At 43.3% G+C, this 576,716-nt stretch overlaps 2 protein-coding genes across 2 annotated transcripts; one reads left to right on the top strand and one right to left on the bottom strand.

The window, feature by feature from the left end:
- Positions 1-105,635: 105,635 nt before the first annotated feature.
- TUSC3 (tumor suppressor candidate 3) lies at positions 105,636-436,924 on the top strand. The gene is made up of 10 exons (XM_068268622.1): positions 105,636-105,766; positions 246,878-247,047; positions 318,447-318,564; positions 336,012-336,152; positions 339,233-339,373; positions 371,819-371,908; positions 399,883-399,946; positions 423,094-423,168; positions 428,117-428,207; positions 435,325-436,924. The coding sequence occupies exons 1-10, from the start codon at positions 105,638-105,640 to the stop codon at positions 435,338-435,340; spliced, it is 1,035 nt and encodes a 344-aa protein (XP_068124723.1). The 5' UTR covers positions 105,636-105,637; the 3' UTR covers positions 435,341-436,924.
- A 59,716-nt stretch (positions 436,925-496,640) lies between these two features.
- MSR1 (macrophage scavenger receptor 1) lies at positions 496,641-569,194 on the bottom strand. The gene is made up of 10 exons (XM_068268630.1): positions 569,132-569,194; positions 551,964-552,071; positions 546,159-546,266; positions 539,377-539,723; positions 536,562-536,748; positions 528,005-528,076; positions 514,336-514,377; positions 508,308-508,433; positions 500,437-500,616; positions 496,641-496,911 (listed from the first exon to the last, which is right to left on the bottom strand). Exons 2-10 carry the CDS (start codon positions 552,061-552,063, stop codon positions 496,781-496,783), a joined length of 1,293 nt encoding a protein of 430 aa, XP_068124731.1. The 5' UTR covers positions 552,064-552,071; positions 569,132-569,194; the 3' UTR covers positions 496,641-496,780.
- Positions 569,195-576,716: the final 7,522 nt, after the last annotated feature.

A 576,716-nucleotide genomic window follows, 5' to 3' on the forward strand; every position in this document is an offset into this window, starting at 1 on the left:
CCACCATCACTAACGACCTGAGATGGAGTGAAAACACCACTAAATGCCAAAAGAAGGCACAGAAACGGCTGTTCTTCCTAAGACAACTCAGGAAGTTTGGTATGCCGCAGGAGCTGCTGTCTAGCTTCTACACTGCCACCATCGAGTCAATCCTGTGCTCCTCTATCATCGTTTGGTATCGTGGAGCCACCACGAGCGACAGGTACAGACTGCAAAGAGTAATCAATGCAGCGGTAAGAATCATTGGCTCACCCCTGCCACCTCTGGACCTCCTCCACGCATCCAGACTGAGAACAAGGGCACACAGGATCACAAATGACCCGCACCATCCCGGCAGCCGCTTCTTCAACCGCATGCGCTCAGACCATCGTTACAGGGCTATTTCCACCAAAACCTCCAGGCACAGGAACTCCTTTTCCCCCCAAGCAGTGTGCCTTCTGAACTCAAGTCACACACACAGGAAAACTAAATAGCACATCCTGTGACCTAGGCCACAACAAATATGTACTTTTTCTGTGGTTCATGTATTTGCACTACCTTGCCATGTACTTGCACTACCTTGTTTTTTAATGTCTGTGTATGTTCGTCATTGCATGTTTTTGCCGATGTGTACCACAAACAATTCCGAGTGCGGCACCTGCTGCACTTGGCGAAATAAATCTGATTCTGATTCTGATTCTGAGTGTGTGGTAGGTAACTGACTTAACCACTATACCACCACCAACACTACATGCTGAAGGCAGCCTAGCATGTACCATTATGATATGCCCAAGAGAAAAATGAGCTCTCTCGCTCTCTCTCTCTAGGACTTGATGCCATTGAACTGAATTTTCAGCTTAAAACCATCAACGGATACCGGCAGAATTTCACAGGCATTTTCACAGTTTCGCCAGATTGAAAGATCAATTCCGTTCGACCAAACGGAACGGAATGACCAATTTACGCCTAAAAATTCCATAAAAAAAACAATTCTGTGGAAAGCGGTGACCATCCCTACTAGAGAGAGAGAGAGAGAGAGAGAGAGAGAGAGATATGAATCTACCTGGCTATCTGAGGTTCTCTTCGGACAACTGTTGAACACAAAAGGCAAGGCCATGCCTGGCTACATACAAATCCTTAAGCAAGCTAATTTTTCTCTTGGATTGATCATAATGGTACATGCTAGGCTGGCTTCAGCATGTAGTGTTGGTGGTATAGTGGTTAAGTCAGTTACCTACCACACACTGATTCCTGGGTTCAATTTCCAGCCAAGGTGAGTTGGCTTTTGACATGCTACAAATCGTTAAGCAAGCTAATTTTTCTCTTGGATTGATTATAATGGTACATGCTAGGTTAGCTTTAGCATGTAGTGTTGGTGGTATAGTGGTTAAGTCAGTTACCTACCACACACTGAGTCCTGGGTTCAATTCCCAGCCAATGTGAGTTGGCTTTTGACATGCTACAAATCCTTAAGCAAGCTAGTTTTTCTCTTGGATTGATCATAATGGTACATGCTAGGCTGGCTTCAGCATGTAGTGTTGGTGGTATAGTGGTTAAGTCAGTTACCTACCACACACTGAGACCTGGGTTCAATTCCCAGCCACGGTATGTAAGCTGGTTTTTGAAATACTGCAATTCCCTGGAAGATGAGACCCTCCTCCCTCTGGGAGAAGGGGGGAAGGGACTATGGGCCACCATTTAGGATAAACAAGGTTCCTTTAGTGATTTTTACAATTTTTCCGACGGAATCCGGAATTCCATGGAATTACGTACAAATCCAACGGAATTTTCATAGAGATGAAATTAAACACTGACGGAATCCATGATTTCCAGCGGAACGGAATTTTCTCTTTCCGATCATCCCTAGTAAAAGCCCATAATGTTAGGACACATGCAAATGAAGTATAACATAATACTTCATGTCAGATGTCAGGTTGTATAATATGTGAAGAGTCAACCTATCTTGATGTAAAATGATATAACTTACATAGAAAAATGAAACACTTTACCTTTTATACTGTAATAAAAAAAATCCCAACAAGTAGAAGTGCAAACCCTGAAGGTAAAAAGAATAACTCCCGGCATCATATTCATATTCTAATGGTTAGAAAAACAATTTATTGTCTTCTTCTTCTGCAACAATAGAGCATTAGTAACAAAAGGTATAGAAAAGAAGACAGGGTATAGCTGCGATGTGTTATCTTGCAGCGAATGTTGGAAGATACAGTACAATCTAGCTATATTTGTTTCTGTATTCTCATTCATGAATAACGCAACATAATTTGAAAAACTATTTTCCATTCTTCTTTTGTCAACTCTTAGTGTATCATTAAAAGAACAAGATGACAGCGAATGTATTGTGTATTCGTGACATAAAGCTTTAGGAAATTCTGCTTCCTATCAAGGCAGTGTTTGGCATGTTAGTGGCTGAAATGAATAATATTATGAGATCAAACTGAATATCTGATTTGATACAGGAGACAGTTTCATTCAAGAAAATCAAAAGTGTGTTTATTGCGCAGAGTGTGTATTAGTCTGTGCCCGGAATTCACTGGCGCCACCTGACTCTAATGCCAAATAGTTATTTTTCTATATTTAAGCCAATTTATATTTAATTGTTTTGTAGATGGAATTATAATGGTTGCTTGGAAATTATCATGTATGGCCTGGCAACTGTTTGGCCAAGCAGCCCATAACATTGGGGTGCACCATCACCCCCATACAAGCAGCACTGAAATTAATGGGAAATAGCACTATGATTATTATTTATTGTATTTATAAAGTGCCAACATATTACGCAGTGCTGCATAATGGGTAAAAAGGGTTAACATACAAGATATACCTGTAAGTAGCTCACAACAAAACAAGATTATGCAAATGTATTTGATAACAGTAGTTCAGTGTCATTGGCAGGGCCAAATTTACCATTAGGCAATGTAGGTACGTGCCTACAGGCGCCTGATGATGGAAAGGTGGCTTACTCCCCTCCCCAAGCACCTCTCTCCTGCCTTCCCTTTGCAGAGTCCTGATGAGAGTGTAAATGAGAGGTTGCTCACCCTGCTCTTGACATTCCACTGACGAGATCTCCCTTCAGCCGGGGGCACCACTAACTACTTAAAGGGATACTGTAGGGGGGTCGGGGGAAAATGAGTTGAACTTACCCGGGGCTTCTAATGGTCCCCCGCAGACATCCTGTGTTGGCGCAGCCACTCACCGATGCTCCGGCCCCGCCTCCAGTTCACTTCTGGAATTTCTGACTTTAAAGTCAGAAAACCACTGCGCCTGCGTTGCCATGTCCTCACTCCCGCTGATGTCACCAGGAGTGTACTGCGCAGACACAGACCACACTGGGCCTGCGCTGTGCGTTTTTGGTGACATCAGCGGGATCGAGGACACAGCAACGCAGGCGCAGTGGTTTTCTGACTTTAAAGTCTGAAATTCCAGAAGTGAACCGGAGGTGGGGCCGGAGCATCGGTGAGTGGCTGCGCCAACACAGGATGTCTGCGGGGGACCGTCAGAAGCCCCGGGTAAGTTCAACTCATTTTCCCCTGACCCCCCTACAGTATCCCTTTAATACTGATAATCTTCTAGCTACCTAATACTGGAGGCACCAGTAACTACCTATGGTGGGCAAGGGAAGTAATGGAGAAGTGACAGCTGGGACAGCCAACACACTCTTGGTGCGGTTTGTCGGGTGTTTGTAGGTTCATGGAGAGAGATGTCTAGGGTGCCAGGACATCTGTGCCTATAGGCTCATGTGAGGTAAATCCGGGCCTGGTCATTGGTCAAAATAGAGATTCTAGTCCACAGGAAGTGTGACAGACAGTGAGATTGCATAATCAAACTGGAAACACTAGGGAGAAGGAATCTGCTAGAGGCTTACAATTTAAAAAGTAGAGTACAGACAATAAGTGCGTCTGCTGAGAGGCTGCCCAGCAGAACGTATTATGGTGCTGATATAGGGGGGGGGGGAACGCGAGCATGAAAAGGCGAGTCTTGAGGGCTTGTTTGAAGGTATTAAAGGTGGGGGCGGGTCAAGGAAAGTGACAAGAGAATCCTACCACATCTTTTGTGCCTAAAGGAGACATCTATGATACAATCTTAACTGTAAAATCTTATCAAATCTTTGTAGTAGATGGGTAGAATGAGTGAATATACCTAATATACCTTGAGTAGATATGTTAGGCAGTCCCTCATGTGTTAAAAGTGGTGAGACTTCACAATCAAGGTTGTATAAATGGGTACCTTTAGGAATGTCTGCAACAGAGGAGATGGGCCTTTCATTCAGGTTCAAGGGCAACACAGGAAAGATGAAAATCTTTCAAATAACAGATTTTTAGGAAGGAGAAGATGGGCTACAGAATTACTACAGGAGATTTTTAGATCTTCCATCAGCCACACCATACATTAACACATAATTCTTTACTATATATGTCATCATGGGGTGTATGCAATTACCTGTGTTAAGCAGAATTACAGGCCTAAAGTTTAACTGCATGATGAGTAAAACAGAATGCAATACATGATATGCAATGCATTATGCTCTAATCATGACTTTACGCATGTCATTTTGCTTAAAGTGTAACTGCGACGAGTAAAACAATGTTTACATACATGGAGCTTCCTCCTGCCCCCCTCAGGCTGATTGGTTCCTGGCCCTCTCACCAGGCTGCCTAAATCCTCCACTAGGCGGCCTGGGAAATCTACCAGTTGGCTCCAGTCAGCACAGGCATAGTCAGGCCTTGTGTGCTCCCTGGAGCGCTTCAGTGGCTGAGAGTGTTCTGCACCTGCATAGTAGTACTGTGTTGGCGCAGAATGCTCCTGATGGCGGGAGCACAATGGGGCACGCATGTGCAGCTGGGCCCTGCATGCACGGTATGCCCTTACTGATGACATTACAGGGCCACCTAGCATAGGATCCAGGTGGCCTGGGAAGACTACAAGGGACCAATCAGCCTGAAGGGGGCTGGAGGAAGCCACAGGTAGGTATTCATTTATCTTCCTGTTCATCTCAGACTTCCTTTAACACAGTTTTCTGAATACACACCCTATTTTTCTAACCAATATTGTGTGTTCAACCAATCACACCCCTAGTGATGCTAAAATTTAGAGAAATATTAGTCAAGTATAAAAGGAGGGGAGGGGCATAGTTTGAAGTGGTGTCACCTTGGATGGCATAGTAGGCATGTGTCATGGTAAACAAAAATAAGAGTTTCAAGCTTCTGAGTTTAGGTGTTGTAGGGGCCATCGGGCTGGGTAGTAGATGGGAGGTACATTTCCCCGGTATTTGGACTATGGTCACTTTAAAACCTTGTGTGGTCCTAGGAAAGGAGTCCGGATTTTGGCAGCAAGCAGTTGCTGCTTGGTTTTTTTCTTTTCAGGGCCGGACCCCTGGGATGGGAGGGAAGGAAGGGCGGGCCTTCCCATCCCACCTAGGTACACACCTGGTTGTCAGTGGGGCTGAGAGCCTCACTAATATGGTATTGATGAGATGCAAATTTATGCATAAGAAGCAGCCTCACAGGCAGTCTGGGAGAGGTGTTGGAGGAGTAGCATGTCTGCTACGGAATCTCCTGACAAGGAATATTGGAGCACTTGATGGAAGCCAAACCATACCCTGGTCTGTTGTTAGTATGGTATTGGCCTGATGAAAACTGAACTTTGTTTGAACCTGCTGGACTTTATATTACCAAGCTGAAGTAAGCTGACCGTTTATTTTCCACTTGTTACTGCTGAACTGAAGCTGTTTTTCTTCTACTGCACAATAAACGGACTTTGTTTTATACATCTGTGTACTGCGTGCTGGCTGCGACCCCTCTAAACTTCACAACTGGTGCTCGGATGCGGGCAACGCAGCACTGCAGGAAAAAGTTCCGTTTAAAAAGTGACATTTAAAGGGCCAGTCTCCTTGTCTGCATGATGGAGGAATTGGTGAAACAAATGGCCTTAGCAACTGTGCAGCTGCAGCAGAGCATGGTGTCTCAGCAGGCGAGTATGGTGACTCAACAGCAAGCCACGGAAGCCCTGCGAGAGGCCTCAGAAGCGCAAGCCAAAATACTGCTTGAGGCGGTGCAGAAGCTGGCCCAGGGGAGAGAGACAGCAGGAGTTGCCCCTAGCAACCAGACGATGGTGAGAGCCAGTCACTTTCTGCAGAAACTAACACCCACAGATGATGTGGAAGCCTTTCTAAAAACGTTCGAAAGGACAGCAGAGCGGGAAGGATGGCCGAAAGACAAATGGGCTGGTATCCTTGCACCGTTCCTGACGGGATAACCCCAGAAGGCCTACTACGATCTCAACCCTGCAGACGCCCTCAACTATGATCGACTAAAGGCAGAGATCCTGGCCCGACTAGGTGTAACAACAGCGGTCCGGGCACAGAGGGTGTACAGCTGGCAATACGGGATGGATCGTCCAGCCAGATCGCAGATGTATGACCTCATCCAACTGGCGACAAAGTGGCTGCAACCAGAGGTACTTTCCGGGCCTGAGATGGTGGAGCGATTCGTGCTGGATCATTTTCTGCGTGCCCTGCCAGTGGGACTACAGCGATGGGTCAGTCATGCAGACCCCAAAAAAAGCGGAGCAGCTGGTGGAGATGGTGGAGAGATATACCGTAGTGGAAGATCTACTCTCTCCAAAGGGCCAGGTGGGCCCCATCTTATCCCGTGTTGCAAGGTTCCCTGACTCTGGAAAGGGTGCTTCACGGAACCCCGCAACCAGCATCACCAGCAATAGGGAAGTATTCCCAACAGCCGCTCAGGGGTTGCCACCTGCTATTGCTACACCTCGGAAGGGAGGTGCGATCCAGTGTTGGAGATGTTCTGCCTGGAGCCATACCAGAGCCCAGTGTCCACTGCAGGAGAAACCCATGCAGTGTGACGTGCTACGGAGGGTGTCCTTTTTTGCCTAGGAGGTATGCCTGGCAGAGTGCCAGGAGAGCTTTGTGTGCCCCGTTAGTGTGAACAGAGGTACCTGCTAAAGCCTTGCTGGACTCAGGCAGTATGGTAACCATGGTGCACGCTGATCTGATTGGAACAATTGACACTGTGCTAAAGCCGCTTAAGGTGGTGTGTATTCATGGAGACACAAAGACTTATCCTGTGGTGCGAGTGTCGATTTCAACTGACTGTGGGACAATTACTCACGCCGTCGGAGTGGTAAGAAACCTAATGTGTCAAGTAATATTGGGTCGAGACTTTCCACTGTTTTGGGAACTATGGGAGAATGTAAAAGGGAAGTTATTTAAGGATTCTGATAATAACTTAGCCCCTCCTCCCCCTACCAGAGAACTTGATGCACCAAGTCTGGACAAAGATGTTGCAGAAAATGTATTGCAAAATGATCATGTATTATTGCAAAATGATGATGTATTATTACAAAAGGATGATGTATTGTTGCAAATGGATAAAAATGTGACTGACCATCCTTGTCGGGACCCTGAGCAGGTTACTGAGGGGGGGGGGGGATGATTCCCCATTACAGGTTATGTTGGGCGAGGATGATGAGGAATCTTCCCCCCAATCTATGCTCCCTGACCTGGATGTGTCAAAAGGGATTTTTATCACTGCGCAGATGCGGGATCCAACGTTATCCCATGCTAGAGAACAGGTATCTGTTGTAAATGGAGTTTCCCAGGAACCTGGGGCAGAGGAGAGATTCCCTCATTTTTCAGTTCATGGGGATATGTTATATCGGGTTGCAAAGGTCAGAGAAGAGGTTGTTGAGCAGCTGCTAGTGCCTCAAGAGTTTCGGAGGATGGTACTAGACTTGGCTCACAATGAAGCATTGGGAGGTCACCTGGGTGCCGAGAAAACGGAGGCGCGGATAACTGACAGGTTTTACTGGCCTGGGTTAAAGGGCGAAGTAATGAATTACTGCGCTTCTTGCCCCACCTGTCAGTTAACCGCGCCAGTGTCCCATTTTCGAAACCCTTTGGTGCCCTTGCCAATAATCGAGGTGCCATTCGAGCGCATTGCCATGGATATAGTGGGGCCACTGGTAAAGTCAGGGGGCACAAATATATCCTTGTCATACTCGACTATGCTACTCGCTACCCGGAAGCCTTTCCGTTAAGAAAACCTACGTCCAAAGCGATCGCCCGAGAATTATTTAATATTTTCACTTGGACGGGTTTTCCTAAGGAAATCCTTACGGACCAAGGAACCCCGTTTATGTCTAAAGTTATGGCTGATGTGTGTAAACTGTTCCAGATCAAGCAGATGAGAACCTCTGTTTATCACCCTCAGACAGATGGGCTGGTTGAACGGTTTAATAAGACCTTAAAAATGATGTTAAAAAGAGTTGTTCAAAGGGACGGAAAAGATTGGGATTGTTTATTGCCTGCGGTGATGTTTGCTGTTCGGGAGGTACCTCAAGCCGCCCTCCACAGGTTTTTCACCATTTGAACTGGTATATGGGCGCAGACCTCGAGGGTTGCTTGACTTGGTAAAAGAAACATGGGAAAGTGAGTCCAGTCCCCACAAAAGTGTGGTGGAACACGTTTCCCAGTTGCAAGAATGCATTGCCAAGGTGATGCCCCTTGTCAAGGAACACTTACTGGCAGCCCAAGAAGCACAAAGTCGGGTATATAACCGCTCCGCAAAAATCAGGCAGTTTCAGGTGGGGGATAGAGTGGCAGTATTGATCCCCACCGTGGAGAGTAAATTCTTGGCCAGGTGGCACGGTCCCTTCGAGATCATTGAAAAAGTGGGGGAAGTGAATTATAAGGTACATCAGCCAGGGAGACGGAAACCCTATCAACTTTATCATGTCAATCTGTTAAAGCCCTGGAAAGAGAGAGAGACCGCTCCGGTTACGGTGGGTGTGAGTGTTGTACCCCAAATCAGCATTGAGGATGTGAAAGTAGCCCCCACTCTTTCCAAATCACAGGTCCAACAGGTAAAAGAGTTTCTCCAGAGAAACAAGGGGATATTTTCTGATTTGCCTGGACTCACTAATATGGTTGAACACAACATTATTACTGAGCCCAGGGCTAAAGTGTTTGTCAGGCCCTATCGCATTCCGGAGGCCCGCAGAAAGGCTGTTTCAGAGGAAGTAAAACGCATGTTGGAATTGGACGTCATTGAAGAATCGCAGAGTGAATGGTCAAGCCCGATTGTGTTGGTACCCAAGCCAAACGGAACTTTGCGATTCTGTAATGATTTCCGGAAATTAAATGAAATTTCCAAATTTGATGGCTATCCCATGCCACGTGTGGATGAACTGATAGAAAGGTTAGGCCCAGCCCGCTACATAACCACATTAGACCTGACCAAAGGATATTGGCAAATACCCTTGGCCAAAGAAGCCAGAGAGAAAACGGCATTTTCCACACCTGAGGGCCATTTTCAGTACAAGAGAATGCCGTTTGGGTTACAGACCGCCCCTGCCACATTTCAAAGAGTCATGGACAGATTGTTGCGTCCACACCAAAGATATGCGTCGGTCTATTTAGACGACATCGTAATTTTTAGTTCAGACTGGGAGTCTCACCTTCCAAAGGTTCAAGCAGTCCTGGATGCATTAAGGAAGGCGGGTTTTACAGTGAACCCCGAGAAATGTGCCCTAGGTATGGAGGAAGCAAAATACTTGGGGTACATTGTCGGAAGGGGGTTGGTAAAACCCCAAATTAATAAAATTGAGGCAATCCAGGAATGGCCCTGTCTGCCTGACTTATGGAGCACAGAGCTTGCCTGCTGTGAATCTGTGTGTACTTAATTAGATATGCACTGCTCTTTGCTAGCCCAACCTCCTCACCATGTGCCATTCTGCCCTTTGGTTTTCCTGAGGGTGGGGTGTTGCTTCAGGCAGAAAAAGTCTAGAACCTGCCCTGCTTAGATGGTCACCGCTATTAATTGTTCCTCTTATTCATAAAAAGAAGAAAACGTAATCAGAGATGTACAGTTAACAGAGCAGTCATTCTTAAAGGGAACCTTAACTCTGGGAAAAAAATAAGTTTCACTTACCTGCAATGCGTATAAAGATGCATGTTACCACCCGCGATAGTGTCCTGCACCAGCGGGAACGCATGCAAAGTTACGCGTTGGGGGCCGCCAACTCCGAGTCGGCAAAATTGAAACTAGCTGACAGCTGGGGACCGGAGGAGACTTGGCTGATGTCGAGGGCACAGGATGGCTATAAGGGGCTGTTAGATGCCCCAGGTAAGTGAAACTTATTTTTTTGCCAGAGCTAAGGATCCCTTTAAGCCTTAGGCCCCGTTTACACTTAATCAGTTGGTGTGCATTAGTACGCGTTAGTGCGCGTTGGTACACGTTTTTTCCATAGCAGTGCATTGGGAAGAGGATTTCAGTCAAAACGCGTTAAGTGTAAAAGAGGCCATAGGAAAACATGGGCTTTACTTTAAAAATCAGTTTTCTTTCAGTTATAACTGAGAGCAACTGATTAAGTGTAAAAGGACCCTTAGAATGGTTTTCTTTGTGGAAGAAAAAGCTAAGAACAACTGGGAAAAGGACTATAAGCTGACAATATTTAGCAGGACAAAACCATTAGGACACTGAACATCCTGCTGTTTATCAACAGTTTGCTCATTATGAAGAGGAAGCAGTAAAAAGAAAATAATCAAAAAACAGTACAAAGCAATTTCTCTACTCCTTTAGTTGATCTGTTCAGTATGGACATCCCACTGGACACAAGTCTACTGAATTGGAACCGAATTGATGTTACTTGTTTTAATCACTTTTCTAGAATGGTTTATTGTCCTTTCATGTATTTGAAACGTTTTCCCCCCACAGGCCACACAGTACAACCACATCCCAGGAGTTTTGTGACCAAGGTTCAGACAGACGTTTGGCAGCTATGTTATTTGCCTAAAAAGAGTGAGTTGATTAGAGTTTTAAAAATTTCAATGTAGACATTTAGTTGAAAAGCTTATTTTCAATCACAGTACAAAACCAGAACATGCCATTTTCAATTGGTTTCTCAGATACTGAGGCTAGGTTCACAGTGGGAGGTTATGTAGTGACGTTGGGGGGAGACATTGCAATGATGAAAGACGCACTGCAATGTTAAGTCTATGCAACATTCGCGTTGAGTTATGTTAATGCACTGCTATAGTGAGTTACCATTAAATGCACATGCTGTGTATGCTTTGCAGTACTTTACTGTATGCAACTTAACACAGCGGTATTGTGTAGTATGACTTTTTTGTTCCATTGCATTGTATTGAACACAATGCAACATCCCATTGTGAACGTAGCTTCAAACTTACTAAGGATGAGGGTTTAAAGTTGATACTGACCCCACTACTTACTTGGGGTGGGAGGTAAAGATACTGGCTGCACTGCTTACTAAGGTAGAAGTGCCAGATACTTGTCTCACTGCTTGCTATGGTAGGTTGAAAGGGGATGTACTATTCTTTTTATTTATTATTATTTTGTTAGTATGTTGTCTAAAATAGGTCTGGCTTGTGAAAAACAGTTTTTGGAAGTTACACCTATCTTATCTAAAATTGATGCTGTTTTCTGTAATCTGATGCTTTTCTCAGATGCAAACCTCTGGATGCAAACCTACAGCCAGTGCATCCATTGCAGGATACATATCGATGTGTACTCAAAATTTGAGTGAAATTACCAAAATTAGAGTGAGGTTGCTCACAAGTTCCACTAACCTCATGGGGTATTCAAACACAATCCAGATGACAGCAGCACTGTGCTACTGTGATCCTTCTGATAGAAAACACCCAATACACAGAGTAGAGAGAAAAAATGGCATGTAAGCAGATTTCTATTCATGTGTGAATGCGTAGTGGCTATGCACATTAATCAACTGACAAATGTGTACACTTACTAATTAATGTATAATTACTCTACATTCTTGGATACTGATTAGCTCTTTACATCTCCATTTAACGGTCAGTGGAAATTTGCATGGGTGGAAAATTTTTGGTTTGTCTCTGCCGTTAAAGTACTGCCTGCTTCGTACTTCAGACTGCGCTCAGGAAACAATCTAAGAACTTTCAGCGTCCTTATGTTTTATGAGACTGAATAATCCCTTCTCCATATTTTAGCAGTTATTAACCTCGGCTAGAGCAGTAAATTCCAGGCAGCTGTAAATAAGTAATAAATAAAAGTGTACTTGATGCAGAGCACATGCTATAAAATATGGTTCTCATAATTTCCTGTAACAACTTCCTTCTCAGCGAGGGCAATGCAAATGAAGTGAGTACTAAAAGTGAAGCCATAGTTTGGAGATACTTTTGTATATTGTGCCATCGTGTCCCAGAGTAGCTCTATCAGTAAAATTTCTGCATTAGCTTGACCTCTGGCCCTTAATAAATGACTCCTTATGTACGGTCATTTGTGGATCATCATTTATGTTAATCACAATGAAAAGAACATTAACAACAAAATATTTGATGAGTTCACTTTCTTTGCCCCAGGAATGCTAGGTGTCCTGCCAACTCATTAATTAGCAGCAAAGTAACAGCTGACTTCTCAGGGACAATCTCTTAATTAAAAGTCTAGCTTTGCCAGCTTGCTGCATGAAGAGCAGAGTACTATTGTAAATTGGCACATCAAACCTAGCACCTGCATTAAAGCACGCTAACGTTTTCTCCCCGGATTAAAGGAAGTTGACTGTAAGGTAAAGCTGCTGGACTAAACAGGATACATCAGTAGGATTCCGTTATGTCTTTAGGTAACATTTCCTGTAAGTAGTATTCTTAATTAGTAAATTTGGCTAGGAAAAAAAAGTTAACTTTTTTAAAACAAGATGTTGTTTCGCTCAGTTTTGTTCATTTTTATTAGGACCCAGTTAAAGCAACCCTAACCTCGGGGTCCTTTTCCACATGCCTCATTTTGATCTGATTTTTGGATTGGACACTTTTTTACCAATCATAAGGGCACAATTAAAAACACTTATGGAGGCTCCCTTGATGATATGATACTACCAAATATTTGTATAGCGTAATTTCTTACCTTCTCAGAAGGACAAACCGTTATTTTATGGAAAAAGTCATGTTTATTATGCACGGTAGACAACGCATTTCAAAGGTCTTGGCCCACTTCATCAGGTCAATACATATACCTCTACAACTTTTGGTCATGAACATAATTAATACAGTGATTTCTATGCCCTTTTCTCACAACTCACTCAGCTATCATTCCCCTATTGTGTTTGAAGCAGGGAGAAATAAGAAAAGGGGATACATGGCAGTGACTGCAAGCCAAACAAGAGATTACGGTGTAGGGGGGGGGGGTTAGGGGCCCTGGGGCACCTCTTAGTCTAATATCAATCAGTTAGATGACCGGGGTGGGAGGGATGGAGGGGCGCACTTTGTTGTCTCAGCCTTGGGTGTTGGAGGACCTTGTCCCGGCTCCGCTCGTGATCATCGCATGTCACACCAAGTTTTGCTAAAAAAACTGATAATGTATGTATCATTGATACACTTTTTGTAGTGAAATGAATACGGACTCGTAGAACAAATCTGTGGAATTAAATCTGCTCAAAGAGCATTTTCTATTGGGATTGCCCTTTAATTCCATAACGCGGTGATTCCTCCCAGTTTACTTCCTGTGCTTTTAGATTCTATCGCACATGTACAGGCAACCATATCATCCTGACATTACTTAGCAATCCTCTTTCCTGTATATAGGATACAACAAGGCTAGGCTTGGATGACATTGTGAGCAGTTTATGAGACGATAGGGACTCTGATACAGAATGATAGATGGAAGCCATTGCTCCAGATTTAAAGCTTCATTTTCTTCTTCTTCTTTTTTTTGTACACAAGAAGATGATTATATTTTCCATGTCACTTCTGTCTGAAGTTCATTGTACATTCCCTGCACTGTGACTGACTTTTCTTAGTACAAAACACAACAACAACAACAAACAGAGTTTGCACCAAGCAAACTGATTATGTCTCCAGCAATCTAACTATTTTTCCTTTCTTTACTGATCTCCACAGAACACCGTTGTCTATTTTAACTGTCATATTATTTAAGAAAATACAAATTCAAAAGATGCAAGGGGATGGCACAAGAATCTGTATGGCAAGAAATACTGCCAGTGTCCTTTTGGCCATGCACTTCATGACCACCAAGCCACGTTAGACACAAGCAGTGAGGCTCTTTTTTTTGGGGGGGGGGGGGGATTTAAGGGAGCCTGAGGTGAGAGGGATATGGAGGCTGCCATATTTCGTTCCTTTTAAACAATACCAGTTGCCTGGCAGTCCTCCTGATCCTGGGTCTTTAATACTTTTAGCCATATGCCCTGAACAAGCATGCAGCAGATCAGGTACGCTGACTTAGCTGACTCAGGTTTTACTGGGTTAGCCATATGCTTGCTTCAGGGTTTTGACTGAGACACTACTTATGCCAGAAGCGTAACAGGGCTGACAGGCAACTTGCAATGTTTGCAAGGAAATCAGTCATGGGTGCAGGTAGGTGGAAGAGCACAGCCAGTAGGTATAGAGAGCAGTGAATGATCAGTGGGAGTAGGTGAGCACAGCAGGTAGGTATTGAGTAAGCAGTCAGTAAGGGTGGGTAGGTAGGTAAGTGGGAGAGCGTAGCAGGTAGGTATAGAGAGCAAAGAGAGCAGTCAGTGGGGGTGGGTAGGTAAGTAAAAGAGTGCAGTAGGTAGAGAGCAGTCAGTGGGGGGTAGGTAGGTGAGTGGAGCAGGTAGGTATAGAGAACAGTAAGTCCGGTAGGTAAGTTGGTAGGTTGGAGGGTAGAGCAGGTAGAGGAGGGCAGTCAGTGAAGGGTTAGAGCAGACCTGAGGGACATTTAAGTGACAAGACAATATACTCGCTGCAGAAGATGTTGGTGCTACATAAATGCTAATAAAAAAAGATAAGCAACATCATAACATTTAAAGAAAAACATTTCTTTGTTACAGCTGATACAAATCCTTCAATAAATCTGAAGTGTGTCATGGACGCAGACATATTGGTAACTTCCTGCACTTTCAAATGATCTTATCTGCTCTGGTAGGTAGGTGACACAGGGGAGAGATCAAATTAGGTGTGATTAATCACAGATGGGAGGTAATTAGGCAGGCTAAACTCTAAATACATACAGGGTGCATTTCACTCTCGTTTGCATACTGTCCTGTGCCAGAGTTCAGGTCCACTAAGCGGCTTCCCAGGTGTGGAGGGGGTGGACCTGAAGCAGGTTCAAGTGGTGATGATTGTGGAGGAGACGCTCCCTTCCTCCCTTCATACCAGCGGCAGTGGCCTGATATAGAGGAGCGGCGGCGGGCTGTTATGTTACTGTTAGCAGCATCGGAGGCATCCTCCAGTCCTTCTACAGCAGGGAGCAGCTCCAGGACGTCACTCAGCAGCGCCCCTTGCGTCCTCTCCATGGATACACGCGAAGTCAGGTGTTGTATCCATGGAGAGGACGCAGGGGGCACTGCTGAGTGATGTCACGGAGCTGCTCGTGCTCGCTGCTGCAGAAGGACTGGAGAACGTCGCCGATGCTGCTAATAGTAACATGACAGCCCGCCGCCGCTGCCGCTCAGCTAGATCCGGGCCTCCACAGCTGGTATGGAGGGAGGGAGAGAAAGGGAAAAATAAACTTTGAGCCACCTGCGTACCCGCCTCTCACAAATGAGCCACCTGCAGGCACGTGCCTACTTTGTATAACGGTAAATCCGGCCCCGCTCATAGGTGTCAGTGCTCCACAATGTGGACTTAGTTGTCCTGAATGTTAAATTAATCCCTAGGGGATAAAGAGGTGGGGGAGGGGGTAGTGCAGATACAGCACTCTCACAGCGCTAAAAGCTATTTGACTATCTATAACACAACAATCAACACAATGCTAATTTATTAATATAACAAACTTAATGGACATTGGTGACAATGTATGCTAACTGCCACCTTTATAAATAGGGTGATATACAGATTTTCAGACAGTGACATTATTTCTGCACACACAATGGCCTTTTCCTGGTGAGCAGTTGATTTTCAGGTTTATAAATAGACCCCTTAGAAGGCCACTACAGCGAAAAACCGTAAAATTTAAATTATGTGCGAACATATACAAATAAGAAGTATGTTTTTTCCAGAGTAAAAGAAGCCATAAATTACTTTTCTCCTATGTTGCTGTCACTTACAGTAGGTAGTAGAAATCTGGCAGAAGTGACAGGTTTTGGACTAGTCCATCTCTTCAGAGGGGATTCTCAGCAAGGCTTTTATTCTTTATAAAGATATTCCCTAAAAAGGATTTAAACAATGATGCTGGCCAGCTTCCCTGCTCCCTACACAGTTTTTTGGCAACTGCCATTCACTAAGTGCTTTTGAAAATAAATATATCCCTGAGAATCCCCTATAAAGAGATGGACTAGTCCAAAACCTGTCACTTCTGTCAGATTTCTACAACCTACTGTAAGTGACAGCAACATGGGAGAAAGGTAATTTATGGCTCATTTATGTTTGCACATATTTTCAATTTTACAGTTTTTCGTTGTAGTGCCCCTTTAAGGTTGAGCTAGTGTAATGTAGTTGGGTGAACTAATTACAGAAGCATTGCAAACAATATTAGGGGCAGATACCCCTTAGACATTTCCTAGCATTCTATGGATTCATATATTATTTGGGTGGGACTTCAGTGTTATGCAAACATTTCTTTGGCCAAAACACTAACAGTAAAGCCACTGATTGGCTTGCTTTGCTGTTAGATAGCCAATCAGAGGTTTGTTTACTTCTGTAAGCCCATCTCAGCACATTGTTAAATATGAAGTAGCACATCATGGGTGGGAGAAGAAGATTGACCCAATCTTTCTGATCATGCAGTCTTACAAAGGCAAAAAGGTAATACGGATATCAAAAACAATATAAAGGGTAAGTCAAGGAAACCAAAAATATGAAGTTGACTTATTCTTTGATGGTGAAATAGTACAAAAATTCATAAAAGCATATATGTAGTGAGAACAGTATATCCATCCACCAACAATAATGCGGTTCATAGAGCCCACCAAGGGCTTGAGGTGCTGCTGTATAGCTTTAATTTTTTCAGTCAACAATACTGGCTTTTTTTGGGTTGAATACCCTTCTTCAGGCTGTATTAATATACTGCGTATCTGGCTCACTAACCACAGAGACCAGTATTGAATAAACAATTGCATCTGGACAGAACAAAGCCAGGAAAGACCACCCCCTTAGGGTGACTGGGGCAGACCAACAAAAATGTGAAATGACCAAATCAGGATTGTATTGTTGGTGCAGTGGAGATACCCTGAAGGATTATTCTTTTTTCATCAATCCTCCCAATATTTTGAATTCGAGTCATAGGCCTTGGCCCTTGTTCACATTACAAATCATCAGCGGTATCGCAAGCACTGGCAATTTGGTGAGCGCTTTTCAAATTACTTTTCTGTTAGAAAAGTGTTTTCATTTAGAAAAGTGTTTTTCTAAGCGCTTTTTGTGGAGTGATGATTTTTTACACTTCTTGACGTCAGTCAGGAAGTGAACTCTTTGACCCGGAAATGAATAAATACAATGTATGTATTCATAAAAATGATCAGGAAATCACAATTCAAAGCGTTTTTTCAAGCACTTTGTTACTTCCCTATACTTTCTACTAAATCACAAACGCTCCAAAAAGGGTGCAGGAGCCGCATTTGCGATTCAGTAGAAAGCGCATCGCTCATGTGAGAACACTCACATTGAGCATCATTTCACTAGCACATTTAAGGCAATTTTTCAAATCGCCAGTGCTTAAAAAAAAGAGTGAAATCACTCTTAGTGTGAACAAGCCCTAACTACTCCTTACTTTTGTACTCCTTATATTAATGCTGTTTCCACATTTTAATAAACCTCCCACTGGCTGAAGTAAGTAGATTATCTGTATTTCTCAGTGCCTGGGTTGCTATCACTTCATAAGGAAGACAATGGATAATTTGCATATATTCAGCAGTGATGCACTGGGAGATATCTCAAGCTCACTCCAACCTGAATTATCGCAAATTCTTTCTGTTTTAAGAAAGCAAACTCTTGTTTTCATTACAACTGAAGAAGCAATGTGTCAGAGTGATAGATGAATGAAACAGCTGTCAGCATTGTGTTATTTATGTATCACACTGCTTAACCAGAGTGTCTGTCTCACCAATGTGTTTTTTTATTGATGTTCTTCTTCACAGTACAGGTCATGCTACTCAGCAGTGCTGGACGGGAATAACAGTACAGACTGGAGATAATAGTTGGGTTATGCCCAACTATTATCTCAATTCTGTAAATAGCAACAAAGCCAGACATCCTGAAACACGGCCAGTGAGTCATAGCAGCCTTCTTGCGAAGTTCCAAAAAATGAACGTTGATCATTTCCAAGAATTACATTTAAATAATATTTTATTTTTACTAGTCTAATAAAAAGTTGATACTTGGCTAGAAATAGTGAGCCTTATTGCTAAGTTAATACTCAAAATGGGAGGGGGGATGAAAACTGACAAAGAGACGAACAAGTTGCAACCAACCACAGGTCAGACATGGATATGAAGAGTCAATGTGTAGGGTGGTACAGGGTCTACTACCATTCTGACTGGTTAACAGCAATGACCAGACGCAATGGAAGATGCCTCCAAGGTAACTTGGACCTCAAAGTGGAGAATCTGTGCCCAGTGCTGAGTATGATGCACTGGTAACATGCGTTGCCTAAGGGTCTATAAGGATTTTATGCTAATGCAGAATGAAATCTAACTGTTCTTTAGTAGCAGCTTACAATCTCAAACAGATAGAGAATGCTTTTTTCTATTTCCAACTAAGAAGTTCTTTTAGAAACCATTACATTAATATATGACTTCCCAATTCTGCTGAATTCCAAATTTAGAGTTTCTGATCAGAAATCACCTTTCAGCAGTGGCAAACAGTAAGCAAAAATATCAGAATTCCGTGAAAATACTCATTACCAAGGCATTGAAATTTTAGGCTAATCACAAGACTTGGAAGTATTGGACCAATCATAGAATCAGTCATTTGAAATGGAAATCTGAATACAGCAGAATTTTTAGGCCAATCACAAGACTCGTAAGTATTAGGCCAATCAGAGAATGCATAAGTGTACTGCCGCAGCCAATCAGAAATGCAGATTATGCATAATAGCGTACATCCGTAACAAAATTGTGGATTCCACACATTTTTTTTTTACAATGAACTAACTTTATTGCCGAAAATAAAAAAAAAACATTGCACAGAAATCAGTAATCGGAAATTCCGATTTCTGTGGAATTCTGTGGAAAAGGGAAAGACATCTCTCAAAAAGTGGAATTCTGTGGGTATAGAAAATCGGCATTTCCGACCATCCTTATATATGACAATAAGGTTTGATCTCCGCAGCCCTTTTGTCCCCGGTTTGCTGCATCCTATGTTTTATCCAACCTGTATTATTGCATTGCTTTGAGAGCTACCTTTGGCCATTTGCATCATACATGGCACATGGTGGACAACACAAAACTACCAGGCTCGTGTGCCTTTCCCTGTGCACTAAGGAAGAGGGCAGGTGCAGAGCCCTGGGGGAAGAGATCAGTAAGCACCATTGCATGGGGTGTAGCAGGCAGGACATTGCAGCAGGAGAGGATGGAGAACTTTTATAGGATTGTGAAGGCAAGGTGATAGAGCCCAGAGCCCAACTAGATCTACACTGTACATAATGCACATGTGATTCCACTCTAAGGGCTGGTGCACACCAAAACCCGCTAGCAGATCCGCAAAACGCTAGCAGATTTTTAAACGCTTTTTTTTATTTTTATGAGGCGGTTTGCTAGCGTTTTGTGGATTGCTGCTGCGGTTTTCAGTATAGTAGATTTCATATATTGTTACAGTAAAGCTGTTACTGAACAGCTTCTGTAACAAAAACGCCTGCAAAACCGCTCTGAAGTGCCGTTTTTCAGAGCGGTTTGCGTTTTTCCTATACTTAACATTGAGGCAGAAACGCATCCGCAATCCAAAAAATGCCTCACCCAGGCATTTTTCGTTTCTGCAAAACGCCTGCCGCTCTGGTGTGCACCACCCCATTGAGATACATTGACCAAGCAGATCCGCAGCCGCAAGCGGATCTGAAAACGCCCAAAAAGCCGCTCGGTGTGCACCAGCCCTAAAAGACTGCTTTAGCAGCTCACTTGTTGCAGTGAGATTTGAAAATGTGAAATACATATACACAGGGAAACTAAGTTTGCTCTAATTGTTGCAAAAGATGAGCTTATTAGTACCTGTATTAAAGACTTTAATACAGAAAATTGTTGTCAAAAAGGCAAACTTACTTAACCGCATTCTTGATTTACTGTAAAATTACAACGTAATGCGAGTCTGTAGCCATAACTAACAAAAAAAAAAAGATACTAACCTAAGGAGAGGGAAGGTTCTGGGTCCTATAAAGTCTTCCTATTCCTCCTACATTCCCCGCGTTCCACGACTGGCTCCTCCAGTAGCAGTCTCTGACCGATTGGTGAGAAACTGCTCTCTGTTCCACTGAGGGAGGCTGTGGCCCAAGTGCTCCCGAAGACGGGCCGCTTCTTAAGGCTCGTACACACGTCTGACTGAAGCCAACGATGGGTCCGTCGGCACCTCCCGCTGGGCGGGTTTTTGAGCAGACAGTACAGCGTGTTTACAGTCTGTCCGCGGACTGATAAGGCTGTTTCCATCGGGCGGATCATTCAGAAACAGCCTTATCAGTCCGCCGACAGACTGTAGACACGCTGTACTGTCTGCTGAAAACCCGCCCAGCGGGAGGTGCCGACGAACCCGTCGTTGGCTTCAGTCAGACGTGTGTACGAGCCTTTACTGTGAATCCGTGAGTGCGTGGAATGGGAAGGCTCTTTAGGACTCAGAGCCTTCCCTCTCCCTAATTAAGTATCATTTTTTTAGGTATGGTTTCAGACTCCCTTTAAGGACCCATTTCCACGATATTTTAATACACAGCTTTTCACTGCATACGAGACAGATGGGGAAACACTGCCTACTCAGACACCAGCATAATGTCCGAATCACTTGCAGCTGCCAGTGTGATTCTGGATGGCATTCTGCAGTTTTTTGTAGCACACATCCAAACCCCTATGGCCATGCATGGCCTGGTTATAGTGATTTGGCTAAGGCTCTGCATCAGCACAGGTGCCACGTCTGATTCGAAAACTAAAGTGGCACCTATTGGAAATAGGGCCTAAGGCATACTTTCTTTACTGCATACTTGCTTTACCGTGAAATCACAATTTAACCATAACTTTAAAATAGTTCAAATCAGAAAAAGACATCTCACCATTATAGTCATTTGCTAATCATATAGATTCAAATGTGTGTTTTTCATATAATTAGGATTATCCTGAAAGGGGCAGGCAATTAGAGCCAGCACCTGCGTGGTGGAGCCCCCCCCTGAAGGGGTTAAGTGCAGGTACTGGCTCTTCTTTGATTATTTGCAGGTGGCTCCCCTGGCAGCACGGAGGAAGACAAGCTCAGGCAGAGCTGATTGGGGCCTGGATTCGCGCTCTACGCGAACAGGCCAATAGGAAAGGAGGAGGCTGTATATAAAGAGGCAGGCTGCGTAGCAAGTGCAGCCGGCTGAAAAAGAAAGGATTCAACAGCAGGACTCTCACTCACTATGGAGGCATTCGTGGCAGCAGTAGCAAGACGTGCCAGGGCTGAAGACGGAGAGGAGTGGATCAGGGATCTTTTCACAGCAAGCAGCAGCGAGATGGCAGCGGTGGCTGGGCCTTCAGCGCCGCTTGCAGACCACCCACACATCAGCAGTATTCTCCCAACCTCTCCTCGAGGCTCAGTGAGGGGTCGGAGCTCAAGCCGAGAGGAGGAGGAAAGGGAGGGCAGAAGGCAGTGGGCTAATGAGAGAGGTGAGGAGGTGGCCAGGAGCAGAGAGGAGGAGGAAGGGGAAGGGGCTCTGCGACATGCTGGGCAAGGGAAACGCCCCAGGAAAGCCAGAAGAGTCTTTTCTCCACCCCCTCCTCGTCGCTATGCCACAAAGAAGAAACAAGCAGGAAGCAGAGGCCAGTCTCAAATGCCTCCGGCTGAGAATCACCAGAGGACACTTGCAGCTGAAGCTGCAGAGGATTTTAATGCTGGGACCAGCTCTCAGGCAGCACAGCAGGAGCAGAGGGAGACATTGCAAACATCTGAACCTGGTGAGTTATCTGGTTTTAATTCTCTTACCTCTGTTAGTGCTAAATTTGATGCATTGTTTAGGATGGTGAATGTTTTGGCTGAGAAAGTTAATAGCAAGCAGGCTGAGCCTCAGAGTTCAGTGAATGCTGTGAATCCTGCTGAAATTGTTTCTCCAGCTGTTGTGTGGAATCTTCCAGCTATAGCTCCGGCTGCACCTCAGGTGCCTTCAATTCCTATTGTTAGACCAGGGGTGGGTGAGCAACATTACAAAGAGGCCCTGCCCTGTAAAGTGTCCCCTCTGGGTTTTCACCTGAGCAGCTCAATTAAAGAAAAAATTTGGAGTGGAGAGTATGTTGATATTTTGACGCTGCTGCCTTCTTATAAGGATCTTGGTAAAGAAAAAAAAGATGAGGATGATAGAAAAAGGCCGGTTACCCGGACCTTTAATAATTGGCTTCAAGCCTTTTGTATTTATGCCGGCATTATGGGTGAGCGTAAACCGGAGCTATGCACGAGCCTTTTCCAACACGTGGATATTGTGAATGAGGCCTATCGGCAGTTTGGAGGTTCTGCATGGTTCATGTATGACGAAGCGTTTAGACAGAGGAAGGCTGTTCATCCTGATTTGACATGGGGTACAAAAGAAGTTGGCCTATGGCTGGGCTTTATGTTGCCCCAGCGTACGGCATTATCCAAGCCAAATTCACCCCAGGCAGCGGCGCCTTTTAAAAAGGGCCTCTGTTTCGCCTTTAATGACAGTCAATGCAAATTTCTTAGCAATTGTCGCTACAGGCACGAGTGCAGCCACTGTGGTGGATCTCACTCAGCTTCGCGGTGCTTCAAAAAATTAGCCAGTCAGTCGCAGGGCTCTAATAAAGAGCTTTTTCTCAAGAGCGGAGACTCCAGTGAAAATTCAAAGCATGCTTCAATGGTTAAGCATGTACCCAAAACAGGAGAGCAGTCTTCTACTGTTTAAAGGCTTTACGGAAGGTTTCGAGATCCCCCCTTTTTTGGGACAAGGGTGTGTTGTGGTCCCTAATTTAAAGTCAGTAGATAGGTTTCCGGGAGTGGCTTTTAGTAAAATCAGTAAGGAGATTGAAGCGGGTCGGATAGCGGGCCCTTTTGACGCCCCCCCTTTTAAAAATTTTCGAATTTCCCCCCTTGGGGTAGTTCCCAAGAAGGCCAAGAATGAATTCAGAATTATTCACCACCTTTCGTTCCCTAGAGACTCATCTCTGAATGACACAATTGATAAAGATTTAATTTCTGTGTCATATGTCTCCTTTGAGCAAACTCTGGCAGTTATTAGAGGTTTTGGGAAAAATGCGCTTTTAGCTAAAGCAGACATAAAATCCGCATTTAGACTGCTGCCTATATGTCCCAAGGGTTTTAGCTCATTAGGTTTTTGTTTGGAGGGAAATTTTTTCTTTGACAAATGCCTCCCTATGGGATGTTCATTATCTTGTTATTATTTTGAGTCCTTTTCCTCCTTCCTTGAATGGGTAGTCTTTCAGAAAATGCCCCAGGGTGCAATAGTTCACTACCTGGACGATTTCCTAATAATTGGTCCAGGGGGCTCTTCAACTTGTCAGACAGCGCTAGATATTTTTCAAAATACTATGTTAGAGTTTGGGGTTCCGTTAGCTGATGACAAAACGGTTCTGCCCACAACTACGCTAGAATTCCTAGGCATAACAATTGACACAGAGAGAATGGAATTCCGGCTCCCAAAGGAGAAGATAGCGGTTCTGAAAGCCTTATTGAATTCTTTGTTAAGTAAACAGAAGGCTACAGTGAGAGAAGTTCAAACTCTGCTGGGCCATCTGGCATTCGCCTCAAGGGTCATGCCCATGGGGCGAGTTTTTTCTAGAAGGCTGGCAAAAAGCATATCGGGCATGAAGTCCCCCCGCCGGCACATTAGGTTAGTAAAAGAATTAAAGGATGATTTAATAGTATGGCATAATTTTTTAGCGTGCTATAATGGCAGATCTGTGTGGCAGCGGGAGTTTGTGTTGGACAGGGACATGGATTTTTACACCGACGCTGCTGGCTCGGTGGGGTATGGGGCCTACTGGAATGGCCATTGGTCAGCAGAACGCTGGCACCCCACCTGGAGTGATAGTGGAATCTTGAAAAATATTCTGCTTCTGGAGCTTTTCCCTGTCATTGTCTCCTTGACCCTGTGGGGCAAGGATTTTGCTAACAGCAGAATCCAATTGCAGACAGACAATAGAGGAGTAATGTATGCCGTTAATTGTCTATCAGCGAAATCAGTTCTGGTGGTCAGGCTCCTCAGATTCCTGGTTTTTCTTTGTCTACAGCATAATATCTGGATAAAAGCGGTATACTTACCGGGGAAGCAGAACCTAATTGCCGATTCTCTGTCTCGACAGCTATGGCCCTCTTTCAGAATGCTGGCGCCGGAAGCGGATGCCCGCGGTTTAGCATGCCCCGATCACCTTTGGGAATTGATTTGGCGTTAATTGGAGACAGCATTAAGAAATCGGTTTCTCCCAATACATGGGCAAGTTATGAATTAGCCTGGAAGAAATGGTGTTTGTTTTGTTTAGAGCATGCGGTATCTCCTTATGAGGATTCTGCTGAAATTTTCCTGTCTTTTATGTGTAAAGATTTGAATTTGGGCTCCTCTTATGGGTCAATCATAAAATCCCTGTCTGGTATTTCCTTTTTTAGACGCTTGGGGCAGTCCCCAGGTCATAGCCATTACGGCATAATTAAACAATTCTTGAAGGGCCTGGGAAAGGGCGCCCGTATCCCAGACAAGCGCAGGCCGGTTTCCTTTGCCATGCTACAGAGCTTGTTGTTTTCCTTAAAGAACATCTGCGCTGACAATTATGAGTGCTGTTTATTTTCCGTGGCATTCGCGCTGGCATTTTTTGGTGCTTTGCGCATTTCTGAATTGGTGTCCCCGAATAAATATTCGGAGTCCAATCTCACTTCTGAGCATGTGTTGTTGCAGGAAAATAAAGTTAGCATATTTATTTGTAAGTCAAAAACTGACCAGGTAGGTAAGGGCAGCTGGCTCCAATTAGGTGCCCTGGCTGGTTCCGCTTCTTGCCCGGTTGCGGCAGTGCGGGAATATTTGGCAATTAAGCCTAGGTCGCAGTCATTTCTAGTGCATAGGGATGGCACCCCTGTCTCAACATTCCAGTTTAGAGCAATTTTTAAAAAATGTCTGACTAGCTTGGGCCTCCAGGATTGCAATTTTACGGCTCACTCATTTAGGATTGGAGCAGCCACAGAAGCGTCCAGGTTAGGAATGCCCGATGGAATAATTCAAAGGATCGGCAGGTGGGAATCTGATAGGTTTCGTTTATATATTAGACCTAATATGTATGTGATTTAATTTACAGGTCAGAAAGTATGTGTATGGGTGATAGGTCACTCATTTGTGTATTGGGCGAATAGGAGAGCTCGGAACAGGCCTTATTCCACCAATCTTTTCCTCTGTCCTGACCAATTTCAGGTCCTGTGGCAAGGTACGAGAGGTCTCAGCCGGTCTGGCTTGATTCCTTTAGTTCTTAAGAAACTTTCCATCTGGCCTGCCCCGGACATCCTTATTATCCATATTGGCGGAAATGATCTGGGAAAAACAAACACAATCGAGCTCATGCGAATGTTTGAAATGGACTTTAGGTCTCTGGCTGCTCAGCTACCTAATGTTAAGTTAATTTTTTCGGAAATTATTCCAAGAATGTTATGGTTCTCTGGTAATTTAAAGTATGTTGAAAAAATAAGAAAACGTGTTAACAGATTTTTGGCTAATAAAATTTTGCCAGAATTGGGTGGAATGACTATCCGCCACGTGGAATTGGAGGGTGCTGTGGCTGGCCTGTATAGGAGGGACAGAGTTCACCTCTCTCCTATAGGCCTTGATATTTTTAATAGCAACCTACATACTGTTATTGAAAGTGCCGCGGGTTTGGGGGACCAGTCCGGCTATGCAGGACTGGTTGTTGGGTAATGTCACCCTGTGGGTGGACATTTGATTTATATTATTACATTTGATTTAATCTTTTATTGGCGTTTATTGTCTTCAATTTATTGTGAATAAAGAATTTGATATCTCAGTAATGGTATCTGGAGAGTTTCCAGATTTGTGTACCCCAATAAACGGCCGCGGCCTTTCGCCAATTGTGTTGTGTGTTATTCATGTTTAGTTATTAAGTATTTACCTGAATGGGGGGGTGCAACACCATGAAAGGGGCAGGCAATTAGAGCCAGCACCTGCGTGGTGGAGCCCCCCCCTGAAGGGGTTAAGTGCAGGTACTGGCTCTTCTTTGATTATTTGCAGGTGGCTCCCCTGGCAGCACGGAGGAAGACAAGCTCAGGCAGAGCTGATTGGGGCCTGGATTCGCGCTCTACGCGAACAGGCCAATAGGAAAGGAGGAGGCTGTATATAAAGAGGCAGGCTGCGTAGCAGGTGCAGCCGGCTGAAAAAGAAAGGATTCAACAGCAGGACTCTCACTCACTCCCCCCCCCCCCCTCCCTTTTTTGTCGTCGCGACTGCGTACGGGGTACAGTCACGGGTAATGTCACCCTGTGGGTGGACATTTGATTTATATTATTACATTTGATTTAATCTTTTATTGGCGTTTATTGATTTCAATTTATTGTGAATAAAGAATTTGATATCTCAGTAATGGTATCTGGAGAGTTTCCAGATTTGTGTACCCCAATAAACGGCCGCGGCCTTTCGCCAATTGTGTTGTGTGTTATTCATGTTTAGTTATTAAGTATTTACCTGAATGGGGGGGTGCAACACCATGGGTTTAATTACAAGCCTTGTCATTCATGAGTGAATTAGCATAACTATGTCTAAATTCTGCTATTATGGAGACTCCCTAACACCTGCATAAAAAAAATAAAAATAAAATAAAGATTATTTTTAATTCTAACAGTCACTTTAATGCATTAAATTAAGCTAGAATGATAATAGCTAAAGGATGACATATGATTACATGTTACATGCTATAGCTCTGCAAGGTGTAAAAAATGTATACATCTTAACCATAAGGTAGAACTACTTTTCTCCGTATCATTTACCCAATCAAGTTATATTGTTCAAAATGCTGCTGCTGTCCCTCAGGCAACAGTATATGGGTTGGAAACAAGCTGTAAGGTAGGATTAGGATAGATCAATTTTCTGTATTGAAACTTCAGAGAGTTAATTGTGCTGATTGCATGATATTGTAAAAAAAAATGCCATATAAAGTGTCCAAATGCACAGCATGAGCAACTGTAAGTACATTATGAGTCTATTCAGAAAAATGGAGCTCCTCCATTCTTTGCCCACACAGCACAATAACATGTTAACTACTAACCAAACACGAACAGGAATATTTTTGATGAATGTGATTACATTTCAGAGGTTTGTAGCATTTGACAGTATTGTATGTAGTTGCAGCTCAACAAATGCATAAACATTTGGTCTTGCTAGATGAGAAAAAACACCCTTGTACATATTTGATTATATAGTGTAGGTACATCATATCTTAATACACCATACTTAGGAAAACAAAAAAGTCAAAACACATGATTTTTTTTCCCCTCCCAAGTAAAAGTCATTTTAACAAGCACACTGCAGAAAAACATGTACACAACTTGTTTTTCTTTTTTTAAAAGAATGAGGAATAATTGAAATCTCTGCAGGGTCCTTGGGCCAGAGGGGCCCCGAAGGGCCCTCCTCAACTACAGTATTAGCTCTCTATTGGTCCTGTGATCATAATAATCACCTCTATAGATACTTTGAATAGTGGTAATCATTAACAAACTGTTCCTCATGGCCTTCTTGCACCTCTGACACTGTAGTTGCCATTGGCAGGTTTTGGTGCACCGTATCAATTGTTATGTATAAAGTGCCTGGGGGGCCCATTGTAAAACCTGCATCGGGGCCTACAGCTCCTTAGCTACGCCACTGAGTGACAGTAAATGCTGTGCTGTAATTTCACTGGAAATCTCTCTGTATCACCATTGCTTTTTTCCACCTCATCTATGGGAAAATTCAAAACTGAGCAAAGAGATACAGCAAAAATAAAAATAAAAAAAATTCAAATACATTTGCAAGACTTTTCTGAATCAATGTAGGCAATGAAGCAGTGATAAAGTAATTCTAAGGCGGGGATGCCAGTCAGTTATCTGGCATCTAATTGTATAAGGACCAATGCTGCATTTGATTGGTCCATTATCAAGCAGCAAACATAGTGCTGCTTGGATACCCCCGATCACGGATTCAAATAAATCCGGCCACGGCAGTCCCAAAATCCGGAAAAGCCGTAATTGAGACCCGGATTTGAGACGGACTCATGAATTCGATTCGTATTTTAGCCGTGATTGCCTGTAGAATCTGTGATCACGGATTAGACTTTAAAGTTAATTGCAAAGCCCCCATGCATGCTACAATCACCAAAATTGCCTGGATTATAAAGGTGATCAGTGATTACAACTTGAAAAAAAAAAGTTCAAAGGAAAATAGTATACATTTAAATGCGGTAAATAAGAGTTAACCACTTTCCGACCGCCCACTGCAGAGAGGCGGCCGGCAAGTGGATCCCGCAAGGACCGCCGCATGTACAATTGGCGGCGGTCCTTGTACGGGCATGGGCGGAGCAATTGCGTCATTCGTGACATGATCAGCCACCGGCGACTGGCTCTGCCCCCATCACTCTGTAACCCGCCGGCCATTCGGAAGCGCCGGCGGGTTACTAGCACCCGGATCGCCGCATACAAAGTGTATAATACACTTTGTAATGTATACAAAGTGTATTATACAGGCTTCCTCCTGCCCTGGTGGTCCCAGTGTCCGAGGGACCACCAGGGCAGGCTGCAGCCACCCTAGTCTGCACCCAAGCACACTGATTTCCCCCCCCTGCCCCCTGATCGCCCACAGCACCCCTCAGACCCCCCCCCCCCTGCCCACCCCCTAGACCACTGTTTGCACCCAATCACCCATCAATCACTCCCTGTCACTATCTGTAAACACTATTTTTTTTATGCCCTAAACTACCCCCTGCTCCCTCCTGATCACCTCCCCACCCCTCAGATTCTCCCCAGACACCCCCCCCCCCCCGTGCACTGTATGCATCTATCCCCCCTGATCACCTGTCAATCACCTGTCAATCACCCATCAATCAACCCCTGTCACTGCCACCCATCAATCACCCCCTGTCACTGCCACCCATCAATCAGCCCCTAACCTGCCCCTTGCGGGCAATCTGATCACCCACCCACACCAATAGATCGCCCGCAGATCCGACGTCAGATCACCTCCCAAGTGCATTGTTTACATCTGTTCTCTACCCTAAACACCCACTAATTACCCATCAATCACCCATTAATCACCACCTATCACCACCTGTCATTGTTACCCATCAGATCAGACCCTAATCTGCCCCTTGCAGGCACTCAATCACCCGCCTTCACGCTCAGATTGCCCTCAAACCCCCCCTTATCAATTCGCCAGTGCATTATTTACATCTGTTCTTCCCTGTAATAACCCACTGATCACCTGTCAATCACCTGTCAATCACCCATCAATCAACCCCTGTCACTGCCACCCATCAATCACCCCCTGTCACTGCCACCCATCAATCAGCCCCTAACCTGCCCCTTGCGGGCAATCTGATCACCCACCCACACCAATAGATCGCCCGCAGATCCGACGTCAGATCACCTCCCAAGTGCATTGTTTACATCTGTTCTCTACCCTAAACACCCACTAATTACCCATCAATCACCCCCTGTCACTGCTACCCATCAGATTAGACCCCTATCTGCCCCTAGGGCACTCAATCACCCGCCCACACCCTCAGAACGCCCTCAGACCCCAGCCCGGATCACCTAGCCAGTGCATTGCTTGCATCTATTCCCCCCTCTAATCACACCTTGAGACACCCATCAATCACCTCCTGTCACCCCCTAGCACACCTACCCATCAGATCAGGCCCTAATTTGCCCCGTGTGGGCTCCTGATCACTCGGCCAAACCATCAGATGCCCCTCAGACCCCCTTCCAATCACCTCCCCAGTGCATTGATTGCATCTATTTTCCTCTCTAACCACCCCCTGAGACACCCATCAATCACCTCCTGTCACCCCCCTAGCACTCCTATCCATCAGATCAGGCCCAATACAACCTGTCATGTAAAAGGCCACCCTGCTTATGACCGGTTCCACAAAATTCGCCCCCTCATAGACCACCTGTCATCAAAATTTGCAGATGCTTATACCCCTGAACAGTCATTTTGAGATATTTGGTTTCCAGACTACTCACGGTTTTGGGCCTGTAAAATGCCAGGGCGGTATAGGAACCCCACAAGTGACCCCATTTTAGAAAAAAGACACCCAAGGTATTCTGTTAGGTGTATGATGAGTTCATAGAAGATTTTATTTTTTGTAAAAAGTTAGCGGAAATTGATTTTTTTTTCACAAAGTGTCATTTTTCACTAATTTGTGACAAAAAATAAAATCTTCTATGAACTCACCATACACCTAACGGAATACCTTGGGGTGTCTTCTTTCTAAAATGGGGTCACTTGCGGGGTTCCTATACTGCCCTGGCATTTTAGGGGCCCTAAACTGTGAGGAGTAGTCTAGAAAACAAATGCCTCAAAATGACCTGTGAATAGGACGTTGGGCCCCTTAGCGCACCTAGGCTGCAAAAAAAGTGTCACACGTGGTATCGCCGTACTCAGGAGAAGTAGTATAATGTGTTTTGGGGTGTATTTTTACACATACACATGCTGGGTGGGAGAAATCTCTCTGTAAATGGACAATTGTGTGTAAAAAAAATCAAACAATTGTCATTTACAGAGATATTTCTCCCACCCAGCATGGGTATGTGTAAAAATACACCACAAAACACATTATACTACTTCTCCTGAGTACGGTGGTACCACATGTGTGGCACGTTTTTACACCCTAAGTACGCTAAGGGGCCCAAAGTCCAATGAGTACCTTTAGGATTTCACAGGTCATTTTGCGACATTTGAGACTACTCCTCACGGTTTAGGGCCCCTAAAATGCCAGGGCAGTATAGGAACCCCACACATGACCCCATTCTAGAAAGAAGACACCCAAAGGTATTCCGTTAGGAATATGGTGAGTTCATAGAAGATTTTATTTTTTGTCACAAGTTAGCGCAAAATTACACTTTGTGAAAAAAAAAAACAATTAAAATCAATTTCCGCTAACTTGGGACAAAAAAATAAAATCTTCTATGAACTCACCATACTCCTAACGGAATACCTTGGGGTGTCTTCTTTCTAAAATGGGGTCATTAGTGGGGTTCCTATACTGCCCTGGCATTTTAGGGGCCCTAAACCGTGAGGAGTAGTCTTGAAACAAAAATGACCTGTGAAATCCTAAAGGTACTCATTGAACTTTGGGCCCCTTAGCGCAGTTAGGGTGCAAAAAAGTGCCACACATGTGGTATCGCCATACTCAGGAGAAGTAGTATAATGTGTTTTGGGGTGTATTCTTACACATACCTATGCTGAGTGGGAGAAATATCTCTGTAAATGGACAATTGTGTGTAAACAAAAATCAAACAATTGTCATTTACAGAGATATTTCTCCCACCCAGCATGGGTATGTGTAAAAATACACCCCAAAACACATTATACTACTTCTCCTGAGTACGGCAATACCACATGTGTGGCACTTTTTTGCAGCCTAACTGCGCTAAGGGGCCCAAAGTCCAATGAGCACCTTTAGGCTTTACAGGGGTGCTTACAAATTAGCAACCCCTAAAATGCCAGGACAGTAAACACACCCCACAAATGACCCCATTTTGGAAAGTAGACACTTTAAGGTATTCAGAGAGGGGCATTGTGAGTCCGTGGCAGATTTCATTTTTTTTTTATGTCACAAGTTAGCAGAAATGGAAACTTTTTTTTTTTCTTGTCACAAACTGTCATTTTCCGCTAACTTGTGACAAAAAATAATATCTTCTATGAACTCACTATGCCTCTCAGTGAATACTTTGGGATGTCTTCTTTCCAAAATGGGGTCATTGGGGGGGTATTTATACTATCCTGGAATTCTAGCCCCTCATGAAACATGACAGGTGGTCAGAAAAGTCATAGATGCTACAAAATGGGAAAATTCACTTTTTGCTCCATAGTTTGTAAACGCTATAACTTTTACCCAAACCAATAAATATAGGCTGAATGGTTTTTTTTTTATCAAAAACATGTTTGTCCACATTTTTCGTGCTGCATGTATACAGAAATTTTACTTTATTTGAAAAATGTCAGCACAGAAAGTTAAAAAAATCATTTTTTGACAAAATTCATGTCTTTTTTGATGAATATAATAAAAAGTAAAAATCACAGCAGCAATCAAATAGCACCAAAAGAAAGCTTTATTAGTGACAAGAAAAGGAGCCAAAATTCATTTAGGTGGTAGGTTGTATGAGCGAGCAATAAACCGTGAAAGCTGCAGTGGTCTGAATGGAAAAAAAGGGTCTGGTCCTTAAGGGGGTAAAGCCCGCGGTCCTCAAGTGGTTAATGTATTTACCACATTTACATGTATACTTTTTTCCTTTGAAATGTCCTTTGAACATTTAAATTCGATCTCATAAACTATAAGGTCTTTTTGAAAAAAAAAAGTTGTTCCCACGGTTCTACTTAACATATCCTGGTATTTATGTCATGTAAGGGGGCTTTGCAATTTACCGCTAAAGTCGGCGGCTTTTCAGCTTATAATCACGGATATATTTTCTGTGATCATGGCCGTGATTATGGGCTGAATACGCGAAATAACGGCCGCATCCGGGATTGAATTCTTATCACGATGTTGAATAGTGAAAAAATGCTCATGAATCACGGCTATGCCGTGATCAGGGATTGTATCCGAGCAACACCGCATATTCATAATATTAGCAGAGAATTTGCATCTCAATGACCATTATACAGTGGGATGCTAAAGTTTGGGCAACCTTGTTAATCGTCATGATTTTCCTGTATAAATTGTTGGTGGTTACGATAAAAAATGTCAGTTAAATCTATCATATAGGAGAAAGGTCAGTTAAATATATCATATAGGAGACACACATAGTGATATTTGAGAACTGAAAGTTTATTGGATTTACAGAAAGTGTGCAATAATTGTTTAAACAAAATTAGGCAGGTACATACATTTGGGCACCATAAAAAAGAAATGAAATCAATATTTAGTAGATCCTCCTTTTGCAGAAATTACAGCCGCTAAACGCTTCCTGTAGGTTCCAATAAGAGTCTGGATTCTGGTTGAAGGTATTTTGGACCATTTCTTTTTACAAAACATCTCTAGTTCATTCAGGTTTGATGGCTTCCGAGCATAGACAGCTCTCTCTAACTCACACCACAGATTTTCAATTATATTCAGGTCTGGGGACTGAGATAATCATTCCAGAACGTTGTACTTGTTCCTTTGCATGAATGCCTTAGTGGTTTATGAGCAGGGTTTAGGGTCGTTGTCTTGTTGAAAGATTCAGCCCCGGCGCAGCTTTAGCTTTGTCACTGATTTCTGGACATTGAATCACCATATTTTACTGTAGGTAGCAGGTGTTTTTCTTGGAATGCCGTGTTCTTTTTTCTCTATACATAACGCCCCTTGTTATGGCCAAATAACTAAATTTCAGTTTTATCAGTCCACAGCACCTTATTCCAAAATGAGGCTGGCTTGTCCAAATGTGCTTTAGCATACCTCAAGCGGCTCTGTTTGTGCTGTGGGTGGAGAAAAGGCTTCCTTTGCATCACTCTCACATATAGCATTGTGTAAAGTGCGCTGAATATTTGAACGATGCACAGTGACTCCATCTGCAGCAAGATGATGTTGTAGGTCTTTGTTGCTGGTCTGTGGGTTGACTCTGACTGTTCCCACCATTCGTCGCTTCTGTCTATCTAAGATTTTTCTTGGTCTGCCACTTTGAGCCTTAACTTGAACTGAGCCTGTGGTCGTCCATTTCTTCAATACAGTGATGTGAAAAATTATTTGCCCCCTTCCTGATTTCTTATTCTTTTGCATGTTTGTCACACTTAAATGTTTCTGCTCATCAAAAACTGTTAACTATTAGTCAAAGATAACATAATTGAACACAAAATGCAGTTTTAAATGATGGTTTTTATTATTTAGTGAGAAAAAAACATCCAAATCTACATGGCCCTGTGTGAAAAAGTGATTGCCCCCCTTGTTAAAAAAATAACTTAACTGTGGTTTATCACACCTGAGTTCAATTTCTGTAGTCACCCCCAGGCCTGATTACTGCCACACCTGTTTCAATCAAGAAATCACTTAAATAGAAGTTATCTGACACAGAGAAGTAGACCAAAAGCACCTCAAAAGCTAGACATCATGCCAAGATCCAAAGAAATTCAGGAACAAATGAGAACAAAAGTAATTGAGATCTATCAGTCTGGTAAAGGTTATAAAGCCATTTCTAAAGCTTTGGGACTCCAGCGAACCACAGTGAGAGCCATTATCCACAAATGGCAAAAACATGGAACAGTGATGAACCTTCCCAGGAGTGGCGGCCGACCAAAATTACCCCAAGAGCGCAGAGAAAACTCATCCGAGGCCACAAAAGACCCCAGGCAACATCTAAAGAACTGCAGGCCTCACTTGCCTCAATTAAGGTCAGTGTTCACAACTCCACCATAAGAAAGAGACTGGGCAAAAACAGCCTGCATGCCTCCAAGGCGCAAACCACTTTTAAGCAAAAAGAACATTAAGGCTCGTCTCAATTTTGCTAAAAAACATCTCAATGATTGCCAACACTTTTGGGAAAATACCTTGTGGACCGACGAGACAAAAGTTGAACTTTTTGGAAGGTGCGTGTCCCGTTACATCAGCGTAGAAGTAACACAGCATTTCAGCAAAAAAACATCATACCAACAGTAAAATATGGTGGTGGTAGTGTGATGGTCTGGGGTTGTTTTGCTGCTTCAGGACCTGGAAGGCTTGCTGTGATAGATGGAACCATGAATTCTACTGACTACCAAAAAATCCTGAAGGAGAATGTCCGGCCATCTGTTCGTCAACTCAAGCTAAAGCAATCTTGGGTGCTGCAGCAGGACAATGACCCAAAACACACCAGCAAATCCACCTCTGAATGGCTGAAGAAAAACAAAAAGAAGACTTTGGAGTGGCCTAGTCAAAGTCCTGACATGAATCCTATTGAGATGTTGTGGCATGACCTTAAAAAGACGGTTCATGCTAGAAAACCCTCAAATAAAGCTGAATTACAACAATCCTGCAAAGATGAGTGGGCCAAAATTCCTACAGAGCGCTGTAAAAGACTTGTTGCAAGTTATCGCAAACACTTGATTGCAGTTATTGCTGCTAAGGGTGGCCCAACCAGTTATTAGGTTCAGGGGGCAATTTCTTTTTCACACAGGGCCCTGTAGGTTTTGAGTTTTTTTTCTCACTAAATAATAAAAACCATCATTTAAAACTGTATTTTGTGTTATCTTTGACTAATAGTTAACGTTTTTTGATGAGCAGAAACATTTAAGTGTGACAAACATGCAAAAGAATAAGAAATCAGGAAGGGGGCAAATAGTTTTTCACATCACTGTATGTTCCTAACTGTGGAAACAGACAGCTGAAATCTCTGAGACAGCTTTCTGTATCCTACCCCTAAATCATGATGGTAAACAGTCTTTGTCTTCAGGTCATTTGCGAGTTGTTTTGAGACCCCCATGTTAAAAGAGGAGGGAAACTTACAATTGACCCCCTTAAATACTATTTCTCATAATTGAATACACTTGTGTATGTAGGTCAGGGGTCACTGAACTTACCAAGCCAATTTGAGTTACAATAATTAGTTCTAAAGGTTTTGGAATCAATAAAATGACAACAGTGCCCACATTTATGCACCTGCCTAATTTTATTTAAACAATTATTGCACACTTTCTGTAAGTCCAATGAACTTCATTTCACTTCTCAGATATCACTGTGTGTGTCTCCTATATGATATATTTAACTGACATTTTTTATCGTAACAACCAACGATATACACAGGAAAGTCATGATGATTAACAAGGTTGCCCAAACTTTCGCATCCCACTGTAATTACAAAGTAAAACAAAAATTGACAACTCATTCTATGTTAACATAGGATTTCAGATAAAAACAATATTCAGTCTTTAAAATTAAAATGTATGTAAGTTTCAGTGGCTTAGCAATAGAGGATGCAGAGGTTGCAACCACACTGGGACCCTTGGACCAGAGGGGCCCACTAGGGGCCCTCCCTCAACCACAGTATTAGCTCTTCAATGGTGCTATACTGGTAATGATCACTATATATGCTTTGAATAATAGCAATCGTTAAACTATCCCTCTCCCCTGCTTACACCTGCCATTCTGTGGATGTCCTTGGCAGGTTTTGTTGCGCCATATGAATGGTTATGTATAGAATGCTGGAGGAAGGGGGGCAATGTAAAAGTTGCACTGGGGCCCGAAGCTCCTTAGCTATGTCACTGAGCAAAAATATATATAAAACACTTTCAGTTTTGCTCCGATTTTGTATGAGTTGAACTCAAAGATTTTAAAAATTTTCTCCATACACAAAAGACCCATTACACCCGAATATATTTCCCAAATCTGTCTAAGGGCTCTTGCACACTACATGCGATTCCGATTTGCGATTTTAACACGATTTTACATGCAATTCTGATTGGCGATTTTTAATCAGTACTGCATGCCGCGTTTTTTTCTAAGTTTCTTTTTCTTGTTTTGATAGCAACCAGAGCAAATCGGAATCGCAAATCGGATTGGCAAATTAGATTTGCAGTGTGCAGGGGGCCTAAATCTGTTTAAGGCCTCATCTACACAGTACAATTTTCCTTCAGATAGACAGATCAATTAGATAGATTCAATAAGAAATTGCATCGTGTGTAGACGTCCAAATTGTTTCAGATCAATTTTGCGATAGATTTTGTCAAAATCTATCACAAAATCTAACGCAATCCGATTGGACCGTTTGGAAATTATCTAATAGATCCATCTAATAGATCGATCTGATGGAAAATTGTACCGTGTAGATGAGACTTTAGTGAGCACTTCTCCTTTTCTGAGATGATCCATCCCGCCTCATAGGTGTGGCATATTAAGGCGCTGGTTAGACAGCATGAATATTGCACAGGTGTACCTTAGACTGGCCTAGACATGGTAGCAAAACTGAAATTGTTGCGTTTTTATTTTTGCTTATTGCATATAGAGAGAGAGATCTATATTTTAAAAGCAACGTTGTTGACTCTACGATTGCTGCGATTTGATGAAACTCAGTGCAGAATGTAGTACAAGCTTGCTTCACATTACTAATTTTGTAAGCCTACAAGTTGTTATTTATGTACATTTATTTATGTTATTGTCTCACTGAAAATCTCACCCCACACACTTTGTTCTGTGTACGCTGGTGAAGCAATGGGGAATATGGCAATTGTGTCATCTTGCCAACCCTCCTTCATGGTGATGCACATCACCATGACAGACTCACTTTTATTGTGCTTTTTGGGACAGATGGATTTATTCATTTATTTTGTATATAGCTTCTGTCTGAGCAAGAAGTTGACATGTATAAATAATGTTTAACCTTCAAGGATGGGAGTGATTTTTAAAAAAATAAGAAATACATTAAGTAAATGGGACAATGTTTGCAGCTTGAAGTCACAGATGTTCTCACACCAGTATGGACCCAATGCACTAATCTTTACTGTGTGCTGACAGAGCTCATAAAGATTAATGGACATTACGCAAATAGCATAACGTGTTGCAGAAATAGTGTAATGCAGATTAAGCTAATAGCACAATTCACATTATGCATGTGTGTACACTGTATAGTGTGTTTAATTGGCTAACATGATAAAACATGTTCTACCTACAATGTATAACAAGCGTTAACAAGGTGCAAAACACCTTCTAATCTTTTTGTGCACTAGTATACAGGAAAGGTTAGTTAATCGGTCCAGTGTTTCCACTGTTATTTATTTACCATATCTGATTGCTTCTACCCTTTCTTTTATCTGTCTAGGACCTGCCAACTTGCTGGTGGTGTCTGCCCCACACACAGATCAGTAAAGGCTACCATACAGATAGATCCCTCTCTGATCTTATCTGATCAGGGAGGGATCTAGTGGCTGGCTGCCCATACACTGCACATAGATTTTGAATCAATTTTAGCATGAAATTGATTAAAAACCTGTGGAACTGCCGTCCTGCCTCACCTCGACCAGGCTTCCTTTCAGGCTCCCCTGGGCAGCAGCAATGATATTACCTGTCCGCCGGCGCTAGTCCCCAGATCATGTTGACTCTTCTTCCAGCGTCCTCCTCCGTCTCCTCTTTACTTCCTGTCCCTTCCTGTGACAAGCGGAAGTTCAAACAGTAGAGGGAGCTCTACTGTTTGAACTTCGCCTTCTCACAGAATGCGACAGGAAGTGAAGAGGAGATGGAGAAGTAGGCCAGCCGGAGAAAAGGGCAGCATGGATCTGGGTTCTCGTGCTGGATGGACAGGTGATGTTATTGATGTGTTGGTCGTTGCTGAATCAAATGCTACTATCGACGTGCTCCTGACCCACCAGCAATCGAGCTAAAGTTTCCGCCTGAACAGATTGATTGAATCGATCGATTTCGGATGGAAATCGGTTGATCGGTCAACATTTGCGTTAACGATTTCAAAGAAGATTTGATCACAGTGATTGAATCTGCTGTATATTGACGGGAAGTCGGCATAGTGTATGGGTTCCTTAAGTATTCAAAAAATTAGTCTGTTGTGTACAGTCAACTAAATCTATCATCTAAAGCAGTTCATAGACTACTGTTGTTCTGAACTTATGTGAACTGACTCTGTGCTTATATTTGGAAGTTTTTTTGTGGAGCAAATATTATTCCAGTCAGCTATTTAAATACAATGGTGTGAAAAACTATTTGCCCCCTTCCTGATTTCTTATTCTTTTGCATGTGTGTCACACTTAAATGTTTCTGCTCATCAAAAACCATTAACTATTAGTCAAAGATAACATAATTGAACACAAAATGCTGTTTTAAATGATGGTTTTTATTATTTAGTGAGAAAAAAAACTCAAAACCTACATGGCCCTGTGTGAAAAAGAAATTGCCCCCTGAACCTAATAACTGGTTGGGCCACCCTTAGCAGCAATAACTGCAATCAAGCGTTTGCGATAACTTGCAATGAGTCTTTTACAGCGCTCTGGAGGAGCTTTGGCCCACTCATCTTTGCAGAATTGTTGTAATTCAGCTTTATTTGAGGGTTTTCTAGCATGAACCACCTTTTTAAGGTCATGCCACAACATCTCAATAGGATTCAGGTCAGGACTTTGACTAGGCCACTCCAAAGTCTTCATTTTGTTTTTCTTCAGCCATTCAGAGGTGGATTTGTTGGTGTGTTTTGGGTCATTGTCCTGCTGCAGCACCCAAGATCGCTTCAGATTGAGTTGACGAACAGATGGCCGGACATTCTCCTTCAGGATTTTTTGGTAGACAGCAGAATTCATGGTTCCATCTATCACAGCAAGCCTTCCAGGTCCTGAAGCAGCAAAACAACCCCAGACCATCACACTACTACCACCATATTTTACTGTTGGTATGATGTTCTTTTGCTGAAATGCTGTGTTACTTCTACGCCAGATGTAACGGGACACGCTCCTTCCAAAAAGTTCAACTTTTGTCTCGTCGGTCCACAAGGTATCTTCCCAAAAGTCTTGGCAATCATTGAGATGTTTTTTTTAGCAAAATTGAGATGAGCCTTAATGTTCTTTTTGCTTAAAAGTGGTTTGCGCCTTGGATATCTGCCATGCAGGCCATTTTTGCCCAGTCTCTTTCTTATGGTGCAGTCGTGAACATTGACCTTATTTGAGGCAAGTGAGGCCTGCAGTTCTTTAGATGTTGTCCTGGGGTCTTTTGTGGCCTCTCTGATGAGTTTTCTCTGCGCTCTTGGGGTAATTTTGGTCGGCCGGCCACTCCTGGGAAGGTTCATCACTGTTCCATGTTTTTGCCATTTGTGGATAATGGCTCTCACTGTGGTTCGCTGGAGTCCCAAAGCTTTAGAAATGGCTTTATAACCTTTACCAGACTGATAAATCTCAATTACAGTACTTTTGTTCTCATTTGTTCTTGAATTTCTTTGGATCTTGGCATGATATCTAGCTTTCGATGTGCTTTTGGTCTACTTCTCTGTGTCAGATAGCTCCTATTTAAAGAGGAACTGTAAGCTCAAAATAATTTATTGCCAGCAGGTAGCCTATACCCAAATTATAGATGAAAACCCAGTATTTTCTGCTAGAAATCCAGCATTTTGCTGGAATTACACCTTTAAGTAGGAAGCCACGCCCCCTCATGAGGCTGCTCCGCGGCTGTATATTCATTAAGCTTGTGCGCACTGCCTTCTGGGTAGTGACATCATGGGTTGCTAAGGGGGAAAAAAAACAGCAGTCCTCACTGTCATCAAGGTGGGACATGTGCACGAGGCAGAAGAAGTTTATCTTGCAGCCTCCGATGGGATGATTGATCATCCCTCTCTGCCCTGTGAAGCTGCCGCTGCCACTATCAGGTCAGCGACATGTGTTTAACTCTCCTCATCCCAGCTGGAATCCCTCTTGTCAGCTCTTCCTACAGCCTCCGATGATCTTCTAACTCTGCCTGCATGTCATGTGCATTCACCCGACATGCAGGCAGAGTTAGAAGATCATCGGAGACTGTAGGAAGAGCTGACAAGAGGGATTCCAGCTGGGATGAGGAGAGTTAAACACATGTCGCTGACCTGATAGTGGCAGTGGCAGCTTCACAGGGCAGAGAGGGATGATCAATCATCCCATCGGAGGCTGCAAGATAAACTTCTTCTGCCTCGTGCACATGTCCCACCTTGATGACAGTGAGGACTGCTGTTTTTTTTCCCCCTTAGCAACCCATGATGTCACTACCCAGAAGGTAGTGCGCACAAGCTTAATGAATATACAGCCGCGGAGCAGCCTCATGAGGGGGCGTGGCTTCCTACTTAAAGGTGTAATTCCAGCAAAATGCTGGATTTCTAGCAGAAAATACTGGGTTTTCATCTATAAATTGGGTATAGGCTACCTGCTGGCAATAAATTATTTTGAGCTTACAGTTCCTCTTTAAAGAGGAACTGTAACATAAAAAGATCCCCTGGGGGGTACTCACCTCGGGTGGGGGAAGCCTCCGGATCCTAATGAGGCTTCCCACGCCGTCCTCCATCCGTCAGGGGTCTCGCTGCAGCCCTCCGTGGAGTCCGGGCACCGGTGACGTCAATATTTACCTTCCTGGCTCCTGCGCAGGCGCTCTGACGGCTGTCGGCTCCGAACTACACGGTAAATATTGAAATGACAGTCGGCACAGTCGCCGGCTGTTCGGAGGGCTGCGGAGAGACCCCCGTGGGACAGAGGACGGCGTGGGAAGCCTCATTAGGATCCGGAGGCTTCCCCCACCCGAGGTGAGTACCCCCCAGGGGATCTTTTGAATGTTACAGAGTCTCTTTAAGTGATTTCTTGATTGAAACAGGTGTGGCAGTAATCAGGCCTGGGGGTGACTACAGAAATTGAACTCAGGTGTGATAAACCACAGTTAAGTTATTTTTTAACAAAGAGGGCAATTGCTTTTTCACACAGGGCCATGCAGATTTGGAGTTTTTTTTTCTCACTAAATAATAAAAACCATCATTTAAAACTGCGTTTTGTGTTCAACTATGTTATCTTTGACTAATAGTTAACGTTTTTTGATGAGCAAAAATATTTAAGTGTGACAAACATGCAAAAGAATAAGAACTCAGGAAGGGGCAAATCGTTTTTCACACCACTGTACATGTACATGTAACACCCAGAGCCTGAACTTGGCCAAAGAGGGCTTTGGCTGGCCCATTTCAAGAACTGGTCATGTTCATTTAAATATGCATGGCCAAATTGATATATTCTTGGCAGATTGGAGACTGGCAGCCAGTTTGCAAACTGGTTTAGTTAAATGTCTGTGATTTTGCCAGCCAAGGTAGAATGCACATTCCACAGTTTCTGTATGTACAAATCTTGGCCATGTCACAGCCAGTATCGGAATTGGTTGGCCAAATCGGGAAGTGAGTTTTTGGCATAATATACAGAAGGTTAAATGATAGGTTAGATAAATGTAATGATAAAGTGTATCATAGTCATAAGTACTTAAAAAAATTGCACCTACTACAGGTGCCACTTCCTGAATAAGATGAGATGGTAGATAAGGTAAACCTTATAAAAAAAAAACACACAGAGAGACTAGGAGCCCAAATAGTGCAGTAGGTTCTAAGACAGGTTGAGATAAAAATTCAAAAGATGTGGTACTCACTAGTGTTGGGCGAACACCTGGATGTTCGGGTTCGGGCCGAACAGGCCGAACATGGGCCAGATGTTCGGCATGTTCGGCCCAAACGCCGAACTCAATGGGAGTCAATGGGACCCCCGAACATGCCCATTTTGGGGGCCCTATGGGGTCGCAGGCATAAGGGGGGAGCATGCCCCGGTCGCGGGGGGGGGGGTCGGAAATTCCCCCCACCCCCTCCGCTAGCGCTCCCCCCTCTGCCCGCTTCCCCATACAAAAAGTTTAAATCAAGTTCAATAGTACCTGGGCTGGTGGCATTGGCTGGCAGTGGAGTGAGGAGGAGGAGGAGTCCGAATAGCAGAGTGACGATGAGGCCGGGCAGCGGGCGGTTCAGCGCTAGTACCCTTGTGGTACTTCCGCCCTTTCTCTGACCTCACGTCCTCTGCGTGATGACGCATACGAGGGTACGCGTGATGCGTACCCTCGTATGCAGAGGACGTGAGGTCAGAGAAAGGGCGGAAGTACCACAAGGGTACTAGCGCTGAACCGCCCGCTGCCCGGCCTCAACGTCACTCTGCTACTCGGACTCCTCCTCCTCCTCACTCCACTGCCAGCCAATGCCACCAGCCCAGGTACACTACTATTGAACTTGATTTAAACTTTTTTTATGGGGAAGCGGGCAGAGGGGGGAGCGCTAGCGGAGGGGGTGGGGGGAATTTCTGACCCCCCCCCCGCGATCGGGGCATGCTCCCCCCTTATGCCTGCGACCCCATAGGGGGGCCGTATTGCGGCCTGTTCGGCCGAACAGGGCCCTGTTCGCCCGAACAGGGGCCCTGTTCGGCCCTGTTCGGGGGCATACAGAAGTTCGGGGCGAACCCGAACTTAAAAGGCCGAACACCATCAGGTGTTCGGCCGAACTCGAACATCACCCGAACAGGGTGATGTTCTGCAGAACCCGAACAGTGGCGAACACTGTTCGCCCAACACTAGTACTCACAAAGGTTGGTTGCGTTTCTGGACAACCATCCAATTAGCACCAGTGGAGAATAACCACCTCCAATCGGGTATGGACAGGAATCGTATGTTGGTCGCACTTTAGAACAGGATCCCAGGGGCCAGAGCCGCAAAGAAGCTCAAAAGCTCAAGCTTCCTGAACAGAATGATTCAGATCTGTAGATGGGCGTTGCCACACACAGAGGATCGCTGTTCTGTAGATGTTTAGATCAGTTAAGCATTACTTATACAGGAAGTACAGCAATAAGGAGCAAATTGCCAAGTACTTTTCAAATATATTTTATAAAAATAATGTAAAAAAAAACAACATTTATGAAAGGCTATTATCCCTTCTGTACAAAATCTTCACATTAGGAGAGTGTGTTTAAATGTTGGACATTCTTGCTTTTCTTGTTTAAGGCTGCTTACACACTAAGACGTTACAGGCGCACGTTAGAGCAGCCTGTAACGCTCCCCCAACGCACAGCAATGTAACACAAGTGGGCTGTTCACACAGCCCACGTTGCGTTACATGTAACGCTGCACGTTCTCCCGAAAGTGCAGCATGCTACGGCGTTAGAGCGGCTTAAGCCGCGTTAGACTGTTTGCACATGCTCAGTCAGGTTGGGGAGGAGCAGAGAGCGGGCAGGCACATGGCTAATTAATATTCACTGCACGTTGTGACGTGCAGTGTTTACTTCCTGGTGCGGCCGCTCTGTGCGGCGATTGGCCGGCGGGACCACGTGATGCCGCATGCGTCCAAGAGTACGCATCACGGCATCACGGACGCCAGAGTGAGCTGCACAACGCGGCTCACTCCGACATCCACATCGAAGAGCACCAGGCCTTGCGTTAGGTGCACGTTATGCGACCTTAACGTGGCACCTAACGCAACGTCTTGGTGTGCAAGTAGCCTAATACTTTGTTATATTACTATAAAATGGATGTGCTTTTAACTTGGCCAAGATATAATGGCATTTCTTTACTTTATTTGGCTTTGCTGCACATTTACTTTTTAACAAAACATCTATTAGCCTTAGAAATTGTTAAATCTGGCAACAATAGCTATACGAGAAGTGACATTTATAAAAATAGATTATGTTACAATGCAATGCACTCTAACAGTTTGCCTTTTCCCCTTTTATTATTTCGAGGCTTTCAAGTGGTAATGAAAAGGAAAAGCAATACTTTAGGTAACAGTTGTTTTACTCATAAATCCCAGAGATCAAAAAGTTTTTATCCAAGTTGAATTTCATTCTTTCCTGCAAATCTTGCAATTACCAGAGAGATTCTATGATTACATCCTCTACATACAGCAGAGCGCCAACCCTTTTAACTACTTATCTGTTCGCAACAGATCCACAGAGGATTTACGTGTTTTGTTTTGTGTGACTATACCAACAAATTTGTCCTACCGCAGGTTGTTATCGTTCTGTTTTGTTGTGATATGAAATCTAAAAGCTGAATGTGAGAAAAATATCACTTTACTATTGCAAATGTATAATCCTAATTGTAAAAAGAATAGGCTTATCCTTAATATTTCTGCACTTCTGCATAATCAGCTACACAGTGTAGTGCTCTAGAAATGCTTCCCAGGAGAAACATGTTAAACTTGGTCCACTGCTCCTTTTTTTTGTAGAACTGATAAAGCCCACAAATGTTGTGCATTGTACTTAAGCAGTTTTTACATTATTACTTTTTTTAACTTCTTGACTTGATGTGTGAGAAAAACTGTCTACCTGTGCCTATGTCAGAGGTAGAAGTCTGTTTTTTTATCCAAACGTCTCTCAGGATCCCACCAACACAAGTCAAGGATGAACTGAAAGGCGGCACCAACTAGTCTTTCACCATGAACACAGAGCTTAGCACCTTGCACCAGCCCCCTCCTCACTGTTGTTGTTGAGAGACTACCTCTTTGTGGCTAAATTTAGTGCTGCAGAGCAGGCCCGGATTTACCTCACAGGAGCCTGTAGGCACAGATGTCCTGGCACCCTAGACTCCGCCCACCATGAACCTACAAACATCGCAAGTACGCTGGCTGTCCCAGCTGTAACTCCTGCCTTACTTCCCTTGCCCATTAAGGGTACCTACAGGTGCCCCTTAGTATTAGGTAGCCAGAGGTACTCTCAGTATTAACTAGCTAGAGGTGCCTCTGACTGAAGGGAGATGTAGTCAATGGAATGCAGAGAGTTGGGTGAGTAACCTCTCATTTACATTCTCATAAGGACTCTGCATAGGGAAGGAGGGAGGGGCTCTGGGAGGGGAGTGGGCAGCCTTTTCATCATCAGGCGCCTGTAGGCACGTGTCTTCAGTGCCTTATGGTAAATTCAGCCCTGCTGCAGAGTCTCATCGTCAATCTCTGTCTAGTACCTACCTGTTTAGCATCTACTAAAGCATTTATCCCTTCCTACATCTTCCACACTATGTTTTTGAAAGCCATATGTACCATATATCCCCCTGCTTGGTTAGAGCCGGTCCAGGGGGTACTAGCTGTTGCAGAGAATAAAAAATAAATATTTCCCTCCCCTCCCCAAATAATGAAAACCACCAACAGGTCCTAACTTTAAAGTAAACCTGACATGTAAATAAACTGATGAAAAAAAATCCTCTCACTCCTAAAAATTACTTTTTTTTAGAATCTCCCAGTTGTATTTTCTGTTTTAAAGCTGCAGAAGTGGTTTTGATGTTTTAGTGCCTTGGCTGTATGACAAAGTTTTAACTTTGGTCAAGATGGGATGCAGCACATGGCGACCCGTATGCTACACATTTAAAGGAGAAGCTCCTGCACATGAACTAGGTGCTGCACATGGAATAGGAGAGCTTCACATACAAGTAGAGGGGAATGCACATAGAAAGCTGTAAGTGATTCCATTTGTGCTAGAGATAGTCACTGGCACACTCTCTGTCACTGGCACACTATAATGTCATTATAGGTGTCACTCTCCTGTATAACCTAAGATCAACCATTGTGTTTATCACTGTTATTGTTGTTCAACTACTAAAGAATACCAATTAAAATGGATAATAACCAATTTAATGAGAAAGCTGTAGGAGTTAGCACAAGACAATTTTGTTTCCTTGATGTTTTGTTTCCGTTCTTAAGGATACTGATGATTAGTTGCTACGGGTTCTTCTGTGCCTCTTGTTCTTCATCTCTCAGATCCCGTTAGTCTCAGTCCAGTAACAAACAGACACATACAGTCAGTGTCTGAGTAACGTATGTATATAACATGACATGAATGTGTTATATACATATATCATGCATAGAGACCAGTTTTATGTGTCTGTTTATTATTTGTATGCTTTATATCAGTTTTTTTAGTTAAATATCTGTCACAATTGGCGCTAAGCAATCCAACTTCTAAGCTGCACGTTATGTGAGGGAATCCCTCCACCCTCAAACAGGAGATTAATAGATCATAAAAATGTCAATAACATGCGCTAATCTTAAAAAATACCATATCACAATTTATTCAAAATCTGTTAACCTCCTGAGCGGTATGGACGAGCTCAGATCGTCCATCACCGCCGGAGGCTGCCGCTCAGGCCCTGCTGGGCCGATTTTTATCAAATAAAGTGCAGCACACGCAGCCGGCACTTTGCCAGCCGCGTGTGCTGCCTGATCGCCGCCGCTCTGCGGCGATTCGCCGCGAGCAGCGGCGAAAGAGGGCCCCCCTAGCCGCCTGAGCCCTGCGCAGCCGGAACAAAAAGTTCCGGCCAGCGCTAAGGGCTGGATCGGAGGCGGCTGACGTCAGGACGTCGGCTGACGTCCATGACGTCACTCCGCTCATCGCCATGGCGACGATCTAAGCAAAACAAGGAAGGCCGCTCATTGCGGCCTTCCTTGTTTATTATGGGCGCCGGAGGCGATCGGAAGAACGCCTCCGGAGCGCCCTCTAGTGGGCTTTCATGCAGCCAACTTTCAGTTGGCTGCATGAAATAGTTTTTTTTTAATTAAAAAAAAACCCTCCCGCAGCCTCCCTGGCGATCTCAATAGAACGCCGGGGAGGTTAAAATCACAATATGCCAAGATGCCAGTAGCTGTGCAAATACACAAACAAATCACCCTTTCAAACATTCACATACACATAAGAAGGGCCCTTCTATCTATTTTTGTTCAAACTCCCCTATAGAAATCTGATCAGCTTCTAACATTAAATCCCTTCCCAGAGGATCAATGCTTCTATATAGTTCTTCCGTTACGACATAAATGGTGGTAACAATGTAAAGTTCCTTTTAGGAGAGCACTGTGTTGTAAGCTTCCAAGTTCAGGTATAAATTTCAACTTGTTCAATATATCTTAGAGAGTGTCCGCATCAACTCACGTGACCAGTGTCCTGGATGATCTGCAGCAGTTACTCACAGAGATTTGCTCGTGTGCATAAACATCTCATCACTGGGACCTTCCTCACTCATACAAGTTTCTTCTGCCCGCTGCCTTCCTAAGCGTTTCTCGGCGTCCTGTTGCGGCATACGTGGGTTCCGTTTGTCAAACACAGAGCCCCGCTCGTCGCACTTCCGATCAGCTGATCCGGCTTGCATATTAGGTTGGGTGACGTCACCTCGTAAGCCTCTGGACCTTCGTTCACGAGCGGCTGTTGCGCACTTACACAGCCTGCTCAGTCCTGGGGCTCCTTAGCAGATTTTGCATTAGAACGACCTCTACGCGTTTCAGCCAATAGCGTTGGCCCTCATCAGGAGGATTTAGTAATGCTAGAGTGGTTGGTCATCTCATCTCTATTTATATTGCAGTAACTCCATGTTGGCTCCACCCTTATGCAGATATTCCTAGGAATCCTCATTTCTTAAAGGGAAATACTTCCATTACACATTTTTTCTTCTATGATCATCAATAAAACATAACATCCACACAGCACCATTACATTCATACTCCATATAATAGAATACATCAAAATTTATAAAATTTATTTAAAAAATGCAAAGAGTTCCATTTCGCTATTTAAACCTTTTGGGGCTAATGTCTCTAGCTGGTAAATCCATTTTGACTCATTTTGTGACATTTTACAAATATAATCACCGCCCCTTTTTCCAGGTTGGATGATTTCCAAACCATAAAAAATTGTACCCCTTAATAGCCCCCCATGTTTCTCTTTATAATGTTTGGACAATGGGTGTCCCTCACTTTTCTTTTCTATATTATTAAAATGTTCCCCAATTCTCCTTTGTAGTGACCTTTTAGTCCTTCCCACATACCTTTTTTGGCAGGGGCATTGAATGCAATAAATCACCCCCATGGTTGTGCAGGTATTTAAATCTTTGATTCTATAGGTAGTCTGATCTGGTGCTGCCACCTCCAATATTCTTCCTGGGTTCTCAGTTCTCCTACAATTTAAACACAAACCACATCTGACAAACCCCCCTCTCCTATGTTCCCGTGGTGTGGCCCCCTCATGTTTACACTCATTCGCTGCCGTGGCTATTGATAAACCAATATTCGGTGCCTTTTTAAAGATTAGCTCTGGTTTTTCAGGAATTAATTCCCCCAGAATCTTGTCCTCCTTTAATACATCCCAGTGTTTGCGGATTATCCCTGCTATCCTGTTAGACTGTGTGGTATATTGAAGTACCATACTGAAACTATTTGCGTCCCAGTCCTTCTTGTTTTTATTTTTATCAGTAGATAGCAGATCCTCTCTGGGTTTCAATCCAACAAGTCTCCTCGATTCCTCCACCTCCCTCAGTGGGTACCCCTTCTCCACGAAGCAGTCCACGAGCCTGCCCGCCTCCAACTCATACTCTCCAATCTCAGTGCAATTGTGGCGCAGCCTCGTGAACTGCCCCCTGGGAATATTGTCCAGCCACCGCGGGAGATGGCAACTGGAGTATAGGATGTAACTGTTGACATCCACTGTTTTCTGAAAAGTTTTCGTTTTCAGAGATTGGGCCTCCACATATAGGTCTAGATCCAAAAAATTCACATTACTGGCACTGATATTGACAGTGAATCTAATACCCCAGTCATTCTGATCCAAATGTTCAACATACTGTACCAGAGATGCCTCATCCCCCCTCCAAATTAACAACACGTCATCTATAAACCGTCGCCAGAGGACCAGGTCCGCACCACCATCCTGCCCTCCAAATACATGCTGTTCTTCCCATTGGAACATATATAGATTAGCATAGGCCGGTGCGAACCGGGTCCCCATGGCTGTTCCCCCAGTCTGCAGGTACCAACTCCCCCCAAATTCAAAATAATTATGCTCCAAGATAAACTTAATAGATTGGAGGATGAAGCCTCTCTGTTCTTCACTCAACATTTCATCTCCTTCCAAGTAGGATCTGACTGCCTCCAATCCTTTTTCATGTTTAATTATCGTATACAGGGAGGAGACATCCATGGTACATAGTATCCAACCATTTTCCCACTGCAAATCTCCCAATATATTCAAGACATGTTTCGTATCCTCTATATATGCTCTAGTGCCTTTTACATATTGCTGCAAAAAAAGAGTCTACATATCTTGAGAGGTTAGCAGTTAATGATCCCACCCCCGATACAATAGGCGTACCAGGCGGATTATTCATGTCCTTATGTATCTTTGGCAGGTGGTAAAACAGCGGCCTTCTTGGGAATTTTACGTCCAGAAACTCATACTCTTTCTGATTGAGGATCCCCTGCTGTGATCCCTCGTCCAACAGTTTTTTTTAATTCCTCTGCAAATCTAATAGTTGGGTCCATACTCAAGACGTGATAGGTCTCTGAGTCCCCCAATAGGCGCAATGCCTCATTATGATAAACAGAGGAGTCTTGGACAACAATGCCTCCCCCCTTATCGGCTGGGCGTATCGTTATTTCGGGATCATTTCTGAGTTCCCGTAGAGCTCTCCTTTCCCCACAGGATAGGTTATCATAACCAAATTTATTGGCTTTCAAATGTCTAATGTCCTTTTCCACCAAATTTTCAAAGGCTGTCATTGCCTCACTATATTCAGTTACTGGGAAGAAAGTTGAGGGGTTTCTAAATGTAGTATGTACAGAAGACTGTTGTATATTCTCCTTCTGTATGGGGTTCTTCAAAAAGTATTTCCTTAGACACATTTTTCTCATGAATTTCTTCACGCTTATATAAGTGTCAAATTTATTGACTTTATTATTAGGCGCAAATTTTAAACCTTTTGCAAGAAGATGAGTTTCCTCCTTCTTCAGCTCTCTTTTACTTAGGTTAAATACCCCTTTTGCCATAATGGCTGTCTCCTCATTCTTTATTTCTTTTTCACATTTCTTCCTACCCCCCCTGCACCCCCTTTTCCGTTTATCACTCGGGGTGTCCGTAAAAAATAGTGGCTAATTGAATTCCGTGGTTCCTCCACCATTATGTTGTTTTTATTTCTCACAGTATTTCCCCATTTCCCCTTTTGGTTCAATTGAGGTGTCCGGTTTGGCTGGAAGTTATGTCCCCTACTTCTTCTAAAGGCCTCCTGTCCTTTTAGCAGTTGGCCTCCAGGTGTCCTATTCCTGTTACCTAAATCCCCCACGCTGGTTAATTCGTCATTTGGATTCCTATTCAATGGTGAATATCTGTTAGATGTCGAAATGTTAAATCTTCCAGGGCTAGGCGTACTCTGCCTGCCCCTACTATGCCCTCTACCGTTCCTCGTAGGGCTCCTCATACTTAATCTGGATTGATTATTTCCTATTGATCTCCTCTTTTTAGGATACTCACCATTACTTATATTAGGGGCTCCCCCATTGTTACCACCATGGGGCGTAAACTGAGTTAGGGTAATATTCTCTAAATCCTCGCCCTCACTAAAATCATCTGAATGTTCTTCCTCACTTACCAGCTCCAGTTCTTGTAGAGTTGAGCATCTAGCCCCCTCTTCCTCATTCAGTGTGTCTTCTCCAATCTCATCAATGGTTTCGAGTGTTCCCATCATGGTGCCACACTGGGACTGTTCTCCCTCCATAGTTTCCTCCACCATACTTCTCAGTTCTTTCACTACCTCTATAGGGACTGAGTCTCTCGTGAACTTTTTTAATTTTTTTGTCACTATCTCCTTTTCCAATGCCTCCAGTCTATTACATATACTCACCTCCATAGTGCAATATTCCTTCGTCGATCTAAAGGGGGCCAATTTTTCCTGTATTCCTTTAATCTCCTCCTCTAAATTCTCGGTTTGTGCTTTTCTTGCATCAATAATAAATTGCATTGTCTCCATTGAGAACACATGGAACATATATTCCCATTTGACCAACGTTTCACCCTCTGCCAAATCCTCTGATAATACTTTAGTTACTGCTAGACCCACAGGGGCTATTTCCCACTGAAGGTACTTCTCCAGGGATGCCACCTCCCATATATTCTTACTTTCTTTCATCAATAATTTTTCCAAGTCTTTCAGATGGTATACCATATCTCCCTTCCCTCCCTTGTTAACCCCTGTTATAAAATCTTGATCCTTAAAAAACTCCCTAATTCGTTCCCCTCGATGATTCCTGAATTCCCACAGATTACCTCTTGCTGCCATATTGTATAGGGAATTAGTAAAACAAATCGTCAAATATCTGTCACAATTGGCGCTAAGCAATCCAACTTCTAAGCTGCATGTTATGTGAGGGAATCCCTCCACCCTCAAACAGGAGATTAATAGATCATAAAAATGTCAATAACATGCGCTAATCTTAAAAAATACCATATCACAATTTATTCAAAATCTGTTAAAATCACAATATGCCAAGATGCCAGTAACTGTGCAAATACACAAACAAATCACCCTTTCAAACATTCACATACACATAAGAAGGGCCCTTCTATCTATTTTTGTTCAAACTCCCCTATAGAAATCTGATCAGCTTCTAACATTAAATCCCTTCCCAGAGGATCAATGCTTCTATATAGTTCTTCCGTTACGACATAAATGGTGGTAACAATTTAAAGTTCCTTTTAGGAGAGCGCTGTGTTGTAAGCTTCCAAGTTCAGGTATAAATTTCAACTTGTTCAATATATCTTAGAGAGTGTCCGCATCAACTCACGTGACCAGTGTCCTGGATGATCTGCAGCAGTTACTCACAGAGATTTGCTCGTGTGCATAAACATCTCATCACTGGGACCTTCCTCACTCATACAAGTTTCTTCTGTCCGCTGCCTTCCTAAGCGTTTCTCGGCGTCCTGTTGCGGCATACGTGGGTTCCGTTTGTCAAACACAGAGCCCCGCTCGTCGCACTTCCGATCAGCTGATCCGGCTTGCGTATTAGGTTGGGTGACGTCACCTCGTAAGCCTCTGGACCTTCGTTCACGAGCGGCTGTTGCGCGCTTATAAAGAGAAACATGGGGAGCTTTTAAGGGGTACTATTTTTTATGGTTTGGAAATCATCCAACCTGGAAAAAGGGGAGGTGATTATATTTGTAAAATGTCACAAAATGAGTCAAAATGGATTTACCAGCTAGAGACATTAGCCCCAAAAGGTTTAAATAGCGAAATGGAACTCTTTGCATTTTTAAATAAATTTTATAAATTTTGATGTATTCTATTATATGGAGTATGAATGTAATGGTGCAGTGTGGATGTTATGTTTTATTGATGATCATAGAAGAAAAAATGTGTAATGGAAGTATTTCCCTTTAAGAAATGAGGATTCCTAGGAATATCTGCATAAGGGTGGAGCCAACATGGAGTTACTGCAATATAAATAGAGATGAGATGACCAACCACTCTAGCATTACTAAATCCTCCTGATGAGGGCCAACGCTATTGGCTGAAACGCGTAGAGGTTGTTCTAATGCAAAATCTGCTAAGGAGCCCCAGGACTGAGCAGGCTGTGTAAGCGCGCAACAGCCGCTCGTGAACGAAGGTCCAGAGGCTTACGAGGTGACGTCACCCAACCTAATACGCAAGCCGGATCAGCTGATCGGAAGTGCGACGAGCGGGGCTCTGTGTTTGACAAACGGAACCCACGTATGCCGCAACAGGACGCCGAGAAACGCTTAGGAAGGCAGCGGGCAGAAGAAACTTGTATGAGTGAGGAAGGTCCCAGTGATGAGATGTTTATGCACACGAGCAAATCTCTGTGAGTAACTGCTGCAGATCATCCAGGACACTGGTCACGTGAGTTGATGTGGACACTCTCTAAGATATATTGAACAAGTTGAAATTTATACCTGAACTTGGAAGCTTACAACACAGTGCTCTCCTAAAAGGAACTTTACATTGTTACCACCATTTATGTCGTAACGGAAGAACTATATAGAAGCATTGATCCTCTGGGAAGGGATTTAATGTTAGAAGCTGATCAGATTTCTATAGGGGAGTTTGAACAAAAATAGATAGAAGGGCCCTTCTTATGTGTATGTGAATGTTTGAAAGGGTGATTTGTTTGTGTATTTGCACAGTTACTGGCATCTTGGCATATTGTGATTTTAACAGATTTTGAATAAATTGTGATATGGTATTTTTTAAGATTAGCGCATGTTATTGACATTTTTATGATCTATTAATCTCCTGTTTGAGGGTGGAGGGATTCCCTCACATAACATGCAGCTTAGAAGTTGGATTGCTTAGCGCCAATTGTGACAGATATTTGACGATTTGTTTTACTAATTCCCTATACAATATGGCAGCAAGAGGTAATCTGTGGGAATTCAGGAACCATCGAGGGGAACGAATTAGGGAGTTTTTTAAGGATCAAGATTTTATAACAGGGGTTAACAAGGGAGGGAAGGGAGATATGGTATACCATCTGAAAGACTTGGAAAAATTATTGATGAAAGAAACTAAGAATATATGGGAGGTGGCATCCCTGGAGAAGTACCTTCAGTGGGAAATAGCCCCTGAGGGTCTAGCAGTAACTAAAGTATTATCAGAGGATTTGGCAGAGGGTGAAACGTTGGTCAAATGGGAATATATGTTCCATGTGTTCTCAATGGAGACAATGCAATTTATTATTGATGCAAGAAAAGCACAAACCGAGAATTTAGAGGAGGAGATTAAAGGAATACAGGAAAAATTGGCCCCCTTTAGATCGACGAAGGAATATTGCACTATGGAGGTGAGTATATGTAATAGACTGGAGGCATTGGAAAAGGAGATAGTGACAAAAAAATTAAAAAAGTTCACGAGAGACTCAGTCCCTATGGAGGTAGTGAAAGAACTGAGAAGTATGGTGGAGGAAACTATGGAGGGAGAACAGTCCCAGTGTGGCACCATGATGGGAACACTCGAAACCATTGATGAGATTGGAGAAGACACACTGAATGAGGAAGAGGGGGCTAGATGCTCAACTCTACAAGAACTGGAGCTGGTAAGTGAGGAAGAACATTCAGATGATTTTAGTGAGGGCGAGGATTTAGAGAATATTACCCTAACTCAGTTTACGCCCCATGGTGGTAACAATGGGGGAGCCCCTAATATAAGTAATGGTGAGTATCCTAAAAAGAGGAGATCAATAGGAAATAATCAATCCAGATTAAGTATGAGGAGCCCTACGAGGAACAGTAGAGGGCATAGTAGGGGCAGGCAGAGTACGCCTAGCCCTGGAAGATTTAACATTTCGACATCTAACAGATATTCACCATTGAATAGGAATCCAAATGACGAATTAACCAGCGTGGGGGATTTAGGTAACAGGAATAGGACACCTGGAGGCCAACTGCTAAAAGGACAGGAGGCCTTTAGAAGAAGTAGGGGACATAACTTCCAGCCAAACCGGACACCTCAATTGAACCAAAAGGGGAAATGGGGAAATACTGTGAGAAATAAAAACAACATAATAGTGGAGGAACCACGGAATTCAATTAGCCACTATTTTTTACGGACACCCCGAGTGATAAACGGAAAAGGGGGTGCAGGGGGGGTAGGAAGAAATGTGAAAAAGAAATAAAGAATGAGGAGACAGCCATTATGGCAAAAGGGGTATTTAACCTAAGTAAAAGAGAGCTGAAGAAGGAGGAAACTCATCTTCTTGCAAAAGGTTTAAAATTTGCGCCTAATAATAAAGTCAATAAATTTGACACTTATATAAGCGTGAAGAAATTCATGAGAAAAATGTGTCTAAGGAAATACTTTTTGAAGAACCCCATACAGAAGGAGAATATACAACAGTCTTCTGTACATACTACATTTAGAAACCCCTCAACTTTCTTCCCAGTAACTGAATATAGTGAGGCAATGACAGCCTTTGAAAATTTGGTGGAAAAGGACATTAGACATTTGAAAGCCAATACATTTGGTTATGATAACCTATCCTGTGGGGAAAGGAGAGCTCTACGGGAACTCAGAAATGATCCCGAAATAACGATACGCCCAGCCGATAAGGGGGGGGGGGGCGCATTGTTGTCCAAGACTCCTCTGTTTATCATAATGAGGCATTGCGCCTATTGGGGGACTCAGAGACCTATCACGTCTTGAGTATGGACCCAACTATTAGATTTGCAGAGGAATTAGAAAAACTGTTGGACGAGGGATCACAGCAGGGGATCCTCAATCAGAAAGAGTATGAGTTTCTGGACGTAAAATTCCCAAGAAGGCCGCTGTTTTACCACCTGCCAAAGATACATAAGGACATGAATAATCCGCCTGGTAGGCCTATTGTATCGGGGGTGGGATCATTAACTGCTAACCTCTCAAGATATGTAGACTCTTTTTTGCAGCAATATGTAAAAGGCACTAGAGCATATATAGAGGATACGAAACATGTCTTGAATATATTGGGAGATTTGCAGTGGAAAAAATGGTTGGATACTATGTACCATGGATGTCTCCTCCCTGTATACGATAATTAAACATGAAAAAGGATTGGAGGCAGTCAGATCCTACTTGGAAGGAGATGAAATGTTGAGTGAAGAACAGAGAGGCTTCATCCTCCAATCTATTAAGTTTATCTTGGAGCATAATTATTTTGAATTTGGGGGGAGTTGGTACCTGCAGACTGGGGGAACAGCCATGGGGACCCGGTTCGCACCGGCCTATGCTAATCTATATATGTCCCAATGGGAAGAACAGCATGTATTTGGAGGGCAGGATGGTGGTGCGGACCTGGTCCTCTGGCGACGGTTTATAGATGACGTGTTGTTAATTTGGAGGGGGGATGAGGCATCTCTGGTACAGTATGTTGAACATTTGGATCAGAATGACTGGGGTATTAGATTCACTGTCAATATCAGTGCCAGTAATGTGAATTTTTTGGATCTAGACCTATATGTGGAGGCCCAATCTCTGAAAACGAAAACTTTTCAGAAAACAGTGGATGTCAACAGTTACATCCTATACTCCAGTTGCCATCTCCCGCGGTGGCTGGACAATATTCCCAGGGGGCAGTTCACGAGGCTGTGCCGCAATTGCACTGAGATTGGAGAGTATGAGTTGGAGGCAGGCAGGCTCGTGGACTGCTTCGTGGAGAAGGGGTACCCACTGAGGGAGGTGGAGGAATCGAGGAGACTTGTTGGATTGAAACCCAGAGAGGATCTGCTATCTACTGATAAAAATAAAAACAAGAAGGACTGGGACGCAAATAGTTTCAGTATGGTACTTCAATATACCACACAGTCTAACAGGATAGCAGGGATAATCCGCAAACACTGGGATGTATTAAAGGAGGACAAGATTCTGGGGGAATTAATTCCTGAAAAACCAGAGCTAATCTTTAAAAAGGCACCGAATATTGGTTTATCAATAGCCACGGCAGCGAATGAGTGTAAACATGAGGGGGCCACACCACGGGAACATAGGAGAGGGGGGTTTGTCAGATGTGGTTTGTGTTTAAATTGTAGGAGAACTGAGAACCCAGGAAGAATATTGGAGGTGGCAGCACCAGATCAGACTACCTATAGAATCAAAGATTTAATTACCTGCACAACCATGGGGGTGATTTATTGCATTCAATGCCCCTGCCAAAAAAGGTATGTGGGAAGGACTAAAAGGTCACTACAAAGGAGAATTGGGGAACATTTTAATAATATAGAAAAGAAAAGTGAGGGACACCCATTGTCCAAACATTATAAAGAGAAACATGGGGGGCTATTAAGGGGTACTATTTTTTATGGTTTGGAAATCATCCAACCTGGAAAAAGGGGCGGTGATTATGTTTGTAAAATGTCACAAAATGAGTCAAAATGGATTTACCAGCTAGAGACATTAGCCCCAAAAGGTTTAAATAGCGAAATGGAACTCTTTGCATTTTTTAAATACATTTTATAAATTTTGATGTATTCTATTATATGGAGTATGAATGTAATGGTGCTGTGTGGATGTTATGTTTTATTGATGATCATAGAAGAAAAAATGTGTAATGGAAGTATTTCCCTTTAAGAAATGAGGATTCCTAGGAATATCTGCATAAGGGTGGAGCCAACATGGAGTTACTGCAATATAAATAGAGATGAGATGACCAACCACTCTAGCATTACTAAATCCTCCCGATGAGGGCCAACGCTATTGGCTGAAACGCGTAGAGGTCGTTCTAATGCAAAATCTGCTAAGGAGCCCCAGGACTGAGCAGGCTGTGTAAGTGCGCAACAGCCGCTCGTGAACGAAGGTCCAGAGGCTTACGAGGTGACGTCACCCAACCTAATACGCAAGCCGGATCAGCTGATCGGAAGTGCGACGAGCGGGGCTCTGTGTTTGACAAACGGAACCCACGTATGCCGCAACAGGACGCCGAGAAACGCTTAGGAAGGCAGCGGGCAGAAGAAACTTGTATGAGTGAGGAAGGTCCCAGTGATGAGATGTTTATGCACAGGAGCAAATCTCTGTGAGTAACTGCTGCAGATCATCCAGGACACTGGTCACGTGAGTTGATGCGGACATTCTCTAAGATATATTGAACAAGTTGAAATTTATACCTGAACTTGGAAGCTTACAACACAGTGCTCTCCTAAAAGGAACTTTACATTGTTACCACCATTTATGTCGTAACGGAAGAACTATATAGAAGCATTGATCCTCTGGGAAGGGATTTAATGTTAGAAGCTGATCAGATTTCTATAGGGGAGTTTGAACAAAAATAGATAGAAGGGCCCTTCTTATGTGTATGTGAATGTTTGAAAGGGTGATTTGTTTGTGTATTTGCACAGTTACTGGCATCTTGGCATATTGTGATTTTAACAGATTTTGAATAAATTGTGATATGGTATTTTTTAAGATTAGCGCATGTTATTGACATTTTTATGATCTATTAATCTCCTGTTTGAGGGTGGAGGGATTCCCTCACATAACATGCAGCTTAGAAGTTGGATTGCTTAGCGCCAATTGTGACAGATATTTGACGATTTGTTTTACTAATTCCCTATACAATATGGCAGCAAGAGGTAATCTGTGGGAATTCAGGAACCATCGAGGGGAACGAATTAGGGAGTTTTTTAAGGATCAAGATTTTATAACAGGGGTTAACAAGGGAGGGAAGGGAGATATGGTATACCATCTGAAAGACTTGGAAAAATTATTGATGAAAGAAACTAAGAATATATGGGAGGTGGCATCCCTGGAGAAGTACCTTCAGTGGGAAATAGCCCCTGAGGGTCTAGCAGTAACTAAAGTATTATCAGAGGATTTGGCAGAGGGTGAAACGTTGGTCAAATGGGAATATATGTTCCATGTGTTCTCAATGGAGACAATGCAATTTATTATTGATGCAAGAAAAGCACAAACCGAGAATTTAGAGGAGGAGATTAAAGGAATACAGGAAAAATTGGCCCCCTTTAGATCGACGAAGGAATATTGCACTATGGAGGTGAGTATATGTAATAGACTGGAGGCATTGGAAAAGGAGATAGTGACAAAAAAATTAAAAAAGTTCACGAGAGACTCAGTCCCTATGGAGGTAGTGAAAGAACTGAGAAGTATGGTGGAGGAAACTATGGAGGGAGAACAGTCCCAGTGTGGCACCATGATGGGAACACTCGAAACCATTGATGAGATTGGAGAAGACACACTGAATGAGGAAGAGGGGGCTAGATGCTCAACTCTACAAGAACTGGAGCTGGTAAGTGAGGAAGAACATTCAGATGATTTTAGTGAGGGCGAGGATTTAGAGAATATTACCCTAACTCAGTTTACGCCCCATGGTGGTAACAATGGGGGAGCCCCTAATATAAGTAATGGTGAGTATCCTAAAAAGAGGAGATCAATAGGAAATAATCAATCCAGATTAAGTATGAGGAGCCCTACGAGGAACAGTAGAGGGCATAGTAGGGGCAGGCAGAGTACGCCTAGCCCTGGAAGATTTAACATTTCGACATCTAACAGATATTCACCATTGAATAGGAATCCAAATGACGAATTAACCAGCGTGGGGGATTTAGGTAACAGGAATAGGACACCTGGAGGCCAACTGCTAAAAGGACAGGAGGCCTTTAGAAGAAGTAGGGGACATAACTTCCAGCCAAACCGGACACCTCAATTGAACCAAAAGGGGAAATGGGGAAATACTGTGAGAAATAAAAACAACATAATAGTGGAGGAACCACGGAATTCAATTAGCCACTATTTTTTACGGACACCCCGAGTGATAAACGGAAAAGGGGGTGCAGGGGGGGTAGGAAGAAATGTGAAAAAGAAATAAAGAATGAGGAGACAGCCATTATGGCAAAAGGGGTATTTAACCTAAGTAAAAGAGAGCTGAAGAAGGAGGAAACTCATCTTCTTGCAAAAGGTTTAAAATTTGCGCCTAATAATAAAGTCAATAAATTTGACACTTATATAAGCGTGAAGAAATTCATGAGAAAAATGTGTCTAAGGAAATACTTTTTGAAGAACCCCATACAGAAGGAGAATATACAACAGTCTTCTGTACATACTACATTTAGAAACCCCTCAACTTTCTTCCCAGTAACTGAATATAGTGAGGCAATGACAGCCTTTGAAAATTTGGTGGAAAAGGACATTAGACATTTGAAAGCCAATACATTTGGTTATGATAACCTATCCTGTGGGGAAAGGAGAGCTCTACGGGAACTCAGAAATGATCCCGAAATAACGATACGCCCAGCCGATAAGGGGGGGGGGGGGCGCATTGTTGTCCAAGACTCCTCTGTTTATCATAATGAGGCATTGCGCCTATTGGGGGACTCAGAGACCTATCACGTCTTGAGTATGGACCCAACTATTAGATTTGCAGAGGAATTAGAAAAACTGTTGGACGAGGGATCACAGCAGGGGATCCTCAATCAGAAAGAGTATGAGTTTCTGGACGTAAAATTCCCAAGAAGGCCGCTGTTTTACCACCTGCCAAAGATACATAAGGACATGAATAATCCGCCTGGTAGGCCTATTGTATCGGGGGTGGGATCATTAACTGCTAACCTCTCAAGATATGTAGACTCTTTTTTGCAGCAATATGTAAAAGGCACTAGAGCATATATAGAGGATACGAAACATGTCTTGAATATATTGGGAGATTTGCAGTGGAAAAAATGGTTGGATACTATGTACCATGGATGTCTCCTCCCTGTATACGATAATTAAACATGAAAAAGGATTGGAGGCAGTCAGATCCTACTTGGAAGGAGATGAAATGTTGAGTGAAGAACAGAGAGGCTTCATCCTCCAATCTATTAAGTTTATCTTGGAGCATAATTATTTTGAATTTGGGGGGAGTTGGTACCTGCAGACTGGGGGAACAGCCATGGGGACCCGGTTCGCACCGGCCTATGCTAATCTATATATGTCCCAATGGGAAGAACAGCATGTATTTGGAGGGCAGGATGGTGGTGCGGACCTGGTCCTCTGGCGACGGTTTATAGATGACGTGTTGTTAATTTGGAGGGGGGATGAGGCATCTCTGGTACAGTATGTTGAACATTTGGATCAGAATGACTGGGGTATTAGATTCACTGTCAATATCAGTGCCAGTAATGTGAATTTTTTGGATCTAGACCTATATGTGGAGGCCCAATCTCTGAAAACGAAAACTTTTCAGAAAACAGTGGATGTCAACAGTTACATCCTATACTCCAGTTGCCATCTCCCGCGGTGGCTGGACAATATTCCCAGGGGGCAGTTCACGAGGCTGTGCCGCAATTGCACTGAGATTGGAGAGTATGAGTTGGAGGCAGGCAGGCTCGTGGACTGCTTCGTGGAGAAGGGGTACCCACTGAGGGAGGTGGAGGAATCGAGGAGACTTGTTGGATTGAAACCCAGAGAGGATCTGCTATCTACTGATAAAAATAAAAACAAGAAGGACTGGGACGCAAATAGTTTCAGTATGGTACTTCAATATACCACACAGTCTAACAGGATAGCAGGGATAATCCGCAAACACTGGGATGTATTAAAGGAGGACAAGATTCTGGGGGAATTAATTCCTGAAAAACCAGAGCTAATCTTTAAAAAGGCACCGAATATTGGTTTATCAATAGCCACGGCAGCGAATGAGTGTAAACATGAGGGGGCCACACCACGGGAACATAGGAGAGGGGGGTTTGTCAGATGTGGTTTGTGTTTAAATTGTAGGAGAACTGAGAACCCAGGAAGAATATTGGAGGTGGCAGCACCAGATCAGACTACCTATAGAATCAAAGATTTAATTACCTGCACAACCATGGGGGTGATTTATTGCATTCAATGCCCCTGCCAAAAAAGGTATGTGGGAAGGACTAAAAGGTCACTACAAAGGAGAATTGGGGAACATTTTAATAATATAGAAAAGAAAAGTGAGGGACACCCATTGTCCAAACATTATAAAGAGAAACATGGGGGGCTATTAAGGGGTACTATTTTTTATGGTTTGGAAATCATCCAACCTGGAAAAAGGGGCGGTGATTATGTTTGTAAAATGTCACAAAATGAGTCAAAATGGATTTACCAGCTAGAGACATTAGCCCCAAAAGGTTTAAATAGCGAAATGGAACTCTTTGCATTTTTTAAATACATTTTATAAATTTTGATGTATTCTATTATATGGAGTATGAATGTAATGGTGCTGTGTGGATGTTATGTTTTATTGATGATCATAGAAGAAAAAATGTGTAATGGAAGTATTTCCCTTTAAGAAATGAGGATTCCTAGGAATATCTGCATAAGGGTGGAGCCAACATGGAGTTACTGCAATATAAATAGAGATGAGATGACCAACCACTCTAGCATTACTAAATCCTCCCGATGAGGGCCAACGCTATTGGCTGAAACGCGTAGAGGTCGTTCTAATGCAAAATCTGCTAAGGAGCCCCAGGACTGAGCAGGCTGTGTAAGTGCGCAACAGCCGCTCGTGAACGAAGGTCCAGAGGCTTACGAGGTGACGTCACCCAACCTAATACGCAAGCCGGATCAGCTGATCGGAAGTGCGACGAGCGGGGCTCTGTGTTTGACAAACGGAACCCACGTATGCCGCAACAGGACGCCGAGAAACGCTTAGGAAGGCAGCGGGCAGAAGAAACTTGTATGAGTGAGGAAGGTCCCAGTGATGAGATGTTTATGCACAGGAGCAAATCTCTGTGAGTAACTGCTGCAGATCATCCAGGACACTGGTCACGTGAGTTGATGCGGACATTCTCTAAGATATATTGAACAAGTTGAAATTTATACCTGAACTTGGAAGCTTACAACACAGTGCTCTCCTAAAAGGAACTTTACATTGTTACCACCATTTATGTCGTAACGGAAGAACTATATAGAAGCATTGATCCTCTGGGAAGGGATTTAATGTTAGAAGCTGATCAGATTTCTATAGGGGAGTTTGAACAAAAATAGATAGAAGGGCCCTTCTTATGTGTATGTGAATGTTTGAAAGGGTGATTTGTTTGTGTATTTGCACAGTTACTGGCATCTTGGCATATTGTGATTTTAACAGATTTTTAATAAATTGTGATATGGTATTTTTTAAGATTAGCGCATGTTATTGACATTTTTATGACAGTTTTTTTAGTTGTTGTTGTCGTTTTTTGTTCACTTGTATTTACATATTGCTAAGTGATACTATATATAGGCAGGTCTCAGTTCAACTCTGCAAACCTTTTTATGTATTATAGCTCATCAGTTATTAGGAAAAGGAGATAAAATAACTATAGATCATGCTAAGTGCTGAGATATGTGTGAGCAAAAATAAACAAAAATAGTACAAACTATGAAGCACTCATTCATGCTTGTTCTTTTTTTTTTTTTATCAAAATTTCATTTTTATGGATTAAGGATGATATCAAACAAAGCAAGATATTGATCAAAACAGATTGTGAACACTTCAGTATTTTAATGAACACTACAACAACAAGAAGTTCCCTAAAAAACTGCACCACTCAACCAAAAAGTTCAAAAATATAAAAAACATCTTTATTAAGTACAAAGCATGATAAAAACACTTAAACCCAACAACAAAGGGGCACTCTATAATAATCAAATATCACATGAAAATAACATGTATCCATGATACCTTGCATAATATACATATCCATGAGTCAATGTTGTAATAATAATACAACAGTACCAAAGTATGTACACAGAACATGGAGTAAAAAGTAAATGAACCCCCAAGGTAAGTCAACCAGCAGTATGTGCAAAGGTAAAAAAGTGCATATGAGATCTACCGTGTCAGAGGATGGGAAATAAATAAAAGAATAATCCATAGTACTGAGGTGAGATTGCAATAAAAAGACAAAGATAAAGTGCCTATGCGTGCTATTCAAAAATGAGTTAAACACAAGCAGTGATGAAAGATCTGGTGCTTACCGAGAGGTGCAAGGAGAGGACGAGAGGAGTGCCCCCGTGATAGCCGTCGAGATTCGCTGCCTATGATGCACAGCTTCGTCTGGGCACTTTATCATGGTCTTTTTCTTGTAATCTCACCTCAGTACAATGAATTTTGAACTTTTTGGTTGAGTGGTGCGGTTTTTTAGGGAACTTTTTGTTCTTGTAGTGTTCATAGTTATATTTTGTTCCTTTCTGCACACTCCCTATGATTGACCCATATTTTATGGTGTTGTGGATGGTGTTTGCCCATATTTCTTCAGTATTTTAAGACATACCGGTAGTGTAATAAACAATTTATTACACTACCCAGAACACAGTCACTGTCTAAGATGTCACATGAAGCCTTTCATCATATGTTCTTTTATCTTTTCACAAAGAGTTGGAACACATTTCAGATGAAGGACAATGCAATACAAATTAAAACCATTAATGTGGCAAAAAATTATATTAAATAGTTCAACATAAACCCTTAACCTTACTATACCTGTCAAAGAGAAACCTTACCGAATACGACTTAATGAATAGAGTTGCTTTTTTTTTTTCAATATTCATGTTAAATATGATTTAGTCAGTGTTTGTCCATTGTAAAATCTGTCCTCTCTCTGATTTGCTTTTTAAAATGTATTACAGATGGCAATATCTTTACAACAACTGGGGACAACAACAAATAACCTTTGTAAAGCTCTTTTCTCCCATAGGACTCAAAGCGCATAAGCATGGTTCAGACCAATAATTGGTTGATTGCTAAGTTGTGGTACAGGGAAAAAACTCTATGAGTCTGGAAATGCCAGGCTAAACAAGTGGCTTTACAGTCTGGATTTAAATAACTCTGGGGAAGAGGCTGTCTTTACTGGGTGTGGTAGGGGGTTCCAAATGGTAGGGGCAGTATGACAGAAAGCTCTGTCTCCAGAGGTCTGGAGGTGCACTCTGGGAGTGACCAAATGTATGGAACTGCTGATCTGAGGTTGTGAGAGGTGTGATGCAGCTTCAGCAAGTCCTTCATGTATCTAGGGCCCAAATTGTGCAGTGATTTAAATGTGAACAGTCCAATCTTGAAGAGTATTCTCCATTTTACTGGTAGCCAGTGTTAGAATGTAAGTATACTTGAATTCTAGCCTCAGGGACTAATGTTTAGTAAAGACTTGAGATACAGGGTCTCTTTAAACATAGTTTCTCAGAGAGAAATGATGCAGTCATTTACAAGAAACATATGTTCCTCTAGAAGGACACATAATATGTTTTCAGTTCTAAATGTCCCGACTGTTAGACTACGAAACGGTAAACAAAGCCAATATTTGGAAAACATTGCATTCCTTGCATCTAGGGCATAAAGTATATGATGAGGTGGGTCACATGCCCATGCCCGCCAGTTATAGGCTTGGGGGTATGGCTCGGGTGATGTCAGAATTTAACTCTTTAATGTTCATATAAAAGAGGGACACAGGATGGCAGAACGCTACTTCTATTTCGTCTTCTGCATGCTATCCTGCTCTCTACGCTTCCTAGTTAGAATACTGTTCCAACAAGAAAGAAAGGGGTAGTAGGTACCACCCTCTGGTGCGATCAGACCCCCATTAAAGTGCGCTCAGCTGCTCCCAGATATACCGCTGTAGAAAACATAAAAAAGAGAGAAGGGGCGCTTGAGTCTTCTGTGCAATACAATGGCCTCGTCTACTAGGCAGGTCTCACCTGTTTACAAAGTGGCTGGTACAGCGTACACAGCCTCGGTGTGCCTGCGTCCCGCTTGGCCGAGCTGGGGACCGAGCTCTCAGCGTGGGGGCGGATGTGACGTCACGTCCCAGGCTCCTTCAGGATAGGTGATTATGACAACCAGGACGCTCGCTCTCTGTAGCGGTGGGTGGTAGTCCTTATCCAGGAAGAGCAGTCGTGGATGTAACACACGGCTGCGTGAGTAAAGAAGATGTGTGGACTAAAATGTACTAGTAAAGTACAAATTTATTAAAACAAACAACGTGTTTCGCGGAGGTACGCCCTCCGCTTTTTCAAGTTAGTTATATAAACTTTTAAAAAACACCTTCCTTAAATACTCAGTGTACAATTCCTATCAGCCAATAGGCTTAGCATGGGCAGGGATGTCATTACCATAAGTCACCTAAAAGGCGGCTCATAGTGTATATCTCCTAATATAGGAGCAAATCCAGTGAAATTTACTATGCATAATTTTTGAATGTATAGACTTAGAAATAATTCATAATCGTAATGATATGGTGTAACTAAAACAACACCCTACTACATGTTATACCCATGGGCCTCACACAGGGCAACCCCTCCCACAAACCTCACATACATATATTACACATATAGTAGTAAAACCACATAAATTCCATATGAATGGCAAAAGGGGTAAAGGAATATAAATCAGTTGCACTAAAAGGGGAAAATAAACCATATCAGAAGGTCTGTACTCAAACATACGTGCGTACTGGTACACGCGTGCGTGCGCGCAAACACCCGGGCCCAGGCCCAAGGTACTGCACACACCCACCCGTGTGCCCCCGCACACACCATCCCCACAGAGCAGCCCCCATTGGGCCCCAAGAATCCACCATACCCCATCTCATATCTATCGTACAACTGGCTGGAGATGGCTCATTTCCTCTAAACACTTGTTTAGGCCCCCTGGCTCCAGGGTCCCTAATTTTAAAATCCAAAATGACTCACGTCTGCATAGGACACGGTACCTTTCGTATTTATTATGGTGTACTACCTGTTCCATAATGGTGGCCCTCAGAAGCTTGAAGTCCCTGTTATGGGCAAGGTGGAAATGCTTAGATACCCCATGATTTAGTTCTCCATTCTTAATATTGGACCTATGTTTATTCAATCGTGTCTGAAATTTCTGGGTAGTGCGACCCACATAGAAAAGTCCACATGGGCAGCTTAGTAAGTAGATTACATAGGTACTATGGCATGTTAAAAAACTTCCTATACTATATTCAATGGAGGAGCTGGTTTTAAATGTACGCGCCCCATCATTCAGTGTCTTGCAGGCTAGGCATCGTCTAGATTTACATGAGAAACACCCCAATCTACCACCACCTCTATTCTGGACTTTAGTTTTATCTACCGCCCCCCCCCCCCCCCCCCATTTGCAACCTACTGGGTGCAATATGTCCCCTGATGGTTTTCCCTCTCCTAAAGACCACACGTGGTCTCCGGGGGAGGGTTTTCTCCAAAATGGGATCACTCAACAATACTGGCCAGTATCTACTAAAGATCTCATTGCATTCATTGGCCTGTCCCGAAAAGTTTAATACTATGGGCAAACTCTTGGAGATCGATTCCATTGATCCAGCTGGAGTTTTCACTGTCGGGTTTGGGGGTAGGAGACACTCCTGCTGTGTCAAAGCAGCTGCTCTATTTAAAGCCGATTCCACCAGAGCCACTGGATAGTGTTTCTCCAGGAATCTGGATTTTAGAATGCCCGATTGTTGTTGGAAGTCCTCTAATCTAGTGCAATTACGACGTAGTCGTTTGAATTGGCCGAATGGTACATTTTTAAGCCAAGGTTTGTGATGGGAACTATAGTAGTCCAAATAACCGTTTTTATCAGTGGGCTTAAAATAATTGGTCGTATGAATCTCTCCACTCACTGGATCCACTTCTATATTGAGGTCCAAAAAGTGTACTTTTAAGGGGTCTGTTTCCATAGTAAACGAAAGGCCGAAAGCATTCCCATTCAAATAATTGAGGTACCCCTGTAAGCTATCCAGAGAACCCTCCCATATACACAAGATATCATCTATGAAACGGCGATGGAGGACGAGGCCCGCCCGATACGGGTTGGTGTCGGACCATATATAGTGTTCCTCCAACCAGCCCATATACAAATTAGCGAACGCCGGAGCGAACCTCGTCCCCATCGCCGTTCCACGCAACTGTAAATAAAAGGAGTCTAAAAAAGTAAAATAATTAGTTTGTAATATAAATTCTATAGCATCCAAAATAAACTGTTTCTGTGCCTGGGGCATCAAAGGATCCCCCTCCAAATAGTGGCCAATAGCTCTAAGGCCCAGATCATGGGGTATATTTGTATAGAGGGCGCTCACGTCTAGAGTCGCCCACCTATACAGACATGTGGACCACCTAACATCCCCCAACACCTTCAAGGTATGGGTCGTGTCTTTAAGATATGCAGGTAATTGGCACACAAATTTTTGCAGATGGAGATCGATATAATGTGACCGTGATGTATATATAAAGGAAGCCCATAGACTATTGGAGGACCCTCTCTACTACAGAAAACTTACATATGACCCTACAGGTGGCTTTTTGGAGAAATATAGGGACCTAATTGGTCAGGCCTACTCGAATGGTGTACTTAAGACTGATGAATATAACTACCTGAACGTTGAGGCCCCCAAAGTCCCCTTTTTCTACCATCTTCCGAAAGTGCATAAGTGTACTCAGAACCCCCCCGGGAGGCCCATAATTGCGGGGATAGAGTCAATTACCAGCTCACTATCACATTATATCGATCTCCATCACAAACCTTGGCTTAAAAATGTACCATTCGGCCAATTCAAACGACTACGTCGTAATTGCACTAGATTAGAGGACTTCCAACAACAATCGGGCATTCTAAAATCCAGATTCCTGGAGAAACACTATCCAGTGGCTCTGGTGGAATCGGCTTTAAATAGAGCAGCTGCTTTGACACAGCAGGAGTGTCTCCTACCCCCAAACCCGACAGTGAAAACTCCAGCTGGATCAATGGAATCGATCTCCAAGAGTTTGCCCATAGTGGTAAACTTTTCGGGACAGGCCAATGAATGCAAGGAGATCTTTAGTAGATACTGGCCAGTATTGTTGAGTGATCCCATTTTGGAGAAAACCATCCCCCGGAGACCACGTGTGGTCTTTAGGAGAGGGAAAACCATCAGGGGACATATTGCACCCAGTAGGTTGCAAATGGGGGGGGGGGGGGGCGGTAGATAAAACTAAAGTGCAGAATAGAGGTGGTGGTAGATTGGGGTGTTTCTCATGTAAATCTAGACGATGCCTAGCCTGCAAGACACTGAATGATGGGGCGCGTACATTTAAAACCAGCTCCTCCATTGAATATAGTATAGGAAGTTTTTTAACATGCCATAGTACCTATGTAATCTACTTACTAAGCTGCCCATGTGGACTTTTCTATGTGGGTCGCACTACCCAGAAATTTCAGACACGATTGAATAAACATAGGTCCAATATTAAGAATGGAGAACTAAATCATGCGGTATCTAAGCATTTCCACCTTGCCCATAACAGGGACTTCAAGCTTCTGAGGGCCACCATTATGGAACAGGTAGTACACCATAATAAATACTAAAGGTACCGTGTCCTATGCAGACGTGAGTCATTTTGGATTTTAAAATTAGGGACCCTGGAGCCAGGGGGCCTAAACAAGTGTTTAGAGGAAATGAGCCATCTCCAGCCAGTTGTACGATAGATATGAGATGGGGTATGGTGGATTCTTGGGGCCCAATGGGGGCTGCTCTGTGGGGATGGTGTGTGCGGGGGCACACGGGTGGGTGTGTGCAGTACCTTGGGCCTGGGCCCGGGTGTTTGCGCACACGCACGCGTGTACCAGTACGCACGTATGTTTGAGTACAGACCTTCTGATATGGTTTATTTTCCCCTTTTAGTGCAACTGATTTATATTCCTTTACCCCTTTTGCCATTCATATGGAATTTATGTGGTTTTACCACTATATGTGTAATATATGTATGTGAGGTTTGTGGGAGGGGTTGCCCTGTGTGAGGCCCATGGGTATAACATGTAGTAGGGTGTTGTTTTAGTTACACCATATCATTACGATTATGAATTATTTCTAAGTCTATACATTCAAAAATTATGCATAGTAAATTTCACTGGATTTGCTCCTATATTAGGAGATATACACTATGAGCCGCCTTTTAGGTGACTTACGGTAATGACATCCCTGCCCATGCTAAGCCTATTGGCTGATAGGAATTGTACACTGAGTATTTAAGGAAGGTGTTTTTTAAAAGTTTATATAACTAACTTGAAAAAGCGGAGGGCGTACCTCCGCGAAACGCGTTGTTTGTTTTAATAAATTTGTACTTTACTAGTACATTTTAGTCCACACATCTTCTTTACTCACGCAGCCGTGTGTTACATCCACGGCTGCTCTTCCTGGATAAGGACTACCACCCACCGCTACAGAGAGCGAGCGTCCTGGTTGTCATAATCACCTATCCTGAAGGAGCCTGGGACGTGACGTCACATCCGCCCCCACGCTGAGAGCTCGGTCCCCAGCTAGGCCAAGCGGGACGCAGGCACACCGAGGCTGTGTACGCTGTATCAGCCACTTTGTAAACAGGTGAGACCTGCCTAGTAGACGAGGCCATTGTATTGCACAGAAGACTCAAGCGCCCCTTCTCTCTTTTTTATAGTTAGAATACTAGCTTCATGTCTATATGCTGTAAATATATGTGATGTACATAGGGCATAGGAAAGACTGTTTATATTTTGAAGAAATCAACATGTAACACAAGATGCCTGATTGCTGAATAAACCCCTTGAAAGGTGAAGGTGGCTGTCTCCGCTCTTTCTCCTGTATGCTGTCGCTGTGAGTTGCAGCTTGCTGATGCTGGAGTAAAAGGTGTGTTGTGCTGTTGCCAATAGCAACAAACATATAGATTCTTACAGCCAGTGCAGTGAGCGAAGGATCGGTGTAATGTGACAGTGGCAAGGCTGGTTTGTTAGCAATCTGGCAGCAGCATTTTGTACTAATTGCAGGGGGTGCAGATCCTTTTTTGGGAGGGCTGGGTAAAGGGCATTGCAGTAGTTCAGCCATGATGTAATGAAGGGGTGAACTAAGGTTAGAAAGATCCTCTGGGGGGATCGGATGTTTAATTTTTGCAATGTTCTTCGGATGAAAGCAGGAAGATTTAACTACAGCCAAAATTTGGTTTCTGAAGCTCTGTGGGCACTTCAAACCTCTGTGTCTGTGTCATTGCGGGATTGACAACAGGAAGATGGATGCTCTCATATTGATTGGGGCAATAGAGCAGCCCCCTGTAATTAAATGACAGCACATAAAGCGCTCCTTAGGGGGAGGTTCATTTTAAATATTTTGACATAAGAGGTAACCAGTTCCCTTTAAGGAAAACATGTCAGACAGGGTGAAAGCTATTGTGAAACACTTTTACCTGAGTTATGTTTAATTTTTGTACATGCATAATTTATGTGCGAAATTATGTGGTACTTAACACAATTAATTTCATGCATCTTTTTATGGTTAGTTAATGATTACTAAAATGAACCAGAAAAATCTATAAAAAGATGTAAAGGAATTCTGTGCACTAAAGAAAATCGCCAACATCCCCATTTCCCAGTTATTGTTACGAAATTGCCTTTTTTTTTCAAAAAAACCTGCATAATACTAAATTTCTTTCTTTAGGTAATTTCTGTCAAACACATCCCACCTCCCCAACAGTGTAACTGAAGAATGTGCAGAAGACTGGAGATGATATAATCTACTTAAACAAGCTAAACTTAAAGAGACACTGAAGCGAAAAAAAAATTATGATATTATGATTTGTATGTGTAGTACAGCTAAGAAATAAAACATTAAGATCAGATACATCAGTCTAATTGTTTCCAGTACAGGAAGAGTTAAGAAACTCCAGTCGTTATCTCTATGCAAACAAGCCATTAACTCTCTGACTAAGTCTTAAGGTAGCCATACACTGGTCGATTTGCCATCAGATTCAACCAACAGATTGATTCCTCTCTGATCGAATCTGACCAGAGAGGGATCGTATGGCTACCTTTACTGCAAACAGATTATGAACCGATTTCAGCCTGAAACCGTTCACAATCTGTTGTGGTGGTGGTGGTGCTGCTGCCGCCGCTCCCCCCCCCCACATATATTACCTGCTCCGCCGGCGCGAGTCCTCCCGGTCACCGCTGCTCTGTCTCCGCTCTGGTCTCCAGGTCCGGCATGCTTTGCTTCTTCCTTCCCGACAGGAAGTTTAAACAGTAGAGCGCCCTCTACTGTTTAAACTTCCTGCCGGGCAGGAGGAACTGAAGCATGCAGGAGACCAGCGCGGACACGGCGCAGCGGTGACCGGGGGTAGTCGTGCCGGCAGAGCAGGTAATGTATGCGGCTCTATTGCGTCGGTCGTCGGGCAATCGAACGCCGCTAGCGACGCGCTCCCTACCCGCGGGCGAACGACGGTAATTTTCCGCACGAATCGATCGACAGGATCGGACGAAGTGGATTGAAATTCGGCGTGTAGCGCGAACGATTGGCAGCAGATTCGATCCCAGTGATCGAATCTGCTGTCAAAACGGCGGCAAATCGGGCCAGTGTATGGCCAGCTTTAGTCGTGGAGAGGGCTGTTATCTGACTTTTATTATCTCAACTGTAAGTGAACTGTTTACTTTTTCTCTGCTAGAGGAGAGGTCATTACTTCACAGACTTCTCTGAAAGACTCATTTTGAATGCTGAGTGTTGTGTAATCTGCACATATTATAGAATGATGCAATGTTAGAAAAACACTATATACCTGAAAATAAAAGTATGAGAATATTTTCTTTGCTGCTAATCTTCTAGTAATTATTCATAGTACACAACCAATGCACTATATCATTTTTTTTTTTCGCTTCAGTGTCTCTTTAAACAGATTGAATCATTTTTTTTTTTCAATTTAAAGATTATTGAAATTGTTTTGTAAACTATACAATGCGAGAATATGTTTGCAGAAGAAAACAGTCACATTCATGAAACATGTATATATTGCATTATAAAAATAACTTGTATATAACAGCTGTACGAAAGGCATGAAACATACTTAGACATTTAGTATGTAAATAAGGCTAGTATATAAAAAAGCAAGTAAATATTATATACATATCATCTTTGGATATATTTATTTCTTAAGCAAATATTGTTTCTTGCACATAGTTACATAGTTATTTGGGTTGAAAAAAGACATCCGTCCATCGAGTTCAACCAGAGAACAAAGTACAACACCAACACCAACCTACTCCCTCACATATCCTGTTGATCCAGAGGAAGGCAAAAAAACCCTTACAAGGCATGGTCCAATTAGCCCCAAAAGGGAAAAATAATTCCTTCCCGACTCCAGATGGCAATCAGATAAAATCCCTGGATCAACATCATTAGGCATTACCTAGTAATTGTAGCCATGGATGTCTTTCAATGCAAGGAAAGCATCTAAGCCCCCTTTAAATGCAGGTATAGAGTTTGCCATAACTACTTCCTGTGGCAATACATTCCACATCTTAATCACTCTTTGTGAGGAAACGCGGAAGAGCCGCCGCTAGAAGTCAGCGGGAGGCAGCTCTTTCCGTGCATGGCGTGGCGGAACGCGGAAAAACCGCCTCGTTGGACGCGGCGGTTAGCGCGCATGGGTCTGCCACAGACACACTGACCCAGCGCGGGGAGGCCGCCGCCAGTATTGAGGGCGGTGCGACCAACCCCGCGCACAGCTCAGCGGGCATATTGCAAGACAGTACTGGTGTGGCTGGGACTGATAGTCCACCAAGATTCAGAATGACACGCGGGCGCGCACAGAGTCAGAGCCTATATAACAGCCAGAAGTGAGTCAGCTGACCAGGCTGGTCAGCTGACAATTTTTACACCTCTCATTGGTCCAGCACTTAGGGAGGGGCCTGGAGAGTGTCTGGTTGTCTGGCGTTGCGATCACTACGTGGTAGCACGCAGACCTGAGTCAGATCCGAAAGTGTGCTGGGACCAGCTGGAGCTGTAATCCTACACTTAGCTAGATTTGTTGATAGTTTAAAGTACTAGTTTGATTGTGCTTATCTGTTATGACCTTCTGCCTGTCTGACCATTCTCCTGAACTCTGATCCTGTACTTTGTCATTCTGATACTCTGTTGCCGAACCCCGGCTCGTCCTTAGACTCTGCATCTGCCTTCTGATTTTGTACCTCGATATTTCTGTTACCCTGTTGCCGAACCCCGCCTGTACTTTAGACTTCGCCTCTGCTTTCTGAATCTGTACTTTGTCTGTCCGTGTGTTTACGACCTGGCTTGTCCGACCTCGAGAACCGACCTTACTGTTAGAGGCGGTTCCCAGTCCTGATAGTGACACTCCCTCTTGAGTGTCACTCTCGTTCTGTCGTTCCTTCTCTCAGCCTGACTCCTCCCTCCGGGAGAGTCCAGAAGGAATTGGGCAGTACTCCTTACTGCTCTGAGGCCAGTCCTCTCATTATTACTGTTTGCACCAAACACTCTACTCAGGTGTCCAGAGGTTAGTTTGTATATCGGATTATCGGTGATACTGCAGATCATCTATAATCTGGTATATATCTGTATTCCCAGTGATACTGCAGATCACCGGTAATCAGATCCTCTCTGTGCTACACCGATCGTTACACTCTTCCTGTAAACAACCCTTTCCTAAATAAATGGCTAAAACGTTTTTCTTCCATGCGCAGATCATGTCCTCTAGTCCTTTGAGGAGGCCTAGGGACAAAAAGCTCATCCGTCAAGCTTTTATATTGTATATTTTATACAAGTTAATTAGATCCCCTCTAAGGTGTCTTTTCTCTAGACTAAATAAACCCAGTTTATCTAACCTTTCTTGGTAAGTGAGACCTTCCATCCCACGTATCAATTTTGTTGCTCGTCTCTGCACCTGCTCTAAGACTGCAATATCTTTCCTGTAATGTGGTGCCCAGAACTGAATTCCATATTTCAGATGTGGCCTTACTAGAGAGTTAAACAGGGGCAATATTATGCTAGCATCTCGAGTTTTTATTTCCCTTTTAATGCATCCCAAAATTTTGTTAGCTTTAGCTGCAGCGGCTTGGCATTGAGTACGATTATTTAACTTGTTATCGATGAGTACTCCTAAGTCCTTCTCCAAGTTTGATGCCCCCAACTGTATTCCATTTATTTTGTATTTTTGCTAGACCATTGGTACGACCAAAATGCATGACTTTTCATTTTTCAACATTGAATTTCATCTGCCATTTATGTGCCCATATAGCCATCCTATTGTAAGCATAAACATTTAAGTATAAAAGCTTTAGGTAGTTATTACTGTACATCTGATGGGCAGGGCCAACATATATCAGATAGCACACAAATTATGTCTACTGGATAGACGCGTGTGGCTATTGAGACGAACCCTAATTTTAAAACTCCTGCATATGGGGAGTACTTGCAGTACCAGGAGGGAATAAGGGCATTTGTTCCATATCTTTGGAATTATATTGTATTATTAAATTACGTAGGGAGTTTAAACTTAGTGCTATGTTTATAGTGTAGAGTAAATGATATGTTAAGATAGGGGCTGTATGTCACTAAGTCAAAGAAAAAAATGAAAGAAATGAAAAAGAACATCTGAAAAAAAAAAAAATAAAAACTAACCAAATCAAGTCTGCAAAATAAATCAAGGCAATTTACCCATATATTGTCCATACCTTGGTGTAGGGCATAGAGGACGGACAAAAGAAAACTGGTTGCTCAAAACAGAACAGATTTTACATACGATTTAATCATTCTTTTTACACTACTGAATGTAATTGTGCTGTTGATTTGCATTCATAGAGCGCAGCTTTAAAAAGCTGATCATTTTGGAATCCTAACCCTTTATTAAATATGAGAAATCTGCTTAGCAGAAGCATGTGTGACATTGGTGCTGTGCACCTGCCTTTCATTAGTTTCTGACACAAGCTGCAATGGTCAGTGATACACGTCAGAAAACAGCCAGCCAGGTGGCAGCTACACAGCGTGTCTGTCACTATTTGGCTGTAACATTTTAGCCATTGCGTTCATACCTCATATTTAATTTGTATCACTCAAAGAGAGTGTAAAAAAACAGGCTTGTGGAGCTACATACCAAAATAGATTCTGCCATATAAACATTTTTAATCAGGTTTTGGGAAAATCAGTATGCAGGAATTTTAGAAATGAGTTTTGGTTTATGAAATGGAAATAATGTAAAAATGAGAAACATATAGTTTTTACATATTGTGGAGCATTGTATAAAAGGTGCAGGTCAGTTAATTTACCTCCATCTCTAACTCCCAAGGATGTTATGGTCTGACTCTGCTATTTTAGTTACACAGACATGCAACCACTAAAGGAAGTTTGGAGCAGGACTAATTCGTCTGCCATATACATGTCAAACTCAGTCCCGTGGGCCAAATCTGGCCCTCAGAGCCACTAAATTTGGCCCTCAAGGGGTTACCCCACTTTGCATTATGTTTGTGCCACTTTAGACCACCAGGGACACTATATTGGAGGTGAAGCCCTGGAACACCAAGGAAGTCATATGGGGAGGTAGGTGGGAAACACTAAACACCAGGGAACTGTATGGGGAGGGTGGGGGCCATTAGACACCAGGGAAATATATACGGGAGGGATGAGGACCACTAGACACCAGGGAACTGTATAGGAGTCGGGAGGGGGCAATTAGACACCAGGGAACTTCATATGGTGGCCAGTAGACATTGAGGCCCTCGGCTAAGTGTCAGTGTTCAAATTCGGCCCACTTTGTCTTTGAGTTTGACACCCCTGATCTACCACTATGGCTTCAGACTGTGGCAAGAAACTACATACTCCAAGGTCAATATTTGGATAACACACAAAACCCAATACGGATGTCCAAGAGTGCTAAGGCTGCAGCTGAATACCTGGGCTGCAGGTGCTTGGAGCTGGTTGTGTCCCAGAAAAGTCCGAGGAAGAAAAAGGGGGTGGGGGGTGGGAATATAGTTGAATATCGGTATCAATGCCAAAATTCTACTATCGGGAAATGAGGATATTTATTTACTTATTTTATTTATTTATTGTATTTATAAAGCATGTAGAATATCGTTAAAATTACCGATTTTACTATAGGCATTACTCCAAACCCTTTTTAACAGGGGCCTTTATTACATGTACTTTCATCATATACCTTTTCATTCTCCTAATTAAGTTCACCAGTTGTATTTATTTGCTTTTTGTTTGTTTTTGTTTTTTTTTACAGATTACCTTTTTTTTAATTAACAAAGTTCAATAGAAACATTACATAGAGAACACATCCATAAACCAAAATATACTCTGTCTGCTGTACCTTGAAACTAAATAAATGTTTATTTCCATGGACAGCCAGCCATAATTTAATCTAAAACATACTGTATCTACTTAGTTAAATCAAACATACTCCACTAATATCTAATTAAGAACTGTAATTGCTTTAAATAATTTAATCACTATAAATAATATCAGGCTCTTTATGATCTGTAACCTGTTTAGAGATTTTAGCAACAATCAATACAAAAACAAGAAAATAAAATGAATTTAATCACGTACAAAGTTCCATCTGTCTGGTTTATATAGTATAATAATTACATTCACAGGGATATTCTAATAAACTCTTATAAAATAAATTATTATTTTCCCAGTCATAGATTTTAGCACTGGTGGTCTTGCACTATATCCCAAGGTGCCCATATTTGGATACATTTCACCATTTTTATACACTCTGGCTGACAACTTTTCCATAATTTTGATTTCCACTATGGTCTCCATCAGTTAAGGGTGCGAAGGGGAAATATATGATTTCTATGATCTAGCTATTGATTTTCCAGTAGCTGATGGTGAAGGAATGTATGTTGCCAGTTTCTGACCTTTCTTTGATAATGAAAAGAAGGTTAGTCCTAATGCATCATTAATGGGATTGAGCACAAAGATTTCTCACACATTTTCTCGAACACTTATTCTTACAACCTAAAGGGAACAAATGTATGACATTCCCAATAAATAGGAAGTAGGGTTCCACAGGGACTCATTAGTCAATGCAGGCTTGCAATATTCACTCAACGCTGTGTATTCATTGTATTTTAGTTATGAGTTTATGTTGGGATATACACTCACACCCTAGTCAAGGGAATACTACATAACTTGGCTTACTGAGAGGAAAACATTATATATGCAATGCACATTCCTCTGGCTCGACTGGGATGCCTGGAGTGCATGGCTTGCTGGTTTTGTATTTCCTAATTGTGCTATATGAAGGGCTGCATTTTTCAACCAAGCTAACTATGTAACTATGTAAGGTAGACATCTTGGTCTATCTCAATGTTTTTGGTGACGACTAGTTAGCTAGCTGATCACGACTCTCCCAAAAGCAATAGCAATCATCAGTTTTTCTTCACAGTGGAATGTGCTGGTTTACTTTGAAGCAATATTCCTCCTTTGTTAAAAAATGCATATTTTCTAACCACACAGCATTTTTTTAACCATGAAATCATTATGTATGTATTTATTCTATTTTCATGGGCATCCGCACATAGGGGCAAAATGGGGCAGGCGCTCCCCTGGCCGTCCCCGCTATCATGTTAAAGGCAGCATGCCAGCAGCCAGCATCAGACCTCCGATTAACTGCTGACCAGTGAGGAGCTGGTGCTAGGACCTTGTGGACATCGCACTGATATGTGACATCATATGTCACTTCCGCATATCAGTGCGATGTCCACAGGGGTGCCATGCACCAGCTTCTCACTGGTCACCAGCTGATCGGAGGTCTGACACTGGCTGCTGGCACTCTTCCTATTACATAATAGGCAGCGGGGACGGGCGGGCAGTGCTAATCACGGTGAGTGGTGGTCCCTGTCATTACTTAAAACTGGGGGGCATCTGTCACTAAACATGGGGGTGAGGTGTTCCTGTCACTACCTAAAACTGAGGGGCAGGCACCTGTCACTAAACATGGGGGGCACCTGTCACCACCTAAACTGGGGGGGGGTCCCTGTCACTAAACATAGGCGGTCCCTGTCACCACCTAAACAGGGGGGTCCCTGTCACTAAACATGGGGGGCCCCTGTCACTACCTAAACTGGGGGGCGCATGTGTTGGAGGCGCTCACAATCTAATCCCTACCATATTCCTAGTCTAATGTCCCACCATTGCTAAATTTATGTAAATTTACCTCCACCTGTGATCACACCCACATCCTGGGCCATGGTCAATATACCACTCCCCTTCCTTTTTTTGGCGCTGCTGGGCCGCCCAATGGAAAATTTTCTGCGGACGCCATTGGCTATTTTCAAAGTATGTCCTGCCCACTATCACTCCAGTAACTACTATCTTCCAGAATGTTTAATTCACTAAATGCTGCAGGAAGCATTGCAATTTTGGAATATTCTGCAGTCAGGTCCAGTTTTAGACAAAGTCTGAGCAAAAAATAAACTGTGACACCTATAACAGCACAACATAACATGGGCACATCAGCTATCAAAATTAACCTATCAACTATTTCACAAGTGAGCTAAGATTCACGATTATTGCTGCACTATGAACAGTAGAATTCTACATATTACCAGTCATACAATTAGACATTTTTAGAAAGATAGCAACACTAGCATGCTATAGAGGTGGCTGAGCAACATAAAGTCACCAGGAATGGAAAGATACCATATAAGCACTTCTAAAAATCTGCCACGATCCTCGTCTAGAAACAGCTGGACCATGCTGCCAGTTGTCAACAGATAATGGTGCAGAAAAATTATCTGCTGCAAGATTCAAAGCAAAATCATGTTACACGACACAAAGTCATGTTCTTAGAGAAAAGTATTATGTTACTAGAGATAGCAAGATAGCAAAATCAACTATATAGTCATCTTTGTAGATTACAAAAGCTTAGTTCCACCAATGGATAGATTACAGAAAGAGATGTCGCAGACATAGAATTTTCCGTTTGCGAACGCGAACTTCCGCAAATGTTCGCGAACAGGCAAATCTGGCAAATTGCTATAGACTTCAATGGGCAGGCGAATTTTAAAACCTACGAAGTTTCTGGACACAAAAGTAATGAAAAAGTGGTTTCAAGGGGTTTAAGGGCTGGTGCACACCAGATCGGTTCTGCAGCGTTTTTAAAACGCTTGCAGGGGAAAAACCACTTGGCTAATGAAAGTGAATAGGATGGAGCACACCAGAGCGGCTAGTTTTTTCCAGAAATGCAAACTCCCGGTCTGCAGCATTTTTTGGATTTCTGAGGCGTTTCTGCCTCAATGTTAAAGAATAGGAAAGTGGCAAACCGCTCTGAAAAACGTTAGATCAGAGCTGTTTTCCAGGCGTTTTTGTTACAGTAGCTGTTCAGTAACAGCTGTACTGTAACAATATTTGTAATCTGCTACACAAAAACGCTCCCAAAAATGCTAGGCATGTTCAGAAAACCTCTCTAAAGATGCCTAGAATCGCTCTGAAGTCCGCTTCAAAAACCTCTAGCATTTTGCGGATCTGCTAGAGATTTTTGGTGTGCACTGGGCGTAACACCTGGACAGGGGCATACCAGAGAGGGATCCATGCTAAAAGTTCCACCAAAAATTAAGGAGTTGACACAAAGTCGGGTTTTAATCCATGGAGGGCAGAAATCACATTATGCACAGCTGTGGCCTGGGTGTCAGTGGGCTGTGGAGTGTCTCACACAGAGAAATGCAATAGTACTATCAGAATACGGTGAAATAATAATGCGCTGGAGTTGTTCTGTGCCTGCAACTTAATGAGGCAACAGCAGCAGTGTGCACACAGCTCTGGGTGTCAGTGGGCTGTAGAGTATCACATAAAAAAAACACAGGAGACTGATGTGCTAGCCCTCAATAGGGCTGTTTGGAGTGCTTTCACAGCATGTGAGGAACAAAAACACAGGCCTAGCTAATGCTTTCCCTACCTATCTGACCCTGCTCTCACTAACAGTCAGCACCCAGCAGAGAGTTAATCCAATATGGCCACCGCAACTGCTTTTTGATAGGGGGTGGGGGGTTCAGGAGGGCGTGCTAGCTGATTGGCTGCCATGTGTCTGCTGACTGTGAAGTAAGGGGTCAAAGTTTATCTCAATGATAATGTATAGGGTGCGAATCGAACACACAAAATGTTCGCTGTTCGCCATGAATGTGAACAGCATACAGTGGGTTGCAAAAGTATTCGGCCCCGTTGAAGTTTTCCATATTTTGTCACATTACTGCCACAAAACATGCATCAATTTTATTGGAATTCCAAGTGAAAGACCAGTACAAAGTGGTGTATGTGAGAAGTGGATCGAAAATCATACATGATTCCAAACACTTTTTTACAAATAAATAACTGCAAAGTGGGGTGTGCGTAATTATTCAGCCCTTTGAGTCAATACTTTGTAGAACCACCTTTTGCTGCAATTACAGCTGCCAGTCTTTTAGGGTATGTCTCTACCAGCTTTGCACATCTAGAGACTGAAATCCTTGCCCATTCTTCTTTGCAAAACAGCTTCAGCTCAGTCAGATTAGATGGACAGCGTTTGTGAACAGCAGTTTGCAGATCTTTCCACAGATTCTCGATTGGATTTAGATCTGAACTTTGACTGGGCCATTCTAACACATAGATATGTTTTGTTTTAAACCATTCCATTTTTGCCCTGGCTTTATGTTTAGGGTCATTGTCCTGCTGGAAGGTGAACCTCCGGCCCAGTCTCAAGTCTTTTGCAGTCTCCAAGAGGTTTTCTTCCAAGTTTTCCCTGTATTTGGCTCCATCCATCTTCCCATCAACTCTGACCAGCTTCCCTGTCCCTGCTGAAGAGATGCACCCCCCGAGCATGATGCTGCCACCACCATATTTGACAGTGGATATGGTGTGTTCAGAGTGATGTGCAGTTTTTTGCCACACATAGTGTTTTGCATTTTGGCCAAAAAGTTCCATTTTGGTCTCATCTGACCAGAGCACCTTCTTCCACATGGTTGCTGTGTCCCCCACATGGCTTGTGGCAAACTGCAAACGGGACTTCTTATGCTTTCTGTTTACAATGCCTTTCTTCTTCTCACTCTTCCATAAAGGCCAACTTTGTACAGTGAATGACTAATAGTTGTCCTATGGACAGAGTCTCCCACCTGAGCTGTAGATCTCTGCAGCTCGCCCAGAGTCACCATGGGCCTCTTGACTGCATTTCTGATTAGCGCTCTCCTTGTTCGGCCTGTGAGTTTAGGTGGATGGCCTTGTCTTGGTAGGTTTACAGTTGTGCCATACTCCTTCCATTTCTGAATGATCGCTTGAACAGTGCTCCATGGGATGTTCAAGGCTTTGGAAATATTTTTGTAGCCTAAGCCTGCTTTAAATTTCTCAATAACTTTATCCCTGACCTGTCTTGTGTGTTCTTTGGACTTCACGGTGTTGTTGCTCCCAATATTCTCTTTGACAACCTCTGAGGCCTTCACAGAGCAGCTGTATTTGTACTGACATTAGATTACACACAGGTGCACTCTATTTAGTCATTAGCACTCATCAGGCAATGTCTATAGGCAACTGACTGCACTCAGATCAAAGGGGGCCAAATAATTATGCACACACCACTTTGCAGTTATTTATTTGTAAAAAAAAAATGTTTGGAATCATGTATGATTTTCATTCCACTTCTCACGTGTACACCACTTTGTGTTGGTCTTTCATGTGGAATTTCAATACAATTGATTCATGTTTGTGGCAGTAATATGACAAAATTTGGAAAACTTCAAGGGGCCCGAATACTTTTGCAACCCACTGTATGTTTGCAGAATACTGCTCGCCGGTGAACAGTTCGGGCCATCTCTAATTACAGGTAAGATATTCCTGGTTTAGTCAACACTCGGTGATAAGAGTCACCAAACAGGGTGTACAAAGCTTAAAAGTTTGACAAGAAATGGAGAAATTCACAACGGAAAATGAAGGGGGGGGGGACTACTACATCAATACAAGTAATAATAACAATAATAACACCCTCCAGGTGGACAGCTTCACCAAGAGTAATGGAGTTTAATAGAAGCAGAAACGCCAATTCAAAGTGTTAGGCAACATGCTCTCACATCTCAGGGAAGTAACTAGAAATCAGCCCCCCTCAGCAAAATGCTGAATTACCCAACCCTAGAAAAGTCAAAACTACTGTGGAAAAATAATACATAACAAACAAAATCACGCAACACATGTCCTTGCCATCAAAGTATTAATCCAAGTCATTTATCCATGTCCTACAAGGGCGTGTCTACTTTAAGAAGGGAAATACTGTCCAATGCAGTGCTTTCATTGGACAGATTTTAGGTTTTTATTAGATCTCCACCCACAATCCTGGTATTTCTTTGTACCCTGTATTATTACTGTAAAACAAAAGTGTGCCTTCTTAAAACAGAATGTATTTACGATTATTCAGGTTGGAGTGCATATATGAAGCGTCCCACAATACATCACTGTTGAATATGCAAATCAACCTTTGTTGTCCCTGTAAGCTAAACACGCCTACAGAAACCACTGGAATGCAATGAGGTGGCAGCTTGTTAATTGTACAAATCCACAATAATCCAACATGCATAAAGACATGTTTTAGATTGGTTGATACTCATGGCATGGATTAATGAGGCTCTATGGGGTAGGACTGGAAACACCCAGCGTAACAGTTTGCCCAGCAAGCTCATGGTGAACTAGAACTCCTAGGAGTGTGTAAGGGGATACAAAGGACCAAAATTCCCTCTAACTAAAATGTTATGCAAAACAAAAGTTTGCCTTCTTAAAACGAAAAGGTAATTGTGGTAATTTAGATTGGAGTGAGCATATGATTTCTCCCACAATGCATCACTGCTGAATATGCAAATCATATTATTGTAAAGAACTAGTAGTAGCCGTAGCGTATGTACCATGCTAGCCATCAATAAAAACAAGAAGAATTGAGTCTGAAAAGGCTTATCAGCAGAAAACCTACGCTTTTTATTTGAAGTTAACCAATAAATGGTATCATCCTGATTCAAAACTTCTTACTTTTTATTGTAAAGAAACTGCTAGAATTCAGCAGAAGGGCAACAATTAGAAAGCAATTCGAAATAAGTGTTAAGTTTGATCTGCATCATAATCACATTGGTCACTATTTTTCTCATTTTTTTTTCTTTGTTTGTCACAAAGCAAAATTGCTGAAAGTGAGTTCTGTTTAAAATAAAAATGAAATTCAGATACAGATGAAATATAACACCTTTCTCGGGAAGGAAAATGACATTCACAAAAAGATCTTCAGGGCACCAAACCTCTCATTTGTCACCGGGATCATTTCTACCATCAGTTCACTTGAGTGACTTTTGCAACATGTACAAGTTGTAAAGGATATGTGTCAAAGAACTCAAGTAAACTGTCTCAGTAACGGCATTAATAACATGTCACAGCCGCTTGTTTTTCCCATCTAATCAGCTTTCTATCACCGTATATCTTCACACGTGCCCTTTGCAGAGGATGGCAATGTGCTGGTGTAAGCACTGCATGTAAATGATATTTTTCACTTTACCGATTTTTTATATATTATGTTTGATTCCACTTCAACAAGCTTTGTACAAGTGCTGTCATCTCACCTCTTATTTCTATTCTTTCTGAAGACTAGCCCCATCATAGCAGCAGTCCGCAAACAAAAGCTGTGTATGTGCCCAGTTTTAGGGCTGGTTCACACGGACGCTTGGGACGCTTGGAGGCGTTTACCACCAAGCGTTCGTGACTCGTTGGCTAAACAATCGTTTAGCATTGGGCGGTTAGTGGCGATTACCGTCGTTTGTGCAAACACGGCGTTCCGATCCCGATTTAACACGTCTTTTCGGCTGGCCCTGGAAGCCGCATGCGACGTCTAGGGTCGGCTAGCCACCGCGGCTTCATGTCCCCTTGCGGGGATGAGAAACGCAGATCACGATGGGAAGCCGACAATTGCCGTACCGCTGCCCCAGAACGAGACGTCACAGGACGATGCAGCTTCCCAGCCGCCCCAACGCTGCCTACCATCCGTGTGAACCAGCCCTTAAGGTGGCCATACATGATAAAAAGTCTACACACAAAATGGATAGTGTGAAAATGTGGGCAACGGAAATGGTCGATAGTAGAAAATCAGTTAGGGCTGGTTCACATGGACATTTTGCCAACATTAAATGCAGCGTTTTAAAAGTAACATTTTTAGATATCTACTGCCGTCCCATGCAAGTGAATGGGAGATTTTAGTACAACCTTTTGCAGACTTCATGGAAAGCCTGGCAGTAGATCCCAGCGTCTAGTCTCATCTCAAAAGCAACATGCAGCTTCTAGAAGGCATTTGAAAGCCAGCAAAAGCCACTGAAGCCACTGAAAGCCCATAAAAGCCCAGCTTTTCCCGATACTTCTCGCAAAGGCCACCAAAAGCCCAGAAAACGCAACGCTCTCCCGAAAGCCATTAATACCCTTGAAAAGCCATTGAAAGCTTAGCTGTGAAACACTGGCATTTTTGAAAAAAAAAAACCACCACGTTTGAACGAGACGCTGAGAAGAAGCCCGTATGAACCAGCCCTTAAATGATTTGTATTCTACTAATAGGCTGTGGTAATTCTGTAAATGTTACCGATATTTTACTGTTGCTTCTGCTGAGCTTCTGCTCAGCGTCTCGTTCAAACACTGTGTTTTTTTTTTCTAGAATACCAGCGTTTAACAGCTTAGCTTTTAATGGCTTACTGGCGCCCTCTCACGATCTGAGGCGCTCGTGCGCCGGGTCATGGGGTGACGCACGTAAACAAGGTAGTACGAAAGCCTCTGAGGAATCTGCGGCTTGATTGCTTGTCTGCCAGGATTGCACTGCTGCAGGGCTGATGCTGGGCGAGATCAAAGCACCAGAATTGGGGATAACGTCCGCATAGAAACATTGTGGATCGCGCTGCTACGGGGCACTTAAAGAGATTAAGATTACAGGACCAGCATTGGGGATATCTGCAGCTTCTCCTATGCCGCATAGAAACATTATGGATCACGCTTCTGTGGGGCACGTTAAGATTAAGATCAAAGGACCAGCATTGGGGATATCGGCAGCATCAACTATGCCGCATAGAAACATTGTGAATCGCGCTGCTGCGTGGCACGATAGGGAGATAAGGATCAAAGGACCAGCAATGTGCATAACTACAGAGGCTGCTGCTAAGCCACTTAACACTCTGGATCACGCTGCTGCCACCCGCTACGTCATTTACAACTGAAGGAAACCAGCACCAGTGGAGGTAGGACTGTTACAATAGGACTATAAGACGCAGTAACTTTTTTCCCCCATTTTGGAGGGAGAAAAAGTGTGTCTTATAGTCCAAAAAACACGTTAATTCTTTTCTCTGAAAGATTGTATCACATACACTGTATGACCAAGCAAGACAGCCTGATCATTCACACCTCAATCAGAAATTGATCAAGACCTAGTGATCATTGTACAACCTTGATAAACTCTCGCCACTGTTAGTAATCAGCTGCTGCAGTTCAAATCAGCACTGCCATCTATCCTCTACTGCTCCTCCCTCTGTCCCCCTCACTAAAATGTACCATCAATCTCAAACTTTTGATTGATAAAATGAATCTGGAGTTTAATAATCATTTATACAAGGGTCAATCAATTATTGTCAGGTTTATAGAAATGCAAAATATCAGGCCGTCAGAGTATGCATTTTAAATAAATAAAACAAAAAAAAATGTAATGCCAGCAAGTTGCCCCACTCCTGGGAAGTATAAAATGCATTGAGTAAATCAGAAAAGCTTTCTTCTTAGATCATTTATGTTCAGATTGGGCACCTATCTGTTAAGTTGTGGGGCAACACAGGGTAGGAGTAAATCTAATGATTATCAATATTGAGGGGTCCCTTTATGCTGTACACATTGTACAATGGCTGTGCATGTGTTCCAATATATGTCAACATCTATTGTTAAAGCAGAAGGATTAGCCATACTATGCCAGGGGAAAAAACACATATATAAGTGGATAAATACTTGATCTACTTACATAACACATGTGTTGTACTGTCCATGTTTTGATTTCAGTGAATTTTATATAGTAAATGAAGAGAATTCTGTTCCTGGTGGGAACCATGTCTTTTGCCCTCAGTTTAAGCTAAATCCTGATGTCATTTCTGCCCTTTACTTTTTTTTATTTTCTCCTCCAATTGCTCCTCCAATCAGCCTTGCTTGTAAACACAAGTGAGCAGGGGATCATGTTTTAGATAAGCAGCTAGGCAGGGAAACGGAAGAGGAGGAATATAATATAGATAAAAAGAACCCTCAGCATGCAACTGTTTGGCACTGACTACTAAAGGGCCAGTGCTCCTTAAGTATGTGATAACTCCAAATCATAACAGCAGAAAAAGTTTTTTGATAGTTTTGAATGCAGGATTAGCATCTTTATCACTTAATACACTCAGGCCAGTTGCTGTTAAAATTTGATTTTTATGGTGACAATTCTGCTTTAAAGCCCAACTACATCCAAAATTAAACAATCAAATTGATTAGTGTGAACCAATGAAATTATCTTTAGAACTGAGCTTTCCAATAAAGAAAAACAAATATGTAGCTGTACTTGCCTGCACCTGTGCCTCATTGTATACAGGCTTAAAGTATACCTGGGATGGGGTAAAGTAAAATTGATACTTACGTGGGGCTTCCTTCAGCCCCAATAAACACTGCTGCATCCCTCGCCGTCCTTCCCAGTGGCTCCATGATGTAATATCTCCTGGTAAAAGGGCTTTAGTTGCACCAGTTGGGCCACTCTGCGCACGTGCCCCTAATGCCCTCCCATCAGCAGAACAGAAGCATTCTGCGCCTGTGTGGCACTATTTGTGCAGGCATAGAATGCTACTTGCAATGAGAGCATGACAGGGGAATGCATGTGGCTGAGCCATACATGTGCAGAGTGGTTTGACTGAAGCCCTATTAAGGAAGGAATAGAGGAATGGAGCCACCGGGAAGGATGGTGAGGGAGGCAGCAGAGTTCATGGGGCTGGAGGAAACCCCAGGTAAGTATTGATTCTTTACTTCACTCGTCTCAGGTTCACTTTAAGCTCTATCATCTAGAAATCATATCAGGATTGGCCTCCTTCTGAATCTGACTAGAGACAGTGGGCGGCTTTTTAAATAGCATGAAAAGGAAGGGTTGAAGAGTTGAAAGATGCAGCCATAGCAGTGTGAAACTTCCTCCTTCACCTCACCAGATCTAATTATGGTGGGGAAGGAAAACCTCAAAAATACCACAGAGACCCCTGGAGCCCGGATAGTGCAGTATGCTCAAAGTTCAATAATCTGATGATTAGAATAAAAATGAGTACTCACAAAGATGGGTTGCAAGAAAGGCAACCATCAATTGCGCTTTGGGAAGATAACCACCTCCAAACGGGTAACGGTTGCCACCTGTACAGGTCACACTCTGCGTATAAAGGACCTGGGGCTTGAGGCCTAAGGAGGAGGAGTCCCCCAAAGGGGGAGTGATTGTGACAACACACAGTGGATAGGCAAGGAAAATAAAATAATTAAAATATAAAAAAACTGAGGTGGCTTACCTCATCTAAGAATTCACTTACAGTACAGTATGAAAAATGCGTTGCCTTGTGCTTAATAAATTATTTTTTCATACTGTACCATAAGTGAATTCTTGGATGAGGTAAGCCAACTCAGTTTTTTTATATTTTAATTACTTTGTTTACCTTGGGCGGCTTTCCGCTGTGTGATGTCACCAGACCTAAGTTCACAGCAATCGCTAGTAGGAAGTACCTCTATTTCTGCATGTCCTGTTGTCCTTCTCTCAGCCATGGAGACCAAGACAACGGAGAGGAAAACAGATCCTGTGCATTTATCCCATTGGTGGATGGACAATCCTTACCACTCGCTCTGCTGCACTCTCTGCATAGGCTTTGCTGCTCCCCACCTCTCTGGCACTGCACTCTGGGTAGTAACCCAGCTTTCCTGCACCTAGAAATGGCACTGATAGCAAGACTGTGTAGACCTACTCTGGTTGTAACTATACAATGTATGGACTACACTGGCCCCACTACTGGCATATTCCTTTATAAATATAATTCACCTGTCCCCTTTGGCTTGGGGGTTAGTTATTTAAGGTTCATCTCAGGTCAGTTAGCCAGATTTTCTAATAAGCGAATACACTAAAGTACATCACTCATTATACAGTAGTGCTATAGAGGCTCCCACACGGTCCCATAATAAAACATGCAAATTCCCTGGCTGTGACGCTGATCATTTGGCTATAGCGTATTCTAAGTTACTCCCCTGGAACATGTACTGTATGCAGATAAGGGAAGTGAGAGGAAATTATATTGCCATGTGATTTGTTTTTAAGAGCTACAACTCTTGGCTGATTTTTTTTTTCTATTTGACGAATAACAAGATGGCAGCTTCCACAGCTCTCCCAATAACTGGAACAATTTAACTACTTCAAGCTTGTATGACACATTAAAAAAGAACCAATTCAGCAGCTGTCAGCTGCAGCTCCATTATAAGGAGACAGCTGTATTCAGGCATAGTGTGCACAAATGACAGCAATCCCGCTGACAAAGTAGCAGCTGGACTCACAGTGTCAGACTGATGAGCCCATCAGATGCTTCTGGGTCACATACTAACTATGATTAACATTCACGGGGCTGATGTGTTCAAATTAAACAAGTATCACTGGTGGATTAGAGGATTATTTAATCAAGAAGAAGGGCTCGTGCACACTATATGCGATTCGCATGTTAATGTGAAAGTTTTGTAGACTTTCATATTAAAGTGGGATCGTACTCTGAAACTAAAATTTCAGAAGCTACTCTTAGGTACATAAAATAACATTTGAAAGCATTCCCAAGCATTCCCATTGTGTAAAAATGTTTACTTTCACTTCAGAGAGTGCTTTGCTTATCTCTAGCTAATTGGCAAATATAATCATTGCCAGCTTGGAGACACTTTCTGCCTGTGTCTTGATTCTGCTCCTCCTCCCTCTCTGCTGAATAGACACATTGCCCTAGTAACAACTGACTCACGTCACCAGACAAGGAGGACGAAGAGTAAAGACACAGGCAGAGAGTATCAACCATCCTGCAGTGATTACAGTTGCCAATTTGCCAGAGATAAGCAGCAGTGGAGTGGAAATAAACATTTTAAGACACAGTGAATGCTTTGGAATGCTTTCAAAGGTTCTTTTATGTCCCAAAGAATAGTTACTTAAATGTTAGTTTTTAGAGTATCCTTTAGATTGTAAGCCTTGGCAGGGCCTCCCCCCTCCCTTAGTTTGTCCTTCTTAATTTGACTACCCCAGCAATTACACCCTTCTCATGGACTAACTCATACTTGTTTTGCCGGGTCTCTGTAAACCGCATTTTATACCCTGATTGTATGTATAAACTTGTGCTATGTTGTATAACCGTTTGCTACCTCTCTGTCTGTCACTCCTTGTTGCAATGTATGTATCCCTATTTATTGTCCAGTGCTGCGTAATATGTTTGCGCTTTATAATTACAATAAATAATAATAATAGAGTATAATCCCACTTTAATGTACACACTTTTGCTAGGTGTTTTTGAGTGGTGAGTGTTATCAAATTTCAGGAAACATTTTTAGTGACAACGCATTTGTTACCCCATCTATTGTATTGTATTGTGAGTGCAGTATGTGTTATCCCAGCTATTGTACTGTATTGTGAGTGCAAATGCACAAATTGAAATGGATTTAAATGTGCATGGTTTGTGACAGAGAATGCATGCGCAACCACCAACTCATGCGCAGGTTTTAAAGTGTGAATAAGCCCTAATTTTATATTGCTATGTAATAAATACGTGTGTATTGCTATAGTATTCTGCAGTCCCTACTCTTGTCCCTTGTCTTGTCTTGACCCTACTTCCCTTTTCTCTATATGGCATAAAATGTACTGCATGAGTGAAGACCATGTGTTAATGTTTGTATGATATTTTATTTAAACTGTGCAATCTGGAGAAAATAGATTGCATCTTTTTTTTGAAGTCTATAATAAGCTTAAAGGACAACTGTAGTGAGAGGTATATGGAGGCTGACATATTTATTTATTTTTAAACAATACCAGTTGCCTGGCAGCCCTCTTGATGTATTTGGTTGCAGTGGTGTCTAAATCCCACCTGAAATAAGCATGCTAATCTTGTCAGATCTCACAAAAATGTCAGAAACACCTAATCTTCTGCATGCTTGTTCAGGGTCTATGGCTGAACATGTTAGAGGCAGAGGAGCAGCAGGATAGCCAGGCAACTGGTATTGCATAAAAGGAAATAAATATGGCAGCCTCCATATCCCTCTCACTACAGTTGTCCTTTAAAGAGACTCTGTAACATTCAAAAGATCCCCTGGGGGGTACTCACCTCGGGTGGGGGAAGCCTCCGGATCCTAATGAGGCTTCCCACGCTAGTTAGCTAGTTGGTTGCTTCCAATATAGGTTAGCTAGGTAGGTGCTTCTAATATAGGTAGCCAGTATGGTTGCCACCTGTATAGGTTAGATAGGTAGTCATGCCCAGTATAGGTTAGCTAGGTAGGTGCCTGCAGTATAAGTAGTGTTGGGCGAACAGTGTTCGCCACTGTTCGGGTTCTGCAGAACATCACCCTGTTCGGGTGATGTTCGAGTTCGGCCGAACACCTGACGGTGCTCGGCCAAACCGTTCGGCCATATGGCCGAACTAAGAGCGCATGGCCGAACGTTCCCCGAACGTTCGGCTAGCGCTGTGATTGGCCGAACGGGTCACGTGGTTCGGACCCGAACGCGCTCTGATTGGCCGAACTGTCACGTGGTTCGGGTAAATAAATACCCGAACCACGTCATATCTCCGCCATTTGTCTGTGGGTTTAGCTTTGGGTAGGCAGGCAGGGTAGTTCGCGCTCCAGCCACGCTAGCCAGGGTCCCCCCCAGTCATTGTGTGTCGCTGCTGGGAATAGTAGTACACCGCTCGCTCAGCATTCTGTTTACTGCCACTCTGTGTACCTCGCTCAGCCACACTATATAGCATTCTGTTTACTGCCACTCTGTGTCTGCTGGGAATAGTAGTACACCGCTTGCACAGCCACACTATATAGCATTCTGTTTACTGCCACTCTGTGTACCTCGCTCAGCCACACTATATAGCATTCTGTTTACTGCCACTCTGTGTCTGCTGGGAATAGTGGTACACCGCTCGCTCAGCCACACTATATAGCATTCTGTTCACTGTTCTGTGTCTGCTGGGAATAGTGGTACACCGCTCGCTCAGCCACACTATATAGCATTCTGTTCACTGTTCTGTGTCTGCTGGGAATAGTGGTACACCGCTCGCTCAGCCACACTATATAGCATTCTGTTTACTGTTCTGTGTCTGCTGGGAATAGTGGTACACCGCTCGCTCATCCACACTATATAGCATTCTGTTCACTGTTCTGTGTCTGCTGGGAATAGTGGTACACCGCTCGCTCAGCCACACTATATAGCATTCTGTTCACTGTTCTGTGTCTGCTGGGAATAGTGGTACACCGCTCGCTCAGCCACACTATATAGCATTCTGTTTACTGCCACTCTGTGTACCTCGCTCAGCCACACTATATAGCATTCTGTTTACTGCCACTCTGTGTCTGCTGGGAATAGTGGTACACCGCTCGCTCAGCCACACTATATAGCATTCTGTTCACTGTTCTGTGTCTGCTTGGAATAGTGGTACACCGCTCGCTCAGCCACACTATATAGCATTCTGTTTACTGTTCTGTGTCTGCTGGGAATAGTGGTACACCGCTCGCTCAGCCACACTATATAGCATTCTGTTCACTGTTCTGTGTCTGCTGGGAATAGTGGTACACCGCTCGCTCAGCCACACTATATAGCATTGTGTTTACTTCCACTCTGTGTCTGCTGGGAACAGTAGTACACCGCTCACCCGCCACTGTATAGCATTGTGCTCTGTGTCACTGCTGACAATAGTGGTACACCGCTCACCCACCACTGTATAGCATTTCTGTACTGCCACTGTACTGCTGCCAGTCAGCGTGTACTTTAAGGATAAGTGAAATGAGGAAGAAATCCGGTGAAAGAGGGAGGGGCAAGGGAAGAGGTGTTTCCCCTGACGGTTCACGTACAGGCCACAGGGGAGCACCCAAGAAAACCCACTCAATACTGCCCATGTTGTCCAGGACAACAACCCTCACAGATCCAAAAGAACAGGACCAGATAATTACTTGGATGACCTCTCAAGCGTCCAGCAGTGGGTTAAGCAGCACCAGCACATCACGCACGAGGTCCGAGTCCTCAGCCAGTTAAAGTCTGGGCTTTCTTTGAAGACTGCACTGAGGATGTTACCATGGCGATTTGCAAGGTGTGCAAGACCCGCCTGAGCAGGGGGAAAAGTATTAACAACCTCTCCACCACCAGCATGAGCCGCCACATTCTATCCAAACATCCCACTCTGTGGGCAAACGCGGCAGGACAGGGTACCACCAGCAACACTGCCTCCCTTGGGTTCACCAGACTCACCACCAGACCCGCCTCAGCAGCAGCAGTAGCCCAGCCATTGCGTGGTTCACAACATTCACAAACATCAGACGATGCTGACACTGTCACTTTCCGGACTAGTGCTCTTGAGGTCTCCCAGTGTTCATCAAACACAACAACCAACAGCCCTTCGGTGTGCAGCGCTACGGTTGAGTTGTCTGTTTCTGAGATGTTTGAGCACAAGAGGAAATTGCCAGCAAATGACCCCCGGGCCGTGGCAGTAACAGCCAGCCAGCATAGCCAAGCTTCTGGCCTGCGAAATGCTGCCATATCGAGTGGTGGAGACAAACAGCTTCAAGGGCATGATGTCAGTGGCCATCCCACGTTACGTGGTTCCCAGCCGCTACCACTTTGCGCGCTCTGCAGTGCCTGAGTTGCATGAGCACGTGGTCAGCTAAATAACCCGAAGCTTGAAGAATGCCGTTGCCTGCAAGGTTCACCTCACCACTGACACCTGGACGAGTGCGTTCGGCCAGGGTCGATACATCTCCCTTACCGCGCACTGGGTGAACCTTGTGGAGCCTGGCAGCGATTCCTCACCTGCTACGGCGCGGGTGTTGCCCACGCCGCAAACAGCTGGATAACAACAGCAGCACCTACCTCTCTGACTCCTTCTCCTCCAACGCATCTCAAAGCTGTACCTCATCCGGAAATGCTAACCCAGCACCAGCAGCAGTAGGATCGTGGAAGCAGTGCAGCACAGCTGTTGGCATGCGTCAGCAAGCGTTGCTGAAGCTGATCTGCCTTGGGGATAAGCAGCACACAGGGGAGGAAATTTGGAGGGGAATAAAGGAACAGACGGATTTGTGGCTGGCACCGCTGGACCTGAAACCGGGCATGAAGCTAGACACCTGGCACGAACTGGCAATGTACGCAATAGAGGTGCTGGCTTGCCCGGCAGCCAGCGTTATGTCGGAACGCTGTTTCAGTGCTGCCGGAGGCATCATCACAGATCGGCGTATCCGCCTCTCCACAGAAAATGCAGACCGTCTGACTCAAATTAAAATGAATCAATCCTGGATTGGAAACGACTACGCAACACTCCTGGACCCCAACCAAGTAACATGACCGATGAACATCTGGGATGGTTTAGCGTTTCCGGTCCCTGTTTATTGAACCTCTCATCTGTATTACATTTATGACTGCATGGCGGCAAAAAGCATTGCTGCTATATCCGCACGCTTTTTGTCCTCATGCAAGGCCTGGGTTGTTGTGTCTCACAAAGCGTGGCCTTCTCCTCCTGCGCCTCCTCCTGTTCCATCACGTGTGCTGCTGCTGCTGCTGGGTTACCGTTGCCGCGTGGTCACTGTTTATTGAACCTCTTATCTTTATTACATTTATGACTACATGGCGGTACAAAGCATGCTATCCGCACGCTTTTTGTCCTCATGCAAGGCCTGGGTTGTTGTGTCTCACAAAGCGTGGCCTTCTCCTCCTGCGCCTCCTCCTGTTCCATCACGTGTGCTGCTGCTGCTGCTGCTGCTGGGTTAGCGTTGCCGCGTGGTCCCTGTTTATTGAACCTCTTATCTTTATTACATTTATGACTACATGGCGGTACAAAGCATGCTATCCGCACGCTTTTTGTCCTCATGCAAGGCCTGGGTTGTTGTGTCTCACAAAGCGTGGCCTTCTCCTCCTGCGCCTCCTCCTGTTCCATCACGTGTGCTGCTGCTGGGTTAGCGTTGCCGCGTGGTCCCTGTTTATTGAACCACTTATCTTTATTACATTTATGACTGCATGGTGGTACAAAGCATGCTATCCGCACGCTTCTTGTCCTCATGCAAGGCCTGGGTTGTTGTGTCTCAAAGCGTGGCCTTCTCCTCCTGCGCCACCCTCCTCCTGTTCCATCACGTGTGCTGCTGCTGGGTTAGCATTACCGGTCCCTTTTCCTGGAACCTCTTATATGTATTACATTTATGACTGCATGCCGACAAAAAGCATGTTACCTGTGCAAAGAAAACAGACATTTCCCGCATTTAAAAGACAGTTTTCCCTTTGAAACTTTAAAATCGATTTTCTCAAAAACTATAAGCTCTTTTTGCTAAATTTTTTTTTCCTCTTGTACCCACTCCCAAGGTGCACATACCCTGTAAATTTGGGGTATGTAGCATATAAGGAGGCTTTACAAAGCACAAAAGTTCGGGTCCCCATTGACTTCCATTATGTTCGGAGTTCGGGTCGAACACCCGAACATCGCGGCCATGTTCGGCCTGTTCGGCCCGAACCCGAACATCTAGATGTTCGCCCAACACTAAGTATAAGTTAGATAGGTAGGAGCCCCCAGTATAGGTTAGATAGGTAGGTGCCCCCAGTATAGGTTAGATAGGCAGGTGCACGCATTATGTTAGTTAGGTGCCCACATTATATGTTAGATAGGTAGGTGCCCACATTATATGTTAGATAGGTAGGTGCCCACAGTATAAGTTAGATAGGTAGGTGCCCGTAGTATAGGTTAGATAGAGAGAAACCCCCAGTATAGGTTAGATAGGTAGGTGTCCCAGTATATGTTAGGTAGGTAGGTGCCCCCAGCATAGGTTAGATAGGTAGGCGCCACAAGTATAGGTTAGCTAGGTAGATGCCCGCAGTATAGGTTAGATAGGTAGGATCCCCCAGTATAGGTTAGATAGATAGGAGCCCCCAGTATAGGTTAGATAGGTAGGCGCCCCCAGTATAGGTTAGATGGGTAGGTGCCTCCAGAATATATTAAATAGGTAGGTGCCCCCATGGGTGATGGAGGGGGGAGTGGCGGCCTAACTGGGACTCAACCACAGGGATGGCTGCCCAACTTCTCCGTCCCTTCCTCTCCCCAGAGCCGCCCTCCGTGCTCCCCCCTCTATGCAGAGTAAGCAACTCACCTCCCCGCTGTTCCAATTGCCGCTCACTTGCCACTGGTCTCCTTTACATAGCTGCTGATACATGCTCTACTTCCTGTTAATAAGGAAGTAGAGCGTGCATACTCGGCTACGCAGAGGAGGAGACCAACGGCAAGTAAGCGGCGATCGGAACGGCAGGGAGGTGAGTTGCTCAATAGTAGAGGCTTCCCTGCGCTTACTCTGCAGAGAGGGGGGAGCACAGAGGACAGCACCGGGTAGATGAAGAGAGGGAGAAGTCGGTCCACCCTCCCAGTGAGGCAGCATCCAGGGGTGGGCTTTCGAGTACTGAAGTACTTGAATTTGGAACTGTGCCTGCGGGATGGGGGGTAAACTTACCCAGAGGTCTGGGGATCCTATGCGTGTCACCACTGCAATACGCATCCTATAGGACGCGTTCCACGTCTCACTACGGCACTTCGCATTTCCTCTTTGCGCCGAAACGATGACGTGGACGTGCGGTAGTGAGTGGTGGAACGCGTTCCATAGGATGCGTATTACATCGGTGACACGCATAGGATCACCGGACTTCTGGGTAAGTTAACCCCCATCCCGCGGGCACAGATGCATTAATTAACCTACGTAAGCATTCTGAATTTTAGTACTTCAGTACACGAAAGCCGATCCCTGGCCACGGCTCCCCCCTTCCATCACGGCGACCCCCTCCCTCACAGCACTCAGGGTGACTGCATACCTGGCACACCCCTAAAAACGGGGTTGGGCCCTATGTCCACAGGTGGGGGTTGTGCTTATAGCCTAACACCGTGCAGGACATTTGGCATTTGCCAGAGAACACCAAGATTGGCAAATTCACCACTGTCCTCTTCACAGATGGAAGCAGGTTTACATTGAGCACATGTGACAGATGTGTCAGCGTCTGGAGAAGCTGTGGAGAATGTTCTGCAGCCTGCAACATCCTCCAGCATGACCGGTTTGGCAGTGGGTCAGTAATGGTGTGGGTTAGCATTTCTTTGGGGGGCTCACTGGAGGTAGCCTGACTGCAATTAGGTACCAAGATGAGATCCTCAGACCCCTTGTGAGACTATATGCTGGCGTGGAGACGAAGGCATTGATGCTATGGACACCTTTATCCGGTTCAACCTCACAGCTATTTTCACCTTAAGGACTCAAGCAATTTTCCCCTGTCAGCGCTGCTCTCATTCATTCGCAAATAGCTTTATCACTACTCATCACACATAAATTATTTAGATCTTGTTTTTTTCACCACAAATTTGGCTTTTGGGGGGTGACATTTGTTTTTAGTAACTACTAAAATGTCTATGGGCTTGATTCACAAAGCCGTGCAAACTGTTTAGCACGGGTGTGCTAAACAGTTAGCACGTGAAGTGCCATTCACGGACTGTTGCGAGCGCAAAGTGCCGTGATTTGCGCGATCACGGACTTTTGCGCGTGCAATTTGCCGCTAAACAGTTTGCACGGCTTTGTGAATCAAGCCCTATGTATTTTAAAGAGAAAAACGAGGGAAAAAAATGAAAAAATACACTATTTCTCCAATTCCAGCCCTTATAGTTTTAAAATAAACAATGCTACTGAACATTTTACCCACACATTTTATCTGCCTATTTGTCGTGGTTATCACAAGATTTAAATTATGTCCCTAGTACATAGTATGGTGACAATATATTATTTGGAAATAAAGGTGCATTTTTTCTATGTTGTGTTTTTTGTTTTCTCATTGCACACTACCAATGATTACAAGCCTTTATTTGAAAAAAAAAACAGTAATACATCCTCATGACATACATATTTAAAAAACTGAGTCCCTAAGGTAACTATTTAGGTATTCACTTTTCAATTTTGTCACTTTTGGTGTTTTTTACAAGTGTATTAGTTTGGTGCAGAGTATATGAAAATAACAATTGCATTGCTTTTCATTTCATTTGCTGCTAAAACAAAACCACATCACATATGCCTAATCTCTCAAAGACCCCAAATACTATTCTCTTGCTTGTCCCAGTGAAAATAATACCCTATACACATAATCAGATAGATTCTTGGCCACGCAATACTCTGTTAACCATGAGCAGCACTAATGCAATTTTCAAGGCCATTTTTTGCAACAAAAGTAATACAGTCATTCTTTGTTCGCAAAGCCCCTGGAGTGTCAAAACATTTGAAACAGGTCACAAATGTCCCCATTCTGAAAACTAGAGACCCAGGCATACTGAGATATACATATTTTGAAACAATTGGACTTCTGCGGTTTTGCTAAAATTGAATCATAACTTGGAAAATTGTATTTTTTTACATCTTTTTTAACTTTGGCACAAAAAAAAAAAAACACTTGAGATAGTTTTTGTCTCTCAAAGACCCCAAATACTATTATCTTGCTTGTCCCAGTTAAAATTATACCCTATACACATAATCAGATAGCTTCTTGGCCACGCAATACTCTGTTAACCATGAGCAGCACTAATGCAATTTTCAAGGTAATTTTTTGCAACAAAAGTAATACAGTCATTCTTTGTTCGCAAAGCCCCTGGAGTGTCAGAACATTTGAAACAGGTCACAAATGTCACCATTCTGAAAACTAGAGACCCAGGCCTACTGAGATATACATATTTTGAAACAATTGGACTTCTGTGGTTTTGCTAAAATTGAATCATAACTTGGAAAATGATATTTTTTACATCTTTTTTTCACTTTGGCACTAGAAAAAAAATCTGATGACTTAGGCCTCAGTCCTAAAACACACCAACATTTATTCTACAGCTCATCATGGTTAAATGATACAACATATGCCTTACTTAGAAACAAATGGTTGTGTGCAGCAATCAATCATACCCAATGTGCACTATTTTTTTTTTTTTTGCACTAATTGTTGCAGAGCTATTGTTTGTTTGCATATTCCCAGGAGAGATTGGAATCAAACAAAGACCACACATGACACCATCATAGAAGGCTAACAACCAGGGCTATTTATCAGTAGGTATTTTGTGAGCTACCTTCTCAAAGGAACACTGCAAAAGGAATTCTCACATTGTCCTGGTTATAACAAATCCAAACTGTGACTAATTTGAATATATCACTTCTCTTCACAGTGATAACAAATACATTGGAACTTACCATTAGATGTCTTGCAGAATTAGAGAAAAGCCAGAGGCCATAAGTCAGGGGTCAAGCAGATCCAAGAGTCAGAAGATGGGAGCAGCAGGGTCCAAATTTCAATCTTGAACTTTGTTTGTGTTTTCTTTTTCCTCAAAAAAATCAGTTTCCTCCAACACCCCAAAAACATAGGGGTATGCCAAATGTGAGCTCCTTTGAGGGTCTGTAAGTTACATGAATATATAGGAAAGGGGAAAATGCCAGTCAAATATGTCCAGGTAAAGAAAAAAAAAAAACACACCAAAAAAAGAAAGAAAAAAAAACACAAAAAAAAGGAAAGAAAGAAATTAGTAATCTGCAAGTGTGTGGCATGCCCCAAAGCACTTGATAACACACAGTGCTGGCTAAGCAAAAAGCAATACGGGGAGCACCATCCCCTACAATCAATACGCCACCCTATATGTATAAACAAGGGGTGGGTCTGTAATGTGCAGAACGGTCAAAAATACAGTAAATATACCAAAAGCAAAAAGCAGAAAGCAATGACCTCAAAGAAACCGCACCAAAACAGCTATATCAGTAAGCAATATACCATCCTTTATTGCAAATACAACCATAAAAACCATTAAAATATGGTGGGGGACAATGTATAAACCCACAATATCGGAGAACCGGAGGAATTACAAAGTGCTAGTGTTAATATTGAAGAACCTCAAAATAGCATACGTGGCGAATCGCGATAGCGGCGGTGGGGACCCGTGGAGACACTGTACTGGTAGGATCCTATTCACTTGGTTTTTGACCTCACTCTTATTCCCTATACAATTCTTATACAGTCTGTATCTCACTCTATTGACTTTACTATATTGCTCACAAACTGTGATCACGATTCGCCACGTATAGCGTGGCTTTTTCAAAGCTCAAAGCTTTGAAAAAGCCACGCTATACGTGGCGAATCGCGATAGCGGCGGTGGGGACCCGTGGAGACACTGTACTGGTAGGATCCTATTCACTTGGTTTTTGACCTCACTCTTATTCCCTATACAATTCTTATACAGTCTGTATCTCACTCTATTGACTTTACTATATTGCTCACAAACTGTGATCACGATGTGATTGATTTCTGGTTCCGTTCTGGTTCTACAATACTATTTCAGGGGGTTCCTCCCTTCCTGGTGTTATCACACTTTTCTCCCTTTACTCATATTATGCATTTGTAATATTTATTCATGCTATTTGCACATGTATGTAATTTATGTTTGGTTTTGTATGTGTCACAATATTGATACACGGTCAGTGCCACGTTTATGCTATTTTAAGGTTCTTCAATATTAACACTAGCACTTTGTAATTCCTCCGGTTCTCCGATATTGTGGGTTTATACATTGTCCCCCACCATATGTTAATGGTTTTTATGGTTGTATTTTCAATAAAGGATGGTATATTGCTTACTGATATAGCTGTTTTGGTGCGGTTTCTTTGAGGTCATTGCTTTCTGCTTTTTGCTTTTGGTATAACACACAGTGCTGGGGCTGAGGGGCAATTTGGGCAAAAATACCGTGACACACACCGTCTCTTGTGTTTCAAACCCACTCTGCATCTTCTCAGGGGGGCTTTTTCACTTCATTGGGGGGAATTAGTTCAGGGAAATGTCTCTCCCTCAGTCTAATTGAGTTCTCCAAATGGATAGGATCCTGTTGTGCAATTTGGCCAGGGTTATACATTAGGGACTTGTGGACTTGAATATGGAAGTCAAGAAAGGTCATCTGTTGGCTTGTTGGTGTTGTGGTTGTTTTTAGATAGACCACAAATGCATTGTGCATGGTCATCTGCAACAAGAAGAATGTTATTTTTTTGTACCATGCTTTCCTCCTTCTTCTTAACAAATAAGGCGCCAAGACTTGGTCTGATAAGTCCACAGCTCCCATATTTTTTATTGTAGGCGACTATGGCCTCTGGCTTTGTACGTTGTTCCGTTCTGGATGTGGCATGAACTGTGGCCCAGTGTGGATGGTAGATAGCATCATCACCTCCCGCTTGTCGTGGAACTTTATTGCCAGGAGCTCTTCACATCTGAGTGCGTAGGACTCTCCTCTGCATAGTTTTTTTATTTACTACCTTTGGGAGGAGGACTTTACAGTTTGCTCTCACCTTTCCACATGTGCCAGTCTGGACTGAGAGGAGGAACTTGAACAGTGGCACACTTGTATAAAAGTTGTCCAAGTAGACGTGGTAGCCTTGGTGGAGAAGTGGGTTTAAAGAGAACCCGAGGTGGGTTTGAAGAATATTATCTGCATACAGAGGCTGGATCTGCCTATACAGCCCAGCCTCTGTTGCTATCCCAAACCCCCCTAAGGTCCCCCTGCACTCTGCAATCCCTCATAAATCACAGCCACGCTGCTGACAAACAGCTTGTTAGAGCTGGCTGTGTTTATCTCTATAGTGTCAGTCTGCTGCTCTCCCCGCCTCCTGCAGAACTCCAGTCCCCGTCTGCATCCCTTCCCTCCCTGCTGATTGGAGGGAAGGGACAGGGGCAGGGACTGGAGCTATGCAGGAGGTGGGGAGCAGCTGAGACTGACACTACAGATGTAAACACAGCCTCACAGCATGGCTGTGATTTTTAAGGGATTGCAGAGTGCAGGGGGACCTTAGTGGGGTTTGGGATAGCAACAGAGGCTGGGCTGTATAGACAGATCCAGCCTCTGTATGCAGATAACATTCTTTAAACACACCTCGGGTTCTCTTTAAAGATAATCTGTACTCTAATATTCTTACACTAAAAAGCATACCATTCTATTCCTTATTTTCTCCTGTGCCCCTCTGTGCTGTTTCTGCCACTCTGCTGCAATCTTGGCTTGTAATTAACAGTTTTAGGCAGTGTTTACAAACAAACTAACCAGCTTGTGATAGGCTCACATAAACAGAGTGTGTGAGTCATACAGAGTGTGCAGGGGGCCTGCAGAGGGTTTGTATTGCTTCTATCCAATCACAAGCAGTGCTGCACATTCCACACATTCAAGCCTTAGCCCGACAGACACGACAGATGAAAGGAGATAAGATTTATTACAGAGACAGTGCAATTAGGAAAGGCTGCAGTAAGCCAGAGCACATTAGAACAGGCATAGGAACTTATAGGATAGAAGAACTAAGGCTGAAATTTTTTTACAGCGTCTCTTTAATAGGTCCACCACTATTTTGCCACTGGTGCTAATGTACTCAGGGCACCCAGCTGGCTGCAGAATGGAGTCTTTGCCTCCAAAAATTTTAAAAGTGAAGGTATAGCCAGTGCCACTCTCGCATGCCCTATAAATTTTCACCCCACATCTTGCCCTCTTGCTTGGGATGTACTGTTTCATGGAAAGTCTCCCATGAAACGGTACCAAGGATTCGTCCACAGCAATTTCCCGATGTGGGGTATATACATCCATGAACACTGCACTTAGGTGGGTCAACAGGGGTCTAAACTTAAACAGTCTGTCATGGGCAGGGTTGTTATGTTCCACATCTTGAGAGTTGTCATTCAGGTGGAAAAACTTTGACAACAGCTCAAAACGCTGCCTGGGCATTATTGCTGGATAGAGGGGTGCATTGTGATAAAGGTCCCTGGACCAGTACAATTTATCTGGGGCTTTGGGGTGATGCTCATGCTGAGCGGGAGGCCTACATAGGCCTTTATTTCGGGCACGTTGGTGGGGTGCCATTTTCTGGTGATATAGTTGGTGGGGTGGTCAGCTACAAATTGTAGAGCAAATAAATTAGTTTGCTCTACTAAATGCTCCCACATTGCCTCTGTCATAAAAAGCTGGAAAATGTCAATTGGTGCCTGATTAACAATGGGCACTGACACACCAGCGGTAGCTGTGAAGGGTGGGATGTTGGGCGCAGCATAATTAGGGGGTTCCCAGGTGCCATTTAATATATGAAGCGGTACCTCCTGCCTGCAAGGTACCTGTGGCTGCCTACCCTGTCTGCGCCTAGCTCCCCCTGGCGCACTGCTGCTAGCAGCAGCGGGGTTGCCCATGGAGCCCTCTGCTGGGTTGCCCACGGAGCCCTTTGCTTGGTTGCCCACGGAGCCCGATGCTGGGTTGCCCACGGAGCCCGATGCTGGGTTGCCCACGGAGCCCTCTGCTGGGTTGCCCATGGAGCCTGATGCTGGGTTGCCCACGGAGCCCGATGCTGGGTTGCCCACGGAGCCCCCTGCTGTGGACAGTCCTGATGGTCCCTCATCAGCGGACTCAGAACTTGGGTCCCTCTTCAAGCGGCATGATGGCGGCCCTTCGGACTCTGAAGATTAAGATCCTGAACCAGAGCCGGACGGAGGGAGCCGATCACTACCGGACTCATCCTCGCTGCTGCTCTGCTGGAGGATGGCGGCTGCCTCCACCACAGAATAGAGCCTCCTCGCCATTATTAAAAAGGGATAGATAAAGATGAAAAATATAAAGAGATAGAGAGATTTTTTTTCAAAGTGACGTTTTTTTTTGGGGGGGGGGGTTTGAAGGAAACCTGGGGTGAGAGATATATGGAGGCTGACATGTGTATGTCTTTTTTCACAATGCAGATTGCCTGGCAGTCCTACTGTACCTCTGCCTTTAATCCTTTAATAAGGAGACCCCCAGAGCTCCCCATCAGTCCTTCCGTCTTTGCCCGAGGCCCCCTGCAGCTGAGGCAGACACCCCTGATCAATTTAGCTGCACATTGCATTTGCGCGCCGAATACTCGCCGCTCCTCGTCGCAAGTACTGTTGCTGTAATTCTCCCTGAGTTCCGGCAAAGCATCAATAAAGCTCCTGCCGGGGCTCTCAATTGGTCCACTGTCTGGATTGATCCAGACAGTGGACCAATGGGGAGCCCCAGCGGAGCTTCAATAGATACTTTAGTATTCTTTTAAAGCGGTATTAAACTCTGAAATAATATTCAATAAAAATGTGTTTTCCTACTTTCTATAACCCATACAGTTATCATATTTGCTTTTGTGTACAAGTATTATTATTAATTTACAAATTACAAGTTCCCAAAGTACAGTTTATTTGCTCTGAAAGCTGGCGTTGCATTTTATTCATAGCTACAGTATTTATATATTGTAATGTACCCAGTGATTATTTGTGCACTGTCTGCTGATTTGCACAGGTTAGAAAGAGTTTCAGCACTGCCAGGGAATGTTTACCTTCCTTTCTTGCTACAATTAATTAAACACAAGATAATGTTATCACCTATTCAGATTTGGATCTCACTGCAGGGAGCTTTCTATTGAAAAAGTAAGTCCTGTGTTTAACTGTTTCAATGCTGTTCTGCTTAAAAACATGTGGTAGTATATTATATGCTGTAAATAATCTTTTAGAGCAAAGAAACTATTCAGTTATCACTCGATTTTGTTTTTGATCAGTATTGCAATCAATAACCAGCGCTAAAATTTATCAAAAGATAGATCCACAATGATTTTTTTAATTAGTTGTAAAACAATTGATCTTAATATCGATTGTAATATTGATCATAAGTATGAGGCCAATGACGACTGTTTCAGGATCCAAATTCCTGCCGGTTGACAGTCCTCGTGTGAGTATATGAGACTATATGAGGCTTCAAAAGAGAGCTTCTAAACTGAATAGTTTTTTGTCTGGATAATTTTAATGGAGACTGTTTGTCTGAAATAATTAATTTACCTGGACTTATTAAATGTTTAGGAATCTCCTTTAGCCACTAACGATACAATTAGCTGAATGATCATTTATGAACGACTATTTGTATGAACGATTGGAAATCATTGTTTGGGATCCCTAACAGACAAAAGTCTCCTAAAGAATCTGATCAGATTAATTAAATTGATCTAATTTTCGGATCAATCCCATCAATCTCATTAGATTGGTTAAGAGATTTTTGTCCATTAGTAGTCCCAAACGATAATTTCCGATCATTCATAAGAATAATCATTCCTAAATCATCGTTCAGCAAATTAATCAAATTATGATAAAAAATCATTAACAGCCACCTTTACATGGACTCATAAACATGTATTTTACAATTTTTTCTGATAGTAGTTCTGATTACTGCAGAAGGCCATTCACTAATGCAATCAGTTGGCAGATTACTGTTTCACCTTATCACAGTTCTATGGCAAATGCACATAGCATTGCAGTGATATCAGCTGTAAATTACTGCAGTATCTCTTCATTTAAAATTGGCTCCTAACATGTGAATTAAAAGCAGAACAAATAAGCAATTAGAAAAGATGGCCAACATACAAAAATCCCAATACTTGCTGCAATCCCATCAGGGTGACAGCCTAGAATCACATGTGTCATCCTTCAGTGTTCTACTGCTGTAGCCTGTACCAAAGCTGGCAAAGACTACAATTACAGTGATGCTCTGCTTCATCCTCCAGCCCTGATTGGTTACCTCTCCCAGCTAGAGACATCAGCTGATTTGATCATAGCAGAGAAGGTGCTGATGGGGATGCAGAGCTACAGAAACATGGCGTGCAGCATGAGAGCAGCAGTGCAGCAGCTGTTCATTGTGACCAGCCTGCTAATCTTACTTTTGTGCCTGCAGAGTGGGGGAGGACAAAAGAAGAAAGAGGTATTTCATTATGTGTCTTTTTTGTGCTGATACAATAAATGTGATCTGTTAAACTACACTAGTTTCTTGAATTATCACACTGTAAACACAGGAATCTGTCTCAGCAGCCTTGCAATGTTCTCTGTGATACATGATGCAGCATACAGAGATCAACCAATGCATTAAAACCAGCAGCCTAATATTGGTTAGGTCCTTCTTGTGCCACCAAAACAGGTCTGACCCACTGAGGCATAGACTCCACAAGACCTCAGCAGGTGTGGTATCTGGCACAGGGATGTTAGCAGCATGCACAAAAAGGATTCCTCTTGAATCAGGTTTGTTTTTCTGGTATATCAAACAGATAGTCATACTGAGATCTGATTGATTTAAAGCCAAAAATAATCAGACCAGGTGACCTTCTGTTGCTCCTTTGTCCAGTTCTGCCACCCATGTGCAGCTTACAGGTACTTTTGGCAGTAGACATAATTCAGCCTCATAGGGAGATCCTGCGAACATGATTTGGTGGACAACACCCTTTTGAACGCTTAGGTTGTTTCAAACTATGCCTACACTATTTGGCCAATCTCCATGCTTCATGCTGTAGAGGGTGCTGTGATTGGAGAACTGTTCCCTGTGAGGTTTCTTGTTGGACCCCCTAAAGTAGACTAGTGCTCAGAATTCTGCATAGGCACTCTGACTTAGCTATGCTATCCAATCTCCAATGCTCTATGTTCTTACTCCTTTCTCTCGTGGTTAGCATTAACTTTTCATCAGTTTGTGTTACCAGAGCATTTCTATTTGATTAGATTAGGTGGGCTGGCTCACACGCAGATCAGTGAGCATTGAACATTCATGACATCATAGCTGGTTGTTCTTTATTAATACGATTTTGACAGGTATTGACAACTGCTTACCGGGTACACTTCACACAACTGCTGCTGTGGAACTAGTTATATATGTCCTTGGTGCTCGGCACATGGCACAAAAACCCATGAACTCGGACGTGAGATGGTGTTACTCATTATTGGGGGTACTTGGCGGAGACAGTACTTGGCGGGTACATGATCTAGGCATCACAACTCAGACTTAGTCAAAGTTGCTCAGGTCCTCACTTGTTTTAACTTGTTCCAAAACTTACTTTCATTTAAAAATTAAAAAAAATGTGTTGGCATCAAGTTTTGTGGCTTCTTCGAATGAGAGAAGGCAACTTGTAGGATGGCAAACCCAAGGTTTTTCCCATGTAGAGGATGTAAAGGATGCAATGAAGCCAGAGGAGAGAGGGAGGCAAGTATTCAGTCCTTTGCCAACAATAGAGTTTAAAATCAAGAATGTTATTATGTGCTCAACAGTGCTAGTAGTATATGTGATTTGGTGTGATTGTGGTCTGCAGTATGTGGGCCACACCACTAGATCACTAAAAGAGAGGATAGGAGAACACATTGTGAACGTTAAAAATGGCTATGAACAACATAGTGTTTAGTTGCAATTTAAATGAAAACATCAATCTAACCCGAGGTTTATACACTTTCATTAGACTCTCAATAAAGTAATTTTGCATACAGTTTTTTGAGTGGCGGTTGGTTTATGTGCTTGAAGTCTATTGTATTTTCAACCTGCCTTCCCCTCAGGACTGTAGTATCCTGAAGGTAAACTCTGCAATCAGAGGGACCTGTGCAACAGCTTTTAGCAATAATTGTACACTGTAGTGGGGTGGAGAGATTGATCCCAACTTGGAGGGGGTGTAACGAAGTTTGGGAACTTTCTAAGAAGGAGACGAGGTGGAGTTTTTATTTAGATACAGTATGCCCTCTGGGTTTGAATGTTGAATTACACATTCATTGTTTTATTACAAATGACAGAATTTAGGACACTGAGGGCCATATGCAATTCACTTTTTCACCCGAGTTTTCTCCTAGGTGATATTTTTAAATTTGTCAATAAAATACCTTTTAAGCCACCAGCAAGCAAGAAAATACTCAGAATAATTTTGATAATACTTTTGCACTTCTCAGTACTTTTTCAGTTGAAAAGTGCTGGAAAATTATTTAAAATAGAAGTTGAAAAATTATCTCCTAGGAGAAAACATAGGAGAAAATTGGAATTGCATATGGACCTGGGACCCATATGCAATTCACTTTCTCTCCTGAGTTTTCTCCTAGGTGATATTTTCACAACTTGTCATAAGTTGCCTTTTAAGCCACCAGCAAGCAAGAAGATACTCAGAATAAATTTGATAGTACTTTTGGGTACTTTTTCAATTGTAAAATGCTGAAAACTTAGTTTAAAGAGAATATGAAAATTATCTCCTAGGAGATAACTCAAGTGAAAAAGTTAATTGCATATGGGCCTGGGTGTCTGGAACTATTATATCTGTGTTAGATATGTTTCTTTAGTATACATGGACATATTATATCATATTTTATTTTATTCACCATGTTCTTTTGTTTTTGACTTATAACCCTTTAGGGGTGGTTTATTGGAGAGCTGTATAGTGCGTAATGTAAGTGAATGTGGGCCAGCTGTGTAATAGTTGATTCATGTTAGGAACAATGTTTATGATTGTTTTGTGTATAGTGGGGTGGGTATAGGAGAATAATATAAGTGATCGCTCCTACAACAGTTCCACTGAGAATTGCATGCAGGAGGCATAAAATGAAGTGGACCTAGTTTTAGATTGTTTTTTTTAATAAAGTTTGCAGTGTATTTTTAAAGTTTATGAGTTGAATGGGTTGCCAGGGTAACCCTATGGAAGGCCAATGAGAAGAGGGGTTAGCAGCCAGGAAGTTATTGGAGTAATAAGGGGACTTGTTGCTCTGGAGTTGCTCTGGTTAATACCAAGCGCTGGTGACCAATAAGAGGAGGAGGACAGTGAAAGATAGTACAATTAGAGCTGGTTGAACGTCTGAAGTTAGCCCCTGATGAGTCAGACTGCTGACAAAATGCGTAAGGTGGAGCTACATCAGACACAACCAGCTGTGGATGGGAGGCAGAGAAGCAGGGATTTTGAAGTGCAGTAAGTACATGTTATACTCACCATCCCCTTCAACGTCCTTCCCCAGGTCGTCTGGCTCAGCGTCTGGTTTGCGCGCGTGCGCGCGGGTCCAGACGGCGATTTGTGTGTTTGTTCCACCGCGTCACACCGTTCGGCGTGACGCCAGGAATATTTCCGCCCCAGACGGGAGGTCACGCATGCGTAGCAAGACGCGGCGCTTTGTACGCATATACGCATGCGCGGCATTCTGGTGCATCAGTTTGTACGCATGCGCGCTTTCGTAATGCGGACTTTTGTGCGCATGCGTAGCGTTCAAATTTGCCACTATTTTTGCCTATATAAAGCCACTGGGACAGAGTAACACTGCTGTCTGTTTATGCAGCTTGCCAGCAGTTGCTCTGCCCGCAAACCTTCTGATTGATTTCTGATATTGACCCGGCCTGTTCCTGACTTTGCTTGCCTGCCGCCTCCCTCGACCCTTAGCCTGTTACCCGTGCTGAACGAACTCTGCCTGCCTTGACCCTTGGCCTGTTACCCGTGCTGAAAGAACTCTGCCTGCCTTGATCCCAGATTGTCTGACTACGCTTCTGCCTGCCGAATCTGTACCTTGCCTGATTTACTGAACTCCATACGCAGTGTCAACTGTTCTCTTGTGCTACCAGTTGGGCAATCCTGGGGGTCGTGACCTGTGGCTACCAGGCAGCAAAGTAGTCCGTTGCCCACTAGGGGTAGCAGCCCATCAACCCTTGCAGGGTGCTCTAGTGAAGACCCGTAGCCACATAGACTCCACGCCCCGGGAGAGCCCACGCTAACCATTGGTAGCTAAGTCAACAGGACACCATCTGTGAACGCAACAGTACAGGTGGTCACCCGGGGATGTGACACTTGGTAATACAATACGCTTACCCAAACCCTCCCTTTGTGAGTTCAATATTTTAACTTATCTTTTATAATAAAAAAATGGTTATACAGTATGGAAGGTCTTTTTAGTTTCTGATAGCACCTGAGGACAAAGTGTGTGAGTGACCTTTCCCATTCCCCATTAAGCTATCAATCTCACCTCCAGATACTGTAGGAGGACAGCTGGGTGAGTGCAGGCATTTTAGGAGAGTGTCCTGCTCACACTGGGCATGCTTTTTCGGTGAACAGAGTGGTGATAGAGGTGGATGCACTGGGAGGTGGTGGTATCTGACAATCACACAGAGTTACGCTATTGGTTGTCTTCTTTTTCTCTTTTGCATATGTTGTGTAGGCCATTTGAAGAGTTGCATCGCAGATGTATGTGGAGCCTGGAAGCAGGCTAAAGGGCATTTTCGGACAGTTATCAGGCTTACACCAGTGCCGCTTAACTTGAACTCTAGGCCCTGAGCGTGGCTTTATTTATTCCTATGCATGCCCCTTGCAGACTTAAAGGACAGCTATCAAAGAAAAATGTTTTTTTTTCCCCTCATAATGCCATTAATAAATAGGAGTGACTTTGAAAAGACTGTAGCTTTAAAAATCAAATAGCGCAAAAGCCCACCACCACTTCACAGGTGATGCTGCTCTGTTGTGTGACACAATTCAATTACTGGTCCCCTCATCATGCTCTGCAAGCCATGTGGGCTGAATAAAGATAGCTAGCTCACTCCACTGTTCACAAAGGCTATAATGCACAAACGCATGAGCAGAGCCCTCTGATTGGATGTTTGCAGATGCAAGCATCCAATCAGAGGGCTCTGTGCACTAACACACATGTGCATTACAGCCTTTGTGAACATATGAGGAGCATGCTGGCTATCTTGCTGTTGCTGCGTGGCTTTGCATAGCTCTGCGAGGGGACCAATAATTGGATTGTGCCACACATTTCTTTACAGAGCTGCGTTCCCTGTGCAGCAGCGGGCTCTTAGGCACTCTGACATCCTCATTACTTTTAATTGGAAAGTGTTCTGCAGATATAGCAAGGGGGAAGGGGTTACTAATTTATTTTATTTTTAAAGCTGCAGTCTTTTCATACAAAGTCCCTCCTATTTATTAATGAACAACATCCTGAGAAAATCATATTCTTTGATAGATGCCCTTTAATAGCAGGATGATGTCAGTAAAGCAGCAGCACACAACCCACTGAGCCTGCTACTCACTCTGCCAGCTCAGCTGCTTTTAGTCATGTGGTTGATTTTTACCGGTAGGAGCCTTATTTCACACAAAGGGGCGACACCTAAACACTTTCATTTCAAAGCTATGGTATAATTACATATCTGCATTGATATTACTTATAGTTATAAACAATTGTACTCATTATGTGTGAGCATGTGTTCTACCATATTGTTAATGTTATATAGTCTAGCACCACTGCTTGAAGAAGTATTTCAGCAGTGAAAGATTGTTACTTTTACCTGTTAAACTCTGTCATGCAACAGCTCATTTGTTCCAGGAATTGGATATAAGTCTGTAGAGTGCTGACTTACGTGATGTCTATGCATAGTCTAATGTACTGTAGTTTGGAACGTGTGGTGACTGCTGTGCTTGCTAAGTGCTGATAAAATGAGCGGCATGTATTAGATGATAATAAGTGTGAGCATGTAACATAATGGTAGCAGACAGACTAGCTTACTGTGCTGTCCATGGTGCTGGATTCATAAAGCATTTCACTAGCATTAAATGCCTTTTTATACATCGCTCTAACATCTCTGTGTGACAAATAATAAGACCAGTAGCATAGCAATAGGGGGTGCAGAGGTTGTGACTGCACCAGGGCCGTTGGGCCAGAGGCCCTCCCTAAACAGCAATACTAGCTCTCTATCGGTCCTATGCTTGTAATATTCACTTCCATAGATGCTGTAAATAGTAGTAATCATTCACAAACTGTTTCCCATCCTCTTCTTGCACCTTTGACACTGTGGTTGTCCTTGGCAGGTTTTGGTGCACTGTATTATTGTTATGTGTACAGTGCTTGGGGGGCCCAATGTAAAACTTGCACCCAGAGCTCCTTAGCTACGTCACTAAATAAGACATACACTTCATTTCAGGTGATTTTGTGTTTTACAACATTTTTTTTTCACATAAAAAGGGGAGGTTTTCTAAAGAGGAAATCTTTGAAGTTTCATTGGTTTGAATTTAAATAGAAGTGACATTCATAGTTTATAACGTTTAACCACCACTCAAGGTTTTGTTCCCCTTATGGACTAGAACAATTTTCAGGTTTCAGTGCTCCTCCCTTTCATTCGCCAATAACTTTATCACTACTTATCACAACAAAATGATATATGCCTTGTTTTTTTTTCGCCACCAATTAGGCTTTCTTTGGGTGGTACTTTTTGCTAAGAATTATTTTATTCTAAATGCATTTTAATGGGAATAAGAAGAAGAAAATGGACAAAAAAATCATTATTTCTCAGTTTTCAACCATTATAGTTTTAAAATAAAACATGCTGTTGTGGATAAAAGCCACACATTTTATTTGTCCTGGTTATTACAATGTTTAAATGATGTCCCTAGTACAATGTATGAGGACAATATTTTATTTGGAAATAAAGGTGTATTTTACAGTTTTGCATCCGGCACTAATCGCAAGTGCTTACGTGCAAAAATAACAGAAATATACCCTCATGACATACCTGTATATATTAAAAAAGTTAAGGTAACTATATATGTACTTTTTTATGTTGTTGGTTTTTTTTTTAGTATAATTCACATATTTTATTTTGGTAACTATGGGAGAGTAGGGGAAGTAAGGGGTTAATTTTAATGGGAAAGAAAGTGTTGGCATGTAATGTATTGTAGTAGTTTGTAGTTTACTATTTGGCCACTAGATGCCCCCCCTCAGTTTATCGCTAATGTAAAGTGTTTATAATACTTCCAGTATTTATACAGGATCTTCTCAAAAAATTAGCATATTGTGATAAAGTTCATTATTTTTTGTAATGTACTGATAAACATTAGACTTTCATATATTTTAGATTCAAATACACACAACTGAAGTAGTTCAAGCATTTTATTGTTTTAATATTGATGATTTTGGCATACAGCTCATGAAAACCCAAAATTCCTATCTCAAAAAATTAGCATATTTCATCCGACCAATGAAAGAAAAGTGTTTTTAAACCAAAAAAAGTCAAACTTCAAATAATTATGTTCAGTTATGCACTCAATACTTGGCCGGGAATCCTTTTGCAGAAATCACTGCTTCAATGCGGCGTTGCATGGAGGCAATCAGCCTGTGGCACTGCTCAGGTGTTATGGAGGCCCAGGATGCTTCAATAGCGGCCTTAAGCTTATCCAGAGTGTTGGGTCTTGCGTCTCTCAACTTTCTCTTCACAATATCCCACAGATTCTCTATGGGGTTCAGGTCAGGAGAGTTGGCAGGCCAATTGAGCACAGTAATACCATGGTCAGGAAACCATTCACCAGTGGTTTTGGCACTGTGAGCAGGTGCCAGGTCGTGCTGAAAAATGAAATCTTCATCTCCATATAGCTTTTCAGCAGATGGAAGCATGAAGTGCTCCAAAATCTCCTGATAGCTAGCTGCATTGACCCTGCCCTTGATAAAACACAGTGGACCAACACCAGCAGCTGACATTGCACCCCAGACCATCACTGACTGTGGGTAATTGACACTGGACTTCAGGCATTTTGGCATTTCCCTCTCCCCAGTCATCCTCCAGACTCTGGCACCTTGATTTCCAAATGACATGCAAAAGTTGCTTTCATCTGAAAAAAAGTACTTTGGACCACTGAGCAACAGTCCAGTGCTGCTTCTCTGTAGTCCAGGTCAGGCGCTTCTGCTGCTGTTTCTGGTTCAAAAGTGGTTTCATGCTTCCATCTGCTGAAAAGCTTTATGGAGATGAAGATTTCATTTTTCAGCACGACCTGGCACCTGCTCACAGTACCAAAACCACTGGTGAATGGTTTACTGACCATGGTATTACTGTGCTCAATTGGCCTGCCAACTCTCCTGACCTGAACCCCATAGAGAATCTGTGGGATATTGTGAAGAGAAAGTTGAGAGACGCAAGACCCAACACTCTGGATGAGCTTAAGGCCGCTATCGAAGCATCCTGGGCCTCCATAACACCTGAGCAGTGCCACAGGCTGATTGCCTCCATGCCACACGCATTGAAGCAGTCATTTCTGCAAAAGGATTCCCGACCAAGTATTGAGTGCATAACTGAACATAATTATTTGAAGGTTGACTTTTTTTGTTTTAAAAACACTTTTCTTTCATTGGTCGGATGAAATACGCTAATTTTTTGAGATAGGAATTTTGGGTTTTCATGAGCTGTATGCCAAAATCATCAATATTAAAACAATAAAAGGCTTTAACTACTTCAGTTGTGTGTATTTGAATCTAAAATATATGAAAGTCTAATGTTTATCAGTACATTACAGAAAATAATGAACTTTATCACAATATGCTAATTTTTTTAGAAGATCCTGTATACCGGAAGTAACACGTGTATGTTTTCCCTTTCATTTTGTCAATGACTGCATGGCATCTCATTGATGCCGGCGATCATTGACACTGGTACTTAGATCGGTGAATGGTACATGTGTTCCCATTCACTGATCTGTCTGCTAGCGGACCGCAATGAGCACACAATTGGGAGTGCCCACAGGAGCGCGCAAATCATCGGCGTGGCGAGGTATGTATATCTACGCCCCCTGGAGCCATTAATAGCTACCATCGGGGTGTAGATATACTGCCTCTACTGCAATAAGTGGCTATAATAGGTTTGCCATTTCAAAACCATTTGACTGAGTTTGACAGATAATCATAAAGACAGGTACCTTCATTCAAAGCTCAAAGAATAAAATCATCATCCTTGAAGACAGTAGAATGACTGGGTTCTGCCAGAAAGAGAATTGTTATCAATGCTATGACAGCAATAATAACACTGCATCCCAGAGCTATTTAGGCAACATTTTAAAGCAGATTATATTCCTTATAATTAATACAATGGTGAAGCAAGGATCAGTATAACAACCATAGGGCTGGCATCAAAAAACAATACATTTAGCAGTGGCAGCACTTTTTTATTTTTAACAGGTTTAATGATTGATTTAATGATAGGTTAGACATTTATCAGATGTTACTTACAGTCCAATGAGCAGGCAGAAGGCATGAGTAAAAAAAGCTTTAAAGCACTACCTATGAAAACGGGTGTCTGTGTACTTAGTACTTGGTATTGTAGAGAAGCTATGTGAATCAAAATATTGCTAGAATAGAATCACAGCTCACTTCTATGCACATCTATGTGCGCACACACACACACACACACACACACACACACACACACACACACACACACACACACACACACACACACACACACACACACACACACACACACACACACACACACACATACACAGTGGGTGGCCTTTCCATGCCAGTTCACGGAGGCTGCCGATCGCGGCTCGCACGCATAATGTAAACATGCGGAGAAGAAATCCCCGCTGTTTACATCAATATGGCGCTGCTGACGTAGATCGGCGATCCCCGGCCTCTGATTGGCTGGGGATCGCCTTCATCTGATAGGCAGAAGCCTATTCCATCAGGCGCAGGACGGATATCCATCCTGTGCCGCTCAGAGGGGAAGGGAGAGGGAGGGAACGGGCGAGAGGGCGGAGAACGCTGCGGAGGGGGGCTTTAAAGAGCCCCCCCCCGCTAAGCAAATGCAGCCGGCGGCAATCAGACCCCCCAGCAGGACATCCCCCTAGTGGGGAAAAAAGGGGGGAAGTCTGATCGCCCTGCTGCACTCCTGATCAGTGCTGCGGGCGGTAGAGCCCACGCAGCACCGATCACTGGTCACTGGTCTTTAAGTGGATAATTATGTATGGCCATGGGTCAACTGAGTCCTGGACACTGAGAGGAACTTCAGCGAGCCAGGAGAAGAAGGGTGTGGGACTCATGAAGGAAGAGTCTGACGTCATCTCAGTAGCATCAGCAGCGGTAAGTAAGGCTGATGCTGACATGACACAAGCTGACACCTCCGCGGCCCAGGCTGGGATGGAGAGAGAGAGAGCGCCAAAGCCTGCTGGCAAGCATCGATATTGGTGACTCATTGCCATGGCAACTGGCTGGTGATGTATATAAAGGATACAAGGGCCAGTTTACATGCTGATAGGGCCCCTTAGACTTTGGCGGAAGCACCAATCAGATGCTTGGGATGCTTAGTGGGATAATCTGGCCCTGATTCACATACACACACACACACTCTCTCTCTCTCTCTCTCACACACACACACACACACACACACGCACACACACACAAACTCTCTCTCTCTCTCTCTCTCTCTCTCTCCCTCTCTCTCTCACACACACACACACTCACTCACTCGATCTCTCTCTCTCACATACACTCTCTCTCTCTCTCTCTCTCACACACACACACACACTTTAACTCTCTCTCTCCCTCACACAAACACGTTCCATCTCTCTATTACATGCACACACACACACAAACACACACACACACACACACACACACACACACACACACACACACACACACACACACACACACACACACACACACACACACACACACACACACACACACACACTTTAGTATGTGAACTTGAAGTGATCCATTCTGTTCATCATTCCCAGATATGTTTAAAAAATATTTTTGCAATAAAGTTTTGTATCCTACCTAATAAAACCTAACTGTCTTTGCATATTCCTGTCCCTGTGTCCTTCAGTCCGTGCTTTGTTGCTACTGCGCACGAACAGCCGTTGGGACAGGAGGACGGGGCCAGTTAGCCGGGCGAGCGTGTGCGGACGGGTGTGCACATGCAGGCGGGTGCACGCGCATGCTCACTGACATGCGGCAGTGGCGGCGGTGAGAGACAGATCTAGAGACCATTTTTAAACAAGCTTAGGTCTACTAGTAGCTTGTGGGATGGATCTTCCTGTGTTATATTTCTGAGTTGGCACATCCTCAGTGCTCTTTCCGGACTCCACTAGAAATCTTTTCTGTTTTTTTCCATAGCAACAAAGTATGTGCTTGATGGATAAAAGAGTGTACTTGAATTTAAATCTCCTTGTCTGGGCATCTTTCAGTTCTGCTTATTACCATGAGTGTGAACACATGGAGCCTGCATTAGACTGGCTCAGCTGTCCCTGATCAAGTGTACTGTAACTGTGGGCAATATATTTACCAGTTATTTACCACTGTCCTTTCTTTAATCCTTCTGAATTGTTAGTAAATGAGACTTCTAAAGATGATTTGTTGTGAAATGTGTGATCTAAGAACAATCCTTTCATGTCAGTCATCTTTTTACATAAGTGTAACCATAATGGCTCATATGCAATTAACATTTTCTCCAAGTCCTAGTTGATATTTTCACACCTTGCTAATAAAATGCCTTTTAACATTCCTGACTGTAAGGATGAGCCTTGCTCATTCATAAAAAGTTATTATTAGCAGTAAGGATAAACCAGGCTCGTCCTGCACTTCCAAATACTTACCACAGCGATCGCAGGCGCCTCCAATCCTCTTCTCCTCCGCAGCTGGCGTCCACGCAACAGACGTGTCCTCAGCCTAAAGGTGCCCGTTAATGGTTCAATTTTTTCACCAAATGGGATCTTACGATGCGATTTTAATGATTGAATTATATAGAAAATTCACTGTCTATGAAGGCAATTGATAAGGAACGATTCTTTGGTCGATTGCTAAATAGGATAAAATCGATCCGAAAGTTGAATTTTATGATCAAATTTGAAGAAATAATCGTTCAGTAAATGTGAACAATTGATAATTACCTTTAGATTATTTTTGATCATAAAGATTGCATTTAGTGAAAACATTGTACCGTTAATGGGCTTCTAAAGGCCGATGAAGCCTCTGTACAGCATCATTAATGCTCTGTTGTCTGGCAGGGATCAGTGCAGTTACATACTCACATTCAGATGTCTTCTAGATCTGTGTCACTGGAGGGATCGGGTATTGATCCCTCTCGAGCGACAGTACAGTAATAATGCTGTACAGATGCATCATCGCCCTCCCTCCGTTGTCTCGTGTAAATGCTTTTTTGCAAGCGTGCAGAAAAGCATTTGTTGGCTTTTAGCGGTATTTCCCGGTGATCATCGTTTTTACCACTGCAGCACAGGAATAAGGCACTAAACAACCCTGGATCAACCCTTTTTCTTTCAGGGTTGCCTCAGACGACAGGAAAAATAGGGATCAAAACTCTGTGTTTGCGTAAATGGCATGCTAGCATCTGTTTGTGGTTAATTAATTAAATTTCGAAATTTGAATTTCACTTCAATGATTTTGTAGTTGCAACTTATTATACTCAGAATGTATACAAGACCCTTAGCTTGTCACATTTTGGTAAGTTGCAGACAAAAATTTCATGAAAATTAATTGAACCACTTTTTGCACAGAAATCCTGGAAAAATTAAATGCCAGAGGGGTTAAACTACATGCAAGTGAGAAAATACATACTAAAAATTAATTTTATAGTACCTTTTCTCCTACATTTTTGTATTTTGCACACAACTGCAAAGTGGAAAAAAAACAGGAGAAAAAATAAGGGCCCATATTGGTAACTAGATTATAGCTATATTGGTCATCAAAGTATCTTCTTGTTTTCCCGTTTATGTGATGAGGATAAGGACCAGAGGCGCCAAAAAGAGTAAAAACACAACGAAAGTTAAAAAATGGGGGGAGACCTACTCACCGCCCACAAAAACCAAGAACCAATATAAGACTTAATGTTCAGTCAGAAAAACAACAATTTATTGGTACTCCCAGGTGCTACGCGTTTCACGGGATTACCCCGCTTCCTCAGGCAATCAAACAGGAGCACAAGCAATTGGGGGTCTGGTACGAGCTCAGCGCCTTCACTGAGCTCATACCTGTTTTTCTGACTGAACATTAAGTCTTATATTGGTTCTTGGTTTTTGTGGGCGGTGAATAGGTCTCCCCCCATTTTTTAACTTTCGTTGTGTTTTTACTCTTTTTGGCGCCTCTGGTCCTTATCCTCATCACAAAGCTATCCACCTATGGTGGCAAGGATTCTTCCTAATTTCCTTCTACAGAGAGCGACATCTTATACCTGAGTGGGGTCAGGTTACAATTCTCCCCACCAGCACATGGAGTGGTTGCCTAGGGGCAACCCATGTTTGTGAGTATAACTCTTTTAATCAATTTTGTCATTACCATCCAAAAATACCGCACCATTTGGGCTCTCGGTCTTTTGTTTTCTGTTTCTGAAGTGTTTTCCGGTTTATGTTCATGATATTCATGATTTGTAAAGGTGGCCATACACAGGCAGAGGTGGGACAAGGTCCTCCAGCACCTAAATCTGAGACACCAAAGTGCGCCCCTCCATCCCTCCCACCCCAGCCATCACACACTGATTGCTATTAGGCTGAGAGGTGCCCCCCAACCCACGCAACACCTTAATCTCTAGTTATCTGGCTTGCAGTCACTGACATGTATTCTCTTTTCTTATTTCTCTCTGCTTCAAACACAATAGGGAATGATAGCTGAGGGAGTTGTGCACCTCCTCCTACACTGCGCCCTAAGGCTGGAGCCTCTCTCACCTCTGCCTCGGCCCGGCCCTGTGCACAGGTCACTAATTGCAAATGATCAGTTGTTGCCTGTTTGGCTAAATAGGAAGCAATGACCTCTGCAGCACATTGCCGCATTTAGTCTGGTTGTCATACAAAACTACACAACTGTTGTCACTTCATCAAGAATTGTGTATGACCATGCTGGATCATGCTTTCGATTGATACACTATTATAAAATGATTGGAAACTAGACAAGGTAGAAGTAAATAGATTTTCAAAAAAAATATTCAATGGAAGAGGACCATCCTCTATCAGGTTTAAAGTGGACCTGAACTTGACAGAAGGAAAACATAGAGAAATGTACCCTGTATGTATTTAGAGAGTTTGTCATGTCTAATTCCCCTTCAAATGTGACTAATCAACAGTGTAATTTGATCTCTTAGCTGTATCATCTGGCTGCCACGGTAGAGCAGCTAATTTGTAAACACAGGATATGCCTGCTTCCATGAAAGTAGGTAGTAGACACACTGCAGATTTATTGCTGGATGTGTATCAGTTGTAACAAATAAATGTTTTTTTCTTTAAAGGTTATTATGCTGTTGCTTATCTTCTAGAGCAGAGAGGAAGTTCTCAGTTCAGGTCCGCTTTAAGACAATAATATATTTGGACATCATTTTAAGGGTCGAATTCACTTACAGGATTTTTAATCACTAGTGAAGGTAGATAGTAGAATATGACATTACTCATAATTTTCTAATCCGATGCAGCTTTTCCTTAGAAGTTACCCTTTGTCACATGACCCAGAGAATCCATCCATGCATAGGCTTAGGGGGCGAATTGTGGACATGGGTAAGGTTAGCTGTGTTCAAAAGAAAAGACTAACTGTTGTCCACTTCCAGCACACCCCTGACTTCCTGTGGGTGATGATGGAAGGAAGAGTTGGGGCAGCACACAGATTGAGTCTAGCCAAGCAGCATATGACATTAGCAAGGAAGTAAGCTCTGCCAACCTGGAAATAAAAAGAATAGTGGAAAAATGATTATCCATTCACTGATTCATGATGTATTTCACAAAATATGGATACAAAAACACCATACTGAATACTGTGATATAATAGATGTTAGCATGGGCATCCGCACATTGGGCAAAATGGGGCATGCGCCCCCCCCCCCCTGGCCAGCTGCTGCCCCCCCCCAAGCCACCCGAACCTGCAGCAGGAAGCAACACAAAACGAGGGGTAGAGGGGACAGCGGCTGGGAGGAGGGCCAGACCCCCCACCTCCCTTACCTGGGTCACCTCCTTCTGTCGCTTCCCCCCTCCAAATTAGCAGTGGCAAACATAAGCGGGCATCAGCGGGTGGAGAGGAATTACTCACCTTTTTCCTGCATTCCAGGCGATGGTAGGTAGCGCTATCATCACATGACACTGGTCACCGCCTTCTCCACCGCTCTGTGCTTCCTGATTAGCAGAAGCACAGTAAGCGGCGGAGAAGTCGGAGACCAGTGTCACGTGACGATGACACTGCGCGCCATCGCCTGGAATGCAGGAAGAAAGTGGGCAGTTCCTCTCCACCCGCTGATGCTCGATTCTGTTTGCTGCTGCTAATTTGGAGGGGGGAAGCACCAGAAGGAGGGGACCCAGGTGAGGGAGGTGGGGGGGGGGGGGGGTCTGGCCCCCTCCCTGCCGCTGTCCCTCCTTCCAAGCTCCCCCCATACTGGGGGCAACTATGCTATACTGGGGGCGACAATACCAGCTATACTGGGGGCGACTATACTACCCACACTGGGGGCAACTATACTAATATGGGGCAACTATACTAGCTATACTGGGGGTGACTATACTACCTACACTAGGGGCAACTATACTAGTTATACTGGGGGCAACTATACTAATACTAGGGGAAACTACACTACCTACACTGTGGGCAATTATACTAGCTATACTGGAGGCAACTATACTAACTATACTGGGGGCAACTACAGTATACTAGCTATACTGGGGGCAACTATACTCTCTCTTCCTTTCTGATGTCCCTTTCTGCTGTCACTCTCTCTCTCTCTGCCTTTCCGCTGTCTCTTTCTCTCTGCCTTTCTGCTGTCTCTCTTTCTCTGCCCCTCAGCTCTCTCTCTCTCTCTGCTCTCTCTCTCTCTCTCTCTGCCTTTCTGCTCTCTCTCTCTCTGCCTTTCTGCTCGCTCTCTCTCTCTCTCTCTGCCTTTCTGCTCTCTCTCTCTCTGCCTTTCTGCTGTCTCTCTCTCTCTTTCTCTCTGCCTTTCTGCGCTGCCTTTCTGCACTCTCTCTCTGCTTTTCTGCTGTCTCTCTCTCTCTCCGCTCTCTCTGCGTCTATGCTGTTTCTCTCTCTCTGCCTTTCTGCTCTCTCTCTCTCTCTCTGACTTTCTGCTGTCTTTCTCTCTCCCTTTCTGTGCTCTTTCTCTCTCTGCTTCTATATTGTCTCTGCCTCTGTGCATTTTTGCTGTCTCTCTCTGCCTTTCTGCTGTCTCTCTTTCTCCCTTTCTGTGTCCTCACTCTCTCTCTGCCTCTCTGCTGTCTCTATCTGCATTTCAGCTGTCTCTCTCTCTCTGCCTTTCTGCTGTCTCTCTCTCTCTCTGCCTTACTGCTCCCTCTCTCTGCCTTTCTGCTGCCTCTCTCTCTCTCTGCCTTTCTGCTGTCTCTCTCTCTCTCTCTGCCTTTCTGCTGTTTCTCTCTCTCTCTGCCTTTCTGCCCTCTCTCTGTCTTTCTGCTAGCTCTCTCTCTCTCTGCCTTTCTGCTGTCTCTCTCTCTCTGCCTTTCTGCTCTCTCTCTGCCTTTCTGCTCGCACTCTCTCTCTCTCTCTCTCTCTCTCTCTCTCTCTCTCTATGCCTTTTTGCTGTCTCTCTCTCTGCCTTTCTGCTGTATCTCTCTCTCTCTCTGCCTTTATGCTGTCTCTCTCTCTTTCTGCCTTTCTGCTGTCTCTAGCTCTCTCTTGCTCTCTCTCTCTCTGCCTCCCTGCTGTCTCTCTCTGCCTTTCTGCTCTCTCTCTCTTTTTGCCTCTCAGCTGTCACTCTCCCTCTCAGTCTCTCTCATTCTCTCTCTCTGCCTTTCTACTTCCCTCCCCACACACGTGCACCTTCCTCCTACCCACTGGCACCCCCCTCCTGCCCATTGTCACCCTCTCCCACCCACTGGCACTCGCCTGCAAAATCTGGGGTGTGGCTTCATGCCACACAGACTTAAGTTTCCCTGTCACTACCTACACTGGGGACCACCTGTGTCGGAGGCACTCGCAATCTAATCCCTACCATAGCCCTAGTCTAATGTCCCACCATTGCTAAGTTCATGTAAATTTGGCTCCACCTGTGACCACACCCACATCGTGGTTCATGGCCATGGCCCTTTTTCGGTGCACCGCATGACTCCGACCCTCCATTTTTGCCCCCCCCCCCTGGAAAATTTTCTGCGGACGCCCATGAATCTTAGATGAAATAGGATAAGGAATATAACGAACATATATTAATGAAAAATAAACAAGGGTGTTACTTATCAATAACTGAGCAAGATATCACCGACCATTGTTTAGGAATGATGGGGGGGAGGGGGGAGGCATGGGCACGGACATGTTCATGGGCAGGAGCAATGATGGGTGCATGCTTTGTTGACTGGATAGTGTACTGGATAAGGGCTCTGCCTCTGACACATGTGACAAAGAATAAAATCTCAGCTCTTCCTGTTCAGTAAGCCATTACCTATTCAGTAAGGAGAACTTGGACAAGATTCCCTAACACTGCTATTGCCTACTGAGTGTGCCCTAATGGCTGCAGCTCTAAACATTGAGTCTGCCAGGAAAAAAGTGTGAAGTACATGTTCTGTGTCTTGTCTTCATGACATTAAACAACATTTTGTAACGATTGTAGAATTATCTCCGTGGTCAGCGCACAAGATGTGCACTGACACTGCGGAAATCCTCCACAAGCGTCTGAATAACAGAACCCAGCTTTGGTGCTCTGCACCTGTAGAGGTGAATTCCCACCGGCAGATGGAGCTGTGGAGTTCAGAGGAATAAACCCTCTGCACTGCCACAGATGCCAGAAGGAATTGCACGAGGGGAAGCAATACAGGGCAAGATAGCCCCTAGTGAGAGAGAGTGAGCACAGAGACAGAATGTATGTATGTCCACCAATCTAGTCGCCACCTGGCGACGGTGAACACACACCAGCGAAGACCAAGTGGGAAAGCAATCGCAGAAATGGCGATTGCTAATAGCGACACAAGACTGAATAAAGACAGAGCATAGATGTAGTAAGAAAGACACAGCAAACAATAACAATCAGAATGACAAGGAAAATAACAAACGCACTAGATAAACGCGGTCGCCGCACGAGAAGTGCAACGGCGACAAAACACGTTAATGGCGCGGTCTCCACACGAGAAGCGCAACAGAGACAAAACGCGCCAACCCTGACTAACAAAAGAACACCGAAAACACAAACAAACAAATAACAGAAACGCTTGCTAATCGGTTGCCTTCCCTCAGGCAACAGCAAGCGTTTGCTCCAGACAAACAGACAACAGGAATAAGTCAGATAGGATCCACTGCTCTTCCGCAAGAGTGAGTGCGATCCATACACAGGAACAGGACTGAAAGAATCCACTGCTCTTCCGCAAGAGCGAGTGCGATCCGTACACAGGAACAGGATAGAAAGAATCCACTGCTCTTCCGCAAGAGCGAGTGCGATCCGCACAACAAGACAGACAGAAGGAGTAGCCAGTAGCTACCGCAGCTCTGGCTACACTCCTAGACAGAATACAAAGAGATCCACCGCCTCTAACGCTAGGGCGAATGCAATCAAAACAGACAGAGCGTTTTCCTGTCAGCCGCCGCTGGCAACAGAACAATCGCAACAGAAAGACAGAACAAGGCAAAAAAGATAATAACGACCTCACTATGCTAGAAGGAATGCTAGTGCACCCCCAAGGAACTACTCTAAGATAGCAATATTAGCAAACAATTAGCAGAGGGCTGAGACTCCAAGTTAGCAGGAACAAACCTTCATGACCAGCAGGGAATTCTGGGAGGAAATGGTATTTATACTGCAAGCCATCAAAGGAAGCAGCTAAACAATTTGCATGACAAGTGGATGCAAATTTCTCACCAGAACAGCAACTCTGCAACTTGCAGAGTGAAGACAGGTCTCTTTTCCAGGGACCTGCAGCACTCAGACCTAAAAAATGGTCAAAAAGCTGTCTGCTTGTGCAGACAGCAGAGCAGATCATTACACATTTCTGCTCAGATAAATCATCAATAGAGGAAAGAGGAAAATATTGCTTGTTTACCTTTTCTACTACAGTCTAGTAAGGAGAAAATAAATCTAAGGTATAAAGCTATAATCTGCTGTTACTTTAAAGAGGAACTGTAACCAAGGATTGAACTTCATCCCCGCCATTAGCTGATTAACTGATACCCCCTTTCCCATGAGAAATCTTTACCTTTTCATAAATAAATAATCAGGGGGGTCTGTATGGCTGATATTGTGGTGAAACACTTTTAGCCTATCGCAATGCTAGTAGATGTGGTTTTAAATAATGGTAATTGGTGCTGTCTAGTTTTTTTCTTGTCTACCAGTAGTAAAGATGATGATGTGCAGGCTCATTGTGGATCAAACAACATAAACAAATTAAATGTCTTGATCTCTCTTCTATTTTTAAAGAGAAACTGTAATGAAGAATTGAACTTCATCCCAATCAGTAGGTGATACCCCCTTTCCCATGAGAAATCTATCCCATTTCTCAAACGGATCATCAGGGGGCTCTGTACTGTATGGCTGATTTAGTGGTGAAACCCCTCTCACAGTGTGATGTCACCGGCGCGCCTCACAGCACTGAGGTACTGACATCACACTGTGGGAGCCTTGTTGTATTGTGGGAAATAACAGCTGCCAAAAATGCAAGTAGCATCTCCATCCAATAACATCACCTGCCAGCAGTAAAAATGTCACCATGTGATAAATGTCAGAATGTAAATCAGGGGCAGGAAAGATTTTACAATTGGCAAACACTGACTAAACCATCTATACATAATTATTGTAAAAATTAGGCACTTTTTTATTATATTATTTTCACTGGAGTTCTTCTTTAAACTTCTCACCTTGCAATGTATTAATTTGTTTTTCTCCTTTTTGCGTAAGTTTCTCTTTAAGATTTGATACCAGCGAAAGAAAATTATTTTATTTTGTTTAGTGGTCATACATTTTACAACCAGAACTATTTCTTCATGTAAAATACTTTTTTGCATCTATGGCACCCTCAACAATTGTATTCTTCTCTCTCTCTCTCTCTCTCTCTCTCTCTCTCTCTCTCTCTCTCTCAAAAAAATCCTTCCTTAGGATTACACTAAAGCCCTGTCTAACACCCCGTTGATTGTAAGGTCAAATGCAATAAAAAGAAATAGACTTTCATAGCCTTTTTGAAGCAGACCAGGCTTAATAATCAACAACAACCTTTAATATTGCAGGTTGGATAACATTTTTACAGTCATGCTTCCTGGAAACAGGAAAAATTGGATTTCTTTATATGTGGGCAGAAGTCGATGTATATTGTTCTTGTTTTTTTTTTTTATTTCTGGGTGACCTTCAGCCACATATAATGCATTGTAAAGCCATGTATTATTGAGTACAAAAATAAACTCATGTAGCTTCTGTATGAATAAGGAACAGTGTTTTATATATGGATTTAATAAATCTCCATTGTTGAATGGTGAACACTAATTGCACAGTGTACTTACATACAAGATAAAAGCATTGTAATATCATACATCACAAAGGATATGTCTCTATACATCATTTACAAGGTCTTTCCCAAGTAATCAACAGCTTTGAAAATTTCTATCATTAAACATGTTCTTTTGTATTAGCTAATTAAAGCGGACCTGAACTTAGAACTTCCTCTCTACTCTAAAAGATATGCAGCAGCATAATAACCTTTAAAGAAAAACATTTCTGTGTTACAGCTGATACAAATCCTACAAAAAAATCTGAGAGAGAGATCAAACGACAACTTGTGATTAGAGACAGATGAAGGGGAATTGAACAGGCTAAACTTTCTAAATACATACAGGGTGTATTTCTCTATGTTTTCCTTCTGTCTTGTGCAAGAGTTCAGGTCTACTTTAAGTATTCAGTAAATGCCTGTGTTCATTATACTGTTTTTTTAATGCTATCTTATATAGGAAGCAAGACACCGAATACCGTATTAGGTAAAAAGTAATGACACACTACAAATAACAAGCAACAATCTGTTATTGTTGTAGTACTGAAAACATACGTAATGTAGAATCTGTGTAACATCCGCAGTAATGGCGACTGCGGACACGCAGGGTGTTTCCGCAGCCACCTTGCCTGCCTGCTCAGGGACTTCGCCCGTGCCTCTGGCGTCTAGTATGCCGAGGACGGGTCTGTCGTTTGCACATAGAGTTGCCATATCGCGTGGGCGCGCGCGGAGACAGGACCTTTATGCAGGGAGGAGGCTCGTCAGCTGACCAGCTGGTCGGCTGACGTCAGGGGAGACTCACGGCGCTCCGGATTGGCTGATTGTTGTGGGCGTGGCAGTGGGGTCTCCTCTGCTTTATAAGCCTTCTCTGTTCACTCGCAACTTGTCTGCTGTTGCGAATACTTATGTGCTAGCACTCAGACCTTAGATAGTATCCGGTGTGCTTTGATCTGGGAGGAAACCAGGGATTTCACACAAGACTAGGATTATTGTATATTGCTATTTGATATTCTGTGTATGACTCTTGCTACCCTCTGACTCTGCTCTTGCTTATCGCTCCTGTACTTCTGCCCATCTGTCTTAGCTACTGAACCCAGCCTGTTATCTGACTATTCTCTTGCCTGTCGATTCTGTACTGTGCCTGCTCGCTCGTTACTGATCTAGCCTGTCTGACCTCTCTACTCACCAGTGAGCCCTTGTCACTGGTGAGGTGCTCTACTGATAGTACCCACCAGCTCCTCTGGTGAGGTGAAGCCAAACTATCAGTTATTGTGTCCTGATAGTACTCACCAGCTCCTCTGGTGAGGTGAAGCCAATCTATCAGTTATTGTGTCCTTATAGTACCCACCAGCTCCTCTGGTGAGGTGAAGCCAATCTATCAGTTATTGTGTCCTGATAGTACCCACCAGCTCCTCTGGTGAGGTGAAGCCAAACTATAAGTTATTGTGTCTTGATAGTACCCACCAGCTCCTCTGGTGAGGTGAAGTCAAACTATCAGTTATTGTGTTCTAATATTACCCACCAGCTCCTCTGGTGGGATTATATCTAATTAGCAGTTACTGTGTTCTTTAGGACCCACCACCAGCTCCTCTGGTGAGGTTCAGTTATCTAATCAGTTACTGTGTTTTATAGTACCCACCAGCTCTTCTGGTGAGGTCTAGTTAAACTATTCAGTTACTGTTGCACCAAGCACTACATACCTCATTGGCTATAGCTATACTTGTATTATTGGTGATACTGCAGATCACCACATAATCAGGTATAACATCTGCATTATTGGTGATTCTGCAGATCACACATAATCAGACATCTGTGTTGCTACACCAATCGTTACAATCTGTTTGTTGTGGGCTTTTTTTTTTGAGCAGGTCAGTGTGTACTTTAGGGTATTTCATGTGGAAAATAACAAAGCAACAAAAATCAATGTATGGTAAGCTACGGCAAAGCAGATAAAATGCTTGCGAGGTGCACCTGGTAGTTTGGGCACCGCCGTAGGATGCAGCGCAATTTGTGGCTGTGGCAGTTCTAAGGCCCGGTTCACATTAGCGGTGGCTATCCGGAATAGCCGTGCCGGAGCCGCACCGCATGCTGGCCGGACGAAACGGACGCACGGCATAGCAATGTAAGTCTATGCCAGGGTTCACATGTGTCCGTTTCGTCCGGACCGGAGCCGGACCGGATCCGGACTCCGGTGTCCGTTCCAACATGCGCTATTTTTTGGTCCGGCTCCTCCGGCAGCCGTATCCGGGGCGGAGCCGGACTGCACCATCCGGCCAATGGAAACCAATGAGAACCGGAGAGCGCACAACACACTGGCAAAAAATCCGGATGTTCTACCCCACTTCCTATGAGGATTGTTGCGGCGATATTGTATCGGGGACACATGGGCAACCATTTTGGAGTGGAGCAGCACGAGCTGGAGATGTTGGCAGCATGTTGGAGGTGGAGGTGAGTGCTAAACAGCGGAGGGCCTGATTCCACAGGTCCCCCTTCTGCTGACCTCCCAGACCCCAACATTTTTTTTTGTTTTTATACAGGTTGTTATCTCTTTTAGAATCCGGATCCGGACCGCAACCGTGTTCATACCGCACGGAAACCGTATGCAACCGGACCGGATCCGGACAGGAACCATACGGTTCAGGTCCGATCCGGCTCCGGTGCGGTCCGGACATCCGGTGCGGTTTTTGCAAAACCGCAAGTGTGAACCGGGCCTAAGCGTGCAGTTTTGGGCGCCTGAGTTAAAGAGACACTGAAGCGAAAAAAAAATGTTATAATGATTTGTATGTGTAGTACAGCTAAGAATTAAAACATTAGGAGCAGGGACATAGGTAAAATATTGTTTCTCGTACAGGAAGAGTTAAGAGACTCCAGTTGTTATCTATGCAAAAGAGCCATTGAGCTCCACGACTTTCACAAAGCTCTGTCTTCTGAAGCTTGTTATCTCAACTGTCAGTCACTGTATATTCTTTTTCTCTGCAGAGGACAGTTCAATAGTTCACTGGCCTGCTCTGTAAAATCATTTAGAATGCTGGGTAGTGTGTAAACTGCAAATATTAGAGAATGATGCAATGTTATAAAAAAAACATTATATAACTGATATTAAAAATATGATAATATTATCTTTGCTACTAATGTTCTAGTAATTATCTGTACTACACAACCAATTCATTATATCATATTTTTTTCCTCTTCAGTGTCTCTTTAAAGGAATACTGTAGGGGGCCGGGGGAAAATGAGTTGAACTTACCCGGAGCTTCTAATGGTCCCCCGCAGACATCCTGTGCCCGTGCAGCCACTCACCTATGCTCCGGCCCCGCCTCTGGTTCACTTCTGGAATTTCAGACTTTAAAGTCTGAAAACCTCTGCGCCTCCGTTGCTGTGTCCTCACTCCCGCTGATGTCACCAGGAGCATACTGCGCAGGTACAGACCATACTGGGCCTGTGTAGTACTCTCCTGGTGACATCAGCGGGAGCGAAGACATGGCAATGCAGGTGCAGTGGTTTTTAAACTTTAAAGTCTGAAATTCCAGAAGTAAACCGGAGGCGGGGCCAGAGCATCGGTGAGTGGCTGCGTGGGCACAGGAAGTCTGCAGGGGACCATTAGAAGCCCTGGGTAAGTTCAACTCATTTTCCTCCGACCCCCCCCCCCCCCCCTACAGTATTCCTTTAAGCTACAGTATCACCACACTCCAGCTACTGGCGGTGACTGACTGAATGTGGTGAGTCCAGCCAGAATTCGGCCATTGTATAGCCAAACTCAGGGTATCATGTAGCAGCGGTGTTTTGGTAATAGGTTCTCGACTACAGTATAGCTGGGCACCAGGGGGCTACTTATGGCAGAAGGGGTTAAGCTACAGCAAGTGGCAGTATGGCTGCAGGTGCCAGTGGTAACTTTTTGACAGTGAGCACTCAACTATAGTAAAGCCAAGTACCAGAGGGCTACTTTTAAGCTTCCGGCTACAGCGGACTCTGGGGCATATGGTTAGTTGGGCACATGGAGAAACCAAGACACCACTCTCCCTGTACTAGGCAAAGTAGAGTAATCTAACAAATATATTCCCTTATTAATAACGTAATTTGTCCCTTCGGTCATGTAATTCAGAGGGTACAGTTATTGTCGGCCCCTGAATTACACTGATTAGCTGAGAAATTATGCTATAGCGTAATTAACATTTCGATCTAAGGTGGCACAGGGACGGATGTAGGGGGGGGGGGGGCAAGCGGGTCTCTTGACCCAGGCGCAGTTTGTTGAATTCTTAAAAAGGCGGCAAAATGTGGATGGGGAATGGCAGTTTAGGCACCAAAACCTGACCTTGCCCCAGGCGCAACTTGGGGCAACTTGGTCTAGATCCGTCCCTTCCTGGCGGTAAGCCCGAGCTGAGCTCAGGCTATGCCGCGCAGGAGGATGATTTCTCAGACCCTGCTGGGCCGATTCGCATAATTTTTTTTTGTAACACGCAGCTAGCACTTTGCTAGCTGCGTGTGCATTCCAATCGCCGCCGCCACCCACCGATTACCCGCCGATCGCCGCGCCACCCCCCCTCAGACCCAGTGTGCTGCCTGGCCAATCAGTGCCAGGCAGCGCTGAGGGGTGGATCAGGACTCCCTTTGACGTCACGACGTCGATGATGTCAGTGACGTCGTCCCACCCCGTCGCCATGGTGACGGGGTAAGCCCTTCAGGAAATCCCGTTCTTTGAACGGGATTTCCTGATCAAAGATTGCCGGAGGCTATCGAAGCGAACGGGGGGATGCCGCTGCACAGCGGCTATCAGGTAGCGAGCCCTAGGCTTGCTGCATGATTTTTAAAAAAAATATTTTTAAAGACTGCTGCGCTGCCCCTGGTGTTTTCTAATAGACCGCTAGGAGGGTTAAAGCGTACCAGAGATGAAGCACCCTGCTTTAATTAATACAATATACTAGAGAACAAACACTTACCCTGCTGTCTGTTTCATTCTAATCTGCCCTGTGAGCTTGTAATCCCCCCTGTAAAAAATTCCAACTGAGCTCTCAGTCATGTGCTTGGCCTGCATGCTCTATAACTGTGAGAGCAGTCTGCTCAAGCCCGCCCCCTTCTCTGCCTGTGTTCTCCCTATCTGTGTGCTGAATGGCATCACAGTGAGCAGTGCCTGTGAAGAGACAAGCAGCTCAGTAAACAGCTTTATGTATCTACCCAGCTAAAAAGTGTCCCGGCTTGAGTTACACACTTATCTCTCCCGATCTGAGCCAGAAACATACAGAAACAATTATTTTTACTCTATCTCTGAAACTAAAGGCAATCGCGGCTGCTGCAGTATTTGCTGCTTTTTATCTGTGTACAATTATCATTATTCAAGTATTTGCATTCCATGGGACACTGCTCTGTGGCAGGGCCGGCCCGCCCATGAGGCGGGGTGAGGCGGGTTCCTCAGGCGGCAGGAAGTGGAGGGGCGGCACCAGATGACATGGCTGTGAGTGTGATAGCGGAGGGACCGAGGGAGCCAGAGCCGTGGTGAGGGCAGCCCGACCTCTCCCTCCCTCTCCCCGGGCCGCTCTCCATGCTCCCCCCTCGGACTGTAGGCAGCAGAGTTAGCGCGCAAGGAAGCGCTGCTGTACACAGCTGTTACTCACCTCCCTGGATCCGATCGCCGCTCCCGCCCTGCTGGTCTCCTCTCTGCCTAGCCGGCTGATGCACACGCGGCTGCTTCCTGTGTAAACAGGAAGCAGCGTGTGTATCAGCAGCGGCTACATTGCAGAGAGGAGACCAGCAGGGCGGGAGCGGCGATCGGATCCAGGGAGGTGAGTAACAGCTGTGTACAGCAGCGCTTCCCTGCGCGCTAACTCTGCTGCCTGCAGTCCGAGGGGGGAGCCTGGAGGGCGGCCCGGGGAGAGGGAGGGAGAGGTCGGGCTGCCCTCACCGCGGCTCCGGCTCCCCCCTCCGCCATTATGAGGGGGCACCTACCTATACTGGGCAAGCTACCTATCTATCCTATACTGGGGGGCACCTACCTAATCTAACCTATACTGGGGGCCAGCTACCTATCTATCCTATACTGGGGGGCACCTACCTAATCTAACCTGTACTGGGGGCAGCTACCTATCTATCCTATACTGGGGGGCAGCTACCTAATCTAACCTATACTGGGGGCCAGCTACCTATCTATCCTATACTGGGGGGCAGCTACCTATCTAACCTATACTGGGGGGCAGCTACCTATCTAACCTATACTGGGGGGCAGCTACCTATCTAACCTATACTGGGGGGCAGCTACCTATCTAACCTATACTGGGGGGCAGCTACCTATCTAACCTATACTGGGGGGCAGCTACCTATCTAACCTATGCTGGGGGGCAGCTACCTATCTATCCTATACTGGGGGGCAGCTACCTATCTAACCTATACTGGGGGGCAGCTACCTATCCAACCTACACTGGGGGGCAGCTACCTATCTAACCTATGCTGGGGGGCAGCTACCTATCTATCCTATACTGGGGGGCACCTACCTAATCTAACCTGTACTGGGGGCAGCTACCTATCTATCCTATACTGGGGGGCACCTACCTAATCTAACCTGTACTGGGGGGCATCAACCTAATCTAACCTATACTGGGGGGAAGCTACCTATCTAACCTATACTGGGGGCACTTATCTAACCTGTATTGGGGGCACCTACCTACCTAGCTAGCCTATACAGGTGGCAACTATACTGGCTACCTATACTGGGGGCACCTACCTAACTAACCTATACTGGGGGTACCTACCTATCTAACCTATGCTGGGGGCAACTATACTGGCTACCTATATTGGAGGCACCTACCTAGCTAACCTGTACTGGGGGCACCTACTTATCTAACTTATACCGGGACGGGGGGGGGTGCCTGCCTATCTAACATATACTGGGGGCAACTATACTGGCTACCTATACTGGAGGCAACTACCTGGCTAACCTATACTGGAGGCAACTTTACTGGCTCACCCATGCCTGGCCACCTATACTCGGGGGGGACCTATAGCTGGCTACCTATACCGGGGGGGCGCAATTTTTACACCCTCGCCATGGGTGCATTCTAGCCTAGAAACTGCACTGTTGCCGCCGGCCTCCGAGTCCGACGACTCCGAGCTCTGCTGCCTCTCCTGTCTCCTCCAAGGCTGCACGCTGGTGACGCTGCCTAGTGCCTAAGCCTGCTGATTTGATGGCGGCGGCTGCCGCCCGCTCTGCTGCCCTGGCTGCGGCTGATTGTCATGGTCAGTCACTGAGCAGCGAGCGCCGCCGACGTGACGATGATGATGATGAGGCTGGCTGGCTGCCGCCGGCCGCCGCTCACTGGCCCAGCGCGAGATCCCTCAGATCCGAGATGGAGCATGCCCGCCGCAGACCGCAGCCGTCTGTCCCCTGCCAGTGCAGGATGCATGCTGGATGCGGATGCCCGCCCTTCGCCGCCGCCAGACCCGGAGGGAGACCCATACCCTGGTGAGTCAGTCACTCACTTTGCTGCGTCACTCAGGCTTTCCTTCACGGACACGGTCGGTTGTGTGGGGGATGTAATGTTATGTAGAAATATTAGGGGGGGGGGGCGCCTTTACGATCTTTGCCTCAGGCAGCAGAAAGTCCAGGACCGGCCCTGCTCTGTGGGCAAAGTTGATTACAGCTTCACACCACAGCACAATACTGATGATGACTGTGCACAGATCAAATGCAGCAGCAGCTGTGCTCGTCTTTGGTTTTACAGGAATAAGTAAAAGTAATGTTGCCTGTGTGTATATCTCTGCAGGTTTTTTTCCTAATATATATATATATATATATCAATGCATACATTATTAGATAGAGAACTTTACACAGTGACACTGACCCGGCGGCCATCTTGGATTTTAGACAGGATAAAAATACAAAAATAAGAATGTAATGAGGACAGCAGAGCAACAAACATTGCAGGAATAGCCCATATTTGGCATACACTTTTGGGGGTATGTTTATTTTAAAGGTACAATGTTCATCTCAGGTTTCCTTCAAGTCAAGTGCTACATGGTGCTGTGCAGGTGCCGAGATGACCTGGGCACTGGGTGCTTGGCTGTAGTGTAGCTGAGCGTGGAGTGGTAGTGTTATTATGTGTTGGTAGCGGGAAGGTTAGTGTTAGGTGTGGGTAGGGGGGGGGGGTTCATATGAGGTTTAGGTTAGGGAAGTTAATAGCAGAATATCAGTAACATTACTGATATTCTACTATCAATATGATCCAGCGTCCAAATTACTGGATTCCTTTTTTGGATATATGTGGCTAAGGCGATTACAAGAATTCATTTCTCACTAATCTGACTTCTGTCAGTAATTAGTTGGGGTATTTAATAAGGTTGTATTACATAACTCCATCCATAATAATTCAAACATCTATGTGAAAATGTATCCTTGTAGAATCATTAAGAAAGTACACCTTTCACTATCTCTCATTTGATGAACTAAATCAAATAACTGTGATTTGATTTTTAATTAGTTGGCTGCATGTTACATTTTAAAGCAGTCAGCCATTATTAAGATAAGGGGATAGGTACAGAAAGATCCCAATTCTCCTTGGCTATGTCAACTTGAACAAACACCTTCTCTTTAATATCTTATTGATACTTACCTGATATTAAACCACTGAGAAAAGCATTGGATTTGGATCAATTGCAAATAACTGTAGAGAGCTTTACTGTCCTCTTTTCCTCAGTATCAGAATATCCCTGTTGCTAGGCAACAAAAGGATGCTTTTACTTTGAAAGTCCAGCACAAGTAAACAAAAAGCCTGATTTTAATTCATTGTGTGAAAAAGTGAAAAGATAACGTTGTGTTTCATTTGGAAAAATAACACTGTGGTTATTTATAATTTAAACTGTAGTTATTTATGATGTAAAACATACTTGTAAGGCACATCACAAGTGCGCAGTTTGGGGTCACATTACATGTGGTAAGACAAAGTATCCCCCACCCTATTGTTATGAAAAAGTCTGCACTTAGTAAAGGTTGCCAGTTGCGGTCACGTAAATTTGGGCACAGAGTGTGCTGAGTAAATGTGAGCCCCATCATAGTAAAATGCAGCTAAGAATGGCTACAATAGTAAATTTGGGTGCTGAGATCGCCCGCTATAGGAATTGCGGCTGTAGATAGCAGCCGTTGACAAACCAAATTTAATGCTTTAGCCACTGTTAGCAGCATTTTACATGGGCGCCTATGGCGACACCCATTAGTTTTAGGTATAAATAGGGGAGGGTTTGTGTTAGGAGTAGGTGGGAGGTGGTTAGGGCATAGATAGTAGTGGGCTAGTAGGGGTTGGTTATTGTTGGCAGTAGATTGGGGTTAGTTAGTGTTAGGCAACGTAATGAACAGACTCTAAAAGACCTCATTACCAGCTTACTAAAGGTAGTCATACATCTAGTGATGATGGGCAGATTCGACCAGGAGACAAATGTCTCCTGATCGAATCTGATTAGGGCTCTTTCACACTAGAGGCTGTGGTAGAAAAGGCTGAAAGTCAGCCTTTTGCTTAACGCCAATACATAGCGTTTTCAAAGCCTTTTGAAAGAGTTTTACAGCCCATATGAAAACGTCCTTTTTTTTTTCTTCTATAAAAATAAGTGAACAAGATAGCTGTAAAACGCTTTGAAAAGGCTTTGAAAACGCTGAAGTTGGCGTTTTCCATTGACTATCATTGAAACGCCAACAGCCAACTTCGGCTGTTAACAGCCCTGAAAAAGCTCCTGGGAGCGTTGAAACGCAACGCTCCAAAACGCCGAGTTAGATGTGAAAAGTAAAATGAAAGTCTATGGACTTTCTTTTACCTAGCAAAACGCCAACTTCGGCCGTGGCGTTAAAACGCCGAAAAATCCCTCTGGTGTGAAAGGGCCCTTAGAGAGAGATCCGTCGACTGCCCATACACTGCAGGTTGATTCCTGATCGGCTTATAGCACGCGCTATATGCTATACGCTGGTGGCATGTATGCAGCTAATGGAAGAGCGAGGGATTCCAAAGACAGATGGGCACAGCGCGGTGGGTGGCACAGGACAATGTATGAATGTTTACATAGAGGGCACATTTATACACTAGTGGGAACAGCCCCGGGGGTTTTGTCGCCTGTCCAAATATCGCTCGCCTTTAGCAATGCACATTCGATTGACCAACTATGGATTAGTATTATACATAATCTTATGGTGCAACAGCAGTAGAACTGGAAAATAAATGATATCTGGAAGATATTAATATTTTACCTTATCTATCACAAATCTGCTAGTATGCAGGCAGCTTCAGTGCATGAAAAATGTCACTTAGAATCATGTAAGGGCCTGTACACACTGCTGCGCTTGCACTTCGTTTTTTAAAATTGCATGTGATTTTTAAATCGCAAAGCCTTTATAAAATAGTAAAATCACATCGCACCAATGTGTACAGGTCTTCACGATTTTCATGATTTTTCAAAAGACCTTGCGATTAAAAATCGCACGTGATTTTAAAAGCGCAGCGCAAACGCAGCAGTGTGTACAGGCCCTAAGTCAGGGGTCTCAAACTCGCGGCCCGCGGGCCATTTGCAGCCCTCGATACAATATTTTGTGGCCCGCACCAGCAAAAGCTTCCTTATAGTTCGCTTCAGTGCTCCCAAGTAATCCGCCGCATCCCCACCGCTAAACAAGGGCTGCAGAGTCCCCAAATCGCCAGGGGGGCAATCCGCCGGCATTTCCTGGAAGGGGCAGAGCTTTCAGCTTCAGCTCTGCCCATTCTGATGTCAATCGCGGCACATCGCCGCCTCTGCCCGCCTCTCTCACTCTTCCTTCACAGAGAGGGGCGGGGAGAGGCAGCGATGCACCACGATTGACGTCAGGAGGGGCAGAGCTGAAGCTGAAAGCTCTGTCCCTTCCAGGAAATGCCGGCGGATTGCCCCCCTCGTTTTGCCGCGGGGACACGGCGGATTACTTGTAATGGGAGCACTGAAGCGAACTATAAGGTAAAATAGGAAAAATGGTTCGCTTCAGTGTGAATTTGATTTTGAAATAAAAATCAATGCAAGGGACGGGGGGCGGGGGGGTGTAGGTTGGGGCAGGTGCTGCTGATTGACTTTTTTTGTGAAATCCCTTATGCGGCCCAGCCTCATCCTGACTTTGCCTCCTACGGCCCCCAGGTAAATTGAGTTTGAGACCCCTGCCCTAAGTATATGCTATTTTCTGGAACTGTCGGTAATCATTATTGTACTCTCCATGAAACAAATACAGAGGCACCAAGTGCATCCCTGACCTAATACTATTGTATGCTCCTTTTTTATTGCCTGAAGAAGCAGGACTATACCTGTGAAACGCGTTGCAAACACTTTGTGGAGTATATCAATAAATGTATTCCTGTTGAAATTGACAGTTTTGTGTCTGCTTTTAGGCGGTAAGTCCACCACTGCCTTCCAAGCATTTTGTAACTATTTTGGCCTATTTTATTCTTTTGGCGCCTCTGTTTACATCGCAAATGAAACAAATACAGCACTTTCTGCAGCTCTGTCCAGGAAGGTTATATGACAGAATGCATGAGCGAAATCATCGCGTAGAGGTATATAGAGCAGAGATATGATCAATTGAAGGGAGCTTCAGTTCAGGTTTGCTTTAAGAAAATCATTAAGTAAAAACAACACAGCGAAAAAATCTCCTGTACCTGCTTTGGAGCGTGATGAAATATTTAAGACCTGTATTATTTTGGATTCAATGTTAAAATTCATTAGGCCAGAACCCTGGGAAATAGAATTGATTGCCATGCTGATGAATGAATATTCTTGATTGCTGATTGTACTTTTTCAGGTAGTAAACATGTTCCCCTGATGAAGCATCTGCTGGCATCTTGCTTTCAATTATCTTTGCGTTACGATTGCATGGCTACTTGAGTGATCAGAGCATGGAGGAATTCCTCGCTATCTCATTGTGAAAGTATAGTGGCTTAATAGGATTACACAGCTGCACAGATGACAAGGCACACAGCAGAATCCTGCAAAGAATGGGAGATGTTGTATGTGTTTATAGTTAACACAGTAGAGCACTTTGGGGTATAACTGTATGCTGTGGCCTGAATGATCCACTGACTTATTATATCTCTCCGGAGTCTCCATGTATTTTGCCGCAGCGACATGAGTCCCATCCATCATGAAATATTAGTTTTAAGTGAAATGACCATCAAAATATTTCTGGATTGTAAAACTTGTCAGGGGAACACTTTAGAATTCCTCTGTTGGAATCCTAGGTAGAAGAAGTACCACAATATTGTGTAGTGCAGAAAATAACTCTCAGTTCATTATTGTTTTTGCTTCCCCTCCCTATAGCTACTTCTCTATATTTCAAAAATACTCACGATGATAAGGTTTGCATGTGGGCAGGGGCGTTGCTAGGATCCTAAGAGATCCGGGGCACTTTTGGAAACACCAACTAAAAAAAATTGTGGGTGTGGCCATGAGTGGGGCCAAATTTACATGAAATTAACAGCGATTTAAGTAAGCCTGCCCAGCAAGATGTTGGATGAAGACCCCCTCTCCATTAATACAGAAAAAAATTAAATGCTGCATATCTCATAGGCAATGTCACTTAGGGGACATGCTGGGTGCTGTGTGGTGCCATGCTGGGCTCTGTGGTACCACTATGACGCATGCTGGGTGTTGTGGTGACATGCTGGAATCTGTGGTGCCTGGAGCCTCCATAGGGAGCATACATCTTTGTGTGTTTCCTCACTGTTCCTCCCCCAGACCCACCCCCAGCAGAGTAGCAGTGCGGGAAGTCTGGAGTAATCCTCTGTAGCTAGCGATTCTCCCCCAAGCATCCAAGAATCAGACACTAAGAGCTCTAGCGTCAGGTATCCGGGGCACCCCAGAATAGATCCAGGGCACGTGCCACTGATCTTTGGGGCTAGCAACACCACTGCATGTGGTTATAACGGGTAGTAGTTAAAGGGAACCAGAGGTGAGAGTTATATGGAGACTGCCATATTATTATTATTATTATTAATTTCCTTTTAAACAATACTAGTTGCCTGTCAGTCTTGCTGATCTCTTTGGCTTTAGTGGTGTCAGAATCACTCACCTGAAACAAGCAGCAAGTAGCTAATCCAGCCAGAGCACCTGATATGCTGCATGCTTTTTAAGTGTCCATGGCTAAAAGAAGTAAAGGCAGTGGATCAGCAGGACAGCCAGGCAATGTGCATTGTTTAAAAATAAATAAATATGGCAGCCTCCATAAGTCTCTCACCTTGGGTTCCCTTTAAAGGACAAACCTCTCCTAAGATGCAATTATACTTTTGTATGAAATCTTGTTTTCATTAATAGGTTTACATAAAATGACATATTACTCAGTGAAGATCATTTTTTAATTTATTTTTCAACTTCCAGATCAGAATTATGCAGCCGTTGTGACTCATGCAGGGTAGGAGGGGCGGTTATCATTTTGTTGCTATTATTGGTTACTGTATCAATGTATTCATCTCATCTTGTATTTAAAGGAATCTGAAGTGACAATAAACTTATGATATAATTATTTGTATGTGTAGTACAGCTAAGAAATAGAACATTAGCAGCAGAGATATGAGTCGAATATTGTTTCCAGTCAGTGGCGTAGCTACAAACCTCTGGGCCCCGATGCGGAATCTGGATGTGGCCCACCCCCGGCAACAACAGCCCCCCCTCCCCCGGCAACACCCGACGGATGCACACACATATCAAAATCCCTATAGCCAGCTATAGGTACCCCCAGTATAGGTAGTCAGGCATAGGTAAGCCAGTATAGTTGCCCCCGGTATAGGTGAGATAGGCAGGCGCCGCCGGTATAAGTTAGATAGATAGGTGCCCCCAGTACAGGTTAGCTAGGTGGGTGCCTCTAATATAGGTAGCCAGAATAGTTGCCTCCAGCGTAGGTTAGATAGGTAGGTGCCCCCAGTATAGGTTAGTTAGGTAGGTGCCTCCAATATAGGTAGCCAGTTTAGTTGCCACCTGTATAGGCTAGCTAGGTGCCCCCAATACAGGTTAGATAAGTAAGTGCCCCCAGTATAGGTTAGATAGGTAGGTGCCCCCAGTATAAATTAGATTAGGTTGGTGCCCCCTAGTATAGGTTAGATTAGGTAGGCGCCCCCCAGTATAGGTTAGATTAGGTAGCTGCCCCCCAGGATAGATTAGGTAGCTGCCCCCATGATAGATTAGGTAGGTGCCCCCAAGTATAGGTTAGATGAGGTAGCTGCCCCCCAGGATAGATTAGGTAGCTGCCCCCCAGGATAGATTAGGTAGCTGCCCCCCAGGATTAGGTTAGAATAGGTAGGTGCCCCCCAGGATAGATTAGGTAGCTGCCCCCAGGATAGATTAGGTAGCTGCCCCCCAGGATTAGGTAGATGCCCCCCAGGATAGATTAGGTAGCTGCCCCCAGGATAGATTAGGTAGGTACCCCCCAGTATAGGTTAGATTAGGTAGCTGCCCCCCAGAATAGATTAGGTAGCTGCCCCCCAGGATAGATTAGGTAGGTGCCCCCCAGTATAGGTTAGATTAGGTAGCTGCCCCCCAGGATTAGGTTAGATTAGGTAGCTGCCCCCCAGGATAGATTAGGTAGCTGCCCCCAGGATAGATTAGGTAGGTGCCCCCCAGTATAGGTTAGATTAGGTAGGTGCCCCCCAGGATAGATTAGGTAGCTGCCCCCCAGGATAGATTAGGTAGCTGCCCCCCAGGATTAGGTTAGATTAAGTAGCTGCCCCCCAGGATAGATTAGGTAGCTGCCCCCCAGGATAGATTAGGTAGGTGCCCCCCAGTATAGGTTAGATTAGGTAGGTGCCCCCCAGGATAGATTAGGTAGCTGCCCCCCAGGATAGGGCAGGTAGGTAGGTGCCCCATCCCCATAATGGAGGGGGGGGGCCGCAGCCGCGGGGAGGGCAGCCCGACCTCTCCCTCCCTTCCTCTCCCCGGGGCCCCCCCCCTCAGATGTAGAGTGAGCGGCTCACGGAAGCGCTGTAGGCAGAACTCACCTCCGTCCCTGGTTCCAATCGCCGCTGATCTCCTCTCTGGCTGGCTCTGCATAGATGCTTACACACGCAGCTTCCTGTTTAGCCGGAAGCTGCGTGTGTAACAACATCTATGCAGAGCCAGCCAGAGAGGAGATCAGCGGTGAGTGGAACGCAGGGAGGTGAGTTCTGCCTACAGCGCTTCCGTGAGCTGCACTCTGCATCTGAGGGGGGGGGGGGCCCGGGGAGAGGAAGGGAGGGAGAGGTCGGGCTGCCCTCCCCGCGGCTGCGGCTCCCTCCTACCAGCGCGCACGGTCGCATGGCCCTCCAAACGGAGATGGGCCCCCCGGGCCCCTCCCCCGCCTCCTCAGGAGCCGGGCCCGGTCGCCAAGGCAACCGCTGCGACCACGGGCCCTACGCCCATGTTTCCAGTGCAGGACGAGTTAAGAAACTCCAGTTGTTAGCTATGCAAAAGAGCTTCACTGATCCCTCCAAAAGTCACAGAGCTGTGTCTTCTTATTAGGCTTATTATCTCAAGTGTGTGTCATTGTATTTATTTTTTTTCTGCAGAGGAAAGTTCAAAAGGTCACTAGCCTGCTCTGTGAAATCATTTAGAATGCTGAGAGTAATGTGTAAACTGCAAATATTAGAGAATGATGCAATGTTATAAAAAAAACAATGTAACTGAAAATAAAAATATGAGACTATTTTATTTGCTACTAAAGCTCTATTAATTATCCGTACTACACAACCAATTCATTGTATCATTTATTTATTTTTTTTGCTTCAGAGTCACTTTAACCACTTTGTCCTTTGATACAGTATATCTACGTCAGCTGTGGCTCTCTCCAAGCCACAGCGACGTAGATATACTGACCTGCTTGCAGCCCTGTTGTGCAGGAACAGGTGCGCTTCAGAGCGCACCTCCCGGCACTAACAGCTGCAATACTAATTGGTGAAAGGGAGAATGTTCCCTTGTAGCCAATTAGTAACCCCCCCGCGGATGAACGATCACCGCTGTAGCAAACAGCGGTGATCCTTCATCTCTCCCCTCGGTGGCCAGATCTGTAAAAAAAAAGGATTAGAAAGCAGCCTGACTCACCTTTTCCTGTTCCAGCGATCAGCCTGCAGCCCGAGCCTCCGATCGCCGCTCTGTACGCAGCCCTGTGATGCTGAATAGCCGAGTCCCGGCTTGATGACGTCATCAAGCCGGGACCCGGTAACCGGCATCACAGGGCTGCGTGCAGAGCGGCGATCGGGGGCTCGGGCTGCAAGCTGATCGCTGGAACACGAAAAGGTGAGTCAGGCTGCTTTCTAATCCTTTTTTTTTTTACAGATCTGGCCACCGAGGGGGCTGCCTGGGTGGTGGGTGGGACATCTGGCTGGCCCTTATGGGGGTTGTTGAACCCCTGGTGGGGGGTGGGGGGTAAAATGTGCAGCTGGGGGGGGAGGATAAAGTAAGAGGGGATACAATTTTAATTATGTGCATAATTTTATACTGGGGGCAGATCTGGCTATAATGGTGGGGGGGCCCTAATCCAGGGTGCACACGCTAATCCTGAGGGCGCATCTGGCTATAATGGGGTACCACTATTCCTGGGGACACATTTAGTTATAATGAGGGGCAGTAATCCTGGGGACACATCTGTCTATCTATACTGGGAGGTGCTAAACAGAGGACACATCAGGCTATACTGGGGGTGACTGATAATGGGGACACATCTGGCTATAGGGGGGGGGGGTCTGATACTCGGGACACATTTTGCTATCTATACTGGGGGACAGAATACTGGTGACATGTTTTTATCTTCTGTGGCACTTTTTATTTTTAAACTGGAATTGATAATAACTGAGCAAAAATGAATTTTTTTCATTTCCCCCCTCTTTTTCCCATTAAAATGCATAGAAAACTTTTTTGGTCTAGGGACAAAATACCCGCCAATGAAAGTCTAGTTTGTCCTGAAAAAAAACGATACCTAGATCATTTAGGTGTCGTGAGTAGGGATAAAGGTATGGCTGATTAAAAAGGGACATAGCTAAAACGTCAAAATTGCTCTGGTCAATAAGGGGAAAACAAGGTCTGGATGCGAAGTGGTTAAATAAAAGATTCATATTGAAGATGGTGCCAGACTTGTCTTGTCTTGTTTGTAAGAAAGATATGTCAATGATGCTGAGTCTGACTGACAGTCCCACTCTGCAGTGGTATTTGTTTGTGCTAGTTATCAATGGCCGTGTGTGCTTACCACATTTGCCACCAAGTGCTAGTTTATGGAGAGTTCAAACTACTCAGCACCAGTACAGCAGAGAAGTGTGAGCCCAGAGCCGATAGCCAGACTACAGGAAGAGGAGACAGGCTGCATTGGGCTACCCAAACATGTTTTAAAAGTAAGACAGCCAGGGCAGTGCTGAACATAATACATTAGCCCTGCTGTCAGATTTTACTATCTGCTAATACAGAATTTTCTGATTCCTATTTCCTAAACAGACCACAATGTGGATCACAAATGAGCCGATGCAAACGTCTTCAAAGGACCATATCTAAAATTAAAAAATGGAGATCCAAAAAGTAGAGATGCTACAAGCAAGGCCATCATTACCAATGAAAAATGTTATTTAACAGAGACAAACGAAAACACGGTATTGTGATAAAATGTGGTTAGTTTGTCGTTCCCGTTTAAATAGTGAAGAAATAGCTGATGGGGACAACATTTGTATTGGCTGTTCAGCAGTCTGGAGGATTGCCACAGCCCTGATTGTCTGTAATCTCCCCTGTTCAGGTACCAAATTGTTGATGGCCATAATGTTTTTCTACACTTCTAACCCTAGGGGTAGGCCTTCTTTAAATAATCAAAGCCTCAGAGGGACCACCTCATTCACACTACTGACTGATGCCCTGGCTGTAGGGTTGGGGGTGCTGCTGCCAATCTTCTCAATGCAGCAATTCCCTTAATAGTTTTATTATAGATTACTTAAAGTAAACCTGAGACAAAAGGAGGTAAAAGTTTTATATATACCTGGGCTACCTCCAGCCCCCTCCACGCAGATTACTCCCTCGCAGCCGTCCAAAGCCTCCTGGATCCTCCGTTAGCAGCCCCGTTATCTCCAGCCAGCCGGGTGTACTGCCCATGCGCATTCTGGACGTGCACCTGCCCTGCTGCACTCCCATTGCCAGGTGTGTTCTGCGCCTGTGCAGTACTACTGTGCGGGCCCAGAATACTCCCAGCCACAGGAGCAAGACGGTAGCGCACGTGGGCGCTCTACACCTGCGCAACTGGCCCCGACTGGACGAAGATAAGGGGGCTGCTAACCGAGGATCCAGGAGGCTTTGGACAACTGTAAGGGAGCAATCTGCATGCAGGGGGCTGGAGGATGCCCCAGGTATGTATAAAACTTCTCCCTTCTTTCATGTCAGGTATACTTTAACCAGTTCACCCCCAAGGGTTTTTACCCTAACAGACCAGAGCAATTTCCACCTGTCAGTGCTCCTCCCTTTTATTCCCTAATAACATTATTACAACTTCTCACAAGAAAATGATCTACACCTCGTTTTTTTCGCCACCAATTAAGCTTTCTGTGGGTAGTACATTTTGCTAAGATTTTTTTTTATCCTAAATGCGTTTTAATGGGAAAAATACAAAAATAATGGAAAAAAATCATTATTTCTCAGTTTTCAGCCATTATAGTTTTAAAATTAAACATTCTCCAGTGGATAAAACCAACACATTTTATTTGCCAATCTGCTTGTCGCTAGCCTGCTTTATTCATGTGAGGCTTGTCAATCAGACTCGTAGCATCTCCCCCTCGATAATACGCTCCCCCGCCGCTCTCCACCTCTGTTAGCTTCCTCCAATAGGAAGCCAAGCCGTAACCCAGGAAGTACTCCTTCCAGAAATATGGCCCTGATTAAGGCCTTTCCAGAAATCTGGCCCTGATTGTAGGTGGTTCTGCACAGCAAACGATGTATTGAGTTGGTCATTTCCACTGCTGAGTAGTTAAGATGTACAACTTTTTTTTATTTTACAGTCTGATCTTAAATGTCAGGGACCATTAATTCATCTCTGGAATCTGGAAGTGCCTTAGAACTTTTGGCAGTTTTGCAACAAAGACAGTCAAGTGGTAATATAGGGCAGACCTAGCAGATAAGGTCACAAGCATGCACATAACAAATTGCCTACTGATATTTAATTTTATCTCTCGTTACACATAAATTTAGTTAATAACTTATATATCAAAGTGTGCTAGTTCCCTCTGAAATGACCATAGCAGGACACTGTGTACACAAAGTACATTGATTTTACATATCATTATCTATAATTATGGCTGAGGCAGCTTCTTGAACCTTTTCTGCAGTTCAATTTTGCTTTGTCTTGGTGTGGTTAACTTGTATTACATTGCAGGTCAATGATTACTTTGCGGTATAATGGTGATAATGAGAACAATGAAGTCTTGTCAACGGTTTAAACTGTGTCTGAATGTCTGAGAAACGACCCTTGATCTTTCCATGTCATACATAAATGAATACCTTTACGGTAATGCATTTAGGTGTCTGCTTCCAAAAGAAACGTAGATTTTGTCACAGAAGTGAAGATAATAGCACCTCACTAAGAGCTTCCTGTCATATTCTATTTGTAAATGCGTTAATGAAGGGAAAGAGGTGAACAAACGTAGGATGGGAGCAAAAAACGAACAAGTGGTGACTTATCAGCTGTTTAAAGTGAGCCTGAACTGAGTAACTTTATTTATTTATTATTTGAAATAAACACATAATGTACCTGCAAATTAATATTACATACTTACCTCACCTTCACATCCTCTCAGAAGCTCACCATTTTCTTTTTACCATTCCCTCCAGTTCTGACAAGAACCCCAGAACACACTCGAGGTAACAGGGATATGGAGGCTGACATGCAGTGGGATGTGAAAGTTTGGGCAACCTTGTTAATCTTCATGATTTTCCTGTATAAATTGTTGATTTTTACGTTAAAAAATTTCAATTAAATATATCATATAGGAGAGAGACACACACAGTGATATTTAAGAAGTGAAATGAAGTTTATTGGATCCACAGAATGTGCGCAATAAATGTTTAAATAAAATTAGGCAAGTGCATAAATGTGGGCACTATTATCATTTTATTGATTCCAAATCCTTTAGAACTAATTGTTGGAACTGAAATTGGCTTGGTAAGCTCAGTGACCCCTTGACCTACATACACAGGTGAATCCAATTATGAGAATTTAAGGGTGTCAATTGGAAGTTTCCCTCCTCTTTTAATTTTCTCTGAAGAGTAGCAACATGGGGGTTGTAAAACAACTTTCAAATGACCTGAAGACAAAGATTGTTCACCGTCATGGTTTAGGGGAAGGATACAGAAAGCTGTCTCAGATATTTCAACTGTCTTTTTCCACAGTTAGGAATATATTGAGGAAATGGAAGACCACAGGCTCAGTGGAAGTTAAGACTCAAAGTGGCAAACCAAGAAAAATCTCGGATAGACAAAAGCGATGAATGGTGATAACAGTCAGAGTCAACCCACAGACCAGCACCAAAGACCTACAACATCATCTTGCTGCAGATGGAGTCACTGTGCATCATTCAACCATTCAGTGCACTTTACACAAGAAGATGCTGAATGCGAGAGTTATGCAGAGGAAGCCTTTTCTCCGCCCACAGCACAAACAGAGCTGCTTGAGGTACGCTAAAGCACATTTGGACAATATAGCTTCATTTTGGAATAAGGTGCTGTGGACTGATGAAACTAAAATTCAGTTATTTGGGCATAACAAGAGGCATTATGCATGGAGGAAAAAGAACACACCATTCCAAGAAAACAACTACTACCTACAGTAAAATATGGTGGTGGTTCCATCATGCTGTGTGGCCAGTGCAGGGACTGGGAATCTTGTCAAAGTTGAGGGACGCATGGATTCCACTCAGTATCAGCATATTCTGGAGACCAATGTCCTGGAATTAGTGACAAAGTTGAAGCTGCGCTGGGGCTGGATCTTTCAACAAGACAACGGCCATGAACACTGCTCAAAATCCACTAAGGCGTTCATGCAGAGGAACAAGTACAACGTTCTGGAATGGCATTTCAGTCCCCAGACCTGAATATAATTGAAAATCTGTGGTGTGAGTTAAAGGGAGCTGTCCATGCTCCGAAGTCATCAAACCTGAATGAACTAGAGATGCTTTGTAAAGAGGAATGGACCAAAATACCTTAAACCAGAATCCAGACTTTCATTGGAACCTACAGGAAGTGTTTAGAGGCTGTAATTTCTGCAAAAGGAGGATCTACTGAATATTGATTTCATTTCTTTTTTGTGGTGCCCAAATTTATGCACCTGCCTAATTTTGTTTAAACAATTATTGCACACTTTCTGTAAATCCAATAAACTTAATTTCACTTCTCAAATATCACTGTCTCCTATATGATATATTTAACTGACATTTTTTATCATAACAACCAACGATTTATACAGGAAAATCATGACGATTAACAAGGTTGCCAAAACTTTCGCATCCCACTGTATTTATTTATTTTTAAACAATGCACATTGCCTGGCTGTCCTGCTGATCCTCTACCTCTAATACTTTTTGCCACAGACCCTAAACAAGCATATGCAGATCAAGTGCTCTGACTGAAGTCTGATAAGCCACATGCTTGTTTCAGATGTGTGATTCAGACACTGCTGACCAGAAAGATCAGCAGGATTGCCAGGAAGGCAGCTGGTATTGTTTAAAAGGAAATAGATATGACTGGGTCCATAATGCTGGGAGTACACCAGTTTTTTCAGCAGATAGATGACTCAATAGATAATTTCCGACAGGTCCAATCTGATTTCAATCATTTTTTTCTCCTAGATTTTCTTATAGAAGTGAATGGAAATTGATCAGAAAAATGATTGGAAAATCGATCAGAAAGTAAAAAACGAATTGTGTATTCCCAGCACAAGTCTCTCACCTTGGTTTCCTTTTAAACTGAGCTTTTGTACTAATTGTAGACTTCCTTTATCTTTCTTTATTGTGGCTCTGTAATGCTAGATCTAGACGGAGCGATCCGGCGGCTCGATTAGCCGCCGGATCGCCTCTTCCGCATCCCCGCGCGTCCCCGCTCGTCCGCGCGTGCGTTGGATTCGATACCCGCTCGTCCCCACTGGCGCCGCTTATCTTCCGCTCGATTCCCGCTATTTTCCGCTCGTGGGGAATCGAGCGGCGGCAAGATCGGACCTGTTGGATTTTATCAACCGAGCCGCATCAGCGGCTCGATTGATAAGTAACATCGTGCCGTGTAGATCTAGCTTAATATTAACAAGCTGGCACATCATTGCATTCCAGCGGATCTGGAGGTGTGTTTCGCTATTAGGGAAAACAAAGAGATGATTTACATATTCAGTAGTGATGCACTGGGAGACATCTCAGAGCTCACTCCAACCGTCCAACCTGAATAATTGTAAACCCACTGATAGAAATGGATATATTCCTATGACAAGTTGTCACCACCCTCAGTGGAAAAGGAATATACCGAAAGGACAGTTTATGCGTCTTCGCAGGAACTGTACAGAGGTCGATGATTATGAGGTCCAATCATTGGTGTTGAAACAAAGATTTGAGGAGAAGGGGTATGGGGTCCATGATTTGGAGAGGGAAATTGGGGAGGTGAGGGATAGAAATAGATCAGAATTGATCAATGGGCAGAAAAATAGGGACAGTTATAATAAATATGAGTGTTTATTTATTACTGGCTTTAGTGACCAATATAAATGCTTGCAAAGTATAATATGGAAACATTGGGGGGTATTAAAAACAGATCCTATTTCGAGGGACATTATACCGGAAAAACCCAAATTTATATATAGAAGGGCTAGAAATTTAAGAAACATGATAGCACCAAGTTGTGTGGACCCTCCTAGGTATAATCTAATTCCCACAGATTGGAAAAGACCGGGTTTTGTCCCGTGTAGGACTTGTAGTAAGGCATGTCCCAAAAAGGTGGATAGTTTTGTTTCTTTTGCCAATGGTAAATCCTTCAATATCAAACAGTTTATAACCTGCAATGATCGTTACGTGGTGTACCTGGCCAGGTGCCCCTGTGGGTGGCAATATGTGGGTCGTACCACACGCACCCTCAGGGAGCGGATCTGGGAACACACACGTAATCTTACGAAAGGTTTTCAGAATCATAGTTTATCTGCTCACTTTGGAGAAGTGCATTCCTGTGATGTAAGTTTATTATCTTTTTGTGGTATATATAAATTGATCCCAAATTGGAGGGGATGTGATAGGCTAAGGTCTATCTCTCAGGAGAAAACTAGATGGATCTATAATCTGGGTACTCTAACACCTGGGGGGTTAAATATTGATGTAGATATTATGTGTTTTTTGGGGGAGTAGAACCCTCATATATTGATCACAGTGGTTGTCATTTTGTATGTATTTTTATTTTTATTTGTTATGTTTTATGGTTGTTTTATAATTATGTTTCTAGTTGTAAGCGGAGTTTCCTCTGTTCTGCTGGGCAAGGTTTTTTGAAATAGTCAGATGGGGTGAATCGAGATTTTATAGAGCGTAGAATTATGTGGATAGATTAATCCCCGTAAACAGGTTTGTGGCCTCTCTTGCAGCCTGTAGTGTCTTGTATGGGACGCATTTGGTGGAGCGCATAAGGATTGACCAGTGTTCCCACTCGTAGTCCTAACAGTGGAGTGGTGGAGCGCATTGATGGAACGCAGTGGTTGGTCGGTGGGGTACGTAGGCATAGGAGGGGCCATGACGGGAAGCCTGATGATTGGCTCTCGCAGCGTGGGGAGCACTTGTGAGCAGCTTTGTGCTGCTAAGGGGGAGGTAGGCTAGTAATATAAAAGGCTGTTCTTCCGCGCAGTCCCCCAGCCTCTGATGAGTCATTATGATGAAACATGTAAGGCGGGGTTACTGACGCGGAAGTAACAGCTACCACGAGGGCAGAGCGGCGTCCTGAGCAGTGGGGATAGTGGTAGCGCACGCCGTATCGGACACAGCAGAGGGACTACAAGTGCCAGCCGGGGCCCAACAAAACGGGGGAGAGCCCGTATCAGAAAAACTCTGTGCTATTTTTAAAGAAGAAAATTTGTAAGTGCAATCTATTTTATATACAAATAAATATCGATGGTTTTACCCTATGTGAGGCATTTGCTTTGAGGTGACAAGTGCATGGAGGTCGGCATCTAATGTGAAGGGCAATAAAAAGAGATTCAGCTCCGGTGGGGACATACAGCAGTTCGGTGTGGTGGGGGACAGCCCGAAGTGTCCCAAAGCGCTGATAGACCTAGTTAAGGTCTTATTGTCTGGTGAGTGTCTGCACACCGGGTGTTGGTGGAGAATAGAGGAAGATAAGAAGTTATTGCCTTGTGATACCATTGGATGTGGACTTTGCGGTTGATGCCTCTTTATGCAAATTTTATTCACATGCACTCAGTTGTGTAGCGCTTACCTTCTGGTTTTTTTGTGAATAATTGTAAATACCTTCTGTTTTAAGAAGGCAAACTTCTGTTTTCTTTATCATACAAAGTTGTTTACAGAATCAGAAAATGGATAGATCAGTAATAAATAGGTGTGTAGTTTGTACAATTAATCTTAAACTCAGTTTTGCTTCTTTGCTTCTGTTTGTTTTAGAGGTCCTGGAGAGAGCACTGGATTTATGAACATGATTATTTGCCATTACTTACCAAAATTGGATTTTGTTAAGAGTCTTGTATTACAGATTGCAGATCTCCTTTTGTCAGTGATGCTAGGATTACGTTAGCATGCCCCCTGCCAGCACATTAGCCTACTACAGTCACAAAGCTAATTTTTTTTTTTAAACAATAAATTCCCTGTGTTCTCATGCAGAACTCATGCTTATTTGGCTGTGAGGGGATAACTTATAAGTTCATTAGCTGATGTAGCAGCTTTGTTTTTCAAAGTAATTATGTCTTTGAAGTTTTTTTTTAATGTAGATGAGATAAAGTTATCCTTCATTCCCTCAAACGAAGATGTTTTTCGATCATCTACATTTTACTTCAAAAGTTGCTTCCTAAATATAACTTAACTGAACAAATCTAGAGATTTATGTCATTAATTTTGTTTTTCCCATTAATAATTACCTGAAAAATGGCTCTAATACAGATCATTTGTTTTTAATAAGGTGTAAATTTATTTAAAGTTGAACTCCGACTGTAGTTTATCTGACCCTGAAACATTTCATACCCAATGCTGATTACTGCCCTGTTCCTTAATTCTAAAGTTATACTCAAATAATAAAATAAGAACAACCTAAAAGACCACTATCATAAAAAACTAAGGAAATTTAAAATGTATAATAAACAAAACCATAAACTTTTGTAGTAGTCTCAAGTACATTGCACATAATTTATTAGGGCCTTGGCTAATTCACACCATACCAAAGGGTTAATTTAAACAGTTCACATACATGTTAAAAACATATGGCTCCGACTGTACTCACTGTACCAAATACAGGACTAGCGCGAGTCACTGAACATGGCTATCACCCGGCAATCGCCTCTGCAAAAAGCCCATGCCATTATCACTCACCTTCCCACCTATCCACCACCAATAGTGGCTGAAGCTGGCTGGCCCTATATAGCTAAATGGCTGGTTGTATCCAGCGCTACTGTGCGCTGAATGTCTTACGCTTGTGAGACACCAGGTGTGGCTCACCAGGATCATATATCTGACATGTAAACCTAAATACACCACTGTGGTTGTTACTCCAATGTCCAACAATGGCAAGAATAGTTGCAATTCTGTGGTGTATTCAATAGTTTGGCTCTGCAGGGGCCCTGGGTAGGGCTGCACGATTTTGGGTAAAAATCGAAATTGTGATTTTTCTCTTAGAAATTGAGATTTCGATTTATTCACGTTTTTTTTTCAAAACAAGCTATAACGGGGGGCGAGGTCAGAAGCTTAGCTATGGCAGGCTCTGTGCCAGAAAATTTTGCTGTGCATTCGCATTGCATTTCAGGCAATGCGCATTTATAAAGCCTGAAGCCCTCTATGATGACCCCTTGGCTTAACAATGTGTGTGCAGTAGTACTAATGTGTGGCGTACGGGACTCTTATGAGCCGGGAAGCGGGGTGCAGATCCAGTGACAGAAGCAGTGCATATTCATGATTGCTAATGAGCCGGGCGGCGGGGGGGCCAATCCAGTCCGGAGCGGCACACACAGCTTCACCAATCACTGGATAGCGATGGTATGTCGGCAGCGGTAGGCGGAGCTGTACAGAGCGTACAGCTCCGCCTACCGCCTCCGTCATTCCATTGCTTTCCAGCGATTGGAGAAGCTCTGTGCCGCTTTGGACTGGACTCGCCCTCCCCCCCCCCCGGCTTATTAACATATGGAATATGCACTACGGCGTCTCTCCTCGGTGCATAGTGGTAGGCAGACCATGCAGCCAAGCACGGGCACAGCGGGCACTAAAAACCAAAAACCGCCGGATACTGACGATCCCCAGATCGTCTTCACAGGAACCGCGGTTTTGGTTTAAAACCGGAAAATCGTGCAGCCTTAGCCCTGGGGGATCACTGTTAGCTTAGAATGTTAAGACAGTTTGGGAGAGATGTTCTAGAAGATGCCCCTGCACCACAGAGACACACAAGGTTTAGAATAGGTTTTTCTCCTCTAAACCTAGGTGTGTCTTATGGAGTGAATACATATGGTATTGTATCTTAAATGATAAAGTTTTAGCAGAGAGGAATAGAACAAAAACTATTTGCAGCAGGGTCAAAACTTTGTTTGGAAGTCATTGCCCTATCTTTCATACACCATGTGTAGGCCAAAAAGATATATTAGCTGTGCCCCACTAATACTGCACTACAAAAAAAAAAAGACTTCTACTGAAAGAAATATAATTCCCTAATGCCCCTGACCAGATGAATATGTTATTCAGTTAATGGCTTCTTATCCCTTCAACCCACAGCTTAATTCACAAAACGGTGCTAACTGTTAGCACGCTGTGAAAAGTGCTTCGTGTGAAATTTTGCGTGATAACGGTTTTCGTGTGCAAAAATTTGTGTTCGAGCATTACCGTGAATTATTCGTGGTTTAAATGTTTGTGCTGGTGCGATAAATTCGCGTTAACGCGCGAACGCGAATTTTTGCACACAAAAATTGGTTTTCGCACGAAAATTTCACGTGAAAACACTGTAAAACGCGCAAAAACCCATGCTAACAGCCGTGCTAACAGTTAGCACCGTTTTGTGAATCAAGCCCTAAAACGTATCATATAAATAGTCTTTATAGGCAACAAGAACAACAAACTTTGACTTGTGGGGTCCTGAAGAAGCTGTGAATGGAATTTCTACTGTGTTTTTTGATGCACTCTTCAGATGCTCCACCAAAAATAATTATTCCTGACAGATTTAGTATTTGGCTAAGAAAGCTCTGTCATGATAAGGGGTGATTTTACATGTAGACTTGAACAAGTATCATGTCTGAGGAGGGGGATGCCCTAATTGCTTTGACTGACCTAACCCTTTTTCCCCAACCAAAAACAAAAAGCCCTAATGCTGGGAATACACGGTTCATTTTGTAGCTGATTAGATGGTTAGATAGATAATTTCCAACATGTCCGATCTCCCGTTCGATCGTTTTGCCGCTCAATTCCTGATAGAAGTGAATGAAAAAAGAGAAGAAAAAAGATAAGAGAATCAAGTGGAGAACTGTGTATGCCCACCATTACATTCTCAACTAATGAAGAAACCAGGGCAATATGACTGGTTCAGAGATCATTTAAAGAGACTCTGTAACAAAATTTTCAGCCTTATTTCTTCTATCCTATAAGTTCCTATACCTGTTCTAATGTGGTCTGTGTTACTGCAGTCTTTTCTAGTTGCACAGTGGCTGTGTTATCTCTGTTATTTGTTCTAATCTTCTCTCTTCTGTCGGCTCTGTCGGCTGAGGCTGGAATGTGTGGAATGTGCTGCACTGCTTGTCATTGGCAAAAGCTATACACACCCTCTCCAAGCTCTGTATGAGTCAGCGACTGAGCTACTCTCAAGCCTTTCACACTCTAGTTAGAAGCCATGTCTTTTGTTTGTAAACACTGCCTAAAAATGGCAATTACAAGCCAGAATTGCAGCAGGGAGTGGCGGAAACAGCACAGAGGGGCCCAGGAGAACATATTGAATAGAATGGTATGCTTTTTATTGTAAGAATTTTAGAGTACAGATTCTCTTTAAAGTCTTTTAAATGACTTGCAAAGATGAACAGAGCAGAGATTACCTGCAAAAAAGAAGCTAAGTACTTAAAGAACTAGGAAGATGATGTCAGTTATTAAAATTTCAAATTACAAAGTTTGCTATTCTTCTCAAAGGGATACAGGGTCTTTTTTAGGGGTTATACTTTAGTAATGTGATTAATTTTTATCCTAAAATGACTTAAGTAGGTTATACTAAGCGATCAGGGAATTTAAGGTGAAACAAGAATAGAAAGCACAATGAAATGTACAAGACAAGACACAGAACATTTATATTGCACTTTTCTCCTGGTGGACTCAAAGCACCAGAGCTAAAGTAGCAGTGTTAGGGAGTCTTGCCCAAGTTCTCCTCACTGAATAGGTTCTGGCTGACTGAACAAGAAGAGCCAAGATTCAAACCCAAGTATTCTGCGTCAGAGGCAGAGCCTTTCACCAGTACACTATACAGTCCTAATGATGATTTAATGCAAGAGCCAAGAAAAAAATTCAAAGTAAGAAAGAAAAGAATGGGCAACAGTTAAAGGGATACTGTAGGGGGGTCGGGGGAAAATGAGTTGAACTTACCCGGGGCTTCTAATGGTCCCCCGCAGACATCATGTGCCCGCGCAGCCACTCACCGATGCTCGGCCCCGCCTCCGGGTCACTTCTGGAATGTCAGACTTTAAAGTCGGAAAACCACTGCACCTGCGTTGCCATGTCCTCACTCCCGCTGATGTCACCAGGAGCGTACTGCGCAGACACAGACCATACTGGGCCTGTGCAGTACAATCCTGATGACATCAGCGGGAGCGAGGACACGGCAACGCAGGCGCAGTGGTTTTCAGACTTTAAAGTCTGAAATTCCAGAAGTGAACTGGAGGCCGGAGCATCGGTGAGTGGCTGCGTGGGCACAGAATGTCTGCGGGGGACCATTAGAAGCCCCGGCTAAGTTCAACTCATTTTCCCCCGACCCCTCTACAGTATCCCTTTAAAGTGATGTTTAGATAGGAGACTATTTATAAAGTGGATTAATATTGAATTTTCCCAACATGTATCAGTAGCTCAATAAACCACTACTAATTTACTGTTAGCAGATTTTTTAAGTTTATAGTGGTTTTTTGCACTAGTCTTTCGCAGGTTTAAACACTACTCTCAACATAATAATCAACCATCTAGATTTGTTTTAGATTTCTGTGTGAAGTAATGGTTATCTAACCTTCACCATGAAATAGCAGAGGCAACAGATTGTCCGCAGGCAGGGATCTAGCTTGTCTTCACTTCATTCCTTTTCTGAATAACTTCAAAGTCCACATTTGCAGCAGATTTGCAGCTGAATTGCTACTTATAAGCTTCACATCAACCTAATTATCCCACATTTGCATACAACAGTATTACCCCTGAGAACTGTTCACCACTGTATTTTATTAATGCAGTGTCAGTGAATGTTTGCTTAAGAAGCTGGCAGATACTGGTAGATGTGGAGCTGCATTTTAAACGAACCACAGAGTAACTATTTTCAGATAAATACAGTATATGACCATAAAGGAGTACATTTGCCTGATTTACTTACACAACCTGTCAGTGAAAAAATTAGCACTTACCGCAAAAGAGTTATTTCAAAGAGCAACTTGGTAGAGTCAAATTTCTCTTAATTCGATTTCACAATTGTTTGCTCTTAGGTTTCATTTGGGAGCCAAATTTGAATCCCATTGAGCACCACCATAGACTGTAAAGTGAGTTATGGCTATAGCGGCACTCAGAGGGTAATTTGAGCGCCGGCAAAAGATAGAGCCCAAATTACGAAAACAACTGTGCAATTCAGCCGCCAGCAATAGCTTACCACATCTTTTTTTTAACAGGTACATTTTTATTATTTTTGATGTTTTCTAAAACACAAGAACAAAACATAACATTACATTTCAATAACAACTACATAGTAGTAGATCAAGGCTTAAAAGAGAAAAGAAGAGATAAAGAAGAGTCGAGCTTACCCCATCTTACCCCTGAGTCCATCTTACCACTGAGGTATTACCTCTGCAGGGGGGATAGTAATTAACGCTCGCGGGGAATTTGCAATAGCAGGGTGAGCTGTTTTATTGGCTTCACCCTGTGCCCAAATTTCCTGGTGCCCTTTCTGCCTGTATGCCCATTCAAGGGATTTATAAGAGATCTAATGTACACTTTAAGTAATGCATGATGAAACCTAAATATTTTTCTATTAAAGTGATCCAGGCCTGAAAACTGTCAAAGTGAGTGCTGAATGAGAGGGTTACAGTAAAGGGAGGGGGTTCTAGAACATGACCTCAATTTTACTCATATTTACCTTGAGGCTAAGTTCACAGTGGGACATTATAGTTAGTTTATAATGCTTTATAATGCAGAATAGCGCACTGCAATGAAAAATCTATGCGCCGTTGCACTGCACATGTTGCATTGAGGTGTAATGTGCTGCGTTATGCTAAAGTAGTGCATGCAGTGCTTTAAAACTATCTATTGCAGACATTACGATGTTTGCACCTGCGCACTGTAGCAGATGCAGCGTAAATAAGATAATCAATAGGTCATCCATTACTTTCGTGTTTTCAATAGCGCATGCGCCATAAGTGAATATTCCATCACGCAATGCGACCTAACGTGTGCCATGGCAGACTGCATTGTGCGACTTAGCATTGTGTTATAGTTGCGTCATGCACCCTTAAAGAGAAACTGTAACCAAGAATTGAACTTCCTCCCAATGAATAGCTGATACCCCCTTTTCCACAAGAGATCTATTCCTTTTCTCAAACAGATCATCAGGGGCTCTGCATGGCTGATTTTGTGGTGAAACCCCTCCCACTGTGTGATGTCAGCACCTCACAGCCCTGAGGTACTGACATCACACTGTGGAAGCCTTGTTGCATTGTGGAAATAACAGCTGCAAACTGCCAAAAAAAACAAGCAGCATCTCCTTCCACTGACATCACCTGCCAGCAGTAAAAATGTCACCATGTGATAAATGTCAGAATGTAATTCAGGGAGGGGATAGACTTTACAATGGACAAACACTGACTAAATCAGTTATACATAATTATTGTAAAAATGAAACACTTTTTAATTACATTATTTTCACTGGAGTTCCTCTTTAACGTCGCACCACAATGCAACATTCCACTGTGAACTTAGCTTTAGAGATACTAATGCCACCAATATATTTTTTTTTTAAACCAGAGTGCTGTGGGACATTTTCACAAACACAACATAAGTATAAAAAATCCATAGAACTATCATACTTAAAGAGACACTGAAGCGAAAAAAAAAATATGATATAGTGAATTGGTTGTGTACTATGAATAATTACTAGAAGATTAGCAGCAAAGAAAATATTCTCATACCTTTATTTTCAGGTATATAGTGTTTTTTCTAACATTGCATCATTCTATAATATGTGCAGATTACACAACACTCAGCATTCAAAATGAGTCTTTCAGAGCAGTCTGTGAACTAATGACCTCTCCTCTGGCAGAGAAAAAGTAGATACCGTATTTTTCGCCGTATAAGACGCTCCGGCATATAAGACGCACCTAGATTTAGAGGGCAAAAATCAGGAAAAAAAGAAAAAACTAAACCTAGGTGTGTCTATGATGCAGGGGTGTCTTAAGGACTTTTTACCCCCCTTTCCAGTTACATTACATACTATTACACTACATAAGGGGACAGTGTTATGATTGGTTGTTCCCATGTTGCCTGCCTATGTTCCTCTATGTGGTCAGTGTAGTGATTGGCTGTTCCTGTGTCCCCCTGTGCTGGTCCTGTGCTGTGTCCCCCAGTGCCTGCTATGTCCCCCTGTGCTGTGTCTCCCTGTGCCTGCTGTGTCCCCCTGTGCCTGCTGTGTCCCCCTGTGCCTGCTGTGTCCCCCTGTGCCTGCCGTGCCCCCCTGTGCCTGCTGTGTCCCCCTGTGCCTGCTGTATCCCCCTGTTCTGCCTGCAGCCCCCTGTGCCAGTGTCCCCGGCCCCCTGTTGTGGCAGTGTCCCCCTGTTGTGGCAGTGTCCCCCTGTTGTGGCAGTGTCCCCTGTTGTGGCAGTGTCCCCTGTTATGGCAGTGTCTCCTGTTGTGGCAGTGTCTCCTGTGGCAGAGTCCCCTATTGTGCCAGTGTCCCCTGTGGCAGTGTCCCCCTGTTATGGCAGTGTCCCCTGTGGCAGTGTCCCCTGTGCCTGTGGCCCCCTGTTGTCCTCCAGTGCCGGTGTCCCCCTGTGCAGGCAGCGTGAGTACACATACATTACCTGCTCCTGCCGCCGCGCTCCTGGCTCCCCGATCCTCTTCTTCCATCTACCGCTGCCCGCTGCTGCCCCCGCCGAACATCGCTGGCCGGTCTTAGCCGCAGGGATACGCTATCAGCACACCACGTGTCGGGGTCACGCATGCCATCGAACAACGCTGGCCGGTCCTAATTAGCCGCGCAGGGATACGCTATCAGCGTTCGCCGGGTCACACATGCGTATGCGTGACCCCGGCGCACGTGGTGCGCTGATAGCGTATCCCTGCGCGGCTAATTAGGACCGGCCAGCGTTCGGCGGCATGCGTGACCCCGGCACGTGGTGTGCTGATAGCGTATCCATGCGGCTAATTAAGACCGGCCAGCGATGTTCGGCGGGGGCAGCAGCGGGCAGCGGTAGATGGAAAAAGAGGATCGGGGAGCCAGGATTGGAGCCAGGAGCGCGGCGGCAGGAGCAGGTAATGTATATAGTGCTTCCCTGCGCACCTCTGCCTCCCGAAATCCGTACCTTCGCCGCATAAGACGCACCCACTTTTCCCCCAACATTTTGGGGAAGAAAAAGTGCGTCTTATACGGCGAAAAGTAATAAAAGTCAGATAACAGCCCTCTCCACGACTAAGACTTAGTCGGAGGGTTAATGGCTTGTTTGCATAGAGATAACAACTGGAGTTTCTTAACTCTTCCTGTACTGGAAACAATTAGACTGATGTATCTGATCTTAATGTTTTATTTCTTAGCTGTACTACACATACAAATCATAATATCATAAAAAAAATTTTCGCTTCAGTGTCTCTTTAAAGTTTGAATGTGGTAATTAAGTGCCTTTAAAGGAGTTATAAACCACAAATTCACCACTGATTTCATAATTCATCATTTATTTACTTGTAGTTATACTTCACACACATACAAGGTACAGAATTCAAAAAGGTGGTATGTACTTAACCAATCATAGATCAACTACTGGTATATCTGCCTCTAAGCAGCCTTAGCAGTTTCTTTAGCAAATCAGCACCTATGCAGATTTTTTTTCTTTGAGATTTCAAAATGTTGGTGTGTACAATAACATTTTGTGATGTAGATGTGTTCCAATTCAGTTTATATTATGCAATAGTGAGGGGAAACTTGAGTATCAGTTGAGCAAGTATTAAAACTTTATAAGAGGAGAAACCTTACAACAATTTGACATTGTCACTATTCAGAGGTTTCTTAGCACTTGTTCATGAAAGTCTGTTGTTGAGTTATAGTATGAAGTCTCTTTCATACAAAGTCTCTTTCATGTGGCCTTATAACATCTCACACTGTTTATACTTTGCAAGAAGGAGCTCTTGAGCTGTGTTTATTCATGATGACTGTGGATGATCATTTAGATTATATAGCACAGATAGACCTGCCACGAGCAGGCATTGAATGGGTGATCAACATGACACCATTCTTAAATGTATTAAATTATAAGGTGTTACCTTTCAGGTATGACTCTCTGTGCATTATATTTACTTTTCTTTTGTCTTAAAGTGTGTCTGAAGTGACATGGGACATAATGAGATAAGCATAGGTACATATAGTACCATTCCTACTAAGAAAATGTATGAGCTCCCTTTCTGTTTTCCTATACAGCAAGAGTTAAAAAAAGTTCTGCTATCTATGCAAATGAGACAGTCAAATGGTGAAATTTAGCCCAATGCCCTAAAAAGTAAATAGAAGGAAAACCACTGATTTATTTAGCCAAGGAAATAATGGTGAAGGTTTTAGCACTGAAAAATTCAATGGGTAACTACTTCTGTTTGTTTTTCAGAAGAATGAAGCTGAGTTTACTTGAGTCATGGCTGCTGTATAGATTTGAGTTTTAAAAATGCAGCCCTTAAACTGAAAATAAAAAACAGAGATTCTGTTCTATGCTACCGATTTTCTATTTAACATTAGTGCTACACATACAATTCAACATCTCAAATATGTGTGTTTACTTCAGGTTTGCTTTAATATATCAAATTGTTGGGGTGAGGCAGTATCTGGCAAACCTGAGACAGTACCAGCAAATATGAACTTTTAGAAATCCTGTTAAAAAATAAAGATGAGGCAGCCTTACTAGTCTCTGATATCAGCTTTAAAAAGAGAACTTTAAACAAACAATAAAAAAAAAAGCGGTGACTCTCCCCAGAGACAGGACCTGTTGGAGCTCAGTGGGTTGATGTTTACAGAGTGACACTAGGGACTCATAAACTTGTGTCTACTTTGAATGTCAGTATGTGATTTTAGTGATAAGAGAGACTCATAAAACTGTAAAAAATCAAAGGTGCTGTCAGGACAGTTCACAGCTTTTGAAACTAGCAGTTGTTAGCAGCTTAAAAACATTAAAAACTCTCAAGAGCTTTTAGAATGACAGTAATGAGTGGTAGTTTTGGAAGGCAACACAACTAGAGTGTACTTCTACTTTCATTAAAATTATCCATCTAAATGCACAATAAAAACATTGTATTGGTCATAGTAAGGGCCTATATTATGATTTGGTCTTTCTTTTAAAGAGAACCAAGCACCACTTTTTTCCTAGTTTCTAATAGCTATAGGAGCTGCCATATTCCCTGCTCCCCTTCTAGCTGCCCATTGTTTATCCAGGAGAAGGTGTAAAAATGGCATCTGTGACTTCTGTAAACCCTTTGAAGCACAGTGTCCAATCTACACCCCACCCCTTCCCCCGCTGATGAAAGCTTATTGTTTGCTCTGAAATGTGTGAAATAAAATAATTCAGTCCTTATCCGCCTGAAATTTCTGCAGCCGGCAGGCCTAGGAAGTAGGATAGTAAAGGCCCCTGCTAAACTTTTAAATGTAAAAAGAAGAGGTAAAATAGAATTTTGTTTTTTATTAATGAGCCACATTGTTGCCATGCATATTAAATGTGCCATTGAGATGCACAGCTTGCTAAAAAATGGTGCTTGGTTCACTTTAAAGTTGTGACTGAAATTATTTTTTAAAGCAAACCTATCCAGTTGATCCCTCGCTGATACGTTCTGCATACCTAATTATCATTATTTTGTGATGCACAAAGCTGAGGGATCTGGCATTGTTTCACTGGCATGGTTTTCTTGCTTTTTGCTAATTCTGCAAATGCCTTTTCCTGCGATGATACTTCTAAGTGACACTTTCTCAAGTCACTGTGTGGTCTCTACCCTTAAGCTGCTCCGAGTAGAGTTTGTATACACCAGAGAGCCATATCAAGGCCGAATATAAGTCACTGGCACTTTCACATATTTCATAAACAGACTCAGCAGTGTGAAAGATTAATCCCTCCTGGAAACTGCATGAGATGTGGAAATATATAGTATGTGTGGGGTTTTCTTAGTGAGAGCAAGTCACCCTATTGCTTCTTTTGCAGAAAAAAACCCTTATAATTTCAGGTACACTTTAAAAATGATAGAAGATAGAAGCAACATTACAATTTTATAGAACACCTCTGAAGATGCTGTAGAGGTGCACTGTACAGTATAGCCATCACTTTTTCAAGACAACATAGTGGTTATTAGGGGGATAGCACTAAGGTGCCAGGCTCATATCTCGGCCAGGATAGTATCGGCCTGGAGTTTATACTGTATGTTCTCCCTGTCTTTCTGTAGATTTCTTCCAACATGTGAAAAACTCACTTGTAAGTTAATTGAGTTTTTTCTAAAGCCGACTTTTAGACTATGGTAAGAACACTAGACTATAGCTGAAGTAAGCAATGGATTGTGAGCTCCTCTGAGGAACAGTTAGTAAAATGACTATGGAGTTTGTAAAGGGCAACCTTTGACCAGGGTTTGAATCCTGCCTCAAGCCAGTATGTAAAACAGTAAGGAGTGTTTAGGCAAGGCTCCCTAATGATCCTGGTCATCCGTGGAGACCGTCCTAAGTAACTGTAGCCCAGAAGTCTGGCAGGAGAAAAGCACAATATAAATGTTATGTGTCTTGTCTAATGACCAGGCAGTAGTTGCTTAGACTTTCAAGTAGTAGGGAGGAGTAACTTCCAGCAGGATAAACAGGAAGTGATCAAAAACTACAAGTATGCAATGAAAATATCCACAACACTGAGCTGCTGTTTCCTGTAGTCACTTTATACATTTATTATATATATTACGGCCAAAACCAGAAATCGGCCAGTTCTAGAATTGGCCGGCCGTTTCTAGAACTGGCCGACTTGACGTCGGCCAAAGTCCAAAATGCTGGGAATTTCTGACATTGGCAAGCCAAAGTCTGTCAGCCAAAGTCCAAAACGCACAAATCCCAAAACATCCCCGGTCCTGTCCAGCACCATGAATGGCACCGGGAACTTCCTCTCTGCTCTGAAATATACACAACAGCATAATAATCTTTTTAAAGAAAAGTATTTCTTAGTTACAGCTGATACAAATCCTGCAATAAATCTGCAGTGTGTCTACATTCTGCTTTCTTGGGAGCAGACATATTGTTAGCATCCTGTGCTTTTAAATTAGCTGCTCTGCTATGGCAGTTAGGTGACACAGGGGAGAGATCAAATTACAGTGGTGGTTAGTTACAGATGAGGGGGGATGCATGGCTGGGGGTGCTTTGCATGGCTGGGGGTGCTTCGCTGGGCGCTTTTCATGGTGGGGGGTCTTTGCCGGGTGCTTTGCTGTGCACTTTGCATGGTGGTTGGGAGGGGGGGGCGGCTTTGCATGTCTGGGGGGGGGGTCTTTGCTAGGTGCTTTGCATGGCTGGGGGTGCTTTGCTGTGCACTTTGCATGATCTGGGAGGGGGGGGGGCTTTGCATGGCTGGGGGGGTCTTTGCTGGGTGCTTTTCTGTGCACTTTGCATGGTGGGTGGGGGGGTCAGCTTTGCATGGCTGGGGGGTCTTTGCTGGGTGCTTTGCATGGTGGGGAGGTGGCTTTGCATGGCTGGGGGGTCTTTGCTGGGAGCCTTGTGTGGTGGGTGGGGGGGGGGGGCTTTGCATGGCTGGGGCGGCTTTGCTGTGCATTTTGCATGCCTGGGGGTGCTTTGCTGGGGGGGGGGCTTTGCTGGAGGCTGCCAGCCCTACTCAGACCTTCGATCAGGGTGACCAGAGAGGCGGAGAGAGGCAGAGCAGCGTGCACGCTACCCGCCCGGACCCATACACTTCATATGCGGAAGTGATCAATGATGTCACTTCTGCATTGAAGTGTTTGTGTCCTGCGGGTGGCGTTTGAGCTGCTCTGCCTCTCTCTGCTTCCCCGGTCCGGTCGCCCTGATCTGAGGTCTGAGTAACGGCAGCAGGGGAGGAGCGGTGAGCGGGGCTTCCTGGCGGTGGGAAGAGGAGAGCAGCAGGCGGCGGGGTGCGGTGCAGGAAACTTCCGTACTTGGCGGCCATGATAAGTCACAATGCGTTGTGGCCGGCCAAAGTCCGAAATTCATGGCCGTTTTGTATATTGGCCAGATCAGCCGGCCCCTTCGCGTTGTGACCGGCCAGTACCCGAAGCGGCCAGACTTCGGGTTCTGGCCGTAACATATACAATACATTGCTAATAAATACATTCAGGAAAAATCAGTCAGTATGTAACACAATCCCTTGTGTAAAAGTAAATCTTGATACAGAAATCTAAAAAACCTCTATAAAACCTTGGGATTCCTGTCCCACATATTTAATGCAAAAACATGACTGTTAAGAAGTATCCTTAGACACCGACAGGAATAAAATTTTAACAAATATCAACTTTCTTCTCTTGATTAAAAAAAAAGTTTTCTTGTAATCTGTGCCATGGCTGATAAAACTACCATTTATTTCTTGCCAGTGCCCAGGCATTAGTCATGTATCTGGCACTGAAAAGCTGGGGTTTCAAGGGTAAAGGAAAGTACTTGTGATGTTTTGTTACATTATTAATGCTTGCCCTGTGGACGGAATTGTTTAACATAATATTATGTAAATGGTTATAGATCCACTTTAATTTGCCCTGGCAACAGTATTAAAGAATTCCACCAAATGCACATAGATTCCTCATTGTTTAATAATTAACTTTGTAAAATATAACTCATCAGTGAGATTCTGCCTTTAGAACACAATGGGCCTGATTCAGCTAAAGCAGTGCAGCTTAATGTGCAGTAGTGCGCGCTATGCACGCCTTACATAACAGAGCTCACTGTTATGTAGGAGCGTGCCTTCCCTTAGTTACGTGCATTGCTTCCTTAGCAACACACGTAACATTAACTGCGGGCGGTCCTGCTCCTGTGAAATATTTCACTTGCGGCTGCTACTGCGTTAATTTACATAGTTGTAACAATGTAAGTTTACACAGTAGTGACTGCGAGTGAAGTACCATGGTAACGATATTTCACAGAAGCAGGACCGCCCGCTGCCAGACCAGCGCATGCACAGTTGTGTAGGACTTGGCGGAATCTCACGCAGTAACAGAGATTTTTATAGATGGATGGAGGGGGATGTCAACAAACAGGAGGTGTGACACACATAACAACTCTTGCCCAGGGCACCATCAGGAATTTATTGACCCCATACTGGGCAAACCTACTGGGCCTTCCTGACTCCCTACTGCCCACACTCAGCAATTTTCAGAAAAAGAATCTCTGAGATGCTCTGTGTCCCACCCAAACACACATTGTCAAGGGTCAATTCTACTGGCAGGCAGGATGTGATAGGTAGCTCCTACTAACAGCAGACAGTGATAGGAAGACTGTGGTGCTCAGAAGGTAGTGATAGGAAGATTGTAGTGTCAGTAGGTAGTGATAGGTAGATTTCACTGGCAAGCAGGTAGCAATAAGTAGATTCTAGTGGCAAGCAATTAGTGATAGGTAGATTGTAGCGGCCAGCAGGTAGTAATAGGTGGATTGTAGTGGCTGGCAGGTAATGATAGGTACACTGTAGTAGCCAGAAGGTAGTGATATGTAGATGGTTGTAGTGGCAGGTAGTGATAGGTAGATTGTAGTTGCCGGCAGGTAGAGATAGGTGGATTGTAGTGGCTGGCAGGTAGCAATGGGCAGATTTCAGTAGCAGGCAGGTATTGAACAAGGTGACTTGCAGAGATGACACTGGCAGGGGTGACGAGAAGCAAAGACAACAGGAAGGGGTGACAGCAGAAAGGGTCGACAAGCAGTGGTTAGTGTTGACGAGCAGTGATGACAGCAGCAAGGATGACAAGTAGCGATGATAGTGGCAAGGAGCAACACGTAGGGATGACATCGGCAAGGTGGCGACACGTAGTGACAACAGTGGGAAAGGGTGACAAACAGCAATGATTGCAGGAAGGTGTGACAGCGAGAACGGAAGATTAGCAGAAAGAATAGTGAGAAATAGTGACCAGAAGCCAAGGCAGCAGGGAATTACAGGCAGCACTTACATTCCCTGGTTGTGTAGACTGGGACCTGCCTTCCTTCATTATATTGCTTCCTTCACTTCCACATGTGGTGGGATTGGGACCTAACAGATGACCGATGGGGGCGTGACTTAAACATCATGGGGCAGGGCCTAATAGCGGGCAGCCAATGTAACTACAATTAACTACAGCAGACCTGCAGATCAGCGCATTTCAGACAATTATTTACATTATTGGTTCCTCACGTGAGTTGATCTAACTTAACAGAATTACAGTATTAGCATAATTAGACAGTACCAAATCGGATGGGATTGCAACACATATAGGATAAAATATGACTAAAGATCTACTACAATTGGATACATCTATTCTACAATGTACCTGATCTTTTTCATGTAAACTATACATTTAATGACTTCAATACTAATTGACATGCACTTTTCAATCTAACGAGTCTGAAATGAATCTTTCATAAACCTTTTGCTTTGTGCAGCAGATACTGGTTTGTTTTCTTGTTCTTTTTATTTTTTTGTGTGTGTGTGTGTGGTGGGGGGGTATTACAGTTTACCAGTGCCTGCACCCACAAGTAGAACATTTTTCATATATACCATTTAATCTTTCATTGAGAAACTGGTACCTGCCTTCCTTCATTCCATTGCTTCCTCAATTCCACATGTGGTGAGATCTGGGCCTAACAGATGACTGATGGGGGCATGACTTAAAACTCATGGGGGCATGGCCTAATAGTGGTGCGGCCAGGGGTGGGCCATATAACTATGATAAAATACTGTCTGTGTAGCTCCAGCGTGGGAGTCCTCTCTTCTCTGCTCTCTTCTGCAGCCCTCTAATCTTCTGCTCTGCCTCCATGTGTGCCCTTGTTCTGCATGTCATGGGAGTTTACCCAATATGCAGTTAGACCATGGCAGAGAGAAACAGAGCAGAAAAAACAGATGGTTGCAAGAGAGAGCACAGTAGAGAGGACTCCCGTGCTGGAATCAGGTGGGTTGTAATGTTAGCGGCAGCATGGCTTCAGGAGGCGGGGCAGCAAAAAGGGGACAGAGGATTTCGATTTATTATCGCAGCTGGCAGAGCCACTGTTTGGGCCACAGACTCTGTGCAGGCTCCATACGGTGGTACTGGTTGTACCATTCTGATGGCGCCCCTGCTCTTGCCTACATATGCCTGTAGCCACCATTTCCTCATGACATTACACCATGGAGTGAAGAATGTGTGCCCAAATTCAACCTCAGAACCTTCCCAGACTATAAAGATCTGGTTTACATTGCTGGCCCAGAGTCTGATCTAAGAGGTACACCTGTTCTTCCAAAACTGTCCATCATAGGTGAAGGCCACCTGGCCACCACTGCCATGCCAGATTTGTGTCCATACCATTAGCAGTCCAAAAATATATCATGTTGTTGACCAGAACAAGCTCTCGGCCTCTTACGAGGAATTGATTCTCCGTGTTTGGGCAATCTGGGAGGGGCAGCAAGGATGCAAAAGTCTTTCAATCAGCAGAGTGTAATGGATAGCGGAGATGCTGCCGCGACAGTGAGCATCATGGCGGCTGTCTCCGCGTCTCGGCCAGCGGTTTCCACCGTGCTAATGCATGGTGGAGTTTTGCCTGGGACTGTGAGTAGCGGGGAGGCCGCCGCAGCAGTGAGTGGCATGGCGGCTGTCCCTGCGTCTCAGCCGGCGGCCTCCGCCGCGCTATTACATGGTGGGGTTTTGCCTGGTCCTTTAATTGCACATAGACTGAGGGCTACGCGCGCGCGCCAAGTGACAGGACCTTTATGCGAGTAGAAGGGGAGTCAGCTGATCGGCCGGTCAGCTAACTTCAGCAGTGCTCCTGATTGGCTGAGTGACTGGGGCGGCGCTATGGGGCGCTCTCAGTATATATAGGACATGCCTGTCAGTAGCTCCTCGTCTGCAGTTGCACCAAACACCTATCTTTACATCTCGTTGTCCTGTGTCTCGCTATACTTGCATCATTGGAGATTCTGCAGATCACTACATAATCAGGTATAGCATCTGTATTATTGGTGATACTGCAGATCACCAATAATCAGAAAATCTGTTCTTGCTGACACCAATCATTACACAGAGTAGATAATCTGACTTCTGTATAGAGTGGTGCTGGTTTCACCAAGTGTGTTTACGGTATTATATTTCCACTTGTAGCATGTTTGCACTGGAGATCAACAAATGCATTCAGGTCTGTTATTTGAGGAGCGCATTTTAGCGGCTTTAGTTGACATAATGAAATGTTGTTAAGAGCAGCAGAGCACTAAATAGTTGTCCATGCCTCTGTACCCCTTAACTTCATGCAAGTGTATTGCTACCCTCCTGTATAGGAAATTCACTTGGCTGAACAATGTGGAGATTTTATTAAATATTTTCCACCTCCACTATACTCTGTAATACTTATTGATCTGCTGATATAAGGAGGTACTTCAGAGGGTTTTTGTTAATTGCGCCTGCATTGTTTCGGGAAGTGGGTGCTTTTATCTCATTTTTATTTTATTTTAAGAGAATGTTTTTGCTGAGGTTGATCAGTTCAACTGCAGTTATAAAAATTGTAAATTCCTTAATTTTTCAGCATTACTCGCCATGGACTGATTTCACTTCTTATTTGTAAAAGATTTTTCATTTTTTCTTTATAAACTAAGCCATGTTTTTAGAATCATGTATTAAATCCAATTATACCTTAGTAAACCAGGGTAATTGTGGTGAAAGTGCATTAATCCCTCAAGTGAGTCAGTTAATGAATAAGGCACCCAACCGCTGCAGTAATATGAGGTAATGCTGATACTGGTCTCTACCAGAACTGTGAACTGAGTCCATTAAAATGCTTACTTCCAATCACCTTATTGTACTCTTGCGATCATGAAGGCTTTAAGAGCCTATCATGCTCAGATGTTTATAATAGCTCTCCTCACAGTTCTCCTCATTGAAGACTGGCAGCAAATGTTCTTCCGGCTCCCAACTCCTCATTATCTTGAATTGAATAAGTCATATGACCTGATTAACCAATGGGAGAGCTGAAGAATTTTCCACTTGACTCTCACTGAAAGTGACTGCAGGCATTGGCAGGTGAGGACTGCCTGAAGGTAATTCCACTGAATGGGAGGGGCGTGAAGTCACTCCTATTTGCAAGCTCTCATGTGGCCCCATAGATTAAAGGGGAACTGAAGTAAGAGGTATACGGAGGCTGCTATATTTATTTCCTTTTAATCAATACCAGTTGCCTGGCAGCCCTGCTGGTCTATTTCTCTGCAGTAGTATCTGAATAACACCAGAAACAAGCATGCAGCTAGTCTTGTCAGATCTGACTTTAAAGGACTTACGAGGCGAAACACAGAAAAAAAGTTAATTATCTTACTGTAATAGCAGACCTCAGGGCAGACGATCTGCGGCTCCCTTGTACTTTCCAGCTGCTCTGTTCTGTAAATCCAGTTATCATTAGAGGCCCCGACCCAGCCCAGGGTCGCCTTATCTCAGGGCCATTAGAATCGCCGCCTTAAAAAATCCTCTGCCTGCGCAATTTGCATAGCCTCTACTGCGGCTGCGCAGGATTACAGCTCTTCCCATGGCACATCGCCGCGCTGTATACTCTGTAAAACGTCATGTGGGCGTCACCACATGACCGCCCACATGACTGACTGCACGTCAAGCCAGCCGCGCCCCCTTAGCAGAGAATACCAGCGCTGAGTTCAGCGCTGGTATTCTCTGCTAAGGGGGCACGGCTGGCTTGACGTGCAGTCAGTCATGTGGGCGGTCATGTGGTGACGCCCACATGACGTTTTACAGAGTATACAGCGCGGCGATGTGCCGTGGGAAGCGCTGTAATCCTGCGCAGCCGCAGTAGAGGCTATGCAAATTGCGCAGGCAGAGGATTTTTTAAGGCGGCGATTCTAATGGCCCTGGGATAAGGCGACCCTGGGCTGGGTCGGGGCCTCTAATGATAACTGGATTTACAGAACAGAGCAGCTGGAAAGTACAAGGGAGCCGCAGATCGTCTGCCCTGAGGTCTGCTATTACAGTAAGGTAATTAACTTTTTTTCTGTGTTTCGCCTCGTAAGTCCTTTAAAGTCTGAAACACCTGATCTGCTGCATGCTTGTTCAGGGGCTATGGCTAATAGTATTAGAGGCAGAGGATCAGCTGGGCTGCCAGGCAACTGGTATTGATTAAAAGGAAATAAATATGGCAGTCTCCGTATACCTCTTACTTCAGTTCCCCTTTAAATAGCATTTGCCACCTGTGAGCTTCAGGTCAATGAATTGCTAATCATTTTGGGATCAAGCAATTATGTGGCTTGAATTGGACAAATCAAATGCAGTTCCTGATCACTTTGGTCCAATGCATACATTTTTGGAAGAAAATAATATAACATTTACATCAGCATGAAAGTTATAAGCATAAGAAAGTTATAGGCCCCTTCTACACTTTGGCCCCTTTTACACTCACTGCACGGTGTGTCAAATGAAAACACTGCATCCCATCACAGGAACAGTGGTAGCTCTATGGGGTTGTGACAGTGATTGCGGTGGGGCACTATGTGGGACCGGTCCTGATGCAGTAATGTGCTGCATGGAGTGATTTTACCTGATGACTTACACATATGCCCCAGAAGTAAGATATACTTTCAATGGAAAATATGCCTCACTGATTTGGTCACACAGCAGTGATATCGCACAATGGGATTTCTCAGATCCATTGCAGTCATATAATAATCACACTGCAACAGTGCAAAAGGGACCTAAGTGATGTACAGTGCCTCATTCCATCTTCATAAATAAGATGGCAGCAATTTTTAAGTGGGACTTGTGTGTATGGTGGAATTTGCTAGTTACGAGGAAATGTTGGATGCCCTAGTTCTCATCTTGAATCTAGATTAGAAGTCAGGCATACATCAAAGGTCAGCGCAGGTTTAGAAAGTCATTGTATGTAGGGAATGGTAAATTCTTCACCACAATATATCAAATGCTCAGAGGTAGGTATCCGCCAAACATCAAAACTAGAAAAGGCTTACCAGCTCCCAACAACCCACATTATAAGGTTGTGAAATGGCTCAGGTCACAGATAACGTCCAGGGAACATCAGACGTCGTGAAGATCCAGTGGACATCCATATGGAGGTAAAGTTTCAGGAATTTGTATAGGAAAACAAAAACAGCAATATCTAAGCGTAACCCGTTTATTTAGATAAAATTTCTTTAAAAGGCAGTAGACATAAAAACGATAACTCACATACGGGGCCCATAAACAGGGTACCCCAGAAGATTAGCGCGCATGTAATGGTCAATCGTAGATCAATAGACAATGGTGCCGCCTGTTACCTTAGGGAAGGTAACAGACGGCACCATTGTCTATTGATCTACGATTGCAGCATATAACTACTAAACAAAATAAACTAAACCTTAACCATTTCAGCCGCACATCCGTGCACTGTGCTGGCTGCTCCGCACGATCGTGCGTGTGCATAGGGGTGCTCCCGGCAGCCCCCAAAGCAGATAGGATTGGCAGAAGAGTGACAGATGTCCCCTGAGCCAATCTGTGCCTGAATACGGAGATTGATTGCCGTTACATTCAGTAACCGCAATCATTGTCTAGTGCCAAATACAGGAAGTCATTGACATTCTGTAACACAACCATGTGCGCACACTTGCTCCCCATTCTGCAGCTCCATTGGTCAAAGGGATCATGTGATCCCTTGACCCCTGTGTCTGCAGTGATTGGTCCAAGGGATCATGTGATCCTTTGGCCAATCAGTGTCCTCCAATCCCTCAATGATCTCTATTAGGGCTGGTGCACACCAGAGCGGTTCGGGAACGTCTTTTAAAATGCTTGCAGGAGGAAGACCGCTTGGCTAATGAAAGTGAATGGTATGGTGCACACCAGAGCGGTTCGTTTTTTCCACAAGCACAAACTCCGGGGCTGCAGCATTTTTTAGATTTCTGAGGCATTTCTGCCTCAATGTTAAAGTATAGGAAAGTGGAAACAGCTCTGAAAAATGCTAGATCAGATCGATTTTCCAGGAGTTTTTGTTGCAGAAGCTGTTCAGTAACAGCTGTACTGTAACAATATTTGTAATCTGCTACACAAAAATGCTCCAAACAACACTAGGCATGTTTAGAAAATGTCTCTAAACATGCCTAGAATCGCTCTGAAATCTGCTTCAAAAACCTCTAGCGTTTTGCAGATCTGCTAGTGGCTTTTGGTGTGAACTGGCTTTTACTGCTAATTAGTCGTGATTATTAATAAAAAAAAAAAAGGTTAAAAAAATGTATAAAATACAAAATAAGATAAAAAAAAGTGCTCACAAAAGCCCCCCTCCTGCAGTTATTGCTAGGGAACAATAAAAAAAGAAAAACACAATACAGAAAAAATACACCCTTATTTCCAAATAATATATGATCCCCATACATTGCACTAGGGACATAATTTAAATGTTGGGATTACCAGGACAAATGGTCAAATCAAATGTGTGGGTTTTTTGTATGGTAGCATTGTTTATTTTAAAACCATAGTGGATGGAAATGGAGAAATAGTGTATTTTTTTGTATATATTTCTCTTTAAATTGCATAGAGAATAACATAATATCTAAAAAAAAAAAAAATATCACCCACAAAAAGCCTAATTTGTGGCGAAAAAAAACCAAGCTATAGATCATTTCCTTGGGATAAGTAGTTATAAAGTTATTGGGGAATGAAAAGGCGTAGCTCTGAAATGTGAAAATTCTTGTTCATAAATTAAAAATGACCCACGGGCTGAAATGGTTAAGGAATTGGAACTTTTTCTTAAACATGTTTATTTTTAAGTAAAAATTGAAAAGCTGGATTCAGAAGAAGTTTTGGAGAAATCCATTGTTAAATAAATCTGTTTCTCCATATAAGCTCAAGTACTGACAAGAGAACTCTGAGGATTAAATGCTTTTGCAAATGACTTCAGTATCTTTTTTCCAATTATTTTTTTTCCCCATTGCAGCAGGATTATAGAATGCACTGCATGTCAATTTGTATTTGCTCAGCACTTACATAACAAAACGCTGTTCTGAGTTGCTACTGTAAAAGCGGTCATTGAGAATCTATAGGGTGATAATATAATTTTGATATTAGATTACATTATTGTGCATGGAGGTTGTTTTTGTTTAAAGTGAACCAGAGGCAAATTTAAAAAGAGTTAGATACTCACCTAGGTAGAAGAAGGCCTCTGGATAGTCCAGAGGCTCCCCGTGTCCTTCCTAACCCCACTGTTACCACAAATGGACCCTCTGATATCAATGTTTCATGATCTTGTGGGCTGCATGTGTGTTGTGCATGCCAAATTGTGAGCAAATGTAAAAAAAAATGGCAGAAATGTGTGTGGCCCATAGAAATACATTACAAGTGAGACAGTGTGCTTAGCCTTAAAGCAGACTCAGTCTTTGCATGTCTCTGCCTCTTTAACCACTTCACATCTAGACCTTGTTTCCCACTTATGGACCAGAGCAGTTTTGACATTCTAGCTATCTCCCTATTTAACCACTTCAACCCTCAGTCGTTTTCACTTTATGCATCCGAGCAATGTTCACCTCCCATTCATTAGCCTATAACTTTATCACTACTTATCACAATGAGCTGATCTATATCTTGTTTTTTGCGCCACCAACTAGGCTATCTTTGGGTGGTACATTTTGCTAAGAGCTACCTTACTGTAAATGCATTTTAACAGTAAGAATAAGAAAAAAAATGAAAAAATTCATTATTTCTCCGTTTTCGACCATTATAGTTTTAAAATAATACATGCCTCCATAATTAAAACCCGCGTATTATATTTGCCCATTTCCCTATCACAATGTATGGCGACAATATTTTATTTGGAAATAGAAGTGCATTTTTTCCGTTTTGCATCCATCACTATTTACAAGCTTATAATAAAAAACATCGAAATATTTCATCTTTACATAGATATTTAAAAAGTTTAGACCCTTAGGTAAATATTTATGTTTTTTTTTATTCTAATGGTTTTTTTTATTAAACATTTTATTTAGGTATTTTTGGGAGGGTGGGATGTAAATAGTAATTTTTTGGATGTAAATATATGTTTATTTTTTTTTTTAATGTAGATGTAGTTTTACTTTTTGGCCACAAGATGGCAACCTTAGGGTTGTTTACATGACGTCACTCTAAGCGTAACATGTACCCTTAGAGGGACGCAGGGGGACGTAGGAGGCAGAAAAAGCAAGGCTTCCGAGAGAGAAGCTGTTGCTTTTTCTGCGGGGAAGAGGAATCAGTAATCAGGCACCATGGCCCGATTCATTGATTCCTGGGCTAATGATCCGCACCCGGGAGCGCGCGCGATCGCTCGCGGGAGCGCACATAGCCTCCTGGAACGTAGCTCTACGTCCAGGAGGACAAAATGGTTATTCAGCAATAACTTTACCCCTACTTATAACACCTAAATGAAATATAAATTGTTATTTTCAAGACAAACTAGACTTTTATTGTATGGCATTATTTCCCTGGAACAATTTTGTTTTCTAAGCATTTTTTTGAGAAAAACAGAAAAAAAATAGAAAACAGCTGTAGTGGTGGATAAAGAGTTTAAAGACAAAATGTGTCCCTTTAACAAGCGTTAGTACCTAATGTACTCTAAAGTCACCCCCTGTCTCTGCCTGCACCCACTTCCATCTGCAGCCATGCCTCCATGAGCAAAACTAACATTAGCATCAAAGTCAAAGGTGTCAACTTTATTGGTTAAAAGCAAAGTTTAACCTTGATTTTCTCAAAAACGACAACGTTTTCCCACTATTTTCCCTAACATAGTCAGGAAATTTAGTGATTATAGCCAAACGAGGGCTTTGCTACTAACTACTAAAGGCAACGCCATTGACTTCAATATGATAATATAAATTCTTGTATGCACATACTTATTTCAAACATGTGAGGTACCTTCTTCCCCCCTGCCATACCACTGATACAGTATAATGTTTATTCACACACATAACAAGGGTTACCCTCCTAAATCTCTACTGACTGGAGTAGATACCATCAGGATGAGAAAGTCATGTCCTTGCTATTTCTCCTTGAGGATAATTTCTATTGACAAAACTTTAATTGCCAAATAGCAGAAGTAAAGCACTAAAGGAGTGCAGATTTTATTTTAGGAAGGTCCCCAGCTACGACCAAGAAACTCATGTATTTTCTTGTGACCTCACAAAAACAAAGAGACCTTATTTTGCCAGTTGCCACCATGAATAGTTGCTCCCTTCCTTCCACACAGTAATCCTTTGTTCCCCACCAGCCTGCTGCTGGAAGTCGCTATTTATAGCTCCATAGCTCACTTCTCTTTGCAGCTAGTGATGCTCGTAATCTACGCATATGAGTAATTACGCATCATAGTTTCAATTTGTAGTTCCAAACTTACGCTTACGAATTGACGCATAACGTAGTACCGCTATGCGTAGACCACATGTGTATTGCGAAGTCAACTACGCATGTGTTAGTGTGTCTATTTTTACGCGTGCGGATGTTCATACGTATAGAAATACGCATCAGACAGGGAAATGCACACATAAGAGAGTTCCACGCATGCGTATTTGACGGATTAATGCAAACATTTTTCCACATGACAGCATATTCGTCCGCATACAACTATGTTATGGATTACGCGTAATTACGTACGGTAGATTAACACATAGTTATGGTTCACATATGTACTTTAGCAAATTGAAAAGTAACGTAATTGCTGAAAATTACGCGTAATTCCAGCGTAGCATAGAATGCTCCTTACGATCATCACTAAGCTAATTGCTGTGGGATCAGTAGCTGGCCTAAGTAACTTGTGACAAATTACATGATGTGGTCACAGGATGCAGTATCACTGAAAGGAGTTGTGAGGTAAAGAAAAAAAAATCTTCACTCACCTGGGCCTTCTTCCAGTGCCAAGAAGAAGGGTCCCACTGTTACTACCAGAAGGCCATTGACCCAGGCCCCGGTCATGAGCTTTTGCGCACACCGTGATCACACTCTTGTCTCCAGGAGCGTTCTGCACATGCCCGTATGTGCAGAACTCACAAACTGCACCTGGGTCGGCGACTCGGTGGCCTTCTTATTGTGAAACTGGAACCCTGAAGGGGATAACAGTGAGGAACCGCACAGACGTCTAGGGGCTGGAAGAAGCACCAGGAAAGTAAAGTTTCTTTTTTTTAAGCTCTGAAATCCTTTAAAGTCGGAAAATATATGTACAAGTTACGATCCTCACACACTTTCAATTTATGTTACCGGAAATAGTGTATGGTAATGTATACAGGTATACAGGTGCCTCACCCCACTCCCCCCCCCCCCCCTATGCCTGCCAGCATGTCACTAGCAACTGAGCTTGCTGGAATACCATGCCAGATAGCTATTGATTCTTTTTTTTATACTCAAGGCCACTTTTCTATGTGGGGTTTAGGGGGTTAGGGGAGAAACTTTGTCTCCCCACTCCTATAGCTGTTGAGTTTAACCATAACTTTTTGTCCGGCACATACCGGTTACTTCTAACAGGGATGGCGTGAACCGCAATAGACTTCAATGGGGAGGCGAACTTTGAAAACCAGAAAAATGTATGCTGGCCACAAAAGTGATGGAAAAGATGTTTCAAGGGGTCTAACACCTGGAGGGGGCATGGCGGAGTGGGATACATGCCAAAAGTCCAGGGAAAAAATCTGGATTGGATGCAAAGCAGCGTTTTAAGGGCAGAAATCACATTGAATGCTAAATTGCAGGCCTAAAGTGCATTAAAACATCTTGCCTGTGTATACATCAATCAGGGAGTGTAATTAGAGTACTGCTTCACACTGACACACCAAACTCACTGTGTAACGCACCGCAAACAGCTGTTTGTGTAGTGACGGCCGTGCTGGACTGGTGTGCACCACAGCGAGAGTGCAGGCCGTGGCGGTTTTCAAGCCCATATGGTCGCCGGGCTGTAGTAGCTCAATGATAGAACAACAGTGACTGTCCAGCTGATCAAATTTGGTCTGTCCACAATGAAGCAACGACCTTATTATCTTGGGTGTGCCCCCCGTCACACTCATATAGCCGTCGGTAAATAATTGCTTCATTGTGATACACAAGTCCCTTCACCGCGGCAAGGTAATGATCATGAAGGCGAATGGGCACATGTATATGCCTTTTGTTTTGTTGTTGCAGCTGCAGTGCAGCCATAAAAATTAGGCAGGCAAGTACACGCACCAGAAAAATTATTATGGCCTTAAAAATTCAGGAATCCGCCTGGAGTCCTGGACCCTGTTGGTGGTGGTGTAGATGGCAGTCAAGTGGCCTGTGTGCAGAGGTGCTGTGTGGGAAGCGACTTAGTCTTGGGGCAGGCAGCCAGTCACACAGTGTGCAGGCAGAGATGCTATGTGTGGGGACTGACTTAGTCTTCGGGCGAGCAGTAGCCCTCCGGGATCCATGCTTCATTCATTTTGATAAAGGTGAGGTACTGAACACTTTTGGGACTTAGGCGACTTCTCTTCTCAGTGACAATGCCTCCAGCTGCGCTGAAGGTCCTTTCTGACGGGATGCTTGAGGCAGGGCAAGACAGAAGTTGGATGGCAAATTGGGACAGCTCTGGCCACAGGTCAAGCCTGCGCACCCAGTAGTCCATGGGTTCATCGCTGCTCACAGTGTCTACATCCACACTTAAGGCCAGGTAGTCAGCTACCTGCCAGTCCAGGTGTTGGTGGAGGGTGGATCCGGAAGGGCTAAGGCAAGACATTTGACTAAAGAATGTCTGCATGTCCGACATCACCATGAGATTGATGGAGGGTCCTGTCCTTGGAGATGGATTACTGGCAGTGATACCTTTATTGCGCTGTGCTGTGACATCACCCTTAAACACATTGTAAAGCATAGTTGCCAGCTTGTTCTGCTTGTGCTGCATCCTTTCTGCTTCTGGTGAGTTGGTAACATGTCCACCACTTTGTGCCTATACCGAGGGTCTAGTAGCGTGGCCACCCAGTACAGCTCATTCCACTTGAGGGGTTTTTTATACGTGGGATCCCTCAACAGGCTGGACAGCATGAAAGACACCATCTGCTCAAAGTTGGATCCAGACGTACTATCCATCTCCTCTTGCTCTTTCTCAGTGATGTCAGGTAAGTCCTCCTCCTCCCCCCAGCCACGAACAATACCACGGGAACGTTGAGCAGTACAAGCCCCCTGCGACACCTGCTGCGGTTGTTCTTCTGCTGCCGTCTCCTCTTCCTCCAAAGAAACACCTTCCTCATCATCCGAGTCTGACTCCTCTTCCCCACATGACTCTTCCTCCTCCTCCCCCCTCTATGCTGCCGCAGGTGTTGAGGAAACATCTGATTCTGATGAAAATTGCTCCCACAACTGTTCTTGCCGTAACTGTTCCTGTTCACGCTCCTCCACAGCTTGATCCACCACTCTACGCATGGCACGCTCCAGGAAGTAAGCGTACGGGATCAAGTCGCTGATAGTGCCCTCACTGTGACTCACCAGGTTGGTCACCTCCTCAAACAGCCGCATGAGCCTGCATGCATTTTGCATCAGTGTCCAGTTCGGGGGCCAGAGCATCCCCATCTCCCCAGATTGTGTCCTTCTACTGAAATTGTAGAGGTACTGGGTGATGGCTTTCTCCTGTTCTAGCAGGCGCGAGAACATGACCAGGGTCGAATTGCAGTGAGTCGGGCTATCACATTTCAAGCGTCTCACCGGCAAGTTGTTTCTCCGCTGAATGTCCGCAAAGCATGCCATGGCTGTGTAAGACCGCCTGAAATGCCCACACAACTTCCTGGCCTGCTTCAGGACGTCCTCTAAGCTTGGGTACTTTGGCACAAATCTTTGAATGACTAGATTGAGCACATGTGCCATGCAGGGTACCTGTGTCAGCTTTCCCAAATACAAAGCGGAAAGGAGATTGCTGCCATTGTCACACACCATGATGCCAATCTCCAGCTGGTGCGGGGTCAGCCACTGATCCACCTGTTTGTTAAGAGCAGCCAGGAGAGCTGCTCCAGTGTGACTCTCCACTTTGAGGCAAGACATGTCTAAGATGGCGTGACACCGTTGTACCTGGCATGCAGCATAGGCCCTGGGGAGCTGGGGCTGTGTAGATGGAGAGGAGGTCGCAGCACCAGTAGAGTTGAACTGCCACTCAGCCAAGGAGAAAGAGGACGACAGCGAAGAGGGTGTAGCAGGAGGAGAGCAGGTGGCAGGAGGCCTGCCTGCAAGCCGTGGAGGTGTCACAAGTTGGTCCGCTGAACAGCCACGTACTCCCTGCTTGTCATTGGTCACCAGGTTGACCCAATGGGCTGTGTAAGTTATGTACCTGCCCTGACCGAGCTTGGCAGACCAGGCATCCGTGGTCAGGTGGACCCTTGACCCAACGCTGTGTGCCAGAGATGACACCACTTGCCTCTCAACTTCATGGTACAGTTGGGTATCGCCTTTTTAGAGAAATAATTGCGGCCTGGCATCTTCCACTGCGGTGTCCCAATGGCCACAAATTTACAGAAGGCCTCAGAGTCCACCAGCTGGTATGGTAACAGCTGGTGAGCTAACAGTTCCGCCACGCCAGCTGTCAGAGGCCGGACAAGGAGGTGACTGGCAGAAATTGGCTTCTTCCGCTCAAAGATTTCCTTCACGGACACCTGGCTGCTGTGGGCAGAGGAGCAGGAACCGCTCAAGGGCAGAGGCAGAGTGGAGGAGGGTGGCTGCTGAAGGTGCAAGGGAGAAAGCAGCTAAAGATGCTGAACCTGAAAAAGGAAGAGGAGAAGGGTGGCTTTTCTTTTGTTTGCTGCTTTTGCTCAGGTGCTCTTTCCATTTCAGTTTGTGCCTTTTCTCCATGTGCCTTTGTAAGGCACTTGTCCCTACGTGAGTGTTGGCCTTTCCACGGCTCAATTTTTGGAGGCAGAGAGAACAGATGGCATTGCTCCGATCTGAGGCAGACACATTAAAAAATGTCCAAACCGCTGAGCCCCCCTGCGGTGATGGCACTATGGTGGCATCAGCAGCTGACGTTGAAGGGCATGTTGGCTGGCTGTACATAGGTGGCGATACATGGCGCCGGACACTGACACCAGCTGTTTCTGAGCTCCCTCTGCTTCTTTCAGGAACTCGTCTCCTCCTACTTCTCTCTGACTCCCCCTCTGAACTGTCCCCTTGGTCATCTTGTCTCTTAGGAACCCATGTGGGATCCGTATCATCATAATCACCATAATCATCCTGCCCAGCTTCGCTTGCCTCAGACACCTCCAAAACTGCACCAACAGCAGGTACTTCATCATCCTCCTCCTCACACGTTACGTCCATAGTGTCGCCTAACTCAGACATATGAGGTGGTGTAATTTGCTTAGCACCTTCATCTGGTTGTAACAGTAATGGCTGTGAATCAGTTAATTCCCCATCAATTAACTTCTACGAAGTGTCAAATGCAGCGGATGTGGTGCTTGTAGTAGCGCTGGTGGCTGTGGAAGATGAGGTTTTCTGTGTTAAATAGTCAACCACGTCCTGACAATCTTGGGAGTTGATGGCACATGCCTTCTTCTGAGCAAGGTACTTTGGGGCAGGTCCGCACAAAATCACATCAACACGACCTCGCACAGACCTGCTGGGTGGTCTTCCTCTGGGTCTGCCTCTACCTCTGCCCTGTTTTGTCCGTTGTGTCCATATCAGGGGGGATGAAGTGAAAGGTATGCACTGACTTGACTAATACAATGTGCAGTCACACAGGTGCAGTTAACAGGTATGTACAGAGTGGTATATCACACTGCATGCACTCACATAGGTAGGTGGGTGCACTGAACACAACAGGCAGGTATATGCAGTGATTAGATGGGTGCACTGAACACAACAGGTAGGTATATGCAGTGATGGGTATTACAATGTGCACCTGTCACACACAGATAGGTACCGGACAGGCACAGTGACACTGCGTGTGCTCAGCTCACGTAGGTAGGTGGGTGCACTGTGATCAACAGGTGGGTATATGCAGTAATGGGTATTACAATATGCACCTGTCACACACAGACAGGTAGGGGACAGGCACAGTGACACTGCATGCGCTCAACTCACGTAGGTAGTCACTGAATGTGCTGGGCCTGGCCGTGGCACAAACACAGTATGAATTATCAAGGGTGTCTATGCAACACAAGTGTCAGTGGGACACACACAAAAAAAATAGATCACAAGAACAAGATTAGCTCTCAAAAGAGCTGTTGTGGGGTGCTATTTTAGCAATAGGAATCTGCAAAGAGCAAGATAAGAAGCCTACAAGAGCCTAACTAATCTTTCCCTGTGAGAGTCTGCAGCAGCAGCAGCTGTCCCTTCTCTATTTACTGCAGGCATACGAGTGAGTAAAATGGCCGGCGATGCCTGCCTTTTATAAGGGGGGAGTGGCTACAGGAGGGAGTGTAGCCTGATTGGCTACAATGTGCCTGCTGACTGTGATTTAGAGGGTCAAAGTTGACCCTAATGGTGCATTATGGGGGCGAACCGAACTTCCGGAAAAGTTTGCGGTCCTCCTCGATTGTGAACCCCCGGAAGTTCGCTGGGAACCGTTCACCGGCGAACCGTCCGGGCCATCTCTACACATTTCTTCTTTTGTCCTGTCCATTGTACATTGTCATTCTCACAAGGCTAATCATCCCCAACAGTTCACTCAACACCCACACAGGCGCCCAGATTTAACCAATTGGCGCATATTAACTTTTTTTTTTTCTTTTGCCATTCTTGCATGACTGGCATGATATTTGAGGCTCCTACCCCTTTAATCTAGTGCAATGGCAACATATTACATCAGGCACTGATCAGCACTGCAACTTGTCCACATACAGTAGTGTAGCATTAACTACTTTTAACTTTTCACCCTTATATTTGCTGCTGTATTCAGTTGAGCTTATTCAACTACAGTATATTTGAAATTGCATCATAATAGACCAGACATTCAGCAGAATTGTTGCGACTTTGCATATTACACCCATTTACTGCTTTTATAGTGCATTATCATCAGTATTGTTGTGTGCTTTGTGGCTTATGCTGCTATAGTTGCAATTACAGCATATTAGATCAGACACAGAGAAGTGCTGCACAGCGTAGTCATTAACTACTTTTAATTAGCATCATCAGCAGTAATTTTTTTTTTTTTTACTGTGGGGCTTATTTTACTTCGTATACACTACATTTGTGTTACTATTGTTGAAAAAAAGAAACATTCAGCAGAAAGCTTTTGTGTGTGTACAACTCTTATCACACAGTCCATTGAAGGAGGTTACCATTACATTAGTGTCTCTCTTATCACAACTGCTTAAATTACAACTGAAGTTATAAGAATATGGAGGCTGCCATGTTTACTTCCTTTTAAATAATACCAGTTGCTTGGCAGCCCTGCTGATCCATTTAGCTCAGTAGTGTCTGAATAACACCAGAAACAAGCATGCAGCTAATCTTGTCAGATCTGACAATAATGTCAGAAACGCCTGATCTGCTGCATGCTTGTTCAGGGTATATGGCTAAAAGTATTAGAGGCAGAGGATCAGCAGGAAAGCCAGGCAACTGGTATTGCTTAAAAGGAAATAAATATGGCAGCCTCCATATCCATCTCCCTTCAGTTGTCCTTTCACACTATCATTGGAACAAACTTAAAGAGAATCTGTACTCTAATATTCTTACACTAAAAATCATACCATTCTATTCCTTATTTTCTCCTGTGCCCCTCTGTGCTGTTTCTGCCACTCTCTGCTGCAATCCTGGCTTGTAATTAACAGTTTAGGGCCTGTACACACTGCTGCGCTTGCGTTGCGTTTTTAAAAACGCATGCGTTTTTAAAAACGCAAGGTCTTTTGAAAAAGAATGAAAATCGTGATGACTTGTACACACTGGTGCGATGCGTTTTTAGAAAAACGCAATTGCAGTGCCTGCTGCGCTTTTTTAAGCGCAGCGCATGAAAAACGCATTAAAAACGCATGTGCTTGCGTTTTTGCCTGCGTTTTTCAGAAGTCAGTATCCCAGAAGACTCTGCAATCTCCTGATTCCTGTTGAAATGTAAACTAGAAAAAAAAACAAAGGATTCTTTAGCCAATCAGCAATTACAAGAAAAACGCAAACGCACAAAAAACGCAGGCAAAAGCGCATGCGTTTTTAAAACTACAGGCACTTTAAAAACACATGCGCTTGAGATTTTGCTTGCGTTTTTCAGTGTGTACAGGCCCTTAGGCAGTGTTTACAAACAAACTAACCAGCTTGTGATAGGCTCACATAAACAGAGTGTGTGAGTCATACAGAGTGTGCAGGGGGCCTGCAGAGGGTGTGTATCGCTTCTATCACAAGCAGCCCTGCACATTCCACACATTCAAACCTTAGCCCGACAGACACGACAGAGGAAATGAGATAAGATTTATTACAGAGACAGTGCAATTAAGGAAAGGCTGCAGTAAGCCAGAGCACATTAGAACAGGCATAGGAACTTATAGGATAGAAGAACTAAGGCTGAAAAAATTGTTACAGATTCTCTTTAAAGTACTTTGTGTGCTTACTTTTGTAATTGATCAAGACATTCAGAAAGGGGGTTTATAATTTCCTTGTGCCTCAATAAGTCCTTGTCACAATGAGTTAGTGTTACCACTTAGAACAAAATTAAAGCAGTCAACTTATTCTGTATGCATTTGTAATCACAAGTGTGTGCATTTGTAAACCAGTTATATACAAGGTCTATGATTTATTTGGTTTCTAACTTGTCACAACAAGTTAGCATTGCTTTTTCTTTTTTTTTTAAATCAATGTACTTAGCAAAGAATACATCAGCAAAGAATACATTGATATTATAAAATGTTACAACAATATTATAGAATGGTACAAATACAACAATATTCTGTACTTTTGTAAACTCAGGGTGGCCTGTATATTCTAGGATCCCCAGTGCTGCATGCCTGAGCATTTTCTTTGGCATTTGTTCCCACCATTTGGTTCTCTAGTTGACCTGTTCTGGTATTGGTTTGTGCACGATTAGTGTAAGTGTCCACGTTGGCCACATATCCAGCATTCAGGTCTGCCTCAAAGGGCTGAAGACACTTTTTGTTTTTCTCTCTGTCTTTGAGTTTAGCTATTTGGAGCTTACATTGGCAAAACTCCTTAATAATTTACATTATAAGACTGTTGTTCATCTCTCATGTTGTCTTCTGTTGAGGTTATCCTGCCTATCTCCTTCATTTATGTAGTTGCTACTCCTATATTTTGATGCATTAGTACTGACTCCTTGACCTCCTGTCTTGACCATTTAAACTGATGGCAATGTGTCAGATTAAAGGAATACGAGATCAGGTGTACTGTCCACCTCTTTGTTTTACAAGCCAAGACCACACCATTAAATTTTTCCCATAATTTGTCAAAGACAGGGTAAACAATGCTTGTGATGTAGTCAAGAAAGCCTTTCATCCAACAGTCATGTGGTGAGAAGAGGAGCCAGACTTCCTTCTCAGTGGTGTCAAGTCACTGGGTGCTACCAGTAATACTGAAGGAGGACATGCACCAAGCATTGTTTTCCAACTACTGGCACAAGGCACCCAATCATCATCTTTATCATCTAGGAACACTCCTTTCACTTCACACTCATCATTTCCGACACTGTCACTGCACACAGTGCTTATAGATAGTTGTAAATACTTGTGCAGCATAGTTCCTTCACAATACAGCCTCTCCCCCTTTTTATACAACTTTTTAAAGGCATTTGGTGGATGTCCCATGCCCTTTTAGCTATAGAATGTGTCACCAGATTTTTTTCCCACTGCAGTAGGTTTAACCACTTCAGCCTTTAGTGTTTTTTCACCTTATGCATCTGAGCAATTTTCACCTCCCATTTATTCGCCAATAACTTTATCACTACTAATCACAATGAAATGATCTATATCTTGTTTTCTCTGCCAATAATTAGGCTTTCTTTGAGTAGTACATTAGTAGTTGCTAAGAATTATTTTTTCTAAATGCATTTTAAAGGGAACCTAAACTGAGAAGGATATGGATTTTTCCTTTTAACAGAATACCAGTTGCCTGACTCTCCTGCTGATCCTGTGTTGCCAATACTTTCAGCCACAGCCCCTGAACAAGCATACAGATCAGGTGCTCTGACTGAAGTCAGACTGGATTAGCTGCATGCTTGTTTCAGGTGTGTGATTCAGCCCTACTTTAGCCAAAGGGATCAGGACTGCCAGGCAACTGGTATTGATTAAAAGGAAACATCCATATCCCTCTCAGTTTAGGTTCCCTTTAACAGGAATATTAAGAAAAAAATTGAAAAAATTCATTATTTCTCAGGTTTCGGCCATTATATCTTTAAAATAATACATGCTTCCATAATTAAAAACCACACATTTTATTTGCAAATTTGTCCCGGTTATTACACCATTTAAATTTTGCCCCTATCGCAATGTATTTTACTCCATCAGATTCGCACCATCTAAAATACTTTATTAAGCAATCTTCTTAAAATTACAACATTTTAAAAGTCCGCATGTGGGTGTGCACCTGAAGTGACATGTGGCATGAAGTAAACATATACACATGTACTATCCTTACTAAAAAATGATCTGAAGTCTCTTTCTGTTGTCCAGTACAGCAAGAGTTAAAAAAACTTGAGTGGTTATCTATACAAATAGATTTGCTTGAGTTTGGAGAACAGCTTGTTGAATTTGGTTTCCTGAAAAGTAAATAGAAGCTAAAAGGTAGATACCAGTCAGAGAGAGGGAAGATAATGAGATTACACTGCAGGGAAGTTTAAAGGGCCATTACTTCTGCTTCTTTTTTTCGGAACATGAATTCTAAACAGTAGCTGTGACAGTCTTATACAATGCTATAAATAAACCTATAAAACTGAAAATAAAAATATGAGACAATTTTCTATACTACTAATATTCTATTTATCATCTGTACTACACAAACAATTCATGGGGCCATAGCCTGTTGCCCAACTCACCAGCAATAAGTGCTGGCTTAACAACCCCCCCCCCCCCCCTCCCAGCAGTAAAGAATTAACTTGGGCTATAGTATCGCTCAGCAAGCTCTTTACATCCTGTCCTATCCTGTTAGTGGTTTCATGGTGCTGGGAAGCGATGCTTCCCATCACACATGAGCACAAGCTTAGACTTGCAAATAGCAGGTCTAAACCAGCTAATGCATGTCATTGCTGCTGCATCTGGGGGTCTCCTTTAACAAAGATACCCCCAGAGCTCCCCGTTGGGCTGCCGCACAACGCTGAAGCCCCCCACAGCTGCACCGGTCATCCCGAGTAAATTATTTGCGGCCGCTAGACATCCACCACCTTTTGCTGCAAGTCCTGATGCTGTAATTTTAGTATCTCTTGTTGAAATTACTGTCTCTTGGAGCTCAGGCAAAGCATCTTTGAAGCTCCCGCCAGGGCTCCCTACTGGTCCACTGTCTGGTTCATTTTCAATGGTGCAGACAGTGGACCATGTGTGTGGCGGCCCGACAGATGCAGCAGCGGATGTTTGGTGAGTTGCGCGCATCTCTGTAGAGCAAGGAAGCAGTTCTGTGGTGCTGAAGAGCAGCACCACAGCAGAAATGCTCCCTAATGATCAGCCATTGCACGAAGAAAACCGGCAATTCTCCTGTGATGTCAAGGTGATCAGTAGCCCACATCTGCAAGCCACTTATCACCTTGAATAGGATATGGCCCATTATCTCATACCATTATTTTTACTTCAGGTTCACTTTAAAACATAAATTGATGCATTTCACTGCATGTAGCCAGTGAATAAGTTTGCTTGGTTTTCTTAACATATTTTTAAACACACATAATGTGCATATTTACATTTTAAATTCTTTATACAGATGTGTGAACTGAATTTTCTACTCACTGTACAGGAAAAAATAGAAACTGTAATTTTCCTCTGCAATTTTTTCTTAGATCTTTTCCTTAGTATATTTTCAGGTCAAACAGGTGTGCTGTGTGTGGAAAATAAATAGAGAAAAATTCTGTCGCTTTTCCAAAAGAAAAACAAAATAACATAATAATTTGACCTTGAAAAAACCATAATGGAAAAAAAATTGCAACTGATGTCAGACTGTGGGGACAGACGAGGCAAACCCTTGGTAGAGCTAGTTTTAAGACGTTTGTTCATCTCTTCTGATTATATTTAATGATATATATATATATACCACTTTCGCTGCTGCTTGTTTGTTAGATTTTCAGGTGTTATTTTGTGTTCTTACCTCTGTAAAATGAAGGCTGACACATTTATGGTGGTTTTTGTGCTGGTTGTAAGATGTGAAGTGCTTTGAAGTCTGAGCAATTGGTTCACATTTGCATACTGTCAACCTTCCTTGATACTGCTCATATAATACATGTTACAATAAGCTTTGGTAAACACGTCCAAGTGTGTAGGATTTAATGCTCATTAAAAAATACTGCTTTTACAGTAAATTAATTATTTTAATGAAGTGTTTCTTGACACTAAAATGAAGAATAAAATGGTAATTTAGGCTTGAGTTTCCGCACATTACCTTCACTTTGTTTTCTTTACTCCTGATCTGATGGCGTAGCATAACCTCAACGTAATTTGAGATAAATGACAGCCTTGCGAAGAAAACACTAAAGTGCAGGTTTAAATAGGAGAATTTCACAAAATGATGCACATAGTGTACAAGCAGCTTGCTAGTTCTAAAAATGATAAGGTTCTATAGTCCATGACAGGCTAGATAATTGCCTGTTCAGCCAATTGCTGTGCATTTTGTTTTATTACATCATGCAATATAAACAGTCATCACATGGCAGTCTGCTACAAATGATAGGGTGGGAAGCCTGCAATAAGAAAATGGAAATAGTGATCTTCTTGAGTTCAAGCTTATCTTCCTAGATACACTGTTGTTATCAGGTAAGTGGTCTTCTGGATTTTTGTCCCAGTTTTATACCTTTGGAGGACAGTTTTCATAAAACCTTCAGTTATATTTATATAAAAGTAGGAAAATCTACAATTCATCCATTTGTTTATGTTTTGCCATTTCTGAAAGTAATTCTTCAGTTTCAGAAAATTGCTCAAGTGGAGAAGAATGTTGTGGAATGAAGAATTCCTAAAAGTAGAGGGCAATCAAACCTCCATCTTCACAAATTCTAATCCATCTCAAAGCTAACAAAGATAGCAAGTCTTCCTTCTTCTGAGTCTAAAGGCTCATACACACGTATGAGTACAGGCAAGGCAGGTCATTTCGGTGTATACTTATCATGTATGATGCACTAGATTTGGGTGCCGCCATAGGCCATAATGTTAAAGAGGAACTTCAGCCTAAACAAACATACTGTCATTAAGTTACATTAGTTATGTTAATTAAAATAGATAGGTAATGTAGTTTCTTACCCACCCTGTTTTAAAAGAACAGGCAAATGTTTGTGACTTCATGAGGGCAGCCATCTTTTTGGTTGAAAGGAGGTGACAGGGAGCATGAGACACAGTTCCAACTGTCCTGTGTCCTGATCACCCTTCCCAGTTGCTGGATAACGAGAACAACAACATTAGAAATCCCATTGTGCTTTGCACAGCATCAGGGGAAAAATGCCCGGGCAGTTCTCTTTGATGGGGCGGAGCTTAGCTTCTGTGCAGCTAAAAATGTGGCTTTGGTATAAAAATCAAAGTTCTGATGCTGTGAAACTGAGCAACACCAAGCCTTTTCAGTGCTGCTGAGTAGATTTTTAGTCTGGAGGTTCACTTTAACTACAGCTTTAGCGGCTCTTACTGTGTATTTTAGATGCCAGCAATAGCCAGAGCCCTAATTACGATAAAATCATTGTAGTTTGGTTGTTGGCAATAGGCAGACCCGAATTATATGCAAAAAAGAGGGAATTAGGTAATCAATCTTATTAATATTATAAATGTGAAAGTTTTGATGTTTGTTACGCAATCACGCGACAATGGCTGAATGGATTTGAATGAAATTTAGCATACACATAGTACATTACCTAGAATAACATGTAGAATACTTTTTATCCCCATAACCAAAAATTAGGTGGAAACAAATACAAATTTCACTGGGAAATTGTAAACTGCAGCCATTCTTACACTGTTAATGTTAGGGTTCTCAAACTTTGCACAGTTGGTCACTGGGTGACTGGAATTAATATTCCAAAAAGTGGGTGGAGCCTACAAAAGCCAATCAAAATTAATCTATTGATTTTCAATGGGAATATTTAATTGCTGTCATTCTTGCACTGTTAATGGCACAAGCCTCAAACCTGGTACAGTTGGTCATTGGGTGACTAGGGTTCAAATTCAGAAAAGGGGTGGAGCCAAAAACAGCCAATCAGATTTGTTTCATTTCAATGCAAATTATTGATGCCAAAAACTGCAAAGCTCACAAACTTGGTCATTGAGTAATTGAGTGCTAGGGTTAGAAAAACTGGGTGCAGCCAACGCCAGCCAAATACGTACCTGGGCAATGCCCGGTCATCAGTGGGTAGAGACAAATACAATTTTCACTGGGACAATGTAAACTGCAGCCATTTTTACACTGTTAATGGTAGAGTTCTCAAACTTTGCATAGTTGGTCACTGCATGACTGGGTGGAGCCTGCAAAAGCCAATCAAAATTCACCTATTGATTTTTCAAGAGGAATATTTAATTGCTGCCATTCTTGCACTGTTAATGGCACAAGCCTCAAATCTGGTACAGTTGTTTATTGGGTGACTGGGCTTCAAATTCAGAAAAGGGGGTGAAGGCACAGTCAATCATATTTGTTTCATTTCAGTACAAATTATTGATGCCAAAAACCACAAAGCTCACAAACTAGGTCATTGAGTAATTGTGTGTTAGGGTTAGAAAAAGTGGGTGGAGCCAACACCAGCCAAATACATACCCGGGCAACGTGGGGTCTTCAGCTAGTAGGGGAATATATTTTTTAGACAGCCCCAAGATTACCTTGAGCAGGGAGAGACATCTTCCAGCTTCTCTCTGCGCCCAAGTGAAATGCAGCTATTTGTACTCAGTACATGAACTATTGCCCAGCAGAAATTGTGGCTTGATTTCTCAGGTGACAGATTGGGGCTGAGTATGTACAGACATTTTGCTAGCCTCCAGGCTTTCAACATTATTTTTTTGCTTTGAAGGGGGAGGGTGGGTTGATGGCACAGAGCTGTCTGCCTTGGCTGAGAACTATGAAGAGTGTGTACAAGGTTTAAAAGTAGTTGGGCTTTTTTTTTTGGGGGGGGGGGGGGTGTTAGAATTTTTTTTGCTGTTTTGATCTTTAATAAATTCCATAGCCAGTGTGCCGTAAGCAGAGTGTAGACTAGTCTTATGTGGCTCTGCCATTCTTGGCTAATTAAAGAGAACCTCAACTGAGAAGGGCATGGATTTTCCTTTTAAAATAATACCAGTTGCCTGACTCTCCTGCTGATCCTGTGTCTCTAATACTTTTAGCCACAGCCCCTCAACAAGCATGCAGATCAGGTGCTCTGACTGAAGTCAGACTGGATTAGCTGCATGCTTGTTTCAGGTGTGTGATTCAGCCACTACTTTAGCCAAAGAGATCAGCACGACTGCCAAGCAACTGGTATTGTTTAAAACATGGGTCTCACACTGGCGGCCCGCGGGCCATTTGCGGCCCTCGTTACATTGATTTGTGGCCCGCGCCGGCAAGACACTGAAGCGAACTACTTTTGTTCGCTTTAGTGCTTCCATAGTTAATCCGCCTGTCCCCCCGCAAAATGAGGGCTACAGAGCCCCCAATTCCCCAGCAGGCAATTCGCCTGCATTTCCTGAAAGGGGCAGAGCTTTCAGCTTCAGCTCTGCCCCTCCTGACGTCAATCGCGGCGGATCACCGCCTCTGCCCGACCCTCTGTGAAGGAAGAGTGAGAGGGGCGGGCAGAGGCGGCGATCCGCCGCGATTGATGTCAGGAGAGGCAGAGCTGAAGCTGAAATCTCTTCCCCTTCCAGGAAATGCCAGACAGATTGCCCCCCGGGGGAATTGGGGGCTCTGCAGCCAGGGGTGGCGCCACGCTGGGGCTTACCCAGGCTTCAGTTCCGGCTGACGCATCATTAGCCCCTATTGAAGCCCCCTGGAAGCTCAGCTAGACAGCCAGCCAGGCAGAGGCAGGCAGGACTCGGAACTTAAGTCGGAACTCCGACGAGACAAGGTGGGTGCAGGGTGCGGTGGGTAGGTGGGTAGGTGGGTTGGTGTCCTCCTGACTCCTGTCCTGTAGCCAGCCAACTTCCAAATTGTTTTTTGCCCTCCTGTGCTGAGCGGCCTAGCAGCACCAGCAGCAGGCACCACCACCAACCACCATCAGGCCTGCCTGACTCTGAGTGAGCACTCCCCTGGACTGGTAACTTTGTCTCTTATGTGCATTTACTGGGGTAACAATGTCTCCTATATGCATTTACTGGGGTAACGCTATCTGTCATTACGAGCAGTAACTGGTGAAAAGCTGTCTCTTATGTGCATTTACTGGTGAAACGCTGTCTGTCATGATGTGCATTTACTTCATATTTTTTTATGCAACTACATTAGTTAGCCCCGCCCACATGATGTCATGGCCCATTTTGCGGCCCAGCCTCATCCTGACTTTGCCTCCTGAGGCCCCCAGGTAAATTGAGTTTGAGACCCCTGGTTTAAAAGGAAACATCCATATTCCTCTCAGTTAAGCATTAACTAAATCCAGTAGGATATCATGTAAGTGGTACTCTAAAGGTGGCCATACATCAGGCAACTTGGTAGCCGATTGGCCGTTCGATTCGATTATTATAATCGAATTGGAGGAAAATCGGTGCCGCCAAGTGCATGCCCGACCAACAATGCGACCAATTTCGGGATGAAAATTGGTTGCATTCTCAATCGCGCATACTGCAAAATGTTGGGCTGACTTTCTCGATCAATGTGACAATCGATGAATGCGACGAACCCCCCAGTGCTGTCCCCCCAATGAAGAATGTCCACCCCGGTGCCCCGTGTAAAGTATACATTACCTGTCCGTTGCCTCCACTTGATCCCTCTGCTGCTCTGGGTGCATTCCCCTCTTCACACACGCATGCCCCATGTGGTTTCCTAGTAAGGGCATGCGTGTGACATTACACACGGGCACCCTTACTAGGAAACGACATGGTGCATGCATGTATGCAGGAGGAATACCGGAAGCTAGCGGGGGACAAGTGGAGGCCGTGGACAGTTAAAGGGGTTCTGTGTGGGGGTGCTGAGGGAAAAACAGACACTTACCTGGGGCTTCTATCAGCCCCCTGTAGCAGTCATGTCCCACGCCGTCCTCCTCCGATCCGCCGTTCTCCACCGCCGCCTCCGGTGTAGCGCGGCATTCTTTCTAACTGTGGCTGCATGGCCATGGCCGCGCGCCTGCTAGCTTCTGCTCGAATCATCGGAAACGTACTGCGCAGGCACAGTACAAGAAACCTTTGTACTGCGCCTGCACAGTAATCTTCCGATGACACGAATTGTAGCACGCATTATTTGTCTGTGTTAGACGAACAATTGCCCAGTGCTGGCAGGGGGCAAATGCGGCACACAAGGCTTATTCCGGAATTGGCCTGTGGTGTATGGGCATCTGACAGATCTGTCTCTTATCAGATTCGATAAGAGAGAGATTTGTTTCTTGGTCGAATCTTCCCATACATCGCTTAGGCTACTTACACACCAAGACGTTGCGTTTTAGGGGACGTTATGGTCGCATAACGTGCCCCTAACGCAACGTATGGTGGTGTTGAAGTTGGACGTCAGACTGAGCTGCGTTATGCAGCTCTCAAAGCAGCCTCTCCAGGTTAGTGATAGGAAGTCCGGATCTTTTTAAGGATTCGGATCATTTGAATTGAATTGGATCATTGAAAAGATCTGGATCTTTGAACCGAATCATTTGAATCATTTTACTAGGGAAGCAGACTGGGTGAAATGACTAGCAGGACAGGACTTTCCCTGCACTGTACATTCTGTATGTTCCTGCTTCTTCCAGACAGACATCCACTGTGAACGGAATCTTTCATTGTGAGGATCCGGATGATTCGACTCACAAAAAAGATCCGGATCAAATGAACGATTTGTTCATGATCCAGATAACACTACAGTCCTACCACGAGTCTCTGCAGTGCAGTGAATATTAATTAGCCATGTGGCTGGCTGCGGAGGAGGAGGGGAGACCTCCTCCTCCAACATTACTGAGCACGCGCAAGCAGTCTAACGCTGCTTAGCCCAGTATGACGTACAGCATGCAGCACTTTGTTTAAATGTGCTGCGTTACTATATAACGCAACATGTGCACTGTGAACAGCACAATTGATTTTACAGTGCTCTGAGTTAGGCTGTGTTACTGGCTGCTGTAACGTGGGACTTTAACGTCCCACTGTGAAACCAGCCTAAATGTATACAGTGGAGGAAATAATTATTTGACCCCTCACTGATTTTGTAAGTTTGTCCAATGACAAAGAAATGAAAAGTCTCAGAACAGTATCATTTCAATGGTAGGTTTATTTTAACAATAGCAGATAGCACATCAAAAGGAAAATAAAAAAATAACCTTAAATAAAAGATAGCAACTGATTTGCATTTCATTGAGTGAAATAAGTTTTTGAACCCCTACCAACCATTAAGAGTTCTGGCTCCCACAGAGTGGTTAGACACTTCTATACTCAATTAGTCACCCTCATTAAGGACACCTGTCTTAACTAGTCACCTGTATAAAAGACACCTGTCCACAGAATCAATCAATCAAGCAGACTCCAAACTCTCCAACATGGGAAAGACCAAAGAGCTGTCCAAGGATGTCAGAGACAAAATTGTAGATCTGCACAAGGCTGGAATGGGCTACAAAACCATTAGCAAGAAGCTGGGAGAGAAGGTGACAACTGTTGGTGCGATTGTTCGAAAATGGAAGGAGCACTAAATGACCATCAATCGACCTCGCTCTGGGGCTCCACGCAAGATCTCACCTCGTGGGGTGTCAATGGTTCTGAGAAAGGTGAAAAAGCATCCTAGAACTACACGGGAGGAGTTAGTGAATGACCTCAAATTAGCAGGGACCACAGTCACCAAGAAAACCATTGGAAACACATTACACCGCAATGGATTAAAATCCTACAGGGCTCGCAAGGTCCCCCTGCTCAAGAAGGCACATGTGCAGGCCCGTCTGAAGTTTGCCAATGAACACCTGAATGATGCTGTGAGTGACTGGGAGAAGGTGCTGTGGTCTGATGAGACCAAAATAGAGCTCTTTGGCATTAACTCAACTCGCTGTGTTTGGAGGAAGAAAAATGCTGCCTATGACCCCCAAAACACCATCCCCACCGTCAAGCATGGGGGTGGAAACATTTTGCTTTGGGGGTGTTTTTCTGCTAAGGGTACAGGACAACTTAATCGCATTAACGGGAAAATGGACGGAGCCATGTATCGTGAAATCCTGAACGACAACCTCCTTCCCTCTGCCAGGAAACTGAAAATGGGTCGTGGATGGGTGTTCCAGCACGACAATGACCCAAAACATACAGCAAAGGCAACAAAGGAGTGGCTCAAGAAGAAGCACATTAAGGTCATGGAGTGGCCTAGTCAGTCTCCGGACCTTAATCCAATAGAAAACCTATGGAGGGAGCTCAAGCTCAGAGTTGCACAGAGACAGCCTCGAAACCTTAGGGATTTAGAGATGATCTGCAAAGAGGAGTGGACCAACATTACTCCTAAAATGTGTGCAAACTTGGTCATCAATTACAAGAAACGTTTGACCTCTGTGCTTGCAAACAAGGGTTTTTCCACTAAGTATTAAGTCTTTTATTGTTAGAGGGTTCAAAAACTTATTTCACTCAATGAAATGCAAATGAGTTGCTATCTTTTATTTAAGGTTATTTTTTCGATTTTCCTTTTGATGTGCTATCTGCCACTGTTAAAATAAACCTACCATTGAAATGATACTGTTCTGAGACTTTTCATTTCTTTGTCATTGGACAAACTTACAAAATCAGTGAGGAATCAAATAATTATTTCCTCCACTGTAGCTACCTTTACCCATGTTTAAAGCATTCCTGACCTCCGAGCAGATCACCTGCATGAAGGACGGGGAAGCATGCCGAGGCACCCCTGAAAGGTGCCCGAGGCGCACTAGGGTGCCGCGGCACCCAGTTTGAGAACCCCTGACCTAACCAACAAAAAATGTTATACATAGTTAAAAAAAACTAGCTTGTCATACAGCCCTAGAATTCTAAAACGTCCTAGGCATCGGCAGAACATCTATAAATAAAAGAAAAAGATATGGTAAGGTACTAAAGAAATCCCATACCATCTTTGTAAATAGCCAGTAATGTAAATGTTGCATTAAAGATTAAAAACTGCTTTTATTATATTATAACAGTAATGTACAAGGCCGTTCCACTTACAAAAATGCCATTCATATGCCTCAATTCACAAAGGGCAGTTCAATAAAATAATTTATACCACATTTTTACATCTTTTCTCCAAATTCACAAAGATTTTCCTCATGCGGTAGAAGTTCAGTAATTTATTGAACAAATATGCTTTAACTCACTAAGCCCTGCTCGGTAAGTGTCACTTACTAGCTGGGAGCAGGTCAGGCAGGAAGCTGTGAGTCTGTGTGTATGAGTCAGGATTTTATGTCCAGTGCAACCCCAGCATCCCTTTCAGATGTGCTGCAACCACCACTTGTATACTGTAACAGCATACAGATGTGCTGCAGCGCTACACTGTATACTGTACCAGCATACAGATATTCACATCTAAAGGGATATAGAAAAGCCTTATAAAATGTCTCCTTCGCCTGCTCTGCAGTCCTGAAGTCCCGCCCTCCACAGTATCGGACCAAATGAGGTGAGAAGCAGGGCTGTGTGGCTCTCCCTCTTGCCTGCCTGGCTCTCCCTATTGGCTGTCCGCTAGACCTGTCAATGTTACCACATGGAGAGTGTGAGCTATCGTCTGGTCAGAGCTGAAATATTGATCGCTTTTGCTTGATTTACTGAATGCTTTAATCTTTGCGAACATTTCTTGGCATTTCTTGAGGTTGGTCAATTAACATCACTAGTTAGTCATTTTACTTTTCAGTGCGGTAATAGGTTTAGTGAATTGACATTTGGCAAGATGATCGGTAAAATCAGCTGTTTTATGCATTACCAACTGCTAGGGATGATTCATGATATGCAAATACTTCAGAGTTGCAAATGTATGTACATTTTTACGCAAATATATATGTAGATTGAAAATGGACCAATCGAGTCCAACCCAAGTTAAAATTGATTGGTCCAATTTCAAGCTGCATATATTTGCATAAAAATGTCCATACATTTACATAAACTTGGAAGTATTTGCACATCATTGATCATCCCTACCGACAGCGGTAATGTTTAGTGAATTGAGGCGTTAGTCTGCAAATAGAACTTCAAACCAGCACAAAACACTTCTTTGTTATATTCCACATGTTGCTAATTAAATATATGTTACATTTATTTTTAATATCGAACATAATAAATAGACACATGAAAACAAATTAAAACAATACTTATTGCTTTTGCAAGACTGAACTAAGAGGAATATCAAGGACCCATATTTACTTTAAAAAAAATGCTTGTTAATTGTGGCTGTAATTTTTATTTTTTGGCTCCTGTAATCTTTGACTCACAGCCTCACATTTCTGCACAAATATGCAACCATTGGATTTAGGACCCCTGATTTGTAGATTTTTTTTTTTTTTTGTAGAAGAGTTACAACAAAAGAATTATCACAATTTCTTGTTAGAACCCATTCACATTCGGGCGGTTTGCGCCCGCGATTAACACTTTGATGATCACTGACGATCATCCAAGCATTGCTGCACAAGTGCTGTACAAATAATCCTATGGGATTACTCTTACTACAGATATTTAGGCACATTTGCGATTATCACTGATGTGATACATGCAGCAAACGCAATGCTGAAAAATTGCAGAATAGCACAATGAAAAATTGCCATCGCTAGGTGATTACGTTTGCAATTTTGTGTTCCAGAGTGTGAATGGGGCCTTAAAAAGATGACACAAATGGCATTGTCCTTACTTACAAAATATTTTAAACATATTTGTAAACACCCGAAGGAATTGATTAATTGATCTAACTCTGTAGTATGACCAACGAAAGAATACACTGCAAGAATATGATGCTGTTCTGTTTTTTATACGCATGTAGATTTAGTACAGCAGAGCATTTAGCATAATTTGTTCTGTAGCATTTGTTAGTTAAGTGACTTTTTTGTTGCCGTGGCAGGGAGTGCCTGATAAAATGAGCAGTGCTTCTTAATCCTGTTTTTATTATTTGTCTTATTAGCTGCTCATTTCCTAAGATTGGTCAGCTACTATTTAGTGCAAATTGCCTGCAAACAGCAGACAAGAAAAAAGTGATCTAATATGTCTTTAGTGTGTAGATGTATGAGCCACAGTCCCACAATAAGGAATCTAATAGCCACAAATACGCAAAACTAGCTACAGCATTATTAAATCAACCAGTAACTATAACGATGCAACGTGAATCAAATTAAAATTTAAAGGGATACTGTAGGGGGGCAGGGGAAAATGAGTTGAACTTACCCGGGGCTTCTAACGGTCCCCCGCAGACATCCTGTGTTGGCGCAGCAACTCACCGATGCTCCGGTCCCGCCTCCGGTTCACTTCTGGAATTTCTGACTTTAAAGTCAGAAAACCACTGCGCCTGCGTTGCCGTGTCCTCGATCCCGCTGATGTCATCAAGAGCGCACAGCGCAGGCCCAGTATGGTCTGTGTCTGCGCAGTACACTCCTGGTGACATCAGCGGGAGCAAGGACACGGCAACGCAGGCGCAGTGGTTTTCTGACTTTAAAGTCACAAATTCCAGAAGTGAACTGGAGGCGGGGCCGGAGCATCTGTGAGTTGCTGCGCCAACACAGGATGTCTGCGGGGGACCATTAGAAGCCCCGGGTAAGTTCAGCTCATTTTCCCCCGACCCCCCTACAGTATCCCTTTAAAGAGGTTGTTCTGTTGGTTTTTATCCAGTTATTATTTAGGGCCATATGCTAGGTTGGCAGATATAATCTCATATGGGAGGAATGAACTTACTAACCGAGCTGGTGTGCAGAGTCACTGACCGCATCCTCATTCAATGTTAAAGTCGTGGAATAAAATGCTTTGATGCTAACCCCAGTGCTATAGTACTTCATCTCTGTCCTTCAGAAACAAAAAGATATTAAAGTGGAGCTGAACTCTTGCACAGGACCGAAGGAAAACATAGCAAAATGCACCCTGTATGTATTTAGAGAGTTTAGTCTGTCTAATTCCCTCTCATCTGTGAGTAATCACCACCGTAAATGATCTCTCCGCTGTGCCAGCTCAAGAATCTTCTCTGCCATGGCAGTGCAGCTAATTTGTAAACACAGGATGTTAACATGTCTGCTTCCATGAAAGCAGGAAGTAGACACACTGTATAATTATTGCAGGATTTGTATCAGCTCTAACAAAGGAAATGTTTTTTCTTTAAAGGTTATTATGCTGTTGCATATCTTTTAGAGCAGAGAGGAAGTTCTGAATTCAGATCTGCTTTAAAAAGGGTTTACTGTTAAATGTTTGTCAGTTCAAAATATGAGTGGCTGGACTAGAGACTTGCTAACATTGAAGAAACAGACCACTTATGTTATCAACCCTTGACTTCAGAATATAAAATAAATGCATTTTAAACTACCCAGTTTAACTGTATATCTTGAATAAACCAATATGTATTACCACAATTTCAAGGGGACTCTTTGATTCAACTAAATATGCACCCTAAATTATACAAACTTTTTTTATACAAAACACCAACATAATTAGAATTCTTATTTAGCCACGTGAGCAGTGGTGTGCTAAAATTTTGCATATGCGCAATTTCGCATCGAAATTCGCAATTACGCATCGTAATGCGAAATTTCGGAGAAAATCGTAATCAATTTCGTATGTAACAGTAGTATTTCAAAATTTCATGTAATTTTTCGCATAATTTTCGCAACATTTTGCATAATTTTGTGACAACTTTAGAGGTTAATAGCACAGCCCCCATACATGCTATTGCTACCAACATTACTACATATGTTAAGCAGAATAGTGGGTATAAGGCACAAAAATAATTTTTCAAAAAGAGCTTGTAGTTTTTGAGAAACTAGATTTTAAAAATGCAAAGAAAAATGTTTTTTAAACTGTAATTTTTCTGAATTTAAAAACCATTTTTTACTTGCATTTTTAAAATCGAGTTTCTCAAAAACTATACGGTCTTTTTGCAAAATTATTTTGTCTGTCGGGCCGCTGTACGGAGGGCTGCAGTGAGACCCCCGTGGGACAGAGGAGGACGGGGGAAGCCTCATTAGGATCCGGAGGCTTCCCCCTCCCGGGGTGAGTACCCCCCAGGGGACGTTTTTCTTGTTACAGTGTCTCTTTAATTTGCAATATCCCCCTTCTGAAGAAATTTAACATTCTTTGGACATTGCGTTTTTAACATTTTTGAATGGACTTTTGATCTTTTACTGGGATTACTTTTAAACACATTTTTAAGCGAACTCACTGCAGTGAGCTTGAATGAGTGGTGTATGTGTGGTGACGTTGTGTTTTAAAGGGGAAGGTGCTATATAATTATAGCTTCAGATCATTTTACTATTTTGTATTGAATATCAGAATAAAAGTGTCAAAATCTTTATTAGCGCTGTGGACATTAATTACATTGAAAAGTAATTTATGGCTCATTTCACTCTGGAAGAAACGTACTTCTTATTTGTATGTGTTTACATGTATTTTAATTTTTAAGATTTTGGCGATAGTGGTCCATTAAAGCATCGCAGTGACGCGTGATTGTTTCCTCTACAACTTTTCTGCATTGTGAAATTTTCCACTGGCAAAAGAGAAAAAACTTTCTACTCTATACTTTCTCCTTTAACCACGTAAGAACCACAGGCTTTACCCCCCTAGTGACCAGGCTATTTTTTTTTACAAATTAGGGCTCTGCAGGTTTAATGACTCGCTGCAGAGCCACACAGCCGAGCACACAAATGAACCCCCCCCCCCTCTTTTCTGCCCACCAACAGAGAGTCCCCAGTACAGCGCTGCTGTAGATTGCAGCACTATACAATGTAAATAGACAGCGATCACTGCTGGTAGACTGATAGCGGAGCTTCATCATTCAAGTGGAGATGCATGCGCATCGGCATGTGCGATCCCCTGTAAAACCCGCCCCAGGACTTGACGACTTTCAACGTTAGGCGGTCCTGGGGCTGTCACCTTCCCAATGCCTATCGGCATTAAGCAGTCGAGAAGGCGTTAAAGCAAATCTGAAGTGAGAATAAACCTACTGTATGAGATAATGAATTGTATGTGTAGTACGGATAATAAAAAGAACATTAGTAGCAAAGAAAAGAGCTTCATGTTGTTTGGATCGGATTATTGTTTTCCAGTACAGGAAGAGTTAAAAAACTTAAGTTTTCATCTATGCAAAAGAGCTTCTCTGAGCTATTCGACCAACTTGGTCAAACTCAGTCCTATTTTCTGAAGAGTTTAAACAGCCAATAAACAGTGAGAGAGACAGCTTGGGATAAGATTTTACTGTAGAAAAGTTCAATAGTCATTATATTTCTGCTTTGTTTTAGGCCCCGTTCGCACTTGTGAATGCAAATAACGATCACATTTTGCAATTTTCATTCTAGTGAATGAGAATTGCAACTCAATCACCAGGGAAATGCTGCATGCAGCATATTTGCAATTGACGATACAGCAGCGCTTTGCTGATCGCTGGTAATCAGCAAAGCGTAAATCATGGACAAAAAGCGTCCCAGTGTTAATGGGGCCTTACAGCTTACAATACAGGGAGTGGATTCTAAAATGCAGCTGTGAGTCGGGTGTCATGTTAGAAATAAAGCTATATAACTGAAAATAAAAATATGAGAAAAAAAGCAAAATAATCTGCAGTCAGTTCAGTGGTGGTTTACAGAACATGGCAAACTGCTGTGCACTATATAGTGTCAGAGGATGGTGAGAGAACAGTTAAAGGCTTGAAGAAAGGACTTGTGCAGCCAGAGGGCTGTGTTTAGATTTTGCTTAAGGGGCCCTTTCATTTTCAATTATACCTCTGTTTTTTTCCCCTCATATTGTTAAGGTAAATGCAAATAAATTGAATGACAGAGCAGTTTCCTAGATGGATGTAATAAAATTTGCAAGATTTTAAATACACATCAAAAGTCTTAAGGCTTATACACACATCAGACTATAGTCTTTGGAAAATGAAAGATCACAGACCAATCTTACCCCCTTCCATGTAGTATGAGAGCCATACCTACACAGTCTTTTCTATGGAGCTGAACTCCACATCAGAAAAAAATCTTTGCAAGATGCTGCACACACAGATGCTGTACAGACACAAAAGATCAGTATCTGCAAAAGATCCGTTCCTGCCAAAAATCCATTCCTGCAAATTGCAATGATAGTCTATGAGATCTGCAGATCATCATACACACATGATTTAACTGACATTCATCTGCAGATCAAGCAATCATCTGCAGATCTGAAAATCCATCCTGGTGGATCTGATCTGCAGATGAATGTCAGTTAAATCATGTGTGTATGATGATCTGCAGATCTCATAGACTATCATTGCAATTTGCAGGAACGGATCTTTGGCAGGAACAGATCTTTTGCAGATACTGATCTGTTGTGTCTGTACAGCATCTGTGTGTGGAGCATCTTGCAAAGATTTTTTTCTGATGGGGAGTTCAGCTCCATAGAAAAGACTGTGTAGAGTATGGCTCTCATACTACATGAAGGGTGGTAAGATTGGTCTGTGATCTTTCATTTTCAAAAGACTATAGTCTGATGTGTGTATGGGGCCTTACATGCCCTGCCTAAATATGCTATGAATTGTGACTCTAAGCCTTTTGAACATGTGTTCCAGTTTCTGTTACCTATTCATATTTAATACATGAAGTAATTACAATACATGGAGCCATATGAAGGTGCTAAATAAGGTGAGGTGGTACATGCCCTAGAGAACTAGCAGGGGTAAATCAGATGGAGGAGACATACGGTATGATTTTAAATCAATTGTAAGTCAGTAGATATTCCCCACGTTATCATTTCCGTAGAATTTTAATGAATAAAGCAGTGTAATTAACCTAATTAACCCCATCATAATTACAATTTTGTAGCTTACCATTTTTTTTTAGCCTACTGGTTATTCTCAGAGAGAAATGGAGAATCATGCACCACGTATCACCCTTGTGTTCTCTCAGTAATACAAGAATATTGGAAGCATTGGCTGTTCGCATGTGAAATGTTATTCCTGCTAGATCAACATATGCTATCTCTCTTCCCTACGAGAATAGAAAATTGGATGCTTACAGTTAGAGAACGCCCGTCTGTTATACCTTTGCTTCCACATCCATAAATAGAAGCTCTTGGGAAACAGATTAAAATAGTTTTGAAAGTCAGCTCTCAAAGAGACTCTGTAACAAAATTTTCAGCCTTATTTCTTCTATCCTATAAGTTCCTATACCTGTTCTAATGTGGTCTGTCTTGCTGCTGCCTTTCCTAGTTGCACAGTGGCTATATTATCTCTGTTATATAATCTAAGCTTCTTTCCTCTGATGGCTTTGTCGGGCTCAGGCAGGAATGTGCTGCTCTGCTTGTGATAGGATAGAAGCTATACATACCCTCTCCACGCCCCCTGCAGGCTCTGTGCGAGTCACAGACTGAGCTCCTCTCAGCCTATCACACTCTGGTTAGCAGTCATGTCTTTTGTTTGTAAACACTGCCTAAAACTGGCAATTGCAAGCCAGGATCAGAGCAGGGAGTGGCTGAAACAGCACAGAGGGGCCCAGGAGAACATAATGAATAGAATGGTATGCTTTTTATTGTTAGAATTTTAGAGCACAGATTCTCTTTAAAGTCTTCACTTTAGGTACCTTCTGCACTAGAACTACAACACACAGGAGGGTAATTCATGTGTTGGTGGTTCTTTGTGCACTGTAAACTTAAGGTGCACAGGTGTATGTTTGTTTCAGCAATGCTTTTAACTGGGCTCAAGATAGAATTAATTTACCCGCTGTAACATCACCTCTTTTTCTAGCTTTTAGTAATCTCCCTCATTCCTATCAGCAAGACCCCTCCCCCATTACCTTAACCCTTCCCCCAGCTTAATGTTAACCTTAGGCCCCTTTAGCATTTGCGTTGTTACCCTACTTTCCGCAGGGTGATGCTAAAGCAATGAAAGTCTATGGGGCATTTCATACCGGATGCAATGTAATGCAGAGGAAGTAGACAATTTAACAATAGGGCACAATGTGTTAAGGGCCAGCAGATGCGGGGACTTACGTTGACTGGAAGTCATGGAAGTCAATGGTGTTGCAGATATTTTAAACTGTTTCCCATTAGCACAAAAGCAACATTTTTCATTACACGTGCTTGCAATACACATTTCCCCCACAGGAAGTGAGTGGTAAAGAGCCTCAATTGTGGTATGTTTTGCCGACATGCATTACATTTAAGGTCATTACAGCAGGTATCCACGAGGCCTGTTGGTGCAATGCAATCATCTGATCTCGCCACAATGAAAACGCAGATTACCAATGTGAAACCGCCCTAACCTACCCCTTTTGATCAAGGAGGTCAGTGAGGTGCAAATAATTCAAAGTTAAATTTTATGTTAACTGTATGCAACTTTACGCGGCTTCAAAATAGATCAATACGAAGAAGCTGCTGTGGCATTTGCTTGGTCTATTTCCAAGCTGCAAGAACATTGTATGAACTTATTGAACTTATTTAGCTCTTAATGACCATCACTAATTCACACTAACCCTAAATGGACCTCTCTGCCCCAACCATTGCCGAGACCGACCTATAAATCCCAAAGTGATGAAACATCTCCTAGAACTGAAAAAAAGATGCCCAGTGAAAGCTACTACTTGTGTTCCTTTACATTTTTTCTAAATTATTTGTCATTTCACATAGTTACTAATGCTAATGCACAAAGGGGTTCTTTAGACCTTTTGCCAGTTCACTAATATAGTATTGCTTTTTTGGTAAAACGTGAAACTTCTGCTGTATCTGCCATTCAACAACCTTTTCCCATTATAATCATGGAAGAGGAGAACTAGAGCAGAAAGATGTAAGAATAAAAATGGAAATAAGGAAATTACATTGCTAGAAGATATTAATATGTATGGGTGAATGTTAATATATCCATTTACTGCTGTGTTCACAAGCGTGAAATTTGTTATATTAAAGTGCATTATTTTGTAGCTGTTAGAACAAGTAATCAACCAGTGATCTTGTCTGACAGTTTTTAAGTAGATTACTACAGTATTTGGCACAGTAGTATTTAAAATTGTTTCAGATATTTGACATCACTGTAATAGATCATGAAGTTTAAGGTAGACATATTCCCCAATTTCAGGATATACTCCATCAAAATCTTGATCAAGCATTATCGATCAATAGACAAGATTGGTTTGTTGCTAAATAAAATTTGACACTTTTAGCATAGTGACTGGCTTTGCGTTACATGATTTCCTAAACTCCACCATTCCCTGCTCTTCCCTTATCTGCAGTAATAGTCCCTGTATGGTAGATTTCAGATTTCAATGGATTTTAACAGAGATAAAATACTAATTTCCAGAGAACTGAAAAGGTGGATAAAATAATACATGTGAGAGTAATGATACCATTAATACAAAGGGACACTGAAGATACTTATATTAAAGACTCTTTCAATAAATGCCATACATAGTGGGATGACTAATTATTCTTTAGTGCTTATTTAATTTCGTCGTTGTTCTAAGGACCGAACTTGTCTACTTCCATAAAAAGGTTTTTAAAGCTTGGTGAATGGTGGCAATGCAATACAATGTCTTGAAAATAAAGGCAATAAGCTGAACAAAAATAGAGTGGATGGGTATTGTCACATTCAATAAAAACATGTAGTTAAAAAAATGTCTTGAAGACCAAGGCAAGTAAAGTCCATTAAAATTGTGCCAAATAAATTAATACAATTTAATTTAAAAAGCAAGAAACAGGCTTATGTATAGGGTCCACAAATACACCACAGAGTAACTGTGTAGCAAGCGCATGTATGTTTCATATCCAAGAACTGATACGGGAATAGTTATAAAGTGGGAGAGCGCATTACATTTGTGTACACATTTTGTAGACAAAACAAGCTTGTACAATAACTGAAAAGATTACCAATTGTCACATTGAATAGGTTACATCATGAACTGGATAAAGTACAGAGTTACACCCACACTGGGAGCATGCAATAGGAGTTGAGGTTTTTTTTCTACATTGATGGTATCTATAGGCGAGGGTGCACAGAAAGAAGGTGACAATAATACAAATGGCTCATGTTACATTTAAGAAAACAGGATGACATAACATGTAGTATTTGGATTTATTAATGAGTCATTTAATTATTAGATCCATCAGGCAATTTAACATGCACCAGGAAACTTGCCTTGTTATAGCCTCTAATTTTGTTTTTCATTTTTTATTTTTCAGAATTGTTTTTTCTTGCTAGCTACAGATAAACACATTTGCTTCGACAAAGTAGGCATACGATATTTTTCTTTACAATTGTTGACAATAGAGCTATTGTACATTGAATCAACCTTTCGAATGGTCATTTATGTAAGAGGCAGAGGAGCTAGCGCTTAGGTATAACTTTCAAATAAATGGCTGGCTTTGTTCCTTGAAAACCCTACATAATAGAGATGATGGGTTACTAAATCTTTGTAATTGCTTATATACAATCCCTCTAGTGGCTTGAAAGGTAGGAGTGCTGAAATAATTTCCATGAAAATTGTTCTTTCCAAAATGAATTCCCATCCAAATTGTATTTATTTGCTATAGGGAATGCGATCATTTACATTTCTGCAGCACTGCATCATATTTCACTGAGGCTTTAAGAGCTGTGATAAACACTTATCCGGTGCTTACTATAGGAGCAGTATGGGTTTATTTATTCTGTAGTATTGCAGTCTTCTGATTTCCTTTGAATGTGTTTTGACATCTAGCCCACTGTGTATTCTATCATTCTGTGCATAGAATGGTGAAAGAGTGTATGGCTTTACCAGATGACTGCACTGATCTATGGAAAGGAGATTGTTTCAGATTTTTGCCCTTTATATATGCCAATGCAGCGCTATGTCTGCTATTATTTGCATTCACTTCTAGACACTTGACTGAGCATGAGGATGTATAGAAAATGCTATGTACAGGAGTAGGCTGTGCTTGAATTGCTAGATGAAACAAAAAATGTACCCGTTTAAATTATTGAGTCATTCAGTTACTCATAAGTTATTTTGTTTATTTTATTTTTTTTATATAAATAACATTGGCATATTTTGCCTGTCCTTTTAAACTGGACATTGAATGTACAGTTTTGTTGCTTCTCAAGATTCTTTCCATGATAAAAGTCTATCTGCCATCATTTGCAAAAGGCCTGTTGACATGTGCAGTACTACAGTGGTGATGATGAGTGATGCACACCACCCAATATCATACAGTAGAAAGTGTGGCATCATGTCAAAATGCTGTCAGCTATTTTTTTTCCAGTGCCACACTGCACAGCCCTCCATGTGAATGGGAGTCTTGCAGTGAAGCCTGGGCAGCGATGGGGCAGTGAGTGGCAAAGTATACCAGTCTGAATTGCTTTTACTGTGAACAACAAACAATAAGACCAATCTGAAATAAAGCTTTTTCAAAATGAGTGGGTGAGTTTGTGAGTGTAAATGTGAGTATATGTGTATGTGTGTGTGTGTGTGTGTGTGTATGTGTGCGTGTGTATGTGTGTTTGTGTATGTGTGCGTATGTGTGTGTGTGTATGTGTGTGTATGTGTATGTGTGCATTCGTGTGTGTGTGTGTATGTGTGTGTGTGCGTGCATGCGCGTGTGTGTGTGTGTGTACATGTGTGTGTGCGCATGCATGTGTGTGTGTGTGTGTGTGTGTGTGTAGATAAACATTTTATTTTTAAGCAAAATGTATTTTCTTCTTTAAGAGACAATTGACCTGAGAGGGTTTCCTTTTAAACAATGCAAATGGCTTGGCTGTGCTGCTGAGAAGTCACATAAATTTGGGGGCGATATTGCAGTGCACCATAGGCGTCCATATAAAATTTGGCTAAAACTAGGAATTTGGGCACTGGACTCACCCAATAAAATAGTAGGCATTGGGGCCACCCACAATGCAAATTATGGATTTTATTAGATATATGTATACATTCGTTATAAACTAATTTGACATGGGCACCAATGGGGGCACCAGGGAAAAAGGGTTCTTTAGGGCTGGATGTGGGTGGGGTTAAAGGTATGTGCCCACTTAGGGTTAGCTTTGGGGGGGGGGGTAAGGTTAGTCACCCACATAAAGTTAGGTGTGGGGGGGGTTAAGCTTAGGTGTCCACAAGGGGAGCTTTATTGTTAGGCAGTAGGCACCACCTGGGAGGTCCTTAGTATTAGGCACCACCAAGGAGGATCGGTTAGTGTTAGGCATCAAGAGGGAGGGTTCTGTGTGAGAATAGCGTTATGTTAGAACATACTAAAATATCAGTAAAATTACTGATATACTACTGCAGTGAATAATAAAATATCAGTATAATTACTGATGTTCTATTGCTGTTATTTTGCACCCATTTTTACTCATGGTGCTATATTTTAGGTACGCCTTGCTGAGCCTCTGTCTCTAATACTTTTAGCCATAGAACCTGAACAAGCTTGCAGAGAAGATGTTTGACTCCAGTTTGACTCATCATGCTTGTTTCAGGTGTGTGATTCAGACACTACTCATACATTAAAGATAAACAGAATGCCAGACAACTGGCATTGTTTAAAAGTAGAGATGGCCCGAACGGTTCGCCGGAGAACTTAGCTGGTTTGAGTTTGTGGTGAACCGTGAACACTTAGCGAGTTCAACCCGCCCCCTATACTACATCACTGGGCTAAACCTTGACCCTCTACATCACAGTCAACGGACACATGGCAGCCAATCAGGCTGCACTCCCTCCTGGAGCCCCCCTCCCCCTTATAAAAGGCAGCAGCATCGGCAATGTTCTCACTCAGTGTGCCGCTGTATTCGTGAGAGAAGGGAGAGACATTGGAGAGATAGGGAAAGCGATAGTTAGGAGGTCTGTTGGCTTGCTCCTTGCTGATATTTGTTGATGAAAAGAACCCTAAAACTGCTCTTCTGAGAGCTAATGTTCTTCTGATGAGTTTTTTTTGTGTGTGTGCCACTGACACTGCATATACAGCCCTGCCTGTCGCAGCTGGCCCTTGCTAATTGCTGTACTGTGCCAGGCCCAGCAGATTCAGTGCATACCTTTCACTGCCTCTGTGTGACTGCACTTTGTATTATACCACCAGCAGTCAGGTCAAAAAAGTGTTCAGTACCTTACCTGTATCAAAATGAATGAGGAATGGATCCCGGGGGGCTACTGCCTGCCCGAAGTCTAAGTCAGTCCCCACACAGCAACTCTGCCTGCTGTTGGCTGCTGCCTGCCCCAAGATTTACTGTGCCTGCGCAGTCCACTCCGGTCCACGTGGTGGTGATTGACAGCGCTGCTCGCGCAGGCGCAGTACAGGAGGTCGGCCTGACGTCATCGTCGAGGACCGGAACTGAGCTGCGGTGAACGGCTGCGTGCAGAGCTGCGGCGAGGGACATGCTGGGAGCTTGGGGCTGGAGGAAGCCCCGGGTAAGTAGCGCGTGTTTTATTCTTTTTTGCCTGATAACTCCTTCAAATAAAAACATTGAAATTACATTTTTTATTTTTTTTTCTGCCCCTGCTGAATTGAGTTTCAGGTTTTGCAAGCAGTTAACTGCTGTAGCAAACAAGAGTTGGACATTAAAAAATCTAAAGGCAGCCACACTTTACTGAGATACTGATTGATATGTTCCTGCTATTGACGTTTTACCTGTTTTTCCTCTTTGCAGCATTTGGTATTAGACACAATTAAGGCATATCAATATTTCTACTGCAGCCATTACCGTTGTAGTGCTTGTTGCATTATAAAGCTACAGGAAACCTCAATCATGCACTGCTCCTTACAGACCCCCTTACACTCCCACCAGAACATGCCAGGAATGATCTACCAGCATTTACAATCTGTATGCAATCGATATTTCACTTGTAATATTGATCAAAAATGCCATATTTTCAATAAATTCTCATTAAATTTAAAGTTTATATTGAATCCAATGTGTAAAATAACCAATGTGGTATTAAATTATTTTACCAAACTGCCCTTAGTGGATTGAGGCCACAGGGAATTGAACAAGGGCCATAGTTTTCTGTTCTGGTTTATAATATAATATGATATTATTAATTTTTCATTAAAGATGCCGGTATTATAACTATTAATTCCCCATGAGTTTGTGTAGGGTTGAACCTCATGTTCATTGCAAATGAAAGCTGCCAGACAACTTACTTGTCTTTTCAGTCAAAGCAATTTTCTGAGTCCTTAAAAGTGTCCATTGGTTTCTAATTAGAATTGACTGTCTTCTGAAGAGCACATTAAATTAATCAACTCTAGACTAATGAAAATTGCCAGGAGGCATTATTTTAAGTAGTGGTAGACTGGTAGTATTGTTTAAATATATGAATGGACTTGCGGTAGTATTGTATGGGACTCTTCTGTGTACTTAAAAATGATAATGTATCACTTAGCAAGAAATACTCTCTATTTTTTTTTTTATTATTAAAACAATCTACAATTTATTTTCAATGTTATTTACCTATTTTTTGTCATACACGACGCTCCAGACTATAAGACATGCCTAGGTTTTTAGGGCAAAAAACAGGTAATTTTTTTTTTACTAAACCTGGTGCGTCCATAGTCCTGGGGTGTCTTGTAGATGGTCTCCCCAAATTATTGTGTCCCTTGTAACTCATGTGTCCCCCATGTGTCCTCCTGTGTTCCCCATGTCTCCTTCTGCATTCCCATGTGTTCCCTTCTGTCCCACATGTGTCCTTCTCTACCCCGCTGTGTGTCCTAACCTGCCTCCTGTGTGTCCTCCTCTGCCCCTGTCTGCCCCCTGTGTGTCCTCCTTTGTCCCCATGTGTCCACCTCTGCTCCCCTGCTTGTGTCCTCCTCTTCTCCCTGCATACATGTATAAGCAGCGGAAGCACAGCTCACCTCATCCACAACTCAAGCAGTGATCAGATCTCTCACTGTTCCTCTAATTCCAGCTTCTGCTGATCGGTTACCAGCAGAAAATAGCATTAGGTGCACAATGTGGAAGAGGAGAGGTCTCTGATCACTGCTGGAGCCATGGATGAATATAGCCGTGCTGCCACTGCTTAAACTTATACACGGGGAGCAGAGGAGAACACACAGGAGGCAAAGGAGGACACACAGAGAGAATACAGGGAGTCCTGGTCCCGGACATTGCGGTAGGTTGGCAGTTTGTATCGGTGGCTGTTTGTTAGTTGGGAACTCTCTGTATTTGGCATATAAGGTGCAGGGACTTTTTCTCCCCATATTTTGGGGAGAAAAGGTGCATATTATTGTGTCCTCCTCTTACCATACGGTCTCGAGAAAGCCCTCATAGAGGGTCGAAACGATTGTCGACCTACCTCCGCACCACCTTTAACCTCCTCCTGAATGATAAGTATTGCTGCCTAAATGTCTTTTTACTATTGAAACTTTTTACTGGAAGAAGCATATTAAAGTTGAAGTTTTATTGAAGTTACCTATGGCGAGTTGCTCCTGGATTATCTCTTTCTTTCATATGTGAAGTTATATGCCACAAAATATGGTCCCTTTTATGGTTAATATTGGAAGGAAATACTTTCTAGCTCACCAGTAGTCGTTATTTGGCATGTTTCTGCCTGGTTCATGAGCAGATTGGTCAAACAGGTCAGAAAAGGAAAAACGCAGGAGCCAATGGTGCAATATGTCACAGTACTGAGATTGGTTAATGTAAAGAGGATTGCTCATACTTGCCTGGTTACAATGGAAGTGCAACCGCCAATAAGGCATGCAGAGGAATTCCTGCCACTGCTCAGGTTTGTGAGGATCCTCACTGGTCTTGCTCCTAGTTCTTAGGCAGGCCCCCTGGGGGACTAGGCTAAATAAACAACCTCCCAGCAGAGGTGTAAACAGTAAAACTGAAGGTAGAGGCATATAAAATATATCAAATAATTAAAACCAGTAAAAAAGTAGAAGCAATCATTAGCTTCCCTGAAGTATAGTAGCCAGTATGACTTTATAGTAGATGCGGAGGTGCTCGTATTGTTTCACTAAAAGCCTCACAACACTGTTTTTGTCGATGTTATTGACTGGAGTTAACATTATATATATCATTTAATGACAGTACTTCATGTGATGTTTGTTTCATATGAATTAAATATATTGCTTAGAGTAGGACTATCTACTCATATGAAACTGATGTCAAGTGAGAAAAGAAGTCCCAGTTTCTAAAAAAAAAAGAGGTAGACCACACCTCCCAACCAGGGCTGGTTGAATTGGCCCTGGGGCCCCAGGGCAAACTTAAGCTGGGCTGCCTCCCTCCCACTCAAAGGTTAGTCCCCAGCCCCCTGTGACTGCTCCCCAAGATGAGTGGCAGACAGTGAGGCATATGCTTCCCCTAATTCCACGCTGGCCTCCGCCTCGCCTTCCGCCTTGTTCTTTTCTACCTGGTGGTGAGACGCACACATTGCGGCAACAGTTTAGCGCATCTTCCCTCCTTGCAGGCATGCATGTACTGACTTGAAGTAACATGCCTACTACAATGGGGAGAGTGCCACTGTAGTCATCCACAGTGTGTGTGTTTCACCACTAGGAAGAAAGGAGAAAGGCGGAAAGTAAAGCGTAGGAAACCATGGCAACTGGGCCGGCATGAAATCAGGTAAAGTATTTGCCTTCCTGCCACTACAAGCCACCATACCCAGTGGCTAGCGGCACCACAAATTTAATTTTCCAAGGGGACAGACACCTGGGGGGCACCTGTGGACTCAGGGGCCCAGGGGCAATTGCCCCCTTTGCCTTAATGAAAGCACTGGCTCTGCTCCCAACACAGAGTAAGCTTCCTGTGAATATGTATTAGTGAATTTTGCTACCTAGACATAATCAGTTCAATGCGTGAGTGAAGACCATATTGCCAGGTCCCAGTCAGAAAAACCGCAATGTCCACCAATGTACATTACAACATACAGATCTGCTACAAATCATATTTTGAACAGACAGACCAGTCTGCATTACTGGTTATTAAAGGATTGATATAGGAAATTGGACGTAATTGCTTAGAAAAAAAGGAAAGAAGGAATCCAGATGAGCCAATCAAGTTGCTGGCAAATCCCCATTGTTAATCAGCAATAACCATAACCATCACCACCAGTGATCAGTTTTATGGGCATGTAAGCACCCAGCGCTGTAACGTGTTAAACAAGCACTTACAATGTTGAATTTATTTATTTTTTCAATTCTAAAATTGTCGATTTTGCTTTCGTTTGACCATATTCCGAAGAAATTGCTGCTGCACTAATAGAAAATAAGCATCAGAAGTTTGATCATGTATAGTGCAAGCTCTCGCTGTTGTAGAACTCTCTTTCTTTCCTTTTCTCTCTCTATCTCTCTCCATTGAAGACGCTGATGACCTGAGTTGTGTAACTTAATTGCTTTATGCAGAGAACAGATGCGACCTTGTCAAAGATCTGTACATATTTTCCTTCCAGAAAGCCAATTTATCATTGTTCTGTCATGTCACAAGTGTCAAAATGTGTCAGTAACTTCTGCTTTGCACTTCATCTGTGAACTTCTTGTTTATTTTCAAAGCATGCAGATTTTCTTTTTGTTTTTTTAATAAGACAAATTGCTCCAAAGATAAGCAAGTAACCGTTTTTCAGTGTGGTTCAGAAGAAACTCATTTAGAAAGGAGGAAACAAGTAATAAGTACAAATCTGTTTTGGTTTCTGAGGATACAGCTTTACTGCACTACCTAGAGCTGTGTTATTACATTTACAGTTTTGCTTGGATTCTGTTGATATTTATTCTTTGGAACATTTTATGTATTTTTTTTCTTATGTTTAGAAACTCAAAAATGGAAAATAGGAGTATACAGCAACCTCAGTATTTCCGACGGAAACCACAGACGATTCCCTGCAAGCATTTTGACACACAATGTGTATATTTTGTATGCATTTTGACACATGCATTAGCCAGTAATTTCAATGAGAAAATGTGTGTGTTGTGCAGAAAAGTAGTGCAGGTTGTATCTTTTTTTGAATGCTATGCAGAATTTCAGATGCCTCCTGTAAACGCAGTGGCACCATAGACAAACATTACATGCGTTTCAGCATGCATTTTTGAATTTCGGCAAAACGCTGCAGATTTTCCCAAGGGTGACCCCTGCCTCAGGTCGCGTTCACACTATTCATGTTGCTGGGTGCATTTTGGCAATGTGCATAGTGTGTGACACACAAGAACATTCAGACATAGACTGCACTATCTGACATCCACACTTAGGGCTTGATTCACTAAGACAAATAGCATGCCTTTTCAAAGTTAGCACACCTTATCAAAGTTAACACACCTTATCAGAGTAGCATACCGAACTCATGCCTGCTAATTGGCAATGACTAGAGCTCCACTTGTCTTGTCCTGAGCCCCTGCGGGTTCGTAGCACTCGCTATGCTACTCTGAAAAAGCATTTTAACTTTGATAAGGCATGCTAACTTTGATAAGGCATGCTATTTGTCTTAGTGAATGAAGCCCATAATGTGCTGCGCAGCAGTGCAATGCAATATCGCACTGCTGCACACATCTCTGGCAAAACGTAGTGCTGACCCATTCACTGTAGTGAAGGGACCAGCAATGCAATGCACAGCAATGCAGATGGCGTGCAATCATGTACAACGTGTTCCGAACACAAGGCCATCTTCATTGCGTAATGTGAATGAAGCTTAAAGAGAAACTCCGACCAAGAATTGAACTTTATCCCAATCAGTAGCTGATACCCACTTTTACATGAAAAATATAATGATTTTCACAAACAGACCATCAGGGGGCGCTGTATGACTGATTTTGTGCTGAAACCCCTCCCACAAGAGGCTCTGGTACCGTACGGTACTCTGGGCAAACTGCCACAATGTAACAATGACACACACAGGAAATGGCTGTTTATAGCTGTCTGTTAAAGCCAGAACAGCTACATAATCTGCCCACAGTAACAATGTCACCATGTAATACATGTCAGAATGTGAATCTGGGAGAGGAAAGATTTTACAATGAGCAAACTCTGACTAAATCATGTATACATAATTATTGTAAAAATTAAGCACCTTTTTATATTAAATTATTTTCACTGGAGTTCCTCTTTAAGGGTACATTTACACTATGTGCATGGTGTAACACAAGTGCTATAATGCACGCATTACACACACGTTGTTTCATAGCATTGTCATTTGCTATGGAATGTGTACACTTATGCATACATTATCTATAAATGCTCTGTAGAAGCTCTTTGTAGATATAAGAACATGTGCATAAAATTGTAAGCAACACTTGTAAGCAATGCAACACACTTACTTTAAAAACACCCTAAAGCCAGCGTATTAGTATGCCATCGATGAGTTGGGCACTGGGCGAGCCAGATGACGGCTCTCCCTTCTGCCGCTAAACTCCCTGTCGGCGTTAAATACTATTCCCCCTCCGAGTTGTTGCAACGCTGGAGGAGGTGTATGGATCGCCAAATTTCTACGGACGTGCCCTGTGCATCATAACATTGCTGCTATAGATCGGCTGGTTTCGGTGCCCGGCTCTAACCATGTCCACGTTAATATTAAAAAAACATACTCTACCAACATTTTACTGCCTGTTTAATGTCAACAGACATCATACACTTGTTTTTTTTTTTTTTTACTGTAGCGTTCATACCAATATTAAACCCTAAAATTTAATCAGGTTTGGCATTTAGCAAAAAGGGCCTTCAGCATTCTATGGCCACCCACCAGCTCTCACTAAACATCATTGAGAAGTGTGATTATTATTATTATTATTTAGTATTTATATAATGTCGACATATTCTGCATCGATGTACAGAGTATATAGTCATGTCACATAACTGTCCCTCAGAGGGGCTCACAATCTAATCCCTACCATAGTCATATGTCTATGTATCTATCGTGTAGTGTATGTAACGTATTCTAGGGCCAATTTAGGGGAAGCCAATTAACGTATCTGTATGTTTTTGGGATGCAGACACGAGGAAAACATACCTTGCAGATAGTGTTCTGACTGGGCACTATCTGGGCTGAGATTTGTGGCAGCCTATAGGAGAAAATAAAACTAAAACTAATAACCCTTTCAAACGCTTTTTATATAATCAAGAGTTTGTAAAAAAAAAAGCTTTCACTAGTGTGGCTTATCTATTGAAGCAGAGGGGACATTTACAGTTCCGCTTTAAAGAAATGTAGAAGGGGTGCTGAAGAAATATATTTCATAGTCTTAGTGCTCTATATAGACCCCATAGACAAATTCATTGAGGCACGGTACAATGGAGTTATATTTAATGCGGTTTAACTGAATGGACGTTGATTCATTGTGAACGTCATCTTCATTCAGCGCACAAACAATTGAGACATTTTCTAAAATACTGTCTCATCCTACACAATGGCATCCTCCAGTGTGTGGGTGACAGGTGCACTTAAAAAGAATCTTTACAGTACAGTGAACTAAATCTAAATGAGTTTAAATCAATACATCATAAGCAAGCGTATTGAACTATACTACCCCTATGTACAATTTCTGTAATTAAACAGTTTTTTTGTTTTCTTATTTACCAGTATAAATACAATAGCTGCATATTCTACTTTCTTATCAAGATGTCAAGTCTAATAAGATTTAATTGGCCAACACTTTGTCCAAACAACTAATTATAGTGTACCCACAGCTATGGCAGAACGGAGCTCTCGGGCAGAGTCTTGTCAAAAAACATCTGAAGGCAACCGAGGACGGCCATTACTTACATTACTTAGAAGTCTGGCCTCAAAGCACGTCTGTCATGCCACCCATTAAGACATTAAGAGAACTTGTTTTCTTTTCCCCTATCTGAGCCACCAACGTGGACATCAATGCCAGAGCCATAATTTTCTGCTCGCAGATGGAGAATATTCTATAGCTGCACGCACTAATCATAGCAGTGCTTGACATCCTGCCATCCACCCTTTTCAGACTTGATATAAATAAATGGATTGCTGACATCTTAGTTGCCGTGTTGTATTTTCCTCTATTCAAGGCTGGTGATTGTGATCATTGTGGTGGAATGTTGTAACGAAGCATGAATCTACTGATACCATGGCTTATGGGCGCAGGCATTGTTGTTTTAATTGGTAAAATTAGACTTTCTCTTCTGCTCCTGAATCCATTCTGTGACACAAATAACTCTCTGGTTGTTCTAATTTTACAATGTTTTTCAGATGCTGCCAGATTACTTTGTAATCAATATGTTGCCTTTTCAGTCGCATGATCTTTGTAGACGTGGTGGTGTCTTCAATGCACAGTGTATTATTAGTGCTGTAATCGCAAGGGAAATGTTGCAGCAAAGTATTGGCATACGGCACAATAGTTCCTGAATGGCTTTTCCAGCACAAAAACATATGTCTCCTGCAAAAGGCTTACAATATGTGCGTTACAGGACTGGGAAATACACTCCTTTTCGCTTGCTGTTCCGTTAAAGTCTGTTTTTTGTTGTTTTTTTGTTGTTGTTGTTGTTTTGCAATATGTTTTATGTTGTTTAATTGGTCATATTATGTGAAATGTCTATTATGAAACATAACTATATGTAAAATAGTAAAGGACAGGGTGTATAAGATTAGAAAGATACATGATAAGATGTATGAACACTTGGATTTATACCATCTTACTGTATGTATCACATGATATCACATGATAGAAACTATAAATGCTATTTCACATAGGGGTGTGTACACTAAACTGCAGAATAACATACCTAAAGTATTGCTGCATGATTACAGTTGAAGAGCAGAATGCAAAATATTACATACCAGAGCAGTTTCTAGGCTAAATTGCACCCAGGGCGAGGGTGTAAAAATTGTTCGTCCCCCCCCCCCCACCTGTGGGCCTCGAACCATTACTCTTTAGGAACAGTCACACAGCTTAGCTACAGGTCACAAGTAGATCTGCCTACTTACTACTGACCAGCCGCTCATCCAGGAGGAAGCAGGGACCAGGAAAACACACAGTAGAAGAGAGCCCGGAAAGACGACTCCTCCATGGGCGCTGTGCAATGACAACCTGCAGTACCGCTACAGGACATCAGGTGTCATCACACGGTGGTGGCGTGATGATGACTTAATGTCTGACGCAGGCAGCCCAGGAGGAGTCAAGGAAAGTGATCACGCTGGTAATCTTCTTTGTTCTTCCATTTGGCTGCACCCCGCGTCACCAACTCTCTAACAGTTATGTCCTTCTGCCTGTGCCCCACTTCTTCTACTTGCCGGTCTGTGCCCAGGCCAGGGAGGTCGCCCTGCTCGCACTGCCCAAGAAACGGCCCTGTTACATACAATGCTTTACGCTCAACTCTTCATGCACACAACCCAAAGTTTTTATTCATTTTTGTTCATTGGTAATATGCTTACTCTCAGCCACAAATGTCCATTTGTATATCTGAACCTCAAGTTCAACCTCAAGTGAAATTACTTTTACAGTGAAGCTTTTCATGCATGAGAAAACTGCTTCTCCTGTAATTTAATTGTACTGCTTTTTGGCTGTAATTTAGTCGATCACAATATCAAGGAACAAGATACTCAGCACTGCTGCAAGTTGCCAATCCCCTACGCATAGGAGCCTGGCAGAATGCACTGAGACACCTACGGACATCCAAACATACCAGCTGCCTCACTTGGACAAGTAAATGACCATTACATATAGGCAAATTATCGGTTCTGGCTCCCCTTTCCTTCCACCTGGTCTTTTTGGTATGGTGAGCTGAAGGTGGGAACTCAGGAGAGATGTCAGACAGGCCCCTGGTCTATCATATCATTAGGTTCGAAGAATCTTGGGTCCACATGTAGATGATGGATCCCTACTTTTATGTATTTCTGAAAATACTGTGTAGTTATGTAATCATTTTAGGAAGGAGAGGCAGCAAGCATGCACACACGTGCGAGCACACACACACGTGCGAGCACACACACACACACACGTGCGAGCACACACACACACACGTGCGAGCGCACACACACACACGCACACACACACACACAAACTCCCTTTTTTTTCCCCCCGACAAACTCATACCTCTTATTCACAGCAATGCATTCCTTATTTTAGGAGCACAAATGGAAGTAGAGCTAATTAGCTTAGAAAAATAGCTCAGCATTATTACCCCATACATTATTTTGGATAGAAAAAGCCTAGGAATTTTAAAGATTATTTAAGTGGGTTAGTGTTAATACATGCTAAGTATATTTTCAAGGTCTGTCTTTAAATTAGTGTCTCTCTGTATTAGCTTCAGCATGGCTTGGAAAATGCAAGATAAACTGGAAATTAATTATGCTGTAATAGGCTTATCTTTATGTCATTTTGTAATAGCAGATATTAAGAGTAAGGTCAGTCTTTGTGTTGAAGGAAATCCTTTTTAATGTTTTATTCACTTTAATGCCTTCAAATCAATGTTTTGTAAACAGAATGGTATGGCAAGGAACATTGCATCATAAGAGAACCTGTAGTAATGCAATACTGTGAAGTCAGTAGCTTGACAGGGTTAGAGTATCTGTATAGCCATCTTATAGTAAAAGCAAATTACAAATGTATTCTCATAGAAATTTATATCCAGTAAATATGTATTAGGACCTAGAAAAATGAGATTGTTGGTTTTATGACATTGAGCAAAGTTTATGGATCGCAAGTGAGGAGAAATGGACCTCTGGCTTGGAAACTTAAACAGGAACCTTTTTGCAGTGTAGACAGTAGGCCAGTGTTTCTCAAACCTGTCCTTGTAACTCCCCAGCAGTGCATGTTTTGCAGGCAGCCTCACCAATGCACAGGTGGGGTAATCAGTGTCTCCGCTACATGGAATCCACCTAACTGACACACTAATTACTCCGCCTGTGCATGATGAAGTTGCCTGTAAAACATGCACTGTTGGGGAGTCACGAGGACAGGTTTGAGAAACATTGCTGTAGAGTAAGTGAGAATTGCTTTAGGATCAGTTTACACTAGGACAGATCCTAAATCTGTTGATCCTTACAAAGTGTTCCTTCCCACTGTCTGCACTGCAGTGCAGAAACCTGCCCTATGTTTCATAATGCCAAGCCGTCCACCACCCACTTATTACTATGCAACTCATGAATGTCTGTAGCAATATCACAGTGGATATTCCAAAATCCAGAGCAATAGACTATTTGAATGGGCCCATAGGAAAACATTGGTTTGTTCTACATTTACACTTGTGTGCTGCCACCTACACAACGAAAATGGTATGGCAGCATATAGAGAACTAATCTCCTCAGTTTACTGCTGGATTGCACTACAAGAATATAAAAACACCTGTTGAAAAGTATACACACAATTAGAAAGAGCTATATCAGTAGCTCATATAAAATATACTTGCTAAAATGTAACTTTTAATGTATTATATAGAATAGAATTATATGAATGGATATGAATACAAAGTGTAATAAAGTGATGGAAAGAACACAAATGAATGCAGTTGAGAGTCTAATGTTGCAAAGCTATTGTAGTGGATTAAAAAAATGGGATAGTAATACCTCTAAAAAGCCCTCTTATGCACTGCAACTGCTTAATTTGTACAGACAGTCAATTCAACCTATTATATGTTGCACCCTTACAGTGGGGGTTTCACCTGGGGTTGCTCAAATAAAGTACAAGTGCTATACATAGATTAAAAGCATTAACATATTACAGTCAGTCACATAAATCCTCTAGCCTCAAGATAGATTAATGTAGCTGATTGCAATATGTTAATGTATTCATTCTATGTATGGAACTTGCACTTTATTTGGGCACTCCTGAGGAAACCACCATGGTAAGAGGGCAAAACATGTTAGATTGATCCAAAAGCCCTAACTGAGCAGCACATGCTTGGTCCAACTGCTAGGTTACTCTGCGACCAAGTAGGAAGGCTGGCTTAAATCTTTGTACAGATCCTTTCCAGAGAGTGCTTTTGTAAAGAAAAAGGGAAATATTGAAAACCCCCCCTGACACCCCCCAACCCCCCCCCCCCCCACCCCGCCCCTCGGAAGCTGGAATAGTCCCAAACTTGTTAGATTTTTACTACCTAAAGTGACACTACCATGCGGAAAAAAGTAATTAATAGTGCAATTTAAATTTACAAATATGTCTGTGTACATATGTATTTTAAAGGTCACAGTTTTTTGCAATAATGGTCCTTTAAAGGGATACTGTAGGGGGGTCGGGGGAAAATGAGCTGAACTTACCCAGGGCTTCTAATGGTCCCCCGCAGACATCCTGTGTTGGCGCAGCCACTCACCGATGCTCCGGCCTCGCCTCCAGTTCACTTCTGGAATTTCTGACTTTAAAGTCAGAAAACCACTGCGCCTGCATTGCCGTGTCCTTGCTCCCGCCGATGTCACCAGGAGTGTATAGCAGAAGCCCAGTATAGTCTGTGTCTGCGCAGTATGGTCCTGGTGCCATCAGCGGGATCGAGGACACGGCAACGCAGGCGGAGTGGTTTTCTGACTTTAAAGTCAGAAATTCCAGAAGTGAACCGGAGGCGGGGCCGGAGCATCGGGGAGTGGCTGCATCAACACAGGATGTCTGCGGGGGATCATTAGAAGCCCGGGTAAGTTCAGCTCATTTTCCCCCGACCCCCTACAGTATCCCTTTAACCATCCATCTTTGTCTCTTACTCTGTGTGGCAGATGATGGCGTTATAGAAGATGATGATAATATTGATAACAGTAATTTTTTTTTTTTAAATATAAAAAAAAAACATATGATATCTTTCCTAGAATCCACATAACAATGGTGCACGCACAGCAGTTTATGGAATTAGATATCACTAGATGCTGCTTGGAGTATAATTACTTTTGTAATGATAGTGATATAGTCTGATAAATGCAGTGTATTCAGAACAGTCATCAGCTTCCTGTCTGAGTCATTTAGTTTAACATCCACACATATTGGAATACGTATATTTGTAACATGAGTCTTCAGCTTATAGCATTTTTTATTTATTTTTTGCTGAACTGCTATCCATTCTGCAATGTGTTACCTAATCAATGCTGACTGCTTTTTCCAGCATCAGCAAATGACAGCCTCCCAGGGACTAACGTAAAGTGACACTGTGCCTCCCAGAAATTTACAGTAAATTGAGAATTGTTTTTATTAAGCAACTTGCAATTGAACAATGGTAGAAATTCCCCTGAGTGTGTTTTCTGTACAGAAGAAATTCTTTTGAATGTTTGGAAAGCACATTTTCCTTCAAACAACCTTATCTGGCTCAGTGGTGCAGAAATATTTCAAACGATAAAATACGACAGTTTAAACACCGTTCAGCTACGGAGCAGAATGCAGATACTGGAATGCATATGTAGCTGCATGCCTGAAACGTCTCTGTGTAATTCTGAAGAAGGCCCAGGAGCTTTTCTGTATTTTAATCGGAGCTTCCTCAACCATGCCCAGGTATCACAAGTTTCCAGAAACTTTAGAAACTGATAGTCATTGATGGAACAAAAATACTTCCTTTGCTGAAAGGGAATCTGTTCCATTTGACATGAGATGACAACGTTTGAAAGCAGAATAGAACAAAGTGGAAGTCACGCTTGCAATCTGCTCTGACATTGTTTGTCACATAAGCAGCTACAGAAAAGTGGCTATTTTTGTTGCCGTTTTTTTAAAGCTTAGTTTAGATATTTATCTCAGGAGGGGGAAGCCTCTGAATCCTAAAAAGGGCCTCCCGCACCCTCCTCAGCCAGCTCAGTCCAGCTCTGGGACCTCTGAAGAAAGGCCTCCTTGCACTTGCGCAGTAGCACTGTGTTGCTCTCGCTCCAATGGAAAAAGTGAACTCGATCGGGTACTACTGCAAATGTGCAGGTGGCTTACACATACGCAGTAGCACAGAGCCGATCCAGGCCAGGTTTTTCCGTAGAAAGCCAAGTGGGTCCGTGCTAGTGCGCATGCTCAAGCTATCGACATGTGTCAACAAACTCTCTTCCAAGGAGTCTCAGCAATGGAGAAATCTTGTGGAAGAGGATGGGGAAGCTTCTTTAGGATCCAGAGCAGTGGCATAACTGTGACTGCAGGGGGGCCCAGAGGTGTGTGAAGGCCCCAAATACTAACCTTACCTTTCTCTGATACTCCAGATCAGGTGTTTTATGGTTTCACATGTTATGAGCGTGAAGATCCTGATGGCTACACTTGTTTTATGTGCCTTGTAAGATGGGCCCCCAGGCTGTGAGGATCACCAAGGGGAGGCAAAGGAAGGCTTGGGAACATTAACCACTTCAGCCTACAGTGTCGAAAATCGTATGCATCCGAGCAATTTTCACCTCCCATTCATTCGCCAATAACTTTATCGCTGCTTATCACAATTAATTAATCTATATCTTGTTTTTTTCTGCCACTAATTAGGCTTTCTTTGGGTAGTACATTTTGCTAAGAATATTTTTTTTCTAAATCCATTTTAACAGGAAGATTAAGAAAGAAATGAAAAAAAAATCATTATTTCTCAGCTTTTGGCCATTATAGTTTAAAATTAATACATGCTACCGTAATTAAAACCCATGTATTTTATTTGCCCATTTGTCCAGCTCATTACACCGTTTAAATTATGTCCCTATCACAATTTATGGCGCCGATATTTTATTTAGAAATAAAGGTGCATTTTTTCAATTTGCGTCCATCACTATTTACAAGCTTATAATTTTTAAAAATGTAAAAAGATGCTCTCTTGACATGTACATTTAAAAATTTCAGACCCTCAGGTAACTATTTATGTAGTTTTTTTTTTATTGTAGTTTTTTAAATTTATTTTTTATGAAGAAATGTATTTGGTTAATTTTAATTTGGGAAGAAAAACAGCTAATTTTAGCTGTAATATAATGTAATTGTAACGATTGGTGTCAGCACACAGAGAGAATCTGATTATTGGTGATCTGCAGTATCACCAACAGTACAGATGTATACCCGATCATTGATGATCTGCAGAATCACCAATAATACAAGTATGACTAACCTCTGGACACCTAATGAAGTGTAAGTGTTTGGTGTAACTGTAGGCTATCTCCCCTGAGGCGGGAGACCAGTGTTGCCAACCGTCAGTAAATTCACGGATTGTCCGTGAATACACAGTAAAATTTCCCTGCCCGTGAAATCCGTAGCTGCAAAGGTGGTGTCTGTAAAATATACACAGGCGGGGGGCGGAGCTATCAGCCGGGGAGTCCTTGCCTCGCAGCAGAGACAGAGCTGACAGAGATCAGTCAGTCTCCTCTCTCTGTACAGCCAGCCAATCGCAGCCCAGATTCCAGCCTTCTCTATAGTTTGTCAGTCAGGCATCCGGCTCCGCCTCCAGCCCTCTCGTACAATCACAGCAACAAACAGGAGACAAGTCAGAACTGAGAACTCACAAGTTGTTTGCAGTGCAGCCCGTCCCTGCACAGCCACAGAAAGGTTTGTGCTGATTCTTTCTTACACTCCTCTCCCATTGTCTGGCTGCCTTGGAAGCCATGTGCTGATAGCATGATATGCCCAGGTCTCTCTCCCTGGGGGTAGGCAGGAGTTGTCTTGTTTTGCTGCATTCACTGTCTAAGCCCTCTGGTCTGCAGGGAGACTGCTAAACCTACACAGGAATGGGGGGGGGGTCTTTTTATGGGCACAGATGCTCCAAATTACCAGCCATGACCTGGGGTCAGTTAGTAAGTCAGCTCCCCTCCTGCAGCTTGTTTCCCTCTCCTTATAAGAATACCAGAGGTCAAAACGTTTGGAGAAAAGGGGGGGGGGGGGGGTTAGCAGGCATATACTGTTACCTGTGCTGATGCCTACTGCTCCCCCTTCTCACCTAAAAGCCCCCTGGGATCCTTTTCTGATTGGCTGGGTTGAACTTGACAGCGCAAGTGATGGCGGGGCTGCGCACATCCTACATGTGTATGGCGTAGTGATATTCTACGCATGCACAGTGCACTCACGGGCACTTTGTATGTTGCCTGCAGCCCAGCCAGTGCAGTGAAGTTTGACCCAGCCGACCAGAAGGTGAATTATGGGGGGCTGAGAGGAGAACGGTGGAGCAGTAATCATGAGGACAGGTAAGAGTATATGCCTGCTTCCCCCCCCCCTTTTCTCCAAACATTTTGACCTCTGGTATCCTTTAATTTCTATTAACCCTAAAGGCAAATACCCACAATGTGACCTTTGGCATGCTTTGTCTTATGACCAGCGTTTTCGTTCATGCCTGTCGTGCGCCGTTGTGTGTTCCCGTGGTAGGAAGATGGATCAACACTTGTTTGTTGTATCGTGTTGCTGTGGATTCCCCGATCCAGTTTCCGGCGAGCGTGTACCTTTAAAAGGATTCTTAAGTACAAAAAAAAAAAGATTTTAACTTACGTGGTGCTTCTTCCAGCCCTCTGGACTCCTACTGTGCCCACGATGCCCTCCTGATCCGTCCGTAAAAGGGCGGCCAGTCGGCTGCCAGCCCTGTTGCAGGAGGACAGCAGCGAAGTGGAGGAAGAGCTATAGGCAGCGGGGGAGAAGGGGGGCAATCCCCCCTTCTCTCACTGTCCCCTCCTGATCTAAGTGCGGAGTGGCGTTTGGCAGCGGGCGGGACTTACCTTCCGTCTGGCTCCTGCGCCGGAAGTTCTGCTGCTCTGGTCTGGACCAGACCAGAGTAGCGGCAAATCATCCCACGCCGGCGACGAGAGACGCAGCAGGTAAGTTCCGCTCGCTGCCGCCTGTCAGCCACTCCGCACTTAGATCAGGAGGGGACAGTCAGCGAGGGAGGGAGAGCACTAAGGTGAGAGAAGGGGAGGGGAGATTGCCCCCCTTCTCCCCCGCTGATGCCAAAGCTCTCCCTCCACTGCGCTGCTGTCCTCCTGCTGGGGGGGGGGGGTCACCTGGCTACCTATTGTGCGCACATATACCTCTGGCTACATATTCTGGGCACATATAACCCTGACTACATATACTGGGACATATACCCTGGCTACATATACTGGGCCCATATACCCCTGGCTACATATACTGGGTACATAGTTACATAGTTACATAGTTATTTTGGTTGAAAAAAAGACATACGTCCATCGAGTTCAACCAGTACAAAGTACAACTCCAGCCTGCATCCCTCACATATCCCTGTTGATCCAGAGGAAGGCGAAAAAACCCTTACAAGGCATGGTCCAATTGGCCCCAAAAGGGAAAAATTCCTTCCCGACTCCAGATGACAATCAGATAAAATCCCTGGATCAACATCATTAGGCCTTACCTACTAATTGTAGCCATGGATGTCATTTAACCCAAGGAAAGCATCTAAGCCGCCTTAAAGTGCAGGTATAGAGTTTGCCATAACGACTTCCTGTGGCAATGCATTCCACATCTTAATCACTCTTACTGGCTACATATACTGGGGACATATACCTCTGGGTTCATATACTGGGCACATATACCCCTGCCTACATATACTGGGCACATATACCCCCTGGCTACCTATTGTGGGCACATATACCTCTGGCTGCATATACTGGGCACATATAACCCTGACTACATATACTGGGACATATACCCCTGGCGCGGCGCAGGAGATTTTGTCAGTAAAAATAATCTTTTGTGAGTAAATTTTTAGGTATTTGTCAGTAAAAAATAACGTGAAAGGTTGGCAACACTGCGGGAGACACAGGCAACTCGGCCAGGCACCACCTGAGGAGCAGGTGGCCCTCGGCTGTGCAGGGACTATTTCCTAAGAGAGGAGATAGAGATAATCTGGCAGCCCGTGATTCCCTGGAAAACTGAGAATCAGACTGTACTGCAGCCAGAGGACTCCAGAGGAGTAGAGGCCACCGGCTGCTAGCAGGCCGGACTCTCTGAGGAGCAGGAGTCCTAATAGCTAACTGACACTTGGTGGAATAGTGTCACAGCTAGTAGATATAGACTGAGCACTCAAGGGATAAATGACAGCCTGGAGGGTCGGGCAGGCCAGGTCGGCAACACACAAGCAGATAAGGTACAGAGACAGAAGGCTGATTCGGTAACCGGGTACAGGCAGGGTTTGGCAACAGGTAGGCATATATGCAGAGGTACCGAATCAGAAAGCAAGAGAGAGGTCGACAGAGCAGATAGTCATAACAGATATAAAGCACAGTCCTAGTCTGAGGTGTGAGGTCCGTGGTCTCGACACCCAGGAACCAGTCTAGATAATAACTCAGCAATGACACAGTAATCCTAAATTTGGGTGTGAGGTCCTTGGTCTCTACACCCCGAAACTGGTCTAAAGTATAACACAGTAATGACACAGTGATCCTAAGCTTGGGTGTGAGGTCCTTGGTCTCTACACCCCGGAACTGGTTTAAAGTATAACACAGTAATGACACAGTGATCCTAAGCTTGGATGTGAGGTCCGTGGTCTCAACACTCCAGAACTGGTCTAAAGTATAACACAGCAATGACACAGTAATCCTAAGCTTGGGTGTGAGGTCCTTTGTCTCTACACCCCGGAACTGGTCTAAAGTATAACAAAGTAATGACACAGTGATCCTAAGCTTGGATGTGAGGTCCGTGGTCTCAACACCCCGGAACTGGTCTAAAGTATAACACAGCAATAACAATAGCGTAATCTGGCTAAGTGTGAATTCCCAGGTCCACCTGGTTCTAACACACTGTGGGATCTGACTGAGGTCTGAGTGCTCACATGTAAGTATTCGCAATGGCAGACAACCAGCAACTGACAAGCAAGATCTATATATACTTGCAGTGCTGTGCAGCTCCGCCCGAGCCACTCAGCCAATCCAGAGTCCAGCTGGGATCAGCTGATCGGCCTGATCAGCTGATTCCCCTTCTGCTGATATAAATGTCCTGTTGCCTGGCGCGCGCACGCGTAGCTCTCCATCTGTGTGCACTAGAAGGTCCAGACAAGCCAGACATGTGTTGCTGTGCGGAAACCGCCGGCCTGAACGTGGAGGCAGCCGCCCCGCCGCCAGACCGCGCGGCGGCATCCCCACTATTCATTACAGTAATCATTTATTTAAAAAATGTATGTGGGTGCAGTTTACTGTTTGGCCACAAGATGGCCACAGTCAAAAAGGTCCTGGAGCGTACGAGCACGCTACCAGGAACTATAAGGAGGCTAATTATATTCCCATTCACTGATCGGAGGGGTAACGGCAGGCAGCGGGAGCCCGATCGCGCGCCTCACACAGTGGCAGCAGCACAGTCTATCTGGACGGATATATCCATCCAGATAGACTTAAGTGGTTAAGGGGCTCCATCAGAGGTGTAGCAATAGGGGTTGCAGAGGTTGCGACTGCACTGGGGCCCTTCGACCAGAGGGGCCTCGAAGGGCCCTCCCTCAACTACAGTATTATCTCTCTCTATTGGTCCTGTGCTCATAATAATCACTTCTATAGATACTTCGAATAGTGGTTATCATTAACAAGCTGTTCCCCATTCCCTTCTTGCACCTCTGACACTGTAGTTGCCATTGGCAGGTTTTGGTGCGCCGTATTAATTGTTATGTATAGAGTGCTTGGGGGGCCCCATTGTAAAACTTGCATCAGGGCCCACAGCTCCTTAGCTATGCCACTGGGCTTCATCAAGGTTTTGCTGTGGGGTGCCATGATTTCTAGTTACGCCCCTGATAGGCTTCCCCCTCCCAAGGTGAGTACCCCATAGGAGAACTTTTTTTCCCTTAAGGTACACTTTATTTTTTTTTAAACTTTAAAGAATTTTATTAAAGTTTTGTAATAATATTAAGGTACACTTTAAATCCCCCTCTGCACCTGAAAACTGTAGAAAGGGTACACTGATTTAAAGATCTGCACATTAAAATTTTAAGATGAAATTGAGATCATTTCTTATGATAATTGCCAATGAGTTTCAGTGTGTCACCATGGAAACCAATGCTGTACTTGTCCTGGAACTGCCCTTGTAGGCAAGGCTGCACATCCAGAACCGCTGGTACATAGTGAGCCTGCAGCCAATACATTTTACAGAGCCACATCAATCCAACATACATGCAGCCTGTTTCAGACATATTGGTCCTCATCAGTGCATGGTATGAATTGATATGGCTCTATGGGATATGACTTGGACCAGTTCTAAGGAATACCCAACATATAACGCTAGTGTCATTACATCAACATAACACAATGTACACTGTGCATTAAAATGGGTGTGTTGTTTCATTACATGGTAAATTGCTATAGAATGAACACCTTTTTGCACACGTTATACAGAAGCACAGTAGACCCTGTGTTAGGTTAATGTAAAGAGTCTACAAAATCTTGGAGCAAGGTGAATGTCCTGATGGGACCAACCAAAGAACTGTTATTTATCTAATACCATATTGCGAACTGTCACAAGTTTCCACCAAGGTTTTGCTGAGCAATATAGATTGGACTTTGTGGCAAGGGACTGAGAACTGATTAGGTATTGGACTGAATTTCTCAGTAGACCAGCCCTTTCCCCAGCCTACGCCCAACATCGGTACTGTGATCTGTATATGCTGTAAAGTGGTTGATTGTTGTATGAGAAGACATATTGTAGCTCACTAGAATTTCTGTGTAACTAACCGTTTCCTTTCACAGCTTTTACCGGTGCACCGGCAGTGAAGACCAGAAGATTGTGTTATTTGACCTTTAATGTGCAAGGGAATTGTATGTTGATAACTGATTGATTCCTTTCTACAGTGACCACTATTAGGTGACGAATAAATCTTTGATAATTTCATCTGAGTCAGTGTCTGGTGGATTCCACTCAGCTGAGTGCCTGGTGCTAGCGGATAAAGCGGGTTACAGGTCTTTCTCGCTTCCTCAGGTCAATAAATAGAAGTGCTCAAGTCTTTGTATCACTGCCGTTTAGTATATTGTATTTATTGGCTTGAGGAGGTTGTATAGGCCTGTGGAACGTGGTGTCCCTATTTTTGTGGAGTGGATTATAAATGTAAATTTATCCCCAGCTTTCACATTTTACAGTTTATAATAAAATATCACATGTACTTACAGTATAATGCTTGCACCCTAAATTGGATACTCTGCCTCAGTCTGTAACATGCAGCCACCGACAATTATGTAAATTCTAACCACCTGACTTTGGTCAACATTTACCTAATCCAAATTGGCAAATGACTTCTTGTACAGAGCACTTGTACAGATGCACTGAATTGTGGAGTTGCTCAAGGTCTCCCATAGAGTTCTTAGCAAGTGATTAGTGATTGGGGAGAAAAATCCTGTCAGTCAGCAGAGAGTCCGACAACAGATGTGACATGTGATAGCTGATCTGAGAGTGAGGAGTTGGAAATGTGAAATGTGTGTCTCTCAGCTTCCTGGCGCTGTATTTTATGACAGACTTTGCAGGGAACGTCCTTGCAAGACTCATTCCTGTGTAAACACAAATTCCTTTGCAGTAAGACATTTAGGATAGGCATTATAAGTTCCTGAATCACTTCAAAACTATCTGTAAAATGCACCTGTCATAAAGTTGGCAAGTAAAAGTGAGTGCATGATAAAAAACACATTTTCACAGGTTACTTTCGGGGAAAATGGTATGTTAGAATAAGTCATTCCAGAGATATAGGTTGCTGCAGACATAAAGAGACTTTGACTTTTCCAGTAAAAGCCATGCTTGGACTCATGGCTTCCATTTCCTTTATTGATCCTATAATGTGAAGTATAGCTTTACTAAACAGCAGAAAAAGCTCATGTTTCCATGCCTTAATTGCTCACTATGACTTCAGAAAAAAAAATGTATTTGTGAAGCTGCTAATGAGTTGGTCATTCAGTTTTTAAATGTCTGTATAAACAGTGGTGCTCAGCAAGATTTCGGATATCTGAACTACCCAGATAGTCCGAACTTTTTCCACTATCCGAACTTAGAATAGCAAGTTGGATATTTTTTAAAATCCAAATAGACTATCCGAGCAAACTCGGATTTCCCATCTTAAATCCAAAAGCCGGGCGGATAGTTTTTCAGATATCCGAGCAGAAGCCAAAATCACTTTGAATGGCAAAAATCCCTTTCGAAGGGGGAAGGGGGGGGGGGAGAGAGAGAGAGAGAGGCCTCCGAAATGTTTTTTTGCCATTTGAAGAGACTTTTTGGAAGCATTTTAAGCCATTTTCAGGTCACTTCCGGTTTTCTATCCAGATATCCAAATCCGGACGGATATTGGGTTCGGATCTCCGAGTTTACTCGGATACCAAACATTTCGGATTCGGATATCCGATCCGGATCCGGATATCTGGGTATCCGGATCCGAATCAATTTGTATTTTAAAAAGGGGTATCCGAGCACCCCTGTGTATAAGTACCCTCTAATTATTTATTTTGTTGTATGCTATTATTATTATTAGTAGTAGTAGTATAGTAGTAGTTGTAGTAGTAGTAGTAGTAGTAGTAGTAGTAGTAGTAGTAGTAGTAGTAGTAGTAGTAGTAGTGTGAGTATAACATTTCATATTTTACCAAACAGTTAAAGGAATACTCGGGAGACATGTGAAATGAGGAGATAGACATGTGTATGTACAGTGTCAAGCACACACATAACTATGCTTTGTTTTTTGTTTTTTTTCTTTCTCTGCCTGAAAGAATTAAACACCAGGTATTCAAGTTATGGTAACCCTAACTGATAAGGAATTACAGCCATAAAACACTTCCCTGGCAGAGAATGGCTTCTGGGAACAGGAAAGAGATAAAAAGGGTCAATAGTCCATAGGTTTTAGGTCTGACATTCTTCAATGAATGTGCCATTAAGCAGAGACAATGAAACAGTAAAAACTTAAAAAGTAGAAAACTGTGCAATATCTACAAAAGTCATTTTTGGAGAAGGAAAATAGATACAATTGTCTATCTCCTTTATTTTCAACTTAGTATTCCTTTATCTTATCTTTATCTTAGAAATATAAAAAATATAAAAGTTAGAATTTTATAGTTGGGTAAAACTGTCTTGTACCCAGATAAGTCCAGAAACGTACAAGGAAATGGGAACTGTGTAAGACAGTGTGAGTGCCGAGAGTGATCAGCCAGTGCCTGGAGCTACAAACCTTCCAATATGCTGCAAGGCTGTAGAAGCTAATTAACAAGTGAGCTGTGAGAGATGAGGGCCTCTCCACTTTCTAGGACAATATATTTCTGATTCCTTTCATTTTCTTCTCTGGAGGCATTATCATACAGCTCAGCAGTGACCTTCCATCCATCATGTGTCCTTTTCTCAGCTACCCTATCATGTTTTAACTCCATGAAAATATCCTCAAAGGTTGTGAAGACCACAGTGGAAACTTATAAAACAGGACAATTTCTCTGATGTGGTAAGCATGATTATCAATGACCTGTAAGAGATGTGGCTTCAACTTCAGTATCTGGCTGCAAGTGTGGTTTCTGACCTATTTGTTGCCCCAGGCAAAGCTATCTACGTCACCTCCTCCCCACCTTACACGTGCACACACGCACGCACGCACGTACGCACGCACGTACGCACGCACGCACGCACACACACACACACACACACACACACACACACACACACACACACTATTAATGCATGGCAATTATACAGCAATAGAGGTGTTTTGCTTTTTTTTTGGGGGGGGGGGGGCAGTTCAAGTGCTGGCCTCTGAAAGGTTGACAGGGGTGTTTACAAAACTTATAATAATTGGAGCACCTCTGGGGACCACTTGGTGGTGTGTGGAAAACAGGTTTGGCTGCAACAGATTGTGGACAAGACCATACAGTGGCCATAATATAAACGTATATATGAACCCATGCTTCATGCTGGTGTGTTGCATTGTATAAATGTGCCACACTCTATTTTCCCATACATTACAGTGTCACAGGAAAGCATGCCACAGTATAACAGACTTTTAAAAATAAATACATTTTGGAGCCAAGAGGCAGTGAGTGCTATTTTAATTTGGGTTCAGTGCTGCAGTGGGTGCCAAGTACATTTTGAGGCCCTGTTTCATTGTATTTTATGTGCACTTGGGTGCCATGTTGCAATGGGTTTTAAGTACCTTTGGGTGCTACATTGCAGTGGGGGCAAAATACAATTAAATGCCATGTTGCAGTAGGTACTACGTGCCTTTGGGTGCTACGTTGCTGTGGATGCTAAGGTCATTTTGGGACCAAGTAGCAGTGGCTACTAAGAATATTTGGGTGCCACATTGCATTAAGCGCTAAGTACATCTGGGTGACATGTTGCAGTGGGTACAAAGTACATTTGGGTGCTACTTTGCAGTCAGTGCTAAGTATATTTGAGTGCAAAGAATACTTGGGTGCTAATGGAGCCTATTATCCCTGATAGAACCGCCACAAGAGTCACAGGAGGTGGAGCTAGGGAAAAGGACACAGGCAACCTGCACACTCTTCAGTGCTGCACAATGACACTGAGTGTGCATGTGGTGGGGGCAGAACAGAGTGGCCTACAAATATCTACTATTGAACCTGTCTGTAGGGAAGGCAGGAAGCAAAGCCATGAGCACAGGGATTCAGGGAACTGCTGCAGCTGATGGGGATCTTACTGTTCATCATCAGCAAGCAGTGCAGCTGCACCATGGGAGCAAATGGCACTCCAAGCAATGGCCTGAAATGTCTGTGTTCAAAAATAGCCCTGCATGCTACCAGTGTCTGGCATTTCTGAATGCTAACCTTGGATGGAATTATTCCAAAATGTATGGGTCCAACAATAAAATATATCTACAGTCAATAAACTGATCATGTGCAGCTTGTGATATCTTTGAGTACCAAATAGCTATTAAAAACATCACAGTTCTAATCATTCTCATATACCTATCTCTTAAAGTGGATCCGAGATAAACTTTTACTCATTGCATAATTGTGTCCCTTTCCTATAGTTTATAGGGCATTTCTCAAGCCAAATACTTTTTTGTTTTTGTTTTAATACTTTAATTCCCTATAAACTAAACAAGCCACGCCCACAGCCCTCCGAGTGCCAAGGCACTTTCAGACAATAGAACAATAGAAAGGGCTTACAGGAGCTCAGTCTGGGCAGGAGGAGGGGGAGGTGTTACTAGCCACTGATTTCAAAGGAGGAGGGAGAAGGAGAGGGGACTGAATTTACACACAAGAAAGCTGATACCATCTCCAGCTCTTAGCCTGTGACAATATGACAAAAAGAACATGGCTGCCCACATAGTATCACAGGAATAAATAATCATACACTTTTTAAACTTTTGCAGCTAGATATGCTGTGTAAACTATCTAAACTTTAGATAAGATATATAGACAAGTTACTTGTTATAGTTAGTTTTTCATCTCGGATCCGCTTTAAAGTTGATGTAAACGCAAGTTATGCATTTTTATCTAGGACCCTGTTTTGATTCTCAGCTTGCCAATTATACAGAGTACATTAATGCTCTTACCTAAACTGCAACCAGCAATTTAATCTAGGTATTCTTCTGTCGTTATGTAATCATTGCTAAGTGTCCAGCTGGTGCAATAAAGATTACTGTACAAAGAGCCAGCTTTTCCAGTTTCAGAGCTATAGAGATGCAGAGAGCTGGATGTACATCCTTCCACCTCTTCTGATGTAAATCTCTCAGCATGCATATTAGCAGGTAATATCTTGTTAGCATTATCACCTGATCAGATGCTTACCTGGTGGTTTTTAGCTTGTCACAATAAAAGGTGTGGCAAATGAATAGTGATATATGTAGATTCAATTCCTGGGTCTAGGTCCACATTAAGCCTCACTGTTTGGAACAGAAGTCTTCAGGTTTCAGTAGTTCACACATATTCAAAGCCCTTTTTACTTAAGTGATAAATGGAATGGTTATTGCAGATCATAAGTGAGCATGTAAATTTGCACTAGATTTATTAGTTTGCAATGGATTTCATCCCTCACCTAGATCATGTGAAATAACAATAAACATAGTTTTAGGCAAACCCTTGCACAGCACACAATGCAAATTCTTTAATCCACACATAGTTGGTGAAGAAATTCTCTTCTCAGTGTTATATGTTTGTTTAGGCAGATTAGCCTGCTTAATTAGTTCTTATCATCAATTGTAAATAGACTGCAGGAGAGCTCTGCCTAGGCAGCTCTCCACATAGTAAACACTGAGGATTAACCCTTTCAGTGCTCTCTGCAAAGTAAAGCCAAGTAAAACTTCAATTTTCTTTTTAGGGTCTCCATAAAATGTAATAAAGATTTTTTTTTTCCATAAAGCTTTTTATTATGTGGCTAATCTTTTAGAGCAGAAAGGAAATTCAGAATTTAGTTCCACTTTTAAGGTTTGTGACTTAGCAGTTTTGGGACGACTATAAAGGCAACGACAATCTCCTTTAACCACTTCCCCTCTGAGGGGTTTCACCTCTTGAACACCAGAGCAACTTTCACCTTTCAGCGCTCCTTCCATTCATTCGTCTATAACGTTATTAAAACTTATCGCAATGAAATGAACTATATCTTGTTTTTTTCGCCACCAATTAGGCTTTCTTTAGGTGGGACATTATGCCAAGAATTATTTTATTCTAAATGTGTTTTAATGGGAAAATAGGAAACAATGTGGGAAAAAAATTATTATTTTTCAGTTTTCGGCCATTATAGTTTTTAAATAATGCATACTACTGTAATTAAAACCCATGAAATGTATTTGCCCATTTGTCCCGGTTATAAAACCGTTTAAATTATGTCCCTATCACAATGTTTGGTGACAATATTTTATTTGGAAATAAAGGTGCATTTTTTTCAGTTTTGCATCCATCCCTAATTACAAACCCGCAGTTTATAAAGTAACAGTGTTATACCCTCTTGACATAAATATTTAAAAAGTTCAGTCCCTAAGGTAACTATTTATGTTGTTTTTTTATTGTATTTTTTTTTTTAATTACAAAAAAATAATAATTGGGAAGTGTGGGAGGTAATGAGTTAATTTATTGTGTAAATGTAATGTGTTTGTATATGTAAAATGCTTTAGGGTGTAGTTTTACTATTTGGCCACAAGATGGCCACAGTGTGTTTGTTTACATGCGATCTGTAAGCGTCCGGAAGGACGCTTACAGGAAGCAGTAAGAGGCTGAGAAGATCACAATGATCGCGCTGTTTCTAATAGAAGCAGTGGATCATTGCGGGGGCTTAGATCAACGAACGGGAATGGATTTTTCCGTTCATTGATCTCCGGGCAAGTGGGCGGCGGCATGTACGAGCGGCGGGAGTGCGGGCACCGGCGGTAGCGCGGACGGTACGGATTTCTCCGTCCCTGGTTTTTTAGGGGGGGAAAAAAGGGAAGAAATTCGTACCGCGGGGGGTTAAGTGGTTAAATACATTTAGGAAAAATGGTAGCACTCTGTAGCTAAACTATAATGTATGCAGTAAGCTTTGGGGTCATTTTTTTAAAACTTAAAGCTATTTTCCAATTTCAAGGTAACCTGTGTAGAGGCTATTTTTTAGTAACCTAATATGAAGCTATTACCTACATCCATTCAGAGTAACCTGCCTAGAGATCATTTTTTATAATGTCCTCCTATTTACAATGTTACTTGCAGAAGCAATGCTAGGTCATTTTTCAGCTGTCCTTGACTATTTCCTGAGTGTTCCGATGTCGATTATTTTATTGTCTTTTTCAAAATGCTGTTAAAACTATTTTATATGTTCTATTTTTTTCTGCTTTAAATTCATTAGTGATCATAGCTTTAAACAATAACAAAGACAAAGCCTTGATCCTTGACTAAATTGTATAAGCCAATTCATTCCTATCAAATTTGGATTCCTACAAAAAAATTAACTGTAAATAAATGTCGAAAATTGTTCTTTAGTCAAGAGCTCTGACTAATTAGTGTTCAGTCTCTCAAATCAGTTTGCTTCCTGCTGCTCTGCTCTATGTGATGTTGCACATTTAACGTGTTACCCTGTTGCTTTTTGTCTTGTAAACAAGTTGGAGTGATTGACTTGAATAGTTTTTAAGAAATGTGTTGAGATGAAATTGCAGGAAGTTCACTGGGATTCTTTGGAGTATTCACCCCATCTGCTGAAGTAACTGCAAAGTTTTGTAAGCAATGCAAAACTGCAAATTAGAATTGAACTTAGGGAGTCAGTCTGGTTGCTCTGTGTGTCACAGATCAAGCTGTTTTCAACTATCTGTTCAAACAAACTGTGAATTTAGGCAAAGTAGAAAAATAATATCTCAGAAACTGGAAAAAAAAAAAAAACATTAACAGCATATATATCCCAGCTATATAATCCCATAAATTTTCTTAAAAAAAATAAAAATAAAATAAAGAACATAATTCATATTTAAAGTGGAATTTAACTCAGAACTTCCTCTCTGCTCTTAGGCTACTTTCACACATGGGGCTTGATTCACTAAACCGTGATAACTCAAATATCACACCTTATCAAAGATAGGACACCTTATCAAATATATCACACCTTATCAGAGTAGCATAGCGAGTGCTACGAACGTATGCCTGCTAATTGGCAATGGCACTCATCCTGCCCTGAGCCCCTGCAGCTTTGTAGCGCTCGTTATGCTACTCTGATAAGGTGTGTTAACTTTGATAAGGTGTGATATCTTTGATAAGGTGTGATATTTTAGTTATCACGGTTTAGTGAATCAAGTCAATGGTGCAGTGCTATTGTCCTGCGGCATGAGAGCCCAGAGCGGAAAATCACACTGCACCATGTCCTATTTACCATTTCCTGCGGCAGACAGCACAGACAGGGTGATTTGTGTAGCTCCACCCCTCCCACTCAGTGAGAGGCTCTCTGCTGGCCAGGAAGTATGTCATTGAAATGTTGTCACTCTGCTTTCACATATACAGCGTTATCATTGCTGCACAATCCATGTGGTAGGCACAGATCGGCAATGCACTGCAGAGTTTGTGGTGGCCTTGCGTTGATTTAGCTACTTCTGTCGCACCACTTTGCCCTAGTGTGTAAGTCTCCATAGATTTACATTGCTCGTGCAATGAGCTGTGGTGGGGGAGAGTACTGTGACGCAATAATATGTGGTAACTGTGAAGTAGCTTAAAAGATAAGCCACAGCATAATAATCTTTATGGGGGGAAAAATCTTCATTACAACTTACGGAAATCCTTAAAAAAACTGAAGTTTAACTTGGTTTCACTTTTTGCAGGGAGCATTGAAAGGGTTAAGCCTCAGAGTTTACTGTGTGGAGAGCTGCCTAAGCAGAGCTCTCCTGCAGTCTATTCAAAGTCCCTGATAAGAACTAATTAGACATTTTGTCTGGCTAAATGAACACAGAGAAGAGAGTTTCTTCTGCAGCTATATGTGGAATAAAGACTATTCATTGTGTGCGGGATGAGCGTAATGACCTAATTACGAATTTCCGAAATTTCGCGAAATTACTACAATTACGATTTTAGCAGTAATCGAAATTTCGTAATTTTCGCAAATTACGCAAATTTTCGTAATTACGATTACGAAATTTAGTATTTTAAAGTTTGCAAAGGTTTCTATCCCTCTAGATGCCTAAAATGAATAACTAACCAACCAACCAACCAACCCCTCCTCCTCCTCCTCCTCCTCCTCCTCCTCCTCCTCCAACAGTTGTCCAAACAGAGCCAACAGAGCCCCAGATAGCCATGTAGAGGTAGGTCACAGCTAGCCTGTTTGGACAACTGTTGAACGCAAAAGGAAAAGACATGCCTGGATGGAATCGAACCTGTAACCTTGCTGTTACCAGCCAGACACACCAACCAATTGCACCACAGCCAGGCTAGCTGTGACCTAACTCTACATGGCTATCTGGGGCTCTGTTGGCTCTGTTTGGACAACTGTTGAACGCAAAAGGAAAAGACATGCCTGGATGGAATCGAACCTGTAACCTTGCTGTTACCAGCCAGACACACTAACCAATTGCACCACAGCCAGGCTAGCTGTGACCTAACTCTACATGGCTATCTGGGGCTCTGTTGGCTCTGTTTGGACAACTGTTGAACGCAAAAGGAAAAGACATGCCTGGATGGAATCGAACCTGTAACCTTGCTGTTACCAGCCAGACACACTAACCAATTGCACCACAGCCAGGCTAGCTGTGACCTAACTCTACATGGCTATCTGGGGCTCTGTTGGCTCTGTTTGGACAACTGTTGAACGCAAAAGGAAAAGACATGCCTGGATGGAATCGAACCTGTAACCTTGCTGTTACCAGCCAGACGCACTAACCAATTGCACCACAGCCAGCCTAGCATTTAGCATTGTGAAACCATCCTCTGCTAGGCATGATTTCATTTTTGCACCTCACTCTATCGCATGGTCCATGGTCCAATCACAAAGCCCTGCACCCAGCATGTGTCTCATATGACTGTCTACAAGTAAGATTTAGGTTAGCAGTCTATTTAGTGTGTGTTTGGTGGTATGGTGGTGAGCATAGCTGTCTTCCATGTGGTTGGCCTGGGTTTGATCCCTGGACATGTCATGAATGTGAGTATGGTTTTGAAATACTACAGATCTCTGAGAGAGAGAGAGAGAGAGAGAGAGGGAGAGAAGGAGAGAGAGGGAGAGAAGGAGAGAGAGGGAGAGAAGGAGAGAGAGGAGAGAGGAAGAGAGAGAGAGAGAGAGGAGAGAGAGAGAGAGAGAGAGAGAGAGAGAGAGAGAGAGAGAGAGAGAGAGAGAGAGAGGAGAGAGAGAGAGAGAGAGAGAGAGAAGGAGAGAGAGAGAGAGAGAGAGAGAGAGAGAGAGAGAGAGAGAGAGAGAGAGAGAGAGAGAGAGAGAGAGGAGGAGGAGGAGGAGGAGGAGGAGAGGAGGAGGAGGAGGAGGAGGAGGAGGAGGAGGAGGAGGAGGAGGAGGAAGGAGGAGGAGGAGGAGAGGAGGAGGAGGAGGAGGAGGAGGAGGAGGAGGAGGAGGAGGAGGAGGAGGAGGAGGAGGAGGAGGAGGAGGAGGAGGAGGAGGAGGAGGAGGAGGAGGAATTCATTTTAGGCATCTAGAGGGATAGAAACCCTTACAAGCCTGAAAAAGTAAAATTTCGGTTGGAGACACGAAATTCGTCATTACGGGAGTGAAATTTCGATTACGATTTGAAAATTAATTACGAAATTACGAATTTGGGTCGTAATGTTAAATTTCGCATTCGTAATAAAAGCAGTTCGAAATTTCGAAAATTTCAGCTCATCTCTATGTGCGGTGCAAGAGTTTGGGTCCACTTTAAAAGCCATTATGAAATGATTTACTACTTAAGGAGCAACAAATTCTTGGCGAACTTGGCTATCTTGATTTCTTTGTTAGCACAAGAAGAGATGTAGAAAGAGTTTGGTAATTTAACCAGTTTACTGCCGCAGTACAGTATATTTATGCCCTGGCAGACTTTGTTTCAGTGCCTGGGTGTCGAAATACACATCCCCGCTGCGACAGACACTGTCTTACTTTCTTACTATATTTGTCTTTTGACGGTCTCATTCATTTACTCTCTTTGTGTTATTTATCCCAATCAGTAGCTAGAAGTTCAACTGGAGACTGAGATTCTCATCTCTTCTTTTTAGGTCACTAACTTTGGAGTGTGCATGCGCGTGCACACATGCACGGGAATGTGTGTATGTGTGTGTGTTTCTAAGTGGAGGGGGATGTGGGACAATCTGAATGAATGTTCTTGTTGGTGTTTTTTTAGTGGTGTGGTATTGTTTTTCCACCATGGGAGATTTTTCTGCTTTCTTACTGGTGTGCTATTGTTTACTGCCATAGTAGGTTCCCTGCTTTCTCAGTGGTTTGCTATTGTTTTTCCACCGTGGGAAGTTCCCTGCTTTCTTAAGGCTCATACACACCTACCAACAATCTGTCCAACTATCTTCCAAACTTGTCCGTTGGAAGATAAGTAGGGTGTGTGTACAGCTAATAAATGACCAGATGAACAACTGGTTATTTGCCCGATCCAATCGGAGGATTAATCTGCCCAACTATTATGCAGGTTAGAATGTGTGTACAAGTCTTTTGAACAACTCTATTGTTTTTGAATGCAGACATGTTGTGAAGTTTGTCATTTAGCTTGCGCACATAGTATTTAGTGAGTTGGATGTTTAGTTGGTTGGCATGTGTGTACATACTTGTCAGGTAAACAACTTGCTGTGTGGTTGGTCATGTTGTGTGGTTGGTTGTGCATGAAGTTGGACATGTGTATGAGCCTTAAGTGGTGTGCTATTGTTTTCCCACCATTAGAGGGTTCTGGCTTCTATCAACCTTCTGTCTCTATAGAGCTATGTGACATATGTATGTCTATGTGACATATGTATATTCGTCCTTGGAAGGATCAGTCATGGCTGGATTGTACAACCATCTGAGTATATAAAATATTAATTTAGTTAGCCTACAACACAGGATCAGTAAGAACAGAGAACTATAATACTGAATGAGGAGTGGCAATTATTGTGCCGTAAACAGCACTCAGCATGGATTTTTGCTGAGTCATTCAACAATGCAATCTGACCTGACACTTAATTGATGTTAGAAAAGTGTACAGATTCTACACAGATTCAATCAAAATGAACCAATATGCTTGAACAGGATTGGTTCTATCAATCTTTGGAATTTTGAAAGGAAATGTGAACAACTGTAGAGAAAAAAACCTATTCATATGAACCGCTTAGGAAAAAATAATTTTGGATGAGCTGTTCTCCAAACAATGTATTCTTGCCTTGGTTGTGTGTGTGCGACTGTGTGTGTGTGTGTGTGTGTGTGTGTGTGTGTGTGTGTGTGTGTGTGTGTGTGTGTGTGTGTGTGTGTGTTTGTTTGTTTTTTGTAATAAAGTGACATGGCTGGAATGTCATAGCAGGCTGCAGTTTGCAAAGCAAAGATAATTTATAGCAGCATTTAATTACACAAGAGCTTTGCAGCACATATTTTCTTTAGCACTTTTTCATTGAAAGCTTGTATATACTATACTTTAACCCGTATCAATCTTATGTCGGCCTATGTCCAATATTAGCTTTTTTTTCTTCCAACATAGGAGGAAAACTAGCTGCCGTTGGATGGCACTGCTGCCTAATAAAATAAAAAGCATCATCCTCTTGAGATCAAAGTGTAGGACTAATGGTGGCCATACATGGTACAATTTTTTCATCCAATCTTACAATTTCTATGTAGTATAAAGGTAAATTAAGTGAATATACTGAAAGGATAATTTAGGCATTTCCCTTATATTACATAGAAATGGTAAGATTGGATGAAAAAATTGTACCATGTATGGCCACCATAAGTCCGGCACTATGATTGTCAGGGGCCCAATCCACTGCCAATGTGCCATGTAATATAAATATTATGGTTGCATTTGGGCTTGCTGTAGGGGCGCCACTGTTGGATTTGGTCCGGCACAGCATCCCGCCATGTGGATCAAAGTTTTGGAAGAAAATTTGACACTTCGATGCCCTCCCATCACCTCTCAGCACCGCAAAATAACAGTATGCTGGTGCGGGTGCATGGAGGACAGAGCTAAGGGCCTCTTTCCACTACACACGTATTCTGGATGTAGAATGCCTATGGGCCTGTTTCCACTAAACGTGATTTCTCTGATGCAGATTTCCCATAGGCATTAATTGGAGACAGTTTTCTGCATCCAGAATCCACATGTAGTGGAAATGAGCCCTAAGGCATGCGAGCTGGCACCAGCCCCGCCCCCTCCCACTGATGTCAGGCCACCTCCTTACTCTAGAGCAAGGCAGCACAGACCGTCCAGATTGGTGCCAGTGCGATATCGTGATTACCCACTAACCTCTCCCCAGTCCCCAGCTTACCAGGAAACAATTTAGTCCATTGGGGGACATTGGTGGTCACAAAATAGGATTGGAAAGGGTTAAGACTGGATATTTACACAATTACAAATGTATTGTAAAGTATAGATAGTGAAAGTAGGCAATATATTCAGCTTCATCCACACTGCAACCTTGATCAATACGGTAAAAAAGAAAAAGGACACACTACTCACTCATCAATATTTAAAAGTATTCAGCCTCCGATGGACTTCTTTTTTTAATTAGACACTAAACATATAAAGCTTAATGTGCTTTTTATTAGCCTAGGACATAAGAGCATAAGGTTTCATGGCGTGCCCTACCTCTATTTTAAATAAGTTATTTACTTTTAATTAGAAACCCGCTTTCAAGGGTACCCTTAGAATAGACTTCCACTGACTGTTCAGATCTTGGGTCAGGTGGTTCAGCTATAATTTGTATGCCTGTAGCTATCTTTAAAGAGGAACAGAAAGTTTCATCTTTGGCCTTTCATTTGTGGGAAGTAAACAGTCTGCTGTACTGATCATTTACAGCTAAATTCTTTAGTATCTTTGAAATACAGCCGAGGCATAGTAATTATGCTCAGTGTGCTGACATGCACATTTATATACAGGAAAAAAAGCTTGTGGCATCATATTTAAAAACAAATAATTGCTGCCAAATGTGCATTGACACAGTATTGAGTAAAGGCTGTGAATACTTATGTACATGTGATCAGCTTTTTTTAAATATGATGCCACAAGCTTGGCACACCTATCCTTGTCCAGTTTTGCCCATTCCTCTTTGCAGCTCCTCTCAAGCTCCATCAGGTTGGATGGGAAGCGTCAGATCTCTCCAGAGATGTTCAATCGGATTTAAGTCTTGGCTCTGGCTGGGGCACTCAAGGCCATTTACAGAGTTGTCCTGAAGCCACTTCTTTGATATCTTGGCTGTGTGCTTAGGGCTGTTGTCCTGCTGAAAGATGAACCATCACCCAGTCTAAATTCAAGAGCGCTCTGAATCAGGTTTTTGTTCCAGGATGTCTTTGTACATTGCGGCAGACAGTCATCTTTCCCTTTATCCTAAATAGTGTCCAAGTTCCTGCTGCTGAAAAACATCCTCACAGCATGATGCTGCCACACCATGCTTCACTGTAGGGATGGTGTTGGCCTGGTGATGAGCAGTGCCTGGTTTCCTTCAAACATGATGCCTGGCATGCACACCAAAGAGATCAATCTTTTGTCTCACCAGACCAGAGAATTTTGTTTCCCATGGTCTGAGAGTCCTTCGGGTGCCTTTTGGCAAACTCCAGGTGGGCTGCCATGTGCCTTTTACTAAGGAGTGACTTCCATCTGGCCACTCTAACATATAGGCCTGATTGGTGGATGTTGCAAAGATGGTTGTTCTTCTGGTAGAGGAGCTCTGACAGAGTGGGCATCAGGTTCTTGGTCACCTCTCTGACTAAGGCCCCTCTCCCTCAATCACTCAGTTTAGATGGCCAGTCAGCTCTAGTAAGAGTCTTGTTCCGTGGTGAATGAGCTACACTTCGACTGGGCCTATTGCTAACAGCAACACATGCCCTCAATATATTTTATAAAAATTGCTCACTAAAAACAAAAGAACACTTTAGAGTTAATTATCTGCTACAAGTCCAACTATTTTTCTAATGATCAATGTTTGGCCTCATTTTTAACTGCAAGAATCACGAGAATGGATTTTAAGGTGATATAAAATGGAGGCTGGTGTCACATAAAAAAAATCATAGGTAGTGACAAACTCAATTCAACTTTTCAAAAAATGTAATTTTCAAAATTGTGATCAAACTTCAGAAAATTTTAGGAAAACTACATGAGTTGGAACCATACAAACTACCCATATTTGAATATCCCTGGATTTTTCCTTTTCATAATGGTGACATTTATGGCCTTCACCAGATGTTCAGGCTCTTCTGGGGCTCTTCAAAGAAAGAATGGTGCTAAAATCATGTGATCCTTCCCTAAAAATCGCACTATTCATGGGTACTTTTAGTTTTGCAATGACGTAGTAGATTTGTATGGTGTTGTAATGGTCCGTTCTGCTGTCTGCACAGACAGACAGCTTTTTGACCATTTTGTAGGTCTGAGTGCTGCAGGTCCCTGGAAAAGAGACCTGTCTTCTCTCTGCAAGTTTCAGAATTACTCTGCTGGTGAGGAATTTGCATCCACTTGTCATGCAAATTGCTTAGCTGCTTCCTTTGATGGCTTGCAGTATAAATGCCATTTCCTCCCAGAATCCCCTGCTGGTCATAGAGGTTTGTTCCTGCTAACTTACCTGGAGTTCAGCCCTCTGCTACTGTTGCTAATATTATCTTAGTGGAGTTAATTCTTGGGGGAGTGCTCCTAGAACTCCTACTTAGTGCAGTCAGGTTGTGTTTAATTTGTACTGCCTATTCTGTCTGTCTGTTGGGATCGCATTCGCCCTAGCGGTAGTGGCGGTGGATCCTTCTGTAGTTTGTATCTTATATATAACCTCGGCTACGGTTGCTATTGGTTACTTCTTCTGTCTGTCTTGTTGTGTGGATCGCACTCGCTCTTGCGGAAGAGCGGTGGATCCCTTCAGTCCTTTTCTTGTGTACGGATCGCACTTGCTCTTGCGGAAGAGTAGTGGATCCTATCTGACCTGTTCTTGTTGTCTGTTTGTCTGTCTTGTCTGGAACGAACGCTTGCTGTAGGCTCGGTGGGATAACCGTTTAGCAAGCGTTCGCGTTCTCTATTCATTTTTGTGTTACAGTGGTTAGTTAGGGTTGGCGCCTTTTGTCTCTGTTGCGCTTCTCGTGCGGCGACTGCGCTTAGCGAGTGTGTTTGTTATTTTCCTTGGCGTTCTGATCATTGTTTGCTGTGTCTTTCTTTCTACACTTATGCTCTGTCTTTACTCTGTCTAGTGTCACTGTTGGCAATCGCCATTCTTGCGGTTGCGTTCCCGCTTGGTTTCCGCTGTTGTGTGTTCGCCGTCGCCAGGTGGCGACTAGATTGGTGGACACACATACATTCTGTCTCTGTGCTCACTTTCCCTCTACAGGTGCTTTGCACCACAGCTGGGTTCTGTTATTTTATACGCTTGTGGAGGATTTCCGCAGTGTCAGCGCACCTCTTGTGCGCTGACCACGGAGATAATTCCACAATCATTACAGGTGTCTCTTAGACATCTCTGGAGATATATTATAAAATATATTTGTATTTTTTTTAAAACAATAACAACCAGATATTAAAGGACCTGGGGCACAGAGCTTGTCGGGAGGACATCTACTTGTGGTTTCAAGTGATGGGGTCTTTGAGGAATTTAAAAAAAAGATCTGATAAGAGACACATTTTCGGAAAATGGTACGAGACTATTAGCTAAATTAAATGAATGTGTTCCGTTCATCATTACTTGGTTGCTGTAAAGTAGGTTTGTCTACTTTATCCAATCCGTCACAAAACTTTTCATTGAATAAGTAACCAGTTTGGAACCTACTTACAGAAGTTCACTTCAAACTTGATTGTCAGCAAGTGACACTCACATGTACTCAAACAGTTCTTTGTTTCAAATAAAAACATATTTAGTTTCAAAAAAAAATTATTGGATGACAACAGGTACATAGGTAAACATATAATGCCATAAAATGTAATAAAGAATTACATAAACACATGTTACTCACAGTTGAGAATGGCACTATCAAGGTTAATAGTTTCCAGGCCTGCGGGAGGAAGAAAGTAATCAAGTAGGAGGTTAGGCTGGGACTCTCCAGAAGATGTCGAGTACTTATTATAAAGTGCTATTGCAGTGATGTTTAGCAAAAAAAATAAATAAATAAAAAAAAAAAGCATAGCAGAAGGAAGCTAATGAAATTATCTGACAAAGTTAGGGGGTGGTGGTCCCAACCTAAATTGCTAAGAGGTCTGGGGTTGATATCAATGTGTGTACCAGAGTATAGCAAATCCAATAATTTTAACAAGAAAAAATTACACTGCTCATGTAGGGACTGGAAGAATTTTTTAGCGATGGGGTACCGCTCAGAAGTGTAGGAGATTATAACATCTGTAAAGCGCTCTGGACTCCAGGAGGTAAGCTCAGCTGAATCCAGGGATGCCAAATTTTCTCAAAATGGTGGGTCCTGTCCCAAAGATTGGCCTTAATCTTCTTGTTTATCATAGTAGTATGTGTGCGGGCAAGTATGCTTTGGAAAGACAGGGTCTGTTTAACCACCCTGGAGGTAATGACGAGCCTGGCTCGTCCAGCAGAAACATGCGGAAAGTGGTAATGACGAGCTAGGCTCGTCAATACTGCCAGGGAGATTTCCTGTTTTTCTGCACCGCCGGCTCCACTTTTCCCTCATCAGAGGGATTCCCCAGAGTGGCTGGATGCCTGTCAGCACGCTGTGGGTAGCGATCTGTGCTACCCCCAGCGTGCAGAACTAGCATCCAGCCACTCTGGGAATCCCTGTGCAGCTGGCGGGCAGAGAATGTGCGTGCGGGCAGGGATCCCCCCTTCTGTGTGGAGGGGGTGGCCGGGTGTGTGTCTCCCTTCTGTGCAGGGGGGGAGATCCCCCTTCTATGCGGGCTGGTGGCCAGGTGTCTCCCTTCAGCGCAGGGGGGGGAGGGGGAGATCCCCCCTCTATGTGGGCTGGTGGCCGGGTGTCTCCCTTCAGCGCAGGGGGGGGAGATCCCCCTTCTATGCGGGCTGGTGGCCGGGTGTCTCCCTTCTGCGCAGGGGGGGATCCCCCTTCTATGCGGGCTGTTCGGGGACTCCCCCTTCTGTGTGGGGGGGTCCCCTTCTGTGCGGGCTGGCTGAGGGTGGCTCTTTCCTCTTCCTCCCTCCGGATCCCACGTGCGTCCCCCCGTACCCCCTCCCCCCCAAAAAAAAAAGGTTGACAATTATTGGAAATTAATTGAACCACTTTTTGCACGGAAATCCTGGGGAAATAGAATGCCAGGGAGGTTAAACCATTGTGAAGCAATATAGGTTTTGGTAGCGTTCATAATGAACTGTATAAGTTTGTGCTGGGAGTAGGGAATAAAAACATATTTAAAGGAAATTGGTTAGCTTGTTAAATTTAACAAAGTACAGTACACATGTTACATAGTTATGTGGGTTGAAAAAAGGCATACGTCCATCAAGTTCAAGCAGAAAATAAAGTACAACACTAGCCTGCACCCTCACATATCCCTGTTGATCTGATGCAAGACAAAAAACCCTTATAAGGCATGGTCCAATTAGCCCCAAAAGGGACTCCAGATGGCAATCAAATAAAATCCTTGGATCAACACCACTGGGAATTACCCAGTAATTATTACTTCTGTGATTTACTTTTGCTAGATACTGTATAAACTGTCCTGAAAAATGAGAACCTTCACAGACTATTAACAAAGTAACCCTAACAAATATGCACTCTTTACCATTTTCTCTAGAACCTTTTGAGTGAAAAGGTGGATCAAATGATGGAATGGAGCTCTCGCCGTTCCGTCATCCGTATGAATGGAGACAAGTTCAGGAGATTTGTGAAGGCACCACCCCGTAACTATTCTGTGATTGTGATGTTTACCGCCCTACAGCCACAGAGACAATGCTCTGTATGCAGGTAAGTAAAAACAAATATACAACTGAGGATATTGTTTTTGCTCTCTTTAGACTGCATGTCATATTATGTCACAAATTCTGTAATAATAGAAGGTTTGAAGTGAAATGGTGTTGGGCCCCTGTGACATTTTAGGTTTTTTTGTTTGTTTGTTTGGATTGTCTTGTCTTGTATCTGAATTGGCCAAGCTTCCTATTCTATTGTGCACTCCAGCACAGCTGGCTAGCAGTGAGAGCTGAAAGGCACGGATATCCTACCAACACAGCAGGGCCGGTTGCTTCCCAGGCCCAGCAAGCGGACCTGACACTAAGGTGGCTGCACAGGGACAGAAAAGGGGAGAGAAAAGAAGCAACGCTTTCCAAGTCATGCAGGGTAGATGCTTTATTAGGTCACTAACTGTCTCCCAAGAGTAACTGCTGCTCTAAACTGCCCTAAACTTCCTAAACCATCACATAAGCACTTAAAGTGCACCTGAACTCAGAACTTCTTCTCTACTCTAAAAGATGAGCAACAGCACAATAACCTTTAAAAAAAAACATTCCTTTGTTAGAGCTGATTCAAATCCTACAATAAATCTTCACTGCGTCTACTTCCTGCTTTCATGGAAGCAGAAATAGGGTCAGCATCCTGTTTTTACAAATTATCTGCTATGTGAGGAATCCAGCTGACACACCTGAGAGATCAAATAACAGTTGTGATTAACCACTTCAGTCTATCTGGACAACTATAGTCCAGATAGACAGTGCTGTGGGCTATCTTAACATGTATTCTTCTCAAGTGTTATAACAGAGGGTGTGCGCGCATGTCCACACGACCCCCGCTATTACCCAGCGGCTTTTTAAAAATGATGATTGGGGAAGGGAACCGAGGGTTCCCTGAACCAATTGCAGTGCCTGTTATGAATGGACATGACTCCGATCAGGGGCCATGTCCATTCATAAAGACATAAAGACACAACATATGTAACGTTAAAAAAAAAATTAAACACTTCTTGGTAAACCAGGGTAGTGTTTCTAGCGCCATCTAGTGGCAAAAAGTAAAATTGCACACATCAAACATTTTTAATATTTACAAATAATACAATGAATCCAATATAAAGCCGCTTCCCCACCTCCCCCACCCCAGTTACCAAACAATCACGTGAATAAAAAGATTAAAAAAAAAAAACATTAATAGTTGCCTTAGGGACTCAACCTTTTTTTTATATTACTGTTATTTCAGTCCATAAGGGCTTGCAATTGACCGGATACAAAAACAAAAAAAAAACAGAACAGAAAAAATACACCTTTACTTCCAAATATTATATTGCTGCCATACATTCTACTAGGAATGTCATTTAAATATATTTAAATATTGTGATAGCCAGGACTAATGGGCAAATGAAATTGGTGGGTTTTTTATAGTAGCATTGTTTATTTTAAAACTATAGAGGTTGGATTTAGAAAAATAGTGTATTTTTTCTTTTCTTTTTTTTTCTTGTTTTGCCTATAAAATGCATAGACAATAAAGTAATTACTGAAAACAAGTATCACCCACAAATAATATACAAAACATAATTTGTGGCAAAAAACAAAACAAAACAAGATATAGATCATTCATGCGTGAGAAGCAGTGATAAAGTTATAGTCAAATGAATGGAAGGAGTGCTGACAGGTAAAAATGCTTTGAGGAAGTCACATTACCGGTGGCGAATCGCGATAGCGGTGGTGGGGACCTGTGGAGTTGACTCAGTCTGGTAGGATCACTTGTGTAGCACTTTGTTCATAGTTCTCTTGTTGGTGTCACTATTCTGGTTTTATTGCACCATCTTTTGCACCTACGTGGTTTTCATCTCCTCTATTTCCTTTCCCTTTATTCACTCTCTCTCTCTATTTTTTACTGGGGTTTCTAATTGGGTCCTTACCCTATTTTGATTATAGGTAAAATATTGTCATATACTGTGTTCTTAGATAGACTATGCACCATGTATTTGCTATATCACAAGATGGTATGATGATTTATTTGCATTGCACTCCTGTTTCAGATCTGGGTTGATCTGTCACTGTCATATATGCACTTAGCATTTCGGACCTGATGTTTTTAAGTGGTTTTATATGTATGTAGTTCAATAAAGGGTGTCTTTTGTATTCAATCAGTACATACTGATTTGGTGTAGTGTTTTTTGAGGCTATAGCTCTTTCTAGAATGTACAGAGTTTATATTATGCTGTACTGCACGTTCCAGGAGCCTGGATAATGTCTAGGGCAATATTCATGGTTGGTTATATTGTTTTTTGCTGTGCTTACTCATTCTTGTAGACATAGGCTCAGTGGATAACACAGGGTATTAAGCTTTTCCAACAAACACTTAGAACATAAACTCACATTGAGGGCCCATGCATACTGGACCCAATTGCTTTAAAACAGCTATAAGGTATTGCACTATTCCCAGAATAAAATGCACCTTATGTCAATAAAATGACTTCAGATAAAACCGTTTCTGCTCATCAAAGGACTTGCCCATTCTTGAGAACACCTCTGAGCACCTTAAAGGAAACCTGTAATAAGTATTTTAAAAAAAGAGTTTAATTTACCTGGGGCTTCTGCCAGCCCCCTGCAGCCATTCTGCCCCGCGTCGGTACTCAATGATCCTTCATCCCCTTGCAGCGGTGGAGTTTCGTTTCCGCCTACTTGTAAGGGCGCTGGCAGAAGCCCCAGGTAAGCGAAACTCTATTTTTAAAAAACTTATTACAGGTTTAAAGTGAACCAGAGACGGAGCACCCTCGTGTATTTTACCATATATATCAGCGGGAACATTAGAGAAAACACCTAGAAAAAACAAAAGTTAAATAATGTGAGGTGTAGCCTTATGTGCAGGTACCAGCACTGGTAAACAGTATATGCAAAACCAAAACAGAGAACAAAAACCAGTATATGCTGCTCAAAAACTGCACTTTATTGTAGATATTTAAAAAGGCACACACATATGGAATCAAAGCATGTCAGGGGTTAACCTGTCATACAAATTGTGTATTATTAAATTAAATACTATGTGCTGCAACTGTCAAGGACAGAAGGAGAGAGTCCCTATTGAATAGCAAATTTCTCAAATTATAGATCAGGTCACATCTAACTATTAAGGACTAGTCACACACAGCTGATCAGAGGGAACCACAATTAAGGTGACAGATTGTGTAGGGCCCAATCTGAGGTAGATCAATAGACCATCCGGTAAAACTTACCTATAAAGGCTAAGGCAACCGGTGTTTTAAACCTTGGCAACGCCAGTATCATGCTCCCGTGAGGAGACCCAATTAGTGTTAGTCAGATTATGGTCATAACCACTCACAGAGGGCAAAAAAATGGCGCAACCAATATGGTCAATATGTGTGGCTACCTGTGTCACAACTATAAGAATTCAGTCCCTGTATTCAGTCTAATAGGTGGTGAAGTTATTGGGAACACCCTTATCCAGTGCACTGTGAGGAAACCAGAATATTACTTGTAAATATGGTTATAACCACTCACAGAGTATAGAAAGGTGTGACCAATATGATCAAAAAAATGCTATTCATAGAATATAGGGAGACCGGGGACCGATAGCAACAGCCCTAGACCACTGGTTATACATAAAGCCAGAACCGCATAAGTAATTGTACAGGAAATATTCCAGTTGGAGCCATAAAGAGTTCATAGATCTGCAACAGCAAAAGGCAATTTTCAAAAAATTGCATTGAACATATGTCCACAGAGCCAAGGCCTGTCACAGTAGGGTTGATAGGACAACACTGCTCCTATTATAATGCCGGCAACCTGTTGCGTCATTGCATACAGAGCAAAGTTCTTAAGATGATATAATTTCCATAAACAGTTTGCAGATTATTAAAATTATAGCAAAATAAGGCTGTCCGGAACAGAACACGTGTAAAGATCCCATTCAATGCAATATGTAGGGAAGTCTGTGATAAACATCCATCACATTCCACATGGATACACCCGTATGCGGGACTGCCAGCCAGATATGCGTAAATCTGCAACCATTGATGTCAAACATTGGTGGCTATGTGGCGCATTTGTAGTGACTCAGCCAAACTGTTTTTCAGAGAACTGCTGATGAAATCCCAGTCACAATAAGCCACCTGGAGTGTGGAGCAGTATAGTCAATGCCACACATGGGCAGCTGGAGGCACTCATATGGTAGTCATTATCCCATGCATACTGGCAAGTACACTTATCTGATCCGGTGATGATGCTTGATATCGCAAACTGCATAAAGTAGAAGCGGCTCGTAAAGGCTCCAAGCTGACGCCCAAACAGGGCTCTCACATGCGGTAATGGCTGCGGCCTGTATCGGTCAAAACCACGGCTCCCACTAACGTATTGCGTAGCGTGACGTCTACGCGTTTCGCCCCGCCCACCGGAGCTTCATCAGGACGTGCTACATCATCACGTAAGCTGTCCCGGCCTCCCTGAATTTATATCGGGCTGTCAAATTGGCTCTATTCCAAAAAGACACCATCTAGTGGTGGAGGTCGGGTAACAGCTGCAATTGTATTATGGCGACATCTTGTGGTCAAAATCAGATACAACAACCTCTATGCATTCACATAGCTTTACATCAAAGGTGCAGAAGCAAATAAACATCCCAGAATTAGCACCACATCTGTTAGATAATGATCCCATTAAATATGAGATTCTATTTCAGGAACACCTTTAGATTTAGGTCAACATTTAGCCCCAAAGGCACCAAGGTTTTTAGCTGGTATATCCAAAAGCTTTCTTTTTTGATTAGTTGGGCCCTCATATTACAGTATCTCATACCCGGATCCAAGCGATAAATAGCCTTAAATTTTAGGCCAGTTGGATCTGAGTTGTGGAATTCAGCAAAGTGTGAGGCTATTGGGGTTTTGTCTCTTTTTTCCTCCTTTGCTGAATCCACTATAGACCTTACATGTTCCTGTATTCTAGTACGCAGTTCCCTTTCTGTTTTACCCACATAATGTTTGTTACAGGGGCAGGTCAACTGATATACTACATATGTACTCAAACAATCAACGGGATTCCTAATGTTATATGTCCGATCTCCTATAGAGTTAGTAAAAGTGTCAGTTTTGTCCACATATTGGCATACAGAACATTTTTTACAGGGTGTCATCCCATTACATTTTTGTAGAAAGGACGTTTTTTTACTTTTATATTCTGATTGGGTAAGAATATCTGCAAGATTTTTGTTTCGTCTTGCTGTAAGTAAGGGTCGTGGTCCAATTATTCCAGCTATTTTTGCATCATTTAGTAAAATTGGCCAAAAACGCTGCAAGGTGTCCCTAAATTTATTCCAATGGGGACCATATGTGGCAACAAGCCTGGGATGGAACTGTACATTAGCACGCGGTTTCTTGATTAGAAGGTCATTGCGATTAGTCTTAAGGGCCCTATAATAGGCTGACTTTAGGAGTTTATTTGGGTAGCCTCTAGCTTTTAATCTCAATTTCAAATCCAACGCCTCCTTTTTAAATGTATCTGTATCACTGCAATTTCTCCTAAGGCGCAAGAATTGTCCTATGGGGACCGCAGATTTCTGTGAAGCTAGGTGGGCACTCTGATAGTGTAAGAGCGTGTTGCCCGCAGTGCTTTTTCTGAATGTGGAGGTTGAGATGTTCTCACCCTCCCTCCTAATTCGAACACCCAAAAACTCTAATTCCGTATCACTTGACTTGTAGGTCAAAAAAATATTGTAAGAGTTACTATTCAAACGAGATACAAAACGATTGAGATCCTCCAGGGACCCTGTCCAAAGCAAAAATACATCATCCACATAGCGCAGCCAGAGGGCGGCATGCTCCCGATACGCCCGGTCCACATAGACCACCTCCTCCTCCCATGCGCCCAGGTGGAGACAGGCGTATGAAGGGGAGCAGGCCGCCCCCATGGCCACGCCCCGCCGCTGGCGATAATAACGATGGTTGAACGTAAAAAAATTATTATTCAAAATAAACTGGAGCATGGTATCCACAAAATCATTGTGGGCATCTTGGTCCGGATAAAACCGAGCCATAAATTTGTTTTTTATCGCTCGTCTCCCCACATCGTTTGGGATGGATGTGAAAAGAGATTCAACATCCAATCCCACCAATATCGCCTGTTCGGGTACAGTTACTGATTTAAGCTTGTGCAATAATTGCATAGTGTCAAGGACAAAGGATGGCAACATCTCAACCATGGGTTGCAATTTTTTATCTATATATTGCGCTATTTTTTCTGTTGGAGAATTTATGGCAGCAATAATTGGACGACTCGGGGGACAAACAGGATTTTTATGAATCTTCGGCTGTATATAGATAGTCGGGACAACGTACTGATCAACTCTTAAGGCCTTAAATTCCTTTTCAGTAAGCACGCTGTCCAGGTATCCCCACTCCAGCCGAGTATTCAGTTCGTCCTTTAACTTGATAAAAGGATTACTTGTGATAGCTTCATAGCAGTTAGTATCTAATCTAATTAATCTCCTTTAAATACATTTCTCTTGGCATTAGAACTATGTTTCCTCCCTTGTCACTTTTTTTGATGACTATATTCTCAAGATTTCTCAATTTTTTCAATGATTGTCGTTCTTTTGGTGACAGGTTATCTGGCACAAGATCTTGCATTTGCCAGGTCTCAATCTCTTTCATAACACACTCATTGAACAGTGTAACGTGTTTATTTTTCGACAAGGATGGCATATACTCAGAAACTGGTCGCATATCTGTATGTAGGGGGAACTTTTGTTCAAAACCCATCTCCTCTTCCTCCAACCCGTCAATTAATTCGAAGTCATCAACATCAGTGTATCCCATATGTTCACCAACTAGCCCTTGAATTGTGACATCTCCATATTCCACTTTTAGAAGAATCTTACGTAAGTACAGTTGTACATCCTTATAAATTTCAAAACTCTGCACAGACTCAGCAGGGAAACAGGGAAGCAGGGAAAGAGAAAACACCTACCCTGCTCTCTCTCTTTCATTCTTAACTGCTCAGCCTGCTTGTTATCAGCCCTGATAAAATCCCTGACTGAGCATTCACTCTGGCTTTGCTCAGGAATCATTATAGCTGAGTCTGTATTCTCTGATGTCTTTTCAAGCCCGAGCCTGCCCCCTTCTGGCTCTGCTATAATGACTCAGCTATAATGATTCCTGAATTCTCAGTCAGGGATTTCATCATAGCTGATAAGAAGCAGGCTGAGCAGTGAAGAATGAAACAGAGAGCAGAGTAGGTGTTTTCTCTAATGTTCCCACTGATATATATGGTAAAATACATGAGGGTGCTTCGTCTCTGGTTCACTTTAAGTGTGTCCTTAAGGAACTGAGATTTGTTTTGTCATGCGTTATACACATAGAAATAATACATCCATTTCATTAATTACATTTTAAATATAAGTTGCTCAGATCTAGATACATCGACTAATTGAGCAGGTATTTAGCCCCTGTAAGATTTAGTCAGAATCTCTTTATGACATGCAAAATATATTTTCATATGTATGAAAACTGCAGCACAGGATTGTGCATGGAATAATCTGATCAAACATTGTGCCAGGGAAAGAATTCACTTATTTTGTAGCATCAATCATTGAAACATGGCTGTCTGTGTAGCAACACATTTTTACAGCAATGACCACATTAAAGTTCTCAGGGTCACAACACTAATGGACAATTTTATAACACAACAGGAGTGGAAAGAACGAGAGTTCAAGCTAATGGTACAGTTTAATAGTCTGAAATATGGACTGAATAAGGACAAAAGCTTCTATGGAAATATATGAGGATCTCTATTTTCTAACATCAATTACCGCACTCAGACACAGTTATAAAATAAAATTTATAGTTCAAAGCCTATTTTTCAGAAACACATCTAAATATACTAAATGTGACAAAAAGGCACTCTTAAATTGTTGCAATCTATTATATCTCAACATCAAATGGTCAAAGATATGGTAGGCATAAAACACCTAACAGATCTGTGCTAACAAGTATGTATAAATCGTCCAGGGTAAAAATGTCTTCATATATCAGATCCCAAAAACATTACCCTTGTGTCAGTGGTCTTATGCTTGACATTACAAAATACTTGTGAATAAATGTTAATAAATATACAAAGGTAAATAAACCACAGACCCAGTATCCAATCAACAACTAGAAACACAAAAATAAAAAATAAAAAAGTCACTGACTGCCTACACAAGAGAAGTAAACATTTATGCCTGGGACTGGTCTTTAAGACACACCCTACTGTCCCTCAAAATGCTAAATATGTCAATGTGTGTATTATGGGGTACTCATACAGATCACCCTTTTGGCTGGGCTGCCAACCATTACAGCACTCTGCTCCTGTTTCGGCTCAAGCTGGAGCTGATTGAACGGAAGCTGAAAGAGAGGCCCATACTCTGTCCCACTCCATGCTCCCTGTATGGCCATGCTCCTGCCCAACTGTGTACAGCAGCCTGGGTCATTTCATGGGCCCTATAATTGTATACTGTCTAGTTTACACTGCAGTAAACTCATTAGAGAGAGATTAAAGAGCTAACCCATAGAATCACCAAGAGTCCGATACGACTGAATGGATAATATCATCATCAAACTCATTGGAGAATACTATACATTTCAAAGGGACTTTTACTACAAAGTGTATTATCTTCAAACCTGTGAGTAACTATTAGAGATGGCCCGAATGGTTCGCAGGGGAACTTATTCGCGTGAACTTCAGCGGTTTGCGTTCGGGGTGAACCGCGAACTATATGCGAGTTCGACCCGACCCCTAAACTACATCGTTAGGGTCAACTTTGACCCTCTACATGACAGTCAGCAGGCACAGGGTAGCCAATTAGGATACACTCCCTCCTGGAGCCCCCCCCCCTTATAAAACACAGGCAGCATCAGCCATTTCACTCACTCGTGTGGCTGCAGTAGTTGAAGGTAGAGAAGGTAGAGAACCTTGCTGCTGACATAGGGAAAGCTTAGTTGTGTTAGGCTTGTTAGGTTGCTCCTTCTTGCTGATCTTATTGCTAAAAAGTACTCCTCATCCTCAACAGCTCTTTTGAGAGCTAATGTTTTTCTTGTGATCTATTTTTTTGTGTGTGTGTGTGTCCCTCAGACACTTGTGTTGCATATACAGCCCAGTCAGTCGCAGCTGCTGGTGGGACCTTGGCCCCTTGGTAATTCCTACTGTGGCACTGCCAGGCCCAGCACATTCAGTGACTACCTGTGTGTGACAGCTGTACATTTGTAATACCCATCACTGCATACCCATCTGTTCAGTGCACCTACCTACGTGAGCGCACGCAGTGTCACTGCACCTGTTGACGGTACCTGTGTGTGTGACAGCTGCACATTTGTAATACCAATCACAGCATACCGACCAGTTCAGTGCACCTACCTACCTACGTGATTGCACACAGTGTTATATACCAGTCACTGCACCTGTTGAGGGTACCTGTGTGTGTGACAGCTGCACATTTGTAATACCAATCACTGCATACCCACCTGTTCAGTGCACCTACCTACCTACGTGACCGCAAGCAGTGTTATATACCAGTCACTGCGCCTGTTGAGGGTACCTTTGTGTGTGACAGCTGCACATTTGTAATACCAATCACTGCATACCCACCTGTTCAGTGCACCTACCTACCTACGTGAGCACACGCAGTGTTATAGACCAGTCACTGCACCTGTTCACGGTACCTGTGTGTGTGACAGCTGCACATTTGTAATACCAATCACTGCATACCCACCTGTTCAGTGCATCTACCTACCTACGTGAGCGCACGCAGTGTCACTGCACCTGTTCACGGTACCTGTGTGTGTGACAGCTGCACATTTCTAATACCAAGCACTGCATACCAACCTGTTCAGTGCACCTACCTACCTACGTGACCGCAAGCAGTGTTATATACAAGTCACTGCACCTGTTGAGGGTACCTGTGTGTGTGACAGCTGCACATTTGTAATACCAATCACTGCATACCCACCTGTTCAGTGCGCCACCTACCTACCTATATGAGCGCAAGCAGTGTCACTGCACCTGTTGATGGTACCTGTGTGTGTGACAGCTGCACATGTGTAATACCAATCACTGCATACCTACCTGTTCAGTGCACCTACCTACCTACCTACGTGACCGCAAGCAGTGTTATATACCAGTCACTGCACCTGTTGACGGTACCTGTGTGTGTGACAGCTGCAAATTTGTAATAGTAGTCATTGCATAATTGTTCACAGTACCTGTGTGACCGCACGCTGTGTAATATAACAGTCCATGCACACCTGTTAACTGCACCTGTGTGACAGCTGCACATTGTATTGTAATACCAGTCACTGTATACTTTTCACTGGACCTGTGTGACTGCACATTGTATTAGTCAAGTCAGTGCATACCTTTCACTCCCCCCCCCCCCCGATATGGACAAAACAACAGGCAGAGGCAGACCCAGAGGCAGGTCACCCAGGAAGGTCTGTTAAAGGTCATGCTGACCTGATTTTGTGCGGCCCTGGCCCAAAGTATAGTGCTCAGAAGAAGGCACGTTATATCAACTCACAAGATTGTCAGGACGTGGTTGACTATTTAACACAGATCACCTCATCTTCCGCAGCCACCAGCGCTACTACAAGCAGGACATCCGCTGCAGTTGACACTTCGCAGAAGTTATTTGGTGGGGAATTAATTGATTCACAGACATTATTGTTACAACAAGATGAAGGCACTAAGCAAGTTGCACCACCTCATATGTCTGAGTTAGGTGACACTATGGACGTAACGTGTGAGGAGGAGGAGGATGAAGTACCTGCTGTTGGTGCAGTTTATGAGGTGTCTGAGGCAAGCAAAGCTGAGGAGGATGATTATGATGATACGGATGCCACGTGGGATCCTAAGAGACAAGATGACCAAGGGGACAGTTCAGAGGGGGAGTCAGAGAGGAGTAGGAGGAGACGAGTTGCTGAAAGAAGCAGGGGGAGCTTGTCTTCAGAAACAGCTGGTGCCAGTGTCCGGTGCCATGTATCGCCACCTATGGACAGCCAGCCAACATACCCTTCAACGTCAGCTGCTGATGCCACCATAGTGCCATCACCCCAGGGGGGCTCAGCAGTTTGGACATTTTTTGTGTGTTTTCCTCAGATCAGGGCAATGCCATCTGTTTTCTCTGCCGCCAAAAATTGAGCCGTGGAAAGGCCAACAGCCACGTAGGGACAACTGCCTTACGAAGGCACATAGAGAAAAGGCAAAAACTACAATGGGAAGAGCACCAGAGGAAAAGCAGCACACAAAAGCAAAGCCACCCTCCTTCTCCGTTTCCTCCTTCAGGTGCATCATCTCCACTGCTTTCTCCCTTACACCTTCACAATCACAGCCACCCTCTTCCACTCCGCCTCTCACCTTGAGCGGCTGCACACAGCAGCAGCCAGGTGTCCATGAGGAAAATCTTTGAGCGGAAGAAGCCAATGTCTGCCAGTCACCCCCTTGCCCGGCGTCTGACAGCTGGCTTGGTGGAACTGTTAGCTCGCCAGCTGTTACCATACCAGCTGGTGGACTCTGAGGCCTTCCGAAAATTTGTGGTCATTGGGACACCGCAGAGGAAGATACCAAGCCGCAATTATTTCTCAAAAAAGGCGATACCCAAACTGTACCATGCAGTTGAAAGGCAAGTGGTGTCATCTCTGGCGCACAGCGTAGGGTCAAGGGTCCATCTGACCACGGATGCCTGGTCTGCCAAGCACGGTCAGGGCAGGTACATTACTTACACAGCCCATTGGGTTAACCTGGTGACCGCTGGCAAGCAGGGAGTACGTGGCTTTCAGAGGCGGTGTATGCCTGTGCGATTAATCATTTAATTGCAACATGTGTTTCGGGATGCGCAGCCTTTCCCCCCCACCTTTTCTTAACTTTGCAACTATGTAACTATCAGGTTAGCTGTTCCCAGCCCCTCCTCCTGAGTTTCCTGTTTGCATAATAAGTAGTAGCAGATTTGCATATGATTTGCATCTGAATTGAATGCGAAATGTGCAGAAAATCTATTTAGGTGCTGCACACTGAGCTGGTGGTCATTTTAGATGCAGCCTTAGTGGTATGCGCTGGCGTTCTCCTCGCTGTTCAACAAAATGTAAGTTACACATTTTTTTTGCTTAGCTGCTCCCAAGGTTTTAAATTTAGGTTAGGTCACTTGCCCGGAGGTTTGCCTCACCGTGGCGCAAGTGTCTAGTATAATATACGTTGCATGCAAACCATATTGGAAGCTAAAGTTCCTCCTAGCTTAATAAATGTTAGCACTTGTCTTGGATGCAGGGCATGCATTTTTCAGTCTGACAGAGGCGGTGTATGCCTGTGCGATTAACCATTCAATTGCAACATGTGTTTAGGGATTTCCCCCCACCTTTTTCTTAAGTACGTGGCTGTGCAGCGGACCAAGTTGTGACACCTCCACGGCTTGCAGGCAGGTCTCCTGCCACCTCCTCTCCTCCTGCTACATCCTCTTCACTGTCGTCATCCTCCTCCTCCTTGGCTGAGTGGCAGTTCAACTCTACTGGTGCTGCAATCTCCTCTCCAGCTACACAGCCCCAGCTCCCCAGGGCCTATGCTGCATGCCAGGTACGACGGTGTCACGCCATCTTAGACATGTCTTGCCTCACAGCGGAGAGTCACACTGGAGTAGCTCTCCTGGCTAATCTGAACATACAGGTGGATCAGTGGCTGACCCCGCACCAACTGGAGATCGGCAACGTGGTGTGTGACAATGGCAGCAATCTCATTTCGGCTTTGAATTTGGGAAAATTGACACATGTACCCTGCATGGCACATGTGCTGAATCTAATAATTCAGAGATTTGTATCTAAATACCCAGGCTTACAGGACATCCTGAAGCAGTCCAGGAAGGTGTGTGGGCATTTCAGGCGGTCTTACACGGCCATGGCACGCTTTGCCGATATTCAGCGGAGAAACAAATTGCCGGTGAGACGCTTGATTTGCGATAGCCCGACTCGCTGGAATTCAACACTCCTGATGTTCAACCGCCACCGCCTGCTACAACTTTTGTGGCCAGCATAAATGTTTCTAGTTTTCAAAGTTCGCCTACTTACCTTCCCCGGCTCCAGCACAGGCTCAAGAACGGCTCCCCAATGGGCTAAGGCAGAAATAGCCGATCCCAATCGGGTCCACTCTACTGCACTAGAATATGTGAAGGTGCAGGACAGAAATGCCCCTTTTTTTTAGTTAATCAATGGATTCAACCAAACTTACCATGTATCTACAGAAGCCGCCATCTTAACCTCTTCCGCAGAATGCTTGTTTCCTGACCTTAACTCTCACGAATGCTTTCTGAGTCATTATTCTAGAGCAAGCAGATAGAAAAGTCAGAGCACCTGATTTGTATATGCTCATTCCAGGTGACTGATTTAGAAAGACTTGTACAACCAGGGAGTACACGTTTTGTTAAGGGGTCAAAGTGGGAGTCTCAGTAATAACTTTGTGATAACAAAGTTACCTTGAAGCAAACATCTCAGTAAAAATGTTAAGAACGGTTTCTCCCTGCTGTGTCTCTAAAGAGATAACCTGAGCAACCACTGGAAACACTGAGGAGAAGAGGGCCAAAACATTTATATTAGAAAGCAGAAGCTGATTGCTTAGTCATGTTTAGCAAAGATAGGATGAACAGATGATACACCTAAAAATATGTGGGCACTGACATTTTACATGTCAATTAAGAACCACATCAATGGTATACTCTAAGAATAATCTGTATAGAGCAGAGCATGGTTTATTTTGGCAGCCAGGTTTACATTGAGCATATATTAGGAAGTACAAAATAGGAATTCTTGTTCATCCAAGATTGTCAGTCTAAGAAATCCCCCCTGTCATGAAGAAATGTTTTCTACCCTCATGTTTGTGCTTAGAATGCAAAGATTGTGCTATGTGTGGGCTTGGCAATATCCAAAGTGCCTGAAATAATTAAAAATTCTTGTTGAGAATTAGAGATGTAAATCAGAAGGTATTGCATGAGTAACGACCTTAGATCTGCATGGCCTGTCTATCATGCTCTAGAATAGATATGGAATGACAGCTATTTATACAGAAATCCCACAACAGTAGCTGTTGCTGTCAAAATTGTGTCATTCTTGGCGTCTAATGAGTGGAACCATCAAATATCTAGTAAAAGCAGTTCATTAAATGAAAGCACTAAAGTTTCCCAAAAGACATGGGAAAAAACATGGATTTAAGGGTTGCTATATGTTGATAAATGTAATACACATGAGTTGTGCTTTGCTGTGCATTTTTGTGGGCAAATATGTTGACCTACCGTGACATATTTGATGCAATAAGGGACATCTTACTCATAGAGTGGATATTTCTGTACAAAAGAAGTCATGTGCAGAGATATATCATTCAATTACAGGTATTTAAAGCAAGGCCAAGTCACTAGTTCAGGATCTTGGTGATCTGTTAGGATTCTCAATACACTGAATAGATTATTTTGGGAGACAGTATAATATAAAGTACATTGCTTTATACATACATTATTCATTTTTCAACCACTTTAGTCTGCATTGTACAGCCCACATTTCTATTTTCTAAGTAGATAACCATTTGAGATGTGCATGGATATACAGTTAGGTCCATAAAAGACAACTTTTTTCTAATTTTGGTTCTGCAAATGGCCACAATTAATTTTAAGGGCTTCTTTCCACTATCCACCGTGCACGGCTGCGAGACCTCCTGGTCTGCAAGTACGCAGATGAATCCCAGAAGCCGTGCCATGCATGGGATTCACAGCTGCCAAATGCCAGAAAAATGCTGCAATGTCGGCCGAATCGCTATGGCAAGCGATTCGCCCGACGGCAGTATTATTCTTTATGGCAGAGTTTCCCTGCGCAAGTTGCCTGCGGGGAAACTCTGCAGATTTGGCACGATTTCAGAATCAGAATCAGAATCAGAATCAAATTTATTTCGCCAAGTACAACGGGGGTTGTACCCGGAATTATTTTTGGCTCATACAGGGTCGGAGATGGTACAAACACATGCATGCAATTTCAACACATACAATCAAGGTACAGTAGTACAATTAAGCATATACCCATATATACACACATATTACCTATATATACATAATACCAATACATACTACATATTACCAATAACTGTAGTGAAGGACGCGTGGGGAAATCTGGAGTGCTATGAGAGGGGAGCAGCCTGCCAACTATCGACGGCGCTCGCTCGCTCCACAGCAGCTCCAGATGCCCCGCAGTGTGTCCTGGAAGGAGAAAGAGAGAGAGTGAGAAAGAAAGAGAGAGAGAGAAAGGATAGCTAAGAGAGAGAAGAGAAGACCAAGGCAAGAAGAGAGAGGCAGAGGCAGAGTCCATGGGGCTGCAGATTGAAAAAAAAAACCTGGGTCCGGTCGGTCCAGTTGATGTTGATGTGCAGGGATCTATGGTGGATGCAGGCAGATGGGACAGATGGGACCCTGTGCTTCTGGAAGCTGAAGCATAATGAGCCAGGACTGGTGGAGAAAGGTTCAAGCACCAGGGCCCATGGGAGTCCAGGAAAACAAAAGGATCCTCCGGCCTTGGTGGATGGGGCCTGCCGTGGCGTGTCCCTCGTGCATTGAGAGGCTGGGAGCATCTGTGACCCTCTGCTGTGCGGCGACCTGGATCCATGTGCAGCGCCTGCTAGCTGTGAGCGGTGGGGGCCGTGAGATCCTTCCTTGTGTCGTCCGGGTCTCCATGGCAGCGGCTTCAGGCCGCTGTGACTGTGGCAGGGGGACGGCTGTGGGCTCCTCCATCCTGATTTTCCCCTGCGGCAGCTTCCAGCCACCCGAAGGAGGACCTCACTGCTGGGAACCGTCCTGGTGACGAGCTGCGATGCTGGGATCGACGCAGGTGGAGACGATTAGGCGGCAGCGGAACTCCGTGCTGCATCTCCATGCCTGCGCATAACACGCGACCCCCGAACAGCTGATCCTCGTCAGCTGATCCTCACGCCGCCTGCGATCGTGGCTGTCGCTGATGCGGAAGCGGAGCAGGACCGGTGGTGCTCATGTCCTCCGCCTCTTACCCACCAAGAGTGGAGCTTAGAGGTGAGTGGAGGAGAGAGAAAGTACTGAAAAGTACTAAAAAAGCCGGAGCCCTGTGGCCGTGGCGACCGAGTCCGGCGCCATCTTGATCTTCCGCAATAGTGGAAACAGGCCCTAAATGATACAACTCAGATGCAATTAAAGTGCAGGCTTTCAATTGTAATTCAGTGGAGTGAACAAAACAATTACATAAAAATGTGAGGCAACTAAAGCATTTTTAAACACAATCCATTCATTTCAGGGGCTCGAAAGTGATTGGACAAATTATATATCTGGAAATAAAATGTCCATTTCTAATACGTGGTTGAAAACACTTTGCTGGCAATGATAGCCTGAAGTTTTGAATCCATGGACATCACCACCAGATGCTGGGTATCCACCTTTTTAATGCTCTGCCTGGCCTTTTTAGCTTTTAGTTGCTGTATGTTTGTGGACCTTTCTGTCCTAATGTTTGTGTTCAACAGGTGAAATGCATGCTCAATTGGGTTAAGATCAGGTGACTGACTTGGCCATTCAAGAATTTTTTCCTTCTTTGCTTTAATAAACTCCTCAGTTGCTTTGGCTGTATGTTTTGGGCCATTGTCCTTCTGTATCACTTAACGCTGCCCAATCAGTGTGACAGCATTTAGCTAGATTTCAGCAGACACTATGGGGTTGATTCACTAAACCGTGCTAACCCATAGCACGGCCGCGCTAGCGTTTTGCGCGTGTTATAACATGTGTAACTGCTTTTGTGCGCAAATGCAAATTTTTGTGCGCAATTGCGAATTTGTGCGTGCTAATGAAACGGAAAATTTGCATTTGCGGGCGAAATCCATTATGCGCATTATGACACGCGCAAAACGCTAGCGCGGCTGTGCTATGTGTTAGCACAATTTAGTGAATCAAAGTCAATGCCTCTGAACTATAAAGAGAGAAAATGTTTTTGTAATTTTGAAATTAGTTCAGGTACTCTTCCTCTCTTCTTTTCCTCCTGCACCCTTGGCTCCTTCATAGGGATTGGGTCCTTTGCCTCTTATCTCTCTTTCCATCTTTCTATCATTTTTCTGACATATTAGTTAGTGTCTTTAAGCCCTTGCTTCAGCTTTGTGCATGCCTGACTAGGATATGCGTATATGTATGCGTCCCCTGGCGCGTATACGCGTGACACCTTGCAGCTGGGACATATGAATTAGGAAGTGTGTAGGGGCTAGGCCACTATGGGATGGATTTGATTGGCCTGCCCCCATCCCGCACGTAGCTATTTGGCTGCTGATATGGTGTCTGTGTTATACGCATACTGAAATGGGTACGCGTAACATAATATGCATACGATGGGAGGGGAGGTCGGTGATGTCAGAAGCCACGCTCAGTTGAAATAGGAGCAATGTAATGGCGCAGTATACCAGCCTCCCTGCACCCTCAGAAGACCTCTGATTCTGATGCTGTGAAAGCCCCCACAAAACAGCTGTCAGGTAGGGGGGAGTGCTCTCCATCGGGGTCTCCTCGGTTTTTACCAAATGGAGAAATATATATCTTATGGTGAAGTAACACTGGTGCCCGCCCTGGACTTTTTTCTGATTACTATGTCTCTGAACACCTCAGAGTTCATGTGGGTGCTTTTGTCTTGTGTCACATCATCAATAAACATTAGTGATCCTGCCTCTACCTTGTTTTACAGATGATGTGGTATGCTTTGGATGATGAGCTGTTCCACACCTTCTCCATACTTTTTTCTTGCCATCATTTTTGTGGAGATTGATCTTGGATTCATCTTTCCAAAGAACTGTGCTGGCTTTTTTAGATGTTCTTTAGCAAAGTCCAATCTAGCCTTTCTATTCTTGAGGCTTATGAGTGGCTTGCAGTTTCCTGTTTACCCTCGATATTTACATATATGCAGTCTTTTCTTTATGTTAGACTTAGATATCAATAAGCGGACCCCCTGGAGGGTTTTGTTCACTTGATTGTGAAGGGGTTTCTCTTCACCATGAAAATACAGATAGAGCTAATTTGACAGCATAATATGAAGATAACCCAACTGCAAGAAAGTCTTCAGTGAAAATTGCAATATGGCTCATCTAATTCCCGGAGAGGCAACATTCTGAAGGCAATGACACAATGTGGAGACATAGCGATGATTGCAATCTGCTAATTACCATTATGCAAAATATTGAGCAAATTTTCACAATTACGACCATATGTAATAACGATTTGGACATTCAACTGATTTTGTATAATCCATTTGTAAATTTCGCGTAATGTATTGAGGCTTTGCTATTAACTGCTAAAGTCGGTACAAAATTACACCAAAATTATGCAAAATGATGATTTCTGATTACATTTACAAATTTTACCAGAAATTTCACATTACAATTTCACATCATAATTTCAAATTACGATGGAAAATAATGATTATGTGACATTTGTGCTCATCACTATTTAAATACCCTATCTAAGGGCAGCCTATCTAAGTTACAAATATGTAGGTCTCACTTAGGGTGTTTCACAGAAGCTACTAAAGAGATGACATGCTATCTATACTAGCAGTCTGTTTCTGGGGCTTCCAGTGTATGTTCGCTATGTACCAGTACCACATATGGTAGACCTGTCCGACAGTGGCTCAGTTATGGTCTGAGGCTGAGCTAGTGAGAACTTTTAATAAGACTGTCTCAGATTTTTATTGTTTTTCAGCTTACTGATATATTGTAATGTTTTTAAAAATACTCATGGTGTGAAAGTTATCCTTTAACTTCTTAAGCCCCAGAAGTTTATACTCCCCTAGTGACCAAGCCATTTTTTACAATTCGGCACTTCACAAATTTAATGGTTTATTGCTTGGTCATAAAACTTAACACCCAAATGAATTTTATCTCATTTCCTTAAATACAGCTTTCTTTTGGTGGCATTAGAATGCTGCTGTTATTGTTTTTTTTTTTTTTTATATATTAATCAAAAAAGACCTAAATTTTGTTAAAAACAACAACAACATACAGATAAGTTAATTGGCTTCCCCCTTAATTGACCCAGATTAAGATACATACACTGCAGGATACATATACAGACTATGACTATGATAGGGATTAGATTGTGAGCCCCTCCGAAGGACAGTTAGTGACAAAACAATATACTCTGTACAGCACTGCAGAATATGTCAGTGCAGTATAAATACTTAAATATATGATATAATAAATAAAAAAACAGCCTTCCAGCTCCAATCGTTGGCTGGCAGGCTGATTGCTGTGCCCTGTTGCGTAAACAGACGAGAACTTGTGCAAGCTCTCATCAAATCGCGTTTCTGGCGAGATGACCGAGGGCCACTGAAAAACCTTTGTTAGGTGGACAGGAAGGGGTTAACAGCATATGTGTGCTTCAATTCTGGGTTTAGATAAGCTTTAAAGATTTAGATGTTTGCAGTCAGCAGTGTCTGGATGCCATGGCATGACATGTAGGAACTTTTTTTCTCTTTCCCCTTATCATGCTTTTCGGCATAATAATGATTCTAACCCCAGAAAAAAACATCTTACAATCATGGGACTATGTGTTTCTATGGTAATCTTTCACTGGGACAAGAATATTAGGCCCTCCAGCCTTTTATCCTGAATTTTAATTCATGCACCTCCTTTGATGGCTTCATGTGACAGGTATCTTATTTCACATGGGTTTGATTTTAGCATCCAATGTGTTAGGCATATTTCCATTGATTGTTCCTAGCCTCTGTTGTAGAAGCCTCGAGCAGTGAAATGTGTGTAACATTTATTACTACTTGGGCTGGACTGAACATTGGATGCGTAAGTGAAATTGTGATGTTTTCTAATACTTCTATATAGAGTGATATTTTGTTTTTCTTAATGGATTATACATCATGTTTATTAATTTACAACTTCATATTACTTGATGGATTATTTTAAACAGTGATGATTAAAAGTGTTGTTGTTTTTTTTATTTGTCATACAAGACTTTACAGTAACAATCCTTTTCAATGTCTCTATTTTATATATTTAACGGGTTACTTATTTTAGTGGTTAGCAACATTATTACCACATGTTGAGAAGCAATCATGTATGTTACAGAGAAAGAGGGCCCTTTACGGAAGACAGCAATGCACTTTATTGTACAAAACAGGTCACATCTGTAACAATGAACTTTGGGGAACTTTACACAGGCTAAATGTATCCAGTATCCAGTAAATGGATCAAGTAATTTGGGTGTAGGGATTGGTAGGCATCTAGTAGATGCCTGGGTTAATTACGGTAATCGGGTGCCTAAGCAGTGAGTAGGCCGCCCCATGCGGCTACAACTAGTGGTTGTTTGGGTGCTGGGGGTTAGTGTTAGGAGTTAGTAAGGGGAGATTTGTCTTAGGCATTAGGTGGGGGATACTTTTGGAGACTAGGAAGGAAGGGTTCAAGTGGGAATGGGTGCTGGGTAGTGCATAGTCAAATATTGGTAAACTACCAAAATCATTTACTAGCAGCACTATCCAGGACTCAACTCATGCGGCGCCATCAAAATACGTACTCCGAGCAAGTCCTTTTTTTTACATCCATTATATGATGACTAAAATGTATGTACTGTAACAGGTTGGTCAGTGGTTTGGAACGTTTTTGTTGTCAAAGGTTATGCATGTCGGTGGTTAGCTACATCATCACCATATGCTGAGAAACAAACATATTTGTGGCTTTGAGACACGGTACTCTTGGCCTTCATTATTGCATTCATGTATTACTATTTTGTCTGAAACAAATCAAGCCTGTGACAAGAGTTTATTAAGAACTCTGCTTGGGCTGACCAGGATTATTTTTTTTCAATTGCAAACTTATGTATATGGTTATCAATATTACAATTACTGCTTCAGGAAAGCGATTCCTGTGATATAACTCAGCTCCCTGGATTTTACTTGCATTGGCTTTGTGAAGACAAGTTGTGATCCATTGTTTTGCAGTAATGCTCTTTTGGGTAACCAAAACAGGTTCATCATACAGAAGAGTCTTCTGCAACTAGCTGGGCCATTTTTGAGCAAAATCCTCAAATACTCCAGTATACTAAAGGAGGGTTATTACCTTATCTACTGCAACATCTAGACACCCCAGGAACCTACACCAGGATTTTATTCATTGATTACAGCTCTGCATTTAATACCATAATTCCATCACTGCAAGCTCTCCCAGCTACACATACCTGAATCCATCTGCAAATGGATAACCGATTTCTTAACCGACAGAAGACAGTGTGTTAGACTTGGTAAACTCACATCAAGCTCTCTGACAGTCAGTACTGGTGCACCACAGGGCTGTGTGCTTTCCCAACTGCTCTACTCACTTTACACCAATGACTGCATCTCCACAGATCCATCTGTTAAGGTTCTGAAGTTTGCAGACGACACAACAGTAGTTGGTCTCATACAAAACTGGGACGAGTCTACATACAGGCATGTGGTGGGACAGCTTTCCTCCTGGTGCAGCAGCAACAACTTGGAACTAAACGCTCTCAAAACTATGGAGATGATAATAGACTTTAGGAGATCTCCCTCAAGCACCTCCCCTTAACCATAAATGGATCCACAATAACCCAGGTAGAGTCATTCAAGTTTCTTGGGTCCACGATCTCAAACAACCTAAAATGGGACAAGAACACTGCCACTATTGTCAAGAGAGCGCAACAGAAGATGTACCATCTAAGGCAGCTGAAAAAGTTTGGCCTACCTCAAAATCTAATGGTGCAGTTCTACACTGCAATCATCGAATCCACCATAACATCATCTATGACTGTATGGTTCGGCTCCTGCTCAGCATTAGAAAAGGGGAGGCTGCAGCGCATCATCCAATTAGCGGAAAGGATAATTGGCTGTAGCTTACCTCCCCTGCAGGATCTTTACGCTAGCAGGTGCAGAAAGAGAGCGACAAAAATTGCCTCTGACCCCTCTCGCCCAGCTCACACCATCTTCCAGTGTATGCCTTCAGGAGTAAGATTCCGGTCAATCGCTACCAAAACCTCTAGACACAGGAACAGCTTTTTTCCTCAAGCGGTAGCCATACTTAATGCTGAACCACGTTAGAGCTGCTAGGACTGAAAGTAATCAGCACAGAACTAAACATGAACAATTCTCACATTGCTTACTGCCACTATACTTATAATGTCCTTGACTTGTAATATACACACTGTCTGTCCTTGTATTGTTTTTGTTTTTGTTTGTTAAGCAACTGCCAAGACAAATTCCTTGTAGGTGCAAACTTACTTAGCGAAAATAAATTGATTTTGATTCTGATTCTTTATAATCCCCCAAATAGACCCCAGCTGCATCATCCTCATTGTTCCCAATGCATTACAATTTCACACCTTCAAACATTTTAATTAAAGCTTATAATGGTGGTAGGCAGGCAGAAGAGGAGTTAGATACTTACCTTAGAAGTCGGATGCCCCAGGATGGTCCAGGAGCTTCCAAAGCCCTCCCAAAGCCCACCATTCCAGCACAGGGTTGTTTTTTACATTCTGGCCATGCCCCCCGCTGTTGACAAGTGCATCCAGACTAGGAATGCGTGAATTAGGTCCACAAATGCCCAGTAAAACTAAGCTGCTTGTGCGATGCATTGTACTGGGCATACGTGGACCTGACAATTAATATATTCAGTATTGGCGCCACTCTAGTCTGCATAGTATAGTCCTTCACTGCCTTCACAAATGTCATAGCTGTTCCCTCCAGTGTGCCAACAGGAAAGCCTCCACCACACCCAATTACAGGACACTCACCAAATATGTAGACCACCAGGGTCCTATAATGCCTTGGTAATATTCTCAGGTCACACCTGACCTATACGGCCAGTATCAATCCAGTCCAGAGATCCTTGATCTTAGATCAACACTCCATATACTGAAAATTCGGTATCCCACATCAATTGTATGATACCCTACTTCAACACCTTTACAGATGGTTCTCATGTGCCTCAAATAGAAAAAAACTCCTCATAGCATAATACTGTTTACTTTTAATAGACATAAAAACCTATTGCACTCACATAAAATGACATTAAAATTAAAGGGGAACTGAAGAGAGAGGCATATGGAAGCTGCCATGTTTATTTCCTTTTAAGCAATACCAGTTGCCTGGCAGCCCTGATGATCCTCTGCCTCTAATACTATTAGCCATAGCCCCTGAACAAGCATGCAGCAGGCCAGGTGTTTCAGACTTTAAAGTCAGATCTGACAAGACTAGCTGCATGCTTGTTTCTGGTGTTATTCAGATACTACTGCAGAGAAATAGACCAGCAGGGCTGCCAGGCAACTGGTATGGATTAAAAGGAAATAAATATGGCATATATACCTCTTACTTCAGTTCCCCTTTAAGTTTTGAGTTTTCATACGGGCTCTCCCCCATTCAGGTGGTCACGGCTGGCGCTGCCCGGTGTATGTGTTCTCACTAAGGATATCCGGGTGCCACGCGCGCAACCTTTTCACAAATGCTTGGTTGGGATGCACTCATAAATGAGTGGGATGGAGGTTTATGGAGACCCTGCACTGGAATAGTGGGCACCGGGCAGTAAGAGGATCTGCCAAGAGCCTTCCTACCACTAAGGTAAGTATATACATTTTTTATGACTTCAGAGGCACTTAAAAAAAAACCTTTGTTTTTGTGAAAACATGCCACTGTGGAATGGACCGCTTTTGCTCATCTCTGTTTGACATGACAGGTTATTTTACAGAAATAACTGTGTAAGGCGAGTATTGTGAGGGTAGGAATCCATTTTAGCTCCTGCAGAGATACATCATAAAACACATCCAACATTACAGTTAACATATGTAAAGAAATGGAATATAGCGTTAAGCTGCTTGTCATTTGAGATGGGCTTAATATCTCTGATCTAAAATATGCTAACCCCCCCGCCCCCCAATAAATAAAAAAACAGGTATAAAAGGAGTCACGTAAGGGTCTGTATTGCTGATGACTTCTCCAGCACACTGGTTAGAGTTCCTTTTTATAGTAGAAGATAATTCCCTATTTCCACTTCCTTAGGAAGTCATAAAACATTTTTTACCTCAGTTTAGTAAACATGAGTGGAGAACAATAGCTGTTCTGGTGCTGGGTTTGTGGAGTAATGATCCGGGAAAGCCATTAACCATGAAGGAAGGTGGGCTGAAAGCCCGAAGCCATAAAGTCATTGTTCCATCCGTTTCTCTGATGACGCTTAATATGTTAGCATAAGCTATATTCACATTAGATCTGTGCTTGTGTAATTGGCTGCATATGTGCGGCTGTTTACTGGCAGATCTGGATGCACAGTTGGCTGCAGGGCACTAAAGAATTATTGGCGTCCCTGTGTCCCGATTCCTACTCTGAGAAATAAGTCTGCTTTATTTGGCATTGCGAGTGAGTGGAGCAGTGGCGGCTCGCTCCTATCTTTATTAGGATGGTCATTTTTAGTAGTGTGTATTACGAATAGCACCTAATAGAAATTAACATGTGAAAGGGCAGCATCACATATACTATAATAATTGAATTCTGACATCACTGGAATGTCTGCATCAAGGCACACTGTGCTTTATTATAAGCTAACATGTGTAACGATGATGCACAAATAAGCTTTTGCATTGCCCTGTAATTGCTGAGCTTACACTGGGAGTTTAGGCAACACATCACTTCTTAGGGAGGATATCTTTATTGTAAATCCCTGATTGCTTATGAACGGAAAGGAAAGCCCTTTCGACCCGTTACCAATTGATTCATGCCTCATGCCATAAATATACCTTCAAGCAAACCCGAAGCAAAAAAAAAGTACAGCTTAGAAATAGAACAGTAGCAAAGAAAAGAGTCTCATATTGTTCTCCAGTACAGGAAGAGTTAAAAAAAAACTTTGTGAGGAGGTGTGGAGTCCAGAGGGGTACCAAGACTTCCTACGGATACAGGAAAACACAGAGAGAAACTTTATGGTGTAGTATATTAACGTGGATCCGAGATGAACGTTTACACATTGCATAATTGTGTTCCATTCCTATTGTTTATAGGGCATTCCTCAAGCCAAATACTTTTTTGTTTTTGTCTTAATACTCTAATTCCCTATAAACTAAAGAAGCCACTCCCACAGGTTTTCAGAGCGCCAAGGCACTTCCAGACAGCAGCAAGGGCTGATTGGAGTACAGTCTGGGCAGGAGGAGGCGGAGGTATTACTAGCCAGAGATTTCAGAGGCAGAGGGGAGGACGGAGGAGGAGGGGGATTAGGTTTTTTGCTCAAGATGCTGATAAGCCTGCCTCTGTGTAATGTTTACAAACAACATGGCTGCTATCATTGTATCACAGGAAATAAAAGAATCATTTTCTATTAAAGCTGTTTGCAGCTAGATTTGCTGTGTAAACTATCTAAACTGTAGATAAGATATATAACCAAGTTACTTGTTATAGTTAGTTTTTCATCTCGGATCCGCTTTAATGTCAAAATCTGGATAAATACAAAGTGATGAGATACTCACAAAGGTGGGTTGCAAGACCAGCAACCACAGTACAAAAACAAGTGAGAAAATCTCGTCCCCACTCAGGGTCTTTGTGTTCAAATGTATGAGTCACACTCCAGAAAAAACGATTGTTTGGGTACAAAAAACAAACAATTGACAGCAACCTCTAATAGCTAGGGGGGTGTAAACAATATTACTGTTATATCTGATTATTAAAATTTCTTTCCTATGTTAGCATTGCCCCTTCTTCTTAGAGGTAAGCCCTTTTATATTTATTACCTCCTAGTAAAAAAAAAATGTTCGTTGTTATCTATACAAAAGAACTTCTCTGAGCTATTTGCCCCAATGGGTCGAACACAGTCCTTGAGATAAGGTTTTACTGCAGGAAGGTTCAAAGGGTCGTTATTTCTGCTTGAGTGTAGTTTTAAAACTGCAACTGTGACAGTATGCTATATAATGCTATATAACTGAAAATAAAAACAAGAGATTATTTTCTTTGCTACTCATGCTCTATTCATCATATGCACTGCACATATCATTCATTATGTCATACTTTTTTTTGCTTCAGGTTTGCTTTAAGAGGGAACCTTACTAAATGTAACTTACTGATTAAAATTGTTTATATTTTACCAAATTAATTTATAAATAAATTAGTCAATGTCTGCCCATTGTAAAATATTTCTTCTCCCTGTTTTACATTTTTAAATGTATCAGGTGGTGACAATGTTACTGCTGGCAGGAGAATCACTGTGAAATGCTTGTTTGTAGTGTGCTTTGAAGTGAGCAGAAACAACACTTGATCTCCCACAATGCTCTAAGACAGAAGGTTGCATAATTAAAAAGCCTGGGCTAAACATCACTGGGAGGGTGGTGTTACCTATCAGTGTAAAGCAGTATATGGATATAGGGAGTGTTTCTAATGCTAAACCAGCATCATTAACATAAAATTGGGCATCCTGGATAATGTATTAAATTTAACTATATGTTGTTACAGTGCTTGTTTACATGCTTTTAGTGGGTATATTGACAGCTCGTAAATACTGACAAAGCTGGGATTCAGCAAGTGGGATTACTTCTGTTATTAATGATTAGCAATAATAAACAGCTAATCCACACTACACTTATTTCACTGTAATGCCTTTTTCTCTACAATTATAAAACTTTATTTATAAAGCATATTACGCAAAGCTGTAACAGACACAGCAGACAGTACAACATTAAACAATGTTACACAGGGGCATTACAGCACTACAGGGGGTTACACAGGGGCATTACAGCATTACAGGGAGTTACAAAGCGCCTTAACAGCATTACAGGGGGTTACACAGGGGCATTACAGCATTAAACAATGGTACACAAAATGGTGATCCTACTAATATTATAAATGGGAAAGTTTGGATGTTTGTTACAAAAATGGCTGAACGGATTTGAATGAAATTTGGCACACACATAGTACATTACCTGGAATAATATATAGGATACTTCTTATTCCTATAACCAAATAGTGGGCAGGGACAAATACAAATTTAACTGGGAAAATGTAAACTGCAGCCATTCTTACACTGTTAATGGTAGGGGTCTCGAACTTCGCACAGTTGGTCATTGGGTGACTGGGATTCATATTCAGGACAATGGGTGGAGCCTACAAAAGCCAGTCAAAATTCACCTATTGATTTTCAAGGGGAATATTTACATTGCTGCAATTCTTGCACTGTTAATCGCACAAGCCTCAAACCTGGACAGTTGGTCATTGGGTGACTGGGGTTTAAACTCCGAAAAGGGGTGGAGCCACAAACAGCCAATCATATTTGTTTAATTTCAATGCAAATTATTGATGCCAAAGACCGCAAAGCTCACAAACTTGGTCATTGAGTAATTGTGTGTTAGGGTTATAAAAAGTGGGCACAGTCAACAACAGCCAAATACATAACTGGGCAATGCCGGGTCATTAGTGAGCGGAGACAAAATACAAATTTCACTGGGAAAATGTAAACTGCAGCCAATCCTACACTGTTAATGTTAGGGTTCTCAAACTTTGCACAGTTGGTCACTGGGTAACTCGGATTATTATTCAAAAAAGTGGGTGGAGCCTACAGAAGCCAATCAAAATGTACCTATTGAATTTCAAGGGAGACATGTAATTGCTGCCATCCTTGCACTGTTAATGGCACAAGCCTCAAACCTGATACAGTTGGTCATTGGGTGACTGGGGCTCGAATTGAGAAAAGGGTGAAGCCGAAAACAGCCAATCAGATTTGTTTAATTTTTATGCAAATTATTGATGACAAATACTGCAATGCTCACAAACTTGGTCATTGAGTAATTGATTAATTGTGTGTTAGGGTTAGGAAAAGTGGACCCAGCCAACACCAGCCAAATACATAACCGGGCAATGCCGGGTCATCAGTGGGTGGAGACAAATATAAATTTTACTAGGAAAATTTTAACTGCAGCCATTCTTACACTGTGAATGGTAGGGTTCTCAAACTTTGCACAGTTGGTCACTGGGTGACTGGGATTAATATTCAGAAAAGTGGGTGGAGCCTACAAAAGCCAATCAAAATTTCCCCATTGATTTTTAGGGAAATATTTAATTGCTGCCATTCTTGCACTGTTAATGTCACAAGCCTCAAACCGTTGGTCACTGGGTGATGGGGGTTCAAATTGAGAAAAGGGGGTGGAGCCACAATCAGCCAATCAGATTTGTTTCATTTCAATGCAAATGATTGATGCCAAAGACTGCAGAGCTCAGAAACGTGATCATTGAGTAATTGAGTAATTGTGTGTTAAGGTTAGAAAAAGTGGTTGGAGCAAACACCAGACAAATACATAATCGGGCAACGCCGGGGTATCAGCTAGTGTAAAAAAAAACAACAGTGTGCGGATTGCACTGTAGTGAGAAATATAGCAGATCAGTTGTTGTGTTTATATGGTGGTGGAGAAGAGCAGAAGGGGAGAAGGACTCTGCCAAAGAGGCTTACATACTTAAATTGTTAACGGACAGGTGCGAGCTGAAAAAAAACAAAGATCTACTTACCTTTTGCTTCCTCCAGCCCCTAGCAGCCTATCTGTTCACCGCTGCAGCTCCAAAGTACGGTGCCTGTGCAGAGCACTCCTGCAGGCGCAGAATATGCTGACCTAGCGAGGTCGTGATCTGCAACAGAGGGGACAGATAGGCTTACCAGGGGGGCAACAGGTAAGTAGATCTTGGGGGGTTTTTCAGCCTGCACCTGTTCTTTAAGAAAACTCATTACTTTGAGTTTGTAATGATGTTGATCCAGGGATTTTATCTGATTGCCATCTGGAGTCGGGAAGGAATTTTTCCCTTTTGGGGCTAATTGGACCTTGCCTTGTAAGGGTTTTTTCGCCTTCCTCTGGATCAACAGGGATATGTGAGGGAGCAGGCTGGAGTTGTACTTTATACTGGTTGAACTCGATGGACGTATGTCTTTTTTCAACCAAAATAACTATGTAACTATGTAACTATGTAACTTTATGAACATACTATACAAAGTAAAATATCAGTTAATACAGAAGCCATGGTGGAAGACTTCTTCCCTATATATGTGGAGTGCTAAATGCAATCAAAACAATCGCCATACCTGGCCCAGAATCATGTTCTTATTACCCAGTAGCTCTTGCTAGTTAGTGCATCTATGTATTATTATTATGTGTTGTATTTATAAAGCACCAACATATAAAGCAGTGCTGGATAACATACCCATTACCTAATAAGAAATGCTATAGAGTTTCCCTTTAAATGGCCTCTTACAGGTATAAAAGGCATTAATTATATTTTCAGCACTTCCTGTATTCAGTTCCTGTATTTATATATCACAAGGAAATTATATAACAATGTACATTGAAGGGTTCATATTACTAACTGTTCTTCAAAGGGCTCACATATTAATATGCTTATTACATTCAGGCAAATTGGGGGAACCAATTAACCTAACATTGTATTTTTGGTTAGTGTAAGTAAACCAGATACTGGAGAGAAACTCATATAAACATGTGTAGATACTGGTTAATGAGAAGCACCTTGATAAAGCTGACTGGCTTAAACGGGGATTGACAGCCATAAAATCAAATTCCTACTACCCACTGCTCTGTGTTTATTATGTAGTCTACATCCTGACCCTGCATTGCAAGCATTCCAATATAAGCATAAATGTGTCTGCTGTATTATCTCAGTCAGCCTGGCTCTTTTCTGGTACATCACCAGGGAGAGGGAAGCTTATTATCTTCCCTTTGTCCCTTACCACATTCCTGCTCCTTGTAGATTGGCTGAAAGCAGTTTCGTGCGTCATGAGGCTGGAAAGGGAAATAGAAGATAAATCACCTCACCCCTCTGCAGAAGCTGCTGAAACCTGATCTATGTTCTGCATGTGTTTACATAGCAAACTAGATATGACAGTGCAGTTCTGCACACACCACTTCAGACAGAGGAGACAAACAAGAGTAAGGGTGGAAAAAACATCAGGATTGGCTTTAGTAAAAGGAAGTAAAGATGGAAAATGCCTGGAACAGCTTTCTCTTTATTTACTTTATACAATCGACTAAAATTAAAATATGATCAGTACAACACATATGTTATATACATAGAACAAGTATTTATCTACTTGTATATGTGTTTTTTTGCCTGGGATAGTATGGCTGACCCTCGTGCTTTAAGGCAAACATTGGAGGTTTTTTTTTTTTTTTTTGTAAACTAAAGGTGCCCACTAATGATACTATCTTTTTGTACAATCTTACTAAATCTTTGTAGTACAAAGGTAAACTGAGTGAATATACTCCCCATAGTCCCTCATATCACATAGAAGTGGTAAGATTAGACAAAAAAGATTGTATTGCTAGTGGGCACCATTAGACGTTTGTGTACCATTAGTCAATTTTGGACATTGGCTAAGGTTTGGGCAGAAAGAATTAAGCTTTGGTTGGGTTGTCTTATAGATTCTGATCAGGTGGGTTATGTCCCGGTCCGGAGGTGCGTGATAATTCAACAAGAGTTTTGGGGGTTATGAAATGGCTGTTAGTAGTAATGTCCCCTTGATGTTTTTGTCAACTGATGCAGATAAGGCAAACATCTGATGGGGTAAATTGGAATTTTACAATGTCTACTTTGAAATATATTGGATTGGGATTGACGCCTTCTCCATAACAAGGCACGAGGCAGGGTTGTCCGCTTTCTCCTTTGATTTTTATTTTGACCTTGGAAGCCTTCTTGTGTATGATTAGAAATAAGGTGGCTATCCATGGGGTTAAAGTGGGTGTGGAAGTATATAATTTATTGGCCTTTGCTGATGATATTTTGTTTTATATCTGTAATAATAAATGCGGATGCGGCTGCCAGCAACTCCGGGCAGCCACGCACTTCCGCATTACCTGATGGCATCCCCGGCTTCCCCACGGCTGTGAGCCAGTGCAGCGCTTCCAGCCATCCCTCGGGGTGAGCGCGCATGGCTCAAAACAGCCTTTATAGGCTTAGGAAACGCTTGTAAGGCTGATCAGCTGACGCAGCAGTCAGCTGACAATTTTAAAGCCTCTGATTTGCTGAATATTCGCGGCGTGCTTGCACGTTACCCCAGTATATAAGACTGGACTTTTCAGTTGTCCAGTGTCCGTGATAGCTTTCAGGTCACTGAGCGCTGAACCTTGCTCTGCTACTGAGTCTAGATTAGTTTCGCTTTGATAGATATATATACAGTGTTTGTGATATATATCTATCCTTAGTTACTATTGTATATTGTATATTGTTATTGACTTTCTGTGTATGACCCGGCAAGTCCTCCACTATTGATTAAAGTCTCAACCCTCTGTACCTCAGTCATCTGATATTCGATATTGACCTCGGCTAGCCTAACGACCTCGTCTTTGTCTCATCTTTAACTGTACCTCAGACATCTGATTTATGTGTATGACTTCGGCCTGTTAAACGTTTAGTATCTGTATTAGCCTACTGTACCTTAGCCTATCTGATTACCAGTGTATGATCCTAGCCTGTATTGACATTGCTCTGTCTTAGTCCCTTTGTACTGCATCACTCTGACTTCACGTTTTGACCTCAGTTAACGATCTGACCTCGATTTTCTTAATTTCTCTGTATACTGTATAGTTTGTATCGCAGCCAGCGTTACAATATCTCTGACCCTTTGGTGACCTTGCCTTGCTTGATGAATGTAATTGAGAGTTTGGGGTAATTTCTAATTTTAAAATTAATATGTCTAAATCGGAGGCCCCAAATGTTTCTTTGAGTCAGGGATTAGAAGAGCAGATTAAAGTGGTCTAACACCCAGCATTTCAACTTTGCTTTAAAAGATTGCTTACAGCTTAGAAACGATTATGCCAGATTTTTTTTTAGCAGAAATTCACTGAATGGATTAAACATGACATTTTAGTGCTGCATTTAGCTAGAATCCTCCTCCGTGCTTGCTTGTTTAGTTACAAATGTATCTATCTACAATGTAACAAACAAACACTGCTTTGAGAGAACAAAGAGGGCTTCCCCGGCAGGCTTTTCAAAGGTCTATTTGCATTACAAACAAAGATACATTTGTAACTAAAGATAAGAACGGATGCGGATTCCTAGTTAAATCCAACACTAAAATGTCATGTTTAACCCATTCAGTGAATTTCTGCTTAAAAAAAAATCTGGCATAATAATTTCTAAGCTGTAAGCAATCTTTTAAAGCAAAGTTGTAATGCTGGGTGTTAAACCGCTTTAAGGAGAATTTTCCTTTTTCGTTTAGAGAAAGGTCTATTCAATACATAGGTATAATATTGCCAAAAACTACTGCAGAGGTTTACTCTTCTAATTTCTCTGGTCTGCTTGGGGCAGTTAGAAAGGATTTAGAAGAATGGTCGGAGGGTACATTTTCACGGTTTGGCAGGATGGCCATAATTAAGATGAATGTGATGCCTTGTTTGTTATGGCTATGCTGCCGATTCATGTTCCTCTTCCTTTGTTTTCATTTTTGTTCTTTTCTTTCTGTTTATTTTGTTGGAATACTATTTTTTTTTTTTTTTTGTAATTGGAAATCTTGAAAAATTAATTATATATCTCCCTTTAACTATTCCTGTAAATGTTGTGATTTTGAATAATAAATACTTATTAAAACCTAGCTCAGATGCATTATATGTTAGCTGCCTTAGCAAAATATGCAGGTTTCCAATGAGATTTGGTGAAAAACATGTCTGCTTGTATTGTTATTCATTATGCAGAATATTGTAGGCACTGTCCTGTGGGAAATGCCTTGATGAGGATGGGTGATTTACGCATATGTTGCCGTTTTTTAACTGTAAGCAACATTAGTAGTATTTTTATAACTGTCTGCAAAAAAAAACTGTTGTGCATATGAAAATCAGTGTAAAGAGGGATCATGTGAATATATACAGAAATCATAATCAGTCACCAAAACCGGAGACATTGCTTCTTTAATAGAAGCAGTAGAGTGTTGTAGTTGCATGTTAGCCACAGTAAAAGCAAGACATTTTGAATCAAGATTATACCAATTAATGGCTATCTTAGAGTTAAATTAAAAGTATGCTTTCAGCTAATAAACCTTCATCAGACTTAGTTCAGCATATTGACAAGATGTTAGAAAACACAGTTTATATACACTGGATATTCGGAGGAGAAACATTCTTTTGCAAACATAAATAAATATAATGTAATTAGATGCCTTAATCGCCACTTCATAAGGGTCTCACATGCATGCTAGCTAATTTATGACAAATAGATAAGACCACTAGTATGCTAAACGTCACATATGACAGACCCTGGATGATAGGGAGACATCATAAATCCAGACAGAGTTCAAACGTGACTGCACAGAGGACATACCCCATTTTGGTATAAGCTAAAGAGAATTGTGGAATTTAAAACCCATCTTCCCAGAGTACATGAAATATAATGAATAGTGGCATTAAACACCAGAGTCCTTGTTTAAACCTTCTTCTACAGTTTTGAACCAATGTAAATCAATTTTGTTTCTTTATGCAATTTGAAGCCACTCATTTTTCTTTAATGGGAACCTAAAGTGAGAGAAATACGGACATTGCTATCTTCATTCTCTAATAAACAATGCAATGTCTGACTTCTGTACTGATGAAATGCCTTTAATACTTAAAGGATTCCTGAACAGAATTATTGAAACTAAGCACAGAGGTATGTTCAGTCTACTGGTACATACATCTGTACACAGTCTGTTCTTCCATGGTTCATTTTAAATATGGAGGTGCTGGAATGCCGCAGCAACCGAACAGGACAACTGAGGGACTTAAGGAGATGCTGGATGAGGTCTGCAGGAGGTGAGTATCATGTACATATGGTTGTTTTACTTGGGTTTTTTTCAGGTCTGGTGTCTTAAAAGTCACTGGCCCCAAATGAGCATGCAGATCAGATGCTTTGTTTCTGGTCTGGCTTCAATTCATAAAGCATTGCCGCATTTGGTAATGCTGAAAACAGCAGACTTTACCGAGCACTTAGGAAAATGTCAATTCATCAAGGCTGTTACCGCATGAAAAGCTCAAATGACCAAGCAGTGAGGTAAATTACCGACTTGTGCAGTAAATACCTCAACACATGTCAGTAAATGTCAATTCATCAATGTTACAGCATTTGGTAACACACAGAATCATGTGCGGTTACCAGCTTAGAATGCCTTCCCTGTGGATATCCCTCTCACTGATAGCCTCAGAGAGCCAATAGGCACAGTTCTCTCTCTTCTGCAAGCCCCTGTCTTCTCCGTAATAGGAAGTGCAGGCTGTATGGGAGGGTCTAGTTTTCCTACACCCCCCCCCCTCCCCCAGGCAGCGAGCAGATTGAAAAGAAAAAACTCTTTGGTAGTGTAACCCCTTTAGTTCCTGCTTAAATTGCAGTAGAGCTATTGGGAACAAGTGGGAAAAATCACGTAAGCAGGGCATGTGTAATGTTTCTTGGCAGTTCATGTAAGCTGTGGCAGTTGAATAAAATGTTAAGACTAATGGGACAGAGTCGGAGCAGATTCAGAGCAAGCAGAGGCAGTATAACATGTACATCTAAAGGGATGTTGGGGATGCCTCTTTTCTATTGTAATGCCCTCACTGCACAGAGAACAGTTACCAAACAAGGATTTTGTCAATGGGCTTCGGTAAATTACCGCATCTGTGAAAATATTGATAATTTAGCACACACAAGTCTAAAATACCGAAAGCTGTATTTTAACGACTTGGTTTTTGTTATCGAACAGCCTTTGATGAATTTAGGCCAATGGCTGCATGCCTAATGCAGGTGTGTGACTCAACAAGTAAAGCCATAAGCTCAGCATGACAGGCAGGCAACTGGCATGGTGTATAAGGGAATGAAGATGGCATCCACCATATTCCTCTCATTTCATGTTCCCTTTAATATCAGAATCCAGTGTACAAAATTAGTAAATCAGAATGCTCTTCTGCCTACAAAGCTGTTTGTCAAACCAGTACATAAAACTTAAAACCAAACAAACAAACAAAAAACATTTTTGTAATAGATTCCAAGTTGAAAAGTCAGTTTTACTTAACTCAATGCATAAAACAAATAAAAGACAAAACAAAAAGTTACTGTAATTCCAATTCGATAGCATTTCATGGAGTTCTTTAAAATCCTAGGTCAGCTTTGGGACTTTATGTAATAGTTTAACTTTAGAGCAGACAGAAGGATTTGATATATCTATAGTCTAAGTAAAACTGCACCGCTAGTATTGTGTTCAAGGGAATGTTTCAAGCCTGTAATAAGGCAATGTGACAGGAACTTTCTATTATATAGCGGGAATTGGTTTCAGGAAAAAGAGAGGGCTGAGGGTTTCAATTGAATCCTGGGGTGACGCGCGTCAGAAAGTGAATTTACTTTAAGAATTCTGAATGTGTGGAATAACTTCCCAAACAGTTGTGAATAGTCCTATAACGAACATAAAAATGCATCTGTATTCCGTGGAAAAAACCCTAATGGAACATGAAATTCTGATGCCTAATACAAGAATGGTACTTCAGCAGTAAATGAAGCTCAGACACTATAGAGGGCTTCTGATTGTTAATGTCTCCAGTCAGCTGCTGCCACTGAAAATACCTGACAGTTTTGTACTCTCTGATCTGATATTATAGCATCTTACAATGCCAAAGGAGGTTATGCTAAGCAGCACATTGCAAGGTGACACAAGAATACATTTTGCTGCAAGTACAGGACTCTAGACTAAAATAGGAACTCATAAAATTTGCATTTGAACAATAGAGAATTCCATATTGTGTCGATATGTTAATGAAATGCACATTACAGTAATTCTGGAGCAAGAGCTAATACAGTAACTAGATGGCTTTACTGGTAATTTTTTTTCCCAGACCAGTTTTACTTAAGATTGCATCTTTTCTTATACATCTGTGGCACAGCACTGCCCTCTACAGGATGTTCCTGTACACACGATGTGATGCTTTACAGCATAAGATCACAATGCAGGCTTATAAATCAACTAAAACAATGTGTTTTGTATTACATGCAACACAGATATGAGAACTTTTGAGGTGCACATTATGGATATCTTGTAATTGAGTTATTTTTTCCAACTGTGGCTAATTGTGACATTACTCCATAAAACAAAGTTCTGAAGTGGTCAGCCCTCTTACCTAGTATTAGGGTCCCAGGTTTAGTCCTCTCCCAGGACGCTGTCTGTATGGAGTTTGTATGCTCTGCGTTTGTTTCTTCCGCACACATATGATTGCTTCAACCTCCAAAATCATACTAGTAAGTTAGCTGGATAGTGTACTGGTTAAGAAGAACACTGCCTTTATTGTAGAAGACCAGGGTTAGAATCCTGGCTGAAGCCAGTACCTAACCAGCAAGAAGTCCTTAGGGAAAACTCCCTAACACCGCAGGATGGCCTTTGCAGCAGCCCTCTTGCTCGGTACGATGCAACTGAATTTTGCGTCCACCCGCTCATCCTTATTGGTCACATCTAATAAATACGGTAGTATTGTCTTGATTTAAAACTGCTTTACCTGGTCTCAGCAAACCACAGGACACAATAAGGAACAGCACAAAAACTGATTGCTCAAGCAAAGAATGTTAAGAATTTAATCTATACTCTGTATGGCCAATTATTTATGCAAGAAAAGAAACAAGGGCATATTTTCTACAAGAAAGGGATAGAACTATACATTGTTCTGAACGATTCCCATCATCCTTACCCCACTACTAGCTGTGATGATGAATGGTGTCCAAAGCATCAAAATATTCATGTTAAAACATATTATTTAGTGCGCCAAAGCACTCTGATGTGAACAAACACTACAGTATATAGTAAATAAAAAATCTGGCCAGCACAGTGTTGGGATTACATGTGAGTATTGTGCAAGGGCTACACTAGTGAGTACTAACTGTTTAAGAGATTGAGTTTTAACTCCTTGTTAACAATATCATGATTTAAAATCAGTGTATTGTACATTAAGCAAAATATCTTCAAGGAGCTAAACTTCTGATTTCCAGCAATTGATCTATTTGTGGAGTTGTTGTCATGGTAGCAAAGATAGGGGTTGTGTAATGAATAGCGGAGATGCCGCCGCACGGTCCGGCGGCGGGGCTGCTGTCTCAGCGTTCAGACTGGCGGTTTCCGCACAGCAGCATGTGTCTGGTTTGCCTGGGCCTTCTAGTGCACACAGATGGAGAGCTTACCGCGCGTGCGCTAGAAGACAGGACCTTTATGCCAGCAGGAGAGGTATCAGCTGATCAGGACGATCAGCTGATCCCAGCGGGACTCCTGATTGGCTAAGTGGCTGGGGGCGGCGCTGCGGAGCGCTGTAGTATATATAGATCTTGCTTGTCAGTTGCTGGTTGTCTGCCGTTGCGAATACTTACATGTGAGCACTCAGACCTCAGTCAGATCTTACAGTGTGTTAGAACCAGGTGGACCTGGGAATTCACACTTAGCCAGATTACGCTATTGTTATACACTGTGTTATACTTTAGACCAGTTCCAGGGTGTTGAGACCAAGGACCTCACACCCAAGTTTAGGATTACTGTGTCATTGCTGTGTTATACCTTAGACCAGTTCCAGGGTGTTGAGACCAAGGACCTCACACCCAAGCTTAGGATTACTGTGTCATTGCTGTGTTATACCTTAGACCAGTTCCAGGGTGTTGAGACCAAGGACCTCACACCCAAGCTTAGGATACTGTGTTATTCTTTAGACTAGTTCCCGGGTGTCGAGACTAAGGACCTCACACCTCAGACTAGGATTGTGCTTTATATCTGTTATGACCATTTGCTCTGTCGACCTCTCTCTTGCTATCTGATTCGGTACCTCTGCCTATCTGCCTACTAGTTGCCAACCTTGCCTGTACCCGGTTACCGAATCAGCCTTCTGTCTTTGTACCTTATCTGCTCGTGTGTTGCCGACCTGGATTCCCAGTTTACCAGGGAATCACTGGCTGCCAGATTATCTCTATCTCCTCTCTTAGGAGATGGTTCCTGCACAGTCAAGGGCCACCTGCTCCTCAGGTGGTCTCTGGCCGAAGTTATCTGTGTCTCCCGCCCCACGGGAGATAGCCTACAGTTGCACCAAACACTTACACTCTAATAGGTGTCCAGAGGTTAGTCATACTTGTATTATTGGTGAGTCTGCAGATCATCCATAATCAGGTATACATCTGTATTGTTGATGATTCTGCAGATCATCAATAATCAGATTCTCTCTGTGTGCTGACACCAATCGTTACAGGTTGATTCACTAAAGTGTGATAACTGCTATCACAGCAGTTATCACGCGATCTGCCATGCACAAAGGTTTGCGCGTGTAAAGGGTTACTCCGCATGATAAACGAACGTTTGCACGTGAAAACGTGCACTTGAAACATGTGAGTTATCACACACAAATGTTCATTTATCACACGACGTAATGCTTTACGCGTGCAAATCTTTGCGCGCGGCAGATTGTGTGATAACTGCTGTGATAGCAGTTATCAGGCTTTAGTGAATCAACCCCATAGTGTGCAGAACCTTGAAACTCCCATGATGAGAAGGGCTCATACTTGTCATAGGGGTTCAGAAATGTCTTCCCAAACCACGCCCCCAGATAAATGAACATTGTATCCCCACCCTCTCCAAATTGCATTTGTAGGAGGCATCCCAAGCCCCCCCCCCCACCCCCCAACATGCAGAGTAAGCACAGAAGAGCCTAATATCTCACCAGTCCTGTAATAAGTTGCCCTATTATACATTTATTGTAAATAGTTTTTTACAGTTGTACAGCACAAAGAAATAAAGCTCAAAAACCACAAAAAACTGTCTCATAGATGTGTTGCTGCTGCTATCCCTCACTGTCCCTATCTTAATACATACATATAAATATATATGTACACACTGGCTACTTTATTTGGCACACCTTGCTAGTTCCATATTGTATCTCCTTTTGCCCTGATTCTGCATGGGGAACAGCCTGCTACATTACCCATAATTGCTGGAGGAGGTGTTTATGCAGTCCACAATTTTCTCTAGAGGAGGAGCTGGGAGCAAGGTTTAAAGAGAAACCGTAACCAAGAATTGAACTTCATCCCAATCAGTAGCTGATACCCCCTTTTACATGAGAAATCTATTCCTTTTCACATATTGTGGTGAAACCCCTCCCACAGTGTGATGTCAGGACCATGGTTCTGACATCACACTGTGGGAGCCTTTTTGCATTGTGGGAAACAACATCCGTTTATAGCTGTTTCCAACTGTTAATTAAACAAGCAGCATCTCTTTCCACTGACATCACTTGCCAGCAGTAAAAAATGTCAGGGGGAATTGGCCACACTTTCTTACAGGGATGGGCATAGGTGGAACTTAGGGAAGAGGAGCCCCATGAAATTTTTCAGAGAGACCTCATGGTTTCTTTTATGCCACTTGCCCTTGCTTAATGCAGCTTTTTACCTTTTTTTTTGCAAGGTCACAATTTATGGAAAACCTGTACTCCAAACATAGTTCGGTTGTCATGGCTAATAAGTAAAATTTAAGCTTAATGTCAGTTTTGTAAATACTAGCTGGGTGCAAATTGACACGGAAAGATATTTAATTGTGTCATTTTCAGCTTATGGCAATTTTATGATGAAAGTGGAATTTCCCATCTGATAAAATGGAACTTTACACAGTGATGGTTCCCTCACATGTAAGAGAAACAGGGCTGAACCATTTGAGGAGGCTGCCCTGATGCAGTGGCACTGTCTTATTTTCAACAAAACACAGCTATTTTTCATATAAAATGTTCAATGATCAGAGACAACTCACCAAAGGCTTGGTTTACTGAAGCATCTCTTCGCTGGATTGCAGACCATAAATAATTCTGTAAGACTAGACTAGAGTTGTTAAAAATGGTCTTCTGTTTGGCGACAGCAGTTTGCAGCCTTTGCCTCAGTCCTTTCAGACAATAAAAATGGTTGTTTAATGTTAGCAAGGTAACATATCAGAACTTTTTTACAATTCCAGAGTCAGGAACATTTTTATTTCATAACTGTTGAATTGTGTTTTTTAAGTGTTTTTCTATGAAGATACCTGGTATGTATAAATGTAAATAAGAATTTCCAGCGCCCACCTCATGGTAACCTGCCTTTCATCCTTGTAATTAAGACTGTTATAATGACTGTTATAATGATGTACTTAAGTTGTTGAACCTGACAACATGCAGAGCATTGCCCATTGTCTTTCTGTTGTTTATAATAGGAAAAAGGTAATTTAGTGCCTTGTACTCTGGGAGAAACATGCATCTGTTATGTACAGTATGTGTATATATGTATTTTAAAGAGGAACTCCAGTGAAAATAATGTAATAAAAAAAGTGCTTCATCACAGGCAGGTGATGTCTGTGGAAGGAGATGTTGCTTGCTTTTTTGGCAGTTGGAATCAGCTGTAAACAGCTGTTATTTCCCACAATGCAACAAGGCTCCCACAGTGTGATGTCAGAACCATGGTCCTGACATAACACTGTGGGAGGAGTTTCACCACAATATCAGCCATACAGAGCCCCCTGATGATCCGTTTGTGAAAAGGAAAATATTTCTCGTGGGAAAGAGGGTTTTAGATACTGATTGGGATGAAGTTCAATTCTTGATTATGGTTTCTCTTTAAATTGTACAGTTTCTAACCACAATGAACGTTTAAAGGGAACTCAAGGTGAGAGGGACATGGAGGCTGAAATTTTTATTTTCTTTTAAATAATGCATATTTCCTGGCTGTCCTGCTGATTCTCTCAGGTGTGTGATTTAGACCCCACTGGCCAGAAAAATCAGCAGGACTGCAAGGCAACTGGTATTGTTTAAAAGTAAATAAACATGGCAACTTCCATAGGCTTCATACCCACTGGCGTAACAATAGGGGAAGCAGCCCCTGCCCCTGCGGGGGGGCCCGGGGCCCCCCTGGGGCCCGCTCATGGTCATTTTGGGGGGGCAGGAGGGGTCGCAGCATGAGGGGAGAGCTTGGTAGCACGTCGGTGGGGAGGGGGGATGGTCCCTCCCTCCCTCACCTCGGGCTCTCCCCTCTGCGCTCCCCTCCTGCCTCTATGTAAGCGTCAGCAGCAGCGGCAGCTATAATTACCTCCTTCCACCACGGAGGTTGCCGATCTGCAGCAAGGGCTTCACATTACTTCCTGTTAAAACAGGAAGTAATGTGAAAGTAATGTGAAGCCCTTGCAGATCGTCGACCTCCGGTGGTGAATGGAGGTAATTATAGCTGCCGCTGCTGCTGCTAACGCTTACATAGAGGCAGGAGGGGAGCGCAGAGGGGAGAGCCCGAGGTGAGGGAGGACCGTCCCCCCTCCCCACCGACATGCTATCAAGCTCTCCCCTCGTGCTGCGACCCCTCCTGCCCCCCTAAAACGTCCATGAGTGGGCCCCAGGGTGGGGGGGCGCTCGAATTTTTGCAGGGGGGCCCGGGGACTTCTAGTTACGCCCCTGCTCATACCTAATTTAGTTGGACTTTGGGGCAGCAGGGAAAATAATTACATGTAGAGAAAAAACAGCATTACCTCCTTAGGAAGGCCATTGCTTAGCCTGACCCTGTTCTTCTTTTTTCCCCAGGGCCCTTATGCAATTAACTTTTTCTCCTAGTAGATAATTTTTTCGCTTTCTATTTCAACTAACTTTTCTGGATTTTGCAATTGAAGAAAGTACAAAAAGTAGTTGGAAAAGTGCTGTCAAAACTATTTTAAGTATTTTCTTGACTACTGGTGATTTAAAATGCATTTTATTGAAAAATGTGAAACTATCATTTAGGAGAAAACTCAAAAGAAAATTTTAATTGCATACGGGCCCAGGTGTCTTCTCCAGTGTCTCCATGGTAACAACTGAGTACTGCAAGTCTCACTGAAGTAGCCATTACCAGCCGTGTTGTTTGTTTGCTTTTATTTTGCATTTAATAGGGCTGTAAATTTTCATTTCCCCAAATCAGCTCTGTGAGCATTCACAGTCCTGGATTAATGTACTTAGGGACAAGTTAAATAAATGCATTAAGAAACTCTTAATGTGATTTATAATTTTTCACTATAATTGAAATGAGAAAAAGCTTGATCCATTGAATGCTTTGCTATGTCAGGGCTAGGGCACTAAGGGCATTGGATTTAGCTGATCATAAGCTAAATCACGAGCTTTGTATGTTACCGAATTAAAAGAGACACATTGGTAAATTAAGAGGGAATATGACCAATAGCTTGAACTTCCTGCCTAAGCAGGAGCAAAGATGGATTTCTTTGTAAACCATAGTGCACCGATACCGGATATGTGAGACAATAAACTGAAAGTGTTCCATCTAAATCATGGTACCTTTTCCATTTCAAGGTAAATTGACTTAATAGGGGTCCTGGGGCATATATACGGAAGAGTTTAGCTACAAAGAATAGTAGAAACAAGTAAAATAGAGTTATTAAATCTTGTGCTAGGAATTGATTGAACATTTCTTTGCTTGTAATTAGCTGGTCTTTATTCTTTTCACGAATGGTCTGTTTAAATTACTTATATTTTTTTTTGTTTCTTTCCTAGAAAATCAGTAAGCCGTGGGGAAAAGGTGCATGTTCTGTGCAATTAAGAGTATTGTATTATAGAGATGACATATAAAATACGGATGTATCAATTGTTGTTTTGAAGTACATATTTTATTATATTTTGTGTATGTTCAGATGCAGGGCAGTTTCTAGGCCTTAGAGCTTCCAGGGCAGGGCAAGGATGTATCAGTTGTGCTCCCCCCCCCCCACGATAGACTCGGGCACACGCTTGATCCAGTAGCCTGAGGTGCGCCCCAGTAGCCAGAAATCCCCTGTTTAAGTAGCCAGAGAGTCCCGCCATTGCAGTAGTTAGAGAGCCCTCATTTAGGTAGCCAGAGAGCCCCCCCCCCTTTTTAGGCAGCCAGAGAGCCCCATTAGGTAGCCAGAGAGCCCCCATTTAGATAGTCAGAGATTCCCCCCTTTAGGTGGTCAGAGAGTCCCCTCTTCAGGTAGCCAGAGAGCCCCCCCCATTAGGCAGCCAGAGAGCCCCCCTTAGGCAGCCAGAGTGCACCTCCTTTTGATAGCCAGAGAGTTCCCTCCATTTAGGTAGCCAGAGATACCTCTCTGTTGGTAGCCAGGGAGCCGAGTAGGCAGAGGGGCAGATTGGTGAGTGCAAAGGAGGGGGACACAGTGGTGAAGGTTCAGGAAGAGGGGTGCAGTGGTGGGGGGTGCGCAGCAGAAGTTGCCACTCACCTCCCAGGATCCATGCGCCTCATGTCTTTCCTTCTTTCTGCTTTTAGGCTTCCTGTATTATGGTAACAGCATCAAATGTCCTTCCTTCTTCCTGCGTCTAGGTGTCCTGTATCATGGTAACAGGGCCCCTAAAAGCAGGAAGAAGGAAGGACAAGCGGTACGTAGATCCCCAGGAGGTAAGTGACAACTTCTGCTGCGCACTCCCCTGCCACTGCATCCCCCTCCTTTAACCCCTGATGCTTTGCCCCGGGCAATGCCCGTCTCTGCCTGCCCCTAAAACAAGCATGTTCAGATGATAATGTACTGTTGGTGTATAACTAATTTCAAGCTCAAGTCAGTCAAACTTTTTAGTAATTCTATGACCTTTTTCACCTTCTGCAACACTACTGGTAATGGTGTAATACTACTAAAACTTTCTTAGGCCTCTTTAACATGGGAGGCTGAATGTGGTTCATTTTCCACCTGTCAACTGCTTTTATGAACTGATGGGGCACTTGGTAGTGCTTAGCACAGCAGGGTGGAGAGTTGGATTTCCTAAGGAATCACATCTGAGCATGACCACTGGCCATGACCATGCTGAAATGTGACATGCCCCTTTTTTAGTCTCCGGGTAACTGTACTGCATGTAGAACCATCACATTGCTGTGAGTTACAAATGCTGCCATTTAGCCTTGTGACCGACAGATTCACAGTTCAACTTCTCATGTGAAAGAGACCTTAAGTACTTTAATTTCAGTGGAAGCACAACCTTAGTAGTGCCGTGAAAAAACAGAAGCTGTCTCAGACAGCTACCCTGTCTAAACTCCCATCCCATCTTTGGCCATGACACTATCATCAATGGTCCCTCACCTATGGTAGAGGTGTTGATTGACAGGTATCCAGATAGCCAGGTGCACTGGTTGGCAACTTGGCCTCTCCTCTCAGGGCTAAGATAGACCAGGATTTATAGTTAACAGAACTCACCGATAAAACCTCTCCACAAAATAAAAATATTTTGAAAGGTTTTAATAGTTACTGTCATTAAGTTACATTAGTTATGTTAATTAAAATAGATAGGTAATATAATCTCTTACCCACCCTGTTTTAAAAGAACAGGCAAATGTTTGATTTCATGATGGCAGCTAGTGTTGGGCGAACAGTGTTCGCCACTGTTCGGGTTCTGCAGAACATCACCCTGTTCGGGTGATGTTCGGGTTCGGCCGAACACCTGATGGTGTTCGGCCAAACTGTTCGGCCATATGGCCGAACTAAGAGCGCATGGCCGAACGTTACCCGAACGTTCGGCTAGCGCTGTGATTGGCCGAACGGGTCACGTGTAGTGTTGGGCGAACATCTAGATGTTCGGGTTCGGGCCGAACATGGCCGAACTCCGAACATAATGGAAGTCAATGGGGACCCGAACTTTCGTGCTTTGTAAAGCCTCCTTATATGCTACATACCCCAAATTTACAGGGTATGTGCACCTTGGGAGTGGGTACAAGAGGAAAAAAAATTAGCAAAAAGAGCTTATAGTTTTTGAGAAAATCGATTTTAAAGTTTCAAAGGGAAAACTGTCTTTTAAATGCGGGAAATGTCTGTTTTCTTTGCACAGGTAACATGCTTTTTGTCGGCATGCAGTCATAAATGTAATACATATAAGAGGTTCCAGGAAAAGGGACCGGTAACGCTAACCCAGCAGCAGCACACGTGATGGAACAGGAGGAGGGTGGCGCAGGAGGAGAAGGCCACGCTTTGAGACACAACAACCCAGGCCTTGCATGAGGACAAGAAGCGTGCGGATAGCAATTTGCATTTTGTCGCCATGCAGTCAATAAAGATGGGGTCCCTACATCTCTGCAAACCAGAGTTACAGGGGTCCAAAATTGGTAAAATCCCCCATAGGCTCTACAATGCTAGAAAATTTGGTACTGCTGAGCCATTGCCCTTTGAAAAGATGTGAGATTTTGGAAAGTGAAATAGGGAGGCAATGAAATCCTATGGGGGATTTTACCAATTTTGGACCCCTGTAACTCTGGTTTGCAGAGATGTAGGGACCCCATCTTTGGAATCCAAGTCTAACAATATGTCTTCTACCTGCATGAGACATTTCGTGAGATTCAGACTTTGCTAACGGCCATTGCTGCGATTTATGTACGTCACCATCACTACCATTGAAATAGCCCAAATAAACAGGTTTTTGTGACCCTAGGCTATGACCTCTTCGGCCTAGGGGCCCGAAACTCACCAGTCATGTTCCCCCTAAGGGTCCCTACAATGCTAGAAAATTTGGTACTGCTGAGCCATTGCCCTTTGAAAAGATGTGAGATTTTGGAAAGTGAAATAGGGAGGCAATGATATCCTATGGGGGATTTTACCAATTTTGGACCCCTGTAACTCTGGTTTGCAGAGATGTAGGGACCCCATCTTTGGAATCCAAGTCTAACAATATGTCTTCTACCTGCATGAGACATTTCGTGAGATTCAGACGTTGCTAACGGCCATGGCTGAGATTTATGTACACCACCATCACTACCATTGAAATAGCCCAAATAAACAGGTTTTTGTGACCCTAGGCTATGACCTCTTCGGCCTAGGGGCCCGAAACTCACCAGTCATGTTCCCCCTAAGGGTCCCTACAATGCTAGAAAATTTGGTACTGCTGAGCCATTGCCCTTTGAAAAGATGTGAGATTTTGGAAAGTGAAATAGGGAGGCAATGAAATCCTATGGGGGATTTTACCAATTTTGGACCCCTGTAACTCTGGTTTGCAGAGATGTAGGGACCCCATCTTTGGAATCCAAGTCTAACAATATGTCTTCTACCTGCATGAGACATTTCGTGAGATTCAGACTTTGCTAACGGCCATTGCTGCGATTTATGTACGTCACCATCACTACCATTGAAATAGCCCAAATAAACAGGTTTTTGTGACCCTAGGCTATGACCACTTCGGCCTAGGGGCCCGAAACTCACCAGTCATGTTCCCCCTAAGGGTCCCTACAATGCTAGAAAATTTGCCACTGCTGAGTAATTGCCCTTTGAAAAGATGTGAGATTTTGGAACTGTAAATAGGAGGCCCAATGAAAGCCTATGGGGGATTTTACCAAATTTGGAGCCCTGTAACTCTGGTTTGCAGAGATGTAGGGAACCCATCTTTGGAGCCCAAGTCTAACAATATGTCTTCTACCTGCATGAGACATTTCGTGAGATTCAGACGTTGCTAACGGCCATTGCTGCGATTTATGTACGTCAGACTCGCCACCATTGAAATTGCCCAAATAAACAGGTTTTGTGACCCTAGGCTATGACCTCTTCGGCCTAGGACTGCATTGAACGCGACCCACGCATTGTGCGCATTCTGGACAACACCAATTACTGGGTTTATACCCTTCTGGATCCACGGTACAAACACAATGTTCCAAAACTGCTTGAAGAAAGAGCCAGACAGGTCAAAATGGAAGAATACCAGCAGGCCCTTGTGGAGACTTTAGAGAGGAGATTGACATCCTCCCCCTCCTCTAGCCAGTTGTACGCCGACAGACTGACTTCCGCAAACCCAGGACGACCAGGAGGGCAGCAAACAACACAAGCCGCAGCTAGTGCCCAAAAGGGAATGGTATCGGCAGTGTCCTTGGAGTGGGAAAATTTTCTGACACCCATGCAGCAGCACACAGAACAGCAAGCGTGCAGATCCACCTCCAACACCGATCGCCTGGAGAAGATGGTCAAGGACTACATGTCAGATGGCGTAGCTGTGTTGAACAATCCATCTGCACCCTTCAACTATTGGGTATCGAAGCTAGACACCTGGCACAAACTGGCAATGTACGCAATAGAGGTGCTGGCTTGCCCGGCAGCCAGCGTTATGTCGGAACGCTGTTTCAGTGCTGCCGGAGGCATCGTCACAGATCGGCGGCGTATCCGCCTCTCCACAGAAAATGCAGACCGTCTGACTCAAATTAAAATGAATCAATCCTGGATTGGAAACGACTACGCAACACTCCCGGACCCCAACCAAGTAACATGAACAATGAACATCTGTGATGGGTTAGCGTTTCCGGTCCCTGTTTATTGAACCTCTCATCTGTATTACATTTATGACTGCATGGCGACAAAATGCAAATTGCTATCCGCACGCTTCTTGTCCTCATGCAAGGCCTGGGTTGTTGTGTCTCAAAGCGTGGCCTTCTCCTCCTGCGCCACCCTCCTCCTGTTCCATCACGTGTGCTGCTGCTGGGTTAGCGTTACCGGTCCCTTTTCCTGGAACCTCTTATATGTATTACATTTATGACTGCATGCCGACAAAAAGCATGTTACCTGTGCAAAGAAAACAGACATTTCCCGCATTTAAAAGACAGTTTTCCCTTTGAAACTTTAAAATCGATTTTCTCAAAAACTATAAGCTCTTTTTGCTAATTTTTTTTTCCTCTTGTACCCACTCCCAAGGTGCACATACCCTGTAAATTTGGGGTATGTAGCATGTAAGGAGGCTTTACAAAGCACAAAAGTTCGGGTCCCCATTGACTTCCATTATGTTCGGAGTTCGGGTCGAACACCCGAACATCGCGGCCATGTTCGGCCTGTTCGGCCCGAACCCGAACATCTAGATGTTCGCCCAACACTAATGGCAGCCATGTTTTTGGTTGAAAGGAGGTGACAGGGAGTATGAGACACAGCTCCAACTGTCCTGTGTGCTGATCACCCCTCCCAGTTGCTAGGCAACGTGAATAAAAACATAGGAAATCCCATCATGCTTTGCACAACATCAGGGAAAAAAGCCCGGGCAGTTTTCTTTGATGGGTGGAGCTTAGCTAAAAATGCAGCTAAAAATGATGCTTTGGTAAGAAAAACAAAGTTCTGATGCTGTGAAACTGTTAAAGATTTTTAGTCTAGAGGTTCACTTTAACCATTTCTGCCGCCCGGACATGAAGCTCACGTCTGGGTGGCTGCTCTGCTGCGGTGCCGTGCTTTGGCGTGCTCCCGCGCGCAATCGCAGCCACGCCCCCGTGCTGTCCCCCGGTAGCCCTGGGATCAGTGAACGGGAACATGGTTCCTGATCACCGATCCGTGTCCCCAGCAGAAAAACCGAAGTGCTCTTACTAGAGGATCCAGTCTTTCTGCACATACAATTTTCCGAGTCCCCCTTGTGCTTCCGCTTAGCGAGAAGCACAAGGAGAAAAAAAAACTGAAGGCAGCCATCTTGTGGCCAAATAGTAAAACTACATCTACATATTTTTTACATTACAATTTGCACATATAATAACTTTAAAAATGAACTGTTTATTTCCCACACCAAAAGATTACCCAAATAAAATTTGTAATGGAAAAAAAAAATTACAATTAAAAAAAAAAAAAGACAAATAGTTACCTAAGGGTCTGAACTTTTTAAATATGCATTTGAAGGGGGTATACTACGAACATTTTTTAAATTATAAGCTTGTAAATAGTGATGGGCGCAAAATGGAAAAATGCACCTTTATTTCCAAATAAAATATTGGCGCCATACATTGTGATAGGGACAAAATGTAAATGGTGTAATAACCGAGACAAACGGGCAAATAAAATACATAGGTTTTAATTATGTTAGCATGTATTATTTTAAAGCTATAATGGCTGAAAACGGAGAAATAATGAATTTTTTCCATTTTTTTTTCTTATTAATCCTGGTAAAATGCATTTATAAAAAAATAATTCTTAGCAAAATGTACCACCCAAAGAAAGCCTAATTAGTGGCAGAAAAAACAAGATATAGATCAATAAATTGTGATAAGTAGTGATAAAGTTATTAGCGAATGAATGGGAGGTGAAAATTGCTCTGATGCATAAGGTGAATAATCCCCGCGGGCTGAAAAGTTGAGTTTGTCTTCAAAAACCACCCTGCAAACATCAAAGTTTTCCTGTAACTCATGTAATGTTGAACACATTTCTTGAAGTGTGCTCAGCTGTCTGTTCTCCACCACATCTTTTGCACTCCACTCCAGACAGGTCAGAATCTATGTCAAATGGAACTGAAAGCTTCATACAAAATGTTTTTTTGTAGTTGGAATCCTTGAGCGCTAGGAAATGAATGATTTGAACTCCTTGGTAATTCACTTATTTGGTGCCTTCTGCAAACATGTAGGAACTCTCTTCTTGCTGAACTTTTAGTAACATTTAAAAAAACAGCTGCTCTTTCACAAAGACAAAGCTTAAAAAATGCATGCAGTAATGTATAAACTGTTGTCACCTTCAGTAGTGCCAGTTATATGGGTTCTCATCAATGTAGGAGCTAGACCTGAATACTGATACAGTAAAGTAAACTTTAAGTGAGTAAAAAAAAGTTTCGTTTTATTACGGCTCCTGGAGCTTCTTCCATCCACCGTAGTATCTAAAGTCCCCCGGTGTACTCCCAGTCCCCCCAGTTGTGCTGCTGTCTGTCACCCCATGTGCTGTCCATGCCACATGCACCTCCTGAATCCAACTCGCATCGTCAGGAGCATTCTGTGCAGTCATAAAACTTTCAACTTTGCATGAGCAGAACTATATATGTATTCCAACTTGCCCGACTTGATATTGGGTCAGGTTCTATCATATGCATGATGTAATACTGATCCCACTGCTGCTATCACCTTTTTTTGAATTGTTTGATGCAGTACTACTAAGAGCACACTACTCCCTCATAAGAGCCCTTCACCTTCCTACACAGTCGATCTCAAAAACAGCTGCCTTTCCCAGTCATTGTTAGAAGGGAAAACTCATCAAACCTAATTCAAGAAGGCCTTTATTTTAGTAGATTTTTGCTAGATTCAATTTTCTTTAATTAGAGCTAATGTTTTTATAGCAAAAATGATTAATTAGCAAATGGATACCTTTTCTGCATACGTCTGCTAGATTTTGATTTCAGTTACAGAAGTGTTTTACTCGCATTGCCCTAACTCACAGTCCACCTTTAAAGTTGGACTATGACTCTGTTTAAGTGTTTTTAATAGCAAATAAACACTATATACTGTTTTTCAGAGTAGAAGACTCAATCTCAAGATAACGCTTTTCTTATTCTTGAACATGGACCCATCTGTGAGAGCTGCTACCCCTCCATCACCACTTCTTGTAAACAAAAGACAATTGGTCTCCACATGGCCACTCTGTGGTGGGTGTGGTAGCTTTTATTTTAGGTGCCAGTGATGTAATAAGCCCTGTAATCATGTACCAGAGAACATAGTGACAGAGCGACTGGTTGTCTGTATTTCTAAGTGATTATTGGCAGATCAGAAAAGGATCCGAGGTCTGAAATGCCATTTGACTACAGCCCCGGGGTGTAAATTGATAAGGTCACTTTCAAAAATAATTGCTTTTATGTGGAGTCCAAAATATGAAATATTATTCTAACTTGTAAATTGAATATAACTGGTAATACAAAGTCAACAATCTTACCCCTCAGAATTGCTATTTTTTTTTTTGTTTGTTTTTTAAACCAACTGCAAAATTAAACTCTGGAACATCTTGTTGGCAGCATTTCTGTCAACCCGGAGGCTGCTGTTTTCTGCAGGCTTGTTAATTGTCTCAAGTCAAGTCTGAATCAGCCTATTGTGTGCTTCTGAAGCTGAGCCAAATTTGATAATATAGTAATGTCATCATATCACTACTCCCCTTGCTCCTCTGCAACAGCACTTGGATTCTGCTGTATATATTGCTTGATATCTGTCACAGCACTTGTGATACGTGAGAGGGGAAGATTTTTTTGGACATTTTAAAGAGACACTGAAGCGAAAAAAAAAGGATATAATGATTTGTATGTGTAGTACAGCTAAGAAATGAAACATTAGGAGCAGAGACATGAGGCTAATAGTGTTTCCAGTACAGGAAGAGTTAAGAAACTCTAGTTGTTATCTATGCATAAAAGCCATTGAGCTCCATGACTTTCAAAGTCGCAGAGAGCTCTGTCTTCTGAAGCTTGTTATCTCAACTGTCAGTCACTGCGATTTCTTTTTCTCTTTTTGAGGACAGGTCAATAGTTCACAAGCCTGCTCTGTAAAAACATTTAGAATGCTGAGTGTGTAAACTGCAAATATTAGAGAATGATGCAATGTTATAATAAAAAAACAAAAAACTACTTAACTGAAAATAAAAATATGAGAATATTTTATTTCCTACTAATCTACCAGTAATTATCTGTACTACACAACCAATTCATTATATCATATTTTTTTTCACTTCAGTGTCTCTTCAAATGAGTGTGCCTAAATAGCAAGTTGATGCTCTATACAGCATAGTTTTCAACTTGGACACATGGCATTCCTCTTTAAGTATGTAATTCATTATATATAACAGGAAATTCTGTCAAAGGCTTTTGGAAATATTACAGGAATGTGTGCAGTTAGATAAAAGGAGAAAAAGTCAATGAAAATGTCATATACGTTGGCAAAAAAGATCTGTTCTGACCAGATATTTTTAGCAATGACTAATGATCATAAGCTTGAGTAACTGTCTTAAGCCTCAAATGTATAAAGTGATAATTTTTAGTGTAGAAAGTTAACTGCATATTACTAGATGTTAACTTCTTAACTATAGGGTTAAATTGTTTCTCATGAATTATTATTATAATTATTATTATTATTATTTCGTATTTATATAGCGCCAACATCTTCTGCAGTGCTGTACAGAGTATATATTGTCTTGTCACTTAACTGTCCCTCAGAGGATCGTACAATCTAATCCCAACCATAGTCATATGTCTATGTACAGTGGGATGCGAAAGTTTGGGCAACCTTGTTCATCGTCATGATTTTCCTGTATAAAACATTGGTTGTTTCGATAAAAAATGTCAGTTAAAGATAATCTGTATTGTTAAAATCGCACAAAAGTAAACATGCCAGTGCGTTAGGGGACATCTCCTATTCCCCTCTGACACAATTTCGCCGCTCCCCGCCACATTAAAAGTGGTTAAAAACAGTTTTTAAAAGTTTGTTTATAAACAAACAAAATGGCCACCAAAACAGGAAGTAGGTTGATGTACAGTATGTCCACACATAGAAAATACATCCATCCATACACAAGCAGGCTGTATACACCCTTACTTTTGAATCTCAAGAGATCATTTGTGTGTTTCTTTCCCCCTGTTCTCATGCACTGAAGTTGCAGGTAGAGTTGGGCCGAACGGTTCGCCGGCGAACGTGGTTCGCGCGAACTTAGGTGGTTCGCGTGCGGGTGTCGCACGCGAACGTTTTGCGGCAAAAGTTCGCAAAAAATCGGTTCGCCCCATAATGCACCTGAGGGTCAACTTTGACCCTCTACATCACAGTCAGCAGGCCCAGTGTAGCCAATTAGGCTACACTAGCCCCTGGAGCCCCACCCCCCCCTTATATAAGGCAGGCAGCGGCGGCCGTTATGGCCACTCGTGTGCCTGCATTAGTGAGAGTAGGGCGAGCTGCTGCAGTCTCTCATAGGGAAAGATTAGTTAGGCTTAACTTCTTCCTGGCTGCATACCTGTTCTGTTCAGTGAGCCCTCAGCCCACTGCATACCTGTTCAGTGATCCTGCCACTGCATACCTGTTCAGTGATCCTGCCACTGCATACCTGTTCAGTGATCCTGCCACTGCATACCTGTTCAGTGATCCTGCCACTGCATACCTGTTCATTGATCCTGCCACTGCATACCTGTTCATTGATCCTGCCACTGCATACCTGTTCAGTGATCCTGCCACTGCATACCTGTTCAGTGATCCTGCCACTGCGTACCTGTTCAGTGATCCTGCCACTGCATACCTGTTCATTGATCCTGCCACTGCATACCTGTTCAGTGAACCCGCCACTGCATACCTGTTCTGTTCAGTGAACAGTTTGGTGTGTCAGTGTGAAGCAGTACCTTAATTACACTACCTGATTGATGTATACACATGCAAGATGTTTTAAAGCACTTTAGGCCTGTCATTTAGCATTCAATGTGATTTCTGCCCTTAAAACGCTGCTTTGCGTCAAATCCAGATTTTTCCCGGGGACTTTTGGCATCTATCCCACTCCGCCATGCCCCCCTCCAGGTGTTAGACCCCTTGAAACATCTTTTCCATCACTTTTGTGGCCAGCATAATTTTTTTTTTTTTCAAAGTTCGCATCCCCATTGAAGTCTATTGCGGTTCGCGAACTTTAACGCGAACCGAAACTTCCGCGAAAGTTCGCGAACCCGGTTCGCGAACCTAAAATCGGAGGTTCGGCCCAACTCTAGTTGCAGGCTGCTCGTTTCTTCCTGCAAACAGCTTTGCCCTTGTCTGTAATTCTTCAGTATGTGAAAGCCCAGCCAGCTCAGAGGACGATTTATCCAGCTTGTAAAAGATAAGAGACAAGAGAGAAGCTGCTCTAATCCTAAATAACACACAGGCAGTGTGCATAGAGGGGCCTGGAAGTGGGAGTTCATAGCAGAACCACAACACTGAAGAACTTGGCAGCCTTCCAGACACAGGCCGACAAGTCTGACAGGGGAAAGATACATTGATTTATTACAGAGACAGTGATAGTATAAAGTGCTGCAGTAAGCCAGAACACATTAGAATAGCTTTTTGAACTTGTAGGATGATAAAAAACAGGATGCAATTTTTGTTACGGAGTCTCTTTAAATATATCATATAGGAGACACACACAGTGATATTTGAGAAGTGAAAAGAAGTTTATTGGATTTACAGAAAGTGCACATTAATTGTTTAAATAAAATTAGGCAGGTGCATACATGTGGGCACTGTTGGCATTTTATTGAGAGCCCCAAGGTGAGGGAGAAGGGGGGACTGTCCCCCTCCCTGCCGACTGTGGCCATGGCTTTCCCCTCATGCTGCGTCCCCTCCAGCCCCCCAAAACTGCCCATGCAGACCCCCGAACAGCACAGCTGAGCACCATGAGGTGCTCGGCTGAGCTTGAGCCGAACCCAAACACCCCGATATTCGGGGAATAACGAACATTGGCGAACACTGTTCGATCAACACTAAAGAGTAGCAACATGGGGGTCTCAAATCAACTCTCAAATAACCTGAAGACAAAGACTGTTCACCATTATGGTTTAGGGGAAGGATACAGAAAGCTGTCTCAGAGATTTCAGCTGCCTGTTTCCACAGTTAGGAACATATTGAGGAAATGGAAGACCACAGGCTCAGTTCAAGTTAAGCCTCGGAGTGGCAAACCAAGAAAAATCTCAGATAAACAGAAGCGACGAATAGTGAGAACAGTCAGAGTCAACCCACAGACCAGCACCAAAGACCTACAACATCATTTTGCTGCAGATGGAGTCACTATGCATCATTCAACCATTGGGCGCACTTTACACAAGGAGATGCTGTATGCGAGAGTGATACAGAAGAAGCCTTTTCTCTGCCCACAGCACAAACAGAGGTATGTTAAAGCACATTTGGACAAGCCAGCTTCATTTTGGAATAAGGTGCTGTGGACTGATGAAACTAAAATTGAGTTATTTGGGCATAACAAGGGGCGTTATGCATAGAGGAAAAAGAACACAGCATTCCAAGAAAAACACATGCTACCTACAGTAAAATATGGCGCTGGATCCATCAAGCTGTGGGGCTGTGTGGCCAGTGCAGGGACTGGGAATCTTGTCAAAGTTGAGGGACACATGGATTCCACTCAGTATCAGCAGATTCTGGAGACCAATGTCCAGGAATCAGTGACAAAGCTGAAGCTGCGCAGGGGCTGGATCTTTCAACCAGACAACGACCTTAAAGGGACTCCAAGCAGTGCCTGTGCGTATGCCTTTAAGCATACCCACAACTAATTAATTATATCCTCACACCTACCGGCATGATGTTTGTAATTATATCCCCCCCCCCCGGGTTCCTTGTATTTCATTGCATTGCACTGAATGGAGCTGCCGACACTGGGGAAAGTGTGGTCCTGCATAATACAATGCTGAATTAGGAATCCAAGATGGTGGCCGTGATTTCGATCGTGAAAATAACGAAAACTAAAAGGCGCAGGATGGCGGTTTATATATCATTGGAAAGAGGAGAAGGAAAGCTTCAAAATGCAGTGCAGTAATTTTCCATAGTTACTGCACTGCTCGGAGTCCCTTTAAACACTGCTCAAAATCCACTACGGCATTCATCCAGAAGAACAAGTACAACATTATGAAATGGCCATCTCAGTCCCCAGACTTGAATATATCTGAAAATCTGTGGTGTGAGTTAAAGAGAGCTACTCGGCAGCCATCAAACCTGAATGAACTAGATGTGTAAAGAGGAATGGTCCAAAATACCTTCAACCAGAATCCAGACTCTCATTGGAAACTTTAGGAAGCGTTTAGAGGCTGTCATTTCTGCAAAAGGAGGATCTACTAAATATTGATTTTATTTATTTTTTGTGGTGCCCAAATTTATGCACCTGCCCAATTTTGTTTAAACAATTACTGCGCACTTTCTATAAATCCAATAAACTTCATTTCACTTCTCAAATATCACTGTGTGTGTCTCCTAAGACCTAAGAGATATATTTAACTGACATTTTTTATCGTAACACCCAACGATTTATACATCCCACTGTATGTATCATGTAGTGCATGTATTGTAGTCTAGGGCCAATTTTTTAGGGGGAAGCCAATTAACTTATCTGTATGTTTTTTGGGATGTGGGAGGAAATTGGAGTGTCCAGAGGAAACCCACACAGACACAGGGAGAACATACAACCTCCTTGCAGATGTTGACCTGGCTGGGATTTGAACTGGGGACCCAGCGTTGCAAGACGAGAGCGCTAACCACTACGCCACCGTGACGAATTATGAAATACCTCTGGCTTAAATCAAACCAAGAAACATCAACTGACCAACTTATTAAAGAGGAGGAAGGGGTAAATTCTGAGAGTCCCGATTCAGGAACAATGGGTAAAAGTAAACATTTATAGTGACAAGATGCTGTGGAGCCTCTTCTTCAGCCTCCATTCACTCCGTTGTCTCACAAGTTCTTCCCCGTGCTCTTCTTTTCAATGCCCCTCATTAAAGAGAAAAGTGCACAAACATAGTGTAACTCTGCAGAACCACCACCACACCATTAGTAGTGATTTTCAATCTCCTTCTGCCTCATGTAACACCACCTCAACCTACAGGTAGAGTTGGGCCGAACGGTTCGCCGGCGAACGGTTCCCGGCGAACTTCGGTGGTTCGCGTTCGCCTCCCGCAGGCGAACGTTTCCGGAAGTTCGGTTCGCCCCACAATGCACTATGAGGGTCAACTTTGACCCTCTACATCACAGTCAGCAGGCCCAGTGTACCCAATTAGGCTACACTAGCCCCTGGAGCCCCACCCCCCTTATATAAGGCAGGCAGCGGCGGCCATTACGGCCACTCGTGTGCCTGCATTAGAGAGAGTAGGGCGAGCTGCTGTCTGTCTCTCATAGGGAAAGATTAGTTAGGCTTAGCTTTTCCTGGCTGCATACCTGTTCAGTGATCCTGCCACTGCATACCTGTTCTGTGAACCCACCCACCACTGCATACCTGTTCAGTGATCCTGCCACTGCATTTCTGTTCTGTGAACCCACCCACCACTGCATACCTGTTCAGTGATCCTGCCACTGCATACCTGTTCTGTGAACCCACCACTGCATACCTGTTCTGTGATCCTGCCACTGCATACCTGTTCTGTGAACCCACCCACCACTGCATACCTGTTCAGTGATCCTGCCACTGCATACCTGTTCTGTGAACCCACCACTGCATACCTGTTCTGTGAACCCACCCACCACTGCATACCTGTTCAGTGATCCTGCCACTGCATACCTGTTCTGTGAACCCACCCACCACTGCATACCTGTTCAGTGATCCTGCCACTGCATACCTGTTCTGTGAACCCACCACTGCATACCTGTTCTGTGAACCCACCCACCACTGCATACCTGTTCAGTGATCCAGCCACTGCATACCTGTTCTGTGAACCCACCCACCACTGCATACCTGTTCAGTGATCCTGCCACTGCATACCTGTTCTGTGAACCCACCACTGCATACCTGTTCTGTGATCCTGCCACTGCATACCTGTTCTGTGAACCCACCCACCACTGCATACCTGTTCTGTGAACCCACCCTCCACTGCATACCTGTTCAGTGATCCAGCCACTGCATACCTGTTCTGTGAACCCACCCACCACTGCATACCTGTTCAGTGATCCTGCCACTGCATACCTGTTCTGTGAACCCACCACTGCATACCTGTTCTGTGAACCCACCACTGCATACCTGTTCTGTTCAGTGGACCCGCCACTGCATACCTGTTCTGTTCAGTGAACAGTTTGGTGTGTCAGTGTGAAGCAGTACCTTAATTACACTACCTGATTGATGTATACACATGCAAGATGTTTTAAAGCACTTTAGGCCTGTCATTTAGCATTCAATATGATTTCTGTCCTTAAAACGCTGCTTTGCGTCAAATCCAGATTTTTCCTGGGGACTTTTGGCGTATATCCCACTCCGTCATGCCCCCCTCCAGGTGTTAGACCCCTTGAAACATCTTTTCCATCACTTTTGTGGCCAGCATAATTATTTTTTTTTTTCAAAGTTCGCATCCCCATTGAAGTCTATTGCGGTTCGCGAACTTTAACGCGAACCGAACCTTCCGCGGAAGTTCGCGAACCCGGTTCGCGAACCTAAAATCGGAGGTTCGGCCCAACTCTACCTACAGGCCCTTCAAATGTTACTCTTCAGGGACACGTGTGATAAAACACATTAGGTGAGGTGAGTGCAGCCAACATTTAGGAAGGACCAACCATGTATTATGAATTTTTGTTTTTATGGTAAAATATAGTAAAACAAAAAAGAAAAAAGTTGAACTAGTGTATTTGGGGCACACCAGTGGTTGGAAAAGTGAGGGATCATTCTAAGGAGTATGTGAAGTATACAGTGTCCATAGGAGGGTGTACACAAGAAATCATAGCATGTTTGGTAAGATTACTGATTGGCCTTGATAAGATGGCTGATTGATTTGTTAGCTCACTGTAATTATATGATTTGTGGCTTAGCTGGCTTTCTATGATGGGCTGACGTGGGCTTACTGGCTGTGAATTGAGCATACTTAATCCCCTTGATTAACTGGCTGGTTAATGTGGTGGGCATGCCAATTGGCCTTGATTCGCACAAGGGCTAAAAGATGTGAGGGTACGTCATAGCCGTGGAAGAGTCTAGTAGGGAATAATTTGTGCAAATATTATTTTTGATAAAGCTAACACCCTCCTTTGCTGTACTTGCTTTGAGTGCAAGTTGTGTAATTTGCTCGTTTTTCAAGCTCTGCACATCTATGCAGGTAGTTAAATTCGGGAGTAGCCTCTAGAAGCGCTTCCAATGCCTCCTGCTGCACAAAACAAATGTAAGTATATGTATGGCTAGCTGCATCCATGTGATTCAGATTGCATTCAAATTTTAGATTAGGGATGAGTGCATAAATTGCATCTAATTTGTATTCAGGGTGTATATTTTAGCCCCTGTGGGGTTCTGCACACCTCTGTTGGTTTCATTTTCATTTGCAGCCTAGGAGCACTGTCAATTGTTTGCTGTCTTTTGGAAAAGAACAAATGTGTATAGCATTTATGACTAGCCCATCAGGTAAGAATTATGTTTTTACTGTTAGGCTTGTGGTTAGGCCTCTTCTGTGAGGGTACGTAGAGGAGTCTAGTAGGGAATTTTGGGCACATATTATTTTTGGCTGAAGCTAATATACTCCTTTGCTGTACCTGTTTTGAATGCAAGTTGTGTAATTTGCCCATTTTTCCAGCTCTGCACATCTATGCAGGTAGTTTAATTTGGGTGTAGCCTCTGGAAGCGTTGCCAATGTCTCCTGTACAATTGGCCTTGATTGACTTCCTGATTTACGTGATAGGCTGGCTGGTAATGTGTTAATTCGTCTGACAAATACTGTTATTCAAATTGGAGAACTCTGTAGTGTCCCGGCAATTAGGGAGACATTTATTATGTTTTATTTAGCAAGTGCATTTATCAAGTCCTAAACTGCTTATAAGTTTCATAACTGCTTGTAAAAATACATGTTTCGCAAAACATGATTCTCATCCCTCCCTTAAAGGGGTTCTGTGGGGGTTTCTAAAGAGAAAAACTGCCACTTACCTTGGGCTTCTATGAGCCCCATGCAGCGGTAATGTCCCACGCCGTCCTGCTCCCATCTGCCGTTCCCCGCAGCCGGCACCGGGTTATTATTCGTCTGACATACAGACGAATAATGCGCGTTGCCGTGCCTCCGCTCGCGTCATCTGAGGCTTACTGCGCAGGCGCAGTACAACGGAGCCTTGTACTGCGCTTGCGCAGTAAGCTTCCGATGACGCAGGCGGAAGCGAGCGGGTGCTCGGCCACTCTAGCGCAGCCGCAATTGGATCCCATACCGCTTAGACCGGGGCTGGCGGCGGAGAACGGCAGATGGGAGGAGGACAGCGTGGGACATTACCGCTGCACCGGGCTGATAGAAGCCCAAGGTAAGTGTCCATTTTTCTCTTCCACAACCCCCCACAGAACCCCTTTAAGGCTCCCAGTGGTTATCGGTATGCCTTTTCTTTAGTCCAAAAATCACATTTATACCAATTGAATGATTGAGCTGTCTGATGCATCTTCCGTGCCTGTTCACCCTTTCACTTCCAGACATTGGAACTTTAGAGGTAAGAGGGTAGTGGCATGTGAATCTAAGGTGAAACCTTCACTTTCCCACTGTTACCAGAAGTGCTGGGATGTAACAGCCATCCTAGAGAGGGAATCAGAGAACCCTCATCATCTTTCCACCAGAAGAGAACAGATGTATACAGTACATTAAAGTGAGATGAAACTCTATATTAACTGAAAAAAACATCATCCAATAAGAAATGATATATTTAGCTTACCTATCCTGTTGTTTTTAGTGTTCACTGTCAGATTTAGAAGAAAAGTGATATGAAAAACAATGGTTCTACTCATTTCCATCTTTAGGCTGTGTTCCCACTTGAGCTGAGAACGGATCTTTTTTTGACCGTTCTCCGCACATCACAAAACTGACCCGCAAGAAATGGGTACACAGCCTTACTGTTTCTCTGCGATGCCAAAAGTGACATCACTTCTGCCCTTTTTTTTCAGCCCAGCTCAGTGTTAATTTTTCCTCCCTTCTGCCACAGCTTACTGACCCTCCCACAGCAAACGTCACCAAGACAACAGACTTTCATCATTATGTAAACTCTTCAAAGCGTGTCACTGAAGCTAATAAAAAAACTTCCCACAATCCTGCTGGCACTACACAGTTACTAAAATTAGGCAAACGCACCAAGAACAGGTACAAAAATTAAAAAATAGGGAATCATATATTTTAGAAAAAAAAAACTTTATTTTTGGATGATACAACTCGCTTTAAGGGACAAGCATACTGTATTAGAGACTAATGGAGGTGCAAGTACAATATCTTTTTTTTCTCACAACGGCCCATATGCAATTATCATTTTCTCCTAACTTTTCTCCCTGGTGATATTTTCACACATGGGCCCATATGCAATTAACTTTTTCTCCTGAGTTTTCTCCCGGGTGATATTTTTAAATTTGTCAATAAAATGCATTTTGAGCCATCAGAAAGCAAGAAAATGCTCGAAATAATTGTGATAGTACTTTTTCATTAACTTTTTGGTACTTTTTTTAGTTGAAAAGAGCTGAAAAGTTATTTTAATTTGAAGATGAAAAATTATCTCCTGGGAGAAAACTCAGGTGAAAAAGTGAATTGCATATGGACCATGGGCCTGTATGCAATTAACTTTTTCTCCTGAGTTTTCTCCAGGTTATTTTCACAACTTGACACAAAAAGCCTCCAACAAGAAAACTCTCTCAATAAATTTGATAGTACTTTTTCACCAACTTTTGGGTACTTTTTCAATTGTAAAATGCTGAAAAGTTAGTTTAAAGAGAAGTTGAAAGTTATCTCATAGGGGATAAGTCAGGTGAAAAAGTTAATTGCATATGGGCCCTTGTCAATAAAATGCCTTTAAAGAGAATCTGTACTGTCCCATATGTACAATAATAAATAAACATAGACATATACATATACATACACACATATTAGTTTGTGTGTGTGTGTGTGTGTATATATATATATATATATATATATATATATATATATACACACACACACATAAACTAATATGTGTGTATGTATATATATATATATATATATATATAATATATATATATATATATATATATATATATATATATATATATATATATATATATATATATATATATATATGTATATATATATATATATATATATAGTTACAGTATCCTACAAGTTTTTATTACATGGTGAATGATCTGCACTCCAGTCTGGGATTCTCAGTTTCTAAGCATGTGACAGGCAGCTCCCTCCCCCCTCAGCCTCAAAAACTGCATCACAGGAATAAACAAAGCACGCAGGAGTGAGACTGCAGGGGGTGTGCATAACTTGTTCACTGCATCTGTGTGACTGCACACTGTTTTATATACCAGTCACCGCATACCGTTTCACTGCACCTGTGTGACTGTACATTGTTATACCAGCAGTCACTGCATACCTTTCACTGCACCTGTGGGACAGCACCCTGTTTTATATACCAGCAGTTAATGCATACCTTTTCACTGCGCCAGTGTGACTGCACATTGCATTATACCAGTCAGTGCATACATTTCACTTGAATGGATGGCAGACTTGCCCTCCATAACAGATTCTCATTATAGGATTTCAAATGTATTTGTCTCATCATTATACAGCAGTCAGTGTATACTTTTCACTGCTTCTGTGTGACTGCACATAGTATTATACCAGCAGTCAGTACCTTTCACTGCATCTGTGTGACCGCACATTGTATTATACCAGTAGTCAGTGTATACCTTCCACAACATCTATGTGACTGCACATTGTATTAGTCAAGTCAGTGCATACCTTTCACTTCACCCCCCCCCCCCCCCCCAATATGGACAAAACAACAGGCAGAGGGAGAGGCAGAGCCAGAGGCAGGCCACCTGGCAGGTCGGTTCGAGGTCTTGCTGACGTGATTTTGTGCGGCCCGTGACCAAAGTACAGTGTTCAGAAGGCACATGCAATCAACTCCCAAGATTTTTCATTTGCATGTCTCTAAATGTTTATTGCCAGAAAACAATTACATTTGCAAAAGAGTGCCTAATGTGGAAAATCAATCCTCTAACTACACATATGTATGCTAAAGGGTCTAAAAGAGATACATTTAGCAATAGTGCCCCTTTAAGAAGGAGTTGAAAAAATATATCCTAGGAGAAAATTCCTAGGAGAAAACAATTTAAACGTTAATTGCATATGGGCCTACATGTGTTATTATTGTTTTTCTTTTTAATAAAGCTAATTCTGGTTTAAAAGTACCGTCCTCCTTTCCCGGTTAAATCAGTTCCTACGTTTTCAGACACTTACACAGGGGCCCACAGAGGTTTCACATTTGTACATTTATTGTACTTCAACTAGTGTAATTTCCAGCGTGTTCAGAAATATAAAGAGCCCAATTCTGACCCTTTCCTGACTTGATATGGAAAAGACATCACACCTGAAGTAGATCAGTCTAACAGCCCCATCCCTATGTACATAACAACCATGTACATATCTCAAAGAAACTAATTTCTAACTAACATCAGCACTGGCATATCGGCAACTAACATTGAAAAGTGAAAAAAAAATATCAGAATGCACATAACAGAGATTAACATGGAAACTTACAGAAAGAATGTACCTTGTGTTCTGTTTCAGATCAGGGACACAGAAGATGTGTTGACTCACACACTGGTTACTACGTTACCAAGTAACGCTAAAAAGAATATATCAGTCTAATGTAATGACAGGCTGTAAATGACTTTATATAAAAGGCCATTAATCCATTATGTCTGAAAAATAAGTTACATTGACCTTGTACAGTCAAAACAGAAAAAAAAAAAAAAAACATGCACACAAAATATTATCAGCAGTTTGGCTTGAACAAACAGCTTAATTTCCATTCTGTTTTTTGCCTGTTTACTTTCTTCTTCATAATCCCTTTCTGCCTTGAAAAATAGGCCCGTTATCTTTCCCAGTAGGGCCATTGCTGTCAGTTATCATATATAACCTACCATTCAGATTTCATTACACTTACAAAATTGGAGCTTGTTAAGACACATTCAGAATTTAGATTTTACCCCGGGGGATAAATGTACTAAGCACCTCGTCACTGTCTATCAGATTAAAGCTTCTGTAATAAACAAATGGCATTCACACTATTATGATTGTGGACTTATTCATTGATTAAATAAAGGTATAATAATATTCACCTCCAAGGAATAATGTAAAAGATGTTTTGGTATACACTAAAAATATGTGTAAACTGGACTAGCCTTATCTGTATCATTGACTGTAGTCTCTTTTAAAATAGGATATTAATTTAAAATGAAACTCTAGGTAAATATATTGTTTTACCTTTCAAATGTAGAGGTCCTCTCAGACGAGCATTGTTAAAACAGTGCAGGAGATTTGGGCGCAGCTGGCACCACCATAGACCGTAAAAGAAATTACAGCTATAGCGGTGTTCAGTGAGTAACTTCGGCGCCATCAGAAGATAGAGCTTGAGTTACTTTTTTAGATAAATGTAATTTGTCCGCCAGCAAAAGCTGGAAGCATAATTATATAATTCCCCACCATTCATGTCGACCTGGAGGGGGAATATTAATTAACGCCACCGGGACTTGTGCAGCAACAGGATAAGCCGTATATCGGCTGTATCCTGCGCCTAAATCTCCCGGCGACATATTAATTGATTCGCCTCTCAGAGGCTTAACTACAAACCATAGGCCCTCCAGAAAACCTTTGATGGGCCCCTGATGCTCCCACCCTTTCCCTTGCCTACCCCTGGTGACCTTCACAGCCTGGGAGGCCTATCTTGCAAAGTTCATAAAACAAGTGTGGACATCATAATATTCACAACCATAACAGATGTAGTTACAAAACCACCTGATCTGAAGGATGGGCACCTATATTGGGCGGAGGGAAGTAGTAGTTTGGACCCCTTAGAGCTCAGGGCCCCCTGCGGTTGCAGGGGCGGCTCCCCTGTAGTTATGCCCCTGGGTCCTCTATTACTAAATTCATAATCTGAGCCTCTGCAGGTTTTACAAAACTCAAGTAGAATTCTGTATGGGAACTGCTCATTGCTTGCTTTCAGCCATCAGCCTGGAGATGGATCTGTTTTGCAGGGCAGTTATGTGTCTCAAGTCATGTCTAAATCCATCCTCTTCTTGCATGAGAAACTAAGCATAGTCTCACCACATCACTGTCACTTGACAATATGATTACAGGGGTATACTAGACTTTACAAATAAGCATACAAAACTAAAGAGTGAATAATTAACAAACGTGTCACTGCCATCTCTAAAAGTAAGCTGCCACTGTCTTTGTTTAGGCAGCGCCTGTACATATGTTTTGCTTGTGAGAGTAAATACTTAGAGCTGATTGGCCAGAATTACTTTGGTTTGTATTCTCAAGCACATTGCCAAAATAAATACTAGTTCCATCTTGAGGACATGAGACCCCAGAGCCAAGTTTCCGTTCATAACTTCTCCCCACATTCATCTGCCCTGCCACTCGGTCATGGTCCAGGGGTTTATTAGACCAGTAAGTAGATGATAGATAGATTGATAGATAGATAGATAGATAGATAGATAGATAGATAGATAGATAGATACTTGAGAATACGTGTGCAGAATGGCTTCCCTTTTTATCTATAGAGACTAGAATACATTGAAGACTTCCTATCTCCACTGAATAGCATTATAGTAGTAATATGTAGGCCATTAGACTTTCTCTCACGACACATTTGACATAAGCAGAGAGACAAATTCACTACAAAGGTCTCATTATATCTTATTCCCCTTTGTGCCTTAGGATTAGCCACTTTTAACATCATTAACAGGTCTGAAAGGCTCCTCTTGTTCAGTAGTTGGCACTAGTAGTGTTGGGCGAACAGTGTTCGCCACTGTTCGGGTTCTGCAGAACATCACCCTGTTCGGGTGATGTTCGAGTTCGGCCGAACACCTGACGGTGCTCGGCCAAACCGTTCGGCCATATGGCCGAACTAAGAGCGCATGGCTGAACGTTCCCCGAACGTTCGGCTAGCGCTGTGATTGGCCGAACGGGTCACGTGGTTCGGACCCGAACGCGCTCTGATTGGCCGAACTGTCACGTGGTTCGGGTAAATAAATACCCGAACCACGTCATATCTCCGCCATTTGTCTGTGGGTTTAGCTTTGGGTAGGCAGGCAGGGTAGTTCGCGCTCCAGCCACGCTAGCCAGGGTCCCCCCTGTCATTGTGTCACTGCTGGGAACAGTAGTACACCGCTTGCTCAGCCACACTATATAGCATTCTGTTTACTGCCACTCTGTGTACCTCGCTCAGCCACACTATATAGCATTCTGTTTACTGCCACTCTGTGTCTGCTGGGAATAGTAGTACACCGCTTGCTCAGCCACACTATATAGCATTCTGTTTACTGCCACTCTGTGTACCTCGCTCAGCCACACTATATAGCATTCTGTTTACTGCCACTCTGTGTCTGCTGGGAATAGTGGTACACCGCTCGCTCAGCCACACTATATAGCATTCTGTTCACTGTTCTGTGTCTGCTGGGAATAGTGGTACACCGCTCGCTCAGCCACACTATATAGCATTCTGTTTACTGTTCTGTGTCTGCTGGGAATAGTGGTACACCGCTCGCTCAGCCACACTATATAGCATTCTGTTTACTGTTCTGTGTCTGCTGGGAATAGTGGTACACCGCTCGCTCAGCCACACTATATAGCATTCTGTTCACTGTTCTGTGTCTGCTGGGAATAGTGGTACACCGCTCGCTCAGCCACACCATATAGCATTCTGTTCACTGTTCTGTGTCTGCTGGGAATAGTGGTACACCGCTCGCTCAGCCACACTATATAGCATTCTGTTTACTGTTCTGTGTCTGCTGGGAATAGTGGTACACCGCTCGCTCATCCACACTATATAGCATTCTGTTCACTGTTCTGTGTCTGCTGGGAATAGTGGTACACCGCTCGCTCAGCCACACTATATAGCATTCTGTTCACTGTTCTGTGTCTGCTGGGAATAGTGGTACACCGCTCGCTCAGCCACACTATATAGCATTCTGTTCACTGTTCTGTGTCTGCTGGGAATAGTGGTACACCGCTCGCTCAGCCACACTATATAGCATTCTGTTTACTGTTCTGTGTCTGCTGGGAATAGTGGTACACCGCTCGCTCAGCCACACTATATAGCATTCTGTTTACTGTTCTGTGTCTGCTGGGAATAGTGGTACACCGCTCGCTCAGCCACACTATATAGCATTCTGTTTACTGTTCTGTGTCTGCTGGGAACAGTAGTACACCGCTCGCTCAGCCAGAGTATATAGCATTGTGTTTACTGCCACTCTGTGTACACCGCTCAGCCAGACTATATACCATTGTTTACTGACACTCTGTGTACACCGCTCAGCCAGACTATGTACCATTGTTTACTGACACTCTGTGTACACCGCTCAGCCAGACTATATACCATTGTTTACTGCCACTCTGATTCTGCTGGGAACAGTAGTACACCGCTCGCTCAGCCAGACTATATACCATTGTTTACTGACACTCTGTGTACACCGCTCAGCCAGACTATATACCATTGTTTACTGCCACTCTGATTCTGCTGGGAACAGTAGTACACCGCTCGCTCAGCCAGACTATATACCATTGTTTACTGACACTATATAGCAGACTATATAGCATTGTGTGTACACCGCTCAGCCAGACTATATACCATTGTTCACTGACACTCTGTGTACACCGCTCAGCCAGACTATATACCATTGTTTACTGCCACTCTGATTCTGCTGGGAACAGTAGTACACCGCTCGCTCAGCCAGACTATATACCATTGTTTACTGACACTCTGTGTACACCGCTCAGCCAGACTATATACCATTGTTTACTGCCACTCTGATTCTGCTGGGAACAGTAGTACACCGCTCGCTCAGCCAGACTATATAGCATTGTGTTTACTGCCACTCTGTGTACACCGCTCAGCCACACTATATAGCATTGCGTACTCTGCCAGTCAGTGTGTATATTGCTGGGATCAGTAATACTCCACTCACCGTCAACCACTATATGAGCTCAACATGAGTTCCCCAGAGACCTCCGCTGTGAGCAGCACTCCCAACAACAGCAACAGCCAACGCCCCACGCAAGCTATAACATCCACCCCAGCAGCCAGTGGTCAGCAGCAGCCCTCCCCGGAGGAGAACGTTGTGTCCATCAGTCCGTCGCCAGAGCGATTAATGAGGGCTGCCATTGAGGAGATGATGGGGCCTGATGTGGAGGAGGAGGTCTGGCTCAGGCCAGCATCCCAAGTTAATGTTGAGGACGATGAGGGGTCTGTGTCTGGGGATGTTGGGGTGGCAGAGGTGGTGGGTGGGTCAGACTCAGGAGAAGAGTTGTATGATGAGGATGATGATCGGGACCATCTGTATGTGCCTCAGAGTCCGACCCCGGAAAACATGTTGTATCGTGTGTTTAGGTACTAAAATCTGCGTTCCCTCCCAGTAGTGTTGGGCGAACAGTGTTTGCCACTGTTCGGGTTCTGCAGAACATCACCCTGTTCGGGGTGACTATATAGCAGACTATATAGCATTGTGTTTAATGCCACTCTGTGTACACGGCTCAGCCACACTATATAGCATTGTGTTTACTTCCACTCTGTGTCTGCTGGGAACAGTAGTACACCGCTCACCCGCCACTGTATAGCATTGTGCTCTGTGTCACTGCTGACAATAGTGGTACACCGCTCACCCACCACTGTATAGCATTTCTGTACTGCCACTGTACTGCTGCCAGTCAGCGTGTACTTTAAGGATAAGTGAAATGAGGAAGAAATCCGGTGAAAGAGGGAGGGGCAAGGGAAGAGGTGTTTCCCCTGACGGTTCACGTACAGGCCACAGGGGAGCACCCAAGAAAACCCACTCAATACTGCCCATGTTGTCCAGGACAACAACCCTCACAGATCCAAAAGAACAGGACCAGATAATTACTTGGATGACCTCTCAAGCGTCCAGCAGTGGGTTAAGCAGCACCAGCACATCACGCACGAGGTCCGAGTCCTCAGCCAGTTAAAGTCTGGGCTTTCTTTGAAGACTGCACTGAGGATGTTACCATGGCGATTTGCAAGGTGTGCAAGACCCGCCTGAGCAGGGGGAAAAGTATTAACAACCTCTCCACCACCAGCATGAGCCGCCACATTCTATCCAAACATCCCACTCTGTGGGCAAACGCGGCAGGACAGGGTACCACCAGCAACACTGCCTCCCTTGGGTTCACCAGACTCACCACCAGACCCGCCTCAGCAGCAGCAGTAGCCCAGCCATTGCGTGGTTCACAACATTCACAAACATCAGACGATGCTGACACTGTCACTTTCCGGACTAGTGCTCTTGAGGTCTCCCAGTGTTCATCAAACACAACAACCAACAGCCCTTCGGTGTGCAGCGCTACGGTTGAGTTGTCTGTCTCTGAGATGTTTGAGCACAAGAGGAAATTGCCAGCAAATGACCCCCGGGCCGTGGCAGTAACAGCCAGCCAGCATAGCCAAGCTTCTGGCCTGCGAAATGCTGCCATATCGAGTGGTGGAGACAAACAGCTTCAAGGGCATGATGTCAGTGGCCATCCCACGTTACGTGGTTCCCAGCCGCTACCACTTTGCGCGCTCTGCAGTGCCTGAGTTGCATGAGCACGTGGTCAGCTAAATAACCCGAAGCTTGAAGAATGCCGTTGCCTGCAAGGTTCACCTCACCACTGACACCTGGACGAGTGCGTTCGGCCAGGGTCGATACATCTCCCTTACCGCGCACTGGGTGAACCTTGTGGAGCCTGGCAGCGATTCCTCACCTGCTACGGCGCGGGTGTTGCCCACGCCGCAAACAGCTGGATAACAACAGCAGCACCTACCTCTCTGACTCCTTCTCCTCCAACGCATCTCAAAGCTGTACCTCATCCGGAAATGCTAACCCAGCACCAGCAGCAGTAGGATCGTGGAAGCAGTGCAGCACAGCTGTTGGCATGCGTCAGCAAGCGTTGCTGAAGCTGATCTGCCTTGGGGATAAGCAGCACACAGGGGAGGAAATTTGGAGGGGAATAAAGGAACAGACGGATTTGTGGCTGGCACCGCTGGACCTGAAACCGGGCATGAAGCTAGACACCTGGGACGAACTGGCAATGTACGCAATAGAGGTGCTGGCTTGCCCGGCAGCCAGCGTTATGTCGGAACGCTGTTTCAGTGCTGCCGGAGGCATCATCACAGATCGGCGTATCCGCCTCTCCACAGAAAATGCAGACCGTCTGACTCAAATTAAAATGAATCAATCCTGGATTGGAAACGACTACGCAACACTCCTGGACCCCAACCAAGTAACATGACCGATGAACATCTGGGATGGTTTAGCGTTTCCGGTCCCTGTTTATTGAACCTCTCATCTGTATTACATTTATGACTGCATGGCGGCAAAAAGCATTGCTGCTATATCCGCACGCTTTTTGTCCTCATGCAAGGCCTGGGTTGTTGTGTCTCACAAAGCGTGGCCTTCTCCTCCTGCGCCTCCTCCTGTTCCATCACGTGTGCTGCTGCTGCTGCTGCTGCTGCTGGGTTACCGTTGCCGGTCCCTGTTTATGGAACCTCTTATCTTTATTACATTTATGACTACATGGCGGTACAAAGCATGCTATCCGCACGCTTTTTGTCCTCATGCAAGGCCTGGGTTGTTGTGTCTCACAAAGCGTGGCCTTCTCCTCCTGCGCCTCCTCCTGTTCCATCACGTGTGCTGCTGCTGCTGCTGCTGGGTTACCGTTGCCGGTCCCTGTTTATGGAACCTCTTATCTTTATTACATTTATGACTACATGGCGGTACAAAGCATGCTATCCGCACGCTTTTTGTCCTCATGCAAGGCCTGGGTTGTTGTGTCTCACAAAGCGTGGCCTTCTCCTCCTGCGCCTCCTCCTGTTCCATCACGTGTGCTGCTGCTGGGTTAGCGTTGCCGCGTTGCCGCGTGGTCCCTGTTTATTGAACCACTTATCTTTATTACATTTATGACTGCATGGTGGTACAAAGCATGCTATCCGCACGCTTCTTGTCCTCATGCAAGGCCTGGGTTGTTGTGTCTCAAAGCGTGGCCTTCTCCTCCTGCGCCACCCTCCTCCTGTTCCATCACGTGTGCTGCTGCTGGGTTAGCATTACCGGTCCCTTTTCCTGGAACCTCTTATATGTATTACATTTATGACTGCATGCCGACAAAAAGCATGTTACCTGTGCAAAGAAAACAGACATTTCCCGCATTTAAAAGACAGTTTTCCCTTTGAAACTTTAAAATCGATTTTCTCAAAAACTATAAGCTCTTATTGCTAAATTTTTTTTCCTCTTGTACCCACTCCCAAGGTGCACATACCCTGTAAATTTGGGGTATGTAGCATGTAAGGAGGCTTTACAAACCACAAAAGTTCGGGTCCCCATTGACTTCCATTATGTTCGGAGTTCGGGTCGAACACCCGAACATCGCGGCCATGTTCGGCCTGTTCGGCCCGAACCCGAACATCTAGATGTTCGCCCAACACTAGTTGGCAGCAATCTATTTTTTGATTTTTAATATTTGATATTTACCTCAAAGTTTTCTGTACTTAATCATGTTGCTATACTTCAGTCGTTTCCCTGTGCTGTGTACTTCTAGTAGTTTACATTTTTTTATTTTGCCCTATACTTTAGCCCTTTCTACTTCTCATACCGCAACATACAATTCTCCATATCTCACTATTCTTCTGTACGCTCTCCACCTCATACACTCTTCCCATTCTTTTAATAAACACAAACTTTCAGTCCTAGACTAGAGGTGTAGCTATCTTGTGAAGCAGCCCCTGCTGAAACAGGAGGCCCACAGTGGTGGAGGGCCTTACCTTTTTTATCTCTTTCTGATAAATGCCTCCCGTCCTTAGAGCAGGCACCTTATCTGGGGGGAGTTGGAGGACTCATGTTGGTCACACTCGTTATATGGCATTCCTGGAAGATGGACTTTCTGTCTGTGGGCGTGGCTCACCAAGGTGAAGAAGGAGTTGTAGATGTAAAGGGGCCCTACCAAACCTTTGCTGGGTGGTCCCTGCAAATTTTACTTATACGTCTGTCTGCATGAACAAAGTTCTACTATTGATGCAACTTCTTTTTCGACAGGCAAGCTAATGAAGAATACCAAGTCCTTGCAAATTCCTGGCGATATTCTTCTACATTTTCAAACAAACTCTTCTTCACTATTGTGGACTATGATGAAGGAGCAGATGTTTTCCAGCAGGTAAATAATATGTTTCACAAACCATGTTATAACTGAAATTTTGTAACTAAATGCAAGCCAGGTAGGATTTTTTATTGGATACCCGAAGTGACATGTAACATGATGAGATAGACGTGTATGTACAGTGCCTGGCACACAAATAACTATGCTGTGTTCCTTTTTTTTTCTTTCTCGGTCTGAAAGAGTTAAATATCAGGCATGTAAGTGGCTGACTCAGTCCTGACTCAGACAGGAAGTGACTACAGTGTGACACTCACTGATAAGAAATTCATTAAAATATAACATGATTTTCTAAGTGCACAGCGTCCTCTCACCTTGCAACTACTGATGCAAATCTGTTGTTTCTATGTGGTAGGGGTTGCCACCTGGATTTTTTTTCAGTTCATACAGAAATACATGATGGATAGAGAGATAAGGCCTGCTGCGGACACTAAAGGACCAGATTTACTTCTGCTTCTCAGAACACCTAAGCATTTTAAAGGACAACTGAAGCAAGAGGGATATGGAGGCTGCTATATTTATTTCCTTTTAACCAATACCATTTACCTGGCTGTCCTGCTGATCCTTCCCCTCTATTACTTTTAGCCATAGCAGGGCCAGTTCAAGGGCCCCAGTGGCCCTGGGGCAAACTTCAGTGTTGGACCCCTGCACGCACAAAGCCCCTCCCCCACTGGGACCATTACCTGCTGCAAGGATATTATCAGCCACAATTACCTTTTTGTCCCGGCGGGTGAGCATGCGGACAGCGGCTGCCTTTTTCTCTATGACCTGCCGCGACATGTGTAAACACACGCCGGGTCATAGAGTGGGACAGAGACAGTGGCCTCAGTTCACTAAGCTTATCTCCTGTCTTTAATAACTCTTCTAGAGTTGTTACCATGGTGATAAGGCATGTAGTATTCAGGAAACATTTTACCTCAGGCAAACCTAAAGTTAACTATTCTGTCTTTAAGTTAACTCTTTAATCCTTAAAATAACTCCAGAGTTAAAGACAGGCTGTTCATTAATTGCGTGTGAAAATAACTACAGAGGAGGTAACTTAACTACAGAGGAGGTAAATTAACTACAGAAGAGGTAACGTAAGGAATGAAGAGATAAGATAACTCTCTTACTGTGTGGAGGTAAGTTTTCTCTTGCCTTATTATCTCCAGCATGATCTTAGTGAATTGAGGCCAATGTGTCTCCTAGTGCAGCCGCTGCCCGCCCACACACCTGCCAAGGCTAAAAGGTAATTGTGGCTGATAATATCCTTGCAGCAGGGCCCCGGAGAGCAGTGCGAGCGGGAGGGGGGGGGGAGCAGAAAAAAAAAAAAAGAATATAGCAGAGTCGGCGCTGCTGGGGCCTCAGCAGAGGTCAGGCAAATGCCCCCTTTGCCTCTATGGTAGCGCCGGCCCTGAGCCATAGACCCTAAACAAGCTTATGTAGATCAGGTGTTTCTGTCATTACTGTCAGATCAGCTAAGATTAGCTGCATGCTTGTTTTTGGTGTTATTCAGACACTACTGCAGCCAAGTAGTTCAGCAGAACAGCCAGGCAACTGGTATTGTTTAAAAGGAAATAAAAATGGCAGCCTCCATATTCTTCTCACTACAAATGTCCTTTAAGCTAGAGATCAAAGCAGTTTAGAATTGTTGGATGCTATTATTGACAACCCAGTGCCTTGTAGACAAACTCATTATTAACAGAGAGGAATATTTCTTGAAAGACTTGTGCAAACAAAGATGTGTGGAGTCATGTTTGTAAGATGTGTGGAGTCATGTTTGTAAGATGTGTGGAGTCATGTTTGTAAGATGTGTGGAGTCATGTTTGTAAGATGTGTGAAGTCATGTTTGTAAGAAGAATGCAAGCAACCATGCTGTTTAGCATCTTCTCAGCAGGACAGGTGAGTCACTACTCTACTTCTGGGGCCCCAGGGAGCATACAGTAGTTAAGTTGAAGGGTGGCCTGGGGGGAAGGCAACAGTCAGTTGAGGTCCTAGGGGGAAATTGGGCAGTAACAAAGAGCCCCTAATACCTCTTTAGGGTAGAATGGGCTCTGTCAAGAGGCCCCTGGGTTAATTTTACCAGGGGCCCTATTGTTAATGAAACTAGCCCAGTTTTGCATATCATGGGCTGTGCTTGGCTTCATCATGAGGTCAATGAAAAGAGAAAAAAAACAGGGATACAGTGGAGGTTTGGTGCAAGCTTCCATATTCATTGCAGGAGATCACACTGCTTGTCTGTAGAGTACTCCATAAGCATGTATGGTGAGCTCATCAAGCATAAACATTTTACACCTACAAGAAGGGAAGAGTCACAGAGGCGCCGCCAACGTACAGACGGGCCATGCTCCCGTTTGGGGCCTCACACTAAGGGGGGGCCTCTCTCTGCTGCAGGTGGCGCCCCCCAGGTACAGGCGTCAGGCAGAGCGGCAGCAGCCAGGAGAGTGTGTGCAGCGGCGGGGAAACAGGCAGAGTGAAGTTTCAACTCACCTGCCTCAATCCTGCATGCAGCCTCTTTCTTCATCCTGTCCCAGCGTATGTCGCTATGGTAACAGCACCCCCTGTGATGTAACTGCATGTCATCACAGGTGGAGCTCTTACCGATGCGATGGATGCAGGGACAGGATGAAGATAGAAGCTGCATGCAGGATCAAGGAAGGTGAGTTGAAACTTCGCTCTGCCTGCTCCCCCCGCCCTATGCTGGAGACACCTACCTATCTAACCTATACTAGGGGCATCTACCTAACCTATACTGAGGGGTACCTACCCATCTAACCTATACTGCATGCACCTACCTATCTAATCTATACTTGGGGCACCTACCTATCTAACCTTTATGGGGACACCTACCTATCTAACCTATACTGTGTGTACCTACCTATCTAATCTATACTTGGGGCACCTACCTATCTAACCTTTATGGGGGCACCTACATATCTCACCTATAATGGGGGAAATATACTGGCTACCTACAGTGGGTTGCAAAAGTATTCGGCCCCCTTGAAGTTTCCACATTTTGTCATATTACTGCCACAAACATGAATCAATTTTATTGGAATTCCACATGAAAGAACAACACAAAGTGGTGTACACATGAGAAGTGGAACGAAAATCATACATGATTCCAAACTTTTTTACAAATAAATAACTGCAAAGTGGTGTGTGCATAATTATTCAGCCCCCTTTGATCTGAGTGCAGTCAGTTGCCTATAGACATTGCCTGATGAGTGCTAATGACTAAATAGAGTGCACATGTGTGTAATATAATGTCAGTACAAATACGGCTGCTCTGTGAGGGCCTCAGAGGTTGTCTAAGAGAATATTGGGAGCAACAACACCGTGAAGTCCAAAGAACACACAAGACAGGTCAGGGATCAAGTTATTGAGAAATTTAAAGCAGGCTTAGGCTACAAAAAGATTTCCAAAGCCTTGAACATCCCACAGAGCACTGTTCAAGCGATCATTCAGAAATGGAAGGAGTATGGCTTAACTGTAAACCTACCAAGACAAGGCCGTCCACCTAAACTCACAGGCCGAACAAGGAGAGCGCTAATCAGAAATGCAGTCAAGAGGCCCATGGTGACCCTGGACGAGCTCAGGTGGGAGACTCTGTCCATGGGACAACTATTAGTCATGCACTGTACAAAGTTGGCCTTTATGGAAGAGTGGCAAGAAGAAAGTTATTGTTAACAGAAAGCAAAAGAAGCCCCATTTGCAGTTTGCCACAAGCCATGTGGGGGACACAGCAACCATGTGGAAGAAGGTGCTCTGGTCAGATGAGACCAAACTGGAACTTTTTGACCAAAATGCAAAACGCTATGTGTGGCGGAAAACTAACACTGCACATCACTCTGAACACACCATCCCCACTGTCAAATATGGTTGTGGCAGCATCATGCTCGGGGGGTGCATCTCTTCAACAGGGACAGGGAAGCTGGTCAGAGTTGATGGGAAGATGGATGGAGCCAAATACAGGGCAAACTTGGAAGAAAACCTCTTGGAGACTGCAAAAGACTTGAGACTGGGGCGGAGGTTCACCTTCCAGCAGGAGGACAATGACCCTAAACATAAAGCCAGGGCAACAATGGAATGGTTTAAAACAACACATATCTATGGGTTAGAATGGCCCAGTCAAAGTCCAGATCTAAATCCAATCGAGAATCTGTGGCAAGAGCTGAAAACTGCTGTTCACAAACACTGTCCATCTAATCTGACTGAGCTGGAGCTGTTTTGCAAAGAAGAATGGGCAAGGATTTCAGTCTCTAGATGTGCAAAGCTGGTAGAGACATTCCCTAAAAGACTGGCAGCTGTAATTGCAGCAAAAGGTGGTTCTACAAAGTATTGACTCGGGGGGCTGAATAATTACGCACACCCCACTTTGCAGTTATTTATTTGTAAAAAATGTTTGGAATGATGTATGATTTTCGGTCCACTTCTCACATATACACCACTTTGTATTGGTCTTTCACATGGAATTCCAATAAAATTGATGCATGTTTGTGGCAGTAATGTGACAAAATGTGGAAAACTTCAAGGGGGCCGAATACTTTTGCAAGCCACTGTATATGGGAGGCACCTACCTATCTAACCTATATGGGGGTACCTACCTATCTAACCTATACTAGGGGCAACTCTACAGGCTACCTATACTGGAGGGGACCTATAGCTGGCTACCTATACTGAGGGCACCACACCACCTGGCAATCCTATACTGCAACACATATAGCTTTCTACCTATACTGAGGGCAGCACCTGTACTCCCTCTCATATGTTGGGTGGCACGGGGTGGTGTAGTGGTTAGCGCTCTAGCCTTGCAGTGCTGGGTCCCTGATTTGAATCCCAGCCAGATCAACATCTGCAAGGAGTTTGTATGTTCTCCCCGTATCTGCGTGGGTTTCCACTGGGAACTCTGGTTTCCTTCCACATCCCAAAAACATACAGATAAGTTAATTGGCTTACCCCTAAATCAGCCCTAGACTACGATACGTACATGATATAGACATATGACTATGGTAGGGACTAGATTGTGAGCCCCATTGAGGGACAGTTAGTGACAAGACAATATACTCTGTACAGCGCTACGTAATATGTCGGTGCTTTATGAAAACTTAAAATAAATAAACTGGGGACTACCTGTATTTTGCTAGTATTTGGCTCCACCTACATCATGTTTTTGTCATGCCCATTTTTTGCCGTTTTGTGGTGTGGCTACCCATTTTTTCGCCTTCATGGAGCGGGGCCTCAAGTTATGGACTGCTTGGGGCCACCAAAACCTTAGCTGCACCCCTGTACATACCTTGACATCAGCTTTTATTGCAGGAGAAATGCAAAAACCTCAGAAACTTTTCAAATTTGCAGATGCCGCACATATACATTAAGTATTTATGCATATAAGATGGGCTAAACTAGTTCCAAAATGAAAAATGTATAGAGAATGTCACCTTGTCATATCTATGGCCATCTAAAGTATCCCATTGGAGTTTTGCAGATCACAATGATCTGCACAACACAGCAAAGAGTGTGCAGTGGAAAGAAAGTCATTCTTACCCTCACAAAAAAAAATTTGTTTACCGCTGCTCAGTTTTATTTATATAAACAAGCGTAATTTCTTTACACAAAATGACAGTCTGCCTGTGAAAAACATCAGCAATCATATTGCAATGTTTATTTACAACAAATGCTATCACCTTATAGTGGTGTTTATACACGATTTACTTAAACCGTCGTAGCTAGGGCTGTTTTCCCTAGAATTACAAGTCAAAGAACTTTGAAAAACGCTTTATCGGTTATTACCGAGATCACATGTTAAATTGCAGGTAGCTAGATGTGTTCTTTTGCATGCTGGCATTTTGCAGAAATTGTGCTTTTTTGTTTTATATCTTCATAAATCATTTTTTGGCACACAAAAAAATAGCAAGAAAATGACAGATTTCTCATCCTGAACAAAATAAAATGCCGTGCACTTTTCAGGATACATTAGATAGAAATGCGTGAGTTGCGGCAAGCCCTTTATTGATTTTACTTTATGTATACTTGGCCATATGTTTGCCTGCATCCCATGCATTAAGATACCGAATACATTTTCTCAAGAAAAGACAATTTGGGAAGAAAAGAACAGATGTGGGTTTTATGTAACTATTGTGCATTACCATAATCCACACCTTTCCATAAAAAAGGCCATCTGTTACACAAGAACTTTCTCTTCCTAACCATAAATATTAGTTGAGCAATGGAATAAAAATTGAACTTTAAAAATAAACGTCAAAAACATTTCAATGAAAATTATAAGCTGTGGTTTAACTGGGCAATTAAGTTTATAGTTAAACAGCAAAAACTAATCTTTTTAAAGTGAAACTCCACCTTTTCTTAGAAATAGGGACACCCCACATTGCTAGTGTTAATGGCACACCTTGATTTTGAGCCCACCACAAAACATTCCTATTGGTCCATTCATATAGAAGAAAGGGAAGGAAGATGATGTAAGTAGATAGAATTATGCAGAAAAGGAAATATTAGAGATGCGATGGCACATTTTTATTAGTTTTGATCAAATGTTTGAGGTCCTGTTCACAATGGTCAGATGCGATGCAGAAAAAAATTGCATGTCAACTCACTACCAGTACAATTATATGGGGCTGTTCACAATACTGCATTGTAACAGATCGCATTATTCTAACGCGTTGCTTGCTGGCTTTGTATTGAAGTCTATGGCCAGTCTCCATTGCAGTTCACATTCATTAGAATGCATGCGCTATGCAACTGACCACTGTGAACCTGGCCTTATTTTCAATGGGTAAAGAGGCGCCCTAGTGTGATAAAAGCATCTAAAAACAGCTTAAAATCGAAAAGGTGATGAGGTTTCTTACCTCAATGACAAAATCTTTGTAATTTTACAAAAGACTTTTATTTAGCACAGGCAACGCGTTTCGCGGGTCTATGCCCGCTTCCTCAGGCCAATAGCAGTGCCTACAATAGCGAGAAAAGCCCCTCAGTACAAACATATAACCCCAATGGGTAAAGTAAATACATAAAGACATAAAAACTTTATAAATAATTGATTAATTAGGTAGCGGGTCTCATATAATCTTGTTTAAACCTGTTAACACGGTTCAGTCCTCAATTAGATTGTGCTGCAGATAGAGTTTTTTAGTTATTTTGTCATGAAACAATAAAATATATTGGTTATAGAAAATTTCTTAATTTGCACTGCATTTGATAGAAAATGCTATTCGTTTTGCAGGAAGCAGCTGTAATGTGACAGATTATAAACTTCATATAGATAGCTGAAACGCGCTGCCTGTGACCTGCGAAACGCGCTGCCTGTGCTAAATAAAAATCTTTTGTAAAATTTCAAAGATTTCGTCATTGAGGTAAGAAACCTCATCTCATTTTTCGATTTTAACCGCTTGCCGACTGCGTCACGCCAATGGGCGTGGCTGCGGCGGCAGCCCCAGGACCAGCTAACGCCGATTGGCGTAAAGTCCTGGGGCAGCAGTTTGCAGGAGATCACACGCAGGCTGCGCGCACATCTCCTGCTTGGTGGGTGGAGCAGAGCTCTGCCTTCAGTCTCCGAGCGGCAATCGCCGCTCGGAAGACTGTTACACGGCGAAACTGCCGTGTATTTGCATGTACAGCGCTGCGATCAGCAGCAGCGCTGTACTGGGGACAGCCGTGTGACACTGGGGGACAAGAGAGCGATCGGCTCTCATAGGCAGAAGCCTATGACAGCCGATCGCCGTGATTGGCCAGCTGGGGGGAGGGAGGGGATTTTGAAAAAGAAAGAAAAAGAAAAGGACAATAAATGTTACAAAAATATACAAATAAATATTTATTTAAAAAAAAAATAAACACATGGGGGGCGATCAGACCTCACCAACAGAGAGCTCTTTTGGTGGGGAGAAAAGGGGGGAGGAATCACTTGTGTGCTGAGTTATACGGTCCTGCAGCTTGGCCTTAAAGCTGCAGTGGCCAATTTTCAGAAAAAGTGCCTGGTATTTAGGGGGGGTTACCACTGCGGTCCTCAAGTGTTTAAGCTGTTTTTAGATGCTTTTATCACACTAGGGCGCCTCTTTACCCATTGCGCTTTGTTTGCCCCCACAAGCATTCTGTCTGAGGGGTGGCGACAGACCATCCGTGGTCCCACCACGGTGACCATCTATTGCCTTTTACTTCAAGGTCCTGGTTAGGACCACCCTGAGTGGAGTCGGGTTAATTAGCTCCATCTGCTTCTTGTGGTCGGTTGCCCCTTGCAACCCTCCTTTGTGAGTAGTATTTTTCTTATTCACTCATTATACCTACTTTTGACATATCACACTATTGGGCTCCCGTTTTTGTCTCCTGTGCCTTTTTCCTACAGGGTGCCAAGACACCTCTGCCACATTTCTGGCCTTATTTTATTTATTTTGACTAAAGTTTCAAACTTACACTACATTTTTAAGGAGATCAAAAATGGGTGACAGGAAATTTGGCCTCAAGAGGCTGTGGGAATCCAAATTTCCCTTAATTGTCCATGCTAATATGGGCACCTATGGGGTGTCAAAACTTCAGCGGCACTAAATATTTATTAAGTTTAAGGTGGGGAGGTGGTTAAGTATAGGCATTGGCATGGGGTAGGTGAAGGTTAGGCATCAGTGGAGGGTCAGTTAGGGTTAGGCATTACTGCGGGGAGTCATTTACGGTTAGGTATCAGTAGGAGGAGTGCCCATGTCAAGATAGGGTTGGATTTAGTAATAGTAAAATATTGTTAAAATCTATTACTGGCCAGTAGTAGAATATCTGTAATCTTACTGATATTCTACTAGCGGCTATTCCCAGAGCCCAAATTTCGCCTATTTTGCATGTACGCGCAAAAATGATCTAATTTAGCATTTTACCTGGGAGAGAACACCCCAGCAATCCCCTTCCAATTAAAGGGATACCAGATTGCAGCAAAAGTCCCCCTCTGCAAGGTTAATCTCCTACACACATAATTGTAGTTGTCCCACACCCCAGGCAATATGGAGGAGCGCCTTAAACTTGGACATGGGTGCTCTGCAAATGGCAGAAGGTTTTTCCACACCATTTTTGCACAAAAGGGGGCAGAGACTCACACTGGTTGGCAACAAATTCTCAGTGGAATACCAGCCTACATGGGTGGCAGGGATTGATAAGCCTTGGGAGGGGAACCAGCTCTTAAGCCCCATCTACACGATACGATTCTTTGTACGGTTCAATTACGATTCTATTTACGATCCGATTAAATCCGACATGTCTGATCAGGATTCGATTCGATTCGATTCAATTCGATTTGCTATTGCAAAATAATGGCAAATCGAATTGAATTGAATCGAATCCCGATCGGACATGTCGGATTTAATCGGATCGTAAATATAATCGTAATCGAATCGTACAAAGAATCGTATCGTGTAGATGAGGCTTTAGCAACTTGGCTTAGTAGATCACAGAAGCATGAAGACAATGGATTGCAATATTCAATTTCTTGGTTTAGTAACTTCTGTTCTAACACTTTAGTGAAATGGAAATTAAAGAGGAACGTCAGCCTAAACAAACATACTGTCATTAAGTTACATTAGTTATGTTAATTAAAATAGATAGGCAATGTAATCTCTTACCCACCCTGTTTAAAAAGAATAGGCAAATGTTTGTGATTTCATGGGGGCAGCCATCTTTGTGGTTGAAAGGAGGTGACAGGGAGCATGAGACAGTTCCAACTGCCCTGTGTCCTGATCACCCCTCCCAGCTGTGGCTTCAAATCTCAAATTCAAAATAAAAAAAAAAACGAATTTTCGCCCAAAACAGCAGAACGAGAACAACTACATCAAAAATCCCATCATGCTTTGCACAGCTTCAGGGGAAAAATGAGGCTTGGGTAAGGAAAACAAAGTTCTGATCAAAAGAGCTTCCATGTGCATTAAGGACCGTGCCACCCAACTATATATCCTGCACCAGGCACCATCTCGAGTGGTCAAATACAATGCAACTGCTAGTAGGTTATGCCCGAAGTGTGGACTTGACTCCCCCTCTTTCTATCACTTAATCTGGAGCTGCCCTCAAATATCCTCTTTTTGGAGACAAATAATTAAATTTCTACATGATAAAATGGGTTCTCCAGTAACACTAGACCCAATTCTTTGTATTCTGGGTGTTATTCAGGACGAAAGTCTGCCGCCCTGCACTAAGTTCTTCATTCGCGAGACCCTGTTTGCGGCACGACAGGAGATAGCGTTGAGATGGCTGTCACCTGTTGTGCCGCCACTTTCAAGCTGGATCAAACGTTTAGATGATGGTCTGGCTTACAAAAAACTGGTCTACACTCATAGGGGCCGTGTACCTCAGTTCCACCTCATATGGGATCAGTGGGTAAATAGGAAATAGCCTCATTAGCAACCAATGTATGTCTATTTCAAAGGACGCGCCATTGTGTGACACCCTATATCCTAAACTGTGGTTGTATAACAGCTCCCTTCATGGATAATGTCACAGAATGACGTCCCTTCACCTAACTAGACCCTATACAACCCCTGTCATTGCATGCACTTCATGTTGCTATGCTGCATTTAAGGTATTAAACTCCACCTGTATAGTCTTCAAGCTGTCAGTAGTTACTTGATTCTTCGAATGCACTTTTACTCAACAATTCTCTACTGAATGTATCTGCTTTTACAATGTGCCCATGGTTGTAAACCTTTCATCCTATGCATCTTTATCCCGCTGTGCGGTGTTTGCCTGTACATACATTATATGCATCAATAAACTTTTTGTTGGTTAAAATAAAAAAAAAGTTCTGATGCTGTGAAACTGTTAAATAAACACCAGGCCTTGTCAGTGCTGCTGAGTAGCTTTTTAGTCTGGAGGTTCACTTTAAGTCTGTCATATTAATTTCCTTTAAAACAATGCAAACTGCCTGGCTGCCCTGCTGATCATCTGCCTCTAGTAGCCATAGACCCTGAATAAGCATGCAGATCAGATAATTCTGAATTAAATCTGACTGGACTAGTTTGTTGTTTCAGGTGTGGGATTCAGAAACGAAGGCAGCCAAAGAGATAAGCAAGATAGCCAGGCAACTAGTATTGTTTATTGGCATTCTCCACATCCCTCTCAGTTCAGGTGTCCTTTTGGAAAGTAAAGTGTAATATCCACTTTTGAAGTGTGAACTATAGCAAAAGTAATTAATTTTCATGTTACATATTGTATTTGTAGTGAGTTTATATGTTATTTACAATGTTATCTTGAATTTCACTTGTACCGCTACATCTATTTCCATTCAACCAGAGATGGATAAATAGGATTGTGAACAGGGAACAAGCTGTACATAAATAATTTGTTACCGAATCTATACACACTAAATAATGCATTTAGAATCGAAATTCTTGAACAATGAATTAACAGAGCTAGAAACATTATTCACCCACTTTCTGCAATCTACATTAATTGTAACAATTCCAGTTGATGGTTCAGGGAAAATTGGATCAATGTCAGTGGGTACATTAATGGCATCAGTATTTTTTATGCCATTTCTTATTTCTGTTTCATGAGAGACTATCTAAAAATATTCTTCGTGGCCATGCTTAAACTGCCTGCTTAGATAACTGAAGTGTGGAATTATCTACCAGCCTCCTACTGAAAACACTAATTTCCTGGCTGTAGTGTTTATCCTCTGGTTTTTATACTTTGAAACGTTCCCTGACCCCTGGGGCAAGTATGCAGAACAGTAAAGTTGGGAGAAAGTCATCAAGAACTGTGCACCAGCTAAAAAAGTCCTTAGTAGAGGACCAACGCCCAACCAGGCAAAGTACTACCGTATATACTCGCAAGCAAGCCGAATTTTTGACCCCCAAAAAGTGGGTCAAAAGTTGGGGGTCGGCTTGCTTGCGAGTAATGTGATACTGGGGCACTACCTACCCATACTGGGCACTATACTAGCTATACTGCAAATCTATTCCAAACAATATCCTGCGCCAAAACTGTGTATTCTATGTATACCCTTAATGGGGAGCCAGAGGAGAAAGCCTATCCCAAACTACAAAATTTCCAATACTCCAATGTCTGCAATAACATATTTGCTTTATTCCAAATGCTTGTACAAAACCCCCATAACCCATTAAAAGAGCAGATCTGCAGTGTACATCTAAGCTGACTGACAGCCGGCTGTGTCACTCATTCAGGACCCACACAACACTGCACACACACATGAAAGGAAGTCCTTATACTCCCGGGAGTAACAAACACAAGTCTGCTGTTAAAGCTATTTCCTTGTTGATCCGGAATCACACAGTCCCTCATGTGGTTGCAATGTGTGGTGTTGACACACCTGGGGACAACATCATCCTGCTGGCAGGCTGTATTAGGGGCTTGCTTGATCTGCGCTTGTGGGTAGTAGCATGCCCAGCGTTAATTCATGCAAAGCAACAATCACTAGTTGCCACTGAGGGCTCTCACCACCTCCTCTGCGTAAGACTCCCCCAGTCAGGTCTGTTTCCCAGTCCTTTCATTGCTCTCCCCGCTTCAGCTCCATCCACTCCGCGCTGCAACGTTCCAGCTATCCACCAGCCTGTCGCTCGGTATCTCCGTTCCCAGCGTGTATCAAACACTGCCGTCGGGGAACTGAAAGTGACGTCACTGCTCTGCTCCACTCATCACTAGTATCGGCCGCCCACCGGCCTTCGTCAGATGATAGTGGGCGGCTGTTCAAACTCTCATAGAAATAGTCTCCACATTCCTTTCACATGTGCATACTCCTCCCCTCGCTGCCTTAAAGCCACATGCTGTTATTAACCCTTTGCATCCCTGTCATAGTCCAAACCATTCCATTAGCTGTTTAAAGGTAGGAGAGTCCTATTTTAGATCATAGCCTTGTCAGACCGAAGTTACTTCCATACTTTCAGGATTTCATCACAGTGATACCCATATATGCATATATCATACAGCAATTCTCATGCACTCGCTAACTAAACTATATCAGCGTTCTACCTGCATGCAGTATGATCATATCTGATTCTAGGGTACCCAGTCCTATAACTCCAAACTGCCACTATCTAATGTGGAAGAAATTTCTTCCACATTAGATAGTGGCAGTTTGGAGTTATAGGACTGGGTACCCTAGAATCAGATATGATCATACTGCATGCAGGTAGAACGCTGATATAGTTTAGTTAGCGAGTGCATGAGAATTGCTGTATGATATATGCATATATGGGTATCACTGTGATGAAATCCTGAAAGTATGGAAGTAACTTCGGTCTGACAAGGCTATGATCTAAAATAGGACTCTCCTACCTTTAAACAGCTAATGGAATGGTTTGGACTATGACAGGGATGCAAAGGGTTAATAACAGCATGTGGCTTTAAGGCAGCGAGGGGAGGAGTATGCACATGTGAAAGGAATGTGGAGACTATTTCTATGAGAGTTTGAACAGCCGCCCACTATCATCTGATGAAGGCCGGTGGGCGGCCGATACTAGTGATGAGTGGAGCAGAGCAGTGACGTCACTTTCAGTTCCCCGACGGCAGTGTTTGATACACGCTGGGAACGGAGATACCGAGCGACAGGCTGGTGGATAGCTGGAACGTTGCAGCGCGGAGTGGATGGAGCTGAAGCGGGGAGAGCAATGAAAGGACTGGGAAACAGACCTGACTGGGGGAGTCTTACGCAGAGGAGGTGGTGAGAGCCCTCAGTGGCAACTAGTGATTGTTGCTTTGCATGAATTAACGCTGGGCATGCTACTACCCACAAGCGCAGATCAAGCAAGCCCCTAATACAGCCTGCCAGCAGGATGATGTTGTCCCCAGGTGTGTCAACACCACACATTGCAACCACATGAGGGACTGTGTGATTCCGGATCAACAAGGAAATAGCTTTAACAGCAGACTTGTGTTTGTTACTCCCGGGAGTATAAGGACTTCCTTTCATGTGTGTGTGCAGTGTTGTGTGGGTCCTGAATGAGTGACACAGCCGGCTGTCAGTCAGCTTAGATGTACACTGCAGATCTGCTCTTTTAATGGGTTATGGGGGTTTTGTACAAGCATTTGGAATAAAGCAAATATGTTATTGCAGACATTGGAGTATTGAAAATTTTATACTAGCTATACTGGGCACTATACTAGCTATACTGAGGCACTACCTGCCCATACTGGGCACTATACTAGCTATACTGGGCACTTTACTAGCTATACTGAGGCACCACCTACCCATACTGGGCACTATACTAACTATACTGAGACACGCTGGGGGGATCACACGGACAGCATTTCCTACCCCCGGCTTATATGAGGGTCAATCATTTTTTCCTGTTTTTTCAGGTAAAAGTTGGGGGGTCGGCTTATATGCGGGTCAGCTTGCTTGCGAGTATATACGGTATATTAACTGCTTCCAGTCAACGTTTACTGAAATCTACGCCCTGTTTGGGACCTGCTTTCCCTGCCATGGCATATATTTCAATTAGTCCCCTACACGCTCCCACCGCTAGCACCGATTGCACCGCTCTTTCACCACAGCAGCCCACTCTCCCTGACAGCAGTGCTCCATGAGCCAGTCGGGAACCAATTTCATTGGCTTCTAGCCCTGTGATCACTGTGAGCCAATCTCATTGGCTCACAGTGATCACAGGGTCGGGAGCCAATTAAATCAGCTTCTGACCAGCTCACAGAACTCAGTTGCCATAGCGATGGCAGAGGCTGTGAGCTTCAGTTGTGCGATCGGCGTTAGCAGCGGATCCATTCAGTGTGATGTTGGTAGTCCCCGTTTTTTGTACCAGCAGTCTCTGGTCCTTAAAGCGGAATGAAACCCAGCATTTCTACTTTGCTCTAATAGATTATTTACAGCATATTATATACAACCAGCATTTTTTTTTTACTAGAACTGCATTCAAAGGGTTAACACAGGTTTTAGAAGCTTCCCCTCCAGCAGAGCTGGTCGCTTCCGAACTTTACATAATGTTATCTTGTGTTTAATTGTATCAAGTGAGAAATGTAAACAAAGCCTTTTCTCACACTGCCAGGTCCCCTGAACAAAGTCAGACAAGCATAAATGCTTTCTGATTAAGTTAGAGGATGAATAAAGCAGTTATAAATAAAATGCAAAGTCAGCTCTCAGAGTAAAATAAGTGTACTTTAGGAACATGTAATTTCCAAATGAATAATAATACTTATGCACAAAAGCAAATATGCTAACCGTATGGCATATAAATAGTAGGAAAACATGTTTTTAGTGAATATTATGCCAGGGTTTTATACCGCTTCAAGGGGGCAGAGAGTGCTGGTACTAAAGTGGTCAATGTAAGTGTTTTTTTTTTAAATAGTAAGTACCACATATGTGAATGTTTTTCCCTGAAGCATAGTTAATTACATATCTAATTTGACAGAGAAAAGTAAAGAAATATAACTAGTGAAAGAAGAACACACATTCCTTAACTTTGTCTCGGTGAAGCCTTGCAGTCTAGCTCTAAGGAGTTCTTTGGGGAAAAAAACATTTCTCTGTCAACTGACTCATGATAGACTGTCATGTTTCAGATGCAAGTTTTCAGTAATCAGAGGAATTTTCAACCAATACATTACAAGTACTTCCCAAAACTTACACCAAACAGGGAGCCTAAAGTGAATTTAACAATCAATGCAAATATATTTAAATACTACTAGATGTGGGGTTAAGCACATAATTATACTATCAGTTTTATTAGATAAAAAATTAAAAGCAGGGAATTTGGTTACAAGGACATCAGTCGCAATATGGCAGCACCATAAACCACCATGCAAATTTGTGGCTATGGTGCCCCGGAGGTAGTGGTGAGCATAATGATCCAATTATGATTACGTGAAATTTTCCGTAATTCGCAAAATTACAATTATGGGCGTAATCAAAATTTTGCGACTTTCACGAAATTACTCGAAGTTTCGTGTTAATGTGGAATTATCTAATTACAATCTTTTTACATAACACAAACAAACCAGAATTTCGTGTTTAACAAAACTGTGTTCCAGTCCAGAGGCTCCTGATACATTTAAAGCCACAGCACGTGCAGGAACTTTTGCATTATCAGATATTGCAAGGCCCAAGACCAAGTGTCTCAGCATGACTGCTAAGTGTACCTTGACAAAGAGCACCTGTCTTAGAAGTGGCTGCAGGTAAAGCCTCCTGATGCATTTAAAGTGACAGCAAGTGCAGGGGCCTTTGCATTTTTAGTAATTGCAATCAGTAATTGCAAACAATGAGTGACTTTCCTGAGTTTAGTCATTACCTAAATGTGCGTAATTACTATTAGAAACAAAATAACGTTCATTTTTGTAGCTAAAATAACTTTGTTTCTATAGAAAACATGAAATTACTAAATTTCGCTCTAAACACGAATTTGCTACGAAATGCGAAATTACAAAACCGAAATTTCGCTTACGGAATTCCGAATTATGGTTTGTATGGCAATTCCGAAATTATGAATTCGTGTCGTAGCGGCAAAATTCATATCCGTAATTATGGAAACATGAAATTTGGAAAATTTCAGCTCAATACTATCCGGAGGTGTGGGTGCGAGTGTTTAGCTATAATGTAGCCGAGTACATGCAAAGGTTATGAGTTCGGCTTCACTCCTTTAATTAAAGCAGATTCCTCTATTTTGCAAATTAACTTAATTTCACTGTCACTATTTGCCTCTGGTCTATTACACAAAGTTCTGGCCTTGAAGTTGTTAAGTTCAGGTAATAAGTAGACTGATGAGAAATGTTTGTCTGGTCTACAGTGTTAAAGAGGAACTCCAGTGAAAATAATGTAATAAAAAAATGCTTTGTTTTTACAATAATTATGTATAAATGATTTAGTCAGTGTTTTCCCATTGTAAAATCTTTTTAAATCCTTGAATTACATTCTAACATTTATCACATGGTGACATTTTTACTGCTGGAAGGTGATGTAGCTGCTGCTTGCTTTTTTGGCAGTTGGAAACAGCTGTAAACAGCTATTTCCCACAGTGCAACAAGGTTCACCGACAGGAAACTGCCAGGAGTACCACGGTCCTCAGAGTTTCTTGTGGGAGGGGTTTCCCCACAATATCAGTCATACAGCACCCCCTGATGGTCTGTTTGTGAAAAGGAATAGATTTCTCATGTAAAAGGGGGTATCAGCTACTGATTGGGATAAATTCTTGGTCGGAGTTTCTCTTTAAATTTGCAGTTGCAGGGAGGTGGCAGATGAAACTGAAAATCACATTCTCCCTCCACTCAATTATACCATCACAAAAAAATATGAGTACAATCTACCAAGGCCAATGTAAAAGAAATAAACAATGTGATCGCTAAAGGAAAGGAAGGACAAATGAATCTTCCATGATTCACTGATGGCGAAGGAATCCCAATTTGAGTGAATGGGTAAACCCTCTTTAAGAATAGTTACATAGGCAATTGATATTTCAAACCAATACAGTCTGCAAACAGTGCTTTTCCACCTGAGATATGTATCTGACTTTCTGTGCTTTCCATTACAGCTTAACATGAATTCGGCCCCCACTTTCATGCATTTCCCAGCCAAAGGCAAGCCCAAGAGAGCTGATACCTTCGATCTCCAGCGAATTGGCTTTGCAGCAGAACAGCTTGCAAAATGGATTGCTGACAGAACAGATGTCCATGTATGTAAAGAGCATGACACTGCACAAGTCTCGATAGCTGAAGCACTGTGGTTTGGTGATGCATTACTTTTAAATACATAAGACAAGATTTTGTTTTGTTTTATTTTCTGAAAGACCTCTCATATCTGTCATGCTAAATGTATCAGTATTGTTGCTGAGTAACTCAGCATGCCTTACGTACTATTCATCGTACAATATACAGTACCTGAGAAATGTGTTGGTACATGGGGTCATTTATTTTCTTTTTGTACATTAATGAATGGTGTTTACGGCATGTTTTAAAAATAAGGTAAACACAATTATTGCAATTATTTAATAGGTAATATCTTTATGCATTATATTGTCAGGGTCTATTTGAAAAGGGCTCCTGTAAAAAAAGGGCTCCTGGTGTAGCCCATATATTCCAAATTCGGCTACAAAAAGGGCGCTTGATGTAGCCCATATATGCCTAATTTGGCTACAAAGGGCACCTGGTGTAGCTGAAAAAGCTAGTTTTAGTTTATTAGGCAAAATTTGTTGGGTTATAAAAGGGCTCTAGATATAGCTAAGAAAAGTGATTATTATGACCTAACTGCTCCCTACTCTCACACAGAACCCTCCCCCGATGGTGCCTAACCCTAATCCCCTAGGAGTTGCCTAACCCTAAGACCCCCCCTGCTTGTGATGCCTAATCCTAACCTCCCCTGCACCCTCGAATCAAAAATCTTGGCTATAAAAGTGTGCCCTTTTGTAGCAGAATCAAAAACCTTGTAGCCTAAAACCTTGTAGCTGAATAAAAAATATGGGCTACAAAGGGGCGCCCTTTTGTAGCCGAAAACCTTGTAGCTGAATAAAAAATAAGGGCTACAAAGGGGCGCCCTACTGTAGCCAAAAACCTTGTAGCCTAAAAAAAAAATATGGGCTACAAAAGGGCACCCGCTTGTAGCCTATATCAAAACTCAGGAGCCCTTTTCACCACCTTGTAGCCCATATTTGCAGAAATAACATTGATGTCTATGGGGGAGCCCTTTTAATACAGGCAGCTCAGGAGCCCTTTTCAACGGATCCCATATTATATTGTCATTAACATGACTGGTTTGCCTCTTGCTGCGCTTGTGTTCTGATTATGATTCAAATTAAGAGCAATATGTGCATGGAGTTTCTATGTTTGTGCAAAGGGTTCTTGTAGATCACAGGTGTCAAAATGCAGCACTCCTTGCCATTTTATGTGCCCCTCAAGAACTTCAAATGGGCATCATTGTAAGCAGTAAAAGAACAACATCACACTGCCTGCCTGCCCTGAGGAGCACACCATGGGCAGTGTTTCTGATTGAAACATTGTCAGCTTAAGCCGGGGTGCAGCAATAACCCATGAGATACCCCCACCGCCAACAAAATTAGCATGGAGCACACTATGTATTTGGTAAGAGATATACTCACCTTCACCTCCCCCCAATAACATATTCCCACACTGCAGAGTAGTGCAGCAGAGCAGTGTAATATTTGCCTGCCCCAGCGATGCTTTGTGTCCGTCTTTCCAGCAGCTGCACGCTCTGTATTTCCATACCTCCAGCCCCTGATCACGTGACATTCATCAGGAGCCAGAGGTATGCAACATAGAGCATGTGGCTACCCGGAAGATCGGAGGAGCAGTGCTAGATAAACTGTTCCACTGCACTGCTCTGCAAAAGGAGGAGCAGGTCCCCTACAGTCACTGTAGTTATGCCACTTTTTTTGGCCCTCTGCCCCCTTTGCGGTGGTTGCTCCTAATGGTTTTGAGTGACATTTTAATAATAATTACTGTACATATATGTTGCTGATCTCCAACCTGAGCAGCTTGCTGCAGAAATTACAATTGTGTTGTCCAAGTATTTAAAGTGGGCTTAAACCCCCTAAACTAAAATGTAGGAACCTACTTTTAGGAACATAAAAAACCCTCTAAAAGCAAGGTTTACTTTCAATGCAGAGCACAGTCAAAGTTAATACTGCTTTGCTTATCTCTGCTTATCACCAAATGTAATCACTGTCAGCTAGAAGCTCTCTACCTGGTCTCCTCACTCAGCTCCCCCTCTCTTATCTGCAAAAGTAACTCAGCCATTGCCAAGGAAATGCTTCTATTCGCCAGAGGAGGGAGGGGGAACAGAATGAAGAGACCCGGCAAAGAGGTGACTACATTCGCTAAGTAGCATAGGCAAGCAGAGCAGTATAAACTGCTACTGCTTCTGCATAAAAATTTAATTTTTTTTTATACACAGGGAATGCTTTCAAATGTTCTTTTTATGTACTTAAGAATAGGTATTTAAATGTTAGTTTAGGGGGTTTAATTCCACTTTATTGACTTGGCTGGGGATGCCACCAACATCCCTGGACACCTGTGCACACTTTCACCCAAATTGATCACAAAATGGTTGTTTCAGGAAGTCTAAAGGTAGCCATACATATAGTGATTCTGATTCAATCAACAAACCGATCAACTTTATTGGGGAATCTACAATACTTCAGTATAGTTGATCGACAGTCGATCGACTAGTGACCCACACACTACAAGCGATTTCTATGCGATTCACCTTCACCAATCGATCTGACCAATGGTGTGTATGCTCTGAGCGCGAAAATCGATCGAATGATATGTGAACAGCAGCCAATTCCTGTGTGATCGACCAATATCTTGCATCCTGCTCGATCGACTAAGCTGGTTGATTCGACATATCAGCCACTTTTCATCGATTGGGAATTCTGGAACACACTTGATTCCCTCTCGATTCCTTCTCGATTTGATAAAATTATCAAACTGAATGGTTGATTGTACTGCAAAATCGCTAGTTGTATGGGCACCATACCTTAAGTTGTGTATGTAGTTATAAACAGCAACAATAACCTACTCAAGGACTAAATAATACTCAATGACAATTCTGATAGTTTTCTAATGAGCAGATATCAGTCAGTGAAATATTTATACAAAAATGAATTTTCTGCTGGTAAAACCCTTTGTTGCTGTTGCATATGAATCCCACTAACCTTATACGGCTATAATTTATACAGAAAAACTTTCCTTTGAAACATATATTTTACTGAGTAATTGTTTATTTTCTTTGTGATAGATCCGTGTATTCAGGCCACCCAATTACTCTGGCACAATAGCTCTGGCATTGCTTGTGTCCTTGGTCGGAGGCTTGCTTTATTTGAGAAGAAATAATTTAGAATTCATCTACAATAAAACAGGATGGGCCATGGCAGCACTTGTGAGTATTTCTGTTGGTAATACATTCTTATTTGTGGAAAAGGCAATGCCGCTTTCAAAGTATGAATAAGAAAGTGGCAGTCCCATTTATATTCCGAGGAGCTTGTTAAGGACAAAAGTGCACCCAGCATTTTAAGAATGTTCTTGTTAATGTAAAAAAGAAACAGTTATGAAAGACATCAAGGGTTAGAAAGTTTTGCTAATAAAATAATTTACTTTTTACAGGGGCCAATTTAAAAGGGCAGAAAGCACTCGCTGGCATTGAGCGATATATATCCTACAGTGTCATTTTGGTCGACCCTGTGGGTCTCCTAAAATCTCAGCTTTGTAAACAAAGTCACCGAATGTTACCTTTCTTTTTCCAAACAGCTATAAAATGCAGTTTCACTTTTTTGCTCACGTAATTTGAAGCAGTTTAGCAGAAAGAGTGACCAGGAGGCTCTGTGGGCAGCATGATTAAAAGGATGGAGTTATGACAATTGTTATATCTGCATCTAAAGGGGACTGGGAAGCTTTCCTTGCATTAAAAGACATCCAGTAAATACTGGTAATTACCAGCAGTGTTGATCCAGCAATTTTATCTGACCGCCATCTGGAGTTGGGAAGCAATTTTTTAAAGGTTAATTGGCCCAAGCCTTGTAAGGGTTTTTCTTTTTTTTTTTATTGCCTTGCCTTGCTCAGCTGGATCAGCTGGGATAAGTGAGGGTGCAGGAAAGAAACCTACCTATTTTTTGTTGTTTTTTTTCCATGGTTAAGTGTTATGGACAGATGTCTTTTTTTTTCAACCAAACTATGTAACTGGGAAGGCATTTGTAGATGGAGTTGACCTTTAGAACTTGAGCATTATGTGGCTGCAAGCATTTTACATTTAAAAGACGTCAAAACCCATATATAAGCTATATTTTTATTCAACCAAAGGTTTTATTTAGATAAAAAATAAAAGCATACAATACAGCGAAGAACATTTGCACATTAAAGAATACCTTCATGACAAAATAAAGTCACGCTACTTTAGCAGCTTTAGCAACAAGCAGATTTGAAATAGAGGATGAGATTCAAAAAAAAAAAAAAAAAAAAGAAAAGAGAGAAAACCAGCCACTGATCCCAGAATTTAGAGAATTTACAAAGTCTACTACAGTGATGGCTAACCTTGAGAATCCAGCTGTGGTGGTACTACAAGTCCCATGAGGCATTGCAATACTCTGACAGCTCTAAGCATAACTCAGGGAGGCAGAGGCATGATAGGAGTTGTAGTTTTGTGACAGCTGGAGTGCCAAGGTTAGCCATCACTGGTCTACTATGTTTATACACTAGTTTGTGGGTAAAACAGATGTAACCCTTGCTTTCCAGTCTTCAATAGAATGGCATAATGGGAATAACCATTGGAAGACATTGTTTAGCCGCATACATCACTTCGATTGGGAAGGCTCTATCGAATTTGGACATGCTTTCTTTAGTGATATTAAGGATACACAACTTAATGTCCGGGGAGGCTGGGAAACCCACAGTTTCATGTAAGAAGTTAACCATGTGTCTCCAAAAGTCCTGCAAGGGAGGACATTGCCATAGCAGAGGGGTGTAAAGGAACCCGTTTGGGCTAGTTAGGAAAGGCAGTTAGAGAAGAAGAGGGGTAGTATTTTACGAATTGGGAAGGTGACAAGTAACTTTGATGAATAACATACGGCTGAGTGAGTCTGTCACATAAGCAAGGGTAAACTAGCCATGGGGTTAACAAACACTCTTCTCACTCTTCCTTGTTCTGAACGCTTATATTTGTCTATTTGGGTAGTTTGCTATATGTCACTTTTTGGGACTGGTGTTCTAAAAGGAGGGAGTACCTATGTGATGCTTCAAGGGGTAAGTCTTGTGGGACCTGGGCTTTCGATGCCTGGCATGGCTGGAGATACATGAAATCATATTAGACAGTGAGTACTTTACTTTAAAGAAAACCTGAACTGAAAATTAAAAGTGAAAATCAACATACACAGGTCATACATACCTCCCATGTAGTCTACTCCTCAATCACTTTCTCCTCTCCTACGTCCTGTTTGTCCACTGTGATCAAGGGAATTCTCTGTCCTCCATTTTGAAAATGGCCATTACACCATAACAGCTTCCTGGTCAGCACACAGTTAAACTGTAACATCACCCACTTGAGCCATAGGGAAACATGGACACATCAGCTCTCCTCTCAGCGGTAACTGACAGCAACTGATATATTTCAGTTCTGACAAAATGTTGTCAGTACTGGAAGGGATCATTGTCAGAAGAAAATGGTGAGCTTCTGAGAGGAAGTGATGGCAAGATAACTATGTAATGTTCAATTGAAGTTACCTCATGTGTTTATTTTAAATAATTTTACTCAGTACAGGTTCTCTTTGAAGAGAACCTGTACTGAGTAAAAATATTTAAAATAAACACATGAGGTAACTTCAAATGAACATTGCATAAATACCTTGCCATCAGTTCCTCTCAGAAGCTCACCATTTTCTTCTGACAATAATCCCTTCCAGTTCTGACAATATTTTGTCAGATCTGAAATATATCAGTTGCTGTCAGTAAAATATCAGTTGCTGTCAGTTATAGCTGAGAGGAAAACTGATGTACCAGGTAATGTCCATGTTTCCCTATGGCTCAAGTGGGCGATGTTACAGTTTAACTGTGTGCTGACCAGAAAGCTGTTATGGGTAATGGCCATTTTCAAAATGGAGGACGGAAAATTCCCTTGATCACAGTAAACAAATAGGACACGGGACAGGAGAAAGACACCGAGGAGTAGACTACATGGAAGGTAAGTATGACTTGTGTATGTTTATTTTGACTTTTAATTTTCAGTTCAGGTTTTCTTTAAGGACCAGAAGTGGAGTCAGATAATTTGACCCAGACGTACAATGCTTCTATTGCCCCATATTGTGGGGATGTCCAATCTAGCCAGAAAGTATGGGGTTATTCCATAGTGAAGTAAAATTTTCCCAGAACGAGGAAGGTATAACACTTCCACAAAATTGAACACTGCTAGCAACACACTCCTGACCCACCGCCGATCTAGCAAAATCTTCCATCTAGCAAGATTAACCAAATGAATTAATTTTTGCTTAAACTAATCAATTGGAAATCATCATCGATTTCTAGCAGACTCGATCAAGTTGATTGAATCTGGTGGATATTAACCTCCTTGCCGGTTATCCAAACTCAGTTCGGGGTAACCTGCGCAGGAGGATTTCTCAGGCCCCGCTGGGCCGATTTGCATATTTTTTTTTTCCTAAGTGCTAGCTGCGTGTAGTACGCGATCGTCGCCGCTCACCGCCGATTCACCGCTACCCGCCACACCGAGCCGCCCCCCCCCGCCCCAGACCCCTGCGCAGCCTGGCCAATCAGTGCCAGGCAGTGCTAAGGGGCGAATCGGGATTCCCTCTGACGTCACGACGTCCATGACGTCGGTGACGTCATCCCGCCCGGTCGCCATGGCCGGGGAAGCCCTGCAGGAAATCCCGTTCTGAACGGGATTTCCTGCTTACTCTGATCGCCGAAGGCGATCGGAGTGGGTGGGGGGATGCTGCCGCTCAGCGGCTATCATGTAGCGAGCCCTGGGCTCGCTACATGATTTAAAAAAAAAAAAATTAAAAGAAAGTGCTGCGCTGCCTCCTCGCCAGATTAATTAGACCGGCAAGGAGGTTAAAGAACGATTGACAAGTGTATGGCCACCTTTACACATGACAGGTAAAGTTTATTGTTTTGTTTTTATTTCACTTATTTATTGGTTCAGTAGCTTCAAAGGACCGGTACCACACAATGTATTATAGCTCTTTAGTATTTATTGCATATATGTGCAATAAATACTAAAGCGCTATAATACATTGTGTGGTGCCGGTCCTTTGAAGCTACTGCAATATTGTAACCCCGTGGTACAGGGGTGAGGAACTAGGCACACCAAATATCAACTTGGTGGGCGCTCCTGGACTCACGTTTTTTCTTATTTATTGGTTTACTCATTGCATGAGTAGGCTAAAGCAAAATAATAAAAATGTAGGTTAGTGTTTGACTTTAAAGAGGAACTCCAGTGAAAATAGTGTAATAAAAAAGTGCTTCATTTTTACAATAATTATGTATAAATGATTTAATCAGTGTTTGCCCATTGTAAAATATTTCCTCCCCCTGATTTACATTCTGACATTTATCACATGGTGACATTTTTACTGCTGGAAGGTGATGTAGCTGCTGCTTGCTTTTTTGGCAGTTGGAAACAGCTGTAAACAGCTATTTTAAGGTTCACAGACAGGAAACTGCCAGGACCATGGTCCTCAGAGTTTCTTGTGGGAGGGGTTTTACCACAATATCAGCCATACAGACCCTCCTGATGATCCGTTTTAGAAAAGGAAAAGATTTCTCATGTAAAAGGGGGTATCAGTTACTGATTGGGATGAAGTTCAATTCTTGGTCACGGTTTCTCTTTAAGCTAATATAAAACTTTGGTGCGTATCAAATTGACATTCCTACTTGAGTATACAGCTTTAGACTTTGTCCTTATTAAATATTCCTTAATGCATATTTTTATATAAAAGTCAAATCAGTAGAATTGATTGCTTTTCAGAACAGCTTTAGTATGTCATTCCATTGTAATCATAAAGCGTCCTTGACATGCCAGGCATTTGTTTAGTGTCCTGTGGCCCAACAAATATCCCTGGTTGATGGATTTACTGAGAGATAAACATCTTTCAGAGTCAAATGTGATCTACAACTAAAAAGCTCCAAGGTAACATCTCCATTATCTGTGTAGAGTGTCCACTGTCAAGTTCACTGACACATTATTTATAAGGCTGCCAATCTTGGATATCCAGCCGTGTACTGGCTATTGGGTGTAATAGAGAAGGGAGTGAGCTTGTATTAAGGAAAGGCAGTAAGCATTTATGTTACAATTACTCGATATTGACAGCATCAAGCACTGTCACACGGATCCAGCTACTTAATCAGGTTCATCCATTGCCTTTTTATGTGACCAGCATTTGGTAATGGAGTCTTGTAGTGCTGTAAACTGATCTAATGTACTATATAATCTTTAAAACCTATTTATGTCCACATTGGTAGTTGCAGGGTATTCATTGCTAGCAATGCATGGTACATACTATGCAGTGTATGCTATCCCCAAACATGCAGACTCTTGCTAAATATGAATGATACAGGCAGTTACCTAGCACTGTCAATCTGGCATTTGCTAGTAGGGTTGTGTGTAAGCATGCATAGCCACTGAACATAATTATTGCAGAGTATCAAGTTCAAACTAAGTACAGGGTCAGGCTGCCTCCATATACCTCTCACCGCAGTTCACAAAAAGTCAATGGCCAATTATAAATATGCTGATGCTTGCTCTTTGTATTGCACAGTGATGTGCAACAATACAGTATAAGCTGTTTCGTGACAATGCATTGTTGTTTTATATAAAAGCTCCTTTAAACGTATCTTTGCACTGACTTTTGATTACTTTTGATTGGTTACTTTGGTTGAGCCCTATTGAGATCTAGATATTGTTGTGTGTCGTCCAGTACTTTTATATTATTCTTTGGAGGTTTTTGATCTGTATACATATATTGTATACTGTATATTCAGATTGACTGAATTTAAGAATGCTTTTCTTTTCTTAAATACAGTATGTGGCTCTATGGAAGGCAGATAGGCCTGGATTTACATCACAGGAGCCTATAGGTACAGATGTCCTGGCACCCTAGACTTTGCCCTCCATTAACCTACAAACACTAATCCAACTACACTGCAAGTGTGCTTGCTGACCCAGCTGTCACTTCTGCCTTGGTTCCCTTGCCCATCATAGTTAGCTACAAGTGCCGCTTAGTATTAGGTAGCTAGAGATATCCTCAATATTAAGGCAGGGGTCACACTTGTCTTTCAGTTTCTACACTTTTCAGAAAACTGAAAGAAAAATGTGACCTCTACCGTACAACAGCTAATGTAATTTATAGAGAAAACTGACAAATTGCGCAAGATGTCAGTTTTTTTTCTGCATGCGAAATCTGCATTAAAGTGTGACCTAGCTCATTGATTAACATGAGTTCTCAGTTAAAGTCAGTTTTTCTGTGCAGAAAACGCGTACGAAAGCCGGTAAGTGTGACCCCTGCCTAAGTAGCTAGAGGTGCGCCCAAGTTTTGGCTAGGCAGAGCTATCCTCAATACTAAGTAGCTAGAGGTGCCCTTGACTGAAGGGAGATCTAGCCAGTGAAATGCAGAGAGCTGGGTGAGTAACCTCTCATTTACACTCTGCTCAGGACTCTGCATAGGAAAGGCAGGAGGGAGGCACTACGGGAGGGGAGTGGGCCGCCTTTCCACCATCAGGCACCTGTAGGCACGTGCCTACAGTGCCTTATGGTAAATCCAGCCCAGAAGGCAGAATAGTTATGTACTGGTTTAGTGGGATTAAAGACTTCACATTAGCTGCTATGTGATAATCACACACCTCTCCAGCCCTACTTTCCTTTCAGGGATAGAAAAAGTGCGAACAGATACATATTATCATGTTTTTGTTGTACATTGTAGTGATGATCGTAATGTGCTAGGTATGATTATGCAAAATTTTGATAACAATTTAGCAAATACAGCCTCACGTAATTATGATTTGGAAATCCAATTTATTTTGCATAAATCACTTGTTATTTTGTGTCAAAAAGTAAAATCTTCTATGAACTCACCGTACTCCTAACGGAATACCTTTGGGTGTCTTCTTTCTAAAATGGGGTCATTTGTGGGGTTCCTATACTGCCCTGGCATTTTAGGGGCCCTAAACCGTGAGGAGTAGTCTTGAAACAAATGTCTCAAAATGACCCTTGAAATTGTAAAGGTACTCATTGGACTTTGGGCCCCTTAGCGCAGTTAGGGTGCAAAAAAGTGCCACACATGGGGTATCGCCGTACTCAGGAGAAGTAGTATAATGTGTTTTGGGGTGTATTTTTACACATACCCATGCTGGGTGGGAGAAATCTCTCTGCAAATGACAATTTTTTGTTTTTTTTACACACAATTGTCCATTTACAGAGATATTTCTCCCACCCACAATGGGTATGTGTAAAAATACACCCCAAAACACATTATACTACTTCTCCTGAGTACGGCGATACCACATGTGTGACACTTTTTTGCACCCTAACTGCGCTAAGGGGCCCAAAGTCCAATGAGTACCTTTAGGATTTCACAGGTCATTTTGAGAAATTTTGTTTCAAGACTACTCCTCACGGTTTAGGGGCCCTAAAATGCCAGGAAAGTATAGGAACCCCACAAATGAGCCCATTTTAGAAAGAAGACACCCCAAGGTATTCCGTTAGTAGTATGGGGAGTTCATAGAAGATTTTATTTTTTGTCACATGTTAGCGGAAAATGACACTTTGTGAAAAAAAACAATAAAAATCAATTTCCGCTAACTTGTGACAAAAAATAAAATCTTCTATGAACTCACCGTACTACTAACGGAATACCTTGGGGCGTCTTCTTTCTAAAATGGGGTCATTTGTGGGGTTCCTATACTGTCCTGGCATTTTAGGGGCCCTAAACCGTGAGGAGTAGTCTTGAAACGAAATTTCTCAAAATGACCTGTGAAATCCTAAAGGTACTCATTGGACTTTGGGCCCCTTGGCGCAGTTAGGGTGCAAAAAAGTGCCACACATGTGGTATCGCAGCACTCAGGAGAAGTAGTTTAATGTGTTTTGGGGTGTATTTTTAAACATACCCATGCTGGGTGGGAGAAATATCTCTGTAAATGGACAATTGTGTGTAAAAAAATAAAAAAATTGTCATTTACAGAGATATTTCTCCCACCCAGCATGGGTATGTGTAAAAATACACCACAAAACACATTATACTACCTCTACTAAGTACGGCAATACCACATGTGTGGCACTTTTTTGCACCCTAACTGTGCTAAGGGGCCCAAAGTCCAATGAGCACCTTCAGGCTTTACAGGGGTGCTTACAATTTAGCACTCCCCCCCCCCCCCCCACTTGCCAAGACAGTTAACAAACCCCACAAATGACCCCATTTTGGAAAGAATACACGCTAAGGTATTCCATGAGGGCCATGGTGAGTTCATAGAAAAATTTAATTTTTTGTCACAAGTTAGCGGAAAATGACATTTTGTGAAGAAAAAAACAAAACAAAACCACAATTTCTGCTAACTTGTGACAAAAAATAAAATATTCTATGAACTCACCATGCACCTAACGGAATACTTTGGGGTGTCCTATTTCCAAAATGGCATCATTCGTGGGGTCTGTCCTGGCATTTTAGGGTCTCTGCAATCATTACATGTATGGCCAGTATTAGGAGTTTCTGCTATACTCCTTATATTGAGCATAAGGGTAATGCACTCTGGGCTGAAAGGAAAAATGAACATCAAACAATCAATCAATCAATGTGGATGAATAAATATCTGCCAAAAAAATTTGAAAAAAAAAAAAGAGGGGAAGGCGTCTGCCAGGACATAGGAGCTGCCGCCCCAAAAATCCAAACCCACCAGCTCGTATGCCCTGGCAAACCTGATTTATCCATTCACACCGATCGATGTGGATGAACAAATCATTGCCAGAGTTCTTTTTTGATACAAAGTGCTTGCCAAAGAGTATGAACCCCAACACCACTCCTCGGCCCATATGCCTCGGCAAATATATCTTTTTGACCGCGGAGGAGAAATCTCGTCCTGCAGCGCTGCATGCACCGATTTTGTGTAACCTGACAGACGCGCAATGTTCTGTCAGGATGCACCATCAGTGCTGCAGCTGGTTAGTCGTTCGCTCGGTCCACCTGGAAGGTTAATGGATTAAAAAAGAGAAAAAAAAAAATACAAAAAAAACAAACAAAAAACAAGCAAGCAGCAAAGCAATTACTTCATTAACATTAATACACTTTGAACTTTTTTAATCAAAACCTTAACATTGCGAACCAAACATTAACTTTTTTGCTTACCTGTTTTTTTTGTTTTTTTTTTACTTACCTCCCAAGGACAAACCTCTCCTCCCCCATGGAACAATGTGCGAAGTGCAAATCGCACAGAGTTGTGGCGAAGTACATTACGCAATTTGTCCCTAGTGAAAGGAGAGGTTTCTGGCAGCCCTATGTATTAGGGTCTCTGGAAACCCGATGTTTGGTTTCACACTGCATATTGACATATCCGGTGGGTCAAGCCCGCCGCACTGTATCGTCCAAAACAGACCTTCAGGTAATACCACAATAGTAGCATTCGGCCTAGTAATGAATTGCGTCGCCATAGACTAACATGACTTCCGGGCCGATCGATATTGCCACAGAAGCCACACAGTAACGTAGGCATGCACTAGCGTTAAGTCAAGCAAAGTGTGACTTTCGCTAGGCATTTTGCCCTTACGCATCGCAGCAGTGTGAAATAGCACTGAGAGACCCTTGTGTGCCTACCGCTGTGATTGGAGTCCCCTACTCTCTAATAGTGTACCTGCTCGTGGTACCTCTCAAAACACTCCCCTAGGCATAGGCCAGGCTGGTCAGGACAGGTGGGACAATAAACAGTGGTGTCACGCCTTATTCCAGCCCTGCTGCAGACACAACAACGTTTTCTTCGGATTCGGTGACCTGGGGTACTCGGAATTGGATAGGCGTAATGCCTTCCATGCAGCCGGCTAGTTGCATCTTGGGGTTGGGCCACGGCACCTCCTGGATACAGGAGTTCCATCACGATCTATTTATGAAATTGAATAATCGATCCAGTTCTCCCAGCCTTACTGTAGAGAACAAAGCTGTTGTAAATTGCCAATTGAATGAGGTAAAAAGACACTTTTTTATACCAGCGTCTTGTTTTTCGGGCAACTAAATAGGGCGCTAACCTCTGGTCATTGAAGTCAACTCCTACCATGTTAGTATTATACTCGTGGATGACAAGGGGTTTTTCAATTACCTCAGTTCGCCGTTGAATTTCAACTGTCGTGTCTGCGTGAATGGTGGACAGGAAGTAAACCTCCCTCTTGTCCTTCCATTTCACTGCGAGCAGGTCGTCAGCACACAAGGCGGCCCTCTGCCCCCGTTCAAGTCTGGTGGTAATGAGCCCTTGGGGGAAGCCCCAGCGACTAGGCCGCACGGTGCCACAGCATCGGATTTTTTCGATTTTTAAGTGCTGAAAGAGGGCCACACTTGTGTAATAATTGTCCACAAAAAGATGGTACTCCTTCTGGAACAAGGGTGACACCAAGTCCCACACAACCTTTCCACTGCTCCCCAGGTAGTCAGGGCATCTGACCGACTCCAATTTTGAGTCTTTTCCCTCATAGACCCTATAATAAGATGTATAGCCTGTGGCCCTTTCACAGAGCTTATACAGTTTCACCCCATACCGGGCGCTCTTGCTTGGGATGTACTGTTTGATGCGAAGGCGCCCGGTAAAACGTATGAGGGACTCGTCTACGCAGATGTCCTGGTCGGGGGTATAAGCATCTGCAAATCTGGATGACAGGTGGTCTATAAGGGGTCGAATTTTGTGGAGCCGATCAAAAGCAGGGCGGTCACTTCGATGACAGGTTTCGTTGTTACTGAAGTGCAGGAAGCGCAGGATGTTCTCAAATCGTGTCCTGGACATGGCAGCAGAGTACAGGGGAACATGATATGCTGGGTCCGTAGACCAATAAGACTGCAACACATTCTGCTTTACTAGTCCCGTGTGAAGGAGAAGGCCCAAAAAAATTTTAATTTCGGAAACTTGGACTGGTTTCCACCGAAAAGGCTGGGCAAGGAACTTTTCCGGATTGGCGGTTATATATTGTGTGGCCTTACGGTTGGTCTCTGCCACAATTAAGTCTAAGAGATCCTGGGTGAAGAACAGATAGAAAAAGTCTAGGGCCGTTCCTAGATTATCTGTCTCCACCTGGACTCCAGACTGGGCGGTGAAAGGGGGAAGTACGGGTGCGGCGGAATCAGGGGATTGCCAATTTGGGTTTGCCAGCACCTCTGGTAAACTAGGGGTAGTACGGGCCCGTCTTCTTGGTGGCTGCGACTGGGATCTTACTGCACGTGCCACCGAACCAGTTTCAACTTCCATGCTGGTGCTCGCCACTTAACCAGGGTCTACGGAAGTACTGGTTCTAGGTCCAGGAGATGTTGTGCTGCTGGTGCCTGCCCCACCATGAAATCTCAGACCGGCACGAACACCACTCTGCTGCCCTTGAGGCCGATCCTGCGCCACCTGCGGTCCAACAACATGGGGTGTGGTACGCCTGGCTCTAGCCGGGACCTGAACCTCGTCATCACTATCGATCAGTGAGCCACTGCTCAATTCAGGTTCAATCTCTGACCCGGAAGATTCGTCGAATGAGGCGTCCCAATCTTCCTCATCCAACTGGGCCATGTACCTGAGAACCTCATCATCGGAATACCCCTTTCTTGCCATGGTGGACTGCTAAATTTAGGGGGTATTCCTCTGAGACTACCCAGAAAAAAAGAGCACCTACCTAGCAAAAGGGAGTATTTGAGAGGTAGAAAGCTGTGGTCACTGAGTTTTGATAAAAAAAAAAAATCAAAACCGATGTTTACAGTCCCACAGCTATTGTACAGTGTTTTTTGCAGTGATCAGATAAAAAAAATCTGTCACTGCAGTGGGGCAGGCTGAACGCAAGTGCAGGCGAACGATCAGGCCTGATTGGGCAAACACTGCGTTTTTTTGTGGATCCTAGTGACCCTAATAGATCTGACTGTGATCAGTAATGATCACTTACAGATACTATATAGTACCAATGTTGATTAGCGACAGTGATGACGCTAATTAGTGACTGTGGTGCAGTGGGCTGAGCACTAACTGACACTTACAAAGGGGCCTAGCTAACTGGCCTAACTGCTAACACTAATGATACTAAAAAAGTGACAGTTTTCACTGATCACTGTTTTTAGATCACTAGGATAGTGACAGGGGGGTGGTGGGGAGTGGGGAATCAGAGGCAATCAGAAACAATCACAGGACAATCAAAGGCAATCACAGGGCAATCGCAGGCCAATCACAGGGCACTCAATTCACGGAACAATCAAAGCCAATCACGAGACAATCAAAGCCAATCACTGGCCACTCACAGGGCAATCAAACCAATCACGGCACAATCAAAGCCAATCACAGGCCAATCAAAGCCAATCACAGGGCAATCACAGGGCAATCAAACCAATCACGGGACAATCAAAGCCGATCACGGGACAATCAAAGCCGATCATGGGCCAATCAAAGCCAATCACAGGCCAATCAAAGCCAATCACAGGCCAATCACAGGGCAATCACAGCCAATCACAGGGCAATCAAAGCCAATCACGGGACAATCAAAGCCAATCACGGGACAATCAAAGCCAATCACGGGACAAACAATTACAGCACAATCAAATAGAATGTCAGCACAATGAAATTGAATGTCAGCACAATGAAATTGAATGTCAGCACAATCAAATACAATTACAGCGCAATCAAATACAATGCACTGGGAAGGTGATTGGGGGGGGGGGGGGGTCTGAGGGCGATCTGAGGGTGTGGGGGGTTAATTAGGTGCCCGCACGGGGCAGACTGGGTCCTGATCTGGTGGGTGGCAGACACAGGGGGTGATGATAGGAGATCAGTGAGGGATTACAGGGGAGAATAGATGTAAACAATGCACTAGGGAGGTTATCAGGAGGGGGGGTCTGAGGGCAATCTGAGGGTCTGGGTGGGTGATCAGGTACCCCCAAGGGTCAGTTTAGGGTATGCTCTGATGGGTGGTGGTGACAAGAGGTGATAGGCAGGTGATAGGCAGGTGATAGACATGATCAGTGGGTAAGGCAGCTGTATACAAATGTATACAGTATACAGGGGGTGGTCGGGGGGGGGGTCTGGGGGGGATCTGAGGGTAGGGGGGGTGATCAGGGGGCAGTTAGGGACCTAACCTAGGGGATAGCGTCACTAGATAGTGACAGGGAGTGATTGATGGGTTTTTAGGTGGGTGGTGGTGTGCAGATACTGGTGTGCTGGGGTGGTCAGGGGGGGTTCTGAGGGCTGGGGTGGGCGATCGGGGGGTCTGTGTGGGGCAAAGTGTGTTTTTTTTCCACTTAGCTAATGGCTGCCGTCCTCTCTGATGGTCACACGACGAGTGACCATCAACGGAGGAGGCAGCCTGTATAATACACTTTGTTACAATAACAAAGTGTATTATACTCCTCTGATTGGCCCGATCGCCGCATTTGAAACCCGCCGGCGCTGCTAATTTGCCGGCGGGTTTCAGAGCAGGGTGGGCGGAGCCTATTGCCGGCGGCAATCGCGTCATTAATGACGAGATCGCCGCACAGCCACCTCTGATGCCGCCCTGCCAATGGGCGTATTACGGTCGTTTGGGCCCGGTCTTTGCCGCTGCCCATCGGCTGGGGCGGTCCTCAAGTGGTTAAGGGGAATAGTGGAAATAATTCAGTTTATTTTTTCTAAAAGACTTTGTAGTTTTCAAGAAAATCGATTTTAAAAATCAAAAGAAAAATGTTTTTTATATGCAAAATGTCATTTTACAGAGTAAATTTTTTTTCTCAAAAACAAACCAATCAGTTTTGTTGATGATAGAAATAGAATGTACGGCTTTGCTATTAGCTGCTAAAGACATCACAAAATTCAGCGAAAATTGTGCACAGTTGCAAAATTATTTTACTGATTATGATTACAAACAAAATTATAGTAATTAAGATTTTTCTGAGAAATTCATGCTCATCCCTAGTACTTAGATGTGGTATTAATATTTCCACGTGATATTATTCCCCAGGTAGTCAGTTCTATGCGAAAACGAATTGCTTTTGGAATATTACTATAATCTTAAGATCTCTAAAATCAACCTGTACTGCAAAAGCCAAGTGCCCAGTCGAAACACTAACTGTAGAGCGTGCTAACAGCAAAAGATAAGCTTTCATTGAGAGAGAAAAACTTCAACAAGCAGGAAGGCCCCATTCACACTCGGGAATGCAAAATCGCGATCACAATCACCAATCAATTGCGATCACAATTTTGCATTGCCCAATTCTGCAATTATATGCCAATTGCATTCCAGTGAATGAGAATCGCATCACAATCACTGGGAAAATACTGTATGCAGCACATTATCGCCGATAATTGCAAATGTGCCACTGCAATGAGAGTAATCCCATATGATTTCATATGCAGTGCTTGTTCAACTGCACTTTATTGATCGCCGGCAAATCATGAATGGGCCGTAAGGGAACAGTCACAGATAGTTCTGAATAGCATGCAATAAGGGCATCATTTTAAAGTGTACTACTGATAAACACTGGGATACCTCTGTGCAGTGTATGTGAGTACGCAAGAGACTTTATTCTTGTAAAAAAGATCCCAGCTTTTAACTTAGCTGTAGGGACAGCATTGATTGCTGCATGATTTTTTTTTTTTGATTCGCATGAGGATTTGCATGAGTGTGCGGAAGTTTATTTTGCTTGCCACACCCCTTCCAGCCCCTTCCTGTTACATCTGCAAGTGTTTACGTGTCCTGGCTTGAGGTGAAGTGCCTGAATATTGTGTTTTTTTTATACTACCGATAAGTCTGGGTGACATGCACCCGAATCTTATAGTATGCAGTGCTTGGTTTAAGTGCCCTTTAGCATAGAAGTCATCAGTCATTATTACAGGCAAAAAAGTTAATACTTCCTTTTTTTTCTATAGCGCTTTTCTCCTGTCGGACTCAAAGCGCTTGCGAGGCAGCCACTAGAGCGCACTCAGTAGGCAGTAGCAGTGTTAGGGAGTCTTGCCCAAAGAACTCCTTACTGAATAGGTGCTGGCTTACTGAACAGGCAGAGCCGAGATTTGAACCCTGATCTCATGTGTCAGAGGCAGAGCCCTTAACCATTACACTTTCCAGTCACTAGCCTAGTTAAAGGATAGTGACAATGGAAGGTGAGCATTGGCTAGAGTTCTCGGTTAAGGTTAGGTCTCCGTCAGTGCTAGGGCATAGAGTGATGGTGGGGGTAGGTTAGGTTTAGTTGTTAGGATGAGATGTTGATGGCTTAATATCAAAAAGGTATGAACATTAAGATATATAGAAGGTTCCGTCCATAAACCTCCCAGATGTGCATGTCACTGTTAACCACACTACCAATTACCCTACCTCTCAAGCCCGCTGTCTGGGTGTCACCCTTGACTCCGCACTCTCCTTCACTCCCCACATCCAAAAACTCACAAAGTCCTGCAACTTCCACCTTCGTAACATCTGTAAGATTCGCCCTTTCCTGACCTCTGCCACCACCAAACTCCTCATCCATGCCCTCATAATTTCCCGCTTTGACTACTGCAATGCCCTGCTGTTTGGTCTCCCTATGACCCAAACAGCCCCACTGCAGTCCATCATGAATGCGGCAGCCAGAATTATCCACTGCTCCCATCGCTCCACCACGGCGGATCCCCTCCTTGGATCCCTCCACTGGCTTCCTATCCAATCCAGAATCAGATTCAAGATACTGTGTCTGACCTACAAATCTGTCCACAAAACCTGTCCAACCTACATTTCCGATCTTAGGCTGGGTCCACACTAGACACAGTTGCAGGACGGACACTGCAGTCCGGATCCGGGGAAGATTAGGGGAAGTACCCACCGTACTGCAAACTGATGAAAGTGCATCAGTTTTGCATCAGTTTCCGTTCAGTTTCCGTTCAGTTTTTCCCTGACAGAAAACGTCTCTATCATTAGGAAGGAGTGGGAGGATTTTTTTGGGCCAATCATAAAGCTCAGGCTATCCATTTTCACATCCGTTTTTTGCCTGTGGAGCTGGAGATGCGTTTTCTCATTGCTTTTCACTACCCCTGCGTGTATCCGTGGTCCTGATCCATTGCATGAAAATGCAGCAGGTCCGGACCTTCCGTTCAGGTTTTGAAAACGGGTCCCCGCAAACGCAGACGGATCCGTTTTTTACTTAGGTGAGGCTGGCTGCTATTTTAAACATTAGTATCCGGGACTCCGTTTTTCATCAGGTTTGAAAAACGCAGCCACGGATACGTTTCCGGACCTAGTGTGGACCAGCTCTTACTCAGAGGTACACACCTAGCCGCTCACTCCGCTCTTCCAATGAACTTCGCCTAACCGCCCCCCGCATCACCCAGTCCCATGCACGCCTCCAGGACTTCTCAAGAGCTGCTCCAACACTATGGAACTCCCTACCTCGACCCATTAGGGCAGCCCCCTCCTTCAACATCTTCAAGAAAGCTTTCAAAACTAACCTTTTCACTCTGGCCTACTACCCCTCACAGGTGCTCTAAACTCACAGCTGAACTCTGACCCCCTACCTTCCGTGTCCTTACCTCTCCCTCTAGATTGTAAGCCTTTGGGCAGGGTCCTCCTCCTTTTTTGTCCTACCTGATCATGCACCTCCATTACTGTGAACCCATGCTATGCATCTGAGTGAACCTAACTTGCCTAATCTCCATGCTCCCCTCCAGTGACTAAGCATTACCTTGTACTCATACTGTGCTGTGTGATCTGGTCTTTCTTGTATTCAGGTATTGTCATTTTGCTGTATGTCACCCCTAAATATTGTATGCATCCCTATTTATTGTCCAGCACTGCATAATATGTTGGCACTTTATAAATACAATAAATAAATAAATAAGGGTAAATGGTGGGAAAGGATTACATCAAGGGGAGGTAAGGGTTCAGTATTAGAAAGCGACTAACACTGGGGGGAGATGAGAGTTAGTGTCTAGAAGGGGTTAATGTTGTGATGGAGGTTCAGTTTAAAGTGTACCAGAGACCATAGAACATAAAAGTTTTAGACATACCTGGGGCTTCCTCCAGCCCCATGTACACGGATCGATCCCACGCCGCCGTCCTCAGTCTTCTCAAGCTCCAGTACTGGGTCCCGTAACTTCAGCCAGTCACGGCCAGTCTGCGCAAGAAAAGTGTGCCTTCTCTTACATAGACTGGCTGCAACTGGCTGAAGTTATGGGACCTGGTACTAAAGAGGGAGAAGAGGGAGAAGACTGAGGATGACTGCATGGGAGGGATCCGTGTGCATGGGGCTGGAGGAAGCCCCAGGTATGTATAACACTTTTATGTTCTATGGTCTCTGGTTTCCTTAACCTCCTGGGTGATAACCCCGAGCTGAGCTCGGGGTATGTCGCGCAGGAGGATTTCTCAGGCCCTGGTGGGCCGATTTGCATAATTTGTTTTTTGTTACACGCAGCTAGCACTTTGCTAGCTGCGTGTAACTTCCGCTCGCCGCCGATCGCCGCCGATCTGCCGCTACCCGCCGTGCCGCGCAGCACCCCCCCCCAGACCCCTTGCGCAGCCTGGCCAATCAGTGCCAGGCAGCGCTGAGGGGTGGATCGGGACGCCCTCTGACATCACGACGTCCATGACGTCGGTGACGTCATCCCGCCCCGTCGCCATGGCGACCAGGGAAGCCCAGCAGGAAATCCCGTTCTGAACGGGATTTCCTGCTTACTCTGATCGCCGAAGGCGATCGGAGTGGGTGGGGAGATGCCGCTGCGCAGCGGCTATCATGTAGCGAGCCCAGGGCTCGCTACATGATTTAAAAAATTAAAAATTAATCAAAAAAAGTGCTGCGCTCCCTCCTGGGCAATGTAATTGTATCGCCCAGAGGGTTAAAGCATCAGGAAGGAGAATTAGTATTAAGAGGATTGGTTGGGGTTAGACAATGTACAAAAATACCAATGAAAAGAAACCGCATCGCAAAACAGAAAAGGCATCAGTAATCGCCTTGCTGATACTTTGCTCACTGAGTGCTTATGACCAAATAGTGACAAATCCAAATGTAGGCCTTAAAACATACTGTGTGTCTGCCATACGATAAGCTATTTTCTGTATTTGATGTAATTTCTGCTTTAAAATATAAAAAACATACATCTGACATTTTTCCTTGAAGACTACCTTCCCTTTACACCAGTGTATTAGAATATGCAGCATTGTAAATTAGAGGGTAGCTATAATATGATTCCAGTAAAAAAAATGCCTTTAGTAAGAATACCTAATTTAGTAGTTATCTCTGTACATCATACCTAAAGAGGGACATCTGTACAGTATAGCACCACAGAGGTTTCTAAGTGTGCCTATCAGCAGGGCATGGCTGGGAGCTATGACTACTGTACATGCTACTTTCATTTTGAAGAACACACCATACTATGATATCATTACTGTGTGGAGATAGAACTTTCCACTATTTATTCTACACTCTGATCAAAAAGTCATTTTATTGAAAAACACAAGCTTTGGGCCTTTGCAGGAGAAAGAAAAACACAATGATTTGTTTCACGCTGCATTCCAGTATCTGTATTTTTCTGTGAGTTACTGAGCACAACGGTAAAGCATATTCATGTTGGTTTATTTACTACAAATGTAATCTATACAAATGTCAACAAAATTAACAAGATCCTCAATCCCTGCATGAAATTACCTTTCATCAGAAAGGTGCAATAAAGTCTTAGAGCAGGGCTCTTGAAGGTAGGAAATTGGAATTGATGTACTGTATGAAAACAAGAAGGCTCTTTCTTCAAATGCAAGAAAATGCATCCGAGGTGATTTAAGCGCTTACTTTATTGAATTCTTTAAAACAAATCAGTTTTGGAGTACATAAACAAAGGTGAGTCGCTGAGGGTTTCACAATATAACTTTTAAGGTACATTTTATCTTTTTCATTAGCACCAGTAAAATATTCAATATAAGAGACAAAACAATAAAAAAATATATTTCCCAGCAATCCTAATTGATCAAAAAGCAGAAAAGCTTCTAGGCGCCTATAAAAATTCATGCGGCTTATGGCAGCCATGCAGATACATCCTTCAAGCATTTTAAATAATCAAAAGGAAGTAAATAGTCTACTCTCTCTATATTTTTTGTTGTTGTTTTAGCATTTATGTAGGGCTGATACTTACTTGCAGTACTTTATAAAGAACATTGGACTGATTAAAGTCTAAAGGCCTACCTCAATGTAGAAAGTGTTTCAGAGGAGTTCAATTAACCTACAGATAAGGCTTTTTTTGTGTAAAATATATTGCAAGGAGCAAGAGAGGAGACATCATAAAAGCTTTTTATAGATAGTGGGTGAAATCTGAACATGGGACACTACAGCTGCAAGCAGAGCTAGATGGGTTTTTTTTTTCTGTGCTGTGTTGCCATACTTGATTGCTCTGCCTCTGATTGGGACGCTTCTTCTCGGTCACAAAAAAAGTTGGTATGTCTTATGGTACAAATGTGGCTGTGATCCCATACTGTTCTTCCCATATGCATATCCATGATATAACTCACCCCCATCCAGCAGCTCTGTATGTGGCCTTGTCCCCATGCTCCCTCCTTCCCTCTGATATGCTTCTGCTTGCAACACCCTCGTCCTGTTGCAGTGGCTCTGCATGTGGCCATTTTCAAAGTTGCTTGTTAGCTATTGTTAGCTACCTCCCTCTTTCCCTCCAATATGCAGACAGCCCTTGTCCTGCAAGTGGCAGGATGGGGGTGTTATGCAGATGCATATTGGAGGGAGGGAGCATGGGGACACGGCTACATGCAGAGCTGTTGGACGGGGTAAGTTATATACAGATGCATATCTGAGGAAGGTAGGGAGCAAGTGCACACAGAGCTACTGCTGCAGGATGGGAGGGGGTTAGTGACACTGCATAAGGATGCACATACAGCACATTGGAGGTAGGGAACAAGTTCACAAGGACACACTTCATGCAGAGCTGCTGATACAGGGGGGTGAGTTATGCTTCATGCCTGAACAAACAGCATCACTGACCTCAGGAGTTTGGGGGGAGAAGCACCATAAGATGCCCCTGAACTAGAGGCCTGCATCGTGTCGGGTACCTGCGGGTTACCCAAAATGCGGGTCGGGTTCGGGTACCCATTTTAATTTTAATCAGGTTGCGGGTCAGGTGCAGGTAGCGGGTTTGTGGGTGTGGGTCGGGTGCAGGTACCAGATTCACCAGAAAGCGGGTTGTGGGTCCTGTGCGGGTCTGAAAAATTAGACCCGTAGAGGGCATCAGGTCGGGTGCCTGCGGTTTACCTGAAATGTGGATCGGGTTCAGGTACCTGGTTTGATATAATCGGGTTGTGGATCGGGTGCAGGTAGCGGGTCTACGGGTGCGGGTATCAGATTCACCAGAAAGCGGGTTGCGGGTTGGGTGCAGGTAGCGGGACAGCGGGTGTGGGTCAGGTGCGGGACTGAAAAACCTGTGCAGGGCATCAGGTCGGGTACCTGTGTGTTACCCGAAATGTGGGTCGGGTTCGAGTATTCGGATTGATTTAATCGGGTTGCAGGTCGAGTGCAGGTAGCAGGTCTGCAGGAGCGGGTCGGGTGCGAGTACCAGATTTACCAGAAAGACAGTTGTGTGTCGTGTGCGGATAGCGGGGCAGCAGGTGTGGGTCGGGTGTGAGTCTAAACAATTAGACCCGCACAGGCCTCTACCCTGCACCATAGATGCACCAGATTTAGTATATATTTTTCCCATGGTTTTTGTCCTCTAAACCTAGCTAGGTGTGTCTGATGGTCAGATGTGTCTTATGGTCAGGTGTGTCTTATGATGCGAAAATAAATAGTATATACATTTTTGTATGAAGGTTGCTACCCTTTGAACATGCATTTGTTCACATGTAGGTGCTCCATACATTTAGTTTTAAAGAGCTGTGTAAATGCTCATATGCAAATGCGTGTATGTGAATGAGCAAGTAAATAACTGATATCTGAGTGGCTTCTGCCCATAGTAACACCACTGACCACATGCCACTCCTTCTCCAGTTTTTTGTACTGACCACTTGGAATGAGCAATGAATGGTGTTGATGCAAATGTTATGCTAATTTTTGGCAAATTAACCACTTGAGGACCCACCCTTTACCCCCCCTTAAGGACCAGCGCTGTTGTAGCTGATCTGTGCTGGGTGGGCTCTGCAGCCCCCAGCACAGATCAGCGTGCAGGCAGAGCGACCAGATCGCCCCCCTTTTTTCCCCACTAGGGGGATGATGTGCTGGGGGGGTCTGATCGCTCCTGCCTGCTGGGTGTTGTGGGGGGGGCACCTCAAAGCCCCCCTCCGCGGCAAAATCCTCCCCCTCCCTCTCCTACCTGGCCCCCCCTTGGAGATCCGGGCTGCACAGGACGCTATCCGTCCTGTGCAGCCAGTGACGGGACGTCCCCTGTCACATGGCGGTGATCCCCGGCCGCTGATTGGCCGGGGATCGCCGATCTGCCTTACGGCGCTGCTGCGCAGCAGCGCCGTACAAATGTAAACAAAGCGGATTATTTCCGCTTGTGTTTACATTTAGCCTGCGAGCCGCCATCGGCGGCCCGCAGGCTATTCACGGAGCCCCCCGCCATGAATTGACAGGAAGCAGCCGCTCGCACGAGCAGCTGCTTCCTGATTAATCAGCCTGCAGCTGGCGACGCAATACTGCGTCGCTGGTCCTGCAGCTGCCACTTTGCCGACGCGCGGTATGAGTGCGCGGTCGGCAAGTGGTTAAAGCCACTTGGCAAATGCAGCAGCTGTATACTTTTGCAGGAAATCAAAGTAAAGTAAAAATAGCATGAACTCAGAATTATTAGCATCTACTGACCAATGAAGGTCCCCACATACCTGTCATACCTGTCACCTGAGTGGAAAAGTGGTCTCCTCCAATGAACACTGACACCACTCATGTATTTTCACACTTCTGTGCTACCCGTTCCCAATGGCCATTTATTCGAGTCACTGCCATAACTGCACTTCTGTAGCAGGGGCATAACTACAGGGGTGCCTCCACTGCAACTGCAGGGGGGGGGGGGGAGCAGAGCTGTAAGGGGACCCAAACTACTACTTCACCCTGTCCAATACAGGGGTCCATACCTCAGATCAGGTGTTTTTGTGACTGCACTTATTATGGGTATGAAGATTATGATGGCCACACTTGTTTTATGAACCTCGCTAGGTGGGTCCCCAGCCTGTGAGGGTCATTAGGGGTAGGCAAGGGAAAGGGTGTGAATGTGGGGGGTTGCATCAAATTTTTGCTGGGGGTGTCCGTGGTTTGTAGCTACACCTCTGCTCAGTAGCTGTCCTTTTATGCAGCGCCTCAGTAGCTGTCCTTTTATGCAGGCGCCACAGTGCCCCTAGCGGTACTCTCATAAAGTGTTAGATCACCACTTTCCTAGCTGGCCTGAGCATGAGGTAATGCAGCACTCTGCAGTGAATGATTACCTCATGTCTTGCAACACTACATTCAGGACAACTGAGAAGAGAAACTGAGCTTTTTAGAACAGTACAGGATCTTCACAGATGTAAAACTGTATGGTGTGCATAATAAGCACACATGATACAAACCATAAAAAGATGCTTTGGATAGCAAACAGACTATGCTTCATACATGGGACACATAGTGATTGCTGATTTGAAAAATCCATAAGTGTAAGGCTACCTTTACACTTAAAATTTTCCTCCATCTCCATTAGATTTGCTATGCCACCATGAGGAGGAAGTGTCTGCTTGATTAGGCCTATCAGCTGCACTAATCTGCGCTAGGCAAAATTATCTTTTTTTACAGCTCACACTGAACAGAAGATGACATAAAAAAGCATAATGACTGCTACTAGCAGTAACTGTACTGAGCAATGTGAGAAATTGTATTTTTTACATAGCTGACATTAATTTGAGACAATGACAAACCTGGACCCGAACTCAGAATTTCCTCTCTGCTCTAAATAAGCAATAGACAACAGATAAGCAACAAGATATTAACCTTTAAAGAAAAACATTTCTTTGTTACAGCTACAAATACTGCAATAAATCTACAGTGTGTCTACTTCCTGTTTGCACAAAAGCAGACATATTGTTAACATCCTGTGTTTACAAATTAGCTGCTCTGCCGAGGTAGCCAGTTGACACAGCTGATTACAACAAATTACAGTTGTGATTAGTCACAAACGAGGGGGATTAGACAGGCTAAACTATCTAAATATATACAGTGTGCAGTTCTCTATGTGTTCCTTCTGTCCTGTGCAAGAGTTAGGCCTCATTCACATCTGGTGTGTTGAGAAACGTGTAAAAGCGCATGATAAAAACCGCATGCATTTGTGCATGCTTTAGTGCGCATTTCAGTGTGTTGTGGTGCACTTTTTTTAAAGCATGTTTTGCTTATTGTAGCAGTAGCGGTTGTCAATAAAGCTTTGTTTTCATATGAAAATGTATTTTTTTCTTCTATTAGGGGTAAAAAACACATGCGCTTGTATGCGCTTAAAAAAAGCGCACCCATTCACTTGCATTGATGTGCGCTTTACAGCTCAACGCACAGAAATGCATGCAACACTACGTTTTTGTAATGCAGCTCAGCGCAGCGTATAGATATGAACCAGGCACATTTCATTACATTGTAAAATCAATACCTTGCAGAACGCACAGGGCAATGCACTGTGAAAAGCACACACGAACGGCCTTGATGTGAACGAGGTCTTAAGGTCCACTTTAAAGAGGAACTCCAGTGAAAATAATGTAATAAAAAAGTGCTTCATTTTTACAATAATTATGTATAAATGATTTAGTCAGTGTTTGCCCATTGTAAAATCTTTTAAATCCCTGATTTACATTCTGACATTTATTACATGGTGACATTTTTACTGTTGGCAGGTGATGTAGCTGCTGCATGCTTTTTTGGCAGTTGGAAACAGCTGTAAACAGCTATTTCCCACAATGCAACAAGGTTCACAGAAAGGACCCTGCCAGGAGTACCATGGTCCTCAGAGTTTCTTGTGAGAGCGGTTTCACCACAATATCAGTCATACAGTGCCCCCTGATGGTCTTTTTGTAAAAAGGAATAGATTTCTCATGTAAAATGGGGTATCAGCTACTGATTGGGATAAAGTTCAATTCTTGGTCGGAGTTTCTCTTTAAGATAAATACTGTATATGGCAGTAAGGAGTTGGGAGACTGCTATAAGTTGTAATGATACATGATTTGTGGAAAAGGAACTGCTGAATCAGATATTTTCTTATTTTTATAATTGTCTTAGGTTAGGTTATGTTGTTTGGCCATTTTAGGTGCAAAAAAGTGACATACTTCTTTAAGGTCTTTGAAGTGTCTGCTGGAATTAAGAGAGTTTGCTACATTGCCTAAAATTCTTTTCAAAATAATTGTGTTGCTTTGACCTGTGGTCATGGCCAGATTCAAACTGACTGTAGCTAGTTGTCCTGTTTGGAAATGTGCTAAATTGAATTAGGCATTCAGCTGGCTAGATCCACTTACTGCTCTGAGGCACAGAATGCTGAATCACCCACAATGCTTGTCATATGATTTAGTATCACTTGAATAGTTAGTAAACTTGCACACTGTGTATAAAGCTGAAGCAGCACCACAGGAGGGTAATGTAGTCAAGGGGAATTTCTTTTTCATGTTCTAAAGGATTCTTATTTATTTTGAAGATGAAAAAAGCCAAATGTGAAGGAAAGGCAAATATTCAGAACTGTTAATTCACTGCAAAGCACAAGCTATACCCCGGTCACACAGGGAAGGTCTTGTCTGTCTGGAATGCTAAGAATAATTCATGTTCTAAAAGTAGTGCAAGTTGCAACATTAGCCCCTATTCAGTTCACTTTTTCACTTAAAGTAACATTGAACATAACTAAAAAATGAAATACTGAACTTACCTGGGGCTTTCTTTAGCCCCCCATAATCCGTGAGGTCACTCGGTGTCCTCTGAGTGCCCTCCGTTCTCCCGCTGGCGACTCGGTTACTTGCATGACCTGGCCAGGAGACATGCACAGCTGAGCATGTGCAGCCCATCCGCGCACCCATCTCAACCCCGTGCCTGCTGCCTTGAGCATTCTGCGCATGTACAATTCATTCTTTCAAAAACCGCTCTTGTGCAGAATGCTCATGTGACAGGTGCGCAGTTGTGATGGGTGCACGGACACAGGGCCGGGCCGAGGCATAGGCTGGAGAGGCTCCAGCCTCAGGGCGCAGTGTAGGAGGGGGCGCAGAATTCCTTCAGCTGTCATTCCTAATTGTGTTTGAAGCAGAAAGAAATAAGAAAAGGGGATACATGGCAGTGATTTCAAGCCAGATAACTAGATATTAAGGTGTTGGGGAGGTTGTGGACCCTGTGGCACCTCTTAGTCTAATAGCAATCAGTGTTTGATGGCTCGGGTGGCAGGGATAGAGGGGCGCACTTTGGTGTCTCAGCCTTGGGTGCTGGAGGACCTTGTCCCGGCTCTGCACGGACAGGCCACGCATGCGCAGTTGCATTTGACTCACGGCTGGGTCGCTCAGGTAACAGAGCCACCAGCAGGAGAACGGAGGGAACCTAGTGGACGCCAAGGGACCGCACAGACTATGGGGGGGCTGTAGAAAGCCCCAGGTAAGTTCGATATTGCATTTTTAGTTACCTTAAGTGTTCCTTTAAAGCGGACTATAACCCAGCATTTCATCTTTGCTCTAAAACATTATTTACAGCATATTATATGCAACCAGCATTTTTTTTTTTTTACTAGACCAGCATTCGAAGGGTTACACACAGAGCTTGAAAGTTCAGTGCAGTGAAATGTGGATCCATTCGAACTAAAGTTGTAGATTATGTTATCTTGTGTTTACTTAAATGTATCAAGTGAGGAATGTGGCACATTCTCTGACTGTAGAGAAGCGGCTCGACACAGACAGAGAGTCAAAGCATGTCTGCCTTCAATACATAATGAATACAACCAGTTATTAATAAAATGCAAAGTCAGATCACAAAGCAAAAAACTGTACTTTTGGGAACCTATAATTTCTAAATGAATAATAATACTTATGCACAAATGCAAATATGATAACCGTATGGCATATACAAAGTAGGAAAACATGTTTTTATTGAATATTATCAGGGTTTTAAACCACTTTAAGGGCTGGTGCACACCGAGCGGCTTTTTCCGCGTTTTCAGATCCGCTTGCGGCTGCGGATCTGCTTGGTCAATGTATCTCAATGGGGTGGTGCACACCAGAGCGCAGGCGTTTTGCAGAAACGAAAAATGCCTGGGTGAGGCATTTTTTGGATTTCGGATGCGTTTCTGCCCCAATGTTAAGTATAGGAAAAACGCAAACCGCTCTGAAAAACGCCTGTTCAGAGCGGTTTTGCAGGTGTTTTTGTTACAGAAGCTGTTCAGTAACAGCTTTACTGTAACATTATATGAAATCTACTATACTGAAAACCGCAGCAGCAATCCGCAAAACGCTAGCAAAACGCCTCATAAAAATTAAAAAAAACGTTTAAAAATGTGCTAGCATTTTGCGGATCTGCTAGCGGGTTTTGGTGTGCACCAGCCCTAAAGGACAATTGAAATGAGTGGGATATGGAGGCTGTCATATTTATTTCCTTTTAAGTAATTCCAGTTGCCTGGCTGTCCTGCTAATCCTCTCCTGCTAATACTTCTAGCCATAGACCATGAACAAGCATGCAGCAGATCAGGTGTTTTTGACATTATTGTCAGATCTGACAAGATTAGCTGCATGCTTGTTTCAGGTGTAATTCAGACACCAATGCAACCAAATAGATCAGCAGGGCTGCCAGGCAACTGGTATCATTTAAAAGGAAATAAATATGGCAGCCTCCATACACCTCTCACTGCAGTTGTCCTTCAAAATTTTCTCCTAGGTAATAATTTCACACTTTGCCATAAAATGCCTTTTAAACCACCAGCAATCAAGAAAATACTCAAAATAAATTTGATAGTACTTTTTTTCACTAACTTTTAGGTAGTTTTTTTAATTATAAAATGCTGCAAAGTTATTTTTTTTTTTTTGAGAGGATGAAAATGATCTCCTTGGGTCATATACAATTCGCTTTTTCTCCTGAGTTTTCTCCTAGGTGAATTTTTCCTACCTCGTTATAAAATGCCTTTTAAACCACCAGCAAACAAGAAAAAGCTAAAAAAAAAAAAAAAAATGTAATAATACTTTTCACCAACATTTGGAAACTTTTTCAGCTGTGAAATGCTAAAAAGTTGTTTTAAAGAGAACACAAAAATATCTCCTAAGAGATAACTCAAGAGAAGGAATTTATTGCATATTGGCCCTTGTCATAAAATGTTTTTTAAACCACCAGCAAGCAAGAACATGCTCAAAATAATCTGGATAATTTTCACCTACTTTTGGGTACTTTTTTAATTGTGCAATGCTTAAAAGTTATTTTAAAGAGAATATGAAAATTATCTCCTAGGAGATAACTCGGTGAAAAAAATAATTTCAGAGTGCTGAAAAGTTAATTTGAACAGAAAATGAATAATTGTCTCCTAGGAGAAAACTTAGGAGAAAAAGGCCTCGATTCATGAAGTGCTACCAAACGCTTACCGAACGCTTTATCGAGCGTTCGGTAATTTAGCACTATCATTTTGCGGAAGGTAGTATTGATGAATTACATTGCATGTCAATATCGTGCGTGCTGTGTTGGTGGTGTTTTCCAAAACTAGTATTCAAGAAGCAGAAAGGGTAAATTGCGTTAAATTGTGCAGTAAATTCCGAGCACAATATCGCCCGCACTGGTCTGTCGTTATTTATGTTTCTGCTGTTGGTGTATTTAACAGGAACCTGAACTGAGTAAAATTATTTAAAGTAAACGCATGATATCGCTGCAAATAAAGATTACATCCTAACCTCGCCATCAGTTCCTCAGAAACTCACTATTTTCTTCTTACAGTGATCCTTTCCAGTTCTGACAATATTGTCAGAACTGAAATATACCAGTTGCTGTCAGTTATATATCAGCTGCTGTCAGTAACAACTGAATGTGTAAGGGCCGATTTCCACTACAAAGTGATGCGAATGCGGCTACGTAGCCGCATCGCATCACTTCCGCCACCAGCCGCATCACTTCCGCATCTCCCAATGCGTAAGTCAATGGAGGAGATAGGACACGGCTGCGGGCGGATGCGGCCATGCGAGAATCTGCATCATGCTGCAGATTCTCGGATCGTTCCGCACCGCTCTGCACAACATGCATGCAGTGGAAACCCTTCCATTGCCGTGCATGTGTTTCAGCACACCTGCGGTTCGATGCAGCTATGTAGCCGCATCACACCGCTCCTAGTGGAAACAGGCCCTTAGGTAATGTCAATGTTTCCCTATGCCTCAAGTGGGCAATATTACCATTTAACAGTGTGCTGACCAGGAAGCTGTTATGGGGTTATGGCCATTTTGTTTAATGACGTGTTTGTTTATTTTCACTTTTCATTTTCAGTTCAGGTTCTCTTTAAATTGCCCACAATGCACCTTCCTTACCCACAATGCACTTTGAAAATGGCTTGTATTCGCTAAAAGATCACTAGTGTCGATATTTACTGCATCATTACCGCATCATTACCGAACACTATCGATCTTTTAACAAACAACTGCCGACAACTAAAAAAAATTGCTGAATACTCCTAAGCATTCGGTAAATTTCGCATGCAGTAAATTAACGAACAGCAAATTTTTACCGCAAACTGTTTGATGAATCGAGGCCAAAGGGAATTAAATAAGGGCCACTGGCCCATATGCAATTAACGTTTTCTCTCATGAAATAATTTTTCAACTTCTTTTTAAAATAACTTTTCAGCAATCTGCAATTGAAAAAGTACCAAAATGTAGGTGAAAATGTACTATCAAAATTATGTTTAGTATTTCCTTATTTTATGGAGCTTTAACCACATAAGGACCACAGTCTTTTCGCCCCTTAAAGTGGTCTAACACCCAGCATTTCAACTTTGCTTTAAAAGATTGCTTACAGCTTATAAACTATTATGCCAGATTTTTTTTTTAGCAGAAATTCACTGAATGGATTAAACATGACATTTTAGTGCTGCATTTAGCTAGAAATGCTCCTCGTGCTTGCTTGTTTAGTTACAAATGTATCTATCTACAATGTAACAAACAAACACTGCTTTGAGAGAACAAAGAGGGCTTCCCCCGCAGGCTTTTCAAAGGTCTATTTGTATTCCAAATAAAGATACATTTTGTAACTACAGATAAGAACGGATGCGGATTCCTAGTTAAATCCAACACTAAAATGTCATGTTTAACCCATTCAGTGAATTTCTGCTTAAAAAAAAATCTGGCATAATAGTTTGTAAGCTGTAAGCAATCTTTTAAAGCAAAGTTGTAATGCTGGGTGTTAAACCGCTTTAAGGACCAGAGCTTTTATTTCCATTCAGACCACTGCAGGTTTAACGGTTTATTGCTCGGTCATACAACCTACCACCTAAATGAATTTTCCCTCCTTTTCTTGTCACTAATACAGTTTTCTTTTGGTGCTATTTGATTGCTGCTGCAATTTTTAGTTTTTAATATATTCATCAAAAAAGACATGAATTTTGTCAAAAAATTTCTGTGATAAAATTTGTCAAATAAAGTAAAATTTCTGTATACATTTTTGTCCAAACATATTGTGCTACATGTCTTTGATTAAAAAAAAACATTCAGTGTATATTTATTGGTTTGGGTAAAAGTTATAGCGTTTACAAACTATGGTGCAAAAAGTGAAATTTTCCCATTTTGAAGCATCTCTGACTATTCTGAGCACCTGTCATGTTTCATGAGGTGCTAAAATTCCAGGATAGTATAAATACCCCCCAAATGACCCCATTTTGGAAAGAAGACATCCCAAAGTATTCACTGGGAGGCATGGTGAGTTAATAGAAGATTTTATTTTTTGTCACAAGTTAGCGGAAAATGACACTTTGAAACAAAAAAAAAAGTTTCCATTTCTGCTAACTTGTGACCAAAAAAAAAAAATGAAATCTGCCACGGACTCACCATGCCCCTCTCTGAATACATTGAATTGTCTACTTTCCAAAATGGGGTAATTTGTGGGGTGTGTTTACTGTCCTGGCATTTTGGGGGGTGCTAAATTGTAAACACACCTGTAAAGCCTAAAGGTGCTCATTGGACTTTGGACCCCCTTAGCGCAGTTAGGCTGCAAAAAAGTGCCACACATGTGGTATTGCCGTACTCAGGAGAAGTAGTATAATGTGTTTTGGGGTGTATTTTTACACATACCCATGCTGGGTGGGAGAAATATCTCTGTAAATGACAATGTTTTGATTTTTTTACACACAATTGTCCATTTACAGAGAGATTTCTCCCACCCAGCATGGGTATGTGTACAAAAACACCCCAAAACACATTATACTACTTCTCCTGAGTACAGCGATACCACATGTGTGGCACTTTTTTGCACCCTAACTGCGCTAAGGGGCCCAAAGTCCAATGAGTACCTTTAGGATTTCACAGGTCATTTTGAGACATTTGGTTTCCAGACTACTCCTTACGGTTTAGGGCCCCTAAAATGCCAGGGCAGTATAGGAACCCCATAAGTGACCCCATTTTAGAAAGACAGCACCACAAGGTATTCTGTTAGGAGTATGGTGAGTTTTTTTGTCACAAGTTAGTGGAAATTGACACTTTGTGAAAAAAAAAACAATAAAAATCAATTTCCACTAACTTGTGACAAAAAGTAAAATCTTCTATGAACTCGTCATACACCTAACGGAATACCTTGGGGTGTCTTCTTTCTAAAATGGGGTCACTTGTGGGGTTCCTATACTGCCCTGACATTTTAGGGGCCCTAAACCGTGAGGAGTAGTCTTGAAACCAAATGTCTCAAAATGACCTGTGAAATCCTAAAGGTACTCATTGGACTTTGGGCCCCTTAGCGCAGTTAGGGTGCAAAAAAGTGCCACACATGTGGTACCGCCGTACTCAGGAGAAGTAGTATAATGTGTTTTGTGGTGTATTTTTACATATACCCATGCTGGGTGGGAGAAATATCTCTGTAAATGACCATTTTTTGTTTTTTTTCTTTACACACAATTGTCCATTTACATAGAGATTTCTCCCACCCAGCATGGGTATGTGTAAAAATACACCCCAAAGCACATTATACTACTTCTCCTGAGTACGGCGATACCACATGTGTGACACTTTTTTGCAGCCTAGGTCATAGAGACCAGCAGTGATCAGAAAAAAAAATTCTGTCACTGCGGAGCGGAGTGGCGGGTGAGGGTTTGGCTGGGTGATCAGAAGCCCGCAGGGGGCAGATTAGGGCCTGATCTGATGGATAGGAGTGCTAGGGGGTGACAGGAGGGGATTGATAGGTGTTTTGGCGGGTGATTAGAGGGGAGAATAGACGCAATCAATGCACTGGGAAGGTGATCGGAAGGGGATCTGAGGGGGATCTGAGGGTTTGGCCGAGTGATCAGGAGCCCACACGGGGCAAATTAGGGCCTGATCTGATGGGTAGGTGTGCTAGGGGGTGATAGGTGGTGACAGTAGGTGATTAATGGGTGTCTCAAGGTGTGATTAGAGGGGGGAATAGATACAAGCAATGCACTGGTGAGGTGATCAGGGCTGGGGTCTGAGGGCATTCTGAGGGTGTGGGTGGGTGATTGGGTGCCAAAGGGGCAGATTATGGGCAGATTGATGGGTGATCAGTGGGTGATTCGATGGCAGAACAGATGTAAACAATGCACTTTGGAGGTGATCTGAGGGTGGGTCTGCGGGCGATCTGATAGGTGGCAGTGACAGGTGGTGACAGGGGGTGATTGATGGGTGATTGACAGGTGATTACAGGGGAGGAGAGATGTGTACAGTACACAGGGGGGAGGGTCTGGGGGATTGATGGGTGATTAGGGGGGTGATTGTGTGCAAACAGGGGTCTGAGGGGTTGGCAGGGGGGGTCTGAGGGGTGCTGTGGGTGATCAGAGGGAAGGGGGGTCAGGATCAGTGTGCTTGGGTGCAGACAAGGAGGGCCGCAGCCTGCCCTGGTGGTCCCTCGATCACCGGGACCACCAGGGCAGGAGGCAGCCTTTACAATACGCTTTGTATACATTACAAAGCATATTATACCCTTGCTGTGCGTCGATTGAGCAGTTAATAACCCGCCGGCGCTCCCGAACGGCCGGTGGGTTACTGCGCCAGTTGGGCAGAGCCTGTTGCCGGTGGCAGATCGCGTCATGCGTGACGCGATCGCCGCATAACCACGCCCTCCGCCGCCGATGGGCATATTGCAGTCATTTAGGCCCAGCCTTTGCCACCGCCCATCGGCTTAAGTCGGTCGGCAAGTGGTTAAAAGGCAATTTGTTGATAAAGTTTCAAAATATCACCTAGGAGAAAACTTAGGAGAAAATATGAATTTCATATGGGCCTCTGTCTACATAGTATCCCAATTTACTTTTTTAAAATATGCCACAATTTCAAAAACAGACCTCACATGATGCATTGCAACAGAATAACAAATTACTGGTAGGGATGAGCTCATATTTTTGCCAAATTCCTTTTTGCATCAAAATTGGCATTTTCGTCTGTCTCTACAATCCAAATATTAACCTTAGACATAAGCCACATCTGAATAATTGAAATCCTTGCTTGCATGGTGTTCTTAAATTGTGTTTTTATCTTGCCAGTACCTGGTTTTAATTAATCTAATCTGAAATTTGCAGAAGTATTTATTCTTTTTTCATATTTCTGTTTATTATGTAGTGTGTTGTGTTTGCCATGACATCAGGCCAGATGTGGAATCATATACGTGGACCACCTTATGCACATAAAAATCCACAGAATGGACAAGTTGTAAGTACATTTATAAACATTCATTTATAATTGAGCATTTGATTTTCATTCTGTAATTTTTTTGTAATGTTATGCATCATTCAATGATAGTCTTACACTGAGGGAATAGCATAATAATCCTTTAGATTTTTAGCTTTTAAAGGACATGGCTTTCTCACCCATTTATGTCTTGTAGGGTGCTATTCATTTTAATAATTTTACTTTTGTCACTATAATTACTTATTCTACCAATTCTGTATTATATATACCAATGTCGATATTTTATCTATACTATTGTCTGTATTTTTTACTCTGGACAGCACCATAGAATATGAAGGTGCTTTATAAATGATAAGAATATATCATAATATAAATATAAAAAATAATAATGATAATAATAGGTTAGCTTATTTTAGGATCTAATAAAAGGTGATTAGAGAGAGAGGAGCAGTTATCAATTTTAAAAAATTGTTACCGCTATTTAACAAGTAAATTTGATTTCTTTAATGTAAAAAAAATAATCTTTTAAAATGGTGGACTTTACAGTTCTACAAAATGTGCAATGCAGAACACGTGACGTAATTAGTGTTTATTTAACATTTAATTAATTTGCTTAACATATGATGTGCACTGTGTAATAAATTACTGTAGTATGAATTTGCAAGCAGCTAACATAGCTGATGAACATGCAGGCAATATGATAAAAATGCAAATTTACTGAAACATTAGAACACTACTTATGCATTTTTGTTTTTTCTTATTGTAAGAATAACTAACTCTATTGCCATACAACTATAAAATTCAATATTATATGTGAAAGTGTGAACTATTTTTGTAAAATATTCATCCGATTCCTCAAGGCATTTAGTAAAAAAAAATAAAAGCCCCCAAATAAATAAACAAAAACTATACATCTATTTGTAGCCAAATACGGCTTTACTAAAATCTCTTATCTTAGATGTTTATATTTGACTGCTTTGTATTCATGACATTTGTGCATTGTTTTTGTGTAACTTTTTATGTACTTAGCATTCTGCTGGGCAGAGAGTGCTAATGTAGTTCCTGGGATCTGGTGGAGCCATATTCCCAGTTTAGGGTTCACAGCCTCTAAATGCTCCTATTCTATCAGCACTTAGACCGCTTTGACCATCACTTTGTCACATCCTATGTAAATCTTTTTTCAGGCCCTAGTACACCTCCAGATTCTCATGCTACTAATTCCATCACATTTGCTGTCACATGGTATGATACTTCTAGTAGTCCTCTTCTGTCATGATAATGTCCAGTAGCTCTTATTTCTTATTCTCAATGATCTTCTGTGGAATTTTCCATCTGAACATGGCAGGGTTTAGCCCATATGTGGTACGGTTCCTGTACACAATTCTTGTTACTTGGTTGTGCCATGCAGTGTATTTTGCATCTTACACCTTGCCACTGAGACCTCTCTGAACAGCCTGTGTTTTGGGTCTTGCCTAGTGCTATAGATACCTCCATCTGTGGATCTTTTGGTTAGTGCATGTTTTTGTGCTGCTGCAATCAGTGGGCCAGAGTTGTCTTTCAGTTCAGCTATTTCCAGCCACTGGTCCACTGGTTCAGTTCAGCCCTTTTAGCCATTGGTCCACTGATTGGTACAACCTGTGTCTAACCTTGCTATGTCACTTACTTTCAATCTGGAAACACAGTATTTTGCTTAAAAGCCAGATGATGTATTAAGTCTGGTCTCTATGCTACTCAAGAGCATTCAGCAAAATGAACCGAAATGTTATGCATCAGAGACCTCAGTTGGGTGCTAATTCTGACACTCGTGTCAGTGTGAGAGTTTGTTCCTCCCTGAACAACTGTTTATGAGTTTTTGAGTGCTACGGTTAGATGTTGTTTATTGTTATCTGGTAGTCAGTCAGTAATTCCTTCTCGTCATCTCTGTTACTAATAACCAATGACAATGCTGACAACAGACAGAAAAGCCTTTTTGCGACTTAAAATGGCAATACAATTTCATAGAAATAAATCACAAATATTACTCCTATTGAGTTTTCAGTCTCATGGAACATCATGGAATACTTTTTTAACCGGTTCAGCACCGCAGTGCCGAAAATCTCATGCATCCGAGCAACGTTCACCTCCCATTCATTCGCCTATAACTTTATTGCTACTTATCACAATGAATTGATCTATATCAGTGATGGCTAACCTTGGCACTCCAGCTGTGGTGGAACTACAAGTCCCATGAAGCATTGCAATACTCTGACAGCTCTAAGCATAACTTGGGGAGGCAGAGGCATGATGTGATTTGTAGTTTTATCACAGCTGGAGTGCCAAGGTTAGCCATCACTGATCTATATCTTGTTTTTTCCGCCACTAATTAGGCTTTCTTTGGGTGCTACATTTTGCTAAGAATTATTTTTTTCTAAATCCATTTTAACAGGAAGATTAAGAAAGAAATGAAAAAAATTCATTATTTCCCAGTTTTTGGCCATTATAGTTTGAAATTAATATAAGCTACCGTAATTAAAACTCATGTATTTTATTTGCCCATCTGTCCCGGTTATTACACCATTTAAACGATGTCCCTATCACAATTTATGGTGCCGATATTTTATTTAGAAATAAAGGTGCATTTTTTCAATTTGCGTCCATCACTATTTATAAGCTTATAATTTTAAATAATATAATAACATATTCTCTTGACATGCATATTTAAAAAGTTCAGACCCTTGGGTAACTATTTATGTTGTTTTTGTTTTTTTTTTAATTGTATTTTTTTTTTATAAAAAAAATGTATGTGGGTAATTTTTGGTGTGGGAGGGAAACTGCTAATTTTAAATGTAAAATAATATTTTTTTTATTAAAAATGTATGTGGGTGCAGTTTACTATTTAGCCACAAGATGGCCACAGTGAAAAAAGTCCTGGATGCGAACGATCTCGCATCCAGGAACTAAAATGCTGGGGAGAAGTTTCCTGGGGGCAGAAATACTGCACCCTCTGGAGAGAAAGTGTCGGTATTTCTGCGGGGAAGTTAGATCGGTGAATGGGAATTATATTCCCATTCACTGATCGGGGGGCTAGCGGCGGGCAGCGGGAGCACACGTGGGGGCGCGCCCGATTGCGCGCACTAGCCGGCGGCAGCAGCATTGCCTATCTGGACGAGGAAGCTCATCCAGATAGGCCGAAATGGTTAAAGTACTGTAGTTCTCTATCTAAGCAAAAATATATCGGGCCATTTGCAATTCACTTTTTCACCTGAGTTTTCTCCTAGGTGATAATTTTTCATCTTCAAATTAAATTACCTTTTTCAGCACATTTCAACTAAAAAAGTACAAAAAAGTAAATGAAAAAGGACTATCAAAATTATTTTGATCATTTTTTTGCTTTACAATGGCTTAAAATGCATTTTATTGACAAATTTAAAAATATCACCCAGGTGAAAAAGTGAATTGCATATGGCCCATAGACACTTATTCCATCTCCATTCTGCAACCACCCAAACTACAACTAAACATGAAAGATCTCCCCACTTACCAGAAAACATAACAACCACACACACAAACACAATCACATACATCCTTATATGATGCATACACTGATACATTTAAATGAAATTCAAATGATTTTGGGAGCTTGTTTATGCCTCTGTCTCTGTCCACTGGCAATGAGTCACAAAAGGTGGGAATGGAAGTGGTACAAGCAAAGCTCCTGGGATGAGTTCAGCTTAGTCTGGATTAGTGTACATTTCCCAGACAACAGAGAGAATACAGCCTTACCCCTAGTGACCAAAGCAAAAGACATGGGACTCTGTTCAATTACTGTAACTTTAATAATTACTCTGCTTTATGATTTTTTATACCTCATCAATGCCTTTTAAGACCTCAAGAAAGCAAAAAAAAAAACTTAAAATAATTTGCATAGTACTTTTTCACCTGCGGTTTGGCACTTTTTCAATTGCATAGTGCTGAAACTTTGTTTTATGAAGAATTAGAACCTTTGGTCCATTTGAAATTAACTTTTTTTGTGTGTTTTCTCCAAACGAGATAATATTTTTATCTTCTGTATACAATACCTTTTCAGCATTTAAAAACATTTTTAAAAAGAAGGTAGAAAAGTAATATCAAACTTATTTATGGTATTTTCTTTCTCTCTGGGAGCTTTAAAGGTATTTTATTGATAAGGTGTGAATATATCTCCTGTGAGAAATTTCAGGAGAAAGGTTCATCGAATATGGGCTCTGGGCCCATATTCAATTCACTTTTTCTCCTAAGTTTTCTCCTGGGTGATATTTTCAAACCTTATAAAGAAAAATGCCTTTTCAGCCACTAGGAAGAAGATGAAAAAGTATCTTTTAAGAGAAAGCTAAATAGAAAAGTCAATAAAATAAAGACCATGATCACTTTATGGCTGTAATGATCCGCTCAGCTGGCTGCACAGGCAGACAGCTGTTTGACCATTCCTCTAGTCTGTGGGTTGCAGGTCTCTGGAAGAGAGACCTGTCTTTTCTTTGCCAGTTTCTGATCTGCACTGCTGCTGAGGAATTTGCATACATTGGTTATGCAAATCACCCAGCTGCCTCCTTTGTAGGCTGGCAGTATAAAAAGCTATGTTTTCCCAGAGTCCTTTGCTGGTCATCCCTTCAGGGTTTGTTGAGACACTCCTAGAGTGTCAGCCATGCTATTTCTTGTCAAAGTTATCTTAGAGTAATTCTTGGGACTGCACTAGGCAGCTTCCCTAGTGCAGTTAGATTGTTTTCTGTTTTTGTCTGTATTGCCTCTCTGTTGCGATTGTCCTGTCGCCTACGGTGGTTGTCAAGAAATCGTTCTGTCTGTCTGGGGGTGCTAACCAGAGCAGCGGTTGCTACTGGTAGCCCCTTCTGTTCATCTGTCTTGCTTGGATCGCACTAGCCTCTAGCGGTAGCAGCTGTGGATCCTTCTGATCTGCTTTTTTGGAGTATAGCTGGAGCAGCGGTTGCTACCAGCTATCTCATCTGTCTGTCTTGCTTGGATCGCACTAGCCTCTAGCGGTAGCGGCTGTGGATCCTTCTGATCTGCTTTCTTGGAGTATAGCTGGAGCAGCGGTTGCTACCAGCTATCTCATCTGCCTGTCTTGCTTGGATCGCACTAGCCCCTAGCGGTAGCAGCTGTGGATCCTTCTGATCTGCAATCTTGTTTCTGTACCTGGATCGCACTCGCTCTGGCGAAAAGAGCAGTGGATCTTCCCTTTCTTGTTCCTGAACTCAGATCGCACTAGCTCTGACGGAAAGAGCAGTGGATCTCTCCTTTCTTATTCCTGTTTTTCGTTTGTCTGTTTTGTCTTATACAAACGCTTGCTGTAGGCTCGGTGAGGTAACCATTAAGCAAGCCCTTACGTCCTCTGTTTTGTGTTTGTCTGTCGGTGGTTAGTTAGGCGTGCTTGTCTCTGTTGCACTTATCGTGTGGAGATCGCGCTGTATACGCGTTCGCTGTTGCGAATGAGTGTGGTGTTCACGTTTAGTTAGCGTTTGTGGTTTTCGTTGTTTTCTCATTGTTGTTTGCTGTGCCTTTGCTCCTCTCGTGTTCTGTTCTGATCTGTCTTGTGTCACTTCTGGCGATCGCCTTTCTCGCGATCGCGTTCTTGCTTTTGTTTCAGCTGATGTGTGTTCACCGTCGCAGGGTCGCGACTAGATTGGTGAACACACATTCATCCTGTATCTGTGCTCCTTCTCTTTAAGGGCTTTTTAGCCCCGCATTATCTTAGTTCTGTACAATTCTCATCTGGCATTTGTGGCTGTGCAGAGGCTGTGCTCGTCTGCATTCCACAGCGCCATCTGCCAGTGGGAATTGCTCTCTGCTGGTGCATTGCACCTAGCCTGGGTTCACTTAATTATACACTTGTGGAAGGTTTTCGTTGTGTCAGTGCGCATCTTGTGCACTGACCGCGAAAATGATTCCGCAAACGTTACAATGGCTTTAATTATCTTTAAGTGAGTTACTGTATGAACTTTTTAAATGTGCTACAGTACAAAATGGTTTTGTCTGTTGGTTTAATTGGCAAGGTCTGTAATTTAAAGACATACCACATTTTACTGTTGTACAATTAAAACAAACCTGAACTTGATCTCATGTTTGCCATGTTCTGTATACCTAAAAACAACTGCATCTTACACTCTTTTCTGACAGTTAATTTCTACCTCTAAAGTGCCATACCCGTGCCTGATTTTCCTCAGCTGATAATCCAGCATGTATACAGTAGCCCCGAACCCTTAACTGCCACCCTTAGTGGCTGGATAGTGTAACGGTTAAAGGCACTCCCTTTGACATGGGAGACCAGGGTTCCAATCCTGGCTAGGGTAAGTACCTATTCAGTAAGAAGTCGTTGGGCAAGACTTCCTAACACTGCAGGATAGCCCCTTGAGCACGCCCTTAGTGGCTGCAGGTCTTGAACACTTTTAATCTTACAGGAGAAAAGCGCGATACAAAGTTCAGATTATTATTATTATCCTGCAAGTGTTCCGCGAGGTGGATTAACTTTGCCAAGCGATAGCTGATTCTTTTGTGCCGCCACTTGCCCCATCTGCCACATGACATCAAGTTCTGTCGGCCCTCCGCCCCCCTGCATAGCAACACAATGCTTAATTAGCTATACAGCTGACTTCACATCTATACAGTGTTGGCCCAGCGATGATGTCACCCAAAGGATCAAGCATCAGTCATAGGTGTGTAAGGGCCTTAAGCCACTTTGAGATAATACTGCATTGGAATGAGCGGGCAGTACAAGGAGCTGATGGCTGCTCTCAAATGAGCTGGAATCAACAACACAGGAAGTGAGGATAGCTCCGGGATTACAGACACAGTATAGACACTAAGTGCTTTAGTTGCAACAGGTAGTCACTTCAGTTGTCAAAACTTTACTAGTCAAACTAGCAAGCAAAATTCAAAAAAATAACATTATGTGTAAAGTTTCAATTGTTCCTGACTGAAAAAATGTATTTTTAATGCTAAATACAATAACACAATAAGTAAAACGTGTATGTAAAAGAAAGAAAAACTAACTTTTAAGCAAATGTTTGCCTGTGTCAGTTGGGATTTTGTTTCAGAACGTCTCCCAGTTCCCAGAGACTTGGAGGTCCAGAGTGGTTATTTGCTCAATCCTCATCCTCTTTCTTGCCTTGTTGCACCTTCCCCAAAGCACAAAACGAATTATCTATTCTTTCAAACATTTAAAGTGAATTATTAATTTGTCCTGTCCTTATAGGACCTCAAAGCAAGATAAGGACTGTCACAAACATGTCTTACAAATTTACTTGATGTGTAACGCTACATTGGCTGTCAGCGTGCATCACGGCTTGATAAATCACACTTTTTATTTATTTATACCATGGTTTGCCAGAAAATAATGCATTGTGAATGTTCTCATTTACAAGTACATCCTGTGAGCATAATATATGGTAATGTTTTGTTTTCCTTTCCAATATTCTATATAAACGTTTCAAGGACGTGGTAGCTTTTTTTTTTTTTTTTTTTTTTTTTTCTAGAGAGCTACATTAAGAATAGCTTTTCACAAACAAAAAGTATGTAAACCTTAACAAAATGAATCACAAAGTATGTCAAGCTTCTGTGCCTCCAGGCACTGTGGTACAAAGTCTAAATCCTGCCTTGGTTATTTTCCATATTTCCTACTGGTAGGAATGTTGTATCCAGTAGGCTCACTCCACTGAAAACATGAAAAGGGCAGAAGTTGGGACAGAAGCATAGGCATAGACCAAATCAGTGACCAGACAGAAAGTCTGTTACATTTGGCAAAGCCCTGTTGGCTAGCCTCCGGGAGCAGGGCTGACGTCAAGATGTGCAGATCTTCAAGACTGAAGCATTACTCCTGAAAACTGACCAGGGCTGTTGACCACAAGTTCATAAAAGAGGGACGTAACTAGAAATCACTGGGCCCCCTGCAAAACTTTTGATGGGTCCCCTCCCCCCCCCCCCCCTCTCTGCACAGGTAAACTGAGAACCAATGTTATTCAGACTAGCTTGTGCACACTTCAATGTTTTTTCCCTGTGGAGAGACAGCAGTCAAGAACTGCACACATTTTCTCTATCAATTACATTAGCTTCTGTGATAAAACGTGCATGTTTTTACACATACAGACACACATGGTGTGTAGAAAACACATACATAAAACCAACAGAGGAGTGTGCTCCCAGCCTCAGCTTATTACACTCACTCTGTCCATCCCTGATGGAGCAGAACTGGCTCTGCAGAATCTTCCAGCATTGCTTCAGTACACAGCACTTGGGGAGGGGTAGAAAGGTTGGAGGCTGGGTGCAGAGCCAGTTCTGGGTGAAATGGGGCCCTAGGGCAAAAAAAAACCAAGGGGCCCCCTTAGATGATAGAAATGGTGTGGAAGGGTACCTGAGATGAAAAGCGTCTCAGATACCATAATTACCTGGAGCTTCCTTATGCCCCCTTAAGGCCGCTCGTCCCCCGCCATCTCCACGGGTGGCTCCCATTCCCCGCAATTCGGTCTGAAAGCTTGGTACATGCACAACAAAGCGCAACTTGGCCAGACTTTCAGGCCAAATTGCAAGTGACAGGAGCCACACGGGGAGACAATGGGGGACGAGCAGTCTCAAGGGGGCTTAAAGAAGCCCCAGCTAAAGGTGGGTACACACATCAGATCAAAGTCTTTGGAAAATGAAGGATCACAGACCAATTTTATCCCCTTTCATGTAGTATGAGAGCCATGCCTACCCAGTCTATTCTATTGAGATGAACTCCCCATCAGATAAAAATCTTTGCAAAATGCTGCACACAAAGATGCTGTACACGTGCAAAAGATCAGTATCTGCAAAAGATCTGTTCCTGCAAAATGCATTCATAGTCTATGATATCTCATCTATCTATAAGGTCGCATACACACCTTGTTTAATGGACCTTCATCTGCAGATCAGATCCACCAGGATGGATCTACAGATAATTGTCTGATCTGCAGGTGAATGTCTGCCAAACAAGGTGTGTATGAGATCTGCAGATATCATAGACTATGAATGCATTTTGCAGGAACGGATCTTTTGCAGGAACAGATCTTTTGCAAATGCTGATCTGTTGAATGTCTACAGCATCTTTGTGTGCAGCATCTTGCAAAGATTTTTATCTGATGGGGAGTTCAGCTCAATAGAATAGACTGTGTAGAGTATGGCTCTCATACTACATGAAAGGTGGTAAAATTGGTCTGTGATCTTTCATTTTCCAAATACTTTTATCTGATGTGTGTACCCACCTTAAGTATGGTACCTGAGACGCTTCTCTTCTCAGGAACACTTTAAAGCCTGCTATGTAAACCCTAAAAGTTTCCCTGTGGAAAGGGATGGGGGGGCTAAGCAAGATGAACTATCTAAACCCTAAAAGTGACCATGAAGTGGGGGGAGACTGGGGATATGCATGCTGGAAGTAAAATCATTAATTCAGAAACCTTCTAATTAAGAGATACCAAGAAAATTCACGTCAGATTAATTTAACAGCATAAGCATAGACCTGGCCTGCACCAGTGTGCTATTTATACTGTAAACAATAAAAGTTAATGTTCTCATGCTTTACCAATTGCCTGACTCACCAGTCAGGCACATTCCTCAGGCAGCCTGCAGCAGCAGCAAAAGTGCTCTCCTACTCTGCTCACAGGCATGGACACAAGGATGCACTGACGTCCATGCCTGTGTCACATGGGGGGGCGGGACTACGGCTGGCCGGCGTGACAACGTGTATTGAAGAGCTGACGTCGGAAGGGAACTATGGAGACCAGGATGCCACCGGCACCGCTAGGAATAAGGTATGTATGGATAGATCATCCCAGTCTCTCCCTCCACGGCCGGCTCGATTGCATTACCGATGCACCGGCATCCAGCCCCAGTCATTCAGACCACACACAGAGCAGGGCACCTGCCGGTGGCCAGCAAGGAGTATATATTTGGATGGCATTGGCAAAGGGGGCTGGGGCCCCTAGGGACTCTGGGGCCTGGGGGCATTTGCCCCTTTTGCCTTACTTGTAGTGCCGACCCTGGCTGGTTGCTGTACATAAGAGCCTGCTGCACACTGAATAGGGACTGTCTACAAACATTTGTCTACAAAACTTTTTATGATTCCTTATCAGAGGCTGAACAGATGCAGTCATTAGAACAATTGTGCAGAGAGCAGAAAGTTCTTTCCTCCGTACCCTTAGTTGTCAGTCTTACAGGACAGGGAAATGAAACTTCTCCCCCATGGGACCCCTGCGGCTTTTGGGCCCCCCCCTGCGGATGCATCCCTTGCAGGGTCTATTGTTACACCCCTGTCATAAAGTAGTTTAAAGTAAAGCTGAACTCTTGCACAAGGAACAAGGAAAACAAAGGGAAAAGCACCTTGTGTGTTTTCTAAAGATATGAGCCTGTCTATTTCCCCATCATCTTTGAATAATTACAAATGTAATTGTATCTCTCAGCTGTGACAGCACAGAAATTTGGCAGCTAATATGTAAATACAGGATAGTAACCCTTTGTCTGCTTCCATGAAAGCACGAATTAAACACACTGCAGATTTATTGCAGGGTTTCTGTAAGCTGTAACAAAGAAATGTTTTTCTTTAAAGGTCATTATGCTGTTGCTTATCTTTTGGAGCAGAGAAAAAGTCCTGAGTTCAGGGCTTCTTTTAATCCAGGCAAGTCACAATTTAGAGATCAGGAAAATGTCCACAAACAATCTGAGAGTCAAATCTGGCTACTGTAGTAAACTGACAGAATGGGTTGCAAGGGGTACATTCATAAAGGCAATGGGTAAGTTTGGCTTTGGAAAGTAAGCATTGGAATTTTTGATGTTGGTGGAGAGTCCTGAATATTATATGGTTAATGATTCTATATAGTAATTTGTGAAACATATCCTGTTGATAGTCCACCATCCTTTAAAACGTTGTTTATGGTTACTTTTCCCAATATAAATTAAATAAGAAATAAAAACAGGTGAGGTACAAAACCAAAGATCAGATGCAACTTCAGAAATAAATTTAAAGGCTGCAAGAAATCACAGTCTAGAAACAGGGGAGGGCAAACTTGTCTTTGATTGGGCCGCATTCTTCCAGAATTAGTAGAAATTAAAAAAAAAGTGCTAAAATAAATTGGCCTGGAGCACTGGCAAGCCTCTAAATAAGTTGGATGCTGAAGGGGTAATAACAATCATATAAAGAAGCAAAGTGAAATATCACTACTCTGTGGGCACAGATAACTGGAGCAAATATGAAACCAATTTCCAAGCAACCAATCAGATTTTAACCACAGAATTAATTAGAAAAAATTATTCAGAATGATCAACTGCTCCTTCTTAGCACCAGTTCTCTTTCCACTTGCTTTTCTAAATCCTCCACTTTATGTCTGTGGCTATGTGAAAGCATGGGAAAAAAAAGTAATTGAAGCCAGACATCATGTCATGTGATCTTCTACATAGCCTGTAGATCACATGACATAGTTTAAGAGCCTTATAAAAAAAAAAAGCTACAAATACAATTGAGAAATGATGATGTGTACCCATGATTGATGGAAAGTGTGACTTTTACAGACAGGTTCACTTTATTAGAGTTGTAATATTTCCTGGCTTGTATTATTCTTCGCTGAATGAGTTCACATGTTATGTAGAGTTGTTGTTCTGTAATGAAGTAAAGCTTATTTAACCACCTGTCAGTTGTGCCCTTCGCTATCCTGCCTACGAGCTGGTGATATGAAGATAGTTCCGCTTGGATTCTGATTTCCCTTATGAGATCACTGCTAAACGTCCGTGACTCCACAGAGACCATGCAGTAATGAGCTCATAGCTGATCAGGTTATTTTAAGTAATTGATTTCTGCTGCATGAATTTGGAATTCATGATATTCTTTTGCTTGCCTTCATTAACGGATAAATACATTTTATTTCTTGCAGTGAGGTGTCAGAACATATAATTAGATATGAAAACTTGGCTGCTGCCATTATTAATTGTAAATTTCCCAAGATGTATTTTGGTTTGAAGCATGAGATGTGCCTAGAGCATATATATATATATATATATATATATATATATATATATATATATATATATATATATATATATATATATATATATATATATATATATATATATATATATATGTCCATGTTATTCATTTATATAGCATCTTTTATTCACTCTTATAGCAGCAGCAAGGATATAAATATTACATTGCTTGAACTACTCTGCTCGTAAGTACATCTCCTGTGGCTCACTTAATGGAATTTTGGTACTAGCTGGTAACAGTTTGATTCCTATTTTTTGATGGATAAAATATTAAGGTCATAAAGGTTATTGATAACCTTATTTTCCAACACTACATACTGAAGAAGCCTTTTCCAGCTGTAAGCCTGCATGGCTAACTTTCCCGTTTTATGGACATGCTGAAACTGCTCTCAAAGCACATAGGAACTGTGGAGCGTACGTATTAGTGCGCCGAAGGTGAGCTGGGTGAAGGGTGAGCCGAATGACGGCTCCCCCTGCTGCCACTCAAAACCCCGGCGGCATATAATACTATTCCCCCTCCGAGTCATCGCAACTTAGAGGGAGATGTAATTTGGGTAGCCCTGAATTACCCTTAGGGCCCTTTCACACTGGCGCGGTGCAATGCGGCACATTGCCGCAGCCTAATGCAGCCCTATAGGGAAGTTTATAGGCGCCGGAAGTGCCAAATTTAATGCTAGCAAATACCTAAATTACCATGCGGGACCCACGGCTATCTGGATCGGCCCAAAAGTCATATTAGTCTATGGCGACACAGGTTATTTTTAAAGTTGGCATTGCGATGTTGTGGCACACATGTGCAGAAGTGTATTTTTACAATACGCTTTCGCATGCTCAAAGCAGGCCCATGCCCAAGCATGTGTCACTTCCTGCTTGGCTGGTGGCCAGACAGGGAACACTGTGTCCTAACACAGTGTTCCCTGAAGGCCTGTTTTTGGTGGTGCGTTGCAGCAGAAGTGACGCACCTCAAAGCTGACGCTGGTTTGTAGTGTTAAACCAGCCTTATGTGTTTCACAGATATAACATTATTGCTACAGTGGCTATGGGCGTCTGCACGTCGGGCAAAATGGGGTGCCAGCCCCCCCTGGCCGCCAGCTCCCCCCTGGCCATCCCCGCTGCCTAGTCACAGCAGGCAGCCCAGCGTCATACCTCCAATCAGCCGGCGACCAGTGAGTACAGACACCACACTGAACTACCGTGAGTGGGGGGGCACCTGTCACTATCTAAACTAGGGGTCCCTGTCACTACATACACTGGGGAGCACCTGTCACTACCTAAACTGGGGGGCTCCTGTCACTACCTAAACTAGGGGGCACCTGTAACTACCTAAACTGGGGGGCAACTGTCACTACCTAAACTGGGGGGCACCTGTGTCAGAGGGGGTCACATTCTAATTCCTAATATAGTCCTAGTCTAATGCCCCACCATTGCTAAGTTAATGTAAATTTGGCTCCACCCGTGACCACACCCACATCCTGGTCCATGGCCACACCCATTTTTGGTGCCCCACACTATTACCCCCATTTTTGGGCACAACTTTACCCCTATATTTCGGATAAATGCTCATTCCCCAGTTTACCTGACTCTTATTTGGTACATTGTCGCACAAAGGAAGTTAAAAACAAGGAACACCAAGAGCCCCAATAGTGTAATATGTACTGGTAAATGGTTACTAGATAGAGTAAATATTAATACTCACAAACCAGGGTTACCATTAGGCAACCACTGTAAAGGCAGGTGGGGAGATTTTTTCTGACCCGACTCAGGAATAAGAAGTCGCTCTCTGTGGATGAGAAAAAGGGGGTTCAACCCTCCACTCAGGGTGGACTCAATATTATGCATTAGAACAGAGGCGTAAATTGGTAAATAGAGGAGGTAGTGGTGGACTTAGCTCCTCCAAGTAGACACACAACGACTGTAGTAAACACAGTCAATATATTTTATTTATGAACTCCAAATATGCAACGCGTTTCGCAGGTTTGATCCCGCTTCATCAGGCAATAACAACGGAGCCTGGCTCTTCTACTGACCACATATGCTATTGCTCCGTTGTTATTGCCTGATGAAGCGGGATCAAACCTGTGAAACGCATTGCATATTTGGAGTTCGTAAATAAAATATATTGACTGTCTTTACAACAGTCGTTGTGTGTCTACTTGGAGGAAGTAAATCCACCACTAACTCCTCTATTTACCAAGAATTTGGTTTTTAAGCTCATTTAGCTTCCTTTTATCCTCTTGGCGCCTCTGTTCTCCTGCACAAAGGAAGTTGCAGGGCATTCTGGGTTGTCTTTTTTTGCTTCTTTACTTTCCCCTCAGACTTAAAGGAATACTGTAGGGAGGGTCTGGGTAAAATGATTTGAACTTACCGAGGGCTTCTAATGGTCCCCCGCAGACATCCTGTGCCCCTGCAGCCACTCACCAATGCCTCCGGTTCACTTCTGGAATTTCAGACTTTAAAGTCTGAAAACCAATGCGCCTGTGTTGCCATGTCCTCGCTCCCACTGATGTCACCAGGAGCATACTGCCCAGGCACAGACTATACTGGGCTTGTGCAGTACGCTCCTGGTGACATCAGCGGGAGCGAGGACACAGCAATGCAGGTGAAGTGGTTTTCAGAATTTAAAGTCTGAAATTCCAGAAGTGAACCGGAGGTGGGGCCGGAGCACCGGTGAGCGACTGCGCGGGCACAGGATGTTTGCGGGGGACCATTAGAAGCCCCGGGTAAGTTTAACTAATTTTCCCCGACCCCCTACAGTATTCCTTTCACTAATGCAGCCTGATTGGCTGAGGACTCTTTCCCTCTTGTTTTCGCCTCCCACACCTCTGTTCCTATCTTAATGGCCAATATTTATCATGCTGTGACAATGCACTTTCTACTGCAGAGCTGGGTGGGAGTACCTGAAGACTGGGAGAAGGGCAGGCAATGCATACACAATCAGGGAGAGGAGAGTAAGGGAGAAAATGACATCCGGATATGGCTTCAAGATAGACACAGTTAAAATGGAGAATCCTAAGAAGGATTTTCTCTTTTTTTAACTATAGAAAAATCACTAAAATCAAAATCTGGACAGTGCAATACATATTATATAAGTAGAGCAAGTATTTATCTACTTATATATGTGTATTTTTCTGAAATAGTATGGCAGACAGCTACTACATACTTATTGCAATTCACTATATCATACTTTTTTTTTTCGCTTCAATGTCACTTTAAGTTACATTATAAATAATATAAAAAGAATGTAGAATTTTTTTTCCTTGCCGACATGAAACTTTTTTTATCCTTTAAGTTCTATAGCATCCTATTGTGCACGTCATGCAGCCAAGAGTACTGGGTTATACTTCTGTCAGTACTCACTTCGCTGTTAAAATATCCTTGTCATTTTGTATTCATTCTAGCGTTACAATCTTCTGACTGCTTTTGGCACAATGTCCGTCATCTCCCGCTAATTGTTAACTTTGTGACAATCTGGAAAAAGATTATAAAGCAGGCTTCTTTTACTTTGCACAGAGTTTTGAAGAAGGCATTTCTGATAAGCCTATTCCCGAGAACATAATTAAATGTGGTGTATGATATTCATTTATCATGTTTTACAGATGGTATATTAATTAAGGACTTATTATTTCATACAGGATTAAAAATGAAAACAATCATTGCTGAATAGCCCTTAGTGATTTCAGACAATTCAGAATGGGCTCTGTTGCTTCATGAGCCTTATATAAAGTAATTTAAGTTTAATACATTTTTGCTGATAAAATAAATTGCTGTTTTTGTCATTTCTTTTAAAGTTGTTCTAAATGATTTCATTTGAAGATGGACTATTTATGTAACATTTACTTGTTAACGGGAAGGTCAGCACATCATCCATGGTCTGTCATTAAAGCTATGAAGTTAAATAATAGATTTTAAAGGTCTTTTTGCACAGCCACTAATTCACTGTAATGATGCATCCACATTATGCAGTTGCATTATGCTGTAATTCTACATGTGTACACACTGGACACATTATACTGTGTAGATTTGTATGTATATATATATATATATATATATATATATATATATATATATATATATGTATATATATATATATATATATATATATATATATATATATATATATATATACACAGTGGAATGCAAAAGTTTGGGCAACCTTATTAACCGTCATGATTTTCCTGTATAAATCGTTGGTTGTTATGATAAAAAATGTCAGTTAAATATATCATATAGGATGCACACATAGTGATATTTGAGAAGTGAAATTAAGTTTATTGGATTTACAGAAAGTGCACAATAATTGTGGTTTCCTCCCACATCCCAAAAATATACAGATAAGTTAATTGGCTTCCCCCCAAATTGGCCCTAGACAACAATACATACACTACACCAGGGGTCTCAAACTCGTGGCCCGCGGGCCATTTGCGGCCCTCGATACAATATTTTGTGGCCCTTGCCAGCAAAAGCTTACTTACAGTTCGCTTCAGTGCTCCCAAGTAATCCGCCGCATCCCCGACGCTAAACGAGGGCTGTAGAGCTCCCAAATCGCCCAGGGGGCAATCCGCCGGCATTTCCTGGAAGGGGCAGAGCTTTCAGCATCGCCGCCTCTGCCCGCTCCTCTCTGTGAAGGAAGAGTGAGAGGGGCGGGCAGAGGCGGCGATGCGCCGCGATTGACGTCAGGAGGAGCGAAGCTGAAAGCTCTGCCCCTTCCAGGAAATGCCGGCGAATTGCCCCCCCCCCCCCCCCCCCCGGGCGATTTGGGGGCTCTGCAGCCCTCGTTTTGTGGCGGGGACGCGGCGGATTACTTGTAATGGGAGCACTGAAGCGAACTATAAGGTAAAAAAGGCAAAATAGTTCGCTTCAGTCTGAATTCGATTTTGAAATAAAAATCAATGCAAGGGATGGGGGGGGGGGGGGTCGCGCAGGAGATGCTGATTGATTGATACCCTTATGCGGCCCAGCCTCATCCTGACTTTGCCTACTGCGGCCCCCAGGTAAATTGAGTTTGAGACCCCTGCACTACACGATACATACATAGACATAGGAATGTGGTAGGGATTAGATTGTGAACCCCTTTGAGGGGCAGTTAAATGACAAGAGACAATATACTCTGTACAGCGACGCTGCTGGAAGATGTTGGCGCTATATAAATACTAAATAATAATAATGATGATAATAGCATGTCTTTGCAAAAATGAGCACGATCCATAGAAAATGATGTGCATTTTTAGGTAAAGAATGTGTGTTGTGTTATACCTGCCATAGCATTGGTGCTATGCATATACTGTGCAATTAGCCCTGGAGTCCTTGGGTGATCACCATTCATTCACCCTCCAAGTGTTATACCCCAACCCTCACCATAGTGTTCCCCTATAGTCACTTGAACAGAAGACCCAGTTCTCCTACCTCACTTCCGTTGCCCCAGGATCATTTGGTGCAAAATATAGAATTTGAGAGCAGATTGTCCAGTGACTGTCTAAACAAGGCAAACAGAGGCAGGGTTCCCAAAGCCAAAGGCCATACAGAGGCCAAGTCGGACTCGAAGATAGGCCAAGGGATGAAACACACTCATTGCCATTTTCAAAGCAAAAGATTATACACAAAATATAAGATAGCAGATTATCCAGAAAGCCCACCCTTAGCAATACAGGCAACTGAATGCTATCATGGGCACTGAAGCACTGACAGGGAGACAGGAGTGCACTCAGATCCACCTGGAATGCATAAAGGGTCTCAGGTGGGCAATGGCAGCTTACGCCGTAGTACTGAAAGTTGCTACTAGATGTCAGAAACTCACCTCCTACCAGGACAGTAATAGAGGAGAGCATAGATGGGCACAGCTAGCTGCAGCAGTAGCACTTCTCATCTTCTGGTTTCTCTCTTGTGTGAACTTTGAGATGAAAATGGCAGGCAAGATGTGCACAGGTGATATGTGTTGGCCTGGCCAGGATTCAAACTCAGGATTCTTGCACAGAAAGAGAGCTATCCAGCCACTCAATAAACCACATGTATACAACTACCTCCACCACACTTAAAATGCTTCAGTAAAGCCAGCCCCAAGGTGTATGAATCTATAACACAGAAGCGCTTAATTTGAATCCTTATGCAGATTGTTTGATACTCCTCCCTATATTGCCTGATGAAGCGGGGTTGAACCTGCGAAACGCGTTGCATTTCTTTTTGGAGTTCCTAATAAATGTGTTTGACTGTCTGAATCGCAGTCGTTGTTGTGTCTGCTTGAGGGAGGTAAGACCACCACTTCCTCCTTCAATTTTGCCATTTAAGTTGGTTTTTAAGCTCATTTAATCTAATCTTATACTTTTGGCGCCTCTGTTCATTGTATACAATTTTGAGTCCACCCTTGGTGGAGGGTTGCTACCCTTTCTTCCTGTCTACAGAGAGCGACTTCTTAATCCTGAGTGGGGTCAGGACAATCTCCCCACCTGCCTTTACAGTGGTTGCCTGCTGGTGACCCTGACTTGTGAGTATCTAGCAACACAAACTTATTGCCACCTTGTCCAGTACGAATTACACTATTGGGGCTCTTGGTGTTCCCTGTTTTTATCTCTTTGCTATAACACAGAAGACACAGCAACCTTTTCTATCATTTTCTGCATTTAGTTTACCTTTTTTGAAAGACAAACACAAAATTACCAATGACAAATTGCCGAGATGTAAAAAGAAGAAACAACACAGTTTCTTGAAGCTAGCGTCCAGATGTCTGTAAAGCTCAGACTTTTCTGCCTGAAATAGCATAACCACAGACATTTGTTGACTGTTTACCAAAGGGAGCGGATCTACGGCATCACCAGCTGGTCACCTGTAGAAGACAACCATATGGCGTATTCTACTTTCAGAAGGCATTTGAAGGCAAGATGTGTTATATCGAGCTCCTGTTTTGGCAGACAAGCCTTTACAATTCACACGCAGTGAAATTCTCTCACCTAACGTTCATGTCTAGATGGGAAGGATTTTGTAGTGATATGCCATTACCCTGAAAATGCAAAGTGAATGTTAGAAATGACTATAGTGTGGGACGGGGAAACATCTGGACTGGGACTATCGCGGACATTAAATAAAACTGCAAATACACAGCAGGCCAATCTCAATGCATGTGTACTCCAGATTTTTGTGGTGATATAGCATAATAAAATGTTGATCACTTGAGTCTGGAATGTTTACGAGAAATGCATTTTCTTTGAAATGCTTTATGACTTCATGTAATAATACAGCATTTAAAGGGACTCCGAGCTCATCTTAAAAATGAAAATTGTACTCACCCGGGGCTTTCTCCAGCCCAGTGCTGGTTGGGAGGTCCCACGACGGCGTCCTGGCTCCTCTCCTAGTCCCCGCTCCGGAATGGCTGACCGACGGCAGCCCGGGCGACACTCGGCCGAGTGTCGGGCTTCTTCTTCCGCGTATGACGCGGCTGATGTCACACGCTGGCCACCTCGCATCATCACGGAGGCCGGCGTGAAAGTACTGCGCATGCGCGATTAAAGCGCGCATGCGCCGTACTGCCACGCCAGCCGCCGTGATGACGCAAGGCGGACGGCGTGTGACATCAGCCGCGTCATACGCGGAAGAAGAAGCCCGACATTAGGCCGAGTGTCGCCCGGGCTGCCGCCGGTCAGCCATTCCGGAGCGGGGACTAGGAAAGGAGCCAGGACGCCGTCGTGGGACCTCCCGACCAGCACTGGGCTGGAGAAAGCCCCGGGTGAGTACAATTTTCATTTTTAAGATGAGCTCGGAGTCCCTTTTAGAAATGTCATCATAGTTTAACTGACAAACTGAGATTTTGAAAAAGACTATTATAGTGAAAATAAACTTTGTAAATTAAATTTCTCCCCAGATAATTGTTCTTCAATTATGATGAGACTGTAAAAGGAAGGGGGTCAAAACAATTATTAGCAGAAAGCTAAATTGCAGGAATCAACTTAATACTCAGCAGCTCAAATTTAAACCGGCAGTAGGGAGGTAGAGAGCAATACCCCAAAAATGTTCAGTTTAAAGTGGAATTCCAAAATTAGTCCAAGTTACCCAACGTCATTCCCTCCCACTTTGAATATCCCAACATTAGTATGAACAATACTCAAAAATGGCACTGAATGTTGTAATGTTATTCTCTACTCTGCAGTCTTGAGCAGCTGTGGGCTCCTCCTCCATACCTCTAGAAGCAGAGGCTGTGTCTGAAATCAGTGATGCAATGTCTCTTTTTGGATTGTGGGAGGGGGCATGGCCAGGGAAGCTGCTCACCCTCCCATAAAATAGAAATCTATTGTAGGGGGTGTGGCTCAGACCATTAGGCTCCTTTGGAACTGCAGATGGGGAAATGATGGTGCATTAGGAGGATAACCACCTGGATGTTGCATGATCATCTGGCATACACTGAAAATACAGTATATGGAATTATTTTTGAGTATTCTGCACACTAGCAATGAAGTGTTCAGAGGATCAGCTAGGGGCCGTGAGGATTTTAATTCAGGTTATTAGTGCAGTTAGTTTAACATTTTTGGCTGTGAATTCTGATTTTATATTGAGTGTTAGACTGAGAGGCCTCTTATCAGTTGCCCGAACTTGTTAGAGATATTAAAAGTTAACAGCATAGTCACAGATTGAAGGGGACAGTAATCCAACTGGGCAGTGGCGGCAAAAAAATGGGCTTGGCAATGACTAAATGAGGGCAGGGCTAACTGTAATTTAAAGTGAACCCGGGGTGAGAGTGATATGGAGGCTGCCGTATTTATTTACTTTTAAACAATTCTAGTTGCCTGGCAGCCCTGCTGATCTATTTGGCTGCAGTAGTGAACTGAATTACACCAGAAACAAGCATGCAGCTAATCTTGTCAGTTCTGACAATATTGTCAGAAACCCCTGACCTGCTGCATGCTTGTCCAGGGTCTATGGAAAGAATTAGAGGCAGAGGACCAGCACGGCAGCCAGGCAGCTGGTATTGCTTAAAAGGAGATAAATATGGCAGCCTCAATATTATTCTCACCTCGGGTTCCCTTTAAAAGTGCAAAGCAAAGACAGAAGGCCCAAGTTTTGATGATCCTTTCCCGAGAAAATTCACATAATTGTGCAGGTTTTCTCAAGAAAATACACATAATGTGAGCAGATTTGAACAAAAAACACATTCAATAATTTGGCAGATCTAACCCCAATATGGACAATCGTTGGTAGAGTTGAGCCGAAATGTTCGTAATTTCGCATTACTATAATTACGCATGCGAAATTTTCGATTACGATGCGAAATTACGGTAGCGTAATTGCCATTAAAATCGTAATTGAAAATACCGTAAGCGTAATTTTCAACGCGTAATTTCGCATTTCGTTCATGCCGTAATTTCGCATTAAACGCTACCGTAATTTCGCGTTAAACCGTAACGCTCCGTATAATATAAAAAAGCCGCCGACTTTAAGGGTTAATAGCAAAGCCCCCTTAAATGCTAAGAGCCTCAAATTTGGAGAATATATTAAGGAGATCAGGAGGAATAAGAGGAAAAAAATTTTTTTCAAAAAGACCGTATAGTTTTTGAGAAAATCGATGTTAAAGTTTCAGGATTGTGCATATTGTGGTCAGATCTGCTAACAATTGTGCATATTGGGGTCATATCTGCTAATGATTGTGCATATTGGGGCAGATCTGCTGAGGATTGTGCGTATTGTGGTCAGATCTGCTGAGGATTGTGCATATTGTGGTCAGAACTGCTGAGGATTGTGCACATTGGGGTCATATCTGCTGAGGATTGTGCATATTGTGGTCAGATCTGCTACCGATTGTGCATATCGGGGTCATATCTGCTACCGATTGTGCATATTGGGGTCAGATCTGCCAACGATTAGAGATGAGCGTAATGACGTAATTACGATTTCGCGTAATTTCGCGTAATTAGTGTAATTACGATTATGGCCGTAAGTACATAATCGTAATGAAGAAGGATTTAGCGAAATTCCGCGTAAGCGTAATTTTCGCATCATTTTCGCATTACAGTGGGCATTACGAAATTAATGCGTATGGCCATGCTCCCAAGCGGAAAAGTTGACGCATGGATCAATGTTAGGTAGCCGCCGACTTTAAGGGTTAATAGCAAAGCCCCCTTAAACGCTAAGAGCCTCAAATTTGGAGAATATATTAAGGAGATCAGAAGGAATAAGAGGACATTTTTTTTTTCAAAAAGACCTTAGAGTTTTTGACAAAATCGATGTTAAAGTTTCAAAGTAAAAATGTATACATTTAAAAACCCGCCGACTTTAACGGTTAATAGCAAAGCCTGCTTAAAGTTTAGGAACACCAAATTTCTAGGGTATATTAAGGGGATCAGTGGGAATAAGAGGAAACATTTTTTTTTCAAAAAGACCTTATAGTTTTTGAGAAAATCGATTTTTAAGTTTCAAGGGCAAAAATGTCTTTTAAATGCGGAAAATGTCAGTTTTTTTTGCACAGGTAACAATAGTGTATTATTTTCATAGATTCCCCCAAGTGGGAAGAGTTTTACTTACTTCGTTCTGAGTGTGGGAAATATAAAAAAAATGACGTGGGGTCCCCCCTCCCAGACCTCTTTAACCCCTTGTCCCCATGCAGGCTGGGATAGCCAGAATGCGGAGCACCGGCCGCGTGGGGCTCCGCACCCTGACTATACCAGCCCGCATGGTCCATGGATTGGGGGGTCTCGGAAGGGGAGGGGCAGCCAAGCTTTCCCCTCCCCCTCCGAGCCCTTGTCCAATCCAAGGACAAGGGGCTCTTCTCCACCTCCGATGGGCGGTGGAGGTGGAGGCCGCGATTTCCTGGGGGGGGGTTCATGGTGGAATCTGGGAGTCCCCTTTAAAAAGGGGTCCCCCAGATGCCCACCCCCCCTCCCAGGAGAAATGAGTATAGAGGTACTTGTACCCCTTAACCATTTCCTTTAAGAGTTAAAAGTAAATAAACACACAAACACTTAGAAAAAGTATTTTAATTGAACAAAAAACATAACCACGAAAAAAGTCCTTTAATATTCTTAATTAACCATTAATACTTACCTGTCCCTTTAAATAAATGATCCCTCGCAATAGCCTGGGAAATGTTCTATCAGTTACAATGTAACAAAGTTATTACAATGTAACAACTTTGTTACATTGTAACTACGCCGCACCCGACGTCACTCGCCGCTCAGTCGCCACATACGCGTCCGTGCCGCACGGACCCGACAGAGCTCTGAGCTATATAGCTCAGAGCTCTCTAAGCATCTTTGAATTTGGGCTCCAAGGTCCTTAGCAGACCAATGGGGTTCCTTCTGATTTGAAGGAACCCCATTGGTCTGCTAAGGACCAATGGGGCTCCTTGGAGCCCAAATTCAAAGATGCTTAGAGAGCTCTGAGCTATGTAGCTCAGAGCTCTGTCGGGTCCGTGCAGGACGCTAAGTCCCCGCCGGCTCCCGCTGCCCTCCCCGCCTCTCCCACATGTCACCCACATGTCACCCACATGTGGGTGACATGTGGGTGACAGATGTGGGCGGGGTGGACAGCGGGAGCTGCGGGGACTTAGCGTCCTGCACGGACGCGTAATTGCTGCGGCGGCTGAGCGGCGAGTGACGTCGGGTGCGGCGTAGTTACAATGTAACAAAGTTGTTACATTGTAATAACTTTGTTACATTGTAACTGATAGAACATTTCCCAGGCTATTGCGAGGGATCATTTATTTAAAGGGACAGGTAAGTATTAATGGTTAATTAAGAATATTAAAGGACTTTTTTCGTGGTTATGTTTTTTGTTCAATTAAAATACTTTTTCTAAGTGTTTGTGTGTTTATTTACTTTTAACTCTTAAAGGAAATGGGTAAGGGGTACAAGTACCTCTATACTCATTTCTCCTGGGAGGGGGGGTGGGCATCTGGGGGACCCCTTTTTAAAGGGGACTCCCAGATTGCACCATGAACCCCCCCCCCAGGAAATCGCGGCCTCCACCTCCACCGCCCATCGGAGGTGGAGAAGAGCCCCTTGTCCTTGGATTGGACAAGGGCTCGGAGGGGGAGGGGAAAGCTTGGCTGCCCCTCCCCTTCCGAGACCCCCCAATCCATAGACCATGCGGGCTGGTATAGTCACGGTGCGGAGCCCCACGCGGCCGGTGCTCCGCATTCTGGCTATCCCAGCCTGCATGGGGGACAAGTGGTTAAAGAGGTCTGGGAGGGGGGACCCCACGTCGTTTTTTTTAATATTTCCCACACTCAGAACGAAGTAAGTAAAACTCTTCCCACTTGGGGGAATCTATGAAAATAATACACTATTGTTACCTGTGCAAAAAAAACTGACATTTTCCGCATTTAAAAGACATTTTTGCCCTTGAAACTTAAAAATCGATTTTCTCAAAAACTATAAGGTCCTTTTGAAAAAAAAAATGTTCCTCTTATTCCCACTGATCCCCTTAATATACCCTGGGAATTTGGTGTTCCTAAACTTTAAGCAGGCTTTGCTATTAACCGTTAAAGTCGGCGGGTTTTTAAATGTATACATTTTTACTTTGAAACTTAAAAATCGATTTTCTCAAAAACTATGAGGGCCTTTTGAAAAAAATAAATTTCCTCTTATTCCCACTGATCCCCTTAATATACCCTGGGAATTTGGTGTTCCTAAACTTTAAGCAGGCTTTGCTATTAACCGTTAAAGTCGGCGGGTTTTTAAATGTATACATTTTTACTTTGAAACTTTAACATCGATTTTCTCAAAAACTCTAAGGTCTTTTTGAAAAAAAAAATTTCCTCTTATTCCTTCTGATCTCCTTAATATATTCTCCAAATTTGAGGCTCTTAGCATTTAAGGGGGCTTTGCTATTAACCCTTAAAGTCGGCGGCTACCTAACATTGATCCATGCGTCAACTTTTCCGCTTGGGAGCATGGCCATACACATTAATTTCGTAATGCTCACTGTAATGCGAAAATTACGCAAAAATTACGCTTACGCGAAATTTCGCGAAATCCTTCTTCATTACGATTATGTACTTACGGCCATAATCGTAATTACACTAATTACGCGAAATTACGCGAAATCGTAATTACGTCATTATGCTCATCTCTAATCGTTGGCAGATCTGACCCCAATATGCACAATCGGTAGCAGATATGACCCCGATATGCACAATCGGTAGCAGATCTGACCACAATATGCACAATCCTCAGCAGATATGACCCCAATGTGCACAATCCTCAGCAGTTCTGACCACAATATGCACAATCCTCAGCAGATCTGACCACAATACGCACAATCCTCAGCAGATCTGCCCCAATATGCACAATCATTAGCAGATATGACCCCAATATGCACACTCGTTAGCAGATATGACCCCAATATGCACAATTGTTAGCAGATCTGACCACAATATGCACAATCCTCAGCAGATATGACATCAATATGCACAATCGTTAGCAGATATGACCCCAATATGCACAATCGTTAGCAGATATGACCCCAATATGCACAATCGTTAGCAGATATGACCCCAATATGCACAAACGTTAGCAGATATGACCCCAATATACACAATCGTTAGCAGATATGACCCCAATATGCACAATCGTTAGCAGATATGACCCCAATATGCACAATCCTCAGCAGATCTGACCACAATATGCACACAATCCTCAGCAGATCTGACTACAATATGCACAATCCTAAGCAGTTCTGACCACAATCAGCAGCACCACCTGTTGAAAAAGAAAAACCCATTTACTCACCTAGTCAGAAGACCTCCTGTCCCGACCTCCTCCAGTCCCGACCTCCTTGAGGCGTGCAACTCCCACGATCCTCTTCCTTCCTGATGTCACGTGACTTCTTGCCTGCATTACCCCACGCTGAGAGCTGGGCTACTTGAAAATGGCCGCCCAAAGCCCTGCACTGCAGACTTGAAGTCTGCAGAGCAGGGCTTTCGGAAGCCATCTTACTGTAGCCCTGCTCTGCTGCTTCGGGCTGCCGCTGTGAACTGACTCGGCGTCTCTTAGACGCCTGAAGTCAGTTCACGCCAAGGGGTGCTTTGGGGGTGCTTGGACAATTCTAGGGGGTGCTTGAGCACCCAAAGCGTCCCCCCTGGCGCCGCCCCTGCAACTGGGGGATCAGTAAAGGGGTGGCTAGTACATTTAATAAAGGCACCTGGTAAAAAGGGTGCGAGGTGATTCCGATAGTAGAATAGCAATGACACCCAGATCTCTGCCCTTTCTCACCAGCATCTTTCCACAGCTGAGGTCTATGTACAATAGATGGAGAAGTACAGCTGGGGGAGGCTGGTGTCATTGGGGGATATTTGTGTATATGTAACCATCGTTACTGATCCAGGTCACTGTGAAATTGGGAATTTGCAGTGGTAAATCTCCAGTGCTCAGCTACTAACCTGAAAATTACAATGTCACACTACAGGGGAAACTTGAAAAATTAGAATAGTGTGCAAAAGTCCATTTATTACAGTGATTTAATTTAAAAGGTGTTACTAATATATAAAAAGGACTCATTACATGCAAAGCGTGATATTTCAAGCCTTTGTTTGGTATAATTTGATGATTATGGCCTATAGCTTATGAGAACCCTAAAATCAAAATCTCAGACCATTAGAATATTGTGAAAATGTTCAATATTCTAGGCTCAAAGTGTCAGACTCTAATCAGCTAATTCATCCAAAACACCTGCAAATGGCTTCTATTTCATATATTAGTTTCACCTTTTAAGTTGAATTACTGAAATAAGATGACTTTTGCAAGATATTCTTATTTTTCAAGTTTCACCTGTACATGTCTTTACCTGAAGACTTGCAAAAGTGTAATTTCACTGGGATGGTATTCATCGTCTACCCTCTACTAAATGTTTTTGCTTTTTGGAAGATATCCATAATTATACAACCTACTGACCTCACAGGAGAAGAGAAGTGCAGCACAGGTAACTGCAGTCTCCCCATATCTGGTGTCCTTGATATCTTTTAAACTTTTTAAGTCACCACTAGAATAATTTGATTATAATGGGATAAATCAGTTAGAAACACTTAAGGTGGCCATACACTGGTCGATTTGCCATCAGATTCGACCAACAGATAGATCCCTCTCTGATCGAATCTGATCAGAGAGGGATCGTATGGCTGCCTTTACTGCAAACAGATTGCGAACCGATTTCAGCCTGAAACCGTTCACAATCTGTTGTGGTGGTGCTGCTGCTGCTGCCCCCGCCCGCCCGCATACATTACCTGCTCCGCCGGCGCGACTCCAGTCCCCCGGTCACCGCTGCTCTGTCTGCGCTTTGGTCTCCAGGTCCGGCATGCCTCACTTCTTCTAGCCCGGCAGGAAGATTAATCAGTAGAGGGCGCTCTACTGTTTAAACTTCCTGCCGGGCTAGAAGAAGTGAGGCATGCCGGACCTGGAGACCAGAGCGCAGACAGAGCAGCGGTGACCGGGAGACTGGAGTCGCGCCGGCGGAGCAGGTAATGTATGCGGGCTCTATTGCGTCGGTCGTCGGGCACTCGAACGCCGCTAGCGATGCGCTCTTTACCCGCGGGCGATCGACGGTTATTTTCCGCACGGCACGATCGACGGGATCGGACGAAATGGATCGAAATTCGGCGTGTAGCGTGAACGATTGGCAGCAGATTCGATCCCAGTGATCGAATCTGCTGTCGAAACGGGCGCAAATCGGGCCAGTGTATGGCCAGCTTTAGGGTCGAGCAGTACTTTAGAAATTCTTTATTGTGATCCCTCCAACTTTAATAGCTCCTAATGGAAAGTACACACACAAAAAGCAAAAACAGCAGGACTAGAAGGATCTCTGCATAGTTAATATGTCAGCTTCCGACAGAAGTCTTTACAAAGGGACAATTGCAAAAGGTTCTCTGTAAGAAACATAGAAAATAAAAATGTTGCTGTTTTTACATTTCCTTTGAATAGATGTCTGTAATGAGTAGATTGTCCTTTTTTTTGCTTTGTGTTTATGTTGGTAAAAATATTACAAATGAAATATTATTTTTTCTATTTCAGAGTTATATCCATGGAAGCAGCCAGGCACAGTTTGTTGCAGAATCACACATCATTCTACTGCTGAGTATCCTTCTCCTGTTATGAAATCATATTTGTTTTGTACTAAAGTTATCTTGCTTTTATGATTAGTTGTGTGTGAATTGGCTTAAAGCACTTCTGTAGGGGATTACTGTAAAGTTAACAGGTAATAAAACTGCATACACTCATGCTGTTTGCAGACAGTAATGTCACTTCTGAGACCCATCTGGTCCTTAAAATCAGGCTTCAGAAAAGTGTATGCAAACAGTAAGGCCACCGTTTACACTTAATCAGTTGGTGTGCGTTAGTATGCGTTAGTATGCGTTTTTTCCATAGCAGTGCATTGGGAAGAAGATTTCAGTTAAAAAGCGTTAAGTGTAAAAGAGGCCATAGGAAAACATGGGCATTACTTTGAAAATCAGTTTTCTTTCAGTTTGTAACTGAGAGCAACTGATTAAGTGTAAAAGGGCTCTAAGGCTCAGTCCCCATCTGCAACTTCTGCAGCCAGATAACGCTAGTAGGAGCATACAGTGTAGTGTCTGTTCCGATGGTACACTGTGGACTGGTCGGAACCCAGGGAAGATGCGTTAACTTACCACCATACATAGTATGTGGAACGCATCCACCTGTCCAGGATGATTGTGGAACTGCACAGAATGGATCGGATGGATGTGGTGCTGACTCCAACTGTGAATAGCTCCTATATATAAAATAGGAGCCATTCACTGTCAGTTTTACGATGCAGTAAAATGGACAAAAAAGTATGTTACTCTCAAGTGTGAACACAGTCGTAGGGCTCAGACCCACTAGAGCGATTTTGTGAGCGTTTAGGGAGCGAATCAAAACGCTAGCAATTTACCTAAACTCTGAGCTAATCTTAATGGATGGGCCAAATTCCACTGGAGTGATTGCGATTACCAAAATTGCAAATGCAGGACATGCAGCAATTTTAGAGTTTAGCGATTAGTGTTAGTGTTTCTGCAAAGTAAAGTATATAAATGTTAGGGTAATTGCTCACCGAAACCTACACAGAGCGATTTTGCTCGCGTTTTTACATTACTGCACACTGTAAAAAAATTTAAATTAATTGAAAGGACAAATCATAATTAAAAACGCTAATCGCAACACAATCGCTGGCAAAAAGCTGACACTTTTTAAAAACGCTACCAAAAGCGCCAGCAATCGCTCATGAAATCGCTTACAAACTGCTCATTAAAAACACCAGCGACTGCGATTAGCGATAGCATTTTGTAGTGTGTTCCAGGTATAAGTAGTTAGTGGATTCATTGATGTCTTCTGGTAATCAAAATCATATTTTATGTTATCAGCACACTGTTATTGTTTATGTTATGAGTACATACAAAGCTCAAATTCAGACAGAAAGAAAAATAGGAAAAGTATATCATCTGTAGTACATGCTGTTTTAAGTCATCTTTGGCTTATAAATTCTACATAATAATTTCATGAAGGTTTCCCTGAAATCTCAAGTGTTACTAACAGGAATTTGAGTGATTTGCAGGGACAAGTATACAGCTGAGCCCAGGCAGATACCTGGACTTGTGGGGCTAGCAGGGACAGTCCTACTCTTCTTGTGAGAAACCGTTAACCACTTGCATTGAGCGTTTGTTGCACAGTGCAGCAGGAGGTTTACAGTACAAAGATTCACTTATGCAATACAGTACAAATTGCATAAGTAAATATACATGTATAATTATCTAGCTTATTTAATTAAATGTCCACTTGGGTTAAGTTGTGTAGCCAAAACCATAAAAAAAATTGAAGAATAAGATGACTTCACCTAAATCCTATATAACCCATTCGCGTTCCGTCGTTTTCACTTGAGCAATGTTCACCTCCCATTGATTAGCCTATAACTTTATCACTACTTATCACAATGAACTGATCTATATCTTGTTTGTTCCGACACCAATTAGGCTTTCTTTGGGGGGTACATTTTGCTAAGAGCCACTTTACTGTAAATGCATTTTAACAGGAAGAATAAGAAAAAAACAGAAAAAATTCATTATTTCTCAGTTTTCAGCCATTATAGTTTTAAAATAATACATGCCTCCATAATTAAAACTCACGTATTGTATTTGCCCATATGTCCTGGTTATTACACCGTTAAAATTATGTCCCTATCACAATGTGTGGCGACAATATTTTATTTGGAAATAAAGGTGCATTTTTTCCGTTTTCCATCTATCACTATTTACAAGTTTAACCACTTCGCATCCAGACCTTGTTTTCCCCTTATTGACCAGAACAATTTTGACGTTTTAGCTATGTCCCTTTTTAATCAGCCATAACTTTATCCCTACTCACGACACCTACATGATCTAGGTATCATTTTTTTCAGGACAAACTAGACTTTTATTGGCGGGTATTTTGTCCCTTGACCAAAAAAGTTTTCTATGCATTTTAATGGGAAAAAAGAGGGGAAAAATGAAAAAAATGCATTTTTGCTCAGTTTTTATCAATTCCAGTTTAAAAATAAAAGTGCCACAGAAGATAAAAACATGTCACCAGTATTCTGTCTCCCAGTATAGATAGCAAAATGTGTCCCGAGTATCAGACCCCCCCCCTATAGCCAGATGTGTCCCCAATATCCGTCACCCCCAGTATAGTCCGATGTGTCCTCTGTTTGGCACCTCCCAGTATAGATAGACAAATGTATCCCCAGGATTACTGCCCCTCATTATAACTAAATGTTTCCCCAGGAATAGTGGTCCCCCATTATAGCCAGATGAGCCCTCAGGATTAGCGGGTGCACCCTGGATTAGGGCCCCCCCACCATTATAGCCAGATCTGCCCCTAGTATAAAATTATGCACATAATTAAAATTGCATCCCCTCTTACTTAATCCTCCCCCCCAGCTGCACATTTTACCCCCACCCCCCACCAGGGGTTCAACAACCCCCATAAGGGCCAGCCAGATGTCCCACCCCCCACCCAGGCAGCCCCCTCGGTGGCCAGATCTGAAAAAAAAAGGATTAGAAAGCAGCCTGACTCACCTTTTCCTGTTCCAGCAATCAGCCTGCAGCCCGAGCCTCCGATCGCCGCTCTGCATGCAGCCCTGTGATGTCGGTTACCGGGTCCCGGCTTGATGACGTCATCAAGCCGGGACTCGGCTATTCAGCATCACAGGGCTGCGTGCAGAGCGGCGATCGGAGGCTCGGGCTGCAGGCTGATCACTGGAACAGGAAAAGGTAAGTCAGGCTGCTTTCTAATACTTTTTTTTTACAGATCTGGCCACCGAGGGGAGAGATGAAGGATCACTGTTTGCTACAGCAGTGATCGTTCATCCGCGGGGGGGTTACTAATTGGCTACAAGGGAACATTTTCCCTTTCACCAATTAGTATTGCAGCTGTTAGTGCCGGGAGGTGCGCTCTGAAGCGCACCTGTTCCTGCACAACAGGGCTGCAAGCAGGTCAGTATATCTACGTGGCTGTGGCTTGGAGAGAGCCACAGCTGACATAGATATACTGTATCAAAGGACAAAGTGGTTAAAATAAAAAAAAATATAGAAATATTTCATCTTTACATCGATATTTAAAAAGTTTAGACCCTTAGGTAAATATTTACATGTTTTGTTTTGTTTTATTGTAATGTTGTTTTTTTTTTATATTAAACATTTTATTTGGGTATTTTTGGGAGGGGGGGATGTAAACAATAGTTTTATAATGTAAATGTGTGTTTAGTTTTATTTTTTTTTACTTTTAGTTGTAGTTTTACTTTTTGGCCACAAGATGGCGGCCATGAGTTTGTTTACATGACGTCACTCTAAGCGTAACATACGCTTAGAGAGACGCATGGGGGAGGCAACAGTCAGAAAAAGCGCAGCTTCCGAGAGAAGCTGTCGCTTTTTCAGCGGGGGAGAGGAATCAGTGATCGGGCACCATAGCCCGATTCACTGATTGCCTGGCTAATGAACCATGGGCCGGGAGCCGCGTGCACGCGCGCGATCGGCCACGGGAGCACGCGGGAGCGCGCATGGTTCCTGGACGTAGAAACTATGTCCAGTAACTAAAATAGGTTAAGGAATCATTATATGAAACAAACGGTAGCAGGAAAAAAAAGGCGCCGGCTGAGGGTGGACGAAAAGGGCGCGCCATAGACTCTAATGCAGTTATCGTTAATACAGCGAAAAAAGCTGGAAAAAGGGCACTGCAATAAATATTGTTAACAACATTAGAACATTTTTGAAGTATTTTATCGTTTTAGAAGCTTGCAGCATTATAGTTTTTGTCATATTATTTTGTTTGTATGTACAGATTTTATGTTATCAAAGATATCATTGTTTCTATGTATAAAAGGGTGTTTCTACAGAGGGAGTTGTTAGGGTTAGGCACCACCAGGGGAAGTGGTTATGGTTAGGCACGAACCGGGCGGCAGTTAGTTTTAGGCAACGGGGGGGGGGGTTAGGGTTAGGCACCACCAGGGGGTGGTTAGGGTTATGCACCACCGGGGGGGTTAGGGTTAGGGACAACCAGGGGGATGGTTAAGGTTGGGCACCACCAGGGGAGTGGGTCGTTTTAGGCACCACCAGGGGAGGCTTCTGTGTGAGAGTAGGGTTGGGTTAAGCTATATTGTTGAATTACTTAATAATTTTTAATGTTAATATCTTTTCGTTATTAGTTCCCGTCTGTTTTTCTAACTGTATTTATTGTTAACCAAGTTTGACAACAATGTTTATCGTTATCAGATTTCGTTATCCACTGGCGCCATTTCGTTATCCAGACAGACCCTTTTTTCACAGCACCCTTTTTCATGCACGCGAACAAACAATCTCTGAACATTAGAACACTAAAAAAAATCACTTCTCTCAGTTAAATTTGCAGGTTATAGAAGGAGTTAAACCTCCACATAGAGGAGGAGATAGAGAACAAAAATTATTAAAATGAGAAGCATTGAAGATTACAAATTAGATCATGTACATTATATCCGTGGGGATTAGTAGGGATTATGATCCTGACAAATATTGATATATTTGCCTGTACAGTGTTTTTGAAGTGTGGTTTGGTCTAATGTCTGTACTGTATTATTAGTATTATTATTATTACTATTATTATTATGTATTTATATTGCACTGACATCTTCTGCAGCACTTTACAGAGTACATAGTCATATCACTGACTGTCCTGTCCTCAGAGGAGCTCACATTGGAGGTAGGAGGACTGAGTGGATTATTATGAGTAAGAGCTCAGTAACTTAAAATCCAATGGGGAGGGTCAATGAGATGCAGGATTATGCAATTTATGTATGCAAATTAACATTATATCCAACTAAGGTGGACCATACAGCATACAGAATTTACATAAGCATTGTATCAACTTATTATTTTACTAGCAGACCCAAGCCTGTTTTTCGCCACCGCCCGCTGCATGTACTGCACACGTGCGCGCACCCGAGACGCACGCGCGCACCTGCCGCACACGTGCGCACACACCCGTCACACACTTGCCCACCCTCTTACACGCCCACCTGGCTCCCTGGCCCCGTCCCTGTCCTCCTGTCTGTGTAGCTGGGTCCGTGCTGTGCACATGCGCAGTAGCAAAAAGCACGGACCCAGCTACACAGAGACAACTGCTGTACCGTACGCAGGGACAGTTGCCTATTATTACTTAGGATTATTATCAACAAATGATTTACATGCAAGCCTGAAGCAGATGCAAGGGCTGTCTGTTAGAGGCAAACAAAATATCTCCCCTTAATTTGACTGAAAAACAGGGAAATCAGTTTGTTAATGAATTAGCATCTTATTGTCTTATTGACCATCTCCAATCTCAAGCCTTTAAAGGGGAATGGAGATCTTTTCAAACAGCCTTGGCTAGTATAATAGAACTAATACCATTACTAATATGTATGCTTTATTAAACAATATACATATACAGCAGGGGAAATAAAACATATGCTACAAGATAAGCACATGAGCACACCAAACCAATGTGCTCAGCCCTCAACCAGTGTGAAGTCCTTTAGGAAATTCTCTTTACACCCAAGTTTTATCTGTTTGCCAACGTTCTGTCTGTCACACAGAGGAATCAGCGGCTATAAAGCCTGGAGATCCGAAAAATATCCAACCGAAGTATGTAAATCATTTTCTTTTTCATTATTTTTCTATTAGAAAAAGCACCCATCAGCCTCCACCAAGCTATATTCAAAAATAACAAAGCCAGCTTTATTGCACTTTTTCCACAGTTGTCCTGACAAGTCATGCATATACCTTTACAGCTAATGATGTGCACGAGGTGTAAAGAGACATTATAAAGGAAAAATGCATAAAGAAACAAAGCACTCATGTATGCAGAATGCTTTCATATCACACTTCTCTCTGTAGAGTTATTTGCCATTCCGCAGCAGAAACTGAATAACTAAAAATGTTCTTTCTCTTCAGCCAAAGGGTTTGGATATTTCTTGTTGTTGCTGTTCATATATGTTTTAGTATAAAAATAAACCATTATATGCATAATACACCAGGAGCAAGAAAACCTCAGTGAGTAGAGATAACCAGGCAGAAAAAAACAACAACTTTATTTCTATAAAAGAAAAAAAAATCTTTATAACTTGATCCAAGTATGTAATAACATTAATATGTTTATATTATGATTTATATTAATGAAAAGCATGGAGAAAATAAGACACGGTTTACTAATCTATCATAATAACTAAACTAAAATTGGTCTTTAGGAATAGATATATACCAAACATTCACATATGACGCATGCACATGACGTAGACGTGACGGCATGCGCATGCGCAGGACACACAATGTAGGAGCTGGGCCAGTGACTGCGCATTAATGCCCGACTCCGGCGACCCAGAAGAGTCTGCTGGGGGGGCATTTAGGTAGAATGCAGGGGCAGGGAGGAGAACGGGGGGAACCGTGGGCATCAGGACAGCTGCTAGGACATGCTTGCCTCATTTTTCCTCCTTAGTTTGGGTGTTCAGTTTTTTAAATGTGCACAAATAAATTTGTGGGGTTCCAAACAATACAGATGATTTTTCACAAGTGTGGTCCCTGCCTCAAGCACTGCAGAAAACATCAACACTATATCAATGCATAATTATAAAAAATAATAATAATAGATGATACTGGCTGCTGTTCTCTATTCACGCTTTAGGAAACACCTCACACTCTAGAAAGTAATAGCACAAGACTGCAGTATGTGTATTAGCATGCAGTATAATGTTGTCACAGCACCCTTTGTCACTTACATCTCTTTCCAGATTTATAGTATTGATTTACTGATCTATTTTTTTGCTGACAAGGACATTACAAGGGGATGTCATACGTCTTACACACAAAGTTATGGAGATTGTACCATATTTATAGGAAACGGGAGTTGTTTCACCTTATTAATGTGCAAATCATGTTTTCTGCCAATAACGTAATGATGACCAATCTTGTACTGAAGCATCTAGATCAAATAATGAATCATTTATCTTGTGGACAAGTAACATCTGTCATCTATTCAGTGAGCATTCATTTAAAGTGAATTTGGGCTAAGTATTAATTGCTCACCTCCATCTTCTCTACACCACTTTAACTAATTAGCTGCCAAACTTTCTGTTATTGGGCAAATATGTTTCTACAGGACATAATTGAAAGGTGAAGCAGTATTGTGGTGTTTATAGGGAGTCTGAAGCCAAGTTGAAAATAAAAAACATATACCTACCTAAGGAGAGGAAAGGCTCTGGGTCTTATAGAGCAGTGTTCCCCAACCCTGTCCTCAAGGCCCACCAACGGTGCATGTTTTGTGGCAATCCACAGAGGTAGTTAATCTGCTCTGCTAAGACACTAATTACCCCACCTGTGAAAGTTTGTGGTTTCCTGAAAAACAGTACTGTTGGTGGGCCTTGAGGAGAGGGTTGGGGAGCTCTGAGAGCTTTCCTGCTCCTCTCCTGGTCCCGTTCTTCCTGCACATCCCCCGTTAGCAGTCTCCAATCAATCAGTCAGAGACTGTTCTCTGTCGTTGCCTGAGGTTTCTGAAGTCATCGGTAGGGATTATTGGGAAGGGCGATTTCCGATTCCGCGGAAATTCGGAATTCCGTCAGAACGAAATTCCGTAACCAATACATTCCGGTGGTACAATTTTAGTATTCTTATTTGAAACCTCGTTTTTGAAACATTGAAGGTCATGGGACTAGTGTTGGGCGAACACCTAGATGTTCGGGTTCGCGAACGTTCGCCGAACATCGCCGCGATGTTCGGGTGTTCGCGCCGAACTCCGAACATAATGGAAGTCAATGGGGACCCGAACTTTCGTGCTTTGTAAAGCTTCCTTACATGCTACATACCCCAAATTAGCAGGGTATGTGCACCTTGGGAGTGGGTACAAGAGGAAAAAAAATATTTGAAAAAGAGCTTATAGTTTTTGAGAAAATTGATTGTAAAGTTTCAAAGGAAAAACTGTCTTTTAAATGTGGAAAATGTCATGTTTCTTTGCACAGGTAACATGCTTTTTGTCGCCATGCAGTCATAAATGTAATACAGAGAAGAGGTTCCAGGAAAAGGGACCGGTAACGCTAACCCAGCAGCAGCAGCACACGTGATGGAACAGGAGCAGGCGCAGGAGGAGAAGGCCATGCTTTTTGAGACACAACAACCCAGGCCTTGCATGAGGACAAGAAGCGTGCGGATAGCATGCTTTTTACCGCCATGCAGTCATAAATGTAATAAAGATAAGAGGTTCAATAAACAGGGACCGGGCGTCAACGCTAACCCAGCAGCAGCAGACGTGATGGAACAGGAGGAGGCGCAGGAGGAGAAGGCCACGCTTTCAGGTGCAACTCAGGCCTTGCATGAGGACAAAAAAATGTGTGCGCAAAGCAATGCAATGAGTAGTTTTCAGGACACAATGGGCTATTCGGAGGAGCTATTCCCACCCCCACAATCTTCTACCTGTGAAAGGTCAATGGAACAGCCACAAATGTTGTGCCCGGATTCACAACCTTTTTCTGTGGAAAATGCACCTCGCACTGAAATGCAAGGCGAAGCCGAGGATGAACATGACGTCAACAACTCAACATGACGCAAAATGGGGGCGGAACAGAAAGCTGCTTTCAATGTTTTGAAGGCCTTAATTGCCTCCGGTGGCCAGTTAGATGCATCATTCATCACACCCAAATCCCAGAGCAATGTGTGCAGGAATTTGAATCTCAGGAGGTGTACCGAGATCATCTGGACAAGTGACCAAGTGACAAGTGACAAAGTGACCAGTGACAAAGTGACAAAGTGACAAAATGACAAAGTGACAAAATGACAAAGTGACAAGTGACAAAGTGAGAAGTGACAAGTGACAAAGTGACAAGTGACAAAATGACAAAGTGACAAGTGACAAAGTGAGAAGTGACAAGTGACAAAATGACAAAGTGACAAGTGACAAAGTGACCAGTGACAAAGTGACAACTGACAAAGTGACAAAATGACAAAGTGACAAAGTGACAAAGTGACCAGTGACAAAGTGACAACTGAGAGGTTGTTCTGGGGAGCTCCACTGCACTCAGTCGCATATGAGGAGAGGTCTCGTCGGGACTGCTGATCCTCCTCAGCTTGCTCAAAGCCTTGAGGGTTCCTGAAGATCCTCTGCTTGGAGTTCGCCGGGGTTCAGCTTGGTGTCGGGGTCGGCGGCGTCCTCCTCACTCCAACGTGGCAGATCTTCTGTTGAAGGAAAAAAAACAAACATTGTTAAAAGTCCAGTACCGCTTCTGAAGGACTCACCAAGAGATGCAGGAGCGCTTCAATCTAGCGCACCATCGCTCGCTGGGTGATGTCCCTGCCTACGCGCTGGAATTCTACGCTGCACATGCTAGCACGCTTTTGCGCAGTGCCGAGGCGCATTCCAGCAGCTAGTAGCTACCAAGCTTCTGTGGATCTGATTGGGCCACCATGTTGGATCTCTGCCAAGTCCCCTAAAATTTTGAGCAATCCACGTTGCGTGACTGAGCAGTGACAACTCTACAGTCAGCATTACAATACCACTGCTGTGTTTACTGAAGAAATCAATGTTGAAGATGGAAACCGCTGGCATGATGCAAGTGGGGGATTCTGAAGATGAAAACGATCAGCGTGATGATACCAACATCAGGCAACCTGCCTCAGGAAACGCTGGTCCCAGCTATGACAAAAAACAGGACGAGGAACAGCTGGACTTGGAGCAGGAATTGGATGCCCCCACTGCCGAGGGACAGAGCGGTGCACGTTGGACTTCCACAATTTAGCGGGAAAGGACAGCAGAAGAGGAAGAAAGTGATGCTGGTAACGAATATGGTGCATCACAACAATCACAACGCTTACAAGAACATGAAGACAGAGGAGTCTGGCAGGACTCTCTGGCACACATAGTTACATAGTTACATAGTTATTTTGGCTGAAAAAAGACATACGTCCATCGAGTTCAAACAGTACAAAGTACAACTCCAGCCCGTCCCCCACATACCCCTGTTGATCCAGAGGAAGGCGAAAAAAAACCCACCAGGCATGGTCCAATTAGCCCCAAATGGGAAAAATTCCTTCCTGACTCCAGATGGCAATCAGATAAAATCCCTGGATCAACATCATTAGGCATAACCTAGTAATTGTAGCCATGGATGTCTTTCAACGCAAGGAAAGCATCTAAGCCCCCTTTAAATGCAGGTATAGAGTTTGCCATAACGACTTCCTGTGGCAATGCATTCCACATCTTAACCACTCTTACTGTAAAGAACCCTTTCCTAAATAAATGGCTAAAACGTTTTTCCTCCATGCGCAGCTCATGTCCTCTAGTCCTTTGAGAAGGCCTAGGGACAAAAAGCTCATCCGCCAAGCTATTATATTGCCCTCTAATGTATTTATACATGTTAATTAGATCTCCTCTAAGGCGTCTTTTCTCTAGACTAAATAAACCCAGTTTATCTAACCTTTCTTGGTAAGCGAGACCTTCCATCCCATGTATCAATTTTGTAGCTCGTCTCTGCACCTGCTCTAAAACTGCAATATCTTTTTTGTAATGTGGTGCCCAGAACTGAATTCCATATTCCAGATGTGGCCTTACTAGAGAGTTAAACAGGGGCAATATTATGCTAGCATCTCGAGTTTTTATTTCCCTTTTAATGCATCCCAAAATTTTGTTCGCTTTAGCTGCAGCGGCTTAGCATTGAGTACGATTATTTAACTTGTTGTCGATGAGTACTCCTAAGTCCTTCTCCAAGTTTGATGTTCCCAACTGTATCCCATTTATTGTGTATGGTGCTAGACCATTGGTACGACCAAAATGCATGACTTTACATTTGTCAACATTGAATTTCATCTGCCCATACATGGCTCAATACATGTATGTGCCCATACATGGCTCAATTCATGCTAGACTGCATTGAACGCGGCCCGCGCATTATTCACTATTCATTATTATTCGTTATTCTGGAATCTGGACAACACCAATTACTGGGTTTATACCCAGTTTATACAAACACAATGTTAAAAAACTGATTGAAGAAAGTGTCAGACAGGTCAAAAATGGAACAATTCCAGCAGGCCCTTGAGGATGGAGACTTTAGAGAGGAGATTGACATCCTCCTCCTTCTCTAGCCAGTTGTACGCCGAAAGACTGACTTCAGCAAACCCAGGAGGACCAGGAGGGCAGCAAAGAACACAAGCTGCTGCTAGTGCCGAAAAGGGAATGGTATTGGCAGTGTCCTTGGAGTGGGAACATTTTCTGACACCCATGCAGCAGCCCACAGAACAGCAATCGGGCAGTTCCACGTCCTCCAACACCAATCGCCTGGAGAAGATGGTCAAGGTCCAGGACTACATGTCAGATGGCGTAGCTGTGTTGAACAATCCATCTGCAGACAGACGGTGAGTGTGACAGGCAGCACAGAAGGACCATGGCAACTCACTCATAGTACCACAGTTTGATAGTGCTGCCCAAAAAATTATATGGATCCGTGGACCCGGGCACTGCGGGCAGTACTGGGAAGTGGGAACGCAGATTTTAGTACCTAAACACACGATACAACATGTTTTCCGGGGTCGGACTCTGAGGCACATACAGATGGTCCCGATCATCATCCTCATCATACAACTCTTCTCCTGAGTCTGACCCACCCACCACCTCTGCCACCCCAACATCCCCAGACACAGACCCCTCATCGTCCTCAACATTAACTTGGGATGCTGGCCTGAGCCAGACCTCCTCCTCCACATCAGGCCCCATCATCTCCTCAATGGCAGCCCTCATTAATCGTTCTGGCGACGGACCGATGGACACAACATTCTCCTCCGGAGAGGGCTGCTGCTGACCACTGGCTGCTGGGGTGGATGTTATAGCTTGCGTGGGGCGTTGGCTGTTGCTGTTGTTGGGAGTGCTGCTCACAGCGGAGGTCTCTGAGGAACTCATGGTGAGCTCATATAGTGGTTGGCGGTGAGTGGAGCATTACTGATCCCAGCAATATACACACTGACTGGCAGAGTACGCAATGCTATATAGTCTGGCTGAGCGGTGTACACAGAGTGGCAGTACACACAATGCTATATAGTCTGGCTGAGCCGTGTACACAGAGTGGCAGTACACACAATGCTATATAGTCTGGCTGAGCGGTGTACACAGAGTGGCAGTACACACAATGCTATATAGTCTGGCTGAGCCGTGTACACAGAGTGGCAGTACACACAATGCTATATAGTCTGGCTGAGCCGTGTACACAGAGTGGCAGTACACACAATGCTATATAGTCTGGCTGAGCCGTGTACACAGAGTGTCAGTAAACAATGCTATATATAGCGTGGCTGAGCGAGGTACACAGTGGCAGTACACACAATGCTATATAGTCTGGCTGAGTGGTGTACACAGAGTGTCAGTAAACAATGGTATATAGTCTGGCTGAGCGGTGTACACAGAGTGGCAGTAAACACAATGCTATATATAGCGTGGCTGAGCGAGGTGCACAGTGGCAGTACACACAATGCTATATAGTCAGGCTAAGCCGTGTACACAGAGTGTCAGAAAACACAATGCTATATATAGCGTGGCTGAGCGAGGTGCATAGTGGCAGTACACACAATGCTATATAGTCTGGCTGAGCCGTGTACACAGAGTGGCAGTAAACACAATGCTATATATAGCGTGGCTGAGCGAGGTACACAGTGGCAGTACACACAATGCTATATAGTCAGGCTAAGCCGTGTACACAGAGTGTCAGAAAACACAATGCTATATATAGCGTGGCTGAGCGAGGTGCACAGTGGCAGTACACACAATGCTATATAGCCAGGCTAAGCCGTGTACACAGAGTGTCAGAAAACACAATGCTATATATAGCGTGGCTGAGCGAGGTACACAGTGGCAGTAAACAATGCTATATATAGTGTGGCTGAGCGAGCGGTGTACTACTGTTCCCAGCAGCGACACACAATGACTGGGGGGGACCCTGGCTAGTGTGGCTGGAGGGCGAACTACCCTGCCTGCCTACCCAAAGCTAAACCCACAGAGAAATGGCGGAGATATGACGTGGTTCGGGTATTTATTTACCCGAACCACGTGACCGTTCGGCCAATCAGAGCGCGTTCGGGCCCGAACCACGTGACCCGTTCGGCCAATCACAGCGCTAGCCGAACGTTCTGGGAACGTTCGGCCATGCGCTCTTAGTTCGGCCATGTGGCCGAACGGTTTGGCCAAGCACCGTCAGGTGTTCGGCCGAACTCGAACATCACCCGAACAGGGTGATGTTCTGCAGAACCCGAACAGTGGCGAACACTGTTCGCCCAACACTACATGGGACCTAGTGGCTGTTCCAGGGCAGTCATTATAATTTTTGTTTGGAGCAGCAGGAGTTGTCGTAGACCATGGGACCTAGAGGTGGTTTCACAGCAGTCATTACATTTTTTTGGAGCAGCAGGAGAAGTTGTAGGCCATGGGACCTAGAGGTGGTTCCACGGCAGTCATTATAATTTTTTGGGAGCAGCAGGAGTTATCGTAGGCCATGGGACCTAGAGGTGGTTCCACGGCAGTCATTATAATTTTAGTTTGGAGCAGCAGGAGTTGTCGTAGGCCATGGGACCTAGAGGTGGTTCCACGGCAGTCATTATAATTTTAGTTTGGAGCAGCAGGAGTTGTCGTAGGCCATGAGACCTAGAGGTGGTTCCACGGCAGTCATTATAATTTTTGTTTGGAGCAGCAGGAGTTGTCGTAGGCCATGGGACCTAGAGGTGGTTCGACGGCAGTCATTACAATTTTTGTTTGGAGCAGCAGGAGTTGTCGTAGGCCATGGGACCTACAGGTGGTTCCACGGCAGTCAGTATTATTTTTTTGGGAGCAGCAGGAGTTGTCGTAGGCCATGGGACCTAGAGGTGGTTTCACGGCAGTCATTAGAATTTTTTTGTAGCAGCAGGAGAAGTTGTAGGCTATGGGACCTAGAGGTGGTTTTCCTGCTGCTGCTGCCACCCACAACCTGATCACGTACTTCACGTGATCCACCAACACCACCATCACTCAATTTTCTTTTAGGAGTGGCAGGAAATTGCTGCTGCTCTTGCTCCATTGCTTTGGGGACAAAAACTTTATTGGGGAAGGGGTATGAGCGACAGAATCAAAGTAAAATAAATAAAGAAAATAAATCGAAAACAAAACAAAACAAAAAAATGAACTTATAAAACAAAAAAAAAACTTGCACTACACTCAACTAATCAATCACCTCTCTCGCTCTGTCAAACAGTCACTAAGCCTGCGGCCTGGCTGGCTCTGTCTAACCCTCTCCACACAGCAACTACTAGTACACTACACTACAATCTATCACTCAAACTAACAATCTACTGTCACTCTCTCACAAATACACCTAGCTACTACTACTAATATAGCTCACACCAATCTAATTCTCTCACACAGTCTTTAAAAAGAATCTGAAGCTAGATTAAAAATGTTTTTTTAGCTTATATTCAGCAAGGGCATGTTTGCCCCTGCTAAAACGCCGCCATCCCGTGGCATAACGAGGGATCTTTACCCCCAAATCCCCTCCGTGGTGCCCGGGGAGCGCTTCCGTGTGAGGCAGGGTTATGAGCTGCAGCCCTGCCTCACATCACAGCTGTCAGCTGCGAATCTCCGCCTCTCCTCTGCCCCTCTCAGTCTTCCTTCGCTGAGAGTGGCAGGAAAGAGGCGGAGATACGCGCTGACAGACGCGTGTGAGGCAGGGCTGCAGCTCATAGCCCTGCCTCACACGGAAGCGCACAGGGGCAGCAAAATCCACGACCAAGAAAGTCGTGGATTTTGCAGGGGGGATTTGGGGGGTAAAGACCCCTCGTTATGCCGCGGGATGGGGCGTTTTAGCAGGGGCAAACATGCCTGTCACAGCTCTCTTATATACAAGACAGCTGATGATAGGTAGCTAGGAGCAAGTTGCTAACGTAGGATTGGTTGTTTTTTGTTAAGGCTTAATTGGTGCAGAAATTCCGATTTTAATGCAGAAATCATCATGTTTTAAGCTTCTGTGATGGGTCTATCCCTTCTGATTGGCTAATGCAGCTTTTACGCGCTTCTGTTTCAATTTCGACGGAATTCCGCATAGAAATTCCGCTATTTCCGATTATTATTTCCGATTATTTCCGATTAGCACTATAGCTTTTCCGTTCCGGCTCAACGGAACGGAATTGCCAATTTCTGACCAGAATCTCGCAAATCTCCATTCCGCGGAATCTGAAGAGCATCCCTAGTCATCGGGAGCCGGAGTGCTCTGTCATGCGCATGTGCTAGCATGCTGTCTTGCATTTCGCGCATGTACAGTGCAGAGCCGTCCATCTTCGTTACCACTCGGGCTTGCAAAGCCTCCCACGGTGGGAGTTTTAAACCGAGGATCCAGCGCTGGAACGCGGGGACTGTGAGAGGAACAGGAAGGTTCATTATGACCCAGAGCCTTCCCTCTCCTTAGATGAGCTAAATCCAACACACACAAGCAATGGATTTGGATTGTTGGATTTAGCATTCAGTATGGAGGCAGTGTTGGTGTGTTTTCTGGGTGTGAGAGGTCCAGTGCCTGCCTGGGTGTGAGAGGTCCAGGCCCACCTGCACTCCCCTCCAGGTATCGCGTGTTGGCCTTGGGGCCCCTGCCAGTGAGAGGGGTCCGGGGCCCCTGGCCATCGTGTGAACCAATCGTGTGTTTTTAAACGTCTCCTTAGATGAGCATCTGTTTTTTTTATTTAAAATCTGGCTTTAGATTTACTTTACAGTGGTTTGCAAAAGTATTTGGCCCCTTTGAAGTTTTCCACATTTTGTCCCATTACTGCCACAAACATAAATCAATTTTATTGGAATTTCACGTGAAAGACCAATACAAAGTGGTGTACACGTGAGAAGTGGAACGAAAATCATACATAATTCCAAACATTTTTTTACAAATAAATAACTGCAAAGTGGGGTGTGCATAATTATTCAGCCCCCTTTGGTCTGAGGGCAGTCAGTTGTCCATAGACATTGCCTGATGAGTGCTAATGACTAAATAGAGTGCACCTGTGTGTAATCTAATGTCAGTACAAATACAGCTGCTCTGTGACGGTCTCAGAGGTTGTCTAAGAGAATATTGGGAGCAACAACACCATGAAGTCCAAAGAACACACCAGACAGGTCAGGGATAAAGTTATTGAGAAATTTAAAGCAGGCTTAGGTTACAAAAAGATTTCCAAAGCCTTGAACATCCCACTGAGCACTGTTCAAGTGATCATTCAGAAATGTAAGGAGTATGGCACAACTGTAAACCTACTAAGACAAGGCCGTCCACCTAAACTCTCAGGCCGAACAAGGAGAGCAGTCAAGTGGCCCATGGTGCTGGACGAACTGCAGAGATCTACAGCTCAGGTGGGGGAATCTGTCCATAGGACAACTATTAGTCGTGCACTGCACAAAGTTGGCCTTTATGGAAGAGTGGCAAGAAGAAAGTCATTGTTAATAGAAAAGCATAAGAAGTCCCGTTTGCAGTTTGCCACAAGCAATGTGGGGGACACAGCAAATATGTGGAAGAAGGTGCTCTGGTCAGATGAGACCAAAATAGAACTTTTTGGCCAAAATGCAAAACGCTATGTGTGGCGGAAAACTAACACTGCACATCACTCTGAACACACCATCCTGACTGTCAAATATGGTGGTAGCAGCATCATGCTCTGGGGGTGCTTCTCTTCAGTAGGGACAGGGAAGCTGGTCAGAGTTGATGGGAAAATGGATGGAGCCAAGTACAGGGCAATCTTGGAAGAAAACCTCTTGGAGTCTGCAAAAGACTTGAGACTGGGGCGGAGGTTCACCTTCCAGCAGGACAACAACCCTAAACATAAAGCCAGGGCAACAATGGAATGGTTTAAAACAAAACATATCCATGTGTTAGAATGGCCCAGTCAAAGTCCAGATCTAAATCCAATCGAGAATCTGTGGCAAGATCTGAAAACTACTGTTCACAAATGCTGTCCATCTAATCTGACTGAGCTGGAGCTGTTTTGCAAAGAAGAATGGGCAAGGATTTCAGTCTCTAGATGTGCAAAGCTGGTAGAGACATACCCTAAAAGACTGGCAGCTGTAATTGCAGCAAAAGGTGGTTCTACAAAGTATTGACTCAGGGGGCTGAATAATTATGCACACCCCACTTTTCAGTTACTTATTTGTAAAAAATGTTTGGAATAATGTATGATTTTTGTTCCACTTCTCACATGTACACCACTTTGTATTGGTCTTTTACGTGGAATTAAAATAAAAATGATTCATGTTTGTGGCAGTAATGTGACAAAATGTGGAAAACTTCAAGGGGACCGAATACTTTTTGCAAACCACTGTAACTTCCAGTGTCCCTCTTTCAAGGTTTTTTGATCATGAGATATGTTATACAAATACTACTTATTACGGAAATATCTACCAATAATATCTAAGTTAATTTGCAACTGGAATGTTTGAATGGTTAATTATAGCCAAAAGAAAGGGGCATTTTTCTTTGATGTAAAGCATCTGATAAGCCCACCCGCTCTACCATATACCATGATATCATCACTCTGGCTACAGACTAGTGACCCATCTGTACAGCACTCACCCCCCCCCCCCAAAAAAAAAAAACTTTATCCCAAGGTATAAAGTGCTGATCTCAGTAGGCAACAACAGTCCTTGTACATGAGGATTTAAGATAGCCATATACTTAGCGATTTTTTCCATTGATATCCAACTTATTCAGTCATTTGATCAAATCTGCTAGAAATTAGTGTTGCAAACAATTCCCAATTGACTTATTTTCATTTGAAATCGGTTGAATGTGCTGGATGGAAATGTTGCTTGGACAGCAGTGGTTCAGGAGCCCATAGCTAGTGGTTCTTGATTTTGTAGTGTACCCATGAAACTTACACTGACCTGTCACATACCTATGAATATGCTGCTGGGAGATTTGGGCGCAAAATAAAGCCAATATACGGTTCATTTGTTCCTGTGCATGTCCCAACGGGGATTACTATTCCCCCTCCAGGTGGACATGGATGGTAGGGGATGATGTAATTCAGCTTCCAGCTATTGCTGGCGGCCAAATTAGCTGCCACTCCATTAACCACTTGCCGACCGCCTACTGCATATTGGCGGCGGCAAAGTGGCAGCCCCAGGACCACGTAACGTAGAATGGCGTCGGGTCCTGGGGCACTGTTTTGCCAGGGATCGCGCGCTGGGATGCGCGCGCATCCGCCGGCAATAGGCTCCATCCACCCGCGACGTCAGCGCCGGCGGGTTGTTAACCTGACGATCACCGCATAGGAAGCGTATAATACATCCGTGACGCGATCCTCCGCCAGCGCCTGTCACCGCTCGCCCGCCGCAACATCCCGCCGGCTATACGGAAGCGCCGGCGGGATGTTAACCCCGCGATCGCCGCATACAAAGTGTATAATACACTTTGTAATGTTTACAAAGTGTATTATACAGGCTGCCTCCTGCCCTGGTGGTCCCAGTGTCCGAGGGACCACCAGGGCAGGCTGCAGCCACCCTAGTCTGCACCCAAACACACTGATCTGCTCCCCCCGCCCCCTGATCGCCCACAGCACCCCTCAGACCCCCCCCCTGCCCACCCCCCAGACCACTGTTTGCACCCAATCACCCCCCTAATCACCCATCAATCACTCCCTGTCACTATCTGTCAATGCTATTTTTTTTTTAGTCCCTAAACTGCCCCCTGGGGACTCCTGATCACCCCCCCCCCCACCCCTCAGATTCTCCCCAGACCCCCCCCCCTTGTGTACTGTATGCATCTATCCCCCCTGATCACCTGTCAATCACCTGTCAATCACCCATCAATCACCCCCTGTCACTGCCACCCATCAATCAGCCCATAACCTGCCCCTTGCGGGCGATTTGATCACCCACCCACACCATTAGATCGCCTGCAGACCCGACATCAGATCACCTCCCAAGTGCACTGTTTACATCTGTTCTCTCCTCTAAACACCCACTAATTACCCATCAATCACCCCCTATCACCACCTGTCACTGTAACCCATCAGATTAGACCCTAATCTGCCCCTTACGGGCACCCAATCACCCGCCCACACGCTCAGATTTCCCTCAGACCCCAGCCCTGATCACCTCGCCAGTGCATTGCTTGCATCTATTCCCCCCACTAATCACACCTTGAGACACCCATCAATCACCTCCTGTCACCACCTGTCACCCCCTAACACACCTACCCATCAAATCAGGCCCTAATTTTCCCCGTGTGGGCTCCTGATCACTCGGCCAAACCCTCAGATCCTCCTCAGACCCCCTTCCGATCACCTCCCCAGTGCATTGATTGCATCTATTTTCCCCTCTAACCACCCCCTTGAGACACCTCCTGTCACCCCCCTAGCACTGCTATCCATCAGATCAGGCCCAATACAACCTGTCATGTAAGAGGCCACCCTGCTTATGACCGGTTCCACAAAATTCACCCCCTCATAGACCACCTGCCATCAAAATTTGCAGATGCTTATACCCCTAAACAGTCATTTTGAGACATTTGGTTTCCAGACTACTCACGGTTTGGGGCCCGTAAAATACCAGGGCAGTATAGGAACTCCACAAGTGACCCCTTTTTAGAAAAAAGACACCCCAAGGTATTCTGTTAGGTGTATGAAGCGTTCATAGAAGATTACATTTTTTGTCAAAAGTTAGCGGAGATTGATTTTTATTGTTTTTTCACAAAATTTCATTTTTCACTAACTTGTGACAAGAAATAAGATCTTCTATGAACTCACCATACACCTAACGGAATACCTTGGGGTTTCTTCTTTCTAAAATGGGGTCACTTGTGGCGATCCTATACTGCCCTGGCATTTTAGGGGCCCTAAACCGTGAGGAGTAGTCTAGAAAACAAATGCCTCAAAATGACCTGTGAATAGGACGTTGGGCCCCTTAGTGCACCTAGGCTGCAAAAAAGTGTCACACATGTCATATCGCCGTACGTATGTGGTACTGCCATGCTCAGAAGAAGTAGTATAATGTGTTTTGGGGTGTATTTTTACACATACCCATGCTAGGTGGGAGAAAAAATCTAATATATGTCATTTACAGAGATATTTCTCCCACCCAGCATGGGTATATGTAAAAATACACCACAAAACACATTATACTACTTCTTCTGAGCACGGCAGTACCACATGTGTGGCACTTTTTTGCAGCCTAACTGCGCTAAGGGGCCCAAAGTCCAATGAGTACCTTTAGGATTTCACAGGTCATTTTGCGACATTTGGGTTCAAGACTACTCCTCATGGTTTAGGGCCCCTAAAATGCCAGGGCAGTATAGGAACCCCACAAGTGACCCCATTTTAGAAAGAAGACACCCCAAGGTATTCTGTTAGGTGTATGACGAGTTCATAGAAGATGTTATTTTTTGTCATAAGTTAGCGGAAATTGATTTGTATTGTTTTTTTTTTTTTCACAAAGTGTCAATTTCCACTAACTTGTGACAAAAAAAAAATCTTCAATGAACTCACCATACTCCTAACAGAATACCTTGGGGTGTCTTCTTTCTAAAATGGGGTCACTTGTGGGGTTCCTATACTGCCCTGGCATTTTAGGGGCCCTAAACCGTGAGGAGTAGTCTAGAATCTAAATGCCTCAAAATGACTTGTGAATAGGACGTTAGGCCCCTTAGCGCACCTAGGTTGCAAAAAAGTGTCACACATGTGGTATCGCTGTACTCAGAAGAAGTAGTATAATGTGTTTTGGGGTGTATTTTTAGACATACCCATGCTGGGTGGGAGAAATCTCTCTGTAAATGGACAATTGTGCGTAAAAAAAGCAAAAAATTGTCATTTACAGAGATATTTCTCCCACCCAGCATGGGTATGTGTAAAAATACACCACAAAACACATTATACTACTTCTCCTGAGTACAGCGGTACCACATGTGTGGCACTTTTTTGCACCCTAACTGCGCTAAGGGGCCCAAAGCTCAATGAGTACCTTTAGGATTTCACAGGTCATTTTGCGACATTTGGTTTCAAGACTACTCCTCATGGTTTAGGGCCCCTAAAATGTCAGGGCAGTATAGGAGCCCCACAAATTACCCCATTTTAGAAAGAAGACACCCCAAGGTATTCATTAGGAGTATGGTGAGTTCATAGAAGATTTTATTTTTTGTCATAAAAAAATAAAATCTTCTATGAACTCCCCCCGCCCGGCTTCGATCGCCTTCGGCGATCTCCGATCAGGAAATCCCGTTCCTGGAGGTCTTTCCCCGTCACCATGGCTTTTGGGAGTCACGATTTACCCCTCAGCGCTGCCTGGCACTGATTGGCCAAGCAGCGCACGGGGTCTGGGGGGCGGATAGCGGCGATCGAGCGTGGGCCGGCAGCAATCGGTGTGCTGACGCAGCTAGCAAAGTGCTAGCTACATTCAGCAAAAAAAAAAAAATTAAGCAAATCGGCCCAGCAGGGCCTGAGAAAACCTCCTGCGCGACTTACCCCGAACTACGTTCGGGTTTACAGCCAGGAAGGTTAACCTCTGCCAGATTGACTTGCAGAACAATGTCAGACACACAGTATAGAGGACATAAGAGCTTGGCTGTGACAGGTAGGCAGGACTGAATACAAGTGTGTCCCTGGGCACTGTGAGTTGTCATATGCTTCACTGTAGTTCCACAACACTGTCATCCCCAACTTTTCACTCCCTTCCCTCCCCCTCCTAATATAAACTGTATGCAAAATACATGTACATATTACGTATACTGCAGTAACTATAGCTCGCTAGCTATACTGAGGGCACCTCATGCACCTGGCTACCTATACTGGGCACCTATAGATCGCTATCTATACTGGGGCCTCACATGTACCTGGTTACCTATACTGCAGTAACTATAGCTCGTTAGCTATACTGAGGGTACCACATGTACCTGGCTACATATACATTAGTACATATACTGTAGCTCGCAATCTATACTGAGCCACCACCTGTATCCTGGCTACCTATACTGCAGCTATACTGCAGCACCTATAGCTTGCTACCTATACTGACGGCACCACATGTATCTGGCTACCTATACTGCAGTACTTATGGTTCGCTACTTATTACTGAGGGCACCACCTGTACATTGCTACCTATATACTGCAGCACCTATAGCTTGCTACCTATACCGAGGGCACACCTGTACCTGGCAACCTATTCTGCAGTACCTATAGCTCACTACCTATACTGAGGGCACCACCTGTACCCTATTCTATATGTTAACCGGGGACTACCAGACTACCAGTATTTTGCTATTATTTGGCTCCACCCACATCATGGTTTGGCGACGCCCACTTTTTCACAGCGTTCGCGCCGCTTTCTTCAGTGATGGCACCTTAACCCTTTTTCCCCCACGCCACTTCATTCATGGAGGGGGTGGTGGGGCCTCAAGTTGTGGGCTGCTTGGGAGCACCAGAACCTTAGCTGCACCCCTGCCGGGAGAGAGGAGACAGGAAGAAGCAACCGGCAGCAGAGAGACGACACGGGCTGGCAAATAGTTGAGTGTAAGCTCCTACTTACTGCATGGCCCGGAGACAGGTAATTAATGTATGTTATGTAAGACAGTAATACTGCTTTACATAGTTCTAAAACAATATATATGAAACCTAAAAAAAAATGTGTGTTCCTGCAACGCTCATTTTACTGCTTGTTTGAATAGTTTCCTTTGTATCAAATGTTTTACTTGAAAAGCAAATTAGCATAGTTACATTTCCTTAACAACAGTTTTAGATGCAGCTATCACCATGGGGATGGTTCTCCTCAATGAAGCAGCAACCTCAAAGGGAGACGTTGGAAAAAGAAGAAGTGAGTCATTCTGGATATTTTATAGATGTAGTTTTATTACCGTACTTGGTTTATTCGTTTTAAATACTTTATGGCTTTGTCTGGTATTATAGGTGCTGGGTAAGACCATTTAGCTGATTTTGTTTTCTTTCTTCTAAAGTGTGTTAATACATTTATTCAAGCCAAGGAAAATTTGCATCACAGTCCTAAGTTCAAGCATTATATAATATGATATGAATTCATTGGAATCCATTCACAAAGAATATTAGGTATTTTGAAATGACAATAATTGTCCTCCTTCTGCAGCAGCTCAAGAAGGTAGTTGTACAGTAAATGAGTTACGAATATTTCATTTAAAAGTTTTCTTCTTCAAAAATACAGCTTTCCGGTTCTGATCCAGTTCTGAAACATGCCTGAAGAAGAAATTGAAAGGGACTCCAAGCACCTTTCATGGGCATGCCTTTAAGTCAGACGACTTCAAACAAAGTCATGCTATGACCCCTCTGGAGGAGCCTCTTGCAATGACCATGTGTGTCACTTCCTCTTGCTGCTTCATTCAGTGATGCACTTCTCTAACAGAGAAGACAGGGGTGACCGGAAGTTATAACATAGCCAAGATGGCAGCCACGATTTTTACATTGAAATCGAATGAAAACTATTTGGTGTAGAATGGTGATTCAGACATCAAATGAAAGAGGGCAACACACGGTACAGAAAGGTATGCATCTTTGAAGTACTTTGCAGTACTGGATGGAGCCTCTTTAAAGGACCCATGAGAGGTGCTTGGAGTCCCTTTAACCACCTTAGCGGTAATGACAAGCTCAGCTCGTCCATTACCGCCACAGTGGATATCTCCGGCCCCTGTGGGCTGATTTTGATAATTTTTTTTCATACACGCAGCAAGCACTTTGCTAGCTGCGTGTGGAGTACGATCGCGATTCGCCGCTACCGGCGGCGTAAGGGAGCCTCCCCCCGCCCAGACCCCTTGCACAGCCTGGCCAATCATTGCGTCATCGATGACGTCATCCCGATCGTCGCCATGGCGACGAGGGAAGCCAAGCAGAAAATCCCATTTACAACGGGATTTTCTGCTTGCTGTAAAAGCCGGCGGCGATCAGACTACATGGGCAGATGCGCCCTCTAGTGGTGAATCATGTAGCTAACTGAAAGTTAGCTACAATGATTCAGAAGAAAAAAAAAACTGTCCGCACGCCACGCTGGCAATTTGAGTGTAGCACCAGGGTGGTTAAAGAACATCCGAGGTGAAAATAAACTAATGAAATAAACAATTGTATCTATCCATGACTTTTAAAGATATTCCACAGATTTATTTTATATTTAAATCTACTTTTTAAGTTTTTACTGTTTTATTGTTTTTGCTCAATGACACATTTATTGAAGTATGTCAGAGCTAAACTCTATGAATTATTGACCCTTTATATCTCTTCCCTGCTCTCAGAAGCCATTTTCTGCTAGGAAAGTGTTTTATAGTTGTAATTTCTTATCAGCGAGGGTCACGCTGTAGTGTGACCCTGTCCTGGCTCAGACAGGAACTGCCACTTACATACCTGATGTTTAACTCTTTCAGGCAGAGAAAGAAAAAAAGGAACACAGCATAAGAATTTGTGTGCTAGGCACTGTATATACACATGTCTATCTCATCATGTCACATGTCACCTCACCTCTGGCATCCTTTAAAGTTTCAAAAGCTTGCAAAGAAATCTTGTACAGTTAGTTATTAGTTAGTTATTGAAGGTATCACCTAAACAACTTTTGTTGTTATGTCTCCAGATTCTCTCCATGACTAATACCGGACTACACACAACTAGCAAAGAAAAGAGTCATATGTTTTTATTTTCAGTTATATAGTTTTTTTGGTTTGTTTGTTTATAACATTGCATCATTCTGTCATATTTGCAGTTTAGAAACCACACTAATGTGAAATAATGTAAGTGCTGTAAAAATGTGAATGTGAAATAATGTAAGTGCTGTAAAATCAGCGCCTGAGATTTGGGCGCAGCCAGCGCTATAGCTGCGCTCAGTGAGTAATTTGGGTGCCGTCAAAAGACGGAGCGCAAATTACTATAAAAATACTGTAATGCGGCCGACAGCAATAGCTGGAAGCTGAATGACATCTTTCCCCACTATCAATGATGACCTGGAGGGGGAATAGTAATTAACGCCGCCAGGACTTTTGCACGAGCAGGGTGAGCCATTTTACCCTGCACCCATATCTCTCAGTGGCTTAATTATATGTACGCAAAATAATGACCCTTTGAATTTTCCTGAAACAAAAAAAAAAAATTCTCAAACCGCAAAGAAACGGTGAGAGACAGCTTATGTGCTTTAGAAAGCAGGATTGTATTCGACCCAAGTAGGTCAAAGAGCTCAGAGAGGCTCTTTTGCATAGCTAACAACTGAAGTTTTTTAACTCTTCCAATACTGGAAAACAACATGAGACTTTTTTTGCTACTAATTCTATTCTTAGCTTTACTACTGCACACAATTCATTATCTCATAAGTTTATTTTCACTTAAGGTTTGCTTTAAAAATGTCAGTTTTGGCAGAATAATAGTACCAGAGACTTACAGTAACATCTAGGTTCAAATTTACCTAGTTCTGAAGCTAAATGTGGCTAATGAGGGTCATGAATAACCTTAGGTCTAACGGGGACACAATGAATTGACTGTAAAAGTCAATGTGAAATGGCATTTCCAGTATCTTCTACACTAACCTCATTACTATGGAGATGGAAGCACTTACTTTTAGCTAAGCCTTTCAATCAAACATTATTTTGTGAAGGATAATACATCTAGCATAGATGGTGAGTTGAATTAAGGAACTAATCCCATCTTAAACTATGCCACGTATTGTCGTGGGCAGCGCTTTCCGCCTGCATCCACCACTCCGGAGCATTTATCCCATGTGAAAATAATGGGATCTGTTTTGATGCATCTTTCATTTTCTGCTGAATTACTTATGCTTATTGTGTTGCTCTAAAAATAGCGCTACTGTAAGCAGTTCAACATCAAGCCATAGCTCAAACCAGTGAATGTGTCAGTGTGCTTCATCATGTCACCGAGACGCACCCAGGAACAGCGGGACCGCAATCAGCCAGCTGGGGAAAACTGCAACTTACATGAACAGTCTGGAAGCCAACCAATTCATATTTCTTAGTGCAGTCATTTCTCTCTGGCTTGTTTCATGGGCAGTGTCATCTTTAATAAACAAAATCGGTTCATTTTGGTTTGTTAAAAAACGCAATTTATGAAAATATAAAGTTAAGATCTACGCTTACCATAAAGTGTAAATGAACTTAAAGGGGATCTAAACTCAGAATTTCATCTCTTTTATAAAAGATAAGGCACTGTGTGATAACCATTAGGGAAAAACAAATCTTTTTAACAATTTACAAAAATCCTAAAAAAAAAACCTGAAAATTTAAGTGGATTAACTTACAGGGAGCACAGAAAGGGTTAAAGCATCTGTCTTTTCCTGTACAGGCAGAGCAGCAGCTACTCTGTAAGTAATTACACTCTGGTGTAGCTAAATAAACAAACACCTCTTTTCTACAGCATTTAACACCTGATTTCTACAGCATTTAAATGTAGAATGAAAAGTTTTCATTGTATGCTATAGAGTTTGGGTCCCCTGTGTAGATTTTTTGAGTGCAAAAGCAATGGTTGAGTTCCTCTGATGATTTCACACTTAAGATGGCCATACACTGACTCGGCATGCCCTAAAGATAGATCCCACTTTGACTGAAATCTGATCAGAAAGGAATCTATTCCTGACACTCACTGCAAATAAGTTTTTAATAGATTTCAAGATAAAATCAATAAAAAATCTTTGGAACTGTCACAGAGTATGGCCGGCTGACAGGCCCCCCACAGATCTCCCCCTTATTAATAGTGCTCCCCTCGAGCCCCTTCAGAGGACTTGCAGCAGAGCATACTCACGATTCACATGCCTGGCCAATGTGTTCCCTGCATGTCCTTCAGTCTTCATGCCCAAAAACCGACACCCTTTCTCCATGACACGGCGGCATGTTAAAGGAGTACATACATGATGCCGGGTCATGGAGAGGAGGTCCTGGTTGGTGTTAGGGGATGGTGACAGAAGGTTTGTGGGTACCCCTTCTATTTTATTCTATATCAATTTGTATATTACAAACTACTACACTATGTTAGGCTCTTTGTGTCTCCTGTATTTTTCTTCTTTTTTTTTTTTGGAAGTTTGTTGGAAATCCTTTGAAAATTATGTCACTCTTTCCATTATTATGTCACTATTTCCATTATTTTAACTTTTTGACTTGGTTTACATATCTAAACAACATCATGTTACTGCACAGTGTCAACTCACTATGCTGCTACCTGAGCTGCAGAATCTTTTTTTACGAAGGCTGCCATTTTGATTTTTTGGAAATTCTAGAAATGACCACGCCTGTGGAGCTGTTGTTCCTGAGTGACACCTAACAACTTTCTCTAGACACTAATGTATAGAATTCATATAGACATTTGACTAACTCAGCCTCCTGATACTCAACCAACCTGCACTAATAAAAAAGGCTTCAAATTTATGATGTACCCCACTCACTTATTTCTCTAGTGAAATAAACACTGCGAGACAGAAGTGTTATTTTAATTAGTATACAGTCTCTCACAATATGACTACAGGATGTATAGGGCTGGAGCTTATACCACGATCTGATCAATGCTCAAGAACCACCAAAAAGTTTCATTTTCAGAATTTGGCTCTTTTTCTTTGACCCTATATTATTATTAATGTTTTATCCTAAAACTGTAAACTGTAATGTGATGTTAGTTTTGTAAAGTTATTATACAGTTGTATTCTCAAATGAAAGAAAAGACTTGCATAAGGGCTTTTGAACAAAAAATATTTAGAATTTTAAATGAACATTATGCATATCATAAGTATAGCTGATGCTTGTATGCTCTCTGATTTTCAGTCATATGTCTGGTTGGACTTGGCCTTGTGGTGTTCTTCTTCAGCTTCCTCTTGTCCATCTTTCGATCAAAATATCATGGTTACCCATACAGGTAAATTATGCTTGTCATTAGATATTATTATTATGCATTATTATCGGTGAAACCCAACACATTTTTTCAGCGGATAAGTTCATTTCGACGCCTGCCACCAAGCACCAAAGCTGGGCGCCGTCATAGCAGCAATGTTCTGCTGCGCACTCTACGTAACAGTAATTCGGGCCTCTGGTGGTTGCTAGACCCCGATGCACATCTCCCTCTGAGTTGCTACAACTTGGAGGGGGGAAAGTATATAACGCTGCTGGGGAGTTTAGCGGCAGCGTCATTCGGCTCACCCTCTGCCAAACTGCTTGGTACTGTAATATTATACCCCCTTTTTTCATTGCTTTGCAGAGTAAATGGCACAATTCCTTATTATTATTATTATTTGTATAGCACCAACATCTTCTGTGACATTGTACAATAGCATAAAGGGTATAACAATACAAAATAAACAATACAACAGTTAACAATACAATAAAATAGTGGGTTACTGCTAATACATTAAAGTTAACCATACATCAGACAACATCCTGCCCAATTGACCAACCCATTTGATTATTATAATCGGAATCGGATGAAAATGGGTGCCACCAAGTGCATGTCCAACCGACAATGTGCCCAATTTTGGGCCGAAATTAGTCACATTAGTCGATCGGATATGCTGCAAGATGTAGGGCCGACTTGCTTGATCCGGTGCGGGGCAGTAATGGCGAGCGATATAGGTACAAGCGACGAACCCCCCGGTGCTGTTCCCGCAATGTGTGTGTGTGTGTATGTAATGTGTAAATGTGCTGTAAAGTGCATTTATACATTACCTGTCCTGTGTCGCGGTGTTCCAGCTTAAGAGGGTCAAATATTGGAGTCGACTTATACATGAGGTCAACTTATATTTGAGGATATACGGTAGATTGGTAATGGACAATGCCAAATAAGGAGAGCTAAACCATGAGTTATGCCAAATAAGGAGAGCTAAACCATGAGTTATGCCAAATAAGGAGAGCTAAACCATGAGTTATGTCAAATAAGGAGAGCTAAACCATGAGTTATGCCAAATAAGGAGAGCTAAACCATGAGTTGAGTTAGATAAGGAGAGGTAAATCATGACTTAACTTATTTCAGGAGAGATAAATTGTGAGTTAATAAATAAGGTGAGATAATTTAACAGAAAAGCTTTGTGAATAGTGCCCCTTGAATGAACTTAGAGATGTCCTTACTGAAGTATGGACAATGTTTTTAGGCTTTTTACTATGTTATCTGTAAGATTAATGACCAGTGTACAGCCAACCCATTTACAGATTTAAAAGGAAAAAAAAAACTTCAGACATATCCTGTTGCATTATTGGAAGTATGATCAGAACTACAGAGCTATAAAAAGTGAAAGTGGAATGTGTCTTTTAGTAAATTATTATTATTATATTACACTAATCAAGTGACTGCCAGAAAATGTTGTCTCTCCTGTCTACCTACCAGTTTCTTTTAGTTATGACTGTGAGTTATATTCACATAAAAACAAAATACGCATACCGAGATAAGGTTTAGCATGAAACCTTGCAATGGCTACAGCTGAACTGATTAGATTGAATTTTTCACAACAAATGTGGAATTTGCCTTCAGAGCTCTGTTGACTATGTTGGCACTGTATAAAGGAATAATATAAATGGCCAATGCACAGTAAATACCAGATGTGCCTCCTTGTGTGTTCCATATGTACATTTACTATTCAAATGCCTTTAGTAAATACACTATTTAAATCCTTTTCTGCACTCCTTTGATTAAAAAAAAAGTAATTTGCCCTTTTCATGTTGAACCCATCTATTTGTTTATTACCATTTCCCTAGGCATGGAGGCTTCTTGAGCTAAATGAGAATTTTTTATGGACACAGCATTGATTTTTAATCTCATATTACACCGTTATCAGTGGTTTTCCAATTATAATGATAAATAGTCAAAGCACATTGTGTATGTAAATTGCTAAGCAGACCACCAGCAGTCAAATGAGCAGAAACATTGTTCAGAGTACTGTGGAATTCAGATTTTCTGCTGTAGCAGATGAAAACCGTGTTTGTTATTCTTCTCGGATGAACCCTGCGCATCCAGTTGAAAAGTGTTAAACAGAACAGACAATTTCGAAAAACCTGAAATATGTAAGTGCAGGAATGCCTTGGAAAAGCAAAGATTTCAATTTGCATTTACACGTGTCAAGGTACACAACTGCCATGCATAATTAAACTTCAAATTCAGGTTTACCGGTTTAAAAGGCCTGCGCATAATTATTCTGATGGTTTTTACATGTCATTTGGAAATCGGGAAATTAGTTCTTTTGATGTTATGTTATCTTAAATTACTCTGATGACGGCTGTCACCTCTGAGGCTTATTCACAAAAAGCAGTAATGCCATAATGATCTCATTGAAGTAAATCTTCTTGACGTACTCAGTGGTAGATCTTTCTTGGCAGAGAAAATATCCAAGTAGGTGAAGCCATTTCCGACTGAGGAATCTTACAGCAGGGCTTTAAACACCCTTTACCTAGTGTCATCTCACTGGTGGTCTATACTTCAGACTGGCAGAAAAAATAGTCTTGGATCTCTTTTCTCTCGCTCTTGTATGCATCCATGCCGACCTGGTACAACTCTGTCATCAGTATTGTGTCTGAATAGGAAGGCTTAGTCCTCTGTATCAGAATGTTCAGTTTAAGCGGGATTGTCAGCCACAAAATGTAATTCCATTTACCCACTGCACTGTGTTTATTATGTAGTCTACATGCAGTCTGCATTGCAAGCATTCCAATATAATCATAACGGTTTCTGCTGTAATGAATCTTATCTCAGTCAACCTGGCTCCTTTCTGGTACATTGCCAGGGAGAAGGAAGCTTGTTGTCTCCCCTCCCAAATTTCTCCTCCTTATTGATTGGCTAGGGGCAATTCAGTGTGGCATGAGGCTGAGAAGGGAAATACACATCAGCCTTCTGCAGAAGCTGTTGAAATACGATCTTTGCTGTTCTCACATGTGTTTACAAAGGAACCTAGATATGACAGTGAAGTTTCTAAGAGAACAAATTTACATCAGGATTGGCTTCAGTCAGAGGCAGTAAAGATGGAAAATGCCTGGAACAGTTTTCTTTTTATTTAATACTAGTTGACCTAAGGGCTTTTAAAAATGGGCTCTAAGTCTGTCACACCACCGCCACTACCACATGTTAGTCACACGCCTGACCGGCCCCCATCCTCCCCCTGTCCCAACGGCTGTCCGTGCGACACATGCATGGTAGCACAAACGTACGGACACAGGGACAGGAGACGCAGAGACACAGGGGAATTATTACATAGGATATAAAATTCCCTGGCCCCTATGCAATTAACTTTTTCTCCTGAGCCTTCTTCTAGGAGATACATTTTCATCTTCTATTTAGACAAACTTTTCAGCAATTTGCAATGAAAAAAGTACCAAAAAGTAGGTGAAAATGTACTAGCAAAACTATTTTAAGTATTTTCTTGCTTTCTGGTGGTTTAAAGGGCATTTTATTGACAAGTTTAAAAACATCACCTAGGAGAAAACTCAGGCGAAAATGTTAATTGCATATGGCCCACTGAAGTCAAAATGTGGACAGTACAATACATATGTTATGTAAGTAGAACAAGTATTTACTTATATATCGTCAAGGTCAGCGGGAGCGAGGACACGTGTGGGCAGAGCTGGGCAGGCGCAGTAGCCCGGGACATTAAAGTCACGAAAACTGGAAGTGAGCTGCGGCGGGGACCAGAGAATCGTTTTGTCCTGGCACTGGCACAGGATTTTTTTTTTACAGCTTACATTTGTCCTTAAGACACTTTGTGCAATTAAAGCCTGGGTGTAACCAAGTGCTGGAACGATGTAAAAACTCTCCTGATGCTGAGCGAGGTTGCGCTACATAGTGTGAAGACTGTAATGGAGATTAGGGCATGGGTAATAAAAAGAAGGCAGGAAATCAGCAAGTTATGCAAGCATTTAAGTGTTGACACATTTTAGAGTAATTTTACAGTATTCACAAATAGAGTACATAATTAACACCGCATGGGGGGTTGATTCACAAAGGTTACTTATTTTTCACCTTAACTGTAAGAAGTGCTAATGCATAAACAAATAAGGAGAGATAATTCATGAGGTTATTGATAAATAAGGAGTGCTAAACCATGAGTTATGTCAAATAAGGAGAGCTAAACCATGAGTTATGTCAAATAAGGAGAGCTAAACCATGAGTTATGTCAAATAAGGAGAGCTAAACCATGAGTTATGTCAAATAAGGAGAGCTAAACCATGAGTTATGTCAAATAAGGAGTGCTACACCATGAGTTGAGTTAGATAAGGAGAGGTAAATCATGACGTAAGTCATTTCAGGAGAGATAAATTGTGAGTTAATAAATAAGGTGAGATAATTTAACAGAAAAGCTTTGTGAATAAGGCCCCTTGAATGAACTTAGAGATGTCCTTACTGAAGTATGCAAACAAATGGACAATGTTTTTAGGATTTTGACTATGTTATCTGTAAGATTAATGACCAGTGTACAGCCAACCCATTTACAGATTTAAAAGGAAAAAAAAAACTTCAGACATATCCTGTTGCATTATTGGAAGTATGATCAGAGTTACAGAGATATAAAAAGTGAATGTGGACAGTGGCTTTAATATTCTGTACTTAACACTTGTTTTGAACTAATAACTGTTAACCACAAGAAAATTTATGCGTGCTCAACACCAAACTTAACCCTTACAAGTCTGGCTGTGCAAATCTGGCTAAATTGGCTTATCATGAGGCATTGCTCATGCAAAATTGCATTTGCTTTCGCATGCCAAACTTTGCAGGGTCAGAAACCAATACCGCAAAGCGGTTGCCCTGCGGGAATTAGTTCATGCTACATAGCTATCCAGGAGCGCCACGGGGAGGCTTCCCAATGCCCCCATACAACCGGCTGCGGGGCCCCAGGCTCACTCACTGCCTAGGGACCACAGCGACACCCCGGAGGGGGAGGCTGGGTGGCGCAGACGACCCCCCCCAAGCGTGGCCAGTGCCGGGGAGGGCCATCCGCACCCGCCTCCCAAAATTAAAAACAGAACTAATAACTGTATTTGGTTTTATAATGATGTATTTCTAAATTTTCTAAGGCCTGAAAAACCGCACCACTTCCTGACAATAAATTGTCAATATCTTTATTCATACAAAACAGTGGTATTAAAATCAATTAAAAACAAACACCTTGTGGGAAATGGATACAATACAAAATATTGCGTATAATACACTTCTCAGTACATCTTTATCCATCTCCACCAGGGCGGTAGTACAAAAAGAATTCTCAATATATGCAGAAAGTGTTATTGGCATATTATTATTATTATTATTTATATAGCGCTGACATCTTACGCAGCGCTGTACAGAGTATACAGTATATTGTCTTGTCACTCAAACGTCCCTCAGAGGGGCTCACAATCTAATCCCTGCTATAGTCTTATGTCCATGTATGTATGTATCATAGTCTAGGGCCAATTTTAGGGGAAGCCAATTAACTTATCTGTATGTTTTTGGGATGTGGGAGGAAATCAGAGTGCCCGGAGGAAACCCGTGCATACACGGGGAGAACATACAAACTCCTTGCAGATGTTGACCTGGCTGAGATTCAAACCGGTGACCCAGTGTTGCAAGACGAAAGCGCTAACCACTATGCCACCATGCTGCCCCTATGAGTTACTCTTTCATATATGCTTTAGTGTTAATTGTTAACAGTGCTTGCCCAGCATTGTGTGTTGTATCACTTATTATAAAGAGAATTAGAGGGGCACTATGCCAGAGCTTTCTATTTCAAAGCCTCCAGTAAGTGCTAATGTTATGTACATCATTTGACAGCTTTTCTCCATTAGTAGCCAGTCTTCCCAACATGGAAGTCCCCTCCCCACTTGGTGTGCTCCAACTGCTGAGGTTTTCCTCTGTGTCTCTCTCTCTCTCACACATATATACTGTATATCTGTATAGACAAGGGGTGAGGGTATGGGAGGAGAGACAGGAGAGCGCACTCAGAAAGGTAACAGTTGTCCCTGGCAAGCCTGCTGGGGAATGATCTCATCTTTAGGCCTGACTGACTAGCCCATTAGGATCTGTCAGGAGTCTAGCGTTGTCCCTCTCTATGCTGGGATGCAAGCAGCGGTGGTGCTTTCAAACAGGATCGGTCGCATCAGCTGATCTCCATAGATGGCGGCTCGATGGGTCCTTTACCTCTATTCTATGGTTTCTGCCATGGTGGCTGGATATAAAAAAGTTTTACTCTCAGCACATGTAATTATACCTCTGGAGGGACCTCTTAGAGGTAGAAGAGAGAGACGATAACTGAAGGTGAAAAGCTGTCAAATTATGTAAATTAGCACTTACAATACATTTTTTCCCATAGGAAGCAAAGCGCATAGTTATTTCTCAGATCATGACGAAGTTGCAGGCTGGAAATAGTCAGGTGTTCATACATGCCAGACTAAAAAGGTGAATTTTTAGTTTGGACTTCAAGGGATGGAGCTGTCCTGATTGGGTGTGGCAGGGAATTCCAAAGTGTATGGGCAGCATGACACAAGGCTCTGTCTTCAAAGGTTTTGAGGTGGACTCTGGGGGTGACCAAAGTATTACATGACTTGCAGGATGCTTTAAAATAGAAAGCTTTGCTTGAAAACTGATATCTTCCCTAGTATCTACATGTTAGCAGGTCTCCCGTTTAAATATAATAAGGACTTTTTGGAGGGGGTATGTTCATAATTCGTAGACAGTAATTGCAGTCATGTGTGATATGAACCAGGCAAGCGTTGGATCTTATCCTCACCTGATATGAATTGCTTTTATAGAATCCAGGCCAGGTTTACGAGATCGCTTATGATCCACAATGAGAATATCACTAGCCCAGCAATGCCTCAGTAAGTCAGGTCTCCTGTTTGTGACATCCTCTGATAAGTGAACATGGCACCTGTTTCCCATGTATTGGCTCTACACTTGTTTTCAGAAGTGCGTATAATTTATGACAAACAATGATCTTAAGCACTGGCTTGTTCAAAACATCCTAATTAATAACATTAATAACATTGATGCATTAAAACATAATATTTTCTCTTTCTTGTTGCAGTTTTTTAATTAAATGAAATATACTGGTCCCAAGATGACACAATTTATATCGAAGACAAAGTGTTCCTGCTGGTGTACATGGCGTGTATATTCATTATTCTCACTCCATTTGCTGTTTGTTTGCTTCTTTTGTGTTAGGCTTTAGTGCTATGGTGTAGTCATTTGTGTGCTTTTTTTATTACAAGAAATTGTAATTGGACTTGTGCATCTGCTTCTTGGAAACCTCAACAAATGAAAAAAAAAAGTCCATCCGAAGCATTGTTCTATTGATTTTATGTAGTATTTCTTCAAGGTATGCATTTTTCAATTTTTAGAAATGTGTTACAAAAGGAAATGAAAATGGATAGAAGAAATAGTAAAAGTGTGAAGACAAAGGATCCTCCAGTGGCTTATATACAATAACATCGGTCCTATGAATTCATGAGCAAAAGTGTCATTGTCATTTGTTAAATCACATTTTTTGCCTTCATGTATATGCATTTCTACTTGAGCTCAAGAGACAACAAACAGACAGAGCCATTTAGTTACAAAGTAGAGACATTTGGTCCACTAGAGGGACAGTTGGGACCTCTGCAACAAACAAGCTGCCACACTCTGTCCTACTGATCGTTGGGAAAATAAACTGATGAGGTGAACAATTGTATTTAGCCTCCTACTCTTAAAAATGAATTTTAGATAGCTTGTGGTTTTATTTTATGTTTAAACCTTTACAAAGCAGATGTAATGTTTTATTGTTTTTGCTCAATGGCAGTTGATTAATTGTCCTAGAGCTATAATGCATAAACTGCTGACCTCTTTTTATCTATCTCCTGGAGCTAGAAGCTCTTCTCTGCTAGGAAAGTGTTTTATGGCTGTAATTCCTTATCAATGAGGGTTATGCTATAATCTGACAAAGGTCCAATGAGAGAGAAACTGTCACTTGAATACCTGAAGGTTAACTCTTTCAGGCAGAACAAAAAAAAGGAACACAGCCTAGTTATGAATATGTTTAACTGTGTGCATACACATGTTTATCTCATCATGCCACATGTCACCTCAGGTACACTTTAAGTCACAGTGTTAGTTTATAAAATCTTAAAGCTCTGCCAGAGGTGCATTAATAATACGTTCTAAGCAGGTGAGAAAGACATTGTAGTCATATGTATGTGCTGATGAGGAAGAGGCCACTTCTGATGAAATTGCTAGGTGTACACGAAACAAATCTTTAAAGCTAGGTAACCTAGAGCAACCAATGAGAATTTATTAATTTAGACTTCTACCAATAAGATTGTTACAAGCAGTACAGAACCATGCATATCAGCAGTTTTGATTTTGTTTTGTTTTTCACTACGTTTATTATCCTATCTTGTATATCACAAGGTAACATTTATTCCCTTACTGTACGTTTTATGCAGCAACTGCAGCAATCAGATCCAGCACAGTGTATTTATAATGCACATATTGCCAGCATCAAAGATGTTGTGAATGTTTGTGAAGTAGGAATGTGTTATTTTTTAGAGGCTGAATATGCATAGTGTCTTATGATGTGTTAAATTCATGTATTTATAATGTAAAACAGAACAAATGTTTCCATACATTTCCATAATAAAAAAGGAGCAAAGTTGCATCAAATTAGTGGAGTTGTGTTGTCTTTTTTCCCTTGCCAAAACATGATCTAAATCTATTCTGCATATCAAAGTGGAACGTTTTTTCATTATCATATCAACACAGAAGTATTTGGCCAGAGAATGCAAAAAATGACCAAAAAAAAGAATAGTCCGAAATCGAAATACGGAAATCAGAAATACGAAATTCGCTGAATCAATAATCAGCATTGGCGGAAATCGTAATGTTCGTGGAATCAGTAATCAGCAGTTCAAACCATCCCTATTCAGACCCTACCAATGTTGGGTTCAAGTATGAGGGCGACACTACAGAGAGGAAGTGGCTACAACATTCCTTCCATCACGGAGCACCTTTGTTCATGGTGATTGATATAGGGCCCATCCCCTTGAGTGCTACTCACCCACCGCACTATGCTGACAAACTCACACGGCAGGAAGTTTATCAGCTCTGGTAGAAACTTAGTCCTGCAGCAAGCTGATAGCCTCCTGTACCAGAGAGTTCCTACCTATAGGTCAGTTTCATCTGCAAACGGATTTGCTACAAAAGCTGATAAGTGTCCTGCCTTGAAAATTGCTTCCTCTCCACATGTTTATGTATTCACCTTTCACTTTATACCTAGCACTTTATGTAGCCCCTGATGAAGCCCCTTTCTTGCAGTGAAACCAGATGGAAGTGTGATTTCACATTGAAATCATTAGTGTGTGCTGTAGCAAGATACAGCATTTGATAAAGCTCTAATTAGGATGTGTACTACTTCAGCATACATAAACTTACTGTCCTTGTATGCTGTATCGCTTGTGTGTTACGTACGCTATATGACTAGTACAATGTGGAAATGAACAGAGGTGCCAAAAGAATTTAAAAAAAAACCTGTTTTATAGTGATTTGGACTCTGTCTTTTGACGGCACCCAAATTACTATCTGAGCACCAATGTAGCTGTAATTCACATTACGTTCTATGGCAGCACATGGTGCACCCAAATTTTTCGTGCACCATTTTGAGCTGTTTTATGATTAAGAGTAGCACCTCTGTGCTTGAGTCATAGAAACTCCATCCCCATTGCCTAATGAAGCGGGGCCACACTTGCAAAATGCATTGCTTTGACCCTTTGGAGTGTATATATGAATACATTTGCTTGTTGATGTAATATCAACCTGTTTTTGTGTCTGCTTGGAGGGGGTGGGTCCACCACTGCCTCCCCATTTTTTAAAAGTTTTAGCTACTTTTACTCTTGTGGCACCTCTGTTCATTTTCACATTGTTCGAGTCCTCCTATGGTGGAAGGGTGCTAACCCCTTGTTTCCAGATCTACAGAGAGAGACTTTTTAATCCTGAGTGGGGACAGGTCTAATCTCCCCACCGGGAACTTCAGTGGTTGCCTTAGTGGTAACCCATGTTTGTGAGTGTAACTTTACATACAGTACTTGCCTCTCATTACCCACATCAATCCAGTACATACTGCACTATATTGGGCTCTCGGTGTTCTCTCTCATCTTCTCGTTGCTATATGACTAGTGTACTATATATTCCATCATTATTTAAAGTTATGTTTCAGGCTTTCCAGGGATTTTAGGCATATCAGATAGGACTACTGTTCTTAGGACTGATACCACCCCTTCTAGTAGGGTCTGTGTTTTCATGATGCATTCCTTGCTATCAAGAGCCTTACCTACCTGTCATGGATGGTGGAGAAGCAATTTTTAGGAAAAGAGGGGAACCACATTGTCTTCACAAGGCATACAGTGGGATGCAAAAGTTTGGGCAACCTTGTTAATTGTCATGATTTTCCTGTATAAATCCTTGGTTGTTACAATAAAAAATGTCAGCTAAATATATCATATAGGAGACACACACAGTGATATTTGAGAAGTGAAATAAAGTTTATTGGATTTACAGAGAGTGCACAATAATTGTTTAAATAAAATTAGGCAGGTGCATACATGTGGGCACTGTTGTCATTTTATTGATTCCAAAACCTTTAGAACTAATTATTGGAACTCAAATTGGCTTGGTAAGCGCAGTGAACCCTGACCTACATACACAAGTGAATCCAATTATGTGAACAGTATTTAAGGGGTCAATTGTAAGTTTCTCTAGTCTTTTAACTTTCTCTGAAGAGTAGCAACATGGGGGTCTCAAAACAACTCTCAAATGACCTGAAGACATAGATTGTTCACCATCATGGTTTTGGGGAAGGATAGAGAAAGCTGTCTCAGAGATTTCAGCTGTCTGTTTCCACAGTTAGGAATATATTGAGGAGATGGAAGACCACAGGCTCAGTTCAAGTGAAGGCTCGAAGTGGTAGACCAAGAAAAATCTCAGATTAATAAAAGCGACGAATGGTGAGAACAGTCAGAGTCAACCGACAGACCAGCACCAAAGACCTACAAAATCATCTTGCTGCAGATGGAGTCACATTGCATCGTTCAACCATTCGGCACACTTTACACAAGGAGATGCTGTATGTGAGAGTGATGCAGAGGAAGCCTTTTCTCCGCCTGCAGCACAAACAGAGCCACTTGAGATATGGACAAGCCAACTTCTTAGAATAAGGTGCTGTGGACTGCTAAAACTAAAGTTTAGTTATTTGGGCATAACACATGCGTAGAGGAAAAACAACACAGTATTCCAAGAAAAACACCTGCTACCTACAGTAAAATATGGTGGTGGTTCCATCATGCTGTGGGGCTGTGTGGCCAGTGCAGGGACTGGGAATCTTGTCAAAGTTGAGGGACGCGTGGATTCCACTCAGTATCAGCAGATTCTGGAGACCAATGTCCAGGAATCAGTGACAAAGCTGAAGCTGTGCAGGGCTGGATCTTTTAACAAGACAACGAACCTAAACACTGCTCTAAATCCACTAAGGCATTCATGCAGAGGAACAAGTACAACTTTCTGGAATGGTCATCTCAGTCCCCAGACCTGAATATAATTGAAAATCTGTGGTGTGAGTTAAAGAGAGCTGTCCATGCTTGGAAGCCACCAAACCTGAATGAACTAGAGATGTTTTGTAAAGAGGAATGGTCCAAAATACCTTCAGCCACAATCCAGACTCTCATTGGAACCTACAGGAAGCATTTAGAGGCTGTCGTTTCTGCAAAAGGAGGATCTATTAAATAATGATCTCATTTCTTTTTTGCCTAATTTTGTTTAAAGAATTATTGCACACGTTCTACAAATCCAATAAACTTCATTTCACTTCTCAAATATCACTGTGTGTGTCTCCTATATGATATATTATTTAACTGACATTTTTTATCATAACCAACAATTTATACAGGAAAATCATGACGATTAACAAGGTTGCCCAATCTTTCGCATCCCACTGTACATGAACATCTCTCTCTTACAAATGTTAAACAATCATTTCACAAATAAATGTATCTCTCTTCATTTATAATGCTGATATGAATCTGCCTTCAACAGAAATAAATTATGTAAAGATGAAGATTGCGTAAAAGTAGATATTATTTAGGAGTAATGTCGGAAAAGGAATTTAATACTGGTTTGCTTACAGATGTTTGCTTTTACCAAGATAGGCTATGAGTTTTCTTGCTTTTGATTTCTGAACTTTATAGTACTGCGTTATTTCATTCTGATAATGTCAAAAAAAGGTGGTCCTCTTTCTTCTAATTTCACAATAAATGTTTTTCTAAATGTATAGCTTAATGGCGGAACCCGACTGTGTTTGAAAGTGCACATAAATTAGAGATCTTCTTCATCTCAAAAGTTGTGTGATTGACACAGGAGTTGAGAAATGCTGCTGGAGTTTTAGAGAAGAACATACTAAAAAAGAGGCAATTTACTGTAAAGATGGTTTGTGAAGGAGTGACACGTGACGTGAACTGTTGTGCTTGATTTTTATTAAAAACATATGTTTTTATTTTTAATGCCACCAGTAAGGTTTTGACAATCTTAGGCAATCCTAAAGTCAAAATAAGATAATTACCTAAGAAGAGGCTTCAAACCAAACAGCACAGAACGGTACAGAAAAAATGTGGGCGCACCATGTGCCGCCATAGACCGTAATGTGAATTACAGCTATATTGGTGCTCAAACAGTAATGTGGGTGCCGACGTAGTCCAAATGACTATAAAACAGTATAATTTGGCAACCAGCAATGGCTGGCAGCCAAATTACATCTTTCCCCCAGAGTCCATGGTGGCCTCACTGGCCTGGAGAAGGAATAGTAATTAACACCGCCAGGACTTTGGCAGGAGCAGGTTGAACTGTTTTTTTACTTTGCCCTGCTCCCAAATTGCCTGGTGCTGTTTTTGCATATATGCAGCTTCTGGATCTCCCAGAGGCTTCCTGTATTCTGAAGACCACTGCCGCTGCCTGGGACCCTCTTAAAGATTGCAACCGTGCACCTCTTCATGCATGAGGGAGGCCATGTTGCACCCATGCGAGCACAGTCAAGCTTGCATAGTTGCATGGAGCCGCTTGTGAATGAGCAGTTCTAGGTTAGGGTCCTTCTATACTATATCTGTTGTAAATGAAAGGACACCTGATGTGCAGTCCATTGTCCATGTTTCCTTATGGCTTGTTTCACACTGAAAAACTGAAGCTTTTTCACAATGTACTGCTCTGGAGAAAATAAAAAGCATTGAAATGCAACATTATGCTTTAAGTGTAAAAGGGCACAGGCATGGCCAATTGGTGATACTCACGCAGGTACAGTATGGCCAAGTTTGTACATGAAGAGAAGCATGGTCACGTAGCATATAGAGATGGGCCGAACCTCCGATTTTAGGTTCGCGAACCGGGTTCGCGAACTTTCGCGTAATGTTCGGTTCGCGTTAAAGTTCGCGAACCGCAATAGACTTCAATGGGGATGCGAACTTTAAAAAAAAAAATAATTATGCTGGCCACAAAACTGATGGAAAAGATGTTTCAAGGGGTCTAACACCTGGAGGGGGGCATGGCGGAGTGGGATACATGCCAAAAGTCCCGGGGAAAAATCTGGATTTGACGCAAAGCAGCGTTTTAAGGGCAGAAATTACATTGAATGCTAAATGACAGGCCTAAAGTGCTTTAAAACATCTTGCATGTGTATACATCAATCAGGTAGTGTAATTAAGGTACTGCTTCACACTGACACACCAAACTCACCGTGTAACGCACCGCAAACAGCTGTTTGTGTAGTGATGGCCGTGCTGGACTGGTGCGCACCATGGCGAGAGTGCAGGTTTTGGTGGCTTTACAGCCCATATGGTCGCCTGGCTGATGTAGCTGAATGACAGAACAGTGTCTGTCCAGCTGATCAAATTTGGTCTGACCACAATGAAGCAACGACCTTATTATCTTTTGTGTGCCCCCCGAGACACTCATCTAGGCGCCGGTCATTGCTTCATTGTGATACGCAAGCCCCTTCACCATGGCAAGGTAATGATCACGAAGGGGAATGGGCGCATGTACATGCCTTTTCTTTTGTTGTTGCAGCTGCCCGCAGTGCAGCCAGAAAAATTAGGCAGTCATGTACACGCACCAGAAAAATTATTACTGCGGCCGCTGCTAGCAGCGGCCTAAAAAATTCAGCAATCCGCCTGGAGTCCCGGACCCTGTTGGTGGTGGCGGAGAAGGAAGTCAAGCGGCCTGCAGGCAGACATGCTGTGTGGAGGGACTGGGAGCGACTTAGTGTGTGCGGGGACTGACTTAGTCTTGGGGCGGGCAGCAGCCCTCCGGGATCCATGCCTCATTCATTTTGATAAAGGTGAGGTACTTAACACTTTTGTGATTTAGGCGACTTCTCTTCTCTGTGACAATGCCTTCAGCTGCGCTGAAGGTCCTTTCTGACAGGACGCTTGCGGCAGGGCAGGAGAGAAGTTGGATGGCAAATTGGGACAGCTCTGGCCACAGGTCAAGCCTGCGCACCCAGTAGTTCAAGGGTTCCTCATCGCTGTTCACAGCAGTGTCTACATCCACACTTAAGGCCAGGTAGTCGGCTACCTGCCGTTCCAGGCATTGGTGGAGGGTGGATCCGGAAGGGCTACAGCGAGGCGTTGGACTAAAGAACGTCCGCATGTCCGACATCACCATGAGATCGCTGGAGCGTCCTGTCTTTGACTGCGTGGACACGGGAGGAGGATTAGTGGCAGTGGTACCTTGCTGGCGTTGTGCTGTCACATCACCCTTAAAGGCATTGTAAAGCATAGTTGACAGCTGGTTCTGCATGTGCTGCATCCTTTCCACCTTCCGGTGAGTTGGTAACAGGTCCGCCACTTTGTGCCTGTACCGAGGTTCTAGTAGTGTGGCCACCCAGTACAGCTCATTCCCCTTGAGGTTTTTTATACGGGGGTCCCTCAACAGGCAGGACAGCATAAAAGACGACATCTGCACAAAGTCGGATCCAGTACCCTCCATCTCCTCTTGCTCTTCCTCAGTGACGTCACGTAAGTCAACCTCCTCCCCCCAGCCGCGAACAATACCACGGGAAGGTTGAGCAGCACAAGCCCCCTGCGACGCCTGCTGCGGGTGTTCTCCTACCGCCGTCCCCTCCTCCTCCTCCTCCCCCAAAGAAACACCTTGCTCATCATCCTCTAAGTCTGACTCGTCTTATGCACACGACTTCTCTTCTTCCTCCTCCTCCCCCCTCTGTGCTGCCGGCCTGCCGCAGGTGTTGAGGAAACAGCTGGGTCTGATGAAAATTGGTCCCATGCCTGTTCCTGCCGTAACGGTTCCTGGTCATGCTCAGTCACAGCTTCATCCGCCACTCTACGCACAGCACGCTCCAAGAAGTAAGCGTAGGGAATGAAGTCGTTGATGGTGCCCTCACTGCGGCTCACCAGGTTGGTCACCTCCTCAAACGGCCGCATGAGCCTGCATGCATTTTTCATCAGTGTCCAGTTGTCGGGCCATAACATCCCTATCTTCCCAGACTGTTTCATTCTATTGTAGTTGTAGAGGTAGTGGGTGACGGCTTTCTTCTGTTCTAGCAGGCGGGAGAACATGAGCAGGGTCGAATTCCAGCGAGTCGGGCTATCGCAAATGAGGCGTCTCACCGGCATGTTGTTTTTCCGCTGAATTTCTGCAAATCGTGCCATTGCTGTGTAAGACCGCCTCAAATGCCCACAGAACTTCCTGGCCTGCTTCAGGACATCCGCTAAGCCAGGGTACTTTGCCACAAATCTTTGAACAACTAGATTCATGACATGTGCCATGCAGGGTATGTGTGTCAGCTTCCCCATATGCAAAGCGGCAAGCAGATTGCTGCCGTTGTCGCACACCACGTTGCCTATCTCCAGGTGGTGCGGGGTCAGCCACTCATCCACCTGTTTCTTAAGAGCAGCCAGGAGAGCTGCTCCAGTGTGACTATCCGCTTTGAGACAAGACCTCTAAGATGGCGTGACAGCGTCGTACCTGGCATGCAGCATAGGCCCTGCGGAGCTGGGGCTGTGTAGCTGGAGAGAAGAACTGCCACTCAGCCAAGGAGGAGGAGGACAGCGAAGAGCATGTAGCAGGAGGAGAGGAGGTGGCAGGAGGCCTGCCTGCAAGCCGTGGAGGTGTCACAATTTGGTCCGCTGCGCCCTGCTTGCCATCGTTCACCACCAGGTTCACCCAATGGGCTGTGTACGTAATGTAGCGGCCCTGCCCGTGCTTGGCAGACCAGGCATCCGTGGTCAGGTGTACCCTTGACCCAACGCTCTTCGCAAGAGATGACACCACTTGCCTCTCAACTTCACGGTGCAGTTGGGGTATGGCCTTTCTCGAAAAATAAGTGCAGCCTGGCATCTTCCACTGCGGTGTTCCGATGGCCACAAATTTACGGAAGGCCTCAGAGTCCACCAGCTGGTATGGTAACAGCTGCCGAGCTAACAGTTCCGCCACGCCAGCTGTCAGACGCCGGGCAAGGGGGTGACTGGCCGAAATTGGCTTCTTCCGCTCAAACATTTCCTTCACGGACACCTGACTGCTGCTGTGGGCAGAGGAGCAGGAACCGCTCAAGGGCAGAGGCGGAGTGGAGGAGGGTGCCTGTGAAGGTGCAAGGGAGAAAGCGCCAGAAGCAGATGATGCACCTGAAGGAGGAAGAGGAGAAGGAGGGTGACTTTTCTTTTGTGTGCTGCTGCTGCTTTTGCTCAGGTGGCCATCCCATTGCTGTTTGTGCCTTTTCTCCAGGTGCCTTCGTAAGGCACTTCTCCCTACGTGAGTGTTGGCCTTTCCACGGCTCAATTTTTGTTGGCAGAGCGAACAGATGGCTTTGGTCCGATCTGAGGCACACACATTAAAAAATTTCCACACCGCTGAGCCACCCTGGGATGTGGGCACTATGGGGACCTCAGCAGCTGATGCTGAAGGGCAAGTTGGCTGGCTGTACATAGGTGGCGATACATGGTGCCGGACTCTGCCACCAGCTGTTTCTGACGAAGAGCTGCCCCAGCTTCTTTCAGCAACTTCTCTCCTCCTACTACTCTCTGACTCCCCCTCTGAACTGTCCCCCTCTTCATCTCCTCTATTGGGAACATACAGAGGATCCCTATCATCGTCAGCATCGTAATCATCCTGCCCAGCTTCGCTTGCCTCAGAAAAATCCAAACATGCACCATCAGTAGGTCCTTCATCCTCCTTACACGTTACATCCATAGTGTTGCCGTGTAACGCAGACATATGAGCTGGTGAAAAATCATCTGGCTGTAACAACAATGGCTGTGCATCAGTGATTTCACCACTAAATAATTCTTGCGAAGTGTCAAATGCAGCGGAAGTGGTGCTAGTAGTAGCGCTGGTGGCTGAGCAAGATGAGGTGTTCTGTGTCGCTAAATACTCAACCACGTCCTGACAATCTTGGGAGGTGATGGGACGTGCCTTCTTCCAAGCACTGTACTGTGGGCCAGGTCCACACGAAATTACATTTACACGATCTCGCGCAGACCTGCCGGGTGGCCTTCCTCTGGCTCTGGCACTACCTCTTCCTCTACCTGTTTTGTCCATATCGGGTATGCACGGAGTGGTATATCACACTGCGTGCACTCACGTAGGTAGGTGGGTTCACTTAACTGCACAGGTATGCGCACTGATGCGGTGGGTTCACTGAACACAACAGGTATGCAGTGGCGGGTTCACTGAACACAACAGGTATGCAGTGGCGGGTTCACTGAACACAACAGGTATGCAGTGGCGGGTTCACTGAACACAACAGGTATGCAGTGGCGGGTTCACTGAACACAACAGGTATGCAGTGGCGGGTTCACTGAACAGGTATGCAGTGGCGGGTTCACTGAACAGTACAGGTATACAGTGGCGGGTTCACTGAACACAACAGGTATGCAGTGGCGGGTTCACTGAACACAACAGGTATGCAGTGGCGGGTTCACTGAACAGGTATGCAGTTGCGGGTTCATTGAACAGTACAGGTATACAGTGGCGGGTTCACTGAACACAACAGGTATGCAGTGGTGGGTTCACTGAACAGGTATACAGTGGCGGGTTCACAGAACAGGTATGCAGTGGCAGGTTCACTGAACACAACAGGTATGCAGTGGTGGGTTCACTGAACAGGTATACAGTGGCGGGTCCACTGAACAGAACAGGTATGCAGTGGCGGGTTCACTGAACACAACAGGTATGCAGTGGTGGGTTCACTGAACAGGTATGCAGTGGTGGGTTCACAGAACAGGTATGCAGTGGTGGGTTCACAGAACAGGTATGCAGTGGTGGGTTCACAGCACAGGTATGCAGTGGTGGGTTCACAGAACAGGTATGCAGTGGAGGGTTCACAGCACAGGTATGCAGTGGCAGGTTCACTGAACAGGTATGCAGTGATGGGTTCACAGCACAGGTATGCAGTGGCAGGTTCACTGAACAGGTATGCAGTGATGGGTTCACAGCACAGGTATGCAGTGGTGGGTTCACAGAACAGGTATGCAGTGGTGGGTTCACAGCACAGGTATGCAGTGGCAGGTTCACTGAACAGGTATGCAGTGATGGGTTCACAGAACAGGTATGCAGTGGCAGGTTCACTGAACAGGTATGCAGTGGTGGGTTCACAGAACAGGTATGCAGCCAGCCAGGAACAAGTTAAGCCTAACTAATCTTTCCCTGAGAGACAGTCTGCAGCAGCTCGCCCTACTCTCACTAACGCAGGCAGCACACGAGTGACCGTAATGGCCGCCGCTGCCTGCCTTATATAAGGGGGGATGGGGCTCCAGGGGCTAGTGTAGCCTAATTGGCTACACTGGGCCTGCTGACTGTGATGTAGAGGGTCAAAGTTGACCCTCAAGGTGCATTATGGGGCGAACCGAACTTCCGCAAAGGTTCGCCAGCGGGACGCGAACGCGAACCACCGAAGTTCGCGTGGAACCGTTCGCCGGCGAACCGTTCGGCCCATCTCTAGTAGCATATCCAAAAAGCTCTTGACAGATATGTTTCAGGCATCCGTCCATGGCAACAGTGGGGGCCAGGAAGATGTGGGAAGCCTCTGCAGGATCCAGAAATTTCCATTTTCTTAGGTAAGTGTGCAGAGTTTTTTAATAGTTTTTGTCTCAGGTACACTTTAGGAGAAAGTAAAGCTTCTACCAAAAAAGTCACTCTTGTCAAAGTCTTTGAATTGTCATTGGCAGTTTTGCAAGATTTTAACTGAACGGTTTTGCAAAAATGGCATTATAATTCTGACACCAACTAGATGAAGAATTAGGCCCAAATGAGTGTGAGTTGGGGACTCAAACGTTGGGACCCTGCATTCTGCAGTCTCAAAGGTTCAGGAAATGGGAAAAGGCCGATGCACCAAAATGTTTTTAAGCAGATGCTGAAAATAACCAAATGTGTCTTATTTGCAGAGTGGAGGGTGTGTGGAGGCCGGGTGTATAGTTCCAAAAGAGACGCTATGTACTTTGGGTGTTAAGTCATTTAGAGCCTTGACTGGCTGCCATACTGTCTCCTCTGCTCCCCCTCTCTCCCTCTGCAGAGCGCAAGCGGAGCGGTAATAAGAAGAGACTCACTTGCTCCCGAGATTTCAGCGATTATGTCATTCAGCAGCGACAGCGCGTCCATCGCCGTCTCCATAGCCACAGCAGGTCTCTCTGTGTGTGACACAGCAGCTCGTTACAGTTACTGACTCCTCATGTGACTCACTGTAAAGAGCCACTGCGTTACACGCAGAGAGACCCGCTGTGGCTGTGGAGATGGCGATGGACGTGCTGCCACTGCTGAATTACATCATCGCTGGAAGGAAGGTTGTGAGCCAGTGAGTCTCTACTTATTACTGCTCTGCTCGCGCTCTGCAGAGGGAGTGAGGGGGATCAGGGGGGCACAGCACCTATAGCTGGCTATCCTGTACTGTAGCACCTAAAGCTGGCTAATCTATACTGTGGCACCTATACCTGGCTAACCTACTGTATACTGTAGCACCTATAGCTGTCTAATTTATACTGTGGCACCTATACCTGGCTAACCTATACTGTGGCACCTATAGCTGGCTAACCTACACTGTGGCACCTATAGCTGGCTAACTTATACTGTGGCACCTATAGCTGGATAACCTATACTGGGGCACCTATACTGTGGCTCCTATAACTGGCTTACCTATACTGTGGCACCTATAGCTGACTAACCCATACTGAGGCACCTATAGCTGACTAACCTATACAGGGGGCATCTATACCTGGCTAACCTATACTGGGGCACTTATAGCTGGCTAACATATACCGGGGCACCTATAGCTGGCACGTGGGGTAGCACATCTGAATGACTATGGGGGCGTGAGGGGTGTGACCTGTGGTAAGGGGCAGGGTTTAGAGTATTGGGGCTTAGGTGCCTGTAGGTTTCTGAGCTGAAAATCTGGCCCTGACTTAACCTGACCCTACTCTCACACAGAACCCTACCTCGACCAATGCCTAACCCTTATCCCTCCACCATCCAATGCCTAACCCTCAATAGGGTTCTTTCCATTTGAGAATGAATAATTTGATAGTGCTCTGGGGGCATATTCAATGTTTTGGATTTTTTTTTTTTATAACCCAACTCTGATTTTGTTCCCGACTTGCTTGGAGAGCTCCTTGGTCCTCATTGTGTGATGCCTCTTGCTTAGTGGCGTTGAAGCCTCTGGGGCATCTCTGAAAAGGTGTGTTTATACTGACAGATCATGTGACTCTTAGATTTCAAACAGGTGTAAATCATTTTACTAATTATGTGAATTTTTAAGGTAATTGGTTGCACCAGAAATTTTCATGGGCTTCATGGCAAAGGGGGTGAATTCATATGCAGATGTAAATTTTCAGTTTATCACTTTTTTAAACATTGTTGTACTTTGTTCTCTGGTTGAACTCGATGGACGTCTGTCTTTTTTCAACCCAAATAACTATGTAACTATGTTTACTAACTGGTGAGTAGTACACTGAACTTTAGAAGGTGTTCCTGGTAGGTTTCTTATGCCATAAATAAACCAGTGGGTTCATTTTCATCTCAGGTAGTGTTGGTTGAGGAATATGTAGAGACAGAGTTTGGTAGAATGTTATGTTATAGGGAAGCGTCAGATTTAAGTGTTTGGGATTTGTGTAAGGGTTAATTTTTAGGATTCATGGAAGACATAGGCTAGTGTTAGGCTTCAAGCATATGTTATGTTAGAGTTAGCCACAAGAAAGTATTTGGTTAGGATTAAGGTTCAGTGTTGGTAGTATAGGTAAGTAAGCGATATAGCTACAGATGGGACGAATCCCAAATTTCTTTGAAACCAAATCCAAAACGATTCTTTAATCTTTTTAATCTCTCAAATCCTTTTAATCTCTCAAATCTCTCGCATCCTGTACATAAGAATTGTGTGATCCATGTAAGAACAATAGTTAGGCTTAGAAGAGTATATTCTAAGTCTACCTACTATTCCTACATGCATCACACAATTCTTATGTTCAGCATTCAAGAGATTCAAGATTCAAAATTTCTGAAAATCTTTTTGTATTCGGATTCAAGGAAATTTGGTATTCGTCCCATCTTAAAAATGTAGCTTTACCTTGTGAAAGGCATCGAAGTCATTGCTTTGAGATCATCTCTCTCTCAGCATCCGGAAGTAGCACACAGCTAGTAATTACACCTTAGTTTCTGATCTGAAGTTTGAGCTTGTTGCCAGAAGTTTTTGCATGTTTTTCTGTATGTGGATGCTTCCAATTACCGGGAACTGTGAAAAGGAATCATTAGGAGCTTCCTGAACAAGATAAATAAGCACAGAAGCCAGGAACTTACTACTGCTGATAAAGAGCCCGGCTGTGCAGGCCTTATATGATCAATGAATACCTACAACCTGCATGCATAATCGCTATGGCATAACTTTCTTTGTTTTATAATGCAGGCCTACCAAAAATGCAAGCTTTGCATTCCTTATTTATTCATGGTTAGCTTTGTAGAAAGCTGCTGGCATATGAAGTGATACAAAATTGAATAAACAGAATGGAACATTCTGAGTGGTGCTCACAGCTGGTAGATTTTGCACTACTGACAGGCAATACAGCACAAATAAAAAGAATATTTGAACTTGCAAAAACATGTGTATTCGTTTGATACTTCCAGAGGAGCTAGACGGGCCTCAAAAATTCTCATGGATATTCACTTACAAGATAGAGACCTCCGTGAAACTTATTTGGCTTACTCATCAGACAGGAATAACATTTGTAAATTATACAAATATCTTTTTAAAAAATCAAAAGTTGCAGAAGTTTTTAACAGTCTTCTCTGGTGTACTGCCAAACTCCTGTCATTTTAATGACTCGGAGGATAACAGAGAAACAAATGAATTGATTTACAGCTGCAAAAATAATGGTGTTATAGTAATAAATGGCTTGTGCAGGAGAATCTGGTTAAAATCAGTATTGGTGTTCGAATTCAGGATATTGGACTTGGAAACCTGAATTATCCTGAACACCACACTTCAGCACCCAAGCAAGCAAACAGGGTCACGAGAAGGTCACTTACTTGCACTTCACATGACTCCGATGCTTCCTTCTTTTAAGCCGGAATGAGGAAGCATAGAGGTCATATGAAGCATGATGTGAAGTGCAAATAAGTGAACTCCCTGTGACCCTGTCCACTTGCTTGGGTGCTGAAGTGTGGTGTTGGGGATAATTTCAGGTTTCTAAATTCAATTTCCTGAATTTGAACACCAACACTAATTCTAAGAAGTTCACTTCCCAGTGCGCTGCACGTGACTTTGTTGCTCCCTGTGACCTTGTCCACTTGCTTGGGTGCTGAAAAGTGGTGGTTTGGATAATTCGAGTCTTTGAGTTCAATGTCCTGAATTCGAACACCAACACTACTTATAATTATAAATACAGCAGTTGGTGCAAAAAGTTAGAAAGTGTTAACAGTTCAGAAAATGCATTTTAGCAATGTTAAAGAGAATCTGTACTGTCTGATATGTACAATAAAAAACATACCAATCAAGTCACTGTGATCTCCTGGATCCCACTTTGCCATTTCCGCCACTCCCCGCCGTGATCCTGGCTTTTAATCTCCAGTTTTAGGCAGTGTTTACAAACAAAAAACATGTCCGCTAACCAGGAAGTGATGTTTGTGTATATATATATATATATATATATATATATATATATATATATATATATATATATATATATATATATATATATCATGTTATAATATGCTACAAGTTTTTATTACATAGTGAACTCCAATCAGGGATTCTCAGTTTTTCAGCATGAAAAGCTCCTTTCCCCCTCAGACAAGCTGAAATTGAGAGCAGAGAGCTGTCTGTGACTAATAAACAAAGCACACACACAGAGCCTGCAGGGGGCGTGGAGGGGGCATAACTTCTCCCTATCACAGCAGAGGAAGTGCATTCCTCTCTGGCTCAACAAGGCTTGACAAAGAAAAAAAGATTAGGTATATTACAGAGACGGTGCAACTAGAAAAGGCTGCAGTAAGCCAGACCACATTAGAACAGGTATAGGAACTTATAGGATAGAAGAAATAAGGCTGAAATTTTTGTTACAAAGTTTCTTTAACGCAATTAAAAATCAAAGGGAAAGAAAGTCCTGTTCTCAGGGGGAAAAAAATGCCTCTTTGTAAAACTCTGAAATTTACATTTTCACCTTTAGATAACCTAAACTTTTAACCTCTGGCAGTTTAACACTTACCTTTTAAGCATGTCAGGTTATTTACTGGACTTGATCTGCTTAACTTTCAGTAAAATTTCAGTAAAATGTGAAAAAGGCCCTAATAGGCTCTCATTACATCCTGCTTTCCCTCTGGGGAGTCATTTGCAGGTGTAGGCGCTCCTAACACTGCAGTTGCATTTAGCAAGTGCCCATGTTACTTGTGGTGCAGAAATTAACATAATGGGTTTTATTGTTATGTTGTTTTGAAGCAGTCAGGTGTAAATGAAGCGGTACCTGGTGCGTGTATCATTAAAACAGGATAAAGGAAAGCCAGTGATACTAAAGACTGTGCTGAGGCATCATACCATAGCTGAGATTAGACCACAGATAGCATATAATCAGGAAACTAGTTTAGACTCTCAACCCATTCATGATTAGCACTGTCTTGTGTCAAATTGACAGATATATACATTGCTAGAATTCTGAAGTCTGAAGTACGCTTACTTCTGTCTAGAGCGGGTCAGTGTGGTGCTGATCATTTTTAGCTGATGCAAATATTATATACATTTTTTGCAAAAACAGATAGTTTGGAAATGGTTCAAAATCATCAGCTCCTGCATTTGATGGGCCCAATCCTGAGTTACAAATATTTGCATACTTGCATAAAATTAAAATAAAATTGGCATAAACTCAAAGTTATTAGCATCTTATTGATCATCTCACTTCTGTCCAGTCCTTTCTGTGTGTCTGACGTGGGTACACATATAACTGTGTCAGCCATTGGTTCAATGCAAATGGTAAAGATTAGGATGAGAAGGGGCAACATGGCATGTCCCATTTTTATTCGGAAGGAAGATTTCAAATGTTACTTTCATGTCCAAGGCCATGGCTAATGGACCCACTACAGGCTTCTCATCACGTTACAGGCTTCTTATCATATAAAAGTACCCTTTTATACAAAATGTTGCAACCCAAGCTTAGGACCTGAGCCCGCTAACATGCTTCTGCTGCTTCTGTTGGTTTTCCACCAACACATTAATGTTAAAGACTGATACTCCTGGCTGAAAAGCAAACAGAAGTGCCTATGTGTACCCACGCCCTTACTGACCTGGTCAAATGTCTTCTCCTCATCCAAGAATATGAACAGACAAAGCTCTTGACTGGAGCACAGCAAATGGAGCAGCTTAAGACTCCTAATATTATTGGTTGTCTGTCTACCAGCACAGAGCCATCTTGGTCAATGTAGACTAGCTCAGTAAGGCATAAGTTTAGTCTGGCAGCCACAATACCTTTATATGGTGATTTATTAGAGAGATCAGATAGTCAATTGGACAGTACATTGGAAAGCTTGTGTCTTTCTTCCTATCCTTTGGAATGTCTTTTATTAATTCTGCACTACAGTATATCAAGCCCACCCTTAACATCAATGTACAAAGTTGTTTTTAAAGTGGACCTGAACTCAGAACTTCATCTCTGCTCTGAAAGACACGCAACAGCATAATAACCTTTAAAGAAAAATATTTCTTTGTTACAGCTGATACAAATCCTGCAATAAATCTGCAGTGTTTGCTTTCATGGAGGCAGACATATTGTTAACATCCTGTGTTTACAAATTAGCTGTTCTACCGTAGCAGATAAGACTCCTGAGCTGACACAGCTGAGAGATCAAATTACAGAGTGATTAGTCACAGATGAGGAGGAGTTAGGCAGGCTAAAGGAGGAGTTAGGCAGGCTAAACTCTCTGAATCCATACAGGGTGCATGTCTCATGGCTGGAAGTTTTCTTTCTGTCCAGGTCCATTTTAATGCACATTTGTATTTTCTTATCATCAGCTCAGTAAGTGTTCCTTTCCCAATACAGAACAAATCATGTAAAAACATAGAACCTGCTGCATACTATTGTACACTAGGCACATCTTCATATTGACAATCATTAGGTAATGTGATAAAATAGGTGCGTTGTAACACAGATGACCACGAATAGTAATGTGTACAGGAAAACATGTGTTTTCCACCCTGGCAAGTGTGACCCCTCCCTAAACTTCACATTACTCTTGACAAACTTTCCAGGAGCATTGCATATATTTATTAAAGGGTGAGGTGTTTGATAATCACCATCCATGTCGATTTACATCTATAGAAAACAGGAATGGTTCTGTGTGGGCTGTTGATTTTCAGGAAGGTTAACATGGCTCAGCTCACAGAAACATTCCATCTACTGGCAAGTGGTTTGAGAACAGTGCTGAATAATAGATACTTGTTACAAATGTATGTATTTCCTTACATATTCTCTTATGCAACCTACTGATGCCAAGGAGAGGTGAATAATTAAGATTGTGCTGATTGGCCTACTAGCATAGACAGATTAGAGATGTGGTTTGGTGCTTTACATGTGACGCTGTTTGTATTCTTGGTGCAATCTGAAATATTTACAATGCTGTGATCTCTATCAATTTAAAATATTGATACATAGTAGTTTTAAATATTTAGAAAGGTTTTAAGGACCACTATCACAAACATTTTCAAAATGTAAATTACATGAAAACACATAAAGTAAATAAAAAGTAAAATATTCTATTAATTACTTTTCTCCTATGTTGCTGTCACTTACAGTAGGTAGTATAAACCTAACAGAACAAGGTTTTTGACTAACCCATCTATTCATGGGGGATTCTTAGGTTATTTTTTTTACTCAAAAGCACATAGAGGATGACAGTTGTTCAGTTCAACTGCAAGAATAGCATGTAATCGGGTAGAGGGGGTGGCCTGCATATTTGTAAAGATCCTTTCCAGGGAGTGTTTTTGGAAAACATAAACGCAATACTGAGGACCCCCATGAGAAGGTGGGCTAGTCCAAAACCTGTCACTTACATATACAGGATCTTCTCGAAAAATTAGCATATTGTGATAAAGTTCATTATTTTCTGTAATGTACTGAGAAACATTAGAATTTCATATATTTTAGATTCAAATACACACAACTGAAGTAGTTCAAGCCTTTTATTGTTTTAATATTGATGATTTTGGCACACAGCTCATAAAAACCCAAATTTCCTTTGTCAAAAAATTTGCATATTTCATGCAACCAATTAAAGAAAAGTGTTTTTAAAACAAAAAAAAAGTCAACCTTCAAATAATTATGTTCAGTTATGCACTCAATACTTGGTCGGGAATCCTTTTGCAGAAATGACTGCTTCAATGCGGCGTGGCATGGAGGCAATCAGCCTGTGGCACTGCTCAGGTGTCATGGAGGCCCAGGATGCTTCGATAGCGGCCTTAAGCTCATCCAGAGTGTTGGGTCTTGCGCCTCTCAACTTTCTCTTCACATCACTTCAATATCCCACAGATTCTCTATGGGGTTCAGGTCAGGAGAGTTGGCAGGCCAATTGAGCACAGTAATACCATGGTCAGTAAACCATTTACCAGTGGTTTTGGCACTGTGAGCAGGTGCCAGGCCGTGCTGAAAAATGAAATCTTTATCTCCATAAAGCTTTTCAGCAGATGGAAGCATGAACCCACTTTTGAAACAGAAACAGCGGCAGAAGCGTCTGACCTGGGCTACAGAGAAGCAGCACTGGACTGTTGCTCAGTGGTCCAAAGTACTTTTTTCGGATGAAAGCAACTTTTACATGTCATTCGGAAATCAAGGTGCCAGAGTCTGGAGGAAGACTGGGGAGAGGGAAATGCCAAAATGCCTGAAGTCCAGTGTCAAGTACCCACAGTCAGTGATGGTCTGGGGTGCCATGTCAGCTGCTGGTGTTGGTCCACTGTGTTTTATCAAGGGCAGGGTCAATGCAGCTAGCTATCAGGAGATTTTGGAGCACTTCATGCTTCCATCTGCTGAGAAGCTTTATGGAGATGAAGATTTCATTTTTCAGCACGACCTGGCACCTGCTCACAGTGCCAAAACCACTGGTAAATGGTTTACTGACCATGGTATTACTGTGCTCAATTGGCCTGCCAACTCTCCTGACCTGAACCCCATAGAGAATCTGTGGATATTGTGAAGAGAAAGTTGAGAGACGCAAGACCCAACACTCTGGATGAGCTTAAGGCCGCTATCGAAGCATCCTGGGCCTCCATAACACCTGAGCAGTGCCACAGGCTGATTGCCTCCATGCCACGCCGCATTGAAGAAGTCATTTCTGCAAAAGGATTCCCGACCAAGTATTGAATGCATAACTGAACATAATTATTTGAAGGTTGACTTTTTTTGTTTTAAAAACACTTTTCTTTTATTGGTCGGATGAAATATGCAAATTTTTTGAGAAAGGAAATTTGGGTTTTCATGAGCTGTATGCCAAAATCATCAATATTAAAACAATAAAAGGCTTGTACTACTTCAGTTGTGTGTATTTGAATCTAAAATCTATGGAAGTCTAATGTTTATCAGTACATTACAGAAAATAATGAACTTTATTACAATATGCTAATTTTTTTAGAAGATCCTGTACTGTAGAGTGTTTGAAAAAAATACAGAAAAATCTGAAAACCCCACCAGCCTGGACTGTTTACACAAGACAAGTTGATGCCAAATTCTGACCCTACCATCTGTGTACTACAGCAGTAGCCACGATTCTTCGGGTCAGGCTACATTCTTTCACACTCTCATTCTTTAGTGTTCCCTGCTCTCAGAGGAACTGAGGGTAATTGTATTCCACACTGTTACACAGACAAGTACAGCTTCCCCAAAGCCAGATGATGACCCATACATACGCATCTGAAGTACATAGCAGACAGGAAAATGAAAATATTATCCTTACATCATAAGCACCCCAGTATATTCCTGACAGTTCCTTTTTCCCATTCCATAAATACTGTGACTTACACTATGCAGGATAGTCAAGTGAAGCTGCACTAAAACACAAGTCGCTTCCGCTGCCAGCATCTGGCTGCTTGTGCTCTGAATGTCTTTGTGTGCAGCTGATCTGGTGTAGCAAGCGCTGGGCTTTGGGAGAGGTGGTGCTGAGGTAGATGTTTGGGGGAGGCAGAAACAAACCAGCAACAGTTTAATTACCGTTCACACATTACAGTACAGCTGAGAACAAAAACTCATTTCAAAATCCTAGCATGCTCTGCACAAGCTGTAGAAGTGCTATTAAAGAGACACTGAAGCGAAAAAAAATGATGATATTATGATTTGTATGTGTAGCACAGCTAAGAAATAAAACATTAAGATCAGATACATCAGTGTAATTGTTTCCAGTACAGGAAGAGTTTAGAAACTCCAGTTGTTATCTCTATGCAAACAATCCATTAAGCTCTCCGACTAAGTTAGTCCTGGAGAGGGCTGGTATCTGACTTTTATTATCTCAACTGTTCCTGGACTATTTACTTTTCCTCTGCTAGAGAAGATGTCATTACTTCACAGACTGCTCTGAAAGACTCATTTTGAATGCTGAGTGTTGTGAAATCTGCACATATTATAGAATGATGCAATTTTAGAAAAAACACTATATACCTGAAAATAAAAGTATGAGAATATTTTCTTTGCTGCTAATCTTCTAGTAATTATTCATAGTACACAACCAATTCACTATATCATATATTTTTTTTCCGCTTCAGTGTCTCCTTAAAGGGGAACTTCAGCCTAAAGAAACATACTGTCATCAAGTTACATTAGTTATGTTAATTAGAATAGATAGGTAATATAATCTCTTACCCACCCTGTTTTAAAAGAACAGACAAATGTTTGTGATTCATGGGGGCTGCCATCTTTGTCATGGGGGCAGCCATCTTTTTGGTTGGAAGCAGGTGACAGGGAGCATGAGACACCGTTTCAACTATCCTGTGTCCTGATAACCCCTCTCAGCTGCACACGCTAGGCTTCAAATGTCAAATTCAAAATGTAAAAAAAAAAAATTGCACCAAAACAGCAGAACGAGAACAACAAAATCAGAAATCCCATCATGCTTTGCACAGCATCAGGGGAAAAAAGCCCGGGCAGTTTTCTTCTGTGCAGCTAAAAATGAGGCTTGTATAAGAGAAACAAAGCTCTGATGCTGTGAAACTGTTAAAGAAACACCAGGCCTTTTCAGTGCTGCTGAGTCGATTTTTAGTCCGGAGGGTCACTTTAAGGACTTCTGCAGCATTTTAGCAATGGTTTTGCTTTTTCTTAACTGTAGTGCTGTTCTATAAATTCACTCTAAACTTCTGCTATTAAAGTGTACCAGAGATGTACTATTAGGGGCAATTTATACTTAATTGGGGCTTCCTCCAGCCCCATGAGGACCATGGGCTCCCTCGATGTCCTCCCCAGCTGCTCTGTTCGCCCTTGATCTCCTCTGGTATCTTCCAAAGTTGGGGTCAGTCGTGGTGCTCTGCGCCTGCATGGCATGGCCACGTGCGAAGCCTCATCACGCTCCCATGGCTAAGAGGGATTCCAGTCGTGGGGCGTGACGGGGCGCGCACGGCCATGCTGCGCAGGCGCACAACACTGCCACTTAAAAATATACCAGAGGGGATCCTGGGTGAACAAAGCAGCCAGGGAGGACACAAAGGGAATCCACAGTCCTCACGGGGCTGGAAGAAGCCCCAGGTAAGTATCAATTGCCCCTAATAGTTCATCTCAGGTCCTCTTTAAAGAGACTCTGTAACAACAAAAACCTCCCCTGGGGGGTACTCACCTCGGGTGGGGGAAGCCTCCGGATCCTAATGAGGCTTCCCACGCCGTCCTCTGTCCCACGGGGGTCTCGCCGCAGCCCTCCGAACAGCCGGCGACTGTGCCGACTGTCATTTCAATATTTACCTTTGCTGGCTCCAGCGGGGGCGCTGTGGCGACTTTCGGCACGGAAATAGACGGAAATACCCGATCTCCGTCGGGTCCGCTCTACTGCGCAGGCGCCGGAAACTTGCGCCTGCGCAGTAGAGCAGACCCGACGGCGATCGGGTATTTCCGCCTACTTCGGCGCCGAGAGGCATCAGAGCGCCTGCGCAGGAGCCAGGAAGGTAAATAATGACGTCACCGCTGCCCGGACTGCACGGAGGGCTACAGCGAGACCCCCGAGGGACGCAGGACGGCGTGGGAAGCCTCATTAGGATCCTGAGGCTTCCCCCACCCGAGGTGAGTACCCCCCAGGGGCCGTTTTGGCGTTACAGTTCCTCTTTAAGTAGGATTTAAGGATGTTCTTATTATTATGCAGAACAGTTGCCCCTGCTGGTTAGAACTGATTAGGAAGAAAAAAACTGTCAGTAATGCTTTGATAAATCGGGCCCTGTGTCTCTATTGGCCAGGAGGTGTATGGAAGTGGCGGTGAATTGCCTCTTGAGCATGTAAATAAATGAATTAAAGTAAGGTTATGTAGTTGTGGCGGGTGGCTGCAATGACTGCTGTCATAAACAACGCTGATAGGGCCAATTAGTGTTCAGTGGTCACTACAGAGTTTACCTTTGAGATGAGCCTACAGTGTCCTCCAAATATTGGCTAGCATTTCACTATACAGGCAAATCTGTACAGACCTTTGTTCAAGCGCTTTGTCTAGCTTGTTCTTTAATGTACATGGTGGATGTACAGATCCCTGCATTTCTTTGTTGTACTTATTTAAATTTTAAATACAGCAGGATACGCAGCGTAAAATGGGGAATAAGACTGAAAACTTTATTTTGCATTTCAATGGATATGAATGAGAAATTGCTAGTATCAAACTGTAAAGAAATGTGCTGAAATAAAAAGTAGAAAAAAAAAAGAACTCTGATGTGTTCTGTCATTTTTAAAGCATATGACCCACACGAAAGCAGACTGTGGTATGAAATGTTATTATATTTCACAGTGTGATTCTTGGCTAGAAATGAATGCAGCTCTAAATAACACGAAAAGGAATATTTTAATGGGTAATTGCAGCATGGCAGAGTGCAAAGTGCTTCTGTAGGAAGTACTTAGACTTAAAGCTAAGCCAGATGCAGCTAGCCCCTATTTAATATCTAATATCCTTCTATCACTGTTTCCTGCTTGAAGCGTACATTTTAAAAATGCTGCACGTTAAAATGGGAGTGGATTTAATCTATTTTATTATACCATCTACTTTTGCCATAAATAGAATATCTGTAAATTTACAATTATTTGACTATGTACTTTTACCATTAGCACCATTATCCCCCACTGGAATTCTGCTATAGCATAGGGGAACTCCGGTGCCCGCAATAGCTACAGATTATCTTGTGCCAGAGTCCTGCTAGTATATAGCGGAACTCCAGCATGTTACATGATATTGAGAAAAATTATCATTCATTGTGAAAAAAGTCATGCATCACGATAAAAATTGCTGCAAAAAACATCACTTTCACCCCTCCTCCAACGTCTTGCCTTCCTCCTTCCTCCAAAGTGCTGAAAATGTATTCTAAATAGTAGATGCAAAATTAGAGAAAACTCAGGAGAAAAAGTTAATTGCATATGAGAGTGGATTAACCACTTGAGGACCTAGGGCTTTCTACCCCTTAAGGACCGGCCACTTTTTTTCCATTCAGACCACTGCAGCTTTCACGGTTTATTGCTCGCTCATACAACCTACCACCTAAATGAATTTTGGCTCCTTTTCTTGTCACTAATAAAGCTTTCTTTTGGTGCTATTTGATTGCTCCTGCGATTTTTACTTTTTATTATATTCATCAAAAAAGACATGAATTTTGGCAAAAAAATGATTTTTTTAACTTTCTGTGCTGACATTTTTCAAATAAAGTAAAATTTCTGTATACATGCAGCGCGAAAAATGTGGACAAACATGTTTTTGATAAAAAAAAACCCCATTCAGTGTATATTTATTGGTTTGGGTAAAAGTTATAGCGTTTACAAACTATGGTGCAAAAAGTGAATTTTCCCATTTTCAAGCATCTCTGACTTTTCTGACCCCCTGTCATGTTTCATGAGGGGCTAGAATTCCAGGATAGTATAAATACCCCCCAAATGACCCCATTTTGGAAAGAAGACATCCCAAAGTATTCACTGAGAGGCATAGTGAGTTCATAGAAGATATTATTTTTTGTCACAAGTAAGCGGAAAATGACACTTTGTGAGAAAAAAAAAAAAAAAAGTTTCCATTTCTTCTAACTTGCGACAAAAAAAAATGAAATCTGCCACGGACTCACCATGCCCCTCTCTGAATACCTTGAAGGGTCTACTTTCCAAAATGGGATCATTTGTGGGGTGTGTTTACTGTCCTGACATTTTGGGGGGTGCTAAATTGTAAGCACCCCTGTAAAGCCTAAAGGTGCTCATTGGACTTTGGACCCCTTAGCGCAGTTAGGCTGCAAAAAAGTGCCACACATGTGGTATTGCCGTACTCAGGAGAAGTAGTATAATGTGTTTTGGGGTGTATTTTTACACATACCCATGCTGGGTGGGAGAAATATCTCTGTAAATGACAATTTGTTAATTTTTTTTACACACAATTGTCCATTTACAGAGATATTTCTCCCACTCAGCATGGGTATGTGTAAAAATACACCACAAAACACATTATACTACTTCTCCTGAGTACGGCGATACCACATGTGTGGCACTTTTTTGCACCCTAACTGCGCTAAAGGGCCCAAAGTCCAATGAGTACCTTTAGGATTTCACAGGTCATTTTGAGAAATTTCGTTTCAAGACTACTCCTCACGGTTTAGGGCCCCTAAAATGCCAGGGCAGTATAGGAACCCCACAAATGACCCCATTTTAGAAAGAAGACACCCCAAGGTATTCCGTTAGTAGTATGGCGAGTTCATAGAAGATTTTATTTTTTGTCACAAGTTAGCGGAAAATGACACTTTGTCAAAAAACACAATTAAAATCAATTTCCGCTAACTTTTGACAAAAAATAAAATCTTCTATGAACTCACCATACTCCTAACGGAATACCTTGGGGTGTCTTCTTTCTAAAATGGGGTCATTTGTGGGGTTCCTATACTGCCCTGGCATTTTAGGGGCCCTAAGCCGTGAGGAGTAGTCTTGAAACGAAATTTCTCAAAATGACCTGTGAAATCCTAAAGGTACTCATTGGACTTTGGGCCCTTTAGCGCAGTTAGGGTGCAAAAAAGTGCCACACATGTGGTATCACCATACTCGGGAGAAGTAGTACAATGTGTTTTGGGGTGTATTTTTACACATACCCATGCTGGGTGGGAGAAATACCTCTGTAAATGGACAATTGTGTGTAAAAAAATCAAAAGATTGTCATTTACAGAGGTATTTCTCCCACCCAGCATGGGTATGTGTAAAAATACACCCCAAAACACATTGTACTACTTCTCCCGAGTACGGCGATACCACATGTGTGGCACTTTTTTGCACCCTAACTGCACTAAGGGGCCCAAAGTCCAATGAGTACCTTTAGGATTTCACAGGTCATTTTTGTTTCAAGACTACTCCTCACGGTTTAGCGCCCCTAAAATGCCAGGGCAGTATAGGAACCCCACTAATGACCCCATTTTAGAAAGAAGACACCCCAAGGTATTCCGTTAAGAGTATGGTGAGTTCATAGAAGTTTTTATTTTTTTGTCACAAGTTAGCGGAAATTGATTTTAATAGTTTTTTTTCACAAAGTGTCATTTTCCGCTAACTTGTGACAAAAAATAAAATCTTCTATGAACTCACCATACTCCGTACGGAATACCTTTGGGTGTCTTCTTTCTAGAATGGGGTCATTTGTGGGGTTCCTATACTGCCCTGGCATTTTAGGGGCCCTAAACCGTGAGGAGTAGTCTTGAAACCAAATGTCGCAAAATGACCTGTGAAATCCTAAAGGTACTCATTGGACTTTGGGCCCCTTAGCGTACTTAGGGTGTAAAGAAGTGCCACACATGTGGTACCGCTGTACTCAGGAGTAGTAGTATAATGCGTTTTGGGGTGTATTTTTACACATACCCATGCTAAGTGGGAGAAATATCTCTGTAAATGACAATGGTTTGATTTTTTTTACACACAATTGTCCATTTACATAGAAATTTCTCCCACCCAGCATGGGTATGTGTAAAAATACACCCCAAAACACATTATACTACTTTTCCTGAGTACGGCGGTACCACATGTGTGACACTTTTTTGCAGCCTAGGTGCGCTAAGGGGCCCAACGTCCTATTCACAGGTCATTTTGAAGCATTTGTTTTCTAGACTACTCCTCGCGGTTTAGGGCCCCTAAAATGCCAGGGCAGTATAGGAACCCCACAAGTGACCCCATTTTAGAAAGAAGACACCCCAAGGTATTCCGTTAGGTGTATGGCGAGTTCATAGAAGATTTTATTTTTTGTCACAAGTTAGTGAAAAATGACACTTTGTGAAAAAAAAACCAATAAAAATTAATTTCCGCTAACTTTTGACAAAAAATAAAATCTTCTATGAACTCGTCATACACCTAACATAATACCTTGGGGTGTCTTTTTTTTCTAAAATGGGGTCACTTGTGGGGTTCCTATACCGCCCTGGCATTTTACAGGCCCAAAACCGTGAGTAGTCTGGAAACCAAATGTCTCAAAATGACTGTTCAGGGGTATAAGCATCTGCAAATTTTGATGACAGGTGGTCTATGAGGGGGCGAATTTTGTGGAACCGGTCATAAGCAGGGTGGCCTTTTAGATGACAGGTTGTATTGGGCCTGATCTGATGGATAGGAGTGCTAGGGGGGTGACAGGAGGTGATTGATGGGTGTCTCAGGGGGTGGTTAGAGGGGAAAATAGATGCAATTCATGCACTGGGGAGGTGATCGGAAGGGGGTCTGAGGGTTTGGCCGAGTGATCAGGAGCCCACACGGGGCAAATTGGGGCCTGATCTGATGGGTAGGTGTGCTAGGGGGTGACAGGAGGTGATTGATGGGTGTCTCAAGGTGTGATTAGAGGGGGGAATAGATGCAAGCAATGCACTGGCGAGGTGATCAGGGCTGGGGTCTGAGGGCATTCTGAGGGTGTGGGCGGGTGATTGAGTGCCCTAGGGGCAGATAGGGGTCTAATCTGATAGGTAGCAGTGACAGGGGGTGATTGATGGGTAATTAGTGGGTGTTTAGGGTAGAGAATAGATGGAAACACTGCGCATGGGTGGTGATCTGATGTCGGATCTGCGGGCGATCTATTGGTGTGGGTGGGTGATCAGTTTGCCCGCAAGGGGCAGGTTAGGGGCTGATTGATGGGTGGCAGTGACAGCGGGTGATTGATGGGTGGCAGTGACAGGGGGTGATTGATGGGTGGCAGTGACAGGGGGTGATTGATGGGTGATTGATAGGTGATTGACAGGTAATCAGTGGGTTATTACAGGGGAGAACAGATGTAAATATTGCACTGGCGAATTGATAAGGGGGGGTCTGAGGGCAATCTGAGCGTGTAGGCGGGCGATTGGGTGCCCGCAAGGGGCAGATTAGGGTCTGATCTGATAGGTAACAGTGACAGGTGGTGATAGGGAGTGATTGATGGGTGATTGATGGGTAATTAGTGGGTGTTTAGAGGAGAGAATAGATGGAAACACTGCGCTTGGGTGGTGATCTGATGTCGGATCTGCGGGCGATCTATTGGTGTGGGTGGGTGATCAGATTGCCCGCAAGGGGCAGGTTAGGGGCTGATTGTTGGGTGGCAGTGACAGGGGGTGATTGATGGGTGATAGGTGATTGGCAGGTGATTGACAGGTGATCAGTGGGTTATTACAGGGAAGGACAGATGTAATTAATGCACTGGCGAATTGATAAGGGGGGGGGGTCTGAGGGCAATCTGAGCGTGTGGGCGGGTGATTGGGTGCCCGCAAGGGGCAGATTAGGGTCTGATCTGATAGGTAACAGTGACAGGTGGTGATAGGGGGTGATTGATGGGTGATTGATGGGTAATTAGTGGGTGTTTAGAGAAGATAACAGATGTAAACGATACATTTGGGAGGTAATCTGACGGCGGGTTTGCGGGCGATCTAATGGTGTGGGTGGGTGATCAGATTGCCCGCAAGGGGCAGGTTAGGGGCTGATTGATGGGTGGCAGTGACAGGGGGTGACAGGGGGTGATTGATGGGTGATAGGTGATTGGCAGGTGATTGACAGGTGATCAGTGGGTTATTACAGGGAAGAACAGATGTAATTAATGCACTGGTGAATTGATAAGGGGGGGGTCAGAGGGCAATCTGAGCGTGTGGGCGGGTGATTGGGTGCCCGCAAGGGGCAGATTAGGGTCTGATCTGATAGGTAAAAGTGACAGGTGGTGATAGGGGGTGATTGATGGGTGATTGATGGGTAATTAGTGGGTGTTTAGAGGAGAGAATAGATGTAAACAATGGATTTGGGAGGTGATCTGATGTCGGATCTGTGGGCGATCTATTGGTGTGGGGGGGTGATCAGATTGCCCGCAAGGGGCAGGTTAGGGGCTGATTGATGGGTGGCAGTGACAGGGGGTGATTGACGGGTGATTGATGGGTGATTGACGGGTGATTGACAGGTGATTGACAGGTGATTGACAGGTGATCAGGGGGATAGATGCATACAGTAAACAGGGGGGGGTGGTCTGGGGGGGGGGTCTGGGGAGAATCTGAGGGGTGGAGGTGATCAGGAGGGGGCAGGGAGCAGGGGGGGGATAAAAAAAAATAGCGTTGACAGATAGTGACAGGGAGTGATTGATGGGTGATTAGGGGGGTGATTGGGTGCAAACAGGGGTCTGGGGGGTGGGCAGGGGGGGGGTCTGATGGGTGCTGTGGGCGATCTGGGGCAGGGGGGGTGAATTCAGTGTGCTTGGGTGCAGACTAGGGTGGCTGCAGCCTGCCCTGGTGGTCCCTCGGACACTGGGACCACCAGGGCAGGAGGCAGCCTGTATAATACACTTTGTAAACATTACAAAGTGTATTATACACTTTGTATGCGGCGATCGCGGGGTTAACATCCCGCCGGCGCTTCCGTATAGCCGGCGGGATGTTGCGGCGAGCGAGCGGTGACAGGCTCCGGCGGAGGATCGCGTCACGGATGACGCGATCGCTCCGCCCATGCCCTTAAATGGACCGCCGCCTCTGTGGGTGAGCCGGTCCTTAAGGGCTCCACTTCCCGGCCGCCTCTGTGCGTTAGGCGGTCGGGAAGTGGTTAAGATAAGTTTGCCCACGGCTGATGGCCTTTTTGGTAATATTTGGTGGGGGCATGGGCGTAACAATAGGGGATGCAGCCCATGGGCTCCGCTCGTGGCCGTTTTGTGGGGCTGGAGGGGTCGCACCATGAGGGGAAAGCTATGGCCACACTCGGCGGGGAGGGTCCCCCCCTCCCTCACCTCGGGCTTTCCTCTCTGTGCTCCCCTCCAGCTTCCAGCTATACAAGTGCAGCGAGCGGAGCGGCGGGCAGCGGCAGGCAAAGATACCTTCCGTGCGTTCCAGCGCGGACACTTCTCGCTCTAGTGGAAGTCGCGTCAGTCACTAGAGCGAGAAGCGTCTGGACGCACGGAAGGTATGTTTGCCTGCCGCTGCCCACCGCCCCGCTCGCTGCACATGTATAGCTAGAAGCTGGAGGGGAGCACAGAGGGGAAAGCCCGAGATGAAGGAGGGGGGGGACCTTCCCCCCTCCCCGCCGAGTGTGGCCATAGCTTTCCCCTCATGGTGTGACCCCCTCCAGCCCCCCAAAACAGCCACGAGCGGGCCCTGGGGGGAGAGGGGCCCGCTCACAATTTCTGCAGGGGGTCCGGGGGCTCTTAGATGCGCCCCTGGGTGGGGGCTATCATCCCCAGGCCCCTAGATTCTCTCCAGGCCCTGGGCAACTGCCTTGTGGATGATCTGGCTCTGCATACTGTCCCAATACACTTAAAGTCTATACAGTAGAGTCCCAGTTATCTGAATCCAACTAACCAGCAGTCTCAACCAGCCAGTAAAAATTCCCAGCAGTGCTCACAGAGGTGAAAGCCAACTTCTTAGGCTGTTTGTCTGCTTTGCTTATAGGGATGATCAGAATGAGCATATTCCGTTCCGCCAGTGCTAAATTCCGTCGCCATTACATTTCCGCGGAATTTTGCGAATTTCCGCAGAATTCCGCATTCCGGCGGAAAAATTAAAGAAATTGCAAATGAAACTTTGTTTATGCTAAATGGTAGCCCATGGGACCTAGTGGCTGTCCGCCCAGACATTTTTTTTAAACATTTTATTGGCAGCAGGAGGTGTCGCTTAAGCCATGGGACCTAGCGGTGGTCCCATGGCGGTCATTTTGGCGCCGCAGGAGGTGTCGCTTAAGCCATGGGACCTAGCGGTGGTCCCATGGCGGTCATTTTGGCACTGCAAGAGGTGTCGCTTACGCCATGGGACCTAGTGGTGGTCCCATGGCGGTCATTTTGTCGCCGCAGGAGGTGTCGCTTAAGCCATGGGGCCTAGCGGTGGTCCCATGGTGGTGGTTTTGGCACCGCAGGAGGTGTCGCGTAAGCTTTGGTACCTGGCGGTGGTCCCATGGCAGTGGTTTTTGCGCTGCAGGAGGTGTCGCGTAAGCTTTGGTACCTGGCGGTGGTCCCATGGCAGTGGTTTTTGCGCCGCAGGAGGTGCCGCGTAAGCTTTGGTACCTGGTGGTGGTTCCATGGTGGGTTTTTTTGCGCCGCAGGAGGTGTCGCGTAAGCTATGGGACCTGGCGGTGGTCCCATGGCGGTCGTTTTGGAACCGCAGGAGGTGTTGCAAAAGCTATGGGACCTGGAGGTGGTCCCATGGCGGTGGTTTTTGCGCCGCAGGAGGTGTCGCATAAGTTTTGGTACCTGGCAGTGGTCCCATGACAGTGGTTTTTGCGACGCAGGAGGTGTCGCGTAAGCTTTGGGACCTGGTGGTGGTTCCATGGCAGTGGTTTTTGCGCCGCAGGAGGTGTCGCTTAAGCTTTGCGGCCTGGTGGTGGTTCCATGGCGGGTTTTTTTGCGCCGCAGGAGGTGTCGCGTAAGCTTTGGAACCTATACAAAATGGTTGGGATAGGTGAGATAGCTAGGGAGCTGGTTGCTAACATAGGACTGATTAGTTTTTGTTAACACTGCAATTGATGCTGAAATAATTCCAATTTTCATGCAGAAATCCGTTTGGGTGGTTTTTGTAGGCCTCTGATTGGTGCAGAATTTCCAATTTTCATGAAGAAATCCTGTTGTTTTCACTTTAAATTTCTTCTAGGGGCTTCCTTGTGATTGGCTAACAAAATTCCGCATTCCGCCGGAATTACGCATCATTCCGCGGAATTACCGCTATAGCGCTAAGGCAATTCCATTTTGATGCGACAGAACGGAATCACCAAATTCCGACCGGAATCGCGGAAAAAATTATTCCGCGGAACGCTTTGAGCATCCCTATTTTCTTAAAGAAAGAGTTCCACAGCTCCCCCAAGGTTAACTGAGAATATAGATAAACCAAGCTCTGTCATTGAGTGTCTCATCATCGCTCAAATAATTTGTACCTCAAGATGAGCTTTAAAGTCACAACAGCCAAGCATGAAATTTAAAAAATGGCCTCCTCCATGCCCCTTTCACTTTGTGGTTTCTACAAAGGACCACTATCACAAAAATTGTAAAATGTGCTCCTATGTTGCTATCACTTACAGTAGGTAGTAGAAATTTGACCGAACTGATAGGTTTTAGACTAGTGCATCTCTTTATGAGGAGTTCTCAGGGTTTTCTTTATTTTCAAAAAAGTCAGATTTCTACTACCTACTGTAAGTGACAGCAACATAGGAGAAAAGTAATTTATGTCTCATTTTACTCTGGAAGAAGTGTACTTCTTATTTATATGCGTTTACATATATTTTAAATTTTAACATTTTTTGCAATAGTGCTTCTTTAAATCTCTCAGAAATAAAACAACCATTTCCCTCCAGCATGAAAACTTTAGGCAAGTTGAGAATGAACTGCACTGTGATCTGCACATATTGCAAAGCATCTGGAAATAAAGCAAAATTGATACCTGGACAGGTGTAAATATGAACGTGGGATGATTGAAATACATTTGTACATGATATTTCTGTATGAACAGATGAAAGTTGTCAGAAGCCATGAACATACTTATACATCAGCAGAAAGTTGCGGCGCTGCCGTAGCATTGTTCCGGGAAAGTACCGCAGTGCCTCCTTAGAACTAACGGAGCTTCGAGTATTTTTTATCTACATTGTTTTCCATTAAAAGTGATGCTTGATATAATTCATCTTCAATTTTTTTTCCTGTTTCCTTTGGGGATCTATTCCAGTACCTGCTATGCCAGTCTTATTGTCATACTGACAGTGATTTATCAAATACATTAAATCTGCTATATCTCTTGCTGGCATAGCTTATTTTTCAAATATTAAATCTTCCTTGTGTCCCCTCTAGCCTGCCCTGACCTTCTTAATGGGGCTTCATATTGCTTTAAAAATGAATTGTGACTTTATTATCGGCCTTATTTCCTGATACAAAACATGTGCTTCTACCCGGTGAAATAGTTGTGCCGGTAAAACGCACAGTGGCAGATTTATTACAGGGTATAGGAAAATAAAGTTAAGTGAAATCATCCTGTGCTTACATCTAAAACACAACCAAGAGGCAATTGTTTTTAAATATATAATAATTTATCTATTTATTTTAAGTAATAGCACCGACATCTTCCACAGCGCTGTACAGAGTATATTGTCTTGTCACTAACTGTCCCTCAGAGGGACTCACAATCTAGTCCCTACTATAGTCATATGTCGTGTAGTGCATGTATCATAGTCTAGGGCCAATTTTAGGGGGAAGTCAATTAACTTATCTGTATGTTTTTGGGTTGTGGAAGGAAACCAGAGTGCCTGGACAGAGTTGGCCTTAGAGTACGCGGGGCATGGGGCGAGTGTCATATGCGGGGGCTAGAGACATATGCTGTGGATACAACACACACACACACACAGATATGCTGTGGAAACATACGCACACACTGTGGAATCACACACTCTGTATAGGTTAGATAGTTAGGTGCCTGCAGTGAAGTTTAGATAAGTAGGTGCCCCGCAGTATAGTTTAGATAGGTGCCTGCAGTATGGATTAGATAGGTGCCTGCAGTATAGATTAGATAGGTAGGTGCCCTGCAGTATAGATTAGATAGGTGCCTGCAGTACATGTTAGATGGGAAGGTGGCTGCAGCGGTGGGGAGAGCGGGAAAAGTTGTTAAAAACTCACGTTTCTTCCTCCGATGCTCACAGCTTCCATCTCTTTCCTGTCCCGGCATCTGTGTATTGGTAACAGCGCCACCTGGGATGACGTGACCGCATGTCACCATAGGGGGCACTGTTACCAATACACAGATGCCGGGACAGGAAAGAGATGGAAGCTGTGAGCATCGGAGGAAGAAACTTGAGTTTTTAGCAACTATGCACGCTCTCCCCACAGCTGCAGAGAATGCGGGGCCTCTTCAGGCGCGGGCCTGGGGCGATTGCCCCACTTGCCACTCCCAAAGGCCGGCTCTGGCCTGGAGGAAACCCACGCAGATACAGGGAGAACATACAAACTCCTTGCAGATGTTGATCTGGCTGGGATTCAAACGGGGGACCCAGCGTTGCAAGGCGAGAATGCTACCCACTACGCCATGATGCTGCCCGTGCATTTCTATTATGGTAATTTGCAATGCGCTGATTATTGCACAATGCTCTTTGTGATAAATATGAAATACTTGGCTGCTGAGATTTGGCTTGATACTGTTTCCAACAGGGTGAGAGGTCCTACCCAGCACAGAGAATATCAGATGCTCCCACCCAACTCCTCCCTGTGCTGAACAAATAAAACTCTTGTGGCCAGCATTGCAGCTCAGCAATCTCATTTTCCTGCACTGCTAGTCTTTGGTCAGTGTGTAATAAATCATTTAGCCCTTCTCATTCTTAGTGTATCTATAAGAGCCATGCGTATCTCTCATAACCCTTAAAGGGGAACTGAAGAGAGAGGTATATGGAGGCTGTCATGTTTATTTCCTTTTAATCAATACCAGTTGCCTGGCAGCCCTGTTGGTCTATTTCTCTGCAGTAGTATCTGATTAAAACCAGAAACAAGCATGCAGCTAGTCTTGTCAGATCAGACTTATAAGTCTGAACCACTGAAACACCTGATCTGCTGCATGCTTGTTCAGGGGCTATGGCTAATAGTATTAGAGGCAGAGGATCAGCAGGGCTGCCAGGCAACTGGTATTGTCTAAAAGGAAATAAACATGACAGCCTCCATATACCTCTCTCTTCAGTTCCCCTTTAAAGGAATGATTGACTCACACACCAGCGCAGTGAAATAAAGTTTGTATTAAAGTAAGCAAAAAGCATACAATCACAATCGTATTGCTCAGATGGTAACATAAATATAGATCAGCAGTATACAATGGGGATACAACAAGTGGGAGCAAATCAAGGAGCTCCCCTGGGTCATATAATCTCAATGGGAGACAAGGGGAATGTCAAACAATGCTTTACACAATCAAAAAAAAGGCAGGGGATACAAGCAGAGTGTAAGAGGAATGACATTCACATTCAGCAATAAGCAGAAAGCCCCAGGGGGGCTAGTTATACCCTGACAGCGCAGTTTCGGGGGGTTTCCCTTCGTCAGAGGGTATAAGGATAGAGCTCCGTCCTGGCTGCTGCAATGCCATTGAGCATGATGCTCTATTAAGTACCTGGAGAATAGAGGCGGCACGCCCGCTGTGGACACCCGCCGTGAGCATCATGACGTCACTTCCGGATGCTTAAATCTCCGCCTAGCACTGCCAGCCAAGCCAGAGCGGCGTTTGCCAGCCCCGACATGGCTGCCGCGCATGCGTTGGCGGGGAAAGGAGTTCGGGATCTCTCATAACCCTGCCATGCCTGCAACAAGAAACCATATTTCACTGCTCTCTTTATTTAACAATTTGTTAGGTGAAGGTGCCCAAAAATATAGAAATACTGTATGTTAAAGAGTGTTTTAAAAGGACTCAATTGAATTTTCAAGAGGTTTTGTGCACAAAAGTATGGTCAGACAAAGTTCTTTTCTTGAATTTCCTGCTCAATCAGGTCAATAAAATTACAAAAAAGTGTTTACTGACTATCAGTAATCGAGTCATATTTGCTGCATTGGCTGTTCTTTGTTCTACTGTAGAGGTAACCCAACTACACCTCTCATTTTTAAAAAATTTTTAACTACTTTATATATTTTTGGGTGCCTCCACTTAACAAATTGTTACTCATCACACCTCTGTTGAGATATTGTATTTTTAGAATAGTTCTTACCCTCAGGACCTACCTAAACACTGGAAGCGCGACCTCTGAGGATCCCCGCAAGCCCAAATGGAGGTGGGAATTCCTCCGTAAGCATTATTGGTGGTTGCATATCAGGGGAGTAGCAATAGGGGGTGCAGAGGTAGCAACCACATCGGGGCCCTTGGGCCAGAGGGGCCCCAAAGGGCCCACCCTCAACTACAGTATTGGCTCTCTTTTGGTCCTGTGCTCATAATAATCACTTCTATAGATACTTTGAATAGTGGTAATAGTGGTAATCATTAACAAACTCATCAAACAAACTCATCACCTTCTTGCACCTCTGACACTGTAGTTGCCATTGGCAAAATTTGGTGCGCCGTATTAATTGTTATGTATAGGGTGCTTGGGGGCCCCCATTGTAAAACTTGCATCGGGGCCCACAGCTCCTTAGCTACGCCAGGTTATATGCAACTGGAAGTTTGTGAATTTCCTTACGCATATACATCTTATCCTGGTGTTTTAACATACTGCACTATTGGCTCCTGGTGTCTTTTCTCTTTTGTCTTCCTGGTCCATGGCTCACCTTTGCCCACCCCTCTCTAGAGCTCTTTATTTAACCCATTTAGAAAGACACTGGGGAGTGTGTGGGAAGAATTAAATTCTTTTTACATACTAAGCGGAAACTGGGAAGTAAGACTTTGCTGAGATGGAAGGAAATTGGTGGGATCAGGTGATTTGTGCACACAGGAAGAGACTGGCTGCTGCACCCCCACCCACAGCACCTCCCTGGTTATCTGATGGGCAGATAAAAATGGCGCAGAATGAAAAAAATATATATATATTTACCTAAGGAGAGGGAAGGCTCTGGGTCTTATAGAGCATCCCTCTCCTCTCCCAGTGGCCGTTCCAGTGAAGGATCCCCCGTAGCAGTATACAACCAATTTGGTAAAACACTGCTGTGTCTGCCGCCGAAAGGAGGCTTTGAAAGTCTTCCGGAGCCCGGATGCGCTGAAGACTTCTGAAGGCCCCTGCAGCGGGGGATACCAACGGAGGAGCTGCCGCTGCAACTAGGGCACCGGGAGAAGAGAAGGAATGCTATACAGGACCCAGAGCCTTCCTTCTCCTTAGGTACGTATCTGGCTTTAATAAAAAAAACTATTCCAATTTACTTTAACTGCACTATTTTTAAATGTATGCATGATGAAGGAGTTGTTTGTCTCTCTAATACAATTGTTATGGAGACAGCAACCAGATATTTGAAACACGATTAGTGCAAAAAGTAGATTGGATTGGACAAGGGCTCGGGGGGAGAGGGGAAGTCTTGGCCACCCCTCTCCCTCGGAGCCCCCCCATACCATGGACCATGCAGGCTGGTATAGCTCAGGGTGCAAAGCCCCAGTCGGCTGGGGCTCCGCATTCTGGCTATCCCAGCCTGCATGGGTGACAAGGGGTTAAAGAGGCTCGGGAGGGGGGACCCCACATCATTTTTTTTTTCAGATTTCCCACAGTCAGTCATAAAAATAATAAAACATTTAAATGTTTTTTTAAATATTGTTTCCCGCTATCTTTTTTACATATCCTGCAAATTTGGTGTTGCTAGGATGTAAGGGGCCTTTGCTATTAACCTTTAAAGTCGGCGGGAATTGTTTCCCTAAGAACTGTAATTTAGGCATTTAAAGGGGAACTGAAGGAAGAGGTATATGGAGGCTGCCATATTTCTTTCCTTTTAATCAATACCAGTTGCCTGGCAGCCCTGCTGGTCTATTTCTCTGCAGTAGTATCTGAATAACACCAGAAACAAGCATGCAGCTAGTCTTGTCAGATCTGACTTTAAAGTCTGAAACACCTGATCTGCTGCATGCTTGTTCAGGGGCTATGGCTAATAGTATTAGAGGCAGAGGATCAGCAGGGCTGCCAGGCAACTGGTATTGTTTAAAAAGAAATAAACATGGCAGCCTCCATATACCTCTCTCCTCAGTTCCCCTTTAAATGTATACTATTTTCCTTTGAAATTTTAAAATCAATTTTCTTAAAAAGTATAAGGTCTTTTTGAAAAAATGTTTTTTCCTATTGTTCCCACTGTTCTTCTTAATATTCCCATGCAAATTTGGCGTTTCTGGCATTTAAGGGGGCTTTGCCATTAACCGCTAAAGTTGGCGGCGGTTGAAACATTTCCGACACCCAGAAGAAGATCTTTAAAATTGATTTTCTCAAAAAGTATAAGATCTTTTTGAAAAAAAAATGGTATCTATTGTTCCCACTGTTCTTCTTAACATTCCCATGCAAATTTGGTGTTTCTACTATGTAAGGGGGCTTTGCTATTATCCGCTAAATTCGGCGCGCAGTTGAAACATTTCGTACACTCAGTACGAGACCTTTAAAATGTATTTTCTCAAAAACTATAAGGTATTTTTGAAAAAAAAAATGTCCTCTTATACCCACTGTCCCACTATGTACATACCCTGCAAATGTGTTGTTTATAGCATGTAAGTATGTCCTCTTGTAGTGATTGCCCCCCTTCATGTACCCTGCAAATTTGGTGTTTCTACTATGTAAGGGGGCTTTGCTAACAACCGCTAATTTGGCGGCGGTTGAAACATTTCCCACACTCAGTACGAGATCTATAAAATAGATTTTCTCAAAAGCTATAAGGCCTTTTTGAAGAAAAAAAAATGTCCTCTTATACCCGTTGTCCCACTATGTACATACCCTGCAAATTTGGTGTTTATGGCATGTAAGGGGGCTTAGCTATTAACCATTAAATTCGGCGCCATTAAAGTCTGTGGGGAAAACGCGAACACAAACTTTTTTGAAAAAAATTTGCGTTTCTCTGCGGACGCCAACAGCTGAAGTTCGTGCGAACTACCTGCCGGGCAAACTGTTCGGGCCATCTCTAGCTGTAGCTGCGTCTAAGCCCATCTTTTTGACATGTGATTTTAATTACGTGTCTGAATAAAGAGCTATTTCTTCAAGAGTAGTGCTGCTGATCTTGGCTTCTTGAATCGGCGACCCTTGGACATCAGGGTCATATCAGCTTGAGCACACTCCTCTCTCCATTGGAGTGCTTGGTCTAACACTGTGTGAATATGTAGTATAAGGGTAAATTTAGTGATTATACTGAAAGGATAATTAGGCAGTTCCCTTATATTACATACAGTGGCTTGCAAAAGTATTCGGCCCCCTTGAAGTTTTCCACATTTTGTCACATTACTGCCACAAACATGAATCAATTTTATTGAAATTCCACGTGAAAGACCAATACAAAGTGGTGTACATGTGAGAAGTGGAACGAAAATCATACATGATTCCAAATTTTTTTTACAAATCAATAACTGCAAAGTGGGGTGTGCGTAATTATTCAGCCCCCTGAGTCAATACTTTGTAGAACAACCTTTTGCTGCAATTACAGCTGCCAGTCTTTTAGGGTATGTCTCTACCAGCTTTGCACATCTAGAGCCTGATATCCTTGCCCATTCTTATTTGCAAAACAGCTCCAGCTCAGTCAGATTAGATGGACAGCGTTTGTGAACAACAGTTTTCAGATCTTGTCACAGATTCTCGATTGGATTTAGATCTGGACTTTGACTGGGCCATTCTAACACTTGCATATGTTTTGTTTTAAACCATTCCATTGTTGCCCTGGCTTTATGTTTAGGGTCGTTGTCCTGCTGGAAGGTGAACCTCCACCCCAGTTGCAGACTCCAAGAGGTATTTGGCTCCATCCATCTTCCCATCAACTCTGACCAGCTTCCCTGTCCCTGCTGAAGAGAAGCACCCCCAGAGCATGATGCAGCCACCACCTTATTTAACAGTGGGGATGGTGCGATCTGAGTGGTGTTCAGAGTTAGTTTTCCGCCACACATAGCGTTGTGCATTTTGGCCATAAAGTTCCATTTTGGTCTCACCTTCTTACATGTGTTTGCTGTGTCCCCCACATGGCTTGTGGCAAACTGCAAACGGGACTTCTTATGCTTTTCTGTTAACAATGGCTTTCTTCTTGCCACTCTTCCATAAAGGCCAACTTTGTGCAGTGCACGACTAATAGTTGTCCTATGGACAGATTCCCCCACCTGAGCTGTAGATCTCTGCAGCTCGTCCAGAGTCACCATGGGCCTCTTGACTGCATTTTTGATCAGCGCTTTGATCAGGTTTACAGTTGTGCCATACTCCTTCCATTTCTGAATGATCACTTGAACAGTGCTCCGTGGGATGTTCAGGGCTTTAGAAATCTAAATTCACTAAAGTGTTATAGATTTATTGAATGTTTTATCGATAAAACATTCGATAAATCTACAACACCTTATTGAATTCAAAATTAGATTTTACTCATGAGGAAAATTATCAAACATTGGATAAAGTGTTTGATAAAGCTTAGTAAATTGAGGCCATTGTCATCTAACTTCGATAGCCTAGGTACCTTCTTAAGACAAGAAATTGCCATAGATAACCCATTATAGTAAGTTTTGAGATTAAATATGACAAATAATAATACAGAAAACATATAATAAGTATTTATGGTTAGTTAAAAGCATCAAGTTATGCTTGAAAAGCATTCATACACAATTATGGGGTACACTTAAGTATATATGTATCAAGGGGTACTTAAGGTGATGTTATCAACTGCAGGGGTACTTGGCCAACACAGTCATAAATAAAGCAGTACATGCTATGATAATGTGGAAAAACACAGGCTCATCTGTCAGAATGTATTTACCTTGTGTCATGGGGGTGATGACCAGAGGCATAACGGTAGAACTTTGATACCATCCAGCCAGTGTTTAGTAGCAATGAGCGACGGATAAAGTGTTTGATAAAGCTTAGTGAATTGAGGCCAATGTGCATTAGTAAAACACGTAAAGCATGGCCTTCAATAATGCTAGCACTATCCATCACACTAACATTAACAAATGTCTAGTGTTATCCTTAAAGAGGGACTCAAGTGAATATAACATAATTAATTAAATTGCTTATTTTTTACAATATTCATTTATAGATTAGGCAGTGCTTGCCCATTGTAAAACATTTCCTCTCCCTGATTTACATTCTGAAATTCCTCACTGGTGGTGACATCTTTAGTTCTGCCAGGTGATCTGTAAGGAATTTTTGCTTATTGAGCGTTCTATCCACAGAGGGAGAGATTGCCTGCTTGGCAGTCGGAAAAAGCTATTATTTTCCACAAAGCAACAAGGTTCACAGACATCAAACTGTCAGGACCATGGTCATGACATCAAACTGTGGGGGAGGTTTCACCACAACATCAGCGATACAGATATCCTCGATGGTCTATCTGGGAAAAGGTAAAGATTTTTCATGGGAATGGGGGTTTGGGCTACTGATTGGATTGAAGTTCAATCCTTGGTTAAAGTTTCTCTTTAACCCTTGCTCAAGCGTAAATCTAACCGTCCGTTACTTATAAAAAGTACCTGAAGCATGGAGGTGCAGACCAAGAAGATACAACCAGTATACTGAGAGATTTCACTAGCCCATAACTGAATCTGCTATCTTATGGTCCAGTAAGTTCTGCGATAAAATTTATGAATAGAAATTGCTTGTGCTCGAACACACTAAATTAGTAGAGATTTAAGGATTACAGTTTCAACAGGAATAGTAATTATGATGTAGCAATAGGTGCAGCAATTATCCATTGGAGAGGCGTGAAAACACCGGAAATAATACTCTATGGATATAACTGTATCATAGAAACATAAGGAATTGAGGGAAGCCATAGCTCTGCAATCTTCTTGATCAGTTGTGATAGATATGATGCACACGAGACAGGAGAATGACTAATGTTGATCTTTATACAGGACAATCTGATAAAACCAATTCCATTACAAGCAATGTGATGGATAACACAAGAGGACACATTTTTCCTCAGAGAAATTATAAACAAACATGTGAAGAAGAGATACTTAGACGAACTTAGATAATGAATTGATTGATGGCTATACGCACAACTCTTCCTCTGAGCTGAACTAGAATCTACCAAGAATTATGGACTAAACCCGCACTATTTGTTCTTTGAGGAAAGCTTAAAACTTCAGGTTTTGTTTTTGTAGAGATATTGCTGAAATATTGAAAATAATAAATGTCTTGTAAGAAGAAAAAGGTAGAGTAAGGTCAAGAAATGGAAACTGCCAAAGGAAGGTGAGCTTGGATTATATTTTATATACAACACACTTGCACATATTAGTTGTGATGTACACTTGAGAAATACCCCCCCCCCCCCCCCCCTCTAAATTGAAAGCAAAACTATTGTCAGAACTTTACACAAATATTGTGTAAAGTGAGGAAGGTAGAAGTTTTTTAAATGTGTCCCCGAAAAGGAGCTCTTACATCATTTCACACATTTTACATTAGCTCCTTATACTTTCCTAGTGGTTCTGGTTCACCATAAGCTATGTGGGCACTCTGTGCTGTGAAGGAGATTGTGATTTGTGACTTGGAAGGAATTGAGTGAAAACTATTCCCAAGGGGTCACGGACAGAAATGAAAAATGTCACACAGGTTCCCACATTATCTGAAAGTACAAACCCATGTTTTGAAGCTATTCCACTTGCAATTCCACAAAGTATACCTAACCCGAGACATAGCTACCTAAGGTATACATAGCAGCATGGTCATGCTAGACCCACATACATCTGTGCGTTGTTCTTTACTCTTCTTGTGTCCCCTGGTCTACGGAATGGTTGAAAAATTTTACTTTTGACTAAAGTCAATTTTAAGACAGGAATAAGGAAGCTTTCTGCAATGTTCCCTCCTATTACAGTCCCATTCCAGTGAGTGAATGGGGCAGGGTAGTAGAGGAACTCTCCCACTTTGTTTTGTGTCACACTATCAGCCCTCTGAACCCTCCATAGCAACAGAACATGTCTCTAGCCTATCCCCGCCATTTTTAGACCATTTTTTTGATGTTTTTATGTACTTATAATTTTGCATTTTTTTGCATCCCATTATTTTTTGTTTGCGTTTTTTTTATCCAAATTTTTGCATTCTGATTTTCCCATGCATAGTCATGAAGTTAATTTACATGAATTCGTTATTAACTTTACAGTTAAATGTGAATTTTCACTTTTGGAATGCATTTCCATTATCTTGCATTTTATGCAATACATGTCTGGTACAGAAAAAAACATACATGTACAGTAGGTCCCATTTCCACTAAGTCCAAACACACAGCGTTTCCCTGCATGTGACTTGTACAGGGAAACCCTGCCTTTTCAGCCAATAACACACCATCTAAATTGCACGCCACTGCAATTCTGTTCGGGACGCAGAAGTTTTCTGTAGCACGCATCCAAATCCCTTTGGACATGCAAGTGATATATCCATTTTTTTGTGGATTCGCAGCAGCATAGGTGCCGCGTCCGATACAGAAATAAATGCGCCACCAAGTAGAAAGAGCGATGTAGGTGGTTTTCTTTCTGCAGAAAATTCGGATGTGAAAATTCCCAAATAAAATGCACAAGTGCTGTGCCATTGACTTGCATTATTTAGAGCACATGTGTCGAACTCCAGGCCTGGAGGGCTAGATCCATGCCAGTGTTTAGGATGGACTGAGAAAGAAAGGAATGTGTTCTACCTGATGACCCACACCTTTCCTGATTCACTGCCATCAATTCATTTGAGCTGTATCAAAAATGTGTGAGGATCTCGGCCCTCATAGGACCGGTTTGACATCTCTGACTTAGAGGTTAGGCAAATGCAAATTCAGAAAAACGCAATTCGCATACGAAATCTGTCATGTGTGGAAGGCTCCTTAAAAATTACTGGTACTAACTGCAAGAAGGATATAATAAAGATAAATAAAATCTTCAGTTTAATCATAACCATATTATTTTAGGTAGTGGATGATTGGTGTCAGGACACCTTCTGGGGAAAAGACACAGTGTGATGAAACGCGGAAAAGCCGCTGTCTCTCAAGGCGAGGCGGCTGTTTCCGCGTCCAGCATGACGTCACAACGCGGAAAAAATGCCGCATGCCGCTTAGGCAGAGCGGCGGAATTCGCATTGGGAACGGCGGAATCCGCATTGGAGGCGGCTCCCGCACTCAGTTCACTGGATACATTGCAAGACAGTACTGGTGTGGCTGGGACTGATAGTCCACCAAGATTCAGACTTACACGCGCGCGAGCACAGAGGCAGAGTTTAAATAGCAGTTAGAAGGGAGTCGGCTGACCAGCTGGGTCAGCTGACAAATTCCACTGCTCCCATTGGACCAGCAATTAGGGAGGTCCTGGAAAGGTCCTAGAGTATATATACTGCTGGTTGTTCACTTGCTCTTTGTCTGGCGTGCGATCACATATGTGGAAGCACCCAGATCCGTAGTCAGATCCGCAAGTGTGCCGGGACCAGCTGGAGCTGTAATCCTACACTTAGCTAGATTCTGTTGATAGCTAAAGTACTAGTTTGATTGTGATTATCTGTTATGACTTTTGCCTGCCTTGACTATCCTCCTGAACTCTGATCTTGTACTTCGATATTTCTGATACTCTGTTGCCGAACCCCGGCTCGTTCCTTGACTCTGCTTCTGCCTCCTGATTTTGTACCCCGATATATCTGATACCCCGTTGCTGAACCCTGCCTGTACTTTGACTCCGCCTTTGCCTCCTGATCTTGTACTTTATCTGTCCGTGTGTGTACTACCTGGCTTGTCCGACCTCGAGAACCGACCTTACCGTTAGAGGCGGTTCCTCGCTCTGTTAGCGACCCTTCCTCCTGAGGGTCACTTTCAGACTATCCTTCCTACTGTCAGCCTGACTCCTCCCGTCTTGGAGAGCTCAGGTCTGCGGAAGGAATCTGTGCAGTACTCCTTGCTGCACTGAGGCCTAGTCCTCAAAGTGTTACTGTTACACCAAACATTACACTCTACTCAGGTGAACAGAGGTTAGCTAGTATATCGGATTATCAGTGATACTGCAGATCACGTATAATCTGGTATACATCTGTATTCCCAGTGATTCTGCAGATCACTGGTAATCAGATCCTCTCTGTGCTTCACCGATCGTTACAGAACGCCAGACCCAAATACAAAATGGACGCAAACACTGATTGTCTGGGTGTACTTGCCACTTCGGTGGACAACATCAATCAAGTACTGGGCGCCCACATGACTCTTATTGATGCCCTATCAGGGTCTGTACAAACCCTCCAGACATCAGTGGATCATGTGCGATCCTCTCCTAGCTCTGACATACGTATGCCTGTACCTGAAAGCTTTTCCGGCCACAGATCTGACTTCCGGAATTTTAGGAGTAGAGTATTGTCCTATTTTGAGTTGAGACCCCAATCTTCGGGTACTGAGACCCAGAGGGTCACGTTTATAAAGACTTTGTTGTCCAGCGACTCCCAGTCTTGGGCATATAGCCTGCCCGCCGGTGACAAAGCTCTTACCTCTGTAGAGGAATTCTTTAAAGCTATGGCAGTAATTTACGACGATTCGGACCTTGCTTCGACTTCTGAGCGGAAGCTCAAGCTTTTGCGTCAAGGCGAAGGTCCGGTCGAAGATTACGCGGCCGAGTTTAGGAGGTGGTCAGTTACGGCCAGGTGGGACACTTACGCCCTATTAGATCGTTTCTTGTCAGGGCTGTCCAATGAGGTCTCTGATTTGATGTTAAGCCAGCCCGAGCCCAGAACAGTCGATGAGGCCATCTCAGCGGCCATCCGAATCGACCGCAGGCTGCGCTACCAAAAACAGACCAGGGGTAGTTCCCGTGTCAGAGGGGTATCTTACACTACGGTCCCAGTGACTCCACCTCCTACTATTTCACCTTCTCCCGTCTTGCCTCCATCCGAGCCGATACAGATTGCTCGGTCAAAATTGACCCAGGTAGAGCGAAGACGGAGAATGACCGAACAGCTGTGTCTGTACTGTGCTGAAGGGGGGCATATAGTACAGAACTGCCCTAACAAGCCGGGAAGATGCTACCGTTTAGGAGTGGTAGGGGGTAGCACCCTAGGTGCCCGGCTCATACCCTTAAACGAAAAACGTTTGCTCCTTCCCTGTATGATTACATGGGGGGACAAATCTGAAGCCACAGAAGCCTTTGTTGATTCAGGCTCCGCGGCTAACTTTATGAGTTCAGAGTTCGCAGAAAAGTTGGGCATTCCGCTCACCTCAGTAAAACCACCTATCCAGGTTACTGCTGTGGACGACTCCCCGCTGCAAAGGGACCGTCAGCTGTCTCAGACACCAGAGGTGGAAGTCACTATTGGGGTTCTGCATAACGAAAGTCTAAGTTTCTTTGTATTACACATGACCACCTCCACAATTGTTTTAGGAATGCCCTGGCTGCAGCTCCATTCGCCACAGATTAATTGGGCTACAGGACAATTAACTAGTTGGTCAGATTTCTGTTCCCAACAGTGTCTAGGGAAGGTGACTTTAGGTCAGACCAAGTTGCATGTGGAGTAGTGATGGGCGAACACCTGGATGTTCGGGTTCGGGAAAGTTCGCCGAACATGGCCGAGATGTTCGGCATGTTCGGGCCGAACCCCGAACTTTCCGAACATCCAGCTTTTGGGGGCCATATGGGGTCGCAGGCATAAGGGGGGAGCATGCCCTGATCGCGGGGGGGGGTCGGAAATTCCCCCCACCCCCTCCGCTAGCGCTCCCCCCTCTGCCCGCTTCCCCATTCAAAAGTTTAAGCAAAGTACCTGTAGTGGATGGCCTGGCAGTGGGCGGCACTGTGGAGTGAGGAGGAGGAGTCCGGAGAGTGACGAGTTGAGGGAGGCCGGGCAGCGGGCGGTTCAGCGGAAGTACCCTTGTGGTACTTCCGCCCTTTCTCTGACCTCACGCCCGATGCCCGGCCTCCCTCAACTCGTCACTCTCCGGACTCCTCCTCCTCACTCCACAGTGCCGCCCACTGCCAGGCCATCCACTACAGGTACTTTGCTTAAACTTTTGAATGGGGAAGCGGGCAGAGGGGGGAGCGCTAGCGGAGGGGGTGGGGGGAATTTCCGACCCCCCCCGCGATCGGGGCATGCTCCCCCCTTATGCCTGCGACCCCATAGGGGGGCAGTATTCGGCCGAACAGGGCCCTGTTCGGCCGAACAGGGGCCCTGTTCGGCCCTGTTCGGCGGCCATTAGAAGTTCGGGGCGAACCCGAACTTAAAAGGCCGAACACCATCAGGTGTTCGGCCGAACGCGAACATCACCCGAACAGGGTGATGTTCTGCAGAACCCCGAACAGTGGCGAACACTGTTCGCCCAACACTAATGTGGAGGGGGTTCCCGAGCAATACTCAGAGTTCTCGGATGTATTCTGTCCCAAGGCTGCTGACAAGTTACCTCCTCATCGCCCTTTCGATTGCCCCATCGATCTCCGTGCCGGTTGTATGCCCCCTAGGGGTCACCTGTATAATTTGTCTGGACCAGAGAAAATAGCGATGCAGGAGTACATTCGTGACAATTTAGCCAAAGGGTTCATTCGCCCCTCCCGGTCGCCTGCAGGGGCCGGTTTCTTTTTTGTTAAGAAAAAAGACGGAGGGCTGCGACCATGCATCGACTACCGTGGCCTCAATAAAATCACGGTGAAGAATCGTTATCCGTTACCATTGATAGACGATTTATTTACGCAAGTCACGAACGCTAAGATCTTTTCAAAATTAGATCTGAGGGGTGCATACAACCTGGTCCGCATTAGAAAGGGTGATGAATGGAAGACGGCCTTCAACACTCCCGACGGGCATTACGAGTACTAAGTGATGCCCTTCGGGTTGTGCAATGCTCCAGCCGTCTTTCAAGAATTAATCAACGAGGTATTCAGGGAGGTGTTGGGTAGATTTGTACTAGTATACCTGGACGATATACTAATCTATTCCAACAACCTCCCCGAGCACAGGGTCCACGTTAAATTTGTGTTGGACAAATTGAGGCAAAATATGCTGTATGCCAAGGTGGAGAAATGTATTTTCGAGGTGACCACTGTCACATTTTTAGGGTATGTGATCTCCACCTCAGGCCTGTCAATGGATCCTGCCAAGGTCACAGCTGTCCTGGAATGGCCACAGCCAGGGGGGTTGAAGCCCCTGCAAAGATTTTTAGGTTTTGCGAATTACTATAGGAGGTTCATAAAGGGATACTCCACGATGATTGCCCCTCTTACCAGTCTCACAAAAAAGGGGGCAGATACCAACCACTGGTCTCCTGAGGCTGTGGCAGCTTTTTCTCACTTGAAAAAATTGTTTTGCTCTGCACCCATATTGAGACACGTAGACACCTCTTACCCATTCATTGTGGAGGTTGATGCCTCGGAAGTTGGAGTAGGGGCTGTGCTGTCTCAACGCTCTGGGCTGCAGGGGAGGTTGCACCCGTGTGCCTATTTCTCTCGGAGGTTTTCACCGGCAGAGAAAAACTACGACATAGGCAACCGGGAACTTTTGGCCATTAAATTGGCATTTGAAGAATGGCGCCACTGGTTAGAAGGGACAGAACACACAATCACGGTGTATACTGATCACAAGAATCTGGAATACATCGAGGGGGCTAAGAGACTAAGTCCCCGACAGGCCCGTTGGTCGTTATTTTTTACGAGGTTCAGATTTATTATCACATACACTCCAGGCAGCAAAAACATCAAGGCAGATGCCCTGTCCAGATGTTTCGAATTAGAGACAGCACAGCCCCCCGCTCCTGAGTCCATCATCCCGCAGAGGCTGGTGTTAGCAGCCACAGAGACCTGGGAGGATTGGACAAAGGTTTTGGGTCCCTTTCAGCAGGATGTCCCTGAGGGAAAACCGGAGGGGGTCTTGTTTATCCCACTGTTTTTTCGTCTACGGTCTTACAAATGTTTCACGCCCATAAGAGTGCTGGTCACCCTGGTGCTGCCAGAACGCAGGATCTGATTGCCAGGTGTGCATGGTGGCCTTCTATGGCAACAGACTGCAAGGAATATGTCAGGGAATGTGCGGTATGTGCCAAAAGTAAACCCTCCCGGCAGGCACCTGTCGGTACCTTACAGCCTTTACCCGCCCCGAGTGAACCATGGACCCACTTGTCCATGGATTTTGTGGGTGAGCTCCCCAGGTCTGAAGGCATGTCGGTCATTTGGGTGGTAGTCGACCGCTTCAGCAAAATGGCCCATTTCGTGCCTTTGAAAGGACTCCCCTCGGCCCAAGAATTGGCTGACCTATTCATCGTCCACATTTTCCGGCTGCACGGCATTCCGGAGAACATTGTGTCCGATCGGGGAGTCCAATTTATCTCTAAATTCTGGAGGGCATTTTGCCACCAAATGGGCATGAAGCTGTCTTTCTCGTCAGGCTACCACCCACAGACGAATGGGCAGACTGAACGAATTAATCAGTCTTTAGAACAGTTTTTAAGATGTTACATTGCGGAGGCACAGAATGACTGGGTGAAGTTTCTGGCTTTTGCAGAATTTGCGCAGAATAATTTAAAGAGTTCTTCTTCTGGTTTTTCCCCGTTCCAGATTGTGACAGGGAGGTCGCCCAAGTTCTCCCCTTTGCCAGTTGCCTCTTCTCCATTCCCAGCGCTGGAGGATTGGCAGAGGTCACTCAGGGACAATTGGGGAATTGTTAGAGATAATTTGCAGAAAGCGTTCCAAAGTCAAAAGGGTCAAGCGGACAAGAGACGTTCCATGGAATGAAAGTTTCAGCCAGGGGATTTAGTCTGGGTGTCCACACGTCACTTGACCCTGAAGCAGCCTTCTGCCAAACTGGACCCCAGGTTTGTGGGTCCGTTTTCTGTGACCAAAAAGATCAACAACGTCACTTATACCGTTGATCTCCCAGCCAGCATGCGTGGGGTGAGATCATTTCACGTATCCCTGCTCAAACCTGCAGTCCATGTGGGCCCTACTCCTCCTCCTCCTGTCCTGGTGGATAGTCATCCTGAGTTCGAAGTAGAGAAAATTTTGGACTCTCGCATTGTCCAGAACTCGGTACAGTATCTGGTACACTGGAAGGGATATGGCATTGAGGAGAGACAGTGGGTACCGGGGACTCGCATGCATGCGGATGAGTTGAGGAAAGAGTTTCATGCCTTACACCCCGAGAAGCCTGGTAGGAGTTGTCCGGAGTCCACTCCTCGGGGGGGGGGGGGGGGGGTACTGTGATGAAACGCGGAAAAGCCGCTGTCTCTCAAGGCGAGGCGGCTGTTTCCGCGTCCAGCATGGCGTCACAATGTGGAAAAAACGCCGCATGCCGCTTAGGCAGAGCGGCGGAATCCGCATTGGGAACGGCGGAATCCGCATTGGAGGCGGCTCCCGCACTCAGTTCACTGGATACATTGCAAGACAGTACTGGTGTGGCTGGGACTGATAGTCCACCAAGATTCAGACTTACACGCGCGCGAGCACAGAGGCAGAGTTTAAATAGCAGTTAGAAGGGAGTCGGCTGACCAGCTGGGTCAGCTGACAAATTCCACTGCTCCCATTGGACCAGCAATTAGGGAGGTCCTGGAAAGGTCCTAGAGTATATATACTGCTGGTTGTTCACTTGCTCTTTGTCTGGCGTGCGATCACATATGTGGGAGCACCCAGATCCGTAGTCAGATCCGCAAGTGTGCCGGGACCAGCTGGAGCTGTAATCCTACACTTAGCTAGATTCTGTTGATAGCTAAAGTACTAGTTTGATTGTGATTATCTGTTATGACTTTTGCCTGCCTTGACTATCCTCCTAAACTCTGATCTTGTACTTCGATATTTCTGATACTCTGCTGCCGAACCCCGGCTCGTTCCTTGACTCTGCTTCTGCCTCCTGATTTTGTACCCCGATATATCTGATACCCCGTTGCTGAACCCTGCCTGTACTTTGACTCCACCTTTGCCTCCTGATCTTGTACTTTATCTGTCCGTGTGTGTACTACCTGGCTTGTCCGACCTCGAGAACCGACCTTACCGTTAGAGGCGGTTCCTCGCTCTGTTAGCGACCCTTCCTCTTGAGGGTCACTTTCAGACTATCCTTCCTACTGTCAGCCTGACTCCTCCCGTCTTGGAGAGCTCAGGTCTGCGGAAGGAATCTGTGCAGTACTCCTTACTGCACTGAGGCCTAGTCCTAAAAGTGTTCCTGTTACACCAAACATTACACTCTACTCAGGTGAACAGAGGTTAGCTAGTATATCGGATTATCAGTGATACTGCAGATCACGTATAATCTGGTATACATCTGTATTCCCAGTGATTCTGCAGATCACTGGTAATCAGATCCTCTCTGTGCTTCACCGATCGTTACACACAGGAAACAAAAAACACGGGAGCCCAATAGTGTAATATGTTAAGTCAAAATTGTCAATGTAGAAGATAAGAATCTACTCACAAGAGTGGGTTGCAGGGGGGCAACCGACCACAGGAAGCAGGTGGAGACAATTAACCCGACACCACTCAGGGAGGTCACTAAGGACCTGGATGCAGTCGCTCTCCTTGGAAGAAAGAAGGGAGGCAGATGTCCACCGTGGTGTAAACCACATATGTTCTGCCTCCACCCCTCACACGGGTATTGTATGGGCAGAAAATTGTGTGCATATATATAGTTATTAAATTAAAGGAAGTTTTTATTATATTATCACATTAAGGTGGAAAACTGAAGGTTTTTTTTTTTTTCCCCAACCCCCCCCCCCCCCCCCCCCCCCCCCACACACACACACACACACACACACACACACACACACACACACACACACACACACACACACACCTTTTTTTAAACAATGTTTAATAATTTTCCATATGTTTGAAAAATCCTGTTTTGATTATCTATATACCTCCGGCTGATAAATGCCAGCAGCTCCGTAAGATAAGGGTAAATACTCCTAATATAATATGTACATTATTTATTTATAATATTTCATATGTAATAATATATATGAAATGAAACACTGGATACAATGCTATCGCTGATTACAATCTGATGCTGTAAATATATGTATATCTTTAATACTAGTATACTTAGGAGTCTCATGTTTACTAATATAGGCACTGCTATTGGCCTGAGGAAGCAGGCTCAGACCCGTGAAACGTATTGCCTGTGCTAAAAATAAAATCTTTTGTCCCTACAAAGATTTGTCGTCCTTGAGGTAAGCAACCTCAAACCTTTCTCGGTTTTAAAACTGCTTTTAAACGCTTTTATATACCACCAGGGCACCTCTTTAAACCATTTAGTATATTATTTTGGGGGGGGGGGGTATAAACAAGCAAAAATTATTTCAGCTCATATGAAATTATACAATAACAGTACCTCATCTTTAGATATACCCCCAGCACTGCTGCAGCCGCTCCCTCACGCCTTGTCTTGCCATGTTTACCACTTGTTAAAACTGAGCAGCCAAATAATTTGAAGGTCAGAATATCTTTTCTTATCAAGTACATTCATGAGGGGATTAAGGCTGAGCCTTAAGAAACGGCATAATACTGTGTTGGCTGACAAAGTTTATGCTGTATATAGTTTTGAAAAACTTTCTACTTGTTTGTTTGTTTTTTTAGGTATGTTTTGATGCAACATGAAAAATAAGGCAAAAGCAAGCCTCAGGTGCAATGCTACATTTTTAATGTATTCAAAAAAAAATCCTGCATTTAGTGAGCTGTTGTTCAATCTGTTTTTATTTCTGGATCACTGCATTGCTGTCAGGATGAAATATCTGGCATTTTCTAAGATAACATATAAAGTTAGTTTTCTGACAGAAACTCATATTTTTCAATATTCCGTCTCTATTTTCTAACACGTTGCTACATTGACATACAGATGTATCTTGTGTTATTTGCAATTTTTCTTACAGCTCTCGTAAGATTGGGGACCCAGTTTGCCAATTTGCTCATCGCAGCTTCCTCAGGAAAACTGTAAAGTGGATGCAGCACCTGGCAAAGCGACATTCTACAAGATAGGCTGCTCCAGTGTAAGGAAATAAGAAGCTTGTTAAGGTTATGGAAACAGCATACATATCTTGTTTAAGTACACTAATCAGCTACACCATTGAAGCCACTCACAGGAGAAGTATAAAGGCACATTTTATTACAGTGGTGGCTGTAAAGTGATGTGATATATTAGGTTGTGTGTGTGTGAGCAAATAGCTCCTAAAGGTGAAGTGTTAAAAGCAGGAAAAGTGGGCAAAAATAGGGATCTGAGTGCAGTGGTATAAACAGGGCCGGATTTACCATAAGGCACTGTAGGCATGTGCTTACAGGCGCCTGATGATGGAAAGGCGGCTCACTCCCCTCCCCAAGTACCTCCCTCCTCCCCTATCCCCTATCCAAAGTCCTGATGAGAGTGTAAATGAGAGCTAGTTCACCCGGGTCTCTGCATTCCACTGACGAGACCTCCCTTCAGTCAGGGACACCTCTAGCTACCTAATACTTTGGGGGCACTTCTAGCTACTTAATAATGTACTTCTGGCTACCTAATACTAAAGGGCACCTGTAGCTACCTATAACAGGTAAGGGAAGTAAGGGAGAAGTGACAGCTGGGATACCCAGCATACTTGTGGTGTACTTCGGTGGGGGTTTGTAAGTTCATGGAGGGCGAAGTCTGAGGTGCCAGGACATCTGTGCCTATAGGCTCCTGTGAGGTAAATCTGCACCTGGGTATAACTAAAAATCATGCCCCTCCCCACAGGAAAACTTTGATAGGGCCTCAAAATGTTCACACCCTTTCCCATGCGCACCACCAATGATCCCCAACAGCCTGAGGACCCATCATCTTGCAAGGCTCATAAAACAAGTGTGGACATCGTAATCCTCACACCATTAACAAGTATAGTCAATAAAACACGTAGTTTGGGCCCCCTTACAGCTCTTGCCCCCTCCCCCCCTCAGTTGCAGGGGCTGCTCCCATGTAGTTATACCCTTGTCTGAGTGGCTATGACAGGGCCAAAATGGGTAAACACCTGGGTCACAGCAAGTCTTGTGGGATGCTCCCAATACACTCTACACCAGTGATACCCAACATTATTATAGCAGAAGTAGCTCACTGGAGACATTATTTGGGGTACTACCTAGTAGTTACCACACCTCATGTCAACCATTGACACATATGGTTACAAACACTCCCATTCCATTGCATTACACTACAACTTGCTCCCTGGTAGATCGGCATTTGAAAGGTGTGGCAAGTGTGGCTTTCAGACGTCCATATGAATAGCCTTGATAGATAATGCCATGCTAGCAGATTGATGAACAATGCAGACTCATCAGTGGTCCATTATTTTTAGAGTACATAATCCTGTCTACTGAAGTTATTGTTGAGAGTTTTGTCTAGGAAGGGAACTACTGCTGTGATCTTGTCATACCCCGTTCCCACTTGCTTCTGGATCATGTGTGGCCAGCAAGAGTGGGCAGCATAATGTCTGGTCCGATGGTCCGCAGTGATCCAGCTATAGGCAATATGGGGGAACGCATCCACCTGGCCAGGGATTATCGCAGACTGCACAGAGGTGCTGTCTGCTTACTACAATGGATCCCGCTGATCCATTTAAAGAGGAATTCCAGTGAACATTTTACTGTTGGCAGGTGATGTAGCTGCTGCATGGATTTTGTCAGTTGGAAACAGCTTTAAACAGCTATTTCCCACAAAAGTTTGAACTTTTCTTGTGGGAGGGGTTACTTGTGGGAGGGGTTTCACCACAATATCAGTCATACAGAGCTCCCTGATGGTCTGTTTGTGAAAAAGAATATATTTCTCATGTAAAAGGGGGTATCAGCTACTGATTGGGATAAAGTTCAATTTTTGGTCGGAGTTTCTCTTTAACCTTCCTGGCGGTAACCCCGAACGTAGTTCGGGGTAAGCCACGCAGGAGGTTTTCTCCGGCCCTGCTGGGCCGATTTTCTTAATTTTTTTTTGCTGGACGCAGCTAGCACTTTGCTAGCTGCGCCAGCACACTGATCGCCGCCGCCCCGCGCCCGATCGCCCCCCTACCAGACATCGGTGACGTCATCCCGCCCAGGAAATCCCGTTCTTTGAACGGGATTTCCTGATCGGAGATCGCCGAAGGCGATCGAAGCGGGCGGGGGGATGCCGCTGAGCAGCGGCTATCATGTAGCGAGCCCTGGGCTCGCTACATGATTCAAAAAAAAAAAAAAAACTGCCGCGCTGCCTCCTGGCGGAATTTTTCATACTGCCAGGAGGGTTAAGATAGACAAGTGTGAACGGCCATTCACTCTCTGCTTAGCTATGAGAGGAGAATGGACAAAATCCACTCCACTCTTCTCCACTCTGGTTTGGAACAGATCCTCATTCATAAAGCACTTGAGATTTTTACAAAAGAAATACTGTGGCGACTCCCTGCATTTATTTATAAGCAAAACATTTATATGCAAAACTAAGTTGCAACTTAAATAAATTAAACAATGTAAAATATCAGAATAAAACCACAAGTAAATATTTAAAACTATTGAAATAAAACTGATGTACAACCCGTATAGTTTCCCTTTAAGGATTCGGATGCTGCTGTGAAGGGGGGATGAATAATTTGTAGAATTACACAATTACATGTGTACGGAGTTGCTTATTTCCTGAAAGGATCTGCAGAGAAAAAAATCTCCTCACAGAGACTCTGAACAATGCGCTGAGCACTCCCCGCAGCCCTGCTGTGCTGTATTGCACATCTGAGGTAACAGGTTTTGCCAAATCACTGCTTCCAAATGACTTCAGTTCCTTGTAACTGCTGTGTTTTCTAATCCTGGGATAACTTTAGACAGCGTTTTCCTTTACTAATGATTTTAAATAGCTTAATGGTTTGAAATTGCTATTAAACTATTAGTCCAGCACGCTCACTAAATAATTGGAAATTACAATAAACTGGTTAAGCTTGAATTAATAACAATTTTCTAACCGGTTACTGATACAGAAAATTGCTTTTATTACTTTGACGTTAAAAAAAAACAAAACTCACAACTCAAGGTGATGTTTTACTTAAAACATGTCTGAAGATTTCATGCTGCTGGAACAGTCCCATTGATATGAAAGGCCAACCTGAAGCAATGAAACCCGGAAACAGTAAAAAAGGGCGCAGGTGGCTAGTGGACAAATCGGGCGCCGCCATTCACTCCCATAATAAATATCATTTACTGGGCGCCGAACAGGAAAAAAGGGCGCCCAAGAATAATAACGTTTTCCAACGGCGCCCGAAGATTTTTAATGTTTTATAACTGCTTGTGATGATTTACGTTTCCTATTTCAATAAAACATTATTTTAAATGTTATCCCTTACTGTTTGTACTGTTTATTATTCACAAAATAAAGCGATCAGTACGTAACGTAAATTGTAATATATTTTATCCCTTACTGTTTCTAAAACATTATTCTACACACAATACAGTGATCACTAAGGAGGGTCTTAGGTTTAGGCACCACCAGGGGGGTCTTAGGTTTAGGCGGTTTAGGCACCATCAGGGGAGTCTTAGGTTCAGGCACCACCAGGGGGGGGTCTTAGGTTTAGGCACCACCAGGGGGTCTTAGGTTTAGGCACCACCAGGGGGGTCTTAGGTTTAGGCACCACCAGGGGGGTCTTAGGTTTAGGCACCACCAGGGGGGTCTTAGGTTTTGCCACCATCAGGGGAGTCTTAGGTTCAGGCACCACCAGGGGGGTCTTAGGTTTAGGCACCACCAGGGGGTCTTAGGTTTAGGCACCACCAGGGGGGTCTTAGGTTTAGGCACCACCAGGGGGGTCTTAGGTTTAGGCACCACCAGGGGGGTCTTAGGTTTAGGCACCACCAGGGGGGTCTTAGGTTTAGGCACCACCAGGGGGGGGGTCTTAGGTTTAGGCACCACCAGGGGGGTCTTAGGTTTAGGCACCAATACGGGGGTCTAGGGGTTAGGGGTAGGTACAGGGAGGGTTACTTACTAAAAAAAATTTAAACGTTATTATACATTTCACTTTTTAAACGGAAGATTAACGTTTTCACAATTGCCGATTTCATGCACATTATTTAATGATTTATAACTTTATAAAACATTATTTTTAAACGAAATATAGTACATTATATTTTTAAACGTTATCCATGTTTATCGTTTAAAACCCCGCGCCCTTTTTTCCCAGCGCCCCTTTTTAACGTACGCATGAAACCCACCTTCCTCATATACTGTACATCCTAGATGTGCCCACTCCAGACTTGCCTTTAAAGTATACAGAAAAAAAATCTTATTTACATTTTGCAGTCCTAGAGAAGAATTTATGTAATTTATGTAAGTACCTTGCTTCATATTTCTGAAGCCATGAACAAAATTATTAAGGGTGTTTGTGATGCTAGTCCTTGATCCTCCCCTTGTATAGTCATGTGTTGCATCACTATCATGAGACACATTGTCCCACTTCTGGGATCTGAAGGACTTTTTTTCCTCGTCACTTTTTGCATCACAGTCACCAGGGATAAGCGCTGCAATACCGAAGGGAGCTGAGGCAGCTACCCATTGAATTGAAGCTGACCAATAGGAATACCCTGAAAAGATTCTCATTTGTCCAATGAGTGGTCGATCAATGAGAATTCTCCCTGGGGAAGGAGGGTTCCTATTGGTCAGTTTTAAATCAATTAGTAGTTGCCAGGGCTCCTACTGGTATTGCAGCACTTGTCCATGGTGAAGAACCCGGGAGGCAGCAGTAGATGATTTTTCTAATTGCCCTGCTTAATGAATTGGGATATTTTGGAAGCAACATTTTTTGGGTGCACAAAAACTTGTGCGCACTGTCTTGTAACACGCCATAGTCCATCTCTTTGTCATTATTGTATGCACAGATCCCAACTATTCCTCTTTTAGAGGTGCTATACCTATTTCTAAACCAAATTCATTTATTACCTTTGATCCTCAGCTGTTTTTCTTTCAGGTTTTATTTATAGATGTGTATAATAAATATAATATGTAATAAGTTCCAAAGTATCTGAACCTGACATTCAACTCCAAAGTGATTGTATTGCTTACTTATGTGGTGACTATAGCTGGGGCTTCTTCAATACACCAATAATCTCCATGGACTCTCAGCTTCCTTTGTTCTTGCCTGAAATACATATGTTCTGTCCACTCACATGTTCCTTTAGTGTGTACTCTCCCATGGCTGTGTGCTGAATCCTCAGCTAGGAGCATCCTGGCCATGCACAGTTATAAATGGTTCCAGACCGTGCATACTCAAACGCTCCCAGCCAAGGCTGCTGGGCACTGAAGATGTCCCAGGTAATGCCCCCTGCTATATTGCTCCAACATTCAGGTATCCTTCAAAGTGTAGTGTGTTTTCTAGGTTTAATTTGTGGCTACTACAGCATCTGTAGGGAGAAGGAGTTGTGACTTGTGATTCTTGTGGGTGAGGGGTATATGTTTGCTTACAGAGGAACTGTAGAGAAAATAATATAATGAATACAATTGCTTATTTTTATTTATTTTTTTATTTTTATTTTTTTTTACAATATCAATTTATAAATTATCAAGTCAGTGCTTGCCCATTGTAAAATCTTTCCTCACTCTGATTTACAGTCTGCATTTTGTCATATCATGCGGCAACATCTTTAGTGCTGGAAAGGCGCATGGCTGAAGAATGGCCGGGTGTTGTGTGTTCAGAGCTGAATAGAAAAAACACTTGTTCTCCCAGAGTGCATTGGGAGAAGAAGGGCACATAGATAACCAGCATAGGTTTGGCGTCACTGGAAGGGAGGGGCTCCACACCAATGTACAGCAATATATGGATATAGGAAGTGTTTCTGATGCTGACACCAGGACATTTACCGTAAAAGTGAGTATCCTAAATAATTTGCTGTCTCTGCCCTAAAAGATATCCACCTTTCTATATAGAAGTGAGGACCCCTTTTACACAACATTCAATTTATAGCAAAAATGCTATATCTTTTCTTTAAACAGAATCTGTAACTAAAAACAATCCCCTGGGCGTTACTTACCTCGGTAGGGGGAAGCCTTTGCATCCGATCGAGGCTTCCCCATCCTCCTGTGTCCCACGGCAATCTCCCTGTGCCCCTCCAAACAGCGGGGATGTAAATATTTACCTTCCTGGCTCCAGCGCAGGCGTAGTAGTGGATCTCCGCTCGGAAATAGGCGGAAATAGCCAATCGCTGTCAGTCCGCTCTACTGCGCAGGCTGCGCAGCAGAGCGGTCCCAACTGAAATTGGCTATTTGAATCTATTTCCGTGCTGAGAGCCGCAACAGTGCTACCCGCTGGAGCCAGGGAAGGTAAATATATCAAGCCTTCTCAGGCTTGTCGAGCGAGGATTGCGGGATGCTTTGGGGGAGCCAGCGCTGGACTGCCTGCAGCTACAGGGATGGGGGAAGCCTCATTGGGTCCCTGAGGCTTCTCCCTCCCAAGGTTAGTACCCCCCAGGGGACTTTTTCTTAGTACAGAGTCGCTTTGAAATGTTTTATATGCATTTCATGTTATATAAAGAAATGTATGCCTCAGGACATAAGCAGTCAGTGTCAGTACCCACTGCGCTCAGAACAACCATCTCATGAGGGCACCATCAGGCTGATTATGAGGAAAATTCAAATTAAGAATGTCCCTGAAGGGTTTTATTGATCACAATGCATTTCATGAGGGTTGATGTCCCCTCACTCCATCAGGTGCTAAACAATACATCAAATCAGGAACTCTAATATACTCTAATATATATACTGTACACACAAAAAACATCGATCACAATTCATTAGAATTAATAACATTCTGCTTTTCTGTCATCAACCAATCATTAAAACGTATGCAAATTAGTTTTTTCCAAGCATGCTATTGTCTGGGGATTACATATTAATTAATAATAAAGGTCAAATTTAGATGAATTTATATTTAAGGGACAGCAACCCTCATAAAACACGTTGTGATCAATTAAACCCCTTAACCCTACATTCACAGTGCTTGTACATAGTTACATAGTTATTTGGGTTGAAAAAAGACATACGGTACCTCCTTTACAATACCCTTACAAGGCACTAGCAATCTGTTTCTTTTTAAATTGATTGAATTAACAGCCAATCCAGGCAACCTATATTACGCCACTAGGTTCGTAATGGCAGATACAGCCATGAATGATTGTTCCTGGATGCTGTTACAACATACTGTCTGCTATCAGTAATCCTGGTGCCCTGGAAAGTATAAGGAAAGGGTAGAGCAAAAGCGTTGGCACTGCAGTGCTATAGGAGAAGGGGAAATGTCAGTGACATCTGCACATCACAGAGCCGGTCCTCTCAACATGCTCTGGCTCTGTTTTTAGCTGTATCCCTTTGGACAAGGAGCTGCCCAGATTCTGTAGCCGCCACAGAAGAAGGAAGCTGAATTGTGGCCAGAGCATGGCATAGCTTATGTGTGTTTCTGCTTGTCAGCTTAATATATTACAGTAGTAGTGCCTGGAAAGGTGACCCCAAGTTTCTGTGCTTGTAGCTGTAGAAATCTAGAGAAAAGCTGTGCATTTGTGATTGTACAGGAGGTCATCATGCCATGACAGCCTCTACAACCCCTATACCAATGTGTAACTACAAATTAATTATTGTATTAAGAGAAAAGCTTGCATGGATGCTGATGGGGAAGGCATTTAGGAGTTTAATAGTTTATGCATTTTGCAATGAACTACTAGATGTGGCATTTCTGACTATGTGAATTGCAGGATTCCATGTCATGTTCCATGTGTGTACACGCTGACACAATAATCATATCAGCAAATGCAAAGAGTACTTTCGTTTTAGGTTGTTTATTTCACTGCACAGCCTTGCAGAAAAGAAAGAAGTGGACATGTATTCATAAACCAGTAAAATGTCATAATTTGGTGTTTGGGAACAGTTGAAAATATACAAGAACAGGAAATATATATTTTACTAACGGCATTGCACTCCAGCATCTTCACGGTGGCTGCAGTTAGTAACTCCCCATCCTTTGAATTTACACCTCATAATGGAACTTTCAAATCCAAAGCAGTTAACATCATCCATCCATATTTTGCCTTTGCCTACAAAAAAAAAAAATCACTCTTATGGATGTAAATTATTTAGACGAATGTATATTATGACCACTGATCAGTGTTTGTAAGAACAAGGGGTCACTTTTTGGGATATCATACACCAAACCAATGGGAACCAATGATATAGTTGCCTGTACACTCAACTTCAACCTGCTTCTGTGACTTAAAGGACAACTGAAGTGAGAAGTATATGGAGGCTGCCATATTTCCTTTTAAGCAATACCAGTTGACTGGCAGCGCTGCTGGTCTATTTGGCTGCAGTAGTGTCTGAATCACACACCTAAAAAAAACATGCCGCTAATCTTGTCAGATCTGACAAAAATGTCAGAAACACCTGATCTGCTGCATGCTTGTTCAGGGTCTATGGTTAAAAGTATTACAGGCAGAGGATCAGCAGGAAAGTCAGGCAACAATTATTGCTTAAAGGGTCACTTAAGGATAACAAAAATGAGTTTTACTCACCTGAGGCTTCTACCAGCCCCCTGCAGCTGTCCCGTGCCCACGCAGTCTTGCTCAAATCCTCCTGACCCCGCCGCCAGCTACTTACGTTTTTGGCGACAGGCCCGACAGGCCTGGGAACGCGAAGCGCCCTCTATACTGTTATTGCGGACAGGAACATAAAGGATCACTCGCGTTCCCAGGCCTGTCAGGCCTGTCCCTGAAACCTGAAGTAGCTGCCAGCGGGGGCAGAAGGATCCAAGCGAGACTGCGTGGGCACGGGACAGCTGCAGGGGGCTGGTAGAAGCCCCAGGTGAGTAAAACTCATTTTTTTCAGTCTCCCTTTAAAAGGAAATAAATATGGCAGCATATGGCATTCCATATCCCTCTTGCTTCAGTGGTCCTTTAAAACACATTTTTAACACAACTGGTGTGGAAAGTTTGTACCCAATATTGTAAACAAAACTTTCTTTTACTGCATAGAAGTGACAGAAGACTAAGGAACGGCTGTAATTTTACAAGAGATCCAGTGACTGCTATATATGTGACTTGCCACAACCATGTTACAAAAGTCTGAAGGTTCACTAATCACTACTGTGTTACATAATAACCATTTCCTGTAGGACCAAATATCTGCCCTTTCCAATATTTCTGTGCTAATGGGCTTATATTCACTATATAAACTAAGTGTGCAAGCAGCTTTATGCAAATAATGTAAAACATGTAATTTGCATAACTCCCAATTATGCATGCAATGCCTAAGTTCCCTGCCTCACAAGCAGTGTAGGCATTGCCTGTGTAATTGAAGTTGGTCAAATTACTTAACATTTTACATGTGTGGAAAGCCTGGTACAAATTATGTTTACAGAGATAAACAGTCTGTTTGGCAGCACAATATGCATTAGGCACTATCACAAGTTGTGATTCACTTAATCAAGACACATATGGCCTGACACACATACAGCCAGTAAATTTGCAGTGTATGCTGAGTATTGTATTTGTGGTTGTTAATATCATGAAATAAGTAAGTTCTATCCAGGGCCGGATTTACCATAAGGCACTGTGGGCACGTGCCTACAGGCGCCTTGCGATGGAAAGGCGGCTCACTCCCCTCCCTGAGTACCTTCCTCCCTACGCAGAGTCTCAAGAAAAGTGTAAATATGAGCTCTTGGCATTCCACTGATGAGATCTCCCTTCAGCCAGGGGCCCCTCTAGCTACCTAATACTTGGGGGAACCACTAACTACTTAATACGGAGGGTACCTCTGGCTGCCTAATACCAAGGGGCACCTGTGGATGCCTACATCGGGAAGGGAAAATAAGTATAAATTATTTATACTTACCTGGGGCTTCCTTCAGCCCCATGAGGTGCGTGGGCTTCCAGTCATGCACTTCTACACATGCGGAGCACAGCCACACCCTTGCCGCACCCCCAAGAATGGGAGCGCGATGGGGAGTGTACCCGCTGCCGAGTGTGCGGCCAGCCAGATTACCAAGGAGGATTATAAGGGAACAGAGCTGCCAGAAAGGATGGTGAGGGACCTCATGGGGCTGGAGGAAGCTCCAGGTAAGTATAAATACACCAAGGAAAGCCATCTCAGGTTTCCTGTAACATGCATTTTATGGATAAGGTGTGAAAATATCACTAGGGGAAACTTTAGGAGAAAAAGTGAATTAGATTGGGCCCTACGTGTTGCATCTTTATTTTACACAGTTTTTCTGGTTTAAATGATAGTCAGTGAACATTGTACGCTTTGTAGGCATTATACAGATTTACACCACAATGCAGTTTCTTTTTATGGGGCAGTATCTGCAGTGTGATCTTTTAACCACTTCCACTCCCCTGGGACGAGTAACTACGTCCCTGCAAAATGCCATATGTCTGTGCAGGGACGTAGCTACTATGTCCCTTCCCACTTGCCCTCTCCCCACCCCCCTCCCTGCTTGCCCCTCCCCCCCGCGTGCCCCCACAATGGTTACCACTGCTAATCGGTAGCCAGGAGATCAATAGATGGAAACTTACCATTCGTTGATCTAACTCCCCGTGTGAATAGCAGCGGCCGTCTATAACACGGCGCCGCCATTCACAAAACTGATACTTACACATCCAGGTATTACTTACTCTTTGCGTAGTAATACTATGCATATGGAAGTTATGCGTGAGCACATCTTGTGGCCAAATAGTAAAATTACATCTGCACACTTTTTTATGACATTTTTTAACATTTAAAATGCACCCCTTACTTCACACACTCCCCAATAGTTACCAAAAAAATTGTTACCAAAAAAATGTAGGGACTGAACTTTTTTAATATGTACAGTATGTCAAGAGGATATACTATTGTTACTTTATAAATTATGGGCTTGTATTTAGGGATGGACGGAAAACTGAAAAAATGCACCTTTATTTCCAAATAAAGTATTAGTGCCATGCATTGTACTAGGGAAAAATTTTACATGTTGCAATAACCGGGACACATGGGCAAATAAAATATGTGGGGTTTAAATATGGTAGCATGTATTATTTTAAAACTATAATGGCCGAAATCTGAGAAATAATGAATTTTTTTCAATTTTTTTCTTATTTTTCCTGTTAAAACACATTTAGAATAAAATGATTCTTCGCAAAAAGTACCCCAAAAGAAAGCCTAACTGGTGGCGAAAAAAAAAGATATAGATTGTTTTGTTGTGGTAAGTAGTAATAAAGTTATAGGTGAATGAATAAAAGGAGAGCTGAAAATTGCTCTGTTTTTTAAACGAAAGGTGAAGTAGGTAGTTAATATGCAGTTTATATTATACAATTTTTCCCTTGTATACTGACTTGGAGATTATTTTGATTTGATGCTGATGAGTTCAGTGAGATGTGATTTATTTAATTTTAAGTATTTTTGCTTTGAATTTTTTTATTAGGACTGATTATTTACAGTACATGCCCCTTATACAACCCCATGACCGGCTGGATGGCTAGATGTCCAGCATCAGTGGTTTCTTAGATTCCTCCATCTTTGCATTTCTCCTACATGCACTAATCAAGAAAAATTATAAATGATTAGAACACTCTTTATGGAAGTCTTACCTTCACCAAAATAAGCAGTGGGGAACACCTGGACAACATCTCGGAATCCAAGCATCCTACACACCACTCTTCCTTCGCTTGTTTCCCAGTGATCATCGCATATGGTGCCCCACTCTCCATTGTGAAAGACCTCAACTCTTCCCTGGTATGACCTCGTAGAGCCAACAAGGCGAACATTGCCTTTTGCATTGGGGAATAAAGCAAGTGGAATGTAAACTATATTAAAATTATTCATAACAAATTCAGAAATAGGTTTGCTCATTTCCATGCAGGGTCAATATCATCCATTCTGTAGTTATTTTATTTTTGACCAGCCTAAGAAAAATGATTTTTTTTTTTATAGGATACCTGTACAAAGGCAATAATACAAAGACATCAAAATAAAAAACAGAAGGGCCTATATGCAATTCACTTTTTCTCCTAAGATTTTTCCTAGGAGATAATTTTTAACAATAACAATAATATTTTTATAGCGCTTTTCTCCCTGGGGACTCAAAGTGCTGTGAAATAGGTGAGTTTTTAGCCTTTTTTTAAAGCTGTCCAGAGAAGGAGCCTCTTGTACTGATTGTGGAAGTGAGTTCCATAGAGTAGGGGCTGCATGTTCCATTTAGAATAATTTTTCAGCACTTTGCAATTGGAAAAGGACCAAAAATGAGGTCAAAGGGTACTATCAAAACTATTTTAAGTGCTTTCTTGCTTGCCGGTGATTTAAGCGGCATTTTTTCTTTTTTTTTTTTTGCTTCATGCCATTATTTCCAATCATTGGTCATTGACTGTGAATCTGGAGCTTGCATTGAATCCAGTATGAGTATGGTGATGTGAAGAGCTGGTTAGGCTTACTCTGAAAATAATAATAATAATAATATACCCCTTTGGATAAAGCCTTGTTTGCATGGCGCCATTCGAGACTGTATATAGTTCAGTGGCCGTAGTTATCAGGCCACATATACTTGTATTTCTACATACAGGTGCATTATGAGAATAAGATGGAGGAGTTGTAATAAAAGGTGATTTATTTTTGGGAGGAGTTGTGTCTATGTGCTAGCAGGCTTTTCATTTTTATATTGTATACATTTTAAAGTGGACGGTATGTATTTTATATAATTGTTGTTTATTGGTGCATATACCCCACATCTTTTTCCCCTTCCTCATTGGTTGTTACTAATTGCATATGGACACTTTTAAACCACCGGCAATCAAGAAAATACTCAAAAGAACTCTGATAATACTTTTTTTCAGCAACTTTTAGGTACGTTTTCAATTGTAGAATGCTTGAAAGTAATTTTAAAGATAATATAAGAATTATCTCCTAGGTAGGAGATAACTCAGGAGAAAAAGTTTATTGCATATGGGCCAAGGTGCCGACTCATGCAACTTCTTGTCCTTCTCGTTAGGTGCCCTAGAAACCCTCACAATCTTTTAATATAATTCCTATGAGTATGTAATTTCAGAGCGCGCCCAGACTGGTGCTGCTGCTCTCTAAGGCTGCTCCAGACATTACATCTCATTTCTGCTACTTTAAACCTCTTAATGGAAAGACTGGACCGAAATTTCAGTGGATTCTAATGTATCACTTCTCCAGCAACACCTATAACCTTTCAGAACACCTGGATTACTTGGGATGGCAAAGATTTAAGCTGGATTGGATCTTCCTTGGTATCACACACTGCTGGACACTGCACACCTTCCTTGGAATTGACCTGAGACCTTAAAGACTTTCTGCCTCTTTGTGCCCACCCTCTCCCATCCTGTGAGTAACTTTCATCGATTATCTACAGCATCTATGCTCAATAGACTATATTTTTCTACATATATTATATATTATATCTTAAAACTCCTAAACAAAGGACTTTGTTTTCAAATCCATGCTGTCCATCCATACATCTCTGTGTAAGGACAATTCAGTCTATACAGGCCCTTTGATCTCTGCAGGATACCAGCCACAGCTGTGAAAGTTCACACCTTGACTTTAAATAGGGCCTTTCTTAGCAGGAGCCCTGAGCTGTCTCTTGTCCATCCTGATGTGTAAACATCAATATTCAGCACAGACACTTCTAGCTGTATACCAACCAAGAAATATATATCCAATTGACAAATCAACAATAATTCTACTTAAGTCTGTTGGAATCTACAGAAAGACAAAAGAGGATCCAGGGGACGTGGGAAAAGACATTATTCGCTGCAGAACCAAAATAACTCTGTGACAAAATCTACAGAGTACACCCAGCCAACAACCCTAATAGCTCCAGCACAATCCAGCAGAGATGACAGCCACACATCTGGAGACTGTTCCCTCCTGGAGTCCTCAATCTCAGACCTCAGCTCCCAGGGTAGCTCCATCAAGGCTGTCCTCTGCAACGTCAGATCAATAAACAACAAAACAGCAATCATACATGATCTAATAGAGTCTTCTGATCTGGCCTGCCTGACTGAAACCTGGCTTTCTGAACCTGTTGGCCCCACCCTGGAGGCAGCTGTGCCAACAAACTATTCCGTGATATACTGCAACAGGAAAGAACGCAGGGCAGGAGGGGTTGCACTTTGCTTTAGATCAGCTTTGAAAATCAGACCACTTACTGTAGGTCCTACCAACTCGTTTGAATGCTTGGGGGTGCAACTTTCAGCTGAGGAAAACATTAACATATTGCTGATCTACCGCCCACCAGAAAAATACTCAGACTTCCTTGAGGAACTTGTAGACCTCCTATGCAACCTAACACTGGAACACCCCAGATGGATTGTTCTTGGAGATTTCAATACATGGGTGGACGACTCCTCTTCACAATTTGGAAAAGAGCTACCTCGTGCCTTACATGAACTGGGCTTCCTCCAATCAATCAGCTCTGCTACTCACAGGAAAGGTCACACTCTGGACCTTATATTCCATACTGGGCTGTCAATAGCCAATGTGGAAATTAATCCTGTTGCCTGGTCAGACCATCACACTATCCACGTCTCCCTCTCAATACCAGCCGTCAAACGCCAGGTCAAGAATCAAATAAAATATCGCCGCTTAAAAGGGCTAACACCTCAACATATCCGAGATAACCTTAGCTTTGATGAATTGACTGACTCCAGCTTGGACCCTGATACTCTGGTGTTAAAATACAACAAATGTGTGTCCTCCACCTTTGAGACCATTGCTCCTCTGCGCACCAAATATCTTACTCCACACCATCATGCACAGTGGTTTGATAACGCTATAAAAGAGCTGAAAAGACGAGGCCGAAAACTTGAGAGGCTGTGGCGCAAATCTAAGTCCCCAGAAGACAAACATGCCTTAATCTTCCACTTGAAGAGCTACCAAAAGGTAATCATGGGAAAAAAATCATCCTTTCTATCACAAGAGATTGCAAATGCAGTTAACAAACCAGCCCAACTGTTCCGCACAGTGGAAAAACTCTGCAACCCAGCATGTCAAAAACTTAATATCGAGTCTTCAAAGGACCTCTGTGACCAATTTGCCCATTTCTTCACAGACAAAGTCTCAGCTATAAGGTCCGCCATCCAACTTACAGCATCTGAGCCTAATATAGCGCCGAAGACCATTAGCAGAGACAACGTAACACCTTGGTCAAACTTCAAAGAAATTGATGAAGAAGTCACATCAAGCATCCTCCTTCACATCCGCCTAACTACCTGTGACCTGGATCCTGGCCCAACACAGTTCATGTTGAACTGCCCCGACCTGTTCGTACCGGTATTCCTCAAAATTGTTAACTGTTCCTTACAATCAGGGATATTTCCTGCTTTACTGAAGGAAGCAATCATCAGGCCTCTCCTCAAAAAACCCTCCCTGGACCCAGATGCAATGACCAGCTACAGACCTGTCTCTAACCTCCCCTTTCTGGGCAAGCTAATTGAAAAAGCTGTATACCTCCAGCTAGAAGCCAGAATCCTACAAAATAACAGTTATGACCCATTCCAGTCTGGCTTCAGGAAACATCACAGCACTGAAACTGCCCTCATCCAAATATGCAACCACCTGCTCATGGCAAGAGACAGAGGAGAGTGCTCGATCCTCATACTGCTAGACCTTTCTGCAGCCTTTGACACAGTTGACCATGACATCTTGATAAACAGGCTACAGGAATACTGCGGCATTGATGGCATAGTACTTCAGTGGTTCCAATCCTTCTTGAGTGGCAGAACCCACAAAGTGTCTATGGGGCCCTTCCTGTCCACCCCTGTAACACTTAAGTATGGGGTGCCCCAGGGCTCAATCCTCTCTCCCCTGCTTTTCACAATTTACATGCTACCGTTGGGAAAACTAATCCAAAAACATGGCCTGACATACCACTGCTATGCATATGACACCCAACTATATCTTTCCTTCAAGCCTGGTGTGACAGACCCAACTCTAACTATAAACGCCTGCTTACGTGAACTACAGCAATGGATGAATGACAACTGGCTGAAACTAAATGCAGACAAAACTGAAGTCCTTCTGATTGGAGGGCAGAGCATGATAACAAAACAACTTAACTGGCAGTCTTCACCACTGGGAATAGGAGGCACAGATCTACGCAGCTCTGATCATGTGCGTAGCCTGGGAGTTCTAATTGATGGGGATTTAAACTTCAGAACTCAAATCTCTGCTGTGGTGAAATCATCCTATTTTCACCTGAAGAACATTGCAAAAATCAAGCACCTCATACCCCCAGAAGATCTGCCAACCTTAGTCCACGCCTTCATCACATCCCGACTGGACTACTGCAATGCTCTCTACACTGGCCTTCCAAAAAAGGTCTTGTACCGCCTACAGCTGATACAGAATACTGCTGCCAGACTGCTAACCAACCAACCCCGTCACTGCCACATAACGCCAGTCCTGCATTCCCTTCACTGGCTACCTATAGAATGTAGGGTCCTATTCAAGATCGGCCTACTGACATTTAAATCCCTGAATAATCTAGGCCCTGGATACATGAAAGATATGTTACAGCTGCGTAGCAATCCCCACATTCTCAGATCCACAGGTTCTAATAATCTAGTCATACCCAGAGTCCACTTGGAAACTTTTGGTCCCAGAGCCTTCTGTCATGCTGCCCCTACGTTTTGGAACTCCTTACCTCAACAGATCAGGACAGCCCCATCCCTGGACGTGTTTAAATCCAGACTGAAAACCCACCTGTTCAGTCTGGCATTTGCAGAAATATAACTTTTGTTGTGTGAATACTTCATCCTACTAATTACTGAATCTGAGAGAGCCTAAGCGCTTTGAGTCCTATGGGAGAAAAGCGCTATAGAAATGTTATTGTATTGTATATTGTATAATGCCTTCCTGTGCTCTGCATAATCATATGGAATAAGGGTTGGCTACTTAGGCACCAAACATCACCTTGTGGAGTGGAAATGAAGCAATGTTGTCAGTAGGGATCGACCAAGACAACATTTGGTCAAGACATAATGTGAAAAAAAAAGTTTAAAAGACAACATAAAGACTGGATGTGTGAGCTTCATCAACCAATCATTGTATACTTTAAAGCAGCAAGGTGCTGTGGGTAGTATGCCAGGAAAAAAAACACACTTATAAGTACTACTTGCTCTACTTACTCAACAGATGTATTGTACTGTCCACATTTTGATTTCAGTGAACTGATACATAGGAAATAAAGAGAATTCTGTTCCTGGCATTTGACACTTTGGTTCCCTCTGACTGAAGCCAATACTGATGTGATTTCCTCCCTTAATCTTTTTTTTGTCCTCTTAGAATCTCTGTCATTGCTAGCTTGCTTTGTAAACACTTGAGAGCACAGCACCATAGATTGTATTTCAGTCTGTCACACTGAACTACACTCAGCCAATCAGAGAGGAGCAATAATGTGGGAGGGGAGATGATGACCTTCCTTCTTGTCGGCAATGTACCAAAGAGAGGCTGACAGATAAGATTTATTATAGCAGAAATATTTCTGAATAGACTGGACTGCTTGCGCTTCAGGGTGCAAAAAAAAGTGGTGGTTGGGTGGTACAAACAAATACAGACCATGGTCTTTGTTTTTTGTTTTGTTTTTTACTTTGTTCAAACGGGAGTTGCAGCCAAACAGTTTACCTCCTGAAATCACTCCTAATACATTTTTTACATATCAATCAGGGGCTTTGCAGATGAAAGATTGAAAATATTTTTGCTTCTCTTTTGTTGTTGAAAGACATTTGGTGTAAATAAACATGATGTCATGATCGGCAATCAGCGTGATTAACGTTCATTTTTGGGTCTAATGGAGATTTCTACAATACATGATGGACACAGGGGTGCTGCTAATTTTGAGACTATGATTGTTTCCCGGTCCATTTCTAAGCAAACAAACATTATCATGTAATGGTAAAAAGTGTTACAATTGAAAAAAAAAAAAAAAACTTTAAGGAGGATACATTTTAGAGTCGAATTATTTCTTTGGCGACACAATTTACTTTTGTAACCACTTATTTCTCCATAGTCAAGTATTAGGAGTTCTGGCGCGTCACATACCATGTGACCCGATGTCACGTGTGTGGCCGCACACGTCATTATGGAGCTCCGTTTAGACTATTTAGGCCAACTTTATTCACTATCAGCCAGCCTCCTTTAGAAGCAGCCGTGCTGCGACCGCGTCAGGTGCTTCTCCCGATCTACTGTCCCACATATCCCAGTAAGGCATCCATTACTTTGGGCATGATTGCTCTCTTCATCTAATTGTTTACATGCAATTTTTTGTACGCTGCTTTGCACTATTTGTACACAGCGCTGTGTGTGTTGTATGTGCATGTGTGTCCCTGCGGTTCTTTGCAGCGGAGGCACATATGCACGTAGCTGCACGACACACAGTGCATATTATTATATTTATATGATTAATGTATATATTTTTCTGCACAGGAAACCTTCCCTTTTTTGCACTTTATTACTGTTGCACATGCATTATATAGTTCTTAGTCACTTTTGTCAGTTTTTTACTGGCCTGTCATATATATTCCTTTGTACACAAGGTTTTAAGTGGACTAGTTTTGACCCCACTGTTTTTTGCACTAGCAGCACTTTCTTTTTGATTTTTGTGCTTGCTGGGGGATTTATTAAACTAATTATATATAATCTCTGGGGACAGGATTACTAATTATCATTCGTTCTAATTGGAAGATTTTAACCATATTTAAAAGTTTGTATTTCTGATATGTATTGTTGACCTCAATAAAATTGATTTGGTTATTTTTGCACTATATGTGTGTGAAGCCTTTATTATCATTTATATTGTAATTTCATTTAGTTTGGCCTGAATTGACCCCTTTTTCTTGAGTGTTATTAAGGCCAAAATCTGTCAAATGCGTCAATTGGACATTCGGGAAAGATCCTCATCAACAGTGATCTATCGCATACGTGGCTGTAATGACGTTTGATATTGTAATAACCGATGAACAAGATGTCCCCCTGGTGCTTGTGAAGTGTACAATCTCACCTGTCACGCAGCCACAACTTTTGGCCAATTTGCCGTTACACCAGGCGCATATGTGTGTCATTACCATGTGGTGCACAATCTCTATGGTACACGATCTACATGGTGGCACTCTGGGGTGACAGCTGCGGAAGCCAAGAGTTGTGGCAGTGTGACATACAAGATTTTATACTGCATCAGAGGGACATTTACACTTGGGGGATGGCCAAGCAGGCGGCAGAGGTGGCATTACTAGGCCAATTCCTGATTCAGATTCGACAGCTCTTGCTCATTAAGGAATCTAAATAATCAGCAGCGTGTTATATTTGCTCAGAAACAGGAGTACTTGAACCGATCAAATGCATTTCCATTCTAAACAAAGGCATCTCTTCCGATAATCTTCACTCATCACAAAGTCTCATTTGCCTTATGCTGAAAGGTCTCCAGTGACTTAAGCTGCATACTCACCTAAAGACGCCAAATCTTGTGTAGTAGAAGAAACTGGAACATGTGTAGTAAGTCCTGGGAGACTTTCTGTTCCCATTTTTCCCATGTCTCCTTTTTCTCCCTTTTCTCCTTTTGCTCCTGGTTCACCTTTAGAAGTAAAGTAGTTTTAATAGACTGGTAAATGAAAACTTAATTAAAATATCCAAAGCAGCCTAGTAAAAAGGAAAGTTACACCAGTGCTAAACCTGTTTTCCTGCCCCATGTCATGAACCATATGGGTTGGTTTTGTTCAGGGGGTGGCGCACCATGCCAGACCGGCTCAGCTGTTCTGGCAATACTAGCCTTATCTGCTTGAGCCACAGTGACATCTGAGACTGCAGTTGCTACAGCCACAAGAATGTGATTATCATGTCCATGCACTCAGCCAGGTGCCACGTACAGTCACATGTACGTGTGCGCTCCCAATGGTCTTAGAAGGAAGGATTGGTGGAAGGTGACATGTCCCTTGAGACAATCCTTAGCTGTTAAGAGAGAATGATTGCTGTTACAGCTAGTAACAGTGATCATTCTTAAAAAATGAATGCAGGAAGTAAATGACTTCCTGTAACAATTGTGCGCACGTGTATGTACACGCACACATGTGCTCCCCCTTAGCAGTGATTGGTCAAAGGGATCATGTGATCCCTTGACCCCTTTGGATACACTAATTTGGCCGAGAGGTCACGTGATCTTGGTCAATCAGTGTCAGTTTTTACAAAAAAAAAAAAAATATGTAAATATAAAATATTAAAAAAGTGTTCAAAAGCCCCCCTGATGCCTTCCTCCCCTCCCCTTCCCAGCAAGGCAGAAGTGATTGATGCAAGTAATCATGGGGTCCCTGAACCTCTTCATGTGCCTGAAGGTCCGTACCCACACTGCGATTTTTGCAGCAACATTTTTGCAACTGCCGAGTTTTTTCACAACTAATGATTATTTTCACGTGATCGTGTACGAGTTAAATGATGTTTAGCTATGTGCGGCAGTCGCGGCCGTCACGATGGATCACTCGCTTAGATCCTTCTTGCCCTCCACGATAATTTTACTGTGATTGTTTAAACAATCGTTTAAATGATCGTTTGCGCCTTTGTTACTGTGGTAGTGAAGATGGATCGGGGCACAATCGCTGATTGCCACTGATCCATCTTTACATGGCTATTTATCTTATACTGCAATGATGACTTTTACACCCAGAGTAACCAAGCAGCTCAGGATGTCCCAAAACCAAGAAGGCAAACCACACTGAGCTTTTGCAGCCAGTAACAGTAATCATTCATAAATACAAGTAAATATGTTGGGTAAGTAGTAAGGCTGTGTTGAAATGCACATGCAATTTCATGCAATGTGGAATCACACATAATACTTTTCAATGGCAATCCACACATTCATTTTCCAGACGTAATTCCCACATGTAACAAAAACTCTCCGTCACATGAAATCGCATTGCACGTATTATTCCCTTAGACTGGTAGCAGGTGACAGCAGTCTATGGTGGACAATGAGCAAAGGAAAATGCCAGTATTTTCCATGGTTACAAGTGTGACCTCTCCCTAACTGTGCCTCTCTCACAGAAGTTCTGTGTTACCACAGATCTGTGTTCTGAGGTGACAGGAGCTGCTGTGAGGGGTCACGTAAATTTGAGCACACTGCCCACTGATAAATGTGGGTGCTGCCAGAGGTGCCCATGTACAGCCCTGCTAGTATCAGCTATAACAGTAAATTTGAGTGCCAGAGTTGCATGATAAAATAGCCGGCAATGAGAATTCCCACTATAGAAATTGTTACTATAAATATAGCTGCCATAAATATAAAAATAGCAGCAGGCACCTTGGCACCCATTGTATGTATGTAAGTATGGTGCAAAAATACTTTGTGAAAAAAAAATCTGAGTTAGGCCTATTTTGCACGGGGCATTGAACTGTGTGCTCAGCAATCAGTAACCAGGCAGCAGTGAGTAGTTATCAGGAAGCAGTGAGCAATTGCTAGGCAGCAGCAAGTAGTTGTGAGAGTTTGAGAGGCTTTCCACTGCCCATGGAAAAGAGGCCTAAATGTCCGGCTTGATTCTCAACTAGCCATTTAACTGTGGTAAGTTGAAGAATAGATTTTAGGGTGTTTTAGGGTTGAGGTCTATGTCTTGTGAATTCTTTTTAGTGATAAACTGGATCAAAAGCAATAACAATTTTTTTATATATATTTATATTCTATACCAAAATAAAAAGCTTGTAAAAAGAAAACTAAGCAACATAATTTAAAGTAGAGTATATAAATTGTTACCTTAGGAACGCAGCTTTTTAAATATGTACGACATTACTGTTATTACTGACATATATTGTATGACATTACGGATGACATTACTATTATTTTTTGCAAATAAGGGCTTGCAATTATTGCTAGGGTACAATGAGAAAATGAAAATCACAATATAGAAAAAAAAAACACCTTTATTTCCAAATAATATAATATCCCCATACATCGCACTAGGGACATAATTTAAATGTTGGGATAACCAGGATAAAGGGGCAAATAAAATGTGTGGGTTTTATCTATGGTAGCATTGTTTATTTTAAAATTGTTTATTTTAAAATGCATAGAGAGTAAAATAATTACTAAAAAATAAAATCACCTCCAAAAAGCCTAGCTTGTGGTGAAAAAACAAGATATAGATCATTTAGGTGTGATAAGCAATGATAAAGTTATTGGTGAATGAATGGGAGGCGGGTTGAAATGTTAAAATTGCTTGCGTCCATAAGGTGAAAAAAACAATAAGGTGAAATGGTTAAGGCTACTTACACACCAGGACGTTGCGTTTAGGGGACGTTATAGGGCACATAACGTGCCCCTAACGCAACGCCTGGTGGTGTTGGAGCAGGAGGCTACCAAGAGCCGCGTTACAAGCAGCTCTTGGTGCGCCTGCTCTGTCGGAGGCGCTGCGGAGACCACGTGAGCATCACGTGGTCCCGCCAGCCAATCAGCGGCTGCTCCAAAGAGTAAACACTGCAAGTGCAGTGAATGCCAAGTAGCCATGTGCTATGTAGCGGCCTCTCCCCGCCTCCTCTCAGCCCCTAAAATAAAAAAAACACCCGTACTGAGCATATGCAAACAGTCTAACACGGCTTAGCCGTGTATAAAGTACTGCATGCAGTACGTTGTCTTAATGTGAAGCGTTACTGTATAACGCAACGTGGGCACTGTGAACAGCCCATTGATTTTTCATTGCTGTGCGGTGGGGGTGCGTTACAGGCTGCTCTAACGTGCGCCTGTAACGTCCCACTGTGAAAGCAGCCTAAAAGAGGCTTTGAGGAAGACAGTGAGAATTTGATTTAAAAAAAAAAAAATAATAATAATAATAAAAATAAATGAGCTCCAACAAAAGGGAAGCATTGAGTTGACAAAAGACAGCTTAGCAAAGGCAACAGAAATCAACCTGAAATTTACATAAAATCAACAATTGGAGATTCACATGCAGTACTATGCCTTTTTCTAAGGGCTCTTTCACATCAGAGCTTGCGTTGGAGAACGCTCAAAGCATACGTTTTGTTGTATGCCTTTTACTGCGTTTTGATATGCGTTGCACTGCAGTGAGTGTGCGTTTTTAATCCGTTTTCAATGCGTTACTGCACATAGAAAAACGCAGGTAATTTTTTTTTCTTTTAGTTGTCAACTTTCTACATTGTTCCTCTGTTGCATTCTGGGACTGATTGCCTGCGTTAACGGATTAAAAACGCGCATAGTGTGCGTTTTACATTGACTAACATTGTAACGCATAAAGCTAGCGTTGGCCAAAAAACTGCGCCTGGGTGCAGTGGAACGCAACGCACAAAAAGGCTGCGTTATATGTGAAAGCTAAAATGAAAGTCTATGGACTTTCATTTCACCTTGGGTAACGCAAACTTTATCCTTTGCGTTCAAACGCAGAAAATCTGCCCTAATGTGAAAGAGCCCTAATCATTGCCCATTGCACTTTATATTAATCTCTTATCTTTACATTTATCAGATTTGGTTTGAGCATTTGCACTTTACTGAATGTAATAAAATGTAGGCACTGTGTAAATTATTGTAATCAGGCGTAGTCCAAGGGTCATACCTCTTTTTCCACTTGCAGTTAAACTGTGTGCTCAGCAAGCAGTTACCAGACTGCAGTGAGCCGTTACCAGGCAGTAGTGAGCAGTTACCAGACAGCAGTGAGCATTTCACTGCCTATCAACTGCCTGTGGAAAAGAGGCCGTAAAGAAAACCTGAACTGAAAATTAAACATCAAAATAACCATATGTCATACTTACCTCCCGTGTAGTCTACTTCTCAATCTCTTTCTCCTCTCCTGCGTCCTGTTTGTCCACTGTTATCATTGGAATTCTCTGTCCTCCATTTTGAAAATAGCCATTACTCCATAAGGCCTGGAACCCACTGAAAACCGCAAACGCAAAACGCAACCGCTAGCGTTTTGTCTGAGCGGTTTGCAAGCGGATTCATGCGCGTTTTTGGTCGTGTTTTGCAACATTGTATTTTTTTCCCCAGCGGGTTCCTAGCGTTTTGCGTTTTGCGTTTTTATCCTGATTGGTCCTGTGAATTATTTTTCATTTTGTTACAGTGTGCTGAACCGCAAAACGCTAGCAAAACCGCTCAGTTTAGGTTTTGATGAGCGTTTCTGCTAGCGTTTCAATACTTTACATTGAAGCGCTAACGCTCCCAAAATGCTGCAGGTCCTGCGTTTGCATTTCTGGGAAACGCAAACGCTCCTGTGGAAGTTGCCCCATCCATTAACATTAGCCCAGCGTTTTGGCAAACTGCTAGCGTATCGCAGTGCTGCCAAAACGCTGCCAAAAGCGCTCCTGTGGGTTCCAGCCCTAACAGCTTTCTGGTCAGCACACTGTTAAACTGTAACATTGCCCATGTGAGCCATAGGGAAACATGGACATTAACTGGCACATCAGTTGTCCTCTATAACTGACAGCAACTGATATATAACTGACAACAACTGACTAAATGTTGTCAGGACTGGAAGGGATCACTGTAAGAAGAAAATAGTGAGCTTCTGAGAGGAACTGATGGCAAGGTAACTATGTAATGTTCATTTGAAGTTACCGCATATGTTTATTTTAAATATTTTTACTCAGTACAGGTTCCCTTTAAGGTTACTGGCTAACCCTTAGGGCCCTTTTCCATGAGTTGCTAGGCAGTGAAATTATTCTCAAACTCTCACAACTGCTTGCTGCTGCCTGGTAACTGCTTGCTGCTGCCTGGTAACTGCTCACTACTGCCTGCTAACTGCTCACTACTGCCTGGTAACTGCTTGCTGAGCACACAGTTCAACTGCCCGTGGAAATGCACCCATACTAGAGCCAACTGCTGAATTACTGTTTATCTAATCCTAATGTGTTAATTGGTATGGCCCAGCTTGGCTCGTTTTCATGTTTTTAATTTTTTTTTTATGGAATTGATTGCCTCAGGCCGGGTGCACACATGGCAGAAACGCTTGCGGAGTGGGAAACGCTGCGTTTTATGCAGAAATGTTAGTCTGTGGGATGCAGAAGGACCATCTGCGATTTACAGTAAGCTTTCTGCAGACGCTTGCAGTGTTACATAATATGGAGGCTGGCTGCCAAAACGCACTAAATGAAAGTCTATGGCAACGCATATGCGTTGCGGTTTTGATGCGTTTTATGCAGCGTTTTTATTTAAAAAAAACTATCTCTGATGTGTTTCCGCTTCCTGTTGTCTTCCTAATGATTTGCATATATTCAATTTACAAAAACGCATAGAAACGCATATGCGTGTTCTATAAGCAAACCGCAAACGTGTAAAAACGCATGCAATAGGCATGAAAAACGCATCTGCGATAAAAAAAATGCAAAACGCAAACACACCTGCGGAAAACATTAGAAAAAAAAATAAGCAACTAATAAAGTTTATACTTTTAATTAAAATACTGCTATTACTCCTTCCATTTAGCTTGTAGAATCATTTTTTATTCTAATATAGAGATTCATATGATATAAAATGTTGTTAGTTGAACCTTTCATTCCAAGTCCAGGTAATCCAGGCATGCCACGAACACCTAAAAGTACATAAAATAAATAAAAAAAGAAATCTTGTACATACAAATATCTATATAAAAAAACACATTTAACTTAATTGCAGTGATTCCTGTACCCGAATAAGAAATGTGTACATTTGCACATATTTATATTTGAATCCCAAGCAAAAATATAAAAAGCATTAAATTTAACAATACGCGTCATAAAAATATGTATATACAGTATATATGTATTGCAAACATTAAATCCATAAGACTAGGTTCACAGTGGTCCGTTGCATAATGCACACGTTATAACAGTGATGGCTAACCTTGGCACTCCAGTTGTGACCAAACTACAAATCCCATCATGCCTCTGCCTCCCAGAGTTATGCTTAGAGCTGTCAGAGTATTGCAATGCCTCATGGGACTTGCAGTTCCACCACATCTGGAGTGCCAAGATTAGCCATCACTGCGTTATAATGTGTTATAATGACTGTGAACTGCAATGGAGATTGCATGAAGTGAGTTAGAATAAAGTGTATCCGCTACAACGCAGTACTGTGAACAGGTTCATAGCATTGTATGGGCAGTGAGATGGCATGCAGAATTATTCTGAAATTTTTCTGCAATGTAACTGACCACTGTGAACAGGGCCTAAATCATAATAAAAAGTACCTGATTTTGTAATGGTATTGCGATTGTTTATTCTGTTACATTGAACAGTGCTGTCAGTCCAAAAGTATAAACACATGCTAAATGTTCATCCATTCATAATATTTATTAGTTATTAGTAGAGGTGAGCATACAATTCACTTTTCAGGCCTAGTTCAGGCCTCTTTCCCATGGACAGTTGAACTTTGTGCTCAGCAAGCACTTACCAACTTACCAGGCTGCAGAAAGCATTGTGGAAAAGAGGTCTCACAATGGTCAGTTGAATTGCAGAAAAATTCTGCATGTCAACTCACTGCTCATATAATTCTATGGGCCTGTTCACTGTACTGCATTGTAACTGATCATATTATTCTAGCTCGCTGCATGCAGCTTTGTATTAGGCCATCTTTTTCACGGACAGTTGAACTGTGTGCTCAGCAAGCAATTACCAGGCAGCAGTAAGCAGTTACCAGGCAGCAGCAAGCATTTGTGAGAGTTTGAGAGGCATTTCACTGCCTATCGACTGTCCATGGAAAAGAGGTCTTAAAGAGAAGCTCCGACCAAGAATTGAACTTTATCCCAATCAGTAGCTGATACCCCCTTTTACATGAGAAATCTATTCCTTTTCACAAACAGACCATCAGGGGGCGCTGTATGACTGATATTGTGGTGAAACCCCTGCCACAAGAAACTCTGAGGACCGTGTTACTCCTGGCAGTTTCCTGTCTGTAACCCTTGTTGCAATGTGGGAAATAGCTGTTTCCAGCTGTTTCCGACTGCCAAAAAAGCATGCAGCAGCTACATTACCTGCCAACAGTAAAAATGTCACCATGTAATAAATGTCAGAATGTAAATCAGGGATTTAAAAGATTTTACAATGGGCAAACACGGACTAAAACATTTATACATAATTATTGAAAAATGAAGCACTTTTTTTATTACCTTTTTTTCACTGGAGTTCCTCTTTAAAGTCTATGGCCAGTCTCCATTGCAGTTCACACACATTTTAACACATGCATTATGCAACTGACAACTGTGAATCCAGCCTTAGTGAAGTTTTGGTCTACAGGGACCAGAATTAGGCTTCTTTTCAACGAGCAGTTGATAGGCAGTGAAATGCCTCTCAAACTCTCAGAACTGCATGCCGCTGCCTGGTAACTGTTCACTGCTGCGTGGGGACTGCTCTCTACTGCCTGGTAACTGCTTGCTGAGAACACAGTTGAACTGTCTGTGGAAAAGAGTCCTTACTTGGGGCTTGTAATAGATATCGGAGATACCGCCGCAGAGGCAAGCGGCATGGCGGTTATCTCTGCGAATCAGCCGGCGGCCTCAGCCGCGCAGTTACATGCTGGTGCTCTGCCTGGTCCTTCTATTGCACATAGATTGAGGGCTACGCACACGCGCCAGGCGACAGGACCTTTATGCGAATAGAAGGGGAGTCCGCTGATCTGCCAGGTCAGCTGACTCTAACAGTACGCTCAATTGGCTGAATGACTGGGGCGGCGCTGTGGAGCACTTCTGTATATATAGTACCAGCCTGTCAGTTGCTCCGTGTCTGCTGTTGCGAATGCTAACGTGTTAGCGCTCAGACCTTAGTCAGATCCCAAAGTGTGCTAGAACCAGCTGGAGCTGGGGATCCACACTTAGCCAGATTCTGTTGATAGCTTAAAGTACTAATTGCATTGCATTATCTGTTATGACCTTATGCTTGCCTTGACTATTCTCCTGCTTTCCTGATTCTGTACTTTCGCCTATCTGATCCAGTTGCCGACTCTGCCTGAACTTAGACTCTGAGCTAGCCTTCTGTCTTTGTACTGTATCTGTCCGTACGTTGCCGATCCTGCCTGTCTGACTATCCTGTACTCACCAGTGGGTCAGCCACTGGTGAGGGATTCTAGTATTGTATCACCTGCTCCTCAGGTGAAACCTTGACTGCAGCACAGTCTTAATCACCTGCCCCTCAGGTGATCATTACTTGCAGCATCTTTGTAAACACCTGCTCCTCAGGTGTTCACTGGCTGTAGTACAGTCTTAGCACCTACTCCTCAGGTGCAAGCCCTGGCTGCGGTACGGTCTTAGCACCTGCTCCTCAGGTGCAAGCCCTGACTACAGTACAGTCTTAAACACCTGCTCCTCAGGTGTCCACTGGCTGCAGTACAGTCTTAACACCTACTCCTCAGGTGTAAGCCCTGACTGCAGTACAGTGTTAATCACTTGCTCCTCAGGTGATTCCCGGCTGCAGTACAGTCTGAGTCTTTCGCTCCTCGGGTGATCTTAGCTGTACTGAATCACGTTTCCAGTTGCTGGGTGAATACTCTTGTGTTCTATTGAGATACCTATCACCACCAGCTCCTCTGGGGTATCTCTATCATTACTGTTGCACCAAACATCTGTTCTTACATTGGTTATCCTGGTTTTGGCTATACTAGTATTATTGGTGATTCTGCAGATCACACATAATCAGGTATAGCATCTGTATTATTGGTGATACTGCAGATCACCAATAATCATAGTAATATGTTCTCGCTGACACCAATCGATACAGAACAGCAGACCAAACATTATGGACGCACTGCGTGACCAAGTTGGAGTCCTGACCACCGTGGTAAACAATCTTACCGGGGTGATTAATACCCAACAGACTCAGATTACTCAATTGTCTGGGACTGTACAGGTACTCCAAACAACCGTTGATGCAGTGCGATCCCCTCCAGTCACGGACCTTCACATGTCCGTACCTAAAAAGTTTTCTGGCCTTAGATCTGACTTTCAAAATTTCAGGAATCGTGTGTTATCTTATTTTGAGTTGAGGCCCAATCTGTCAGGATCTGAAATCCAGAGGGTAACATTCATAAAAACCCAGGAGATTCACAAACATGGGCATATAGCCTGCCGGCTGAGCATAAAGCCTTGTCCTCAGTCCAGGAGTTTTTTAAGGCCATGGCCATTATATACGATGATCGGATATTGCTACCACTGCTGAGAGGAAACTGAAAACCCTCAGGCAGGGTCGTAATCCGGTTGAGGTTTACGCCGCTGAGTTTAGGTGGTGGGCTGTATCAGCTAAATGGGGAACGTATGCATTATTGGACTGTTTTCTGTCAGGATTATCGGATGCAGTTTCTGATTTGATGTTAGGGCATCCTGAGCCTAAATCCCTAGACGAAGCAATTTCTTTGGCGGTACGGGTTGATCGCCGCCTTCGCTATCAGAGACAAACGCGTGGGAAAAACGCTGTCAGAGCCGTTTCCTACGCTTCTTCTCCACCCTCGCCACCTCCAGACGAACCGATGCAGATCGGTCACTCGAGGCTGACACAAGTGGAAAGGAATCGCAGAAGGTCGGAAAGACTCTGTCTATACTGTGCTGAGGAGGGCCACATTGTCCAGAATTGTCCTAAGAAGTCGGGAAACGCTGCCGCCTAGGTGTAGTTAGAGGTAATAGCCTAGGCGAGCCGTTTCTAACTTTAAACAATAATCGATTGCTCCTTCCCTGTTCCATTACCTAGGAGGGTCAGACCACACCCACAGAGGCATTTGTGGGCTCTGGCTCTGCAGCCAATTTCATAGACTATGATTTTGTAAAAAAATTGGGGATCCCCTTACTACCTTTAGACCGTCTGATTCTGATCACAGCATTAGATGACTCTCCATTACAGTGTAGACAACCTCTTTCTCAAACTCCCTTGTTGTTGTGTAATATAGGGGTGTTACATAAAGATAAATTACAGTTCTTTGTTCTGCGAATGGCAACCTCTACTATTAGCCTTGGTAAGCCCTGGTTGCAACTTCACTCCCCTCAGATTGACTGGGCTTCAGGTCAGCTACAGAGCTGGTCAACCCATTGTCATCATCATTGTTTAGAGAGAGTTGCTGTTTGTGCCACCAAGGTACAGGTCAAAGGGGTGCCAGTGCAGTACGCAGAATTTGCGGATGCGTTCTGTCCCAAATCAGCAGATAAACCTGATCTTAAGTCTATGGGACAATCAAAACTCCTGCCTCACCGGAGTTTTGATTGTCCCATAGACTTAAGATCAGGTTGTATGCCCCCTAGAGGCCATCTCTAGAATGTGTCAGGGCCAGAGAAGCTGGCCATGCAGGAATAAATTAAGGAAAATTTGTCTAAAGGATTAATCCGTCCTTCGCGGTCACCAGCTGTGGCCGGGTTCTTTTTTGTACAGAAAAAGGACGGTGGCCTTAGACCTTGTATTGACTATCGGGGGTTAAATAAGATCACAGTAAAAAATCGTTACCCATTGCCTCTGATTGACGATTTGTTTGCGCAAGTGACTAATGCTAGTATCTTCTCTAAGCTAGACCTGCGAGGAGCATACAACCTGGTACGCATTAGAGACAGTGACGAATGGAAGACGGCGTTCAACACGCCCGATGGGCATTACGAGTATCTGGTCATGCCCTTCGGGTTGTGTAATGCCCCTGCCGTCTTCCAGGAATTGATCAACGAAGTTTTTAGAGAAGTTCTGGGAAAATTCGTACTAGTGCATCTAGATGATATACTGATTTTCTCTCCTAATCTGACAGACCATCAAAAACATGTTAAGTTTGTTTTACGGAAATTACGACAGAACTCGCTGTATGCGAAGTTAGAAAAGTGCCTCTTCGAGGTCACTAAAGTTCCATTCCTGGGTTATATTATTTCCACTTCTGGTCTCTCCATGGATCCAGAAAAGGTCTCTGCTGTTTTGGAGTGGCCTCAACCTGTAGGATTGAAGGCACTCCAAAGATTTCTTGGCTTCGCCAATTACAACAGGAAGTTCATCAAGGGATTCTCTTCTGTAGTGTCCCCTCTCACCAACCTAACCAGGAAAGGGGCGGATGCCTACCACTGGTCGGCAGAGGCACAATCCGCCTTTGCGACACTGAAAAAATTGTTTTGTTCTGCTCCCATCTTGAGACACGTAGATGTCACCTTCCCCTTCATAGTTGAGGTCGATGCCTCAGAGATTGGGGTTGGAGCTGTACTGTCTCAGCGCTCTGGCCTTCAAGGCAAACTACACCCATGCAGGGCCGGATTACCAACCAGGCAACAAAAGCAGTCACTTGGGGCCCTATTCAGAGTCAAAGGGGCCCCATCAGCATATAAACCAGCCCTCGCCATCCTGTCAGCAGTGGCTGGATGGTATAATGGTTAAAGGGACTCTGAGCAGTGCAGTAACTATGGAAAGATGCATATCATTTTAAAGCTCTCTTTCTCCTCTTTCCAATGATATATAAACCACCGCCCTATGCCTTTTAGTTTTTGCTATTTTCGCGATCGAAATCGCGGCCAACGCAATTTCGATAGCAAAAATAGCGAAAATTAAAAGGCGTAGGGTGGCAGTTTATCTATCATTGGAAAGAGGAGAAAGAGAGCTTCAAAATGATATGCATCTTTCCATAGTTACATTGTATTACACAGGACGACTTTTCTCCAAAGTCGGCAGCTTGATTCAGCACAATGCAATGAAATATAAGGAACCCAGGGGGATATAATTACAAACATCATGCTAGTAGGTGTGAGGATGTAATTCATTAGTTGTGGGTATGCTTAAAGGCATACCCACAGGTACTGCTCGGAGTCCCTTTAAGGGCTCTGCCTCTGACACAGGAGACCAGGGTTCGAATCTCGGCTCTGCCTGTTCAGTAAGCCAGCACCTATTCAGTAGGAGAACTTAGGCAAGTCTCTCTAACACTGCTACTGCCTTTAGGGCGCGTCCTAGTGGCTGCAGCTCTGGCGCTTTGAGCCCGCCAGGAGAAAAGTGCGATATAAATGTTATTTGTCTTGTTTTGTCAAATGATGCCATGCGCTGCTAATTGTCTTCAGAGCCAGGCTTTCCTCCTAGGTCCCTCTCCTGCTACTGTGCGCTCTGTTGCTGCCCACTCCTCCCTCCCTTCACACAGAGAACCACAGCTGCAGCAAGAATGATAGCAGCAGATGGCAAACGCTCACTCACCTATCCATGATCTAAGCGATAGGGATCCTGTCATCTGAAACCCATCTGTCTCTTCTACAGTGCAGCCGCCGCTTGCTCTGAACTTCCTGATTCTCAGATCAGACAGGAAGTAGGAAGTAGTAATAGTAGTAGTAACAGAGTGGCAGCACTCTAGAGGAGACAGATGGGCTCCAGATGACGGGACCTCTATTGCTTGGATCGCAATAGGTGAATGTGAGTCATCTGGCGCTGTCATTCTCCCCCACTGCGGCTGCCTTCTCTGCTGGACTATCGTATTAATTGGGATGGAGGCTGCATGGTGGCTGTCTAGTTTGGGAGGAAATCGGTTGTTCGGTGGTGGGGGTGGTTATGTAATTCTGTCTTGGGAATGGCTTCTGGTTTGGCGGTGTCCAGAGCTTTCTGCTATTGCCAGGCTGGAGATGCAGGGGGAAAGTGCTGCTGCTGTGATATCTGGCGTCCTCTTCACAGGGGTGCACCAGCCCCTGAGTGCAAATGTCCCAGCCATTCATCTCTCACTCTGCATTTTGCCGCTGCTATTCCCTGCATTGTGCACCCACAGAGGAAAGCGGGCTGTTGCCCATAGCAACCAGTAGCTCAGCTGCCCCGGTGTGTGCGGCATATTGCTGTGCAGTTGCATCTTCTGATTCTATTACGACATGATGGGGGGGCCCAAATCAGTTACTTTGCTTAGGGCCCCATTTAGCCTTAATCCGGCTCTGCACCCATGTGCTTTCTTTTCTCGTAGGTTCTCTCCCGCTGAGAGGAACTACGATATTGGTAATCGGGAACTTTTGGCCATTAAGTTAGCCTTTGAAGAATGGCGTCATTGGCTGGAAGGGGCAGAACATACAATCACAGTTTATACTGATCATAAAAACTTGGAGTACATCGAAGAGGCCAAGAGACTTAGTCCCCGACAGGCCCGCTGGTCCCTGTTCTTTTCAAGGTTCAGATTTGAAATAATGTATACACCAGGTAGTAAGAATGTCAAAGCAGATGCCTTATTGAGGTGCTTCGAGCCAGAGACAGTTCAGCCCTCAACCCCTGAGTCCATCTTACCTCAAAAACTGGTGTTGGCAGCCACAGAAACCTGGGAGGATTGGGCCTTACCAACAGAACATTTCAGAAGGGAAGCCTGAGGGGGTTTTGTTCGTACCACTTCCTCTTCGTCTACAACTCCTACAATTATTCCATACCCATAAGAATGCAGGACATCCCGGGGCTGCTCGAACTCAGGATTCAATGACCAGATGTGTATGGTGGCCTTCCTTGGCACTTGATTGTAAGGAGTTTGTGAGAGAGTGCTCTGTCTGTGCCAGAAGTAAGCCCTCTCGACAGGCACCAGTGGGTACATTACAGCCCTTACCAGTGCCAAATGAACCCTGGACTCATTTGTCTATGGACTTTGTGGGTGAACTCCCTAGGTCTGAAGGCAAGACGGTCATTTGGGTGGTAGTTGATAGGTTCAGTAAGATGGCTCATTTCGTTCCTCTGAAAGGACTCCCCTCGGCCCAGGAGTTAGCTGACCTCTTCATTCAGCACATTTTCCGGCTGCATGGCATTCCGGAGAATGTGGTGTCAGATAGGGGAGTCCAGTTTGTGTCAAAGTTCTGGAGGGCCTTTTGTCATCAGCTTGGTATGGACCTTTCATTCTCATCAGGCTACCACCCACATACCAATGGTCAGACCGAAAGAGTTAACCAGTCCCTCGAACAATTCCTCAGGTGTTACGTGGCAGATGCGCAGACTGATTGGGTAAAGTTCCTGCCATTTGCGGAATTTGCACATAATAACCTGAAGAGTTCCTCTTCAGGATTTTCTCCTTTTCAAGTGGTCTCGGGGAGATCTCCCAAATTTTCTCCATTGCCTGTGGCATCTTCTCCTTTTCCGGCCCTAGAGGATTGGCAAAGGGCATTAAAGGAGATTTGGGTGCTAGTCAAGAGGAATTTGGGAAAAGCTTTTCAGACCCAGAAGAAACAGGCCGATAAGAGGCGGTCAGTTGAGTGGAGGTTTTCCCCAGGGGAGATGGTTTGGGTGTCTACTCGGCATTTGGCATTAAAGCAACCATCACCTAAGTTAGGACCCAAATTTGTAGGCCCATACCCTGTCTCCAGAAAAATTAATGATGTGACATATGCGATTGATCTCCCAGCCAGCATGAGAGGTGCGAAATCATTCCATGTTTCTTTGTTGAAACCTGCTGTGCATGTGGATTCCTCTCCCTCCCCCCCCCCCCCCCCCCCGTGATGATTGACGATCAACCTGAGTATGAGATCGGGAAGATCTTGGATTCTCGATTAGTGCAGAATTCTGTACAGTACCTGGTTCATTGGACGGGGTATGGCCTGGAGGAGAGAACTTGGGTGCCAGATTGTCGCATGCATGCCGAGGATTTAAAGAAAGAGTTTCATGAGTTACACCCTGAGAAGCCGGGTAGGAAGTGTCCGGGATCCACTCCTCAGGGGGGGGGTACTGTAATAGATAGCGGAGATACCGCCGCAGAGGCAAGCGGCATGGCGGTTATCTCCGCGTATCAGCCGGCAGCCTCAGCCGCGCAGTTACCTCTGCCTGGTCCTTCTATTGCACATAGATTGAGGGCTACGCACGCACGCGCGCCAGGTGACAGGACCTTTATGCGAATAGAAGGGGAGTCAGCTGATCTGCCAGGTCAGATGACTCCAACAGTACACTGGATTGGCTGAATGACTGGGGCGGCGCTGTGGAGCACTTCTGTATATATAGTACCAGCCTGTCAGTTGCTCCGTGTCTGCTGTTGCGAATGCTAACGTGTTAGCGCTCAGACCTTAGTCAGATCCCAAAGTGTGCTAGAACCAGCTGGAGCTGGGGATCCACACTTAGCCAGATTCTGTTGATAGCTTAAAGTACTAATTGCATTGTATTATCTGTTATGACCTTCTGCTTGCCTTGACTATTCTCCTGCTTTCCTGATTCTGTACTTTCGCCTATCTGATCCAGTTGCCGACTCTGCCTGAACTTAGATTCTGAGCTAGCCATCTGTCGTTGTACTGTATCTGTCCGTACGTTGCCGATCCTGCCTGTCTGACTATCCTGTACTCACCAGTGGGTCAGCCACTGGTGAGGGATTCTAGTATTGTATCACCTGCTCTTCAGGTGAAACCTTGACTGCAGCACAGTCTTAATCACCTGCCCCTCAGGTGATCATTACTTGCAGCATCTTTGTAAACACCTGCTCCTCAGGTGTTCACTGGCTGCAGTACAGTCTTAGCACCTACTCCTCAGGTGCAAGCCCTGACTGCAGTACGGTCTTAGCACCTGCTCCTCAGGTGCAAGACCTGACTACAGTACAGTCTTAAACACCTGCTCCTCAGGTGTCCACTGGCTGCAGTAAAGTCTTAACACCTACTCCTCAGGTGTAAGCCCTGACTGCAGTACAGTGTTAATCACTTGCTCCTCAGGTGATTCCCGGCTGCAGTACAGTCCAAGTCTCTCGCTCCTCGGGTGATCTTAGCTGTACTGAATCACGTTTTCAGTTGCTGGGTGAATACTCTTGTGTTCTATTGAGATACCTATCACCACCAGCTCCTCTGGGGTATCTCTATCATTACTGTTGCGCCAAACATCTGTTCTTACATTGGTTATCCTGGTTCTGGCTATACTAGTATTATTGGTGATTCTGCAGATCACACATAATCAGGTATAGCATCTGTATTATTGGTGATACTGAAGATCACCAATAATCAGAGAAATCTGTTCTCGCTGACACCAATCGTTACAGGGCTGAACTGAAAGTTTGCACAGAGCAGATATGGAAAGCTAATAATGAATTACAAGTCAGCTGATAAATGAATCAAGCTGCCAGGCAGTCAATCATTAGTAGAGATGGCCAATGAAATGCAAATTATTCTGACATGCCCATTTCCACCGCCTGACAGCTGTTAGGGCTGGTGCTAGGGCCGGCCCGCTCATGAGGCGGGGTGAAACTTTTGCCTCAGGCGGCAAATTTCTAGGGGCGGCATCCGCCTGTCGGTGGGTGCGGGGGGGGGGGGGCCGCCACCGCGCTGGAGGGGTAGCGTGCAGGACGGGGGTATTGGGCCTAGCGGCGGGGAGGGGGGTCGGAGCCTCCCCTCCCTCGCCTGGGTCCTCGATCCAGCGTGCGCTCCACTGACGTCACTTCCTGCAACGCCGCCCACTGTATTGTAAGTGGACGGCGTTGCAGGAAGTGACGTCAGTGGAGCGCACGCTGGATCGAGCGAGGAAGAGGTGAGTCCTCCCCGCCCACTGCCTCTTATGAGTAGCGCTTCTGATCTATTTAAGGCTGGAGGGGAGCGGAGAACGGGGGACCCAGGCGAGGGAGGGGGGGTCCGACCTCCCTCCCCGCCGCTAGGCCCAATACCCCCGTCCTGCCCGCTACCCCTCCAGCGCGGCGGTGGCCACCCCGCACCCACGGGGGGGGAGGGGGGGCTTCAGCAATAATTTTTTTCAAAATTTGCCTCAGGCGGCAAAAAGTCTAGGGCCGTCCCTGGCTGGTGCACACCAAGAGTGATTCTGGGCACTTTTAACAACACTAGTGCTTTGAAAAGCGCTTGGCTAATGTATTTGAATGGGTTGGATCGCACCAGAGCGATATGATTTTATCTCAAACGCAACGCGGGTCCTGCAGCATTTCTGTGCTTTTCTGAGGTGATTCAGCCTCAATGTTAAGTATAGCAAAGTGGAAAATCGCTCTGAAAAGCGCTAGAACAAATCTCAGCTATAAGGTGGTAAAAAGGAGCCCGAGGTTTTCTTTTTTTGGCTATAAAAGGGCGCCCTTTTATAGCAGAGTTATTTGTTTTTGTTGTTTTGTTATTTGGATGTAGCCGAGATTTTGGGGGGGGGGGGGGGCTATAAAAGAGTGCTGGATATAGCTGAGATTTTTGTTTCGGCTGTAAAAGGGCACTGGATATAGCTGAGATTTTTATCAGCTATAAAAGGGTGCTCCATATAAACGAGATTTTTTTCTATATATATATATATATAGAAATGCAGATACAAAATTAGTTATATCAGCTAGTGATTAAATTAGATTATTACAGTTAATTTGGTAATATTAGTTAATTTGGTTATATCAGTTCAAAAATAATAACATAAATGTTTGACATAAAATGCGGGCACAACCATGATGGATTAAGGTTAGGCACCGGGGGGGGGGGGGGGGGGGGGGAATTATAATTAGGCAACACAATGAGGGGGAGTTAGGGTTAGGCACCAGCAAGGGGGTCTTAGGTTTAGGCACCACCAGAGGGGGTTTTAGGATTAGGCATCACATTAAAGTTAGGCACCACCAGGGGGGTCTTAGGGTTAGTCTCCACCAGGCGGGTCTTAGGGTTAGGCACCATGGGGTCTTAGGGTTAGGCACCACTGGTGGGGGTTCTTAGGGTTAGGCACCACCATGGGGGTCTTACGGTTAGGTACCACCAGAGAATAAACTCGTTAGTATTTGGCTAATCAGAAAATGCAAAAAATGACCAAAACAAAAACAGTAATCAGAAATCCGCGCAATCGATAATCGGCATTGGCAGAAAATTGAAGTTTTTTGGAATCGGAAATCAGCATTTCCAGCTATCCCTAATTGTTGGCTATCGTGGTTCCCAAATTGACAGGCGCACTGTGCACCCTTTTTATCTGCTTCACAAAAAACATACATAGGGATTACAAAAGACATTTGAGTGAGATCTATAACATATGGCCAGGTGAGCTACTTTTTGCCTGGCACTGTTTTCTTAATTGAATCATACAAATTCTTATTCATATGAGTTACATAATCACCAGCCCACACCATTGGCAATTGCTGTGATTCCATCAGACCCTGTCTCTTATTTATTCAAAAGGCTATTGCCTGCAATAAACGTATAAAAAAAAAACCTTGACACATCCAATGAACGTGTAACATATTTCTATGCCAATTAATTAGATGGTTCACTGTCTAATATATTATTTTAATTTGTAAATGCCAGCAAGTTAATTAGCTGTATTACCTCATTAATTAATTGAACCTGACTGTCTCCATTGTCCAGGTTTCTTTAAATGTGTTGATGACCTCCTTAGTTGACTACAATTTAGCACAGTAACAAGTATAGCTGGGTCGGAGACATGCCATCAACTCTGTAGAGGGTAATAGGGCACAACATCACAAGTCTGGGACACAGTGCCCCTCCTCCACAACCAGAAAAACTTACTACATCAGTTACGCTAAAAAAAAATTAAAAAAAAAGGAGGAAGATCACAGTCATTTATTCATGCATGAATTATTTGGAAGTCTGTCTCTTTTTTATGCTGTGCCCTCATTGGTAGACTTCTACTGTAAACAATCATCGCACACGTCAACTGAACTGCGAGGGATATGGAGACTGCCATATTTATTTACTTTTACATGATACCAGTTGCCTGACAGCCCTGCTGATCTATTTGGCTGCAGTAGTGTGTGAAAAACACCAAAAACAAGCATGCACCTAATCTTGCCAGATCTGACAGTATTGTCAGAAACACCTGATCTGCTGCATGCTTGTTCAAGGTCTATGGTTAAACATAGTAGAGACAGAAGATCAGCAGGGCAGCCAGGCAACCAGTATAGTTTAAAAGGAAATAAAAATGGCAGCCTCCATTTCCCTCTCAGTTCAGTTGGGGATCTTCAACAAACTGGTAAACAGGTTGATTGAAACAGACACTGCTCTTCTCCACTCGCCTCTCTGGTGTTTGTCACAATGAAAATGAGCAATATGGTATACAGATCAATCAAGTGATGATGAACCCAATGCATGGAAATAATGGAGTGTCGTATCCAGATTCAGAAGCACACTCAACATTGGAATATAATTACTGATGGGAGGAGTTTTAATCACTTTGTAAACTATATTGCTATTGTAGTTACAATGTAAGTTGAGACAATACAAATGTCAGTTTTGGAATTCTTTTTTACGCAGATGCAGCATGCACTGTAATTCGCAAATGTCAGGCACGTGCCTACAGTGCTAATGGTAAATCCGGCCCTGCCAAACTTAAATATATACGTAAATGTTTCTTAAACTTTGCATAATAATATACCTGGCTTTCCTGGAGCTCCAAACATTCCTTTCATGCCTGTGTCTCCCTTTTCACCCTTTGGACCAGGAGGACCTGTAGTGTAAAGATTGAACATTTTTTTTTCTTAACAATACAGAATGAATAATTTTAGAAAAAATCAGTTCCAGCATATTTGTATAACTTGATTACAACTCAAGCTCAGGCATTATATGGTTCATACATACGCTAATACTGAACCAAAAGTCCTCTTATGTGAGACAAAGTACCATCCCCAAAATCAAAGGCAATCTGAAGCGACGTCCAAAGTGGTGCAATGCGGTGAGGAGTCGCGGCCGCTATGCAATGTTCACAGTGCAGCGGGTGCATTGCAGTATAATGGGTTGCGGCATCATAACACACTGCATGCAGCGCATTACTGCTAAATGTACTTTAACTTGTTTAGGACCGCTCCACGCCAATTGGCGTGGACACGGGGGCAGCCGCAGGACCGCCTAACACCGATCGGCGTGCAGTCCTGGGGGCGTGTTTTGCAGGAGATTGTGTGCGCCGATGCGCGCGCATCTCCTGTTGGATGACGGAGCTCCGCTCCACCTTCAGTCTCCCAGCGTCAATCGCCGATAGGAGACTCTTAGAGACTGTTAGACGATGAAAGCGCTGCTACGGCAGCACTGTGCTGGGGAAAGCTGTGTGACATGACTGTCCCCTCTGGACCCTCAAGAGTGATCCGCTGTCATAGGCTGATGCCTATGACAGCCGATCACAGTGATTGGCTGGCGGGGAGGGGATATAATAAAAATAAAATAAACAAATGTATTTAAAAATAAATGACATAAATATTTATAAAAAGAAACATACATCCTGGGAGCGATCACTGCCCACCAACAGATAGCTGTGTTGGTGGGCAGTAAAGGATGGGCGGAAATCACTTGTGTACTGAGTTGTACGGCCCTGCAGCGAGGCCTTAAAGCTGCAGTGGCCTGATTAGCATAAAATGGTCTGGTCTTTAGGGGGGGTTAATCCCGTGGTCCTTAAGTGCTTAACAGTAAAAGTGAAGCAGAATTTTCATTGACTGTGCTTCACTGTACCTGATGAAATATGAGGATAGCATGTGGCGACACTGTAACGACCCCTTGCATTGCATTCCTGCTGTCACAGGGAATGCAACGCAATGGCCACTGTGAACAGGGCCAGCAAGAAATGCAAAAACGTCTTCTACAACAAAGCTGTTTGCCTTGAGCTGCTGCTTAGATTCAGGTAAAACTCTTATTCATCAGGATAATTGGCCATTTGGTTTATAAAACTGTGATTTGGACAGCAGAGATGTTAGCGGTAAATTTCCTCAGGCTTGGCAAGCTATCTAGTATTGTCTTGATCCACCATTTCACCCAATTGGTCTCCAGGGATGAGAAGGTAAATCAAGTCTGTGGTGGGAAAAAATGCCTAGATCATACGGTATATGGGCCCACACAGTAGTATAGAAATAACACACATAAGACATTAGATCAGCATTAGTTTGAGTTTTATGTGTTTCAGCTACTTAGAACAGTAATTTAGAGGAGACACATTCTACGTTTCTTTCATGGTGGGTGCATGTACTAACGTACTAACTCCCTGAAGACAGAATGACTTCACCAATTATGGCCACCAGGATTCCCACCAGTATCTTGGGTAAAAAGACTTATGGCAGTGTTAGTTAAATAAGGATTTTAACATAAATGGGAAGTCTGAGTACCTCTTCTGCAAGGAAACAAGCAGCAAACTGAGGGTCAAAAAAACTGTGAGTGGCCAGAGTCTTAAAACCTCATACAGCAGATAAAAGGCACAACATGCTGACTTCCCCTCACAATCAAAAAATGTCCAGAGACCTCATCAGCACAGGTATGACAGAATCCAGAAGGGTCCTGGAACACCCATTTCTGAGTCTTACTGAGATTACATGAAAGACAGAAGGAACGGCTAGGCTGCGCCGCAAGTCCAGTTAGCGTCTCTCACGTGCCACCACCTCGCTCCTCTTCCACGCGCTGATCACCGCTTCCTGGTATGTTTCCAGTAACTTGAAAACCAGTCATATGGTTTTAGCTATTTATTTTATGCTGTGTTTAATGCTTAAGAACATAAAAGAAATTTGAGTTTCATCCCACATTAGAGCACTCATGCTTACAGCATTTAAAAGTCCTAAAACATTTGCACAGTACTGTGAATCACATCCAGATGTACATGTATGGGTCTTTATGGAACTAAACTGCCAAACCTGTGAGATAGGCGTTTTCGCACACACACACATCCGATTATATATATATATATATATATATATATATATATATATATATATATATATATATATACAGTGGGTTGCAAAAGTATTCGGCCCCCTTGACGTTTTCCACATTTTGTCACATTACTGCCACAAACATGCATCAATTTTATTGGAATTCCACGTGAAAGACCAATACAAAGTGGTGTACATGTGAGAGGTGGGTCGAAAATCATACATCATTCCAAACATTTTTTACAAATAAACAACTGCAAAGTGGGGTGTGCGTAATTATTCGGCCCCCTGAGTCAATACTTTGTAGAACCACCTTTTGCTGCAATTACAGCTGTCAGTCTTTTAGGGTATGTCTCTACCAGCATTGCACATCTAGAGACTGAAATCCTTGCCCATTCTTCTTTGCAAAACAGCTCCAGCTCAGTCAGATTAGATGGGCAGCGTTTGTGAACAGCAGTTTTCAGATCTTGCCACAGATTCTCGATTGAATTTAGATCTGGACTTTGACTGGGCTATTCTAACACATAGATATGTTTTGTTTTAAACCATTCCATTGTTGCCCTGACTTTATGATTAGGGTCATTGTCCTGCTGGAAGGTGAACCTTGCCCCAGTCTCAAGTCTTTTGCAGTCTCCAAGAGGTTTTCTTCCAAGTTTGCCCTGTATTTGGCTCCATCCATCTTCCCATCAACTCTGACCAGCTTCCCTATCCCTGATGAAGAGATGCACCCACCGGGCATGATGCTGCCACCACCATATTTGACAGTGGGGATGATGTGTTCTGAGTGATGTGCAGTGTTAGTTTTCCACACATAGCATTGTGCATTTTGGCCAAAAAGTTCAATTTTGGTCTCATCTGACTAGAGCACTTTCTTCCACATGGTTGCTGTGTCCCCCACATGGCTTGTGGCAAACTGCAAACGGGACTTCTTATGCTTTTTGTTAACAATGCCTTTCTTCTTGCCACTCTTCCATAAACACCAACTTTGTGCAGTGCATGACTAATAGTTTTCCTATGGACAGAGTCTCCCACCTGAGCTGTAGATCTCTGCAGCTCGTCCAGAGTCACCAGGGGCCTCTTGACTGCATTTCTGATCAGCGCTCTCCTTGTTCGGCTTGTGAGTTTAGGTGGATGGCCTTGTCTTGGTAGGTTTACAGTTGTGCCATATTCCTTCCATTTCTGAATGATCGCTTGAACAGTGCTCCGTGAGATGTTCAAGGCTTTGGAAATCTTTTTGTAGCCTAAGCCTGCTTTAAATTTCTCAATAACTTGATCCCTGACCTGTCTTGTGTGTTCTTTGGACTTCACAGTGTTGTTGCTCCCAATATTCTCTTAGACAACCTCTGAGGCCCTCACAGAGCAGCTGAATTTGTACTGACATTAGATTACACACAGGTGCACTCTATTTAGTCATTAGCACTCATCAGGCAATGTCTATAGGCAACTGACTGCACTCAGATCAAAGGGGGCCGAATAATGTCCTTTCGTTTGCTTATGACTGGAGAACGTAAAGCCTTATTTGACTTAAGCAAACGTAAGGACATTGTTTTGAAACCTGCTGATAAGGGCGGGGCCCTGGTAGTGATGGACACAATAGACTATGAGAGAGAAATTTACTCCCAATTGTCTGACCAGAATGTGTATAGGAAACTACCAGGTAACCCCGCCCCACATTTGAAAACTGCATTGAAATGTATTTTGGATGAGGCTGTCAGGAAAAGTATTATAGCTAAAGATTTGAGTGACTACTTATTTGTACAAAATCCTGTGATTCCTGTCCTTTATACCCTGCCCAAAGTCCACAAAAACCCGATAACACCACCTGGACGTCCTATTGTGGCTGGGATAGGGTCAGTTTTTGTTCCCTCAGCCACATTTCTGGACAAAATTCTTTCTCCCTTAGTCAGACAGACACCATCGTATTTACGAGACACCACCGATTTTTTAAACAGGGTATCCAAAGTCAATTTTGATACAACTGATGATATCTGGTTAGTTGGATGGGATGTCTCATCTTTATACACGTCGATCCCACAAAACGAGGGGATTGGGGCGTGTATGAACTTGATTCGACAAAGTGACCAATATAACAGCCAGGAAATGGAGTTCATGGAAACTTTATTTCATTTTGTATTGGACAACAATTATCTTATGTTTAAAGAAGAATTTTTTCTTCAACAGCGGGGCACTGCTATGGGATCCAATGTCGCTCCGTCCTTCGCAGGTGCATTCATGCACGAATTTGAGACTAATTACGTCTATTCTAATGTAGCGTTCGCCAGACACTGTCGCGTCTGGTGGTGCTACTTAGACGATATCTTTGCGATATGGCAGGGCGACATTGGATCCCTCATGTCCTTTAATTCAGAACTTAACAATTTTCATCCTAATATTGGATTTGAAATTGTCCATGACAAAACTGAAATTCATTTCCTGGACACTACCATACGAAGACAGGGGTGCTCTCTGTCTTCTAATTTGTACCAGAAACTGACTGATCGGAATCAACTCCTCCGCTTTGAGAGCTACCACCCGCCCGCTGTCTTTCGCTCTGTAGCCAGCAGCCAGCTGATGCGGGTCAATAGGATTGTCTCGGATGAGACACAGGCTGCACAGGCTAGACAGCGGATGTGTAAGAGGCTCTCGGAGCGGGGATATCCTGATTCTTTATTACAAGAGGAGTTGCAACATGTTATGGAGCTCGACTCCTCTCCGAGTGATCAAAAGTGTACCCAACCACGTCTTCCTTTTGTGTGCTAGTTTCATGGCTTTTCCCATAAGGTACTCGCAAGTGTGAGGCGACATTGGCACATGCTTGCGGATGCCTATCCGGAAATACCAGAATTTTCTTTGCCTCCCATTCCTGCGTACAGGAAGAATGAGACAGTGGGTACACGCTTGGTCCATGCAGATACATTTTTTTGGGTCCGCCACGAGTGGGAAGTTTCCCTTGTTTATCATGTAGTGAGTGCCTCCATGTCATAAAGGGCTCGACATTTGGTGACAGATTTAGTATCAGATTTCACTTAACCTGCCAGAGCTCCTATGTAGTGTATTTACTGCGATGCCCCTGTGGATTGAATTACATAGGGGAAACCACCCAAAGGGTGAGGGATCGCATTGCACAGCATAGGAGCTCTGTCAGGAATGTCAACTCTGACTTACCTGTGGCTCGTCATTGTAGGGAATTCGGTCACAAAGACGTTGATCTTAAATTTATGATTATTGATCATATCCCCAAACCAAGAAGGGGAGGGGATAGAATATTGATGTTAAAGAAACGTGAGGTATTATGGATAGATAGGCTGGGTAGTCTGCACCCAGGAGGTCTCAATCATGACTTTGACCTTCATCTTTTTTTTATAACTTTCAGGTTTGGACTTTTCCTAGAAAAAATCTATAAATATTTTTGGGTCTGGATAAAGACATTATTCTACATAAAGTTGTCTGCAATCAGATAAGTGGATCATGGATTATGGACTGCCATATGTGTATTTGCAATTCATTGCTTCCTTATTTTGTTTACTTCCTGGTTGGGAGATCATGTGATATGATGATGTCATTTCCCTGCAGGTATAAAAGTGATCATGTGATTTATATTAATTAGCATTGACAAAGGCTGTGGACAGCCGAAACGTTTGCTGCTGTAAGCTGTATTGTTTGCTCAATAAACTGAGCTTGTGTGCTGCAATTCTCTGGATTTTTTGTTGTATATATATATAAAATCGGATGTATGTGTGTGTGCGAAAACGCCTATCTCACAGGTTTGGCAGTTTAGTTCCATAAAGACCCATACATGTATTTCTGGATGTGCGGCGCCAACAACTTAATTTTTTACATGGCAGGGTTCCCAAACTTGACACAATTGCCCACTAGGTGACTGGGATTAATATTCAAAAATGTGGGTGGAGCCTAAAAACAGCCAATCAAAATGTACCTATTGATTTTCAAGGGGGAACATTTACATTGCTACCATTCTTACACTGTTAATAGCAGAGGTCTCAAACCTGATACAGTCAGTTATTGGGTGACTGGGGTCCAAATTCACTAAAGTGGGTGGAGCCACAAACAGCCAATCAGATTTTTTAGATTGATTTCAGCCATTCTGTTATTGGCAGGGTTCTCAAACTTGACACAGTTGGCCACTGGGTGACTGGGACTAATATTCGGGAAAGTGGGTGGAGCCTACAGCAGCCAATCAAAATTCACCTTTTGATTTTCAAGGGGAATATTTACATTGTTGCCATTCATACACTCTTAATGGCAGAGGCCTCAAATCTGGTACAGTCAGTCACTGGGAGACTGGGGTTTAAATTCTGAAAAGGGAGTGGTCCAAAAACAGCCAATCAGATTTGTTTAATTTCAATGGTAAAATGCAACTTATTGATGCCAAAGACCACAAAGCTCATAATCTTGGTCAGTGAGTGACTGTATGTCAAGGTTAGAAATAGTGGGCAGAGCCAAAAACAACTTTTTACATGGCAAAATATAAATTACAGCTATTCTTACACTGTTAATGGCAGGGTTCTCAAACTTGACACAGTTGGTCACTGGGGGACTAGGATTAATATACGGAAAAGTAGGTGGAGCCTACAAGAGCCAATCAAAATTCACCTATTGATTTTCAAGGGGAATATTGAAACTGCTGTCATTCTTACACTGTTAAAGGCCTCAAACCTGCTACAGTCAGTCATCAAGTGACTGTGGTTCAAATTCACTAAAGGGGTGGAGCCACAAACATCCAATCAGATTTGCTTTTTTTGGATAAACTGCTTCCATTCACACAATTTTGATGCCAGGAACCCAAAAGCTCACAAACTTGGTCATTGAGTAGTGACTGTGTGTCAAGGTTACAAAAAGTGGGTGGAGTCAAAAACAGATTTTTCTGGGAAATTGTAAACTGCAGCCCTTCTTCACTGTTAATGGCAGGGTTTTCAAACTTTGCACAATTGGTTACTGGGTGACTGGGATTAATATTCATAAGAGTGGGTGGAGCCTAAAAAAGCCAATCAAAATCACCTGTTGATTTTCAAGGGGAATATTAAAATTACTGCCATTCTTGCACTGTTAATGGCACAAGCCTCAAACCTGGTACAGTTAGTCATTGGGGTTCAAATTCAGAAAAGGGGACAGAGCCACAAACAGTTTCATTTCTTGGGAAAATACAAATTATTGATGCCAAGGACCCCAAAGCTCACAAACTTGGTCATTGAGTGACTGTATGTCCAGTTTACAAAAAGTAGGCGGAGCCAAAACCAAATTTCACTGGGAAAATGTAGACTGCAGGCCTTCTTACACTGTTAATGGCAGGGTTCCCAAACTTTGCCCAGATGGTAACTGGGTGACTGAGATTAATATTCATGGAAGTGGGTGGAGCCTATAATAGCCAATCAAAATTCACCTGTTGATTTTCAAGGGGAATATTTAAATTGCTACCATTTTTACACTGGTAATAGCAGATGCCTCAAACCTGCTACAGTTGGTCATTGGGTGACTGGGGTTCAAATGCTGGAGAGGGGCAGAGCCACAAACAGCCAATCTGATTTGTTTAATATCTATGGGAATATACAAATTATTGATGCTAAAGACCCCAAAGCTCACAAACTTGGTCATTGAGTGTTTGTGTGTTAGGGTTAGAAGAAGTGGGTGGAACCAACACCAGTCAAATACATAGCCGGGCAATGCCGGTTCATCAGTGGGTGGAGACAAATACAAATTTCACTGGGAAAATGTAAACTGCAGCCATTCTTACACTGTTAATGGGAGGGTTCTTAAACTTTGCCCAGTTGGTCACTCAGTGAATGGGATTAATATTCAGAAAAATGGGTGGAGCCTACAAAAGTGTATAAAGCTTCACCTATTGCTTTTCAAGGGAATACTTAATTGCTACCATTCTTGCACTGTTAATGGCACAGGGCTCAAACCTGGTACAGTCTGTCATTGGGTGACTGGGGTTCAAATTCAGAAAATGGGGTGGAGCCACAAACAAACCATCAGATTTTTTCATTTCAATGCAAATTATTAATGCCAAAGACCACAAATCTCACAAACTTGGTCATTGAGTAATTGTTAGGGTTAGAAAAAGTGGGTGGAGCCGACACCAGCCAAATACATTCCCGGGCAACGCCGGGCAATCAGATAGTATATATATATATATATAGCGATTTGTTTTTGAAGGTAGATGTTACAGTCCTAAAGTAAATAATGTACAGATGACAAGGTTCCTCTTACATGGAATCATAGCAGCCTGAATTAAAAAGATATGGATTGAGTTGTAAATGACCATTGGACTTGCTAGTTTTAATTTACCTTGAAGTATTGTCAGATTTTTCAGAGTGACAGAATGCTCCCAGTCTTTTAACTGAAGGTCATTTGTGATCTGATTCAGAGTTTTGACTTCTTCTTTCATTTCCTGTTTCAGGGTCATGTATTGTTGTTTTACATCAATCAGATCTGAGGTTGCATTGCGAAAGTACGTGTATTGTTGCCCAATTTCCTTGAAGAAAACATTTAGATGTAATTTCATAACCTTAACATTTTTGCCTAGATATGAAATGTTTCTTTGATGTGTTGACTAATAATGTTTTTCTTTTTAAAATTCAAATGAAAAATAAACGTATTTGCTATGTTTTTATTGCATTTTAGGATTACTACTATGTGAATCCCACCACTACAAGGCCAGTTCCATTAGGTTTTACCTTTTTAATGACATAATCTTACCTTTTTTTTGGCCCAGGTATTGACTATAAGCATTTTGGCCTCAATTCACTAACCTTTATCAAACACTTTATCAAACATTTGATAATTTACCTTATGGGTAAAATCTAATTTTGAATTCACTAAGGTTTCATAGATTTATTGAATGTTTTATCGATAAAACATTCGGTAAATATATAACACCTTAGTGAATTCAAAATTAGATTTTACCCATGAGGTAAATTATGAAATGTTTGATAATGTTTTTGATAAAGCTTAGTGAATTGAGGCCATTGTGTTTTAAGTATATTTGAATTTGTTTTGCTATATATTTGTACAATACGATTTTAGTATTTGAATAAAAGTATGATTTTAATCACAAATAAGAGTATCTTTAGTACTTTAGGAGGTATACATCTGCTGTAATACACTGGCACCAATTAAACTACATCCATTATTTGAAGCTTTTTCAGTTTAGCTTAGTTGCAAAATGGGCGAGATCTCCTTAACTCCCAGCCTCTCTTTCTTTATTGCATTGATCATAGTAATTGATCCCCTTGTTCTACTGATGAAGAAAGCCCAACTGTGAGCATGTAATTACAATTTTAAACCTGAAATAAAGGTATTTAAGGATAATTTAAGGACCCTGTTCAAAGGCCGTGTTCACAGTATGCAATGCAGGTTCTGTGCATTATGTAGCAATGAATGCAATGAATGCAACTTGCATGGCTCTCTATTGCTGTAGAGAAATGATAGAGGTTTGCTTTTGGAAGAAAAATAAAAAGAAAGAAAAAAAATGACGTTGTGTGATGATCTTAGAAATTTGACAAAGCTTCTAATTTAAAAAAACAATATACTGCCCATGCTCTAAGGACCTTGAATGGACAATCCCCACACAGGAGGTAAGTCCCTTGTCCATTGCAGTCCACTGTTAATCCAATGAAGATTCTTAAAGCCCTAAAACTTTGCCATCCATCCATTCAGATGACCAATACATTATATTGGGAAGAAAATACATATATAGAGTATTTCTACAAGGAAGACAACATCCCTCCACTTTTTTCACATGGATCATGCAACTCCTTCACCTGTTAAGCTGGGGAAATCATCATTGCCAGGTCACTTCCCCATGTTCCCGCACTCACCCTTTGTGTCGGAGGTGGGGTTGAGCATTTTAAGAGATCAGCCCATCTAACAATCTCAAATGCAGCTCCATGCTCCATACTTAAACCAAAGAATTGTAAAAATAGATTAAAATCACAATCACCCTGGATGGAAAATCATAAGCTTGTAACACAAATTATGGGCTCAGCTCTGCCAGGTGACCACCCTTTCATTCCCTGCCTCAGGATCCCCATGTCCAGACTTAAAGACTCCAAGCCAATGGTGATCTAGCTCACCATGTATAAGGCTTCTGAAGAAATGCGTAGTGCAGAGTTACATCACCATGTGATCGGCTTGGAATGTTCAAGTGTGGATGCAGTGATCCTGAGACAGAAAGTGAGGGTGATTACTCGGGGCCACTGTGCTACATGCTTATGATCTTATGTCCACTGTAAGTGTGATTTTAATTTTTTTATTCCGTAATTAAAATGGTCTTCGTTATGAGAGGTCCTTTTGAGTTTCAGTTTGGAATTTGGAGCTACATTCAGGGTTGTTAGATGGGCCAGTCCCTTAAAAATGCTTAATCCTACCTCAGGAATAATGGGGGGATGCCTGGTTGAGTGCATCGGGCAATCTGTGCCCTGCACCCTCTACCCACCATCTGTCCCTGGTATGTTGCATGCAATATCTATTTAATTGGCAACTCGTTGTATATTGCTTGACTAATTTGCTCCTGCATTTGAAAAAAATCATCATTCATCATTTACCCAGCAGTGGCGACTTTATCCTACTTTATACAGGAAGGATTCCCCTGTTGATTTCAAGCATGCATTCACAGACAAGAAGTTTGGAACAAATTAATGTCTCTGTAAGTAACTGTATATTTGGAATTGTGAAAAAATTAGGGTAAAATATTTAAAAAATGGTTAAAAAGGAGGTAATGGTGAACTTACTTCCCCAGTAAGTAGACACCGATTCTGTTTATTTTTAGTCAACAATAACATTTACTTGAGTAATCCACAATGCAATGCGTTTCGCAGGTTCAATCTTGCTTCATCAGGCAATAAAATCACAAAGACTTGGCTAAGTACCTGTGTATTTGGAATTAACATGGTTCACTAAACCAGTCTTCATTGTACAGCAAATCAGCTTTATTAAATCACCCAGGAAATGTCCTTTTGCCCTGTAACTTCCTTTGACATTTTTGGAGTCATATTTCAACAATGGATGACCAGTCTTCTATCTACTCTTGATTTTCTACTTTTCCCTGCTTTACTTTCAAATAATGTAATGGAGTTTGTAATGGAGTTTAAATAGTTCTTACCTCGCTAAGAGTATAAACCCTCTCTGAGAATGTCATGTTTATATCATCCATTTTCATTTGGCTGTCACCCAGTGAACTGTTGAGGTAAACCAGCGTGTTCTGCATGTCCTGTATGAATACGTCCTTTTCTTGACTCCATGATATGCTCTCATTTAATATTTCATTTAGAAACTGCAGTTTTGCTGAGTTCATGGAAATCTGTGATTTATAGTCAGAAAGGTTTTGTGTAAGCTGGCTCAGAATAATGGAGTAATCATGACTGCTTAGCGTTTCTGATTCTTTGCCATCTTCTCCCTCATTCTTTTCCTGCGCAGCATGTTTGTATTTTTCAAGCTGGGAGATTCGACCTTCAAAAGAGAATAGAAAGTTATACATAATTTATACATTTCACATGGGCACTTTCAAACACCGAGCATGTTGTCCAGAAGCTGCTTATTAAAAAAAGTTCAGTGACAGACCCAAGATGGATGAATGAACTTTGTTTTTGTCAGAGGCGTTTTACATTATTCAGAATAAAGTGGCAATTATGGGCTCAGTGTGTGAGTTTCTTGAGAATGCTGGGGCCCTTTCCTCTAACTAGTGACGGCCTTGAAGTCAGAGGTTTCAAGGGTGGTTCTCATACCGTTTTACTGTCTGTGAGGCTCTCCTCTTACAGTTCCTTCTTCTACTTTTCCACACTAGACTTCCTTATTTTGTTTTATATTCTTCCCTTTCCTTGTTTCTCCTTTCTGCTCTATCTGTGAAAGTTTTGTGCATGATTTTCTGATGATCGAACGTTTCAAAGCCGTTTCAAATGACTATAGTCTAAAGTGGCTACGTAGCTAAAGGGCCAACAGATTTTGAATATTATAAACTGTGTAGGCAAGCTCTCATACTACATGGCAGTGGTAAAATTTGCTAGTCAGTGGCCAGTCCTTGGTCAGTCAGTGGCCAATAAAAATTGTTTTGTTTTTAGAGAGAGGCATTATTTTCTTTAAATGGGTGTAAACAATACTTATTGTTTTATTATCCTGGGTAACCTGGTTAAATTAATTTGAGTTGTTATATATATAATAATGTTTGAATTTCAGCCAGAGCACTATCTGCGTGCAGTTTGTATGTTCTCCCTGTATCTACATGGTGTCAGTAATCCTGCGCTTACCATGTCAGTTACTGCTGCCTCCGCTGGCAGCGCATCTGGGACTTCAGGTGCGGCTGCCCGCATTGTCAGGGATGGTGTCAGCAGCGTTCATGCAGAGATCTGGCCGCATGATTCTCAGACTGCAAATGAGGGTGGACACATGCGCTGTCGGTGACACCCTTCTTATATTCTAAGAAAGCGTGTCAGCTGATCACCTGTCAGCTGACACGCATGGCTCCACCTCCAGTGCCTGATTGTCCCAGCGGCTTAGGGGCATGGTTGCCTGCTTACCCGGGCTATGTAAGAGCTGTGCAGACACTTGCTCACTGTCTGCTCTAGATAACACTTCACAGTGAAGGCTTCAGACCTTAGTTAGTTCCGTGTGTGGCTTGAACCGGCAGGACCCCGGGGATTCCATACCAGCTAGCCTATATTATTATTATTATTATTACTGATTGATATTCTGTGTTTGACTTCTGCTTGACCCTCTGACTACTCTTTGCCTATCGATTTTGTACCTTTGCCAATCTGATCTGTTGCCAACCTCTGCCTGAACACTCACTTAGCTTTTGTCTACCGATTCTGTACCTTTGCACATCTGATTGTTGCTGACCTCTGCCTGTCTCCTAACGTTGTATTTGCCTGCCGATTTTGTACTGTGTCTGCCAGATCTGTTACCGACCCTGTTTTGCCTAACCATTCTCATTATCTGTATTCAGTGTTAGTGCTGCCTTCTACTGACACTGTCTGTGGACATTTCCCGTTCAGGGAACGTCTGATATTTGTCTGTCTGCTAGTGCTCACACACTAGCAGATTGTTACGCATGGGTTTCCTCCAGGTACGACAGTTTACTCCCACTTCTCAAAAGCATACAGATAAGTGAATTGGCTTTCCCTTAACCTCCTTGCCGGTTATCCCGAACTCAGTTCGGGGTAACCTGCGCAGGAGGATTTCTCAGGCCCCGCTGGGCCGATTTGCATAATTTTTTTTTGTTACAAGCAGCTAGCACTTTGCTAGCTGCTTGTAACTTCCGATCGCTGCCGCTCGCCGCCGATCCGCCGCAATCCGCCGTGCCGAGTCGCACCCCCCCGCCCCAGACCCCTGCGCTGCCTGGCCAATCAGTGCCAGGCAGCGTTGAGGGCGGATCGGGATTCCCTATGATGTCCCGACGTCCAAGACGTCGGTGACGTCATCCCGCCTGAACGGGATTTCCCGTTCTGAACGGGATTTCCTGCTTACTCTGATCGCCGAAGGCGATCGGAGTGGGTGGGGGGATGCCGCCGCTCAGCGGCTATCATGTAGCGAGCCCTAGGCTCGCTACATGATTTAAAAAAAAAAAAAAAAACCCTACGCTGCCTCCTTGCCGGAGGAATTGAACCGGCAAGGAGGTTAAAGGACAGCTATCGATAAAACATTTTTTTAAATACTATGGGCTTGATTCACAAAGAGGTGCTAGCCTACTTAGCACGTCTAAAGTCTTTAGACGTGCTAACCAGGGTGCTAAGTAGGTTAGCACCGGATTTCTCAATCAGATCGCGCGGTAACTTTGCGCGCGCAAAGTTTTACGCGCGCAAAGTTTTATGCGCGCTAAGTCCCATAGGCTTTAATGGGTATTTCGCGCGGTGCGCCCTGCACTCTGTGCAGTGTGCGCATAAAGTTTTACGCGCATAAAGTTTTATGCGCGAAAAGCTCGTTTAGACGTGCTAAGGAGGTTTTCACAGGCGTGCTAACAGTTAGCACCGCTTTGTGAATCAAGCCCTATATATTAGAGTTCACATTACCACTACTGCTAGGGGCACTTTGTTTACACCCACAGTTCTCTCTGCTTTAAAATCATCCTTCACTCCTAACACAGCTCACATATACTTCACAATGTTCTCCTCACAGCATGCAGGAGAGTCTAAGGAGGAAAGCTGATCAGAGGAGGTAATAGGGCTAGATGTGCTGTAATAACTGATCTGAACAGTCGGATAAGTGAAGACAATAAACACACCTTGCTGTAAACGTAACCCCTTATCACCATCTGAAAAAGATTCTTTCAGCTAGGTTATAATATACACTGAGGATATGATAGAAACCCCCCCTGTGCAGAAACATGGTCCAGCCCAGATAGCCGACACCTTTTGTATCTGATTCTGGAGGAGTCAGAATGATTTTACAGCAGAGAGTCAGAGCTTTGTGAGGAAAGAAATTGCTCCCAGTACTTGTGGTAATTCATGCATACAACAACAACAACAAATAACATTTGTAAAGCGCTTTTCTCCCATGGGACTCTAAGCGCATAAGCATGGCTCCGACCATCGTGGTACAGAGGAAGAATTTTATAAGTCTGGAAATGCCAGCTAAACAGGTGGCTTTTCAGTCTGGATTTGAATAGCTCCAGGGATGGTGCTGTCTTTACTGGGTGTGGCAGGGAGTTCCAAAGAGTAGGGGCAGCATGACAGAAGGCTCTATCTCCAGATTTTTTGAGGTGCACTCTGGGAGTGGCCAAGTTTATAGAACTTGCTGATCTGAGGTTGTGAGAGGTGCGGTGCAGCTTCAGCAGGTCCTTCATGTATCCAGGGCCCAGATTGTGCAGGGATTTGAATGTCAGCAGTCCAATCTTGAAGAGTATTCTCCATTCTACTGGTAGCCAGTGCAGTGAGCGAAGGATCGGTGTAATGTGACAGTGGCGAGGCTGGTTTGTTAGCAATCTGGCAGCAGCATTCTGCACTAATTGCAGGCGACGCAGGTCCTTTTTGGGGAGGCCAGCATAAAGGGCATTGCAGTAGTCCAGCCGTGATGTGATGAAGGCGTGAACTAGGGTTGAAAGATCCTCTGGGGGAATCAGATGTTTAATCTTTGCAATGTTCTTCAGATGAAAGAAGGAAGATTTAACTACAGATGAAATTTGGTTTCTGAAACTCAATTCCCCATCGATTAGTACTCCAAGGCTGCGCACAAGGTTGGAGCTGTTTATGTCTGAATTCCCAATCCTGATTGGTGTTGCTTTAGGATAGAGCTGTTTTGATGGCGAGTGCTGGCTTTGGACAAACAGGACCTCAGTTTTGTCAGCATTCAGTTTCAACCAGTTATCATCATTCATCCATGCCTGTAGCTCAGCTAAGCAAGAGTTTATTTTTGGGGTAGGGTCTGTTCCACCAGATTTGAAGGACAGGTATAGCTGTGTGTCATCGGCGTAGCAGTGGTACGTCAGGCCATGACGTAGGATAAGTGTACCGAGTGGCAACATGTAGATTGCAAACAGCAGAGGGGATAGGATTGATCCTTGTGGCACTACGAATTGTAGAGGTGCAGGTTTGGACATTATAGGACCTAGGGATACTCTCTGTGTTCTGTCAGTCAGGAATGATCTGAACCACTGGAGGACTGATCCACAGCATTTAAAAAAAAGCAGTTGCTTTAATCAAAAGATGTCCTGTAAATTGGCCCTAGACTATGATAGACATATGATTATGGTAGGGATTAGATAGTGAGACCCTCAGAGGGGCAGTTAGTGAAAAAAAACATATACCATATATTCCGGCGTATAGAACGACTGGGCGTATAAGTCAACCACCCAATTTTTCCAGTTAAAATATACATTTTGGGATATACTCGCCCTATAAGACTACCTCTCTTGACTTTTGGACATTTGTATACTGTACAGTATGTACTGGTGCTATACTGTACAGTATAAACAGGTACAGATACTAGTGCTGTACTGTATGAGGTACCCAGTATACAACAACCAACCAATCACAGCAAGCAATGTACCTTACCGACGATTGGCTGGTTGTTCTATGCAAAGCCTGCTTGGATTGGTCAGCTATCCCTGTCTCCAAGACTATCAGAGTGGTAGCACAAACACACCCTTGTATACTATTACCTCCTTCTCTTCCTCTCAGATCTCGCACATGTGCACCTGCGCCGCTTCATTGCAGTCTTCAGGAGTGAGGTCTGAGAGGCAGAGGAGGAGGTACGGTAATAGGATACAAGGGCAGGACAGATGGATGAAAGAGGTGTGTTCCTGCAGCTTGCTCCACCCTTCACTTACACGTTCCCAGTGAGGTGCCCCCTCACCTCATCATCAGGACTGCATTAAGTCACTTCTTTCCAGAGATCCTGGGGAGTGGATTTTCTTCTACCATACTTGTACAGCAACGCCCTTGCTGCTTTCATACGGTCGCCACATCTGGTGGAGATGTGGCTGCGGACGTTTTTGAGCTCCCCCCAACCCCAACTGTATACGGCAACCGCAGATTCTCCAGTCTGGCTCTGAAGTTTCAGCACCCGCCCTATAAGACAACACCTGGCGTATAAGACGACCGCTGACTCTTGAGAAGATTTTCCTGGGTTAAAAAGTAGTCGTTTACACCAGAATATACAGTATATACTCTGTATATACTCTGTGAAGCATTGGAGAAGATGTCTAAATAACTAAGATGTCTAAATAACTAAGAGATACTAAATTACTATAATAATTGTTCCATTCCCTTACCTGCCTGTATAAGCTACTCCATTATGTTACAGGCTGTCATCTCTCCTTTCATTTCCATAAAACAGTACAGTACTAGTTCCTACGAGCAACAGTTATTATGTACTTGTTCCTAGGAGCAGCAGTTATTATGTCGGCTGGATACTGGTTGCCTTTGACGAAGGGTTTGAGCCTTTGAAAAAGTCGAGTCCTGATTCAATCCAGAACGTAATACAGTAAGGAGTCTTTGGGCAAGGCTTCCTAATGATTCTGGCCGAGTGCACCCTAACTGGCTGTAGCCCTGAAGTACTTTGAGTTCGCCTGGAGAAAAGCGTGATAGAAATGTTATGTGTCGTCTTGTTTATGTGTACTGTATGTACACCTCTCTAGTCCTTTGACAGAGGAAACATACAAGCTCCATCTCAGAGCACTGTCACTTAGAGGAGCCAAGTGGGTACTACAAGTATAAATACCACCAAGGATTCTTACAAAATGTATTTATGTAGTCTATAAAATATAGGGGATAATACCAGGGAGCTCTGCAGTAAGATACAGAAAAATCATACAACAATGTCCCTTAACCACTTGAGGACCCACCCTTTACCCCCCCTTAAGGACCAGCGCTGTTTGATGGGATCTGTGCTGGGTGGGCTCTGCAGCCCCCAGCACGGATCAGAGGGCACGCAGAGCGATCAGATCGCCCCCCTTTTTTCCCCCCTATGGGGATGATGTGCAGGGGGGGTCTGATCGCTCCTGCGTGCAGGCTAGTTGCGGGGGGGGCACCTCAAAGCCCCCCTTCGCGGCGACATTCTCCCCCTCCCTCTCCTACCTTTCCCCCCCGGTGATCCGGGCTGCACAGGACGCTATCCGTCCTGTGCAGCCAGTGACAGGACGTCCCCTGTCACATGGCGGCGATCCCCGGCCGCTGATTGGCCGGGGATCGCCGATCTGCCTTACGGCGCTGCTGCGCAGCAGCGCCGTACAATGTAAACAAAGCGGAATATTTCCGCTTGTGTTTACATTTAGCCTGCGAGCCGCCATCGGCGTTATTATCCCCTATATTTTATACTTAAAGTGACACACGCACTTAAAAGACAGGAGCGATCCAGAAAAAACAAATGGAACAACTGTACAGCCATAAGGGCATAGAGTAGAGGAACGCACACTAAGGTTGCTTGTTTTAAAGTTATAAATCTATACTTTACCTTTCAGGCTGAGTGTATATATTAGAAGACCAAGGGCAATCACGTACAGTAATAAAAGACCAATGATTGCAAACTTCAATTTTCTTTCACTTCCTGGTGTAGTTTTACCTGAAGTAAGTAAAAAAGATATTTTTTAGCATATTTGTTTATATTCTTGTGACATAATAATACACATGCCCACTTAATAACAAATAAGCATAAGTGTTAGTAGCAATCTTGAGAAACAGTTTCCCACAGACGACTGCCGGCGGTTGTTCGTGTTGTTTACTGCCAAGATCCACCGCGTGCCGCATTGAGAATGAATGGGAGTGTTCATCTCATTGTGTTTACCATCCATTGTCGTCAATTGTGCAACCGCCACAGTCAGTTGAATTTTTAGAGACACTGCATGTAGCTTCTAAACTCGGCTGTGTTCGCGGTACCAAATCCCCCTAGGGGCTCAAAATGCAACAAGGTTTCAATGTAAAATGATGCCAAATGCCTTTCTGCTCAGTAGCAGAAAATTGTTTGATATCAGCAAGCCGCCAGCAGTTGCCCATGTGTACCCACCTTTAATGAGCTTTGATATCACCACTCTTAAGGTGACCATTAACGGTAAAAAAATTTCATCAGATGCGATATTTTGATGCAATATTAACGATCAAATTGTAGAGAAAACAGCTAAGTGTTTGGTGAAAATATTATTGCGAAACAATTCTTTGATTGATTGGAACTGAAAATTCACTTGATTGGAAAGTTGGATTTCATGATCGCATCTGAATCGACTTCTTTATGGGAACAATACCCTCTGATTACTTTCGATTGTAAAAAGTGCATCAAAAGATCACATCTGATGAAAACATTGTACCATTAAAGGGCACCTTTACAGTTGCTAAGAGTGACCGTCACTGATCATGTTTCTAAAGCTCAAGTTTGAGTGTGTGTGAGAGAGAGAAAGTGTGTATGAGAGAGTGAGAGTGTGTTTGTGTGACCTTGTGAACAGTATGTATCAGGCTGTTTCTCTCTTGACACCAGAAGTGTGTTGTGTGTTGTAATTCATAGTTTGTTTTTTCTAGCACACACTCTCACTTCCTCCTCTGTTGCTGTCCAAGGTTCCTACCATGGTTGAGTAGAGGGAAGAGGAGCAGCAAGGTACACATGCCACAAACAGCACCAGATGTCAGAGACCTCCCTTGGGGATTCTGGCCTGCCATCTGTCAGCCACAGCAGCACAGCATACCTGCAGATCAGAGCGGTGTGAGTAACAACTCACCTGATTCCAGCGCGGGACTCTCTTCTCTGTATTCTACTGCAGCCCTCCAATAATTCTGCTCTGTATCTCTCTGCCCTGGTCTGCCTGCATGTCTAATGAATTCACGTGACATACAGGCAGACTGGGGCACTGGAGTGCAAGAGAATACAGAGAAGAGGAGTTGCGTGCTGGAATCAGTTGAGTTGTTACACATGCCCACTGATCTGCTGATTGAAAAGCATAATTGCAACTAGGAACTATCGTAACACAGCCACTGTTCAGGCCCCAGAGTGTGGCTGAGCCCCATACAACGTTACTGGCTTTACCACCCTGAAGGCGGCCCTCCATACATCTGAAATGTACATTTGTCCCAGAGTAAAATGCATTGTAAATTACTTTTTTTTCCCATGTTGTTGTCCCTTACAGTATTTATTAAAAGTCTGACAGATCTGACAGATTTTGGACTAGTCCATCTGGTCATAGGGTAATCTCAGTATGTCCTTTATTCTTTACAAAAGCTCTCCCTGGAAATGATTTGTACAAAGATGGTGACCCCTCTACTTACTTGCACTTTTTGACTGTTAGGCAGGGGTCACACTTGTCTTTCAGTTTTTACACTTTTCAGAAAACTGAAAGACAAGTGTGACCTCTACCTTACAACAGCTAATGTAATTTATAGAGAAAACTGACAAATTGCGCAAGATGTCAGTTTTTTTTCTGCACGCGAAATCTGCATTCAAGTGTGACCTAACTCATTGATTAACATGAGTTCTCAGTTGAAAACTGTTGCCAGTTCTGTTGCCCACTCATTTTTGCAACACACAATTATGAGGATTATATTTCTAAGGGGCTAGTTTAGACGGAAATCAGTTGTTGTCAGTTTTAACACAACGGATAATGCAGTGCATGTGTAGGAGTTTTCCATGTTTTCCAATTAGTCCGTTTTCATCTATTAACTGAAAGCATTTTCACAAGGCACTTCTGCATGTTTTTTGTGCATTGTGGATGAAGCAGATGGTTTTGGTGCCGTGCGCCACCCGCGTATAACCTGAGTTGGGTGCCGCTGCAGCATCAATGCTATAGTCCACAGCCCGTGTACGTGTAAGGACTGGTTCAGACGGACGTTCGGAGGCGTTGCGTTCGTTGGCATCGCGGTGGTGATGCGTTCGTGCTTTCAGCAGCGTTTGCATTGCGTTCGGATGCGGTCACGTATTTTCTTCCCCTACGGGGACATTACCCGTCGCGGTAAACCGCCCCTGGAAGCTACATGTAGCTTCCAGGGGCTCCTTGAACGCCGTGAAAAATCGGGAGCCGAATGCCGCATTCATATAAATGCGCATTAAAGCTTGGTACAAACGCTCCCATTCACTTGAATGGGAGCGTTTAACGCCAAGCCCCGAACGCTGACGGTAAACACTGCACAAGCGTCCGTCTGAACCAGCCCTAATTCAGGTTTCTGTTGATCACAAGACCCCAAATGTTTTCCCCTTCTGATTTGCAACATTTCGGAGGGGGAATCCTATTTAACGCCATTGGAAATTAGAGCAGCAGTGTACAGTCAGACGTCAGTCAGAGTACCTGAACTGCATCCATCATTCAGCTCACACTGCCCCCAACTCACCAGTGGCGTACATACATGTATATGTAAGCATTGTAGACCCAATACATAAAAGGCAGCTGGAAACAAACGCACAGCAACTGAAAGAGAGAGTACAGGACAACTGATCAGTTAAAACATCTCATTTGTTATTAGCTGTCAGTGTAAACCTATCCAGACTTATCAGTTAAGGTGCTTGCTTTTGCACAGTAAAGGTCCACACACACATCCAATTTTGATTTGATTGGCCAATGACAGGTCAAAAGTATATCTTCCATGTAGTATGAGAGCTCACCTACATAATCTGTTCATAGTATTCAAAATCTGATGGAGTTCATACTAGATGGAGGTGGTAAAATTGGCCAATCACTGTACTGGGCTTTAGTGTCAGTCAGTTTTATAAAAACTGGGCACAATTATAAGAATAATAAGAACTTTAGAAAGACAATATTTGGTCTAAAGCTAATCAAGTGCAATTTCTAACTATAAAGTATACCGTATGTCAGTAAATTGCAGAATTTCAACATGGGTGTGTTTGCACATGCCAGAAATAAACTCACTAACAACTTCCTCTTTCAATGGAAGGAAAAAGTGACTCAATAACTAAAATCAACAAAACATCTCTGACCAAAATAATTATTTGACACTGCTTACTACATGCATTTATGTTAATTTGAATTATTTTCTAAAAATTAGCACCAAGTATGGAATATCCTGTCTTTGAGCAAGGCCTCCAAACCAGTGCTGTCCAACTGGTGGCCTACACCCAGCCCTCCAGAACTCTTGCTGTGGCCCATCTGCGGCTTGCTCTGTGCTGTGCGCTGTGTAACTATCTCCGTCCTTCCTCTCTCCTCTAATGTCCTGGAATGCAGAGTGGCAGTGAATCGACCTCACTGATACACACTCCAACCACTTCACCCAGGACTACATTACTGGTTGGCTCAGCAGAGGAGGAAGAAGGGTCACCTGACAGATGAGTATTTTTTGTTTCAGGTTTCTTTATTCTATGGCAGTGCCAGAATTCCCACTTACTTTGCACTGAGGAACCAATGAAGTCAATGGTGTCTGGAAAATTTTCACTGAAAGTGGAACGTAATAAAAAAATTTGCTAATTTTACAGTATTTATTCATACATTTTTTAGTCAATGTTTGCCCATTGTAAAATCTTACCTAACCCTGATTCACATTCTGCAATTTTTGAGTGATGCCTTCATCTTTACTATTTGCAAGGTGAATTACTGTGGGACCTCCCCTTCTATGGGACTCAGGGAGAGTCCCATAGAAGGGGAGGTCCCACAGTGATTCCCCTTGCCGGTAGTAAAGATGAAGGCATCACATAAGATGCACAATGTGAATCAGGGAGGTGGTGGGGGGCCTGTAAAGTGAGCAGGAATATAACTTGTTTAGTAATATTCTTGAATTTCACATAATAGTAATTTTGTAGAGAAACACAATTATAATGCAAAGTCATGATGCAAAATTATAATCTATAGTGGAATTAAATATGCACATCATTGTAATTAGAATGCGTAATTTCACCATTTTAATTTTACAAATTGTTCCTCTATATGAAAATGCCCATTGACTTTAAAGCATTTAATGAAAATTATTTTTTGTATGCATGCCCATACATTTTCACAAATTTACTCAGCTATGTAAACATATTTTCTCATGACCATTGATTTCAATGCATTTGGTGAAAATGCATTTGCAGGGTTTTGCTGGAGGCCTGGTAAACACTTGTTACACCCCTGAAACAACCCATTCACTACCATTCAGATATTTGTTACAAATGCTTACGCAACAACGTTCTGAGATGAGCGAGCAGGTTCACATTGATGCTCAGTGATACTTAGGCAGAAGTTGTCCACGACTCCAACAGTCTCACATACCATGAAGACTTCATGAGCAAGTATTTGCTTTTCAAAATGCACAGTATACTGTATTTCTATGATCACTAATTTTCCTCTTTATTGATTAGAATTTGAAAGTAAGCACTAAAATCATCAGAAGCTTGAACTTAGAGGTTTGCACAATATATTCACAATTTAGTAGATAATTTCATTTATTTATAGAGATCTGCACATCATACAGAAAAGAGACATATCAGAGGAAAAGAAAAGAGGAACAGAGGAACTGGTTCAAGAATAGAGTCACTCCTGAACAGAGACCGTTCTAATTTGTATTCTTTAGGACAGTATACAGCGCATAAACATCAGAGGAACTGATTCTGTTTTGAGGAAATTCAACTGTGGGAGAATTTTAACGCACTGCCAAGAATTTAAAAAAAAACCTAATCAGGTTGTTATTATTGTATGTGTTCTCACCAGATGTATTTCTTAAAAGATACACGAGGTGACATGTGACATGATGAGATAGACATGTGTATGTACAGTACCAAGCACGCAAATAACTATGCTGTGTTCCTTTTTTTTTCTCTGCTTGATAGATTTAAAAATCAGGAATGCAACTGACAGTTTCTGCCTAGGTCAGGACTGGGTCGGACTATAGCATAACCCTCACTGATAAGGAATTACAGCCATAAAACACTTTCCTAACAGAAAATGCCTTCTGAGAGCAAGAAAGAGATAAAAAGGGTCAATAGTTCATAGATTTTAGCTCTGGCATACTTTAATGGGTGTGCCATTGAGCAGAGACAATGAAATAGTAAAAACTTAAAACGTAGAAATAAATATAAAATAAAGCTATGGGATACCTAAAAAAAAGTAATTTCTCAGGAGGAGGAGGATAGATTCAATTATTAATTTCATCATTTTATTTCCCCTCAGGTTTACTTTAAGTTAAGGCAACAAAGTAGCAGTTTGTATGCATATATTCTAACACTTCTCAACACTTTTTAAAGCTAAAAGCAAAGTTTTTGCTGAAGTTTCAAATTAAGCTAAATTGCAGCCACACCAAACACCTGGACGTGTCATATAATAATAATACAAATTGAACAGCCCAAGAAAAACCCTACCATGTTGAAGAATAGACTTTTGTGACACATTGTCCAAATTATTTTCCTCGAGGCAAGTAATTTCCTCCTCATTTTCAAATGATTTTGACCACTTTGCCATTTTGTTCACTGTAAAATGAAACACATTTTGCATTCATTATGCCATAGCTTTTTCTCACAGTAAGTCACACAGTTACAGCAAAATGGAATGGTGTAAGTGTTAGAGAGGTTAGGTTTTTTCTATTTAAGTAAACAACTTAAAGGGGAACTGAAGTAAGAGGTATATGAAGGCAGCCATATTTATTTCCTTTTAATTAATACCAGTTGCCTGGCAGCCCTGCTGGTCTATTTCTCTGCAGTAGTATCTGAATAACACCAGAAACAAGCATGCAGCTAGTCTTGTCAGAAACGCCTGATCCCTGCATGCTTGTTCAGGGGCTATGGCTAATAGTATTAGAGGCAGGGGGTCAGCAGGAGGGCCTGGCAACTGGCATTGCTTAGATGGAAATAAATATGGCAGCCTCCAAATCCCTCTCACTTCAGTTGTCCTTTAAGTTACAGTGACAATGAGAAGAGCAGTGACAGCTGCACCAACTTTGGATAATATGACATTTTAAAATAATCAGGATAAGCCCAGAATATACAAAATAAATTAAGTTGCCCCAACAATGTTGCATACCCAAGAAGATAGATGTAAAAGAGTGAAAAAGAGGAAGAAAGATAAAAAAAATGAGTGGAAGGAAAAGGGTGAAAAGAAGGACATTTCTAATTCCATCCTAAACTTTTTAAAGTTGAGTGTGGATGGGTAGGAATATCTGTGACATTCTTACTGCTGCCTGTGTTAAAAAAAATGCCCTCACATCCTGGTGTGATGATACCATGGGGTCTAATGTGACTATTTTATTTTGAGTGTAATTAGTATTATTTAGTATTTATTGAATATAGCGTCGACATCTTCCACAACACTTTCATTTAACTGTCCCTCAGAGGGGCTCACAATCTAATCCCTGCCATAGTCATATGTCTATGTATGCACAGTATCTTGTAGTGCTTATATCATAGTCTAGGGCCAATTTTAGAGGGGAGCCAATTACCTTATCTGTATGTTTTTGGGATGTGGGAGGAAGCCGGAGTGCCCAGAGGAGGAGAGAACATACACACGTTGTGCTTTGGCTGGTACTCGAAAGGCGATAGAGCTAAACACTACGCAGTGAGATAGCTGGAGACTATGGGGCCCCATAGCAAAATGTTCTTGGGGCCTGTAGATCTAGGCACTCTTGAGCCCCTTCCCTATGGATAAGAGTTGACTGGGCATTTTCCATTTCCATGCAATATATACTGTGTATAGGGCACTGTGTACATGGGCACTGAAACCAAGTCTGATGGTAGAGAAACAAAGGAAAGTTAATAGTTAACACATCAAGTACCACTTGGGCCCCTTCATCTCCAAAGCCCCATAGCAGTTGCTATGGCTGCTATGGCTATTGCTACGCCCCTGTCACTACACCAATCTGCAGCTGGTGTTCACTGGGTGTATCATATATGGATTTTAGTGTGAGAGAAACTTGGGAGACTCTTTAGCAAACATCTCTATTTTCTTTAGGCCAGAAACCCACTAGGAGTGATTTTCTGAGAGCTTTGCGATTTGAAAAGCTCTTGCTCTCTTTCTAATGCAATGCTATGGGTGTGATCCCACTTGAGCAATGTGATTTTATAATAATCCCCATAGCATTGCATTAGCAAGAGCTTTTTCAAATCACAAGAGCTTTTTCAAATCGCTCCTAGTGGGTTTCTGGCTTCATACCTGACAACACATTTATAGAGTTGGGCCGAACGGTTCGCCGGCGAACGGGGTTCGCGCGAACTTAGGTGGTTCGCGTGCGGGTACCGCACGCGAACCTTTTGCGGAAGAAGTTCGGTTCGCCCCATAATGCACCTGAGGGTCAACTTTGACCCTCTACATCACAGTCAGCAGGCCCAGTGTAGCCAATTAGGCTACACTAGCCCCTGGAGCCCCACCCCCCCTTATATAAGGCAGGCAGCGGCGGCCATTACGGCCACTCGTGTGCCTGCATTAGTCAGAGTAGGGCGAGCTGCTGCAGACTGTCTCTCAGGGAAAGATTAGTTAGGCTTAACTTCTTCCTGGCTGCATACCTGTTCTGTTCAGTGAGCCCTCAGCCCACTGCATACCTGTACTGTGATCCTGCCACTGCATAGCTGTTCAGTGATCCTGCCACAGCATACCTGTTCTGTTCAGTGAGCCCTCAGCCCACTGCATACCTGTACTGTGATCCTGCCACTGCATAGCTGTTCAGTGATCCTGCCACAGCATACCTGTTCTGTTCAGTGAGCCCTCAGCCCACTGCATACCTGTACTGTGATCCTGCCACTGCATACCTGTTCAGTGATCCTGCCACAGCATACCTGTTCTGTTCAGTGAGCCCTCAGCCCACTGCATACCTGTACTGTGATCCTGCCACTGCATAGCTGTTCAGTGATCCTGCCACAGCATACCTGTTCTGTTCAGTGAGCCCCCAGCCCACTGCATACCTGTACTGTGATCCTGCCACTGCATACCTGTTCAGTGATCCTGCCACAGCATACCTGTTCTGTTCAGTGAGCCCTCAGCCCACTGCATACCTGTACTGTGATCCTGCCACTGCATACCTGTTCAGTGATCCTGCCACAGCATACCTGTTCTGTTCAGTGAGCCCTCAGCCCACTGCATACCTGTACTGTGATCCTGCCACTGCATAGCTGTTCAGTGATCCTGCCACAGCATACCTGTTCTGTTCAGTGAGCCCTCAGCCCACTGCATACCTGTACTGTGATCCTGCCACTGCATACCTGTTCAGTGATCCTGCCACAGCATACCTGTTCTGTTCAGTGAGCCCTCAGCCCACTGCATACCTGTACTGTGATACTGCCACTGCATACCTGTTCAGTGATCCTGCCACAGCATACCTGTTCTGTTCAGTGAGCCCTCAGCCCACTGCATACCTGTACTGTGATCCTGCCACTGCATACCTGTTCAGTGATCCTGCCACAGCATACCTGTTCTGTTCAGTGAGCCCCCAGCCCACTGCATACCTGTACTGTGATCCTGCCACTGCATACCTGTTCAGTGATCCTGCCACAGCATACCTGTTCTGTTCAGTGAGCCCTCAGCCCACTGCATACCTGTACTGTGATCCTGCCACTGCATAGCTGTTCAGTGATCCTGCCACAGCATACCTGTTCTGTTCAGTGAGCCCTCAGCCCACTGCATACCTGTACTGTGATCCTGCCACTGCATACCTGTTCAGTGATCCTGCCACTGTATACCTGTTCTGTGAACCCGCCACTGTATACCTGTTCTGTTCAGTGGACCCGCCACTGTATACCTGTTCTGTGAACCCGCCACTGTATACCTGTTCTGTTCAGTGGACCCGCCACTGTATACCTGTTCTGTGAACCCGCCACTGTATACCTGTTCTGTTCAGTGGACCCGCCACTGTATACCTGTTCTGTGAACCCGCCACTGTATACCTGTTCTGTTCAGTGGACCTGCCACTGTATACCTGTTTAGTGAACACGCCACTGCATACCTGTTGTGTTCAGTGAACCTGCCACTGCATACCTGTTCTGTGAACCCGCCACTGTATACCTGTTCTGTTCAGTGGACCCGCCACTGTATACCTGTTCTGTGAACCCGCCACTGTATACCTGTTCTGTTCAGTGGACCTGCCACTGTATACCTGTTTAGTGAACACGCCACTGCATACCTGTTGTGTTCAGTGAACCTGCCACTGCATACCTGTTCTGTGAACCCGCCACTGTATACCTGTTCTGTTCAGTGGACCCGCCACTGTATACCTGTTCTGTTCAGTGGACCTGCCACTGTATACCTGTTCTGTTCAGTGGACCTGCCACTGTATACCTGTTTAGTGAACACGCCACTGCATACCTGTTGTGTTCAGTGAACCCGCCACTGTATACCTGTACTGTTCAGTGAACCCACCGCATCAGTGCGCATACCTGTGCAGTTAAGTGAACCCACCTACCTACGTGAGTGCACGCAGTGTGATATACCACTCCGTGCATACCCGATATGGACAAAACAGGTAGAGGAAGAGGAAGAGGTAGTGGCAGAGGCAGAGGAAGGCCACCCGGCAGGTCTGCGCGAGGTCGTGTAAATGTAATTTCGTGTGGACCTGGCCCACAGTACAGTGCTCGGAAGAAGGCACGTCCCATCACCTCCCAAGATTGTGAGGACGTGGTTGAGTATTTAGCGACACAGAACACCTCATCTTGCTCAGCCACCAGCGCTACTACTAGCACCACTTCCGCTGCATTTGACACTTCGCAAGAATTATTTAGTGGTGGTGAAATCACTGATGCACAGCCATTGTTACAGCCAGATGAATTTTCACCAGCTCATATGTCTGCGTTACGCGACAACACTATGGATGTAACGTGTAAGGAGGATGAAGGACCTACACATTTGGATTTTTCTGAGGCAAGCGAAGCTGGGCAGGATGATTACGATGATGACGATGATAGGGATCCTCTGTATGTTCCCAATAGAGGAGATGAAGAGGGGGACAGTTCAGAGGGGGAGTCAGAGAGTAGTAGGAGGATAGAAGTTGCTGAAAGAAGCTGGGGCAGCTCTTCGTCAGAAACAGCTGGTGGCAGAGTCCGGCACCATGTATCGCCAGATTCGCCACCTATGTACAGCCAGCCAACTTGCCCTTCAGCATCAGCTGCTGAGGTGCCCACATCCCAGGGTGGCTCAGCGGTGTGGAAATTTTTTAATGTGTGTGCCTCAGATCGGACCAAAGCCATCTGTTCGCTCTGCCAACAAAAATTGAGCCGTGGAAAGGCCAACACTCACGTAGGGACAAGTGCCTTACGAAGGCACCTGCAGAAAAGGCACAAACAGCAATGGGATGGCCACCTGAGCAAAAGCAGCAGCAGCACACAAAAGCAAAGTCACCCTCCTTCTCCTCTTCCTCCTTCAGGTGCATCATCTGCTTATGCCGCTCTCTCCCTTGCACCTTCACAGGCACCCTCCTCCACTCCGCCTCTGCCCTTGAGCGGTTCCTGCTCCTCTGCCCACAGCAGCAGTCAGGTGTCCGTGAAGGAAATGTTTGAGCGGAAGAAGCCACTTTTGGCCAGTCACCCCCTTGCCCGGCGTCTGACAGCTGGCGTGGCGGAACTGTTAGCTCGCCAGCTGTTACCATACCGGCTGGTGGACTCTGAGGCCTTCCGTAAATTTGTGGCCATCGGAACACCGCAGTGGAAGATGCCAGGCCGCACTTATTTTTCCAGAAAGGCCATACCCCAACTGCACCGTGAAGTTGAGAGGCAAGTGGTGTCATCTCTTGCGAAGAGCGTTGGGTCAAGGGTACACCTGACCACGGATGCCTGGTCTGCCAAGCACGGGCAGGGCCGCTACATTACCTACACAGCCCATTGGGTGAACCTGGTGGTGAACGATGGCAAGCAGAAAGCGGCGGACCAAATTGTGACACCTCCACGGCTTGCAGGCAGGCCTCCTGCCACCTCCTCTCCTCCTGCTACATGCTCTTCGCTGTCCTCCTCCTCCTCCTTGGCTGAGTGGCAGTTCTCCTCTCCAGCTACACAGCCCCAGCTCCGCAGGGCCTATGCTGCATGCCAGGTACGACGGTGTCACGCCATCTTAGACATGGCTTGTCTCAAAGCGGAGAGTCACACTGGAGCAGCTCTCCTGGCTGCTCTTAAGAAACAGGTGGATGAGTGGCTGACCCCGCACCACCTGGAGATAGGCAACGTGGTGTGCGACAACGGCAGCAATCTGCTTGCCGCTTTGCATATGGGGAAGCTGACACACATACCCTGCATGGCACATGTCATGAATCTGGTGGTTCAAAGATTTGTGGCAAAGTACCCTGGCTTAGCGGATGTCCTGAAGCAGGCCAGGAAGTTCTGTGGGCATTTGAGGCGCTCTTACACAGCCATGGCACGATTTGCAGAAATTCAGCGTAAAAACAACATGCCGGTGAGACGCCTCATTTGCGATAGCCCCACTCGCTGGAACTCGACCCTCCTCATGTTCTCCCGCCTGCTAGAACAGAAGAAAGCCGTCACCCAGTACCTCTACAACTGGAGTAGAACGAAACAGTCTGGGAAGATGGGGATGTTCTGGCCCGACAACTGGACAATGATGAAAAATGCATGCAGGCTCATGCGGCCGTTTGAGGAGGTGACCAACCTGGTGAGCCGCAGTGAGGGCACCATCAGCGACTTAATTCCCTACGCGTACTTCTTGGAGCGTGCTGTGCGTAGAGTGGCGGATGAAGCTGCGAATGAGCGTGACCAGGAACCGTTACGGCAGGAACAGGCATGGGACCAATTTTCATCAGACCCAGCTGTTTCCTCAACACCTGCGGCAGCACAGAGGGGGGAGGAGGAGGAAGAAGAGAGGTCATGTGCAGAAGATGAGTCAGACTCAGAGGATGATGAGCAAGGTGTTTCTTTGGGGGAGGAGGAGGAGGAGGAGGGGACAGCGGCAGGAGAACAACCGCAGCAGGCGTCGCAGGGGGCTTGTGCTGCGCAACCTTCCCGTGGTATTGTTCGCGGCTGGGGGGAGGAGGTTGACTTACCTGACGTCACTGAGGAAGAGCAAGAGGAGATGGAGGGTACTGGATCCGACTTTGTGCAGATGTCGTCTTTTATGCTGTCCTGCCTGTTGAGGGACCCCCGTATAAAAAACCTCAAGGGGAATGAGCTGTACTGGGTGGCCACACTACTAGACCCTCGGTACAGGCACAAAGTGGCGGACCTGTTACCAACTCACCGGAAGGTGGAAAGGATGCAGCACATGCAGAACCAGCTGTCAACTATGCTTTACAATGCCTTTAAGGGTGATGTGACGGCACAACGCCAGCAAGGTACCACTGCCACTAATCCTCCTCCCGTGTCCACGCAGTCAAAGACAGGACGCTCCAGCGATCTCATGGTGATGTCGGACATGCGGACGTTCTTTAGTCCAACGCCTCGCCGTAGCCCTTCCGGATCCACCCTCCACCAACGCCTGGAACGGCAGGTAGCCGACTACCTGGCCTTAAGTGTGGATGTAGACACTGCTGTGAACAGCGATGAGGAACCCTTGAACTACTGGGTGCGCAGGCTTGACCTGTGGCCAGAGCTGTCCCAATTTGCCATCCAACTTCTCTCCTGCCCTGCCGCAAGCGTCCTCTCAGAAAGGACCTTCAGCGCAGCTGGAGGCATTGTCACAGAGAAGAGAAGTCGCCTAAGTCACAAAAGTGTTAAGTACCTCACCTTTATAAAAATGAATGAGGCATGGATCCCGGAGGGCTGCTGCCCGCCCCAAGACTAAGTCAGTCCCCGCACATACAGCATCTCTGCCTGCACGCCGTGTGACTGGCTGCCTGGCCTGCCCCAAGAAGACTAAGTCGCTCCCAGTCCCTCCACACAGCATGTCTGCCTGCAGGCCGCTTCACTACCTTCTCCGCCACCACCAACAGGGTCCGGGACTCCAGGCGGATTGCTGAATTTTTTAGGCCGCTGCTAGCAGCGGCCGCTGTAATAATTTTTCGGGTGCGTGTACATGACTGCCTAATTTTTCTGGCTGCACTGCGGGCAGCTGCAACAACAAAAGAAAAGGCATGAACATGCGCCCATTCCCCTTCGTGATCATTACCTTGCCGTGGTGAAGGGGCTTGCGTATCACAATGGAGCAATGACCGGCGCCTAGATGAGTGTCTCGGGGGGCACACCCACGATAATAAGGTCGTTGCCTCATTGTGGTCAGACCAAATTTGATCAGCTGGACAGTCACTGTTCTGTCATTCAGCTACATCAGCCAGGTGACTGACCATATGGGCTGTAAAGCCACCAAAACCTGCACTCTCGCCATGGTGCGCACCAGTCCAGCACGGCCGTCACTACACAAACAGCTGTTTGCGGTGCGTTACACGATGAGTTTGGTGCGTCAGTGTGAAGCAGTACCTTAATTACACTACCTGATTGATGTATACACATGCAAGATGTTTGAAAGCACTTTAGGCCTGTCATTTAACATTCAATGTGATTTCTGCCCTTAAAACGCTGCTTTGCGTCAAATCCAGATTTTTCCCGGGGACTTTTGGCATGTATCCCACTCCGCCATCCCCCCCTCCAGGTGTTAGACCCCTTGAAACATCTTTTCCATCACTTTTGTGGCCAGCATAATTAATTTTTTTTTTCAAAGTTCGCATCCCCATTGAAGTCTATTGCGGTTCGCGAACTTTAACGCGAACCGAACCTTTCGCGAAAGTTCGCGAACCCGGTTCGCGAACCGAAAATCGGAGGTTCGGCCCAACTCTGCACATTTATACATACATTTAACCACTTCAGTCTATCTGGACGGATATATCCATACAGATAGACACTGCTGCTCCTGCCACCTGCCGTTAGCCCCCCGATCAGTGAATGGGAATATAGTTCCCCTTCACTGATCTAAGTCCCCCGCAGAAAAACTGACAGTCTTTCTGCAAAAAAAAGTTTCCTATCCTCTTTCTAGTTCTTGGAAGCGTCATCATTCGCTTCCAGGACTTTTTGACTGTGGTCATCTTGTGGCCAAATAGTAAACTACACCCACATACATTTTTTATTAACCAAACGTGGACCGACGCAGTTTAAATCTACGTCGGGCGGGTGGCGCTGCGGTTCTGACTGGACGTAAACTCTACGTCCCATTCACCGCGCGTCCCCATCCCTTCCCGCCACTCTCGCCGCTTTCTACCCGCCACAATGTGCTGCCCTGCTGCCTCTATGACGGCAGAGCACTGTGAGCCGGGCAGGAGCCATTTTCATTTGCTCCTGGCCCTGTCATTCCTGTAAGCCAATCCCATTGGCTTACATTGAGTGACAGGGTCAGGAGCCAATGAAAGCGGCTCCTGACTGGTGCACAGCATTCTGCCATCATAAAGACGGCAGAGAGAGCAGCCTGCGGCGGGGACAGAGCGACATGACCGGCGGGAGCGACGGATTATTGCGGCGATTCGTTGGAATGTGTTTTTTTAGCATACCAGCAGCCTCTGGTCCTTAACCTTCCTGGCGGTAAGCCCGAGCTGAGCTCGGGCTATGCTGCGCAGGAAGATATCTCAGCCCCTGATGGAGCGATTTGCTCCATTTAAAATGCTGTACGCGCAGCTAGCACTTTGCTAGCCGCGCGTACAGCTTGATCGCCGCCGCTCTGCGGCGATCGCCCGTACGCAGCGGCGCAAGAGGGCCCCCCCCCCCGCCAGAGCCCTGCGCTGCCCGGACCAATGAGTTCCGGGCAGCGCTATGGGCTGGATCGGAGGTGTCTGACGTCAGGACGTCGGCTGACGTCCATGACGTCATTCCGATCGTCGCCATGGCGACAGGAGAAGCCAAACAGGGGAGCGCGTTATATACGCGTTCCCCTGTTTGCTATTGATGCCGGCGACGATCGCACTAGAGGGACACATGCGCCCTCTAGTGGTGTTTCATGTAGCTACCACTCTGGTAGCTTTACATGAAACACAAAAAAAAAAATTTAAAAAAAAAGGATTTTTGCCATTTTGGCAAAAAAAATTAACCGCCAGGAGGGTTAAGGGGGCAGAGTCTGCTGGTACCAAAATGGTTAAACCATTACATTATATACATGTTAAATTAGCCGTTTACCTCCCACGCCAAAAATTACCCAAATACATTTTTTTATTTAAAAAAAATGACAATTAAAAAAAAACAACATAAATAGTTATCTAAGGGTCTGAACCTTTTAAATGTGTATGTCAAGAGAGTATATTATTATATATTTTTCAAATTATAGGCTTGTAAATAGTGATGGACGCAAATTGAAAAAATGCACCTTTATTTCTAAATAAAATATCAGCGCCTTAAATTGTGATAGGGACATCATTTACACGGTGTAATAACTGGGACAAATGGGCAAATAAAATACATTATAATTAATTACAGTAGCATGTATTCTTTTCAAACTATAATGCCCAAAAACTGAGAAATAATGAATTTTTTACATTTCTTTCTTAATCTTCCTGTTAAAATAAGTTTAGAAAAAAATTATTCTTAGCAAAGTGTACCACCCACAGAAAACGTAATTAGTGGCAGAAAAAACAAGATGTAGATCAATTGATTGTGATAAGTAGTGATAAAGTTATTGGCGAATGAATGGGAGTTGAAAGTTGCTCGGATGTATAAGGTGAACAACACTGTAGGCTGAAGTGGTTAATACCCCTGCACAATAGCAATGCAGTTTGGTGATGCAGTTCAGTGTTCGGATTGCTTGAATGTACCTCATTTTGGTTTTAAGGTTGATCATTGTTCAAAAATGTGATGATAGCAGGGGCGTAGCAATAGGGGTTGCAGAGGTAGCCACCGCATCGGGGACCTTGGGCCAGAGGGGCCCCAAAGGGCCCTCCCTCAACTACAGTATTAGCTCTCTATTGGTCCTGTGCTCATAATAATCACTTCTATAGATACTTTGAATAGTGGTAATCATTAACCCTCTTAGTGGTAACCCCGAGCTGCGCTCGGGGTAAGCCGCCGCAGAGGATATCTCAACCCCTGGTGGCGCGATTTGCCTCATTCAAAGTGCTGTACGCGCAGCTAGCACTTTACCAGCCGCGCGTCCAGCTTGATCGCCGCCGCTCTGCGGCGATCGTCCGCACGCAGCGGCGGAAGAGGGCCCCCCCGCCAGATCCCTGTGCTGCCCGGACCAATGACTTCCAGGCAGTGCTATGGGCTGGATTGGAGGCGTCTGACGTCAGGACGGCGGCTGACGTCCACGACGTCATTCCGATCGTCGCCATGGCGACAGGAAAAGCCAAACAGGGGAACATGCGCCCTCTAGTGTTGTTTCATGTAGCTACCACTCTGGTTGCTTTGCATGAAACAAAAAAAATTTTTAAAATGTATTTCTGCCTATTTGGCAGAATTAAAGAACCGCCAGGAAGGTTAACAGGCTGTTCCCCATACCCTTCTTGCACCTCTGACACTGTAGTTGCTATTGGCAGGTTTTGCTGCGCCGTATCAATTGTTATGTATAGAGTGCTTGGGGGGCCCCATTGTAAAACTTGCACTGGGGCCCATAGCTCCTAAGCTATGCCACTGATGTCATAGTAGGCATGTGCCATGGTAAATAAAAATTAGAGTTTCAGGCCTCTTTAGGTGTTAAATCATGTTCCCACCCCCATTTTCATGACAGATAGGCAGAAATACTGTGACAAAGCTCTGAAATTACTGTTCTGATAACAAAAATATACAGCATCTGTCATTGAGTTTGCTTTTAAAAATCATTGAAGTATCCTGAGGATGGATGGCTGCCTCAAGGGGCCCACAGCTCCTTAGCTACACCACTGGATGTTAGTTAGATCCTAGTCAATGTGGAAAATTCTGGTGCTGCTGTGTTATGGTCTGTACAACAAGCAACTACAGCATTTAAAAGCTAACAGGGCTCCACTAAATGAGATTGTTGAAACACATCATTGCTTTGAATGAACAGCTGTCATGATGTGCCATTGGTAGAGGCTGGACAATATTTCTGATTGGCAACTAAGTCACCTATTAGCTCATGGCTCCTAGCCTATCAATGAATTACCTGTCAATTTAATGGTGAATCAAATATTTGTACACATCTCAAGGCCCACCCTGCTTCTTCATAATAGTATCAGTTCTCGGGAAAAAATAAACTACTAAGGCCTCTATTCATAAAACTTTTTCCGCCAGTTTTCCGCTCAAAACAGCTGATTTCCCGTCCATTTAGCAAAGTGTGCAATCATAAAAGCTGTTTCCGCATGAAAATCTACAATTCCCCAGCAGAGCGAGAAATTTCCGCCTTGTGCGGTGTTTTTCTACATTTACAGTGGTGTGAAAAACTATTTGCCCCCTTCCTGATTTCTTATTCTTTTGCATGTTTGTCACACTTAAATGTTTCTGCTCATCAAAAACCGTTAACTATTAGTCAAAGATAACATAATTGAACACAAAATGCAGTTTTAAATGATGGTTTTTATTATTTAGTGAGAAAAAAACCTCAAAACCTATGTGGCCCTGTGTGAAAAAGAAATTGCCCCCTGAACCTAATAACTGGTTGGGCCACCCTTAGCAGCAATAACTGCAATCAAGCATTTGCGATAACTTGCAACGAGTCTTTTACAGCGCTCTGGAGGAATTTTGGGCCACTCATCTTTGCAGAATTGTTGTAATTCAGCTTTATTTGAGGGTTGTCTAGCATGAACCGCCTTTTTAAGGTCATGCCACAACATCTCAATAGGATTCAGGTTAGGAATTTGACTAGGCCTCTCCAAAGTCTTCATTTTGTTTTTCTTCAGCCATTCAGAGGTGAATTTGCTGGTGTGTTTTGGGTCATTGTCCTGCTGCAGCACCCAAGATCGCTTTAGCTTGAGTTGACGAACAGATGGCCGGACATTCTCCTTCAGGATTTTTTGGCAGACAGTAGAATTCATGGTTCCATCTATCACAGCATGCCTTCCAGGTTCTGAAGCAGCAAAACAACCCCAGACCATCACACTACCACCACCATATTTTACTGTTGGTATGATGTTCTTCTGCTGAAATGCTGTGTTACTTCTACGACAGATGTAGCGGGACACGCACCTTCCAAAAAGATCAACTTTTGTCTCGTCAGTCCACAAGGTATTTTCCCAAAAGTCTTGGCAATCATTGAGATTTTTTTTAGCAAAATTGAGACAAGCCTTAATTATCTTTTTGCTTAAAAGTGGTTTGCGCCTTGGATATCTTCCATGCAGGCCGTTTTTGCCCAGTCTCTTTCTTATGGTGGAGTCGTGAACACTGACCTTAATTGAGGCAAGTGAGGCCTGCAGTTCTTTAGATGTTGTCCTGGGGTCTTTTGTGGCCTCTCGGATGAGTTTTCTCTGCGCTCTTGGGGTAATTTTGGTCGGCCGGCCACTCCTGGGAAGGTTCATCACTGTTCCATGTGTTTGCCATTTGTGGATAATGGCTCTCACTGTGGTTTGCTGGAGTTCCAAAGCTTTAGAAATGGCTTTATAACCATTACCAGACTGATAGATTTCAATTACAGTACCTTTGTTCTCATTTGTTCCTGAATTTCTTTGGATCTTGGCATGATGTCTAGCTTTTGAGGTGCTTTTGGTCTACTTCTCTGTGTTAGATAGCTCATATTTAAGTGATTTCTTGATTGAAACAGGTGTGGCAGTAATCAGGCCTGGGGGTGACTACAGAAATTGAACTCAGGTGTAATAAACCAACTTTAAGTTAGTTTTTAACAAGGGGGGGGGGGGCAATCACTTTTTCACACAGGGCCATGTAGATTTGGAGGTTTTTTTTCTCACTAAATAATAAAAACCATCATTTAAAACTGCATTTTGTGTTCAATTAGGTTATCTTTGACTAATAGTTAACAGTTTTTGATGAGCAGAAACATTTAAGTGTGACAAACATGCAAAAGAATAAGAAATCAGGAAGGGGGCAAATAGTTTTTCACACCACTGTATCTAGAAAAAGTTACAAAATGTCAATTCATAAATATTAGAGGAAGCTGTAAGTGGACGGGAAATACCGCTTCCTCTGATGTAGCGAGAAGAGTTCGGATTACATGAAAGTGAATGGGACAGACCTCCCAGAGAGAGCAGCGCACGGATGGACTCTGCCGGCTTCAGTGTTTCTGCATGCCTTTTGACAGCTTACTGTCAAAAGGCACTTGTAGCTGGCAAGATTTTTATGAATGACGACCCCGAAGTCTAAAATACTGCTGTGGTATTTTACCTCCACGAGTTTTTTCACCACAATTTTTTTATGAATAGAGCCCTAAGTGGTGTCTAAAGCAACAGTGTTTTCATTGTTATGATTGGAATAGTACTGAGTCATAAAACAGAATATTTTGCATTTTTGTTTGGGGGGCTGGAGGGTTTATCACACAAAATATTCTTATGTGGAAGGTAACAGGGTTACAGATAACAATATGACCTGCATGACTTTCAATAAAGGGTCTTAAAGTGACACTGAACCGGAAAAAAAATATTATATAATGCATTGCATGTGTAGTGCGGATAATTAATAGAACATTAGTAGCAAAGAAAAGAGTCCCATATTTTTATTTTCAGTTGCACAGCATTTTTTTACATTGCATAATTCTGTCATATTTACAATTACAAGCCACATTCTGTAAATCTGTCTCTGACTGTCTCTTTGATGTAAAAGTGCTTCATAAAATAGGACTGTCTCCGACCCAAGTTGAGTCAGAGAGCTCAGAGAAGCTCTTTTGCATAGATAACAACTGAAGTTTCTTTAGCTAAGTACACACGGACCAAACTGCAGCCTGATTATTGCCTGACTTCAGTCTTTTGGACGATAATTTAGGCATGTGTAGGCGTGCAAACAACTTGACAAGCGACCGATAACAGACATTTTGCCCGATCCAACTGTCGGATCTGTGTTGGTCTGACATCATGTAGTTGGTGTGTGTGTAAAAGTGGTTTGAATGACTTGTACTTGTTCTGAATGTGTAGTCCGTCATTCCACTTGCGTGCACAGTATGTAAATGAGTTAGTCGTTTAGCCACCTAGACGTGTGGGCGGTTCGTGAGGTCGTGCAGTTTGTCGTGTGGTCGTGTGCATGTTGGTCGTGTGTACGTGCCTTTAACTCTGTACTGGAAACAATATGAGACTCTTTTGTTTGCTACTAATGTTCTATTTCTTAGCTGTACTAAACATACGATCCATTATATCATAACTTTATTTTCACTTCAGATTCCCTTTAAAAGTGGTGATCTATAAAGGGAAATTAATGTCATACCACCACCAATCCCTTATTGACTTCAGTTACTACTAATGGTGTGTACAAACTTGAAAGATTAAACAAAGATCTTAGACCATTTTACCCCTTCCATGTAGTATGAGAGCCATACTCTACACATTCTATTCTATTGAGCGGAACTCCCCATCAGACAGAAATCTTTGCAAGATGCTGCACACACAGATGCTGTACACATGCAACAGATCAGTATCTGCCAAAGATCTGTTCCTGCAAAAGATCCATTCCTGCAAAATGAATTCATAGTCTATGATATCTGCAGATCTCATACACACTTTGTTTAACAGACATTCATCTGCAGATCAGATCCACCAGGATGGATTTTCAGATCTGCAGATGATTGTCAGATATGCAGATGAATGTCTGTTAGGCTGGTTTCACAGTGGGACGTTACAGGCGCACGTTAGAGCAGCCTGTAACGCACCCCACCGCACAGCAATGAAAAATCAATGGGCTGTTCACAGTGCCCACGTTGCGTTACACAGTAACGCTGCGCCATAAGTCAACGTACTGCATGCAGTACTTTGTAAGCGGCAGAGCCGCGTTAGACTGCTTGCACATGCTCAGTAACATTGGGGAGGAGCGGAGAGCGGCCAGGCACATGGCTAATTAATATTCACTGCACTCAGTGACGTGCAGTGTTTACTTCTTGGAACGGCCGCTCTGTGCGGCGATTGGCCGACGGGATGTGATGCCGCATGCGTCCAAGAGTACGCATCACGGCATCACGGACGCCAGGGTGAGCTGCACAACGCGGCTCACTCTGACATCCAAAGCGGGGAGCACCAGGCGTTGTGTTAGGGGCATGCGACCATAACGTCCCCTAAAACGCAACGTCCTCATGTGAAACCAGCCTTAAACAAGGTGTGTATGATGATCTGCAGATCTCATAGACTATGAATGCATTTTGCAGGAACGGATCTTTTGCAGGAACAGATCTTTTGCAGATACTGATCTGTTGCATGTGTACAGCATCTTTGTGTGCAGCATCTTGCAAAGATTTTTTATCTGATGGGGAGTTCAGCTCCATAGAAAAGACTGTGTAGAGTATGGCTCTCATACTACATGGAAGGGGGTAAAATTGGTCTAAGATCTTTCATTAATCTTTAAAGTGTGTACAACACCATAATATTTGCTAGAATCTTATTAAGCAGGTGAAGTAATTTCACTCTTAGCTAGCAATCAACACAGGGCAGGTGTTTCAACTCGTTCGATTTTCCCATTTATTCAACCAAAATGATCCAATTAAATGAAAGTCGAAAATAATATTTTTCTTGATCAAAACCCCAAATTACTATCCCATTTTTTCAATAAAAATCAGATTGGACACGTTAGAGAAATCTTTATATTCAATCTAACGGAATAATCGAATAAAATTATCTAATTGAAAAAAAATGAAAAAATTGTACCATATGTGGGCACCATTACATTTATTTTTACATGACATTATTCTAATGGTGCCCATGCACGGTACAATTAAAACATTACATTTTCCTGTGTAGTCAACCAAAACAATCAAATAGAGAGACAATCAAAAATAAATCTTTTTTTATTGAGAAAAAAATTAGCCATTATTCAATTCTTTCGATAAAAATCTGATCGGACATGTTGGAAAAATCGGGGTGATTCTTTGTGAAATTGTATAGTTTATGGTACGTTGTATGAACTGTATGTATGTAGGTTGTAATAAAATACTATTAGACACACCAACTTTTTCTTCATATTCAATAATTTTTTTTTTTTAAATCAAACAGTCATGTATAGTATCTTGAAAAGAATTTTAAAAACTATTTGACCAAACATAATAATTGATTGAATTTCTTGGATTGAAAAAAATGAAAAATATTGTACAATTTATGGGCACCATTTGTCTTACAACCTACTCATCAATGGTTTTTAGTCATTTTTTTCTGTTAGTCTTTTTGCCATGTTTTAGTAACAATCACAGTGCATTCCTTCGTCAGTTTTACAGTCAGTTTCCCCATAAAAAAATCCATATTTCACTTGCATTCACTTGTCATTTCAATAATATGCCCCATCTTTATTCATTCAGTAATTAAGCGGTAGGCCCATTATAATTATTCCAAAAGATGATTTGCAGACCACACATATTCTGCAAGTCCCAAACATTTGATTGGAATGTAGACCTGCCTAGATTTTATGATGGGACATCCTGTGTAGCAGAGTCAAGTCATAAACTTTATAAAAATCTCAACTGAAAGGTAGAGTCCACAGAATGTACAGTTACAGACAGTAAATACACTAATCCTCATAAAAATAAAGTACAGGTAATTAAATTGTATCCCTTCTAAATGCTCAGATCAGTATCAACTAAGTCAGAACATTTTAAATTATGGTGTACTAACCTTTACTTCAGTCCCTGAAGGAGAAATAAAATTTCCACAAAAAACTGAACTGCCTCTTTCGTTTTTGATGGCAGAATGACGCACATTGTCATCTGACAAAGCATTAGTTGTCTGCATACGTAAGCAAAATCTGGAAATATTATGAAATGAATCTCTTATATAATTATTAAGCAAGCTTTGTTAAAAACAGAACTAAAATGTCAAAAAATTGCTTCCCAAGTAGTCTAGCCATTGTAATAGCAAGGTGTAAGAGCAAAAAAAAAAAAGAAGAAGAAGAAGAAGAACCAACCATAATATGCTGATCAGATTGAGCAGCATATACTGGTTGGTTCTCCTTTTTTTTGGAGTGTGGTTATTCATTACCAGTGCTGGTACCCGCAACAAAGCCATGTTTCATACTTACTTTTTTTCTTTAGTTTTTGTGGTGTAAAAACAGATACACAACAGTGCTAAGATACGAAAAAATGTTGGGTAATGAATTGTTTAGTGCATTATGTGAACAATAGTAATGTTGTGGTTTACATTCAGGTAAAAGTGAAATTCACACTATTTATTTATTTAAGTATTTCTACAGTGCTGCATAATATGTCGGCGCTTTATAGAGTATATTGTCTTGTCACTAACTGTCCCACAGATATGAGATATGCAGCTCACAAATTGTTCACATCTCTGAACCAAAAACAGCAATATCCATGGAAAAATTCAGGTTTACAATCACGATTTTGGTGGCAGCCTTCATGCCATTATTCTAGTATCTTATAAGGTTCTAAACCAAAGGGTAGGCCTTCAGAGGAAACAAAAAGCCTCTGATAGGCCATTTTCTTTTCAACTGGTTAGCCAGATGCCCTGGATGATAGGTGTTTTTTTATGAGCAAGGAGGCCAATAACAGGCTTTATTCACCTTTTTAAAGAGAATCTGTACTCTCAAATTCTTACGATAAAAAACATACCATTCTATTCATTATGTTCTCCTGGGCCCCTCTTTGCTATTTCCGCAGCTCCCCGCCGCAATCCTTGCTTTCAATCGCCAGTTTTAGGCAGTGTTTAAAAAACAAAAAACACAGCCCCTAACCAGTAAGTGATGTTTGTATATATCTCATGTTACAGTATACTACAAGTTTTTATTACATAGAAAATTATCTGCACTCCAGTCTGGGATTCTCACAGTTCTCAGCATAAGACAGGCAGCTTCCTTCCCCCTCAGAGAGCTCTGTCTGTGAGTACTAAACAAAGCACACAGAGCCTGGAGGGGGCGTTGAGGGGGCGTGCATAACTTCTCCCTATCACAGCAGAGGCAGAACATTCCTCCCTGGCTCGACAAGGCTTGACAAAGAAAAGAAGATTAGATCTATTACAGAGACAGTGCAACTAGAAAAGGCTGCAGTAATCCAGACCGCATTAGAACAGGTATAGGAACTTATAGGATACAAGAAATAAGGCTGAAAATTACATGTACATTTTTACTGTAGAACCCAGTCCAATAAAAGTACTGATGGCAATGGACCACAGAAGAGACGACCACTGCACAGGGGACACCGCCTGTGAAAGTAATGTATGGCACAATCCAATTACTGGTCCCCACACGATTCTCTGCAAGGCATTTGGCTGCAGCAAGATAGCCAGCTTGCTCCTCTGATGTTCACAAATGCTGTAATGTGCCGTGTGCACTAGCAGAGCCCTCTGATTGGATGTTTGCAGATGCAAGCATTTAATCAGAGGGTTTTGATTATGAGGAGTGATCAACACTTACAAGTGTTTAAATGTCCTAGTTTAAGGTGAGGAGCCTGGATTTTGTGTTTTTTTTAATTGTTTCTTGCTATTGCTGATGCTGTATTTGTTGTCTGTCCCGTCTAAATATAATCTACAAAAGTATATTATCTACACTGCCCTTTTTATCTTTGCAATATGTTTGTAAAATATGTATTTTGTTTTGTTATCACCGTGGATAAGGTCACCTGGAGCAGGCATACTGTATGTACTTTAATACACTGCTCTGCATATTTGGATGGAGGGAGAGAAGCAAACTCCCTTAGCCCCTAGGGCCCCAAGTGGTTAGTAAGAAGGGCTGTGGGGTTTAGAGATAAGACAATGTTCCCAATCTTGGTACATACGTTTCCAGTATGGTGGATTCACATGGTTATGGTTAAAGAGTATAAAGAATTGTTTGATCTTTTCAAATAGGCTGGGGTGTTTAACCCCAGAAAATCACCAACCTTTGGAGGAATGAATTAATTCAAGTGCTTCATTGCCTGTTCTAACCAATTAGAGAGCACTGCAACATGTTTTAATTAAATGTTATTAACTATTTTATCCACCAGTACAGTATATTTACGTCCTCTGTGACTTCATCTAAGCCATATGGACATAGATATAGGTCTTGTAGCTGAAGCATAGCTGTGCAGGATTGGGCTTGCTCCAGTGCACACCTCTAGCACTATCTGCCACAGCACTAATTGGTGAAAGGGAGTATACTGTATGTTCCCTGACCCAATAAGATTGATTTTTACATTTAAAATACTTTTTTTTCTTTAGTTCATAGTGAAAAATACACACTCTAGCATTATTTCAGAATCAAATATCCTCACCATAAATTGTGACAGGAACAAAATCTAAATTTTGTTATAAACTAAAATTGGTAAAACAGAGAAATAATGTGTTTATTCTATTTTTTTTCCTATTTTTTTTACATTAAAATGCATAGAAAGATAGAAAACAAAATTGTTCTAGAGAAAAAATGCCATACAATGAAAGTCTAGTTTGCCTTGAAAAAAAAACTATGTATATTTCATTTAGGTGTCAGAAGTAGGGATATAGTTATTGCTGATTAGAGATGGGCTGAAGTATTCGCCAGGCGAATACTTCACAGCGAAGATCGGGTATTCGCATTTGCCTCCTCGGGAATACATGGTAGATTTGATTCGCCCCCTATACATCATCATTGGGCTAAACTTTGACCCCCTTACATATGTGTCAGCAGACACATGGCAGCCAATCAGCAGACACTACACACCACTACACAAAAACTGCCACCGAGAGGATTAATATTTATGTTCTGGAGGTGTCAACTAGTAAAAAACAAAGATATGCTCACCTGACGTAATCACTAAAGGTCTTTGCAGTTGTTTGCGGAGTGCGGGGCGTTAAACACAGCATTCAATGTAACCCTTACACTACCTGATTGACATGTACACAAGCCAGATGTGTAAAGCACTTTATTCCACCAATTTAGGAATGTAATGTGATTTCTGCCCTTTAGCAATTAAAACATGACCCTGTGTCAACTCCATAATTTTTAGTGGTACGTTTGCCATGGACCCCCCTCCGGCATGCCACAGTATGTGTTAGTCCTCTTGAAACAATCTTTCCATCACTTTTGTGAAGTGGTTAAAGCTGTAAAGAATTAATTGTTAACTATGCAGAAAGAAAAAGATTTTTGATGACTTTGTTAGAAACAGAGGCACTGATACATTTGTTCCATGAGAAAACAGTTCAGAATGCATCTAAGTCATTGAAAATGACCTGCATTTGGAAGTGTGGATTTTTGGTTTCCTCATTTTGGTTTACAAACTGATGTTTCAGAATATGTTGTTTCTGTTGTACTGCTACAATTGCAGAATGGCTGTTGAAGAGTACTAGGCTATTACTCTAGATTGTCGACATCTATTGAGAATGGTAATGGTACAATGCCCAAGCAGGTCAGAGGGATGCATTATATAGTAATGGTAGCTAACCTAAGTATATTGTTGGATGTAACAGCATAATTCTGGTAGCTGAGTATATTGTCGGATGTAACTATTGTCCGATGTAACTACATAATTCTGCAGATAATGCCTTATCCCATGGCTATGTTACTTTTTGAAAATAAATTGTTAAGAACTATAACTGAGGTTTATGTGTGATAGTTACTGCCATTGTCATCTAAATAGACTCAGGCAGACCTCAAGGCAAAATGTGTCCTTCCCTAACCTTTAAAGCATCAAACAGACAGTAGTAAACGCTGTACAGGAAACAGGACAAGCAATGCTTTAACAACAGAGGCAGTTGGTCAGAAAAAGTAATTTAAATGAATCTGATGTCTTTTACTGGCCTAAACAATTATAGGGAGATTTTAACAAAGATAATTGTGAAGGTTTACAAGACAAGACAAGACATATTTATATCACACATTTCTCCAGGTGGACTCAAAGCAAAAGAGCTGCAGCCACTAGGGAGCACTCTTTCCACATTACAGTGTTAGGGTGTCTTGCCCAAGGTCTCCTACTGAATAGGTTGAACAGGAAGTGTCAAGATTTAATTCCAAGTCTCCGGTGCCAGAGTCTCCTGTGTCAGGTCTCTTGTGTCAGAGGCAGAGCCCTTAACCAGCACACTATCTAGCCACTAGATAGTAGGTAGGTCACCCAGAGAGATAGATAGTGGGCAGGTCAACAAGCTAAATAAAAGCTGTTGAACATCTGCAAATGAAGATTTTGCAAGAAAAAAATGGGAGGTAAGTCTGGATTGTGGACTGCATACGCAAAAGCTTTAAGATCAGTAGAAATCTCCAGTTGCCAATCCATTTACAGTATCTAATGAAGGCGAGTACACCTCTCACCTTTTTGTAAAAAAAATTTTTATATCTTTTCACGGGACAACACTTAGAATATGACACTTTGATACACTGTAAAGTAGTCAGTGTGCAGCTTGTATAACAGTGTAAATTTGCTGTCCCATTAAAATAAATCAACATGGCCATTCATTTCTAAGAAGCTGGCAACAAAAATGAGTACATCCCTAAGTGAAGAATGGCAAATTACTATTCATTATTACAAGGTCTCAGGTGTGAATGGGAGGAAGCTGTGTTACATTTGGTGTTTTCGCTCTAACACTCTCTCCTACTGGTCACTGGTAATTCAACATGGCAACTTATGCCAGAGAACTCATGCAGCTTTCAGCATTTAATCTTATCCTGAGAGATCTTTTGCAAGCAAAAGGTATTTATGGAATTTGTGGGCTTTTGTTTAGGGGATTGAACATATTTGTTTGTAAATATGTTCCTGAATTTAGGCACACTTTAAATGCTTCCAGTAAAGGATGGGGTGGCCCTATTTGCCTAGTTGTACAGTACTTATGTGGCAATAGAGAATTTTAGAGCACTGCGGCTGGAGAGTGAGCTTCAGGTGCTGTGGCTAATAAAACTGTGAATTGCTGCAGCCAGCGTGCTCAATTAAAAACTGAGCAGTCTGTGGGCACAAGGAGGAAAGGCTGAGAAACCGACACTGCTGGCAACATTTTATTGTGCAGAATGATGCATGTACAATGACACTTATATTAAAAAATGGCACATACCATAGCAGTTGTGAGAAAGCAAGTGGCGGGTGCAGAGGGCTGTAAGCCTGACGCCCGTTTCGCGCTATGTGCTTCTACAGAGGCAATGGCTAAGAAACGCATATCTCAAAACGGCCGTCAGGCTTACAGCCCCCTGCACCTATCACTTGAATTCTCACAACTGCTATGATACTGTATGTGCCATTTTTTTATATACGTGTATTAATTGCAAAATTGTACATGCATCACTTTGCACAATAAAATGTTGCCAGCAGTGCCGGTTTCTTATCCTTTCCTCCTTGTGCCTACAGACAGCTTAAAGTACACCCGAAGTGAGAGGGATATATTTATTTCATTTTAACCACTTCAGGACCACAGTCTTTTCGCCCCTTAAAGAGAAACTCCGACCAAGAATTGAACTTTATCCCAATCAGTAGCTGATACCCACTTTTACATGAGAAAAATAATGATTTTCACAAACAGACCATCAGGGGGCGCTGTATGACTGATTTTGTGCTGAAACCCCTCCCACAAGAGGCTCTGGTACCGTACGGTACTCTGGGCAAACTGCCACAATGTAACAATGTTCAGACAGGAAATAGCTGCTTACAGCTGTCTGTTAAAGCCAGACCAGCTACATAATCTGCCCACAGTAACAATGTCACCATGTAAAACATGTCAGAATGTGAATCTGGGAGAGGAAAGATTTTACAATGAGCAAACACTGACTAAATCATGTATACATAATGATTGTAAAAATGAAGCACTTTTTTTATTACATTATTTTCACTGGAGTTCCTCTTTAAGGACCAGAGCCTTTTTTTCCATTCAGACCACTGCAGCTTTCACAGTTTATTGCTCGGTCATACAACCTACCACCTAAATTAATTTTACCTCCTTTTCTTGTCACTAATAAAGCTTTCTTTTAGTGCTATTTGATTGCTGCTGCGAGTCTTACTTTTTATTATATTCATCAAAAAAGACATGAATTTTGTCAAAAAAATATTTTTTTTTTACTTTCTGTGCTGACATTTTTCAAATAAAGTAAAATTTCTGTATACATGCAGCACGAAAAATGTGGACAAACATGTTTTTGATTAAAAAAAAACCCATTCAGTGTATATTTATTGGATTGGGTAAAAGTTATAGCGTTTACAAACTATGGTGCAAAAAGTGAATTTTCCCATTTGGAAGCATCTATAACTTTTCTGAGCACCTGTCATGTTTCATGAGGGGCTAAAATTCCAGGATAGTATAGATACCCCCCAAATGACCCCATTTTGGAAAGAAGACATCCCAAAGTATTCAGTGAGAGGCATGGTGAGTTCATAGAAGATTTTATTTTTTGTCACAAGTTAGCGGAAAATGACTCTTTGTGACAAAAAAAAACAACAACAAAAAAGTTTCCATTTCTTCTAACTTGCGACAAAAAAAAATGAAATCTGCCACAGACTCGCTATGCTCCCCTCTGAATACCTTGAAGTGTCTACTTTCCAAAATGGGGTCATTTGTGGGGTGTGTTCACTGTCCTGGCATTTTGGGGGGTGCCTAATTGTAAGCACCCCTGTAAAGCCTAAAGATGCTCATTGGACTTTGGGCCCCTTAGTGCAGTTAGGCGGCAAAAAAGTGCTACACATGTGGTATTGCCGTACTCAGGAGAAGTAGTATAATGTGTTTTGGGGTAGAATTGAGGTTTGAGACAGCACCCATGTATAGAAGATGGTGTGCCCAAGCAGTCGGCCCTCCACACCACCAGAGCCGTCAGATGCAGAGAAAGGATCTTGCAGGCACCACCGGTATAGTTACAGCTTCTTTATTGGTCACATCAGACTTGTGTTTTGGGGTTTTTTTTTACACATACCCATGCTGGGTGGGAGAATATCTCCGTAAATGACAATTTTTTGATTTTTTTTACACACAATTGTCCATTTACAGAGATATTTCTCCCACTCAGCATGGGTACGGCGATACCACATGTGTGACACTTTTTTGCAACCTAGGTGCGCTAAGGGGCCTAACGTCCTATTCACAGGTCATTTTGAGGCATTTGGATTCTAGACTACTCATCACGGTTTAGGGCCCCTAAAATGCCAGGGCAGTATAGGAACTCCACAAGTGACCCCATTTTAGAAAGAAGACACCCAAAGGTATTCCATTAGGAGTATGGTGAGTTCATAGAAGATTTTATTTTTTGTCACAAGTTAGCGGAAAATGACACTTTGTGAAAAAAAACAATTAAAATCAATTTCCGCTAACTTGTGACAAAAAAAAAAATCTTCTA

Source organism: Hyperolius riggenbachi, chromosome 1 (genome assembly GCF_040937935.1).
Source record: "Hyperolius riggenbachi isolate aHypRig1 chromosome 1, aHypRig1.pri, whole genome shotgun sequence".
Taxonomy (NCBI): Eukaryota; Metazoa; Chordata; class Amphibia; order Anura; family Hyperoliidae; genus Hyperolius; species Hyperolius riggenbachi.

Bases quoted from the DNA above. Each gene is read 5' to 3' on its own strand.
- TUSC3 (XM_068268622.1), top strand. From the start codon at position 105,638: ATGGGGATGCAGAGCTACAGAAACATGGCGTGCAGCATGAGAGCAGCA. The intron at 336,153-339,232 runs GTATGTAAAGAG...TCTTTGTGATAG, and splicing joins CTGACAGAACAGATGTCCAT to ATCCGTGTATTCAGGCCACC. The intron at 423,169-428,116 runs GTGAGTCATTCT...TCTGATTTTCAG, and splicing joins AGACGTTGGAAAAAGAAGAA to TCATATGTCTGGTTGGACTT.
- MSR1 (XM_068268630.1), bottom strand. From the start codon at position 552,063: ATGGCAAAGTGGTCAAAATCATTTGAAAATGAGGAGGAAATTACTTGC. The intron at 546,267-551,963 runs GTAGGGTTTTTC...TACTTACTTCAG, and splicing joins AAAGTCTATTCTTCAACATG to GTAAAACTACACCAGGAAGT. The intron at 500,617-508,307 runs GTGAGTATGCAG...CCAATGCAAAAG, and splicing joins ACAAGATTTGGCGTCTTTAG to GCAATGTTCGCCTTGTTGGC.